General features: G+C 37.0%; 2 protein-coding genes, 3 long non-coding RNA genes, 2 other non-coding genes and 2 pseudogenes across 19 annotated transcripts, besides 22 other annotated features; 4 read left to right on the top strand and 5 right to left on the bottom strand.

Annotated features, from left to right (window-relative positions):
• Positions 28,278–30,442: a promoter, noted in NCBI's record as "-1984 to +191 promoter". NCBI's record gives the evidence for it as "EXISTENCE:reporter gene assay evidence [ECO:0000049][PMID:1464612]".
• Positions 29,684–29,693: a transcriptional cis regulatory region, noted in NCBI's record as "SRE". NCBI's record gives its function as "contributes to induction by serum" and the evidence as "EXISTENCE:site-directed mutagenesis evidence [ECO:0005528][PMID:19331172]".
• Positions 29,697–30,442: a promoter, noted in NCBI's record as "-550 to +191 promoter". NCBI's record gives the evidence for it as "EXISTENCE:reporter gene assay evidence [ECO:0000049][PMID:1464612]".
• Positions 29,852–29,910: a protein binding site, noted in NCBI's record as "PAX3/FKHR probe". NCBI's record gives the evidence for it as "EXISTENCE:protein binding evidence [ECO:0000024][PMID:24348888]".
• Positions 30,137–30,156: a protein binding site, noted in NCBI's record as "HBS". NCBI's record gives its function as "positive regulation of promoter activity" and the evidence as "EXISTENCE:protein binding evidence [ECO:0000024][PMID:15757903]".
• On the top strand, positions 30,236–146,628 carry PTN (pleiotrophin). Of its 3 annotated transcripts, none has more exons than NM_001321387.3 (5): positions 30,236–30,530; positions 118,995–119,110; positions 120,332–120,505; positions 122,578–122,739; positions 145,897–146,628. In NM_001321387.3, the coding sequence occupies exons 2-5, from the start codon at positions 118,996–118,998 to the stop codon at positions 145,947–145,949; spliced, it is 504 nt and encodes a 167-aa protein (NP_001308316.1). In that variant the 5' UTR covers positions 30,236–30,530; position 118,995; the 3' UTR covers positions 145,950–146,628. The 3 variants fall into 3 exon arrangements, with proteins under 3 accessions (NP_001308316.1, NP_002816.1, NP_001308315.1); NM_002825.7 differs by having other exon boundaries at positions 145,894–146,628; NM_001321386.2 differs by lacking the exon at positions 30,236–30,530 and adding an exon at positions 105,114–105,645 and having other exon boundaries at positions 145,894–146,628.
• Positions 47,942–49,231, bottom strand: LOC105375527 (uncharacterized). The gene is made up of 2 exons (NR_187965.1): positions 49,172–49,231; positions 47,942–48,584 (listed from the first exon to the last, which is right to left on the bottom strand). It is a non-coding gene; the product is annotated as an uncharacterized LOC105375527 (long non-coding RNA).
• On the bottom strand, positions 86,207–86,282 carry LOC124900235 (small nucleolar RNA SNORD81). The gene has a single exon (XR_007060650.1). It is a non-coding gene; the product is annotated as a small nucleolar RNA SNORD81 (small nucleolar RNA).
• Positions 103,844–105,744: a promoter, noted in NCBI's record as "1.9 kb HindIII/BamHI fragment". NCBI's record gives the evidence for it as "EXISTENCE:reporter gene assay evidence [ECO:0000049][PMID:8962128]".
• Positions 104,039–104,318: a mobile genetic element.
• Positions 105,123–105,617: a mobile genetic element.
• Positions 105,556–105,578: a protein binding site, noted in NCBI's record as "Sp1 site; +443/+465". NCBI's record gives its function as "positive regulation of promoter activity" and the evidence as "EXISTENCE:protein binding evidence [ECO:0000024][PMID:10962555]".
• Positions 105,556–105,599: a promoter, noted in NCBI's record as "+443/+486". NCBI's record gives its function as "bi-directional promoter" and the evidence as "EXISTENCE:reporter gene assay evidence [ECO:0000049][PMID:10962555]".
• Positions 105,618–105,744: a mobile genetic element.
• Positions 131,867–132,368: an enhancer, noted in NCBI's record as "NANOG hESC enhancer chr7:136926348-136926849 (GRCh37/hg19 assembly coordinates)". NCBI's record gives its function as "activates a minimal SCP1, AML or CMV promoter by ChIP-STARR-seq in primed H9 embryonic stem cells {active_cell/tissue: H9 hESC(primed)}" and the evidence as "EXISTENCE:reporter gene assay evidence [ECO:0000049][PMID:30033119]".
• Positions 146,629–168,569: 21,941 nt separating the features above from the next.
• Positions 168,570–177,295, top strand: LOC105375525 (uncharacterized). Its single transcript, XR_928034.2, has 3 exons — positions 168,570–169,336; positions 169,757–169,996; positions 177,082–177,295. It is a non-coding gene; the product is annotated as an uncharacterized LOC105375525 (long non-coding RNA).
• Positions 179,380–179,580: a silencer, noted in NCBI's record as "peak6776 fragment used in MPRA reporter construct". NCBI's record gives its function as "represses an SCP1 promoter by STARR-seq MPRAs in K562 erythroleukemia cells {active_cell/tissue: K562}" and the evidence as "EXISTENCE:reporter gene assay evidence [ECO:0000049][PMID:32103011]".
• Positions 183,490–183,690: a silencer, noted in NCBI's record as "peak6775 fragment used in MPRA reporter construct". NCBI's record gives its function as "represses an SCP1 promoter by STARR-seq MPRAs in K562 erythroleukemia cells {active_cell/tissue: K562}" and the evidence as "EXISTENCE:reporter gene assay evidence [ECO:0000049][PMID:32103011]".
• RPL18P5 (ribosomal protein L18 pseudogene 5) lies at positions 209,321–209,938 on the bottom strand (annotated as a pseudogene).
• LOC349160 (uncharacterized) lies at positions 209,628–475,196 on the top strand. Its single transcript, NR_046103.1, has 4 exons — positions 209,628–209,848; positions 341,056–341,175; positions 471,968–472,119; positions 474,152–475,196. It is a non-coding gene; the product is annotated as an uncharacterized LOC349160 (long non-coding RNA).
• Positions 260,280–260,480: a silencer, noted in NCBI's record as "peak6772 fragment used in MPRA reporter construct". NCBI's record gives its function as "represses an SCP1 promoter by STARR-seq MPRAs in K562 erythroleukemia cells {active_cell/tissue: K562}" and the evidence as "EXISTENCE:reporter gene assay evidence [ECO:0000049][PMID:32103011]".
• Positions 262,260–262,460: a silencer, noted in NCBI's record as "peak6771 fragment used in MPRA reporter construct". NCBI's record gives its function as "represses an SCP1 promoter by STARR-seq MPRAs in K562 erythroleukemia cells {active_cell/tissue: K562}" and the evidence as "EXISTENCE:reporter gene assay evidence [ECO:0000049][PMID:32103011]".
• Positions 280,118–280,618: an enhancer, noted in NCBI's record as "H3K4me1 hESC enhancer chr7:136778098-136778598 (GRCh37/hg19 assembly coordinates)". NCBI's record gives its function as "activates a minimal SCP1, AML or CMV promoter by ChIP-STARR-seq in naive H9 embryonic stem cells {active_cell/tissue: H9 hESC(naive)}" and the evidence as "EXISTENCE:reporter gene assay evidence [ECO:0000049][PMID:30033119]".
• Positions 292,803–292,995: a silencer, noted in NCBI's record as "fragment chr7:136765721-136765913 (GRCh37/hg19 assembly coordinates)". NCBI's record gives its function as "represses an EF-1alpha promoter that drives an FKBP-Casp9 reporter gene in an ReSE screen in K562 erythroleukemia cells {active_cell/tissue: K562}" and the evidence as "EXISTENCE:reporter gene assay evidence [ECO:0000049][PMID:32094911]".
• Positions 347,620–347,820: a silencer, noted in NCBI's record as "peak6770 fragment used in MPRA reporter construct". NCBI's record gives its function as "represses an SCP1 promoter by STARR-seq MPRAs in K562 erythroleukemia cells {active_cell/tissue: K562}" and the evidence as "EXISTENCE:reporter gene assay evidence [ECO:0000049][PMID:32103011]".
• CHRM2 (cholinergic receptor muscarinic 2) lies at positions 353,756–505,317 on the bottom strand. 11 transcript variants are annotated; one of them, NM_001378972.1, is made up of 5 exons: positions 504,977–505,317; positions 504,551–504,708; positions 386,867–386,978; positions 381,705–381,782; positions 353,756–359,149 (listed from the first exon to the last, which is right to left on the bottom strand). In NM_001378972.1, exon 5 carries the CDS (start codon positions 359,101–359,103, stop codon positions 357,703–357,705), a length of 1,401 nt encoding a protein of 466 aa, NP_001365901.1. In that variant the 5' UTR covers positions 359,104–359,149; positions 381,705–381,782; positions 386,867–386,978; positions 504,551–504,708; positions 504,977–505,317; the 3' UTR covers positions 353,756–357,702. The 11 variants fall into 11 exon arrangements, with proteins under 11 accessions (NP_001365901.1, NP_001006627.1, NP_001006631.1 ...); NM_001006626.3 differs by lacking the exons at positions 386,867–386,978; positions 504,977–505,317 and adding exons at positions 422,889–422,966; positions 504,796–504,884; NM_001006630.2 differs by lacking the exon at positions 386,867–386,978.
• Positions 435,258–435,701, top strand: KRT8P51 (keratin 8 pseudogene 51; annotated as a pseudogene).
• Positions 437,764–437,933: an enhancer, noted in NCBI's record as "experimental_97763 CRE fragment used in MPRA reporter constructs". NCBI's record gives its function as "activates a minimal promoter by MPRAs in K562 erythroleukemia cells, with activity observed for the non-introgressed 7:136620868 variant allele {active_cell/tissue: K562}" and the evidence as "EXISTENCE:reporter gene assay evidence [ECO:0000049][PMID:34662402]".
• Positions 444,384–444,553: an enhancer, noted in NCBI's record as "experimental_97737 CRE fragment used in MPRA reporter constructs". NCBI's record gives its function as "activates a minimal promoter by MPRAs in K562 erythroleukemia cells, with activity observed for both the introgressed and non-introgressed 7:136614248 variant alleles {active_cell/tissue: K562}" and the evidence as "EXISTENCE:reporter gene assay evidence [ECO:0000049][PMID:34662402]".
• MIR490 (microRNA 490) lies at positions 470,675–470,802 on the bottom strand. Its single transcript, NR_030165.1, has one exon. It is a non-coding gene; the product is annotated as a microRNA 490 (primary transcript).
• Positions 503,876–504,638: an enhancer, noted in NCBI's record as "H3K4me1 hESC enhancer chr7:136554078-136554840 (GRCh37/hg19 assembly coordinates)". NCBI's record gives its function as "activates a minimal SCP1, AML or CMV promoter by ChIP-STARR-seq in primed H9 embryonic stem cells {active_cell/tissue: H9 hESC(primed)}" and the evidence as "EXISTENCE:reporter gene assay evidence [ECO:0000049][PMID:30033119]".

Genomic DNA, 520,745 nt, shown 5'->3' with positions numbered 1-520,745 from the left:
ATTAAAATCGAAGAGCCACATGTTACGAAGCAAAATGATTATAAAAATCAGTTGAACAACTTCACTTTACAGAGGAGAAGACTGTGATTTAAAAAGATTAAAACATTTCCCAAGACTACTCAGCCAGCTAGTGATCGGGGGACTTTACCAAAGCCCAGGGACTCCTCATCTGCAACTTGTATCATAATGCCATTTTCAAATGCTTTGCAAAGCCCAGGGACTCCTCATCTGCAACTTGTATCATAATGCCATGTTCAAATGCTTTGGATTCCACCCAAAGGCACTATTAAGATAAATGAAAGAGATATTTCTGGTAAAAGAGAATACACTGAGCCAGAGGAGACCTGAATTCCAATCCCAGCTCTGCTTCTGAGAAGCTGGACGTGTTTCTTCCTTTGCTTGGACCCAAATTGCCTTATGTGCACAATAAGAATGTAAGATTAATTGTCTCAGGAACCCTCCCTTCTCTCAAGTGGTGGAATTCTTTGAAGGGGATCTTTTAATAGACAACTCACTATAAAGAAGGGAAAAGCTTCAAAATTATCTATATTCAAGGACCTCACATTGGAAATCTCCACTAATACCACCCCTCAAAGTGTATTGTTTGGATGATATTTTTCATAGCATTCATAATTGGTTGGTATTACAAAATGCAAAATTAAAAAATAATATATCCACAGTCTGCAAGGGTTAAAGCCCACAGCCCTTGTAGACTGCAATCTCCTTGAGAATTGTTTTGTGTGTGCTCATTTTCAGAGATCACCAGAGTCAGCCCCATGTTGCTAGTTCGTTGATTCTATAGGCGATCACTTCAAAGGCTTAAAAATAATGAGCTCAGTTACATACAGATGGAAAGGACCAGAATTTACACGGAACACAGATGCTTAATAACTGTTACATGTTACAACTACATTGAGGATATGATAATGATAGGAGGAAAGGAGTTTCCCCTTCTCTGATCAGTCTAATTAGATAGCGGGGTTTCTTTTCTGCTTGGCATTTTCTGAATCAGTTTGGACAGACCTACACTGCTATTACAAACTGGGTGACCTTGGTCTTGAAACATTCTTTTTCTTTCTGAGCTTTGGTTTCCTCATCTGGAATATAGAAAACAATAACACCAACCAAATGAAGTTGTTGTGGACATGAAATGAAATATTAGCTGGAAAAATACTGAGAACAATGCTGAGCTCATAGTAAATGTCTGATAAATTGTAGCTGTGGAAATATGCTGGAGATGACTACATTGTTGAAAGCCTTATGATATTTCTAGAGCACTGTTCTTTATGCTGTGGAAGCGGACGGGTGAAAGAAGAGGAGCCTGAATGCTTTTGTCTTGGATGTCTTAGTCAGTTTACCTATTCTTTTTATTCTGACTATGAAATCCTAACCTACAGTTTGCCTCAGTCCTTTCTTTCCCCTCTATCTTGTAAAAATGCCTTCAAAATGAAAGATGTATAGATTTTGACAGTAATAAATAAGGTACAATCCTGAAAACTTACATTGAGAGAAAATGTGGAATAAATATAACCAAAAGTTTGAAATGAAAATAGAAGAAAAAAACGTCAGCTTGTCCTAAACCTAGTTTCATATTATGTCAGTCTGTGGACTTCATTGCTTTAAAAAGAAACCACTGTGCTGTCTCTTTCAAAATGCAGGGACACACATCCCATATTGACTATTTAGTTTTCAAGTCTCTGAATAGCTTTCTTATTCTAAATTTGCCTGTTTTAAAACTATCTTCATTCTTCTGAGAATCATCAGATTTCTAAACTCAGATGGCCTAGAGCCAAACTTTTGAAGATTGTTTTATAACATTAAAGCCTCTGACAATATTCAAGTTGTAGTGATATTCTGTAGGTACTCCAGATATCCCATAGGGCTCAGTTTCAGTTCCTGTCTTGTCACAGTACTGGAAACCTATCTTTACATTTCCTCTATCCATAACTTTTCATCTCAGCTCTGGAATTGCATTTGGCCCATCTCATCTGAATTTAGTTTCCTTGTACTTCCACAGAAAGAAAAATGCCTCCTTAGCGCCAAGCTGAAGTTTTAAATGAGGACTATAATATATTTACATGGACTAAGGCCTTTCCATTGTCACTGATGATGGGTATGAAATACAGGCTCTTATGGCAGTTTTCAATTACCTGTACAGAAAAATCAATGGCAGCAGCTTGTGCTGGCTCAGTGAGCTGTTGGCTGACTGTAGGGAGAGGTTTCAGCTGTTCTGTCTGCCAATGACAACATCATTCCTCCAACAGAGGCCATTAAGAGTGAGATTCTCAACTCCTTTGGCAGTTGCCCCTGTTAAAAATACACACTTAATCGCCAAATGTGAAATGATTATTTAGGATGTCAAGAGAATGCTTATACTGAAAGAATGAAATCTTCTAACCATAAACCAAACTCAACTCATATCTTTCATTCTATTTATCTTGTATAAAAAGAAGTAGGGAGTTAAGGTTGAATGGACAATACTAAATTTCATCAGAGTGTTCCACAGTAGTGCTAGTCATTTGATTTAAGAAGTCCACTCAAGAAAAATTGATTTCTCAGAGATTTATTAGCTCTGTTGTAATTTTTATTTTCAAAGGACTAAACAGGCTGTAGTTGCCTGGGTCATAAGCTGGTTTAGTGTACTCAGTGATATAAATTGTTTGAACTAGAAACCCCAAACAGGTGTCTCTGGTTGACTCTTATTTTATGCCTCCAGTGAATTCTGCCCCTTGATATTAATGTCCTGTATAGTCCCCTCACACTGACTTTGGTTTGTCCCTTTTGCTTGTCACTGGGGCCTGTCCTTTGGGTATGTGCCTTCTTATAACCCAGCACCATGATGAGAAAGCCCAAGCTAGCCACAAGGGGAGTCATGCAGGAAAAGATGCCCAGCCAGCCTGCATCTGTTTCAGCCATTCTAGTGATGGCATCTTCAGATAGGTGGTTGAAGAAGCCATCTTGAATATCCCAGTCCTAGCATGTAGCAGAGTAGAACTGCCCTGACAAGCCCTGTCCGAACTGCAGAATCATGAACAAATAAATACCGAATTATAAAGCCACCAAGTTTTCGGTGATTTATAATAGCAATAGATAATTGAATGAGATTCTCAATGTCTGAAAAGAGACAGCCCAATAGACTTGACTACTTGTGATCCCTTCGTTTATGTTAGTCAGACAATTTATTCTGCATTGCGAAAGTTCCCATTTTGAAAATTAAAAGACCAAAAACAAACAAAAGAGAAAAACTAGAGTCCAGAAAAGTTAAGCTAGAAATAGAATTTAAGTCTAATCATTCCTGCCAGTATCTGCTTTATTTTGACTCTAGCGGTCTCTAACACTTTCATGGAAGTAGATCATGATGAACAACATCTGGAACATAGTAAATGCTAAGTTAGTATGAATTAATTTATTATCATTATTGTACTTTTTCTTCTAATGTTCATCTAAAGCCATCAGATCCATGATTATATCCACATCAGAGCATATAGTATATGCTGATAATAAGGTCTTTGAGAGGAAAAGGGTGAGGGGAAGGACTGAAAATATATCAGTAGGATAATGGCTCCATCTACTTTCTCTCCTCATCGAAGCAACAACTGTATCAGTAGCTTCTCCCTAAAACAGAGTATTTCATCTGAATATTCTCTGATTCAAGGGTTCTGCTTCAAGTCTTGATGATGACTTAGGGAGCTGCAGTCTCATTTTTTTCAGAGCACTTAGATTCCAGCTTATGTTTTTTCTTCTCCCTTTATCTTTCTCTCTCCTCTACCCTCCTTTCTTCCCTGTTTATCTTCCTTCCTTCCTCACTCCTTCATTCTGTTTTGATAGAAAATCAATCACTTAATGACTTGAAGGAGTTTCAGGCTCCTAATGGAGAGCTACTTTAGACTCTTGGGAAGGAGGGACCACAGGGGTTATTTGTGAGTTTCTAAATCCCAGGTATGTCAGCCTGAAAAACCTCTAACTGTGGGGGGTCAAAAAAATCACAAATTTGAGGTTAAAGTACTAAAAGTTATTTTATATTCTATGTCCTTTCTTGTGATATAGCTTTAAGGTTAAAAAAACAGTTTATGACATATTTTATCAAATTTACTATTAACGTAGCTAACCAGTAATATTCTAGTTACTGAAGTCATCATTATCCAAATCCCTGTAGTTGAAAAGATGCATAAAATCAAGAATCAAAAGTTGCCATGACCTAGCACCATTCACTTTTGAGCATATGGCTAATAAAATTAGTTTCCTTTCAAAGAGCCTTCTATTCCTGGCACAAATACCCATCCTCAACCAATCAAGATCTTATTGATCAGTCTCTAGCTAATTTTTTGAATGCTCTAATGCCCTAACAACCCAATATAATACAAGAAAAGTCAGCTATAGAGACAAATCATGGACTTTTAAAAAGATAGAGGACAATGATGGGTAGTCTCTGGATATGAGAATAATCTGAATAGCAAAGAATTGAGGAAATTTTGAAAAATTAATGAGTTATATATAATTAGAAATATAACCATGCTGCAGAATTAAAATGTGAAATGGGGCATAATGTCTCATATAATTTTGTTGGATAAACAGAAATGCAAATGTAAAAAATAATGCTTGATTTATTCTTTGTGTTAATAATCAATGTTTATTTGTAGTTAAAATCTAAATTTGATAAATAATATAAAATATTTTAGTTTTGTTCCTCAATATAGAAATGCTCAACTTACAATGAAATTTTGGCCCCTTATATATGCAGATATTTTATAGGTTCCAATTATTCTCAGATAATGACACCGTCCTGTTTATACTAATGGTATGACATTTAAAATTCAACTTGCGATACAAAGAACAGAAAAAGATGACCACTTATTGAGTGTCTTTTATATTTTGTGATGTGCACTAACTATATATTACACGTATTTTCTCATTATTAATCTTCACAGTGACCTTCCATGGTAAGAAGCTATCAAAAACTCCACTCTATAGATGAAGACACCAAGACTTAAAATTTAAGTAGCTTGTATAAAGTCAAATAGTTATGGTGTGAAAGAGAAGGAATTATGTTTGTAAGTTGTTTATTAATGGTGTTCAAGAAGGACCAAGTAAATAACCCACCACCTTACTGCTCAATTTCTCTGCCAGTTGAGAAATTAAAAATGAATGAATGAATAAATGAATAAAAATAAAACAAGACAAAGCAAATAAGAACCCAAAATATTACCTTTATTACTGATAAATCTTATGTTGGAAATTGTGGTGTCTATTGTGGAGACTTCTAGAATGATGCAGTCCACAGGTTGACATTACATGTGGTTCACTAAATCTCCTCAATTGATATGATTTGGCTGTGTCTCCATCCTAATCTCACCTTGGATTGTAGTTCTCATAATCCCCACATGTCGTGGGAGGGACCTGGTGTGAGGTAAGAGAATCATGGGGGCAGTTACCCCAATGCTTTTCTTGTGATAGTGAGTGAGTTCTCATGAGATCTGATGGTTTTAAAAGGGGCTTTTCCCCTTTTGCTCAGCAGGTCTCCTTCCTGCCACCTAGTGAAGAAGTTGCCTTTCTTCCCTTTGCCTTCCAGCATGATTGTAAAGCTTCCTGAGGCCTCCCCAGCCATGCTGAACTGTGAGTCAATTAAACCTCATTATAAATTATCCAGTCTCAAGTATGTCTTTATTAACAGCATGAGAAATGACTAATACACCAACCTTGAAGTCCAAAAGAAATGTGAATTAGTACAATTGGGGTTTTAAAAATTCATCAACAAGAGCTATAGCATTGGCTGTTCAGGAAAAATGAAGCTTTTAAAACATACATCCCATCTTTAATAACATTTCATCACACACAGCTCACGTGCCATTATCAGAGATAAAACATGTGGCTGAATGAGACATTGATATGACTTATTGGGAATACATCTTGTGCTCTTAGTAAGTTCCTCTTCTAAACATTATGATGAAAAAGTGCTTGAAATAGTATATTTCTCACCTACTAATTTTACCTTATTGAGCCAAAGAAATAAAAACGTTGTTATCTAAAACAGTGATCCCTAACTGCTTGGGCACCAGAGACTGGTGCCGTGGAGAACAATTTTTCCATGGACTGGCAAGCTGCAGGGGATGGTTTTGGGATAAAACTGCTCCACCTCAGATCATCAGGCATTAGATTCTCATAAGGAGTGCACAACCTAGATCCCTTGCATGTGCAGCTCAAAAAAGGGTTTGCATTCCTATGAGAATGGAATGCCACCACTGATCTTACAGGAGGCAGAGCTCAGGCAGTAATCTCGCTAGCTGCTCACCTCCTGCTCTGCGGCCTGATTCCTAACAGGCCATGGACCAGTACCCGGGCCATCTATGGCCCAGGGCTTGGGGATCCCTGATCAGAATACATAGTCAAGTTCAGTGTACATGAATTAGTGATCAATAGATCTTGAGAAGAAATTCTGAATTTATATGGGAACATCAACCCAAAAACTCTAAAGGAAGAGACTGCAATAGAAAATAAAATGGAAAGAATAGGACTGTTTTAAGAATGTCAGCACAGGCAGAAGCAATGAAGTGATCTGATGAAAATGAATAGTAAAATAACAACTTTTCCATCACGGCAGCTTTTTATTAAAAAATGAAATTGCTGAAACTCAATACAGAGGAAGTACTGAAATTCAGCGTTAAGTAAAAAAACCAAAAAAGGAAAGTTGGTACCAAAGACTGTTTGGTTTTTTGGGAAGAGATCATCATGTAATTACAATTTGTTCGTCCTATTAAAGGCAGGAAAATCTGTATGTGCCATGCAATCACTGTAGCAGATGTGTTCGTTGGCTGCCCCAAAGCCTTGGCTTCTCCAGCCCCATTTCATTTGCCTGGCTTTCATTACAGAGACTGAAAAAATTTCTCTCTTTAGTTTATTCAACTTTCCTTCCGGGTCAGGTCACATATGGAAAGAGGGTCTCCTAGGAGCTTTTGGGAGGATTTCTCCTTTTTTCCATTAGAAAGAGGTACCCAAGAAGGAGCACTCTTAATACTGTCTCCTGAGATGCAGCCATCATGAAACCATAAGGAACAGAACAGCAAGGAACCGACACCAAATAGGCTGGGAAATCTTTGAGACACTGAACCAATGCCGCGACCACTTATTTCCAAAGTCTTGCTATATGAGGCACCATTGTTAACTAGGTTTTTCTTTGATTTGAAGCTGAAAGCATTTCTAACTATTTCTAAAAGTGGAGGTCACATTTTAAAATGAAACTTATCATCTGAATTCCTTCATGACTTTTTTCTGTTTCAAAAGGCAAATAAACACGATGATTTATTTCCCACAGATCAAAATGTTATATGATGTGGCCAACATGTAATAAAAAAATTGGGAAGATAACTAAAAAGAACTGGAGTACATTCTGGGTCTATTGGGCTCAAACTCCAGCTTGACTGCTTCTGGCTGTTTGACCTCAACTGAAAGTTAGTAATAATCAGAGTCATTTACATCATAGGATTATTGTGAGAATTACATGTGATATTTTTAAATTGCTAACCCCCATGCCTGGGAGATTACGATGATTGTACCCTGTTGTTATTATATACCTTGAATTAATTGCAAAATAAATGTTCAATTTTTATAGTCATTTTCTTTATATCAAATAGTATTTTTTTCCAGTTTTCTAGGAAGCCTTTATTTGCTTCTTAAATGTACTAATTTTCTCTTTCTTGACAAAACTCCCATTAGTGCCACATTTTTTTCTGAGTAGTTTTCAAATGCTTTAGAAGCAATCATTGCAGTCTTTTTACCTCTCTCTCACTCACCTACTTAGGATGAGACCAAATTAGTATAAGGGAAGTGGAGAGAAGGGTCCATGATGGGGGTATAAATTAGCTGGAGGCAGGTATCCAGCCCTACGTATGTGAAAACAATTCCAGAGAAATTTCAGGTAGCTAGGTAGGGGAGATTTCAGTGGGGGTGTGAAAATGGAACAGAAGTTAGGGCACCATTGATCTTCTCACACATATAAACACAGGGCCAAAACAAAACAAAACAAAAAACAGCACTGAAAAGAAACTGACAGAAGTATGTAAAACAAATAACAGTAACTTCCCCTCTCCACAAAAAAAAAACAAAAAAACAAAAAAACAGATTTTTGAGAAACTGAGATTGCTGGCCTTCGGCAATAGAAAAAATCTGCTTGCATGCTAACTAAATATTCATTAGGAAGATTATTAAAATGGTTTAGAGAAGGGCATGTACAGTGTGAGTGGTAAGAGTGGAGAGTGACTGGGGTGGGAACAAGGATTAGTTAAGCTATCAACTTCATCACTTAAGTAAAGAAGATTTTTTGGTTAACAAAGACATGGCTTCCCTTTTCTCTAGTACACTTTGATGTAAGAGACCACCAAAATTTGGTTACTTCTCAGAGTGGGGGAGAAATTAAAGAATTAGCCATTAGCAAAGTTTCTCTTTTTCACTTTGGATATAGAATAGACACATCAAAAGACACCCCATTTAATATGGCAAACTCTAGTTTGGAAAGATTTTTATTATGGAGTTTGGAGCTTCTAGTATAAATTAATTTAGAGAGGCATTATAAATGGGCTGATTAAATAAATTGGTTCATAGTTTTGGATTATTCATTGAAAACACACATAAAAGTTGAATATAAAATTGTCAATATGTGTCATGGTATATACTTCTAAATTTTTCTTAAATACTACATTCTCAACTTGGATCTCACGCAAACATCTGAACTCAACATTTCTAAAAGTAGACTCATTTCTAATATTTCAATTCTGTTTCCTGGCTCAAAGGTTGGCACCATCAATCACAAAGCTGGAGTCATAGGGGGTTATTCTTGATAATTTTGCTCTTTCAGCACTCATAGACAATCATTCACTGTTTCTTATCAGTTGTTTTCTCTCTCCTCTGTTGTCCCTCTGTCAACATTTCTGGTTTACTTATTTAGATCCCCATCATTTCCCACCTGGATTATTTCAACTGGCACCCATGAGATAGGAGGCTGGTGGGACTTGTTTCCTGGTCATGACCCCACTGATGGAAGCAAGATCTGGTCAAAACAGATACAGTAAAGAAGTTGAGGCCGGGTGCAGTGGCTCACACCTGTAATCCCAGCACTTTGGGAGGCTGAGGTGGGTGGATCACTTGAGGTCAGGCGTTTGAGACCAGCCTGGCCAATATGGTGAAATCCCATCTCTACTAAAAGTGCAAAAATTAGTCAGGTGTGGTGGCATGCACCTGTATTCCCAGCTACTCAGGAGGATGAGGCAGGAGAATTGCTTGAACCTGGGAGGAAGCAGTTGCAGTGAGCCAAGATCGCGACATTGCACTCCAGCCTGGGCAACAGAATGAGACTCTGTTTAAAAAAAAACAGAAGTCAGCCCACACCAGCAGATGGCAGTGACCTGTAGTTGCCCTCGCTGCTCATTAGGATAAAGACATTCCCATTGGTACCATGACAGTTTGCTAATGCCATGGCAATGGGCCATGGCAATGGCCTGGAAGTTACCTTATATGGTTCTGGAAACGCCCTGTCCCTTTTCCAGAAAGTTGTGAATAACCTGCCTCTTAATTAACGTATGATTAAAAGTGGGTATAAATATAGCGGCCAACAACCCATACACTGACAATGCAGGCCACACTCCCTATGGGTTAGCTTTGCTCCACAAGAAGCAGTACCAGTACAATAAGAGTTGCTTTCTCTCACCACTGGCTAGCCCTTGAATTCTTTCCTCAGTGAAGCCAAGAACCCTTCCAGGCTAAGCCCCATTGCCTGCCCTGCATCATCATGGTGACAATGAAGGGATGAGACAAGATGGCAAGGTGGCAAGACAGCTATTGGTGATTGGTGAGATGGTGAGACAGCGATCAGCAGCTGGCAATAAGGAAGGAGACAAGACGGTAAGACCAGTGATCTGTGAGGCAATGAGTAGCGAGCAACAGACGATGAGATAGCGAGTGGCTGGCAAAAGATGGCAAGGCAGATGATCGAAGCTGCAGAGCTCTAACACAGAAGCTGTAGATGCAGAGCTGTAATGTTAACCAAAGGCTTCTCTCAGAGCCATTGTCTTCCCTGGCAGGTGGTGGCAGCAGAGCAGAGTGAACAGGCAAGTGGTCACAGTGCTGCCTCATATCATACTCAACACTCTGGCCAGCTGATCACAGGACCATGCCCCGATCCCCTCACAGCAGCCAAGCCTGTCCAAGCCAAGGAAACCTGAGGAGGAGACTTTCACCTGAGCTCCACACTGGAGACTGCTTAGAGCCATTTTGGCTCATGTGGATTAGTGAGTGACCCCTCTGCCCCTCCTTCAATATTGGGTGAGCAGGAAATAAGGCCTTTGACTAGGTAATCAATTTGAAGTCACCTGCCATTTGGGGGCCCTGGACAGAAGGACAACTAATCAGCTATGACAATTGGTCATTTCTCCTCTAATGCCATTTTACTTTTTTATCAGCTATTTTATTTTCCACCCTGAAATATATGTTTTGTTTCCAGTTTTTGGTGTGGCTCCCTGCTCCTGTGTTTGGACAGTTGTTTAAGACAGGATACTTGATTGTGAGAATGTTCACTCTAGGATTGTGGGTTAGAGGCCCACTTCAGGATTGTGGGTTAAAGGCCTACCTTCACTGTTGGCCACCTTGTACATGCTCTGGAGTTTTTGGCATTTTGAGTTGGAGACCTACTTGAGGGAGGCATTGTGGGTTTGAGGATACCCACTCTAGGATAATTTTTATTCTTGCTTTTTTCTGTTTACTGCCCTAAAATCCAAAATGCTTAATCCTGCCACTGCATTTTCCCTTTTCCTTCTATGTTTTGGTTAATGAAAATACTTCTTTTGCCATATTTCATGGAGAACACAGTAGTATCCTACTTCCCAATCATATTTCATAATCCACTTTCTTAATGCTTTGTTATCTATATTTACACCTTCTCTGCAGGAAGTGGGAATCTGAAATGAAAAATGATGAGAGCTCATTTATTTTTCCTCTTATTAGACTTAAAAAACTTCTGTGTCTAGTAGAGATGCTTGTCAGACCAAGAAACAACAGTGAACATCCTGAAGGACCCACCACTAGGGTGCCTTATAGACAACTGGAGCAAATTTAAATTAGAAGGTGATATGGTTTGCTCTTTGTCCCCACCAAAATTTCACCTTGAATTATAATAATCCCCATGTGTCAAGGGCGAGACCAGGTGGAGATAATTGAATCATGGGGGTGGTTTCCCACATACTGTTCTCAAGATAGTGAGTGAGTTCTCATAAGATCTGATGGTTTTATAAGGGGTTTCCCCTTTTGCTTAGCTTTCATTCCTCTCTTGCCTGCCACCATGTAAGATGTGCCTTCACTCCTCCTTTACCTTCCACCATGATTGTGAGGCCTCCCCAGCCATGTGGAACTGTGAGTCCTTTAAACCTCCTTTTCTTTATAAATTACTCAGTCTTAGATATGTCTTCATTAGCAGCCTGAAAACAGACTAATGCACCACTCATATCTCATCTTGAATTGTAGTTCCCATAATCCCCACATGTCGTGGAAGGGACCTGGTGGGAAGTAATTGAATCATGGGGGTGGTTACCTCCATGCTGTTCTCATGATAGTGAGAGAGTTCTCACGAGATCCGATGATTTTATAAGGGGCTTTTCCCCTTCTGTTCAACACTTCTCCTTCCTGCCATCATGTGAAGAAGGACGTGTTTCCTTCTTTTTTTGCCGTGATTGTAAGTTTCCTGAGGCCTCCTTAGCCATGCGGAATTGTGAGTCAGTTAAAGCTCTTTCCTTTATAAATTACCCAGTCTCAGACATTTCTTTATAGCAACATGAGAATGGACCAATACAGAAGGATTAAAAGAAAACAAACTCATTTTCTACTGTGACACCATTTGGGTTCAATGAACATTGGGAAACCAAGAAATTAGATCCAAAAATGGCTCTTTATGTCATAACACTATTTTACAATTGGACTTATTATATAAAAAGGAAGGAAAATGGGGAGGGATCCCTTATGTAATGGCTTCTATGGCCCTTTACCAGACAACTGTAGGATGTGTTTGGCTCATGTTACTTTCAGACAGCAAGAAGCTGCACCTAGGTGACCCCTCCTAGTTATTCCCCCTAGATGTCCCATGCTCCCCTGGAGCCTCCTCAGTCTCCCAATTCTAAGGGGAGGCCCACCAGTTCTCTAGTGCAGGATTCCACCACAAGGTCATCAGGCACCTCTCCCCCTTATCCAACTAGCCCCAGCCTATACCTCTCACTGCCCAAGGAAGTAAGCCCTACCAGTACCACCAGGAGGGTACCCCTATATCAGCCCCTAAAATCAAACCTGTGTCCATTGTGGGAGGTAGCTGATAGAGATGGGAGGGACAGTCAATCACAGTACATGTGTCTTTTTCTATGTGTGATTTGGCTTTATGCAAGGAGAAATTTGGCCAGTTTTTGGAGGATCCAGGGAAGTTCATTGAGGAGTTTGTTGAGTTGACTATGTCTTCTGACTTAATTTCACATGATTTGCAAAAATTATTGTGCACCTGCTATACCACAGATAAGAAACAGATGGATCTGAGTACTGTCCAAAAATATGCAGATGGAGTGGCCACACATAACCTAGACCATGCTAGTTATCATGTGGAAGGAGATACAGTTCCAGATATGGACCCTCAGTGGAATTACCAGAGGGCTTCCCAAGATCTCAAATGCAAAAATCACATGGTAACTTGCTTAATAAAAGATATGAAAAAGCATGTAGTTAAGCCAGTTAATCATGACAAGATTAAAGAAGTAACTCAGAGAAAGGCTAAAATTCCTGCTATATTTCAAGGCCATTTGGTTGAGGCATTCAGGAAATATACAGAAACAGACTCCCAAGAATGGCAAACTCTCCTGTGTATGCATTTTATACTCAATCTGCCTCTGACATTAGGAAGAAGACATAAAAGGCAGAAATGGGACCTCAAATTCCTATGAGCCAACTCTTAAACATGGGCATTAGAATTTACAATAAGAACAGAGCAGAGGAAGAGGAGAAAATCAAAAGAAATAGCCAAAAGCACAATTGTTAGTGACTGTTTTAGGCCCCCAGACAGCTCAGGATTACTCAGTCCAAGTAAGTGTCCCAAGATAGATGTCTAGAATGTTCAGATAAGAACCCCTAATCCATAAGCCCTTGAGCCAGAATCAATATATCTTCTGTAAACACGAGGGCCATTGGAAAAGGGACTGCCCCAGTTTCCAAAGGGAGCCTTGGTTACCCAAACCCATCATTTGCAGAGGATTTAAACAGCCCAATATCCCCCATGACTCCCATTAGACACCTTACCATCTCTACAGAGGAACCCTGGGCAACCCTTAGTGTGGCAGGTAAAAATACTAAGTTACAATGTGCTCTTTTTGTGAAAGACTGTTTTTGCCCAACTTAAAAGTACTTAAAGGTTAATTAAAATTATGGACATGAGAAGGTGACTTATGAAATAAGGTAGAAATTAACTAGTAAGTAGGCGAGAGAGATATATGAAGAAAGATAAGGATATGAAGGTGTATTTTTGGTAAAGGATGATATAAATGTAAAAGAATGTTGTATGAGAAAGGATCTTGTAAGATAAATTATTGTCCTACAGTAAAGTGACTGGTTATTTATAAAAGAGGTGGTATAGGACTAGTCAGAAAGTTCAAGCATGTTGTAGATGGTCTGTGTAAGTCATGATGAGGTTCATGATGGGGGATTTATGAAGGAATTTTGTGTATGATTAAGTTGGCTGTCATTCAAAGGCAATTGTTTAAAATAATCTTTCTAGAAGATGGTCTGCTATGTTAAAATAAGGTTTTCTTAAGGTATAGATTTGCTGTTAATAAAATTTCAAGAAATTTTGCTTTTCAATACTACAACCTATTCTTTTTTTACATTTCTCAGATTCATATCTCAGAAATTCAACTGTCGTGTCTCACTATTTTTAGCATTTTTTTCCTTTTGTGAAGGCCTAAAACAACTGTCTTCAGCTTTTTCATCAGTCTTTCTAATTTATTCTTCTCCAGTTCTAATGGTTGTTATGTCCTGATGCTAAAATATTTTGTCTTGGAGGTCTATAAAAGCAAAGTTTTCCTCCAGTATAACTTGATTCTATACTCTTGTTTTTTCATAATGTGTAACTTTAGTTTTGGCTGTTGGTTTTTTACTTATATTGCTTAAAGCCGTTTTAAGGGTAAATTAGTGCCTGCCTGCCTCCATTCCTGTCTGGCCTAAAACATTTAATTGGCTATAAGAAACCTGAAAAATTAATTCAGGCTATGGCAAGAAACAGGGTTGGACATTCCTAACTATGCCTTCCATTGGAATTTAGGCCAAGTTCAAAAGGCCTTCCAAGAGTATGGAAATTGAGTTGCCCTTTACCACAAAGGAAAAGATTAGCTCCCCTGCTCAACCAGGAGATCTAGTCCCAATAAAAACCTGGAAAGAAGGATTTCCTGAGGATCAATTACAACTAAAATGGAATAGCCTATGTTAGGTATTGTTAAACATCCCTAATGCTGTTAAACTTCAGAGAATCACTAGCTAGGTACACCTGTTCAGGATTAATCCTGTTTCTTATGAGTCCCCCAAGTTCAAGAGAAGGACCATGACCTATATTAATAACTCTGAACAAATGGAGATTACCATTCAAAAAATGATGAACAAGCTACCTGGATACATAGATATAACCAGGGCACTGATCCCAACTATATCTGGTCAGCTATCAAAATGGCCTTTCCAAGTCTTACCTGGTTTTGACCTTTCCTAGGACCTTTGTTATCTGTTGTGTTGCTACTAATTTTTGGCCCTTGCTTGTTTAACCTCTTTGTAAAGTTGGTGTCTTCCAGCTTACAACAATTCCATGTAAAGACAAAGCTGGCAAAATGTTTCGAACCCATCCCATCTTCTGACCTGGAAAATGAAAACATTATGCTTTTGGACCCCTTAGATCAGGTATCCAGGAATTGTTGCTCCTCCAACCTAGGAGGGCCTTTGCCCATGAAATCAGCAAGAAGCATTTACAGAAGATGGACCTCTGTTCTTCTGAAACCTCCTAAAGATTAAGGAAGAGTGTGTAATTTCTAAGGGGAGGGATGAGATAGAAGGCTAGCAGGACTTGTTTTCTAGCCAATACCCTGCTGATTGAAGAAAATTCTGGTCAAAACAGATGCAGTGAAGAACCCAGCCAAAACCAGCAAATGGCAATGAAAGCAACCTCTAGTTGCCCCACTTGTCGATAGCATAAAGATACTCTTACAGGCACCATGACAGTTTACAAATGCCATGGCTGTGGACCATGGCAGTGGCCTGGAAGTTATCTTATATGGTTCTGGAAACTCTCTGTCCCTTTTCCAGAAAGTTCTGAATAACCTGCACCTTAATTGACATTTGTTTAAAAGTGGGGATACTATAGCCAATATCATACTGAATGGGCAAAAGCTGGAAGCATTCCCCTTTGAAACCGGCACAAGACAAGCATGCCCTCTCTCACCACTCCTGTTCAACATAGTATTGGAACTTCTGGCAGAGGCAATCAGACAAGAGAAAGAAAGAAAGGTATTCAAACAAGAAGAGAGCAAATCAAACTGTCTCTGCTTACAGATGACATGATCCTGTATCTAGAAAACTGCATTGTCTCAGCCCAAAAGCTCCTTAAGCTGATAAGTAACTTCAGCAAAGTAATCAATGTGCAAAAATCACATGCATTCCTATACACCAACAATTGATGAGCAGAGAGCCAAATCATGAATAAACTCCTAATCACAATTGCTACAAAAAGAAGAAAATACCTAGGAATACAGCTAACAAGGGATGTGAAGGACCTCTTCAAGAACTACAAACCACTGCTCAAAGAAGTAAGAGAGGACAAAAACAAATGGAAAAACATAACATGCCCATGGATAGGAAGAATTAATATCATGGAAATGGCCATATTGCCAAAGTAATTTATGGAATCAATACTATTCCCATTAAACTACCATTGTTATTCTTCACAGAATTAGAAAAATACTACTTTAAAATTAATATGGAACCAAAAAAGAGCCTGTATAGCCAAGACAATCCTAAGCAAAAAGAACAAAGCTGGGGGCATCACGCTACCTGACTTCAAACTATACTACAAGGCTTCAGTAACCAAAACAACATGGTACTGATACCAAAACAGACACATTGACCAATGGAACAGAATAGAGATCTCAGAAATAAGACCACACATCTACACCATCTGATCTTTGACAAACCTGACCAAAGCAAGCAATGGAGAAATGATTCCCTATTTAATAAATGATGCTGTGAAAACTGGCTAGCCATATGCAGAAAACTGAATTCCTTACACCTTATACAAAAATTAACTCAAGATGGATTAAAGACTTAAATGTAAAACCCCAAACGATAAAAACCCTAGAAGAAAATCTAGGCAATACCATTCAGTACATAGGCATGGGCAAAGATTTCATGACAAAAACATCAAAAACAATTGCAATGAAAGCAAATATTGAGAAATGGGATCTAAGTAAACTAAAGGGCTTCTGCACAGCAAAAGAAACTATCATCAGAGTCAACAAACAACCTATGGAATGGGAGAAAATTTTTGCAATCTATACATCTGACAAAGGTCTAATATCCAGAATCCACAAGAAACTTAAACAAATTTACAAGAAAAAACCCAAACAACCAAAGTGAGCAAAGGACATGAACAGATACTTCTCAAAAGAAGACGTTTATGTGGCCAACAAACATGAAAAAATCCTCAACATCACTGATCATTAGAGAAATGCAAATCAAAACCACAATGAGAAACCATCTCACACCAGTCATAATGGTGACATTAAAATGTCAAGAAATAAAACATGCTGGTGAGGCTGTGGAGAAATAGGAACACTTTTACACTGTTAGTGGGAATGAAAATTAGCTCAACCATTGCAGGAGACAGTGCGGTGTTTCCTCAAAGATCTAGAACCAGAAATACCATTCAACCCAGCAATCTTATTACTGGGTATATGCCCAAAGAAATATAAATCATTCAATTATAAAGATATGGAATCAACACAAATGGCCATCAATGATAGACTGAATAAAGAAAATATGGTACATATATACCATGTAATACTAGGCAGCCATAAAAAGGAATGAGATTATGTCCTTTGGAGAGACATAGATGGAGCTGAAAGCCATTATCCTCAGAAAACTAACACAGGAACAGAAAACCAAGCACCACATATTCTCACTTATAAGTGGGAACTGAACAATGAGAACACCTGGATGCAGGGAGGGAAACAACACACACTGGGGGCCTGTCCAGGTGGTGGGAGGAGGGGGAGCATCAAGATAAATAGCTAATGCATGTGGGGCTTAATACCTAGGTGATGGGTTGATAGGTGTGACAAACCACCATGGCACACACTTACCTATGTAACAAACCTGCATGTCCTGCACATGTATCCTGAAACAAATAAAATAAAATAAAATGAAATAATATAAAATAATAAAATAAAATAAAGTACAATAAAATAAAGTGGGTATAAATAGAGCCACCAATGGCCCACATGCTGTAGACTCTGGGCACACTGCCTATGTCCCTGCTCCACAAGGAGCAGCACTGGTTCAATAAGAGTGGCTTTCTCTCACCACTGGCTAGCCCCTGAGTTTTTTTCCTGGGTGAAGCCAAGAACCCTCTCAGGCTAAGCCCCAATTTTGGGGCTCACTTGCTCTGCTTCATCCAGGCTTCATCTTTTCCTTCTACTCTATCTACGCAATACAGCCAGAATGTGACATTTTACAAATGCAAATCTGATATATAGTATTCTCTGGCTTAAAGATATCAAAGCATTCCTATAAACATAAAATTAAGTCAACTTTCTTAATAATACTGGCAAGGTTGTCCATGCTTATCTTTTCAGATTCATCCCCTACAATCTCTTGCTATGCATGTTATATAATGAAAAAAATGGCATATCTATGAGGAGTTAGTTGTCTTGTTTCAGTTTTGATTACTTTTTCACACATATTCTAAGATAGTGCGTGTACATATATGCATATATATATATATATAGACTTCTTTCAGGTCATCCTTTCATTTTCTTATCTAGATTTCCACTGTAATCTCCATCTGTGTCAGTTGAAGATGTCAATCCATTCAATATAAACCAATTAGTCAGTAAGGTAATGTGAGCGCTAAGAATGTAGCTTCTTATAACAATTATTATTCATTTGCAGTTTGAAAAAAATGCAAAAATCTGAAAATTATATGCTAGAATATATTATGACAAGATTTAGACATGAGAACAGGTTGTAATTAAATGAGGTATTTACAATACTTTTAATTTTCAATATACTAAGCCTCACATTGCATACTGGATATGTACTATATTCACCTCAATTCTTGGAAAGCTTTTTTCAAACTATTCAGAATTAAAATAAACAAGTTGCAAATTGTGCATGCTCTGTTTTCAGGAGAAGAAAGCCTCAATACAAACTGAATGTGAATGGACACTGAAAGGTAACCACTCAGAAAGCAACTGATTGGGGCACTCAATTACCACTAAATAATTCAGCATCTCTAATGGAAATCAGATCCAATGTTTCCCCAGTGAAGGAACAGCCTTTCTTGGTTACCCAATACTCAGCTAGCTACTCAAGGGCTTTAGAGAAAAACAATAAAGTAAAAGGTAAGAAATATTTTAATGGTGTTCACATTCTCTTGGGTGCTTTCCTGGTAAGAAATTCCCAACTTCCTAGCAGCTGCTGCCATTATGGGGAGACATGGAGAGTGAGAGAAAGAAATCAATATTTAAATCTGAAACAGCCAGAAAGTTCAAGGAGGGGTGCCAGTATTAACTGGTTTGTGTATGTGTTTGGCCTTTCAAAAAAACCCAGTCTTAAGAGGAGAGAAGACATTTTAAGTAAACAACTCATTAGGAATCACACAGCAAGGTTTGGTTAGCTCATTACAAACACATTTAATTTAAGGAAGAATATTCATGTGAGACTTTTGTCTAGAAACTTCAATAATAGAATGAACTGTTGCATAAAGTAATGTGTTTTTTTCTCTCTCTCTCTCAAAACAGGAAGAGAATATTGATTTCCCTGTCTTGGCCACCAGCCCCACCTTGTCTCACTATAAGTACTGAGATGAATGAATTTATGTCTCTAAAAGCACTAAGCAATCTTCAAGAGAGTACTGTTTATAAATAAAAAAGCTTTATTATTATGGGGTAGAAATGTTAGTGAGAAAGTTGGAACTCTTATCAAAGGGTGTTGGTGCCCCGACATTTGCTGTCAGCTCTGAAAAGGTGGCTGCGAAACTCATTGTATCCAATTCTGGTTGGCTTGGGGCCCAGCATACAGTGGGATTTCTGGCCAATGGCCTCATACAGTGGGATGGCTGGCGCCTGGCCCAGGGATTAGAGTGCTTTCATTTCTTTGTCTCATTGATATTAGTCACAGAATCTCCCTTTTCATTTACAACCCAACACCCACCCCCACCCCGCGCCACCCCATGCAGGCTGGGGACAAGGGGGTGCAGAAGCAGAAGTTGCTGCAAACTCTGAGCTCTTGTACCCCAAGAGAAAGAAGAAAATGTCCATTTCCAACTCAGCTATCCAACATCTGTATGTATTTTGTTGTGCACATTTACCAGGAAGTTGATAGTATGTTATGTCCTTGAAAGGAGAAGTGCCCTAAAGATATAAGATACTGTAAGTTAACCTTGGATAAACAAGGTATTCGGTATCTTACGGCTTCTTTTTATTTCTCCCTCTCTCTTCCTTTCTCCTCTTTCACCCTCCCTAATGAACTAGTGACTATTTTGAAATTTCATCTCAAAGAACAATTTGGTGAACATAATTTGTGGGCACATTTTCTTCAATTCCTAGATATGTGTGTGTGTGTCTTTATGTGTGTGGGTGTGTGTGTGTACTCTTTGGAAAAAGCCATATATATCATTTGTTGATAACTTTCCTTCATGTCTTTCCTTTACATGTGCGTGTGTAATTGTGTATTTGTGTGCATGTATGTGGCGTATGCTTTGCAAAACCCATCAGTGATAATATGCCCTAGAGCCACATTCTGCTTGAGTCTTAGAAAATGCTCTGCTGAGTTCCATAGGATAAACTTTGGTCTTGAATAATAATAATCATGTCTGAGATATTTATGCTCAGAAACTGAAAGTAATTTCCAAAATAAAACGAAGAACATGAATTCCTAAATAGCAACTGATCTAAAAATAAACCACAGAGCTCCAATACATCACAACACAGTGACCAAGCTTTCATCTCTTTGCCTAATTCCCTTAAAAATCAATTTATATAAAAATAGAAATATTAATGCTTTAAATAAGGTCTAAATTGAATATAGGTAGATAACCTTGCTCCTTTTCATTATATTACAGAATTGCCATTAGTGAGAAATCAGCTAATTCCAGGTACAAAATACTCCCATTTTCTGGAACCAGCTGAGAGGTAGCGGGAAAGAGGGAGAGAAGAACCCTTAGATCCTGCGTAAATGCCCTGATGAAAAGTTGTCACCCTCTTCATTAGAGGATTAAACTTCAGCTTCTTCAGCTATGTAGTAGGAATACTGATATCTAACCTTACAGGGCTCATGATGTGCATTAAATGATAAAATATATGTGAAAGACTGCAAAATTTACGTTATTCAGAGAAGGCAGTGTTGTTGTAGTACTTGAAGATGTCAATATTTAACGGGGTGTGTTCCTGCGACTGTATCTTTAAGGGCTTCTAAGTTCCTAAAATTGTAATAAAGTGTCTAGTTTCATACTCAGAACAGCAGGAATTTTAAATATTGCCAGTCTTGTCATATTTTAGAGATAAGAAAATGAAGGTCAAGAGCCATTAGTGATTTATCCAAAGTCAGAAAACAACTCAACAGCAGATCAAGGGAATCCTACTTCAGCTGATTTTTAACTCCAGATTCTTGTATCTGTATGCCTTTCAAAGGACAACTCACTGTTTGTTTTTTTAAATAAAGAGTGAGCTCTGAGAGAGGTAGTGCCATACTGGGCAGCTCAATGTGGCCAAGTAACCCTAGAAAGGCTTTATAGTTTAGGGAGAACTTGACTAAAGGGTAGCGTTTACGTACATGTAGCAGATCAGGAAAGCCCTTATAGGTATGGAAAATAGCAAGAACCTATGAGGCCTGAAAAAGCATGTTGTGTACCGAGGCCACTGGGGAGAGTTACCTGGCTATGAGAAATAATGCACTGGAGATTGTACAAAAAACATGTGCATTAGTAAAGGCCAAATTTTAGATAATGCCTTTCAAGTAAATTCTGCCTAACGATATAAATGTTTATATTTTTGAAAGAAAGACGGACAGGTTCTTAATAGATTTCTTTTCTTTTAGGCTGACTCCATGCTTTGTACATCTGCCAAATTAATCTTCCTAAATAGAACCTGCATTGTGTCAGTCTGTATTGGAACACTCCCAAGTCACTGCAATGTCCATAATAAAACAAAATTCAAGATCTGCCGCAAGGTAAACTTCACCCCATCTCATGTTTGCTTCTTGATCTGATCCGTTTGCTTCAGCCAAAATGTTCTATGAACCATTTCCAGAATTCCTCCTGGACTTCTGGGGCTTCCTAGTCTAGAATAATAGACATCTCTGACTCCACTCATCACGTTTTTTCTAAACTCATTTTTCAAAACCCAGTATAAACTCTTCCATTTCTATTGAGTCTTCTTTCATTTTCCCTAATCTTTACTTTGAAGCTTTTTCTTTTGGACCAAGAAAACAACCTGTCACTGTAAACTCATATGCATTTGTCACTAGAGCCATGTATGTACTCTCTTTGAGGACAGAGCACATGCTGTCCTGGATGAGCTAGTCCTGAAGCAGAATCTCAGAGGGCTGACTGGCCAGGCACTTAAACACTGCAGACATCCTTCCTGGTTGATACCAATTGAATATCTGTTAACAATAGGAGTTCAGAATCCACTTTGAGAAATGAACAAATAAAATCGATTTCTTAAAATGAAGAAACTACTTTTGAAAGTCTCTGGATTCAAATTTTCCCTAACAGAATGTATGTTTAAAGGATTTGTTACTTCACAACATACTTTTTTTTTTTTTTTTCTCACATGAATGAAGTTCCAACTTAATGCAGTATCTGGCCCAGAATTTAATGTGGTATTTTTAAAAATTCTTCTTAATTTGATAAGTGACAATACAGTATTTATTAATTACCAAGCAGCATTATAAACATGTTAAATGTTTAATTTTTAGCAAACTTATGGGACAAGGAATGTTATTATCCTTATTTTACAAATGTTAACCCAAGGCACAGAGGGGTTAAGTAACATACCAAAAGTCACACAGATAGTGTAAGTGAAAGGCCTAGGCTTTGAAATCAGCCAATCTGACTACACAGTCAATTTTATTTTATTTTATTTTTTAGTTTTTTAGAGACAGGGTCTTGCTATGTTGCCCAGGCTGGCCTTAAACACGCGGACTCAAGCAATCCTACCTCGGCATCCCCAGTGGCTGGGACTACAGTCTTGGGCCATAGTGTCCAGCTTATTTTATTTCTTAAATAAATTTTATTGAGATACAGTCAGGAATTTTAGTTATACATAATAAAATACACCCATTCTAAGTGTACAGTTTGATGACTTTTGACAAGTGTATATTCCATGTAGTCACCACATTAGTAGAATATTTGGTAGTTCTATCAATTTCTCTCCCCCTCCCCAGCTTACTGTCCCAGGCAACCACTGATCTATGTTTTGCCAGTGCAAACCATTAGGTTTGCTTTCTCTAGAAATTCATATAATGAAATCAACATATACAGTATATGCTCATAAGTCTCTGGCTTGTTTTTCTCTGTGCAGTGTTTTTGAAGTTAATCCGTATTTTTTCATTTATCAGTAGGTTACCCTTTTATTGATGAATAATATCTCATTGAATGGCTCTACTAAATTTTAATAATATATTCATCAATTGATGGATTTCTAATTTGGAACTATTATGAATAAAGATGCTATGGGCATCTATGTACAAACCTCTGTTTGGGACACATATTTCTCTAGAGCAAATACCTAAGAGTGAATAGTCTAATATCTCTAGGAAAATCTAATCATATGGTAGGTGCATGTTTAGTTTATAAGAAGCTGTCAAAGGGTTTTCCAAAGTGGCTGTACTATTTTACATTCCTACCAACACTTGGGATTTCCAGTCCTTTTAATTTTAGCTCTTTGAGTAGGTGTGTAGGTGGCAGCTCATTGAGGTTTTAGTTTGCTTTTCTTTGACAGGGCAAATGAAGGAATGCATTTCTCATATGCTTATTGGCATTTACATATTTTCTTTTGCAAAGTGTCTATTGAGATCTTTTGCCTATTTTTTGTTGGATTGATTGGTTTCTGATTATTGGGTTATCTTTGTCAGACATGTATTATGAGAATATTTGCATTCTCTGGATTGCCTTATTATGATTATTAATGAATTAATGTATTTTTTTTTGACACGAGGTTTTGCTTTGTCCCTCAGATTGGAGTGCAGTGGTGTGATCATAGCTCAGTACAGCTTCGAACTCCTTGGCTCAACTGACCCTTCCACCTCACCCTTCCTAGCAGCTTGGACTACAGGCATGTACCACAACACCCAGCTAATTTTTTCAGAAAATTATTTTTTTGTAGAGATGAGGTCTCACTGTGTTGCCCAGGCTGGTCTCCAATTCTCAGCCTCAAGCGATCTTCCCACCTTGGACTCCCAGAGTGCTGGGATTACAGGCATGAACCACTGTGCCTGGCCTATTATGTTTAATGATGGCTTTCAAAGAGCAAAATTTTAATTTATCAGTATTTTACTAACAGTTTGTACTTTTTACATGCTAGCTAAGAAATCTTTGCCTACCCCAAAATAACAAAGATTTTCTCTTATTATATTGTAGAAATGTTATAGCATTTGCTTTTATGTTTAGGCCTTTAATTCATTTTGAGTTAATTTTTTTCTATGATCTCAGAGTTTATGTCTTTCCATATTGATATCCAGTTCTTTCAGCATTATTTGCTGGACAACCTGTCCTTTCCCCATTGAAAAATGTTTGATTCTATTTGTGAACTGACCATTGTTTCCCGTTGTTCTATAAGTCTATCTTTATGCCAGTACTGTACAATAATCTTGATCATTGTAGGTTTATAGTGAGACCAAGTAGAGTCCTCTGGCTTTTTTATTTCAAAAATGGTTTGCCTAGTCTATGTCCTTTGCACTTCCATATAAATTTTGGTTTCAGGTTGTCAATTTCTATAAAGGCACTTATTGGAATTTGGCTTTAATGATATTTAATCTATAGATAAATATACAAAGAATGTATGTCATAACAATCTTAAATTTTCAAATTGCTGAACATGATGAATCTCTCTATTTAGGTGTTCTATAAGTTATCTCAGAAATGTTCTGTGGTTTTCAATGAATAAGGCTTGAAAATATTTTGCTAAAGTTATCCCTAAGTATTTCTTTCTGTCTTTCTTTTTTTTTTTTTTTTTGAGACACAGCCTCACTCTGTCACCAGGCTAGAGTGCAGTGGCACAATCTCGGCTCACTGAAACCTCCGCCTCCCAGGTTCAACCGATTCTCCTGCCTCAGCTTCCCGAATAGCTGGGACTATAAGCAGGTGCCACCACGCCCAGCTAATTTTTGTATTTTTAGTACAGACGGGGTTTCACCATGTTGGCCAGGATGGTCTCGATCTCTTGATCTCGTGATCCGCCCACCTTGGCCTCCCAAAGTGCTGGGATTACAGGCATAAGCCACCAAATATTTCATACTTTTGATAATTGTTCATCGTTAGAAATAGAAATAAAATTGATCTTTATAATATTAACTTGTATCCATGTAGAGTCATAAATTAGTTCTAGAAGATTTTCTGTGCATTTTTGATCAATGTCTATGTATATACTCAAGTTATCTGAAAATAAAGCCAACTGTGCCCCTCCTTCTCATTTTTTTTCTTTTTCTGGACTTATTTTATTGGCTAAGATTTCTCATGCAATATCGAATAAAAGTGGTAAGAGTGGCCATTCTTGGCTTTTTCTTGATTTTAGGTGGAAAGTATCCTTTAGCTTTCTGTGGATATCTCTTATCAGAACAAGAGTAGTCATTCATATTCTTAAGTTGATGAATTTTAAATTATGAATGGATGTTGAATTCTGTCAGATGCTTTTCGTATATATATTAATGTATTCTCTTTTCCCCCTGCTTAATCTGTAAATATGAATTTTATTTTTTACATGTAAAACCTAACTTGCTTTCCTGAAATAAATATCTAATATGATGCACAGTATTATACTTTTTATACATTAATTGCATTGATGCGATATTTGTTAAAGACTTTTGCATCTATGTTCATTTTATATTTTGCTCTGTATATTTTGTTTTCTTGTAATGTGTGATCAAACTTCTTTTGATATTTCAGATCTAATTTTCTGTGTAAGTCTGAGTGAGGTCATTGTCCAAGACCTGCTCTTTCAGAACCTTGATTTTAGAAGTTCTCTTTACAAGATTGAGGGTCTTAAGTCAAGCTGCTTAGATGCATAAGACACTGATAAAGTCAAAATTTATAACTTTTTAGGGAGAAATTGTAGCAGGCATTGTTTGCTTCCCAAATTCTGTTTGCCTCTTCCTCGTGCTGAAATAGTCTGTATGGCTATGTGACTAGAGAAGCTGACCTATTCTGCACTAGAATTTGGGTCTATTTTAAATCTTTAAAGCCAAATATGATTGGAGCTCCTTGAAACCATATTGAAGAGCATTGGGCTGCAAATTTGAAAATGCAGAGTCAAAAGATAGAAAGACTTCAGTTCTTGAAGACTTGGAAGCATTGACTTTATCAATTTGTGTTGTTTGTGAGATAAATTTCTAAAATTTCTAAGCCATTTTTATTTGCTTTATGTTTTTTAATAAAATATCATAATTATTATAAAATATATCTAAGATAGAAGTAAAATTTGTAATCTTGTCACAGCAGTAAAAAACAAAGTAAAAGATTTGTTTTTATCACCTTTCAAATATTTCAGAGAGGGGGAGAGAGATGTATTAATGGGGCTTCTAGAACGCTGTGAAAGTTTGATGAATTGTCCTTTTACATTCTAGGGATATTAAAGAACCTAGAGTGGTAATCAAGACTCTAAACATCCTGTCAAGTAGGCAATCCAAGAGACAAGCTGACAAATTTTTCATCAGGTTCCTTCACCTTTTTAAACTTCATGCTGATCACACTTCTCCTTGCATTTGCCACTGCAAAATCAGCAGCCTCATTTTCAAAATACCCTTAGGAGATGTTATAATTTCTGTGATTTCAAATCACCTTGCATAGTTATATTTTGGCCTGGTAACACTCATGCAAGGGGCATGTTCATTACACCTGGAGAGGCTGAGAACTGACATTAGCAAGCCAAAGTCACTGCTGACAGGAGCTTGTGTGGGCAGAGAAAGTGCTAAAGGGCAAGTTTGGAGTTAATTATTTTGCACAAGAAACAGGAAGAAGGGGAAGACTTTTGGGGAGTGGGTTAGTGCAGTAGCCTCCTACTGGGCTCTCTGCTTCCACCCTCATCCTCCTGTGCTCTATTCAGCATAGCAGAGAGGACGTTTTAAACCAGAGTCAGGTTTAGTCACTCTTCATGGCTTCCCACTTCATTCAGAGCAAAAATGAAATTCCTTACAGTGGACAAAGGTCTTAGGTGATCTGGCCCATTGCTTCCCTTAATGCCTCTCACTGAGTTCCTGCCATGGTGACCTCCTTTTCTTCCCCAAAAAACTTGGGGCAAGGTCAGACCTCAGAGTCTTTGCCTTTGTTGATGCCTTTGCCTACAGGCTCTTCCCCCAAATATTTACTTGGCCAGCATCCTCAATTCTTTTAAGTCTTCTGTCAAATATCATCCCAAGGAGACTTTTCTCCCCCACATTGACACTTTATCTTCCATCATTGCCTTATTTTTTTCATGTTACTTATCACATCTATTAAAGAATTTTAATTGACTAATTAAGAACAACAACATAGGGCCGGACGCGGTGGCTCACGCCTGTAATCCCAGCAGTTTGCGAGGCTGAGGTGGGTGGATCACCTGAGGTCGGGAGTTCGAGACCAGCCAAACCAACATGGAGAAACCCCATCTCTACTAAAAATACAAAATTAGCCAGGTGTGGTGGTGCATGCCTGTAATCCCAGCTACTCAGGAGGCTGTAGCAGGAAAATTGCTTGAACCTGGGTGAGCCGAGATCACGCCATTGCACTCCAGCCTGGGCAACAAGAGTGAAACTCCATCTCAGAAGAAAGAAAGAACAACAACATAGGCTATCTGAGAGTAGGGACTGTCAACAGTTTTTCTTCATAGCTCTATCAAGCTAAAGACTTAAGTGCTTAAAGAATATTAGCCTAATGAATGAAATAACTTGGACTCTGGAATCAACAGACCCCTGACTATGCCGTAGGATGAAGTTCGGATTTGAAACTGAGTATTTCACTGTGTATTAAAAAACATTCTACTTCAACTTTGATGAAAATGCTGGATTGAATTAAATTATGACTAATCTCAATCTCATAAATTTCTATTTATTAAAAAAAAAACTCTCTTTAATCCGTCTTTGCATTTTTAAAATACCATGGTGAATAACATTAGGTTTTCTTAACCTCAGCCCTGTTAACATTTTGGGCCAAATAATTCTTTGTTGTGGAGGTGTCAGAGGTGGTTAAACCAGAGCGACTCCATCTTGAATAGGTGCTGGGTAAAATAAGGCTGAGACCTACTGGGCTTCATTCCCAGGAAGTTAGGCATTCTAAGTCACAGGATGAGATAGGAGATTGCCACAAGATACAGGTCATAAGGAACTTGCTGATAAAACAGCTTGTTGTAAAGAAGGCGTCCAAAACCCACCAAAACAAAGATGGCCACGAGAGTGATCTCTGGTCGTCCTCACTGCTCATTACATGCTAATTATAACACATTAGCATGCCAAAAGTCACTCCTACCAGCACAGGACAGTTTACAAATGCCATGGCAGTGTCAGGAAGTTACCATATATGGTCTAAAAAGGGGAAGAACCCTCAGTTCCGGGAGCTGCCAACCCCTTTCCAGGAAAATTCATGAATAACCTACCCCTTGTTTAGCATACAATCAGGAAATGACCAAACAGATGGACAGCCAGAAGCCACTGGGGCTGCTTTGCCTATGGAGTAGCTAGCTATTCTTTATTCCTTTACCTCTCTAATTAACTTGCTTTCACTTTACTCTATGAACTTGCCCTGAATTCTTTCTTGCAACTGAGATCCAAGAACCCTCTCTTGGGGTCTGGACCGGGACCGCTTTCTGGTAACAAAGGCTGTCCTATGCATTGTATGATGTTTTACAGCATCCCCGGCTTCTACCCACTAGATCCAGAGCAACCCCTTCCACCAAGTTGCGACAACCAAGACTACCTCCAGACATTATTCCCTTTTCCTGGAGGGCAAAACTGCTCCCAATTGATAATCACTGATGTATACAATTTTAGTATATACCCATCTGAATAAAGGGTGATATTTTTGGTGTAACATATGTAATTGAGTAGAAATCATGGGAATCTCATGCTTACTTTATCAGCCCTATAGAGAACACCTCAATCAAGCCAGCATTGTTCACCTAACTGGTAGCTAGCTGTATGTTACATTTGTATATGTTAACATAAAGCTGAAGAACAGAAAGAAAATGGATAGCTCTTTGTTCAATGCCTTAGAAACTTTGCCCCTATGGAGTGTTAATAGAATGCTGAGATATCTTTTTTGGTAAAGGGACTGGGAAAAATGCCAAAAAAAAATGCTAATGTGCGTTTCTCCACACTTTATACAGGTGAAATCTGATTAAAACAAGCACTGCTTGCTTCACACAGAAGTGGAATCACAAAAGGAAAACAGGTAACCTGAAGCCTGTGTGTAGGAGAAAGGAACACAGCTTCCTTATTTAGTTATTTCATTTGAGAATTGTATGTGGTATGTATATGAAGAGTTTGGGAAGGGGGATAAATTGTAGGTGTGTAAGTGCATCTCTGATGCCTTTCCTTTTGAAAAGCTTGATTGACTGCTTGATTGAGTTTGTAGAGCCACGTCTGGCTCCAGTCAACTTCTCCAAGGGACATTTCTACAGGTAGCTGTCAATAGAAGAGCCCCAAGTCCCTAAAAACTACTTGCCACAAGACAATGCTTCTAATTTGGGGATTTAAGGATAGTTCTAAGTAAACAAATTGCTTAATAAATATTTGTCAAATTGAAATGAAGGGATGTAACCTCAGAATTATGAAAAATGTGGTCTATTTTACAACCAATTTGGGAAGGACGCCATCAAATGATAAGCTGACCAGTAAAGGTAAAAGTAGGTAAAAGGAGCTAGCCACGGAGCAGGAAAAGCTGATAAGTGGCAGAAAATCTCGAAATTTACATTTCGAAAATGTTTGGGTGAATTTGTATAATACATCTTAATCCTTTTACACAATACTTTTATCTCATCTTTATCATAAATATTTACCTATGCATTGCCTTAGCGTCTTTCCTGTATTGAATGAAATGACAATTCCAGAGACGCAAAGCCCAGCCTCCAAGTTTTACAAACCTCAGAGTTTGAGCTACTTTGACGAATCCTCTAAATTCTTGGGTGTCAAAGGCATGTTACTAAATAGGTTGCTAAAGGCACCAAGGAAACCAAAAAAGGAAAGAGCTCTCCCTAAAGGTAAGTAGCACTTAATTGGGAACTTTGAGACGTCTGTCACTCTTTGTGACAATTGAGAAAAAGTACTTTGTACATTTTGTGCTTTGCAGGTGAGATGTGACTGACACCTTACTGTCTCTGTGTTTAGAGAGGGCTTTCGTGGGTGGAAGAAGAGGCTGGTTTGAAGAGAGTGCTTTTCCATTCTGAATATCATTAAAGGATTGTGGGGGGCCAAAAATGTAACCTAAAATGCCATCAATTGTCCATTTAAAATATCCTATTTGGCAAAGTGGCTTTGCACTCATCTGAAGAATAGATCATGGGTGGAGTTTGGAAAAGAAATGTTGTGTTTCGTCTCTGCTAAAAACAAAACAAGGTACCATCTCATGGCCTCTTGGTTCAAATCCGTTTTCTTGCTCCGCAGGGAGAGACTGCCCCTGGAGTATTCTGCTTTTAATAAGCTTCCCAATCAGCTCTCGAGTGCAAAGCGCTCTCCCTCCCTCGCCCAGCCTTCGTCCTCCTGGCCCGCTCCTCTCATCCCTCCCATTCTCCATTTCCCTTCCGTTCCCTCCCTGTCAGGGCGTAATTGAGTCAAAGGCAGGATCAGGTTCCCCGCCTTCCAGTCCAAAAATCCCGCCAAGAGAGCCCCAGAGCAGAGGAAAATCCAAAGTGGAGAGAGGGGAAGAAAGAGACCAGTGAGTCATCCGTCCAGAAGGCGGGGAGAGCAGCAGCGGCCCAAGCAGGAGCTGCAGCGAGCCGGGTACCTGGACTCAGCGGTAGCAACCTCGCCCCTTGCAACAAAGGCAGACTGAGCGCCAGAGAGGACGTTTCCAACTCAAAGTAAGTGAGAGGAACGTACGATTTCTCGGAGGGCTCTTCGATCGAGTTTGCCTTCACCCTGTGCCACTTTTCTGGGTGCCAGCAGATGATGGTGGTAGGGGTGAGAGAGGCTGCCTGGTGTCTTTGCTGATAGGACTGCTTTCAAAACTGACTTGCTCCAGAGGCCAAGGGAGGCATATTTTTGGGGTTTCAGGTTAGGTTAGTTCGGGTGTGCTTAGGTAAGTGAAAGGAAAGAAGTTTTTGTGATGTTAAGCATGTATTTGGACCGTGTTCCAGCTACCAGCTGGAGAGCAAGACAGGGTGGGCTGGAGAGTGCATCTTTGCTTTTTGTAAAACCTGGAGCTTTAGTAGGTGTGTCTCTGGCTGGGTAGGTGCAAAGAAAGTAAGGCAGCCTGAACAAGCAGCTCTCATTTTCCCAGCCTCTCTCTGATTCTCTGATTGCCCCAGAGCCTGTCAGCCCATGACTCTTAGCTGGCATTTCTAGGTAAGCTGTGGGGGCTTGTTCCTCCCAGTGCTAGCTGACATGAAACGTCTCTCACGGAACTACTGGCACCCGTCTTCCCACCTGACAGCCCAGGAATGGTTCCAGAAATGGTTAGGTCCAAAGTTTAGAAGACACACCTGGAGTCCCATCTCTCATTTGAATGCAAATTTAAAGAACTGCCCAGTACATAGACCCTTAAACTTTTAATTTGACCCACATAAATTTAGGATATATTTGTTACTAATTTACTAGATATTTAGAGTTTCTGAGTTGTTGTTTCTAATAAGTTAAGAAAACATTTTTTGAGAGGAATGTATTCAACTCCTTTCTTAATAGATGGAAAGTGAAACCTCCTCTCTCCTCTCCATACACACACACCCCTTTCTCCATGACATAATGTGACACAACACACACACACACACACACAGGAACACACACATGCAGTTTATATACACTCTAGTGTTAACTCACCCTTGTGTCTGTTAAGAGCTGCTTTGTAAGTTTGGGGACACATTCAGAAAATAGGAGGGGTAGGGGTGCTAAGAGGAGAAAATATTAAAGCTGCGGTCCTTGAGCATCTCTCATTTTAAGAGTTATCAGGCATTTTGCTTTAGCAGCTTGAGAAAGGGGTGATGTGTGTGTGTGCGTGTGCATGTGCGTGTGTGTGTGCTAGAGAGAGGGGTCTGGGAGGAGATTTAGAAATCACCAAAAAGAGCTCTGGACTAATAACATAATGAAACATTTTATGATCCTAGGCAAATGTGGAATTGATGAAACAGCAGGGCCCATTTTAGCCCCTTAATTATCCGGGAATGCATTGATATGTAGAAATATTGAAAGTTAATGACAATGAAACAAAAGAGAAGTCTCCCAACACAGAAAATAAAGCTGTATTTTCCATCTTCATTATGTTTCCTTTTAAGTAAATTATGCACTTTAAAGGCCAAGTCGTTTAAAAAATATAGTCCAGTTAAATTCAGAGGAAATTAGAATGAATATTTTTTTCTTCCTTTGGGACATGAGTTATTTCAGACTGGCAATATTTGTACTTTTTCATTTAAATTAGAAGATGAGATTTTAAAAAATTATATTATTTAAAAAAAACTCTAATGCCATCCTTTTGTGCTTTAAGAAACTTGGGCCTTAAGTTCTCTAATTGTACTTTAAATAAATAGAAGGTGATCTTTTTTCTGCCACTGCTCACTGGTTCCCTTTAGGACATCTTTTTCTGCATTTAGTGAAAAGCCACTATAAGGAACTCCCACCTGAAGCCACATATAACAGCATTAGGTGCTGTGTTCCAGCTGTTTGCTTCTGGATGCAAATGCATTATGTTCTCAAAGCTAGAGCTTGAGATAAATAAAAGTACTATTAGATACATGACTTTTTAATTATCTGACTTTAAATGAGATATTATAGATAATTAGAGTAATAAGGTATACCTAACTATATTTATAGTCTAATGTATTATATGTATTATATATAATTCTCTGTTTTTTTAGACCCCTTTCCATGAGATCATGAGATTTGGTTTAATAAACGTATTAATTTATTGATATTTTCCATATGCCTTATTTGGGCTTCACATATAGCAACACATAACAAGATCTACATTTCTTTTTAATGAGCATTTTCATTTTTTAAAAAAATTTCAGTCAAGCCAATGGCCTGGTTTAAAATTTCATAAAAGCCTAGTTGTTGAAAACAACAGAGAGAAATAAGATCCCCAGATAGTTGAATCACTTTTTTTAGTAAAATCAATCTTAGATATCAAATATTTTAACTTTAAATATTTTATTTTTCCTTTGAAGATATTTTTGCTTTCTCACTTACATGGCATTCTCACATGAATTCTGACCATATTCCTATTTGTCATGTGGTGTTTTTAATTACTATTCAAAAATTTCCCACAAAATCGAGTTTACCCGGCTCGTTGAAAATGGTGTGATAAATTAACAATAGATTGAGGGCCTGAAGTCAGAATTCAGAATACAAATTCCAGTTCTCTAAAGAATTATGCTTTTTAATATGGCGGCATAATGATATGGGGAGTTGTTCTTGACTTCTCTCAGGAAGGAGGTGTCCAGACTGAGACCACCCAATGTGATGAGTGCAAACATCCTCCACACCTGAGTGCACCTCAGCCCAGTTTGAGATGTGCTTTTCTCTGGAGCATGAGGCTGAGTGGGAGCTCTCCAATGGCCTTTGTTCCATAGCTTTGCTAGTGATGTTGAGTTGGGCTTCTCCATAAGGGTGAGGAATGTTTTTAGCTCTGGCTTCTGTTCTAAATGAATAGTCGAAGAGTTTTTGCCTCCTTCTGGCACAAGGTCATGTCACTGCTGTGGGAGGCGAAGTAAGATGATACTCAGATATGAACCTTCTTTTTATGAGCTGGGCTTGCTTTTTTCCATCCAGAGTCAATTGGCTTAAGTGGAATTTGGGCCATGGCCTCGTGGAAAGTTGTTTTTCCTTCTGATGTTTATGGACAATTCAAGTTTCCACCCACTGGGCTATTTTTCCATCCACTTCAAGCCAGTCTAGTGTGCGGCATAGTTTTCATGGTGTCATTACAATATTTCTAGATTGTAAAATATAACAAACCTCTTTTTCTTTCTATTTTGGCATTTAGTAAATAAGAAATTAAAACAGTATCTTAAAAGGGTAGCTATGATGGAACACTATCAGAGGGTATTATAAATATGGGAATATTGTGGACTTAATTATGTAGATCACATTCACCACAAATCTCTATTTCTTCAGGGTGGACAAGGAATACAATGACTCCTTCATGTTTGAGATATTTTTAGGGATAAAATTTAATTCATTTTTCTAGGCTTTATTTATTGAACCATTTTTTCAGAGTGGGTTGAGATAAAGTGATATCTCAAACAGAAAAAAATCATATCCAGTTTTCTAAAAATAGAAGTCTTAGATTTTTTTCAACTTCACACATAGTGTAACAAAAAATCAAGCGCTGTATATTAATCTTGAAAAAAGTGACTCATAGTAACTGATAATTGGGCTCTTAATTCTAAGAATTGCTCTTAGCAAAAGCTAAAACATAATTTTAAAACACAAATAGCATTCTGTCTCTAACCCTTTGCTCCCTTTTCTTCCTGCTTTTACATTTACCTATTTCTCCTTCTTTTCTCTCATTTCTCCATTAATTTGGTTGCCACTATTTCCCACCCAACAGGTCCCAGAACGTCTTGCCCAATTCCCTCTTGCTATGATGGCATACATTTCTCTATGTACGGATGTACCAGGAATGCCTGCCCATATGTTGGCATTCTTGGAAGCTTGGACCTTCCTAGCTGATGTTTTCAACACCAGTGCCCTCTCTACTGATTCAATGGCATTTTTCCCCCATTTTTTTTTTTTTTTTTGATTCAAGACCCTGCCTAAGGGTCAGGCAACATTTTCATCACTGCAATGTTGACCTCATTCTCTTCTCAGTTTCCCAACATCAATGTAGAGGCGCAGCTGGAGTTACTCATGTCCATCACATCGTCTCGGGGTCCTACTCCAACAATACAATTTTTCTTGCTCCTGTGGCCAGCCAATTTAACAATATTTATTGTACGTATGTTGGATGCCTAATACTACATTGTGCTGGACAATGTAGCATGTTTAAGAAATAGAACATGGTGTCTATCTCTATGGTTTCACAATATCTAATACTTTGTGTTTGGTACGTGGTGTGAACTTGTGAAATTCTTTATTAGAAATGTATTTAAAGGAGATCTCAATTAAAATCCATTATACCCTCACCCATCTCTGGAAAAGATGCTTTAAAAGTCACAGATTGCTAATCCCAACATTTTATGATTATCTCATACTGTAACCTCCTTGATATGTTATTGTCTTAATGTTTTCCTAATTTCTTTGGGCACTCCTTTTTTCATGTTTTGTTTTGCTTTTTTTTTTCTTGTCTTCCAAATGTGTACATTTATTTCCAAATATTTCAGTTTCCCGCCTTCCTCTCTCCTCTCCAAATGCTTTAGTATTGTCACAACTCTTCTTTGAGCTTTAACTCCTTCACAAGGAAAATTCTCAGATCTGAAGAGAATTGAAGGAAGATTCTCTCTAATGAGCTCTGGACTCACATTTTTAATATTTTTTCAATGAATACTGAAGGAAATCATTCAGGCACAATTCTATTTGGAGGAGGAGATTGAAGTAAAGGACTTCCTGTTATTTTATTTTTATCCCTACCAGACTTTTACGCATAGTGACTGACATACTATATGGTAGGTAGTGTGATGAGGGAAACAGGACAAATAAATATGTCTTCAAGCAGCTAATGATCTACTCAATATATATGTAAGAACATTAAAACACTAATTACTACAACACAGGTTAGAGGAAGATATGTACAATTGTTGCCCTAAGCAGTTCCAATGACAAAGGGATCACATTTTTATGAGAAAAAGGAAAGTGGAGCTCACAAAAGGCTAAATGGTACGCAACGTCTATTTCAAAAGCATTATGTCTGTTTGTTCCTTTAATGCTGTTTATTCTGGAAGGGAAATTGAACTCCTGATTCCTTCGTGTTTTCATTTCACATTTGCCACATAACGTAGCAGAAACAAATTATTGGAAGTGACAACTTAAGAATTCAGACTGAGTTTATTTAGAATCAATATAATTTTTAAGACATGGCACTCCCTGTAGATGTCCTTTTCAGGAAAATTTATACCAGAAGAGAAGAGTGTCCTTTAATGAAAACATATACATGAAGGGAAAGAAGGCAAATCCTTGTACTTCAGCTGTGGAATTTGGGTGAAATCTTGAGTCGGAAATTGAAGGCACCAAAGGTTTTCCAAGGCAAATGCCCCCTCTAGGTGGAGCTATATTTCTTCCCTTGTCTTCGAAGTCTCCCCATCACCCCTTATAGTGACTTCAGCTCCTCCTTTCTCACCATTTGACACCAGCCCCACCCCATCCAACCTGTGCACCCTATTAAGGCAAGGGCTGTCTCTCATTCTCTCAAGAACCCTAGCATATTTAGCATAGAACCATTGAAGATGGCAAATGAGTGAGAAAATAGGCAGCTCTAAATGCCATTCATTCTCTTTGCCCATGTTGTTCCACCCACCTTGACCATCTGTGTTCTATGCCTAATCCCCTTGCCTTACCAAACAACCTGGTGCCAATTTCCTGTTTAAGCCCAAGCATTCCCATTCTCAACTTTGAACCTCCAGAAACTTCTCCCACTCTCTTTCCTTCACTCCCTTCATTACAAATGTCATATAGGCTTGCTGGTTCTCTACAGTGTCTTCCTAATCATATTTCACCTTGATAATTTTAAACTTTTCATAGTTGCCGATTCAAGACTACCTCCAGAATGGAGAAAACCTTACTTACCTCTTCTTTAACAAACCATATTATTCAAAGTGACAAAGCTAGTAATTTGAAGCATTATTTTCATTATAACTTCTATGTAGCTATAAGGCCTGTTTTTAAAAATGTTTCACATTTATTTTTTCATCATATTTTTGTAACTCTACTCAGGTAGATTGAGTGGGATTTTTAAAAAATTGATACAGAAATGCAGGCTTAGAGAAGTTAAGGGGGCCATATTCAATGACATACAGATATGAAAACAAAAGTCTTAAAATTCCTAGTTTGAGTTTATTCCTCTGTAATATAATGCCATCTCTTTCTTAGGCTAATAAATAGATTTTATCTCCCATTTGTCTCTCATGTCAAACCCCAAATCCAATGTATGTACAGTTAGAGGTCAAATAACCTACAGCAGCAGTTCCCTGTCTTCAATGTTTATCAGATTAACTAGCGTCATGTGTAGGTTCCAGCTGCCTGGAGCCCATCTTCAGCAGTTCTGATTTAAGAGGTGGAATCAAGGACCCTGGACATACGACAGGGCATGTGGATACGGATGAAACATTAGAAACAGTAGCCTTAATCGCTCAATATTTGAGCTCCAAGGTCCAAAATACTGAGGTATAAACCACTGCACTTCTTAGTAGCTCTGTGACCGTGAGCAAATATTGTGGTCTTTCTTACTTCAGTGTTTTCATCTCTAACATGGGAGCACATACCTACCTTCCAGGATTGACGTCTGAGTAGTAATTGAGAAAATCAATGTGAAGTACTGAACATAGAGTCTGATTGCTGGGAGTGTTTGAGCAGGATGGTGAAAATGATGATCATGGTGAAGCAGCACCAGATGCAAGTCCTCACTTCTTCCCCCTCCTGAATTGCTTTTCTTTCTCATGCCCACTTGGCATCTGCAACAAACATACAAGCAAAATCCTAGGTGGAATTCCATGCTTCTTGAAAGGCCTCGCCCCTCCACATGCTCATACCATTTTCTTCCTTCTCTCTAAATGCAGATTGAAAATCCTTTCTTCTGGAAGAAAACATACGGAGCATGTGATCATGCTCAAGGCCTGGGGGTTGGGCAGGCAAAGTCTCCGATGCAGACTCTTTGACCTTATCCCTTCCCATAAGGTATAGGAGAGCATTTTGCATACAGAAGACTCCCAATCCAAGAGACAGGCACTTTATTGCTGACCTTAGTGATGCTCATAACCACATTCTCTCTGACCCCTGCTGATAGAGGCTTCAGTCCAGGGAAGGAGTTAAGGTTTGGAGTCAGGAACCAGCATCTCACCACAGTCCGCCTGTTGTTTGGTATGGGCTGCTGGATGTGCCACTGAATCTTCTGAAATCTTAGGTTTTTTAGCTCTAAGTGGGAAATGATGATGATGTTACTTGTTTTGCCAACCTCATAGGTTGGTGGTAAATGTCAATGGTCACGACGCAACATCTGTAAGCTCTAAACTGTTATACTGAACATGAACTGAACTTAATAAAGTCAGTGGGGCAAGTTCTGCCTTTCTGGTTTCCCAATCCTGCTATTGTCATTGTCATTTTCTCAGGACACACAGAGATTGCCTAAGTTGCTTGAAGGTAAGTTTGACTCACAAAGTGAGGAGGAGGTAAGATGTGCGACAGGAATGAAGAAAAAGAAATGAGTCATACTAAAAAAAAAAAAAAAAAGCGAGAAGACATCTTAAATGAGGCTGAACTGAAACAGGCATGCTTTCTTTTACCTCAGATTATGTTATATTTCCTTCTGAAGTGTCTTAAAAGCTACATGTCACATTTTTTAATTGGTTATTCTCACTAAATATAAGCCTTAGTAATTGGCTAACAGCAGTTCATTTACATGATAGCTGGATAACTGTGCTTCTCAAACTTTCATGTTCATACCAGTCACCCAGGGTCTTTGCCAAAATTCAGTAGGTCTCCAATGAAATCTCAGAGTCTGCTTTTCTGCCAAGCTCCCAGGTGACTGCAGTACTGCTAGCTTGGCGACCTCTCTTTGAGTAGCAAGCCACAACAGTTTAATTCAACAAACTTGAGGGAACAGGAGACAAATCAGAATGCTCCAGTCATGATGTCCATAGCTTAATAAAAATGATGAGGATCATTGTCAATATGTTATATGCAAAAGCTTCTAAAACTTACATCTTTGTGACCAAATAATATTTACAATGTATGATTATTTATGAAAGAAAATTGCAGACACCACCTGATTTGCTATTGACTTCACTGAAGTTCCCTTAAGTGTAAAAAGCCCCTGGCCAGATGTTGCACTTGGGCCTCCTTACCAGTGCTTCTGCTGGGGTCTTTCTCGGAGAGGGTGTAAGTGATCCAAATGTTGCCTTCTTCATTTGCTTTAAAAGCTAATGAAAAGTGTTTAGAAAACTTCATTCTTTTTTTTTTATTATTATTATACTTTAAGTTTTAGGGTACATGTGCACAATGTGCAGGTTAGTTGCATATGTATACATGTGCCATGCTGGTGTGCTGCACCCATCAACTCGTCATTTAGCATTAGGTATATCTCCTAATGCCATCCCTCCCCCCTCCCCCCACCCCACAACAGTCCCCAGAGTGTGATGTTCCCCTTCCTGTGTCCATGTGTTCCCATTGTTCAATTCTCACCTATGAGTGAGAACATGTAGTGTTTGGTTTTTTGTCCTTGCGATAGTTTACTGAGAATGATGATTTCCAATTTCATCCATGTCCCTACAAAGGACATGAACTCATCATTTTTTATGGCTGCATAGTATTCCATGGTATATATTTGCCACATTTTCTTAATCCAGTCTATCATTGTTGGACATTTGGATTGGTTCCAAGTCTTTGCTATTGTGAATAGTGCCGCGATAAACATACATGTGCATGTGTCTTTATAGCAGCATGATTTATAGTCCTTTGGGTATATACCCAGTAATGGGATGGCTGGGTCAAATGGTATTTCTAGTTCTAGATCCCTGAGGAATCGCCACACTGACTTCCACAATGGTTGAACTAGTTTACAGTCCCATCAACAGTGTAAAAGTGTTCCTATTTCTCCACATCCTCTCCAGCACCTGTTGTTTCCTGACTTTTTAATGATTGCCATTCTAACTGGTGTGAGATGGTATCTCATTGTGGTTTTGATTTGCATTTCTCTGATGGCCAGTGATGGTGAGCATTTTTTCATGTGTTTTTTGGCTGCATAAATGTCTTCTTTTGAGAAGTGTCTGTTCATGTCCTTCGCCCACTTTTTGATGGGGTTGTTTGTTATTTTCTTGTAAATTTGTTTGAGTTCATTGTAGATTCTGGATATTAGCCCTTTGTCAGATGAGTAGGTTGTGAAAATTTTCTCCCATTTTGTGGGTTGCCTGTTCACTCTGATGGTAGTTTCTTTTGCTGTGCAGAAGCTCTTTAGTTTAATTAGATCCCATTTGTCAATTTTGTCTTTTGTTGCCATTGCTTTTGGTGTTTTAGACATGAAGTCCTTGCCCATGCCTATGTCCTGAATGGTATTGCCTAAGTTTTCTTCTAGGGTTTTTATGGTTTTAGGTCTAGCGTTTAAGTCTTTAATCCGTCTTGAATTAATTTTTGTATGAGGTGTAAGGAAGGGATCCAGTTTCAGCTTTCTACATATGGCTAGCCAGTTTTCCCAGCACCATTTATTAAATAGGGAATCCTTTCCCCATTGCTTGTTTTTCTCAGGTTTGTCAAAGATCAGATAGTTATAGATATGTGGTGTTATTTCTGAGGGCTCTGTTCTGTTCCGTTGATCTATATCTCTGTTTTGGTACCAGTACCATGCTGTTTTGGTTACTGTAGGCTTGTAGTATAGTTTGAAGTCAGGTAGCGTGATGCCTCCAGCTTTGTTCTTTTGGCTTAGAATTGACTTGGCGATGCAGGCTCTTTTTTGGTTCCATATGAACTTTAAAGTAGTTTTTTCCAATTCTGTGAAGAAAGTCATTCTTAATATGAAAAAGATATATGTAATATATTTACTTAGTGTTAAGAGTCTTCCCTTCTTTCACATTTTAACGTCTATAACTGCATTAGACTCTTTCCTTCCATACCATAATGGAACTAGACCAGGAATCATCCATCTTTGTGACTTCCTTGAAGACGGTGGGGCTGCCCAGAGAAACAGCCAGGGCTTTTTGCTTCAGAGTCCAGATTTAATTAATAAGGAACATATTGTGGTAACAGTCTTAGGTAACACAGAAAATCTTCACTCAGGCTAGAACAAATAGAAGCTATCTTAGTCTGTTTTGTGTTGCTATAAAGGAATACCTGAGGCTGGGTTCTGTGTAAAGAAAAAAGTTTATTTGGCTCATGATTCTGCTGGCTGAAAGTTTCCAGATTGGGCATCTAGTGAAGGCCTCAGATGGCATCCACTCATGGTGGAAGGTGAAAGGGAGCAGGCATCACACAGAAAGAGAGGAAGCAAGAAAGACAGGAAGGTACCAGACTCTTTTTAACAATCAGCTCCTGGGGGAACTAAGAGTGGGAACTCACTTACCCACCCTCCCAAAACCCACCAGGGAGGGCATTAATCTACTCATGAGGGAATCTACTCCCATGACCCAAACTCTTCCCATCTGGCACCACCTCCAACACTGGGAAATCAAATTTCAACATAAGGTTTGGTGGGGACAAACATCCAAACTATAGCAGAAACCATGTAAAACTTTAGAACAGTGTTTTCATAATGGCTTTCTTATTTGATGTGAATATGGCTTTTTTCAAGACCTAGCCGTGGGGTCATTGTGCCCAGTAGCAGAATTATCTCTGAGGTTTTAACATATGGTGGCCTTAATTTGTGAGCTTATGAACATCAGATTGTTGGCTTAAAAAACATACTTTGGTCTTGAAAGAACTGGATTTCAAGGGTCAAGTCAGCTCCTCAAAAAATATTTATTACAAAAAAAATTGCCCTCTCTGTGCAATGTATTTCTTTAGATATGTTCCAGGGAATTCAAATGAGCCAGCCAGAAGCTGCTAGAGGAGAGAAAACAGGTAGGTTATTAGATTATTTTTAACCGGTGTCTATGCTTAAATCTTGAAACAATAAAATAAAGCCTTTCTTCCCATTATTTTTTCTTATTTACAATATACATTTCATTATTGAATAATGTTTCTGGGAATATGCAGAATCTCAAATATAGCTCAACGCAGGTCAAATGTGTGAAAAGTTTGATTAATTTTAACCATGTGAAAAATAATGAAATATTTTTTTTTCCATTATGATGTTTCTTATTAGGAAAACACAAATATACCTGAAGAAACACATTATTTTTCCCATTCTAGAAAAATACATGTTCGTGGTACAAGATATTCAAATTTTATAGAAAAGAAAACTTACTTACAATTCTTGAAATAGGCACCACTGTTAGCACCCTGATATACCTTTACGGTTTTTCTGATGTAACTTTTAAAAATAGTTAGATGCGTAATTGGGTGTCCTGCTTTTTAACAGTGTTACTGATGCATGCAATATGTTTTAACAGCTATGCACATATTAACATATGCACTTGATTCTACCAAATGAGCCAATTAAGATGGAAATTCAATTTATTTAGCTCGGTATGGGTAAATTAGAATCATAAAAAATGCTAAGTAAATTAATGTTATGAATGCTCATAAAAGAGCCAGCACTGGGAAAATGCAAGCAAACAAACATCTCATAAAGCAAACAAACAAATAAAAGTCTTTGTCCTTGCAGATGTGCTGTTTAGATGGGAACAAATAATCCTGGAGAACTCAGTGTGTGCCAGTTAAAGGTCAAGCTGAGTACACAAGGTCTTTCTTTCTTGCCCTAAAGGACCCTTCCATATATCTAAGGGTAAAAGTCTCCCCAGGGAAGACACAGCTGCCTGGTCCCACCCAGGTTGGATCTAACCCCTTAGCTCCTCTCAAGAGCCTGAGAAGCTTTGGAGTTGCTGTGAGGCCCAAGGGAGTGGGCCTGATGCACTGCAGGTGGGTAAACTGCAAGATCAGCAAACCTCTTTGATGCGTGTCGCTCCAGGGCTTGGCATCCTTCAGGGAGTTATTTGCTCTGTTATTATTTGGAATGACGAGTGAACAACTGGCTCGAGTTTAAAGTGAGTCAGATCAAATTTGGGTTTGACCACCACATTCCCGATCGCAGAGGAGGAGTGAAAGTCAAATGCGTTTAGTATCTGTGCCAGTATTGGGATTCCCACCAACTTTGGCCTGAAGTGATTTTTAGCCTTTTTAAATTGCGGCTTTAGTCTGATGGTTAGGGAATTACAGTTTGCCTTCTGATACGTGATATCTGGGGATTTGAAGATGTACTTCAAGGCTGTAATAAATGAATTTGATTTGGAGAAGCAGATTAGAAGCAGTTCAGCAGGAATAAGGGGGTAGATGTGGATTTCTACCAATTTCTCTCTAAACAGACAGATCCACATTTCCTAAAAGCAGGCTCTGTGGGTTTCTAATGTCTCATCCAGTGACATTCTTTCACAAGATGTTAAATGGAAGCCCTTTATGTCAAAGGCAGCAAGACCAATAAGACAAAAGAAACAGCATTGGACTTGAACTGAGGCTTTAGAGAAAACATCCAAGAATCCCATAGATAGAAGCCCCATTCCTGGACAGAGGAACTTCAGACCTCACATAAAATTCTATTAGATAGCATTGAGGCTTCTGCCACTAAAAAGGAAGTATTGAGCATGCCATAGGGTCCTTATGGCCCATCTGGCTGTCATGGTGTATCCTAAGGAGATTCCTCTAGGGTGGATTTGCCTTCTTTGTTTTCCACATCTCCTCGGCTCCAGGTGCCTCTTGCCATAAAAGTCCCATGAAATCACTCCAGCTCTGTGGAGCAAACCTGGTCCTCTTCTTGTTTTTCTCAGAGGGAGTGTTTCAAGACAAAGCAATATCTGCTGTTCTAGTGAAGAGTTCCTTCCCAAAACAGGGCCTGAGGAATCTTGGGTGCAGAACCTGGAGTTGGACAATCTGGTCCCTGAAGCCAACTCTTCCATAAACCTTTCTACCGTCTAACGCATTGTTTTCATTCATGTCCTCCCCACCTTTAGTGGTGGATCATAAAAGCAGGAGACTAAAGTGTGCTTTTTGTGGGCTGGAGCACACCAGGGTTCCTTCAGCCAGGGCTTTGCTGCACATGTGCCTTCTAGATTTGGGGGCTGGCTTTCTGCCTTGATTGCTATTTGCTGTAATGTGTGATGTTCAACATTCTGTTTCAGTTCAGAAAAAAGTTTAGGTTGGGTATGTCTCTTCTTCTTCTTCTCCTTCTCCTTCTCCTCCTCCTCCTCTTCCTCCTTCTCTTTCTCCTTCTCCATCTTCTTCATTTTTTTTGAGACAGGGTCTTGCTGTGTTGCCCAGGCTGGAGTGCAGTGGCACGATTTCAGCTCACTGCAACCTCCACCTCCTGAGTTCAACATTTCTCTTGCCTCAGTCTCCCAAGCAGCTGGGATTACAGGCCCATGTTACCACACCTAGCTAATTTTTGTATTTTTAGTAAAGACGGGGTTTCACCATGTTGGCCAGGCTGATCTTGAACTCCTGACCTCAGGTGATCCACCCACCTCAGCCTCCCAAAGTGCTGGGATTACAGGTGTGAGCCACTGCACCCGACCAACTGGCATTATTTTCATGTGGAGGTTTCCATAAGAAGCTACTTGAATTGCTAATCTTGCATTACTGTCTTTTATACTTAAAGGAAGTCACTATATTAATTTTGAGTTTCACTGGCTATGTTTCTTGTTGCTGAACCTCATTGTTCCTACGATTGTGTCTAGGTCTTTCACTTTACCACTTCCTGAATATGCATTGAGTATGGATATTCCTGAAAATGATGGAGTACCCACTATATGCCAGTTGCAGATAGTACTCAATCCATGCTTATTGTTGCATAGAATTGGAGTAACATTTTACTACTTTCTATTCCTCTCTTGTCCCATGTCTGGACCTTCAGAAACTCTGGCAAGAATTAATATTAACTGGCTGCCCTAGTGCAAAATTGTGACATGAGTAATCATTTTCTTTGGCATCTCCTGCTTTTTTCTTCTGCTCTGTCCTTTGTACTTAGATGATGGTTCCCTCATCAGTGCTCAGGTACCTGGAGCCAAGCTCCTGCTGTTGTCTGAAGCCATACCTTGTCCTCTACCTTCACCCTGGACAGTGGCGTCCCTAACTTCCCTTGCTGTGTTTTGAGGACCCATGGCAATAAGTCAAAATCAAGACCTGCCAGCACCTCTAAAACGTTGCTCCTAGGAACTACCAAGAGCAAGGAGACTTGCTCCCTTATCACCAACTAGTTCTAGAAGCTGAAGGCCTTGCTTTCTGTTCTTATTATTTCTCATCATTTAAAATTTCTGAGCACAATTCACCAGCATTAATAATACTGTCATAATAGCTGATACTTATTGAGTGCTTTCTATACAGTGGACAGTTCAATACTAGAACTTTACATTCAGTGCTGGGTTAAATGCTCCCAACAGCCCTATGGGGTAAAGACTATTTTTCTTCCTAAATGAGGGAAATGTATCTCAGAAGTAACTTGTCCAAGATCAAAAGCTAGTAAAAAATAGAACTGAGGGTGTAGTCCAAATATTTCTAACCACAAAATTCTTAAACGTCATACTCTTCTACCTCCATTCCCCTATTCAATGTCAAGGGTCCAGTGAGTATTTGAAGATATTCTGGTTCATGATTCCTTTCTTCCCTCTAGCCAGTATCCAGGAATATTTCTTCATATTATGTCACTTATTTCTACCTCCTTATGATCAAGAGATTACCGTGTCTTGGATAAGGAATGTTGCTGTTAGATTACCCTCCTTGATTGCATATGATTGCCCATTGTTTAATTCCCATTGTTTTCTCAAACACCAGTTGGCCTGGCATGGTGTTTCAACATGCCTGCGCTGAGGAAAGGGACCGCTGGGAGTACAAGCAGGAGGGTGTCTAGGAGCTGCTCAATCTGTTTCTCCAGCCTGCCATCACCTGACTAAATTGTTTGTTGGATTGCTGTGTTCTATCCCTTGGGGAGGCCACAGTGCCGGGTTTGTTTGTGTTGAGAGTCTCTGGCTTTGATTAGCAGCTAGCTCCAGTGCAGCTGAACATACAATAGGGACCAAAGGATGGGAAAAAAATCCTGCTACAGTTTCCCATTGGAAAGCATTCACTGTCAAGCTTGGACATCCAACAGTGGGACACAGATGAACAGAGGCTGGGAAAGGTTAGGTGATGGATTCTCCATGCCCTGCAGCCTGTTGTGAGTGATAGGTCATTCCTTTACATGAGCCTTGAGCCTCTATTTCTCTAAAATGTCTTTTATGATTCAGGTTTGAGACTGGTATTGATGTAGTTTGACAAGAGGCAAAACCTAGAAAGCTGCAAAGCATGAAGGAACCCCAGGATTACAAGAGCTAGGGTAAAAGCAGTGATCTATCTTAAAGGGCTAGTCACACAGTAAAAATTTTTAAAAGGGTCTTTAATCTGGCAGCATGGAAGAAGTTAAAATAACTGTAACTGTAATTCTACAGCTGAAACAGGGAAGTAAGACATTTTTATTTTATAATATAGTTAGTGATTTCCTTACCAAACTGATAATATAATTTTTATTTCTTCTCACTGAATTAAATATTAAATCTACTGCAAGTACCCACACCCATCATCCAGTAGCTGAATAACAAGGTGTCCGCCTGAAGTCAAGAACCTCTCATATATCCTTAGAGGGCTGCTTCAGTTGTCAAGGATTTTTAATCAATAGAATATCTGAGACACTGGGCATGTTCCAACAAGACACTGTCCATGATCCTGGCCTGTAGGCATCTTAGTTTCATCCTCATAAAAGGGGACAAAGCAGACTTAGAGCTGGAAAATCAAATGTAAAATGAAATGATAAAAGAGTGGTTTAGTGGTTTTTTTTCAGAGAAGGAAGACATTCTGGTCTGGAGTGGAAAAGGGTGGCTGCATATAAAGGATAGGATTTTCTTTTCTTTTTCTTTTAGAGATGGGGTCTTGCTATATTGCCCAGGCGGGTCTTGAACTCCTGGCTTCAAGTGATCCTCCTCCCGTCACATCCCAAAGTTCTGGGAAAGGGTAGGATTTTCAAAGGCAGGGTGGCATTGTGTATGGCAGAAAGATATGGGGAAAGCATCCCAGGTAACACATGAAGAAAGAGGAAAGCCAAAGAGATGATCCCAGGCAAGACCTCAGAGACAGAAAACAGAGGGGCCTGATTTGTGCAGAGAGTGAGTGGCCAAGAGTGGAAGCAACGGTTAGAAAAAAAATGTTAGGAGTGATAGCAAGACGCTTCAAGTGAAAGCTAAGCTGCCTGAATTATATCAAGTTAGATTGTAAGGAATCACTGAAGGTTCTCCACAACAGAGAAGAAAAGAATTGGTAAAAGTAAGGCATAAAAATATCATTTTTAAAGAAGTAACAGATCAGAGGTGGAGAGAATCAGTTAGGTTTGAAAACGTAATGCTTTGTGTACCAACCCTTACCCTACCCCTTGATCCTTTTACATTCTGGAAATCCTGTGCATACTTCAATGGTTTGCTTAAATACCGTCACGTCCGTGAAAATTTTACCTTTATTCCCCTAGTTAAAATGATTACTTACCCCTTTCTCTGTTTCACAACTTTCTATGGTTTCCTTTTATAGTCATTCATTCATTCATTCATTCATTCATGTGTTCATTTAAAAATATGCAATGCACACAATGAGCTGGGCTCTATGTTAAGTATCAGGAATACAGAGATGAATATGACACAGTCCCTGTTTTTGAATAGGACAGTCTAATTGGGGGGAGCAGGCAGGCACATGAATAGCTAATCAGTGAAATTTCAGTGCAATGAACTAGATATGCACTTGTAAAAGCCCATTGGAGAGACATTTTAGTCAGCTGAGGGTGGATTCAGGGGAGGCTTCCAGGAGGTAGTGTCTCCTAACTTGTGTTTAAAGATGGAAAAATATAAGGAAGAAAGTGTGAGTTCTGGTGGAAGCAACGGTGTGAATGCTTACTCATTCTTATATGACAGTTACTTTAAATGACTATCTCTCCCCACTTCACTATAGATCTCTTAGCCAATACTTCATACAATAACAGATGAATGAATAAATAAATGAATTGCTGATGCCTTGGTGTAAGTAGGTAGTTAAGACAGATTCTTTCTGGACATGCCGTGAGGTAAAATAAAGGCTATCTGTAATCTAGACATTATAATGGGAGGTGAGTACATGAAGGGTGAGTAAACAATGAGATGTTGACATTGATCAATTTGGGAGAATTCTAGTGCCATTGATAGAAAGGGGAAATGTAGGGGAAGAGCTGATTTGGGGTAAGAGAGTGTTGCAAGCCTGAAGGAATTGTGGAGAGACAGGATTATCCTAAGAACTGAGCATGAACTACGTGCAGGCTTCTGAGGTCTCACTGAACTGTGGACACCCTCAATGCCTGGGAGGCCCTTTCAATGAGAAGTAGCCTCAGGCTTGTAGCACTTGGTAATTGGTGACTGGGCTCCCATCCAAGCTGCAGATTTCTAGTCCCATTACTGTACCTTCTTCTTCCTGAGCATTCACAACATGCTTTCATTAGAAAATGTGGTAAGACCATATTAACAATTTTTATTTTCTGAGAAACGTTTTTCATTACTTTGCTTCTTACTTTAAATGTTCCTTGGATGCATCAGCTCTCAAGAAAACTCTATAATCACGTCTAGACATTTCACATGCACATGGAATGGTGTGAGGCCATATCTTCCAAAGGAGGCCAATTGGCCGAGGAGAGGCTTCTATAATTTCAGTAACTGCATTTTAGATGTGCACTGATTCACTCATGCAGAGATGCCAGCTCTTTTCTTGAAACTGCTTGTTTTCCTATGCTCAAATGAATGACCTTCTGCCAATCATACATGGAGTCATTATTTCTGCAGCCAGTGGAAAAGGTAGTTACTCATGAAACTCAACCCTAGGGTGACAGTGAAAGCCAGATTGTTATGGCTTGGTAAATATTGATTAAAATATGTGGAGAAAAACAAAATGCTGGGCTTCCATCAGAGGCAGAAACAGTCTCTTATGCTCCTTGTTGAAAGGGCCCCTGCCCTGGGTGGGTGTTTTGTGATGGTGATGTTGCTTCTTGCTGTCCATAGTCAGCACCTCCTCCTCCTCCTCCATGTGCCCTGCTGGGATGTGAAGACACTCCCTTCCTTTTCTATATTTTCTTTATCCCACTCCAGGCATCCTTCTTCCTAGGGAGGGCAGAATCAGTGGTAAATGGATCATTTTCAGTTTTCTTCCTTTAAAATTATTTTTTCAGCTTTGCTAAAAGAAAAGAATGCTCAGGAAGTAAATATTGTCTGGTTTCCAATCCCCAATTTAATTAATTTAATTATCAGCCAGAAGAGACAGGAAATGTCCTGGGGACAGAGATCAGACAAGATCTTTTCTAAGAAAGCCATTTAACACAGGGCATATTATATTTAATGTTGTTCCAGATTCAGATTTAGTCAGCAATTCCTGGTCCAGATAATTTGGGGCCTGGGAGGGTAAAATCTTGCAATTTCACTGAAGCTCTGCCTTATCTGTTTCCTTTGACAAATCAGGAAGCTACTGCAGGATGAGCCTATTACAGTACAATTAAAACTCTTTTATCTGCAGATAACCCAATTGATATTTCATACTCTGTTTCATACTCTGAAACAATTCATACTCTGTTTTGGCTTTCCATTAACAGCTAACATCCATGTAATATTTTACTATTCACAAATTGCCTTCCTATATCTCATCCCATTTTATACTCTAAACAATTCTGTGAGATCCATTTTAGTATTATTACCCTTTCCATGGATGAGAAGGAGGAGGTTCCCAGAATGGAGACTTCTCCAAGATTTCTTCAAAAAGGGAGTGTGACAGTTGCCTCACTGACCTTACTGGATCTTTGGAGGGAATTATCATAGCCTGTGAAAGTATTTTGCAAAAAAATTTTTTTTAAAGTTGGCGTTTTGTTATTTTCTGTGTGTAGATTATTTGGCTTAAAACATCAGCTTACACAATCGTAGAACATTGTCTCTTAAAGAACAATTTACCTGTTCTTTAGAATCTCATGGGGCTGTGGTCTTAAAGTGCCCCATACTTTATCTATGAATCAGAATTTTTAGATGAGGGCTTAGGAAGGTTAATTTATATATATATATATATATTTTTTTTTTTTTTTTTAGAGACAGGGTCTCGCTGTGCTGCCCAGGCTGGAGTGCAGTTGCTATTCACAGGCATAATCATTGCACACTACAGCTTGAGCCCAGGAATTCACTCCTGGGCTTAGGCGGTCCTTCTTTCTCCACGTTCCGAGTAGCTGAGACTATAGGCATACACCACAGTGCCCAGCTTAAGAATGTTAATTTTTAGCAAGGCCACAGAACTACTTTCAGACACACTAAAGTTTGAGAGCCATTTTGTGTGTGTGTAATGTATTTGGCATGTATCTATTGAAAATACGACCTACTATGGCACTAGCAGTCTTCTAGAATTTGTTGGAATATAATAGATTCTATGTTCTAGACCAGCCTCTACAACTGGCTGATTTTGTATTAAATCACCTGAATTTTTCAGGCTTCTATTTCTTCATTTGTAAAACGAGGGACCTACACTAAAAGATCTCTAAGATCCCACTAATTTCTTTGATTCAGTGTCTATGATTTTCCTAGATTACGATCTGTGGATTCTCTTCTCTCTCCCCATGGAATACTCTTCTGATTGTGTTTAAGTTGGTGGCTCTGCAGCATCAGCTTCACCTAAGAACTCGTTAGACATGCAAATTCTCAGCTAGTACCCCAGACTCTGAGGGTAGGGCCAGCAATCTGGCCCTTTAATGAGCCCTCATGGTGATTCTAATACATGATCGAGTTTGAGACCATTGAGATAATCCTGATTAGTAAATTCAAGCATATAACTACACAATTATAACATTTTGTTTTCTTAAACTTAGGCTATGGCTATGACTAAATATCTACTGCTGTCTGTCTCACAGGGAATGACATTAAGAAAGCAAAATCCCTCTTTGTTTTTCATATGTGACTTCCAAGGGTAAAAACTCAACTTTCCATGTTTTGAAAGTAGCTTCTTTCACACGTTAAGGTATTCAGACATCATTTGAAAGTTTGGCAAACAAATGAAGTTTTAAATTACTGACAGTCTTCACTTTACCATAGTAAAATTAATTCACACCAGTCCCCCAACAACATAATTTATTAATATATTAACTAAAAGTATATAAAATACTTAAACTGCATAAATACAAATTTCACTGCTAGCTGCTCAATCTACAAATCACGACATACATAACAAATTTGCTTTCTAGTTGGTGACCCATCACATCCCTTCTTTCATAGTCTGTCTGTAATTGGTCACTGTGAATCTGTTATTCACTTTAGGCACAGGCAACAAACCATGTACTTTTGTTGTCTCCCTGTCTCACAATGATAAATTCACAAGATGTTTTTCAAAAATTGGTAATCCAAAGAAGAAATTGGACAACAAAGATGAAAGTGCAGGCAAGAAATGAGAAATAATTTAACACTGGAAGTGAAACTCAAGTCAAACATAAGTGGAGTTACAGAAGTAACTGAAGGTAAAAACATTGATGCTGCTGCCACTTGAGAGACTCTCCATGTGTGGCCAAAGGCACTTAGTAAAGGCAAATTAATAGCTATAAATAAGGAAATTGGATATGACTAAGAGGATGAAGGTGTCCTGAGGGAATTGATGCTGGCAGTAACTCACTTTAATGGATTCTTGGATTTATTTTATGACACTGAAAGAGTGAAGAATAAGTGAAGTTTTGGAAGCTAATCCAAATCTAGAAAGGTGTATGATGATTTGCCAAGGCACGGAAAAATGCTTATTCTGTATTGTAATGTGTACCATGAAAAAAGAAAAGCAAGCTGTTCTAATGACTCTTGATAAATACTTTGCAAAACCAAACACTTTACATCTCAATATTTCTAATGTTTTATGTGGCTGTATACTAAATAAATATCAATTTTACAATATTTTAATTTTTCTATACATTTATGAATAACAGAGTTTTTAATGATAGGTCATAAAAAAAACCATAATTTTCCTATTGATAATTAAGGTTGATCTTAAAACAAGGTCAGTTTTATGGTCCTAAACTACTATGCATAGCAAGAACTGCCTATGTATCTCAAGTTTCAAATATAAACACTTTGAAAGCAAGTGTATTACTCCAGAACTCATATGTCACTCCTAAAAAATAACTATATGAACTGATATGTTTTATATTTTTAAAATGGGCTATAGATGTCACCAGTTGAAAACATCCATCCATTGCTTCCCTCAATCAAATATTTATTGAATGCCCACATGTTATTCTTCTAAGCCCTGATAGCACAGGAGTAAACACCTATTAGGTACCTGCTTTCATTGAGCTTTCATTCTCAATTAAGGAAAAGCAAATAAGTAGGCAAAATTTCAGCAAGTAGTAAGGAAGAAAATAAAAGAGGATAATGAGTTAGAAAATGAGTCTACGTACGAGGGAAGGAGGGGTGGTGGTTTAGGAAGGAGAGTGCCAGGGAAGGCCTCTAAGCTTCAGCTAAACATGTTTCTGTTCCTGGGCTGAGATAAAATAACAGTTTCAGTGGTTAAGTCCGAAGTTCTTACTTTGTAACTTATTGTACACTGTATTTTTGAAAATTAAATATCAATATTAAACTTTTTTTTACTTATCCTAGTCACATACGGGCTATTTTAAGTAAAACAAATTTTCAAAGCCAATAATTAATTTATAAATAGAACATTAATTCTAGGCTATGGTAACTTTCCATAATTTAAGCATTAAACAATATTTCATTTTTGCTGATTACATATGTTTAAATCTGGAGCCACATATTTGAATTCCAAAGGCTGTGGCCATAGCGCTACTGAGAAATGATTATTAAATAGTGCTGTGACAAGAAGAAGAAATTATTTCTGGTAGTGATTAAACAGAAGAAAAGCCACCCAATCTTCATATCAAACAAAAATCACATTGTCATGGAAAAATTATAAACCTATATATAAAATATCTTTGAGCATCTACCATCTAAGAACGTGGCATCAATGATAAACACTATTAGTGCCAGAAGAAATATTGCCACTAATTTTGCAATTAACACATGAGCATGAATAAAGACATTGGATTACCTTTTTTAGGTGATGAAATATGAACTGTGAGAGGGAGAAGTCAATATAAAAGATGTGGTTAAAAACGGTATTAAAGCCAAAGAAAGATGCAAACCATATTTGGTGTAAAGGATTTTATTCTTTCAAAACAAACATCTCTTTGATTCTTAGCCAAGCTGTGAGCAGGTATAGTGCCTTCCCGTAAGCCAGTTTGACAACTGGTATTAACCTCAGAGTTCAGAGGAGAGAGAATGTGGTGAACATGCAGGGTCTTTGCTTGTTTAGCTGCACATGTGTTATATAATTCAGTACCACCTGCAGCATGAAAACAAGCTTGGCAATAGCAAGGGAGCCCTAATAGCTGTTGGGTCGTTTCCTTAACTGTCCATTAGCCTGGATGCTCTGAACGGGACACCTGTGGACACAAAGTACATTGTTGAATATTCATTGTAGAGCCACAGCACAGTTGACCTCAAAGCTTACTTTGAGTCTGTGAAAAATAAAGCCAGAAGTTATAACACAGAGGGTTCTTCCAATCCCAGCTTGCTTGGCAAGATGAATAACCACCATATCAAGATGTGTGAAGAAGAATGACAAGGTATCCTGTAGGGCAGGTTGACAATGAACTGCAGGACTAGAGAAGGCAGAGCAGGTTTCCATAAGGCAACTGCTGTTAGGAATAAAATTCAATTGACAAGCCAGTGTCAGAAAATCATGAGAAAGCATATAATGCAAACTTGGAAAAAAATCCCCAAACCTATTATGTTATAAAAGTTCATTTTTCTCTATTCCGTATTTGGAATCCTTTTTTAAAAAAAAATCAAAATTTTGCTTTAATCCTCTTTCTCCTATCTAAACACCTTCCCAGGGAATTTTTCCCGTTTTTATTTCTGTCAACAATAGCTTTAAGTTTGCCATGGAGCAAAAGTGCTCCAAATCTCTATAATAAATGCAAGTCACTGCATACTTGATTGTGCAAGGAAGAGTATCAAATTCTAAGAGGAAAGCACAGTACTAAATTTCCTAGAAGTGTGAAATGATCCAGTTATAGTTGCACTACAGTAGATGAGTGAGTTAGAAAATGGAGTCTTCATTTTAAAGTTGACACTAAAATGTTCTGCTTTAGAGAAAGATTTTACAGTCCTATGTGTGGGTCTTACTCTTTCCGTCAGGAAGGTAAGAAGTAAGTATGAGCATTGGGAAGAGACAGTGCCTGTGAATGTGTGGGCGAATTATGGTGAAAGATGAGTAGAAACAGACAAAAGTAGAAGACTGTTTTATTCTCCCATGGTATAAAGGTATAAGATAATAATCACACAATTGAGGATGCTCAATGATTGTCATTTAAATATGAATGCGTATATTTATGTCTTCCAAACTAGCAGATACATATCGTGCAAGGGAATTTTGGAGCTAGAAAGAGAGAGAGATTTGTTTTCTGCCTTTTTGAATATCCTGGGAACATGGACATACAGACATGTGGCCTCTTAATTAGCAGAATACACGTGGAGGGGATTACTTAGGAGTATTGAGTATGGACTGAAAAACTGACCTAGACCACATAAGACTCCCTTTGGCCCTTGGATGTTACACTATAAGCTACTTGAATGCTATCCTAAACGTACAAGACCATAACGTCAAGGAGTCCCAGCAAAGCTGTATGAAGCTGGAGTGCAGGTACCCGCCCAGCCCATTCCGGCAAAAGTATTCAGGTGTTGCCCCCAGCTTCTGGGTCTCCAAGCCTTGGCAGTTTGTCCGGCTTCTCATCTGTACAGGTTTGAATACCCTTTGTGGACACACAGAGACATTTTGAGATCCTGATAAAATGGAAAACAAAACCCCACAGGGGAGACATCCTGGGTTTTCCATTTCAATGACTATAGAGGAAGCTGAATGGCCAAAAAACGATCTGCCAGCTAAACAAGGAGGACTGTGGTCTTGGTGAAGTGACAAAGAGATGTTCGCTTTCAGCCCCTTGGAGTGCCTTGATTCAATGTCAGGTTTTAAGGAACGACTCCCCAAAGAACTCTCGGGTTGTGGGTATTAAAGTCATGCCCGCTTTGGAGACTTAAGCTTTCTGAGAACAAATGGAAGAAAGTAAAAGGTTACCCTTTGTAATATCTCACATTTACCAAGCCGGAGACTGATAAATGCTCTATCTTTATGACTCAATTAATTCTCACAAGAATTCTGTTAAGTGTGGAAACTAATTAATCCCATTTTACAGATGAGGAATTCGAGGCTGAGGGATATTAAGTAAACTGCAGAAGGTCTTTGGGTTTCAAATACAAACACTTTGAGAGCAATGATTTCCTATTACTCCAGAACTCAAGTAGTCAGCGACGATGTGGTGTCTGTTGAACTAGAGAGCTTAGGTCTTTTTAGGCGGACAAAAAGTAGAGAGTGGTGGACAAAAGTAGAGAGAAAGATAGATGGATCAGAAAAAAGTATCCCTACAGTAATTTAAAAAGGAAGAGACACGACAGCAGTCACTAAAATGCCAGAAAGCAGACAAAGAATCTTGGTGTTGGTGACGGTAGTGGGGAGGGAGAGTTTATTCTACTTATTGAGGGCAATGCTTACCGCTTTTACATACCTTATCTCACTTGAGGCACTACTATTCCATTTACAAATAAGGAAACTGAGGTCTCAGGCAGGTTAAGTAGATTTCTCAATGATTTCAGCCAGTAATTAGCAAAGGCTAGATTTGAACTTAGGTTGTCTGACTCCAAAATCAATGTTGTGTTTACAACTTCATGGTGAATGAAGGCCGACACCCAGAAAGATGGGGAAGGAAGATCATATCATTCGGATAATGCCTGTAGTCATTTGTTCATTCACGTATTAATTCGCAGCATACACATTTACTTGTCTCATCTTTCAAAGTCCTGGAAATAGAAAGTTAAATGAAACTTAGAGCCTACCATTTATTTTCTTAAAATTATATACGATGAGCACAAATATATAAAAAAGTTAATACTTAATGTGGAGCCACAGATGATAAAATGCTGTATGAAAGAATCTGTAGGATTCTACCTGGTTTTTCTGCTCTGAAGTCTCTGGAATCGCTGGAGTTACAATTAGGGCCAGCAAGAGAGAGATGAAGTGTTGAAATACCTGGTTCATTCACAGCCTTTTCTTCAATGTGCTCTCAGCCACTAGATTACTCTTTTATTTATCTATTATTAAGACGAGTCTCACACTGTTGCCCGGTCTGGAGTGCAGTGGCATGATCTCAGCACACTGCAACCTCTGCCACCTAGGTTCAAGCAATTCTCCTGCCTCAGCCTCCCAAGTAGCTGGGATTACAGGCATGTGCCGCCATGCCTGGCTGATTTTTTTTATTTTCAGTAGAGATGAGGTTTCACTATATTGGTCAGGCTGGTCTCAAACTCCTGGCTTCAAGTGATCCACCCACCTTGGCCTCCCAAAGTGCTGAGATTGTAGGCGTCAACCACAGTGCCTGGCCATGATTACTCTTGTAAAGAAAGGGTCAAGTCTATCTTGTCTAGAAAATTTTCTTTCAGCCCTGTTGCCTACCTGGCCACCCACTCCTTGAACTCCCAGGGTACTTACTCATCCTGAACCTCGCTCACCTGTCTTTGGTCACTCATGCCTCAGTTGACGCATCTTCCTGCAAAGACTATAAACTATAATATTTGAGAGAGGGACGACGCCTTCCCCCACCCCCTGAAAAAGAAAACCAGAGTTCTCTACAATGCAGTATTGTTTAAGTATTGAATGCCCCACATATAATTATCATTTAAGTACAGGATTCTTTCCAGAAGGCCCTATACAATTCAGAGACAGAAAGAAAATAAACACACGATCAAAATAAATACAACAAATGCTGTAGGATGAGAACATTTTACAGTTTCTGGGATGAAAAGGAACTCAGTAAAGTTCCAAAGTCTATAGAATTTCCCAAAGATGGCACTCGCATGTGTGTGGTCAGGAGATGTGAAGTATAGGGGTTGCCACATGGGGGATCTCTAGGATTCCTCCCACACTCTTTACCCACATACACCCACTTCTCAGTTAGTTAGAAAATTTAAAGAAGTCATTATGATTTTGGAGGTGGTTGGGCATTTATAAAATTCTTGATATTCAAATTTAACTTTCACTAACCACATAGGAAAAAAACCTAAAAATCATATTCTGATTTCTGCACCGAGGGTACCCAAAGGTGGAATGAAGAAAGCTCTCCATGGCTGGAGGCAACTCCCAGGAGCAGAGGAAGCAGAGCCTCCATCTGAATGGCCAGCCCCTGCTCTCCCTGACTCACCCAGGCCGATTTTCATCAAGCCTGACATATGGAGTGACAGATTCACAAACACAGCCTCAGAAACACTCTAGGTGACTGATGTAATTTCTGATTAAGATTGCATGCATTTGTGGAAATGAGAGAGTAGGGGAGAGAAAGAGAGAGACCACCAACCTGAGAGAACCCCACCTCCAATGGAGAGGCCGGGCTTGGGGACAGACAAAGCAGTTAATTGTGAGCAGTTCCACTAAGGGGCCTGGGAAACTCCAGCACCGAGGGGTGGCTGTGACCCATTTGGCACAGGCGCCACTGCCTTGCGTATTTCCACATCCTAGACGGTCAAACACCTGGGTTACCTCATGAGTGCAGCCCTGTTCTTAGAGATTTATGATGCTCACCAAACCCGGCAGCCGGCTAATTTGCTGGAAAGGTAATGCTCTGGCAGCCCAGTCTGCAACCCAATGCTCCCCAGGAGGGCTTTCCTCTCCTGCTTATGCTCTTGCTGAATTGCCTGGCCATTTTCTGCAGAAAGGAAAGTAATCTCCACTCTCTTTTGGGACGGCTCGATCCTCTGCTATCTGGCATGGGTCATTTTCAAAATCTGCCCCCTCCTGTTTGAAAGGCATGAGGCCCCTGTTATTAATGAAAGGTGACCTTGGCCTGCCTTTATAAAGTTCTCTTCCATTACACCACTTGACAGATGCAATCATGAAAAATGCTTCAGTCTGAATTTCTCAGGAACATTTGTTAGGCCTCCAAAGAGACTTTCTTGTAAGACTTATGTTCCCTGAATATGGACGATGCCCTCAAGATCAAAATTCTCGGGGTAGAAAATGAGGTGTAGGATTTGCACCTTGCTCCAAGTTTGCACAGAAATGAATGGAGAGACTGAGAATGGAGCTGAGGCAGTTTGAGTTCAGGGTCCTCAGAATTTTGATTTCTAACAAGTTCCCAGGTGACGGTGATACGGATCGTCTGGGAAAAGTATTTCAGACCTGAAGAGAGAATCTTGGAATGAGCTGCCTTGAGAGCAACAACGGCCTTAAGAGATGATTCTGTTCAGAGGTTTACTGACTATATTCAGTGGAGCCTGAGGATTCTGACGAGGTGCCTCAGGGTAGATGCAGCAGGCAAGAGGAGATCACCCAGTTAGCACAAGAAATGATCAGAGCAGATATTTTTATCAGTTGTGTATTTTGGAGTTTTAGACATGGTTTTATTTGACAGGAGGTTTTTGCTACTTAAAATAAAAGTGAAGCTACCAATCTAGTAGGGTGCATTTTTTTCAATATGCAAACCCAGTGGCAGAGGCAGAGACTTAGGATCACAGAACTGCATACCTAGGCCATCCCAGCATGTAATGCCACCTCCCATCAGCTATACCATGGGATACTTTTACTACATTCTAGTGTCCCAGCTCCAAAGCCGCCCTTCTATGCTCTACCCTGGAGTGCTGGCCATGTGACCCTGCCAGAGCACATTTCTGTTTCTCAGTTGGCTCCACAGCAGGCTGTCAGTAAGGGGTGTGAGACGGAAGCCCAGAGTCACTAGGTGGTTTAAGATCCTGGGTGTTCGAATCCGGCTAGATCTCCCCTTTCCACATTGCAGGAACTCCCTTTCCAAACAATGTCCCAACTTGCCCACGAGAGAACTGATGAAACTGTGACTTCAACTTAATTTGTAATTCTGCAACACACACACTTAAGAGCTGTGCTTGCTGTTCAATAATATCAGCCCAGAGGTTACAACAGATGAGATTCCTTTAAGGCTACCAGGTAAGTCCTCATCTGTGGTTTGTGATAAGAATTTGGACTTGAGCTTGCACTTTTTTTTTTTTTCGTGTAAGTGTTCTGGGACATTCAGGAGAATCCATCCCACACCACAGTCCTCATAGTCATCATTACTTTCGTAATGGTCAAGGACAGCAGCCATCTGGGCTCTTAAGGCATTTTCTTCAGTAAGTAATTTATTACAATCAAGTACAGGTGTTCATTTGATTAATGGTGATACCATTGCATGGCATAATTATTAGCATCCTATTTTGCATTGGCAACGAGCCCATCACCGTCAAGCCCGAGAACACAGCCAAACCAATCCCTCTATCCTATCTATGAGCGTCTGACTCCTGACCTTGTGCTGGCTACCAATTTCTGTGTGTCAGGATCAGCCAAGAAATACACCACATCAATTACTTTAACAGAGAGAATGAACATGAATAATAGTTAACAATGTCTAAAGTATTAATTATGTAACTGAAATAAAACATGGAGGAGTCACTAGTATCACAAAGCAACATGGGCCGGGTGCGGTGGCTCACACCTGTAATCCCAGCACTTTGGGAGGCCGAGGCGGGCGGATCATGAGGTCAGGAGTCTGAGACCAGCCTGGCCAACATGTTGAAAGCCCGTCTATACTAAAAATACAAAAATTAGCTGAGTGCGGTGGTGGGCACCTGTAATCCCAGCTACTTGGGAAGCTGAGGCAGGAAAATTGTTTGAACCTGGGAGTCGGAGGTTGCCGTGAGTCGAGATCACACCATGCTGGATTTCAGCATGGGCGAGAGGGCGAGACTCTCTAAAAAAAAAAAAAAAAGCATCATGTAAAAGACTGGGTTTGGACCTGAGAGATAATACCATAAAAATAGGCATAATGTATACGGCACATCTGTATATACAATTTCCCTTGACTTCTAAGCCCATCTAATCTCCTGAGAGTCTAATATTGTGGCACTTTTCACTTGCTTCTGCCATGTAAACTTTGCATTGTGCTACACATATTTTTATATATGTCTACCTTCCATCAATTGCTGGTACCTCATTGGTGATCTTATTCGTCTTTGCCATATGCTGTAGTACATGGAACAAAGTAAGTTAATACATGCAGAAAAGAGCAATGATCCATGATACTGCTAAGGCCACTTTAATGCATGGAGTACTCAATGTATGCCCTATTCTGGAAAGCCTGTCTTGGGGCTGTGTCTTTTAGGGTACTATAGAGCCTTCCGGAAATTTTAGCAATGCTTTATAGTTGAACACTGAGCCACAATGACTCTAAAAATAGATATTTTCTTCTGCCTTTCTACTGAGATTTTCTAGTCCCGCTCATCACTCAGCAGCTGAATAATAGAATTATAGATGAAAATATAATAAATAATACATAAAATAAAATAAAATAGGTGAGATTATCTTCTGCTTTCCAAATGTGATTTCTCAGACCCTTCTCAGAAACCAGCACCTGATGAAAAAGGTTGAATAATAAACCTATGTCTGGCCCAGTCTAGTTGGTCTGTGCATGGTGAACATCCAATTCTGAGGAGATATTAAATTCCAAGAAGGTATACGTTCTTTTGAATTTCTAAGTGGATTAAATGAAGCTTATCGGTACAACAGATAGGATATCTGTAGTACATTAGCTCTTATAACCTTGTAGAAGATAAGAGAGGACCTTGCCTCATGATTTTCAGATTAGTTACTCATGTGAGTTGAAATTTTAAAATCTTAGTGTGAATTTATTTAATCCTTTGATAGTTATGAAAGTGTTGGCTGGGAGCAGAATTTGATAATAAGGGAAAGAGTGAGTATAGGTCAATTTTTTAAAGTTGCAAACAATAACATTTCCTCCAGCTATTATAGTTTAAACAGTGAGGGATCGATTAAGGGGGAGAGCTAGCTCCCACAATTACTGGGATAGCTGAATGGATTAATTCAAAGCTGGACTTCTGGGAATAGCTCCTAAAAACACACTGCAGAGCCGCAGTCCTCACTTGCAAGCCAGATGCCACACACCGTGCCTGTGTCCCCTCATGACTCAGTTCCCTTATGAATGCATCTGAACAGCAATTCCCTAAGTCATCTGCAAAACAGTTGTGAGTGAGGCTGGGAAATGTAGTTGTTATTTCTTTTTAAAAGTTTGTTTAATTTTGTTTTCTGCTTTTTGCTTTTCCCTTTCTGCTTGCTGGAAGAGAGTTGGAGTGGATATTGAGCAAGCCGAGACACGATATATATTTGGAGGTGGGGAAATCAGAAGGCCCTCAGTGAAATGTCTCTCTGGAGACACGTGGGGAGTGAGGGCTGCCAGGAGGGCTCAGTTTCAGCAAGATGAATGAGAGGGGGGAACGAGAAGGAAGATAAAGGAATCTACTTTATCTAGGTACTTGTAGGAAGTACCTAGAAGTATTTTGTAACAAAACCACATATAAATAACACCTGGCAGAGTACATAAAATATTAAATATCACCATATAAAATTATTTTACAGTTTTCATTATATTTAGTCTTTTTTCTTTTTCATTTGATTATCACAAGAATACTGTGTGGCAGGTAAAGAGTAGTAAATTAGTTTGAATTAGTTTTAATATCACCTAATTCATTCACTACCCAATATATATGTTTTATACATTTGTCGTATGGGTAGTTGTTTTAAACTGGAGTGTAACTTTATTGAAAATTTAAGAGTTTTCAATTTTTTTATTTTAAAAATTGGCATTTTCTAGCCTTTTTCTTACTTTTTTGTCTATTTTTGGACCAGGTGTTGAAAATCTCTCCAGTGGTTAATAGCTTCACATTTTTCAATAAATATGAGAGAGGGGTGGAGGAATGGTAAAGAAAAAAAATTAAATGGCAACAATTTTCCAAAAGATAACTGTTTAAGCTGAATTGGAAAGCTGAGAAAGCGTAGCTTAGAACCTGTGGAGATTGCAAGTATGCATCAGGTGAACGGGCAGAATAAACCACCCAGGCAAATTGTCAACAGGCATAGTGTGTCTTTGAGCATCTTCTGTTTCTCATTTTAGTAGGCTCCCACTGCTTAGTTCCTTGTCTCATTTACCTGCTCTCTGTCATTGGTAGAAAAGCAAGTAAAGCACCATTAAGCCAAGCTGTTCTAAGAAATGTGCATCGCGGATGGATTCATTTGAATGCCTCATTGCTGCACAGTCTAATTTATATTCATTTTCACTGGAAAATGATTACAACTGTATAATTAAAAAATTGGCTTTGCTATTGGCACTCAAAATTGACAACAATTAATATCTTGTCCTTTAAATGTGGAGACATCACAGTTCTCTCATTGGCAGTGTCAGGTAGGTTTTATGGATTCATTAGGGATTAGGAGTTGCCACCTGTGTCTTAAAACCAAGTCCATCAACTTTGTATGACATGGTCCATTGATGATATATGGGCATACCTCATTCTGTTGGGCTTTGCTTAATTGTGCTTCTCAGAGATTGCATATTTTACAGATGGAAGATCTGTGGTAACCCTGCATTGAGCAAGTCTATCAGCACCATTTTCCAACAGCATGTGGTCGCTTTGTGTCTCTGTGTCATATTTTAGTAATTTATACCATATTTCAAAATTTTTATTACCATTATGTCCTTATGGTGATCTGTGATCAGTGATCTTGATGTTACTGTTGTAATTGTTTTGGGGTATCATGAACTACACCTGTATAAGATGGCGAACTTAAAATAGATAAATGTTGTGTGTGTTCTGACTATTCCATTGATAGGTCATTTCCCTGTCTCTCTTCCTCTTATTGAGCCTCCTTATTTGTTGAGACAAAATATTGAAATTAGGCCAACTAGTAACCCAATGATGGGACAATGGCCTCTAAGTGTTCAAATAAAAGGAAGAGTTGAACATCTCTCATTTTAAATTAAAATCTAGAAATGACTACTCTTAGTGGGGAAGGGCATATCAGAAGTCAAGATAGGCCAAAAGCAAAGCCTTTCATGCCAAACAGCCAAATTGTGAATGCAAAGGAAAGGTGCTTGAAGAAGATTAAAAATATTACTCCAGTAAATACACGAATAAAAGCAAAATAACCTCATTGTTGATATGGAGAAAGTTTGAGTGGTCTGGATACAAGTTCAAACCAATCACAACATTTTTTTTCAATCCAAAGCCTAATTCAGAGAAAGGCCTTAACTCTCTTCAATTCTTTTTTTTTTTTTTTTTTTGAAATGGAGTCTCCCTCTGTCACCCAGGCTGGTGTGCGGTGGCATGATCTCAGCTCACTGCAACCTCTGCCTCCTGGGGTCAAGCAGTTCTCATGCCTCAGCCTCTCAAGTAGTTGGGGTTACAGGTGTGTACCACCATGCCCAGCTAATTCTTGTATTTTTAGTAGAGAGGAGGTTTTGCCATGTTGACCAGTTTGGTTTCGAACTTCTGACCTCAAGTGATCTGCTCACGTTGGCCTCCCAAGGTGCTGGGATTACAGGCTTGAGATACCATGCCCAGCCTCTTCAGTTCTATGAAGGCAGAGAGAAGAGAGGAAGCTGCAGAAGAAAAGTTTTAAGCCAGCAGAGATTGGTTCATGAGGTTTAAGGAAAGTAACCATCTCCATAATATAAAAGTGCAAGTGAAGCAGCAAATGCTGATGTAGAACCTGCAGCAAGTTATCCAGAAGATCCAGCTAAGATCATTGATAAAGGCGACTACACTAAATAACACATTTTCAATGTAAATGAAACAGACTTCTGTTAGATGGCCTGCGGTGGTGGCTCATGACTATAATCCCAGCACTTTGGGAGGCTGAGACAGGCGGATCATGAGGTCAGGAGATTGAGACCAACCTGGCCAACATGGTGAAACCCCGTCTCTACTAAAAATACAAAAAAAGAAAAATTAGCTGGGCATGGTGGCGCATGCCTGTAATCCCAGCTACTCAGGAGGCTGAGGCAGGAGAATCACTTAAGCCAGGGAGTCGGAGGTTGCAGTGAGCCAAGATCACACCACTGCACTCCAGCCTGGTGACAGAATGAGACTATCTCAAAAAAAAAAAAAACAAAAAAAAAAAAACATGGTAACTTGAATTTGAAGACACTGCTCACTGACCATTCTGAAAATACTAGGGCCCTTAAGAATTATGCTGAACCTACTCTGCCTGTGCTCTATCAAAGGAACAACAGAGCCTGGATGATGGCACATCTGTTTACAGCGTGGTTTACCGAATATTTTAAACTCACTGTTGAGACCCACTACTGAGAAAAACTATCCCTATCAAAATATTATTGCTCATTGACAATGCACCTGGTCACCCAAGAGCTCTGATGGAAATGTATCAGGATTTTATTAATGTTTCCATGCCTGCTAATATGACATTCATTCTGAAGCCTATGGATCAAAGGGTCATTTCAACTTTCAAGTTATATGTAAGAAATACATTTTGCAGGCTATAGCTGCCATAGATGGTGATTCCTCTGATGGATCTGAGCAAAGCAAATTTAAAACCTTCTGGAAAGGATTCATCATTCTAGATGCCATTAAAAACATTCCTGATTCATGGGAGGAGGTCAAAATAACATTAGCAAAAGTTTGGAAGAAGTGGATTCCAACCTTCAAGAATAAATTTAAGGGGCTCATGACTTCAGTGCAGGAAGCAATTGCAGATGTGGAAATAACAAGAGAACTAGAATTAGAAGTGGAGCCTGAAAATATTGCTGAGTTGCTGCAATCTCATGATCAAACTTGAACAGATGAGGAGTTGCTTCTTATGGGTGAGCAAAGAATGTGGTTTCTTGAGATGGAAGCTTCTCTTGGTGGAGATGTGAGCATTGTTGAAATGACAACAAAGTATTTAGAATATTAATAAACCTAGGTGATAAAGCAGTGGGAAGGTGTGAGAGGAGTCGCTTAGATTTTGAAGGAAGTTCTCCTGTGGGTAAAATGTTATCAAACACCATCACATGAGACAGAGAAATCATTCATGAAAGAGTGAATTGATGTGACAAACTTCATTGTTGTCTTATTTTAAGAAATTGCCACAGCCACCCCAGACTTCAGCAACCAACTGCCCTGATCACTCAGCAGCCATCAACATCTAGGCAAGACCCTCTGCTAGCAAAATGATCATGTCTCATTGAAGGCTCAGATGCTCATTAGCATATATTAGCAATACAATATTTTAAAATTGAGATAAATACTTTTTTAAGACATACTGCTATTGCACACTTAATAGGCTACAGTGTAGTGTAAACATAAATTTTGTATGCACTGGGGAACCAAAAAAATTGTATGACTTGCTTTATTGTGGTGTTCACTTTAATTGCAGTGGTCTGGAACCCAATGTGCAGTATCTCCAAGGTATGGCCGTACATCAGTTTCCTCGGCCATTCCAATCCTCCAGGTCACAGAGAAATTGTATCTAACCCTCACTCTTTACTGTGCTCTAGGATCTATTTCAGTATGTACTTTGCATCCTGTCTTTCTTATTTTTTCTTTCAGTCCCAACATCAAATGGTCATTTGAACTGGTAGAATAAGTGAACCTGTTAGGTTTAGAGGTAACTTAATTTTCATCTGGGCCCGTCAGGGGTCAAAATGTCAGTGTCAGACAATTTAGGGAAACCAAGTAAGTTTAGGGTTATCTGATTGATTCAAATCTTCCTGTCCCTGCTTAATATTTACAATCCCTAGAATAGTGTTTATGCCCCAGGGAACTTACTGAGAGCCAGTGTGCTGTGGGGAGATGGAGACGTGAAGACTGGATCAGGAGCATCTCGTCCTTGGTCATCATCTGCCTGCCATAAAGGCTTAATCCTCACCACCTCTCAGGATATAGACTGTGATTATTACCAGATCACCCTACCCTGATATTAATATCTGTCACAAAAATTCACCTTACCAAGCTCTGAACCCCAACACCCAATAGCAGCCTGGCAGAATCTACCACGAAAAAGAAAGAAAGTAGATGGATAATCCCTTGAGCAGTTTCAAAAGGTTTTAGTCATCCAAATTGAGAAACTAGTCACCACTGTAGTTTGTATATATGTATGTACGTACATTTGTATTTCTGTGACATAGTGATGTTAAATAGTAGGATTCATTCTGTACTGATTTTTCTTTTCCTATTGGTAAGTCCAGTTTTCCTATAACCTTTCTTCCTTTGGATGGCTAGACAAAACCATAATTTAGTTCTCAAGAGAGGGCAGAGCACAGGAAAAGAGAATAAAATTCATGACTTTTGAGTAACAATTCATGACTTTTCAGGGCATAAAATTTAAAAAGATAATAAACAATGAGTTGGCTCAGTGAGAAGTAGTTCTTCCTCTCTCTGGGCTAGACAAAGATTCACGCCGTAAGAAAATCAAGTCAGAAAGAGTAAGATTGCAAGGAAATAGGTGTGCCTCTCAGTAGGGCTCCTGTACCCTTCCCTTTGAATAAAAGAGGACAGAAAATAGAATCCTAGGTGCTTTAGAGATTTCATGAACAGATGAAGCTGTTTCTCCCTTCCAAAGAACAAAGAAAATCTTGTAATATCCTTTCCCTCTCACTCATGGCATTTAGCATGGAACAAGCGCAGGAGTAGAAGCAGCTGTGGAGGGGGTTGGAAACAGAGTACAAGGGTACATTCTGCCTCTGGCTCTGCCCTTCATCAGTGACTTTGGGCAAATTACTTCGTCTGCCTTTCTATTGGGCAGGGTTGTTGGTATTGGTTTGTGTTTGTTAAAGCACACTATCAACTTGAATCTCAGAATCATAAGCCATATTACATACGGAAAACAACAAAATGGATTACTCACATTAAATATATATATGTGTATACATACTGTGGAGGTAATGTATATTTATTAAATACATATATATATATAGTCATAGACATATTTAGTTTGAGTTCTTAATTATGGACTGAATTTTAATGAGCTGTTTGTGGTCAGAAATAAAAATTTAAAAAATGAATTGTTGGAATAGAAATCAGCGTGACTAAGCCAGCTCTTCATCCAACTAGAGGCATTCTTAAATCAAGTTTAGGTGGCCTTTTCATTAAAAAATTTGTGTAGTGATTTTTTCTATTATAGCAAACATATATTGAATTATTCCCAGGTACCAGGATTGGAAACTCAGTGGTAACTTTACTAGTACAATATGAATAGGTACCTTTCTGAGTTGCCCTAAAAAGAAACTTAGATTGTCAGGAACCGAACAGCTGTCAGATGCTGTGCTTCAGTGGGCCCAGCATGATGAAGAGTCAATGAGGAGGGACAAGAATAAGAATAAACTTTCATGGAGGCTGAAACTATCCATAGGGAAGATAAAATGTCAACATGAACCAAAGCCCAAACTTTAAATTCGTTATTCAAAGTAGCTGCCACATATGCCACCGATACCTAATTGAATTTCAGTTTCTCTACTGAGCATTGACTGCTTCTGGCATGTATGGAAAATTGGCACTTTTCAAAGGGTTGCTAGTAGACCTCAAACCCATTATTTTCATATGAGGAATGCGAGGCACTGGCAGGTGAAGTAACCACCCGAGATTGTGTGCCAGGGAATAGTAAAGCCAGCACTAAAGGTGGATATCCCTGTTTCTGGTGCAGTGATTTTCCCACCACATTTAGTCCTGGCTACCTAATAATAGGTTGCTCTCATGACATACTAACATGAATGTGATCTTTCCAAAACAGTAAGTCAGATTTTATTTTGAAGATATATTTAGCTCAAGGGCTGTCATATTTAGTGATGTAAAGATAAATTCTAGCAAGGAGGTAAATAAATTGTGAATACATTTCCAAATCTGCTGGAAGATGAAAACTCAGCTATTTTTGTTATCCTTGGTTCAGATTTTTCTGTTTCTACAAAAAAAAATTGGTGAGTTGAGCTGTATTGGCTTTGGCATTTTTTCAAAGGGTTTCTTTCATTTTGCAGAAGATCTCATTTATTCCTAGCTCTCCCTGCTCCCAGGGGGTGGGAAACTCAGCCAGGGCATTTGATTTATATAATTAGCCTTTCGTGAGTATGGATGGCCTCTCACTCCAGCATGAAGTGAGGTGAATTTGAGGAAAAACACTCCTCCTTTATCCTTCTTTCTACCCTCCCTCCCAACTCTCATTCTCATTTGTAACCCGATTTACCAGGGAAAGCAATGATTCTGCAATCCGATGTGATGTCACCCTGTCAAAGCTTTCAACCGGAGAGACTTAGAGCCCATCAATTTCATAATAATGGGTGAATAATGACAGTCCCCTTGGTATTGCTCTCACCCAAATCCCCATTTAAAGAGGGCAACTGGAAGGACAAAGGCTAGTGTTTCAGGAAGGGCAGATTTAGGATAGATCAGCCATGGAAATCAGCATTGGCTCACATGTCCAGGACCTAATGAGAATCTGGCAGTGGCCCAAAATGAGTTGAATCCACTTTGCCTCTGCATTCTAGTCCCTTTTTGGGTTCTTTTCATGAGAATCTGTAGAATTATAAGGGGAGGAGGTAAGGAAGCAGCGCAGGGAGCGGGCACTCACAAGAGTATTTGCTACAGATTCATCTCCAGTTTCCTTCTTATTATAGTGACAATGGATAGAATCTCTGATTATTCTATGAGGAATTCTTCCACACTTATTTCTATGTCCTATTTTGTAATTTTTGAAGATGCTCAAGTTCCCTGCTCCAGGTCGTGGTAACTCTGTATACTTGAAGTCCATAAGGTTGCCACTTGATTTGAGCTCATTTCAATTTGCTAATTTGACTGTCAGCCTCTTTATCTTTTTCCAATGGTAATACATCATTTTCTTCATGCATTTTCTTATATTCTTGAAATCTGACAGTCCTAGAAAATATAGTCAGAGAGTGTCAGTAGAGATGAAATAAGAGGAAGAATGCAAATAGTTATTTAGGACTAATGCCACATATCCTGATGAGATAATTTAAAAATCTATTTGAAAGTAGCTGGAATATGTCAGTGAGGAAGTAGGGGAACTTTATTTTCTGCAAGAACAATCTTTATGCAGCCCTAATGGTGTAGATGATGTCCTTTTGGTAAAAGGATAATAGTCTGAAAGGTGATAGAAACAGCTTCTTGCCCTGCCATATTTGATCTGAAGCATATGGTGGTTGCTCTGATTCATACAGAATGAAAATGCTTTGGTGTACTAATCTCAGAGCCAGCATTCATATGATAAAGACAAAACAGGTTTTCAGATATGATTAATAGGTTAAAGAATGTTTACATCTTGTGGAGGAGGAACATGGTGAATGCTATAGAATTATTGAGCTCTACTTAGTTTTGAGGTTGATCTGAATTTAGTGCCGATTTTTATATTTTAATCGCTAACATTCTCAAACTGAGAGGATGTACTCTGTGTGTGTCAGCTTCTGTGTTGTTACCAAGTCGGTTGAACGTGAGGACATTGGCTAGTCTGATTTGCGTCACTTTCTTATGTTGTGGTTTGGTTCTGAGCACCTCGAATTGCTCAGCCATGCTTGGTAAAATACAGACTAGCTGCATGAGTAGTCTAAATAATACGGCCGCTATAACTTTCTCTCTGCTATGTAAAATAATTTCCTTTAGATGAGTGTTGGACTTTATGGGAGTCCTTAGTTCCCAACTCTTAGCAAATGCCTTTTTTCTGTCAGCTCCCAAACAGCGCCACCAGGATGCTTAAAGAAGACAAGCTCAGAGGTTCTGTGGCTTTTCCTTTTGCTTCTCCTCTAGGTGCATGCCTTTGTTTTAAGAAGATGTAAAACAGGTAGTAGGCATTCATTTTTGAAACTATTAACCCCTTATATATAATTCAGTTTGGAGAGATGTGCTATGCTGCTTTTCATCTTCTGAGTTTTTATTTTTGAGAACTTGCAGCTTGCATTCCACGTGAACTTCCTTACTTCTCTCCATTTCTTTCCTTGGCATTCCTTCTTTTTTGCCCTCCCTGTTTTTTAGTTCTCTTTTCAGGCAATAAAGCTTTCTTCTTCATCTCCTGCTTATTGATGAATGAGTTTCATTCATCTTTTTCTCTCTCTTTTTTTGATGGGGAGGGGGAGCGGGGTGGTCTATGAATAGCTATAGACTTTGCCTGCTCCCATTTTTCCACTTAGCTATTCAGTTCCATGGAGACAGAAAGTGGAAGAGAGCAGCAGGGTGGGAGGCACCAGGGTCAGAGGTCAAGAGTGGCCACCTTTTGAATTAAAGCTTCTGATTTCCACTGTGGATAACATATTGTAACCCAAAGTAACTGTGCAAGTACTTGGCTGTCAGGAGGCTCAAAGCAAAGAGAAGGAGGAGAAAAAAGAAGGGAAAGATCAGAGGAAAGGAGAATAATGCAAATCTTGGGGTCAGTTAACAATATTTGCAGTGTTTTTTAAGATAGTGTTTGGTAACTCCGTATGGGAGTCATTATTCTTTGAACCACGCTGCATATCTTCCCAAGGGTTGGACTTGAAGTACATTGTGCAGTCTAGGTACAGAAGACTGCAGCTTTCCCACCTTATACACAACTTTACTTAAAACAATTTAATTATGTGGCAAACTATTGTGCCACATCAAATTTTTTTGTGTGTTGTGGGGAATGCAACATATGCAATTTATTGTCACTTCTTACAGACTTTGCAAGACCAGCACTGAAGAGGCTATTAGTATCCTTTTGGGCATTATATATGAACTTAAGCTTAGCTGGTTTAGTTTCTTAGCGGTTGTCTCATAGTTAAACTGAAAGAAATTCTATAGAAATAGTCAACGAATTAAATTTGTTTGCTTTTTCAAACTCATTTGTGCTGTTTAACACCCTAAATATAATTTTGATGAGAATTGGATTAACATAAGAATCAAATTATGATTTTCCTACTGACTTTATAAGGGGTTACTTTTCCATTTTATTTGTCTTTATGCCAATAACACAGACATCTACAGTGTTTAATAACTGTGTGTAGAAATGGTAAATGATGAACAGAAAAAAATTTATGAATTTTTTTATATCTTAAGCATTTTTATATGCTAGGATAGTACTTGGTTTATATCAAATAATCTTAATGCAAATTGAGAGTCATACTAAGATAAGTCTCATGTGATTAGCCTTCTAGTTTTGTCTGTGGGAAAGGACTCCATTATAATAATAATTATAATCTGACTGAATCCCAAAATACAATGGTTCAACCTGAGTCTACAATAAAATAAAAGGATATTACATAGAAGAGTTCTTTCCAAATTGTATAGCTCATCAGAATTACCTGGGAAATAAAATTTTTTCTTGCTGGGTCTCATAACTGGTGATTCAGATGTGGAGCTTATTTGTAAGCTACAGTCACAGGGAATAAATCTTGCAAGTAAACTCTTCAAGTCTGAAACACATAGTGGAATTCAGAGCCATATAAAATAAAATTCCATTACGACAGCAACAATGAAAAATACAGTGAGAATGTTGTAAAACAAAACATTTTCATGTCTCATGCAGCTGGCCAATAGAAACAGTGCCTTATTGATATGATTACAATAAATACTATACAATGAATAAACACGAACATCAAGTACTTTCTTTTTGAGACCATACAAGCAATAGTTATTGTTTGATGAAGGAACTAAATTGCATACAGTTTACATTGAGAATAGGGAAAGCAGAGCTGAACTGATAGACTTTTGAGTTATTTTGAGCTATTTATGCAACTGTGTCCTACCATTAAATGGCACATCCTATATGTTCCAGTTACCTCCCTACAGAAGAAAATGAGACAATTCAAATGTAAATGCCTTAAAATTATAAAAGCAGCAGGTAAGTATAAGATGGAGTCCACTATTACATTGTTCTTAACAAAATTTCACTACAATAACAGCACTAACAATATTGGACAACTTCTGACATTCCTTGTCAAAAATATTAACCTGGAAAACATACCCAGAGAGTGGAGAGTAGACGAGGGCACTGATAGTTCCATAAAAGTCCTTGTGATATTTGGTATAAGTTGGTAATAAACCCAGTTCTTTTGCATCCATTTCTGAATTCCTTTCTTCATTGCTTTGTCTAATCTATCCTTCTGATTTTTTCTCATTGAATTTTGGCTGATTGCTGGAACTGCTTATTTTTATTTTAAAAGCAACCACATTCTTCCTTTTACCAGTAGTTAAATATTATGTTACTATACTGACAAGGTTCATGCAACTTGGAAACTAGAACTTAGAGGACATGGTACGTTGCCTCTGTTTTGTTTCTTACTAGCTGTGTCAAATTCTTGATGGCATTTAGCTTCTCTGAGGATTAGGTTTCACGTCTGGAAGATGGGGATAACACAAGCTGTCCTGTGTGCTTCACAAAATGGTTGGGATCAAATATGATAATATGCACAACATCTTTTTAAGCCATAAATTACTATATAAATAAGGTGACTTATTAGGGTTTACTTTCTTTCTTAACTGATTTCTTTTAAATTTCCAGATAATTTTTACTTTATACAGAAATAACTGTTAATGCTATTGATTTCTTGAAAAGAATGCTTTTAAGATTTAATGTTGAAAAAACAATAACAAAAATAGTCAGTTACTAGAAGTCTTAAGGAACATATACTAACGTTTTAATTACTATCCTGAATTTTTGACACACAAGAGTAAAGAGGTTCGCGGTTACCTCTACCTAGCTAGATCTTAGTCTTCAAATGCCAAGATACTTTTAAAAATTTTTACATTAATCAAAAAGCAAACAAAACAGGATAAAACATGCTTTTTCTACTGAGTTCAAAGAACAAGCAAACTGTTAGCATGTTTGATTTTTTGTTTGTTTGTTTTAATCTGAGTTCCTAGAGTCCTGCTCATTCTGTGTCTATAAAGGAGCTCATTGGTACTTTCCATGGGAATCCAACATTTAAGCTTCTGTTCTGCATGGTTTTCTGCACTGGGTAGGCTTGCTATACATTTTTTTTTTTACTTAATATACACAATTTCTCGCTTGTCTTGGCATCCTAGGGCAAAGCTATGGACGCTTTGAGTTGTTACTACACTATCTGAATTGACCAATATAGCTCATTAATCCTCTCTCTTAAAACATCTAGTCCAATCTTTACATGAGCTGGTTCACCTGTCATAGTTGTCCATGATGACAACTCTCACAGCTGTCTCCTTCCTGATGGATTTGTGAACATTTACGGTACAGGTGCTATGAGGAGCCTACGCTGTCTACCATTTCCTGTGGTCTTTACACTGCCCTTGGGTTGCACCTGGTCACTTAGGGCCCTCTCTTTCCTGCATTTTCCTCATATCAGTCTTTCCCTATAGTCCTGCTTTAGTTTCTTATGCAACTCTATTCCCCACATTGCCTATTTTATTTTTCATTCTGACACATATTGCAAATTGTTTAGGAGACTCTAGTCATGTAAGGATGTTGTTAGCAGAAGCTACATTTTACTAAATACTGTACTATACTCTTTATACATTTTATCTCTAGAACCTAGGCCTGACTTCTTTGTAATTACCCAAACTATCCTTTAAGAGGCTGTTTGGAGAGCATTAAGAATGGGGAATGAATGGGAATTCAGCTTAAGGTAGAGGTGGAAGGATGAAAACATAAAAGAGCTGATCCCCAATAAGGTGGCAAGAGTAGGTCAAATGAACTTTGTACCATATTCAGAATGAGATTTTGAAAATGGAAACTTCAGCTGGGCAAGGTAATACTCAGAAATTGGAGTTAATGATTTTTTCGGGCTGAAGCAGGGTGGAGTCAGGGGAAAATCAAAGCTCTGTGAAGAGAATTTGAGACACACGAAGATATGCCTTTGTGTTGTTACTGGGGGAGTGTGTTCTGCAAACCCCTATATTGTTTGGGAGATCCGCTGTGCTGAGTAGTCTGCCAGTTCCAAGCACCTCTTTGTCTCTGCTATCAAATTAGCTAATATCTGCTCATGTCTTCCAGGTTTGGCAGGCTTTACTGTGTCTGAAAAACTCCCTAACTCACCCCTGCCTCCCAAGGAAGAGTTAGGTTCTTGCTCCTGTCTCTTTCCACAATGCCCCAATATCCTCTCTGTTACTGTCAGCTTGTTTGTCAGTTTCTTCCACCAGGCTGTGATCTTTGAGGGCAGGTACTGCACTGTGTTTTGCTCTGTCTCTGGTCCCTAGCACCTGGGCTGACACCTACAAAGCACTTGATAAATATCCATAAGAATGAATGCATGAAGAACTAAGAGAAAATTAAGTTCATTTGAAATAGCTGATGAATTTTTATGCTTCTCAAATTACGCTGCTAGAATCAACCACCTGTACCTTAGGCCCTAAGGCCACTCTGATGGTCACAAAATTCTGAGTCAAATGGGGTAAAAGATATAAAAATGTTTAAATTGTGAATTTTAATGTAATATCAATGTTCTATCCATCTACCTGTTCATGTATTTATCATCTATCTACCCACCGAGAAAGAAAGATTAGTGTTGTAAAGAGAGAAGTGACATTGCTCCCATGGCGGGCAGCCACTTCATCTTGGGCTTTTCTTCCTCATGTGCTTAGCCCAAAGACTTGGGATGAAAGGCCATAGGCTTTCCGTGAAAGAATTTTAAACCTAGACCCAATGAAGGGGACTTTTGAGTATTTGGCATGTATGAGGATTTGGGTCTTCCCTGGCCTTTTGAATGAGTAATGCCTCTTACCTGGGGGCTACCATGATTCTAGGGTCAGGACAGGGTCTCTGGCAAAAGAGTCAGATCTTAATTCTTTAGGGCTGATTCTCAAGCACAGAAACAAAAACCGGGAGTGTACAATCAGAAGAGACAAAGATGTTTGTCTCTTTCACAAGGGCAGGCATAGGGGTGAGGAGTCAGGAAACGGTCTCTCTTGAAAGTTAAAGCTTACACATTTGATGGAAGTGTGTCTTTCATACCAGAGCATGGTTTTTAGCACTTTCTGCCTCCTCTTTGGAAATAACTGCCCCTCATATTTGGTGGTGTCATGAGGAAAGCTTCTTTTTATTCTGCACTGTGCCATTAAATGGTCTCAGAGGGGCGTACCATGGGGACCTTATGGGGAGTAGTGCAGCACTGCCTACTTTAAGCCCTAGCTCTGTTCCTTATGAACCTGGCCTAATGACTGGATCTTTCTAAAACTCAGTTTCCCCATTTGTAAAATGGGGACTAACGGTCATCCCCTAATGGACTTATAGTAAAATTAACTGAGATACAAGCATATAAAACATTTAGTATTATGCCTAGAGCCCAAAGGAATAACCACCACCATTGACAACAACAAAATCCAGTTAATGTTAGCTGTGATAGTTGAGAGTTTTGTTGTAGTTAGACAACATTCATTTTAGGCACTGGATGACTAAAGGACGTGACCTCGGGAACTACCAAAGGCTGGAGGTAGGGCTAGGCATATTAGTGTTGAACAGTATTCTGGCTGTGAATGCAATGTGCCCATGGAAACGTAGCATGGGTCCATAGAGGAAGTGTGTAGGAATGCTCAGTGCAATTTTTCATTAAACCCCAGGGGTAACGAATATTTTCTTTGCTATCGGTACTTAATAAAACACTCTTTAGAGTGTTCAATTGCTCCCAATTACTCCAAAGCTCACCAAGTCTTACCTGGAACTGATTCTCACAATGAGTCTAGCCCCGGCTTGGTGCTATTAACCAGGCCTAAAGACATGTAATTTCTCTGAATCCCTGGCTATATTATAGATCTTGCTCCATTTCTTTGCTCGCAAGTTGAATTTTGGATAAGAAACCAAAACAGTTACTGTTTTTGAAATTCCTGGCAGGAAACCCTAACCCCTGTTGAGAGGTGATGCCAAGAGCAAAGGGAGTTGACAGAGTTGGATGCTTCCTTCTATTTTGGGCAGGAAGGCAGGAAATAGTCCTGCTTTACAATAATTATAGGCAACAGAGCTAGGAATAAAGTAGAGCCTCTATGGAAACAGTCTGTTCTCAATACGGTGTGCTGAGCCACCAAGAGTGTGCACAGAATTTTGACCAGATCTCACTGTGTCTCAGTGACTAGCCACCCAGTGCCCATGCATTTTTTGACATGAATTATAAGAGGTTTATAATGCTTTAGTTATTTTTATGTTAAAACCTGTGGAAGGATCATAAAATTTGAAAAAAAATAAATTTCCACATTAGAGAAACTACTACACTAAATAGCTTGGAGTCATTTTTCTGTTTAATATTTAATCAGAAACTCAGTAAACTTTTGGACAGTTTCAGGTCAATATTTGGCTAAGTTAAAAGAAAAAGAAAATCTAAAGCATATTTACCGAACTAATGAATACAGATTTGAGGATTAGTTCAATCAAAATTTAATCAAAATTTGGATTAACACAAACCTCAGGACTGTCAAAAATTCAAGATTAGAAACAATAATGTTTTTATACTTAAGAATCCTTACAGGCTCTTAAAGTTGCGTGTGGATCTATATTTTATCAATTCTTGCTCCTTAATCCTTGACCCAGGTACTTTATGTTGGAACTCAGTAGGACAGCTTCTGGTCTCTGTTCTTGCAGAGTGAGCTATTTCTGACACGTGAACAATAAGAGTTAGATGTGGAACAAGCTTGTGACAGGGTTAGTGAGTGCAGACGGTAAACGACACCTGGAAACATTCCCCATTCCTGCCCACTTTGGAAAGCTTCTAGCCCCTTGGATATCTTCTTGATCTAACTTATCAGCTCTTCTGGATATCTTCTATTTGCACCTCCAGCTCTACTCTCCTACCTCCTTTATTCTGCTCTATCAGGAGGCTGACCTTCATGGAAAAATCAATAGATTCGTTTGCCGTCTGCCTTCTGCTTTGCTTTGGCCAATGGAGGAACTGTCGGGAATTCAAAGTGTTGGATAAGAATGCGCCTGGGCTATTTATTTCTCTCCCTCATTGCCTGTTTTGTTGTTGTTGTTGTGTGTATTTAGAGGTTGTTCCTCAGGCTGCTCTCTCCTTCTCTCTGTAGATTCTGACAATGACCCCTTCTAGTTTCCACCTCAGATCCAAAGGTGGTAAATCTTTTTTTGTTGCTCATCTCAGTATGTTCCAACATCTCTCCTTGGTATTCCTTAACTCAGCTCATGCAATTTTAAATAATGCATTCATGAAATTATCCTCAATGCATCCACTTGAGTATGCCATCTACCTCTTGCTGGGACTCATCTTCCAGTGCTGCTGTGTAAAACTTCCATTCTGTTTAGACAGGTTTACTCACAGTGTCTTAGATATCCACAGTGGCTTCGCCACCTCCACGTATGCAATGGCCTATGCCCCTTTATCCCACAGACTATATCCAAACCAAATTTAACTATGCTTATGTGAGTGAAATGATGGTACAGATTTTTTGGAAAAAAAATGATCATGTACTATTTTATAACATGTCTTATTTTTAAAAGTATTTTAGTCAACATTATTTTATCTGTCCATATCTTATGCAAGCTTCTTTGGGCAAAGTCTGTTTCTTTCCATTTTATGAATTTCCCTGTGGCATCAGCCTCTTTGCCATGCACATTGGAAAATGTATTTGCTGATTTAAATTAGCTCTGATTTGGAATACTTTTTGAATCTTTTGTGCATTCAAGTAAGCATAAAATAGCTCCACTTTCCACACTCTAACAAACTTCCCAGACAACTACAAGCATAACCTACATCTACATAGGACTTCTTAGGCCATCCAATCTGCTTCGATTTGGGGGGTTTGGTGGAGAGCCAGGAATGTTAGGATCAGCTCCGATCCTCAGAAAAATAATGGAACCTCTGTGTTTCACTAGTGTGCAATTATGGGCTAAGTGGTGTGGTGCCTGGTATTGCTAAGCCAGAAATTGTACAGAGTCCCCTCTGTTTCAACAAGCTTCAACTTATGCAGTGTGAAATCAGAGTTCTACTCTCCACCCCCTGCCACCACAGAAATCCCCAAACAATTGGCCACAATATAAATAGGGTGAGGGTTTCATTTTTAATCAGTAGTTTTTTAATAGAGCCTAGGAGGGAATACTCATTGGAAAGGCAGATAATATTAAAGTGATCTCCTGGCATCTGGCAATTGGTAGAGATGTGAGCTCCAAAACCAAATTGTCTCTACTCTTTCTCCTGCCTTCTCTCTAGTTCCCCATTCCCTTAGCTCTCTTCTTCCTTTGTCAACCTTTCTATTTATACATTAGTGTTTTAATATGTCTACTTGAATTTTTCTTGGTTTTGGAATTTCTCCAGGAATATGGTATTTTAATCTTTTACCTCTCACAATTTTTCTTGATTGCTTACAGAAATATTTATTATCATGATTATTATAAATGATGATAATGGCAATATGGTTTACAACTTATCAGATAATTTCACATATGTTTATCTCACTTGCTATAATTCTATCTGAAATAGGGAGGACAGATTCTTTTAGTACTTATACTTAAAGAGATGGAGATTCAGCAAGATCTGATGATTTGCTTTGGATTTTTCATTAAGTAAGTGAGAAAGAACTCTGAGACCAAAGGAATGAGATTTTCCAATTAAACTCTACTGTCTCTCCGTGGCATCATGCTACCCAGGCTTTTGAATCTTGTTCACTAATCACTCAAGGTACTAGTGACCCTTCAAGTGACCCTTCTTTTCTGCTTCTTTTCAAGCAGAAAAAGAGGTGGGAGCAGGGGCTGAGGCAGCTGACAGTTCCCTAGCTAGGTTCAAGTTTCTTTATCTGTTTGCTCCAGAGCTTTCTGGAGGGCAAAGTTCCATTTAACATACTTATTGGCACTGGTGAAGTAGAAAAAATTAGTATATGAAGTACCGGCCAATACAAATATAATGTGAGCCACATACGTAATCTTAACTTTTTTAAAACCACGTGAAAAAAAGGAAAAATAAACAGATGAAATTAATTCTAATAATATATTTTATTTAATCCAATATATACAAAATATTTTTACCATCTAAATCAATATAAACTTGTGAATGATATACTTTATATTCATTTTTTTCATACTGCTTTTGAAATTCAGTGTGTATTTTACACTTACACCATGTCTCCATTCGGACTAGCCACATTTTAAGTATTCACCAGTCACATGGGACTAGTGCCTATTTGATTTAAAAATGAGGCTCTAGAACAGATGAGAAATTTCATCCTGGCCAGGCAGCAATTGGTAACGTACTCCTAGCTCACATCCCAGTCCTCGATATTTCGGCAGAGCTACAATGGTATCTGCTTTGAGAATATCAGATATATAATCAAAATATTCATATGAAAGTCCAAGCAATAAAAAAGAACATTTTGAATAATATCTACTATACTTCAAGCTCCACAGAGGCCAGGACTGAGCCTGTGCTATTCATTGTTCTATGTGTAATGACTGATTGAATGAATAAGTATATTTGAGATATTTTTACATTCTTTTTCTGTTCATAGAGTCTCTAAAATCTGATGTGTATTTCACACTTATAGTACATTTCCGGTCTGACTACTTACATTTCATGGGCTTAATAGCCACAAGTGGCTAGTGACTACTGTGTTAGACAGGAGAGATCTAGATTGTTGGGATACAAGATTGACTCTGTCATCAACATAAGTCACCAGATGGGTGACCCAGGGCAAGTTATTTTATTTCTTTTTTATTGTTTGCCAAACTCTCTGAAAGCATGAGTTCTAACTTAAAATTCTGTGAGCCACTTTATATAAAAAAAGAAAAGCAAAACAGCAGTGATATCTGACACCCATATCTAATCCCACACCCACTTAAGACAGCCATCTTTATTACTATTTCAAATAATTTGGCTAATGGAAATGGCGTACATCTTTATTTGCCTTCCACGTATTTCTCCAAATGTACAAATACACATGCCACAAGGATACGTAGCTAGAAGCACTGAGGGGAGTTCAAGACACAATATATACTGGGCTTTTCAGTAACTGCAACTTGGCCTGTTTTCTGGTGGCTGAGGTGGATGGCAGAGAAACTTGCTAACAGGCCAGACTCTCTTGGTGGGGCATGGGATGGCCTGGTAGGGAGTAGGTGATTCTAATTTGGCTTCAGACTAGATACTTGACTGCCAAGCAAAGCAGACAGAGTCTAAATTTTAAAAGGAAACTTACATGTCAGGACCAAGGCTATTGTCCATCATGATGCAAATTGTGCTCTGCACAAGGCTGCCCAAGCCAGAGAGAGAGTCGGGAGAACTTCTCTGTATGATGCCCAGTGTACTCCTGTGTGGGCTTGTGTTCACCTGGAGGAAGAGGTGCCTTCTGAAATTTTGTTCAAGGGCACTTCATGGGCCATCACCAGCCCTACTAAGGACCTAAGCAGACTGTATTCAACACCCGAGCTATGGCTAGAATGAAGAACTCCCCATCCAGCTAAGCTGCAAAAAAATAACAACAACAATAATAAAAAGAAATCAGCTCGCAACTAAGGTCTAAAATATGGAAGGCTTTATGTATCTAAATTTTTGCCTAAATGAGTATTATTCCTTTCTAGGAAGTAAAATAAAAGGGGACAAAGAGAAACTCTGTAAATACATGTGTAAGAACAGACTCAAGATATACTTGTAATACTCCATCAACATTTTTTGCTTGCATGATATATCAAAACATTTTTTCCTTCAATTTTAAATAATTCCATTTAAAAAGGGAGGTCATAGCACAGACAGTCTTTAGGGCAGTGGAACATCTCTGTATGAGGCTATAATGGTGGATACATTCTACATTTGTCCAAATCCATAGAATGTACGACACCAAGAATGAACCCTAATGTAAATATGGACTTTGAGTGATGACATGTCAACGAAAGTTCATTAATTATAACATATGTACCACTCTGGTGGGAGATGCTGATCACGGGGGAGGTTATGCATGTGCGGCGGCAGGGAGTATACAGGAAATCTCTATTTCCCACTCTGTTTTGCAGTGAACCTAAAACTGTGCTAGAAATACAGTCTATTTTTAAAAAAAGTAAAGTCAGGACATGAGTTTGCCATCTTTATGATGCTGAGTATGGTAGAATCATCCACAGCTTCACATTCCAAGATAAAATATTTCTGTCTTCCTCAGCACCCTGCACAAGTAACTCCACTCTAATTACTAGCATTTCAAGTATGCTAGCCCAGAAACTTTATCAATCACATGAGGAATAACTTCTAAAGGTATTTAGGGGTGTTTGCTTTTTAAATTCTTCCTCAGTATAGTTATACTGCTTGGGAGGTGGAAGGATGGCTACCCCTTATGCGCGCACACTAGCTTCAATCACCTGTGTCTCATCCCGTCAGTCAGGAAGTAGGAGGTAGTTTCACTCCATCTATTTATGGATTCTACCTTTTCTCTTTCATCTCTCAACTTCACTGTTGAGCAGTTTTAGGCCTAAGCCAATTCAGGTGTTCAGCTCCATCACAAGACCCAACTTATGTTAACCAATTTAGAAGACCAGGAGTGGTTTGAGGAAAGGAAAGCCTTGTGGCTTATTACATTTTGATAAGAATGCAAAATGGTAAGTGTCATGAGATGGCAACTATGTAAAAATGAATGAATATGCATGTGGGTAAAGGATAGAAGGTAATTAGAAATTAAAAATTCTGATAGAGTGTTAGGACTAAAGATTCAGTTATTTTCTTTTTCAAGTTTCTAAAATACTGTGTTATTTCACATTTTGATTACTTTTTTTTCCTTTTGGAAAACGACCTCACCAACATGCCAAAACTCACCCACCCACTTGACCCTAAATGGAATACAGTCAGCCCTCCTTTTCTGTGCGTCCCACATGTGTGGATTCAGCCAAACCTGAATTGAAAATATTCAGGAGAGAAAAACAGATGGTTGCATCTGTACTGAACATGTACAGACTTTTGTTCTTGTCATTATTCCCTAAACAATACAGTATAGCAGCCATTTACATGGCATTCACATTGTATGAGGCATTTGTATTAGTCTGTTCTCATGCTGCTAATAAAGACTTACCTGAGACTGGGTAATTTATAAAGGAAAGAGGTTTAATGGACTCACAGTTCCACATGGCTGGAGAGGCCTCACAATTATGGCAGAAGACGAAGGAAGAGCAAAGGGACGTCTTACATGGTGGCAGGCAAGAGGGTGTATTCAGGGGAACTCTCCTTTATAAAACTATCAGATCTCATGAGACTTATTCACTACCATGAGAACAGTACAGGAAAAACCCTTCCCCATGATTCACTTACCTCCCACCAGGTCCCTCCCGTGACATGGGAATTACTACAATTCAAGGTGAGATTTGTGTGGGGACACAGAGCCAAATCCTATCAGTATTATAAATAATCTAGAAATGATTAAAGTATGCAGATGATGTGTGTGGGTTATATGCAAATACTACACTGGTTTATATCAGGGACTTGAACATTCATGGATTTTGGTTTCCACAGGGCTCCTGGAACCAATCCCCCACCAATGACAAGGTATGACCATATTTTACATCAGTGGCAATGAACATAAAGTGGCAAAATTCATGTGCATTTTTATTGGTTCAGGGCAGGCAAAGACTGACGGTTTCTCATACTTTATCAGAATCCTAGTTTTATTCTGCAGACACAAGGGAACACAGAGACTGAATGCCATTGGGTTATTAGAGGAGGATGCCAAAGGATCTAATTCCAATAAAGGTGAGTGGTTGAAACCCTAGCCAAGTTACATCTACTTCTCAAGTATGTCAAAAGAACCCGCAGTCATTCAAATTTCACTGCCTCTGGCTAGAAATTTATGTTTCAGCAATTCAGATGGGACACTCAATTCAGAGTATGGCATTTTCATAGTATATGAAGGAGAAAGTAAAGTAAGACAATTTCCCTTAACTTACTTCAGTAGGAGCTTTGAAAAAATGGAGTCAGCGCTTACGTCAGAGGACATAAGTGTTGCCTCAGGCTCACTTGGGTACTCTGAGTGTCTGACCACATCTGGGATGCCGTTGGGGATGTCAACTGGCACTTGATACTCAAGTCAAAACTGGTGGTCAAGGACAATGAGAGACCCGTAGGCAGCGGTCAGTAAAGCTGTAGATGCCCAACCTGTGAGGTACAGGTGCCCAGCTGCCTTCATGTGAACAAAGAGTGATTTGATGAAGATGTGAGCCTTGCTCTACATTTAATTCTCAACTTTCATAAAGACTCTTGGATGTTTAATAATAATAATGTTGCTTTGATACAACTAGACTGAGGCACAGTTTCAATCAAATTATTTTGTGAAATGAAAATGGCTTTAGTGCCATTTTTCTGATAATAAACATGTAGTATAAAATATAGCATTTATAAAATGTAGAAAATTTTGAAAAGTAATTTTTAAATGCCCCACATTCCACAGGTAACTTCTTTCAAAAAATGGGCATATTGCATATGTGTGCATGTGTGTGAATGTGTATGTACACTTATGTACTTTTTTTAAACAAATGGCTTTGTAGTATACAGACAGAATAAACAACTTCTCATGGGAATAAATATATATCACAATTTTTGTGCATAGCTATAACTCAGATTTTATAGATTTATTTAATGATCCCATATTGGTTATTGACAATTTTTCATCATTCAGCTTCAATCATTTTGAAACCATAGTTCAAACTTTTACAAACCCAGTTTGAATATTGCTTAAAAAATACCTTTCAAATGTTCCACGTTGTGTGATGAAGAGAAATGGTTGATGTGGGTGAAAAAACACTTATTTCAAGTAAAAATATATGTTGTTTTTATTTTTTTTTAATTGGAAGAGAATAGGAAAGGGGAACATAACCCCATGTTTTGCTGAAACATTTTAAGTCAGCCCTGAAAATAAAATGTGGTTTTAAGGGAAGTCAAAAGCCCTTGAATGTCATCTACTGGCCACCCCAGCTCACCTCCAAATTCTTGAAGTTGGTTTTGAGTCAGTCACTTGTCCTATGTATTTATTTCTTGCACTATAAGAAGAGATAATAATAATAATTTGTCTACTCAACTTGGTTATAATAAGGTCCAGGTGATATAATGAATGTGGTAATACATTGGACACTCTAAAGCATTACTTACATATTATTAATATAACCATTATTTATTTATAATTCCATATGATCAGATGACCAGAGGAATTTGATGAACCTACTACTATTGATATTTTCTTGCAAATGTGTTTGTAGGAAATTGATTATATTTTTTACAGATAAAGCAAGCTCGTTTTCAAGTTAACCAGAAATACCCATTAAAGTCTTAATCACAGGTTAACCCTTGTTTCCTAAAAGTATTTAGAACACCATTTGTTTTTATTGCAATATGATACAGTTTGGCTGTGTCCCCACCAAAATCTCATCTTGAATTCCCACATGTTGCGGGAGGGACCTGGTGGGAGGTAATTCAATCATGGGGGCAGGTCTTTCCCATGCTGTTCTCATGATAGTGAATAAGCCTGAGATCTGACAGTTTTAAAAGGGGGAGTTTCCCTGTAGGAGCTCTCTCTTTTTGGCTGCTGCCATCCATGTAAGACGTGACTTGCTCCTCCTTGCCTTCCACCATGATGATGAGGCTTCCCCAGCCATGTGGAACTGTAAGTCCAATTAAACCTCTTTGTTTTGTAAATTGCCTGGTCTCCAGTATGTCTTTATCAGCAGCATGAAAATGGACTAATACACCATATAACAAATTACTATAAATGTAATGACTTAAAACGATTCTTATGATTAACGCACAGTTATGTAAATCAGAAGTTCAGGTATGATGTGATTGAGTTCTCTGCTCAGGGTCTTGAAACTGAAATCAAGATGGTGGTTGAACTGTGCTTCTTTCTGGAAATTTTGGGGAACAGCAAACTTACAAGCTGATTCAGATCATCAGCCATATTTAGTTTGTTGCAGTTGCAGGAATGAGGTACCTCTTTCCTTGCTGTCAGCTGTGGGCCACTTAGCTCATAGAGACCATCCTTGCCACGTGATCCCTCCATCTCAAAGCCAGTAGAATTTCCTTGGGCCAGCTCCCTCTCACACTTGAAATTTCTGACTTTCTCCGTCTCTGACCACAAGACTCAGATTTAATGGCCTCATGTAATTAGGTCAGGGCCACCTAGATAATATCCCTATTTTAAGGTTGACTGATTTGGAACCTTAATGTCATCTGTGAAATCCCTTTACAGCAACACTTGGATTCGTGGTTGCTCGATCGATAAGAGAAGTCGTGTGTTCTTGGGAGTATCTTTTAATTCTGCCTAACACACACCTGAAAGCCAAAGTTCTCTTCCAATGATTCACAGGACTGCTCTTTCCCTTTGATAAAAAAGAAACCCTCCAGTGTAAAGTCATTTGAAAGATAAAGTGCTAGGGTGCTGAGAGATCACATTTCAATACCAAGGCTCTAATTTCATGACAATAGCTATGTTCCCTTCTTTTATCAATCTTGAGAATATGTTTAGAGTCAAATATACCAAGTTTGATTCTTGCTTTTACCACTTCTCCTGAGTTGAGTGACATGCTGAACCTCTTTGATTCTCTTTTCGATCTGTAAATGGTAATAATACTACCTACTTCGCAAGGTGATTGCGATGATTAAATAAGACTATGTGTGCATATAAACACATCTTACCATAGCACCTGCATATAAGTGCAAAATAAATAGTAATCTTAACATTATTTCAGTAGGGAGGTTTATATTATTATTCAGTGTGGAGGCTTTTGTTATTATCTGATTTGAAGTATTCTCTTGGCGTTTTAAAATTAAATCCACCATCCAGCAGAAGGTATGATTTTGCCCCTGTTGTACTTTTACTGAAAGTCTTTTCCCCTAATAATATCATTATTAATGAATACGTTATGTATAACTTTAGTTTTCTTGAGGAATAATAGGTCTAAAGTTTTCAAACTTCAGATAAAAGGTTTCTTCCCCCCAAATAAATGTTTATTTCCATCTCTACACTTGATCTTAGCCAAAAGGCTGAGAAGCAATTTTTTTCTTTCCATCTCTATGCAAATATTTATTCTTTGATTTTAAGGTCCCAATGCTAAATTTAAAAAATACATTTAGCTTTAGATAAAATTCAGTAAATACATCTGATGATAAAAATCTGTGCTGTTTTCATTGGAGGCCCCTGGAATGTAGTCAGATATCCTTTAAAGCATAAATAATAATTACAAATCACATTTAACATATTAGAAAACTGGGTGGGCAAGGTGTGTTTCACGTCTCCTGAGAACTGAGGGACAAAATTGAGATGAAAACGAGGCAGAGCTCCTGAGTTCCTCTCATTATTTTAGCAAATGTTTGGCCAGGAAAATGAGGCAGTATAACCAATTCATAACTTTGTTGTATCATAAAATTTCTGAACGCCAATATGTCCAAATAATTAACTCATCTGAGCAAATTATTTGGGGCAACAGCTTGTTTATTAAACAATTCATTTATTAAGACTCACTTTGAGACCTTCATCTCACTAAACTATTATAATATGAACTTTGCTGAATCCTAATCAATTCTCTGCTTTGAAAGATTCAACTTATACCACTTGAGACCTGACCCCAAAACCCTGGAAATATCCTCTTTTACGTATTCCTTCTGAGACACTAAGATGTAGTCAAGGTTATCCTCTTTGCTGCTGCGGTAGGTTTAATAAAATTAGCTTTGCTTAGTCAATAGATTTTTCTGGTTGGTTTTCTAGGGGAACTCAAGTGTTGAAAGTGATTATCATATATATCTTTTATAATCTGGAAAAAACATTACTAAAGAAAATAAGTCATCTAATAGCGCCCCCCCTGGCTTCAGAATGAACTGTACTATAGACATTTTGGAGCACATACAATGTAAGCCCTTTTTTTCTTTATTCTTTCTTGACACAATATCAGATCTTTTATTGTCATCAAGTGATCAGTGAGAGAGTTCAAACTGAGGTGAGATCATCATGTATTTGTAAGACTTTTAATTATATGGAACATTTTGTCATATTGAATATAGGCACTGTCACACGTTCATGAAAACCTTCAAGTTTTAGTTTAGGCTCTTTATGGATGAGGGTCATATAGTATATTTTATATGTCCACAGAATCTTGTATATAACAGAATTAAACAAATTCTGGTTGTTGGATTAGGAGTTTAAGGACCAATTTAAGGTCACTCCCTTTTTACAATTCTCTGAAAAAAAAAATGCATATTTTGTCTTACTTATTTCACATCCTGGGTGACCCTAAGCAGAAAGGAACTCCATGTCATACCAACAATAGCCGACAAGCTTTAAATACACATAGTGATCAGGTTTGGGCCACTTAAATTACTTTTTACAAGTCCTCTGGAAATAGAAGTTATTTGAAAGAAGCACTATAAGTAGAGGTGACAGCAAATTGTTCATAAATTGTGCATGTGAAATGCCAAAGGAGGCAGCAGAAACATTTTTACTAACCAAACAGCACATATCACATCATCTGGGGGAACAAGCCTCGTTTATTCAATGTGCTGCTTTGTAAACATAGCACAGAGATTTCAGTCTATGAAATGGGATAGCTGATGATTACGTTCATGAAACACGAATGAGGGTTTTTACATAATAAATAGAATAATTAGGACTCAAATCAAGTTAAGTTCTTATCTGGCTTTGGTATTAACTATCTGTGTGGTTGGGAGTAAGTTATGCAATCTATTAAATCTTCAATTTTATAGTCTATTAACTGCAAATTAACAATGCCTGCCATGTTTATCTCACAGTGATTTTGTAGAATTGAGCACGATAGAATCATAGCAGTTGGGGGCTGAAAATTAGTTAAGGCTTATTTAGTCCAACTAAGTATGGAAACATGCTTTGAAGAAGAAAGTTTAGTACCATATATATGGTAACTTCTGCTTTTTAACTCATTCTGAAACTATTCTTCCAAATATTTATGTATTCTCCCAATTGAGGTGCTTATCTCTATATGTGCTTCACTCAGCCTGGTACCTGGGATTTATTATGCATTCACACTATAAATTTGTTCAGTCTAAATGAATAATTAAGTAAAAAAGAAATTATTTATCTTCGATGGACAGACTGGCTCACTTTTCTCCTGTTTTACTTTTATATGTGTTAATTTGGTTTACATATTCGTAAGTTGGATATGATGTTCTTATTCTACCCCTCTGGATATTATGATAATTGAGGTGAAAATAGGAATTGATCATAAGAAAGATCCCTTGCTGGAAGCTGGTAACATGAGTTGCTATTGAGATTTTCAGTGTAATGAAACAGTAGGCCAGAGGGAGCAAGTAACCATAAGTAGTGGGGTTTGTTTAGAGAGCTAAGGGTTCATGCCTTTAGGTACTAATTTTTCCAACTATCAAACCTTGTAGGTATAGTCTTATAAAAGGTACTGCAATACTTTCCCATATTGCTGATTACATAATGCCTTATAAATATACCTCAATGACTTTATCTATCTTAATTAATATCAGTATTGTGAAGTCTGTGGGTGCTTCTATTAGGGTAAACTGAGTTATTGGGGGTTATTTGACTCCACCCTAAATGACTCTAAACTAGGTGCATATGAGTTTTAAAAAATAATTTCCCCATGTTTTCTTTTATTTTGATTGGATACCAATATACTTGGCTGTAGCATTTATTTTCCTTCCTTCTATTTCCTACGTATGTGAAAACCAGATAACCAAGACTGTAGAATATACATAAAATTCAAAAGATAGTGATTGATATTCTAAGAGTATCAGCCACATGCTATTGTTTCATTGGGTTTGGCTGGTCAGTCTTTTAAAATTTACTCACTTATTCACCATTTGCCATGTGCCTAGGCACTTTACTGGAGACGGGTAGAAAGATGATATAGGACACATATTTCTAGATACATGAAGTTGCTGGATTTACACTCCAATTAAACAAAGATGTTATTATATGGTCTAAAGGAAATACTGTGATGTAGGTTAGCAACTACTTTATTTTTTTTATTTTTGAGGTGGAGTCTCACTCTGTTGCCTAGGCTGGAGTGCAATGGTGCTGTCTCGGTTCACTGCAACCTCCACCTCCCAGGTTCAAGTGATTCTCCTGCCTCAGCCTCTTGAGTAGCTGGGACTGACTACAGGCACACGCCACCATGTCTGGCTAATTTTTGTATTTTTAGTAGAGACGGGGTTTTACCGTGTTGGCCAGGCTGGTCTCGAACTCCTGATCTCAGGTGATCCGCCCACCTTGGCCTCTCAAAGTGCTGGGATTACAGGCGTGGTCTACCGCCCCTGGCCTAGGTTAGCAACTACTTTAAATTCAGTTAAAATTTGCAACTGCAAGGTAATAGTCTCTAATCTATTTGAGTGTTAGTTCCGGCTTCATAGTCACATCAGGTACATTATATTATAATCAGGGTTAATTCTGTATCCTATTATCTATGCATGAGTTGCTAGGAATTCAACCTCATTTCTCACTGAGAAAAATTAAATGAAATTTAGTGTATAGAATCCAGCTCAATATAAGGAAGAACTTTCTACCAATTTGAGCTTCTCCAAAATGGAATGTACTGATTTGCTCATTAGCTTTGCTTTTTTATGTATACTTACCATTTATATATATATATTAAACTTGTAGTCAGGTAATACCTTCAGTGTATCCTATGAACCAATGTGAAACAAATTACCTTCTAATATTTATTTAAGTTGTTGACTTAAATGTATTCAAATGCAGGATTTGAAAGTTATTCTCAGATGTTAATTTATTTCAAGTCAGTATTTACTTCATTGAGAATATAGTTAATATTGATTCGCTCACCAATGTAATTCCACATTTATTCCAATTTTGTGTTCCTGCTTGAACTAGAATCCTTTTGATGTTTTTATTCTAATTATTAAGTCTTTACGGAACAGGTGAAGGAGGGAATCTTCTGTCAACTTCTTGTAGCCACCTCTCCAAGTTGACTTCTCCAGAATGTAGTCATCTAACAGTGTATGTACCTCATAATATTATTGTCTAAGGAAAACACCATTATCTTAGTGGTATATTTTCAGGGTATTTGTCAAATAATTTCCTGAAACCAAGATACTCTATGGCAATAAAATCACTATTATTAACCACTTTCTCAGAGAACTAAATGAGGTTTATTTGGCATGACCAAGCCATTTTGATCTTTTAGTTACTCTTTGATAAATTTCCATGGTAGTTTTAGCCTTTAGGCTAATTATTTCTGAGAGAGAGAGAGGTCAGTGAGTGGGAGCATTTGATGCTTCCAAGGAAAGAAAGTTAGAAAAAAAGAAAGAAAAATAAAAGACCTCTTCCTTTTTGACATGGTAACTGTGCAGAACTTCAGAAGACCGGGAAGGGTCTTCCTGAAGGGTCAGGAAGCAATCAATTCGTACATACCATTATAAAATATGATGCTCGGCCCGGCGCGGTGGCTCACGCTTGTAATCCCAGCACTTTGGGAGGCCGAGGCGGGCGGATCACGAGGTCGGGAGATCGAGACCACGGTGAAACCCTGTCTCTACTAAAAAATACAAAAAATTAGCCGGGAGTGGTGGCGGGCTTCTGTAGTCCCAGCTACTCGGAGAGGCTGAGGCAGGAGAATGGCGTCAACCCGGGAGGCGGAGCTTGCAGTGAGCCGAGATCTCGCCACTGCACTCCAGCCTGGGCGACAGAGACTCTATCTCAAAAAAAAAAAAAAAAAAAAAAAAAAAAAAAAAAAATCTGATGCTCATTTTCACATTCATTTTATCAACACTGCATGCATTAAATCATTAGGTAGAAGGAGATTGAGTAGGACTATGTGTATGAGGGAGGAGGATGGTGAAAATGAGGTCCAAATGACCTTGTTAGAAGGAAAGAAAAGTGGGCTTTTAGAGGATACAGTGAGTGATCAGAATCACCGTCCCTGATTTTAGCATTTCTAATTTCTAATAAGTCACATTTCTTTCCTTCTTTTGGCATATTTTTTAGTAGCAAATATTTCACCATTGCGAAAAGTATGGTGAAGAATGCAAATAATGTAGCAGAGTGGATGGGGGTGGGTATCCTTATCAAACTATAAGGCCACTTGAAGTTTTAAACTAACCTCATGTAATGTTCTAGTTTTGGAAGATGTCACTAGGTCTCTAATGAAGTAAGTTTGCCAGGCTTCTAACAAGATTTTTCTCTTTCCCAAAGCAACACTCTGAATAATCAATGAAGCCTTTCCTTGATTTCTTTTCTCGTTTTTTCCTTTTTTTCAGTTCTTCTTTATTTTTTTAGTCAATGAGCTCAGCCCTAAATGAAAGCTGGAGTTGTATGAACTGAATCGGCTGGAAATAGTAGCTGAAAGGCGTGCAAATCAAAGCTGGCAAGTTCAGCTCTTCCGTTCTTGAAGGAGTAGCTAACTTCAATCCAAATGGCTTCCTGGGCAATTGTTCGATTATTCTAGGGTTTTGTTCCTCGTATGGAACCAGGCATTAATAACCTATTTTTTTGCCAGCTAAACCAAGAAAATACACATCTCATCTTTACCTTGCTGTGCCTTAGTACCCATGTGGACACTTCCTAGCAGTGTGGGAACCTTGTGGGATGGGATTTTACATCATTTGTGGAGTGGAGGTGGGAGTGGAGGGGGTAGCCTTCAGGCTCTTTGATATTTCCTGCTCCACTCTAGCCTAGCACACGACCTAAATTACAGACAGCGGAGAAACTAGGAGCTCTGGAAATCAAGTAGCCTCATCCTCATTCACTTTGGTACCTATGCTAAGGGCCAGGACTTCTAATATTTTTTGTGGGAGATACATATGTCTCCATACACACACATACAAACCTAGATTTTCTGGGGTAGAAATTATTTGCGATTTTGCTTTTGGAAATTATTTGCCTCCAACTAATTTATTTTTAGATCATCACTAAGTATATTGAAAAATCCTTGCAAAGAGAGAAAATCTAATCTAAAGATGACTTTTAAATACAGCAAACTTTCTGATTGTTAAATGTCATACTTTATTAATGTAATGCTTTGTTGTGTACCCATTTTTAATCACATTATTAATTCAACTGTTGGTATTTTCTTGTTTTAGTTACATCATTTTTTTTCTTTATATCTCAAATATTTTTAATGGCCTCCAAAAAGCCTAAGGTGCTGGCTGCTCTGACTATCATGGCTGTTGGACATGATGAGGGAGCAAGTTCCTGACTCTCTGTTCTGCTTCTCTGCTACTGCTTGTACACCTACCTCCTCATTTTCTAGTTCAGAATAATAAAGTATCAGTCATCTATTTAAAAATAATAAAGTCATCTATTTGTATAAGATTATGCTACAATATTAAAAACTCTCTGGATATATTGTATACACACATTAGCTAAGAAACAGGACCTTACTGTCATGGTATGCAGTTCATTCTGTTGAGGTCTTACATAGCTCATACTTTTGTAAGAATACATAGCTTCTCTAAAAACAAAAGTGATAGCTCTCTTCTACCACACAGTTAATGTTATGACAGGCAGAAAATTAAATACAGACTTTCTGAATGTTGTAATCACTGATATTTTCTATTCACATGAGCTTCTAGAACATTTAAAGCCAAATGCAGAGTAAGTCATTATAAATAGATTTGAGTACACACAGGTTTTATATTTTGACCTTACTGTTTAATTTTGTGATTGAGAGCACAGGTGTAGTTTGGTGTTAAGCAGGCCTGAGTTCAAACCCTGTTTCTAACACTTTGTAATCTTAGGCAGGTTACTTAAATTCTCTAACTCACATTTTCCTCACCTGTAAAACTGAAATAATATTGATTACTTTCTAAAGTTATTGTGAAAATAAAAGATATAAAGCTCTTAGCACAGGCAAAGTCTTTCATACATATTGGTTATTAAATGTTCCTATTCTTATTTCCCTTGGTCTTTATTTTTTTACTTTTAAATTGTTCTGGAGTGCATATATATCTTTAAAAGTGTCTTAAGCACTTATTTGAAGAAGTTGGGCTATAAATACATTAGCAAATAATTACCAAATGTTGAAATTTTTTATTGTTAAAGAAATTGTGGTTTAGAAGAGTTTCTCAAACTTTCATGTGCAGAAATAAGAGTTCAGCTGGGGATCTTAATCTCGTCAAAATGGAAATTCTCATTCAAAAGTGCTGGAGTAAGGCTTGAGAGTCTGCATTTCTAACAAGCACCTGGGTGAGGTCCACGCTACTGGCCCTGAGAGTAGCCTTGCACAGCAAGGGGTTCTGAGGAGAGGTGTAGGTATCATTCTTAGAGCTTTATAAAAGCACACAGTAGCTGGTTTTGTTCCTTGAACTCCTTGAATCATGAATGGAAGCAGTGAGATGGTCTCTTATTTCTTACTCTTTTATGAGTGAAAGCTTTATCACTTTAACCAAAATCTGAAAGAATCACATAGGATTCTATTTCTACGTTTTTTTTTTTTGAGTGATACCAGCCCCCTTATAGTTGGCACTTGGTCCCTTGACATTGGACAGTCTTTTCCTTTATATTCTATGAGCTCTTGAAGACTTTCATTAGGTCACGTGGCATATTTATTAGGCTGTTCTAACATAACTTGGCTGAATCACACAGGCTATCCAGTAGTCAAGAAATAGTCTCCAAACCAATGTTATCTTAAATGAATGATTATTTCTGAGACAGCTATGTGATATTTTAACTTCACAATTTCATTAAGACTCCTCTCATTAAGGTTATTAGTGGCTTTTTATTGCTAATTGCTAATCCCTATGGAGCACCTCTCTGAAGAATTTGGCCTTGGTCTTCATTCTTATTTTTTTGAAAATTTCCTTTTTTTTTTTTTTTTTGAGACAAAGTCTTGCTCTGTTGCCCAGGCTGGAGTGCAGTGGCACAATCTCGGCTCACTGCAGCCTCTGCCTCCCAGGTTTAACCAATTCTTGGGCCTCAGCCTCCCAAGTAGCTGGGATTACAGGCACGTGCCACCACACTCAGCTTTTTTTTTTTTTTTTTTTTTTTTTTGTATTTTTAGTAGAGACGGGGTTTTGCCATGTTGGCCAGACTGGTCTTGAGCTCCTGGCCTCAAGTGATCCACCTGCCTCGGCCTCCCAAATTGCTGGGATTACAGGCATGAGCCACCACGCACAGCCCCAGTTTGCATGGTTTCTGTTTGCTCTCTTTGCTTGTGTCTTATTACTCCTCTGGCTGCTACCCTTAAGTCCCCTAATTCACTTATATAACTAGAATTCTCGCCTCTTGCTTACTTCTTCAGTCCTTACTCTATGTCTTCTTATTCTATAGTCTCCTTGGGCAATACTAAATCCTCCTACTTACTCAAATATATTTTGACAATGCTTTAATTTCTATCTCCAGACTAGAGCTCTCTTCCAGAGCCATACCTACCAACTATTTCAACCCAGATGTCCTACTGGCATCTTAAATTAAATGTATCCAAACAGAACTTTACTACCTTTCCTTAACTTTACTTACTTACATAAGCCATAATTATTAATATTAAAAGTAGAGAGAGTAAAAGAATGTAAGTAATTAGATTTTCTAAGAATTAAATCACATTTAACATATGTCAGATGCTTAGACTATTTTCCTTAGTATAGCTCATAGCATGCATTACTTAGGGAGCCGTTTATGAACCCATATTCTGTATGTTGACAATTTATCTCTGGATTGAGGATCAGAAATCTGGGAGATATCCTAGATTTCTCCTTTCATCAAATATTCAATTAATTTGATAAGTCCAATAAGTTTATCTCCTAAAAAATTTAACTTATTTTCTTCTCAGCAACTTTTTTCAAAGTCACAGTTTAAGTCTGTAATGTTTGACCTGTACTATGTCAAGTGGCCCTCTGTCAGCCTTTCTGGCTTCAGCCTCATCAACCTCCACTCACTCTGCTTATTGCCTGCTGAGTGTTCTTTCAGAAATTCACATCTAATAATGGCCTTTCTTTGTTCAAAATTCTTCATGGATCCATATTTCTTAAAATATAGCGTCACTAAATTTTTTACGTAACCCTTGTATATGACAAGCAAGAAACATAAGCTTAGTCTTTTCTATCTCTATAGTTTATTTATTTCCAATTTTTCTCATGGATGCTCCAGCAATATTTAACTAATTGTTGACTTCTGAAATAGATCACACTTACTCAAATCTACATCTTTTCCTGAAGGTCCTTCCTCTTCTAACTTAATCTGCTATATTAGACTAAACTCAAAATTATGCTCCTCTGGAAGCTTTTCTGAAATTCTATGAACATACCTGGGTAATTATTAAATTCCAATTTAAAAGAAAATTTTAATACAGCAGTTTTCTAATTTTGGTGCATCTTAATTTCATCAGGAAATAATATTGAGTGTGATCAAATATTTTCCTCTAACTGATTAGATGACCATGCGATTTTTCTCCTTTATTTCAGTATTGTATTAAAGTGGCAAAATACATGGACATTCAATTGTTAAATCAACCTTGCATCCTAGAGTAAACATCACTAGCTATGATTTATTAGCTTTAGTTTTCTATTTGTTGGACTTGGTTTAATAATATTTTAAAAAGATTTTAATGTTTTTGTTTATTAGGATATTGGTATATAATTTCTTGTAATATGTTTTCAGGTTTTGGTATCAGGTCAGGTTCATTCATACTGACTTTTTTCTACTCATGTGAATTTCTCAGTTTGTTTTTAAATTTCAGATTATGATTCTGGATTGGTCCGTTTCTTTATTTTATTATTATTATTATTATTATTATTATTATTATTATTGTTCTGAGATGGAGTCTCACTTTGTCACCCAGGCTGGAGTGCAATGGTGTGATCTTGGCTCACTGCAACCTCTGCCTCCCGGGTTCACGCAATTCTCCTGCTTCTGCCTCCTGAGTAGCTGGGATTACAGGTGTGCGCCACCATGCCCGGCTAAGTTTTTGTAATTTTAGTAGAGATGGGGTGTCACCATGTTGGCTAGGTTGGTTTCAAGCTCCGACCTCAAGTGATCCACCTGCTTTGGCCTCCCAAAGTGCTGGGATTACAGGTGTGAGCCACCCTGCCCGGCCAAGTTAATCCTTGTATTTTGAAAGTTTGTTGTTTGCAAATCCATTTGGTATTGTTATGTTTTTCAGATCAATATAAGCCTCTCTAATTATAAAATAACCCTCTTTATTTTGTAAATTCTATTTTGAAGTCTAAATTGACTAATACTGTTAGAGCCACACGATCTTTCTCATGACTATTTCTGTGAAATAACTTCTCCCATCCTTTCAGTTTCAACCTTTTAGAAAATATATATATTTAAAATAGATCTCTTCTAGATAGCATACAATTGGGTCTTGCTTGTTTATCTAATTTGACAATCTGGCTTTTTGATTAGTAGTCATTTTTTTTTTTTTTTTTTTTTTTTTTTTTTTTGAGACGGAGTCTCGCTCTGTCGCCCAGGCTGGAGTGCAGTGGCGCGATCTCGGCTCACTGCAAGCTCCGCCTCCCGGGTTCACGCCATTCTCCTGCCTCAGCCTCCCGAGTAGCTGGGACTACAGGCGCCCGCTACCACGCCCGGCTAATTTTTTGTATTTTTAGTAGAGACGGGGTTTCACCGTGTTAGCCAGGATGGTCTCGATCTCCTGACCTCGTGATCCACCCGCCTCGGCCTCCCAAAGTGCTGGGATTACAGGCGTGAGCCACCGCGCCCGGCCCAGTAGTCATTTTTTAAAAAATGAATTTATGCTTAACATTTTAGTTTAGATCATGCAACATGCTGTTGCATCTATCTATCTATCTATCTATCTATCTATCTATCTATCTATCTATCTATCATCTCATCTATCTATCTATCTACATATATATTTTTTGGCTGGGCATGGTGGCTCATGCTTATAATCCAAGCACTTTGGGAGGCTTAGCCAGAAGGATCACTTGAACCCAGGAGTTTGAGACCAGCTTCAGCAGCATAGTGGTACCTTATCTATATGAAAAATAGAAAAATTAGCCAAGTGTGGTGACATGTGCCTGTAGTCCCAGCTACTTGAGAGGCTGAGGTAGGAGGATTGTTTGAACATGGGAGGTTAAGGCTGCAGTGAGCCATGATCACGCCACTGCACTCCATCCTGGGTGGCAGAGTGAGACCTTGTCTCAAAAAATTTTTTTTTCTTGCTTGGGATAACATTGTTTGACTATACTACAATTTATTCATCAATGTACCTGTTGATAGACATTTTGGTTATTACCATTTTTGGCTATTACAAATAAAGCAAGCTGCTATAAACATTTGTGTATGCCTTAGTGCAGACCTAAGTTTTCATTTTTCTTGGGAAAAGTGGCTGGGTTGTATGATAAGTGTATTTTAATATTCTTAAGGAAAGTCTAAAATGTGTTCAATAGTGGTTGCAATGATTTTATAGTCCTACCAGTAAAGTGTGAGAGTTAAAGTTCCACATTTTTGCCAACACTTGGTTTGGTCAGTCTGTGAATTTTGGTTAGTTGAGTGGGCTACATAGTGATATCATATTGAAGAGTTTTCCTAATAGCACTGGGCGTCTTTTCACATGCTCATTTGCCATCTGTGTGTCTTCTTTGATAAAGTGTCCAGTTTTTTTGCCCATGATTTTTATTAAGTGTTCTTATTACCATTGACTTGTAAATATTCTTTATGTGTTGTAGATAAAATTCATTTGACAGATACATATTTTGTAAACATATAGTTGTATAATTTATATATGTGTACTCACCTTGAATCCTGTAACCCATTACTAAACTCACTTATCAATTCTGGTAGTTTTTTTGAGTGATTCCATTGGATTGTAAATAGAATACTATTTCATTAAGGCTCTGATATTTCTAAGTATCAAACTGAGAAAACTGCTACAGCTTTTCAGACACAATCAAACTTTACTGAGTAAATATTTTTTGTGATTTTTTTTTTTCTGTTAAAAGCAATAATTGTGAAGCAAGTTCTCTGTGCACTGGTATACATCCTAGGAGAGGACTCTAAAGACTTCACCAATACCATGCACCAGTATTAGTTAACTTGCATGAGTCTGGTGAAACAAAACACTCACACAAGTGAAGCAAAGCAACTATATTACTCACAGACAGGCAGCAAGGGACAATAGAAGCCTGGAATCAATGGCAAGCCAGGTCCCCAACTTCATGAAAACTGCCCAAGGCAGGTGAAGTCTTGCGTACATGTGCCCCATATCACACTGCAGCTGAGGGGCCCTCAAAACCCATTTCACCCTGGTTTTATATCCAGGGGTAACCGGAATTTCCAAGCTAAAGCATTGCAGGACGTCCTCTTCTAAGAGGGATGAGAACAGAGCCTGGACTGTTCTAATAGTTTCTCTTTATCTCAGGATGCTGCATTCCCAGCACGTTCTGCAGTTGCCCTTGAACTACATTAGAGAAAGGAGGAAGAGCTGGGTCTCTAGGGTCATTCAGGGACTTGCCTTGCAATAATCAATTCCTTTTCTGGCACAAATTTAATAGTCTGTAACAGATCAATTAACAAATTTAGATCCGTCTTCAAAATTCTCACTTCCCAGATGGACTTTCATTAGGTGTTTGACCTTTGTATGACAGGTTTTTCTTTGAGTTGGGGCTTGATGCTGACCTGCGACATTTCTGCCTCACAAACATAACCAAGATCAGCCAAACAATAGTTATTTGTTACTTCCTCCCAAATACATAATAATGTGGGATGCCATTTGCTTAGTTGTATGGCAGTGAATTTGAAAACCTGCATGCTGTTTTGTTAATTATGTTTTTAATTGAGTCACTTCATCTGAACAAATAAAGCCACCAGTTATTAGAAATGCCATCTGAAGTCAGTAGCTAATAAAGCTATACTGAGTTGTTTCAGAAGTGTATCAAAATGTGGTAGAATCATGACAGAAATACCTTTTCATTTGAAGCTGAGATCTATACATTTTTAAATGTGGTTTCTTACTGAGTTAGGTTGAATGATTATGGATTTGTGTTTTTAGTCAACATGGGGCATTTATTTGCAACTTGCCAATACTAGAGAGTCTTGCCTTCAGAACCTAATTCAGTTTGCCAATACAATTTTTTTTTTTAAAAAAAGATTTACTGCCAAAAGTTGAGAAGTGTCCTTTTAATTTCCCACAAGAGATTTTGGCAAGAATATTATCATAAACACTTTGCTTTTAGTTACAGCATTTTTATGTCTCGCACAAAGATGTGGTATATAATCTTATTGGCTGAATCCTCTTAATGAGCCTGTAATCTTGTAGGGTTTCTAATATCACATGTAATTCCCATCTGTATCTCCCTCATAACTTGGGATATTATCTTTCATATAGTAGGTGGTCTACGAAATAGTTGCTGATACTAATGATAATTCTGGGGCTTCAGCTCATCTATACCATACTTTCTTCTTTTATTACTAAACTGACCTATATACTTCACACTGGTCTCTTGATTTCTCACCTGAAACTTTAGATTATTCTATTTCTTCCATTGGAAATGCTTTCCATTCTAGGTTTACTTATCAAAGTCTAAACCGTCTTAAAAGGCTGCATTATCACCCTCTGTGCAAAGCTGCCTCTGATGTTTTTTGGGGGAGATATACACTTCTTCACCTCCCCTCTCTTCCTCAAAGAACCACAAGGGCTACCATTGATGGAGAACTGAATACATGTCTCACAGGATGCCAGGCATTTTATATGTTATCTCACTGTACTCTTCAAACAAATTATAAGTGTGCATATGAAAACTCTGTGTTTCCATTGATGAGGATACTGACAGTAAAAGAAATCGACTACTTTGCCTACATATAAGAAGTGATGAAGCCAGTGTGAAAAAATCTGACTTCAAAACCTTTTCTCTTTCCACCATATTAAAATAGGCCTCTTATGCCTTACGATTTTCTGTCATAAATTCTTCATGATTATAATCATACTTGTTAGGCTATGTGTTTGATCTTTGATGACAAGATGAAATCATTTCAGACTTTATAAAGTACAGAATAGTTAACTATAAAATTTCTATTTTTAAATATAATTTCACAAATATTTTTTGAGTACCTAATGTGAGCAAGGCATCTTTCATACTAATAATAGATTTCATATTTACATCACCATCTGTGAGGCATTTTTCCTATTCTATCTTTTAAAAAAATACTGTTCTGATGAGAACACATGGACACAGGGAGGGGAACATCACACACCAGGGCCTGTCGGGGGGTGGGGGCCTAGGGGAGGGACAACATTAGGAGAAATACCTAATGTAGGTGACGGGTTGATGGGTGCAGCAAAGCAGCATGGCACATGTGTACCTATGTAACAAAACCGCATGTTCTGCACATGTACCCCAGAACTTAAAGTATATATAAAAAAAAATACTGTTCTGTGTCACTATTGTATCTCCTAACTAGATAGACCTTGGTATTGGGTAGACCAGTGGCCTTTAAATGTATTTTCTTTTTTTGACAAATGGACTTTTACAAGGAAGTCAGTGAGTAGTGAAGGAGGAGCTGCTCTAGGCACAGCTGGGGTAAGGAGGGGGCACTATTGGGTGTGGCAGGGAGGTCAGGGCACCTTCTCAGGCCTCTCTTAATGCCTTGCTGCAACCCTTGGTGCTTCCTTGTGGAAACACCAGTGCTCTGTTGATAAAAATAATAAAATGAAAATAAGAAAATAAGAGGCTATTTGTGTGTGTGTGTGTGTGTGTGCGCTTCTGAAATTTTGAGGTGTTAGTGCTTATTCTGGACTCCTAATTATAGTACTTTTGTAATAAACAAATAAGCAAAAGTGAGCTGAAGTACCTAAAACACCCACAAAACTGATAAAAATAAAGACAAACCAGGACAATAACCACAGAACTATGCAAAGGATATCTTGATGAACTCTTGAATATGGCAGCTGACCCCTTGGTGGTAACTTAGGGTTTTAGTCATGTTCATGCAACTCACAGCCTTTTCCCCTCTCCGTGGTCTTTCCTTGTCTCTTCTCCAGACTACTTAATGACTCTGTCTCTATTCCTTTCCCCCTCACAGCTCCCAGGATTAACTCATTTCCACTGTCTTCTTTTGAGGTCCATCCACTGTTTCTTGTTACTGTGTGCTCTAGACTCTACACATTTGTCACTGAATATTTTATAAATGCCACCTCCATTCATTTGCTTACATGGTCCTTCTACTTGAGTTTTCATAAGTATCCAGTGGTTTCATAAGTATTTGGTAGTTCCTCCTGTGTTCATTCTCCTTCCTGCTGCCTTGTCCCTTCGACTTCAGCCATGTTGGTAAATTTCCTGCAGCTTCCCCAGCCATGCTGAACTGTGAGTGAGTTAAACCTTTTTCCTTTATAAATTACCCAGTCTCAGGCAGGTCTTTATAGCAGTGTGAAAACATGCTAATACAACATCCAACATGAATTCATGCTAAGGAAAAAGTAAAGCCCAGTAAGGGAACAGAGATGTGTAAGTGGGTGTTATTTTAGATACCATAGTCAGTCAGTTACTATATTGGCTACCAAGGCCATTTTTATTCTTTATTTTATTCATTTATTTAACAAACATATAAATGAAATCTGTGGGTCAACACTGTTCTAAACCTTACAAATGAATAACAGAGAGATAATGTTCTCTCCCTTAAAGGATGTATTGATTACTGAAGGAAGATGAATACAAGTGTTTGTGTCTACACACACACAGTATTATATATACACAAACACAATCACAATCACACATGCATGCACAGAAAATTACATTATTATCCAAAGGCTTTCGATAGAACTTCATCAGTAGACAGTATTCTAAATGTCAGTTATTCTAATAGGACCTCAAGCGTCCATGACTTGAGTTACTGGTAGTTTTTCTCAGATGAGAATTTACTTATTGGCTAGTGTATGTGAATCAATCAAACAGCTAGTAAGGAACTATAGTGGACTTTCAGTATCTACCTTTCAGGACAGCTTTGTTATTCTCTACTTCCTTTATGTATTACAATTATAATGTGGGACATTATTTTATTTCTAGTTTCGTTTTTTTAGAGAGAAATAGCTCCTTAAAAGAAAGTCAATTGCTAGCATTGGTAATCAAAGAAGAGAAATTGAAGAGATTTAAAGACATGATAGTTACTAAATATAATGGTCTAGATGGCTCATGTCATTTCCTTTTCAGTTTTATATGCCACATTTTATGGAATCAATAATATGCCACGTGCACATTCAGGGTTGTGAATGAGGAGGGTCCGTGGAATGGATGTGGCACAATGTGCTCCAGAGATAGCGATACTGTCATCTTGGCAAAGGCTTTGTTGAGGGCGAAAGCCTTGAGCTAAACCTTGGACAGTGATAAGGATTTGCCAGGAAAGGGGATTGGGAAAGAATTTCTAATCACACAGGATAGCATGAGCAAAAGATCAGTTGATTAAAATGTTTCTGGGTTTAAATAATTATAAGTACTTCTTTCTGGCTAAAGATAGATAGATCGGGTGCAGGAGTGGAAAAGACAGACTGAAAGGTGCCTCCAAGAAGGAAAGCTTTTAGACAGTCTAGACATCTTGGTCTCAGCAGATTGTGGTTTAGAAGGAAATAAGAAAGACAACAGGAAGATGAATTAGGAAGATAGTACAATAATCTGGTAAAAAGAAGAATTGGATTGCTATTTTTACCCAAGGAACAGTCAGTGTTTGGCATGCTGGTATAGGGAAATTATATCCACTGTGTCCATTTATTGACTTTGTATAATTAAAGATGAAGGGGCAAGAGGGCTGCAATTGAAGTTAGAAAAGCTTATTGAGAAAAGATATTATGGGTCTGCTGTGTGCCAGGAACTGTGTTGCTTAATTTTCATACGTAATCTCTAATCCCAAAACTTTGTGGGGAAGATATTATACCCACGTCGATTGCTAAGAAAAATAAGTTTCAGAGAAAGTAAATGTATTGCTTCACATTCCCTAGCCAGAGTTGTGATTCTCACTCAGCTCTGACTTGGTCTAAAACTCTTATTTGCTCCCCTATACCACGTTGCAGCAGATAGACTTGAAAAGGATTAGGAGGAAACTAAACAATTCTGTGATTCTCAAAGTCAGTCTCCAGCTCTTTTCAATTATAATAAATTAAAGCGATAAAGGAATAATACAAACAGCCGAGTCTTCTTTGAACTCATTTGGCTCCCCAGAATAATTGAACAAACATACCTTTACTATCACAGTTATATTATAAAGAGAAAACCCAGTGTATTTCCTTCGAATACTTGTTTTGGTTGATTTATTTGTTTCTTTCTTACGCCTGTGTGCTTCTGTGTAATTAGAGATGAATTTGAAGTAGAAGACAGTTTTCATGAAACCTACTCATCCTTGTAAAGATTAATAGGGAACAGAGGTGATAAGACTCCATGCTTTTAGTCACAACGGATTTTCTACTATATTACCAAGTCAGAACACATGGGAAAAGAACACTTTGTGATATCATGTTTAAATTTAAAAAGGGACATTATTTTTCTTGGGAAATGTAAACATTTCTTGATTTGTTTGTTTTTAATTCTGAAATTATATGACATTGGATATTAATACAGATTATGAATTGGTACGATTTCAGGTTTGATCAGATTGCCTGCTAGTGAGCCAATAAGAGTGAGAAATTGTTTGATGTTGGTCAAAGCTAGGAAGATTATGTGGATGCAGAGCCTGCAGTAGAATGGGGAGAACAATATCAATCAGGAGAAATGGATGGCTAACTACTGAATTCCAGAAGAATGTTAAAAGCTTGGAGGCCTTCTTGTCTTAGAAGAGAATAACGAGGAAGGAAAAGTGAGAATTTGGAGTCCATGATGCAAACTATTTTCAGTAGAGATACCATACCTCACTTGCTCTTTCTTAGCCATAGGATGAAGCCACCCATAACCCCCTACCTAAATAGTCCTCCTTGGGTCACTCTTTATGATATCATTTTTAATTTTCTTGTCACAAATTTTCCACAATCAGAAATTACCTTGTGTATGAATCTCTTTAGTCGTCTATTTTTTTCCATGTTATTTTCCAGCTTGCCCACTAAATATAAGCATTGTGTGGTCAGGAATCTTGTCTGTGTTGTTCAACTCCTTATTTTTATTGCCTAGAATAATGTATGCCACAAAGGCTGCAACTCTTACAAAGTTTTTGAATAATTTAGTAAATGGATACACTATTTGTAATGAACCAAATATCATTTAATATTACCATGAGTCAATATTTGTAAAGTGCTTAAAACAGATCATTGAATATGGTCAGTACTATAAATAAATTTGTTAACTAAATGAATACTGTACTTTCTTAAACTAAAATAAAATTATTTCTGGTGAATAAGAAAAGACAAGCATTTGACTGTATGACAAAAATAATCAGGACATTTATTAATAGCTAATACCTTATAAAAGAACTTCTAGCTATAAGTGGTTTTGTTCACTTTATAGGGAACTTCAGGGAAGTTAAATCTTTGGCCTTAACTGAATCCCTGTCTTAAAATTAATTGACAATCGAAAAAGGGAAATGCAAAATAATTGCCCTTCCCTTGTACTTCATGACATTCTGTACTTCCTATGAGAGGACAGTGAATTATAATTGGCTATTTATCTGTCACTGATGCTTTATCGGAGTGCAAGCTTCATGAGAACAAGCCAAAACATCTGTCTTATCACTTGTCACTGTCGTGTCTTGAGAATACCACCCAGTGGCTGGCATAGGGTAGGTGACTCCAAAACATTTAATGAAATAATGTGTTAATTTGGGGTGGAAAGAGGTGTCAAGATAGTTTTGGAAACTTCCTGAATCTTCACATAAAAATAGATGGAGCAGGCTGGGCGCGGTGGCTCACGCCTGTAATCCCAGCACTTTGGGAGGGAGAGGTGGGAGGCTCACGAGGTCAGGAGATTGAGACCACCCTGGCCAACATGGTGAAATCCCATCTCTACTAAGAGTACAAAAATTAGCCGGGCAGGGTAGCGCACATTTGTAATCCCAACTACTTGGGAGGCCAAGACAGGAGAATCGCTTGAACCCAGGAGGTGGAGGTTGCAGTGAGCAGAGGTCATGCCACTGGACTCCAGCCTGGTGACAGAGCAAGATTCCGTCTCAAAAAAAAAAAAAAAAAAAAAAAAAAATAGATGAAGCAGCTTGACAGATAGCAAGACCAAAACCCATGGTCAAGATTTAAAGCAAAAATCAGGATAAATTTTTCTCTCACAAACCTGAAAGCAAAAGTGAACGGGAGCAAACCACTAGTAACCACAAGACTTGCATGCTATTGGTATTTGAACAAAACAAGATAGAGAGAAGCAACATGAGACAGATCTGACAGGGGGAGAACCCAAAACAGCCCACACAAGTGCACTGTAGATCATGGTGAGCCAATGTGAGAATAAAAGCTGACCCTCCAGGACTCCCTTCTGGGGCAGGAACTCACTGTAAGGATAAACTGCGTGAACAAAATCAAAATTGATCAAGAGAGCAACAATAGAAACAAAAGAGAAAGAGAAAGACTAGATAAAAGTAAGAAGAGAACAGAACGTGAAAATCTCAGAAAGTTAGATACCATGTTTCCACCATTATATGAAAGAACAGAAGAACAGATTTTGTGAAATTAGAAAAGCTATGTGAACATAAATATGAACAAGAGAAATGTATTGAGGTCAAATCTCATACAAAGTAACTTAAAAGGAGAGAATGAACAGAAAAAGGGGAAGACCATTATTTATATGGCCAATTCAAGAATTTCTGAATATGCTCAAGAAACAGAACAACAAAAATCTTTGTAACCTACAGTTTCAAAACGAGTTACAAAACACTAAGAAAACAATATAAAATGTAAAAGAGCATCACAAATTATAATTAGAAAACTCAGCAATGAGGTGACAGAACTAGGAAAGAATTAAGGGGAAATAAGGGACAAGAGAGACCCTCTCATATTGTTTTATATTATTTCATACTCAGAAAAGGAAAGAGAAGCCAAACAAAAGGCAGGTAACCCAGCGCCTAGGAACCAGACCCGAAACCAAGGAACCAGATCTGAAACCAGGCCTGGGCCTGCCTGACCTAAGCCTGGTAGTAAAAATTCCACCCCTGACCTGACCTGGCAACTGTTGTTATCTACAGATTCCAGACATTGTATGGAAGGACACTGTGAAACCTCCCGTTCTGTTCTGTTTCACTCTGACCATCGGTGCTCACAGCCCCTATCACGTACCCCCTGGCTTGCTCAGTCGATCACGACCCTCTCACGTGGACCCCCTTAGAGTTGTTAGCCCTTAAAAGGGACAGAAGTTGAGCACCTGAGGAGCTCAGATTTTAAGACGCTAGGCTGCTGATGCTCCCAGCTGATTAAAGCCACTCCCTTCACTATCTCGGTGTCTCCTGTCCGCGGCTCGTCCTGCTACATTTCTTGGTTCCCTGACCGGCAAGCGAGGTGAGTAATGGACGGTCCAGGCAGCTTCTTAAGCGGCTTTAGCCTGCCCTGTGGAACATCCCTGCGGGGGACTCCAACCAGCCGGAGCGACGCGGATCCTGAGAGCGCTCCCGGGTAGGCATTTGCCCCGGTGGGATGCCTCGCCAGAGCCGTGTGTGGCAGGCCCCCGTGGAGGATCAACGCAGTGGCTGAACACCGGGAAGGAACTGGCACTTGGCACTTGGAGTCCGGACGTCTCAAACTCGGTAAGACTAGTCTTTGGAACTTGCCCACTCATTTGAGTGGAAGCGTGGCCTGATCACCCACTTTGTGCCTTTATGGGCTCTTTGGTTTTTGTTTTTGTTTTGACTTGGTTTGAATTGCTTGACAGGATTGATCTTGGGAACTTGCCTACTCCATTCAAGTGGAAGCATGGCCTGATCACCCATGGTATGCCTGTATCGGCACTTTGTTTTTTGTTTTTGACTTGACTTAGATTGCTTGATACTTTGGTTTTGGTTTTGACCTGGCTTGGATTTCCTGATACTCCGATTTTGGTTTTGATTCTGGTTTGGTGTAAACTGTAAAAGTGTGTGTGTGCCCTTTTTACCCGTTCTTTGTTTTGTAGTGTGCGTGTGGTGTGAGCGTGGTGTTTTGTCTCGAGGAGACACGGGTCAGGTACAAACTAAGCCCACCCCACTAGGAACTATGTTGAAAAATTTCAAGAAAGAATTTAAGGGAGATTACGGTGTTACTATGATACCAGGAAAACTTAGAACTTTGTGTGAAATAGACTGGCCAGCATTTGAGGTGGGTTGGCCATCAGAAGGAAGCCTAGACAGGTCCCTTGTTTCAGAGGTATGGCACAAGGTAACCTGTAAGCCAAGGCACGCAGACCAGTTTCCGTACATAGACAGTTACAGCTGGTTTTAGACCCCCTTCCCCCCAACAGTAGTTAAGAGAACAGCAGCATAAGCGGCTGGCAGAGGCAAGGAAAGACCAGCAGAGAGAAAGAGAGGAAAGAGAGAAAAAGAGGCAAAGAGAGAGGAAAAGACACAGAGGAAGAGACAGAGAGACAAAGAAGGAGTCAAGAAAAGAGAGAGAGACAGAGAAAGATAGAGGCAGAAAGAGAGGAAGAGACAAAGGCAAAAGGAAAGTCAGAGAGAGAGACAGAAAGTCAAAGAGAGAAAGAACAAGAGAGAGAAATATACAAGTAGTTAAGAAAAATACAATATACCTGATTCCTTTAAAAGCCAAGGCATATTTAAAACCTATAATTGATAATTAAAGGTATTCTCAGTAACCCTGTAACACTGTAATACCACTTTGTTGTCAGTGTAAACAAGGGCGTATCCGGAAAGCACTGAGGCCTTCCTATCAGAAACCCTTAACCCAGTAACCTGCGGATGGCCCAGATGTGTTCAATCTGTAGCGGCAGCTGCTTTGCTAACAGGAAAAAAAAAAAAAAAAAAAAAAGGCCATCTATACAAATTCTAAGTTAATTTAGACTAAACAGGCTCTTATTAATAGCAAAGAATAATTGAAATCCCAAACTTACAAGGTTTTCAACAAAAGTAAAATTTGCTAAAAGTTAACAGTGTAACATGTATTATAGTAACTTCTAATCTTGTGGCCTTCATCTAGTCCACAGACATAAAGAAAGTTCGCTTTAAAAAAAAAAAAACAGAATGGTTATCTTCAAAAAAAAAGGAAAAAAAAGGGGAGGCAGAATTTATGTAAAAAGAGTGTTATATGGTAAATTCTTGTCCTGAAATAAATTAACTGGTTGTTTTTTTAAAAAAAAATGTTTGTAATAAGTCAGAAAGTTGAGCATGTGGAAGAATTGTCTGCGAAAGTCGTGGAAGAAAAAAGTTATAAAAAAATTTATGCAAAAAATGTTGTATAATTTAAAAGTAATAAGGCCTCCTGAGTACTATTGAAGAAACAGTTTATGTGCAAGGTGTATAAGGAAAGTTAAATATACCTTTGGTAAAAGGACTATAAGGAGGCATAAGAATGTGGATTTTTACCTACATTAAAAAGTTAAAAAAAATCATTGTTTTGAAAGTTTAAGCAAGTTTTAAAACGTTAATTGTAAAGAAAATTCTGTGTGTAAACATATTAGCTAAACTTAAAAAAGTATCATCCAGTTTTTCTGTGAAATGGACATTAAAGTAAAAATGCAACAGGTTTTTCTTAAAGCACCAATCTCCTCTTTAACAAAAATTATAAAAGGTTAAAAAGAGTCTATAAAATCTTACTTATGATCAAACATTAAAAATTAGATAAATATGTCTACAAGGTTTTATTAAAATTAAGTTTAACATTAATAACACACTAATATAAAAGTAAAATTTAGCTTATCTAGTGTAAAAATCATACAAAAAGCATTGTTAAATGTAAAATGGTATTTGGCTTTCTTTGGTCTAAAAACTAATAAAAATAGGTGCTAAAGGAAACATTCATTTTACAAGAAGATCATAAAAGTTAAAAACTTAAAACAAACTTTGGCAATTAAGATAGCATACCAAGATGCAAATGCCTGGTTGGAATGGATCAAATATTCCATCTGCACGTTAAACAAAAGCAATTGTTATGCTTGTGCACATGGCAGGCCAGAGGCCCTGATTGTCTCCCTTCCACTAAGATGGTCCTCCAGTCGGCCAGGCGTGGGCTGCATGGTAGCTGTTTTCCAGGATTCTACAGCCTGGATTAATAAGTCATGCCAGGCTCTCTCTGCTATATCCCAAAGTCTGGTACCCTGCGGGTCAGCCCCTGAGGGCCATCCAGCCTCCGTCTCCCAACACTAAGTTCACTTCGTTGTCTCTCACGACAGGGAGGAAACTTAGCATTCCTTGGAGACCTGAAGGGATGCGATGAGCTTAAGAATTTTCAAGAGCTTATCAATCAGTCAGCCATTGTTCATCCGCAAGCAGATGTGTGGTGGTATTGTGGTGGACCTTTACTGGGCACTCTGCCGAATAACTGGAGTGGCACTTATACTTTAGTCCAATTGGCTATCCCTTTCACCCTGGCATTTCATCAACCAGAAGGAAAAAAAATAAGACATTGTAAAGTGAGAGAAGCCCCTTATAGGTCTTTCGACTCTCCTGTCCATTTAGACGCAGTTGGAGTCCCACGAGGAATACAGATCAATTTAAAGCTTGAAATCAAATAGCTACAGGATTTAATTCAATATTTTAGTAGGTGACAGTTAATAAAAATATAAATTAGATAAACTACATCTATTACAACCAACAGCAGCAAGCTTTTCATGAGTTAAAAGAAAAACTCAGGTCGGCCCCAGCCCTGGGGCCACCTGACCTGACAAAACTTTTTACACTCTATGTGTCAAAAAAAAAAAAAAAAAAATGGCAGTTGGAGTTTTAACCCAGACTGTAAGGTCCTGGCCAAGGCCAGTGGCCTATCTCTCAAAACACTAGAAGGGGTTTCCAAAGGCTGGCCCCCATGTCTAAGGTCCCTGGCAGCAATGACCCTGTTAGCACAAGAAGCAGATAAGCTAACTCTTAGGCAAAACCTAAAGTCCCCCCATGCTGTGGTAACTTTAATAAATACCAAAGGACATCATTAGCTAATGAATGCTAGACTGACTAGATACCAAAGCTTGCTCTGTGAAAATCCCTGCATAACCGTCGAAGTTTGCAACACCCTAAACCCAGCCACCTTACTCCTGGTATCAGAGAGCCCAGTTGAACATAACTGTGTAGAGTTATTGGACTCAGTTTATTCTAGTGGGTCCAACCTCCAAGACCATCCTTAAACATCAGTAGACTGGGAGCTGTACGTGGATGGGAGCAGCTTCGCCAACCCCTGCAAAGTGATTCTGAAGAAGACGACAAGCGCTGCTCCAGTCACACCCGGAAGCTGACTGGTCCACTCATGGCCGAAGCATGAGGAAACTCATCGCGGGACTCATTTTCCTTAAAATTTGGACTTGCACAGTAAGGACTTCAACTGACCTTCCTCAGACTGAGGACTGTTCCCAGTATATACATCAAGTCACTGAGGTAGGATAAAAGATTGCTACAGTCCTATTACTTTATGGTTATTATAAGTGTACCGGGACTCTAAAAGAAACTTGTTTGCATAATGCTATTCTATCCAAGGTATGTAGCGCAGTCTCTAAATGTTATGTTTGTGGAGGAACTGTAACAGGAGATCAATGGCCATAAGAAGCCTGAGAATTAGAGCCTACAGACCCAGTTCCTGATGAATTCCCAGCCCTAAAGAATCACCCTGATCATTTCTAGGTTCTAAAAGTTTCAAATATTGGACAATATTGCAAAGCTAGAAAAAGGAAAGAATTCACTCATTCTGTAGGATGACTTAGTTGCTTAGGACAAAAACTGTGTAATAGTACCACAAAAACAGTTACGTGGTGGAGTTCAAAACACACAGATAAAAATCCATTCAGTAGATTTCCAAAGTTGCAGACCATTTAAGCCCACCCAGAATCCCACCGGGACTGGACGGCCCCCACTAGGCTATACTGGGTATGTGGACATAGAACCTACGCTAAGCTGCCTGACCAGTGGTCAGGTAGTTGTATTATTGGCACTATTAAACCATCTTTCTTCCTACTACCCATAAAAAGAGGCAAACTCCTGGGCTTCCCTGTCTATGCTTCCTGCAAAAAGAAAAGCATAGCTATAAAAAAATTCAAAAATAATGAATAGCCCCCTAAGCAAATCATACAATATTATAGGCCTGGTACTTAGGCACAAGACAGCTCATGGGGATACCAGACCCCCATTTACATGCTCAACTGAATCATATGGTTGCAGGCTGTTCTAGAAATCATCACTAATAAAACCTGTCAAGCCTTGACTATTCTGGCCCGGCAAGAAACTCAGATAAGAAATGCTATCTATCAAAATAGATTGGCTCTCGACTACTTGCTAGCAGCTGAAAGAGAGGTCTATAAGAAATTTAACCTTACTAGTTACTGTCTACACATAGATAATCAAAGGCAAGTAGTTAAAGACATAGTTAAAAATATGACAAAACTGGCACATGTGCCTGTACAAGTGTAACATGGATTCGACCCTGAAGCCATGTTTAGAAGGTGGTTCCCAGCACTAAGAAAATTTAAAACTCTTATAATAAGAGTTATAATAGTAATAGGAACCTGCTTACTGCTCCCTTGTTTGCTACCTGTACTTCTTCAAATGATAAAAAGCTTCATCACTACCTTGATTCACCAAAATGCTTCAGCACAAGTGTACTATATGAATCACTATCAATCTATTGCACAAGAAGATGTAAGTAGCAAAAATAAGAGTGAGAACTCCAACTAATAAAAAGTGAGAGTCTCGAAGGGGGGAAATGAGGGACGAGAGAGACCCTCTCATGTTGTTTTATACTCAGAAAAGGAAAGAGAAGAGAAACAAAAGGCAGGTAGCCCAGCACCTAGGAACCAGACCTGAAACCAAGGAACCAGATCTGAAACCAGGCCTGGGCCTGCCTGACCTAAGCCTGGTAGTAAAAATTCCACCCCTGACCTAGCAACTGTTGTTATCTATAGATTCCAGACATTGTATGGAAGGACCTTGTGAAACCTCCCGTTCTATTCTGTTTCACTCTGTCCATCGGTGCTCACAGCCCCGTCACATACCCCCTGGCTTGCTCAATCAATCACGACCCTCTCATGTGGACCCCCTTAGGGTTGTTAGCCCTTAAAAGGGACAGAAGTTGAGCACCTGAGGAGCTCGGATTTTAAGACGCTAGGCTGCTGATGCTCCCAGCTGATTAAAGCCACTCCCTTCACTATCTCGGTGTCTGAGGGGTTTTGTCTGTGGCTCATCCTGCTACACAGTAACCTACTGTTTCAAAATGAGTTAGAAAACACTAAGAAAACAATATAAAATGTAAAAGAGCATCACAAATTATAATTAGAAAACTCAGCAATGAGGTGACAAAACTGGGAAAGAATTAGAATGATAAGAAATCTATTTTAGAAATGAAGACTAAACTAGAAGGGACACAAGATTGAATAAACACAAGTAATACCTTAAGATAAATTGAAGATAAAAAAGCAATTGCTTTTAAATAAAAAATATAAAAAGGATTTGAGATAAAATGACAAATATTGAAAATAAGCAAAGCAAAGATCTCATTACTGTCTGAAAATATTTAACCAAAATGAAAAACACCTAGTTATTTTTTAGGAAAATTGTTGTACTTTAAAGAAAAAAATCCCTTGGGCATCTCAGGTAAAATAATACTATATTTATAAGGGAAAGTAAAATAGATTCTGAATAGTCATAGAAACTCTTCCACAAGGCATGTCATAGAAACCAGAACTCTTTTTCCCCAAAACTAGCCATAGAACCTAAAGATATTATTCTAACTTCCCTACACCTTTCTGTGTAAAAACTGGCCATAAAGAAATTATCTGATGTACTTTGTTTGAGTATAAATCATAAGATCTCCATTCCAGAGAGGGCCCTGCCCCACATGCAGAGAAAGCAAAGGTACACAGAGAGAGACCAAGAAGACTCTAAACAGGCCGGCCTTGCTTGGTTTCCTCATTCAGCCTGTTGTTAGCACTAGATTATACCTTTTGCCTAATCATACTTCTACACAGCTGTCCATATTTTGTTGAGCCTAGGCATAAAAATAGATAGTTTTTCTCCTGAATCTTTGGGTCTTCGTTCTGAATGCTCCCATGTCACGTAAAAATGTGATCAAATAAATTTATATGCCATTTCTCCTATTTATTTACCTTTTCTCAGCGATTTTTAGGTAACCTTCACAGGGCAAAGGGGAAATTTTCCCTTGGCCCCTGTAAGTATGTAATGACTAAAATGTCTGATTACATAGATGTCAAGCAACTATAAAAATGAGAGCCAAAAGGAGATCATCTATGTAAAATCATTTTAACTGCTTTTAAAATTCATAATTGGTGGGTTTAATATTTATATTATTACCATGAGACTAATGTTTATGTAATGTAAGATAATCAAATCATTAATTTTATATTTAGTTCTATCATTTCCTTTGTCCTTTCCTCACTCTGCTCACAGAAAATGGGCTGGAAATAAAGACAAACTCATTGAAGCTGAGCATCCCTAGTGCCCAGATTTTGGTCTTAAAATATCATTTGTTATTATCAAAACGAACAAACAAAGATTCTTCAAAGATGGGACAATTAGAGCTTCAATAAAGATAAAAAGAATGTGATGGCTTAAAACCTATCAAATATGAATAAATGCATGAATTTATAATAACATTAAAAAAAGAAAAAGTGATTGGCTGTATTTTAATGATAGTAGAGAGCAAATTCATAATCTTGAAAACTAGATAAATAAAAGGAAAGAATCAAGCATTTATCCTATATATCTTTATGAACTTTAAACAGCTGAACAAAATATTAGATGAAGGAAAACATTTCTTTATGGAATTATGTTAAGTATTGTATGAAAATGAAAGACTAGAATGAGAATATCACCATTTTGCAACCCCCATCCATACTCATTAAGTACCAATGGCTGCTAACATCACAAAAGAGCAAAACCCAAATATTTTGTAGCTCCTGGTGAAAGAATGCAATGTTATTTACATTCTTACCAAAGGGATAGCACCTGAGTCTGATTAAGCCTCTGCATCCAACTGCCAATTTGCAGCTGAAGAGAATATTGAATTGCACCATGAATTTGCAATCATCAAAATCTGGAATATGGGATACTAATGATTAAATGGCCTGGGCTTTGTAAAAGTAAAAAGCAAGAAAAAGAAAGTGATGGAGGGTAATCCTGTATAGTAAAAGCAAATTGAAAGATGTATCAGTTTAAAAATAAAATAAAATAAATTAAAATTAGACAAGTCAAGGGAAGCACCCTTGAATAAAACCTTCAAATAATACAAATAAATAATTACTATATGAGTTACTTTTGGAGGGATGAGACTGTCATTGGGATGGGAAACATGTAAAGCCTTCTCACATGACTGGAAAAATCTTACAATAATTTGCTAAGCTCTTTAGTGGGTTTGTGTGGTTTTTCTATAACTTGTGTTTTGTTTTACAATAAAGAGGTCAGAAAATTACTATTTCACGAGAGTTTATGCAACTGAATCACACAATATCTAGAACAATCTGGCAATGTGAAACAAATAATGCAGAAGCATCACAAATCATTTACTCTCATATGAGGCTACTCTCAAAACTGATTGTTTCCAGCACTTCTTTGGTAAATTACACATCCCCAGGTATTGACAAAGGGCAGAGACAATCTTTTATTATGACTATTCATTCCTCTGTTTAATGCCATGTTTTGCTGATGTTTTCCACTAGCAAAAAGTGTAATGAGTAGTAGCTATTTTAAAATCTTAGGTACTTTAAATAAAAAGTGGGAGACATAATAGTTTTATCACATGAAGGGTATAATATGTAGTTGCAAAGTGAGATGTTTTTTCTTATTTCATACAAGTTAAATTACATTTACATATTTCCTAATTATCAACATTGCAACATTGGACCTCTTGACTTCAGCGAACTCAAAAGAAATACTGGGGATGAAGGTCCTTGAGTTCTTATTAAGCTTCGAAGAAGTAAAGGCAGATTTAATTTGTGTCCTGATAAGGCTGAACACAACTTTAGTTGGTCTCAATTAAATCATGTCTCTCTCTCTCTGTCCCTTTTTGTTTGTTTTGTTTTGCTTTTGGATAATACTAGATAAAACAAAGTATAATGCTTATTTTTTTAATAAAAAAAGCACTTCTTTGTAGTAAGTAATAAGAGTAAAGGGGTACACTAATTTTATTCAGCAACTAATACTGTATTAATATTCTGGTTATTTCTATATCTGTATCTTGTAATCTTCATGACAAGTCTCTCAAGTAATTGTTACAATCACCCCCATTTTGCAGATGTCAAAACAGTTCAATCTGTTGTGATTTGGTAATTTGTTCAAGGACACTCAAAAAGTAGGTGGTATAGCTGAAGTTTGAGCCAAAGGTTTTGCCTCCAGATCCTGTATTAATCCCCCAAATAGGTCGCTAAAGTACAGTTTCCAGCATCCTTTCCCTGTATTTACTTTAGATATTACCATCTTGAAAATTCTAGATCTCCTTAAAATACTAAGGAAAAGGGGAGCTCTCTTTTCCTAATTAGCTATTTATCCAGAAAAGAGATTGAGATTTAATAGATAAACACATTCTCCTAAAGTTGGTTTCTTTAATGTCTTTTAATCATTGAGTTTCAGATTTCATTGAGATAACTTAACAATTATTTCCAGACACCAGCACCCAAATATGGTAGTCTTCAACTTAATTGTTAATATGCAATTAAGTCTATTAGGGCAAGTACAAGAATGATTGCAGTAGGAAAAGGGGGTGAGAAACAAGTAAATTATTCAAAAGAATGGAGTCAATTTAGTAAGGCTTTATTCTCGCACTATTTTATTTTCCCCAGATTAAAAAAAATATGCCACGATCCTGATCACTTCCTTAGAATCCATATTTTTGCCTCTGCTCTCATTTGGCACTCAGTCTGTTGGAGAACAGGTAGGGTTAAACTTCATACAGGAAGAGCTTTTGCCCTCACTTGGTGCTAAGGACAAATAAACAATCAACTATGCAAATATCACAAGCAAGGGCAACTGTTATCTACCCCTATGTATACTAGTTACTCAAGTATTTACTACAACAGCAAGGCACCAGCAGGCTAGTTGGGTATTGTTTTGGGCATACTTGAATTTTTGGATAAATTTAATCATTGCATTTTTAAAACTCTTTACTCTCTTCTTTTAAATAACCTTTATTCATTTTCTCTACCCAGAAACATCTAAGCTCTCAAAATATAGGCTTAAGTAGAATGATGAACAAAATAGAAGGAAGGGGAGAAGAGGCTGAGAAGAACAGTGTTCTTCAATTCAAAGCTGTTGTTGAACACGTATTGTACACAGGTGACCCACTGTACACATGGACTTGTGTGCATTTATTTCATAGAAGATTTAAGTGCTGAAATCCACCATTTACTCAATTCTTAATGTTCTTAATTATTCTAAATTAACATTAGAGGCAGATAGAGTGTATTTCCATTCTACTTTCTCTCCAACTCCCATCTAGTACTTACCTTTCCTTCTTTCCAGTCAGCTCATATTTCAGTTATAATGACTTGTTTAGTAGACTATTCTATACTAAAAATTTTATTTGATTTGGAAATTATGGCCTGTGTGTTTTTTTCCTTGAAATCAGTGAATAGAACTGGATTAAGGAAATCTTTTTGAAAATAACGATGAAAACAAGAGTTTAACAATATAAAACTAGAAATGCTGAGGTTAAAACTTGCCAGTGATAGCACCTTGCCATGAATAACTCTGTGTGTGCATGTGTGTGTATATGTGTGTTATTGTATTATTTACAGAAGGTAGAGTCTTTCTATTTCTGCCAAGTTATCATATTTCTCCAGTGGGCTCTGAGGTGCTTCTGGCCTCTCTTCTTGCTGTAGGTATCATAGGACTATGGATGAGCATCCCATGGCTTGGGCAGAAAGTTCTCTCAAGAGTTCTGCGTTCTCCATGAGAATTTCCAAATTCTCACAGTAATCTAATTCTCAACAACCTAAATACTTCTGATATTTGTAAGTAACTGTTGAAAATGCAGGTAAATTTTAACTTGGAAAGAAATATATTGTAATTTAAAAGTTCTGAATCAAAAAAATAATTTGCCCTTTTAAACAATTGAAATGAAAAGTTTCTGCCAAAGTGACAGAAAGAAGGCTTTCAGCCAGCCTCTGGGGAAAGCTCAAAGACTTCCACTTTGGTTTACTTTACACCTAATAATTTTAAATGACATTTGAGTACATTATGAAAGATATAGTAGCACTGATGTACCAGTGCCCAACTCAAAGAACTCTGAAAAGACTTGCAAACCTATGAGTCTAGACTGGCTTCTTTTACCATTCACACCCAATTAAAAGCGCAGGAAAAGCCTCAGAATCAGTAGAAACTTTTCTGCGTGACCATTCATGAGGTATTAGGTTGGTGCAAAAGTAACTGCGATTTTTACTTTAAGGGCAAAAGCCATGATCACTTTTGCACCAATCTGATATAATAAGAATTTAGCCTCAGGAGGAAGAACAAAGCACCTTATCTTATATTGTAGAAAGTGCTGGAGATGGTGAGTAGCTAATCTAGGCTTGTGATTCAGGGAAAAAATTAAGGTTCAAAATATTAATTTTAATTGATAAGTGAAATATGCTTCATCCATATGTTGGAATCCAAAGTCATCAATTTTTAAAAACAACACTTATTTACATTCCCACCAACAGTGTAAAAGCATTCTTATTTCTCCACAGTCTTGCCAGCATCTATTGTTTCTTGACTTTTTAATAATTGCCATTCTGACTGGCTTGAGATGGTATCTCACTGTGGTTTTGATTTGCATTTCTCTAATGATCAGTGATGTTGAGCTTTTTTTCATATTTGTTGGCTGCAGAAATGTCTTTTGAAAAGTGTCTGTCATATCCTTTGCCCAGTTTTTGATGGGGTTTTTGTTTTGTTTTGTTTTGTTTTGTTTTTTATAAATTTGTTTAAGTTCCTTGTAAATTCTGGAAATTAGTTCAACCATTGTGGAAAACGGTGTGGTGATTCCTTGAGGATCTAGAACCAGAAATACCATTTGATCCAGCCATCCCATTACTGAGTATATACCCAAAGGAATATGAATTATTTTAATATAAAGACACAGGCACACATAGGTTTATTGCAGCACTATTACATAGCAAAGCCATTGAACCAACCCAAAAGCTTATCAATGATAGACTGGATAAAGAAAATTTGGTACATATATACAATGGAATACTAGGCAACCATAACAAGGAATGAGATCATGTCCTTTGCAGGGACATGAGTGAAGCTGGAGGCCATCATCCACAGCAAACTAACACAGGAACAGGAAACCAAACACCGCATGTTCTCACTCATAACTGGGAGTTGAACATTGAGAAGACATGGACACAGGGAGGGGAACATCACACACCAGGACCTGTTGAGGGGTGTGGGGTAAGGGGAGGGAACTTAGAGGACCAGTCAATAAGTGCAGCAAACCATCATGGCACATGTATACCTGTGTAACAAACCTGCACATTCTGCACATGTATCTTGGAACTTAAAGTAAAATTAAAAATAAATAAATTTAAAAAAACACTAATAAGAGACAGCATATACAATGCCACAGAAAAGGAGAAAAATTCACGGGCAAGGATATCATCTCAGATATTTTTCAATGAGGAAAATAAATTAGAGAAAAGAATAATCTCAACCCCTTATATACATGAAACGTTTTATTGTTCACACTAAAGAGAATGTTGAAACACCTAAACTAATCTAGTACTACCTCTGGAAAAAAAATTATCAGCCTATGATCATAGGACATTACAACCATTTTTATGTGAAGTATAACACACCACTAACACAGCAGATGGAGCTCAATAACTGCCAGGCAAGTTGCTGCAGCCATGATATGGTGTAGCCATTGGGAAGTGGGTCGTCCTGGAGCTTGGACTGAAACTTTCTCAAGGGTGTTTTGGCCAAGTGACCATATTGACACTAGGCTGTCACAGGTGGCTTCAAGTTCTAGGAGAGTCTTTCTAATGATATCTTGGGATTTTTGATTCACATCAAATGTGAGCATTTCCTATTATGAGTGAGTGTAAAGACTTCACCATATCCTAAGATTAGAGGATTTTTAGCACATGCGAATTTATCATTGTGTTTGATATGTATCACAGGTGTGCTAGCTCTACTTCTGGGATTCACTCTTTGTTAGATCAATAAATAATGGAATAATAAGATGATAGTGATGATTATGACAATGATTTTAAAAAGATCAGAGATGTTGGTTGTTGTGTATGCGTCTAAATAGAAACAGTAAACATATACTTGTATAGGTAATTCATTCATCATGTCTACTCAAATTGGTCTTGTGTACAGCAGTATCATTGCTGTGGTTGTTTCTAATATTGTCAGGAATTTTGAAGATGGCTGTAGTTGTCGATATTACCAAGTGATGCTATCAGCAAGACAGTAGGACTGTGTTCAAATGCATGCCTTCAAAGTTCTTTTGCTTCCATAATTTCTGAGTCATACTTAGCAAATGGTTGTGAAGTCTTAAGTGAAGAACTGTTGCGTTTTGTCAGTGAATACGTGATTGATTGCAGAAGAGCACTTATTTCAATGGCTGTTGGTAAGAATAGATAAAATTCTACCCAAGATAATTGATATGAATCTTCCTGAAATCTAACATTCCAGAAATGGAAAGTGGAGCCTTTTCATCAAGGGTTCAATGAATCTTCCTTTCTGACTTAGGTTAATGCCACCTTCTTCTCTTTCTCTGTTTATTCCTAGAATGCAGGCTCAACAGTACCAGCAGCAGCGTCGAAAATTTGCAGCTGCCTTCTTGGCATTCATTTTCATACTGGCAGCTGTGGATACTGCTGAAGCAGGGAAGAAAGAGAAACCAGGTAAGCAGTAGGGTTCTGAAGGCAAGATGCTTCATTGATTAATGTCCATCTAGTCTAATTACCTGCTTTTCCTTCCTCTCTTCTACTCTGCCTCTCTCCCTTCCTATTCCTCTATTCCTTCAATCTTCCCTTTTCAAAAATAATTACTTAGAGGAACCTAAGAAATATCCTGTCTTATTTTTCTCCCATTGTAAGTCTTGGATTGCATGACGATGATGATCATTAATATAATGATCAAATTAGCAGCTACTATGTATAGAACATTGACCGGTAATCAGGTGCTTTATTATTTACCTCTCTACCTCAAAAAAAAAAAAATGCACTGCAACTTGTTTTTCTCCTTAATTTCAGATTTACAGAGGAGGAAACAAGCACAGAGAAGATAAAGCACCTTCTCTATGCCACTCCCAAAGTCATAAGTAGGCTGTGGAACTGACAGTCTGTTTAAATCTGTGATGCACCATATTTGTATGATGTCATTCCTTCTACAAGGCAGAGAAAGGAACAACAACTTACACTGAAATGGCTCATTTGACAACTGTTATTTCTTTTTTTTTTTTTTTGAGTTGGAGTCTCGCTCTGTCACCAGGTTGGAGTGCAGTGGTGCGATCTCAACTCACTGTATCCTCTGTCTCCCGGTTCAAGTGATTCTCCTGCCTCAGCTTCCCGAGTAGCTGGGGCTGCAGGCATGCACCACCACGCCCAGCTAATTTTTGTATTTTTAGTAGAGTTGGGGTTTCACCATGTTAGCCAGGATGGTCTCGATCTTTTGACCTTGTGATCTGCCTGCTTCGACCTCCCAAAGTGCTGGGATTACAGGCATGAGCCACTTTGCCCAGCTGACAACTGTTATTTCTAATAGAATATTTTCTTCATTTTTAGGAGAACTATATTTTTGACCATCTCTTCTTTTATAGAAATGTTTGCTTCTAAAAGGAGATGCCACTAAATCACTTAGCACAGTCTCTGGCACATAGTAAGAGGGAGTTCAATTAATATTAGTTTTAGCTCTTTTCTCAGTTTTCTTTCTCTCTTCTCTTGATCATTCATTGGTTCAATAATTTGGTTAATATTCATCATGTTTCTACTATTCATTAGACAATAAGGATACAGATTAAAAAACACAGATCCTGCAATTAAGGTGCTCAGGAATGAACTTGGTTATATCTGGAAGTTAAGGAGTTTTCTGTATGTTGATTAGGTTTTCCTCCTTTCATTCAGAAAAAAAAGTGAAGAAGTCTGACTGTGGAGAATGGCAGTGGAGTGTGTGTGTGCCCACCAGTGGAGACTGTGGGCTGGGCACACGGGAGGGCACTCGGACTGGAGCTGAGTGCAAGCAAACCATGAAGACCCAGAGATGTAAGATCCCCTGCAACTGGAAGAAGCAATTTGGCGGTAAGCCTCATGCTACTGAGTTAATCTCCTACTCTGAGATAATTCTCAAATTTTTCCACCAAATGTCTTTTTAAGGATAAGTACTTTTTATTTTAAATAACTTTATCTTACCAGACACAAAGTGACCAGACTGGTCCCATTTCAGGCCAGGCAATTATTTGTTGTGGAGGCTGTCTTGTGCATTTTAGGGTATTTAGGAGCATCGCTGGCTTCTACTCGCTAGTTTCCGGTAGCATTCCTCACCCGCTCCAGATGTGAAAACTAAAAATGTCTCCAAATATCTATGGCCAAATGTACCCTGTTGGTCAAAATCATCCCTGGTTGGGAACCACTGCCTTTCCAAAGGGACATAAAATATATCCTTGATTCCTCTGAATAATGTTAATTGATCTGTCTTCTCTCTCCTTTCTTCTATTTCTAAGTTCCTTTGATTTTTCCTTTCCCCTTTTCTTATTTATTCTCCTGCTTCTCCATGTTTCTCCCTGTCACTTTCAGACCTTCTCTCCCATTTGATCCCTCCCCAACCTCCACACAGTTTCACAGATTCACTTACTGAGTTCAGCAGGGCTGCTCACAGCCACGTTTCATAAATCTTTCTCCCACTGACTGGAGTCAGTCTTATGCTGGCCTGATCTATCTATCTGAGACAGGATCTCTCAACACTTTCAACTTTATATCCAGTATTGAACCCTCAAATAACCTCTTCCACAATCCAGACTTTTTGTCTTTCTTAGCCATAGTGGGACATGATGCCTGAAATGTCCTATCTGTGTTCTATGGAAATGCATTGTGGCCCATAGACAAGTGAGGAAGGATAATGGATGTATACATGTATGTCTTTTTCTCCCTCTGTAATCTTTGGGGTATTTTTTATTTGAATGGATATAGACAAGTTCTATAAAAGTGTGATGGAGAACAGGTACATTTGGTCTTAAATTGTATATGGGCACCTTAAAAACCCACTTACAAAAAGTTTAAAAGGTATATCTTAAAGACTTACATTGAGAATATTAAATAACTCTCAAACTCAACAGTAAACAACAAAACAACAACAACAAAAAACAAAACAAACAAAACCTAACAGTTCAATAAGAAAGTGGGGAAAAAACATTAACAGACATTTTACCAAAGAGGATATATAGGCAACAAATGAACTCCTGAAAATATATTCAGCATCTTTTCCTTATTAGGGAACTAGAAATTGAAACCATAATGAGATATCACTCTACATCTATCAAAGTGGCTAGAATAAAAAATAGTGACAAGACGAAATGCTAGTGAGGGTGCCAAGAAACCAGATCCCTCATATGTTGCCAGTGGAAATTGTAAGGTGGTACAGCCACAGTGGAAAAAGAGTATTGCAGTTTTTTACGAAATGAAACATGCATTTACCATGTAACACAGCAGTTTCTTGGTAATTTATCTCAGAGAAATGAAAACTGATGTTTCCACAAAAACCTATACATGAATTTATATAGCAGTTCTATTTGTAGTAACCCAAGGCTGGTAACAACTCGGATGTCCTTCAGCTGATGAATGGTTAAACAAACTGGGGTACATTGGGACCATGGAATACTACTCAGCAATAGGAAGAAACAGACTATTGATGCACATGACTTGGATGGATCTTCAGGAAATTATGCTAAATAAAAAAGCCAATCTCAGAAGTTTACATATTGTAGAATTCCATTTATGCAACATTTTTAAGCTAGAAAAATGATAGAGCTAGAGAACAGATAAGGAGTTGCCGGGGATTAAGGAGGTGGGGAAGGAGGAAGGTGGCTAGGCCATGACTATAAAGAATGACCCACTGTTGTATTGGGACTGTATATTAATAGTGTATATTAGTGTGTATTAATGGTGTATATTGATGGTGATCGTATGCATCTACACATGTGATAGAATTGAACAGAAATCAATACACACGCATACACTCTGTATTATTTCTTATAGCTGCATATGGATCTATAATTATTTCAATAAAAAAGTTACAAACAAAAGTGTGCCTTTATTATCCTGGAAGTACGATAGGATCTTTCAAGGATTTCTGTTTGGTTCTACCCTGCCTTTAGCGGAGTGCAAATACCAGTTCCAGGCCTGGGGAGAATGTGACCTGAACACAGCCCTGAAGACCAGAACTGGAAGTCTGAAGCGAGCCCTGCACAATGCCGAATGCCAGAAGACTGTCACCATCTCCAAGCCCTGTGGCAAACTGACCAAGCCCAAACCTCAAGGTAAGTCCTTGCCATTATACCACAATTTTAATGGATTGATGGACTCAGGTAAGATCTGGAAAACCCACATTTTCCAGAAGGAAATATTAGGTGAATTACCTTAAGAAAGTGACTGAAAAACTCCCCTACACTGAGAGTCACAAAAATACTTTAAAAATACTTTGAAGCAGGCAGCCTGTGAGTGCAAATTGAAGTCCTCTGCATAGATGAGGGGATTGGTACAGTCTCCTAACCCAAATAAATAACATAGCAAAAGAAACCAGCAAAGACAGTTGTATGATGACCATATATTCCACACTCTTAATTGGAACTGTATCCTGACAAGAAAAACAAACTCAGAATGTTTATGACGGAGACAATTTTAAATCAAACTTCTCCCAGATTATCTGAAATATAGTTTTCACAAAATCAGGAAAATTATTTTACATTTTCCCTTTATTCACTGCATAACTTAATGGGTTCTGCATTTGTTTTCAGAGCCTTTATATTTTTTGAGTTCAATTTGGTTACCAACTACATTCATCACAGAATTTTTAAATGACAGAGATCTGTATCTCCCAGAAAGTCAGGCTCTGCTCTCTTGCTGGAGAAGGTAAAAACAATCATTATGGCCATGAATTCATACATACAAGGATCCCAACTGAGGGAAATAAACTCTTTCATCATGGATGTTATTGTCTGAATTGTGTTTTCCCAAATTCATATGCTGAAGTTTTAACCCCCTCACAATGTCACTGTATTGGAGACAGGGTCTTTAAAGAGGTAATTGAGATAAAATGCAGTCACAAGGGTAGGCCCTAATCCAGTGCAGCTGGTGTGTTTATAAGAAGGGAGATTAGGACACAGAAATACATAGAGAGAAGACTGTGTGAAGACAGAGGGAGAAGAATGCCATCTACAAGCCATAGGGAGAACCTTCAGAAGAAATCAGCCCTACAGATGCCTTGATCTTAGGCTTGTAGCTTCCAGAACTGCAAGACAATAAATAAATAAATTTCTGTTGTTTAAGCCACCAACTCTGTGGTACTTTGTTATAGGAGCTATAGCCAACTAATACAATGGGACTCAATGAACTCTAAATTCAAATACCTTCTTGGCCTCTACTCATATATTTTAACTCTAAGGTGGTCCTGAAAATTCATACTGCCAGAGAAATTGTAAGGAGAGATTCAGAAAAATGACCATGTAAGAAATGCTCATAATAAATAAAAGTAGAAAAAAAAAATCTGCAGAAGGTGATGGAGATTGGCTGGTTTCCTGCTGGTGGCCAGAAAGGACTTTATTTTTCACAGGCCTGGCTTTTTGGCCACTGCTGGAGTTGTCCATAGAAATAGTTATCTCCAACTTCAGGATGGCCAGGTACAGGCTGGACCTGCAGGTGGTGAGTCTAGGGTTCAGGCTGCCCTTTCCAGATCATGGAAATCTCTGCCTGTTGTCATATGGTTTTTGGAAGGCATGAAGCAGGGCTGGAGTGACTGCAGTGAGTACTTATGCAGACTTCCCAAATGTCATTTGTCCAGAGACAACCACATAAATCTAAGCAAAATCAGTGCCCTATCTACCAAGTGAAACATTTCCAAAAATGGCAAAACTCAGAGTTACTGTAGTCAAAATAATTTATTTTTAGTCCAGCTGTAGAACCAAAATATTCAGCATAAATACAGAATTGAAAGGAAAAGAAATTAAAGAAGCTTCCACATTCTAGCACAGTGATGCTCAACCTGGGCTTCACATTAGAATATTCTGTGGGAACTTGCAAAACTCCCAGTGCCCAAGTATAGCACAGACTAACCCAATCAGCATCAGTAGTTTAAAAATTGTGAATGCATCTCAGAAGGTTTCATGATGCAGCCAAAATTGAGAACTACTGCTCTAGTATGGAATCCATTGACAAGAGACCACACACACATGCATACACATGTAACACACACACACACACACACACACACACACACACGTGCACTGTCCTGTTCTTTCCTATGGGAAAGAGAAAATTCAACTTTATAATAAGGGAGAAAAAGTGGGGACATGATTAGGTGGAAGATGGTGGGGCTGGGTGAACACATAAAATGTTGAAAAGTTTGGAATAAATGGGACACAGCAGGGAACATGATTAAGATAGAACCCTAAACGATATTTAGGAAATAAGTGAAGTCTTCCTTTTACCTGAACTGGTGTATATTTCACCTTTATACAGTATCTCATCTAATAACATGTAATGAAGGTTAAGTTTGTTTCAGGCTTTCAGCTTGAAAAAATGACACTAAAAATATTTCAAGTGGATAGACATTCTGTAATATTCATACGTAAATAAATTATGGTATATAATTAATTGATATAATTAATTGAAAATATGATTACTATGAGTGATTCTATGTTTCAAACTACCAGTTATGCAATTTACAGGTCATTAAAATTCATCCTTCCCTTTGTGTATAATATACCTTTGTTATAACTAACCAATCTTTTCCATCTCAGCAGTGGAGAGTCTTATAAATGCTGTTTGGCACTGAGACACTCTGCAAAAAGAATGATTTCTTTTTTCTTTTTGATACAGAGTCTCACTCTGTCACCCGTGCTGGAGGGCAGTGAGGCGATCTCGGCCCACTGCAAACTCCGCCTCCTGGGTTCAAGTGATTCTCCTGCCTCAGCCTCCTGAGTAGCTGGGATTATGGGCATGCGCCCAGCTAATTTTTCTGTCTTTTTAGTAGAGACAGCATTTCATCATGTTGGTCAGGCTGGTCTTGAACTCCAGACCTCAAATGATACACCCGCCTTGGCCTCCCAAAGTGCTGGGATTAAAGGCATGAGCCACTGTGCCTGGAAAAAAGAATATTCTTATTTTAGGAGTTGAACCAGGGAGATGTGTCAGATATAAAATCTTTGTAGGGGACACAGACACACTCACACACACACACACATTCCATGGCATATTTTTCCTAGTTTAAACCAAAATGTAACGAGTGGCATATGTAAGTTGTATTTATTTTTGTACTATTTTTCTCAAATAAACTTGGATAGATATTATAGCTTTTCCTTTGCACGTCTCTAATTTTAAGATAGCTTACATTCTACTAATCAATGGGAAAGCAAATAGTAATGAATGGAATCTATACTATCATTATCATTATTCAGTTTCTACTCTATACATTGCTCTAGGTGTTTTCCATATGGTAACTTATAAAGTCCCATATATCCTTGCGGGTGGGTATTATTATAAAGGAAACTGAGGAACACTGGTTAATTTACTTGACCAGGAGTATATCTCTAATAAATGACAGTGCCAAGATTTGTCTAACTCTAAATTCATGTCATCTTTTGTATTCTGCTGATTTCTCACCTAAATCACAAAGGGGTATGAACTAACCTCCATGGGTTTTAATTTCCTTTGAAATAGGAGAAGGTGAATGTTGTCTTTTTTCTTTTTAATTTTTGTGGATATGTGGTAGGTGTATATATTTATGTGGTACATGAGATGTTTTGATACAGGCCTGCAATATGAAATAAGCATATTATGGAGAATGCAGTGTCCATCCCCTCAAGCATTTATCCTTGGAGTAACAAACAACCTAATCACACTCTTTGCGTTATTTTAAAATATACACTTATTATTGACTATATAGTCACCCTGTTGTGCTATCAAATAGTAGGTCTTATTCATTCTTTCTATTTTTTTGTACCCATTAACCATCCCAACCACCCATCACTACCCTTCCCAACCTCTGTTAACCATCCTTCTACTCTCTATGTCCTTGAGTTTGTTTCGATTTTAGATCCCACAAATAAGTGAGTACACGCAATGTTTCTCTTTCTGTGCCTGTCTTATTTTACTTAACCTAATGATCTCCATTTCTATCCATGTTGTTGCAAATGACTGAATCTCATTCATTTTAATGGCTGAATTGTACTCCGTTATGTATATGTACCACATTTTCTTTATCTGTTCATCCGTTGATGGCCACTTACGTTGCTTCCAAATCTTAGCTATCATAGACAGTGCTGCAACAAACATAGGGGTACAGATATCTTTTCAATATACTGATTCCCTTTATTTTGGGTGGAAGCTGCAGTAGTCATTTAACTAAACTTTTCTCAAAATGATGCATTTATAAATTATTTTCTTCCTTCAGGAAAGAGTACATCATCAACATTTTTTCTTATGTTAATTCAATATGTGAAGGAGATAGAAGTAGGGAACTCACTAATTTTGAATTGGACACTGGGGTAGGAGCTCCTAGTCATTTAATTTAAGCCTTAAAGCAACTTTAAGCATACATTTTATTTATCCTACTTTATATATGAAAAAGCATAGGCTCAGAAATGTTAGGCAACTCATTTGAGGTTTCACAGCTTGCAAGCAGTGCAACCAGATTCAAATTTAAAGTCAGACTGATACAAAAGACCCACTGCCTTTTCAACTGCACGATGCTCCTTCTTGGTATTATAAACCCATGCAACGCTGGTCACATTTATTAGATGAATCTTTATGTCTAGAAGCTTTAAAGGGTTGAGCTTCTGGGGACCTTGCCTAATGTCTGATCTAATATCCACATAACAAATGAGGACAGAGAAAATCAATGACTTATGCATGTCCATTCCGTTTTCTGGTAGTGGAGTCAGTTCCAGGTTTTGTTCTCTTTTGATGTCATTTTTCTGCCTTATTTCAAACATGAGAATTATAGGAAAGGGAATTTTTATAGTGATCAGTAAAGGGCATTGCAGTCATGAGGAAAATCAGTGGTTTTCAAAATATGAGTTTAATTACAGTCATGTGTCACTTAACAACAGGGATATGTTCTAAGAAATGTATCCTTAGGTGATTTCATTCTCGTGTGAACATCATAGGGTGCACTTATACAAGTGTAGATGTGTAGCCTACTGTGCCCCTAGGCTGTAAGGTATAGCCGATTGCTCCTAGGCTGCAAATCTATACAGCATGTTACTGTACTGAATACTGTAGGTTATTGTAACACAATGATAGGTATTTGTGTATCTGAACATGTCTAATTATTGAAAAGATATAGTAAAAATATGGTATAAAAGAAAAAAATGGTACATCTCTGTAGGGCACTTACCGTGAATGGAGCTTGCAGGACTGGAAGTTGCTCTGGGTGAGTCACTGAATGAACAGTGAGTGAATGTGAAGGCATAGGACATTAGTGTACAATACCATAGACTCTATAAACACAGTACACTTAAGCTACACTAAATTTATGAGAAGATATTTTTCTTTCTCCAACAGTAAATGAACCTTAGCTTACGGTAACTATTTTAGTTTATAAACTTTTAAATTTATTTTAACTTTTGACTCTTTTAAAATAAGACTTAAAGTTCAAAAACATTGCATAGCTATAACAAACGTATTCTTTCCTTATATCTTTATTCCATAAGCATTTTTAATTTTTTAAAACTTTTTGTTAAAACTAAGACACACACAGATTAGCCTAGGTCTACACAGGGTCAGGTTCATCAACATCACTGTCTTCCACCTCCACATCTTGTCCCACTGGAAGGTCTTCAGGGACAGTAACACATCATCTCCTATGATAACAATGCCTCCTCCTGGAATACCTCCAGAAGGACTTGTCTGAAGCTGTTTTACAGTTAACTTTTTTTTTTTACTAAGAAGAAGGAATACACTCTAAAATAATGATTAAAAGTATTGTATAGTAAATACATAAACCAGTAACATAGCCATTTATTATCACTCTCAAGTATTATGACTATACATAATTGTCTGTGTTACACTTTTATAAGACTAGCAGTGCAGTAAGTTTATTTACATCCGCATCACCACAGACATGTGAGTAATGTGCTGCCTTCCAATGTTAATCAGTGATAGGAATTCCTCAGCTCTACTGTACCCTAATGGGAACACAGTTCTATATGTGGTCCATCATTGGTTGAAACATTGCTATGTGGTGCGTAACTGTATTACGTATAATCTAGTCACTCAGCTCTTCGTCAGAAAGTGCCTTCTTTTCCTGTCTTTATCATTCTAATCAAACATATGATCAGGATCTGTTTTGTTTGTTTGATATTTGCTTGTTTTCATTTTAGAGAACTTCTTTGCTTACTTCCTGACCACTTTTGTTTTGGGAAATGGCCGTGGATTAATATGCAAACCACTTGGTTTCAGTGTGAAAATCATACTCTTTACATTTTAGAATGAAACATAAAGATGTTGGCAAGTCTGTGAATACCCAACATTAAATTGAGGAAAGGCTGGAGAATGTCTTTGCTATTTGATTGGTAATAATAAGGCTAAAAGATTAAGTGACTTGGTTAGGAGGCTTAATATCGAGAGTTGCTATCCAAACACCAGGGAATTACTAAATATCCCGCAGAGTTTGGTTAAAAATTGCCTTAAAATTCATCATAGTCCATTCTAACAGCATTACTTCTTGAGGTATAGAAGCAATCCTTCCTATTGCTATGTCAATGTTGAACAGATTCCACACTCTAGCCTCAGTCTGCAATTTTGATGATACTAGATGTGAAGTTGGAAACCCTTGTTTGAAGATTCTCTTGGGTTGGAATCCCACTTAATCTGAAGAGATCATTCTCAGCAAACTATTGCAAGGACAAAAAAAACCAAACATCGCATGTTCTCACTCATAAGTGGGAATTGAACAATGAGAACACTTGGACACAGGAAGGGGGACATCACACACCGGGGCTTGTTGTGGGGTGGGAGGAGGGGGGAGGGATAGCATTAGGAGATATGCCTAATGTAAATGACAAGTTAATGGGTGCAGCACACCAACATGGCACACGTATACATACGTAACAAACCTGCACGTTGTGCACATGTACCCTAGAACTTAAAGTAAAAAAAAAAAAAAAAAAAAAAAATTCTGAGGAGACCTTTTAGCTATCCACTTTGATATTTTATACTAAGAAGAAGAGGGAATATTCATGCTCTTATGCAGAAATAAGAATTGAAATGTGCACATCTGGAATTTAGCTTTCCTGGAGATGGAGGCAGTATTACTCTGGGAAAGGTTCATTGCTTGACTGAAAGATTGTAGCTGGAATTTGCTTAATGATTACCAGAGTCTGGCAGGGATAAATTGGTGAACAATTGTGTTGGACACTTGAGATTTTAATTTCTTAAGAAAAGAGATTGAGTTTAATTAATATAGATTAATTAAATTAGTTAAAACATTGTATCTGTCAAAAGCTTTTAGATACAGCGAGATCTACTCTAGCTCGTTAAGCAAAAGAGGTCTATTCAAGGGTATTATATAGTTCAAAGAATCTCCGGGAGGGCCAAAGATCTCGCTTGGATGCCGCAAGACCAGGAATAATGCAGCCAAAGTCAACAGATCCGGGAGAAATATCTACTCACACCACATGTCACTGATCTAGCAGAAACCTTTCTGCTGCAATTACTGTCTGTTCAGCACATATAATGCTTAGAACTGAACACTGGAAGGTCCGCCACAGGTGACCCTCCGAAACCAGTCACTTCTGCCCCCTTTCTTGAGGGACTATCCAATCTCCCCACATTTGGCCCCTGCTTCTAGTTGGTCACGTCTACCTCCACATCTCATTTAAGCGTGTCTGCTTAATAGAAATTTGGTCACATGGAAAATCCTGCTATGAAGGAGCCTGGAAAATGAATATTTAACTTTCTAGATTCTACCTCTAAACACAAGAAGGGAAGCTTCAAGGGTCTTGCATGGCATGTAGTGAGCAAATCTACCACAGTGTGCAAGAATGTCAGAATGTGGTGGGGTATATCATTAGACTTACCCCTCTCTCCTGTGGGGCTAGATGATGCATTGATGCTACTCCATGGGGAAAAAATTGCCAAGGGTAATCTTGCATTAGAACTGTTGAGTACACCATTGTACAGAGAGTTGGGTCTCTCCTCACTGGAATTACCAGTCACTTTTTATTTTCTGCGGGAATAATTGATCTGCAAACAAGGAAGAAAGTTGGAAAACAGAGTCTGTCTCTGCTAACGGCTTTGTATAAACTGTCAGAGCAGGCCGGGCACAGTGGCTCACACCTGTAATCCCAGCACTTTGGGAGGCTGAGGTGGGCGGATCACGAGGTCAAGAGATCGAGACCATCCTGGCCAACATGGTGAAACCCCATCTCTAATAAAAATACAAAAATTAGATGGGCGTGGTGGTGCATACCTGTAGTCCCAGCTACTTGGGAGGCTGAGGCAGGAGAATCGCTTGAACCCAGGAGGCAGACGTTGCAGTGAGTCAAGATCGTGCCACTGCACTCTAGCCTGGCGACAGAGAACTCTTCAGAGGTCAAATAACTCTTCTCCAAGCCACACGTGTTTTTCAGTGGTCCCCTTAGATGATGGCTCACTATGGAATTAGAAGATGGCAAGAACAAGCATCCCTGCCGGATGGACCCGTCCGTGGGGGTGCTGTGGCTCTATAGGCAGTCCTGTCTGTGTGGGTCAGGGGACGGTGCAGCCCATGGAGCAGGCTTCTGGTATTTGTCACTGGAGTGCAGAGCCAAGCTAAAGCAGGGGCTGGGGCTTGTGTGGGAGGCTCCAGTGAGAGCTGAGAGGTTCCTTCAGGCCACAGGTGATATTGCCTAATGATCATCTTGGAACATTCTAGTATCTTGGGTTATTGTTCACCTGGCAATTATTAGTTGTTACTTTTTAAATCAGATGCATAAATGAAGGGTGTTGTGAAGCCCTTTTTAGTACAGATAAGCCAGCTACCAAGTTTATCTGGAAAAGGGGAATTCTCAGATTGTTTTTGGGACTGGCAGAGATGGGCACACAGGGAGAGATGTCTATGCTACAGGTGAGTCAGGGAATGAATGTCAGTCCCTCCTGCTGTCCATACCAAGCCACACGCTGCTGTTACCAGATCCTTGTTCAATTTTCCTGCTCTCGATAACCTCAATTCTTTTTCTTCCTTTCCAGCTATTTCTGAAAGTTTTGCCATCTTGCTGCTCTTTTTTGGAAAGCCGCCTAGCCCTCTCTTGTGTTTGACAATTCATCTTTAAAGATCAAAAGAACAGAAACTGTTTAAGTGCAAGACTCAACTGTGTGCAGGACACAGCTTTTGGCAGCTGATTATTAAATGGGAAAAAAGGGGTCAGGAAAGTGATATTCCCAGCATTCTCAATTCTCTCCCCAGCTAAATAGATTCTTTTGTTAGTTCTTTTAAAGATAAAAGAAGTTCCCCCCAACATTTCTGTCTATGTTCTGGGCTCTGACATCCCTCAGGAGTGAGCATGGCAACACTGTATGGATGGGCTTTGCTAGGCTGGGAGACTTTTAACTGTGTTGAGAGAGGTGAGGGGGCAGAATCCCACCACAGGCTGGCCTGGGACTGGCTCCCTCCCCTCGAAGGCCCCCTGAAGAGGTTGATGATTACTGCCCTTGTACTTGGCCAGAAGAGGCAGCATGGGGTACCCTGTGGGAATTCTGTTCCTCTTGATCAGAGGAAAACACTTGTACTCCGTTGGGTCTCAAGTTTTTATTTCTTTTTTATTCTGCTTGTGAAAACATCTTTCAACACCTATGTTTTATTTTCCATCCATGATACCGTACTAGAAGTGGGGAGATCTAACTCTATCCTTTTCTTAGTAGAATGATACCTATTTTGTCTTCTCTAAATTAGAGTTGACAGTGAATATACCATAGGATCGTTATAAAGACAAAATGAAGCACTGTAAGTAAGAATGCTTGGTAAATATGCAGTATTTTAAAGACTATTTCCTTTCTTCCAAATGAATTTCTTGAAGTAGGTGTTTTACCCTCAGCACCTTTTCAGGCAAAAGGAGAATTATGGTGATTACAACAAAAGTGATTATAGTTTATATTTACGGAGAGCTTAGTGTGTTTTGAGTAAAGTTTAGTGCATTGCTCACACAGGGTGTCATTTAATATTCACAAAACTCTGTGAAATAGTTACTGTTATATTTATTTTTACATACAAGGAAACTGAGGCTATAGAGAATTTAGATAATGATATGGCTCTGTTTCCCGACACAAATCTCATCTCCAATTTTAACTCCTAGGTGTTGAAGGAGGGACCTGGTGGGAGGTGATTGTATCATGGGGGTGGTTTCCCTCTTGCCGTTCTCCTGATAGTGAGTGAGTTCTCACGAGAGTTGATGGTTTTAAAGTGTGGCACTTCCTTGCTCTCGCTGTCTCTCCTGCTGCCATGTAAAATGTACCTTGTTTTCCCTTCGCCTTCAGCCATGATTGTAAGTTTCCTGAGACCTCTCCAGCCATGCAGAACTGTGAGTCAATTAAACCTCTTTTGTTTATGTATTACCCAGTCTCAGGTAATGTCTTTATAGCAGTGTGAAAATGAACTAATACATATACCTAGCACAAGGTTATACCACTAATATGCAGAGGACTTAAATGCAAGGCAGTCGACTCTAGAGCTCCTGCAGCATGCACAGCTCCTTCTTCTGTGTCATTCCATACAGGTATCTAAGTTTCTTACCTAAGAAAGTGAATGAATTTTAGACCCACCCTGACTCCTTAGCAGGCTGTCTTGCTCGTGTATCTTCCTGGCTGGGCACTTGCCTGATCTTTCTCTAGACATTGCTTACAAACTTTGCCCCAGCCATACCAAACTCCCAAACTCCAGGAGACAGCAGACTGGGCCATGATTTCTTATGTGTCCATTTCTTTGCATCTGTAGTTCTTGAAACCTGGAACTGTTTTCCTTCTTCTTTTCTTTCATACATTTCTACTGTTCTTTCAGCAAATATTTTAGCGAGCAAGTGCTATGTGCTCTAGTTAGCACCAGGGATAAATTAATGACCTTACTGGTCTTACAGTGTAGTAGGAGAAGCAGAGGGATAAATTCCAGTGTACCACATAGAGTGGCAAATGCTATGAGACAGAGAAGTGGAGAGTCCTTTAGCATTGTTTCTAATGTATTCATGTTTTTATAAAATCTATTAAGAGCCTGCAATGGAGCACACAGTATGTTAAGTGCTAGTGATATTAGACAAACACGGTTCCTTCCCTCTGACTGCTGTGTTCTACTGGTGGTGGTGGTGGGTGGACAATGAAGGAAAAAGAGAAATAAATAATAATTAAATCAGTAAATACCTCTTGGCATAAGTGACCTTAAAAACTAAACAGAACCAAGTGATAGAGTGATGGGAAAGGAGTACGTGAGATAGAGTAATCGGGGAAAGCCTCTCGGACAAGGTAACTTTTGAACTTGGTTTGGAAGAGAGAGAAGGGGCTAGCCATACTGGTGTTCTAAACGAAACAAGCAGAAGTTCAAAGTCCTTCAGGCCAAAGAGAGCTTGTTTTGCTCAATGACTAGAAAAGGGATCAGTGTTAAAACTTGCCAGACTTCCCTTCCCAAATATTAAGTCACGGTCTCCTCTGAGAGGACATGTCACTCCTGTGATAAGGCATCCATTATGCTGTACCGAGGGCATGTTTCCCTCTCCTAACAGGCAAACTCTTCGTATACTACAACTTATTCACTTTTGAAAATTATATCATATACTATGCAGCCATAAAAAATGATGAGTTCATGTCCTTTGTAGGGACATGGATGAAATTGGAAATCATCATTCTCAGTAAACTATCGCAAGAACAAAAAACCAAACACCGCATATTCTCACTCATAGGTGGGAATTGAACAATGAGATCACATGGACACAGGAAGGGAAACATCACACTCTGGGGACTGTTGTGGGGTGGGAGGAGGGGGGAGGGATAGCACTGGGAGATATACCTAATGCTAGATGACGAGTTAGTGGGTGCAGCGCACCAGCACGTCACATGTATACATGTGTAACTAACCTGCACATTGTGCACATGTACCCTAAAACTTAAAGTATAATAATAAATAAATAAATAAATAAATAAATAAATAAATAAAAAAGAAAATTACATCTTATAGTCCCTAGCCCATGAGAAAACTCAAGGAAGAATACTGACTTGAATGAATGAATGATGTATCCAACTAAATTGTCCTGGTCTAGCTCACTAGGCTACATCATTCACACTGGCTTCAAAAATGTGTAGAGAAATCACTGTGAAGGCACAATGAGCTCACTTGGGATCAGAGTCATTTGTGTGTTTTACTCCCCCTCCTTATTGAAGAATTTTTGGTCCTAATTGCTGGGGCAGCTGTGAGAACTAGCAGCTATAAATATTTGTAGGTTTACTTCAAACTGTGTGTCTGCTTTCATCTCCCTGGGCACATTCCATGCTCAGAGGGTCATTAGCTGTGTACTCACAAAACAGCTATAGAGTAATTAGTACTAAGGAAAGCTGCATATTAGTTATTGGGTTTCGGGACCTCCTTTTTGCTTCCTGAAGCTTTTGCATTTCTGTCTTCTAACTTCCAAATTGAGGCTTTCTGCTTGTGTTTTAAGTTGTACCTGTTGTTATTTATTGAGTATTGTAAAAGTGTATCCTATTTATTGAGTATTTATGATATGACAGGCATTATACTAAGCCGTTAGCCTGCATTGTCTCACTCAAGCTGCATGGCAGCTAAAGTAGTTTTATTTGTATTTTACAAAATAACACACTAAGGTTGCAACTTGCACAAAGTTACCCAGACAGTGAATGATCAGTCTTGAACTTGAAGTCAGGACAGTCTGTTTCCAGAGTTCTTTTCCATTGTACCAGTGCTTCCCAAACCAAGTGATCACTGCCGGATCTCTTTAGGTATTCTAAAAGAAATTAATAATTTGTTTTTTGTTTCCATGATAATCCTAAACATTCGTATAAGCATATTCAGAGTTATTTATGACTGATTGAGCCCTGTTGGATAATTTCTGGCCTGAGCTTGTCTTTGTATAAAAATTACTCTGAAAACAAATGATCACTCTTAGTGCTGCATTTTCAATCTAGGGTTCTTTAAAGCAGCTATGTTCCTTGAGAGTAAGGGCGAACAGCAAGGTGACTTGTTAACCCAGAGCTCTCCCAGGCTGGGCCCTGGCCTGGATTCATGATTGTCTTCCCTCCGCTATGACATTCCTAGCAATTCTGGTGCTTCACCACAATTTGAGGGATGGCTGTCCTGGTAACTGGAACTGCTGGTGGGGACACTTGGCACACTCCCAGTCTGCTCTGCTTCTCACTGATGCAAACCTACAGGGAAATCAGAGCAAGCTTGTTGTTGTTCAGTGCACAGAGGCCATGAAAATAAAATAATAAAGACTTTTTCTAGAGGAGTAAACAATATTTGTAGAAGAACTCATCAGGAATCCAAAGAGCAAGAAGGAAGTAAAATTGTTCTAGCGTCCTAGTGTTCATGCATGCAGGCGGCAAGGCCCACAGATATTGATGGCAGGTTAACACATTCATGATCCTTTCTCTTGCTAGGCTTTCAAAAATTATTTTTACTCTTACAGAAAATAGAAAAAAACATTTTCAGATCTTCACCTAGATGTACAAGAGTAATAAATTAAGCTGCTCTGAAGGCTGCTGTCTAAAAACATGTAAAGTATAGAGAAAGATCTTCAGATCTACCTTTTGCTGCTGCTGCTATAGACAGATTGCTGGGTCTTTTGGGGCAGAAGAAATCACGTGGTGGGGAATAGCTCACCTGCTTACAGCTGGGAGGACATGTTTGAAGGGGGGTGAAAGAATTAATGCAGTAAGATTTGTGAAATCACTGGTGAGCATAAAACCTTATATTGCTTAGCACCTAAGTTACATATTTAAATGACTTAAAATTTAAAAATTATTTAATTCTGGAGGACAAATTTAAAAATAACAATAAACTAACATCCTATTTTTCACCTCTACAGCTAGTGAATATGCTCTGAAGGATACACAAAAATGAAATATAGTCTGAAATCGAATTCGCGGATGCATTAGTCTGCTAGGGCTGTCGTGACAAAGTACCATAGACTCAGTAGATTAAATATAACTTTATTTTCTCATAGTTCTGGAGTCTGAAAGTCTGAGATCAAGGTATTGTCAGGGTTGGTGCCCTATGAGGCCCCTCTTCCTGGTTTATAGACAGCTGTCTTTTCCTTGTGTCCTCACTATATGTGTCTGTGTTCAAATTTCCTCTTCTTGTAAATGCACCAGTCATATTGGATTAGGGTCTATCCGAATGCCCTCATTTTAATTTAATTGCCTCTGTAAAGACTATCTCTAAAATATGTTCTCACTCTGAGATACAAGGGTTAGGAGTTCAGTATGAATTTTCAGGAGGGATGCAAGTCAGGCCATAATAACTGATTCTATTTAACTATATCTATATCTATAATTTTTTGAACCAAAAGAAAGATTTATTTGGTAATGAATAGGAAAAACATTTATGGGACTGTACCTACTAAAATTTTAAATATACTGGAGTTCAAACTTTGCCCTTTTTTCACAGATTAAAATTTGATTTCCTAGTAGTACTGGCTATATTATATTAAACATTAGATATGATCATAGAAAATAATGATTAGCTAAGTGTGAACTACTTATTACTGTTTATAATACTACATTTCATTTCTAATTTACAATAGTTTATAATAAGGCAAATTTTCTACCTCTGCCCTCATTATTGCAGAAATAAGCTCCTCATTATTGCAGAAATAAGCTCTTAAATATTTAAATGTCATATTAGAGATAAATCGTTCTTTTGTGTTTAGGTATAGAGGTCGATGAATCTGTGGTGTGGGATGGTCACTGTCAAGAAGTATAAAATCTTGAGAGTGGTCTACAGATAGAGGAAGGGCAGAGGCTTTTGCTAAACAAAAGAAACTCGGCATTAAATCCACATCTGTGGTTTTCTCTCTCTCTGTCTGTGTATGTGTATGTGTGTCTGTAAATAACAAATAAGGATGGTATACATGTTTTGAGCTAAAACTAGGAGTTTAAATGACAATTTTCTACTTGGTATACATGTATGTATGGGTCAGATCAGGGACTGATCCCAACACGCTCATGTGTGGCTGATTCCCCCACCCCTGACTCTACTGTGTAAAGAAAGTGCATCCTGAATGGGCCCTTTATGATTTGGAGAAGCTATAGATATCTCAATTCCTTCTTATAGAGAAGGGAAAATGGAGACACAGGAGTGGGGAGAGTTTGAGAAGATGGTAGAGAGGAGTGTTTGGGTGAAGGGAGATGGATTCGTCTACTGATGCAACTGGTGAGTTGATTTGAAAAATAACTGACATATTGGGGACTTTTATTAATTTTGTTCTGCATGGTTGATGAAGTAATTTCATCTTCACTAAACCTTCTATTAAATCTACTTTATTCACTAGTGCTTTCATAGCTAAACTTTCTGTTTTTAGGAGATGCAGTTAAATGCTGAGCCGCCTCCCAAAGTGAGTGGGGGGGACAAAACAGGTTCCTGAAATTGTCTAGATGTGTTTAGTCTGCATCTAGACACAAATATATGTACTATCTTTTATTCACGTATACTTGATATCAGAAAGCAAATGAGTGCAGAAGAGCAGATAGTTGAGCAGGAGTAGAAGGAGTAGAAGGTATTGCTATGAAATAGAGTTGATGAATGAAGAGGAAGGTGGACAGTGAGGGAAAGAAGAGGTGTGGATGAAGCAAAGTATCAGCATGTGGGTAGCACTGAGGGGCAGTATGCATGTACACATGTTTTCCACACATATCGTAGAAGTAAATGCATTGAGTCCATAAAAGAGGAAATGAAACAATTGATGCTACAAAATAGGAAATCAAAGAAGAAACAACAAAATTATTGCATAGGCATTGGACTGAACTACATCTGTGAATAACACATTAAGCAAATGTTTAAAAGATGATACTTTTGATTTTTAACAGAAATATGTTTCTGTATTTTGCCACTTAATTTATGCTACTCATTTAAACTGAAATATTTGGAAATTGAATGAACAGTGCCACGTTAGGCAGCCTAGCCAACCAGTACCTGGATTTTAGTTCCTGAATCACTGAGCTGTATGTTCACAATTCGACAAGCCTTGTTATCAGTTCTGAGGCATAGCTGACGTGGGGCGAGGGATTAGGTAGTTCTAGATGACTAGGCAGTTAATTCTTAAGCACAGGTGAGTTACTTTAAATCGGTTCACAAAGCATTAAAAGGATCTTGGTGATATGCAGGCTTTTGAACATATTTACGTTGCGATGGTACTGTTTGACAGGGATATGATCCTTTTTCTGTGATAAGTCCTTGTGATTTATTGAACAAGTCTCCAAAAGTGAACTTTCAGTGGTCTTGATGGTATGCCTCCAACTGTTCCTTTTCAGCTGTCTCTCTTGACCTCTGCAATGTGCATTTCTGAATGATTTTAGCTTCTTTTAGCTAAAATGAATTCTATCTCTTAGAAGGTGCACATTTTGTATTTCTATTCTAATCAATACTTCCTCCCACTGCTTTAATAACCCAAAGACACTTTATTTAAGTCAGCAGCGAACAGGGCCTGAGTCACTTTAGTTAAAATCTGGGCTCCCCTCAATCTGAAATCATTTCATCTCCTAATTTCCTTTTTAGTTTTTCTGTATACACAGCAGGCCATCTGAAAATAAGTAATCAAAGCAAGACCTTTTACTGAGAAAATGAGATAAGCTTATTTCAGAATTCTCAACTTTCTCACTTCTTGAAAAACATGTCCCCTTAAGGTCTTTGAACAATCTTTAAACAGATGTCTTTCTCTTAAGGCCCACTTCCAATCTGATTTCTCCCAGATTTTCTTAATATTGAAAGTGGGGAGTTGATGTTTACTTATACCAACTACATGGCAATTCTATTTCCAAAAGGCTTGTGAAAAGATAGAAAACAGATGATGCTTGTTGTCTGATTATTTGCCTTTCAAGAGTAACTTTGCTGTGATAGACTCATATAAATTGCTGATAAGAATTTAAATTACTACTTCCTTTCAAAAAATAAATTTCCCGACACATATCTGGAGTTTTTAAAATGTCCTGCCCTTGGATCCAGTACATCCTTTTCTAATAATCTATACTAAGGCAAAATTTAAGCATTCGATGATTTGTGAACAAAATCAGCATTGCATCATTATTTATAATAACAAGAGGTCAGAACTATCCAACTGATGTACAAAAGATGAAAGGTTACAAAATATATGGAGTAGGATAATATAAAGGAATATTACTTGGTCACATTTCAAAGTATATGCAATGACATGGAAAATAGATACAATTGAATTTTTAGCATAAAATACTATATCAACTGTCAATATATTCCTAAGTAAAGTCATAGAAAGAAAACATAAATAGAACTCGTTAAAAGTGTTGTTTCTACATTGTGAAGTTATGAGTAATCTCTCTCTCTCTATGTATGTGTGTGTGTATATATATACATATATATGTATATGTATACGTGTACATATACATATATATGTATACATATATACATATATGTATGTGTGTGTGTGTGTGTGTGTTTCTTTGGTTTTTATATGAGTCTGTAATACTTTTTAAATGAGACAAGTAATTAATATTTTTTAAGAAGAATGAAATAACCCCAAGAGGAGAAACCCTCCTTTTCCTTCAGGGTAAATCTACTGTAGGTATACTCTTTCTTTCTAGTAATTCATTCTCCTTGTGGCTGCTCTATTTTTCACAACACATGTCTCTGGATTGTAGTAGTAAATTAGCAACAAGAAAACCAGGTCTCAAAACCATAAAAATAGCTGCCACATACCCATGATCTTTAATATAAATATGTACTTTAAAGCACTTTACAATTTTGAAAGACTCTCCCATAAAGCCACCTTGAAAGTGTTGTTTGTAATGTCAGCTGTGTGAAGGCAGAGTTTTGTCTTGTTCACCTTTATACCCTAGCGTCTAAAACAGTGGAGATGGAGTGCATATTTGCTGAATCAATAAATTAATGTGTTTTGAACATTAGTGGTAAGATGAGATTGCAGAGGACATAATCTCACATGATACTAACACTGGCCCTCTGAGGAGGATATAGGTTTTATTATCCCCAGTTTATAGGAAACAGAGGCAGAATGATTGATCTGCACAAGATCACAGAGCTGGTAAGTGGCAAACATCTATTTGAACCAATTCTCTAGATTAGGGCTTAGTTCTTAGTATGATTCTAACAAAACTTCATGATTTTTTCATTGTCTCACCGTACCTAAAGGCCATGGTGTCACTTAATACGTTAGCATTTATCAAGATTTTGTTTTCTATTCAGCATAGAAAAAAACACATGGGCTCAGAATTGTAACACGGCTCATATTAATTTCTACTCATTCTTCTCACTGCATTTACTGTATTAGCCCATTCTCGTGCTGCTATGAAGAAATACCCAGAACTGGGTAATCTATAAAGAAAAGAGGTTTAATTCCCTCACAGTTCCACATAGCTGGGGAGACCTCAGGAAACATACAATCATGGCGGAAGGCACCTCTTCACAGGGTGGCAGGAAAGAGAATGAATGCAAGCAGGGGAGATGCCAGACACTTATAAAACCATCAACTCTCATAAGACTCACTCACTATCACAGAATAGCATGGGGGAAACTGCCGCCATGATCCAATTACCTCCATCTGGTCCTGCCCTTGACACATGGGGATTATGGGGATTACAATTCAAGGTGAGATTTGGGTGGGGACACAGAGTCAAACCATATCACTGCCTGTCTTCTTTCTTATCAGGAGTTGTTATGCATTCAAAGAATTTCCTTGGATAAATTCTGAGTTTTCTAGATTGAATATGGTGAACATGGCCCTTTGGATCCTATGATTCATAGCAATGTAAGAAGCCTGAATCCTTTCTAGAGTACTTTTTCTTAGTAAAGCCTTAGGACTTTCTGAACACTTTCAAACGTATCTTAAAACAATGTATTTGTATTTAAAAACCCCCCACAAAGTTACAAAAATACACACCTACTATTTTTTCTCATCTCTGTATCCCAATTATTATGAGTACTAGCCTCTATCAACTCAAAAACTGGCCAAAGAAAGGATGAAAGTTTGAAAACCCAGGAAGTTAAAATCTACCCAGGGCACTGCTGTGAGATTCCAGTGCAGTGATGTCCTGGTAGGAACAGAACAAGTCACCTTTCAGGCAGGTGCCCTTTACTTTCACATGTTGACAATGGCTCATTCTCTGTTTATATCCATTTCTGCTTTGCAGCCTCAATCCAGGCAGGGACAAGGGACATGTGGCCCGGGGTGTTATTTGATGTGTGGTGTATGTGTACTTCCTTCTCTTGATTTGGCTCTGTTCAATGTGAACTAAAGTGCCCTACTGTTCACATCAGGGTAGGAATCCTATTGGCTCTCAGAACCTTCTAGAGTAGCCGCTATATGACTTCAATAAAAAAGCACTTGGCTTTAACTAATTATAGCCCTGCTCCAGGCTAATTTGTGACCCACATCTCATAGTAAACATTTCTCTCTAACCTTGAAAGGCGACTAAACTGGGACAGTTTTACCCACAGAGTTTAATCAGGTCTCTATTCTAAAGACAAAGTTTTAAGAAACCTGGATAAATTTCATATACGTATGTTTGTAAGTTTTCTTCTTCATAAAATATTTGTCTTTAAAGATAGACTGAAATTTGACAAGATTCTAATTGGATTTACACTCCTTACTTTCCTTGAGAAATACTCTTTTCTATATAGTAATGGGTTGAACTATTTCCCATTCAAGTATTCATTTATCCACTCCGCATGCAACAAGTATTTCATGAATGCTTGTTATATCTCAGGCACAGAATATACAGTTGCAACATACAGATAGGGTCTCTATTGTCATAGGAAAGGAAAAACACATACCAAATAATTAGAGACAAAATTAATAGTTCAATTCTAGTTTTGGAAAAATCAATGGGAGGCACAATGAGAGTGTCTGTGCACGGAATCTGCTTATCTGAGAGCTCTTGGAGGGCTTCCCTGAGAAAATGCAGTTGAGGCTAAGATTTTAAGGATGACTAGGTGCTGACTGTGCAAATTGGGGTAGTAGGAGAAGGAACACTCAGGCCAAGAGGAAATAATATGAAAAGGATAAGATGGAAAGAAGCAAAGAAAAGTCAAAGAACCGTCATAAGGAAGATGGGTGAGACATATTATCACCATGTTATGGATCCATTTATTTTCACTAAAGCTTTACTAATCAGCTTTTACACACAAGGCCCTGTGCCATGGGTTGGAGGTACAACAGAGAGTAGAAACTGCACCCTCTCGCAGCTTGTATTTTGGTGGCAGTTACAATGCTAGAGATAGGTGCTCTAACAAGAGCAGGAAAGAGAAACAACTTCTAACTCACACTGCGAGGTCAGCAAACTAGAAGTGATGTCAATGCTGGTACCTGAAGGATGGGAGGCATTAATGAGACATGTCGTAGTGGAAGTGTGGGGTTGATGAAATGAAGAGTGAATTTGAAGGCCAGAGACTAGAGAGAAAAACAGACAAAGAGAAAAGATGTATTTGGGGAACTAAAATAAGCATAAGTATGAAGATGGAAGTAAAGAGGGGCAATGTGAATGTTTCAGTTTCTTCATCTATTACGTAAGGGCGTTGGACCACGTTCTTTCTAGGTCATAGATTTTGTGATACTATTTTAAACCCATCATGTATACTAGGTAAAGATTGAGAGGTTGTTAATAAGTTTTTGAGGCCACAGAGATAAGCAGTGACAAAGCTCATTTAGTCTTTCAGTTGAATGTACATAAAAGTCACAAAAAACTGCTTTCGATTGGAAGCAATATTACTGACCTGATTTTTTTTCACAAAAATTTGAACACTTTGTTATGTAAAAAACTAAACTGACCTTATTGCAAATATGAATTCTTCCCTCCTTCCACTACTTTTTACTGAAGACTCTTTATTTTTCTCTTTAGATTGAGCCCAGAGTAGACTCAAGTTCTGCAGGGTGTCCGGACAGTACCATGATTACTTGCCACTTGTGTCAGAAGAATAAGTTGATTGACATTGTACAGATTTAATAAGCAAATTGTTGATTTCCTGGTATTTAGCAAGTTGTCAATTAAGGAATAAGACACCAATGTCAGGTTCAGGGTTACCTAAGAATGTGCTCTTGCCTTTACCAAGAAGAATTTGGTGACAGATTCCTATTCCCAAAGTGTTCTTTGAAATGGACAACCTTACATTAACAGATCAAATAGTGTCCAATGTTCAGAATAATTTTAAGTTTTATGAAACTTTTATACAAAAACCTGGTTAGTATGTCATCTGCTCAGACTTATGTATGAAATAGGAACATGTTAGCCAAAATATGAAAATTGCTACTTAGATATCCACTCTACTGGAGACCTAGAAGATAACAAGTTCCTGAGGGTTTTCCAGGAAGGGACATGAGGAAACTGAGAGAGGGAAAACCAGAGTTAGGTCTCAGTTGAAATCCTACATTGTTCTCTGAAGATACCATCCTAATATACAGCTGTTGCCTAAAATGTTGACCAAAAATTGGGAATTATTACATTTTCAGACACTGAATAATTTTTCGGAAATTACACATAATGTCTCCTTTGATCTAAAATGTATCTTTCACTTGGAAATTCTGGTCATTACACCTCTCATAGGGTGAAAGAAAGATATTTGAGAAAACAAACAAAAATAGAGAGCGTGAAAAGTTAAATTTCTTTAGTATAGAAATGGGGCAAACTTGGGAAGTCATGAATGGAATGAATACAATTATGGACAACAATTTAGCCTGGGTTTAGAAACTGCTGACCCACTTGCATATAGTGTACCCTTGAAGTTTGAGTAAAGGAAGATTAGGACAATTACATTGAACAGAAATACTACTAGTGTGTAATGGACTTTGGAACCTACTTGAAGAGGTCATGAAGATAGTATATAGAAATGGAAAAGTTTCCAGCTCTACTTAAGTATGAGCTGAGAAATATACAATATTTCTAGTTGGCATCATATCATATCTTCTGTCTTCATAAGTCTTATGGTCCTCTTGGACACAGGCTGTATGCTCCAGTGAACAATGACCTCATCCCTGTTGGTCATTGTTTTTGTCCCAGTGACCCTATGTTGCTTAGCACATTCATTGACCTGCTCAATCAATATGCCTTGATAATGATTAAGGATTTTAATTATACAGGGTAATGATCTCTTGTTCTTGCTCTATTATCACCCTAATGATAAATGCTAACCTTAATTGAGCACATGCTATTGTATCATGTTCTGTTCTCAGTAGATTTTATAGAACAGGTTTAATTTGGATATAAACCGTATGCTTACTATCATATGCTATGGTACTTTTCATATGCCTATTTAAAGATGAGTAATCTAAGAAACAAATACATTAAGTAACTTTCTCAGTGTCTCACAGTAACTTAATGATGTGGCCAGGATTTAAACTTCAGCAGTCTGACTCCAGAGCCTGTACTTAACCAGTATATTTCTGCCACTACTATGGACCAAATTGGAGAAGTGGCTCAGAAATATTTAGCAATATCCCCTCACTTGCTAACCCAGTGATTCTGACCATTTTTGTCTTTGGAGCCAAATTAGATGTGTTCTATTCTACATTGCATTCTCCTGTTAGGAAAAGAGAAGTGGAAAGATGGTTGAATGGAAAAGAATGGAGTCTTTTGATTGAAATCCTCAATGTTTTACTTTCCTACAGCCTATGTTGACACATTCCATTTGTTTTACCCCAAACTAGGAGTTCCTGTAGGCAAAGCTCCAGAGAGAGTACATATGGTTTATAGCCGGTTCTTTTTACATAGATAGCTGGCCAAATATATAAGCAGAGGGCCGACCTGGAGTGGAACCACTTTGCAATTGTTTGCTCAGAAAATATACTATCAAAGAGTCCTACGGAAAGGGAATGGGGGAAATGAGGGGCTAAGCAGAGCTCTTGTAGTTTTCCATTGAGCAGTGACCTGGGTAATTTACTAAGAGATGTCTGCTGTATTTCTATTTTCTAAGCAGGACCCCAAGTCAATATCTTGCCTATCAAACAAAGGCAACCAGTAAGATAACAGGCATTTGTAGAATTAACACAGAAGCAGGCTATGTTCCTCCTGCCCACTCTCACAGGCACTCTTTTGTCAAAAGCAGACAGACAGACAGACAGACACACACACACACATGCACATACACATAGTGTTTTCTCAGTTTACCAAGAGAACTACCAAGAGCAAACAACTTGTGTATCAGTCTGGTCAATTATAAGAAATGTGGCTATTTCTTCCCTGCAATTTAGTAACTTGACATTTTTCTCTTTCTCTCTTTCTGTCTCTCTTTTTTGTAATCACAGCAGAATCTAAGAAGAAGAAAAAGGAAGGCAAGAAACAGGAGAAGATGCTGGATTAAAAGATGTCACCTGTGGAACATAAAAAGGACATCAGCAAACAGGATCAGTTAACTATTGCATTTATATGTACCGTAGGCTTTGTATTCAAAAATTATCTATAGCTAAGTACACAATAAGCAAAAACAAAAAGAAAAGAAAATTTTTGTAGTAGCGTTTTTTAAATGTATACTATAGTACCAGTAGGGGCTTATAATAAAGGACTGTAATCTTATTTAGGAAGTTGACTTATAGTACATGATAAATGATAGACAATTGAGGTAAGTTTTTTGAAATTATGTGACATTTTACATTAAATTTTTTTTACATTTTTTGGGCAGCAATTTAAATGTTATGACTATGTAAACTACTTCTCTTGTTAGGTAATTTTTTTCACCTAGATTTTTTTCCCAATTGAGAAAAATATATACTAAACAAAATAGCAATAAAACATAATCACTCTATTTGAAGAAAATATCTTGTTTTCTGCCAATAGATTTTTTAAAATGTAGTCAGCAAAATGGGGGTGGGGAAGCAGAGCATGTCCTAGTTCAATGTTGACTTTTTTTTTTTTTAAAGAAAAGCATTAAGACATAAAATTCTTTCACTTTGGCAGAAGCATTTGTTTTCTTGATGAAATTATTTTTCCATCTGAGGAAAAAAATACTAGGAAAATAAATCAAGGTGATGCTGAAAAAAAAAGTTGTTTTTGTGTTCAATAATGTGATTTTGTAACCCTACTCCTTTAGTCATTTATACTTCCCCAGTCAACTTATTAGCACAGAGAAATCGTCATACAAACTAGCTAAGTCACTCTTGGGCACAAAGGTCCCATAGTTTTTTTTTTTTTTTTTGTATTTTCTATCAGTAATTAATAGGTTAAATTGGTACTAATGAATTCAACAAAAATTTCACAATAGTCTAGGGTTTAGTGGAGCAGGAAAATGCTCTTATAGTGGATATATGTGGGCTAGCAACAGTCCAAATCAGGATCACTGTAATGATGTGCAAAATGGTAGTTTGGGCTTAGTTTCCATAAACCAAAAATTTTCACTTTGTTACATGCCATGAGTGCCAAAGGCTATCTGTACAACTTCGTTATCTGTTGGCCTCTAAGCACAACTTTTAAGTAAACAAATCTGTTCTCCTATTATTCAGGGAATAATAGAAAATTCTCTGGGATTATCTTTAAAGTATTTCTCTTGACATGCTCTTTAATTCTAAAGTGATAAGACTCAATAAACAAACACCTATCTACCAAGATAATTGCTAAGTCCGTTTTAGGAAATGATGATTTCAGTCTACCCTGGGCTACCTATAAAATATATAATTACATGCTGGTCTAATGATGCAGCCAAAGGGTCTTAGCAGCTAAACTACTTTTGCCATCTAGCCTAAGACTCTACTTGAGCTAGAAATGTTGAGCAGATCCATTTCTCCCCTCTACATCAAAGCCAACTGTCAGTGGGGAATAGAAAAAAAGGATGAACTTCCAGGCATTTTATGGACTGGTGCTTAATAAAAAGAGTGCCTAGTAAAGTGCAAATGATAGAAACATGAATAATAAATGTAGTCCTTTTACAAGCTGACCTTAATTGGAAAAAGTACTCATGGGGACGGATGGAAGAGAAAAAAGAAAGGCAGTGTCTTGAGTGGATTTTTTGACAGCAGAGTTCCAAAGGGATGGGATGATGGAAGAGCCTGTTGCAAATTTTGATAGCCTCTCAGCTAACATTGCTCCTCTAACACATTTAGCCAAAAACAGCAGCCCGTGAATCAGTAATGAGTTAAGGTGAGCTAGAACTAAATCTCCCAAGGGAAAAACAGTCCTATAAGTAACTGGCATACTCCTTTATTCACAGGGCATGGCAGGAAGCCAAAAGTGAAAGATTTCTCTGCTGTGTCAACTATTATACTTAGCAAACCCTAGAATAGCTCCCTGATTCTCCCCTAAAGCAAAGATTGGTATGCTAAGCTCCCTTATATAGAGTGTGAAATTCAACATCCCTTAAGTCTCAAGAATTATTCTACCCCAGTCTCAGCTTTAAACATCTTGTTAAGTCACACTTAAGTGTTGAAACATAAATGCGAAAGGACGAGCTCTCCAAATCTCTGATTCTCACAAATAGGAAAAAATAGATCGTCATCGGGCACTTCACAGTGTTTTTGAGCAAGCTCTCTGTTCTGGGCTTTATAAACTTCACCCTAAAGTTCATTAAGCCTTGAAGAAGGGAAGGAAAATGTAAAGAAGTCATCTGTGTTCCTTTAAATGGCCTCAGGGGGAAGACAGACTTTCCGTCCAATAATTGAGAGGGTAAAAAGCAACTTTACCAAGACGCAGGCAAAAACAAATCTTCCCTGATGAGAACGTGTCCTTATTCAGCTCAGAGTTGGTATCCCTCACACTTGTTCTCTGATAGACTTTCTAATTTATTCAGGATATATGAATGCTGTCATATTCTCCTATATATAGGTTGTGAAGAAGAGGATCTTGGATAGACATTTTGACTTCATACATTCCTGGAATGACATATTAACATCTTGTTAACTTAGTAGAAGTGGCACTCAACCAGAGTTTAAAGCTCTAAATATTTTTAAAGAGAATTTCTCCTAAATTGGGTGGATGGGAAGATGTGGATATGAAAAAGATTGAATAATTATACTTGACCGTGAGAAAACATTGAGAAAGAAAAGGCTATAGTTCTTTTCCATTGAGGAGGCAGATACTTCTTTAAGAATAAGAGATACAGATTCTGTAACATCTATTGGCTCCATAATTCTGAAGTCTTATATTAATTATTCTACAATTTCCTTAAGTGAAGAACAGAGGTAAATAGGCTATAGGAAGCACTGAAAAAGGAAACAGAAAATACTGTCTTTTGCAAATTGAATTATTTAAAAATAGTTTCCAAATATAAAAATTAGAACTTTATCTACATTGAATCATGGGGTTTTCTAATAGGGTGAAGCAAAGAGAGTTTCTTTTCATTAACCTCTCCAAAAACAATAAGGCAGATCAATATCCTTGGATATGGAATATCAAAGCATTCAAACTACTTTTTAAACAGTGATAAGAGCCTTGGAATACATTAATATAAGAAGACAAGGGCATAATGTTATTCTAAGCATCCAGCGAGGAATGCCTGCTTCAAAATTTGCAGACTCTAATTCTACCAGAAATAAAAGATATGGAGCATTTTTAATCAGAGGAAAACATGTCTTACCCTTAGAAACTCACCTGTCCTTTACTGTTTCTGTTCTTCCCAATCCTTTGTTCTTCTAAGCAAAGAAACAAAAGGAAAGTAAAAAAGCTTCATCCTGTTGGGGTCACAAGTAAAATAATGTAATTCATAAGCATTTCAGTACGAATGAGAAAAGCAGAGCTACTTTAAAAACTATTATTATTTAAAAAGAAAAATAAAGAATTAGCTCCCAACAGTTAATTTTTGTAAAGCGATTTTTTAAAAAAAGAACAAAACCATAACAGGCAGAACACTGATGTATTTCTTACCCCTGTATCTATTACAATGATTGTATTAAGTTACTCATGGGGTTGGCTAAAGAGGTTTATATGTAGATTATCACTTCATATTTTCTTTTGTTCTTTGAAAATGTGCATGGAAGCCATGTTATACGTTATTAGAGAATGAAAACATGAAAAATCTTGACCATCCTATCCCTCAATTCCTGGGATGACTTAGAGAACATATAGAGATTGTATCCACACATTCGACTTGCTCTTAGTGGAGATACAGATGTTACATAAGATAATTAATCACAGAGAATAATTTTTTCCCTTTTTTGATTTTTTGATTGTCAGATCCATCAAACATAGGGCAAAGCTTCAAGTATCTTTGTTTATGAGATTCTTGGATAATTACATGAACGCATCCCTTACTGTGAATAATCAACAGATTGAAATATTTGCAATGAATGACATGAATTTTAGACTTCTAAATCCTAAAAGTTGCATGCTTTTAAGGTAGTCATTTTTGCCTGATAATCTTTCTGTTAAAAAAAAAAAGGTACCACACTATTTTTTAAAGAACATGATAAATGTAAATGAAGCTGCTCTTGAAGACTTATTCCTGTCACCATGAATATCAGGTTATTATTTTTTGTTATCGCGGCAGTTGTGGTTGTAAATATTTTCCCATGTGTTCCTCATGGATCATAGGATTGAATGAATACTGCACCAGTATATAACCCTGAACTCAGTTTGAGGGAGAACAAAACTAGCAACAAGACCCTTCAGCAACATACAAAAAAAGAATGTATCTTCTTTTAAATTTTGTCTCTTAATGAAGATGGAATAAAGTATATACTACTCTCTGAGCTATTGGAGAGTATCACATGGTGACTTTTATAAAGAAATATACAATTAAATTTCAGGATTAAGCAAACATTTTTTCCCGGCCTTTTAGAAAAAATAATCTTTACTGTCCATATCCTTGGACTTGTCAGATATACTCAAGCATTAGCTATTATTTCTACATCAGCAACCACTGGTATTATGAGCAATCTCTGCCTTTTTCAACCTACATGTTATCTCACATGTGAAAACATGTTGAATCGATATGAAGGAGCACTACTAAGCATTGATCATTTTGGGAACAAATAGAAATTATTATTAGTTATCATAATAAAATTTATCTAATAGAAAAATGTACCATCATTGTTTGTAAATTAGCATTTTTGTTTTAAAGCCATACCATTGAAAAATGAACATTTTTTAAATATCATAGAGATAGAAGGTCCATATGTAACCTACAAAATGGAGAAACTTCCCTATGAAAATTATCTTGTAATAATACACCCTATTTTGAAAAATACCTTTCTATAAGGCTAGATACATTATAATATTATAGCATTAAAAAGTAAGATAAAGTTAAAAATACTAAAAGGGCCTGACCAGTCCTTCTGTTTATTAATTATTTCAGTGGTACAATCAACATATTCAGTTAATTACAATTATCTTCATAATGTGATGTTAGGCACTCTGGGAAGAAAACAAATGAAATTTAGAATTCCTAGCTCCCAAACTCATTTATTTGTAGATCCTGAATATACAAAGATTTTTTTTAAATAAAAAGAAAGCGTTTGTAATGTAAAATAATAGAAATATAAGGTTAGTAATTATTAAGATTGGACAAGACCCAAGAATTTCAAAGAAATCACTGGGCTGGAGTAGTTAGAGAATTCATAAAGAATTCAGGGTTGATATTTCCCTTGAAGGATGGACTGGATTTGGTGGAGGATAAAAGGGGCATTTTAAGAGTAAAGATATGAAAAAGATGCAGTTATATATGTTAGCAGCATACAACATTTATTTAGTATAGCTAAGCTGGTTTACTTAAAGTTTAAGGTAGTTTCTTTACAACATTTTCTACCATCATGTAAAATTGAATTTGGCATTGACAGGCAGCATCCCTACAACATACACATGCAGACATACAGACACACACACACACACACACACACACATAAATAATGAAATACAAGTTTTGGAAAATAATATTTTTAATACTACGTACTATGTACCCTGACATTTTTCCTCTCTTGTATTTCATTTTCTTAAAGTTGGTTACAATCCATTAAATTTAATTTATGATCTACTTATGGATCAAAATCTATGCTTGAGTTGTTTTTTTCTTACAGACAGTTGACATTTAGTCAGACTTTATCTCCTATGCAAGAATTGGTGTAGATACTGATTTCAGGACACCTTTCCTTTAGGGAAAGAAATATGCTGGTACAACCTCTGCCCAGTGGAAGGACTTTTCTTTTCCACTGCTTTACAGAATCATCCTTAGTGAGACCAAGTTATGTGGGCAAGAACCTAGAGTTTTTCTTTCCTTGTCCATTGGGCAGAAGGAATCCCCAAAGGGGCCATAGAAGTGGGAGAGAGGAGAACAGCAGTCCAGCAGAAATTGATCATTCCCCTTATTAAACCTTCTAAGTCTGCTTGTGACCAGATATAAACATGTTATTTATTTCTTCTAGTGGATGGGTGTTGCTAGACATACCCTAAGTATGGCCAGAGAGCTCATATATGCCAAAATCATGCTGGCCAAGTCGGATCACATGGTTATCTGATGTCCTGTGGATAGTAATTCAGTTTCTAGACTTAAAAGCAATCTGGAGTTATTCATCAAAAAGAGAATAGTTACTAGAGAGGTGGTGTTAAATGCCTTCCATCTGCCCATACAGGTCCACTCTGCACCATCTACATTCTGCTTCCATGTTCCCTGACCCAGGTGAATTTCATCAAGGGCCCCCCTTGCTCTCTACTGCCAGTTGGCTCTAGCCAATGAAGAGTATCACAAGGGAACAGAAGAACGGAGGGAAGAGAACTTTGGTTCCATAACTGTATCTCTTAAGTTCTTGGTACCTATCGGGAAGAGTCTCTCTTCTCTTCTTCTCTTCTCTCCTCTCCCCTCTCCTCCCCTCCCCTCCCCTCCCCTCCCCTCCCCTCGCCTCCCTTCCCTTCCCTTCCCTTCCCTTCCCCTCCCCTCCCCTTCTCTTCTCTCTCTCTCTCTCTCTCTCTCTCTGTCTCTCTCTCTCCCTCTCACCCTGATTGTATTTCTAGTATCTTCTCCCTCCTTACACTTCTTTGTGCACAGAAGAAGTAAATAGCACTCCTGGTTACCGCAGTTTCTGGGCATCACATTTATAAATAGCCCTTTGATTAAACTCTTTATTTGAACATGCCATCTATTACCTGCTAGGACTGTGACTGACATAGGAGTGTGATTTACTTTGAAACTCTAAAATATTCTGCTAATTATCTTTTTTGGGGGCTTTTGGTAAAAGTGAAGTACCATGCCTACCAAGGAAAAGAAATCCTTCCTCATGTGGTGTGCTTTTAAGATTAGCAAGCCCACAACAACTCAGAGTTAATTGCCCCCTCCTGGCCTGATTAGCAGAGTTTCTCCACTTCCTGCTAGGATAAAAGAGCTGATTTTGATGGAAACTTCAGTTGAACTTCTAGCATTCTAGAGTCCAAGCTTTCCAGAATCATTGGATCTTCCAGGTCACACAAGACAAGAGGAAAATCTACTTTTAACAACTGGAGTGCCTGCTTCTGATTTGGGACTCATTCAAATGTGTAGCTTTTCAGATACAGGTAAGTAGGGCAATTAAGACCCCAAATACTGCATATGTTCCCTCCAAAATCCAAGGGGGCCTATGAGATAATGTACTTTCTTTCCATTGTTAGGGTTTGTAAAGTCCATAATTTGTTCTTCATTTTGAAGGGGATATCTTCACAAGTCCCCACTCATTGTACCCAGGAAAATTTACTATGGTGACTGGTATTGTGAGTGATAGCACAAACTTTGAATATACAAATGAAACTTTTCCATTTAAAGGAACTGAATTGCAGGAAGATACTTCTTTAACACCCAATCCTACAAACTTTATATTACCTCTGAGTATAATACCAGATATACTCCTAGATTTACCTTGTGGTCAGCAGGGGGATGAAGATCCTCATGACAGTTAAGGAAGATTAGATGAGGAAGATGCATAATCATAAATTAGCATACTTCAAAAATGCTCTTTGAAAAGGGTAGCCATAAGTATATGAGAAAAGACCTACTAGCAAAATATTTAGAATTTATAAAGAGGTTTCAGTATTCATCTAGGGGAAGAAAGCATCAAAGATCTATAACCGAATCATAATGTTTGTCCTGGAGAGCAAATTACTATGACTCTTCACTTTGGGCATGTTACTTTTGCCATTACTTAAAAAAGAAATACCAAAACCCGCAATTGCTTTTGCACCAACCAAATAAATATGAAGTTCTGTTGACTATTGTGAAACAGTCTTCATTTGTAACACGCTCCTTTATTTTTGCAAGATTTAACTCCTGCCATTTGCACATTATCTTACCAATCCATCTAGAATATTTATTCTTTCCAACTTAAGTCATAGCAGCATGCTGCTGTAAATGCTGTAAAACTTTATAATATCTGGAGGTATGTTGAGGGAGCTGATGAATTAGATTGTGACATGGAGTCAAAACATTGGTGTTTTCTGTGTCTAGGGTAAAAGTGAAGTACCATGCCCACAAAGAAAAAGAAATCCTTCCTCATGTGGTGTGCTTTTAAGATTAGCAAGCCCGCATCAACTCAGAATTAATTGCCCCCTCCTGGCCTGATTAGCAGAGTTTCTCCACTTCCAGCTAGGATAAAAGAGCTTATTTTGATGGAAACTTCAGTTGAATTTCTAGCATTCTAGATTTCAAGCTTTCCAGACCAAAAGAGAATAACCAATAATGGAAATTCTGATTTATTTAGAGAATCATCACTCTATTGTCTCATAGCAGAGATGAAGGGAGAGATTCTGAGGTGTACTCAAGAGAAGAATAGGCAAGATGTGAATAATTGCTCTTACCTAGCATGCCTGAAATCTTTGACTGCCTTCCCTTTATATTAAGTTTAAATCTCTCTGGCCATCTAAGGTACTTTTTTTAGCAATATTTGGGTTCGGTTTTCATTAATCAAATGAGGAAACTTGACTAGAGGTGGAAAATTGAATTCAGACTTTCTGGTGAATTCATCCTTATCGAGAAACTATAATATATCCCAAATAAGATTCCATCCTCTTAGAAATTTCATTGTCCAAAATCTACTTGAACAAACACAATTCTATGTTAATTATATAGATTATGGTGATTAATTCCTGAAAATCTCTTTGGGTATATTTCCTTTTCCAAATTCTGATTATGCATTTCACCCCATAGACTACTATTACTAGTTTAAATTCATTAACTAATCCATGCTTTCCTTTAGTCAACATGTTTATTAAATGCTCAGCACTTTATAGATTCTGGGAATGCAGGAAAGAACAAAATTGACAAAAATCCGTGTTCATGGAATTTACATTTCTGTGGGGGACACAGAAGACAGTAATGCTTTGTTTATCTACTGCTGCATAACAAACCACCTAATGGTTTAAAACAGTAATCATCTTATTACTCCCTGATTCTCCCAGTGGTTTGACCAGACTTCTTGTGGTGGTTCTTTTGCTTTATGAAATGTCAGCTTGAGGGGCTGGGAGGTCTCCATCACATGTCTAACTTTGTGGAAATAGTTGAAAATTGGACTCGGATGGGATACTGAATGGCCAGGTCTCTTTCTTTCTCCATGTAGTCTCTTCCCACATGGCATCATCTCTCTCTCCATGGTCTATCTGCCAGGGTAACCAACCATTTTATGTGGCAGCATAGAACTCTCCAAAGCACACAATTGGAAGCCACCAAGCCTTCTTCAGGTTTAGGCCAGGAACTGACCCCACTCTATTTCTGCCACATTTTAATAATTAAATCAAGTCCCAGGTCCAGCCTAGATTTTAGGAGAGGTGACTACACAAGAAAGTGAATCTTGGGAGGTATAGTTAATCAGAGGACAAGGTTTGGAACAAAGTATACAAAAAAGTAAAATGTATGTTGGATGGTGGTAAATACAATAGAAAGAAAGCAGTGAAAAGTAATGCATAGTTTTGGGCAAGGGTTGGAATTTTAAATGCAGTAACCAGGCAAGGCCTCCTGAAGCAGGCAAATGCCGGTGATCAAAAGCCTGGGGGAGGCAAGGGAGCAACTCATGCGGTTAGCTGGGGAAAAGAACATTTCAAGCAGAGAGAGCCATGAGGGCAGTGAGTGCAAGAGCTGTGAGATGGAAGTTTCTAGCAAATTCCAGGAATAACAAGGAGCCGGTGAATGAAGTAAAGAAAGCAAAGGAGAAAAGGAGGAAGAGATCATCAGAGCAATGAGAAATGAGGCCCCATTGAGGTTTGGGTGCTAGAGGAATCATTTTATTTTTCTTGTGAGAGACACTCCTTCCTCATGCAAGGGACGCAAAGTAGGAATGTTGATGAGAGGTTTGGTGGTTCAGGTTTTCTGGTTCCTAAAATCCTTACTAATAAAACTCCTAAACAGCTTATATCCCATTATTATCCTCAAGATTCATGTAAGATATGTGTCAATTCACCTTAACAAATTTAGCAAGCGACATGATTCATTTCTGAGTTTGGTTTTCATCAACCTCCATCCTATGACAGCTGTCAAAAGAAAGGCATAGGGCATGGTGACAGGAAGGCTCTAGATTTTAGCCCATGCCTCAAGTTGAAAATTTTAACATTGAGCACATCATTTTCTCAGTTTAATTTATCCATTTATTGCAACAACTACTAGTTCAGAAGACTTTCATCCTTAGTATCCCAGGCAGTCCAGTCAATAACGTTATTTACCGGCTCTCCATTATATATCAGTAGCCTCTTAATTTCTCAGCTTAAAATATTAATATCAGTCCTATGGCTTTTTCATGACATATTAACTCAATAATTAATTCCATTCTCCACCCTTTTGCTTTTGCATTCAGCATTTTTTGACTGCAAGCAATAGAAACTATTCTCAAACTGAAGTTTGTGTGTGTGTGTGTGTGTGTGTGTGTGTGTGTGTGTGTGTAAAGAATTTTCCTAAAAGGATATTAGGTGGCTCACAGAATTGAGTAGAGGGCCGAAGGAGGGATAGAAGATCAGGAACACTGAGAAAGATAAAAGACACATGTACTTTGAGCATCTCAGCATCTCAAGAATTTCTCACATGACTCAGTTCCAATCAATTTTGGTCCCCGTGTGTCTTTGCATTCTTGGGATATTCCTCCTGAGAAAGCAACTCTGGTTGGCCTAACTTGGACTGTGTGGCACCCCTGTTGTCAAAACTTGATGGTCTTCAGATTGCCGGCTGTATTGGTCTGTTTCTCACGCTGCTAATAAAGACATACCTGAGACTGGGTAATTCATAAAGGAAAGGCGTTTAATGGACTCGCACCACATGGCTAGGGAGGCCTCACAATCATGGCAGAAGGCAAAGGAGAAGCAAAGGCACATCTTACATGGCAGAAGGCAAGAGGGCATGAGCAGGGGAACTCCCTTTTATGAAACCATCAGCTCTCGTGAGACTTATTCACTATCATGAGAACAGCATGGGAAAACCCACCCCCATGATTCAATTACCTCCCACCAGGTCCCTCCCACAATACGTGGGGATTATTACAATAAAGGTGATATTTGGGTGGGGACACAGAGCCAAACCAATCAGCAGCCCATCGGAATCCGACAGAAATGGATTAAGTAGGGCAGTTATTCAAAGAAAGGCACACTTGTAGAAATAAAAATGAAATATTAAAAATGAAGTATTAACATATTAAAAATTAAATTATTTTACATATTCAATATTAAAATATTGAACAATAAGAAATAGTGGGAAGTACACACTGACATGTGTCAATGTCTGTCCTGTACAGAAATGTGAATGCAAAGAAAAGGAGCTTATTAGGCAATGAAGAGTTATTAGTATTTCTACTAAGACTGAAGTGAGTGACAGTGTTTACACTTGAAGAATTTTAGTCTGTCACCTGGAAGTGGCTTATAATATAAATTTGAATAGTGAAGCACTTAAGATGGGAAGGCAATTTAGGAAGTTATTGGAATTTTCCAACTGAGAAATAATGAAGGCCATTTGGATCTGTCATAGATTTTGCCTCTGGCCACCCAATTATTTTCTCACTCGATTATTGCTTTTTCTCTGCTTCCATCACTGTTGCCATACTATTTTCTTTGTGATCCGAGGAGATCTGACTTAATAACACATTTTGCTTCATGCATTGGGGGCCTAATGTCATACAAAGTGGATACTGCTCAGAGAGTAAAGCCGATTTCGAGAGCTGACAAGTTGTCATAAACTTCCTGGTGTCCTGCTTCCATATACCTCCATTCCCATTAACATAAATCAGGTCACCCAGACTAGAAGACTCAGTCACAGTGTAAGCTTTGTGAACCATCCTTTCCTCAGTTATTTAAAATGATCTGATTTAATGGAAAATTCAGCATCAAGCCAGTCTTACTTCTGTCATGCTCACATTGCGCCCCAGGTATAAGAATTAGGGTCATGTGTTGTACCTGAGAGAGTTTCCAGCTTATTACCCTTTTCTACTCTGTCTTTAATTAACTTTCTTATATTCAGCCCAGTATTCTTTTTTTTTTGAGACGGAGTTTTGCTGTGTGCTGTGTCGCCAGGCTAGAGTGCAGAGGCACGATCTCGGCTCACTGCAACCTCCTACTCCCTGGTTCAAACTCAGCCCAGTATTCTAATCCTTATAAGACTGGACTCTGTTTTTTCTTTTAATTCCCCTCCCCTCAGGTACCATCATCAACTCAGGGGCAGGTTTGTTCTGAATCCCTTACCAGCTCTGGACAGACTTGTGTGATGCAAATTTTATCTCCAGGTTTTAAGGTATATCTCTGCTGTATTTTTGCCTGATCTTAGAATACCTGCTGCCATGTCCTCTGGGTTACATTTTACTTCTTGTTGGACTTCCTTGATATCAGCTTCTGGGCAACCTCTGGCTACTCCTCCTCTATCTTCTAGGTTCTGGGTTCTGTCTGCTCTGCTCGTCTTTCCTCCTACAGTACTGTCTGAAACTCCGTCTCCTCCCTCCTAACCTACCTTTCTTTTCCTTCCTTTTGGCAACTTTCATCCCTTTGTGGAGCTCCCTACTTCCAGATATAAGCTGTTCTGAATCTTCCCTAACTACTTGAATTTGTCTCCTTCATCTTCAGTTGTGTGCTGAGATAGGGAATTTATTTTAATGGAATGAAAATGGACAAAAGAGAGAGTAAAGAAAAACAGAAAAAGGGGATGTAAAAATTATTAATCTTGTCCACATACAACAATAGGAACCATTTACCTAAGAATCCTAGAGATACATAATACGAATTAATAGCTGGAGCTCAATGGAGACTGTCGGAGAACTAATTTGATAGAGAGAGGGGTGGGAGTTGCTAAAACCAAACTGCTAATTGTAACGTATGAGTTCTGAGAAGTTTTTGCTCCATGACCCGCTTTGGCAGTCTGGAGAACCCTACATACCCCTTCACAGAATAGTGTTTTTAAATGCTAGAGATAAATTATATTGGATTATAAATTATTTCAATGACATTGAAATAGAGTTGTCACCATATTAAGAAAACAAATTTTTGATAAGGAAGTATTTTGCTTTATTATTAACACATGAAATGACAGGGTCTAGAATTACTGAAAGTAGTGATACATACAGATGATACTTTTATATATATTTGTGAAAACTCTAACAAGATAATCTGCAACTTCTAGGTATGAAAAAAATAAAAAGTAACGTCGTGGTTTATTATCCACATTTGCAATGGAAGAAAATGTTGAAACTCAGTTTAGTTAGAGATGAGTGAAAATAAGCATGTTTTTCCTCCCTGCTTAAGTCATGTGCCCCAAATTCACTTCGGGTACCCATTAATTAAGAGCCCTGTTCTAATGAAGGCCACAAGCATAGGCAAGACTAGAGAGGTGTAATGCATCTATGTCAATTGCACACTGTAGTGGTCCTATTCACTACGTTTTCAGACAGGGGCCTGCCTTTTTTTCCCAAACACTAGCCTGTCTTCCATGCCAGGCCCCAAATATACCACTTTCTTTTCTCCGTAGTGCCGTTGGTTCCTCTGTCCTCTTTGCACTAGATTAACCATAGTGTTTTGTTCCAATTCTTTTTTTTTTTTTTTTTGAGATGGAGTTTCCCTCTGTCACTCAGGTTGGAGTACAATGGCACAATCTCAGCTCACTGCAACCTCCGCCTCCAGAGTTCAAGCGATTATCCTGCCTCAGCCTCCTGAGTAGCTGGGATTACAGGTGTGTGCCACCATACCTGGCTAAGTTTTGTACTTTTGTAGAGATGGAGTTTTGCCATGTTGGCCAGGCTGGTCTTGAACTCCTGACCTCAAGTCATCCACCTGCCTCGGCCTCCGAAAGTGCTGGGATTACAGACTCTTCCAATTCTTTAGCCAGCTTCCTTTATACTCATTATTCTGTGTTATATATTGATTTAGTTGTCAACAATTTTGTGCTCTAAAAAGGTATGTTAAAATCTCTGTTCAGGATAGATTTCATAACCCAATCCCCATCTGCCAATTCTTACACTTTACCATCTAATTGCTTAATTCTCAATTCTTAATTCTCAGTTGAACGTTTCTCATGTTCAACCTTTTTAATACATAGAAAGTTATGTACAATTATATATTATGCACATTTGCTGATGTGACAAATTCTGGTGGGTGGACATTAATAATAGTAAATAATAATATTTAAAAATACTTTTCCTTTCCTATAAATCAAATTCTATAATAAATTTCAAAAATGTAGAACGCTTTGAAAACAATATTAATAATAACTTTATTGAGTGCCTACTAGGTTCAAAATTCTGTTATAAGTACTTATTTTGGATTATCTCTTTAATTCTAACAACAATTCTGAGATATGAGGGCTAATAAGAGCTTCATTTTATAGTTAAGAAAACTAACATGCAGAGAGGTTATGTAACATGTCCGAAGACACTCACAACAGAAGAACATAGGAATTGTATCAATAATAACATGTTAGTTGCTTTTCCACCCACCGTTATGTGAAATAAAAATTATATAAACTCAAAGCTATATAAATATATACTATAGTAATTAGCCATATTTAAATCAAGACCACTGGACTCCATTCTGCTAGTCACGTATAAATTATTAGGTTGAATAACAGCTATAAAACACAGAATAAGAAAATGAATCTTCCAATGCCCTTAAGTAGGTAATATGTACAAATATCAACCTTGAATTGTATCTGTGCAGTAACTTCCACATTAATATGCCTTAATGCATACATTAATAGCAGCTATGAATTTTGCCATATTATATTTTCTGTTGTACTTTTTGTTTGTACTTTGTTATAAACATGTTTATGTTCTAGTTTACTTTGTTATAAACATGTTTATGTTCTAGTTTTTAAATATAAAGGAATTGTCTTCACTTCAATGATAAGGCAAAAATCATGAATTATTTTACAATAAAATAACAAAGATTATTTGTTTTATTAGGTTAATTCAAGGATTGTAGACTAGGGAAACAAGATAAAGAAAAACCATCTACAAATTATAAATGAGAATTAGATTCTTAGTGGAAGTTCTGCCCTTGTTTCTTTCTCTTTTTTTATTCATTTCTTTTTAATGGATCTATCAAAAAGAAAGTATATTAGGAAAAAGCTAATAACGCCTCAATATTTTCTTGAGGTAATGTTAACATTTTTATGCATATTCTTCCAAAATATTCCCCGTGTACACATATATTCAGTGGCCCTGAAGTATGCAGCCAACTCGGATTGGAGTGGGACATTCTGCGAGATCCAGCCAAGTCATCCCTGTTCACACTGATTCACGTCTTAAATATGAATTTATCTTCTCTGCTACCCTCATTATTCAAGGGCTCATAGAATTCCTGGTTTATTGACAATGCTTATAATATTGCCTCAAAAAACGGACACAATTCTCAGCAAAAAACAACAGGCACTACAATGCGTGAATCACCACAGGATTCAATGGTCCTAAAATATATACCATTGTCTGAAGCTGTTCATCCAATAGAAGCTTGTAATCACTTTTTAGAAGCTTAGTTAAGGTGTACACTTAGGGAATATACCTGTGGAGTTTTAGCACAGAATTCTAGGACATGTAAGGTGCCAGGTTTAGCAAATAAAATACAAGATGCCCAGTTGAATTTCAGTGTCAGATAAATAACGAATGGCTGTTTTAGTATAAGTATGTCCTCATTGTTACATGGAACATATTTATACTAAAAAATTATTCATTGAGTTTTCCCAGCACCATTTATTAAATAGGGAATCCTTTCCCCATTGCTTGTTTTTCTCAGGTTTGTCAAAGATCAGATGGTTGTAGATATGCGACATTATTTCTGAGGGCTCTGTTCTGTTCCATTGATCTATAGCTCTGTTTTGGTACCAGTACCATGCTGTTTTGGTTACTGTAGCCTTGTAGTATAGTTTGGAGTCAGGTAGCGTGATGCCTCCAGCTTTGTTCTTTTGGCTTAGGATTGACTTGGCGATGCAAGCTCTTTTTTGGTTCCATATGAACTTTAAAGTAGTTTTTTCCAATTCTGTGAAGAAAGTTATTGGTAGCTTGATGGGGATGGTATTGAATCTATAAATTACCTTGGGCAGTATGGCCATTTTCACGATATTGATTCTTCCTACCCATGAGCATGGAATGTTCTTCCATTTGTTTGTATCCTCTTTTATTTCATTGAGCAGTGGTTTGTAGTTCTCCTTGAAGAGGTCCTTCACATCCCTTGTAAGTTGGATTCCTAGGTATTTTATTCTCTTTGAAGCAATTGTGAATGGGAGTTCACTCATGATTTGGCTCTCTGTTTGTCTGTTATTGGTGTATAAGAATGCTTGTGATTTTTGCACATTGATTTTGTATCCTGAGACTTTGTTGAAGTTGCTTATCAGCTTAAGGAGATTTTGGGCTGAGACAGTGGGGTTTTCTAGATATACAATCATGTCATCTACAAACAGGGACAATTTGACTTCCTCTTTTCCTAATTGAATACTCTTTATTTCCTTCTCCTGCCTAATTGCCCTGGCCAGAACTTCCAGCACTATGTTGAATAGGAGTAGTGAGAGAGGGCATCCCTGTCTTGTGCCAGTTTTCAAAGGGAATGCTTCCAGTTTTTGCCCATTCAGTATGATACTGGCTGTGGGTTTGTCATAGATAGCTCTTATTATTTTGAGATACATCCCATCAATACCTAATTTATTGAGAGTTTTAACATGAAGGATTGTTGAATTTTGTCAAAGGCCTTTTCTGCATCTATTGAGATGATCGTGTGGTTTTTGTCTTTGGTTCTGTTTATATGCTGGATTACATGTATTGATTTGCGTATGTTAAACCAGCCTTGCATCCCAGGGATGAAGCCCACTTGATCATGGTGGATAAGCTTTTTGATGTGCTGCTGGATTCGTTTTGCCAGTATTTTACTGAGGATTTTTGCATCAATGTTCATCAAGGATATTGATCTAAAATTCTCTTTTTTGGTTGTGTCTCTGCCCGGCTTTGGTATCAGGATGATGCTGGCTAGTCATATGTAGAAAGCTGAAACTGGATCCCTTCCTTACACCTTATACAAAAATCAATTCAAGATGGATTAAAGACTTACATGTTAGACCTAAAACCATAAAAACCCTAGAAGAAAACTTAGGCAATACCATTCAGGACATAGGCATGGGCAAGGACTTCATCTCTAAAACACCAAAAGCAATGGCAACAACAGCCAAAATTGACAAACAGGATCTAATTAAACTAAAGAGCTTCTGCACAGCAAAAGAAACTACCATCAGAGTGAACAGGAAATCTACAAAATGGGAGAAAATTTTCGCAACCTACTCATCTGACAAAGGGCTAATATCCAGAATCTACAATGAACTCAAACAAATTTACAAGAAAAAAACAAACAACCCCATCAAAAAGTGGGCAAAGGATATGAACAGACACTTCTCAAAAGAAGACAAAAAACACATGAAAAAATGCTCATCATCACTGGCCATCAGAGAAATGCACATCAAAACTGCAATGAGATACCATCTCACACCAGTTAGAATGGCGATCATTAAAAAGTCAGGAAACAACAGGTGCTGGAGAGGATGTGGAGAAATAGGAACACTTTTACACTGTTGGTGGGACTGTAAACTAGTTCAACCATTGTGGAAGTCAGTGTGGCGATTCCTCAGGGATCTAGAACTAGAAATACCATTTGACCCAGCCATCCCATTACTGGGTATATACCCAAAGGACTATAAATCATGCTGCTATAAAGACACATGCACACGTATGTTTATTGTGGCACTATTCACAATAGCACAGACTTGGAACCAACCCAAATGTCCAACAACGATAGACTGGATTAAGAAAATGTGGCACATATACACCATGGAATACTATGCCGCCATAAAAAATGATGAGTTCATGTCCTTTGTAGGGACATGGATGAAACTGGAAATCATCATTCTCAGCAAACTATCACAAGGACAAAAAACCAAACACTGCATGTTTTCACTCATAGGTGGGAATTGAACAATGAGAACACATGGACAGAGGAAGGGGAACATTACACTCCAGGGACTGTTGTGGGGTCGGGGGAGCGGGGGAGGGATAGCATTAGGAGATATACCTAATGCTAAATGACGAGTTCATGGGTGCAGCACACCAACATGGCACATGTATACATATGTAACAAACCTGCACATTGTGCACGTGTACCCTAAAACTTAAAGTATAATAATAATAAAATAAAAAAAATTATTCATTCGTTACCTAAAGTGTAAACTTAACTGTGCATCCTGCATTTTGCCTGGCAACCATGGGATATAGTGTATAAATTGAAATGACGGTCTTTATATGGTGCTGTGCCTCTGTGGTGGCTGAGAAAATGTACTGCTCAGATACTCTGCTAAGGGGAACATGATGTAATACTGGATAAGCAAGATTTCAATGACTTGCGGAAACTTTCTTGGGACAAAGGATTTAACATCCTGGCAAGAATCCCAGGAACCAAACTCACTGTTAGAGTGGCTCTTAGAATCCTGTAGAAAGCAAGGATTCAGTTCATAATGAGTGAAGCAAAAATGTCAGAGTTTTCAAGCCAGATAATAAAGAAAACTATTGAGAAGCTTAGAGAAGTACGAAGCTGAAATCAATATGATATGTGAGACCAGACAAGCCACAGAGGATCATGTTACGCTTTGGGCCCATGGGACATGCCATTCACCAAGGCCATCATGAATGCACTGGTAAGAGGAACCAGCTTCACTGCAAAATTCAGTGACTGCTCATGCTTAAAAGCCAACAGCCAGGAGGATGCAATTACCTAATGATGAGGAAAGCCCAAGGGGAAACCAACTGGACTCTACCTTTAGAGAATTTAGGAAATGGTTAATGGAACCTGGTGTGCTTAGCAGCAAAATTGTAAGGTAAGCCAGGTGATATCAGAGACATTGAATGTCTACAACCAGGAAAAGTTATGAATAGAAGAGCTGGGGGCACTTGTCCCTCAAAATAGTTATGATTCCTGGTTCAGTTCCTAAATCTGAGCTAATTTTTATATTTGGGACCCAATGACTGAAAACATGTTCAGGCCACTCGACTCACTTGAAGGAAATACTTTGCAACACTGTGGAAAGAAAAGACCAGGATGATCCCTTTAGTTTTTCCTCCATTGGATCTATGGGCACTTAAAAGGGTGACCATCATCATGGACCCTTGCTTGAGTTGGGGCTTATAGGAACAAGTAAAAACTGGTGCCCTGGATAAAGTCTGGGTCACAGATTGCATCTGCAGACCCACCCAGAGGTCATTTTCTGAGTCCCACAGTAGAGAGTTAAAATGGATATCCTTAGCAGTTGGAGTAATCCCTACATTGAATTCTTGGGCTCAAGTAAACACTATCATAGGAAACCTCTGAAATTGCCCTCCAACCACCATCAATACAGCTGATCAAAACCAGAGTTATATTCTCAAAGAGAATCATAAAGAGTATTGCCACCATTGTAATCCTGAAGGACGTGGTGGTGGTTCCTGCCTCTCTTTATTTTGACAGTCTGCCCCACTCCCTGCTGCAAAATAAAAGGACTTTGAACAATTTTTGTAGAAGACTGCAAGAAGTCCAAATTGAAGCTGCAGTGCCATACCTAGGGTCATTGTAGAGCAGATGAATGAGGCCACATGTACACTGCAGGCAGCCATTGATTTGACAAAAGTGTTCTTTTTGATTCCAATTAGGAAACAAATTAGAAAGAGTTTAGTTTTGTGGAACACATACTATTCATTTATAGTTTTGCCGCAGGACTATATAAATTCTCCCATTCTGTGTCATAGTCTGAAGGAGATTTGGACTCCCTGGACATCCCATAGAATATCAAGCCAATCTTTTATATCAGTAATATTGAGGAAACTAGGCAGGATGAACAGGAGGTGGCTAGCATGTGGGAAACCTGCTAAGACACTTATATTCCAGAAAGTTGGAGATATACCCTATGAAAATTCAAGGAACTGCAATTTCAGTGAAGTTTTTAAAGATCGAATAGTAAGGGGTCTGCCAGGATATCCATCATTCTAAAGCGAAACAAATTATTTCATCTTGCATCTGCTGTCACAAAAAAAAAAAAAAAAAAAAAAAGAGAGAAAGACATGGTAGGCCTCTTGGGTTATGGAAAATATGCATATTCCACCTAGCAGTTACTGCTCAGGTCCATATATCTAAGCCCTATTTATTAGAAAAGGGCTTAGTAACAGGTCCAGGGTGTAAGCACATGGCCCTGAAGCTTGGGCATTATAATCTTGCGGATGCTATGGCAGTGCAAATGTATGTGTAGAGTGAGAAAAGATGCAGTAAGCACCTGTGGAAAACTCTAAGGAAAGAATTACAAGACAGGCCCTTGAGATTCTGAAGCAAGGAAATTCTTGCAAATTTGTCATATAAAATTTACATCCTCATTGATGAAGTATGGAAGTTTCCATTACTCCTTTATTTTGTCAATGCTTAGTGTTGTCAAACTTTTAAATTTTCTTAAGTTATGAATATAAACTTGACTTTAAAAAATATGATTTTATACTATTCACATAGAAAATTAGAAAATTAACTTATTATCCAAACATCTTTGTCTCTTGTAGATGGCAGTCTTTTATTAGATTGAGGAAAAGTAGCTAAGGTCCAAGATTCCTTCCACTAAAATAATAGATGTTTTAATGAGGGAAATAACATTTTTAAAATATAGAAGGAAAGAAGCTTCAGAAGTTCTTATAACCTTTACAGTAATTGATACTTTATAATTGTTTCTTTTCCTATAGTGTACGATTATTCCTACCCCAGATTCCTTGAAAAATACAATATCCCAATTCTTGAGATTAGTTGCTAGGTAGTAAAATGGAAAAAAAAAAAAGCAAAGAAAAGAAGAAAAAGAAAAGAAAGAGAGAGAGGAAGGAAGGAGAGAGGAAAGAAAGAAAAAGAAAAAGAAAGAAGAAAGAAAAAGAGACAAAAAAGGAAGGAAGGAAGGAAGGAAGGAAGGAGGAAAGAAAGAAAAAGAAAAAGAAAGAAAGAAGAAAGAAAGAAAAGAAAGACAGAAAAAAGAAGGGAAGGAAGGAGAGAGGAAAGAAAGAAAAAGAAAAAGAAAGAAGAAAGAAAAAAGGAAGGAAGGAAAAGAAAAGAGAAAGAGAGAGAAAAAGAAAGAAAAAAGGAAGGAAGGAAAAGAAAGAAAGAAAGAGAGAGAAAAAGAAAAAGGAAGAAAAAGAAAGAGAAAGAAAAGGAAAGAAAGGAAGGGAGAGAAAGAGAAAAGAAAAAGAAGGAAGGAAGGAAAGCAAGCAAGCAAGCAAGAAACTTAGGTAACTGAGTTGTTTGGCATTCAAGACATTCAGGCCTATTGAGGATTACTTGCCCCTTGCCCCAAGTATTTGGTTATGTCTATGAGATATGTAAGTCTAGAAGATGCTAGAACATCTGAAAAAAGTAAAAATTATATTCACATATTAAATGAGATAATAGATAAATGACCATATTCTTTACCTTTCCTTTTAATGCCTGTTTTTATATTGAACAACCATTATTTGTGGCTGAGATTCTTCCACTTTGCAGGAATTTCTCTTCTCTAAAGCAGAAGTCATATATTGCGGGATCTGGCTAGCAGCCCGCAATGCAACGGGGCTCTCTCTTTGTTTCCAGGTGGATCGGCAGGTTGAGAAATAATAGACACACACAAGATAGTGAAAACTGGGTCCAGGTGGGTCACCGCCTTCTGGTCCCATGGTGCCAACAATGCACTGGATATACCAGCATTTATTATTAAGTTTAGTGAGGGCAGGGGTAGGTTAGTGAGGGATTTAGTGTCATTTGATTATGAGGTGAGATGGTCACATGGGGATGAAGTAATTCTTTAACATAACATTTGTATGCAGAAGTACAGTACATTTGTATGTAGAAGTACAGTACACAGAGATAAGAATTTACAATATAGTGTGTGCATCAGTAATTTCTAACAGAGCCTTAAAACAGAAACACAATCTTTCCATAACCTATGATTAGCAAGATATTAATCAGCAGTAACAATTTCAACAAAAGCTGGTTACAAACAATCCATGGAAACAGGACATGAAGCTAGACAACCGGTTAGACCAGAAATTCTCAGAAGGGAGTATGCCTTAACCCTAAAGAGGCCTAGAAGAGCCACGGCAAGATGAGGGCATTCATAGCGCTCTTATCCATATGGACAGGCACCCCCCCATGCATCCGTTTATAGGCTCTCCACAAGGGTAGCATTCCATTCCCAGAGCCATGAACATCTGCTTTTCTGGGATAGGAATCTTGGTGATGTGAAACCTCCCTGACTGCACGTCCATTCATAGGCTCTCTGCAGGGGGAAGCACATCACGCGCTGTTGGCTCATTCTGGCAGTCCAACCTGGCATTGTCTTTACACAATCCTGCATGCAATTTTGTATTTACAATAATCAGGAGCATTTCATCTTTTATACCATAGCAATAGTTTTAGGGGGTCTCCCTACAATCATAGACATTCCCCCAGGCTCTCATGGACCATGTTACCAATGACACTTTAATTAAGGAGCACACAGATTCTGTCTATGTGTGGGATAAGGTTAGTTTAGTCTGAGGAAGTAGATATTAATCTTTACATAAGACAGAAAATTAATTTCACATCAAAGTGAGTATTCTTGCTTGCAATATCATTATTTTTTCATTACAAAATAACACTAGTTTGGGAAAATTGTTTGTAACATGTATTTATCACTTTTTGTACTCTACTGTCTACTGTTTAGTGTTGGTAATATGTCTATGGTTCTCAAAAGGAAATCATGTCATTCACAAGAGTCATAAAAATGTTTTCTTTGAAATCCACCTTAAACTCAGCTCCTTTATTGGCTGTCATGAACTCTGCTTTATAATTCATAATTGTTTCTCTTTTTGGGCTTATTTTAAGTTACCACATTTCAATTTCTATTTCAATATCTGTTCAGTTAGGTACATTTGTTTATTACCTATTGTCAGTAGTTGGATTCTGAAGAGACAGTTTCCAAGAATTGGAAAGTATATTTTAAAAAGAAATAGATTACTTTCTGAAAGTTAATCTACAAAGTCAGTGCTCAGTAAGTCACATGCAAATGCAACTGACAAGGAAGAATGGCTGTTAGATCAAGGAATTGAGTGGCATAAGATTGATGTCACAATGTTGTCCAACAGGGATGTTCCAATTAGAACTAGGAGCAAGGAGGGTGTGAGAGGGAGGTGAGAAAGATGTCTAGGACAGAGAAAGGGAGGTTGCAGTATTCCACATTCCAGTGCAAGCACGAGGAGGCGCAGGAGAGGGAGACACTTAAGTCAAACACCTACCACATTCATATCTACTGACACGCCAGCACTGATTTCAAGGAGAATATATCCATACCGCATACAGGAAGAAAATCAACACCATGTCAAAGTTAGTATTACAGCCCAAGACGCAGTTATTTTCATAATTAATACATAGAGATCATTATTTTCTTAAGTCAGCTCTACAACATGGTTAATGTGAGCTCACACTGCCATATGTGGTCAATAGGAATATGCTGATAATTCAATCTTTGAGCTAGCCGGGGTCAGTTCTTGAGCCAAGGAATACGAGCCAATGTAATGCTACCCCAGAGGTTGATTTCTCACGTGCAGACTGCTTTTTCCAAGTAATAATGATATGTCATGTAACTGTTTTTGAAATTTCTACAGTTGATATAGGTCATTAAAATTATCAGACTAGAAAGTGCTTTATATTAAATCATTTAAGATATCATCAACTTTATGGTAATACAGTACATATTCATAGAAATATTTCCATCTTTTTTCTGATATCTGTTGAGATGAATAGAATTACACGCAAGTGAGGAAACACACCAAATCTAAATCACAAGGAAATCTCATTCCCAGTAAGTGGCCTATGAAACAAACTTCAATAATCTGCTGAAAGAAGCCTCTTCTCATATTTTATGGGAATAGAGAGAAAAGAGAGACTTCAAGATAATGAGGGAGAGAAGAGTTCTTACATATCAAGAAAAATCTTCAAGACTGAAATGGCACTTCTCACAGCATTCATATGAACTGCATAAAGGTTCGTAGAAAACGTGTGAATGGATTGTGTCATTATCATCACAGTATTAGGCTATGTTCCAGCTACTTAAGAGGTCAGTTTGAGAAAGCAAATTCAACGGGAGAGATAGAGAACGTGTAGCAAAGGAAGACTTATTTTCCTTCTGCCATCCTGTTGCATAATGGGTTCATTTTTAGTGATCCCCAATACAGACTAAGCACAGTAAGTATTATTAAGGAATAAAATATCTGGGTAACGTGGAAAAATATGACACATGTTATTTCTATCAACATCTTGACTAGTTGGATAAAATCCACAGCAATGTGTATTAGCCCTCTGGGCTTTCCAGAAAAATCTCTCACATATTTTTCTTATCCAAGAACACAAATCAAACTGTCCCATTTTATTTATGTAAATTATTTATTTATTTAAATAATATTTCAACATATTGCCAAATGAGTGTCTATACAGACACACATACACACACACACACACACAGACACATTTGGCTGCCTCAAAGAACAAAGCATGACCTATATTGCTGTCTTAGTCAGCTCAGGCTATTATAACAAATTACCATAGACTGAATGGCTTAAACAACAAATATTTATTTCTGATTGTTCTGGAGGCAGGAAAGTGCAAGATAAAGATTCTGGTGGGGTTTTGCTATATCACTAATATCTCTCTTCTGCAACTGCTTTTTAATGTTAATTGCAGGTTGTTTTGAACCCCATAATATCATTACTGCAAGAGGTACCCCCTTACCTGAAGTAGTTGAGAATGGTGTCTGTGCAACCGTGGTTCAGTTAAACTCTCAGCTTCATTTGGTAATTGTAGTGATTGTAGTCAGTGTCTTTTCACCAAACCTGGTTTCTATTTATACAAATTAAGTAAAACTTTAGTAGGATGTCCATGTATATCAGTTCTAGGGATATCAGGATCAACTAGCCAGTACCAAAATTTTCTGCCAAGAAAACTCTTCCTATTACTGATGCTGCCTCTGCTTCTCATCCTAGGATCCATATATTTCTTGTTTTGGGTAAATTAGTGCCTCCATATGGCTCGTGACACCCAGGAACCACATTGTCCTCATTGAAATCAGACTACCCAGTCTGATAGCAACATGTCTTACCACCAAACTTGGCCTATAGAGAATAGTCACAACAATATGCCAAGACTCCTCTCACTAATGTATTTTATACACCCCTAAGGTGGCTTATGATTTGACCAAATCCAAACATGTATTAATTGTGAGGTCCAATTCTAAAAAGAATCAAGTTTTCAAGGATCAATTTGATTAATTAATTTGCCCATTTGTTATTTTCGTATGTTTACACCTACCACATACTAGGCACTTTTCTAGGTCCTGAGGATAAAGCACTGAACAAAACAGATAAAATGCCCAGGTAAAATTTATTCTAGGGGATTCTAATACATAGTGGATCTTAGGGTGTAATGTGGTTTCTGGGGTAGAAAGAAGAGACTGTGGCAGTCAGGTAACACCAGGATTCTTTTAAATGGTCATAATTAGTGTTAAGTTATTGAAGTAGAAATCTAGATCCCAGTAATTCATTCAGAAGACCAATCATTTATATAGAAGATACTTGCAGAGTCTAGAATGATAAAATCTGCATTTTCCCAACAGAAATCTTCACACCTCAAAATCAGAATCATGCTTAATTGAAATTTAGAACTTTCTCTTCATTTTCTTTTTTAGGCTATTTAAAAGAAAAAAAATAATGCATAACATGATTTTTGTTACAAGACAGAAGGTACTTCACACAACAAAATGTATTCATGTTCTCTTCTCCCTGCTGATCTTGGCATATAGAAATCCCATTTATAATCAGTCTTAGTCACAATATTTTTTTTCTCCAGAGTTAAGAGTGTTTATATTTGTGTCTTTTCAGCTCCTACTAAAAATTCACTTTTTTCCCCAATCCATTTGTCCTAATATTAATTTCTCTTATTCTCCTCTCATTGCATCATTGCCAAAACATGAAATTGGGGAAACTAGAGTGTTAAAAATACTTTTCTACTTTTCCATCTTTTGATGTGCTTCAGCCCCAAATAACTAAACAAATAATTTAGTTCCATGAAGTATAGAACAGAATAGCTAGGGGAAAAGAGTAATTATTAAGTGGTCCTGGGAAACTCAATTTACTATTCTGAAAAAAAAGGGACTGTTAAAATTATATCCCCATCTCATATCTTAAATTATAATAAATATTAGATTAATTAAAATCTTAAACCAGAATGATGTAGAGGGGATGGGGATAAATAAAAGTGCATTTACTAGAAAGGTGATATCTGAAGATTTCCTCACTATTGCTTATTCTGCTAGTGTAAATCTCTCCTGCTTCCACTTTATAAGCCCAGTATTCAGCAAATTATACTGCCATTATGAATGCTTTGACTGGGTAGATACATATATGCATAGATTTGTAGGGGTATAGGTATGTACTATGAATATAGATGACAAAATGTGGCTGAGTTTACATTCTAAATTCTAACAGTATGGAACAGCAAAGTATATACAGAGGCAGGAGCTGGAGACAGAAGGAACCGCACAACTATGTGCTTCAGAAATAATTCTTGATAAAGGTTTTCTCGTTTGTATTAGATTCCCATAATGGCTGCAGCAAATTCCCACAAAACTGGTGGCTTAAAACAACATATTTATTCACTTGGAGTTCCGGAGGTCCCAAATCAGTCTTACTGATTTTAAATCACAGTGTCACCAGTGCTGTGTCCTTTCTGGAGTATATTAGTTGGCTTGTAAAGAATAGAAATTTGGGCCGGGTGCGGTGGCTCATACCTGTAATCCCAGCACTTTGGGAGGCCAAGGCAGGGGGATCACCTGAGGTCAGGAGTTTGAGACCAGCCTGGCCCACATGGTGAAACCCCATCTCTACTAAAAATACAAAAATTAGCCGGGCATGGTGGCAGGTGCCTGTAATCCCAGCTACTTGGGAGGCTGAGTCAGGAGAATTGCTTGAACCCAGGAGACAGAGGTTGCAGTGAGCCAAGATCATGCCACTGCACTCCAGCCTGGGTGACAGAGTGAGACCTTGTCTCAAAACAAACAAACAAACCAAAAAAAAAAAAAAAGAACAAATAGAAATCTATTTTCTCACAATTCTGGAGGCTGAGACATCCAAAAACAAGGCACCGGCAGATTCAGTGTCTGGCGAGGGCTGGTCTCTGCTTCCATGATGATGCCTCTTGCTGTGTTCTCACGCGGTGAAAGGGAGAAGGACAAAAAGGACTCAAGGGAACTAGCTAGTCATGGAGCCCTCATGAGTTAATCACCTCCTAAGGGACCTAACTCTTAAAACTATGACATTGGGTCTTAGGTTCCAACATACGAATTTTGAGGGGACACATGCATTCAACCATACAGTGGAGGCTCTGTAGGACTATCTGTTCCTTGCCTTTTCTGGCTTCGAGGTGATGCCTGCAGCCCTTGTCTTATGGCTTCTTTCCTGCAATTGTTTCACCAGCTTCTGCTTTCATTGTCACATCTCCTCTCCTGACTCTGATGCTGCTGCCTCCCTCTTTCACTTATAAGAACCTTTGTCATTAACCTGAGTCCACCCAGTTAATCTAGAATAACCTCACAGTCTCAAGATCCTTGACTTAATCAAGTTTGCAAAGTTCCTTTTGCCATGTAAGGGAGCATGTATACAGGTTCTGAGGATTAGGATGCAAACCTCTCTGAGGAGGCAATTATTTTGCCAAAGGCACAAATTAAATACAGAAAGAAACATAGTAAATATAACACAATGCACCCATCGATCATAACGTAAGGTAATATGACAAAATTTAGATCAAATTTACCAGAAATTTCAATAAAAATAAATGTTTTTTATAACCCAACCCTAGAATTGGCATGCAAATCAAAACTCAACTCTGTTCTATATAAGAGATACACTTAAATTACAGTATTTCCAAAATGTTAGTACTAAAGGAGTGAACAAAGAATTGATAGAAACAGGGAAATAATAAGAAGTGTTTTCAATCTTGATAACAAAGTAGAATTTACATTAAAAAGTATTAAAAAGGCAAAGTCTGACACATTTTAAATGCTAAAAAGCGCACTCCACAATATATATTTAATGCTAAAAGTCACTTTTCAAAACACCACAGACATAACGGTTATGAATACTTACATGCCAAATAATAGAACAACTGCAATATCAAACTGAAACAACATGAGATAAAAAGGATTTCTAAAAACCCATTAATAATATGGGATTTAATACACCATTGTCAATATAAAAGAAGCCAAGTAGACAAAAATTAATGTGGATATAAAAATGATCTAAATAACACAGTCAGTAAAGTAGAATTTTTCAGACATTTAACAAACATAATATTCTGACGATAGAGAATATATCTTCTCGAACACACCTGAAACATTTCTAAAAATTGACCGTGTATCAAGAATCATCATTAGTTTTCACAAAGTGGAAATATTTTGTGTGATTGCAATGCAACACAAATAGAAGTCAAATATAAAATCAATAATCAAAAAAATCTGTCTACTTGGAAATTCAACTGTTTTTCATAATAGAAATGTTTAATACTAGGAACTGAATAATTGTTATAACACTAACACTTATAACTTACTTATGTTACAACGATAACATTTATATTGTTGTAACACTCACACTTATAACAAACGTGAGAAGTAGCTATAGGATTCTTTTAAAATTTTATTTTAATGGACTTAGGGGATAGAAGTGCAGTTTTATTACATGGATAATTTGCATAATGGTGAACTCTGGGCTTTTAGTGTAAACATCACTCAAATAATGTATGTTGTACCCACTAGGTAAGAAATTCAACTTTTTATTAAATAACTCTTGAGTGAAAGAATACAGATGTCATAAATTTAGTTTATTTACAAAAATAATGATGATGAGAATCCTACATATCAGAAGCTATGGGAAACTTGTAAAGCAGTAACCAAAAGAAAATGTGTAACATTGTAGAATTATAGCAATAAAAGTAAAAATAAATGAAGCATCAATATTTAATAAAGAAAAGGAAATCAAAGGAAAGCACAAGGAAGAAAAATGAAAGAATAAAAGAGTAGAGAACAGAAAAACTTTAAATCAAATTAATATTCTATTAAAAATAATCAAAATAGACAAATCACTAGCTAACAACCTAACTTTAAAAAAAGGAGAAAACAAATTTGCAAAATAAGAAATGGCATGGGGGAGGAAATCCACTTCTGTCATGGCTGAACAAGCCTATACAGGACTAACCCTACATAAGATAACAACTACAAGCCATGAACAGATGACAAAACACAATTATTTGAAGGCATTTGAGAGTCAACACAGAGGTTTGGGAGGAAAGTCAACGCTTCAATATTTGAAAGAAAAACAAGGCACAGGTTAGTTCTTCATTTCTTATACTTTTCAGCTTTTGGGTATATCAGTCTTCACCATGCAGAAGGACATAATCTCTGTTGGAAAAGCTGCAGTTGTTTAAAAGTAGGAAATTCAGGGAAACCACAGCCAATGGACAATAATGGTAGAATGCTAGAAAGGAGAGAACCAAAGAGAGTGATTCCCAAGATTTATACAAACCTCTCCCCAGATGTCTGACGGACACTTGCCTCTCACATGTATTGGTAGACTCAAAACAGCCCATCAAAAATATCAAATAACTACTAAGATGTCAAATGGCATGCAAGACTTGGCAGTTTGGGTCTGATCAAGATAATTGGCTTCTAAAGTTTATGAACAAAAAGCTAATCTTTGGGAGAATATTACAGAATATAGTCATAACCCTTATAGTGCCCAGAAAAAGATTGTTTAAATTATTTAATATTCAAAGAAGGGAAAAAATTACTCATTTGCAAAAGATCATCAACAGACAAGAATATTCAAATATTGGAATTATCACTACACAGATTTGAAAGCAATTATAACTAAACTCATGATTATAAAGGAAAACATGGTTAACAATGAAATAGACTTTAGAAAATGTAATTTTAAAATGCTATTATTAAAATAAAAATTTTACTCTATGGGATTAACAAAAAAATGAAGATAGAGCAAAGAGTATATGAGATCAATAGCAATTAACTAAGCTGAAAATGTTAAGAAAAAAGTGGTTGAAAACAACCTCAAAACCTGTAGGATAACAACAAAAGTCTAACATATATGTAATTGAAGTTCTAGAAAGAGAAGAGAGAGAAAAGACTGAAGGGAAAATATTTCAATTGCTGTAAAATTTTGCTGTTTAGTGTAAAATATATTTTTTGTGTGATTTATTGCTCTAATTTTAGAAGGTTAGTAAACCCAAACAAGATACAGATGAATGAAATCACTAAGTACATGACAGTAAAACTAGTGAAACCCAATAAAAAAAGAATACCTTGATACCAGCCAAAGGAAAATAACATGTTACATCCCGGGAATAACTATTCAAATAGCCACTGGCTTCTCGTCTGACTTTATGGAGGCCAAAAGATAGTGGAAAACATTTTCAATATGCTGAGAGAAAAAAAGACCCAGAATATTATTATGAGTAAAAACATTCTTCAAGAATTAAAATTAAACATTTCCAAGTGGTGGGTAGAGAGAAAGAAACAGAGAAAGACATACACATACGCGTGCACACACACACACGCACACACACACACACAGACATAGAAACACAGAATGAATTTGTCTCCCACAGAATTTCATCATAAGATATGCTAAAGAAAAGACTTTGGGATGAAGTAGAATGATATCAGATCAAAATCTGGACCTTCAGGAAGAAATGAAAAGCACTGGAAATGATAAATATTGGAGGGAATATAAAAGACTACTATTCTTCATATTTTAAAAGCATGTTCTTTTAAAACAACAAAAATATTGTCTATTTAGTCTGTAATATATGTATATGTAATGCATATGAAAACTACAGCATGAAGTAGGATTGATACTTGCTTTCTATAAAGGAAAAAATGGTAAACATTTTGGCATTTCAGAGCATATGGTCTCTGTCACTCTTGGTGAACTCTGCCATTGTACCATGAAAAGTCATAGGAGATACATAAATGAATGAGCAGTGTTCTAACAAAGCCTTATATGTTACAGCCAATTCAGGGAATACGGATTAGGTATACTTTTCCCTAATCCTCCTGCTAAGTAAACTGAACAAATCTGAACATGATACACAGAACAAATGTAAAAATACCCTGAAAAGTGGAGAGAAGCCAAATTTCAGGACTTGAAGAACAACACAGTGGTGAGTTCTGTGGGTTTTCTATTTTTCTTTTTTTCATATATCCCAGACTTGAAGCTGAAGAAGCCAACAACCAGGATGGGTACAGACAAAAAACGGAAAAAAGGAAAGGAAAGGAAAGGAAAGGACAGGACAGGACAGGACTGGACAGGACAGGAAAGGAAGAGAGCAAAAGCATGCTTTATATAGCCGAAGGACCAGGAGCAGGACGGCCTAATGAAACAGAAAACATTTAGACAATAGCTGGTTTACTCCAGCCAAACACCACTGAAAACACTCTGATCCCACCCCTGATCCACACCAGCAAATGTGGACTGAGAAGCCCAGACTTGTGTGCTTGCAAGGCTGTAACAAAGCATCCCAACCTGTCCCATAAGTGTTCTAGAACCAATAAGTGGGTCCAGGAATGTCCCAGGATATAAGATAAATATACACAAATTTGTTATATCTATATAGTAGCAGCAAACATATATAATGTATATACACACATACACCATACATACGTACACAAATTAAAAATATGATAGTTTGCAATGACTCAGCAAATCTTTATTTGATTGATGTCTTTATTATGCAAATAATAAAGCAAATCTTTATTAGATTGATTCAGCAAATCTTTATTAGATTCATTTCATTCTTAGGTGTAAATCTAATAAAGAATATACAAGACATATGCTGCAAACTATAAAATACTAATGAAAAAATAAAAGATCTAAATAAATAGAAAAACATACGGTGTTCATGGAATAGAGAACTGAATAAAGTAAAAATATTAATTCTTTTTGAATTGATATACAGGTTTAATGAAATTTCTATCAAACTCCCTGCAAGAGTTTTTGTAGATATATGCAAGATTATCTTCATACTTATATGGAAAGGCAAATAAACTAGAATAGCTATTTTTTTTTTCCTGGAAAAGATAATAAAATGAGAAGAATCACTCTGCCCAATTTCAAGATGTATTATTTATCTACAATAATCAGAACTGTACAGTATTGGTAGATAGACATATAGATCAATGGAACAGAAAACTCAGAAATAAACTCACAAATACATGCCCAATTTGTTTTATATATATAAGACCTTCATTAAAATATAAGTAAAATTGTACAGTTTACTCATTTGAAGTGTATAATTCAATATCGTGGGTTTCTTTAAAAAAAATATTCAGAAGGTTGTGAAATTGCTAATACAACACATTTTAGAACATTTTCACCTGCCAGGAGCGGTGGCTGATGCTTGTAATCCTAGCACTTTGGGAGGCCAAGGCAGGTAGATCACCTGAGGTCAGGAGTTCGAGAGCAGCCTGGCCAACATAGCGAAAGCACGTTTCTACTAAAAATACAAATATTAGCCAGGCCTGGTGGTGGGCGCTTATAATCCCAGCTACTCAGGAGGTTTAGGCAGGAGAATCGCTTGAACCCGGGGGCAGAGGTTGCAGTGAGACAAGATCATGCCACTTCACTCCAGCCTAGGTGACAGAGTGAGACTCTGTCTCAAAAAAACCAACAAACAAATAACAAAAAGAAACCCCATTTTCATCACCCCAAAATAATGAAACCACATACCTATTAGCAGTCATTCCTCAATTACCCCAAATATCCCTCCCCTCCCCACCACGAATAATCACTAATCTAATTTGTTATCTGTAGATTTGCCTAGTCAAGATATTTTATATAAATGGAATCCTATAATGTAGAAATTAACATATAGAAAATGTGATTTTTAAAAGATATAGGTGTGGATATTTTAAATTTCCCTCCAAGCCCTGCTTTTGCTCTATCCCATAAGTTTTGATATGACATGTTTTCATTTTCATTCTTTCAAGAGTATTTTCTAATTTTCCTTGTGATTTATTTGACTCATTGGTTATTCAGGAGTGTTATTTAAGTTTCACATATTTGTAAATTCCCTGAATTTCTTTTTGATATTGATTTCTTATTTAATTCCATTGAGTGAAGAGAACATATTTTGTATGATTTCAGTGCTGTTAAATTTACTGAGGCTTGCTTTATGGCCTAGTAGAAGGTCTATCTTGGAGAAGGTCTATCTTATGTGCACATAAGTTGATGTTCTACTGTTGTCGAATGAAATCTTCTATAGATCTTGTTTAGGGTTAGTTGGTACATAGTGTTATTCAGTCTTCTATTTCCTTATTCATTTTCTGTCTAGTTTTTCTATCTATTATTGAAAGTAGGGTACTGAAGTTTCTGATTATTACTGTTGAATTGTTTATTTTTCCCTCCAGTCCTGTCAGTTTTGCTTCATATATTTGGAAGCCCTGTTGGGCAGCATGTATGTGTTCATAATTGTTTTATCTTCCTGAAGGATGATCCTTTTATTGCTATACACAGTATCTCTTTTCTCTAATAACATTTTGCTTTTTGAAAATCTATTTTTTTCTGATATTGGTATAGTCTCTTCAGGGTTGCTATGATTGGTCTTTGTATGGTTATACTATATGCATTTTCATCCTTTTGCTTTCAAATCTTTGTATTTTTGGATAGAAAGTGTGTTTCCTGTAGGCAATGTATAGTTGGGTTTTGTTTGTTGTTGTTGTTTCTGAGACGGAGTCTCGCTCTGTCGCCCGGGCTGCAGTGCAGTGGCGTGATCTCCGCTCACTTCAAGCTCCGCCTCCCGGGTTCACGCCATTCTCCTGCCTCAGCCTTCCGAGTAGCTGGGACTACAGGCACCAGCAACCACGCCTGGCTAATTTTTTTTTTTTTTTTTTTTTTTGTAATTTTAGTAGAGATGGGGTTTCACTGTGTTAGCCAGGATGGTCTCGATCTCCTGACCTCGTGTTCCGCCCGCCTCGGCCTCCTAAAGTGCTGGGATTACAGGCGTGAGCCACCGCGCCTGGCCGGGTTTTGTGTTTTTAATCAGACATATGCATTATCATTGGATTGTTTAATCTATTCACATTTAATGTTATTGATAAAGTTGTATTTATGGCTCTCATTTTACTTTTTGTTTTCTATGTGTCTTACTTTTTGTTCCTCTATCCCTCCTTCCCTGCTTTCTTTCGCACTAAGGGAATATTTATTGCATAATTTTAAAATTTATTTAATGATCTTTAAGCTATATTTTAAAAGTTATTTTCTTTATTGTTACTTTAGGACTTATCACATACATCTTAGCTTCTCAGAATTTACTCTCAGATTTATAGTATCTTAATTCCAATTAGATATATAAACATTACTCCTATATAGCTCTATTCCCTTTTCACAATTTTTGTGATATTATTGTTGTGTATAGCATACCTTTATAGTTTACAAACCCCAAAGTATATTGCTTTAACTATTACTTTGTACGATTTTATATCATTTAAGAAAGGTAAAAGAAGGAAGAAGAGCAAGTATATATGTATAAACTTTTTACTACCAGCCTGCTTATTTACTATTTGTTGTTTTATTTATTTGGTCTTGTGGATTCAAATTACCATTTGGTTTTATTACTTTCTTCCATAGAGCTTTGTTCTTGCATACTAATTCTGTGCTATTGTCAAATACATTACATTTCTATTTGTAATATTCTCCACAATATAAATATACATATGTACTTCTATGCAATTGCTTTTTAAATCAGTAAAGAGAAATAAAAAGAGACCTCTGCATTTATGCTGCCTTTTAAGTTACATAATCATCTTTACCAGTGCTGTTTTTTTCTGTGTATTTGAATTACTGTCTGGTGTCATGGGCTTTCAGCTTGAAGAATTTCCATTAATATTTATTAAAAGATACGTCTGCTAGAAACCAATTCTCTCAGTTGTTTATCCAGGATTATCTTTATTTTGCTTTCATTTGTGATAGTTTGCTAGCTATAAGACTGTTGGTTGACGATTTTTTATTTTAATATTTTATATCTGTTTTCCTACTGCCTTTTGCTCTCCATTGTTTCCGATGTTAATTTTATTAGGGTTCCTTGTATGTAATAAGTCATTTTTCTTTTGTTGCTTTCAAGATTTTTTCTTTGACTTTCGACAATTTTGTTATAATATGTCTGGGTCTGAATTTCTTTGTGTTTATCCTATTTCTAATATCTAGAATATATAAAGAACTTTCAAAAGTAAACACTCAAAAAGCAAACTATCTGATTAGCAACGGGCAAAAGAAATGAATGGGCCGGGCTTGGTGGCTCACGCCTGTAATCCCAGCACTTTGGGAGGCCGAGGCGGGCGGATCATGAGGTCAGGAGATCGAGACCATCCTGACTAACACGGTGAAACCCCGTCTCTACTAAAAATAAAAAAAAAATTAGCCAGGCGTGGTTGCGGGCGTCTGTAGTCCCAGCTACTAGGGGGGCTGAGGCAGGAGAATGGCGTCAACCCGGGAGGCGGAGCTTGCAGTGAGCCGAGATCGCACCACTGCACTCCAGCCTGGGCAACAGAGCGAGACTCCGTCCCCTCCCACGCCCCCCCACCCCAAAAAAAGAAATGAATGAATGGACATTTCACTTAAAAGGATGGGACATAAGCACATAAAAATATTCAACATCACTAGCCGTTAGAGAAATTTGAATTAAAAACACAATGATATATCACTCTGCACATATCAGAATGGATAAAATAAAAATAGTTGTAATCCTAAATGCTAGTAAGAATGCAGAGAAACGGGGTCACTCATATGTTGTTGATGAAAATTTAAAATATTACAGCTACTCTGGAAAACAATTAGGCAGCTGGTTAAAAAACTAGACATGCAGCTACCATTCAATCCAGCAATTGTATTTCTAGGTATTTATTATACAGAAATGAAGATTTAGGTTCACACAAAAACCTGTATGTAAATGCTCATAGGTGCTTCATTTGTAACTGGAAACAATTCAGATGTCCTTCAACAGGTGAATGGTTAAACAAATCATTGTACCCACAGCACAAAATACTGTTCAGCAATAAGGAATAATGAACTATTTTCACCTGCAACAACCTGCATGAATCTCCAGAGAGTTATGCTGGGGAAAAATGTCCAGTGGCGAAAGTTTACGTACTATATAAGTGTATTTATATATCATTCTAGAAAAGACAAAAATTATAGAAAAAGAAAGCAGATTATAGCATGAATGGATATGGAAATGATAGCAGCATATGGGAACTGGGCAAGATTATAGAAGGGCAACATGAGGGATCTTTGTTGTGATAGAAATATTCTCCATTTTGACTGTTAATGTCAATATGTTGTTTGTTCTATTCTACTATGGATTTGCAACATGTTACCATTGGGTAAACCAAGGTAAATGGTGCATGGGACTTCCTTGGATAATCTCGTAAAACTTCATGTGAATCTAAAATTATATAAAAATGGAAGTTCTATTTAATATAAAGCATTTCTTTTTTATTTTTTTTCAAAAATAGAAGGTGGGCCAGTTATATGGAGCAAAATGAAGAAGTAAATACAGAAATTTAACAATAGCTAAATCTGGGTTAAGTGTTATATCAGCGCTCTTAGTACTCTTGCAATTTTTCTAAGGTTTTACAATTATTTCTCAATATAAAAATTAAAAATAGCCAAAAAAAAAGCCAAAACAAAACAGAAGAGCAAAGAGGTGTTGATAAAGCAAAAAAACTAGCTCCATATACATGCTCATTGTCAGGAACACAGAATCATGCAGAGAAGAGATGGAAAATAGCATTAGAAAGTATTTTGATAGATTGTGCAGTGTTTTGACTTGTAGACTGAGGAGCTTGGATATCATGCACTAAACAGTAGAATATTAGTAAATAATTTTAAGCATGTGAATGACATGATCAAAGTGGAACTTTGAGAAACATTGATCTAGCAGTGGTGTGCAAAGGAAGAGATATCAGGTCAGAGAATAATGCAGGCGGGAATGCAAACTGCCTAGCAGTGTAGTCAGAGGCAAGAAATTATGTGAGTGAACACTAAACAAATAGAAAAGCTTTTATGGTGTGTAAAAATCAATTTCATGTGTACAAAATAGGAGAGAAACTAGCTTGAACAGCTACTGATATAAAAATAAATAATTAAAACCCTAGGGATTTTAAATTAAAATAAGTTCAATATGAACCAGGAATATCAAAAGACTCCTAAAAAATCCAATACTAGAGTCTTCGTTGATTCTAGTAGAAATGCATTGTCTGTATAAGAATGATAAAATTCCACCACATTTTACCTTTATCAGACAAAAACCTAAATAAAGTGCAAAGTTCTTGCAGCACATTTTAAATAAGCATTTTGTTGCTTTTACTTTGTCTGTAGTTTTGAGTTTATAAAAGAAATATAGGGTATTGGGAAATGATGACCTGGCTTTTAACAAGCATTGTAAACAAGACTTTCACATTCTGAGATCAAAGAGTGGGGAGACAGAAAGAGAAGACTGATTGGTACTAACAAGAGACTGAATTTACTTCGGATTGCAGTATGTGTTAAGGAAGCTCTGAGATAATGTTGACAGATGAGGAAGACGTCTTATGTATTTTCATGATGAAATTATTCCTGCAGGTACCTCCACAGGGAAGTTTTTTGCTTGAAAAATTTTATCTACTTTGGGAAGCCACTTGCTTAGACAGTCATCCCAGCTCTTTGTTTCTCAATCTATTTTGGGAGACACAACTCCCATGTGCGCGTGATGGGCTGTCCTACTCATCTTTTTTTGTTTTCTGTCTTCCTCAACTGATTTGACAAATAGTCCTATTTATCAGTTTATATAACTTTCTTCTGGCAATAGCTTTGCCAGCCACTGATATTTTAACCTCAGAATATTCCTGGTTAATGTCTTCTCTGCTACCATCTTAAGTTCTGTATAATATGTACATACTGAATGGTATGATTAATTTGTAGTTACAATATTTACATGAAATTCTCTGTTTTCATAGAAATCATAAACCAAAGTGTGTCATTATACAATTTAGCGCCTATAAGGAGAGAACCATTAATGGTGGTTTTTCTCAAAACAACATACCTTTCTGTGATCATTGTACCAATATACCCCAGGGATTCAGGCTTAAATTTCAGTGTCAGGTATCATTCATCCTTTTCCCTCATCATTGTTATCCGTTTTTCATGAACTTTTTGGTAATAATGTAATTTCTATAAGATTTAAAATATACAATGTCTCTCATAATCAAAAATGTGATTTTGGGGAGCTTTCTTACTTACTTAAGGTAAACTTACCTGCTTATAATAATGTAAAATTTTTTAAATTTGTGGTTTACAACTTTAAAAAACTGGCATAAAAGTGATGAACAATAGAGTCTGGGTTCTTCAGTGGTTGGATGGTTGACATGACTGGAAAAGTCAACAAAAGAAATTAGTTGGAAACAAAGATGAATAGGAAAATTTCAATTCTAGTCAGATGGTTATCAAAAACCGTGATGAAGGCCTCACGTGGTGGCTCACACCTGTAATCCCAGCACTTTGGGAGGCCAAGGCTGGTGGATCACCTGAGGTCAGGAGTTTGATACCAGCCTGGCGAACATGGCGAAACATGGTCTCTAACCAAAAATACAAAAATTAGTCAGGTGTAGTGGTGTGTGCCTGTAATCCCAGCTACTCGGGAGGCTGAGGCAGGAGAATCACTTGAACCCTGGAGGTGGAGGTTGCAATGAGCCAAAATCGTGCCACTGTACTCCAGCCTGGGCAACAGAGTGAGACTCTATTTCAAAAAACAAAAACAAAAACCAAAACAAAAGAAAACCCATGATGAAATGTCTTAGTGAGGTCACTTGAGTCAGCATTTCAAGACATAATTAAAGAATAGCTTCTCACTTCAACCTCAAACCTCCATTATCCTCAATGTTCATGGTTGACTCAAGAATAGGGATCTCATAGAATATTTGGGCATTCTAACTCTAATGAAATTGCATTAGTATGCTTCTCTTAAAATTCCTATTTGCTCCTCTAGTAAAATTTTCCCATGTTACTTTGTAGCATCACTATCATAGGACTTATATATTAACCCACATATATTGGTTCGTGTGTTTATCTTTCTCCTAATTCAGGCATCTCAAGTGGAGCATGTTTTTATTACTCAAGTGTTTGTAACATATTTTGTAATTTGGGTCAATAAAATACTGAAAGAGAAAATTTTTCTAAATAGATAGCAAAAACAATTTCATATAAGTTATTTAATTACATAAACATCGTATCTCACAACTATTCATTTGTTTACATATTCTCTAAAAGAAATACACATATTGTGGGAATTAGTGTTTCCCTATGATTTTTTTTTGTTTCTTTTTATTTTGGCTTATAGAAATTGATAAGAACAATATGAGAAACTCCCATATATCTTTTATACAGATTCACCCATGATTTAAATGCTGTCTTGTTTGTTTCATCATTATCTGTCTATCTATCTATCTATCTATCTATCTATCTATCTATCTATCTATCTACCTATTATCTATCTATCTCTCATCTATTGATATCTGTTCTTAAGGTCTTTTTCTCCATCTCAGGGATATTTTTAAAAACAAAACAAAACAATTTTTGAATCTTTTCCTCCTGAGATTGTCTCAGCGTTCTTCTCTGGGAATTCCCAATGGTTAAATTTTGGAACTTTTGAGTGGTATAGTTCATATATTTTCACTTTTCTCTCATATTTCCATCTTTTAGTTCTAATTTCATCTATATATTCTAGAAAGTGTCAAGGACTATGTATTACATTGTATGATATTAATGGATTTCTTAATGTTGTGCCAAACTTGCATTCCTGGAACAAATCAGGTTTGGTTTTCTTAATGTAGTGCTGAATCTGTAAATATTTTATTTTATATGTTTGCATTGAAATTCATAAATTAATCTATATTTTCTTTACTTTTATTCTCTTTACTAGATTGACTTCATAACTTCATTAAAAAGTTGAGAAAATATCTTCATTTTCAGTAGTCTGGAAAAATTTATATAGAGTATTGAAAGCTTTAGTAGAATTTCTATGTGAATTCATCTGAACAAGGTGCTAAAATGCCTACAAAGTTGAGTAGTTTTCCAAGAATTTTATTGATTTCTTCTATCTACTTTGGTCTGTTTAATCTTCCTCTATCTGATGGAGTCAATTTTTGTGCTCACTTCGTTCACATGTACTCTAATGGAGTCAATTTTGTAAACATATATTTACTTAGGAAATTATCCGTTTCATCTGAGATTCAAAATATTTGCATAGAATAGGCCGTTGTGGTAATTTTTTTTTTATTATACTTTAAGTTTTAGGGTACATGTGCACATTGTGCAGGTTAGTTACATATGTATGCATGTGCCATGCTGGTGCGCTGCACCCACTAACTTGTCATCTAGCATTAGGTATATCTCCCAATGCTATCCCTCCCCCCTCCCCCCACCCCACAACAGTCCCCAGAGTGTGATGTTCTCCTTCCTGTGTCTATGTGATCTCATTGTTCAATTCCCACCTATGAGTGAGAATATGCGGTGTTTGGTTTTTGTTCTTGCAATAGTTTACTGAGAATGATGTTTTCCAATTTCATCCATGTCCCTACAAAGGACATGAACTCATCATTTTTTATGGCTGCATAGTATTCCATGGCGTATATGTGCCACATTTTCTTAATCCAAGTCTTTGCTACTGTGAATAATGCCGCAATAAACATACGTGTGCATGTGTCTTTATAGCAGCATGATCTATAGTCCTTTGGGTATATACCCAGTAATGGGATGGCTGGGTCAAATGGTATTTTCCAGTTCTAGATCCCTGAGGAATCGCCACACTGACTTCCACAATGGTTGAACTAGTTTACAGTCCCACCAAAGTGTAAAAGTGTTCCTATTTCTCCACATCCTCTCCAGCACCTGTTGTTTCCTGACTTTTTAATGATTGCCATTCTAACTGGTGTGAGATGGTATCTCATTGTGGTTTTGATTTGCATTTCTCTGATGGCCAGTGATGATGAGCATTTTTTCATGTGTTTTTTGGCTGCATAAATATCTTCTTTTGAGAAGTGTCTGTTCATGTCCTTTGCCCACTTTTTGATGGGGTTGTTTTTTTCTTGTAAGTTTGTTGGAGTTCATTGTAGATTCTGGATATTAGCCCTTTGTCAGATGAGTAGGTTGTGAAAATTTTCTCCCATTTTGTAGGTTGCCTGTTCACTCTGATGGTAGTTTTTTTTTGCTGTGCAGAAGCTCTTTAGTTTAATTAGATCCCATTTGTCAATTTTGTCTTTTGTTGCCATTGCTTTTGGTGTTTTAGACATGAAGTCCTTGCCCATGCCTATGTCCTGAATGGTAATGCCTAGGTTTTCTTCTAGGGTTTTTATGGTTTTAGGTCTAACGTTTAAGTCTTTAATCCATCTTGAATTGATTTTTGTATAAGGTGTAAGGAAGGGATCCAGTTTCAGCTTTCTACATATGGCTAGCCAGTTTTCCTAGCACCATTTATTAAATAGGGAATCCTTTCCCCATTGCTTGTTTTTCTCAGGTTTGTCAAAGATCGGATAGTTGTAGATATGCGGCATTATTTCTGAGGGCTCTGTTCTGTTCCATTGATCTATATCTCTGTTTTGGTACCAGTACCATGCTGTTTTGGTTACTGTAGCCTTGTAGTATAGTTTGAAGTCAGGTAGTGTGATGCCTCCAGCTTTGCTCTTTTGGCTTAGGATTGACTTGGCGATGCGGGCTCTTTTTTGGTTCCATATGAACTTTAAAGTAGTTTTTTCCAATTCTGTGAAGAAAGTCATTGGTAGCTTGATGGGGATGGCATTGAATCTGTAAATTACCGTGGGCAGTATGGCCATTTTCACGATATTGATTCTTCCTGCCCATGAGCATGGAATGTTCTTCCATTTCTTTGTATCCTCTTTTATTTCACTGAGCAGTGGTTTGTAGTTCTCCTTGAAGAGGTCCTTCACATCCCTTGTAAGGTGGATTCCTAGGTATTTTATTCTCTTTGAAGCAATTGTGAATGGGAGTTCACTCATGATTTGGCTCTCTGTTTGTCTGTTGCTGGTGTATAAGAATGCTTGTGATTTTTGTACATTGATTTTGTATCCTGAGACTTTGCTGAAGTTGCTTATCAGCTTAAGGAGATTTTGGGCTGAGACAGTGGGGTTTTCTAGATATACAATCATGTCGTCTGCAAACAGGGACAATCTGACTTCCTCTTTTCCTAATTGAATACCCTTTATTTCCTTCTCCTGCCTAATTGCCCTGGCCAGAACTTCCAACAGTATGTTGAATAGGAGTGGTGAGAGAGGGCATCCCTGTCTTGTGCCAGTTTTCAAAGGGAATGCTTCCAGTTTTTGCCCATTCAGTATGATATTGGCTGTGGGTTTGTCATAGATAGCTCTTATTATTTTGAAATACGTCCCATCAATACCTAATTTATTGAGAGTTTTTAGCATGAAGGGTTGTTGAATTTTGTCAAAGGCTTTTTCTGCATCTATTGAGATAATCATGTGGTTTTTGTCTTTGGTTCTGTTTATATGCTGGATTACATTTATTGATATGTGTATATTGAACCAGCCTTGCATCCCAGTGATGAAGCCCACTTGATCACGGTGGATAAGCTTTTTGATGTGCTGCTGGATTCGTTTTGCCAGTATTTTATTGAGGATTTTTGCATCAATGTTCATCAAGGATATTGGTCTAAAATTCTCTTTTTTGGTTGTGTCTCTGCCTGGCTTTGGTATCAGAATGATGCTGGCCTCATAAAATGAGTTAGGGAGGATTCCCTCTTTTTCTATTGATTGGAATAGTTTCAGAAGGAATGGTACCAGTTCCTCCTTGTACCTCTGGTAGAATTCAGCTGTGAATCCATCTGTTCCTGGACTCTTTTTGGTTGGTAAGCTATTGATTATTGCCACAATTTCAGATCCCGTTATTGGTCTATTCAGAGATTCAACTTCTTCCTGGTTTAGTCTTGGGAGAGTGTATGTGTCGAGGAATTTATCCATTTCTTCTACATTTTCTAGTTTATTTGCGTAGAGGTGTTTGTAGTATTCTCTGATGGTAGTTTGTATTTCTGTGGGATCGGTGGTCATATCCCCTTTATCATTTTCTATTGCATCTATTAGATTCTTCTCTCTTTTTTTCTTTATTAGTCTTGCTAGCAATCTATCAATTTTGTTGATCCTTTCAAAAAACCAGCTCCTGGATTCATTACTTTTTTGAAGCGTTTTTTGTGTCTCTATTTCCTTCAGTTCTGCTCTGATTTTAGTTATTTCTTGCCTTCTGCTAGCTTTAGAATGTGTTTGCTCTTGCTTTTCTAGTTCTTTTAATTGTGATGTTAGGGTGTCAATTCTGGATCTTTCCTGCTTTCTCTTGTGGGCATTTAGTGCTATAAATTTCCCTCTACACACTGCTTTGAATGTGTCCCAGAGATTCTGGTATGTTGTGTCTTTGTTCTCGTTGGTTTCAAAGAACATCTTTATTTCTGCCTTCATTTCGTTTTGTACCCAGTAGTCATTCAGGAGCAGGTTGTTCAGTTTCCATGTAGTTGAGCGGTTTTGAGTGAGATTCTTAGTCCTGAGTTCTAGTTTGATTGCACTGTGGTCTGAGAGATAGTTTGTTATAATTTCTGTTCTTTTACATTTGCTGAGGAGAGCTTTACTTCCAAGTATGTGGGTCAATTTTGGAATAGGTGTGGTGTGGTGCTGAAAAAAATGTATATTCTGTTGATTTGGGGTGGAGAGTTCTGTAGATGTCTATTAGGTCCGCTTGGTGCAGAGCTGAGTTCAATTCCTGGGTATCCTTGTTGACTTTCTGTCTCGTTGATCTGTCTAATGTTGACAGTGGAGTGTTAAAGTCTCCCATTATTAATGTGTGGGAGTCTAAGTCTCTTTGTAGGTCACTCAGGACTTGCTTTATGAATCTTGGTGCTCCTGTATTGGGTGCATATATATTTAGGATAGTTAGCTCTTCTTGCTGAATTGATCCCTTTACCATTATGTAATGGCCTTCTTTGTCTCTTTTGATCTTTGTTGGTTTAAAGTCTGTTTTATCAGAGACTCGTTTTGCAACTCCTGCCTTTTTTTGTTTTCCATTTGCTTGGTAGATCTTCCTCCATCCTTTTATTTTGAGCCTATATGTGTCTCTGCACATGAGATGGGTTTCCTGAATACAGCACACCGATGGGTCTTGACTCTTTATCCAATTTGCCAGTCTGTGTCTTTTAATTGGAGCATTTAGTCCATTTACATTTAAAGTTAATATTGTTGTGTGTGAATTTGATCCTGTCATTATGATGTTAACTGGTTATTTTGCTTGTTAGTTGATGCGGTTTCTTCCTAGTCTCGATGGTCTTTACATTTTGGCATGATTTTGCAGTGGCTGGTACTGGTTGTTCCTTTCCATGTTTAGTGCTTCCTTTAGGAGCTCTTTTAGGGCAGGCCTGGTGGTGACAAAATCTCTCAGCATTTGCTTGTCTGTAAAGTATTTTATTTCTCCTTCGCTTATGAAGCTTAGTTTGGCTGGATGTGAAATTCTGGTTTGAAAATTCTTGTCTTTAAGAATGTTGAATATTGGCCCCCACTCTCTTCTGGCTTGTAGGGTTTCTGCCAAGAGATCCGCTGTTATTCTGATGGGCTTCCCTTTGAGGGTAACCCGACCTTTCTCTCTGGCTGCCCTTAACATTTTTTCCTTCATTTCAACTTTGGTGAATCTGACAGTTATGTGTCTTGGAGTTGCTCTTCTCGAGGAGTATCTTTGTGGCGTTCTCTGTATTTCCTGAATCTGAACGTTGGCCTGCCTTGCTAGATTGGGGAAGTTCTCCTGGATAATATCCTGCTGAGTGCTTTCCATCTTGGTTCTATTCTCCCCATCACTTTCAGGTACACCAGTCAGATGTAGATTTGGTCTTTTCACATAGTCCCATATTTCTTGGAGGCTTTGCTCATTTCTTTTTATTCTTTTTTCTCTAAACTTCCCTTCTCGCTTCATTTCATTCATTTCATCTTCCATCGCTGATACCCTTTCTTCCAGTTGATCGCATCGGCTCCTGAGGCTTCTGCATTCTTCACGTAGTTCTCGAGCCTTGGTTTTCAGCTCCATCAGCTCCTTTAAGCACTTCTCTGTATTGGTTATTCTAGTTATACATTCTTCTAATTTTTTTTCAAGTTTTCAACTTCTTTGCCTTTGGTTTGAATGTCCTCCCGTAGCTCAGAGTAATTTGATCGTCTGAAGCCTTCTTCTCTCAGCTCGTCAAAGTCATTCTCCATCCAGCTTTGTTCCGTTGCTGGTGAGGAACTGCGTTCCTTTGGAGGAGGAGAGGCGCTCTGCTGTTTAGAGTTTCCAGTTTTTCTGTTCTGCTTTTTCCCCATCTTTGTGGTTTCATCTACTTTTGGTCTTTGATGATGGTAATGTACAGATGGGTTTTTGGTGTGGATGTCCTTTCTGTTTGTTAGTTTTCCTTCTAACAGACAGGACCCTCAGCTGCAGGTCTGTTGGAATACCCTGCCTTGTGAGGTGTCACTGTGCCCCTGCTGGGGGGTGCCTCCCAGTTAGGCTGCTCAGGGGTCAGGGGTCAGGGACCCACTTGAGGAGGCAGTCTGCCCGTTCTCAGATCTCCAGCTGTGTGCTGGGAGAACCACTGCTCTCTTCAAAGCTGTCAGACAGGGACATTTAAGTCTGCAGAGGTTACTGCTGTCTTTTTGTTTGTCTGTGCCCTGCCCCCAGAGGTGGAGCCTACACAGGCAGGCAGGCCTCCTTGAGCTGTGGTGGGCTCCGCCCAGTTGGAGCTTCCAGGTTGCTTTGTTTACCTAATCAAGCCTGGGCAATGGCGGGCGCCCCTCCCCCAGCCTCGCTGCCGCCTTGCAGTTTGATCTCAGACTGCTGTGCTAGCAATCAGCGAGACTCTGTGGGTGTAGGACCCTCCGAGCCAGGTGCGGCATATAATCTCGTGGTGCGCCGTTTTTTAAGCCTGTCGGAAAAGCGCAGTATTCGGGTGGGAGCGACCGGATTTTCCAGGTGCCGTCCATCACCCCTTTCTTTGACTCGGAAAGGGAACTCCCTGACCCCTTGCGCTTCCCAAATGAGGCAATGTCTCACCCTGCTTCGGCTCGTGCACGGTGCGCGCACCCACTGACCTGCGCCCACTGTCTGGCACTCCCTAGTGAGATGAACCCGGTACCTCAGATGGAAATGCAGAAATCACCCGTCTTCTGCGTTGCTCACGCTGGGAGCTGTGGACCAGAGCTGTTCCTATTCGGCCATCTTGGCTCCTCCCCCGGTAATTTTTAAAATTAGTATTATTTTTAATTGACAAATCATATGTATATACATTCGTGAGGTACAATGTGATGCTTAGATATATGTGCACACTGTGGGATGATTAAATCAAATTAATTAACATGGTCAATAATAATGTATTATATATTTTAAAAGAACTAAGGCACTTAATTTTAAATGTCTGACCATAAAAATGATAGGTAAACAAGGTGATAAGCATGTTAATTGCCTTGTGGTAATTTTTAAATTACCTCAAGTTAATGCTGAAATTAAAATAGACTTTTGTGGTAATTTTTAATTTCTTGTTTCACTGGATATTTCCTCCTTACAATTTCTTAATTTGTTCATTTGTGCTCTTTCCTTATTTCTTCTTGATCAAGTTAGGTAATAAATTGCCTATATTTGTATTTACTTTTTAAAAAATAACTTCTATGACTTGGCTTACTGTTCTACTACCACAATAATTTTTGCTTTTAACTTTTTTTAACCTTGTTTCTTATGTTTTCTTCTGATTTAATTTGTTGTTAGTTTACTAGATTATTGAGCTGCTATTTAACTTTACTAGATTATTATTATTATTATTAATATATATTTTTATTATACATTAAGTTCTGGTGTACATGTGCACAATGTGCAGGTTTGTTACATATGTATACATGTGCCATGTTGGTGTGCTGCTTTACTAGATTATTGAGCTGCTATTTATTTATACATATTCTTTCATTTTTACTAATAAAAGTGTTTTATGTATTTAATTTTCTTCTGATCATTGCTTAAAATATATTCAATAAATTCTGATAGGTAGTGTTTCTCTTGTCATTTATTTTTAAAGAAATTCTGTACTTTTTTGTTTTCCCTTGTCACCAAAGAGTTGTTTAATAGGAGATTAAAATTTTTTGTTAATAATTTTTGATCTTATTGAATTGTGATAGGAGAGTACTATATCTCTACTTTACAAAATTTTCTGACTTTTTATTGTGAACTTTGATTTTGAACTTTATGTTTGATCATTTTTGTGAATTTGTGTATTCTAGGGTGTACATTTTGATACATATCCATATGTAGATTGTTTATGTTCTTTAGTTTTTCTGTCTTCTTTTTATTTATTGACCAATTGCTCTGCTTTGTACTGAGAATGGTACATTAGCCTCTCATTATTTTATTTCTAATTATGTCATATTGAATATCCTATAGTTTTTGCTTCACGAAAGTGGTTGATATGTTGTTTAGTGCCTAGAGATTTGTAGGCATTATACCTTCATTGTGACTTGTGGTGTTTAGCATTAAAAAGTACTCTCTCTGTCACAACTGATGTACATTGGCTAAAATTCTACACTTTCTGATTTCAGCATTGCACCCCTCATTTTCTCATTGCTACTGCTATTATATCATTCATCTTTGGTCTTTCTAAATCATTTAGTTTAACATATACAGCATTCAGTTATTTCTTGTTTTGTGTAATAAATTGAAAAATTTTTTACTAGGTAAGTTAAGCTATTCACATTTATTAGTATGATTAATATGATTTGACTCAGTCTGCCATACATTTTATAATTGTTTGTATTATACTTGCTATCTTCCTTTTACTACAAGATATATATTCTTTCCTCTTTGATTCGTAAGAAAAATAAGGCATCTAGGAAGATTTGCATTTTTTTTCTAGTGGTCACTTTTGTACTTATTTTTGTTTCTTAAATTTTTTATTTTTAATTTTTGTGGGTACATAGTGGGTGTATGTATTTATGGGGTACATGAAATGTTTTGATTCACCCATGCAATGTGAAATAAGCACATCATGGAGAATGGGGTATCATCCATCCCTTCAAGCATTTATCCTTTGTGTTACAAACAATCCAATTACACTCTTTTGTTATTTAAAAATGTACAATTAAGTTATTAATGTATTAATGTAACAATTAAATTATTATTGACTATAGTCACCCTGTAGTGGTATCAGATAGTGGGTCATATTCATTCCTTTGAACTATTTTTGTTTTTTACCCATTAGCTATCCTTACTTCCCCCTCAAACCCTCACTACCTTTCCCAGTTTCTGGTATCCATCCTTCTACTCTCTACATCCATGAGTTCAATTGTTTTGATTCCTAGATCCCAGAAATAGGTGAGTACATGCGATGTTTGTCTTTCTGTGCCTGGCCTATTCCACTTAATATAATGACCTCCAGTTCCCATCCATGTTGTTGCAAATGACAGGATCTCATTCATTTTTATGGCTGATTAATACTCCATTGTGTATATGAATCATATTTTCCTTATCCATTCATCTGTTAATGGACACTTAGGTTGCTTCCAAATTGTAGCTATTGTGGATAGTGCTACAAAAAACATGGGAGGGCAGGTATTTTTGATATACTGATTTCCTTTCTTTTGGGTATGTACCCAGCAGTGGGATTGCTGGATCATATGGTACCTCTATTTTTAGTTTTTTGAGGAACCTCCAAACTCTTCTCCATAGTTGTACTAATCTATATTCTCACCAACAGTGTACAAGGGTTCTCTTTTCTCCACACCCTTGCCAATATTTGTTATTGCTTGTCTTTTGGATATAAACCATTTTAACTGGGGTGAGATGATATCGCATTGTAGTTTTGATGTGCATTTCCGCAAATCAGTGATTAATAATTGTGATGGTTAATAATTATTGGTGTGATGATCAATAATTTTGAATATCTTTCCATATGCCTGTTTGCCATTTGTATATTTTCTTTTGAGAAATGTCTACTCAAATCTTTTGCCCGTTTTCTAAAACGGGATTATTAGATTTTTTTTTTTTTTTTTTTTTTTGCTATAACGTTATCTAAGCACCTTATATATTCTGGTTATTAGATTAGCCCTTGTCAGATGAGTAGTTTGCAAATATTTTCTCCTATTCCATGTGTTGTCTCTTCACTTTGTTGATTGTATACTTTGGTGTACAATCTTTTTAACTTGATATGATCACATTTGTTCATTTGTGCTTTGATTGCCTGTGCTTGTGGGATATTACTCAAGAATTTTTTGCCCAGACCAATGTCTTAGAGTGTTTCCCCAATGTTTTCTTTCTTTTTCTTTCTTTTTTCTCTTTCTTTCTTTCTTTCTTTCTTTCTTTCTTTCTTTCTTTCTTTCTTTCTTTCTTTCTTTCTTTCTCTTTCTTTCTCTTTCTTTCTCTCTTCCTTCCTTTCATCCTTTCTTTCTTTTTTAATTAATTAATTAATTAATTAATTTATTTATTTATTTAGACAGAGTCTCGCTCTGTCACCCAGGCTGGAGGGCTGGAGTGCAGTGGCATGACCTCGGTTCACTGCAACCTCTGCCTCCCGAGTTCAGAAATTCTCCTGCCTCAGCCTCCTGAATAGCTGGGATTACAGGTGCCCACCACCATGCCTGGCTAATTTTTGTATTTTCAGTAGAGACAGGGTTTCACCATGTTGGCCAGGCTGGTCTCGAACTCCTGACCTCAGGTGATCCACCTGCCTTGGCCTCCCAAAGTGCTGGGATTACAGGCATGAGCCACCGCACCCAGCCAGCTCCCCAATATTTTCTTGTAGTAGTTTCATAGTTTGAGATCTTAGATATAAGTCTTTAACCGATTTTCAAATATGGTGAATGATAGGCTTATAGTTTCATTCTTCTGCATATAGATATCCAGTTTTCCCGGCATCATTTTTAATATATTTTTTATATGGTAACTCTATTTTTTTCTTTATTCCTTCTTAAAAGGAAAAAAAACTGGGATATGTATGCAGAATGTGCAGGTTTGTTACAGAGGATACGTGTGCCATGGTGGTTTGCTGAACCTATTGACCTGTCCTCTAAGTTCCCTCCCCTCACTCCCTATGCCTCAACAGGCCCTGGTGTGTGTTGTTCCCCTCACTGTGTCCATGTCTTCTCAATGTTCAACTCCCACTTATGAGTGAGAACATGAGTTGTTTGGTTTTCTGTTTCTGTGTTAGTTTGCTGAGGATGATGTCTTCCAGCTTCATCCGTGTCCCTGCAAAGAACATATTCTCATTCCTTTTTATGTCTGCATAGTATTCCATGGTGTATATGTACCATGTTTTCTTTATCCAGTCTATCAGTGATGGGCATTTGGGTTGGTTCCATGTCTTTGCTATTGCAAATAGTGCTGCAATAAACATACGCCTAGCAGCATTAATTGAAGAGACTGTCTTTTCCTCAGTGTATGTTCTTGACCCCTTTGTCAAAAGTGAGTTCACTGTAAGCGTGGATTTATTTTGGGGTTCTTTATTCTATTCCAATGGTCTATATGTTCATTTATATGCCAGTATCATGGTGTCTGGGTTACTATAGCTCCATAGTATAATTTCAAGTCAGGAAATGTGATTCCTTCAGTTTTGCTTTTGTGCTTAGCATAGCTGTGGCTATTCTGAGTCCTTTTTCATTCCATAAAGTTTTGGAATTTTTTTTCTATTTCTGTGAAGAATGTCATATTTTGATAGGGACTGCACTGAATCTGTAGATTGCTTTGGGTGGTATGGACATTTTAGCAATGTTTATTCTTCCAATCCATGAACATGAAATATCTTTCCATTTCTTGTGTCCTCTTCAATTTATTTCATTAGTGTTTTATAGTTTTTATTGTAGAGATCTTTTACTTCTTTGGTCACGTTACTTGTTAGATATTTAATCTCATGTGGCTATTGTAAATAAGATTACTTTTTAATTCTTTTTCATATTGTTTACTGTTGGCATATAGAAATGCTACTGATCTTTCTATGTTAATTTTATATTTTTCAACATTGCTAAATTTATCAGTTCAAATAGTTTTTTTTTGGAGTCTTTAGGTTTTTTCAAATATAAGATTTCATAGTCTGCAAACAAGGATAATTTGACTTCTTCCATTTCAATTTGGATACTCTTTCATTCTTTCTTTCTCTTGCCTTATTGCTTTAGCTGGGACTTCCAGTACTATGTTGAATAACAGCAGTGACAGTGGTTATCCTTGTCGTGTTGCAGATCTTAAAGGAAAGACTTTCAATTTTTTTCCCTACTCAGTATGATACTATCTGTGGCTCTGACATGTATGGCTTTTATTATGTTGAGGTACATTCCTTCTATATCTATTTTTTAGGGTTTTTATGATGAAAGAAAGATGTATTTTATCAAATGCTTTTTCACCATTAATTGAAATAATCGTATGGTTTTTATCCTTCATTCTGTTGATATGATGTGTCGTATTGCTTGATTTGTGTATGTTGAACCATCCATGCATCCCAGGGACAAATTCCACTTGGTCATGATGAATGATCTTTCTAACGTGTTGTTGAATTTGGTTTGCTCATATTTTGTTGAGGATTTTTGCATCAATATTCTTCAGATATCTTGGCCTGGATTTTTTCTTTTTTTGATGTATATTTGTCTGGTTTTGGTATCAAGGTAATACTGACCTTGCAGAATGAGTTTGGAAGTATTACCTTTTCTATTTTTCAGATTAGTTTGGGTAGGAATGGTTTTAGTTCTTCTTTAAATATTTGGTAGAATTCAGCAGCAAAGCCATCAGGTCCTGGGCTTTTCTTTACTGGGAGACTTTTTATTGTGGCTTCAATTCACTTACTTGTTGTTGATCTGTTCAGGTTTTGGATTTCTTCCTGGTTCAATCTTGGTAGGCTGTATATGTTTAGTAATTTGTCTATTTCTTCTAGATTTTCCAATTTATTGGCAAATTGTTTCTCATAGTAGCTACTAATGATCCTTTGAATTTCTCCAGTGTTAGTTGTAATGTCTCCTTTTGCATTTATGATCTTATTTATTTGGATTTTCTCTCTTTTTTTGTCTTAGCCAGTCTGGTTAAATTTTTGTCAATTGTGTTTAACTTTTCAAAAAACAGCTTTTTGTTTCCTTAATCTTTTGTATTGTTTTCTTTACTTTAATGTCATTTATTTCTGCTGTCATCTTTATTATTTATTTTCTTCTACTAATTTTGGATTTGGTTTGTTCTTGCTTTCCTAGTTCTTTAAGATGCATTGTTAGATTTTTATTGGAAGTTTCTCCTCTTTTTTAATGTAGGCACTTATAGCTATAAACTTCATTCTTAGTACTGCTTTTGTTGTAGCCCACTAGTTTTGGTGTGTTATGTTTTCATTATAATTTATTTCAAGAAATTTTTCAGTTTCCTTCTTAATATCTTCATTGGCCCACTAGTCATTCAGAAGTATATTGTCTAATTTCCATTCAGGGTAGTGGGCTCCCTTCTGGCCCAAGGCAAGTCCAGAAATGCCACCCAAGAGTCAAGTCCTAGAATCGGTTACCTCAAAGACCTGCTTGGTGCTCTACCCACTGTGATGGACCTAGTACTTGAAGCCAGCAAGTCTTAGAGGGGCACCCAAGACCCCTGGTGTAGAACCTGGATACTGCTGCTTTTAATTCAAGGCCCAAGGGCTCTTCAGTTAGCAGGTGATGGATATTGCCAAGACTGTGTCCTTCCCTTCAAGGTGGTAGGTTTTCTTCTGGCCCAGGATGTATCTAGAAATGTCATCTTGGAGCTAGGGCTTAGAACAGGAGCCTCACAGCTCTGGCTGGTGTCCTATTCTGCTGTGGCTAATCTGGTACCCAAAATACTAGAAAAAGTCCTCCCCACTCTTCCTTCTCCTCTTCTAAAGCAGAAGAATGGGGTCTCTTTGGAGCCACAAGTTGTGCAGCTAGGGTTAGGGGAGGGGTGACATCAGAATGCCCTTACTTGCCCTAGCTAGTGTCTCAGTAGGTCCTGTGCCCCCACCCCCCACCCCCAGTCCACTGTCTCTGGGCCCAGTTTAGACCTAGGACTCACCTAAAAGTTGCAGTCTTTGTGACCTGTACTGCCTTTTAAGTTTACTTAGAGACCCAGAGCCCTTTCACCCTTGGTGGCAAGGTTTGTGGTAACTCAAGTTTGGACCCCTGGGATCAGCAATTCCCCTCTAGCTAAGGTTGATTTAAATGTGCCCTCCAGGGGAGGGCGTCAGCTGAATTTGATCCAGTTTTTCTTTCTGCTCCAATATTAATAGGATAGCACTGAGTTCAATGCCTCACATTTCTGTGCTCTCCCTCCCCCAGCACCCAGAGACACTCCGGGCACCACCCTCAATTGCCAGGGGTTGTGGTAGAGTGGTGTCAGCGATTCAAGGGTGTTTTTTCTACCTCTTTAGTGCCTTTTTCAGTGATAAAAAGTTAAAAGCAGATATTGCTTTCAATTTGATGTTTGATTCTTATGAAGGTGTTTTGCTTATTTGGATAACTGTTAAATTGGTGTCCTTTTAGGTGGGACAATGGGTGGAGCCTTCTGTTCCACTATCTTTACTCCATCTCTCCACGTTTGAGCATAGTCTTGATCAAATTATGCTGAGGAATGCTGTTGTGCAGTTTTCTTTTTTCTTTTAAAATATTATTTATCGATTAAATATTAGGAAACTGAAGTAGCCTCCAATATAATCTTAGATGTGTTTTTAAAAATATAATTATCTGTTATATTTAAAAAAACTTGGATTTCTATAGAGAGATGCATGCAGTCAATTCTTATTATTTGTGGTCTTTATGTGCTGTAAAGGTGCCATGGACACTGAATTAGTGGATACTAAGCCATTACTCCCAGAAGAATTATAGAGACACGTTACTGTGAGCCTCTGTTCACAATATTTTCATCAATCAATCTATAAATAACCTTGTTTTATGTTTGTTTCTGTTTAAAGACACCTTCTTCAATATGGATTGTGATTCATTAACATTGAACTCAGATTCAATGATTACTACATCTCACGCTTGAACAAAGAATATCTAACACACATATTTTCTCCAGAAGGCACATCAAAACTTCTTGTGCTTAAGAACACTAGACAGCAGTTCAGCACTATACTAGGGGACCATTTAAACAGTGAATTCACCAAGAAAAAACTCAATCAGGTGAAAAATGTAGCTCTAAATATGCTGTGAAAAAGGACATGTTTTTATTAGAAGAGATAAAACAGGAAAGCAAAGCGTCACCTTTTTCTACCACAGTTGGGAACTTGAAGTTGGGCCACCCAAACTTTTCACCGCGTTGAGCATGCACATCTATGAATGACTGTGAAAGTGCTGCAATTATTTATTTTCAAGTTACAAATAAATTTTAGGGAGTAGACAAATTCGCACATACAGAGTTTATGAATGAGGATCGACCATATATGTGGTCAGTTTGCCCTGTAAACTGTAGATCCTCAAGCAATAGAAAATTAGTTTTATCCCAAGGCAGGCAGATCATGAGATCAGGAGACTGAGACCATCCTGGCTAACATGGTGAAACCCCATCTCCACTAAAAATACAAAAAATTAGCCGGGCGTGGTTGCAGGCATCTGTAGTCCCAGCTACTTGGGAGGCTGAGGCAGGAGAATAGCATACCCTGGGAGGCATAGCTTGCAGTGAGCCGAGATCGCGCCACTGCACTCCAGCCTGGGTGACAGAGTGAGACTCCGTCTCAAAAACAAAAACAAAAAAAAGAAAGAAAAAAGAAAATTAGTTTTTACCTAAATAACTTTAAAATATATTTTTCTTTATAGCAGCATGATTTATAGTCCTTTGGGTATATACCCAGTAATGGGATGGCTGGGTCAAATGGTATTTCCAGTTCTAGATCCCTGAGGAATCGCCACACTGACTTCCACAATGGTTGAACTAGTTTACAGTCCCACCAACAGTGTAAAAGTGTTCCTATTTCTCCACATCCTCTCCAGCACCTGTTGTTTCCTGACTTTTTAATGATTGCCATTCTAACTGGTGTGAGATGGTATCTCATTGTGGTTTTGATTTGCATTTCTCTGATGGCCAGTGATGATGAGCATTTTTTCATGTGTTTTTTGGCTGCATAAATGTCTTCTTTTGAGAAGTGTCTGTTGTGGGGTGGGGGGAGGGGGGAGGGATAGCATTGGGAGATATACCTAATGCTAGATGACGAGTTAGTGGGTGCAGCGCACCAGCATGGCACATGTATACATATGTAACTAACCTGCACAATGTGCACATGTACCCTAAAACTTAACAGTATAATAAGAAAAAAAAATATATATATATTTTTCTTTATTATCTTAACCTGAGGTCTTTAAACAGAATAGAACATTGTGATTACCTAGAGAACAAAAACAAGCAAACATTTCAAACAAAAAAATAATGATGTCAGGACATATCTTTGAACAATTGAACTAGAACAATGTGGCTTTGGGCCAGGAATTATTAGCTGTAAATGCAATTTTGTTACTTACAATATTGGTTTAGAACAAATATTGTCATTCAGGGATGTTGGGCGGGTGTACTCATTGAGCAAACATCTAACTATGCAAGTACACATTGCAATTAGTAAAGTAGATATAAGCCCAGCACTGTAGTCAAAGAATATCACCCTGTCCATATCTATTGTATACTGAAAATAAAAAGTATAATTCCCTTGGGGAACATTTGTCTTCCATGCACTTGCTTTGTTCTATCCCAGTTTATGAAGCAGAGTTTGAAGAATATGCATGATGCAATGAATTATGCCTGGAATAACCAATGTCCTCCCAATCGAGTGCACTCTTACAGTCTTAGACATTATAGTCACTTTAGCTTGGAGATTGTTATGATTAGACTTGTTCTAGAATGTTCTACTCTTGTCTATTTACCAGGATTCAGTACTGAATACGTTTGCCTTTCTTGCCAAGGTTCCTGGACCAGCCTGCATTGTATGATTTTCCCTTCTTGAAACAGAAAATAATACTGACATCAGAATAGAGGTGCAGAAAGGGAAGAGTGGAATAATAAAAACTTTGCTGTTGACTTCACATTTTTGTCTTTAAAGTTGTGGGACACATATATATTGTAAAGTTGTATTTGGTTCTGTGACCTATAATTTGGAAGTAACTCAACTCCTGAAAAATACATGCAAAAAATGACAATAATTTCTTCTTTTTTTTATTCTTTGTAATGTCAATCCCATTACCTCACAAGGTAAGGAAACTTTTGCTCTGATCCTTGGTGAGGCTCCATGTTGGATGATTAATATGTTTTCTTTTTATAAAGCCAAGCAAATGTATTTTCTTTGTACAGTCTTCAATGGATTTGGGAATAGTCCCACGAGAAAACTTGCATTAACATCCAAGCTGTTGTAATTCTTGTGTGACTTTGAACTTAACCTCAATGAACCTAAGTTTTTCTATCAGCAAAAATAGTGACAATAATACTACCTCTCCTAAGCAATTCCTGAGAAATAATCTATGAAAAGCAGTTAGCACTACTTGTGATAGCTAGTAGGTGTTTAAAAAGTATTAGTTAGCATAGTTATTATTAGCTTTTTATATTATATTGTTTTCTGGATTAAAAATTATGTATTTCAACAGTGAAGACAGTATTCTAAATGTCCTTCATCTGGTAATCTTCTGGCTAAAGAGCATTTTTTGTGTGAGAGACCTTGCTCATCTATGGAGGCAGAGACCGTTTTAATTTTTTTCTTTTGCTTTATCCTTAATATCTGACACATCTGTAGGCACCCATATTGTGAATGGCCAGGTAAGGTAATGACTGGATCAATATATAAATCGATATAAATCAATTGAATTGAATATAAATCAATTTATAGAGGTTTAATAGAAAAGTATAAATATTTAGCAGAATTTCAATTTAGTTCTGCTAAATATTTATACTTTCCTGTTAAACTCCGTTTTTTCTAATGAATTCCAGCACCTCTTCTTCAGGTGATACTTAGAAGTGCCCCATCTACCCCATCAAGTCTGTTGGCTACTTCAAATTCATGCATTTTACTTCTTCAGGGGCCTCTTTCCTAAGAAAACATGTTAAATGAAGATTCATCAGCTTCAAAATATAGACAAGATGTATTTAAGTAATGGAGGGAAAGGCTTGATGGCTCTCCAATCTAAAGTGTGTCCAATATATGTATTTTTAAATTATGGGATAATAAAATATTAAGAAGAAATTCCATGTAATTTTCATAGTTATATATCAGCCTCTCACACCATAGGGTGAATTGATTCATTTTTCATTTACGTTCATGTTCTGATTAAATAATTGAACATGCCCTACTCTGAAACACCAGAACAACTCTGGAATACAGCTGAAGGTGCCAACCTTCATTCGACTCTTGTTCAACCCATATCTCTTGGTAGTCCCCTGATAATCATGTTCCTTTCACATCAGTTTCTTCAGGCAACAGAGTATTTCCCTACATGGGTATCACTCCTACTTTATTGGTAAAGCTATAGGAGAGGAAGGAAAAGAGAAAGAAAAACACAGAGCAAAATATCAACAACCCACATTTATTGAATCAACATTTCTGTAGAGGGAATCATAAATAAATTATAATGCTTTCTCCACATAATTCTGATGATCAGTTATAATCATGAAGCTTTCTTTGGGAGCCTTCTAAAATGTATCCATTCAAGGCCTCCAACACTTCCTGAAAATTCAGATTCTGGGGTACATCTGATAACTACACTGAGGAATTGAGAGATTTCATGAGAAAAATACTGCAAAGGAGTACAAGAACTCTCAGTGTTTAGTAAACATCATCAAGGCTTCTAGACCAGCTCAGTTCAACAGAAATATAATGTGAGCCACCAAAGCGAGTAACCTATAATTTAAAAATTTCTAGTAGCCACTTTAAAAAAAAGTAACAAGTAACAGGTGAAATAAATTTTAGTAATATATTTAACCCAATATATCCAGAGTATTATGTTTTCATATTAAAGTATAATTTTTACATAATCTTTTTCATATTTAATCTTTGAAATTTCATGTGTATTTTACACTTACTGCTGATCTCAATTCAGACTAGATCTTAAGTATTCAGGAGCAACATGTGGCTTGTTTGCTGTATCGGAAAGCACGGCTCTAGAGACAGGTAAATGATTAGAAGTAAAGCCTAATAAGCACAGTATAGAACACAGCATTATTTAAATTTTCACTATGCACCTCAATCCTCTATCCTCAACATTTGAATTGTTTTAGGAAAATATTCTACAGAAAAGTAAAACTCAAAACCAAACATGCTTGAGTAAATTAGAATTTGAGAATGTTCAGACAGTCCCATTGCTCTTCGTCAAGCGTCCTCTCTCTCACAATCCCTGTATCGTAGCCACAGGTGTTGGATGTAGCCCAAGTTGAGAATCCCAGCTGTTTCACAGGGGCTCTGGCAAGTTGACAGCTGCTTTATTACCAGAGCTTGAAATTGAGGCCAATAAACTTAGCACACAGGGACCTGAAGTCCGGTTTGCGGAGACAAGGCCACCATCATGTGGAACGTGACGGAACTGCAGTAAGATTCACGTTCCCATTGCATGGAGAAGACTCAAATGACCTAAGTCATCAGTGCATCCCCACTGGGACAACACTTCAAGAATGCCTAATTAACATACCTAAGAAACGTGCAAAACCTTGGAGATCCAGAGAAGGTTCAGAGAAGGCCAATTCCTATTTCAAAAGAAACAAAAGACAGACTGAAATAGCTAAATCATGCAAGGTCAAAATCAATAAAAATCATAAAATGTAAAATGAGGACTTACACACATCCACCTGCTGAAACCAAGGCTCACTGAATAAGAGTTCAAATATAATATTGGGTTAAATCTACGATTTTGATTGGAAAACTTTTAAAAAATCCTTATTGTAAGAGGAGATAGATTTTAAAATAAAGTACTATAGGATGATGAGTTTATCTTTTTGAAGAATAGGCCAGTATAGTAAATTATTAGGAAGGTTTGAAATGACAAGATGTATTTTGAATGGCATATTGCTTTGGCAATATTAAGGAATTTAGACTGTTTCTATGCCAGTTCTATATAGTCTGTCTTCTGGTTTCATAACACCCTTACATTGTACATGTGTAAGACAATGAGAAAGTTTCAAAATATTCAAACATATAAAAGATAGGCACATATTATTGTGAAGTTGATAAAATGGTCAGGGTTTGTCTGTTGATGAAAATGAAAGACCATCATGTAATACTAAAAAACATGGTACCTGCCAGGTGCGGTGGCTCATGCCTGTAATCCCAGCACTTTGGGAGGCCGAGGCGGGCGAATCACGAGGTCAGGAGATTGAGACCATCCTGGCTAACACAGTGAAACTCTGTCTCTACTAAAAATACAAAAAAATTAGCCGGGCGTGGTGGCAGGCACCTGTAGTCCCAGCAACTCGGGAGGCTGAGGCAGGAGAATGGTGTGAACCTGGGAGGTGGAGCTTGCAGTGAGCCAAGATCGTGCCTCTGCACTCCAGCCTGGGCGACAGAGCGAGACTCCGTCTCAAAACAACAACAACAACAACAACAAAAACAAACAAACAAAAAAAGTGGAACCACAGAGAATATTAGCGTGTTTTCACTGTATCTTCCACTGAAAGACCTGTGTTTTCCTTTCCCAGAAACAAGATCCCCAAACACACGATATTTGCTCCCTGAAAACTTCAGAGTGTATTACTAACCCTATGTTTTCTGAGCCTGTAGAAAAGATGATGTGAGCAGGAGCCAATATGGGTTTATTAATTAAGAATATGTAAGAACAAATTATTCTGTTTTGAAAAGGTTGACATGTAGGGTATGATAATTTCTACACAGCATTTAACTAAAGGTTACTCTTGTTTCTTGGTTAATAATATGGCGAAGTATTGTCTGGATCACCGTCCTACAAATTTGAGCAATTTTTCCAGACAAGTTTAGTTCTTTTTGTACTCAGGGCCATTTCTAATAGAATATTTGTAACCTCTCTGATTTATCTTGTCCTTTTAATATTATAGCAATGACATGACTTAATGCTTAGAAAACATGGTTATCAAATTTGCAGATGACATAAAATTCAGAGACTAGCTAATATGATAGATGTCACAATCAAATTTTAAAATGATTGTGCAGGCTTAATACAAAATGATGACATTTAACAAAGATAAATGATCTTGCATTTTAGTTAAAACAATAAATTTTATAACTAGATTGGGAAGATCTTTCTTTGAAGAAATTTATATAAAAATGATCTGAAACTTTTGTTTATCACAAAATACAAGTTTGGTAACACCCACACAATTTTAGTTTACTAAGATAGACTTCTGGGGTCCAAACCAAATTTGGTGATAATCCCCCTGAACTCCGTCTTTAACTGACAACATTTTGTTAATTTCAGGGCCACATTTTGAGAAAGAAACTGACAAATTAAATGGTATATGGAGAAAGAATTTTGAGATTTATAGTGCTGTAGAAGCCACTTATAAAAAGATGCTTTTAAAGAAAATGTAGTTATTTTCAGGACAGCATAGTGTTTATGTTCATAAATTATGAAATAAAAGAGATCTGAGTTTAAGTCCCAGAATAGCCATTAACCTTGGCAATCTGACCTTGGGTAAGGTGTTTAATGTTTTTCAGCCTCAGTTTCTGCATCTGTAAATTGTTTATAATAATGATGACAAAGAGGATATATGCTAGCAGAAGTTAGATTTTTTTTTTTTTTTTTTTGAGACGGAGTCTCGCTCTGTCGCCCAGGCTGGAGTGCAGTGGCGGGATCTCGGCTCACTGCAAGCTCCGCCTCCCGGGTTCACGCCATTCTCCTGCCTCAGCCTCCCAAGTAGCTGGGACTACAGGCGCCCGCCACTACGCCCGGCTAATTTTTTTGTATTTTTAGTAGAGACGGGGTTTCACCGTTTTAGCCGGGATGGTCTCGATCTCTTGACCTCGTGATCCGCCCGCCTCGGCCTCCCAAAGTGCTGGGATTACAGGCGTGAGCCACCGCGCCCGGCCAGAAGTTAGATTTTAAAGAGACACTGCAAAGTAGATATATTCCGTTTAGCTTTGTGTGATAAAACCACTGGAGGAAAGGGAATTTTGTTTAGTATATTGTAATAATTTGAATTACCCAATTGAGTAGTTGAGTTAATCTATTAAATCACCCAAATTATCTGTATAGGTAATGAGCTCTTGGCCACTTGAATAGCCACTGAAGCTATTCAAAGGTGTCTCAGTTAAGAGCTTGCAGGGGATTTCTGCTGTTAGTTGGAGGTTTGAGGATATATATGACAATATTTATGACCAGTAATTTCAATGAGGAAGTTGCACAACCAAGAGACAAGCAGGTGACCCGCCTCTGAGTCTCTGAGTCTAATGAAAATAGACACACACCTTCAAACAATTACATTACCATGTGTTAAGGAATAAGCATGGAGCACTAAAACAGAACAAAGGAAGAGCACCTGCGATATCCACAGTTTACCTGTCTGATAGGATTTCTTTAGCTCCATTGCTCATTTTTGTTCTTATTTGGAATGTCACCCTTTAGAATGAAAACAACAGAAAACCTTCAAAGTATTTATTGTCCTGCAACACATTCTCTTCTCCCAAATCTTATTCTGGCATTCCGTACATTTCTTTCTCCCACAAACCCTTCCTGGGCTCTTCCTCTTTAAGTCTCCCCACCTCATATTCATAAAGAAGTAGAAGGAAAAACAAAAATGCAAAAACTAACCTACATCCTGTTTTCTCTCAAGGCCTTCATTTTTTCTTAATAGACCAAATGTCATTGTTTGCTTAGGAGTAGGAAACAGCCATTTTGGGCCTATAATGGAGATCTAAAATCTCTTTTGCCAACAGCTTTTTCTAGTTATGTGACGTTAATATAGTTTTATTTTCCCCGCTGATTTCTGAGCTTACATTTTGACTGGACTTGAATGTTCTACAGCTGCTTTGCTTCTTTGGAAAAAACACAACCAGTTTTCTAGCTTTATTCCCAGGTTGTATGGGTATCCAGTCCTATCCTGTCTCTCGGACTGCTACTCCTCTAGGTGTTCAGTCATAGGGGCCACACCATAACATTCCATTTTGGAAGGGACAGAGGGAAATTATCTGTTTCTCTTAACGTAACCATTTAATTTATTGTTTTGGGGGGATATTTGTGAAGAGGGTGACTTGGCTGCTGATATCTCTCTCTGTAAAAAACATATTTCTAGCATTTGAGAGCACTCTGCATTTGCATGCAAAACAAGAGAAGCTCACCTCTTTGTACAGCCAAGTGGGATTGCTACAGACTTAGGATGCTGCTGCTTAAAACGGATTTTTACCTAAGCCGTATCATATCTTGTTTTTCCACTTCTTCCTTTGACTGCTGAATCCATTCCACATTCAGTGTACAGATTGACTTGGTAATAAAGATAGATAATCAATCACTAAGCTGGCAGAAAGACAAGGAAGGCATCCCGGCAGAGCCATCTGATCCCTGAGGAGAGAAGGATGTATGGAAGTTGGTGGCTGGCCAGAAGGAAACATTCCCTTGAGCATGAAACAGGGACATTTTTCTCTTTGTACAGTTCATATTATCAGTTTACATTTGAATCCTTGAAGTATTACAAGAGTTCCTGAGCAGTAATTTACCTTCCAGATGTTTTGGTTATTTTTTTTTCAATCTTGGTTTAATTTCTAGGTTTATTTTCTAAGTTATCAAAGCTTATTGCATGATAATGTCTGCATTTTGCAATTTATCAAAGCTTTTTTTATTTTTTGAGCAAAAGAGGTGTGATTTTTTTTGTATGATCAGTCTTTGCCAACATACCAAGGACTCGTAAATAAATGTTCCTTAATTTTCATTACTTAATATGACTAAAGGAGATGGGTAGTGTGAAGAGGAACTGGATAATTTTAAGCCGTGGCTAACACAAAAACCATAGCCAAATTGAATGATTCTGTAGGTGCACTAACCAGTTTACAGAATAATGTAACTAAAACAGCATAAACCTGGGGAAGACATCCTACAGCCCTTTTAGTTTCTCAATTCTCTTTGTTTCTCTAGTAAATTTTCTGTTAATTCATCTCGGGTTTGCGAATACACAGTTTTACTGCATTCAAATGGTATTGAGTTTGCTTTGTTGTTTCCTGACACTATAGCAGTAGTGCAAGTAAAATCAGATTTTGTTGTTTTGAACATAGCTAGATTTTATATTTTTAACATTTTCTTTTTCTTTTCTTTTCTTTCTTTTTCCATCATCCAAAGTCTTTAATAAGAGGATAGGATCTATAGTTTTTGTAGCCTCGGCTGGCCAGTCGGCCTCTGGTGCGCTCGAACTTCCGGCCCTTGGAGCGGATGTATGGTTTGGTGTGGCTGTACGGGGTTCCCGGTGCCTTGCCAAAATGCCGGTACACCTCTCAGCCCTTGCGAGGACCAGAGAGCAGGACGGTGCCACAGCCTTTCGGGGCATCAGGGGCCAGCTGGTCAAAAGTGAGGATCTTGCCCCCGGCCCCGAGGATGCCGCTGCGGGCCTGGCTGGTCATGCGCAGTGCACACACCTTCAGTTTGGGCACCTCCTGAACCCGTACGTCATCCGTTATGGTCCCCACAGCCACAGCCTTTCTGTTTTCCCGGTCAGGAAGCTTTATGTTCTGGATCATCCAGGAGAGGGACAGAGGTGGTCGGTTGGTGCGACTCATAAACAACCTCTTCAGCACAACCTGGTTGAATGTGGAGTTGTTCCGTCTGACCAGAAACCTGTACAGTTTGACCAACAGCCTCAGGTAGACCAATATCCTGGCTTTTGGGCTCCTTGCGCTGAACCTATCAGTCCTTGTTGTGGTGGATGTCAACTCCCATGATGGCGCCTTCTGTTTTGTGTGTTATTATTTTTTCCCTTGAGCACGGATAGGAGTTTCTCTTTTGCCCTGTAACTAAAAGAAAAAAGTTACATAGATTAAAGTGTGGCTTTCTTTTCACTGAGTTAATCTGGCATGTGATGATCCCACCTCATTTTTACATTTTTTTAATGTTTTATTTTTAATTATTATGTGTACATAGTAGGTATATATATTTACGTGGTACATGTGATGTTTTGATATAGGCATACAGTGTGTAAAAATCACTTCAGGGCAATTGGGGCAACCATCGCCTCAAGTATTTATCATTTCTTTGTGATAGGAACATTAGAGTTCTACTCTTTTAGGTATTTATAAATATGTAGTAAATTACTGTTGACTGTAGTCACTCAATTGTGCTACCAAATACTATCTAACTATATTTTTGCACCCAGTAATCATCCCCACTCCCCGAGTCCTTTCCCTCTACTACCCTTCCCAGCCTTTGGTAACTATCATTCTACTCTCTATCTCCAGGAGTTCAATTGTTTTAATTTTTAGCTCCCACAAATAAGTGAGAACATGTGAAGTCTGTGTTTCTGTGCCTGGCTTTTTTTTCACTTCACACAATATCCTCTAGCCTCATCCATGTTGTTGCAAATAACAGGATTTTATTCTTTTTATTGCTGAACAATAGTCCATTGTGGATAAATACTACATTTTGTTTATCCATTCATCTGTGGATGGACACTTAAGTTGATTCCAAATCTTGGCTATAGTGAAGAGTGCTGCAATGAACATGAGAGTGCAGTTATCTCTTCAATATATTGATTTTATTTTTGGGGGATATATACCTAGAAGTGAGAATCCTGGATCACATGATAGTTCTATTTTTAGTTGTTTTGAGGAACCTCTATAGTGTTCTCCACACAGAACATTTATGTTTTTCTTTTCTTTTCTTTTTTTTTTGAAACGGAGTTTCACTCTTTCACCCAGGCTGGAGTGCAGTGGTGTGATCTTGGCGCACTGCAACCTCTGCCCCCTGGGGTTCAAGCGATTCTCCTGCCTCAGCCTCCAGAGTAGCTGCCCGCTGCCACACCCTGCTAATTTTTGTATTTTTAGTAGAGATGGGGTTTCACCATGTTGGCCAGGCTGGTCTCAAACTCCTGACCTCAGGTGATCTACCCACCTCTGCCTCCCAAAGTGCTAGGATTACAGGCGTGAGCCACCACACCCAGCCACATTTATATTTTTCTAATTGTTTGTTTGATTTTTAGCTAAGGAAATAGCAATTGTGTTTTTTTGTTATTGTTTTAGATTCCATTCTTTTTTGCATATTGAGGAACAACTGTTATCCTTAGTTTGCATCTTTCTTATTTCTTCTCATTATCTATTGTGTTCTTCATTGTTTTCTCTTTCCCTCTGGCTTATGGGAAACTTGTCAAGTTTGACCAGTATGTCACCAACTCAATATTCTACAACGCCAATTCTGCTTCTTATTGCTGCCAAAGAAGATTGATATTTGTCTTTTCAGCTGTGTTTTCAATTTCTGTGAAATTATTTCTTATCCCACCCGTCTCTCATCCATTGTACCTTGTTATATCCTTGAACTAGCCTTTGCTCTCTTTTTGGTTTTCTTACTTGTTTCATAAAAGTATTTTTATTTAATTTCATAGAAGTAGACTGCTTTGTAGTTGTGTGTGCGTGTGTTTCAGGATGCACCTAAATTTGTAGAGGTTACTCTTTCTATAAAATTCTTTAAGTTGAAATCAATTTTTAAAAACCTCAATATTTTTATAGACTCCATGCAATAGTAGATATTTAAATTTTCCATTCCTTCATCTAGAAATAAGAGTTATTAGGCCGGGCGTGGTGGCTCACGCCCATAATCCCAGTACTTTGGGAGGCCGAGACGGGGGGATCACGAGGTCAGGAGATCGAGACCATCCTGGCTAACACCGTGAAACCCCGTCTCTACTAAAAATACAAAAAATTAGCCGGGTGTGTTGGCGGGCACCTGTAGTCCCAGCTACTTGGGAGGCTGAGGCAGGAGAATGGCGTGAACCCGGGAGGCGGAGCTTGCAGTGAGCACAGATCGCGCCACTGCACTCAAGCCTGGGTGACAGGGTGACAGAGCGAGACTCCGTCTCAAAAAAAAAAAAAAAAAAAAATAAGAGTTATTTTCCAGACACATTTTTTTCCAGGTACAAAATGCCTTCTCTATCCTATCTCCAAAAGGGATTTTTTTTTTTTTTTTTTTTTTTTTTTGCTTCATAGTTGGAAGCCTGAAGTTTCAAACTCTGTTCCAAGTGCCTAGCGGAATTTTATAATAATAATAGCTAACATATACATAGCGTTCACCATATTCTAGGCATTGTTCCAAGACTTTACATATTTTCATTCATTTGATCCTCCCAAAAGCCCTATTAGGTAGATGCTAATATTTTCCCTATTTTACAGATAAGAAAATTTAGGAATAAGGAGTCCAAGTAACCTTTGGATACCACATGGCTGATAAGTGGGAGAGCCAGGATCATAACCCAGGATGTTTTAGCCTTAGACTCTACCTCCTTATCTTACTGCCTCCTTAGACTCTACCTCCTTATCTTAGACTTTACCTCCTTATCTTACTACCTTAGACTCTACCTCCTTATCTTAGACTCTACCTCCTTATCTTACTACCTCCTTACTATCTTACTATAACTTCTCTACTGTAGCTTATGTTCGTGTGTGTGTGTGTGTGTGTGTGTGTGTTTGTTTTCCATATTGAAGGTTCATAACCTTTTTGGATCTCAGTTATCTCAATGAAAAAACAAACGAAGTACTCACTAATGTGCATTCAAAATTTTGCATACAGTCTTATATGATCTTGTATACTATAGATCTCTGGTTCCCCTGGGTTTTGATTCTCTGCTCTAATGGATCAAGTGCACTCTGAACACCCCAATGCCAGGGCTGTTCCTGATGCTCTTGAAGATTCCTCAAAATATGTCATCCATATTCCCCTTACATCCAGATTAATTGTTTTCTGGAAATTGTATCCCACTAGCTGAAAGAGAGATCTTGGCCAGATAAGAAGAGGAATGACAGTCAAATAACCTGGAAACAAAGTACTCATGAGATAAGGAAATTTTTGACTCACTTTCTGGGGATTATTGATTCAAGGGGGTAAACAAGGTGACAGCGTATTAACGTTCTCTCAGATTACTCAGAAAATCTTGTATTCTTTCTAGTAATTTTGTGGCAGTTTGTAACAAGTCATATGTTTCATTAATTACAAGAACAGTGGGAAAAATCTGTGGTTTCAGTTTTACTGTGTTGTGAATGTGTACACTGTTTCTCATGATCTCATAAACATATTAGTAGAAATGAAGGCAATCACTGCTCACAAGGAAGAATCCAGGTTTCAAGGGGCCTAGAGCTTTTGCAATCTTAAGGATCATTTTAGGTTCGAATACTAAATTATGAGTATCAATTAGGTATAAAAGTGAATATTTATTTAGAAAGAGAAAGGAATCACAGCAATTAAGCATTAAAAAGCTGACAACGGTTGATTAAATAATCATGATTTTTCATTATGGAGGTTGAGGTCAGCCTTCTGCTTGTCAGTTTTTGACGTTTCTGGTTAAGCGAGTCATGCAACATCTATGTTTACTGCTCATTCATCTTGCAAGTAGAAACATTGTGTATAGACATTTGTATATGTACCATATATCAGCTAGGCACTCACAGGGTATAAATGTTATAATGCAAGTTATATTTTTTCTTTTTACACTGAGCAAAGAACCATATGTAGCAATAAAGCCATTTGTTCAATAGAACTATATGATCATAAAATTTTAGAGCAAAGATGGATATAGTAGAGTGGATATGACTATATCAGTGACGTTTTTGATTTCAGTATGAGTGAAAGAATGTTAAACACTGTCATCAAAAGTGGATTGTTTAGTATTACAACTAGACTAAGTTAGATATCAAGTAATCCAGATACAAGTTTATTGCTATAAGATGAACTTTTTAGTTTTTTTATGTTTAGTTTTGAAAGTAATTTTAACATTTGCATTATGATGAGAATTTTTGCTTATTCAAAGCTATGACCTTACTTGATTTATATTTTAAAATATACTATTTACCATCAAAATATTTGAAGATGTTATTTCTTTTAATTATAAATAATAGAACTAAATATGAAAATTTCAAGATAAAACTTTAAAAGACAGATGTTTTACGGAGCACAAACGTATTTCTGATTTGTAGAACTAGTGACTTTTACAGCTGTCCTTCAGCCTTTTTCCATTTAAAAGTTGTCAGGCAAACAAGTTTAAATTGTAAAAAAAATGTAATAAAAGACAGGCAAACCTCAAGCCTTTATTTTGGCTTTGTTTCTGTATATTCTTCCATATTAATACTTTCTTACGTCTATTCTCTATAAAATAAATGAAAAATCTGGTGTATGGACAAAACAGAAGTCAAGCATCCAATATTACAAGAAAATTCAGCTCCATCCTTCTTCTATCAGTTAAATTTCTTCTTGTCCCCATTTTCAAAGCACTGACAGTAAGTACAGGACAAAGAGCTATGGTAGTTCAGACATTTTAGAAAAAGTTCTTGTTATTTCACTATCTTTTCCCATTAAAGCTACTGTAATTCTCAGCTATTCTACAGCTAAACAACAGAAGGCAGTGGTGGTTTAAAGCAGTTTTAGAAGATTTAGTAGCAATTGGTGTTTAGCAATTGGTCTCACACTGGTCTTTGAAATGCCAAAAGTAAAGCTCCAAGAAAATAAATAATTCCTTCTGTTTTTTAACTGAATAAATATTTATTATGAATCTTAGTGATGTTGTGGGAGATTCAAAAGAAATATTACAGGTGTTTAGAGGCTCGTTAGAAAAAAAGACACATAGGAAACCAAAGTTAACAATTCAAGATTTCAGTCGGGTGCAGTAGCTTACTCCTTTAATTCCAGTACTTTGGGAGGCCAAGGCAAGTGGATCGCTTGAGTTCAGGAGTTCAAGACCAGCCTGGTCAACATAGTGAAATCCTGTCTCTACTAAAAATACAAAAAGTAGTCAGGCATGGTGGTGCATGCCTGTAGTATCAGCTACTGGGGAGGCTGAGGCAGGAGAATCACTTGAGCCCAGGAGGTGGAGGTTGTAATAAGCCGAGATTGCACCACTGCAATCCAGCCTGGGCAACAGAGGGAGACTCCGTCTAAAAAAAAAAAAAAAATCCAAGATTTCATTCATCAAATGTGTATTTCATGAAGGACACTGTACTAGGTTGGGAATGCAATGATGGAAAAAGACAAATTGCCAGCCCTTGAGTCTCATGGTCTGATGGAGATTAATAAAGACCTTGACCTCAAGGTGGGGCTGATTGTGAGAAGGGATGGGTCAAGAGCTCTATTCACATTTGGTTACTAGGGAGTGAAAATGGGTGTGCACCAGGAGTGATAAGAATGAGGTCTTCAAAGCAGGAATTTCTGCTGAGACTTTGAAAGGTCTAAGTGACATGTTTGGTATAGCTTGATGATGGAAATTTCAATGCCAGAATAGAGTCTGGATTTGAGCTGAAAATAAGGACCTTTTCCAGTTTTGAGTAGAGGAAAATAACATTAAGATATTGAGGACATACATTTTGATACTCCAAAATCCATTAAAACACATTAGGTGAATATGGAAAGTCATGTCATCAATAACATTCTTTTTCAAAGTTTCTTTTGATAGGAGAATTACACTTACCAAAGGGAAAAGGCTTAAAAGCTTACAAAATAGAATTCACGACTTTAAGGTCAATAATTCTACATTCGGCAGTCAACTAAAATTTGAGACAGTACTGTCATATGCCAGGCACTTGCCAGTACACAACAGTAAACAAAATAAAGGAGGGGTCTTCTCTCATAGAGTTCAGGAGTCTAGTAAAGTTAGCCACTATTTGTGTGCTATGCTAAGCAACTGATAATGCATTTTAATTACCATTGAGGGTAAAGCACCATTATTTCTGTTTTACACAAGAGGTTAAGAAGCTTGCCTATGGTCTTACAGCTAGAGACAAAGGTAGAGATTTTCAATATTTTAGTATGCTGTCTACAGCAGAGCTGTGGCTTCAGAAATTTACTAGTACACATTTAATTCCCTTTAACTGGGTTATTTTTAAAGGCTATTTAAAAGCAGAAAATTGTTAACCATGGCTTCTCTTCCAGCAGTGGCATGGGAAGGGGCAGCAGGGTTTATGGAGGAGTGTTTGAATATATTACATATACATATATACACACGCATATATATGTACATATATGAATAAATTTCAAAACTCTGTGTCTTTTGAGAATTTGATTATGTCTAGGTGAACATATCTTTAATATATTTGGGGTTCTCTGGGCCTCATGGAATCAGATATTAATTACTCCAGATTTGGAAAGTTTTCTTTAGATACACTTTCGGCCTCTTTCTATGTTCTTTCTGAAATACCCAACACATGTATATAGGTTCTCTTGACAGTGTCTTATAGTTTCTTCATTATTTTTTATTTTTAGTTTTTGTTCCTCTTACTGGGTAATTTCAAATGACCTATCTCAAGTTCATTGATTCTTTCTTTTTGAGAGTCTACTGTTGAAGCTCTTAATGGAATTTCCTGGTTTACCTATTGTGTTCTCTAGCTCCAGAATTTAATGATTTCTATCTCTTTGTTTTACTTCTCATTTTGTTTATGTATTGTTTTTCTGATGTCATGTAGTTCTCTATATGTATTCTCTTGCAGCTCATTTGAGCTTTTTCAGTAGGATTATTTTGAATTATTTGTCAGGCAGTCCATACATCTCCATTTTTAGAGTTGATTACTGATGCTTTGTTATGTTTCTTTGACAGTGTTACATTTTGTTGATCATTCATGATTCTTATGGTCATGCATTACTGTCTGTACATCTGAAAAAGTGGGTACTTATTCCAGTCTTTACAGATTGCCTTCAGTAGAGAAAACCCTTCATCAGTCAGCTTATTCAGAGATTCTGTTCACACAATATGGTGTGATCAATGGCCAGGCTAGCCTGTTACCTGGTTTGTAGCAGTGGACTTAGAGCCTATATGTTAAGAGCCAGCCTGAAGTGAAGATTTACAGGTGCTTGAGCCTGACCTGGATGGATTCTAAGTCTTCAGATACCAGCCTGGAGTATGAGGCTGTGGGGACCTGCCTATTACTGAGTTTTACTGAGGTGGGGCTTGTGTTGGGGTAAGAGGAAAATCTGCTTCTCATTTCATTCTCCTTTCCCATGCAATAGGTATCTGAGCCATACTGCCTGGGATGAGTGAAAGAATAATGTGGGTAATGAGAAACTGTTTTTATTCCCTTCAATCAGTCTTTTCTTATTTATTTGTTACACCCAGATGCTGTAATCTTTCACTTGGTTTTCTTAGCTCTTGTGAAGGTATTATTTTGTGTTGATAGTTGTTCAAATTGATATTTTTGTAAAGTGCTGAGCACTAGACTATCCTATTCTACCACCTTGCTGACATCATTACTTATCTTGGTGTCACACAGCTCTATCAGACATCTGAGGTCCTGTTAGAGGCAGGTTTCTCATTCAGGTGAAGGTATCTGAAAAACCCTTATGCAGACTGTTGCGTGCCACTATTTTCCCTCTTCAGATGGGTTAAGGATGCCCTACTTTCAAGTCATCCTGGAGTAGCATCTGCCACAGCTGGCCCTGTCACAAATGTTCGGTGCTCCACAGGGTACACCAGCCTAGGCAGAGGCCACAGGGGAAAAGCCAAACTGCTCCTGGAAGAAGTACTTGGTAGCTTTAATTCTGGAACTATATCTATTTATCTATCTAAATACTTGGTAGCTTAATTCTGGAACTGTCCTCTACCTATTTATCTATCTATCCATCCATCATATATCTCTTTACTAAATATTAGTAATAAGATTAACTTTTATTGAATTTAATAAGCCTCTGTGCCTTTTCATAAAAATAATATTTTATATTGAAACTAAATGTATTTTAACTTGAAGAGTTTACTTTAATATCTAATAGGCACAAAGAAATTTGTTTAACTTACTTTTTAAAAATATTATCTGATTTACCAGATATCTGCATGTTCATGACCTGCTTTTCTTCTCAAATGAAAACAGCTTCATTGTATTTATTGTGACATATGTTTATTGTAAAGTTCAAACTATAAAAATATGAATAATAAAAAACTGCCTGAAGCCCACCAGTTATTAATTTATGATAGTAATAAATATCTAATAGATAGATGAGTGTGCATACACATTTATACATATTTAAAACTATAGTAGTTATATTTTGTAACCTGTTTTATACACTGTCTTTTTAATTCAAAACTGTTACATAAGACATTTAATGTCAGATGATAGAGATTTACATTGTCATTTTCAATGACCATAGAGAAATGTATTGTTTAAAATATTTAAATAAGCTGATCTTATACTTTTTCAAAATGAAACAACTTGAGAGTGAAAGGGAACCCTATTTACAGTCATCATGAAACAAGAGCCATGAACTGGAATTGTCCTAGGAAAACCAGGATACATGACTGGACTCTATTTAACCAATTCCATAATGCTGGACATTCAAATTGTTTCTAGTTCTTGAAACATTTTGAATGTGATGAATTATCTGCATGTTATCTGCAAATTTGCATGCTTATCTGATCAGCAATTTAGGAAATGTACCTGTATGTGACTTCTGAGTCAAAGGATATATAAACTAAAACATTGGTAAATGTTTCCAAAATACTTTTCAAAAGTTTATGCATATTTATACTCCCATTAAAAGTACCAGGGAGGATATTTCCCTCACTTTATCTTCAAAGTAGATAAATCAGTTTTCTTAATCTTTGCCAAATTGATAGGTAAAAAGTAATGTCTTGTTTCTAATTTTTATGTTTTGTTTTTGATTAGTAAATATTTTCTTTTTTTTTTTTTACTACTTAGTGCCAATTTTTATGTATATGGCAATGTATGAGTAATAAGGGGTTAAAAGAGAAAGAGAAAGTGTCATCTGTTCTTATACTTCACCCATTTTTCTTTCTAACATACTTTTTTTTGGTTTTCATTGATTGTAGGAATTTTTGTGTAAATGGATATTTATCCTTTTATGATGTAGTATTATAATTTTTAAGTACATAGGCTTTGGAATCAATCCAAGCTTAGTGCAAACTGTAGTGCAAGAATTACTAGCTCTAGGACTTTGAACAAGCTTACTGAGATTTATGTATCTTTCATTTGTAAAATAGGAATACAGAGTTATTGAAATGATTAAATTAAATGATGCCTATAAATGATAAAAAAACATAAAATAATAATGATAATAAAGGTAACTACTAAATTCACTGTTATCAAAATTATATTGCAGGTGTATATTTCCATTTTGTCAGTAGCACCTTAAATTTTTTAAGCTACTTACGTAATTCAAAATTTCTTGCTCTTCTTTTAAAAGTCAGTAGGATGTTCAACATTTTTCTTTACATTTTCTTACCTTAGATGTCATGTCTTATAGAGGACACCACTAATAAGAAAATCATTATCTATATTTTCTTCTGAAGACTTTATGTTATGATTTGTGCATTTTGAGTCAACTGAAATTGAATTTGCTATTGTAAGTAAGATAGAGCTACAGTTTTTTCTTTTTTTTTTGCCCTAGATGACTACCCAGTTGCCCCAGCCACTATTGAAAAGTCAGTTGCCTTTCTCATATTGAACTAACAGTTTTGTCATACACTAAGTTATATTTGAGTCTATTTCTGAACTCTCTGCCCATCAGTTTATTTACTTCTGTTCAATTGCCATACGTTCTCCGTCTCATTCTACTGCTTGTATTGCAATCTCCCTCCACACTTCCGTATGCTTTCCAACTGTACCAGACTCTAATTTCCCAAATATGTCTTCCTATATTTCACACTTTCATACCTAATACTGTCATTCAGTTTGCCTTAAGAGTGTTCTACTCCCTTCCAACACATACTTATCATGTAGCTTTTTGGCGTCTTCGAAGCTTCAGTACAAGCATCACTTCTACTAAGCAGTCTTTCCTTAGAATCTAGTCATGTTTTGTTATCCTTTTTCTGTACTCTCATGGAACCATATCAATATTTCTACCAGGATAGTTTTCACATGGTAATCCTTGATTTACACATATTGATTGTATGTCTTCTCCCCTAGAAAGTGTCCAGAGACTGTGCCTTATTCAACTTGTACCCCCAGTGCCTGAAGCATAGGAGATGTCCAATAAATATATTTCTATGAATGAGTTATTTTGGTTTATTAAATGTTGTAAAATGTTCAGTTAAAGGAAAACATGTTGTTCCCTTTAATAACTCAAAGCAGTTTCAACTAAAGGCCTGAACCACATAGTAAATTATAGAAACAAGAGAAGTGAGCAAAAGTTCCACTTGTGTTAATTTTGCTACAGTTGGAAGAAGAAGTGGGTGATTTCATGGCCAAAAGTAACATCTTTCTACTAAGGAACAAGCAAACACACACACACACACACACACACACACACACACTCGCACACATATACATACATACATATATATGTATGTGTATATATATTCATATATATGTATATATATATTCATGTATATGTGTATATATATTCATGTATATGAGTATATATATTCATATATGAGTATATATATTCATATATGTATATATATACATGTATATGAATATATACATATATGAATATATATACATGTATATGAATATATATACATATATGTATATACTCATATATATGTATATATACACATATATGTATATATACTCATGTATGTATATATACTCATATGTGTATATATACTCATATATATGTATATATACTCATATATATGTATATATACTCATATATACGTATATATACTCATATATGTGCATATATATACATATATACACATATATGAATATATATTCATATATGTGTATATATATTCATATACATATATTCATATATATGTATATATATTCATATATGTGAATATATATACACATATATGTATATATACATATATATGAATATATATACATATATGTGTATATATATTCATATATGTGTGTATATATTCATATATGTGTGTGTATATATATTCATATATGTGTGTATATATATTCATATATGTGTGTGTATATATATTCATATATGTGTGTGTATATATATTCATATATGTGTATATATATGAATGATATATGCTCAGGGGAATATATATATTCATATATACATGAATGAGATATGCTCAGGGGAAAGGAGCAGGAACAAGGTGCATCTGTCCACTATATTTTACTTTTTTGATTTTGTTAATGGCCCTGAAAACAAAATTCAGATATTGGAGCAAAGAATATGAATTTGATGAAAAATTTTATATTATTTTAACGGGGAACAAATGGAAAAATTTGTTCCCCATTAGGGAACATGGAGGGACATTTGACTTCAGAGGCATATGGCACTGTGGAGTAGTAAAAGCTCTTCTATGTCCCTGGTGATGGAATGAAGTAGACAAGACGTGAAGGGTTTTTGCGCCATAATCATTTCTCGGAATAGTGAAGCTTAGCCAAACAGAACAGAACAAAAATTAAAAAATTGTGTCTAAGTCAAAGAAGTTATAACCCAAAATTATTTCTGATTCTGAGTACATAATTCTTTTTGTTCAACAAATATTTACATTCATATTACATGCCCCAAACTGAAAATACAGCAAAGAGCACAGCAAGGTCCCTACCCTCATTGAGAATACAGAGTTACCTGTGTTTAGTCTGGTGAGGAGAAACATGTCAATGGTGGTCTAAACTAAAAGTGAGAGTAGGTAGAGGATAAATTATGTATATATTTATATTTTCCCTTGGTCTTTCTATACTATAATGAACAAGTTATTAAATGACTTGTGCTTTCATGATTACTTATTTTCCAAAAACATTTATTACTGTTTTCTTCCCATTTTATATCCCCACCCTGTACTGTACATGTCCTTTCCCTAGTAATGGCTACTGATATTATAGATCTGGCTGCTCAGAGAGACCAGGAGCCTTCTCTAAAGTGGTTCTCAAACCCTGGTGTAGATAAGAATATATTATGGGGTTTTGAAAATGGACTTCTCCTCTGAGTATTCTGATGCAGTAAGTCTGAAATGGAATTCTGTCTTCTACGGGTACCCCAAGTTGAGAACTACCACTCTGTGGAATTGAACAAGTATACTTAGTGATTGTAGATGACATCATTACTTAGAAAATGAGGTGGTGGTGTTTGAAGAAAAGAACATTTTTATTACCTCTACATTTTATATACAACATATATAATTTTGACCATCAACAGCTAGTAATAGCTATCTTCCCCAGGTAGTCAGACCTAGAAATGACTGGCGTCTAGTTCAATAGCTATATTTTAAGGTCTGATCCATCAGGGTATAAGTGGTATGCTGAGTTTTATATATGTTCCACTCTCCATCCTATTTAAAGAGCCATTAAATCATTAACAACCAAATGAATCATACCAATGATGTCATGCCTTTTCCCGCATGTGTGTATACCTTTACTGTTGCCTGACTGGCAAATCTTTCTTTCTCTCTCTCTCTCTCACACACACAACCCCCCCCCGCCAATGTGCTCACGCATACTCACTCAGGCACAAAATTATCTATCTTTAGATTTTTGTTGGACTCTTCTCTTTTGTAAAACAATCAGCATAACAACTGAAAAAAGAATTTGAAAGAAAGGAATATTTTTCTTCCTCTTCTCCTCTCTGGCTACCTCCCAGCAAACTAAGCTATGCAGTTCTGGATTCTGTCTGACACATCTTAACTACTGACATTTAGCAGATGCTTCTCGAAGAAATGGGGGAGGGTGAAGGTGAAGCAGGGGTGTGATATAAGTAATTAGACTAACGATGTCTCAATTATCAAGATGTTCCCACAGTGTCCCCTTCTGTTAGCAAATCTGGAGCAGGAAGCCTGTCTTTAGGAAAGGAAAGGTTGAGTAAAAAGATACATTAATTTGAAAGTTAGAATTTCTAAGTTTAGTATTTATACCCCCCAAAAGGGCAGATAATTGTAAACTTTGATCTATACAAGATCACTAAACTGGTAAAAATAAAGTTAGTTTATAATAGCCCCCTCATCTCCAGCCCTTTGCCATGGCTGAGAGGATAATATGATTGTCTCCACTGATGTTAATGTTAACTGATTCACCTCCTTCTTTCTCTGTGGGCCTCACTAAGTAGTTATTCTTTGGTAGAGCACAAAGAAGTCCAGATTATGCTGCTCAGGTCAAAAATTTAGTGTATTCTGTTCATTTAAGAGTAACTATACCCTCAGGGTTGGGTTGCATCACTGTAATGTAAAAATTAGTAATGTTGGCTGGGCTTTTCAACATATCACATATAAACTTGAGAGTAATTAGTTCCTTACCATTATCCACTATTTGGATTTGTAAAGAGAGAAAATAAGTACTCAGCAAGAGAGAGCAAGCATGTAAAAAGCCAAAGTGGAGGCAAAATATATTTTAAGTTCAATAATGCATGCCACTCCAGGCCTGTTCCTAGAGTCTTGCTGAATCCTTTACTTGTTGTCTAGGAAATCTTTCTATATACAAGGGCAAGATTTTGAAATGGGCAAAAGAGATTGCTGGATATCATTTCAGTGAAATGCTGAAACCTCCAAGGATTGTCTGATCCTGTAGAGGTGTCTGCCTTCATTTTATTCTGTTTTTAACTAGGCTGTTTCACAATGCTGACAAGAAGTTAACCTGTAGAAATCCAATAGCAATGCAAATGATTCCTGTCCATAGAAATCCAAATTATGTCTGGTGGAATGCAATTGATTATCAATCTGTGGATATTAAATATGAATCAGTTTTATTAGTTTTTGCATCCATTGTAAATGTTTCAGCATTTCTAATAAGACTGAGTGTGTGATACTTTGAGTGCTTTTTGAAATAGTTACAGCATCTATGATTTCTCTTATTAATTAATGAGTTAAATAAAATCTTCCAAATCTTCCATGTGTTTACATCTGTATGTCATGTTTATATGTCTTTTTAAGAATTGTCCTTTGTCGGCCGGGCGCGGTGGCTCACGCTTGTAATCCCAGCACTCTGGGAGGCCGAGGCGGGTGGATCACAAGGTCGGGAGATCGAGACCACGGTGAAACCCCGTCTCTACTAAAAATACAAAAAATTAGCCGGGCGTGGTGGTGGGCGCCTGTAGTCCCGGCTACTCGGGAGGCTGAGGCAGGAGAATGGCGTGAACCCGGGAGGCGGAGCTTGCAGTGAGCCGAGATTGCGCCACTGCACTCCAGCCTGGGGGACAGAGCAAGACTCCGTCTCAAAAAAAAAAAAAAAAAAGAATTGTCCTTTGTCATCCTTTTTGTGAATGCCACTTTAATTTAGTTAGAAGAAATTTGTTCGTTGCAGCACCAAAGGGTTCTAACTATTGCATAGAGTACCTTTCTTGCTTGCTTTTTTTGTCTGTTTTTTTTTTTTTTAACTAAGACAATCTACTTGACAAAACAAACCATCATGAGAAGGAGGTTTTGACACTTTAAGCTTAGAATAAATTGAAGTGTGTCTATAAAAACATGAAATATTCTTTTTGAAAGTACCATATAAATGCTAGTGCCTATTGCTAATGAACAGAATTGAATGGTATTAAGAGAAAAGTTATTAAGCTTCAGTGATACTCCTTCATATTGTGTGTAACCACCACAGGTATTGCTTTCTTTTTTTAAGTCAATGATTTTGAGTTTCATTGTCTTTAAATAGTACTGGAGACTGCAAAATTCTAATTTTTGATGACTTCTTCTCCAGCATTTTTTATTCATGTTCAAACCTCCTGTTATAACATTACCTAGTGACAGAACTATTATGATTTCTAAGATTGTAGTTTATTTCATTTTATCTTGGTTTTGGTGCCTTAGTTTCCAAAGTAAATTATCTAAAAGACTTCACTCCAAGAAGTGTTACAGATGCTGTCATGCATTGTACTATGTGTCCATTTTGTTAGTTTCAAAGTCTGACTTCTCCTGACCTCATCCTAAGATTATGTGCTCTATTCCATTTACAGTCCCATAGTCCCATAACTGCTGGATGTAATGAGTATAATTCCAGCAATCTGGCAGTGCCACAGTAGAAAGCATTGATGGGTCTGAATTTGATTCATGAAGGCTCTAGAGACTGTTGTTTTGGCATTTTAAGATCAAAACACCTCTTAAGACAGATGATTCTTCCTTCTCTGAAATTGAGGGCAGAGTCTGGAATGGAATCAGTGAAGTTCAACATAAATGAAATGTAACACATTTTAATTAATAGTATTACCAGGCAAACTTTTTAAAGAGAGTAGCAAGACAAGTTCATAGAGCAATGCATTTTCCTTGTGTCTTTTTATCAAGTGTCGACCTCTGTGGTAGTGAGAATTCTAAAATGCACCCTAAATTCTCATCTGAACATACATGCCAGGTATAATCTTCTCGGTTTCACTGTTGTTGGGACCAATGAACATAACAGGATACCAGGTCATTGATTAGGCTATTAATCAGTTGGCTTTGAGCTAATCAAAAGGGAGATTGTCCTGGGTGGGCCTAACCTGATCAGGTAACCCTTTTAAAAGAAGGTCACACACTGGAATCTCTCTCCCACTCCTTTGGAAGAAAACAAATGTGGTGAACTGCCTCTGGTGAGCTCCATTTGGCTAAGACCTGAGGCAGCTTCTAGGACCTGAGGGCACTCCTTGGCTGACAGCAAGAAAACAGGGCTTCCGTCCTACAGCCACAAGAAATTGAATTCTGCCAGCAACATACCTGAGTTGGAAGAGCACCTTGAACTCCAGATGAAAATGCAGTCCTACCAACATGTCGATTTCAACCTTGTGAGGCCTTGAGCAGGGGACTCAGTTATGTGTGCCCTGCCTTCTGACCTACCAAAACTGTAAGATAATAGATGGGTGTTGTTATAAGCCAGTGAGTTTGGGCTAACTTTTTACACAGCAAGAGAAAACTAATGCAACCACTCTTCAGAAGTGGTCATTACAGACAAGGATATGTTGGTGTAAACTCAGGTTTCCTCAGGAAACAATATGTAGGGGCCCTTCAGAGAGAATCCACGGGAAGCCAATTCAGTGGAGTGGAACACAGCTTGTTAAGGATGCCCTGAGGAATTTGAACACAGATGCATTCTCTAGTTTGGCAAGGTGAGTCTCCCCTGAAGTGGAGCTTCTCATGCACGCAAAACTGGGAGAGGAACCATTTTCTTCCCACAATTTCTTGTGGGCTGCTCCTTTTGTAAAATACAATAAACATAAATGAATACAAAATATAAAACTTTTTTAAAAGGACATTCAAAATATAAACTCCAATTTTTTGTCATTCAACAGATACAGATTTACTCTGTGAAGTTGCCATGCCACATTCCAAATGCTTACTCTCCATGTTGGCACTTATCTCCTTTGAGACCAGTTACGAACAGCAGACCAACCCAATATGTGAATCGCATTCTAAGGAGCACTGCTTGGAGAGGCACCAAATTCCACCAATGCCCTCTCTGCTTCTATGCGTGGAATGTACATCTAGCATTCAGCAAAGATAACTTGCTATGTTCAGAGAGGACCATGCCTAATTATAGGTATTTTCTATTTTGGAGCTAGCTGGTCATTTTTTAGTTCAGTGTAGATACTCCCCACACTTGCAATCAAAAATATAAATGGTAGCTCCAACTCCACTTTTTAATAGCCATGTGATCCTATAAAGTTATTTATGCTTCCCAAACCTCCTTTTTTTCTTCTTTGTAAAATGGCAATAATATCAGTAACATATCTCTTATGGTTGTGAAGATTAATGAGGTAGCAGGTATGCATGTGTTTTGTAAGCTGTTAAGCACTTTATACATGCATGAATTAATAGTATTTCTATTCTTAGAGTTTCCCTCAATAACTCATTCCAGCATGCTCTGCACAGAGGTTGGGAAATGAGAAAAATCTGGCCATGCGCTCTAAACAACTTGATTTTACTAACAATTTCTGGGAATCACTGAGAACCGTGTGTGTGTAAATGGCAGATACTGAAAAGATCTCTTTGTTACATTAATAACAGGCTCCTCCGAAACTCTTGTTTATGTGTAGAATGTTTCTAATTAATAACATAAGCAGGAGTAATGGTCATTGAATTCCATCCTCTAATCATGGCCTCCATTCTGCAGCTATTCTCACGGGTATGTGAGGCAGGCAGTATTTGTATTCAAAGAACATCTGCAATACTCTGTCTAGTACCATCAGCAGGCATTGTGGCATCTTAACATTACAACTTCTAGAAATGGAACAGGGAGAGGAAGACAGCCACATCAGGCTTACAACAGGAATCCCAGCTCTGCCCGTCAGTAACAGGAATTTGCGTGGTCAGATTGCTCCGACAATGCATTCGTTTTAGACATAAATACAAAAACCATTTTAGATTATTACTCATAAGGTTAAAATTCTTCTCTGTGGTTACCTTCAACTTTTTACCTTTAAAAGAATCACTTTAAAGTAGATTTATTACATGATAGTCTGGTTTCACTTAGAGAATTAAAAGGCAGAGACAATATTATAACGTCTTAGCTGGTTTTTTTTTTTTTTTGCCACTGGATAGAAATTGAATTATGTCTTCAAATATATTTTCCAGTTTACTATCCCATTGCCTATTTCTTTTAATCTTTATGAGTGAACCTACAAAAACAAAATCCCTCAGAGAGGAGGCAAATCCCTGTGGCTAACACTCCATGAGTCACTTTGAATATTTGTTATGACCTCAGTATCATACTATATCCATGCCTTCTGTATTATCTAAACCTTGTCTTACAGAGTCATTAAGAAAATTGAGTATGTTTTGAGTGTGGGGGAGGCCTAGAAATAATATAATTTGTTTAATGAGAGAGAACATTCCTTAGACACAGTGGCTGCAATTTGTGAGACCTACAATTCATTAAACAGTCCAAGTGGGCACATTCTTGTGCAAAGACCAACGGAATGTTTCTTATTGGTCAGGACAGCTGAATTTCTGCTGCTGATAGTGACATCTTCCAGAATATATCTGCAAGGAAATGTCCTTCTAAATTACAACCTAGTAGCCAGTAAGTTCTGTAGTAAGACTAAATATAAACAGAATTCAGGAAAATGGTGAAATAGGAAAAAAATATTAATGATAAGAAAAAAGTGAGAGATGAAATTTTAAGGGTAAATTTCTGTGTATATTGTGTAGTGAGTGGGAAGAACGAAGAACCCAGAGATTCTCTAGATTCTCTCAGCTTCTCTGAACTCTATGTAGCTTTCTCAAATCAGAACTTCTCTTCCTGACCTAACTCAAATTATTTTATTTTGCTTAGAATTTCATTTCATTCAAGTGATAACTCTATTAAGAACAAATGGGACAATGATGACTAGAGATACAGTTCAACAAGCCCAGTTGGACAAGAGCTCTTAACTCTGTTGCCTAAAATACATTCATTGGAATCCTGGAATACTCTTTAAACACTATTGCTGTATTAATAATGATATTATAATCCAAGACATACTTCTAGCAAGCACTTTCTGTAAGTCTTAGAAAAGTCTTCTAAACAATACGTCTTGTCAATATGTGATTGCTGCTACTGTGAAATAAAGACTGGGCAGAGTGAGAAGCCAAGGATATGCAAAATTATAGCCACATTCTTATGTAGGCTACAACTCTAGTCTGCTATCCATGGAGCTGAATCACGGGATGAGAAAGGAGAAACCAGTAACAGGGCTTTTCAAGGTGATACCAAGAACACATCAAAATGGTAAGAAAAGCCAAAGCATAGATAGAAACAAGAATTTCAAGTAAGAAAGCTCTCTGGGGCTGGGCGTGATGGCTCACGGCTCTAATCCCAGCACTTTGGGAGGCCAAGGAGAGTGGATCACTTGAGGTCAGAAGTTCAAGACCATCTTGGCCAACATGGTGAAACCCTGTCTCTACTAAAAAAAAAAAAAAAAAAAAAAAAAATTAGCTGGCCATGGCGGCACATGCCTATAATCCCAGCTACTCAGGAGGCTACAAGAATCACTTGAACTGGGAAGGCAGAGGCTGCAGTGAGCTGAAATCGTGCCACTGTCCTCCAGCGTGGGTGACAGAGTGAGACTCTGTCTAAAAAAAAAAAAGGAAAGAAAGAAAAAAAAGAGAAAGAGAGAAAGATATCTGGTTTAGACGTAAATACCTTGAGAATTCAGCTAAAAATGTTATTTTAATTAAACTGTTCATTCTGATTCTCCTCCCTTCATTGCATCAATCTGTTTTCTGGTCCAAAGTATTGCAGGGCCAGAAGAGCAAGGCCTATGTGAGCACGGGCATATCAGAGGATCATTTGATTAAAGTTAGTGATTGTAGACAGAAACTTGGGGGTAATTATCTGCAAATAGATGCTTTGATCCAGACATACTTTTTCAAGTTTAAACCTTGTGAATGCTTCCTATTTCATTTTTGTTTTGATTCTGAAGATCCCAGTAATTCGCTGATGTATTAGTCCCAAATTCCTCTACCTTTGTTGACATTGCTCTCAAGTCTCTGACTCTTGGTTTGCAGTTATCTGCAACCCTTAATTGTCAGTTTTGTTCTGACCCTGGTTTTCTATCACCTGCTCTAATTTTCTTGTTTTTATTTTTTTGGTAGGCTGGGACTACATTCTTGACTCTTTTCATCTATGTTGCATTAAGAAGCCCAAATAGCTTCAGCTCTTTATGCTAACCTCTCTCTATTGTCTTACCTGGAACTGTATAAAAATATCAATAGCTTCTGCCAGCTTTTAGTTTCAGCAAGACTTCAGGTTCTGCCTGGGGACACTATAATGTAATAATAATAAGATATTCTTGTTAATAATTTTGGTGAGGCAGTGTAAATAAAGTGTATAAAACTCTCCAGGGGAAAAGCAAATTGTAATAACCCGGGGCATTTGTTTATTAAGTGGAAGAAATAAAATAATTAGGAGGAAAGATTTGACACATAAGTAGAAATGGGTTGTTATAATATTTTTGATACATAAAATTTATATCATTGTTAAAGGTCTGAAAACAAAATATGATGAATTGTTGGCAGGAAGATATCACTGAAGAAAATAGATTACAACACTTGGGAATAAGTTACATAGACACCATTTTTCTTGATGAAAGGAATAATTTGTCATGATTTGTGTTTTAAAATGGAGTAGTTTGTGTGTGGAGGAGGGGGTGAGAAGCCCCTTTCAATAAAAATTTATAGGTGATGTTCTGATAATGATTAGTAGCGTGCAAGGTAAAATAACATTCTACATGAGAGATTTTATAATGTAACTTTTCACCAGATTCACTGAAATATCATTTATATAAAACAAAATTTACTGATTTTAAGCACGCAGTTAGATGGATTTTGTAATGGAATACAGGCCTGTAATCAGATCCAAAGTCATTACGTAGAACTATTACTTGTAAGTTTTTCACACATGCCCTTTATTAAGTTACAGAAGTTCTCTTCTAATTCTAGTTTGCTGAAAGTTTAAAATTTTATTTTTAATTTTTTTCTGGGTACTCAGTAGCTTTATATATTTATGGAGTACATGAGATATTTTGGTAGAGGCATGCAATGTATAATAATCACATCATGGAAAACTGGCTATCCATCCCCTCAAGCATTTATCCTTTGTGTTACAAACAATCCAATTATACTCTTAGTTATTTTTAATGTACAATTAAATTATTACTTAATTTAATATGTTGTGTTATCAAATACTTAAGAAATGGATGTTGATTTGGTAGGCAGAGGCAGGAGGATAGTGTGAGCCCCAGAAGTTGAGACTTCAGTGAGCCGTGTTCATACTACTGCACTCCAGCCTGGGTGACAGAGTGAGACACTCTCTCAAAATAAACAACAACAACAACAACAACAACAAAAAAGAAATGGAAGTTGAATTTGGTCAAAAGTATTTCTGCATGGAAATTATTATATGTAACTTGGTTTTTTGTTTGTTTTTTTTGGCTTATTAATATGGTGATTTGCATTGACAGATCCTCTGATAAACCAGTATTGCATTCCCAGGATAAATTCCACTTGATCATGATGTATTGTCTTTTTAAAAATATGTCATTGAGCTCAATTTTCTCTAAGTTTCTTTAGATTTTTAGTATTTACACTCATGAGGGATATTGGTCTGTGCTTTTCCTGTAATATCTTAAACTAGTTTTAGAATCAGGGTAATGTTATTTTTATAGAATGAGTTGGAAAGTGATATGAATTGAACTTTTGTGTTCTCACAAAATTTATTTGTTTAAGTCCTAACTCCCAGTGTGATGGTGTTTAGAGATGGGGCTGTAGGGAGGTAATTAAGGTCAGAGTGAGGTCAGAAGGATTAGAACCCTCATGATAGGATTAGTGCCCTTATAAGAAAACACATGGGGGAATTTGCTTTCTTTCTTTCCCTTCCTCTCTGTGTGTCCAGAGGTCTTGTGGGCACACAGAGATGGCAACTACTTATGACTCAAGAGTACTCAGAATGAATCTTATATTACTCACATCTTAACCTTAGGCTATCTAGCCTTCAGAACTCTGAGAAATAAATTTCTGTTGTTTAAGCCATGCAGTCTTGGTATTTTATATGGCAATCAAAGCAGACTAAGGCAGGAAGCATTTCTTTCATTTAAATTTTCTTCAAGAGTTGGTGTATAATGGGTATTATTTATTTGAAATGTTTGGTTTTCTTCTCCAGTGAAGCTATCTGTATCTGGAGTTTTTCTTGTGAGAAGTTTTTTTTTTTTCCTACAAATCTAACTTAATAAATTGATATCAATATATTAACATTATTTATGTATTCAGTTATCAGTGAGCACTTATACTTTGTGACTTTCAAGAAATTTATTTGTTCATTTTATCTAGGTAACTGAATGTATGGTGTTAAGACTATAAAAATATATTTTCTTATCATTCTTTTAATGTCTGTAGACTCTTCAATGATGTCACTTCTAATTCATGATATTTCTAACTTATGTTTTCTCCCATTTTTTCCCTAGTAAGTATGACTGAATGTTTATCACATTTATTACTCATTCTAAGAACGAATTTTTGGCTTCATTTATTTTTTCTTTTGTCTTTTCTATTTTATTGATTGTCACTCCAGTACTTACTCTTTCCTTTCTACCACAAATTCGAGCTCTTCTTTTTCTAGTTTCTTAAAATAAAGGTGAAGTCATTAATTTGGTACCTTTATAGTATTTAATGCCCTAAATTCTCCTCTTATTAATAAGTACTGCTTTAGTGGCATCTTATAAATTTTGGTACATTGTATTTTAATTTTTATTTTGGTAAATATTTTTGACCCACTCTCAATTTCTTCTTTTATCTATGAATTATTTAGTTTCCAAAATTTGAGGATTTTTTAAATATTTGACTGTTATTGATTTCTAATTTAATTTTCTTGTTATCAGATGTCATTGTATACATTAACCCTTTAAACTTTATGGATAGAATATAGTCCATCTTTGTAAATGTTCTCTGTGCTTTCAGAAAGAATGTGTATTCTTCCGTTTCTGGTTCTGTGTGTTTTATAACTCAATTAGGTTAAGTCAGTTGGTAGCACTGTTCAAGTTCTGTAGATGCTTAATAATTTTCTGTGTGCATTTAATGTCAATTATAGGGGGATACTGAAATATCTGACAGTACTTCTAGATTTGTCTATTTCTTCCTGTTTGATCAGTTTTTTTGTTATATACTTTAAAGCTGCATTATCAGGTACACGAATATTTGAGATTGTGAGGTCCAATTCATAAAATTATACCTTTAACATTATGTAAAACCTTCTTTTTCTCTTCTTCCCTGGTAATATTCTTTGATCTGAAATATACTTTCTATATTTATATAACCAGTGTAACTTTCATTTTATTAGAGTTAGCATGGCATAGTCTTTACATTCATTTACTTATTTTATTTTTGTCTTATATTTGAAGTGCATTGTTTTTTTGCAGAAAGAATATAATTGGGTCTTGCTTTTTGTTCCATTCGAAAGTTACTGCCTTTGAATTGGCAGTTACACCATTTATATTTAATGTAATTATTTATAAGATTAGATTTTTAAAGAGTATGATCTCACTATTTGTTTTCTGTTTATTCCATCTGATCTTTGTTTACTTTTCGTTTTTTTCTTGACTTTGAGTGGATTATATGAATGTTTGTATTATTCCATTTTATCTCTTTAATTTGTTTATTAGCTATAATTTATTTTGCATGTTTAGTGTCCATAGTTTGTATCTATGATTTAACACAATCTATTTTCAAATAATATTCATGTGTTGTGTAAGAATATTACAGTAATACATTGCAATTTCTCCCTTCCTGATGTTTGTGCTCTTCTAGTCATATACTAAACCAAACACTGCATTGTCATTCTTTTTTTCCCCATTTTTTGACTGTTATTTTAGGCTTAGGAGATATATGTTCAGATTTGTTACATGGGTAAATTGCTTGATGCTGTTACAAATTATCCCATCACCAAGTTAGTGAGCACAGTACTTGATAGGTAGTTTTTCAACCCATGCCCCTCTCATACCCCCTCCTCAAGTCATTTCCAGTGTCTCTCGTACCCATCTTTATGTCCATTTGCACTCAATGTTTAGCTCCTGCTGGTAAGTGAAAACGTGGTATTTGGTTTTCGTTCTGGCATTAGTTTACTGTGGACAATAGCTTCCAGCTGCAGCCATGTTGCTGCAAGGGAGGTGTTTTTTTTTTATTTAATGGCTGTGTAGTATCCCATGGTGTATGTACCACATTTTATTTATCCAGTTCACTCTTGATGGGCATCTAGGTGGATTCCATGTCTTTGCTATTGTGAACAGTGTTGCAAGGAACATATGAGTGCATATGTCTTTTTGGTAGAAAAATTTATTTTCCTTTGAGTATATACTCAGTGGTGGTATTGCGGGGTCAAATGGTAGTTCTGTTTTAAGTTCTTTGAGAAATCTCCATACTGCTTTCCACAGTGGCTGAACTAATTTACATCCTAATCCGCAGTATATAAGTATTCCCTTTTCTCCACAACCCCACCAGCGTCTGCTATTTTTTTACTTTTTTATAGTAGCCATTCTGACTTATGTGTGAGATGGTATTTCACTGTGGTTTTGATTTGCATTTCTCCAATGATTAGTGATGTTGAGCATTTTTTTCATACTTGTTGGCTGCATGTATGCCTTCTTTCGAGACATGTCTGTTCATGTACTTTGCCCATTTTTATTTTTTATTTTTTATTTTTTTATTTATTTTATTTTTTATTTTTATTTTTATTTTTATTATTATACTTTAAGTTTTAGGGTACATGTGCACAACGTGCAGGTTACTTACATATGTATACATGTGACATGCTGGTGTGCTGCACCCACTAACTCGTCATCTAGCATTAGGTATATCTCACAATGCTATCCCTCCCCCCTCCCCCTCTCCTCCCACCCCACAACAGTCCCCAGAGTGTGATGTTCCCCTTCTTGTGTCCATGTGTTCTCATTGTTCAATTCCCACCTATGAGTGAGAATATGCGGTGTTTGGTTTTTTGTTCTTGCGATTGTTTACTGAGAATGATGATTTCCAATTTCATCCATGTCCCTACAAAGGACAATGAACTCATCATTTTTTATGGCTGCATAGTATTCCATGGTGTATATGTGCCATATTTTCTTAATCCAGTCTATCATTATTGGACATTTGGGTTGGTTCCAAGTCTTTGCTATTGTGAATAGTACCACAATAAACATATGTGTGCATGTGTCTTTATAGCAGCATGATTTATAGTCCTTTGGGTATATACCCGGTAATGGGATGGCTGGGTCAAATGGTATTTCTAGTTCTAGATCCCTGAGGAATCGCCACACTGACTTCCACAATGGTTGAACTAGTTTACAGTCCCACCAACAGTGTAAAAGTGTTCCTATTTCTCCACATCCTCTCCAGCACCTGTTGTTTCCTGACTTTTTAATGATTGCCATTCTAACTGGTGTGAGATGATATCTCATTGTGGTTTTGATTTGCATTTCTCTGATGGCCAGTGATGGTGAGCATTTTTTCATGTGTTTTTTGGCTGCATAAATGTCTTCTTTTGAGAAGTGTCTGTTCATGACCTTCGCCCACTTTTTGATGAGGTTGTTTGTTTTTTTCTTGTAAATTTGTTTGAGTTCATTGTAGATTCTGGATATTAGCCCTTTGTCAGATGAGTAGGTTGTGAAAATTTTCTCCCATTTTGTGGGTTGCCTGTTCACTCTGATGGTAGTTTCTTTTGCTGTGCAGAAGCTCTTTACTTTAATTAGATCCCATTTGTCAATTTTGGCTTTTGTTGCCATTGCTTTTGGTGTTTTAGACATGAAGTCCTTGCCCGTGCCTATGTCCTGAATGGTAATGCCTAGGTTTTCTTCTAGGGTTTTTATGGTTTTAGGTCTAACGTTTAAATCTTTAATCCATCTTGAATTGATTTTTGTATAAAGTGTAAGGAAGGGATCCAGTTTCAGCTTTCTACATATGGCTAGCCAGTTTTCCCAACACCATTTATTAAATAGAGAATGCTTTCCCCATTGCTTGTTTTTCTCAGGTTTGTCAAAGATCAGATAGTTGTAGATATGTGGTGTTATTTCTGAGGGCTCTGTTCTGTTCCATTGATCTATATCTCTGTTTTGGTTCCAGTACTATGCTGTTTTGGTTACTGTAGCCTTGTAGTGTAGTTTGAAGTCAGGTAGTGTGATGCCTCCAGCTTTGTTCTTTTGGCTTAGGATTGACTTGGCAATGCGGGCTCTTTTTTGGTTCCATATGAACTTTAAAGTAGTTTTTTCCAATTCTGTGAAGAAAGTCATTGGTAGCTTGATGGGGATGGCATTGAATCTATAAATTACCTTGGGCAGTATGACCATTTTCACGATATTGATTCTTCCTACCCATGAGCATGGAATGTTCTTCCATTTGTTTGTATCCTCTTTTATTTCATTGAGCAGTGGTTTGTAGTTCTCCTTGAAGAGGTCCTTCACGTCCCTTGTAAGGTGGATTCCTAGGTATTTTATTGTCTTTGAAGCAATTGTGAATGGGAGTTCACTCATGATTTGGCTCTCTGTCTGTTGTTGGTGTATAAGAATGCTTGTGATTTTTGTACATTGCTTTTGTATCCTGAGACTTCGCTGAAGTTGCTTATCAGCTTAAGGAGATTTTGGGCTGAGACAATGGGGTTTTCTAGATATACAATCATGTCCTCTGCATACAGGGACAATTTGACTTCCTCTTTTCCTAATTGAATACCCTTTATTTCCTTCTCCTGCCTAATTGCCCTGGCCAGAACTTCCAACACTATGTTGAATAGGAGTGGTGAGAGAGCGCATCCCTGTCTTGTGCCAGTTTTCAAAGGGAATGCTTCCAGTTTTTGCCCATTCAGTATGATATTGGCTGTGGGTTTTTCATAGATAGCTCTTATTATTTTGAAATACGTCCCATTGATACCTAATTTATTGAGAGTTTTTAGCATGAAGGGTTGTTGAATTTTGTCAAAGGCCTTTTCTGCATCTATTGAGATAATCATGTGGTTTTTGTCTTTGGTTCTGTTTATATGCTGGATTACATTTATTGATTTGCATATATTGAACCAGCCTTGCATCCCAGGGATGAAGCCCACTTGATCATGGTGGATAAGCTTTTTGATGTGCTGCTGGATTCGTTTTGCCAGTATTTTATTGAGGATTTTTGCATCAATGTTCATCAAGGATATTGGTCTAAAATTCTCTTTTTTGGTTGTGTCTCTGCCCGGCTTTGGTATCAGGATGATGCTGGCCTCATAAAATGAGTTAGGGAGGATTCCCTCTTTTTCTATTGATTGGAATAGTTTCAGAAGGAATGGTACCAGTTCCTCCTTGTACCTCTGGTAGAATTCAGCTGTGAATCCATCTGGTCCTGGACTCTTTTTGGTTGGTAAGCTATTGATTATTGCCACAATTTCAGCTCCTGTTATTGGTCTATTCAGAGATTCAACTTCCTGGTTTAGTCTTGGGAGAGTGTATGTGTCGAGGAATTTATCCATTTTGTCTAGATTTTCTAGTTTATTTGCGTAGAGGTGTTTGTAGTATTCTCTGATGGTAGTTTGTATTTCTGTGGGATCGGTGGTGATATTCCCTTTATCATTTTTTATTGAGCCTATTTGATTCTTCTGTCTTTTTTTCTTTATTAGTCTTGCTAGCGGTCTATCAATTTTGTTGATCCTTTCAAGAAACCAGCTCCTGGATTCATTAATTTTTTGAAGGGTTTTTTATGTCTCTATTTCCTTCAGTTCTGCTCTGATTTTAGTTATTTCTTGCCTTCTGGTAGCTTTTGAATGTGTTTGCTCTTGCTTTTCTAGTTCTTTTAATTGTGATGTTAGGGTGTCAGTTTTGGATCTTTCCTGCTTTCTCTTGTGGGCATTTAGTGCTATAAATTTCCCTCTACACACTGCTTTGAATGTATCCCAGAGATTCTGGTATGTTATGTCTTTGTTCTCGTTGGTTTCAAAGAACATCTTTATTTCTGCCTTCATTTCGTTATGTACCCAGTAGTCATTCAGGAGCAGGTTGTTCAGTTTCCATGTAGTTGAGCGGTTTTGAGTGAGTTTCTTAATCCTGAGTTCTAGTTTGATTGCACTGTGGTCTGAGAGATAGTTTGTTATAATTTCTGTTCTTTTACATATGCTGAGGAGAGCTTTACTTCCAACTATGTGGTCAATTTTTTCTTGTTTATTTAAGTTCCTTATAGTTTCTAGATATTAAACCTTTGTCAAATGCATAGTTTGTGAATATTTTCTCTCATTCTGTAGGTTGTTTACTCGTGATAGTTTCTTTTGCTGTGGAAAAAGCTCTTTAGACTGCATTTGCCAATTTTTTGTTTTTGTTACCATTGCTTTTGAGGGCTTAGTCATAAATTGTTTCCCAAGGCTGTTGTTCAGAATGGTATTTCCTAGACTTTTTTATGGGGTTTTTGTAGTTTTAGGTTTTACATCTAAGTCTTTAATCCATCTTGAGTTAATTTTTGTATATGGTGAAAGGAAGGGGTCTAGTTTCAATCTTCTGTATATGGTTTGTCAGTTATCCTAGAAACATTTATTGAATAAAGTCCTTTCCCCATTGCTTGTTTTTGTAAGCTTCGTTGAAGATCAGATGGTTGTATGTATGTGGCCTTATTTTTGGTCTCTCTATTCTGTTACACTCGTCTGTTTTTGTACCAGTACCATACTGTAGCCTCATAGCATAGTTTGAAATTGGGTAACATGATGACTCCAGATTTGTTCTTTTTGCTTAGTATTGCTTTGATTATTCAGGCTCTTTTTTTTTTTTTTGTTCCACATGAATTTTAAAATATTTTTTCTAGTTCTGTGAAGAATATCATTGGTAGTTTGAGAGGAATGGCACTGAATCTGTAAATTGCTTTGGTCAGTATAGCCATTTTAATGATATTGATTCTTCTGATCCATAAGAATGGAATGCTTTTCCATTTGTTTGTGTCATCTCTGATTATTTTGAGCAGTGCTTTGGAATTCTCATTGTAGAGATATTTTACTTCCCTGATTAACCATATTTCTAGAAATTTTATTCTTTTTGTGGCAATTCTGAATAGGATTGTGTTCCTGATTAGGCTCTTGGTTTGGCTGTTGGTGGTGTATAAGGATGCTACTGATTTGAGAATGTTGATTTTGTATCCTGAAACTTTGCTGCAGTTGTTTATCAGCTGAAGGAGATTTTGGGTGAACACTATGAGATTTTCTAAATATAGAATCATGTCATCTGCAAACAGGGATAGTTTGAGTTTCTCTCTTTCTATTTGGATGTCCTTTATTTTTTTCTCTTGCCTGATTGTTCTGGCCAGGACTTACTATATGGAATAGAAGTAGTGAGAAAGGGCATCCTTCTTTTGTGCCAGTTTTCAAGGGGAATATTTCCAGCTTTTGCCCATTCAGCATGATGTTGGCTATGGATTTGTCACAGATGGCTCTTATTATTTTGAGGTATGTTCATTCAATACCTAGATTATCGAGAGTTTTTAAAATGAAGGGATGTTGAATTTTATCAAAAGCCTTTTTTGCATCTCTTGAGATAATCATGTGGTCTTTGTCTTTAGTTGTGTTTATGTGATAGATCACATTTATTGATTTTCATATGTTGAACCAACCTTCTGTCACAGGGATAAAGCCTGCTTGATTGTGGTGGATTAGCTTTTTGATATGCTACTGGATTCAGTTTGCCAGCATTTTGTTGAGTCTTTTTGCATCAATGTTCCTAAAAATGTTGGCCTGAAAATTTCTTTTTGTTGTGTCTCTGCCAGGTTTTAGTTTCAGGGTGAGGCTGGCCTCATAGAATGAGTTGGAGAGGAGTCCTTTCTCCTCAATTTTTGGAGTAGTTTCAGTAGGAATGGTACCAGTTCCTCTTTGTGTATCTGGTAGAATACAGCTGTGAATACATCTTTTACTGGGCTTTTTTTTCATTGTTAGGTATTTATTATTGATTTAATTTCAGAGCTCATTATTGGTATGTTCAGGGAGTCAATTTCTTCTTGGTTCAGTCTTGGGAGGGTTTATGTGTCTAGGAACTTAACCATCTCTTCTAGGTTTTCTAGTTTGTGTGTATAGATGTGTTCATAGCATTATCTGATGGTTGTGTGTATCTCTGTGGTATCAGTGGTAACATCGCCTTTGTCATTTATTTGGATGGTATCTCTTTTCTTATTTATTAGTCTAGCTAGCACCCTATCTGATTAATATTTTTAAAAAACAACTCCTGGATTCATTTGAATGGTTTTTCATATCTTGAGCTCCTTCAGTTCAGCTTGGATTTTGGTTATTTCTTGTCTTCCGCTAGCTTTGGAGTTGATTTGCTCTAGCTGTGATGTTAGGTTGTTAATTTGAGATCTTTCTAACTTTTTGATGTGAGCATTTAGTGCTATAATTTTTTCTCTTAACACTGCCTTATCTGTGTCCCAGAGATTCTGGTATGTTATATCTTTGTTCTCATTAGTTTCTAAGAACTTGTTGATTTTGGGCTCAATTTTATTATTTACACAAAAGTCATTCAGGAGCACGTTTTTTAATTTCCATGTAGTTGCATGGTTTTGAGCAATTTTAAAGTCTTGATTTCTATTTTTATTGTGTTGTGGTCCAAGAGTGTGTTTGGTATGATTTCAGTTATTTTGCATTGGCTCAGGATTGTTTTATATCTGATTGTGTGGTTGATTTCAGAGTATGTGCCATGTGAGGATGAAAAGAAAGCATAATCTTTTTTTTTTTTTGGTGGAGGGTTCTGCAGTAGTCTATCAGATCCATTTGGTCCAAGGTTGAGTTCAGGTACTGAATATCTTTGTTAATTTTCCGCCTCTGATCTGTTTAATACTGGCAATGGAGTGTTGAAGTCTCCCACTATTACTGCGTGGGCATCTAATTATCTTTGTAGGTCTCTAAGAGCTTGCTCTATGAATCTGGTTGCTCCTTTGTTGGGTGCATGTATATTTAGGATAGTTAGATCTTCTCATTGAATTGAATCCTTTACCGTTATGTAATGTTCTTTTTTGTCTTTTTTTTAAATCTTTGCTGGTTTAAAGTCTGTTTTGTCTGAAATTAGGATTGTGACTCCTGCTTTTGCTGATTTCCATTTGCATGGTAGATTTTCCTCCATCCCTTTATTTTGAGCCTATGAGTGTCATTGAATGTGAGATGGATCTCTTGAAGACAGAATACCACTGGGTCTTGTTTTTTTTTTTTTTTTTTTTCATCTAGCTTGCCACTCTGTGCCTTTTAAATGGGCCATTTAGCATGTTTACTTTTTTTTTTTTGATATTTATAAGAATAGCAGATGTTTATTGAAGGAATTATCACTATTTCCTGCGAAACAATTTCATGACTCCAGTTTTATAACATCAGAGGCTATTAAAGACAGTCTGGTGACTAAAAACAACCTGACAATATGGGCATCTTTTAAATTTTATATTAAATGGAAAAAACAATCAAGAAAGGAAGTCTTGCTGAGGGTACAGAGCTGCAATGAAATTTAGTCTTAAGGGATTTAGAGTCAACAACTACTAATTAATCCTAATTATTCAGCTACTTAAAGCTGTTTTTTACTTCAATTTTCTTCCAAGTAAGACCTAACACAGGACACACCATCTATGAAAAAAGATTTCTAAGTCCAGGGTGACACTTTCCTCTCTAACAGAATTCTTTGTCTTACATATTGCCCTCTAATCAAGGCTAGATAAAATGAGATTTTCATATTTTCCTCTCAACTAAAAAGAGCGTATGTATTTTTATTCTACACAGGAGCAATTCTATATAACCAGGATGTCTGTGGCTAAAATTATTGCCTCTTTATATTCCTCAGGAATATTCAGGGTATTAAAACTGTAAGTGAATAAATGTGATTAGACAAGAAACCAAATAACAAGAATGAGCAATACACAGTAGTTTAGTGATGTATATTTCAAAAGCACTGGGTTGGGTTCTTATGGGTTTTTTTGTTTTGTTTTGTTTTGTTCTGTTTTGTTTTTGAGACAGAATCTTGCTCCGTGGCCTAGGCTGCAGTGCAGAGTTGTGATCTTAGCTCACTCTAACAGTGAACTCCTGGGCTCAAGTGATCCTCCCACCTCAGCCTCCTGAGTACCTAGGACTACATGTGTATGCAACTATGACTGATTAGAGCTGAGTTTCTGATGGAGAAGAGAGAAGAAATGGCAGTACAGAGAGGTACATGAGTTGAGAGACACATAAGCTAGCAATTGAGGAATGCAGAGTAAGCACTGCCCTTGGGGAACAGCCAGGTTTCCATTGGAACAAGAATGTGAAGAAAACACATTCATTCAAGACCAGCCTGACCAACATGGCGAAACCCCGTCTCTACTAAAAATACAAAAAATTAGCTGGGTGTGGTGGCAGGTACCTGTAATCCCAGCTACTTGGGAGGCCGAGGCAGGAGAATCGCTTGAACCCAGGAGGCAGAGGTTGCAGTGAGCCGATATTGCACCATTACACTCCAGCCTGGGCAACAAGAGCAAAACTCCACCTCATAAATAAATAAATACATACATACATACAGGTGGCTCACGCCTGTAATCCCAGCACTTTGGGAGGCTGAGGCAGACAGATCTCCTGAAGTCAGGAGTTCGAGATCAGCCTGGCTAACTTTCAAGGTTAGTATTGATATATATCAATTTGATCCTGTCATTGTGTTGTTTGTGTGGTTGCTTTATAGTGTCAATGGTCTGTGTACTTAAGTGTGTTTTTGTATTGGTTAATAACTATCTTTCCTTTCCATTTTGCTGCCCAGTGAGAGGGTACTGGATGGGTATCCCACATAACAGTCTGGTCACTTTCTTAGGGGTGCTACAGTATGCTGGGGGTCCATTCCACTTTGTAGTCACCTTGGATTTTCCAACACCTGAAGGTATCAACAGTGAAGGCTGCAAAAGAGCAAAGATGGTGTCCCGCCCCTCCCTCTGGAGCTTCATCCCAGGGAAGTCTGAAACTGCTGCCAGCTGGAAAATACCGGTGTGGGTGGCTAGATACCCTAGATGGGAGTTCCCACTGAGTGTGGAGGAATAGATAGGGGACCTGTGTAACAAGGCAGTCTGGCCACTTTTTCCATAGGGTGGCTGCACCAGAGGCAACAATGGTTATGGATAGGAGCTCCATCTCAGGGAAGTGTAATGCTGCCACACCAGTAGCTGGCTGGAGTTGCACGTCAGTGGGTCTTATCCTGTGAAATGTTGTGGAAGCAGGACCTGTAGATCCTCACTCCTCAACCCCCTGGATTCAACCCTTTGCCTAAGGGTAAGCACAGGGGTCTAACCCTGCTTTGCTGGAGTTGCATCTGCTTTTGTTGGGAAGCCTGAATATATACAGCTTCTGGGGCGCTGCATGTGCCTGATTAGCTGCTCAGCCAAAACTCCACGTAGCTCTGTGTGTCAGATTGCAGGTCCGGTGGAGTGGGTTCATGAGGGGATCTCCTGACCCAAGGGTTGCAAAAATCCATGGGAGAAGTTTGTGTGCCTGGGATTGCTCACTCAACTCACCACTTCCCTAGGCAGGGAGGCTCTCCTGGCTCCACGTTACTCCTGGGTAGGTGGTCATTTTGCCTTGCTTTTCTTTGTTCTCTGTGGGTAGAGTTGTTTGCTTGATGCATTCCAATCCATGTACCTGGATGTTTCAGTTGAAAGTACTATATTTACTCACCCTTTCTACTTCTCTCTATGAGAATGGTGCATACCAGCTGCTTGTAGTCAGCCATTTTGGCCCATCTCCATGTCTAATCTTTTACTCTTACCCAGTGTGTTTTTCACTCATACATTGTAGTTTTCATCTTTAAGAGTTTGATTTGGGGTTTTTGCTATCTACTATGTCTGAAATTTTGTGAACACATTGTAGTTTTTACCTCTAATAAGTAGTTTAATAATAATGCTAGTAGTAGTGATAATAACTCTTTTAATGTACTGGTCTGTTAATTCTAATGTCTGCTTGAGCTTTGTTTTTGTTTCAATTAATTGATTTATATCCTTGCTCTATGTCATATTTCCTATTTTTTTTTTGCATGCCTGATATTTTTTGGTTGGAGGAAAACGTTGAGAATTTTACCTTATTGGGTGCTAGGTATTTTGGTGTTTTCATAAATATTATTAATATTTAACTTTGTTCTGGAATGCAGTTAAGTTGCTTGGAGATAGTTTGATCCTTTTGGTTATAACCTTTACGATTTTTTTTTTTTTTTTGACAGAGACTCGCTCTGTCGCCCAGGCTGGAGTGCAGTGGCGTGATCTCGGCTCACTGCAACCTCTGCCTCCCGAGTTCAAGCGATTCTCCTGCCTTAGCCTCTCGAGTAGCTGGGACTACAGGCACGTGCCACCATGCCCAGCTAATTTCTGTATTTTTAGTAGAGACGGGTTTCCCCATGTTGGCCGGGATGGTCTTGATCTCTTGACCTCATGATCCACCTGCCTCAACATCCCAAAGTGCTGAGATTACAGGCGTGAGCCACCGTGCCTACTCAACCTTTACAATTTTTTTAAATGAGACCACAGCACTGCTCAAACTACTTTTCCTTAAAAAGAAAAGTACCTTCATGTGTGCTACACAATGGCTTATAAATACTAATTTTTCAGCCTGTCTGGAAGGAACAAGCACTATTCTCTGCCCTGTATGAACACTGAACACTCTCACCTCTTATGCTTTTAAGTGCTTTACAGTGGTTCTTTCCTTGGTCTCAGTTATTTTATCACATGCATGTGTTGATCAGTATTCAGTTGAATAGTCCAGGGGGACCCTTTGTAGATTTCCAGTGTTATCTCTGTACCACTCTCTTTTCTCTGTTACTCTATCCTGAAAAATCTTCCTAGATTCTGAGTTCTGCTTTCTCAACTCAGCAAGTCTGTTAGGATTTTTCTGTGTTCCTCCTCTCTGTGCCAAAGCCTGGGAATTCTTTCAAGGTAGTAATATATGCAATCACTGGGTTCACAATATTTGTTCCATTTCTCTGGAAACTGTCCTTTGCTGTCTGATGTCTAGTTTTTTTCAAAACATCATTTTGTGTTTTTTATCCATTTTTTTTGCTTGCTGCCAGTGGGAGATTGGAATCCAATATTTTTACTACATTTTGACCTGGTACGCATATGCTAAACTTCCTGTAATCTCTGACTGGATAGTCCTTCTGGCTCAGATTGGTAAGATTTCCTAGATGAGCCAGAATATGAAGTTGGAGAGAGGAAAAGGACAGGAGAGGGTCAAGAATTCCACGCATTTAAAGTAGAAAAACAGAAGAACATAAGAGATAGAGATACGTGGTATACTACCACAAATCAACAGACCTCGACGTGTTTTGCTGATGTGTACATAATTTAATTTAGCACTTGACAGCATTGTTTTCCAGACAGAAAGAATCACAAATGTGATTTGTAATTTGAATCTGGAAAATAATTTCTTGGATAAGTGATGAGAAAAAGCACCAAGGTATTTCCAAGGTGGAGATAGTACAAAATAAGAAACTGATATACTTGATTTCTGAGATACCAATCTTTTGAAAAGCCCTTCATAGAGTAGGGCACTTAGTTTATCCAGCTCTAAATTTAAGGCAGAGTGGGTGGAAGGGATGAACTTCATGATTGATTATCAAATAGCCTGTATATCTCAGTTTTCTATAACTCTAAGATAAGTTACACTTTATATGCAGTGAGATAGGAAATAACTATTTTTTAATTATGCCAATAATGTAGAGATTTTAAAATATTTTCACTGTTTGATTATGAGTTGGAATGGCTAAAATAGTTTTTTTGGAGCCCTAATTGACATAATCAGCAGAGTTGGAACTAAGCCACCTGTGAGCTTGTGTAAGCAATGCAATGGGCCTTTTACTCTTATCATATTTTAGTTTCGAGTCAGTGTAAATATGTAAAGGAGAAGCCATACCTGGAAAATCCTTCTGATTATAGAAATGCCCTACTATGGCAATTCGCTGCTATTACACATCCCAGGGTCCACATTAACCATGCTCACTCTGTCTTTAATCAGAATTATTGTTGACGCATGTCTAAAGATCATGGCTATTAGGAGCCCAATTTCAATTTTTACAATACACAAACTTGCATTTAAATGCCCAGTTAAAGTATGATACATTTTAAATAATAAGTTGTACGTTAAAATTTTATTATTATCTTCTGTTTTCTTAGGTAATTGAAGATTATTTGGATTAAATTCTTAAGCATGTATATTCACAGTATTACATAACATAACAAAAAAAGAAAATTAAATATTTTTGAGCTTATCAGCACTTGATTTGACTATTGCATGTAGTGTCAAGTCCATTTGTACATTTTTCTGTAAGTAAAATTCTTGAGAATGTAGCGTGTTTAAGCTTTTTAAAATGTACCATTATAATTGATCATTATATTTTAAGGTTATATGTTGTTTTGTTTCCCATACTGTTGTATACTGTTGCAGCTCTTTGCGATATAATTTTTGATGAATAATATATCAACTAGTTGAAATACTACTCTCAGTTACATGATCATCTGCCTATATTTAGCACTGACTTATTTTTCAACTTTTCACTGTTGCATAAAACATTATGAGTAACATTATGTGAGTATCTTTATGTCATTTGATTATTTCCTTGAGATTAGTTTGGTGCACTTCCTGTCCTTTGTCCAGTAACGTAGTATAGCCTCAACAACAATATTACTTTTCCTTATGCATGTGACCTTTACAAAATGTCCCTAGTTGACCTTACCAGCCTTGTCTTACAGATTTCTCTCCCTTGACCTTATTTTTCCATCACATCAAACTCTTCCCCGCTCCAAGATTATAGCTCTGCACCTGGTGAAAGCACACTATGTGATACCATGTGGTAGTATAAAACAAGATCGGTCTATCATCTATCTATCCATCTAATGCAAAAGAAAGATAATGTCGAAAGGAAAAAATAAATGATTTCAAACATTTATATTCTAATACCATTTATATAAATTAAACACCACTTAGAGATTGCTTTTTAATCATTAGGAAGGACTATTAAGAAAAATTATTGTAAACTTAGAAATAAGGAAAAAGGATGACAGCATGACCTTCATTATCATGCTATGCTAATAAACTTGCTTAAAAATCTACTTGCTTTAAGGGCATATGCTTTTGCTGGACTTACCACTGATTAGCAGCAAACAAATTACAACTCTTTAGAGTTAGATGTTAATTTGTAGGAAGCTAATTACATGGCAATGATTTTTTCCATAAAAGAAGATAAATCTAAAGGTTTTACATTTTCTGTCTGTAAGATGAACTAGTTTTGGATTTAGTTGCGTAATCTTATTTCAGCATTATTTATTTTTGCTTTCCCTGAATGTATATGATATATATTCTGTTTATTATGTTTCTTTGAGTCAGGTTTGTCATCCTCCTAATTTCCTCATTAAATTTTAGCATATGTTCATTTTAACATACAAAAATGTACATAAACTATACACAAAAATAGCATCACCAATAAATGTATTAAATATGCATTTGACTTTAGAATATGCATATTTATAAAGTATATAAAATATTAGAGTATGGTTCTCTTAGGGGATGGAAATAGAAAACATTTTTAAAAATATTATTCTACAGGCTATTAATTCCACAGAAAGATTTCCATAGAATAATAATCCCAAAAGGTAAAATACCAAGTTACCAAGGTCAGAAATGATTGCTATTTTATAGCACTTGTTTGAGTTTATAAAACAATTTTTATGTAAAAGGAATAACTGTAAGGAAAATAATTGTATTAAAACAGCTGTTTAATTTTGTGTCATAGGACACTTTTTAAACAATTTAGTTCAAGACTTTTTTGTTTGTTTTAATTTAACATTCCTTTACATATCTTATTTTAGGGATCATATGTTGAGAACCGATGCAGTGATAAATGATTCAATCATTTTAGCTTGATAGTAACATGGTATTTATTTTTTAAATGTAAATTTTTAATATGTATTAGATATTCTATTTCCAATAATGAGGAACTAGCTTAAATCATACTAATATACCTGCAGGAAACAAGTATAAATTCTTGACAAAATATTTTATCTAACTATTAAAAGGCAAGCATAGCATAAAAGCAGGCAGGAACAAGAGAGGCGTCAACTGTGAAAAAAAATATACTGTATCGAGTGATATTCACAGGTAAATGGCTTTTTGTCTGAGGGCAATTCCAGCTGCCTTAGAAGGAGGTAACAAGAACTCAGAGTAAACCATAGCCTTACTAGCTTGAAGATATGGGAGGCATAGTTTGTGACTTCCAGAGCCACTGGAAAATTAGTTGGAAAGTCTGGAAAAGGAGAGTATCACATTAAATCTGTGTAAATACTCCACCTTTCTTTCTTTTTTTTTTTTTTTTTTTTTTTTTTTTTTAGTGCATGCATTAGGGAGACACCAACAGTAAACAGCAACAGCTAGAAGTCTGAAGAACTGAATAGAGATTTCAGCTGCCACTTACCATGGAGGAAACACACCAAGGGGTCTGAGTTTAGCTAAGTTAACTGGCTGCTAAACTGAAACAAAAGTCAACACTTTTCAAAGAAAACAAACTCAAATCCAGAGTTTCTACAATGTATTATCCATAATGCACAGTAGCCAGTAAAAAATTACTAAATATTTAAAGAAACAGAAGAAAAAATATAACCTATGTTACAAAGAAAACATAGTTGGTAGTAATCAAAGATGAGACAACACAGGTAATAGAATAGCAGGCAAGGATTTTAATGCAACTGTTATTAAGGTTATGAGGACTTAAAATTTAAAAAGATCTTAACAAAAATATATTGTATATTTCAAAATAACTAGCAGCAGAATTGGAATGTTCCTAACACAAAGAAATGATACATGCTTGAGGTGATGCATACCCCAATTACCGTGACTTGATCATTACGCACTGTGTGCTTTTATCAAACTATCACATGTACTCCATAAATAATACAGGTAGTATGTATCCATAGTAACGCAAATAAAAAACTTTAAAAAGGAGGCTGGGCGTGGTGGCTCACGCCTGTAATCCCAGCACTTTGGGATGCTGAGGCGGGTGGATCACAAGGTCAGGAGTTCAAGACCAGCCTGGCTACAATGGTGAAACCCTGTCTTTACAAAAAAAAAAAAAAAAAAAAAAAAAATTGCAGAAATTAGCCGGGTGTGGTTGTGGGTGCCTGTAATCCCAGCTACTCGGGAGGCTGAGGCAGAGAATTGCTTGAACCCAGGAGACTGAGGTTGCAGTGAGCTGAGATGGTGCCAGTGCACTCCAGCCTGGGCAACAGAGCGAGACTCAGTCTCAAAAAAAAAAAAAAAAAACAACTTAAAAATAAAAATGATCTTAATGAATAAAAAATGGGAAACTCAGCAGTGAAATTAAAACCATATGAAACAAACAGATGGAAATTACAGATCTTAAAATTATAATAATATCTAAAATAAATCTTTATTATATATGGCTTAAAGCAGATTAGAGATTTCAGATGTCTGTCTTGCTAATTGGTAACTGGTAAGAAATTATATGTGGTATCTTAAGAGGAAGAAAAGAAGAGGAGAAATAGGTTTTGGAGCACATATTATAATTTGTTTCTGCATATTCAGGATAAATTGCTAATAGAAAATCTGAATTATGAGGTCAGAAGCTCAGGAAGAAGCCCAGCATTTGAATTACAGGTTGACTAGCTCATCATTTAGTATGCAGATTGTATTTGAATTCATACAACTGAATACAATCACCTAAAGAATGTTTGTCATCTAAATATAAAGAAGATAGGAGATAAGCAGTTGATTAACACCAAATGTGTGTATTATATATATATGTATATATGTATGTATATATACTTCTTAAAGCATATATATACTTCTTAAAATGTTATACATATGCGTACTAAAAATAATTTGTTGTAAATCCATTGACTTATATTCAAAGTGACGAGATTTCTTTTTGCCATATATTTCTGTATTATCATAATTTATAATATTTGTTTTTTGTTCTTGTAACAAATTTCTCTGCAATTTTAGCTTAGATTTTACATTTAAATGTGTTTGGTGTTCACCAACAATTACTTCTTACCATAGTTTCTATATTCATCTTTTGATTATCTGGAATTTATTCTTAAATCATTCTAGAGGGTATTTTTGTTTCTTTCTTTTCTATTGATGTATGTTGCATTCTATGGCTTGAATTGTCCTGCAAATTTCTTGTGTTGCTACTTAGTCTGCAATGTGGCAGTATTTAAAGATGGTGCTTTAAGAGGCGATTGAATCATGAAGACTGCTCTCATGGATAGATTAATACACTCATGGATTAGTGAATTAATGGGTTGATGGATTAATGGTTTATGGGAATGGAACTGGGGAAGAGGATAGGAGACCTGAGCTAGGACACTCAGCCCCCTTTCCATGTGATGCTCTGCACCACCTCAAGAGTCTGCAGTCTCCACCAGTAAGAAGGCTTTCACTAGATGAGATCCCTCAATCTTGGACTTCTCAGCCTCCATCACTGTAAGAAATAAATTCTTTTTCTTTACGCATTACCCAGTTTGAGCTACTCTGTTATTAACAACAGAAAACAAACTGAGATATTGAATTTCTTTAGTCGCTGTATTTTTTAGACAGTCTGCTTAATGCTTTTCTACTTTAATGATAGCTTGGATGGAGATCAAACACTTGGATCCAGTGTTTTGATGTTGAGAGGCACGTGTTGCCCTGAATTTTCTGTCTTTACAAATTACTGGAAATTTTGCCAGAAAACCTATTAATATCTTTCCATCTTTTAGGAACTAAATATTATTTCCAGTCTGTCTTCTTAAGGATCTTTCTGTATTAAAGTTTTCCTGGCACTTCTTGGGATCATTCGTTGGTAGAGCAAGCTTTATTTCAAGAAATTAATCGTTAATTATACTTTTTTTTCCTTTTTTTCTGTTATCTTCATGGACACTGGATATATTTTATGTTGTCCCTTCTTCTTGTACTTCCCTTATGTTCCTGCTTTTTAATTGATCTCCTTTCCTTTTTATTTTCCCGTTATTTTCTTCATGCTGTTTTCTATATGTTCTTGATTGTGGTTTCAGTAATGTCTTTTTTTTTTCCCTCCTAATGTGATTCCATTTCTATAACAAGTACAGTTTATCTCTTTTATTTCCCAAGCCCCCTGAGCTTTGGAAACTAAATGTTTATCTCCTTTTTGCGTTTCTTATTTAAGAGCCTGCATGAGTGACTTGAGTCCTTTTTGTCCTTAGGCAATGGATTCGTTCGTTTCTTAATTTTTAATTTTTTAAAAAAATGTCATTATTTTAAATAATTTTTTTTTCAATTTACAAAAAACCAGTGGTACTTTTCTGACAACTAGAAATGTACTTCATTTGGGGGATATATTTCTTTTTTTCTTTTTACCGGGAGTGTGACCGGCCCATAATCATCTATTTTTGGTTTTTACTCATCTCTCAATGGAGACTGTTCTTGATGGAGAATAGATATAGTAATTCAATGGTGGAGAACAGAAAGACATAGGCATCTTTGATCTTCCTTGATTGCCTTTGAACATACTTTCATTCATGTTGTTGCAGATGCGAGTCCTGCCCCAGGCTAGAAAGAAGTCACTGCAGTGAAGCCTTTCATATAATAGGTATTTTTCGTGGTTATATAGCATTGATTTGTCGTTGACTGACCAAGATTGGAAACCTCAGAACTTCCTGACTCTCACGTATTGTCCTACATTTTGTCACAGTTATTAGCCTACTTTTTACAAAGATATTGTGTCTGCAGGTTTAGTGTTTGTTTCTCTGCTTCTTCTGCCAGTGTGGAATGAAGAACTGGTCTGCTCTTTTAATAAAAGAATAAATGACTTAGCATTTATTCCCATAGCATTCATTCAATAAATATTTATTAATCATAGAATGTCACTTTTATGGTACAAAAATGGCACAGCGACTTGCTGGCACAGTCAGAACTTTCTCACTCTGGACCCCCAAATCCCCATCTCCTGCTCAGCTTTGTAATTATGCTGAAGGATTTGGTGAGAATGCACTCCATGCAGATGTCATAATCAATTGAAAATCTATGAGACTGAGCTTGTTGTGTATAAAAATCAGCAAAAAGTCCAACAAAACAGGGATAATTGAGTGTGTTCTACACTAGTTGAAATCGTCTGAGGCCTGCTCTGTGTCCTGTCTTGGTTTCTTCCAACAACCAGGTCTGATTTTCACTGTCCTCAGCAACTCTGCACTGTGGTTTATACTAGCATTTGTTTTCTGACTTCCTTTTCTGTTAAAAGCTGTAGGCTCTGATCTGGTGCCCAGCTTTTTCCCCGCAAGCAGGTGCTGCTACCTGATTCTGATCCAAACACAATATGAAGCTTCTTTCTTCCACAATTCCTTTTTCACTCTACATCTTTTGAAGAAAAGAAGAAATACAAGATTTCATTGTTGTTGTTTGTTTGTTTTTGTTTTTTCAAAAAAACTGTTTCATGTGGTTCCGAGGAAAGCGTAAAACGTCAAGTTGATCCCCTGCCTCTCGATTTTCTAGCAGGAATTTACCTTGGAATTTATCACATTTCTGAGTTTGATCGTGTCAGTGTAGCAGAGCTGGTCAGGTTTGGTGATGCTGACTCATGCTCACATTTTCACACAAAATACAAAAGTTGAATGCTGATTTACTAAATTTCACTGGAAATTATGGCAATAAAGAGACAGAATGTTTATATCTCCCTAGTTGGTGCATTTTTTTTCTTGTGAACAGGCTACATATAAAGACAACTGATCAGAAGATAACTTGGTGAGCATGAATCAGAATAAAATTATTTAGTATGATGTCAAGAATGTTTAGTGGTGTCAGACCTAATGCCTTGGTGCTTCCATCTCTAGCATAGGACATCATCTACCAGGAAGACAGAATGCCTGTGATATCCTGAGTCTTCCAACACTGTCAGAGCTGAAACAATCTTAGCCAACAATTGCATCCAATTCTTTTTCCCCATGCTTCTTCAATAGGAAAAAGAACAAAAACTGTTTTAATTTGGTTCATGCATCATTATAATTTCTCATATTCTTTGTTTTCCTTCCTCCAGGCATGTGGCATGATTGCACATCCTCATCTTGTCGAAGTTAAGTATTATCATGTGATTTGCTTTGGCCAGTTAGTTGAGAGTGGAAGCCATTAAGAGCCAGCATGTGGTTTGCAACATTCTCTTTATCTTGCCAAAGTGATTAGTGAAGATTCCATTAACCTGTTTCTCTAAGTGAGGATGAGCAGGAGAAGAGCCACCATCAACCCAAAATTATAAGCAAAATATAAAACTTTGTATTTTTAAATCACTAACATTTGGGGACTGTTTGCTACCATGGCAAGATCTGGTTCATGCTGACTGATAGAGCTCCTAGTACACTGATATAGGGAGTGCTATGAAACAATTTCAATATGTGGTATTGACTTAATGGGTTAAATGGTAGATAGCAAGGACAATTTATTACAGACTAAAAGGGTAAGAGTCCTTGTTATGGAATGGCTAAATACTTGGTAAAAGGGGCAACTACAGAAACTTAGCAGGCAGTATGAGACATTCATATATGCTCTAGGCCCATAGTTAAGTTGAGAAAGACAGAGAGGCAAGGGGAAGAGAAAGCAAAAAATATTCAAAGTGAGAATTGTGACTCAAAAGAAACGGGTGTGGTCATTGCTCATAGAGCCAACTGCAATAAAATAGAGAAGCCAAAAATATGTTTGAGAGAATTGTGCTGTCAAAAGAGTCAACATTCGAAACTAAAATAGACCATGACTGAGACTTAAAAAGATCCTGGGGCTCCCAACTATCTACAGGCAAGAAGTGAGCTGAGGGAATTGCTCAGGTTCCAAGAAGAACATCTTGCTGATGTCCGATTCAGATATAGCCAAGGAGGCTTATGTAAAAAGAGAAGAATCACATAGCATGTGGATCCAGGGAGAAAATTCAACAAGTTAATGATTCCCAAAGAGGAGAATCAAGGACTATTCAAAAATCATATCCTACCAACTTATGGGGGAATCCTCAAAATGTCTTTTCAGAAGCTTTTCAGGATTTCTATAGATAAGTCTCTGTTATGTGGGACCAGTGTATGCTATGTGGCTCCCATTCTTCTTCTAGAATATTTACTGCAATTGTCTGTCATGGTTTCCTTATTATATTTAGGATTTTGGAAGAGTCCATGGGTCTTAAAATCAAGAAGATTCACATCCAGAACTAATATCAAGATATTATACAAGTCTATCCTCATTCTTTTATCCTAGGTTGTAAAATTGATGCCATGACTGGAAAGACTTTTGGATTGCTTCCCTTGGTGGAGGTGGAGGACATATTTTGTATATGGGAAAAATAGAGAGCCAAATGTTTTCTTACCAGAAGTCTAGACTGTGGAAGTCATTAGAACTGTTGGCGGATCTTTTAGTTCTCCCCCTTCTGCAAACCTGAGAGGATTGGAATCCTTCTATCTTTGATGATAGCCATGGCCATTAGGCTTGGCTTTGGTTAATGAATTATGAGTAGACATAATTTGTGTGACTTCCAGAAAAAAAAGTATTTAATAGCAATTACGTGTTTTGTTATGTTCCTCTCTCCCTGGTGACTGGCAAAGTCCCAGATGGTGGAAGCTCCGCCATCTTGAGTTCCTGTGTGACTGAGGTGAGATGAGCATGTTGCATGAGCAATAAGTAAAACAAGCAATGTTTTAGCCACTTGAATTTTGGAAGTGTTTTTACTGTGGCACAACATAATACAGCCTGAATGTTCTAACTTCAAACTAGATAGCAACAAATAAAAGAAATATGTCGAGGAATTAATCCATTTCTTCTAGATTTTCTAGTTTATTTGCGTAGAGGTGTTATAAATGGTGCTGGGAAAACTGGCTAGCCATATGTAGAAAGCTGAAACTGGATCCCTTCCTTACACTTTATACAAAAATCAATTCAAGATGGATTAAAGATTTAAACGTTAGACCTAAAACCATAAAAACCCTAGAAGAAAACCTAGGCATTACCATTCAGGACATAGGCATGGGCAAGGACTTCATGTCTAAAACACCAAAAGCAATGGCAACAAAAGACAAAATTGACAAATGGGATCTAATTAAACTAAAGAGCTTCTGCACAGCAAAAGAAACTACCATCAGAGTGAACAGGCAACCTACAAAATGGGAGAAAATTTTCACAACCTACTCATCTGACAAAGGGCTAATATCCAGAATCTACAACGAACTCAAACAAATTTACAAGAAAAAAACAAACAACCTCATCAAAAAGTGGGCGAAGGTCATGAACAGACACTTCTCAAAAGAAGACATTTATGCAGCCAGAAAACACATGAAAAAATGCTCACCATCACTGGCCATCAGAGAAATGCAAATCAAAACCACAATGAGATATCATCTCACACCAGTTAGAATGGCGATCATTAAAAAGTCAGGAAACAACAGGTGCTGGAGAGGATGTGGAGAAATAGGAACACTTTTACACTGTTGGTGGGACTGTAAACTAGTTCAACCATTGTGGAAGTCAGTGTGGCGATTCCTCAGGGATCTAGAACTAGAAATACCATTTGACCCAGCCATCCCATTACTGGGTATATACCCAAAGGACTAGAAATCATGCTGCTATAAAGACACATGCACACGTATGTTTATTGTGGCATTATTCACAATAGCAAAGACTTGGAACCAACCCAAATGTCCAACAATGATAGACTGGATTAAGAAAATGTGGCACATATACACCATGGAACACTATGCAGCCAGAAAAAACGATGAGTTCATGTCCTTTGTAGGGACATGGATGAAATTGGAAATCATCATTCTCAGTAAACTATCACAAGAACAAAAAACCAAACACTGCATATTCTCACTCATAGGTGGGAACTGAACAATGAGATCACATGGACACAGGAAGGGAATATCACACTCTGGGGACTGTGATGGGGTGGGGGGAAGGGGGAGGGATAGCATTGGGAGATATACCTAATGCTAGATGACGAGTTAGTGGGTGCAGTGCACCAGCATGGTACATGTATACATATGTAACTAACCTGCACAATGTGCACATGTACCCTAAAACTTAAAGTATAATTTAAAAAAAAGAAAAAAAAAAAGAAATATTGTAGCACATTTTCCTCAAGATTTCTGGAATCCCAAACAAAATATTAGCAAAGGAAACTCAATATTTACCAAAAACGCACTATAAAAAAGTTAGATGCATCTCAGGAATGCAATGATGTTTTAATATAAGAAAATGTGTAAATTTAATTCACTGAATTAATAGATAACTGGAAATAGCCATCTCCTCATCTCAATAGACACAGAATAAATAAGTGACAAAATTCAAGAGCCATTCACAGTAAAACTCTCAATAAACTAGAAATGGAAGGAAACTAATTTAATCTGATACAAGAAAACAACAAAAAATTCTTCAACAGGCACAATTATAAATGGGAAACAAATTATTTTCTTTAGATTTAGAAATAAGACAGGCATTCCCACTTTTCTACTTCTATTTAATCCTATATTAAAAGTCCTAGAATTTGGAGCGAGATATTTATCCAAAATATTTATCTAAGCTATCTAGCCTAAAATAAGGGCATAAGAAGAAAGGAAGAAATAAAAGTGTTATTTGCATATAAACCTGTTTTCATAGAAAATTTAAAATACCTAGAGATGAGTCAATAGAATTTAAGCAAGATTGCTAAATTTAAGCAGATTGATATTTGTGTGTGAGATTTGTGTGTGTTTATCTCACACACAAATATCAATACATATCCAGTCACCAGCAACAAATAATTAGAAAGCATAACAACAAATAAAAAAGATACCACCATTTATAACAACAATAAAAACTACAAGAATAAATCCACCAAATGATGTTCAAAATGTGCACATTAAAATTATATAACTTGATGGAAGAGCATTAAAATTACTTAAATGGAAGGAGTGATATTATATGTTAATAAATAACAAAATCTAGTATTGTAGTGATGGTAGCTCCCTCAAAGTGATCTATAGATTAAATACATCTTCAATGAAAATCCCAACAAAGACATTTTATGAAAATTGACCATTTGATTATAAAATGTTTATGGTGCACAGGGGACCTCAGTAGTTAAGATAATCTTAAAAAGTGTCAAGAGAGGAAAACTTGCTCTAACAGATATAAAGACATAAAATAATAGGGAACGAGAGATTGAAGTATTAGGACATGGATAGGAATGTTGATGAATATAAGTGAAAAAGCAATAACCGACCCAACCACAATTGGAAATGAGGTATATCTCAGAGATACATTGCCAGCCAAAGGAGAAATATAGGCTTAGTTAATGGGTGTGGTGTCTGTACACATGGAAAAAAGTGAAAATAGATACTGCAGTATGGCATACTGAAACATCAGTCCCAAAGGGACAAAACCATTTAATATCAAAACCATAACACATCTAAAAGAAAATGCATGAAGTAAGAATAGACAAGTGTATTAAATAAAATATAAGAAGTATTAGCTTTAAGTGAAACAAAATTGATAATTTAGACTGTATTAAAATTAAGGGATTATCTTTATGAAAAGGCATCTTAAAGAAAGGTGGAAATGTAAGCTGTAAGTTAAGAAAAGCTATTGCTATATATAAAGTTGAAACAAAATTAGTATTGTTATCATTACTGATAATAACAATAAGAGATATTCAGAATAAAGAGAAGAAAATGAGTAACACTAGAAATACTGACAATGGCTATGAGTAAATATAATACAAAGAAAAACTTGTATAATCAATAAATTGAGAAGTTTATCATCTCTGGAAATCCAGTAATCTAGAAATGCAAATCACAATCTCAATACAATAGTATTTTACAACTATTTCCTTGTCAAAAATGAAGATATCTGAAAATCCCACATATTCCAAAGGGTATGAATGAATGAAATCTTCTTAGACATTAGGGTGAGAGTGTCAATTGTTAGGACCCAGTTTGATGGACTAGTTTGCATTACCTTTGGAAGTTGAACATTCGCATATTCTGTGATGCAGAACTTCTACTCCTCTGTGTTGCCAAGAGAATTTTAGGATATATGGTCCAGGATGTGTGCATAAGAATTCATAATTTCCATGTTCATAATAACAAAACTCTGGTAAAAGAAGTGTTCATTGAGATAAATGAGTATAAATTCATATAGTCACTAAACAATGTTATACAGTATTTGAAATGAATGAGCTCCAATTACATATAATAACAGAGAAATTTTAGTTCTATAATGCTAAGTGAATAAAAGCAAGCATTAAGAACATATAACATGTTGTTTATGTAAAGTTCCAAGACTAGCAATAAAACAAGATATGTATGTAAATTATGATGTTTAAAAAAGGCCAAAATTTAATAAACTTAAAATTTAGGATGAGGGCGATATGAGATGTGTTATTGGAGGAATACACAGGTAGATAGATATGATATTGATAACACTTTAGTTTTTAGTTTGGGCAATGTATTTATAGGTATTCACTATTAATAAGTGAAAATTTTAAAAATCCAAATAAAATCAAGAGATCTATGAATGGACCATTAACAATAAACATGGAACAAGGATTATATTTACTATACTTGACCTAATTCTGTGCATCTGTTTGTGTATTTATGTTTAAAAAATAATTACAAATATATTATACACACACATGCACACACACACACATAATATTCACTTCCTACAAAGGTTAAAACAGTAAGGTCTTGGCCAACTCTCCTGACTATTTCAGCCGCCCAGATCCCCAAAAGCAGTACACAGTTTTCTTTTCTGAAAAGTCTTTTCCTCATTATTCATCTTCTTTCCTGCTTTCAAAATTGTGTTGCAGTCTCCTCTATTGTTTACCTTGTCTTCCATTCCCTTTATCCTGTGGGTTAACACTGAAACAAAAAAGCCCTTCTACTATTCTTTTACTGGGATTTTCAGAAGATGACATACTTTCTATTTCTATTCAGTGATTTTTAACCATGTAAGTCTAAAACATGTTCAGGTGACTCCAAGCCAGTCCCTGCTTTAGGGGAGGTTGGAATATATTCTTCATAGACAGTTCTTTTCCTCCGTACGTGTGTGTGTGTGTAGGTAGGTAGAATCATAAAATAGATAAATACAATAAAATATAAATGATGGCATAAATGAGCAAGTAATGTTTATTTTATAAGGTGAAAAAGAAAACTGATGGATTATCTAATATACTTTGGACACATTGAGATTCACGCTTCTGTCTGACTTTGAGGTTGCATTAAAAATATGTACACAAATGTGAAATAAATGGGGAATATAAATCTATACAATAAAAAAGTGAAAAATAATAAACCACCTGACTTAACTATGAAAAACATTGGCATGCTTATAATGTTATTAATGTGGAATGACTACAAATGAGTATTTTGATAAAAACATATTTTTTGAAATAGAGTCACTGTGAGTGCAGGTTTAGTAGTTGATATAAAAGAAATAAGTTCTCATTTTCTATGGTAGGAGATAAATGGAAAATCAGACATAATAATGTGGCTTATTTGAAAATAAGGCTCTAAATACTAGAAGGTCCTATAAGCTCCCTCAAGAAGCAGAATATTTGAGCATGTGGGGAAAGCAGGAGATAACTGGAATTCATTTTAATGTCTCATATATTTTTAGGTTTATTTTATTAAAATCTTTGCTTATGTCTTGCAATGGCTTGAGAGCCAGAGTCCCTTGTAGAGGTATTTTCAGTTCTCAGGATGTTCCTCTTTCCCATGGTTTTGAAAAACTTTGTCACCCAGCATAAGGCCTATAGTGCTCATACCTTTACTTCTTGAATACATACAAACAATTTCAAAAGTTATTTATTAATCAGTTAGGAAGAGGCAGTGGCGCAAGCTATACATTTTGAAATATGGATATAAAATGTATATGAGATATGGAATTATGGCTATAAGTACACTCCAAATAAATCCAGACATAATCAACTGGCCATGGATTCACAGGAAAAAAAATGCATGACAAAGTATGATGTAAACAGCTAAATGTTATAAATGTTATAAAACATAAAGTCTCTTTTCATGTGCAACTGTATATTACTTATACAGGGGTACAAAGAATGTAAAGAGAAGCTTTAAAAACCACAAAGAACTTAAATACACATGTGTATATATATAATATATATATATATTTACACATACATGCACACATATACAGGGTAAGAAAGAACCATTCCTAGTCACAAACATTCACATCCATATGTGTGTGTATATACATATATATGCATGTTTTATGTGCATTGATAGTCAAATACAATGAAGAAAAGAGAATTATTTCATAGTACATACAAATGTATTGTTATTGTTAGACTTGTAGACAGATGAGCAGAAACTCATTTTAAATCCCACATACGGTTTGACTATATTTATAAATATCACAGGCTAACACCCCCCCCCCACACACACACACACACATAGGTACAGAAATAAAAAAAGTGGTCTGCCCTTAAAAGTATTAAAATATTAATACTTATGGATATGTGATGATAACTAGGCATGAGTGACGTGATCGATAGATAGAATGAGGAGATATCTACACATCAAAGCAGTAGGGTAGGAGAGAATGAAATTAGAAAGATTTACAAAAAATAACAGTGACATTAAAATGTTTAAGGTACCATCAGAAATTAGAAGTGTTCTGTGTACAAACTAATCTTACATCTCTAGATATATGGAAGTGTTTTTTTAATGTCTGTTTACTTTTCTTAGCTTATAAAAATGTGTGAGCCCCAATCTGGGAAGTTGTGAAATAACAATCAAGAATAATAATTGGTGTCAGAATGGTGTTGTCCAGCACTGGGATTTCCTTTAAAGAATTAACCTAACAGTGGAGAACTTAGCAAAACCGAAGTGTGAATTTTCAGTATTAGAAGACTGAAGATTTAAGGCATGTCTGGGATTGAAGATTTAAGGCAGAAATAATCAGAAATCGCAAGGGAACACTTTTTGTTGTTGCTATTTTCAGTGCATTTTCACTGATTCTTATCAACATATTGCTCCTTTTTCCTTTCTGCTCTTTTGACAGAGAATATCTGCAATTGCTTGTAATATAGGTATTTTCCAGTATACACGATGTAACGTAAAAACATGTGCACACTGAGGAATAATAGTTTTGTATCCATTGTCCTGTTGTGTAGTCTCGAAATAACAATTTTGCTTTGTTTCTTAATCTATAATACTGAGGACCTTAAAAAGTACCTTTTAAACTCAGGTGTTAAAAATTTCACAAGGTATTTGTTACCTGAAATATGTAGATTACTTTCTTTCTGAAATTCCTTAAGAGGGAAGGTAGATAGATGGGAGCTTAATATCCATGCTATGAATCATGATGCATTCTCACCAGGAACAATATTGCAGCTGTAGTTGAAAGTTGTTTACATGAAGCTCACATGTGGACTTCAGATAAATCAGCAGTTTTCAATGGGGATAACATCAATTCTTAAAAGATACTTTGTTGGAGTAATCATGGTTGTCACAATATTTTAGGTGCTACTGGCATTTGGAAGGGCTTAGGAGTATTAGACTGTTAGACATTTAAATGGTTAAAAAAAGAAAGAAAAGTTGCCGATAGTAGAAGCCAACTCATGTAAATAGAAAAAATTTACAAGATTGTTCACTATTTTAGAATATTACTGACAGAAATATCACTTATAATATTTGGTTCACTAATACACACCCCTGTATCACTCAACAATTTTAACCACATAATTCAGTGACTTGACATAGAACTTCAAATCTCTGACTACTTGATTATGTTTTTCTGTGTAGTTCATCCTAATTTTACATCATGAAATACAAATTGTTTTATTATAAATTACTTTCCTTTGGCTAGACTCCAATTATCCAAGTATTTTAAAACATAATTTAAATTTATTAAAACTCACCAAATATGTTTAAATCCAAAATCAAAAGCCCTGAACTTCCAAAAGCATTGTTAAGAATTTGAAAAGGCAAACCACAGACTGAAAGAAAATATCCATAATATATATATCTGATTTGTATCCAGAATAAATAAAGAATTTTTAGTTCTCAATAAGGAGAATACATACACCAATGAAAGTTTTAAAATCCAACAAAGATATGCACAGATATTTCACTAAGGAGGATACAAATAGCCAACAGGCAAAATACGTTTAATATCTTTAGTCATTAGATAAATACAAGTTAAAATCACGACAAAGTAAGATGACACAGTAAAATGGCTATCATTGAAAAGACTGACAAGGTCAAGTGTTAGTGATGAACTAGTGCTCCTGAAGCTTTTACCAATTGGTGGGAATGCAAAATGGCACAGCCATTATGGAAAACTGTTTGGCAATTTCTTATAAAGTTAAACCTATTCTTTTCACACGAACTTGAAATCTTACACCTAAACATTTTTTCCAAGTGAAATACATCATGTGTCCCCACAACAACTTGTACAAAAACATTCGTAGCCGCTTTAATAATAGTAACTCCAAAGTGGGGAAACAAAAACAAACCCAAATTCCCATAACAGGTAAATTATACATAAATTGAAGGATATCCATGCAATTTAATATTATTCAACAATGGATGGTATTTGAATCAAGAAAATGGAACACATTACTGAAACAATCACTTGGATGAATTTCAAAACATGCTCTGTTAAGGAAGCTAGACACAAAACAGTTCAAATTATTTCTGTGTATATGAAATAATTGAAAATACAAAACTCATTTACAGTGATAGAAAGAGGGTTAGTGGTTGCCTCAGGCTGTTTATGGCAATGGTGATGAGCTTAAGGGAGCAAGAAGGAATGTTTTGAGCATCAATATATTTGATTCTAAAATAGTTTAACTTTAAAACTATTAAAGCAGGATATAGTTCAGCTTTTTTTTCTAGATGTCACAAATAAGATGTGACCAGACAGTACCAATAGCTTGCTCTTGCTCACTTGCATGTTTGTCCTTATATATACCATGTGCTTATTATCATCAAAGTTACCTCGAAGTTTATGGCTTTATTTTTTGTTGCACACATTATTTCCATATATTGACATGGTCTCTGCCTTCACAATTACCAACACATGGCCAACCATAGAGCTCTGAAATCTGACTTGAAACTCATCTCTTTCAAAAGATTTCTTCAATTAACCTCTCCTTTCTGGAGCCTTTATTCAACATGACCCAGGATTTAAGAAATAATCCTTAATTTATGCTGCAGGATTTTAACATACCTACCGATTTTTTTTATGTTACATCTAGGACTTGTGTGGCCTTTTGTCACTATTATCTATACTATTAGGACTCAATAAACAATTATCTGCTCAATCATTGAAAAATAATATATCTCTATCTATCAGAAATATATATGTATATATATGCACACACACCATTTCTGTAATATATATGTACATATGTATATAGTATTTCTGATATGTACACATACAATTTCTGTAATATTTATGTGTAATATATATACTACTTCTGTTGCATGTATATTTGTGTGTGTGTATATATATATATATAGTTTGAAACTATATATATCTTTCTTGGAAAGAGTTAGTGTACTTTTTTTATCTTGTATGTCCTTGAAAATATGTGCTATTAAACTGTATGTTTTGCCAAACTCAGATAGATTTCTTCTGGAATATTGTCTAATTTTCTTTTCTCTCTTTGTCATCTCTTGGGTCAGTGATAGATGGCTGAGTTTTGCTTCTTTAAATCCCAAATCCCAACTGAAGGTATTGCTTCATTACACTGTCAAATGCCTCAATGTCTCAATGCCATTATACATATTTCATAACTTCCTAGGTTTACACATACTTCTATTCCTTGTCATATTTAGTAATCTCTGAAGTATCTGCATGATTCTCTTTGGGGCAGTTTCTCTCCCATTTTCAATTTTCTTTCTACTGCCTACCTATGTACTATGAGAACTCCCCCACCCATCCCCTGCCCAGAAAATTGCTTCTGTGTAGAAGATCCTGCTATCTTGGGTAAAATGGTCAGAAAGTACAAACTGCAATCTGGTCCTTTCTAAACGGAGATCTGATTACCCAGCTGGCTCCAGAGAATACAAACATTTTCACTCTGGACAGTACTTATCTGTTTTTTGCAAGTACATCACTTTGGAAAGCTACTTGCTCAGCTAATCTGTAACTGTCATGGAAATGTAATTTTTCCCTCCTCCAAACCAATAACAGGCACCTGGTAAGACTGCCTTATGCACCCATGCATTCAAGTCTAACTGTTTCCATGGAAACCTTTAAAATCCCATGCAAGGTTCCCAGCATTTTGCCATATTTCCCTTTTCTTTATGCTACTCTCTCTATCCATTTCTTTAGTGTCCTTGCATGCGATTACAGCACTCTGCCACTACTCTGTAATAGATTTCTCTTCCATTCTTGCCCTTGTCAGTGATTCATTTTTGCCGCGTTAGGAGGGCAGAGACTAGAGCTTATTCACATGTGTAGCCTCTTCAGTACTTAGTCCGGCATCTTAGACTTAATGGGCATGCAAAGCATATTTGTTGAGCTGCATTAGATTAAGAGCTTATTGTCTTAATCAGTTTTACTGATTAAAACATGCTCATTAAGAACTTCTTCAGCAGAATGATTGGAAAGATAAAATGAGCCTGCTGACTGAATATAGTGTTTAAACCACCAATTTAGATATTTCCAAACTAAATTTAAATTTTCAGTCAGTTCTCCCTCAAATCTTAAAGTCTGTACAATTTAGAAATGAAGGAAAGCAAATTAATATTGATTGAGAAGCTATTAAATAATATTTTAATTTCCATTTCTCTGTGAATTAAGTATTGTTATCCACGATTTACAGATAATAAACTTAAGGTCACAGTACTGAATAACTTTTCAGAGAGACCACACAACCAGTAAATGATGGAGTGCTTTTTCATCCAACATATTGAGTGTCCCCCTTGTTTCCTTTTAGGCTTACTTTTATGAATTTAAACATAGGGATCTTCAATCTGAAAATAATGAAGGTCAATTATAATAACATAGCACCTCCCTGTGAGCCATACGGTGAGAACTCACAATTATGCAAAACATTGTCCAAGAAGCATAATTTAAAGGCAAAGCAAACAACTAAAAAAAAAAACTAAAACCATTAGTCACAACAAAAAAGGCAGTTCTGATGTTGGTAAGGATATGGAGAAAAGGGAACGTTTATACATTATTTGTGGGTAGGTAAATGAGTACAACCTGTGTGGAAAACAGTATGGACATTTCTCAAAGCATTGAAAACAGAACTACCATTTGACCCAGCAATCCCAGCACTAGGTGTTCACCTAAAGGAAAATAAATTACTATATTTTAAAAAAGCACCTATACTCATATGTTTATTGCAACACTTATTCACAATGGTAAAGTCATGGAATCAGCCTAAATGTCCCTCAACAGATTATTGGATAAAGAAAATGTGGTGTACATATATTATACCGTGGAATACTACTCAGCCACAAAAAAGGATGAAATCATGTCTTTTACAGTGACATGGATGAACTGGAGGCCATTATCCTAGGTGAAATAACTCAAAAACAGAAAGCAGAAAGTCAAATACTGTATGATCTCACTTACAATTGGAAACTAAGCAATGTACACAAGGACATACAGAGGGAATAATAGACATTAGAGCCCCCAAAATGGGAAGGTGGGAGGGGGTGAAGGATGAGAAATTACCTATAGAGTACAATGTAACAATGTACACTACTTGTACATTGTGCCTGTAGTGTACCCATCAAACTAAAAGCCTAGACTTCAACACTATGCAATATATATATGTAACAAAACTGTACTTTTACCCCCTAAATCCATAAAAAATAAAAATAAACAAGTCCTGGAAAAAAGCAGTTGTTGAAAATTCTAAACTTTACCTGTGTTGAGGTGGGTGTGAATGCTTGGGATCATTGGTTTAGACATTTGATCCAATAAGGAAACCAGTGGCACACAGAGGATGCTGAGAATGAGGAGATATGCAGGCAGCTAAAAGTAGAGAAGTCAGGAGGTATAATAAAAGCTGACTGAAGAATTAGGTATGTATACTATCCTAGACACGTTAGACAGGGAAGAAGAGCTTTAAATGGTTCAAAAGTCTTGAAAACCATGATCTCACTACAATATATGTAATATTTATAATAATTATTCTGAATTATTTCAAAAATGGACATCCTAAATGGCAAAAAATAATAAAACAAGGAAGTATTGAGGGAAAATAAAGTTTTTTAAAATTATACTTTAAGTTCTGGGATACATGTACAGAACATGCAGGTTTGTTACATAGGTATACACATGCCATAGTGGTTTGCTGCACCCATCAACCCGTCACCTACGTTAGGTATTTCTCCTAATGCTATTTCTCCCCTAGCCCCCTACCTCCTGACAGGCCCCAGTGTGTGATGTTCCCTTCTCTGTGTCCATGTGTTCTCATTGTTCAACTCCCACTTATGAGTGAGAACATGTGGTGTTTGGTTTTCTGTTTCCGTGTTAGTTTGCTGAGAATGATGGTTTCCAGCTTATCCATATACCTGCAAAGGACATGAACTCATCCTTTTTTATGGCTGCATAGTATTCCATGGTGTATATGTGCCACATTTTCTTTGTTCAGTCTATCATTGATGGGCATTTGGGTTGGTTCCGAGTCTTTGGTATTGTGAATAGTGCTGCAATAAACATATGTGTGCATGTGTCTTTATAGTAGAATGATTTATAATCCTTTGGGCATATACCCAGTAATGGGATTGCTGGGTCAAATGGTATTTCTGGTTCTAGATCCTTGAGGAATTGCCATACTGTCTTCCACAATGGTTGAACTAATTTACACTCCCAGCAATAGTGTAAAAGTGTTCCTATTTCTCCACATCCTCTCCAGCATCTGTCGTTTCCTGACTTTTTAATGATTGCCATTTTAACTGGAGTGAGATGGTATCTTATTGTGGTTTTGATTTGCATTTCTCTAATGACCAGTGATGATGAGCTTTTTTTCATAGTTTCTTGGCCACATAAATGACTTTTTTGAGAAGTTTCTGTTCATGTCCTTCACCAACTTCTTGATGGGGTGGTTTGTTTTTTCTTGTAAATTTATTTAAGTTCCTTGTAGATTCTGGATATTTGCCCTTTGTCAGATCAGTAGATGGCAAAAATTTCCTCCCATTCTGTAGGTTGCCTGTTCACTCTGATAATAGTTTCTTTTGCTATGCAGAATCTCTTTAGTTTAATTAGATCCCATTTGTCAATTTTGGCTTTTGTTGCCCTTGCTTTTGGTATTTTAGTCATGAAGTCCTTGCCCATGCCTGTGTCCTGAATGGTATTGCCTAGGTTTTCTTCTAGGGTTTTTATGGTTTTAGGTCTAACATTTAAGTCTTTAATACATCTTGAGTTAATTTTTGTATAAGTTGTAAGGAAGGGTTCCAGTTTCAGTTTTCTGCATATGGCTAGCCAGTTTTCCCAACACCATTTATTAAATAGGTAACCTTTCCCCATTGCTTGTATTTGTCAGGTTTGTCAAAGATCAGATGGTTGCAGATGTGTGGCGTTATTTCTGGGGCCTCTGTTCTGTTCCGTTGGTCTATATGTCTGTTTTGGTGCAAGTAGCATGCTGTTTTGGTTACTGTAGCCTTGTAGTATAGTTTAAGGTCAGGTAATGTGATGCCTCCAGCTTTGTTCTTTTTGCTTAGGATTGTCTTGGCTATATGGGCTCTTTTTTGGTTCCATATGAAATTTAAAGTAGTTTTTTTCAAATTCTATGAAGAAAGTCAATGGTAGCTTGACGGGAATAGCATTGAATCTATAAATTACTTTGGGCAGTATGGCCATTTTCATGATATTGATTCTTCCTATCCACGAGCATGGAATGTTTTACCATTTGTTTGTGTCCTCTCTTATTTCCTTGAGAAGTAGTTTGTAGTTCTCCTTGAAGAGGTCCTTCACATCCCTTGTAAGTTGTATTCCTAGGTATTTGAATCTCTTTGTAGCAATTGTGAATGGGAGTTCACTCATGATTTGGCTCTCTGTTTGTCTATCATTGGTGTATAGGAATGCTTGTGATTTTTGCATGTTGATTTTGTGTCCTTAGACTTTGCTGAAGTTGCTTATCAACTTCAGGAGATTTTGGGCTGAGGCAATGGGGTTTTCTAAATTTACAATCATGCCATCTGCAAACAGAGACAATTTGACGTCTTCTCTTTATATTTGAATACCCTTTATTTCTTCCTCTTGCCTGATTGCCCTGGCCAGAACATCCAATACTATGTTGAATAGGAGTGGTGAGGGAGGGCATCCTTGTCTTGTGCTGGTTTTCAAAGGGAATGCTTCCAGATTTTGCCCATTCAGTATGATATTGGCTGAGGGTTTGTCATAAATAGCTCTTAATATTTTGAGATACATTCCATCAATACCTAGTTTATTGAGAGTTGTTAGCATGAAGGGGTGTTGAATTTTATTGAAGGCCTTTTCTGCATCTATTGAGATAATTGTCATTGGTTCTGTTTATGTGATGGATTACGTTTATTGATTTGTGTATGTTGAACCAGCCTTGCATCCCAGAGATGAAGCCAACTTGGTTGTGGTGGATAAGCTTTTTGATGTGCTGCTGGATTTGGTTTGCCAGTATTTTACTGAGGATTTTTGCGTCGATGTTCATCAGGGATATTGGCCTGAAATTTTGTTTTTTTGATGTGTCTCTTCCAGGTTTTGGTTTCAGGATGATGCTGGCTTTATAAAATGAGTTAGAGAGGAGTACCTCTTTTCCTGTTGTTTGCAATAGTTTCAGGAGGAATGGTACCAGCTCCTCTTTGTACCTCTGGTAGAATTCGGCTGTGAAGCCATCTCTTCCTGGGCTTTTTTTTGTTGTTGTTGTTGTTTGGTTGGTAGGCTATTAATTACTGCCTCAATTTCAGACCTTGTTATTGGTCTATTCAGGGATTCGACTTCTTCCTGATTTAGTCTTGGGAGGGTGTATATGTCCAGGAATTTATCCATTTCTTCTAGATGCTCTGGTTTATTTGCGTTAAGGTGTTTATAGTATTCTCAGATGTTAGTTTTTATTTCTGTGGGATCAGTGGTGATCTCCCCTTTATCATTTTTATTGTGTCTATTTGTTTCTTCTCTCTTTTCTTCTTTAGTAGTCTGGCTAGCAGTCTATCTATTTTGTTAATCGTTTCAACAATCCAGCTCCTGGATTCATTGATTTTTTGAAGGGTTTTTCATGTCTTCTCTCCTTCAGTTCTGCTCTGAATTTAGTTATTTCTTGTCTTCTTCTAACTTTTAAATATGTTTGCTCTTGCTTCTCTAGTTTTTCTAATTGTGATGTTAGGGTGAAGCTTAGTTTGGCTGGATATGAAATTTTGGGTTGAAAATTCTTTAAAAATGTTGAATATTGGCCCCCACTCCCTTCTGGCTTGTAAGGTTTCTGCAGAGAGATCCATTGTTAGTCTGATGGGCTTCCCTTTGTGGGTAACCCGACCTTTCTCTCTGGCTGTCCTTAACATTTTTTCTTTCATTTCAACCTTGGTGAATCCAACGATTATGTGTCTTGGGGTTGCTCTTCTCGAGGATTATCTTTGTGGTGTTCTCTGTATGTCTTGAATTTGAATGTTGGCCTGTCTTCCTAGGTCGGGGAAGTTCTGGATGATATCTTGAAGAGTGTTTTCAACTTGGTTCCATTCTCCTCATCACTTTCTGGTACACCAATCAAATGTAGGTTTGGTCTTTTCACATAGTTCCATATTTCTTGGAGGCTTTGTTTGTTCCTTTTCATTCTTTTTTTCTCTGATTTTGTCACACTTTATTTCATTAAGTTGGTCTTCAGTCTCTGATATCATTTCTTCCACTTGATCTATTCAGCTTGTGTATGCTTCACCAAGTTCTCATGCTGTGTTTTTCAGCTCCATCAGATCATTTATGTTCTTCTCTAAATTGGTTATTCTAGTGAGCAATTCCTCTAACCTTTTATCAAGGTTCTTATCGTCCTTGCATTGGGTTAGAACATGCTCCTTTAGCTTGGAGGACTTTGTTATTACCTGCCTTCTGAAGCCTACTTCTGCCAGTTCGTCAAACTCATTCTCTATCCAGTTTTGTTCCCTTGCTGGTGAGGAGTTGTGATCCTTTGGAGAAGAGGTGTTCTGGTTTTTGGAATATTCAGCCGTTTTTCACTGATTTTTCCTCATCTTCGTGGATTTATCTGCCTTTGGTCTTTGATGTTGATGACCTTCAGATGGGGTTTTTGTGTTGACGTCTTTTTCGTTGATGTTAATTCTATTCCTTTCTGTTGTTAGTTTTCCTTCTAATAGTCAAGTCCCTCTACTGCAGGTCTGCTGGAGTTCGCTGGAGGTCCACTCCAGACCCTGTTTGCCTGGGTATCACCAGCGGAGGCTGCAGAACTGCAAAGATTGCTGCCTTTTCCTTCCTCTGGAAGCTTCTTCCCAGAGGGGCATTTGCCAGTTGCCAGCCAGAGCTGTCCTGTATGAGGAGCCTGTTGACCCCTGCTGGGAGGTGTCTCCAAATCAGGAGGCATGGGTGTCAGGGGCTAACTTGAGGAGGCAGTCTGTCTCTTAGCAGAGCTCGAGAACTGTGCTGGGAGATCCACTGCTGTCTTTAGAGCCGGCAGGTAGGAACATTTAACTCTGCTGAAGCTGCGCACACAGCTGCCCCTTCCCCCAGGTACTCTGTCCTAGGGAGATGGGAGTTTTATCTATAAGCCCCTGACTGGGGTGGCTGCCTTTCTTTCAGAGATGCCCTACCCAGAGAGGAGGAATCTAAAGAGGCAGCCTGGCTACAGCGGCTTTGTTTACACTGTGAGGGGAAAACTGCCTAGTTAAGCCTCAGTAATGGTGACTAACCGCCCCCCACCAAGCTTGAGCATCCCAGGTCGACTTCAAACTGCTATGCTGGCAGCGAGAATTTCAAGCCAGTGTATCTTAGCTTGCTGGGCTCTGTGGAGGTGGGGTCCGCTAAGCTAGACCACTTGGCTCCCTGGCTTCAGCCCTCTTTCCAGGGGAGTGAACGGTTCTGTCTCGCTGGTGTTCCAGGTGCCACTGGGGTATGAAAAAAAAGCTCCTGCAGCTAGCTTGGTGTCAGCCCAAATGGCTGTCCAGTTTCGTGCTTGAAAACCTGGGTCCTGGTGGTGTAGGCACCCAAGGGAATCTCCTGGTCTGCAAGTTATGAAGACCATGGGAAAAGCTTAGTATCTGGGCCGGAATGCACCATTTCTCACAGTGCTTCCCTTGGCTAGGGGAGTGAGTTCCTTGACCCCTTGCCCTTCCCGGGTAAGGCAGCGCCCCACCTTGCTTCTGCTTGCTCTCCGTGGGCTGCACACACTGTCTACCCAGCCCCAATGAGATGAGTCAGGTACCTCAGAAATGCGGAAATCACCCGTGTTCTGCGTTTATTTGGCTGGGGGCTGCTCCTATCCAGCTGTCTTGCCCAGGTCCCCTGGAAAATAAAGTTTTCAATAGCATGTTCCTTCCTTCATTTTGTGTCAACTAATCATTATGTCCACACTGAAGGTCAGCACTTGGGGCAGGCACTGGGAACATAACAGTGAATGCATAGAGGTTAGTCTTCTAATGGAGAAAATAGATATTGTAGAATTCATCACTAAAATAAATAAGAAATCACAGTAGCTTCCATGAAGGGAAAATGGAGGATATTATAATAGACAATACATTAGTTTGGGAGCTTGGAAAATTTAACTGAGACTTTAAGGACATGTAGGATTTAATGAAGCACACACCATGAGGAAAGACTTCTAGGCAGAAGGAACAGCTTGTGTAAAGTCTCTGAGTTTGGAAAGAGGAATGAAAAGATAGATATATGAAGACAAAGTGATGTGAAATAATTTACTTTCCCCTTCTTTTTGGAAAAAAAAATGAGATGATACTGTGAGTTGACTCTATTTTTCTATTGCCTAAACTTAAATCCATTTTAATTAAGTCAAATACCTAATTTAGGATTAGTGGTGTAAATCTAAATCTAGAAAAATAAACAAAATTGAAGGGGAGATTGTCTCTGGAGTACAAACTGGTCTTCCCCTCCCTTGAGTTAGGAAGTACAATGTAAATGCATGTATTTCAAGGATTGAATATCAGCAATATTATCTTCAAGTGAAAGATGACATATGTTTATCCAGCAACGCTTATGGTTTCTTTCATTTCCATTCTACCTAAAATCTTTTCAAAGTTTGTCCTAGAAAATCATTAATTAATCTCTCTCTCTTTTTCTCCTACACACACGCGGACTCTCCATTGGCAATGATTTGCCAGACAGTGTAGGAAGGTTTCCTTCTTCCACCTTCACAGGCAGCTTTTCTATATATTTGTTTTGTCTTCTACCAAACACGATACGGGCATTAAAACCTTAGTGGGTGCAGCACAGGTAATCATGTAATTTGGGTTATAATTTGCTTAACCTTAGAACCTCCTTAAATATTTCATCCTGTCATAGATTTTGTAATAGCGCATTTATGAATGGTTGGAGTTAAGAAATATAGAAGAAAATAGTAATTATAAAATTTAGAGCTTTATTGTATAAAGGGATGAAACAAGCTGAAAAGATATTCCTAAAAAAATTTCAAAAATTTATGGATTACAGAAGCTATAAAGAATAAACTGGAACATTTAGAAGAGATTACTTTGAATTTGAGGTATTCCATCATATAAGAATAACAATTATGGCCGGGTGCGGTGGCTCACGCCTGTTATCCCAGCACTTTGGGAGGCCGAGGCGGGTGGATCACGAGGTCAGGAGATCGAGACCATCCTGGCTAACACAGTGAAACCCCGTTTCTACTAAAAATACAAAAAATTAGCCGGGCGAGGTAGCGGGCGCCTGTAGTCCCAGCTACTCGGGAGGCTGAGGCAGGAGAATGGCGTGAACCCCGGGGGGCGGAGCCTGCAGTGAGCCGAGATAGCGCCACTGCACTCCAGCCTGGGTGACAGGGAGACTCCGTCTCAAAAAAAAAAAAAAAAAAAAAAAGAATAACAATTACTACTAGAGAGTATGAAACAATACCACACAAGAATACACATAATATTGGTAGGATGATCTGGATTAAAGCATTCTAAATGACAGTATTTATGAGAGAAGACAGAAAGTAACCATATTGATTTTGAAAAGGGATCATAATTTGAGAAATTACAAATATACAAAAAGTAAAATGCAAACTTATGAACATATTTCTGCCAATAAACTAAAAGTCTTTGAAAAGATGGACCAGTCATGAGATCTATTTTTCATTATATCAATTCAATAATTTAAATAATTGATCAATACTCTTTTTTTTTAGATGGAGTCTCTCTCTGTCGCCCAGGCTGGAGTGCAGTGGCGTGATCTCGGCTCACTGCAAGCTCCACCTCCCGGGTTCACGCCATTCTCCTGCCGCAGCCTCCCGAGTAGCTGGCACTACAGGTGCCCGCCACCATGCCCAGCTAATTTTGTTGTATTTTTAGTAAAGATGGCATTTCACTGTGTTCGCCAGGATGGTCTCGATCTCCTGTCCTTGTGATCCGCCCGCGTTGTCCTCCCAAAGTTCTGGGATTACAGGCGTGAGCCACTGCGTCTGGCCAATCAATACTCTTAATACTTGCTACCAAGAGACTTCAGAAACTGCAGTGAAAATGAATGCAAAAATTCTTGTCAGGTAGTGGAGTAGAAAATATTTTATCCCTGAAAACTCATAACCATGCAGATTTTCAGCTAGAATTCCCACTATCTGTGGTGTTTGAAAAATTGTGGTTCTTGAAGTCAAGAGTTTAGTTTAGATAAAAATTTTCTCTGAATGAAGTTACCTGAACTTCAAAGTATTCCTCAAAATAAATTCTGAAAAATGTGTTCATATAGCCAAAAAAAAAAAAAAAATCACAAAACACTTAAGGAAAACATAGCATAAGCAAAACCCAGCAGAAACAATAGACTGAGAAGTCAGGCTTGCAAATTGGAATATTCAGACATAAAATATCACATACATATGCTTAAAGTACTTAAATGTAAAGGGTTTCAAAAGAATTGCTTGCATTCAGGAGGCGGAGGTCGGAGTGAGCCGAGATCACACCATTGCACTCCAGCCTGGGCGACAGAGCGAGACTCTGACTCAAAAAAAAAAAAATACAGGTTAGGAACAAAATTCCTAGAACTAAAAATAAAGCATAATCATTAAAAGTGAAACAAGCAAAAAAACAAAACATAAGTTGTAATAACATAATAGATACAACTAAAGAAAGAAGTAGTAGAATGGGAGATAGGTATAAAGACATGATCTATAATGTAGCCCAGAGAGAAAACAAAGATGGAAAATAAGAATTGAAAATAATAAGGTGACATTAGAGATAGAGTGAGGTCTAATATGTTTTTTAATCAGAGTTCAGGAAAAGAAGACAAATAATGTGCTGAGGCAACATTTGAAGATCAAACATTTTATGGAACTTATGAAAGACACTAAACTACACATTTAGGATACAATGTAAATCTCAAGTCACATAAATTAAAAAATAATTCTTAACCTATAAAGTATGGTAAAATGAAAATCATTGATAACCAATCTCAAAAACAGTCATAAGTAGATAACTTTTTAAGGAACAGCAATCAGTTTAATAGCTAACTTTAAGAGCAGTGGAAGTCAGAAGAAAGTACGATAAAGTAATATCTATGAAATTACTACCTATGAATATTTCTAGTGAGAAAAATAACTTTATTCCTGGTATCATGTACTAACTGAAGACAAGAAAATTTTAGTCAAGCAAATTGTGAATGTGCTACTAGAAGAGCAATACTGAAGGCAAGAAAGAAACAGAAAGAGAAAACAAAACAAAAAATCAAAAACACACACACAGAAAGTGAGGTGATAGAAAGAAATCCTAATATACCAGTTATTTACAATAAATACAGGTGGACTAAATTCCTTTTCTTCATTTCACTTTACACATTACATTTCTGTAAAGAGTGGGGATTATGGGAGCTACAACTCAAGATGAGATTTATTTGGGGACACAGCCAAACCATATCAATATTGAAAAAGAAAAAGTAAAAAATACCTCTATTCCCAGCTGACATGATTTTTTTTTCTTTCAAATTTTTATTTTAGGTTTAGGGTACATGTACAGCTTTGTTACAGGAATAAATTGCAAGTCACAGGGGTTTGGTGTACAGATTATTTCATTACCCAGGTGATTAACATAATACCTGATAGGTAGTTTTTCAATCCTTACTGTTCTCCCATCATCTACCCTCAAGTAGGTCCTGGTGGTTTTTGTTCCCTTTTTTGTGTCTGTGTACTCAATATTTAGCTCTCATTGATAAGTGACAATGTGTAGTATTTGATTTTGTGTTCCTGTGTTAATTCACTTAGGATAATAGACTCCAGCTCCGCCCATGCTTCTGCAAAGGACGTGATTTTATTCTTTTTTATTGCTGTGTAGTATTGCATGTTGTGTATGTACCACAGTGTCCTTATCCTCTCCACTGTTATTGAATATTTAGGTTGATTCCATGTCTTTGCTGTTGCGAATAGTGCTGTGATAAACATAGGAGTGCATGTGACTTTATGATAAAATGACTTGTATTCCTTTGGGCATATACCCAGTATACCATATTGCTGGGTCAAATGATAGTTTTATTTTAATTCTTTGAGATATCCCTACACTAAAACTTTCCACAATGGCTGAGCTAATTTACATTCTGACTGGTAGTGTATAAGTATTCCCTTTTCCCTGCAACACCACCAGCGTCTGTTATTTTTTGACATTTTAATAACAGCCATTGTGAATGGTGTGAGATGATATCTTATTTTGGTTTTGATTTGCATTTCTCTAGTGATTAGTGTTGTTGAGCATTTTTCATATGCTTGTTGGTTTTGCGTATATCTTCTTTTGAAAAGTGTCTATTCATGTTCTTTGCCCATATTTTAATGGAGTTATTATTTTTTGCTTGTTAATTTGTTTAAGATCTTTATATCTAGATATTAGACCTTGGTCAGATGCTTAGTTTGCAAATATTTTTTCCAATTCTATAGGTTCTGTTTACTGTTAATAGTTTCTTTTGCTGTGCAGAAGCCCATGGGTTTAATTATTTTCCATTTGTGAATTTTTGATTTTGTTGCAATTGCTTTTGGACTCTTTATCACAAAATCTTTGCCATAGCCTATGTCCAGAATGATAACTCATAAGTTTTCTTCTAAGGTTTGTATAGTTTTAGGTTTTTTATCTGATTCTTTTTTTTTTTTTTTTTTGAGACAGAATCTCACTCTGTCGCCCAGGCTGGAGTGCAGTGGCATGATCTCGGCTCACTGCAAGCTCTGCCTCCCAGGTTCACGCCATTCTCCTGCCTCAGCCTCCCGTTATATCTGATTATTTAATCCATCTTGAGTTAATTGTGTATATGGTGCAAGGGAGCAGTCCAGTTTTGCTCTTCTACATATGGCTAGCCAGTTATATCAGCACCATTTATTGTGTAGAGAGTCCTTTCCCCATTACATTTTTTCTCGATTTTGTTGAAGATCAGAAGATCATTAAGTGTGTTTGTAGCCTTATTTCTGGGTTCTCTAACCTGTTTTTGTACCAGTTCAATGCTGTTTTTTTTTTTTTTACTGGAGCCTTGTAGTATAGTTTGAAGTCAGGTAATGTGATGCTTCCAGCTTTGTTCTTTTTCACTTAGGATTGCTTTGACTATTCGGGCTACTTTTTGGTTTCATATAAATTTTAGAATTTTTTTCTAATTCTGTGAAGAATGCCATTGGTAGTTAGATAGAACTAGCATTGTAGTTTTAAATTGCTTTGAACATTGTGGCCATTTTAACAACATTGGTTCTTCTTATCATGGATTTGTTTTTACATTTGTTTGTTTTGTTTCTCTCTCATTATAGAGATCTTTCACAAGCCTGGTTAACTGTATTCCTAGGTACTTTATTTTCGTGTGTGTGGCTATTGTGAATATAATTGCATTCTTGATTTGGCTCTCAGTTTGGATGCTGTTGGTGTACAGAAATGCTGCTGATTTTATACATTCATTTTATATCCTGAAACATTGCTGAAGTTGTTTATCAGATGTAGGAGCCTTTGGGAAGAGACTTTGGGATTTTCTAAATATAAAATCATATCATCAGTAAAGAGAGATAGTTTTATTTCCTCTTTTTAAAATTTGGATGCATTTCCTTTCTTTCTCCTGACTGATTGCTCTGGCTACAACTTCCAGTACAATGTTGAGTAAGAGTGGTGAGAGTGGGCATTCTTGTCTTGTTCTGGTTATCAAAGGGAATGCTTCCAGATTTAGCTCACTCAGTATAATATTGGCTGTGGTTTTGTCATAGATGGCTCCTACGATTTTGAGGCATGTTCCTTCATGGCCTAGTTTGTTGAGGGTTTTTAACCTGATAGAAAGTTAAATTTTATCAAAAACCTTTTCAGCATTTATTTAGATAATCATGAAGTTTTTGTTTTTAGTTCTGTTTATGTGATAAATTGAATTTATTGATTTGCATATGGTGAACCAACCTTGCATCCCAGGAATGAAGCCTACTTGATCATGGTGGATCAGCTTTTTGATGTGCTGCTAGATTTGGTTTGCTAGTATTTTGTCAAGGATTTCTGCATCTGTGTTCATCAAGGATGTTGGCCTGAATATTTTTTGTTGTCATTGCTGTGTCTTTGCCAGGTTTTAATATCAGGATGATGCTGGCCTCATAGAGTGAGTTAGGGAGGAATCCTTCCTCCTCATTTTTTTGGAATAGTTTGAGTAGGAGTGGTACCAGCACTTGTTTATACAGCTGTGAATCCATCTGGTGCAGGAGTTTTTCTAGCTAATGGCCTTTTTATTACTGATTCAATTTTGGAACTTGCCATTGGTCTGTTTAGGGTTTCCATTTCCTCCTAGTTCAATTTTGGGAGGTGGTGTGTTTCCAGGAATTTATTCCTTTTTCTAGGTTTTCTAGTTTTTGTGCGTAGAGGTTTTCGTAATAATCTCTGAGGTTTATTTTATTTCTGTGAGGTCAGTGATAATGTTCCCTTTGTCATTTATGATTGCATTTATTTGGATCTTCTCTCTTTCTTTATTAGTCTACGTAGCAGTCTATCAATTGTATTTATTCTTCAAATGAATCAATTTTTTGTCTCATTGATCTTTTGTACTGCTTTTTGCATCTCTATTTCTTTCAGTTAAACTCCGATTTTGGTTATTCCTTTCTTCTGCTAGCTCTGTGGTTGGTTTGCTCTTGTTTTTCCAGTTTTCATAGATGTAATATTAGGTTGTGAATTTGAGATCGTTGTAACTTTTTGATGTGTGTGTTTGGTGCTATAAAATCTCCTCTCAACACTGCTGTAGCTGTCTCAGAGATTCTGGTATGTTGTATCTTTGTTTTCATTAGTTTCCATAAATTTCTTGATTTCTGCCTTAATTTCATTGTTTACCCTAAATTCATTCAGAGGCATCTTATTTAATTTCCACATAATTGTATGATTTTGAGAGATCTTCTTAGTATTGATTTCTATTTTCCTTGCACTATAGTCCTAGAGTGTGGTTGGTCTGATTTGGATTTTTTTTTTAATTTGTTAAGAATTGTTTTACAGCCAAGCATATGGTCAATTTTAGAGTACCTTCTATGTGCAGATGAGAAGAATGTATATTATGTCTTTGTTGGGTAGAGTGTTCTGTAGATATGTGTTAGGTTCATTTGGTCAAGTTTCAAGTTTAGCTCTCTAATATCGTTGTTAGCTTTCTGCCTTAATGACCCGCCTAATACAGTTAAGGGGTGATGAAGTTCATTATTATTGTGTGGTTATCTAAGTCTCTTTTTAGGTCTTTAAAAACTTGTTTTATGAAACTGGGTGCTCCATTGTTGAGTGTATATATATTTATGATAGTTATGTCTTCTTGTTGAATTGAACTCTTTATCATGCCCTCCTTTTGCTTTTTTGATTGTTGTCAGTTTAAAGTCTGTTTTGACTGAAATTAGACTAGCAAACCCTACTCTTTTTTGTTTTCCATTTTCTTGGTAGATATTTCTCCCTTCCTTTACTTTGAACCTATGAGTGTCATTGCATGTGAGATGGGTCTCTTCAAGACAGCAGAGAGTTGGCTCTTGCTTCTTTACCAAGTTGCCACTCTGTGCCTTTTAAGTGGAGGCACTTAGCTCATTTATGTTCAAGGTTAATATTGATATGTGTAGATTTTATCTTGTTATTGTGTTGTTAGCTGGTTGTTATGAAGACTTGATTGTGTAATTGCTTTATAGTGTCAATGGCCTATGTGTTTAAGTGTATTTTTGTGGTGGCTGCTAATGGTCTTTCATTTCCATGTTTAACACTCCCTTAAGAACCTCTGCAAGGCAGGTCTTGTGGTAACAAATTCCTTTAGCATCTGCTTGTCTGAAAAGAATTTTATTTCTCCTTTACTTATGAAGCATAGTTTGGCTGGATATGAAATTCTTGGTTGGGATTTTTTTTTCTTTAAGAATGCTGAATATACACTGCCAATATCTTCTGACTTATAGGGTTTCTGCTGAAAGGTCTGCTGTTAGCCTGATGGAGTCCCTTTGTAGGTGACCTGCCCCCTCTCTTTAGCCACTTTGAATATTTTTTTTCTTTCACATTGACCTTGGAGAATCTGATAAATATGTTGTCTTGGGGATGGTCATCTTGTATAGTATTTCATAGGGGTTCTCTGAATTTCCTGAATTTGAATGTTGACCTCTCTATTGATGTTGGGATAATTTTCATGGACAGTATCTTCAAATCTGTTTTCTGTGTCACTTGTTCTCTCTCCTTCTCTTTCACAGACACCAAGGAGTCATAGGTTTGATCTCTTTACATAATCCCATATTTCTTGGAGGTTTTGGTCATTTTTTTTTCTTTATTTTTGTCTGAGTTGATTCAAAGAACTAGTCTTTGAGCTCTGAGGTTCCTACCTCAGTTCGGTCTATTCTGCTGTTAGTACTTCCAGTTGTATTATGAAATTCTTGTTTAGTGATTTTTTCAGCTCTATTAGATAGGTTGGTTTTTTTTTTTTTCTTTAAGTGGCTATTTTGCCTTTCAGCTCTTGTATTGTTTAATTGGATTCCTTAGCTTCCTTGGATTGGGTTTCAACTTTCCGCCAAATCTCAATGATCTTCATTGCTATTCAGATTCTGAATTCTTTGTCTGTCATTTCAGTCATTTAAATCTGGTTAACAACCATTGCAGGTGAGATTGTGTGGTCATTTGGAGGTAAGGAGACACTCTGGTTTTTTGAATTGCCAGAGTTCTTGCACTGCTTCTTTCTCATCTTTGTGGGCTAATGTTCCTCTAGTGTTTGACATTGCTGTCCTTTGGATGGGGCCTTTTGCTTTTATATTATCTGATCCTCTTGAGGCTTTGACTGTGGTGTAATTTGGGTTCTGTCACCTGGCTTTATTAATGAATAATTTCATGGGGCCAAGACTCAGCTTAGCACTCCTGAGCTGCAGGTTGTAACACTGGACGGCTGGAACAATACCCATGGCTTTGTTCTCTGGCACTTTAAGATTAAGCACCTGCTGTGCTAGAGAGGTAGAGGTGTTCCGGGTCTCCTGGCAATAATACTCCAGTGGTGAGTGCCAGCAAAAGCACTTTGGTCAGGGCAGTGGCAATGGGGCCTGCCTTTACGTGCGTGCTTGGTGGCAGGATGGCAACATGGTGGGTCTGCAGTCATGCTGGTGGTGGCAGGGCAGTGGGGTGCACACACACCAATGAGGGTGAGGTGGTGACATCCACACGTGTGCATGTGCTGGTGGCAGTGGGGTGGTGGCATGGCAGTGTCATACTTGTGTACTGGTGATCGCAGGGCAGTGAGGTCTATGCACACAAGCAAAGCGGTATGGGGAGGCTGTTGGCAAGTGGGCACCAGCAAAGTGGTGGTGGGAGGCTGTGGGTGGGTGTGCATCAGTGGGGGCCCATCTTTTGAAGCTCTCCAACAGTTAGGTGGGGTATACTGGCAAAAGAGCTATGGCGGTGGCTGCAAGGAAATGCTCCAGTTGGGCATCAGAAGCTGTGCTGCAAGCAAGTGTGGCCACACAGGGACTCCGGGAGAGGCTAGCAGATGAGGGAGCTCAAATCAGACTGGCCCTAGAATACAGGCAAGACAGCTTGGCTTTGTCCGGGTCTGACAGTCAACAAAAGCTAAAACCACTTGGAGAAACGTGGCAAGCCTTGTGGGATGGGTGTCCCTGGCTGTGCTCCACTGCAGCTGTTCCTGCACCAAAGTCTCTGTGCTCCACACAGGCTGGAGTCCTGTTCCTTCCACCTCTCTAGGCAGCTCTTCTTGTCAGCTCATACATCCATTGGGGTTACTGGGTCTCCTGCAGCTAGGATTCTGGAGGTCCATAGTGAGACTTGATCACTCCTTGCCTATTTAACTCATCACTTCTTCAGGAGCTGCTGGATTCCAGGAATGAGTCCTGGTGCAGGGTTCTCAGCTTCCTCCCCCTTTATCCCTCCCTCTGTCTACTCTTCCTTCTGAAGATCTGCTTGGAATGCCAGTCTTCTTGATGCTCTGGTCTCTCAGTGGGAGATGCTCTTCTTGGCTATGCCTAGTTGGCCATTGTGGCTCTTTTTACATGATTGTTTACAGAGAAGTCTCATGGAATATACAAAAGAAATCTACTACAACTAATAAGTTTAGCAAGGATACAGGATATAAATTTAATACAATAAAATCAATAGCATTTATACATAATGTCAAAAAAATTAGAAATTGAATATAAAATAACTTTCAAAATAACAGCAAATATATGACAAAAGAGCTAATCAAACAAAAGATATGAAAGACCTGTATACAGAACACTACAACACACTGCTGAGAGATATTAGGGAAGATCTTACAAAATGGAGAGATATACTGTGTTCATGAGTCAGAGGATTCAATTATTATTTACATATAAATTATCTCCACATTGATCTATAGACTCAGTACAATACCAACCAACAAATTAGCAGGCTTTTTTTTCTTTGGTAGACATTAACAAACATTCTAAAATTACATGGAAATGTAAAAGACCTAGAATATTTTTAAAAACTGAAAAATTAGAACCAATTGGAGGACTAACATTATGTGATTTAAAGACTTAAGCTTTAGTCAACAAGACCATGTGTTATTGGTGCAAATAGAAAAATGGAACAAAATAGAGAGCGAAGAAATATATGGAAGCACAAAGATGTCAAGATAACTCAGTAAAAAAGAATATTCTTTTCAACAAATGTTGCCAGAATAATTGGATACTCGTAAAAAATTAACTCTTATTTATACCACTTACTATATACAAAAATCAACTCAAATTGGATCATGGACCTACATGTAAAATCTAAAACAATAAAACGTATAAACAAAGAACAGGAAAAAAAACTTTATTTGAATTAGAAAACACTTTGTTAGACATAACTTCCAAAGCCCACCATGTAAAAGAGCAAATTTAGTGAACTTCATACAATATAAACACTGCTACCCTTCAAAGGACACTGTTAAGAGAATAAGAAGTACATTCACAAACTGGAAGAAAATATTTGCAATCATACAATTGATAATGGACTTTTATTCAAGATATAGAAAAAGTCCTCAAGACTCAAAAATAGACTTCCACTTTCAGGAAGATGGAGTAGGCATAATTTTCCCTATTCCTTGCATTATGTATAGCTAAAACCATAGACACACTTGTATAAAACAAGCATAATGATTCTGAAAGTTGGAGATAAATAGGCAACCCAGATAAAGACGTTGGAACCTGTGGAATTTCTTAGGTTTTCTTTTTACCTCCAGTAACCCTGACTGGTAGTAAAAAATGCCATTTCTCTGCCTCTCCGCTGTGTTTGTAAAGATCATGTGGTGAGGAGCCTGAACTTTCCACCTGCACCCAGCAGTAAAAGGCACTTCATTCTCCTTATCAGTGGGTGTCAGAGGAGACCTAGTGGATAGTGAATACTTATGCCCCACTCAGCAGTAACAAGCCACATTCCCCAAGAGGGGTCAGCAGAGACCATACGAGGAGGCTGGACTCTCACCCTATCTGGGAGTAATGAGGAGTTTTTCCCCTTCCCTGTAGGAGGGTTATCAGAGGAGGCCTAGTAGAGCATCAAGACTTTCAGTACTTCTCAGCAGTAATAAGGACATCACCATAGTTTAGGAGGAGGCCAGGTGGGAATAGTAATAAGGTATACCTTCCTAGGCAGATTGGTGTCAGTGGAAGTCTAGAGTGGAGCCTGAACTCCTACACCCACCCAGCAGTAACAAGGAGCCTCTCCCTCTTATATGCCAGCCTCCATTGGCACCTAAAGAGGAGGGGCTTCTTGTTACTGAGGAGAGAACTGGACTTCCATTCCTACCTGGAAGTAATGAGGTTGTGACCCCTTCCTTCAACTGTGGAAGCAATGTTACAGGAGCCATCCTGAAACAGAACATTTAATAAAACCAGAGTCTTACAACATCCTACCCAAAATGATGGTATTAATTGAAATTGTTTATTATTCCAAGAATCGGGACAATCTCTAATGAGAAAAGATAATCAACAGGTACCGACACTGAAATGACAGATGTTAGATTTGTCTAATGGGGATTTTAAAGCGCTGTCACAATAATATTTCAACAAGCAGTTATGAACATATTTGAGACAGATGAAGAAAAAAGAGAAAGTCTCAGCAAGAAACTAGAAGGTACATTTTTAAAAACTAAGTGGATATCTTATAACTAAAAATGTCTGAAATTAAAAACTGACCATACGCAGTGTTGGCAAGGAAGTAGTGAACTTGGAACTCCCACAGACTGCTTGTGGGAATATAAAATGATACAACCATTTTGCAAAATGATTTGTCAGTTTCTAAAAAAGTTAAACATACACCTACCATATGATCCAACGTTTCCCTTCCTATGTATTTACCAAGAGAAAAAGATTTGCACATGAATGTTCCTAGTGGCTTTACTTGTATCAGCCAATACTAGAAATAATGCAAATGCCCATCAACATGTGAATGGATAAACAGACAGTCCTAGTCCGTACGGTGCAATAGTACTCAGAAATAAAAATGAACTATTGCTATACATTATAACATAATAAAAACGTAAGGTGATTATGTAAAGTGCAAGAAGCTATACAAAGATCAATACATACTGTAGGTTTTTATTTATATAAAGTTTAGAAAATGCCACTTAATGTACAATGGCAGAAAGCAGATCAAGGGTTATCTGCTTTGGAGGGATGGTGTAATTACCAAGTGGTACAAGGAAACTTGTGCAGATGATGGATAGATTCAGTATCTTAATTGTGGTGATGATTTCACGGATGTATACCTATACCAAAACATCAAATTATACACCTTAAATACGTGTAGCTTATTATATGTCTATTATACCTCAATAAAGCTGTTGATTTTCAAAAAATTATGTCTATTAAAATCCCTAATTTTAAAAAATTTTAATTTGATGATATAAATTTCTGTTTTCTTCATACAGCTTTAATAAAATGTCTCAAGAAACTTTAATATAGAATTATTCTGTTTTTTAGACTTCTGTGTTCCAATCAAGGACAGGTAATTTCTTTTCATTCTGGGAATTATTTTTCATTTCTACTCTAAGGCTCCACTTAGATGTAACACTTTTGATTTATAACCATAAAAAAAGTTCCTTAAAAAAAGTCATTGAAAAAGAATATCATCTTTGATCTTGAAATTTTATTTTTGTACATATTAAAAACTATTATGGCCATAATGAAAAAACTTTTTTTTAAAAAAATCTTAGTTTGAGAAGGGAAAAAAGGGGTCTCTGATCTTTAAAATTAGAGGAATCCACATTGGTGCAAACACAGCAAAAACAAACACAGAGTCTGTTTATGAATGGAAGGACAAAATACTAATGACTTCTCACTCCCAAATTTCAAAAGTATCAGAAACATCAAGCTAACACAGAGACTACATTTTTACAAACTCAAATTCCTAATATCTGTCACCTGACAGAGACCAAACCCCTGTTGTCTGCAGAAATCTCTAGATAATCAAACTAAAAAATCAAAGGACAGATTACTTCACTTTTGCAATATGTAAGAACAAAAATCAGCTATGCACAAATCATCATTATAACCAGAAACAAACATTAACTGAAAGTATCTATTTAGCATGTTGGAGTTGAAGTATTGAATTCCTACTACAAATGAGACTTACCAGAGGAACTAAGATAAATTGATTCTCTCAAAGTGTACAATTTAGACTTTAGAGTACACAATTTTATTGGCTACAATTGTAGAACTCAGTCCAATAATGATTCAGTGACAACTCTAGAAATGAATTATCAAAAGGCAATTCAGAAATATTGAGTTAGTTGTACCATGGTAATAATTTATCTACATTTATGAAGAAGATTTAGCTGCTGTCAATAAACAAAGACAAAAACAGACTACTAAGAGAAAGTGGAAAGAGGGGAGAGAAAGTTTGGAACAGTGAATTTTGTTGTTATAAATTTGTAGCTAGGAAAAAAGCCAGCTGTGGTAGGGTATCTTGAAGGTCGAAAGGAAGCAATTTTGTTTCTTCATGAATTCTTCAGAAAAGCTTGAGGGTTTATCTGGCATACACAGAAGATGGGCAAAGATACATTTGTATCTCTATCTTGAGTGGTTGGAAGATGAGAACCATTTTTTTTCTACTAAATTTTAATTACTTAATGAAAAGTAGGACAGAATTGTCAGCTGAAAGTTGGGTTATCAGGTGAATGCTATGAGTGCAGCATGGTAAGATATTTGAAGAAATTTGGTTAGAAAAAGGAAGGCATGTAATGATCATCTTACAAAGCTGAAAAGCAGGCTAACTTCAGAAATATGGTAGGATTCAAGAAAATTTCCAAATGAAGAAAAGTATTTTTTTAAAAATCCAATCCAAGTAACATTTTTTAACCCCTAATTTGACTATGAAATCTGTATTTCCCCCAAGTTAGGTTAAATTCAGAAGTCATTTTTTTTAAATCCCAAATATGTATATTATGCAATTTTCACTATTCAGGATGTTTTATTTCACATGGTACCAATTTCCTCTTAGGCTTTATCCCTTCATCTCATAAAGCCTTTTTTGTGTGGTCCTTATTCTGTTGTCCTCCTACTTTTAGTGTCTGTGGTCATCCTGGGTATTTCTCCCTCACCCTCCTTTATATTGATCTTTTTATTTATCTTTATTTTATTTATTACTATTATTATTATTTTGAGACAAATTCTCACTCTGTTGCCCAGGCTGGAGTGCAGTGGTGTGATCTTGGCTCACTGCAATCTCCCACTCCAGAGTTCAAGCAATGCCTCAGCCTCCTGAGTAGCTGGGATTACAGGCATGTGCCACCATGGCTGGCTAATTTTTGTATTTTTAGTAGAGATGTGGTTTCGCCATGTTTCCCAGGCTGGTTTCAAACTCCTGATTTCAAGTGATCTGCCGGCCTTGACCTCCCAAATTGCTGGAATTACAGGTGTAATCCACTGTACTCAGCCATATTGACCCTTTTAAATAAATATTATATAATAGTGTCATGACAGCAGATAAGTAGCAACATATATGATCTACAGTTGCACTTGATGCTGTACACTGACCCACTCTGGCCTAGAACAATAGAGGGATGCAAATTCCAGGTAACATAATTCCAACTTAGGTTAGTTGACGGTACAAAACTACCATAGACATTCAAAGAGACACAATAAAAACAAAAATCATTAGATTCATGAAACAAAAACACAATGAAAAGAAAAGAATATTGAAATAAATCTTTATATTAAGTCTTCAAAATTGTTGTGTACTGTACTTATACTTAACAGTATACCTGAATTTGGCCTAATCACATTTCAATGCTCAGTAGCCACGTATGGCTAGTGGGAACCATAATAGCCCACAAAAGTATTTTTTTAAAGATTTTAGACAAAAATCTTATGGCAGATTTTTATAATTCAATGGAATATTTATATATTTTAGATGTAAAACTCTTCAACAGAATGCAACAAAAAGACAAAGTAAAGAAAAATAAGGGCAAAAATAAGACATTTATAGAATCTAGGTAAGATATCCAAACAATAGAACTTCAAGGGAAAAAAGAAAGAAAATTGACAGAGGACATTCTTTGGTCTTCAGAGAAAAGAGCCACTGAATACATACTGACTACATTGATGTTCAAAGCTTTAATTCCTGTGCAGACACAGGGAGATTTGAGTATAAGAAATTTGAGAAATTATAGAAATGCAGCATATATTCTCATTGAGTGTAACCTCATAAAAGTTATGAGTCCTAACTTTTGTCAGCTTCTTCCTTGACCTGGAAGATATACTCATCTAGTATGAATACTTCCCTTCAAGAATGCAGGCTGCATAATAGTTAATTACAATGTTGGAGTCATGATATGTGTGGTAGCAGCGATTAAACTCAGAAATAGAGAAAACCACAGACATGCGGAGTCATTTGCGTAAATCCATTAGGCCCCTTTGCTCTGGACCACTTATGAACCACTGCCCTGCACTAGTCTCAGCAACTGTTAGGATTCCTCCCACCTGCTACATTCCATGCATTTCACAGCAAGCACCTAGTTTTGGTTCCAGTGTTCTTAAAGTATACTCATTGTAGGTGGTATTTTTCCAGGTTAACTTCACAATCTGTATCCTCCTGCAGGCTCCTTACAGCCCTACCACTATGCCAGTGAAGCAAGCCTCTCTCAGTTCTCAGAGCATGTGAGGACAGGTTCACTTCAGGAACTGACCCCTTGACTCATTATTAGGATTTTATGTGACCTCTTGGTACTGAGAGTTACCTGTCAGAATTTAGGATATGTAACTCATCAATTCCATGTCAGAATTCTTATAGTTTGTCATATATGTTAATGACTACTAAATACTGGTCTGTTGGTCAGTGAAGAAGATATCAAGGCTTTCAAGGGAAATTGAAACAATAAGGATATTTAATTCATTTTTTATAAAACTAAGTTTATAATTTTAAACTTATAAATTTAAGTTTAATACTTTAAAAATTCTGAAATAATACTGATATGGTTTGGATGTGTCCCCACCCAAATCTCATCTTGAATTTTAGTTCCCATAATTCCCACATGTGGTGAAAGGGACCCAGTGGGAAGTAACTGAATCATGGGGGTGGCTTCCCCAATTAGTCTCTTGAGAGTAAGTTTTCACAAGAGCTGATGGTTTATAAGGGGCTTCCCCTTTTGCTCTGCTCTCATTCTTCACCTTCCTGCCACCATATGAAGAAGGACATGTTTGCTTTCCCCCTCTGCCATGATTGTAAGTTTCCTGAGGCCTCCCCAGCCCTGCAGAACTGTGAGTCAATTAAACCTCTTTCCTTTATAATTTACCCAGTCTCAGGCAGTTCTTTATAGCAGCATGAGAATTGACTAATACAAATACCATTCCCAATCTTGTTGTAAAATTATCCTTCATTTTATGAAATGATAGAAGTGGTAATTGGCTGTTTTATTTTAAATTACCTTATTTGGCCATATAAAAGTTTGACTGCCAAGGAAAAAAAATTAGCCACTGTATATTGTTCTTCAAATATTGAATTGAAAATCCTAGTGATGTTTGATCTAACTCACCATGACAGGAATAGCCATCTCTCTTATACCATGCAAAGATGACTATTTATTTTCAAAATTACATTCATTCTAAATGTAAATCAAAATCTGAAATGTAATTGATTGGAAAAGTATATGTAAAACAACCAGGATTTTGATAGAACTTCTCACTTTTAGCTTAAAAAAATCTTTAAACATTTTTATCTTAATTAACAGGTTATATTTTGTCTCAAGGGTTACATGCCTGAAAGGTAAGGATAGCCACACAGGAATTCAGCTGTTAAGATCTAGCTCTGCTCTTCATTGGCCTTATTTCATGACAATCTTTCCAATACTAAAGCAGAAACAATGACATGGGATTCTTTTCAGTGTTCTTGAATATACCAATATCTGTCCCACTCTAGGGTCTTCACAATTTTCAAAATTGTACTCACCCTTTTAAGGAGTTTGCCTGCTTCATGGTAGTCACAAATATTTCTTAAATGAATAAATTAATTTGTGGTATATGTCAATATAAAAGGGTGGCAACTGATAAGAGGAAAAGTAAGAATTGCATTTCAACAGTGTAAAATAGCACGAGATAAAACATAGAATTCTTTTTCTGTGTAAATAAGCATACAAGGTATTATTCATTCTTGACTAATATAGCTATTACTATATTTAGGTAATTGGGAGATATCCCAGCAGATGGACTATTTCCTCCATATTTACATATTCTGCCCAGAACCCTTTTAGCTTGTTAGAATTTCTTTTAAGAATTCCAGTTTTCCAGCAGTGATTTTCCAAGCCCACAGTTTCTACTCACACACGTTATAAATACTTTTAATGCCAAGTTCCAACTCCAGAGCTGGATGACAATTTTACATCTCTAATTCTGAGTCAGATGGAGGCATTTCACACGCCTGTGTGGCAGCAGTGGGTGTCCAAGCTGTTTAGCTTGCTGATCCTTCAGCATTTATTTTCTTATGGAAATTTTGAAAAGCATAAAAAATGCTGAAAAAGCTAACCTTTAGGTCTAGCATGGTGATTTATAATCCCATATCTGACAATCATTCATAGGAAAGATTATGGTATGAATTGCTAGAGGCTTTAAAGAGACCCAAAACTTGATGAGTCCGTCAAGCTTTTTCCTGGTTTCATGATGAGAAAGACAAGAGGGCGTGTTTCCAGGAGAAATTTCACAGCACCCCTAAAGAGCCGATGCTTTAATTAGAACAATATTTCAAGTGTCAGTGGATAAGACTACTAAATAAAACTGGGGGATAAGCTGATGGAGGTGAGAAAGTCCTTGAAGGCCCTTTAAGCTCTCTGGAGAATAGAGCAATGTGTAATATACATCCTAGAAGAGAACAATAATTAAATATGATTTATGCCTCCAGATCTCAGTATAATCAAATGTCCTCTTATTTTTCTCACTAGTGGACTTATGTTTTGTTTTCAATGATTATGTTTATGATGCATTAAATTTCTTTACAGACAATGAAATGTTTAGCTTCTCTTTTTCACATTACCACTGTCTGTACTGTATTTTATGCTGAATTTAGATCTAGTCTATAGGCATGGTAGAAATATGCTGTTTGCTCTATCTGGGATACCCTTTCCTTCTTCCTCACTGCTGTTTCAGAAGAGTAAGTCTTGTATCTTCTTTGGGACTTGGCTGAAATTTCCTTCACGAAATCCTTTTATAATCCAAGAATACTGGAATTGCTGTCCTGCCTCAAAATACTTTTACCCCTCTGTTTCTTCATGTCCTACCACTTATGCATTGTGCCTCTCTATTTGTTCCTGGGTTTATGCCAGGAAGCAATAAACCTCTATATTGTTGTAGTTCAAAACTTGGACTCCCGAATCACAATATACCTGCACTGCTAACTTTGCAGCTAACTAGCTTTGTAGCCTTGGGAAAGTTATTTAGTGTCTCTGGGAATTAATTTTTTATATGTGAAATGGAAATGATCCCAGGTAGTTTCATAGGGCTGCCATGATGATAGTATGAGGTAATGCATATAAAGAACTTAGCATGGTGCCTGGCTGAGTAAACTGTCCAAAATTGTTTTCATTATTTTTAATATTATTGTTTTCTGTGATGACAAGAAATTGTGGTTCATAGTAGAGACTGAAGAATATTTAATCAATAATTAAGAAACATTTCTTGTTTCTCTGTCTATTCAGGAATCAAGAAAGTTATTTTATTTATTTTTTAAGGCGGTTACTTTAAATTTAAAACTAAACTATTAATAAACTAAAAGTGTCAAAACAAAACTCTTCTGTTCTGCCCCTCATAAATGGGAGAGCAAAATAGATAGTATCTTTAGAGAGGGAAGATACTGGAGCCAGATAGATGTATTTTGGGTTAAACTCAATGTAACAAAGACCATTTTCAGTAGGAAGTTGTAACAAAAGACTTTGATAGCAGAGGTCAGTTTTTATGTCATTACGCAGTATCTGTCTTTGGTTTGAATTACTGGTGCTTTCTAAAATATTACATATACCCACATTCAAATATGCAAATAACATTTTAAATTATTTGATATTTTAGATTTTTCATGTTGTGTTTTTGTTGCATGAGTAAATCATCTCTCCCTACTATGAGAATCTGCCTGTCTACGATAGGCAGGAAATCCAGTAAGTTCAGAGAGTCATTACCTTAGAGGATGTTTGTATTTGGTTGGTGCAAAAATAATCGTGGTTTTGCCATTAAAAGTAATGGCAAAATCCGGCCAGGAGTGGTGGCTCATGCCTGTAATCCCAGCACTTTGGGAGGCCGAGGCAGGTGGATCACCTTAGGTCAGGAGTTCAAGACCAGCCTGACAACATGGAATTAACCCTATCTCTACTAAAAATAAAAAATTAGCCAGGCGTGGTGGCTCATGCCTGTAATCCCAGCTACTCGGGAGGCTGAGGCAGGAGAATTGCTTGAACCTGGGAGGTGGAGTTTGTGGTGAGCCGAGATCACGCCATTGCACTCCAGTCTGGGCAATAAGAGAAAAACTCTGTCTCAGAAAAAAAAAAAAAAAAAAGGATGGCAAAATCCACAATTACTTTTCCACAAATTGAACAATCACTGATTGATCTCCCAGTTTAGATACTAATGTGCAACTGTCATACCTATTTGAAAGGAAAAGCGTTAACCAGCAAAACAGAAACAAAAGGAAGATAAGATTTCTTATAGTCGTCTTCTTTGTTGTTAGTATTTTAGGTTTCCTGTTGGGGATTACTTAAGTGTCAAGTTCACCACCTGGCTTTCAAAGTCAAGAGGATAATGAAAATTATTATGCCTTGCATTTACATACTGTTCTGCAATTTATAAAATGCTTTCACAGCAACCAGTTCATTATTCCTTGTACTTGCCATTCTGGATGAAGACAAATCAGCAGAGAGCTGTGAACCTTGTGTGGATTATTGAATCTTCCAGGATGGCTTTGAATGTATCACAATATGGCATAGTTGGGCTCTGAAAATGTTACTAAGTTGTTGAGAAGGATATGTTGTTCACTGTAATAGACAGTGTTCTATTTTGGAAGACTCACAAAATAAACTTCCTACTACCATAATCTAGGGAATACCTGTCCATCTCTTGAGCAATTTAATCATATGGACATTGGCACTATGGAACTGATTTGAAATCTTCATATATTGACTGATAAAATGATCAAATCTGATTTTGCCAAAAAGCAAGAACAAGGACGCAAGACTTACATTAGCCTCATTCTTGGCTACCTTAAATGGCTCTGTGCTTTTTTCTTCTTTATCTATTTCAAATTTATGGTACCTTGCCATATTTATGTGTCACTGTAAACTACTTCAAGTCCTTTTTTTAAATGAAGAAAGGCATACATTATTAAAGTGTTTTGCATGTAATATTCTATTTGAATCTCACATGAGCCCTCTATAAAAGGCATATTACTAACCCAATTTTAACTATCCACCCATATTTCTCACTCTTTTCCCCAAAAACAGTTAGACATTTTCTGCAAAGTTTGAGGCTGGCAAAGATCTATGATTGGGATTCTGTGCTCTGTAATCCTGGATCCTGCTTTGTGTAATAGATCCCAAGTGCAGGCTTATGCAAGCAGACAGCCTGGAATCCATGCCAGCACTGTGTCTCTCCAGCACTGATTAATTTCTGTGCCTAAAAGCCATGTGTTCATCGTGGATGATAAGCTTGTTGCACAAACATAAGCTAACCACATTGAGTAAGTTTGGCATTAGTTCTGCATGAACCCCAGGGAGAAGGGTATTAACCAAAAGGAATAAAAAAATTCCTGCCAATTTAGGCATGAATGAAATGTTTTAAGGCATCTGTAGACTTTTACATACTAATAAGAAAAAAAACATATGTTTTATAAAGCTGATTTGCAATTCATTTAACCAAACAGGTTGCACTGAGGAATTCCAGGTTCTAGACTTTGAAAGTGGTCTAGACATGTCCTTAGCAATGGAGGCACATGAATACAAATAAATATAAAATCACTAATAATCAAAACATGCCATCTATCGTACTAACTTTGATGGAAATACTTATATACAAAGAAAGTCATGACACTATTTTGTGGTGTACCAAAATATGATTTCTATGCATGTAATCATAGAAGCTTGCAATTTCCAGATCAGTCTTCTTTTCCTCCTCCTCCTCCTCCATAAAAAAAAAGGCAAGCAAAGAATAAAGAAAAGGAAAGAAAAAGGGGAAAATAAAATCTGTGAAGGAGCACAACCGCATGAATAATGCCATCATAGATTGGATCACCTTGAGAATCATGCTCTGTTTTCGTTTTCCCTTTTGTGTTAACATAGAAACAAAGTTCCACCTTTACATTGTTCTAAAAGAATTTTTTCATATTTATGGGAGAGAAAGGTGAAGGGAGGCCATGTGTATGTGGTCCAATTAGAAACATAGGCTTTTAGAGCTGGCAGGAAACCTGGGGATCATGTACTGGATTCTCCCACCTGGTGCAGGAAGTCTTTCTGCTGCATCTCTGACAGATGGTCAGCGAGCCTTTGCTGGGAAACCCCAGCCGTGAGAAACTTAGCACACGCCCACTGCCACCACCACTGTGGGGAAGAAGGCTTGTTCAACCCTACAGCCATCCTTGCTAACTTCTTTTTTTTGTGTTCTTGTTTTTTGGAGCATTAAAAGACAGCACTTCCTTTCTACTATATGACAACCCTTCAAATCAATGAAAGAGCTGTTATGATTGTCCTACTATGATCCTAAGTTAAACCCATGAGTTTTCCTCATCTGCTCAACATGTGGTATTGCCTTCAGAATCTTCACTAGTCTGGTCACTCTACTGTTGATAGAATCAACCTGTTCGTGATTGTCCTAAAATGTGATTACCCAGGGAGGGATCACTTAGTTTGGGCTGCAGTGGGACTATGAATCCTGTGTTGAAATTACAAACTACTTTTATTGGCCTGGCCTAAGATTGCATTGCTTTTTAACGGCTGCATCAACATTATTTGCTTTTTGTAAGGATTAGAGTTACATAAACTCTCTAAATATCTAAATTTTTCCATTTAACATGATTTTAGCCCATAATAGTTTTTTTAACCACATACTTAATGGTAAGATCATAGGCTAAGTTTAACCACATACTTAATGGTACGATTATATGCTAAATCTAATAAAATTAATCAGAATTTATAAATGTATATCAGAATTTGTGAATTTATCAGAATTCACAAATTCTGATGAATTTATCAGTTTAACAAATTTGGATATGTGGCTCATGCCTATAGTCCCAGTACTTTGGGAGGTCTAGGTGGGGGGATCACTTAATCCCAGAAGTTTGAGTCCAGCCTGGTCAACATAGTGAGACCCCCATCTCTACAAAAAATGTAAAAAAGAAAAACTTGGTCAGGTGTGGTGGCTTATGCCTGTAATCTCAGCTACTCAGGAGACTGAGGCAGGAGAATCACTTGAGCCTAGGAAGCAGAGGTTGCGGTGTGCCGCGATGGTGCCATTGCACTCCAGTCTGGGCCACAGAGTGAGACCCTGTCTCGAAACAAAACAAAAAACAAAACAAAGAAAAGAAAAGCATATTTTGTCGTGGTGGCACACACCTGTAATCCCAGTTGCTCTGGAGGCTAAAGTGAGATGATTTCTAGAGCCTGGGAAGTTGAGGCTGCAGTGAGCCATAATCTTGCCACTGCACTCTAGCCTGGGCAGCAGAAAGACCCTGTTTCAAAACAAAAATTCAGAATTGCATGTAAACCAACTCCCTCCAAAATTCTTGATTTTTGTGCTACAGATACATTATCCAAACTTTCTTGTAGGTAAGTCTTATTTTGAATCATCTTTGTATGTAACCTAAATATTTTTTTCTTTTTCTTAAGACAGGGTGTTGCTCTGTCACCTATGCTGGAGTGCAGTGGCAAGATCACAGCTCACTGTAGCCTCAACCTCCTGGGTTCAAGTGATCCTCCAGCCTCAGCCTCCTGAGTATCTGGGGCTACAGACCTAAATATTTCTATGTAACTGGAGAATCTGGAACTGGTACCTTACTCACATGTGGTAGGAATAGTCATGTCTGACTATATTATGTGTGTAACCAGGATATTGAGCAAGGATACTAATATGAAAAAGTATTCTTTATATTTTTCCTCTTTTTTTTTAAACTTATTTTAACGAATACTTTTTTTCTATCCTTAACAACCCACTGGCAGCTTCTGTGGCTTTTCCTGCCAGTTTCAATTAATGTAAATTCAGTTTAAAACACCTTTCACACTCCCACTTAAATGTCATCTTCCTTTCTCCCACTAGTACCAGGTAGGCCTTGGCTTGAGATACTTGGAGTGGGCAGGATGCTCTTTCACTCTCCTTCAATCCCTGGGAGGGGAAAGGGCAGGAAGGCAGGGCTCAAGGAGGTTTGCTCTGTCTTGGAACCCAGATTATCTTCCTATATCAATGTATAACTCCTCTAGTGTTGAGGGTTGTGATTGGCAAGAGTGGAGAAGTGATGCCACTTGCATGATTTCTCATAGTTCCCATCCCTCTGCCTGACACTGAGTGCCACTTCATGGTCTTAGGAAGCAAGTGTCAACATGCTGAAACTTGCATGGAACGCTGCACAGTTCTCTCACATCCTGTGGGAGATCTCTATCTGGCTGAACCTATAGCACCATTTCTTCCTCATAGATCTCAACACTGGCAGAATGTCCCAGGCCCTCTTAGCAACTGGCAATTGAGTCGTGTAGTCTTGCACTTGTAGTCTTGACAAGTGATATTTTTGAAATCTCTTTTCTTTGGTTTGGGGAAGGGAAAAGACCCCTCCATTTCCTTATTTGAAAGGAAGAGAATTAATGTCTTAGCACAAGCACTGGACATGTCCTAAGGACTGTGATCTCATGGTTCTCTCTTTTGCTTCTCACATGTTGTCTACATGTAGAGTGAAGGCAATTGATGGGGGTAATGGAGGTTCTTCTAATTCTTAGTGGGGTATGTATGTGTGTGTGTGTGCGCATGCACACATGTAGAGTGGTCTTCTTTAATAATAAGAGTTTCTGTTGAGGTTGTAGGGAATGCCTCTTGATCTTCATCTGTTCAGGGGAATAGAAACAGGAAAACAAGAGTCAACCAAATCTGCCTGGTTTCCTTTTTCAGTTTGGATGGATCATAAGACTCTCTTATTGTACTTTGTTAAGAAACATATATTTCCAGTGATTCTGATTTCATGGTTTTGGGTGGGTCCTAGGAATATATACAGACTCTTGATTGCACTCTCAACATCATATTGGTTGTGGGGTAATCTGAGGAACTGTCTTAAGACCAACGATTTCCACTCTACATCTTAGGGCTCTTGTTAGATGCAGGGCTGCTCTACTGCCTTCAATCTCCTTTGCTACATTCTGAGAATCCAGACAAATACATTTTTTGCTGTAGAAGCCCCTCAATCTTTCTTGGAGTACTGTTAGCGTCCCACTCGTATCTCTCTTCTTGGACTCCTGGAGGAACAGGGCTAGTTTCACAGGTTGAGATACCTTGAGGGCAGTTAATGTTGAAAGCCTGTTCAGCTGCTTGCTCTTTTGGTGAGACCAAATTGAAAGATTAAAGTCAGGTGAGCAGTAATAACAACAATGGCAATAAGAAATTAATAAAAGTATTAATAATGAAAATGTATTACGAATGAAAATTTGTAAATAATGAAAACTTCAGTGCTGTCCAACCTCTTTCACCATGACGGCCCCTCACTCTCTCCATATATATGTACATCTCAAATATATGTAGGATTAAATAGATGCTTATTGTGAGCATTCATATAGAAGAGAGTTTTCCTGTTCTAATTCAATTAATGAAGGCATCTAGAATATTGATATTAATATTAATATTCATGGATCCATACCCCAAATCTTATTATTCCTGCTTTTACTAGCAGCTTTTTCTTCTCTTTGAAGTCTTTTTACAGGAAGACACATGCTTTGATAAGAGTGGCAATGAGTAATTTTATTAATCGTAAATTATCAAGTAGACTTATCAAGCATAAAACCAGGAGTGGGATGGGGTGTTAGGGTAAAAACAGGTTTGACAGTATAAACTTACGAACTTATTGTCATCTACTTTGTATAAATACTTCACTTTTAAAGCTTATTCTTTGGGAAGTAAAAAGATGTCACAGCATACCAAATACTTGGCTGAGAGAAGAGTAAGTCAAAGAGAAACATACATAAGTCAGGGAAGAAAATTGTATTTTGAACCAGGAATGCACAGTCTTATAGAGTGTAACTATATTTAGCAACACCTTGAAGGGCACTTCTTGGTTTCATCTGATCTGTTTTGTGTAGGGTTAGGCTCTCAACAAGTCAGACATTTGGGTAGAACTGTTTTTTTCCTAACTCTTCAATTATATAGTTGGTATATCATGAACTTCTTTTTGATCCTTTATGTTTGTTTAAAACACTACTAGATCTGAACCTTTGTGTAGGGTTTGGCTTTTTGCAAATGGATCTTTTCACAAGTGGATCTTCAGGTATTGTGCCGGAAGTTTCAGGTAATAGAAATAACAAGGCATAATTGGACAGATGAAAGCCAGTCTTATGATATGATTATCTAAAGGATTCAGATGTGGGTGCAATTCATTTAAGTGAGACTGTTCATGGAGATTATAAATAAAGGTGCAAGAAAGAGGCTTAAAACTCTTGCTTTTAGATTCAGGATGTAAAGAAATGTTTGTTGGCAAAGATAGCAGAATTGCCTGATGCCCACTGGTAGACATGAGAGAAACAGACTTGGCTGTACCATCAGATGGGGGAAATAATTTCCTTTTATATTAGGTGTTCTGTGCTAGTTTCTTTGTCTATTTGATTCTCTTCCACTGGAACAGAACCTGTTCTTTGACCAGCACTCTCTCACCAGCAGAACCAGGGAGCAGTACACTCCCCTTCAGGAAGAGAAGTCTCCTCTGGTAACTGCAATGTACACATGAGGTGCCCTACATTGACTTCTAAGTGTCTTCTTTGCTCTTATCCTTTCCATTTATTTATTTATTTATTTATTTATTTATTTAGTAGTCCTACCTTGTCTTGGCTTGAGTCCAAGGTCCTTGATTTGAATCTAGGCATTGATTTTTGATATTCCGATCATTCCAGGAAGCTATCACCTTCCTTCTAGCTGAATAAGATGCCTTTTCTCTCTCTCTCTCTCTCTAAGAAGAATTCCGAACTCTCAGGAAGGTAGTAAATTTCCATTAGAGTGAATGATCATTTCCTCCAGAACCTCACAACTTTGAAACAGATTTACTCTTTGAGGAAAACTAGCTTGAAGAAACTCAGAAATTGCTGAGACATTTAGGTAGAATGTTTTTTAACTCTTCAGTTACATAGTTCTTATGAGCTTCTTTTTGATCTTTTAGTTTCTTTTAAAATACTACTAGATCCAAAGCTTTGGCTCTAACAGTATCATATAATTAAGTTTATGTTTGTTGCCTTATAAGAAAATAAGTGTAAAAAGTAATAACTTTTAATTTGAGCCCCAAACTACCTTTGTTTTAAGGTAAGTCCAAGACCCTGTTGAAATACAACTAAAATGTATTCTGAATGTAATATTCAGACTGCTTAACGTATGTAAACAGAACACCATAAAATCACAACATTGGCATTGGAGCTAGAGCTTCCTAATTTTTAAAAAGTATTGATCATGAATATAAGGGAATTTAAACTTAACAAATATTTAAAATAAATAATCAGTTTATTTTATTGCTTAGAAGAAGGTGTTATTTAGTGAAGGACAGTTAGAGAGTTGATTGTTACTTTAGCTTGGGGCTCGAGTTCACACAGACAAATACTAAATAATGTCGGGTATCAGCTCATTCATACAAAAAATTCATTTCATTGTCTAATTGAAGCAAATTTTATCCAAGAAAGGTCAACATTCCATATGTGATGGGGATTATTATTGTTTTTAATTTCATTGAATATATGGTGTCTCTTCAAAGTAACTTCATTTTTCCCCATCCATGCTTGGTGAGTGAAGGGGAAGGCAGTTCACTTATATTCTTTTCTGAATCTATAATCATTTAAAAAAGGCAAAAGTGATGTTTTTAATTAATTGTATAATAAATGCAATTCCTGTATTTGCCAGCATGGCCTAGGGTGCTACGGATAATTGACTGAACAATAATTCTCTACTCCTGCCCTCTTTCTCAGAAATATGCCATTAGAAATGCCCTTTCACTAATTCAACTGTCACCATCAGTTGTTGTGAGGACCCTACCCTATCATCTCTTTGCATTTAGTCATTTTAGGAGGAGAAGAAGCTTATTCTTACCGGTGAGAGTCCAGACTCCTGGGCCTTGCACATCTCATCTATTCCTGAGTACTTAGCAGGCCTGTTAGGGTGTGAATACCTTGTATTCCAGTCTTGATTTCTTGAGAGGAACTTATAAGATCGGCCACACTCTCCAATATTCTTCAGTTCACCTGTTCTGGGAAATATGGACGATGATTGGAAGGGTCAATATGCCCTATTGCCTTGAGTTTAGAACCAGTGGTAAGCAGCTTGAACTCTGACTCCAGGATCTTTGCCTTGATCTTTCTTAGCCCTCCAGAACCAAAGATTCTAGAAAAATAAAGAAAAACCTCCCAGTCTCATTTCCCTAAGGGGCTCCAAAGATGTTTATAGAAATGTACAAGGCACAAATGTCACATACTTTCTATAATCCTTAGCTTCATACTTCCAATTAAGATCCTGCCCCAGGCTTGTGACATTGTAATCCCTGGCAAGAACGAAAAGAATGAAAGCTAGTCTTGGTACCATTGCCACTCTCTCTTCCTCTTTTGACTCTTTCCATCCTTCTTTGCTGGGGTTTAGATGGCATAAAGGTGGCCCCAGGGTATGTACACAGTACTTATCATCTGATGTCTAATAAAGAGAAATTGAGGAGTCATTTGCGACCATTTGCTGAATTTCTACTGGATAATCTTATCTAGTATGAAGTAAATACTGAATTTAAAAAAATGAGTAAAGTAAACTTTGTTTTAATGACTCAGACATCAAAATCTGTAACATTTATAAGCTATGAGCCACCAGCAACACTTTATCTCTCAAGAATTCTTTCTTTATTAGGAACATATAAACTACACAGTGGAATGATGTTGCTCTTAACCTTGAAAGTAAATAGAAGACTTCTAATTTTTTTTAAATTTCAGATCTACCACAAATAGCATATTTGCAAAAAATCACAATGATGATTTATAATTTCTTAATTTTCATCAAGAAAACAAACAGGAGAAGAAAACAAACAAACAAACAAAATGCTTTACAATCTTTCGTATTCTCTTCTCACTTGTTTGCATATGATTGCCCCTTGTCATAGACAGCTAAAGTTGTATGATGGCAGCCCAATACTCACTACCTGAAAAACTATTTTTGACCCAAAAAACTTGCGAAAGTCAAAAGTAGTTGTAACCTCATGCTTTAGTTGATTTGTAAACAGATAAAAACTGAAGTTTTCTGTAGAAATACCAATCAATGACTCATAGGCCATTTTGCATGTGTGTAGTTTAGCTCTCTAATTAGTGTTTTTGAGAACAAATATTACCATTTAATAAACATTCAGAAATGATTAGGTATGGCCATTGTGTTAAGTGGAAAGGCCTTTGAAGAAAATACATTTTCCGCCCCTTCACATTCATGTGCTTCTTTTACCCAATGCTTCCTGTGTCAGATGGGAGTAAGCATAACACTCCATGGATTTGTCCTCCTCTCCTTTTATGTTGGTAAAATGAGGCCCACATGTATTGTCTGGCATTTCCTGAGGGACCCAGATTGAACTGAGGAGTTCACTGAAACCCACAGGTCTTGGGACAGAATGAGGCATTACCTCATTGAACCTTAGCTGCCTGCATGAGTCCTCTGTCCTCAAGTCTTTCTCAGATCATTTCTCAAGCTGGCTCCCAGCTTAGGGCAAAGAGAATCTCCATGATGTGCTGACTTCTAGCTTGCCACAGACACAATTCTACTCCAAAGTCAGCCTGGCATAGTAACATTGATGTCAGGGGAGACATATCAGTTTGAGGCCATACAAAAGAAGAAAAATACCAGACACCATTTCAGCATCACTACAGTAGAAAGTAAGCAATCTGGCAGGGGGCTCAGTAATGGCAACAGTGCCAGAATGTAAGAGATTCATGGGAAATGCTTCCTGAATCTGTCCTTTTGTCCATTTTATTTCAGCTGAAATCCAACACTTTCCTCAGTGAAGTATAGGAAGTGGGAGAGTATAGGAAGTGGGAGGAGTGGGAGAAAGACATTGTATTAGTCACCTTAAGTCAATATAACAAAATACCACAGAGTGGGTGGCTTGAGCAACAGAAATTTATTTTCTCACACTTCTGGGGGCTGGAGGTCTGAGATGAGGATGCCAGCATAGCCAGACTCTGGTGAGGGCTCTCTTTCTGGTTTGCAGATAGCTGCCTTCTTGCTATGTCTCACATGGCCTTTCCCCAGTGGTGTGTGTGTGTGTGTGTGTGTGTGTGTGTGTGTGTGTGTGGTAGGGGGCTCGGTGGGGGGATGCGGGGGGCAGGAGTGAGGAGACAGACAGAGACAGCAAGACAGAGAGATCTTCCTCTCCTTATAAGCCACCAATCCTATCAATTAGGGACCCTCCCTTATGACTTCATTTAACCTTAATTATCCCCTAAAGACCCTATCTCCAAATACAGTCACAGTGTACAATTATGGTCCTGAAGACCCTGTTATCCAAATACAGGGTTAGAGCGTCACATATAAATTTGGGGGGGGGAATAAAATTTGGTCCATAGCAGATACAAAGATTGTGTTATATGACAGTGGTGGAAGAAAATCTTATCTATCCAGTGGAGAATAAGAATAAGGAAATAAAATCAATTGAATGAAGTAAGAAATAAGACCTACTCTAACAATCTGAAGTCGCAATATTGATCTCTGACAAAATAAAGATTTAATTCAGCAAATATCTTATGTGACAAAAGAGATGTTGTATGTTAGTTCACAGAGCAATCAGAAAATAATTGTATTCATTAAAAATGAATATTAACATATCCATCTAATAGTATAGCTTCAAAATATATAAAGCAATGATCAACCCACCTGAGAATTTCATTTTTATGAAAAATTTTATTTTATGCTGTCTATAAAATTCCTTAACTTCTACTGATATATTAATTTTTTACACATGTATTTTTTTTGAATTTTTGAAATTCACTATCATTTTTCAAGTTGGTACTCTTTGTGGTTTGTGTCTTATTATAATTTTGATTTGTGCTGAATTCTTTCTGCTAATATCATAAGTAGATTGTATGCATATGTATTTGTAAATAAGATTTTTCTGAAAAACACTTTATACCATCTTTATCAAGTTTTAATTAAAAATGTGATGCCCTCATAAAATAAATTAATAAAGATTGTCATCTTTTCCTATTGTCTATTTTATTAGAATTATCTGATTACCAATAGCTTAGTTGTGGAGCCCTTTATTTGTGATGCTTCCTTGTTAGATATCTATGTCTCATAAACCTTCTATGGTATTAATATCTTTTTGTTTTCTTGCTTCATCTTTTTTTTTTTTTTTTTTAGACATAGTCTTGCTCTGTCGCCCAGGCTGGAGTGCAGTGGTGCAATCTCTCAGCTCACTACAACCTCTGCTTCCTGGGTTGAAGTGATTATCCTGCCTCAGCCTCCCCATAGCTGGGATTACAGGCCACACAACCACCCCTGGCTAATTTTTGTATTTTTAGTAGAGACAGTGTTTCACCATGTTGGCTAGGCTGGTCTTGAACTCCTGACCTCAGGTGATTCACCAGCCTTGGCCTCTCAAAATGCTGAGATTACAGGTGTGAGCCACCATGCCCAGCCTCTTGCTTCATTTTGAGTCAGATTTAGAAATATATGTGTATGTGTACATATATATATATATATATGTGACGTATATATATATATATGTGACATATATATATAGCTAAGAAATTATTCATTTCCTTTAGTTTACAGCCTATTTGCCAAGAAGCTTGCATGTAGTATTTTTTACACTTTTAAAATTTCTTCTGTATTTCATGTGGCTCTCCATTCTTCTACCCAGTCTTTAATAATTTTGCACTCTCTCTCTTTTTCTTCTCCCTCTCCTCTTTCCTCCTTATTTAGATGTGCTGCATTGTCGGGATAGTGACACTGGTTTAGAAAGTTTCCTGCCTGGCCTGAAGGTGCCTTGGGATTAGCTTTTCTTCCTCCTAGTACTTGTCTATCAGGGAATCACAGTGATGGGGCACAGGAGCATCTGGGGCTGCGCGGGGTTCAGCATTTCAGATTTCAATGCTTATGGCCTTTAGACACATGCTTAAAGTTATAGACCTATTTAGTCTTTCTAGTTCAACCTTATTCATATTGGCCTTTCTATACAGTGGATTCCTCGTTGCATCATTATTTGTTTTCATTCAGTATTTGGCAGGTTTCATTCCTGCTTCTGACTGCCTCATTTCCCACATACAGGAATATGGGAGGAGGACATGTCTGTGAACATCTTTTTGGGCTGTGCCATATGAATAACAATTCGGCAGTGTAGAGAATTCTTATACCCCCTAAAAAGCGTGTAGACTGACTCATTTTTCTCTAACACCTAGTGATCTGATCCTCCGAGATGTCTAGTATTTCTCCTCTGGCAAGGGAGCCCTTCATTGTTTAGATTCTAACAAGTCTAACCAAAAATAGAAGGCATCAAAATATTGGCTCTTAGTAATAAGAAAAGATACATAGCCTTATATACGGAAGTTGTATGTCTAATTGCTAATAAGATACTATATGCAACTCTGTTGCAACAGTTATGAAAACTGAAAGGAAATAACACTTTCCTAAGAAAATATCGTTTACCAAATTGATCCAGGTAGAAATAGGAAGCTTAAATAGATCTATTTCAGACAAGAGATTAGAAAGAAGATTATGATTTAGATATTCACACAAAATAGATTTCCTGCCAGGACTATCTTCCAGAAAGTGGAAATTATTTATACAGAATCTCGATGCAATAAAACTCAAGGCTTTTATACACTGAGGATCTTTGTACTGGAACATCTACAACTTCAGAATCCTAGTGGTCTTCCGTGTACATTAGCCACAGAGACATTTAAACAAAGAGAGAAATTGATAAAACCAATATTTAGGGGCTTTTAGTTCCCAGATTTAAGTAAAAAAAGCAAGAAAATAAGCTCAATATTCCCTTTTTTGAAATTTTCAAGGAAAAAGAAAATTAGGAGTATTTACAGTTTGGGACTAGTGAGAAATTGTTACTTGGTATTATTTACCTCTAAGAGCTTTTTCAATTTTTTTTGTTTTTTAATAAAGCCTACTGACATTAAATTTAATCATTTTAATAAATATTAAAGAATAAAGTTCAATGATTTTGCATATTCCCCTAAGTAGTAATTTCCTTTGGACACACTATACCACTTTGCTTCAAAGGTTGCACAGAAGGATAAAAAACAGAGTATGTGAGTTTGTAGAGCTATAATTTTCCACACTAAGCTAAGTGTGTGAAGCAGGTTCTCTGTGCACTAGTTACCAATTTGTCTGAATCTGGTGAGACCGAACACCCATGCCTACAACAAGTTACATGAAGCGGGTTTGTTACTTACAGATACGCAGCAAGGAACAACTGAAGCCTAGGATTAACTGCTAGCTAATCCCCTAAGGCTCAGAAAAACTCCCCAGGATGGATGGAGTCACAATTACCCATGCCTTCCTTGCACCTACTGAGGGACCCACAAAAGCAGCCCATTCTGGGTTTTATATCTTGGGATCACGTGACATGTTGGACTGAAGCCTCGAAGGACATCTTGTTTCCAGAAGGAACTGGAACAGGGCCTAGGCTGTTTCAGCCAACCCCCTCTCCCAATCCCATTTCAGGTTGTTGCATTCCCAGCACATTCTACAGTTATTCTTGAGAACTATAAGCAGGCAAAGGTGAGAGACCTAGGTCGGTGCCAGGCCACCTAGAGAATAGTCTGCAAAAATGAAAGTTACTTGGTAGAAAAGCTCAGAGCACCTTTCAATTGTCCTTTAATGGGAAGCTCGTGTTATCTCGGTGGCTACTTTTGCAATCTGAACTCTAAGCCAATTGTGAAATGTTTGACATTATCACAACCAGGCTACTAAATCATCTGTGCCTGAAAACTCCTCCAGAAGCACAGCAGGATGGAGCCACTTTGGACCTCAAAACTAATCTAGACCAGATCTGCACTATACCTGGGCAGGTCAACTTTAACGCTAGTTTGCTCAAGGAGCAACAAAACAGCAGGGTTATTTGCAGCTATACCCTTGTGGATCTTCTCTGTTTTTATCACAAATCTGTGTGTGAGGTAAGGTACCGATACAGAAAATGTAATGGAAAACATACCACTTGTCATAGCAAAAAAAATTTATAAAATGCCTATAAATTAACTTGGCAGAAATTTGAGAATTCATTTATGCATCAATACTCAAAATAGTACAAAATACAAAAGATGACTTGTTTGCATGTAATAAAATAAATATCTCTGAATGAGAAAACTCAATATTCTAAAGATAAAATTTAGACTCGGATTTATATATACATACATGCAATCCTAATCAAAATATACATAGGCTTTGGGGTAGGGTACCTATTGCAAAATGATACTAAATATTATGATTAGTTGTAAATAAATAAAAAGAACCAAGAAAAATCTGAATAAGAAGAATGAAGTGGTACGTGCCATGCTAAGCATTAACATATGCTATGTTGGCAGAATAAATAAAATCACATGATGTAAGAGAGGGCAGGTTAATGGAGCAAATATAGAGGAAAATCAATGTGTATTATTCTAGGTCCTTTTCATCTAGAAATACATTTTTCAACCCAGGGGAATTTTCTTGAATTATTTTGTTAATAATTTTATCTCCTCCATTTTTTTTTCTACTGAGTTTGGAAGCCCTTTTAGTAATGTGTTAGATCTTATGGACTCTTTATTTAACTTTCTTATATTTTCTCTCTTGTTTTCCTACACAGTTGTTTTCTCCTTCTGCTATCTGGGTGATCACCTTAACTTTGTTTTTCACACTTTCTACTGCTATGATGCATTTACATTCAAGAGTTATTATCTACTATTATGCCTTTCATTCAAGAGTAATTATCTAATCTTTTTCAAGAATCCTCAATGTTTATAAAAATATTCTCACTTTATTTCACAGTTACAAAGTCTTCTCTTAACTCTTTGATGTTGCTAATAATAGCTTCTTTTCTTAATGTTTCCCCTCTTAGATCTCATGCCTAAAACCTTAACCAAGTGACCAAATTGAGCATCATTAATTATTCTTAAGGGTGGGCCAATCGAAACGTATGTGTCCTTTTAATGTGATATAATAAGAATAAAAATAGCATCATCTATTGAGTAGATCTATGTTGAGAAATATGGAAATAAGTTAAATGACATCACTATAAAACAGTCGGTCAAATCCAGAATGTAGGATGTTATATCTACAAGACAACTTGACTGGGCTCCTTAAAATGTAAATGTCATGAAAACAAAAGGCAGAAGGACTGCTTTATGTTAAAGGGTCTAAAGAGACAGAGAAACAAAATGCAATTCATAAAATCTAATTGTATTATATAATAAAAATGAAGCATTAATAAAAATCACTTGTGGGAAAATTAAATATATATGGGAAATGATATTATAGAATTATTAATTTTATTAGATGTGAAAATGACAATATATAGAAAAATCCCTTATTAGGAGATAAATGCTGAATTATATAGGAGTGATGTTTCATGATTCGGCACTTCAGAAAGAGAGAGAACACACAAATGTGGTAGTAAAATGTTCTCTGCACTGTTCATTCATCTTTTCTTTAGGACTGACACTTTTCAAAATAAAAGTTGAGGAAAGAGGTTCTCTTCCTTAAGAATCTGTTTCTTTTAAGTTACCTCTTTTTTATGTCTGTTTTTTTTACGTTTATGTTTACAGGATATCCTCGGATGGCAAGGTAATCTTGGTTGTTATCTGGAGGGTTTAAGGCTGAGTGCTTGGGTGCTAGTAGGAAAAGGAAGTCGGGAATTTGGAATTTCAACATTCATTTTATAAACCTACACTTAGTTCTCCATTTTCACTTTAGCTCGCTCCCCAACTGCATCTATTCCTCCAGCCCCCTAGTGTAGAGACCCTCTAATTTATCCTATTCTAAGCATCAACTTCAAGTAAGAAAGAGACAGTTAAGTAGTTAGGTAATGGAGGACAAAGATCAAGAGGGTATAACAGACTTTGATGTGAACCTCTGCGTTTCGTTCCACCCTCACCTTTATTCAGAGGTACCTAGCACTGTCAATCCCTGTGGCTATTTGGGATTCCCCACAGCCACCTAGGATTCAGCTTTCTTGTATTTGCTAAATCAGTTACAACTCATCCACTTGCTTTCATCTTCCAAAAGTCTGCTATATTTCTCTTTATCAGCTATTTTAGTTCTTATAGATTTCTGACTGCTGCTTTTAAAAAAATCCCTTCACTCTTAACTTAGTAGAATTTCAGAGATAAGCAAGGATATATATATGTCTATAGCTCATCATATGTAACCAACTTTCCCAGGACAATAGATGGATAAAGAAAACATTGAAGATATGTTGCTAAAAAGCACAATGTATCATTTTCTTTTTAAAAGCTAATATTCAATAATTCTAGTTTTATAATTTTATTAGTCCATTATCTTGCTGCTAATAAAAACATACCAGAAACTGGGTAATTTACAAAGGAAAGAAGTTTAATGGACTCACAGGTCCACATGGCTGGAGAGGCCTCACAATCACGGTGGAAGGTGAAGGAAGAGCAATGGCACGTCTTACATGGCAGCAGGCAAGAGGGCTTGTGCAGGGGAGCTTCCATTTATAAAACCATCAGATCTCATGAGACTTACCCACTACCACCACAAGAACAGTATGGGGGAATCTACCCTTATGATTCTCCACCTGGCCTCGCCCTTGACACATGGGGATTATTAAAATTCAAGGTGAGATTTTGGTGGGGACACAGCCAAACCATATCATATAATGTTAACTTATATATGCACAGAAAGGGTATTGAGATGTCATACCTCCAAATTGTATTTATAAAAATTGCTAGGATAAAACTTCAGGTGAATTTTTATTTTCTTGTTTATCTCTATTGCTAAATTTTTATAGTAACAAATGTTAATTCTGTAAAATGAAAAACATGTAAAAGCTGCCCCCCACAAAAAGCACATAACCTGTACATTTTGTCTGTTTCTTTATCATGAAAAAATGCTCACCATCACTGGCCATCAGAGAAATGCAAATCAAAACCACAATGAGATACCATCTCATACCAGTTAGAATGGCAATCATTAAAAAGTCAGGAAACAACAGGTGCTGGAGAGGATGTGAAGAAATAGGAACACTTTTACACTGTTGGTGGGACTGTAAACTAGTTCAACCATTGTGGAAGTCAGTGTGGCGATTCCTCAGGGATCTAGAACTAGAAATACCATTTGACCCAGCCATCCCATTACTGGGTATATACCCAAAGGACTAGAAATCATGCTGCTCTAAAGACACATGCACACGTATGTTTATTGTGGCAATATTCACAATAGCAAAGACTTGGAACCAACCCAAATGTCCAACAGTGATAGACTGGATTAAGAAAATGTGGCACATATACACCATGGAACACTATGCAGCCATAAAAAATGATGAGTTCATGTCCTTTGTAGGGACATGGATGAAATTGGAAATCATCATTCTCAGTAAACTATCACAAGAACAAAAAACCAAACACTGCATATTCTCACTCATAGGTGGGAACTGAACAATGAGAACACATGGACACAGGAAGGAGAACATCACACTCTGGGGACTGTTGTGGGGTGGGGGGAGGGGGGAGGGATAGCATTAGGAGATATACCTAATGCTAAATGATGAGTTAATGAGTGCAGCGCACCAGCATGGCACATGTATACATATGTAACTAACCTGCACAATGTGCACATGTACCCAAAAACTTAAAGTATAATAATGATAAAAAAAGAAGAGAATAGCAGAATTTAAAAGAATACTAGGAATATGAAGTGGAATTCATATGATTTCAAATAATGTTCCCAGTCTTAACTATTAGCATGCTTTTCTTCAATGGCAGGTCTCTTTCTGCTAAACACTATATGGTATGACTGCAATAGAGAATCAAACATTTTTCATAATTGTTCAAAGAATGGATTTTGCTGTCTCCCTTCATGATCATATTTTAAAGGCCTAGTCTTAATAGAAAGGTAGACTTACTCTTTTTTCTTAGCTAGCAATAAGGGTTTTTTTTCTCCTATGCAAACCAGAGCTTCCAAACTATGGCTTCTAGGTAGATGAGATGAAAGCAGTGTCAGTTTAAGTCCATCAGGCATAGCTAAATCTGATTTTGAATAAGTATCCATCCATAATGAATTCAGTAACACACTTGGAAGAAGGAAAGCAATCATGAGATCTTTATATAAAAGCTTTCAGAGGAAATGATGGCACCCAGTTCTGCTCTCTGATTGTCTTTCACAAAGAAGCCAGTCCCAGGATGCCATGGAGTCATGTTCGTTTGCCTTCTTGCCTCTTCTTTTTCCAGTAAGCTGAGAAGAAGTAGACAGATAGGGCACACACTTTCAAGAATTCATTTTCACATTTTATTATTTCAAGTCTAAATCAAAATTGGAGAATGATACATTACTTGATGAATTGCAAATTTCTAAGAGGAAAGGGTGCTAGTAAATTGATCTTTCAGATAGCCAGGAAACATAGATCAATAGACCAGTGTCATGAATTTCCTTGCTTTCTATTCTGCTGCCCTTAACATTTAAGTCCATATATCTCTCTGTATCTCTAACTTTAGACAATCTGCTCTTGGAACCAGGAGGAGAGCTCTAATTCACAGACTTTGTAGCTTAGCATCAACTTCCATTTTTTCCTATTGATGCCCTGCATTTACCACTGAAGTCTCTTAACTAGCAGCTGACTTGTTCTTGCACCAGATTTCTTTTTCTAGGTTGCTTTTAGTTTCCATTCTCCTACTGTGAGTCCCATTCCAGGCTACCAAATTCTTGTACTCTGGAACTCTGGCAGACTTAAATCTATTGCTTCTACCTGCTACTCTCCCTTAGCTGCTTTCTGCAATTATGACCCCAAAGTGGCTTTGCTTACAGAATCACTGCTAAAAGTGCACTCCCTGTCAACCACTTTCTTTTTTCACTTCTTTTTATTTTAAAAAAATTATTGACAAATAAAAATTGTATATATTTATGGTGTGCAATGTAATAGTTGAATATATGTATACATTGTAGAACGGCTGAAAAAAGCCAATTGACATATGTGTTACCACACATACTTACGTTTTAGTAGTAAGAACATTTAAAATTTACTTAGCAATTTTCAAGTATATAATATACATATATTTTTATTAATTATAGTCACAATTATGGACAGTTGATCTATGGATCTTATTCTTCCTGTCTAACTTAATTTTGTATGCTTTGACCAGCATCTCCCCAGTCCCTCCACCCTCTGGCCACTGATAACCACTATTCTACTCTCTGTTTCTGTGAGTTTGACTTTTTTAGAATCTATATGTACATGAGATCATGTGGTATTTGTTTCTCTGTTCCTGGCTTATTTTATGTAACAACCATGTTGTCACAAATGACAGGATTTCCATCTTTTTTAAGGTTGAAGAGTATTTCCTTGTATATATGCCACATTTTCTTTATCCATTCAACTACTGATAAATACTTAGGTTCTTACAATATCTTGGCTGTTGCGAATGAGCTACAATGAATGTTGCAGTGCAGTTGTCTCTTGGACACACTGATTTCATTTTTTTTAACTTTATTTTAAGTTCAGGAGTACATGTGCATGTTTTATGTGCATGCAGATTGTGTCATGGTGGTTTGTTGTTCAGATTATTTCATTACCCAGGTATTAAGCTTAGTGCTTATTTATTATTTTTCCTGATCCTCTTTCTCCTCCTACCCTCCACCCTGTTAAAAAACTCTGTGTGTGTTGTTCCCCTCTATGTCTATGTGTTTTCATGATTTAGCTCCCACTTATAAGTGAGAACATGTCGTATTTTTTGTTTGTTTCTGCATTAGTTTGCTAAGAATAATGGCCTCCAACTCCAGCTCCATTCATGTCCTTGCAAGGGACATGACCTCATTCTTTTTTATGGCTGCATTGTATTCCATGGTGTATATGTACCACATTTTCTTTATCCAGTCTATCATTGATGAGCATTTAGGTTGATTCCATGTCTTTGTTATTGTGATTCGTGCTGCAATGAACATACACATGCATGTGTCTTCACAATAGAATGATTTCATTTCTTTAGGATACATACCCACAAGTGAGATTGCTGGATCATATAGTAGTTCTATTTTAACTTTTTGAGAACCCTCCATACGGTTTTCCTTATGGTTGCATAAATTTACATTCTCACAACAATGTATAAGGGTTCCCTCACCTCCAGTATTTGATAGTAGCAATCCTAACACGTGTGATGTAATATCTCATTGTGGCTTTCATTTGTATTTCCTTCATAACTAATAATATTGAACACCTTTTCATATACCTGTTGGCTACTTATATGTCTTCTTTTGAGAAATGTCTATTCAAGTCTTTCACCCATTTTTTGACCGGATTATTTGTTTCCTTTGCCACTGGGTTAAGTTCCTTATATATTTTGGATACTAACTCCTTGTCAGTTATATGGTTTGCAGATATATTCTCTTATTCTCTAGGTTGTCTCTTCACTCTAGCGATTGTTTCCTTTGCTGTGCAGAAGCTTTTTAGTTGGATTCAATCCTATTTTTATATTTATGTGTTTGTTATCCATGCTTTCAGAGTCATATAAAAAATCTTTGCCCAAACCAATGTCATAGAACTTTTCCCCTATGTGCTCTTCTAGTAGTTATATATAGTAGTTTCAGGTCTTATATTTGAGTCTTTAATTTTTGTGTGTGTGTTGATTTTTGGGTACAGTACGAAATGAGGGTCTCATTTCATTCTTCTACATGTGGATTTTTAGTTTCTGAAAAATAATTTATTGAAGAAACTGTCTTTTTCCCACTGTGTGATCTTGGCATCTGTGTTGAATAATAATTGACCATAAATGCATAGGTTTATTTCTGGGTTCTCTATTCAGTCCCATTACTCTGTGTGTGTGTTTCTTTGATTACTATAGCTTTGTAGTAGGTTTTGAAATCAGGTATTGTGATGCCTCCAGCTTTGTTCTTTTTGCCCAAGATTTCTTTTACTGTTCAGGGTTTTTCATGGTTTCAAATAAGTTTTAAGATTTTTTTTCTCTTTCTGTAAAAAATGTCATTGGAATTTGGGTAGGAAATTATTGAATTTGTAGTTCTCTGCCAACTACTTTCTAATCAAGTCTAGAGTCCTAGTTCTCTTAGTATGTTCCATGTAAGATTTTATATGTATAAACTCAGAAGGTATAAAGCTGGTATTTCTTTCCTTAGTGAAAATAATCTGGAGCATTTCTTCTTCTTGTATGTGGATTTCACTCGATTATAGGAATCAAGAGTTTTGAATCACTCTGCTCCTAGCTGGTGGTCTTTATAGACTGCATCTAATCTCTTTCGAATTTGGAGCAGGATGAAAACCACTAGCTGTACCTGCTGGAGAAGTATTCTCTGCAGATATTTGGGACTCCAACTCTATCAAATTTTCAGATGAGCTTTTCCCTGCAGCTTGTCCTATGCAGGCTGTAGCTCAGGGGTCCATGGTCTTAGTTTATCTGGAACAAACCTAGTTTATATGGATATTCCCAATATTCTATTTGGTTAACCATATACCTTACTCACCTCTCTTGCCTTGACCAGCTACTTTTATTCTCAAAAGTATCGTGGTTTGAATGGTAAATTATCTGACCACTCTTGTTATACAATCTTATTTTAATTCCTCCATGTAAATATCTAAAGACAATGATCTTTGATCATTAAATGGCAACTCTGTTGTATTAGTATCCTTGCTATGTTCAAGAATAGAGAAATGTTCATTATTAAAATAAGTCAGGAGGTAAAATTAGTCTTTATAAACTGGTCTGGAGGATTTTGGTTAATCAACAATTCTAATTGAGAGATAATTATTAATGTATTACTCACAGATTAATGTTTCTTTCAACATATATTTGAAGTTCTTCTAATTTTCAAAGTAGATTTTCTACGTGTTGAAGCATGCTATAAATATAACCTGGACACATTAGTAAAGGGCTTATACTCAGAGTATTACTACATATTTATCATACTAAATCTTATCTATTTTGGAACTGTGTATATGAGTTCACCCATGGTTCTCTCTCATTTAATTCTTTACAGATATATCTATACACATACAGTTTTGTTGTTGTTGTTGTTATGTGAAGGCTTATTTAACCAAAATGGACGTCACATACTATTTTATGTATCTTGCTTTTCACACTTAAAAAATCTTATATAAATCACTCCAAAGCAAGTTATGTTAGAATAATTCACTTTTAATTGCAATATAATATTTTATACATATTATACCAAAATATATCCAACTATTCTTCTGTTGACGGACATTTACATTGTATCTAGTAGTATGAACAATACTATTATAATCATCCTTAAATAGATGCATTTAAAATTATTACTTCTATTTTTACGAACTAGATTCACGGAAACGAAATAATTTCCAAGCCCATATACCTGTGTGTTGTTAATTTTCATTGAAGTTTTCAGTTGGTCTACTGTATTAGGCCATTCTTACACTGTTATAAAGATACTACCTGAGACTGGGTAGTTTATAAGCAAAGGAGGCTTAGTTGACTCACAGTTCTGCCGGCCTGGGTGGGGGTCTCAGGAAAGTTAACTATCATGGGGAAAGTGGAGGCAAGGACCTTCTTCACATGGTGGCATGAGAGAGAAGTGCAAGCAGGGAAAATGCCAGATGCTTATAACTCACTCACTGTCATGAGGACAGCAGGGGGAAACCGCCCCCATGCTCCAATCACCTCCCACCAGGTCTCTCAATTAACACCTGGGGATTACAATTCAAGGTAAGATTTGGGTGGGGACACAAAGCCTAAGCATATCAGTCTTCTACATGGGCAGAGTATTTCTTCTTGGTATTTCTTTCACTAATGAATAAATATCAATCATCATGGCAATAAGTATTAAAGCATTTCATGTATATGTTTTGTTGGAATGGTTAAATGGTAAGTAATGGCATTGCTTCTTATATTTCTTTTTATATTTTAGAGTTTTGTTTATATATAAGTTAAACGACAAAACCACTCATTTTAAGAGTACAGTTTGATGAGTTTGCTAAGTTAAAACAGCCATGAAATCACCACAAAAAATGAAGTCTGGATTGACTACCTAATATACAGAGCATAGTGCAAAATGAATGTGGGTCTCTTTGTTCAAATATTGTTAAGAATTTCAATACTGAGTACCCTGATTTGATTGTTATACAATGTCTACATGTATGGAAACATCAAATTGTACCACATAAATAGGTACAATTATAATGTGTCAATATAAAAAAGAAATGAAAAATAGTGACAGCAGAGCATTAAATAAAATGCAGAGTTCTGAGGACTTGTGTGACCGCACGTGTCAAACACCCATGGAGCTGGCCCTGCTTCCATCAGCTCCCAAAAGTTCTCATTCCTTTTCAGTTAGTCTTTTGCATTGGGTAGCCATTGCTCTAAATGTTGTCCGTCAAGTTTTGCCTTTTCTAGAATTTCTTAAAAATTGAGTCACATACTACATTGTCTTTTATGTGCAGCTTTAAGTTTCATTGTTTTTCACTACTATTTATTCATTTTCTCTTGCATAAATTTCCTTTATGATGTTTATTTCTCTTCTACTTACTCTACTAAACTATTTTCAGGTTTAATTTTTTATAGCTTCTTAAGGTTGACACTTAGATCTTTGTTTTTTTCTTTCTTGCCTTGTAGTATAGGTATTTATTATTCTAAATGTCCTTACAAACACTACTTTAGTTGCATTTCATAAATTATGATATGCCATATTTTCATTTTCACTGATTTCAAAATATTTTCTGATTTCCATTTTGATTTCTTCTTTGACCTCTGGGCTATTTAGAAAATATGCATGTTAAAAAAACAAAACAAACCAACCAACCAACCAAAAAAAAAAAAAAAAAAAACTACACATTTGTAGATTTTCCAGACCTCTTTTGTTATTGATTTTTTTTGTTGTTTGTTTGTTTGTTTGAGACGGAGTCTCATTCTGTCACCCAGGCTAGAGTTTAGTGGCACCATCTTGGGTTGCTGCAACTTTCACCTCCCAGGTTTAAGCAATTCTCCTGCCTCAGCTTCCTGAGTAGCTAGGACTACAAGTACACGCCACCACCCCTAGCTAATTTTTGTATTTTTAGTAGAGGCAGGATTTCACCATGTTGGCCAGGCTGGTCTCAAACTCCTGACCTCAAGTAATTTCCCCCCCTCAGCCTCCCTAGTGCTGGGATTATAGGCATAAGTCACCATGCCTGGCTTTGTTATTGATTTCTAATTTAATTCTGTTGATGTTCAGAGCATACTTCATATAAATTAAATCTGTTTTAATTTATTGGGACTCTTTTTCTGGTATAGCATGTTGTCTATACTGAATATTCTGTGTGCACTTGAAAATACATTTATTTCCTTGTTATTGAGTGTTTGGTAGATATCAATTAAAACAATTTGATTGATTGTGCTGTTCAAGCCATCTATGACTTTACTGCTTTTCTGTCTACTGGATATGTTTGCTAGAGAGAAATATTGCAATCTCCAGTGATATTTGTCCGTTTACAGTTTTATTTTTTCAATTATGTTAGTTTTTTTCAAGTATTTGTTAAATATTCATAGATTTGTAATTGTTATATGATCCTGCTGTAGTGACTCTTGTATCATTATGGAATAATATTTTTCTTTGTCCCTAGTAATATGAATTTTGTTAAAGTCTATTTTTCTCTATATTAATATAGTCACTCCAGGTCTCTTATGTTTACTGTTACTGTGGAATATTTTTCCATTATTTTGTTTTCAACCTATATTGTCTTTGATTTTTAAGTACATCTCTTATAAACAACATATAGTTGACTTTGCCTTTTTTATTCAAATGAATAATCTCTCTTTTCATTAGAATGCTTAGACCCTTTACATTAATATTAGTTGAAATATGATGGCTCTATTGTTATTTTGGCCTGCCATTTTACTATTTGTGTTTGATTTACCATATTTCTTGTTGCTCCTTCCTTGCCTTGCTTTGTGTTAAACAAATATATATATTTAAATGCTTTATTGATGTTTTAGCTACGTATCTTTGTGTGATTTTAAGGGTTGCTTTTGTGATTATAGTTCTTTAACTCTTTAAAATTTACTTCATTTTATTCTCATTTACTTCTGTTAAAGTATAGAAAATTTATACCAACAGAGATCCATTTTCCTGCTTTGTCATATATTAATATCTAAAGGCATTATTAACCTAACGATACATGGTTAATGGTTTTGCTTTAAAAAGGCATGTCTTTTAAATACATTGTTTAAGTTTTTGCAAGGCACATCTTTAAAATAAATTAATAAAATAAGATAAAATGTATATAATCTTTTTTATACTTACCAACAGTCACCAGCTCCTATGCTCTTCATTTCTTCTTTTGGATCTGATTTACCATTTGATGTCATTTCCCCTCAGTCTTCCTTTAACGTTTTTTACAGCACACAAGTCATAGAACACAGGTTTGCTAGCAGTTGCATCTCATAGTCTTTGCTTGTGTAGAAATGTCTTTAATTTGCCTTTATTTTTGAAGGGTACTTTTACTAGATATATAATTCTAAGTTAACAAGTATTTTTTTCTCTCAGGTCTTTGTATTATTTCAGTGCTTTCTGGTCTCCATTAAATCTATTAAACATATCATTCTTTCATTGGAGGTGATTGGTTACTGCTCCGTCTTGTTGCTTCCAAAATTTTCTCTTTATTCTTTGCGAAGCATTTTTCATGTTGTATTTGCAGAATGTTTTTCTTTGTGGTTATCTCACTTGTGGTTTGGTGTGCATTTTTATTCTGTAAATTAGTGTTTATGAGCCAAATTCTCTGTTTCTTTGGATGTCTAGTAAACTTTGGTTGAAAACAAGTTAATATATATAATATATTGTACTGGCTCTAGGTATAGTTTTGTTCTCTGAGGGTTACTTTTTGTGTTGTGATAATGAACAATTAACTAACAACTCAATCTGTGAAATTTGTCTACTGCTCAGTGTGCAGCTGAAATCTGTCTTTTTTTTTTCCCTTGTTCCCTGTGACTTTGTAACTCAGACAACTAAAGCCAGTAAAATTTCCATCTTCTCCTGTCTGAATAAGGAATAGATTCAAATACATGAAAAGTTTGTAAGATTCCCTAGACTCTCAGTTTCTTTTTCGGGCTCCATGGTATCTACTGCGTGTACCTGTAGTTTATCAGTCGGCCAGAAACGTGTAGTGTGTGCTATCCCAGCTTCCAAATCTCTCCCTTGAATTATTAGCTTCAGTGACATCTGCCATAAACTGTCTGACAACTTCAGCTCAAGGAAGAGTGAAGGGAGTATCCCTATGCAAAGAAGTCACAAAATCAGATTTTTACCAGATACACAGAAGTTCATTAATTTTTAAAAATGAGTAAACACTTCTCCTAGAGTTGTTTATAGTTAATGATTTCCAGTATCTTTTAATAGTTGTTTTTAATGATTTTGTTTGGTTTATGCTTTTTATTTGCAGAAAGGAATTATACAACTTTGTCAAGCTACCAAAAGTCTTCACTTACATTTATATTTTCCTCACTACTATGGATTTAAATGGCTCTACATAATTACAGTCATTTCCTCTGGCTCTTCCATAAATCATCTTTTCATAATCTTGTAATTTTTTCTATTGAGCTACTTGCTTTTTTCTTGAAAATATTTAAAAACTTTTAAGACACTTTAGAAATTAACAATTTGCCATCTCCATTACAAATTTGTGTTTAGATTTATCATTTGTCTATGAACTTTGCTTCTGCATTGTTTTGCTAAAGGGAAAATTATAAAAATCATTAATTTTTACCTATGTCAATATGCTGTCTTTCTTTTATGGTCTGGCTTTCTAGTCTTGCTTATGTTTAAAAAATTCTCCCAACGCATTGATAGTACTGTTAGTTTTTGATATTTTCCCTAAAATATTAATTTTTAATTTTTAAATTAAATTTGTTAATGTGTTTATTTCTTTAACTAGGCATAAGTTAGTGGTCCATTTAATGTTTTTAAATGGTTAGCTATTATATTAGCTCAATTTATATAACATCAGTGCTTTCCCTACTGAACTACATTTAACATATATTAACTTTTCATATACATCAAGATGTAATTATAGATCTGCTATTCTGTTCCATTAATATTTTGTTTATTTATTTTTCTAGTAAGAAGTGAAGCAAATCTCCTTACTGCTTTTTATTGTTTCATTGGATATTCTCAGCCCTTTTGGATAAATAAAAACCATAGGTACATACTAACTGATTAGTATTCTAATTGATATTACATTAAATACATTTAAATAAAATTAACATTTTAAGATTTTAATATTTCTAATAACAAATTATGCACTGGCATCAATTCAAATTTTAGTTTATGTTTTGTATTCATGTTTGGCTTATTCTTTTCTTAATTTGGTTCTTCATCATGCATATTCACTTTATTCTTACATGATGTACAGATTTTTTTGTGAAAATAAAGTTGGTGTTTTTCTGTCCATTTTAAGTGCTTACTGTTTTGTAATACAAAGATGTTAATTTTCTACATTTGTGTTGCTACCGGACTCCTTAACAGATCATTTAATTCTAACAGATGTTGTATCAGAGCTTTTGAATTGGCTGGAATTTCAGTCTCATCAATCAGAAGGAATTTTATCACTCAAAAGTATTTTTGACATTTATTCTTACTTATAAGTTTTCTTATTTTAATGCATTTTATTTGCAAAAGCAGCCAAAATAATATGAAGTGATAATGACAGTAAGGATCCCTGTGTAGTCACTAACCGTATTTGAAATGTGCTTCAAATGAGTATTTTTAAAAGTATTAAAATATTATTTACTTTAGGTGTCAGATAAATAAACTTTATAATATTTAAATAATTTTCTTTCATTGATTCTTTAGAGTGTTTATTCAGAACTAATATTGAAATTTATTAAATGCTTTTAAAGCGTTGATTAATGTAATCATATTTATTTTTCTACTTAAGTGTATTGATATAAAAGATTATGGTGAATGCTTCCTGATGATGAATTATTTTTACAATGCTTGAATAAACCTTACCAGATCATACTGCATTACTCTTCTGACACCCAATTAAATTCTGTATGCTAAGGCTTTATTTAAGCCTCTTGAATTATTATACATAAATAAAGAAGATCTGAAAAAATGGAAGCATTTCATCCACATAGATTAAAACACTCAATACTTTATACATGACAATCTTTGCAAAATGGGCCTCTATATTCAATGCACTCCCTATCTAAATTTTAGCAGATTTTTATTGTTGTTGTTGCAGAAACTGACAAAGAAGTCCTAAAATGTATGTGAGAAGGCAACACACAAAGCAGCTAGAAAAAAATGTGAAAAGGAATAACAAAGTTTCAAGACTTTCACTTCTTTATTTCAAAATTTATTTAAAGCTACAGTGATTAAGACAGAATGCTACTGGCATAAGGATACTCATATGAATCAACATAACAATATTGAAAGTCCAGAAATAAATCCTTATATTTGTAGCAAATTGACTTTTGACAAATGTCCCAAGGCAATTCAATAGATATTTTGTTAAGTAAATTGTTCTGGAACCACAGTATATCCACAAGCCAATATATGCACTTCAACTTGTACCATACACAGACATGAACTCAAAATGGATCATAGACTTAAATGTAAGAAAGAAAACAGTAAAACTTTTAGAAGAAAACAAGAAAAATCTTTGAGACCTAGAATTAGGCAAAGATTTCTTATATATGACATCAAAGCATGGTCCATGAAAGAGAAAATTGTTACATTTTATCTCATCAACATTCAAAACTTTTGCAGTTTAAAAGAAACCATTAAGAGAATGAAAAGACAAACCACAGACTGGGATAAAGTATTTATAAAACATATAAATGTAATAAGACATTATTTTATACAAAATGGAATACTTAAAATTAATGTAAGAGAACAATAAATGTTGGTGAGGATGTAGACAAAATAGAAACCCTCATACATTAATGATGGTAATGTAAAATGGTGCAATACTTTGGAAGACAGTCGGTGTTTCTTAAAAAATTAAACATAAAACTACCATAAGTCCTGACAATTCAATTCTAGGTACTTACCTAAGATAAATAAACCCCTATGTCTACCCAAAGCTTTGCATATAACGCTACACATTGTGAATATTACATGCATATAGTAATAATATTTATAATAGTTAGAATTTAGAAAAAAAGATTCATCAACTTGTGAATGGATAGACAACATGGGGTATTCCATACAGTAAAATATTATCCAGCAATTAAAGAGAAAATAACTATTGATACCTTCTACATCACAGATGAACCATGAAAAAATTTTGCGAAGTAAAAGAAGTCAGACACAAGAGACTGGATATTATATTACTACATTTACAGGGAATGTCCAGAAAAGTTAAATTTATAAAGAGAGAAAGTAGGCCAGGCATGGTGGCTCATGCCTATAATCCCAGCGCTTTGGGAGGCCAAGGTGGGCAGATCACTTGAGGTCAGGAGTTTGAGATCAGCCTGGCTAACATGGTGAAACCCCATTTCTACTAAAAATACAAAAAAAAAAAAAAATTAGCTGGGTGTCATGGTACATGCCTGTAATTCCAGCTACTCAGGAGGCTGAGGCAGGAGAATCACTGGAACCCAGGAAGTGAAGGTTGTGGTAAGCTGAGATCCTGCCACTGCACTCCAGCCTGGGTAACATAGAGAGACTCCATCCCCAAAAAACAAAAAACCAAAAAACAAAAGACAGAAAGTAAATTCATGGCTTACTGTGCACTGGGAATGGGAAAAAGAATTCACTGTAAATGATAATGAACTATCTTTTTTTCTCTCTCTCTGTTTGGTGGAATGGGGAATGAAAATGTTCTAAAACTGATTTGTGGTGGTGGTTACATCTTTCAGTAAAGTAACTAAAATCATGGAGTTGTACACTTAAAATGGGTAAATATTATGACATATAAAATATGACACAACAAAGTTGTTCAAAATCTATTGGTCTGACATTGGTGCCAATATCTGGATTCTCTATTCTTTCCCATAAATCCAAATGTCTATCTTACTCCAGTTTTGTTTTAGTTGTTTAACATTGCTTTGCTATTCCAGGTCATTTGCCTGTATATATTAAATTTAGAATCAGTTTGACAATTTCTAAAAAAGAACGCCTACTGGGACTTTGATTTGGCTTGCAATAAATCTATAATATTAATTAGGAAGGAAGTGACAATTCAACAATATTGAGTACAGGTTGAGTATCCCTAATCCAAAAATGTGAAATCCAAAAGGCTGCAAAATTCAAAACTTTTGAGCATCAACACGACACAAGTGAAAACACATATGACAGATCACAGTCAAAACTTTGTTTTATGGACAACATTATTTAAATAACTTTAATACTTAAAATAATAATTTAATTATTTAAAATACTGTATAAAATTACCTTTGGTCTATGTGTATGAGGTATTCATAAAACAATCATAAATTTTGTGGTTAAGCTTGGGTCCCGTCTTTGAGATATATCACTATGTATTTGAAAATAGTCCAAAATCTGAGCAAATCTGAAAACTGAAATACTTCTGGTCCCAAGCATTTGAATAAGAGATAGTCAATCTGTGTTCCCAAATAATTCTATGAGGCACTTACTCTGATATCCTAACTGCATTAGTCTGTTCTCATACTGCTAATAAAGACATACCCAAGACTGGATAATTTATAAAGGAAAGACGTTTAATTGACTCACAGTTCCACATGGCTGGGGAGGCCTTGCAGTCATGGCTGAAGGCAAATGAGGAGCAAAGTCACGTCTTACATGGTGGCAGGCAAGAGAGTCTGTGCAAGGGAACTGCACTTTTATAAAACCATCAGCTCTTGTGAGACTTATTCACTATCACAAGAACAACATGGAAAAAAACCCACCCCCATGATTCAATTACCTCTCATCAGGTCCTTCCACAACACATGGGGATTATGGGAGCTATAATTCAAGATGAGATTTGGGTGGGGACATAGCCAAACCATATCACAAACCAAAGATACCACAAAATAAACTATAGAGGAATACCCTTTATGACCATAATAGATGCAACAATTTTGTTTAAATTCAGTAAATGCAGTTAATTAACATGAAAAAAAATATAGCACATCATGTTCAACAAGAGTATATTCAAGGAATACTAGGTTAGCTTAATATTTCAATATCAATCTATGTAATTTATCATATTAACAGGTTAAAAATATCTCATTAAATATCTCTACATATGATATTTATTTTTAAAAAATGCCCATTTTCAGTTTGCTGTAGTATATAGAAATACAATTAATTTTTTAAATATTGATTTTGTGTCTTGTGACTATTATATAACTGATTTAGGATTTTCTACATAAACACCATGTTGTCTGTGAAGAAAGACAGTTTTACTTCTTCCTTTTCAATGTCCGCCTTTTCTTTCTCCCTTTCTTTAATGCACTGACTGGCACCCCCAACACAGTGTTGATCGAGGAGATGACAGGAGACTTACTTGCCTTGAACATCTTAGGGGGAAAAGCACTTACTCTTTCATCTTAACTATGATGTTTACCAAGAGATTTTCTACCTATCCTTCATCACTTTGAGGAAGTTTCCTTCTAGTCCAAGTTTGATGAGAGCTATTACTGTGACAAGTGTTGAGTTTTGTCAACTATTTTTCTGAATGTTTTGAGTCATTTGAGTCATTCTCACCCAACCAGGTCTAGGAAAGTCCTTGGTAACATTGGCTGGCCCAATAGCCCTAATTCTTGTACTCTAGACCTCCCAGAAATTCTGTGAGCCATCTTGTGTCTCTATAATAAATTGACTGCTTCAAGCAAAGTTTGTTTCTCTTATGAGAATTACAAAACCTCACAGACACAATCATCTATATTTTATGTAAAATCTCAGCCATTTTGTTGTAATTCCTAAAACATTTTCTGATTTTTAGCTTCCAGTTATTTATCTACTTATTTATTCGTTGGAAGAGTGTAATTATATTTTGGGTTTTCAGACTTCTTCCCTCTCCTCCACATACAATTGTTCTTTTTTCCTTCTTAATAGCATTTGTTTTCTCTTATGGGCTTAGGAATTTCTTCTAGGGAAAATATTAAGCAGCAATGTTCTTCTTACCTGGGTTCTGAGCAAACAGAAATTAAAACGACAAAACAGAAGTAAATGATGGTCCACATATCATGTATATTAAAGATAGAGTGAAGCTGGGGACATGGTGTATGTGTGAGGAAGTGCACTTTCTAACACAGGACACCAGAGGCTGGCTTACCCACCAAACTGAGACCATAATGCACCAGAATAAAATGCCAAATGGAATATACAATGCATTATTATTAACTGTGGTCACCATGCAGTACCATAGATTACTAAAACTTACTCCTCCCATCTAACTGAGACTTCACACCTTTTCATTAACATCTTCTCTTTCCCCATCTCTTCCTTCCTCCCTAGCCCCTAATAGTCACCCTTCTACTCTCTGTTTCTATGATATTGACTTTTTTAGATTCCATGTATCTAAGATCATATAGTGTTTGTCTCTTTGTGCCTGCTTATTTCACTTAACATAATGTCTTCCAGTTCTATCCATGTTGTTACTAATGATGGAATCTCCTTATTTTTAATTCCGTACAGTATTTTACTGCATATATGCTATATACCACAATTCCTTTATCTGTTCATCTGCTGATGGACACTTAGGTTGCTTCCATATTTTGGTTATTGTGAATAATGCTGAAATAAACATGGGAGTGCCAACATCTCTTTGACATACTGATTCCTTTGGCTGTACACACATAAGTGGGATTGCTGGATCATATGGTATTATATTTTTCAAAATTGCTAAAAGAATTAATTTTTAACATTCTCACCTTAAAAAAGGATAGGTTGGTGAGGTGATGTATATTTTAATTCGGTTCAATTTTTTACAGTGTAGACATAGGTCAAAACATTGCATTGTACCTTCTGAATATACACAATTAGTATTTGTCAATTAAGAATAATTAATACTTATTTTTTTAAAAACAGTAAAAGAAAAACCTTTCAAATGGAGAAACAGCAGATAACACTTGCAGGTAGATAGCTCTTGCAGAGAAGGGTTAAGGTGAGCTGAGCAAGGCCCTACTCCCTTCACTCACAGAATGAGACGGGGCCAGGGCCAAGCATGTCATTTGCACCATTTGGAAGGAAAAATCAGATTCAAAGACACACTGTTTCTCCTAACATAGGAAGCAATATCTTTTTTAATTACTTGGGGGAAAGTAATTAATTGTGCATTTTTTAGTTCTCCTTTGTTCCCTAATTATCTCTGATTCTTCTAAGTAATTTTGTGTGGTTTTTTGTGTGCTTTGCTCAATCTTGCTATTCCATGTTTCTGGCTTTACTCCAGCATCGGACTTGCTGTGATCATCAATTCATGTTAAAAAATGAGTCAATGAAACACTGAGCATGGGCTCTTGAATGAAGATGTTCTTCTTTCCATGGTACCCCTCTAATCTTTATTTATTTATTGACACATAAGTCAATAAGAGTCTTCCTGGGCTTTAGGCTGAGGATTCTAACAGTCAGGCTATACTCAAATGGTGAGCAGAGCTGGGAATTATTTTTCTTAGACTCAGATAACAGAGAGATTGCAGTGTTAAAGACCGTGGACTCTGAAGCCTAAAATAGATCATCAGAGACAATTTTGTAATCATCCTAAAACTTCCAGGCAGATTCATAGTTTTACAGTTTTAGGAAGATAAAAATCTTTTGTCTTTTGAAAGCTACTCAATTGAAGAATTGCTGGGGATAAATAAGTATTACCTATAAAAGAATTTACTTTTTAAGTGGCCAAACTAAAACAATATGAGGTATTTAGACAATTTAGAGCTTATCAATATTGAAAAATAATTCTATTTTTCAGTAAATAAATGAATAAAATTTTCTGAATGTATCCCATCAACATTTCCTGTGGGGCATTCATGTGCATTTAATATAGTAACACTTTTAAAATGGAGTAAATATCTAGGCAAGTGATTCTCTAAAGTCTTTGTAGAATAGTAATCCCAGAAGATAACCCTTAAAATCCCTAAGCAATTTACTTAGTTTTCCTTTTGGGACTCACACTGCATGCTAACACATTCTAAGAAGCCATCAGTAAACAAACTTGTATCACTTTTTCCCAAATAGTTTGCCCTAATCATCATTTTCACATTAAAACTCATGAATATATCTTAGGACTTCAAGGCTAAACAGAGCATACTTTAGAAAATGCGGTTCTAAGTTCATACTCTGTTCTAGTAAGCTGAAATGTATGGAAAGATAATAAAAAGCACAGTTATTATAGTACATTTTTGCCAAACAGAAATGTGCAATGTTTGTGCTGTTTTAGTCAAACCATGTGGGAAATAACTATCAAATGCTTCAGCCAAAGATTTTTGCACTCAGGCACTTAATGACTGAGGTCCCTACATGCATCATTGTTGATGATAGGAACTTTTTAAGGAATATTTGAGAATCTTCAAAAGAAAACAATTTCTTGGAGAAAAATATGAGCAGGTGAACCTTCATTTAGGAGATAAATGTTTTGCTATCAAAATATTTGTCTAAAATTCTGCTGTCTTTTAGGTTTTAGACACTTTTTGTTAAAACACGTATCTAGGTAAACATGACTAAAAATGATAAAAGCATAAAATGCTAAATGTGCTGGTAAAGTCAATGACATTCAAAAGACAGTTTGAAGAACTTATCAAAATGGATTCTAGCAATTCTAGTTTTAGAATATGAAGATAGCATCTAGAATGGAATGGAATTAAAATCATCATGTCCACTGATGGTCACACTTATTTTTAAGCAGCAACACCATTATTTTAAAAAGAAATCTTACTCCGAATTATAATATTAAAAACTGATCAAAGTTGTGTTGAACTGATTAGAATCAAGTGGCCACCAGGTTCCCTCATCGCCTGACATCATCTGCTTTACCCTAAGTAATGATTCAACAGCATCATCTAAAGGACCTTTTGACAAAGAGATTCCTATACCTCTACCTCCTGGGAGACAGCTCTGTGGGTCTCAGGGAAAACACTGATTTGGTGTAACATGATCACATTTCAGAAGTCCCCTTCTGTTCAAACGTTTCAGTATTTGGAAACCTACCTCCTTAAATAGTACGATTCTAAGGTGTGGCTTCTAGTGCCTTCTTCTAACTTGCATAGTTGTGGATTTCACTGTAATTTTCCTTGCAGTATCTTCTGGGAGGTTCTGTGACTTCATGGTGTCATTATGGATTTCATTTGCAATTCACTAAAAAAAAAAGTGGATAATGACTGTACTCAGCACTACTGGATTATAGCCATCACCTTAAAGAAGTCTTTTGTGAGTCTCTCTGCCAGAATAAAGTTTAATCTTTCCTCTTTATTTTTCCTGTTACAACTTATGAACTCCATTTTTTTTATTATTATACTTTAAGTTTTAGGGTACATGTGCACAATGTGCAGGTTAGTTACATATGTATACATGTGCCATGCTGGTGTGCTGCACCCATTAACTCGTCATTTAGCATTAGGTATATCTCCTAATGCTATCCCTCCGCCCCCCCCACCCCACAACAGTCCCCAGAGTATGATGTTCCCCTTCCTGTGTCCGTATGTTCTCATTGTTCAATTCCCATCTATGAGTGAGAACATGCGGTGTTTGGTTTTTTGTCCTTGCGATGGTTTACTGAGAATGATGATTTCCAATTTCATCCATGTCCCTACAAAGGACATGAACTCATCATTTTTTATGGCTGCATAGAGCTCCATTTTTTTAATGCTAATGTGTATGAAAGACTTGGTATTCCCTTTGGTCTGGGGTAATCTTGAATATGGAACATGACTCTCCATTTCTTCTACGTCTTTCATAGCACAGAATAGAAAAATAACAGCAATGCTGATTAACTCATGGAGTCACTGTAATTAATTCACTATCGTAAGTGGTTCCAAGAAAGAGGCTCACGTAATGGGAACCAAAGGACTAAAATGGCTTAAGATCCAAGGCAATCATATTTTAAATTGAAATGATCTTGAAAAGGTTACTGTTGATTAATTTTGAACATCAAATTCTATTTGAAGAGCACCGGGAAATTCAACACAACAAAGGAAGCTCCTAGAGAATCCTTGGGAAAAGTAACAAGCTCCTTTGTTTTATCTTGATTGTTTTGTGTTTTTACTTATCAGGTTTTTGTAAGACAAAGCTCTTCTCATCATGGCAATGTGGAGATAAACAGAAAAAGAAAGCACTAGGAAGCGTTCTTTCTGATAATAGCATAATGAAGTTACAGGTGTCTTCTTCCACTTCTCTTTCTCTTGCTTTTTCTTCCCCTTCTTCTCTTCCTCCTTCCCCCTCCTCCTTCTTCTGTGTTTAATGAGGTCATTCTTATGTAGGCTAAAAGATTGTTCATGTTACTCATTATCAATTCAGCATGAGAAGATGAATCACTTTCATAACGGGGGTGTGTGTGTGTGTGTGTGTGTGTGTGTGTGTGTGTAAACTGTTCCTGGTTGTCATGCCATAGTAAAGGCTTTAAACCATAGACAAAGCCCTGTAAGCAATTCCATTAAAGAATTAGAAAGTGCTCACGTTTACCATTCATGGAACAGGTATATCCAGGGGACCTGCCAGACCCAAGTTGAATTGAAATTGGAAACGAAAACAGAAACAAAAACAAAACAAAAAACACCTTTTTTGTTTGTTTGTTTGTTTGTTTGTTTTTGGAGACAGAGTCTTGCTGTGGTGTGATCTCAGGTCACTGCAACTTCTGCCTCCAAGTTCAAGTGATTCTCCTGCCTCAGCCTCCCAAGTAGATGGGATTACAGGCACGCACCACCAGCCCTGATAATTTTTGTATTTTTGGTAGAGACAGGGTTTTACCATGTTGGCCAGGCTGGTCTCGAACTCCTGGCCTCAAGTAATCTGACTGCCTTAGCCTCCCAAAGGAAAAAAAAAACAAACAACAAAAAACAAAATGAATTAAATAAAACCTGAAAAGAAAACAAAATGTTTTATCACTTTCAGAATTTATACCCAAGAATAAAGTTATTTCCCTTTGGGAAATAAGTAATCACTTACGTTCTCTCCAATTTGTTTTGTTTTCTTTGAATTGTTCATTCACTCTGTAAAATTCAGGTTTGTTGCTTACAGTCTTTTGTGAGTTTTCCAGGCAGACTTACACATCCCCACCTCCCAGCTTTGAAGATCTGTGTAAATGATTTTAATAGATCATTTCACATCATATTGTAGTAATTTGGTTTTCTCTGAATAACTGAAATGACCAAAAACAAAGATCCCTGATTAACTTATAAGCTGTTGATGGCAGATGCTCTTTATCACACAAGGAAAATGCTATTTTATTTTTGAATATCTTGCCCTCCTAAGAGATTTTACTTCACATTCCTACTTAACCCGTTTTCCAAATGATATCATCTGGAGAGGGAAAGTGGGCACAGGGGATCCAGAGCAAAGGCTATTCGCCCCCGCTTTGTGTGATTCTTATCTTTGAATTGCTACAGAAATTTAATGAAATTCTCTTACAGCACAATTGCACTGGACCATGATGCTTCATTCACAAGGCTTTAGTTTTCTTTTTCCACAAAGTACATACTATTACTATGTTATAATGTAATGGTCAGGATTGAATTCTTGTATTGAATCCTACTCACTGTGTATGTGACGACTCCAAATGCTACTATAATTAAATCAGCCCATATTCAAACCCATCAAAGCTCTTCTGAAAGCCTTAAGTAGAAACAACTACCATTTGTTGAACAGCTTTAGGCTTTTGAAACCAGAAGAGAAATAAATGATTTAAAAAACAAAAAACAAATCACCAAAATGTGGTGCTTTTGAGAGTAAATGTCAGCATTGGGATAACTCAGCTGAACTGTGAGCTCTTAGCTGCTCCAGATATTTGACTATGTCCTTCAACTTTAACAACTACTAAAAAGCTAAAAAAAGGCACTCATATATAGACTATTTTTCTGGGAATATATGGTTGACTATCACTTTCAAGCAAAGATTGTAAATGCATTATATGTCTGGCAAGAATCTTGGATTTAAGAAAACCACAGAGGTCACAATATCTTCATTAAACCATAGTAAAAATACCTGGAAAAAGAAAGCCAGGATCTTAAAAATGCCTGAGGACCTAATACCCGTTCAAGAAACAAAATTTATGTCACTCAATTATAGTGGATCTTATTTTTACCTTAATATTTAGATTCTGATGATTTCTATAGTTCTTTAAGAAGCATGATTTGGATAAGAATGCTGAGTATAAAAGAAAACGATTTTTGAAACCTTACCGCTGTGACACCCTAGTAGTAATGAACACACTCAATGTCCAGAACTTGGCTTCTCTTTACCATTCTCCAATAAATGAACTCAGGGATCCCTGGAGAAATGACTGATTCTAGGGCTGGGATGGTGTAAGTACAAGTTGAACCTGGAACTACCTGTGGTCTCAAAAGTTAAAAACATATTCAAACAAAACAAAACAAACAACAAAACAAAGGGTGGGACAAGTCAAATTGACACAGGAACCAACTTCAAAGAGCTTCCAATTATCAAAGCTAAAACAATTTTTACAGTAAAATAATGATAGTATTGGATTATATCACAATGAATAAACAAATATCCATGAGTGCTGACTGACGTGAATAAATAATTGAGTAAATAAATAAAAGGTGGAGAAAGAGCAAATCGTTGTTAGAATTCCGAATAATTGTCAATTTTCCTCCCCTTAAGTATGGACTGGACTTAGTGATTCACTTATAAGGAACAGAATATGAAAAGGGGGAAAATAGTAACTCTGTAGCAGAGAAACCTGCTAGATACAACCTTAACCAAGTGGTCAAGGTTAACATCATCAGTGATCAGTCATGTTGATATCATATAACCTCTGATTTGATGCAGTGAAAGGACACTTCACCTCTGTGGTATAATTCTCTAAAACTCAGAACCCTAGTTACTATGATCTGAATGTGTGTGTCCCCCTCAAATCCATATGTTCAAACCTTAACCCCTAAGGTGATGGTTTTAGGAGGTGGTCTTTGGGAGTACAGCCTTCATGGATGGGATTAGCTCTTTTATAAAAGAGCCCCCTGGAGATCTGCTTAAGCCCTTCCACCATCCAAGGACTCTGCAAAAGATGCCATCTGTAAACCAGTTAAGGGGCCCTCATCAGACAACAGATCTGATGGTGCCTGGATCTTGGACTTCTCAGCCTCTAGCACTGCAAGAAATAAACTTATAGGGCTTGTAAACACTCAGCCTATGATATTTTGCCATGTCAGCCCAAGACACTTGTCTAATCACAAGAAAACATCAAGCAAACCCAAATTGAGGACTATTCTACAAAAAACCTTCTTTATGAGTAATATTCAAAAGTGTCAAAGTCATGAAAAACAAGACAGAATTTGTCACAGACTAAAAGAGACGAAGGAGACATGATGACTAAATGTGGCATGTAATCTTGGATTTGATCCTGGAACAGAAAAAGAATACTAGTAGAAAAACTGGAGAAGTCTAAATTAAGTCTGTAGTTTAGTTAATAGTATTGTTAACAAAGTTAAGATTTTAGTTTTGACAAATGTATTAGAGTTAAATAAAATGCTAACATTAGGGAAAGCTGATTGAAGGGCATATAGGAGCTCTGCATTATCTTTAAAACTTTCTTTTAACCTAAAATTATTTCAAAGTAAAAAGTTAAGATAGGAGCTTTACACAAAATTGATACTTTTAGAATAAGTGCTTTCCATATATAATGGGAAAACATTTACTTCATCCAGGAACTTTTATTCCTATTCTCCCCATGTGCTAGAAAACACATATTTCAAGGACAAGACTGATATTTATGATCCTTAAAAAGATCACTAAAATACATGGGTCTACAAGGACTGAACCTGTAACCAGAGCCAGTGGTTCTCAGTTCTCACTGTGCATCAAGCATGTAGGGTGCTTAATAAAATACAGAGGCTAGGGCCATATCCCGAGGCTCAGGTTTCATTGATCTTAGGTAAAGCCAAGACATGAGTATTACTTTAAGATTGTTCCAGTTGATTCTATTATGTAGCTAGGCCTGAGACCTACTGTATTAAATCTATTGAGACATGTAGGAACTGAGATTCCAAAAAAAGGATGAAAAAATAAAAAGAGACAGGAACTAAATGTTATCATAAATCCCCAATGGAGCCATTAGTTAATTTTCAAGGGGGAAAAAGCCAAATATGATTGTTCTAGTAACAGACTAATTATTCATATATCACAATTATAGGACAGATGTGGGAAGTGTCAGGAATACCAGAATTGAATATAAAATTGTCTTCATAAATAAATGTTGATTTTTCTACATTGAATGGAATGTAAAGAAAGGGAGAGTCAAAGCAGCATGGGAGAAATGCATGAAAATGAGGATCTGTCACTTATTTTGCCCAAGGCTGTCTTATTAGCCTTACCCAATCAGAGTGGCAGTCTTTTCTTTATGGCTGGTATCCCTTCAGATTAGTATTCATAGACTGCATTGTTATTGGTAAGTGACTTTCATAACATATTAGCTACTATGCATACTAATTCAGAATGATGGAAGAGTACTAATATGAGAATAAATTTGTACTTGATTTCCAACTGACTTCATGGTGCCTCTGAATGTCAAGAACTGAAAAGAGAGAGAGAAAGAGAGAGGGAAAACAAGTTAGAGCAATTGGGAATGAGAGAGAGAAGAGGGAAGAGGGAAGAGAGAAATGGGGGTTGGAGGTGGGGGCAGAGCTGAATTCTTATCTTCAACAACCCCTAATCCTACACACATCTAAATCAGCCTCAATGGGCTTTTTGAATAACAAGGACGGCTTTGCTGTCCCTGTATTTTACAGTTCAGAATTTACTCATTTTTTTTTCAACAGGGATTAGGAATCCTCACAGCTCAAAAAGTGCCCTGAAAAAAGAATGAAATCATGTTTTTTGCAGCAACATGATTGGAAGTGGAAGCCATTACTTAAGTGAAACAACTCAGAAAAAGAAAGTCAAATACCACATGTTCTCCTTTATAGGAGGGAGCTTAAAAATGCTTACACATGGACATATGGAGTGGAATAATAGACATTGGAGACTCCAAAAGACGGGAGGTGGGAACAGGGTGAGGGATGAGAAATTACCTATTGGGTATAATTTACATATTCGAGTGAAGGTTACACTGGAAGTCCAGACTTCATTTTGCAATATATGCATGTAACAAAACTGTACATGTATCCCACAAATCTATATGTTTTTGTAAAAATAAAAGTAACTTGGATTATACTACTGATTTTGATGACTTGACTTTAGAGCTTGATGTTAGGGTATTTTTTAAAAATATACTTTGGTTTAATTTTTTCACGTGTATTTTACCACTATTTGCTATAGATTGGCTGTTTGGGCCCTGCAAAATTCCTATGTTTAAATTCCAATCCCCAGTGTGATGGCATTATGTGGAGAGCCTTTGGTAGGTGTTTAGATCATGAGGAGGGACTCCTCATAAGTGGAATTAGTGACCTTATAAGAAAAGACCCCAGAGAACTCCCTCTCCACCCCTTCTACCACATGAAGAAGCAGCAAGAAAATGGCAGTCTATGAAGCAGGAAGTGGACCCTCAACAGACACAGAATCTGCTGGTCCTTTGGTCTGGGATTTCCCAGACTCCAGAACTGTGAGAAATAAACTTCTGTTGTATATAAGCCCTCCAGTCTGTGGTAGTTTGTTTTATCAGCCCAAACAGGCTAAGGCACTATTAAAACACACATTTATTGAACATTTGCTATGTGGCAAGTTTTATTCTGAGTTTAAGTAGTCCTACTATGTGCTGCATAGACAAATTGTTATTGTCACAAGAAAGGGGTCCCAATCGAGACCCCAAGAGAGGGTTCTTGGATCTTGTGCAAGAAAGAATTCAGGGCGAGTCCACAGTGCAAAGTGAAAGCAAGTTTATTAAGAAAGTAAAGGAGTAAACACAATGGCTACTCCATAGACAGAGCAGCCCCGAGGACTGCTGGTTGCCCATTTTTATTTCTTGATGATATGCTAAACAAGGGGTAGATTATTTGTGCCTCCCCTTTTTAGACCATATATGGTAACTTCCTGATGTTGCCGTGGCATTTGTAAGCTGTCATGGCACTGGTGGGAGTGTAGCAGTGAGGATGACCAGAGGTCACTCTCGTTGTCATTTTGGTTTTGGTGGATTTCGGCTGGCTCATTTACTGCAACACGTTTTATCAGCAAGGTCTTTATGACGTGTATTTTGTGCTGATATCTTATCTCATACTGTGACTTAGAATGCCTTAACCATCTGGGAGGGCAGCCCAGTAGGTTTCAGCTTCATTTTACCCAGCTCCTATTTAAGATGGAGTTGCTCTGGTTTACACGCCTCTGACATTATCACTGATTCTGATAACCGCTAGCTATTTACATTTATAACCCAAATCAAGTAACACTGAGACATTCTACTCATATAATGGTTATCAGTAATTTCAAAGTACTGCCTAATTTTTTTCTTGAAGATGACGGTTTCAATCATCACTTTCAATGAACAATTTCTAGTCATCAACTAACTCATTCACTTATTCATTCATTCCTTCATGTATAACGTGTGTTCATATTTATGGAGCATCTACCAGAGGAATGAGAGTTTTGTGAGAGTGTACGGTATGCTATATTTTTCTTTCCATCCCAGTGCCTGGCACAATCCCCTGTATATTACCAGATGCTAAATAAATAGAAAGAGTTTGAACATTTGCTATATACAGCATTAATAAGTATTAAGGCAGGATCTTAGTCTTCTCTATCAGCAGTTGGGGCTTCTTGTCTTAGCTAATATTTTTTGTTTTTTTTTGAGCCATATCCCCTATGGGTATCTTTATTACCCCCTGCCAATTCCAAATATGTATATATATATATATATATATATATATATATGTGTGTTTCTGCAGAAGTATCTCCAAGTTCTCCTCCAGGGAATTGTTTCAAGTCCTGTGAATGACAAACATCATTGTCATTGCCTTAGGGGAAATTTTAAGAACAAATTATTTATAGTCTTATATCATGAGTCTAATAAACTTTAATTTTAATTTTGATTTATTTAACATTGTGGTTATTTTTTCTCTGAGATTTTATTTTAAAAATTCTGTCATCTGCATTGAAATGAACAATTCTCATATATACTTTCAGGAAGAAAATATGAGAAGTCCTGTGCTATAAGAAACTACCATTTCAATGACTGTCTTTTTCCAGAATTTAAAAATACGAAACAGTGTCATGGCCCTTGATGATGAGGTAAAGGGAAGCAGACATTTAACCAAATTTTAAATTATAATGTTATTGTCTGGTTTTGTTTCTTAAAGAGTAAAGCCACTTATAAATTTCATAATTAACTTTTAGCTGTAACTGAGAAGTTTCATCAGACTCTAAATAAAATGCTAAAAATGCAGAGTTTTCCTATTATTTCTGGCGGCATTTATTTGAAACCGTGAGCGAGTTTTCATCCAGAGAACACTGAAATCTACAGAAAAAGGAGCATTCTTTCATAGATTGTACAAACCCAGGTCTACATTTTGTCTATGTTTTTAGAGTGTGGAGGACATGGAAAATTTGATATTTTTTAGATTCTTCCTACATCTCATAGTAAAATTCTGAAAGGGGCATCTCATTGTACTTTTCACTTTTCTATTTGAAGTAAACTTCTTCTGATTAAAGTCACAGTGTCTTTGAGGAACAAATCTGCTCAATAAAGTTGTTGAGGAATATTTATAGTTAAACCCAAATATAACTGAAATTTTCATGTTAAATTATTTGATTCTTTTTCCAGAGGATTATGCTTATGAATTATTGGTAAAGACTGAGCGTTTGTGATTATTTGAATAAAATTATATTCTGTATTCCTTACCAAAGTGGTAGAGAGGATTTTGACATGAATGATGCATCTCAAACTCTGCAGTATCACTGAAAATGGTGGGTTCTAACTAGCTGAAGTTATAAAATTAACTTATGGGACAACATGCCTTGAGAGTTATGAAGTAGTGAAATACAGGGAAAGATAGCACTTGAAAATGCCATTGAGCGTCTCTCCAGGTAGACATTGCATCCCCTTTGTGTTTCCTAAATGTCTTTGATCTGGTACATTTGACCAATCCCCATTTAATAGTCATAAAAGGAAGAAGTCCAAGAATAAGGCAACTAGGTACATCCCTCGATTCAGAGCTTAAATTCTAGGGCGCCATTTCTGTGGAGTAGTTTATGTAGTGAATAACTTTGAGGGAGACTATAGTTCATGAGAAATAGATACAAGCCCTGAGGCTATCTCATAAAACCCCTTGCTCCCTCCCAGGAATGCAATTAATACAGAACAGTGATCATGTTTTCTGAAGGAAGCAAGGAAAATGACAACATCATATTTTTATTCCAGGATCTTAGGGTCTTGAAATAACTTAGGAATTTTTTTTTTTTAAATTTTGTAAAGAGAAATAACCAATAATTAACTGTGATATTTAACCTGTGTTCCTTCCATCTTTGCTTCTATCCTTTATTTTTTCTTTCTCTAGTTCATTTTTTGCATAAATGACTATATGAATAATATATAAATTATTAATAAAGGAATAATTGACAAAACATTTACCAATCTTTCCTTTCTCCTATTTCTTTCTGTGTTATTTCTTTTTTCTCTCATTTTTATGTGAATGAAATAAAGAGAGACAGAAATGCAATGGCTGCTTTGATTGCTCCTAAGCTTCATGATGCTCTTCTCTGCCTCCCACAAGGCTTGCATTGGCTTCTTGACTATGTCTATAACATTTGAGTTCTTATAATAAATTCTCTATCACTTAAGCTAGCTTGAGGGGGTGTCTGTTGCTTGAAAATAAGTAATACCCTATAACTAAGATAATGTTCTGTTCTGTAACCTGTAATACTCTATAACTAAGATAAATAACACTTTATAACTGATAATGTGTGACCATCTTTCCATGTCAAAGAAAACCATACAGACTTTGATGGGTAGTATCCTCTTTTATGCAGCACCATGATTTATTTTCATTAAAAAATTTTGTATGATTTAAAGTTTTAAATATGAAAATGTGTGTATGAATCCATTTCCACAGTCCTATAAAGAACTGCTTGAGACTGGGTAATTTATAAAGAAAAGAGTTTTAACGTACTCACAGTTCTGCATGGCTGGGGAGGCCTCAGGAAACTTACAATTTTGGTCAAAGGTGAAGGAAGAGCAAGTACCTTCTTCTCAAAGCAGCAGGAAAGAGAGAGAGAGAGAGATCAGGGGAAACTGTCGCTTTTGAACTGTCAGATCTCATGAGAACTCCCTCACTATCACAAGAACAGCATGGGGGAAACCACTCCCATGATCCAGTCACCTCCCACCAGGTCCCTCCCTCGACACATGGGGTTTAAAATGCAAGATGAAATTTGGGTAGGACACAAAGCCAAACCATATCAATGTGTTTCTGAGAAACCCAAGAGAAATACCATTTGGAGCAAATAAAATAAAATGCAGCTACAATTCAAACACCTAGTGTCCATTATTAATATGTTAATGCATTTCCACTCCAGTTGTTATTGTTGTTAATGTTTGCTTCATTTGTTTAAATCCCCACAGGTAATATTTTTTTCTTTGCCTAAAAATTAAAACATTACTAAAAATATTAGCCTCCTGTGACAACCACTCCCACTTGTAATTTTCCAATCATTGGAAAAAGACTGTTTTTAATTTGTTCTATAACTTTCTAAAATGTTTCCCATGCATTTACATATACATAAATGAAACTGTAAAATATCATTTGTCTGTGTGACTGCAAACTTATATTTATAAATATGCTTTATTATGTGCATATTATTCTACAACTTGCTTTTCCCTCCTGTATTTATTAAGTTCATTTCTTTAAAATACTTTCACAGTATTATTTACTTACATAGTGAATTAGGCCTTTCCTCTTATTAGATATGTAGGTTTTTTAACAGTTTTTACAGTTACAAACAACACAGTAATGACATTTATTGTATGTTCCTCTCCATGTGCATATACAAATGTTTGTCCTGATATGCAAAGTAAACACGATTTTACTTTTAATAACCACTCTGATTATGTAATAAACCTTGATATTAGCTAGAGCGGGTGTGAAAGGGAATGGCCAGCTACTCAACAATCTGAATCCTGTTCCTTGAAACACTGAAAGCTAAATTTTCAAGTTCCTCTTGGAGTGAGATCAAGGCCATGTAACTACTTTGGGTGAATGGAATGTAGGGATTTTCCCTTAGAGTAGAATCTAGGAACTTTCCTCTCTCCAGAATAGGAGGACTTTATGCTGCCCAAGAGGACTGCAGCATTGCTCTGGACCAGTGACTGTGAGCATTTCATTCTCCTCCATTTTTCCTCAGAAGGTTTATTATGGTTATCCTGTCCCTGTTCCTGCATTGCACATGTGGTGCATGTGGCAGACAGGGCAAGTAAATTAATGTAGATGCAGGTAATTTACTTTTTATTTCAAAGGTTGCCAGACAAAGAAGGAAGGACTATCTGTCACATTGAGATCTTTGTCAATGAACTGGTTCCATTGAAGGGATGGTTGTCCTGGAAGCTGGCAGATTTTAAGGAAGAAAAGGAAAGTAAAATGGATATTTGGTAATAAAATGGTCAGAATGATGGACTGTGGAGGAAACATCTGGATACCTACTACTGACTTCCCTCTTACTGAGAGAAAACTGGAGTTTTATCTGCTTACATTTGTGGAATTATAGATATATTTGTATGTATGTGTGTATCTCTGTGTGTATAATATCATATATATTAAATTTACCTTTTAATTTTGAAATGATTTTAGATTATTATTGTTTTAGGAGATAATACAGACAGACTCCATGTATCTTTTACCTAGTTTCCTTCAATGATGATATCTTATAAAACTATAGCACAATATAACAACCACACTATTGACATTGATACAGTGACGGTGAAACATTTAAAGGTTCACAAGGATCCCTCATGTTGTCCCCATTTAGCTGCAGTCATTTCTTTCCCTCTTTCATCTCCTTAATCCCTGACAGCACTAATCTTGTCTCCATTTCTTTTTTGTTTGTTTGTTTTTGTTTTTGAGAAAAGAGGTTTAATTGGTTCATGATTCCACAGGCTGTACAGGCTTCTGCTTCTGGGGAGGCCTCAGGAAACTTACAATCATGGTGGAAGGGGAAAGTGAAGCGGGCACGTCTTATGTGGCCAGAGCAGGAGGAAGAGAGGGCAAAGTGGGCGGTGCTACACAGTTTTAAGCAACCAAATCTCCTGAGAACTCACTTTCTTGAGAACAGCAAAGGGGAAGTCTGTCCCCATGATCCAATTACCTCCCACCAGAACCCTCCTCCAACATTGGGGATTACAATTCGACATGAGATTTGGGTTGGGACACATTTCTATAGTTTTAGCAATGTTATGCATATAACCTTTTGGGATTGAATTTTTTTCATTCACTATAATTCCCCGGGGAATCATCCAAGCTGTTGTATATTTCAGTAGTTTATTATTTGTACTGCTAAATAGTACACCATGATATGACATACCAGAGTTTGTTCAACCATTCACTTGTTCATCTGAGTTGTTTCCAATTTGGGGCTATTACAAACAAAAGTGGTATAAACATTCATGGATGAGATTTTTGTGTGAACATAAGTCTTAATTTCCCTGGGATAAACTCAGGAGTACAAATTGCTGGGTTGGATAGTAAATACGTGGTTGGTTTTTAAGACACTGCCAATCTGTTTTCCAGAGTGACTGTACTATTTTGCATTCCCATTAATAATGTCTGAGTGATCTAATTTCCCTACATCCTGGCCAGCATTTGGTGCTGTTTATGTATGTATTAGCCATTGTCATTAGTGTGTTGTGATATTTCACTGTGGTTCTCATTTTTATTTCCCTGATGGCTAATACTTATTTGATGTCAGTGTATCTTCTCTTGTGAAATGTCTGTTCATGTCTTATGCTCATTTTCTAATTCGATTGCTTGCTTTTTTTATTGTGGAGGTTTGAAAGCGCTTCAAATATTCTGTATACTATTTTTGCAAATATTTTCTCACTGTTCATATCTTCTCTTTTCATCTTGTCCACAGTCTTGCGGAGAGCAACGGTTTTTAATTTTTATGAAATCTCATTTATCAGTTTTTCCTTTTATGGCTCATGCTTTCGATGTCAAATCTAAGGACACTCTTTCTAGCCTTAGAAATCAAGTATTTTTTGTTTTTTTTTCCCTAAAAGTTTTGTAAATTTATACTTACTTTTAACTTTATAATGCATTTGAATTATATTTTGTATAAGGTATGAGGCTTAGGTTGAAGTTCACATTTTTGTTGTAGATGTCTAATTGCTCTAGCATCATTTGGTGAAAAGGCTATTTTCCTTCTTTTTTAAATGTTTGGTAGAATTTTCCAGTGAAACCATCTCGCCTGGTGACTTTTTGGGGGGCTATTAGTTTTAAATTATTAATTCAATTTTCTTAATTGTTATGGAGCTATTCAAATTATTTACTTCACATTGGATGAGTTGTGATTATTTGTATTTTCAAGGAGGTGACCTGTTTTATCAAAGTTGTCCATTTTATACATGCATAATTTTTTGTAGCATTCTGTAATCATCCTTTGGGTTATTTGCAGGATGTATAGTGATATATGCTGTTTAACTTCTGAGATCAGGAATTAGTATATTCGCTCTTTATATTCCTTTGTTCATCTTTCTAAAGGTTTGCCAATTTTATTAGTGTTTTCATACAAGCAGCTCTTTCATTTTTTTTTAAAGTAATTTTCGCTTTTACCATTTTATTGCAAATTTTCAAATTTCTCATGAAAACAGAAATACAAACAAGTTCATCAGCAGTCTGGAAATAACTCGTACATGTAGTGAAATTACAAATTGTCCTTTTAAAGAAATGCAATAATTATCCATATAAAATGGAATATCTTTATTGCCTTAAATTACGTTTTATTAATAATAAGAATATAAACTTTTCTATATCAAATAGTCTTTAATTTATATTTCTGTTTTTGGAGGGCCACCATTTCATATATTCTGCCAATTGTTTATGAAGTTTATCTCTTTGCTGTTGATCTGCAAAAGCTGTTTATATATTAAGGACATTAATATTTTTCATTGCGTACATTGCAATTAATTTCTAGTCTGGCTTTATTGTTGTTAAAGGAAGTTTTGTAACAAATTTTTTAAAAAGTTTTCAAAAACAAACATAAAAATCTTTTTTTTTCTTTATGATTTCTGCTTGGATATCAAGGCCTCTTTTTTTTTTTTTTTTTTTTTTTGACTGAGTCTTGCTCCGTCACCCAGGCTGGATGCAGTGGCACGATCTTGGCTCTCTGCAGCCTCCACCTCCCAGGTTCAAGTGATTTTCCTGCCTCAGCTTTCCAAGTAGCTGGGACTACAGGTGTGCACCACCACGCCTGGCTAATTTTTGTATTTTTAGTAGAGACAGGGTTTCACCATGTTGGCCAGGATGATCTTGATCTCTTGACCTCGTGATCTTCCTGCCTCTGCCTCCCACAGTGCTGGGATTACAGGCATGAGCCACGGTGTCTGGCCATTTTTTTTTTTTTTAAAATAATCTCATCTCTTTAAAAAGCAATTCCCCTTTTTATGTGATCTATCATTTGTGTCTGACCCTTTCCCAAAGAGTAACTTTCTTTTTTGTTTTTAACTTTTATTTTAGGTTCAGGGGTACATGTGCAGGTTTGCTGTATAGGTAAATTGTGTGTCATGGGGGTTTGGTGAACAGATATTTCATCACCCAGGTAATAAGCATAGTACCTGATAGGTAGTTTCATGATCCTCACCCTCCTCCCACCCTCCACCCTCAAGTAGGCCCTAGTGTCTATTTTTCCCTTCTTTGTGTCCATGTTTCCTTAATGTTTGTCTCCCACTTATAAGTGAGAACATTCAGTATTTGATTTTCTCTTCCTGCATTAGTTTGCCTAGGATAATGACCTCCAGCTGCATTCATGTTGCTGCAAAGGATATGATTTCATTCTTTTTTATGACCACATAGTGTTGCATGGTGTATACGTTGTACCTCAGTTTCTTTATCCAATCCACCATTGATGGGCATCTAAGTTGATTCCATATCTGTGCTATTGTGAATAGTGCTGCAATGAACATACAAGTACACATGTCTTTTTGGTAGAACAATTTACTTTCCTCTGTGTGCTTACCCAGTAATGGGATTGCTGAGTTCAATGGTAGTTCTATTTTAAGTTCTTTTTTTTTTTTTTTTTTTTTTTTTGACAGGGTGTTGGTGTCCCTCTGTTGCCCAGGCTGGAGTGCAGTGGCAAGACTGGCTCACTGCAACCTCCACCTCCTGGGATCAAGCGATCCTCCCATCTCATCCTCCAGGAGCTGGGACTAAAGGTACATGCCACCATGCCCCGCTACTTCTGTGAGAAATCTCCATACTGCTTTCCACAGTAGCTGAACTAATTTACATTCACACGAGCAGTGTATAAACATTCTTTATTCTCTGCAACCCCACAAGCATCTGTATTTTTTTGACTTTTTAATAGCCATTCTGACTGGTGTGAGATGGTATTTCATTGTGGTTTTGATTTGGATGTCTCCAGTGATTAGTGATGTTGAGCATTTTCATATGCTTGCTGGCTGCGCATATGTCTTCTTTAAAAACTATCTATTTGTGTCATTTGCCCACCTTTTAATGAGGTTGTTTTTTTGCTTGTTAATGTGTTTAAGTTCCTTATAGAATCTGGCTATTAGACCTTTGTCAAATGCATGGTTTGCAAATATTTTCTCCCATTCTGGTGGTTGTCTGTTTACTCTGTTGATAGTTTATTTTGCAGTTCAGAAACTCTTTAGTTTAATTAGGTCCCATATGCGAATTTTTGTTGCAATGTTGTTTGGGGTCTTCATGAAATCTCTGCCATGGCCTATGCCCAGAATGGTATTTCCAAGATTATCTTCCAGAGTCTCTATACATTTACATTTTACATTTAAAAAGCTTAAGTTTCTAAAGTGTTTTTCTCAAATGTATGATATTAAAAAGGGAGGCAGATAATAATAGTCACTCAATTCATGAGATATTCTGTAATTGGTAGTGTCTGTAAAGATCTTTATCTCTTCTTGATTTAAGTGGACATTTTAATGTGTTTTTAAGCCTCTAAACTTTGAGCATTTCTGACCAAATGAAATAACATACAAAATGAAACACATTATTATATTTGATTCAGAAAGAAACTTATAATTCACACTTTTGTTGATGAGGAGACCAGGACAGAAGAAGCAAGAGGTAGGGATAATCAAAATATCAGAATACTTAAGTTTGTCTCACAGATAACTGGCATCTAAATAATGTAAGAGTCTTCACCAAACTTAGGAAATATTTCCAAATGTTCCAAAAGAGTAAGATGATCTTACTTGCCTTCAGATAAAGAGAATAAATATGCCCCTGCCTAGTACAAGAACTAGTTCTGTTGCTTATATAATGCAATAACTTCAAATTCTCAAAATCTGAATTTCTTAGTGATTCTAATGATTTTCATAGTTATGTTTATCTTTCCAATCAAAAGAGCTCAATTTTAGAACAGTGGTAAATATTTTAGAGATTTGGAGTGTTGATTCATGTTTTCTTTCATTTTGTTCATTGCTACTTATCATTTATGTAGAGCAAATGTGTTCTTTGTCTTCGTTTTGGGAAGATATGTTAATCTTGAGTTCAGATTATAATAATGAGTAAATATTTCAAAACCGTCTTCTAAATAACCACTGTGACACTTTGTTTAAAATCATCTTTATGTATATCCACTTGGCTTCAGCTACACAGTCTATGTGATGGAAAAAACTTTTGGATCTTCCCTGTGCAGTACTGGATCTCAAAACCCCAGAATAGAGCCAGATAAATCACTTTCACTCCATAAATATTTTCTGAATAAATGATTTTATGAACAAATGAAAGAATTTGTAGTAATTGGCTCCTGGTTGGTTTGGTCAAACCATCAAATTAAGTCGTAACTCTAAAATAGATGTCTAATTTTCTATTGTCCTCTGAATTCTCAATCCTTGTGCTCGTCCTGATATTCTGGCTTTTGAATCCATCGCTTCAGAATTGGAGTCCTAAATTACCTTTTAAACATTTCATGGAAATTAAAGAATCTTATGCTTTCTACTTTCATAAACAATACTTGTTTATTACCTAAGGACATAGTAGGTAACAATCCATTCAGAATCGATGCATTGAGGAAAGTTTAATAAAGGCGCTATGTACAGAGGTGAGGATGGTGTTTAGGAAATCCATACAAAAGAGAACAGTGCAAGATGCTGGGGCTAGTAACAGAGAAGTGCCATTACCACCCTTCAGCCTGAAAGGCCAAGGGAGGGAGAAGTTACTGGACCTAGATTGCAGGCCACTTGGTTGGCCTCTTGTAGGAGGACACAGCCAAGTTGTGGTGGGTGACCTCAACTAAAAACTAGAAGATAAGTTTTAGTTATGGCTAAGAAGCATATTAATGCGATGCATACAGGTCAGCTTCCCAAAATCCACAGAGCAGGATGGAGAATGTAGTGGACCAGAAGGGGCTGGAGAAAGATACTCAGCATGGCTTGATACATAATGTTGGAATCCAGATGTAAGGACTCTGCCTAATGACCGATGATAAAGTATTTTATTGTGCTTCCTACGCTAAGCCAGCCGCTTACCTGAACAGATCTCTCTCTATTGCTCCCTTCAATTGTCTGTTCTAGCTCTATGTCATTCACTAATGGGAACTCCGTAATTTGCTACAGTCCTTAGCTCTAGCCTATCTCTTCAATCTGACTTTTTCTTGCAGGTCTGATTTTCCTTTGAATCAAAAAATTGTTACTGACTCTTGAGACAGTTCATGTGAGAAATATGATTAGAGCTCTTGGAAGTGAATAAATAAAATTGAAAACACTGCTTTTCTATAGGAAACATCAGCTTTCATATTCAGTAATTTAATTTGAAAACCTCAAGCAGCTTCATCAGAATTTATCCTAAAATATTTCTAAAGATGACTTTGATTTGCTCACCCTCCTCCCTCCACCACATACACAAAATAGAAGGAAAGAATTTAATTTTAGCAAGTTGGATTCTATCTAACATATCAGATCTTGATTATTCATAAATTATTTTGAAAAGTGAATATAGTAGCCATTTGAATGGGCATGCTATTTTGAAGTAAATAAAAAAAAAAACTAAAACCACTGGATCTCATGGCTGGCCCCAACCAACCCCATGGAAAAAATGTAGCCAACTAGTCTGGACTGACATGACCCCAAGTAGCATTTGTTTACCTTGGAACAATATTCTGAAGTTATCTGAGAGTAACCCTGGAAAGACTTGACTTATAAACTCCACCTCATTAGGGTTGGAAGATACAATAACCTCTACTATAAGCACATATCAACTCTATTTTTGGTCCCTTAATCTTCTACTGCCTGAGTGTGCGCTTTTAAATTGAGAGAACAAGCCAGGCATAGTGGCACGTGCCTATAGTCTCAGCTACTTGGGAGGCTGAGGCAGGAGGATCACATGAGCCCAAGAGTTTGAGACCAGTCTGGGCAACATAGTGAGACAATGTCTCTAAAATTAAAATTAAATAAATGCGAGAGAACAATTTGTTTCCTTATGTGCAGGAAATCAAAGTGATATAGGCCAAGTCATTTAACTTCTAAATCAAATATCCCTTATCTGAAAAAAGTGATAATAGTGTCCACCTTATAGGGTAGGTATAAGGATTAGCTTGGGTGAAATGTGTGATGTTCACTGTATAAATTGGTAGGCACTTTGTGAAGGGGCATTTTGTTCCACTAACAATGGTTTCTATGGTTTTGCTTGAGATTAATAAGAATAGTTCTGTTTAAAGACTAATGTCAAAGTATCTGACCATCTAATAGAAATTTCAAGAAGCTCTATAACTGTAAGAGGCTCAGGAGGGTTTAAAGAGGGGGGAAACTCAGGCCTAGACTTAAGTTGCCTCTGTGGGCCCAAGAAGCAGAGCTCCCTGGTCAAGTCTCCAAAGTGGAAGTTTCCTTTAATGTAGGATTGAGAGCTGGGCAAACACTTCTCACTGGGGACTGCAGGTCTTGGGGATAAAGGACAGGGCATTGGTGGAAAAGAAGGGCTGGGAGAAGAGACCCTTTTTGCTGTGTCCCCAAGCCGGCCTTGCCCTCAAATTCTGCAGGCCCCGAGCTCTCTCAGACACCTGTTATATTTATGGACCAGACAATGGGGGAGCATCAAGCACAGCCTGTCTGGGTGTAGCTTCTTCAGCTATCTGGCTGCACCATAGAAACTGGGCATTTCAGGAGGCATCACTTGGGTCACCCTGAAAATCCCCTGGGGGGTTGCAATCCTGGAAAATATTTCAACTAGCTGCTTGAGCTGGATGTACAAAGAAATTAGCAATAAAATAATGCTGTAATGTTGTATGATACTTCAACTGTACAATAATATTGTCACTTATCATAAATGTACCATGGTTTTATTAACAATAAAACCATAAATAGAAATAACAATGAAAAGAAATCTATTAATGAGGTATTAATATAGGAATATATACTGTACATATATATTGCATTATATAAGTATATTATATATTATATATGTAAATATACATTACATATACATATATATTATACATATATAGATATATACATATTCCCCAGAGGTTTAGACCGAGGAAACCAGGTCAAGCTGCTTCTCAGGTGCTTGCTGTATAATTAACCACTTTTAGATTTGAGTCTTGGCTATTCCACATGCATCTGTGACCTTGGGCAATTACTTGATCTCAGAGAGCTTCCAGTTCCTCATCTATAAAATAAGTACAAAAATTTCTCATATGATTAACACCAGATCTAAAAAAATACCTGGAATGTAAAATGAGCTAGAACAGTGTAAGATATGAATAACCTTATTACTGTAATTTACGTGACTATTTAAGCAAAACGCTAAAATGATTTGAGCAATGTCTCAAAAGAAAAGAATAATTATATTCTATCTGGAGTGTTTCATAGTTAATTCCCTTTATTGAGGAAATGGTCTGGAGTTTCCAGAAGTCTCACTTATTTCAGAAAAGCACCGGCTGGGTTTACAGGACACTTAGGACTCTGCAAAGTGAAGGCTAAAAGCTCTGAAATCTTTGGTCTCTATTTCAGTTTTCCATGACAGTAAGTGTTACACATATACAACTTTGAGTACTCCTCTTTGTCAGGCACTCTGCTAGGAGCTTTTCAAACTCTAATTACTTCTAATCCTCAAATTAGTGCTTGTATAAATATATATATAATTTATAGCAATACTATGTATATATAGATATTGACTGTCTTTACATATGAAGAAATTAAATAACTTTCTCAAATTTAGATATCTAGAAAGTAAGGAAAAAATGTTAGTGAGAGAAGAGTGATCATGTATAAAGCACTGTCTTAGGTGAACAAATGTAGATGTGGTCTTTGAATTTTCAAAGCGTATATTCTATAGGTGGAGACAAAAATTTAGTCAAATGATCTCTCATGCATAAATAAAATTTCAGCTATGAAAATTGCTATGGGGGCTATAGTAGGGGATTTGATGTAGTTAGAACACTCAGGGAGGTATACCAGAAAGTCTCATCCTGGATCTGAGATGCAAAGGGTACTTAGGAGCTATCCAGGTAATGATGGGTGAGGAGAGCTTTCCAGGCAAAGTATGATTAAGTGCATGTGCAAAGGTCCTTTAGCAGGGGGTGCATGATGAGGACAGGTGTGGCTTGTGCCAATGTGGCAAGCGCTATGCAATCACATGGGAGTGTGGTGAGAGGTGAGGATGGAGAGGAAGGAGGGGCTATGCCTTGAAGTGCTCCTAGGCCAGATAAAGGATTCTGGACTTTGGCAAAGGAGGGAATCACCCACAGATCTGAAGCAGATTTGCCTTCTGAAAAGACTGCTCTGGTTTCAGTATAGAAGACATATGGGATGGGGTCAGAGCTGATGTGGTAAAATCAGTTAGGCTACCTGTGCTGTGTAGAGGTATTAGTGGAAATGGGAGAAGTTCATAGATTTAACAGATTTGATATTTATGAGGTAAAATTGGGAGGACTGGAGGTATAATTAGAGGTGAAAGTCAAAGGTAGTGCTTTGGTTTCCATTTTGTGCAACTGAGTAGAAGATGGGTTAGGAAATAGCAGAATGGGGCCACTTTTGAGGGTGAAATCAGGAAGGTAGCCTTGAACATGTTGAGGTTGAGAAAGGTGTGAGAAATCCATGAGGGGTGCTCAGGTGGGTAGACAATAGTCTATACAGTGCTGGTGTTCAATGGAGAAGCCTGGAATGGAGGTAAGATTTATGTTCTGTCACATTTAAGATGATAATAAAAGCTGAGGTTATAGATAAGATCAGATCAGAATAGAATAATGAAATGAGACAGAGGCCAGCGTGAAGTGTCAAGGAAATTGAACTGCTGATTTCCAGGGAGGCTGAAGCAAAGTCTTTATGACCATTACAGTTTATAGAGAGCATCTGCTCTTGAAAGTGGGGATAAATGATAAATAAGGTTGTAACCAACCTCAAGACTCAAAGAATCTAAGTTTATATCATAAACTTGAGTGCACGAATACTTCTGAATGAATTCTTCCTGGGGTTGGAATTGCTACCACCTCATTGACAAGAACATAGTCAGCTCCAAGCCAAGTCACCATGGTGACCTGTGTACACTTGAGAACATTTGATATGAGTTTTTGTGGGTGTTGACTTTCTTCTTGTTTGGAGAGAGGAAAACCATATTGGATAGATGTCTTAAAATCAATTCTTTGTGGAAATTATACAAAAACAGGAATGCTTCCTGACACATCTAGTCCACTAAGTACCGATCTAGAAACCAGGCAAACCTGGAGTCCATCTAGCCAACACTTTAGGAATGCCAGAAATGTAGAACAGTTGGTAGAAAGAGTACTCCTGAGCAATTTTCATCTGGTAGATAGTGAAAGCAAAATGAAAAGTCTTTAAGGGTAGAGCCAGAGCTCCCCGTAATTTGCACTGAAATTAGTACTTAATCAAGTGAGGAACTTGCACTAATTGACATTCTCTTAAAGAGTAGTCAGGAGTATAGAGTCTGGTTTCCAAGATACTCACAGAGATATTCTAAACAGGATGAATCATTTGATAAGGGGAGTTACAGTGGTTTTTTGTTTGTTTGTCTTTTTTTTACTTTTTGTGGAGAACAGGGTCTCACCATGTTGCCCAGGCAGGTCTCCATCTCCTGGGTTCAAGCTATCTTCTCGCCTCTGCCTCCCTAAGTGGTGGGATTACAGGCGTGAGCCACAATGTCTGGTCATGATGAATCATTGTCTTTTTTAAAAAAGCAAAATATTTTATTGTTGTATTTGTTGTATTTTCTGACTGGCGTAAGGATTCATTTAGGGATATAGTTTGGCAAAAACACATCCAAGGACACAGCATGTAAATATTATTCTTCAACTCTTTCTGAGACTTGGCATCACTGCTTCCTCAGCACTGAATTTGGAAGTTGAAATGTCTTTGTATATATGCATCATCAACACTTGAGCCAATACTCCTTTGGTATGCTGAATATTTTCCATTGGTACATACCTCATTCCCTGCATTTGCAAGTCATTTTCCATTAAATTCCTAGTACTGTTTCTTTAAACATGTTCTTTCTCTTTTATAAATAAAGCATATAATATGTATATAATTATACACACTTGTATAAATACATGAACTTGATAGTAAAACTAACTATATGTATATAGTTATATTTAATCTCCAATCCAATTTATATATAAATTTGGATTATCTTTAAAGATCCTGTCAAAAATTATCCGTATGCCGTTTGTAGAATATAAAACATACCTTTTTTAAAGAATACTAACATTCTTCAATTTTTCTAGTATGTAAATTTTCAATCTTAAATAACCTACGTGATTTGGAATTCACATACATTTAATAGTTGTCTTTTATTACAGAATTTTTTAAGACTAGGATTCTATACTACGTGTGTATTTCTCTCAAGTGAATGCTATATATCTTACTCAAAAAAGTAAAGCAGTGGAAACAAATAAGAAAGATAACAGGTTCCTTTGTCATTCAAATTTTTAGAAATCATTATAGCTAAGGTAACAGTATAATCCTAAGTTGTCATTTACATAAAGTATTTCACCTGTACATGGCCAAGAAATACTGTTCATTAAAATTTGCTTCCAAATAGGTATGCATACATGAAACAAACTTTAGATCCCATTTTCATCATATCTGAAATTTTAATAATTTTATTTTCATTCATTTCTCCCAAGTTTGTGGTAGTTTAGAGTTCCTCATACACTCTGTACCCAACAGGGGCTTTGATAGACTTTAATTTCTTGATTTAGGACTAATAACTAATGATGACTCATTCCCAGCTGCTGATTGTGCATGCCAAGATCTGCATTAAAACAGCACAGTCTAGATTACTTCACAGGGTGGCCATGGGACAGTGTCCACCACTTTGTGAACAAACTTTTAGAGCCCATGAGACCACAGCGGCAATTGCTGCATATTGTTCAGAAATAATTACAAATGGCAGTCATTAAGTCCATAGAATTGCTTTTTTATTGTATGTTATATTTTTGCACTTTGCCCATATTTTTGTTTCTTGTTTTCTGTTTGTTTGTTTTTTGCTATTTAGTGTATGTGTCATTATTAGCAGTTTTCTTATACAGCCATGTACCACTTAATGTTTGGTCAAGGACAAACTGCATCTAAGATGGTGTCCACATATGAGTGGTCCATTCCATAAGATTATAATACTGTAATTTTACTGTACTTTTTGTATGTTTTTATGTATTTAGATACACAAATACCACTGTTTTGCAACTACCTATAGTATTCAGTACAGTTACTTGCTGTACAGGTTTGTAGTCCAGGCTACAATATACAATAGGCTATACCATATAGCTTAGGTGTGTAGTAGGCTGTGATGGTTAATACTGCATGTCAACTTGACTGGATTGAAGAATTCAAAGTATTAATTCTGGGCATGTCTGTGAGGGTGTTGCCATAAGAGATTAACATTTGAGTCAGTGGTCTGGGAAAGGCAGATCCACCCTTAATCTGGTGAGTACAATCTAATCAGCTGCCAGTGAATATAAAGCAGGCAGAAGAATGTGAAAAAGTGAGATGGCCCTAGCTTCCCAGTCTACATCTTTCTGCCCTGCCAGATGCTTCCTGCCCTCAAACATGGGACTCCAAGTTCTTCAGTTTGGGACTTGGACTGGCTCTCCTTGCTCCTCAGCTTGCAGACAGCTTACTGTGAGACCTTATAATCATGTAAGTTAAGACTTAATAAACTCCCATTTATACATATATATATAAATACCCATATATATCTTTATGTATATGTATGTATGTATCTGTCTATCATCTATCTATCTATCTATCTATCTATCTATCTATCTATCTATCTATCTATCATCTATCTATCTAGTTCTGTCCCTGTAAGAGAACACTGACTAATACGTAGGCTATACCATATAGATTTGTGTATGTATACCCTAGGATGCTCACACAACAACAAAATTGCCTAAAGAAACATTTCTCAGTACGCATCCCTGTTGTTAAAATATGCATGACTGTATTTCTTTAAAAATTGGTTTTGCTTTCTGAAGTAGCAGTGTCAACTACAACACAAATTAAAAGCAATCCTCAGAAAAATAGCAATTTTTGTGTTTGCCTCTCAAAACACTTATAAAAATTACCTTTAAAACATTTTAAAAGATAAAAAAACTAAAAAGAGATGAAGTAAGTAGACATAAGAAAAAAACATAATAAATGGACATAAGAAAACATTACAAAAATTTATTTTTCCAAAATAATAAATAATAATCATGGTTTAATAAAAGAAATTCTGTTAAACTTTTATTATTCATTTGAGGGAGTTGAGGGATAATTTATTTTCTTTTCTCACTGGGACTTCATATTTTATCATTCCTGTTTCATTCTAAATTTTATTCCTTATGGATTTTTTTTCTGCTTAAATACAAACTTGTTCAGGTTATATTTTCCATGCAGGTTAAGTTATTCAGTAGGACTGAGAAAAAAGGAAATTATATTGTTCAACCACTTAATATTTGATGTTTAAATTACTTTGATTTACTTCTTTATTAATAATTTTTAAAAGTGATATAACAAGAAAATAAAAATAATCAGATCATTAATCTTACTTTTCCTGCAAGATGGAAGATGCATATATGGCTTTCCTGTTTATTAACTCAGGACACAAGACATTTTGACCATTTGATCATCTGTTGCATATTAACAGTAAGCTTCATTTCTAAATTTCTATACATTCTGTAAGTACAAAGAGCTATATGGCTAAAGGAAAGTCTGAGAGGGATTTTTGGAAGAAATGTGCAGAGAAGGTATCACTGTTTCCTCTCCTCAGCACTCTAGATAGTTATGCTGACATTTAAAGCACCATCTTATATAGTAGCGTAGTGCTTGAGGACACCCATTGTGAAGATATGAATTTGTAGATATGTTTTGTATGTGTTATGACATATTTTTCTGATATAAACATGTTTTCTCACCATGACCCCATGTAATCACTGGTATGTGATGAAGAGATGGCCTGCAGACAACTGGAAGGCTGTTGGTGGCAGACAGAGAGCTAAAACTCACTCATATGATTCTAACAGATTTAGAAAATTGTGCAGGGAACTGACCATCGAGCAAAGAGGAGCAAATAGAATTTTTTCTTCAACATCACTCAGCTGAACTCTAGAGTTCAATGGCCTCTAGTAATATTCCAAATGCTTTTGGAAGTAGTAGAAAAGTTATGCCTCTGGGCACTGTCGAGAGGATGAGACCTGTGTGTGTTTGTATGCATGTATGTGTGTGTATTTGTATGGGCATATGTGTGTTTCTGTACCTGAGTATGTATGGTTGTGTATGTTTCTTTGTGTGTGTATGTGTGTGTTAAGGAGGGAGAGGTTGATGGATTACTTCTTAAATGCAAATATTTTTTACTTGCTGGTAATTCTAAACAACATTATAGCAGAATGATTCTTTCTTAATACTCATATGAAAGGAAAAAGAATGTGTTTAAATGCAGTCTCTGGAAAAATACATGATGTAGGTGATGATAGAAAAATATATGCTTAAAATATATATTTTAGTGGAGATATCGCAGACAGAAGTCAAGCATCTATTGTATTTGTCTTTAAACTTTGATATGTGCTATGGCTTGAGTATGGTTTGTCTCCACCAAAACTCATATTGAGACTTGGTCCCAAGTGTAACAGTGTTGAGAGGTGGTGGGACCTTTAAGAGATATTTGTGTCATCAGGGGTGCCCCTTTCTGAGGGAATTAATGCCCTTTTGCTAGAGAGAGTGCATTCTTGCAGGTCTAGGTTAGTTAACACAAAAGTAGGTCATTATAAAGTGAGATTGTCCCTTGTATTTTGCCTCTTTTGCACAGGCTTCCACCATGTAATTGCATCCACCATGTTAGAGTGCAGCATGAGGCCCTAACCAGGTGCGGCAGCCCTATTTTGAACTTTCCAGCCTCCAGAACTATGAGCCAAATAAACCTCTTTTCCTTATAATTTGCCCAGTCTCAAGTATTCTGTTATATCAACAGAAAACAAATTAAGACATTATTCTAATGGTACTTCAAGTAAATTTATCATTATGGTTAGTTTTAATCCCTGGTATAAGAGCGTGGCACTAAAAGCTTCCCAAGAGAGAAAATATTGGAAACATGTTATGAGGTGGAAAGTTCTTCCTTAATGATGGCAAGATGTTTTTGCTGTTTCATTATTTGCAATCATCTAGTCAGGAATAGCATTTGGCATTTCATCGATATACAATTCAATTCAGTTCTCAAAAATGAAATGAGAACACTTCACTGGAACAATATAAAACTAATAGGAATTGATAGAAAACTCAAATATTTTTCTTTTTCTAGAAATGACTTTGGTATAGACGAAGACATCAATTCACAGTGTGAATTGTCATAGGTAAAATTTAGAAAGTAAATAGACATAGAATTATGCCTTAAAATTTGGAGAGAACTCAAATTAATTAAAAAATGACTACAACTGCATGACTTGGTCTCTAAAAGCTGTAATAGTAATCCTTTAAATGTTCAGTATTTACACTTTTTATATTAAAATGTAAACATCTCCTGGAATTGCACGTCCAGTGGCAACTAATATTATAAGTGTATTAGCTAACTACAGATTTGTGTTAATGGATCAATGCAAATGTTCTCGGAAATGTGCGTAGTCGAGAGGCAAACAAGGAAAGGAAGAGGACTGCTATTGAGAAAATATAGGCCACTTAGAAAAAAAAACTACCCACTTAAAATTTCATGGGGAAACTTCTAATATTATGCTATACCTCATTAAACATTTCTGGAAGTTAATGTATGGGATGTTGTATTGGACCGAAATTGAAAAGAGTAGTTTATTAAAATATGGTGCTTATACAAAGTTTACCTTGGTTGTCAGAATGAAAAGCACTCTGAAGGTCATCCTTTTCTCCCAGTATGATTATTTTTTATTCCACTAAAATCAGTTAATTTGGAAGAGAGTGAAACTGTATGAGAAAGGGTTGGTTGCAACCTCATCAAGTAATCAGACACTAGATCAACACAGCTGTTGGAACAGTACCAGCTGGGAAGATTCTAGTCAGAAGAGGCATGTCAGGGGCACAGGCGAATAAAGCATTGTTGTCACATGGAGTGATACCAGAAAAAATTATTAATTTATTCCTGTGAGAGATATTTGAAATCTGCCCTGTTCTTAAAGATCATAAAACAGTTTAATCTTAATATGGGATTTTGGCTGTTCTTAAATCTCTTCCTTCTAATGCAAATGCTATTTTCTTTGAAAATTGGGCATATAAAATCAACTTTGTTATTCAGAAGCAACATATACCATATTGCGTATTAAGAGTTTGTGTATAATATATTTATTTGCATACAGAAATATGTATTTCTATTGTACATTTTATTATTTTATTTATAGAATATATATATATTTAGCACATAGCATATTCCAGGAAGATACATTAAATATGCACACATTTCATGCTACAGCGTGCACCCTTTAAGAGAAGCATTTTTAAGAGGCATGGTATTGAATATACATGCTGAGAATACACTTTGCACAATTTCATCCAGCTTTGGGTGCTTTCCTAAACTATTTGCAACACCGGTACTATGGTTGTTGAAAGGGATATTATCAAACTGGGGCGAGGAGGAAACTGTCAATGAACTAAGTAGGAGAAAATAAAAACAGACTGCATTGCTGAGTAATTGTTGCCATCATTTTGAATTCCCATCTCTCCCAATGTCAGATCTTCAGGATCAAAAAAGCAAATGAACAAAGAGCAGGAGTATGTTGGACATCCAGCTTGTACATTTCAAATCAGAAAGCTTACCCGTTGTGGCTTCTCATATTGATTACTCTGCCCTAATACTTGGGAGCTGGCGTTAAATTAATGATGAACTGGTAAAAGGAAAATCATTTCTTGTTTCGAAGAAATGAACAGACTTTTTCCATATTCTTAATCTCCTCTTCTTATAATATCACTCTGGGATAGCTACATTATTGCTATGAGGAGAGAAAAAACAAAGACCTTACAGATACACCTTTCCAGTAAATGCAAAGAAGATAAATGATATTGTTTCTGAAAGAGGCTCTTAATATTTTTTGAAAGGAAAAATTGCAGCTCCAGTAGAAACTGATCATATCAACTGCAAATATTTTGATGGCCAACTACTGCAACCTCAATTGACTAGATCTGTGGCAATCATAATTGAACATTAAGATGCTGGAAAAAAGATGTGCGATATGCATAGTCTGGTGATTTTTGATATGTAGATGTGGCCTGAGTTCCCAATCTGTGACTGACACATACACCAGACTCAGGAGAAAAGTTTTTCTGATACATGGTTGGTGAGTATTACCTTTTTCTAACAGGTGAGGAATTTGCATTGATATTCTAAAAATAATGCAGGGTTATTTTCCCACTAATAAGAGGCAAGCTTTAGAAATCCCTTAAAGTAGACAAGAATTTCTCAATCTTGGAACTATTGACATTTTGAGCCAAATAATATTTGTTTAAAGGGGTTGGGGGAAAATGTCCTGAGCATTATAGGCTATTTAGCAGCATTCCCAGCCTCTATGCACTAGATACCAATAGCATTCCTCCCAGTGTGGCAACCAAAAATGTCTTTACACATTGCTAAGTGTCCCCTTTCGGGGAGAGGGGAATTGTCTCTGTTTGAGAGCCACTGAAATAGACAAATCCAGCAGTGGTTAATAAAAATCCTTGAATATAATCTCCATATCTCTCCAATCATCTATCATTTTCAGTATTCCTTCCATTTTTCTTATCTGTTTGACGTAGTTTCCATGGTGTCAGCCTATCTTCAATTTCTTTCTTTAAAGTGACAGTTTCTCTTTCAATGAGGTTGCAGTGGCTGTGGCAAGGATCAATAACAGAGGGAGGAAAAGGAAGGATACAATGGCAGCAGAGACTAAAAGCTTGATTCATGGTGCGTTGGATTATTAGAGCAAACAAAAAAAGACCCTGAATCCTGAATCCTGGATGCCAAAGGGTTCTTCCCAACTGAAGCCAAATCTACATAATAATAATACAATACATTAAAAAGGGAAATACTTGGCTAGTCAATTCTCTGGTTTTCAGAAACTCGAGGAGCCCACTGGCTTGACGTTATTTCCGTTCAACTGATTCCTTCATTTGAAGAAACAATATGAAAATAAATATGAATTTAAAATGTAAAAGTGCATGTTGAAGTAACTGTAGGTAAGGGAATCTCTATAAATGAATGCTTTAAATATGGAAGATTACTTTGGGGGGGTAATGACTGAAGTTATTTAAACAGGAAATTGTTTTTACGAAGGATAAGTCAAATATAAATACTGCTGGCAATTTGCTTCTTACTAACTTATAAGTTTTTTGGTTTTTTTTTTCCCTCATGCTTTTTTTCCTCCTTAACTCTCCAAAATGTTGAGGTGGCATCTATGAGGCTAATCATACAAAATAATTCTTTTAAGTGCTGGGGTCTAATATTGATAAATTTACCATGTAACTAACATTATTATTACTGAACAAGATATCATAAATCTAAAATCCAAAATATGAAATTTGCAAATGCGTTTATAATTTGATTTCCATTGATTGAGCCATTTTTAGAAAATCTCATTGGAAAACTACAGCAAATACTGTAAGAAAAATATAAAGGATAAAAATAACTAGTTGTATGTGAATCCGTATAATCCTAATCCTATATTTATTTAGACGACCAAATAAAAAATCTCTACGTGGCAAGATTCTATATAATGCCACCACTTAGATAATAGTTCCTGACATGATTATTATGGTCTAGAATTAGATGGTGAGATGTGGCATGGCAACAGCCACCTACCTCCTTCTGTCAGATTCTGTAAGCTCGTTTGGCCTCTATTTAGTTAGCCACTACATTTCTGTCACAAAGATTACTATAATTCTATTGATAAGAGAATTTTGAAGTTAAATAATGTTAGGGAGAATTGACAATTTGAGGAATATGGAATATGTAATTGTTTCAGTAATAGTTTTTAAAATATCGTTTTTTCCCCTTTCATGGGGTCATAGGATAATTGCAGACATCCTCACTTGGTTATAATTTGAATATCATCCTTTAGCAGGCATTGGATAGAAGGTTCTATTCTCTAGGGACTGGCCCAGAAATCACTGGTGCTATGTGAGTATGTTAATCCTGTTTAGGATTCCAAATAAATAAAACAGCATTCCTTTCTGCTGAGAAAGTCAGGAGTTCATTTTCTATAAGTTAACATTTCATACATGGGTCAGGCAAATTCAGGTTGAAATAGAAAGTCCTAAACTTCTATTTTTTAATCTTAAAATTCACCTGACTTTAATAAACTTGGTCCAACTAGATAGTCCATTATTTAATTTGATGAAACCTCAACTTTACAGTGACGATGGTTTCTTAAACAGGTTTATGTTTTAGGTAGGATATTCTGTTGATATAAAAGGCTATTTAGGAGAAAATCAGATTGGTTTAAACATTTCGCATATAGGATTATAAGTGCACTAAATCCTTATAGACCTTGATATCCCCAACGAATGCAAAGGACACAGTGAGGAGGGGTGAAACGTCCATTTTCATGGCTGTCTCTGGCTAGCTTTAGTGAAAGTCCTGTAGGTTTTCCCTATAAACAATATAGAACAGGGATGTACAAAATAGTGGCATAACAAGAAGAAAAATGGTGTGACCTAGTTGGGGTTTCTGTTTGTTTGCTTTCTCTTCATGGTGGGAAAAAGAAAGGCAAAAAATAAGCATTTATTACATTCCAATCCTCTAAATAGGACCGTAACAAAAGAATAAAATATGCTTAACACTCCGGAGACAATTTCTGCATCCTTCTTTGATTTTCTTTTTTTATGTCCCCATTGTATAGTGCCTATTTCTTTATGTTTAAGTCTCCATGTTTACCTTGTAACTGTGGCATTTCCTTCTCTTAAGGACACATGAGAACAACAACAACAAAAGTAACAAAAAAGGAACAAGGTTATTCCTCTTGTGCAGAGACTGATAAAATTGTAGAATCAGAAGCCCTTCTTCAAGAGATTATGAGAAACAGTGTATAGTTTCTTAAATCCACGATCCCAACATGTTTCTTTCATTGTCTCATTGCTCCTAATACTGACAGTTTATAAGGTGCAATTTTTGCAAACTGGAGCCTAGGCGTGATAAGTGTGTCACTGCTGGGCTCCTGAATTGCACGTTTTGTAATCAGACTATAAAGTGCAATGGCAGAGATTTTAAAACTAGGAGCTCGTTTATCCCTTTTATTCTTCTCAAGCTCCCCTTGCCCACCTTCTATCTTTTTCAAAGATATTTTACCTTGTAGCGCCTATGTTCTTATAATGACACATGAGAAGGTGTTTAAAGGTCTTCTTGAAGGTGGCATTGCAAAGTGCATAGCAGGCAGGGTTGATAGTGCTGTTGATGTAACAAAGCCAGTAACCAATTGTCCACACAGTGTTGGGGATGCAAGGTGCACAAAAGGTGTTAATGAGCACCATGACATTGTATGGGGCCCAAGTGATGATGAAAGCCAACAGAATAGCCAAGATTGTCCTGGTGACTTTCTTTTCCCGGGAAGGAGGAGGCTTCTTTTTTGCAGGCTGCTTAGTCATCTTCACAATCTTGCGGGCTACAATATTCTGCTTTTCATCTCCATTCTGACCTGAAGACCCCACTACCTCCACGGTGGTATTAGTTGGGGTACATGAGTCACTTTTTGGGGTCTTGGTGCCAATTCTGATGCATGTTTGCTTAGAGTTCTCATCTTTGGAATGGCCCAGGGAAGTGGAAACTGTGTTTTCATCCTGGGTTATTTCATCATCTCTCATATTAGAGGCAACAGCACTGACTGAGGTGGAGTCATTGGAGCTCTCCTTCTCCTCTCCCTGAACACAGTTTTCAGTCACAGGATCCCTGGGGGCTTTGCCATTCTGGATTTTGTTGTGCTCCAGGCCATCGTCACTGCTGGGCATGTTGTTATTGTTTGGCTTCACTATCCTTCCTTGTACCAGACTTGGAGAAACGGGGTCTTGGTTGGCAACAGGCTCCTTCTTGTCCTTCTTTATCCTGCTCTTGCTGGCTCGGGATATGTGCCAATATAGCACAGTCATGATGATCACTGGCAAATAGAAGGCTGCAATAGCCGTACCAAAGGTGACAGCAGCATTGGAAAAAAACTGAATGTAGCACTCCCCATCCTCCACAGTTCTCACCCCTACAATGAACTGCCAGAAGAGAATGGCTGGAGCCCAGAGGATGAAAGAGAGGACCCAGGCAGCTGCAATCATCATACCTGCCATTTTTGTGGTCCGCTTGACTGGGTAGGTCAGAGGTTTTGTGACACAGAAGTACCTGTCAAAGCTGATGATGAGCAGATTCATAACTGAGGCATTGCTGACCACATAGTCCAGGGCTAGCCAAAGGTCACACACCACAGGTCCCAAAGGCCAGTAACCAATCACAGTGTAGAGGGTGTACAAGTTCATGGAGAAAACACCTATGATAAGGTCAGCACAGGCCAAGCTGAATAAAAAGTAATTGTTGACGGTCTGGAGGTGGCGGTTGACTTTAATGGAAACCATGACTAGGATGTTCCCGATAATGGTCACCAAACTGAGGGATCCAGCCACCAGGACAATAAACACCACTTCAAATGTCTTATAAGGACTTGTAAGAGCCAGGCTATTGTTAGAGGAGTTTGTTGAGTTATTCATTTTGCGTTCTCTAATCAGTAGCCAAGTAGCAAATAAACATTTAAACCTGCAAGGAAATAGAATAAAATTAACAAACATAATATAAACATTGGTTTAAAATACATAATGTTGTTTCTCCTTTTAAACCACATTATTTTCTCCCAAATCTCCCTTCCCCTGCATGATTACTGTGTCTACCTGCCTCAATTCCCCATGTAAAAAGCAAGACCTTCAAATGGAGGATTCAAAAGGACCTTTCAGGCTGGCAATGAACTTGAAGTCCAGTAATGTTTTAAATATGTCCTTATCCAGATATGAGTATCTATCTACCTACCTATCTACCTATATATCTCATCAATCCATGAAACTTAGCATAATACTGATAAATTGAATTAAATAAACCAAAATTACAAACAACACTTTCTAAAACATCAAGGGATTCCTGGAATAGACATAAAAATTAGTAAATTAGTGAGAGGACACAATTATAGAAGAAAGCATAGAATGTATAATATTGAATGTGTGACTTTTATAGTTAACAGTGCCTTTCCTCATGGAAGCTCTAAGCCTTTTTCACAATAACACTGAGGATGGTGAAAATAAAGATAATATAATAATACTTAATAGCCAGTATACTCTCCCTAGATGAGAATTATTTTCCTCTTGCCTCTATTTTATTTCATACTTGTAATCAGTATTACATAATCAGCATTTCCAATATTCCATATCTTACACAAGAATATTTGCTTATTAAATGCATATTGAACTGAAAAAGCCAAAATTATGCATAAGACTTTCCAAAGCATAAAGAGATTTCTGGAATAGACATACAAATTAATACATCAATAAGAAGACAAAATTATGGGAGAAAATACCACTTTTCTGAATGTTTTGTTTTTCAAACCACTATCAAATCTATTATCTTACTATTCTTTCTGCCAAACTTTTTGTTTTGTAGAAGGAACTAAGGCTCAGAAAGATGAAATCCCAGTTTGTTCAGTCATTCATTCTTTCACTTTGTGCTCACATATCTATTGAGCAGCTTCTCTTAATTAGGTGTTCTGGACGTTCAATGATGATTAAAACAAGGTCTCTGCCTGGTGGCAGACATGGGTTGATGAAGAAGCAATTATTAAACCTGAATGCACTTCTTGTTTCCCTATCCTGTTGTGTGTAAGTAAACACATAATCATCATTTTTGAGATAATATCATTGAAGTCTGATGACAATTGAGTGATCTTTCATAATGGAAAATGTATATTGGGGATTTAGAAAAGAAAGTTAAGAATTCATCAAAGAGATATGACACATTTCTGGAGAAACAGCATCTGAAGCAGAAACTAGCCCAAGTTCCACCTCTTTTTGAAAAAATTGCTGTGAGCTGTCAGAAAATAAGCATTGCTGAGAAATTAAAATTTGGGAATATTGATTAGTTTGGATGCTATTAATTACAAAGAAATGGGCAGTGGTTTGCCCTTGAAATCCATGTAGAAAATAATTTGGTAAGCAACTTCATAACACAAATAACATTTAAAAAAATAATTTTTTCTGCTTTGGAAAGTCAATTGTTTTCCAGTATTTTATTTGACAAAACCCAAATAATGGGATTTGGCCTTAATATAATAAGACCCAAAATTCAGAAGCCAGAAAGGAAAATATATGTAACTGTTGCATATTCCTTTAAAATTTTTGCATAGAGCAAAAAAGTCAAAATAACAATTGAGAAACAATATTTGTAAATTGCACGATAGAAAATTATCCAATGTCTTTAATATAATAGAGTTTTGGCAAAAAAGGAAAGATGAAAGATGAATAATCTAAAACATTGATGTAGTAGTTCAATCAAAGAAAAATTAGACATTAATGACTTTTAAACATATGAAATGATACTCAACCCCACAGTTTAAAGATGCAAATCCAGACAGTGAAAAACAATTTTCCATCCGTAGTATTAATGGTAGTGTTGAATACTTTTGGTGGGACTAGCGGGATAATCACCACGAAGGATAATGTATCTATATCTATAGAACTTTAAATCTGTATCTATAAAAATGTATTAAGAAACACTTGTCTCAGGAATGCCACATTTAGGAATGTGTCTTTCAGATAGAGTCATAAAAATGTACAAAGAGGTCTACTCAAGTATGTTCACTCAGAAATGTTGTTATAGCAAAAAAATCCCGAGATATATTAAAACTATTCATTGACAAGGGATTGGTTAAATATATTATGGAATACTCTTACAATGGAATATTATGCGGCTAGTAAAACAGGTAGATATTTGTGTCCTGGCATTGCTGTGGAAAGTTATATAGTTAGAAGATGACATAATCATAGTGAGACATAGATTATTACAGAATATAATTTTATTTAAGCAAAAAGGTGATTATATGTAATATTACATATGTATGCCTGCAGCTCATTGGGAAATATTGAAGAGTTTAATCAGGGAAATGATGTTAATGGAATGCAACTTAGATCAGTTGAATTATTTTAATCGGATTTCCCTTTGACAATCCTTTTTTGCAATTAATCATACAATTGTATATTCATGGTAATTTATTTGAACAAAAACATTTTATTATCCCAGTTCTTATTCCAACAATTTCTTAATAGCTCAGCTAACTGTAAGATCAGAATTGTGACTTGCTTATAAGCAGCATTTTCTCTGTTTATTAGATAAATTCATGGACAGTTTGGAGTTGAGCTATATGTGTATCTGTTTCATGAAATGTTAATATTAATTCACTTAGTTTGAAAAATACAAAAAATGAATGTATTGACTCTGCATTTTAATTATTCATAATTTTGATAAAGCATAGGACTTATATTCTAGTTTTTAAAAGATTTTTGATAATTTCCTCTGGAGAATAATGAATAACACTGATGTTGAAAAGTAGGGATTCAAAATCAACTAGTTTGATGAGGATCTAAATTGCTAAGGTCCAAAATCCCCAAAATTACAATCCTGAAAGATTAAAATTCTGAATGTTGAAATCCTGAAAGCTGAATTCTGGAAAAGGGGTTGGCATTTCACTTGCATGCAGGATGGTCTCATCACATTGGCCTGCATCATGTTAGGTGGAACCATCACCTTGTTACTGCTTTTATTTGGAAATAACATATAGTTTGAGGAGATGTATATGAACACTAGGCTGACAAGTGGTGGACTTGTGAACTTAATTTTAGGTGTCAACTTGGCAGAATTAAGGAATACCTAGAAACCTGATAAAATATTAATTCGGATGTGTCTGTGAGGGTGTTTCCAGAGGCAATTCGTGTTTGAGTGTGAATGGACTAGATGGGGAATTTTGCCCTCAGTGTTGGAGTGCATCATCCAATTGGCCAGAGCCCAGTGAGAACAATTTCAGAAGGTGACTTGATCTGTCTTGGAAACTGTGATAGACTTTTCTTCTGCGGTCTTGGACATCAGAATTCCAGGCAGACCGGGCTTTGAACTCCAGGACTTACACCAGGAGCCCTAGGGTGCTGAAGCTTTCGGCCTCATTCTAAGAGTTACACCATCCACTTCCCTAGTTCTGAGGCCTTTGGACTTAGCCTGAGCCATGCATCCTGGGGTCTCAGGCTTGCAGATGGGACTTCTCAGCCACCATAAACCATAAACACTTGAGCCAATTTTCCTAATAAATCCATATATATATATATATATACACACACACACACACACACACGTACACATATATCCTATTGGTTCTGTCTCTCTGGAGATTCCTAATACAGATTTGGTATTAGAGAAGCTGAATATCATGCCTCAAATATGTATTATCTCACTTAACATTAACAACTACATAAAATTTATGGAACAATTTCTATCATTCCCTTAACGTGATAAAACTGAGGTTGCACAAGTGGTTAAAGCAACTTATTCTTGATCACAATCACAAAGCTAATGAGTAAATAATCTACAACTAAAACCAACATCCTTACCTTGCAGTTATACACACTCGCTCTGTTTCCCTTGCCCTTTGAAGAATTATACTCTATCCAGTAACGTGTGGAATTGTTAGGCAGCAGGACAGTGATGAACTACACTCAGAGGTTGCTAGTTTAAGACATTTGGTTTCCGGTAAACTGGAATTCTTACTCAGGTAGAACACAATAAATTTATGTAATGTTAACAAACTTAGTTGCTATTACAGTCTCTGAATTTTTAGAGTTATAATATTTGCCTGATTATACTAATATTGTATGTAAAAGTGGAAAACATTTTTCTTAGAAGCAATCGCAAGCAGTGGAAGGCTGTCATTTCTTTCTCTCAGCATGATGCACAGGCCATGTGGAATCGTTCCTCTTCCGCTGAAGAAAGCAGTTTCCTCCTGCAAACTGCATGCCAATTCTACTCTTTAAATTTCTGTAAAAGTTTTTAGATGTGTTGCGGCATCATAGGGTGGTGTTAAAGCAATAAAAGTTGATGAAATAACATAATCTCATGAGACTACACAATGAAGATGACCTTCAAGAACTCAGCATCTTAAGATGGCAAGTGTATAGCAATAGCCCATTTGGTATTTTACTGCCTAGTTTATGACTAAGGCCTGGAAGTACTATGGAAACTTATAAGACAATGTTTCTGCCCTCAGTTTCTTCACTACTTGCTTTCCCATACATGGCAGGGAAGACAGAACCACAGTTTAACATCTTCCTTGAAAAGGTGTGGGTGCTAATCTTTGCTCTTAATTATTAGCTGTGAGACTCTGAGCATGTCATTTAAATTTCGTGAACCTCAATTTTCTTTTTTCTCAAACAGGAATAATAATAACCCTCTTTTTCTTTCAGAGTTGTAGTAAGGATGAAAGTGAGATAATGTCTCTGAACTATGATCTATTAGTATTAAGTATTAAACAAATGCTGTTAATGTTAAAATTTGACAAGTGAGTATAGAATTATCACCTTTCTTAAGAGTGAACAGAAAATTATGTGTATGTGTATGTGTGTGTATCAGCTATCTTAAGAGTGGGAAGGTATGGGGCGCAGGGTTAGAGGTAACACTAAATTGTCATTATCAATGATATTAAATTATCGATAATATTAAATTATCAATACTACTACTGGTAATGATAATTAACATGTCTTGAGCATAATTACTCTCCAAAACAACCCTGGAAGTGTTAGGATGTTTATTATACTCCTTTTATAAATGTTGAACTAAATATCAAATAATTAAGCTACTTGAGATTCAAACCAAGGGCACCCAACTCCAGACTCTACTATGAATACTCAGTTTTTGGCAGAGGAACAGTGTCATGTAGCTGCTACTGCTCACTCACACATTTCTCCTTCTGACCTGATATGACTAAGTCCAACACCCCAACATTGAGTTGGGACCTTGGTTTAGACCACAGAGTGAAAATCATTGTGTCCAGGACAATACTGGGGCTTTGGGCAGGAGACATTCACAATAAGCTAGGGAGTCAGTAAGTAGGGTTCTGCACATGAAAATATGTGACATTTAAGATTCAAAAAATTGTCTTAAAATTAATCTTCATAAAACATATCACCATGTGAATTAATGAATAGATTCCCATGTAAGTATTCACATCAGTGGACAAAAAAAGTTCTAAATATTGACAATGACAGATTTTTCTGAATTGTTACAGAGAAAATTAATATAATTAAAAAATAAACTGATATACATTTAGATAAAAGCGGAGAATTATATAAAAAACAAATGGAATTTTCTTCACACACTGCTGAGGTCAGGCAGGATGCCTGATGTATGATGAATGCTTTTGTAGGTGAATTTCTAATGTAATAAGCTAATAATGAATTATCAATACATAAGTAATCTAAGTTTTGGGATTTTTGCGTGTTATTTTATTTAATTCTCACAATAGCCCTGAAAAGAATGACTATTATCTTTTCCAGTTGTACAGATGATAATGATAACAGACCCAGCAAGTGCTGTGATTCAAATTTAGGTCTCTCTGACTCCTGGACCATGTCATTTCCACAATATTACACAATGGCATAAAACCTGCCCCATTAAAAATGTTTTCTAGAAGAAATAGAAAAGTCAAGAAAAAACGAATCCATGGTTGATAACAGCTGAAATCCAGTGACAGAGAAGACATGTAATTGTATAAAAAAATTTGAGAACAAGAAGAAAGTTTGGAAATGAAGAGGAATTCACCTAATGTTTAATTTATACTTGTTTCTATTTCTTTAATTTTTGTTTTAAAAATGTAATCTTAGTATACATGCTTCCTACAGATTTTTTAATTCTGCTGCTATTTGAACACATTATCAAAAAATGGCAGAGTTCTTTGGCGTTTCTTGCCCACCTTTCAACCATTAAGATCTCAAAAGTAGCATATTCACTTAGCAAGTAACAGTGATAAGATAATGAGCCTTATCAATGTTGGCTCAAATGACCAAAACTGATAGAATAGTGATAAGGCCCATGTTAGCCTTCAAATTTTGTATATGAGGGCTAAACACCATAGAATGTCTTTAGAGAATTACAAGTTTACTACAACAATATTATGTTTAGATACATAGCTTTCAGTACAAATTATTACTAAAGAAAACATAAAAAATATAATGATCATGCAAATATGGCAGCAATTCTGGGAAATATCAGAGTATCATTGGAAGCAAGGGTTCACCTACTGAAGAGCCAGCGGTTGGTAGTAAAGGATACTTAAGTATTATCTCTTCCCCACCTTAAGAATGAGATGTGGTTATCATTGATGAGAAAGCAAATGAAGCTTATTCATTTTTAATTTCATATATTTGCAAATAAATATGTTGTATAATAATCCAATGAATGACATTCCAGCTATATTTTTTTTCTGACATAGGAGAGATGACCATTCAGGTATATAATCCATATGCTATTGTAGGTCTTTTAATATTCAGTTAATCCCACTAATTTATAAACTGCATTAGTGAATGTGTTAAATAGGCTTTGAGATTATGTTATCAATAATCACTCCTTCCATTAATGATGCCAGAGAGAAAGACATGAAAAAGAAAAAGAGAGAATTGTGGAGAGACTTATTTAAGGATGTCTTGGGGAGCAAAGTCCCCTTTCTCTAAAGAAAGGTTCAATTGTACACAGTTTTGATATTGATGCAGATGGTGATAGCATAATTTGCTTACATTATAATGACCCTTACCAATCTTGAATGTCCTTAAATTTTGCTTACAGATGGAAGCGAGTCCTGGCCTGGGGCTCAGGAGACAGTCCAGCCCTGCTAGCTAGCAATATTGACATTCCACAGTCTGAGTGCTTTGACAACATCACACAAAATGAAGTAAATTTCCACTTTTTGTTTTTTCTTTTAATCTGGTTTTCCTTTGAGCCATGCAACACATTATGAGTCATTGTACATATTTAGAGCTTTTTTATGAGCTCCTGAATCTCACTACAACAGCAGTTGTGGTGGGGGTGGTGGCCGCAAGGAGTAGTGGGGGCCCTGCTAAGAAATCATGGCTCTCTAGCTTTCTTTATTTCAAAATATCTTACTGAATTACTCTTCTGAGGAGATCCACACATGCCCTCAAGGGCTGTGGGGGATAGAAGTGAAGTAGGAATGGGTGACCAACAAAACAGAACACATTCTTGTCAACAAGGAATTTGCAGTCTAGGGGAGATACAAATTGCTGGTGAAATTTCCAATTTTCTAAAACAACAATGGCCCAATATCATGCTAAGCAACAAGGCTGAGAAACCATGGAGCAAGGCTGGTCAGATGTGGTGAAATAAATACAGAAAGCTCCCTGGAAACCTTTCCTACATCTGTATCTCTCTTTCCCTTTCTCTTTTTCTCCTTTCGCATACCACTGGCTTGTATCTGACATTTTTGGTTTTTCTTTGATTGATTTTTTACTATTCTCAAGATTCTGCGTTATATCTTCTTCTAAAGAAAGTACAAAATACTGCTGGTGGGTTTCTGCTTCAGTACATTGAGCCTGACAACCTGTAGGTTCAAAAGCACACAGAAAAAGACAGCCATGTCCTCACCTACACTGAGTTTTTATATTTCATCTGAAAAGATGTGTTGAAAGTATTCTAGAGGGATGTATAAGTTGTCCATCTTTAGGAAATTACAGCATACGGCGGCAGATTTTACCAGATATGCATTATGTACAACGTTTTGGGGGAAAAAAAAGGCCACACCAAACACATACTGCATTTTATCAAGCTGTACCCTTAAGGTTTGTGTGCAGTGCTAGATGTGAGTTGCACTTTTGTGAAAAAGAAAAAAAAATGTAAAAGAAAATTATAGAACAGAATGAAAGTAGCTGATAAAGCAAACTGATCCTCACATCAGTACAAATAGAAGAGAATTCATGACTTTTTCCAATGTAAAAAAGATCAGGATTATGCAAGGACTTATTACAGTGTAAACATGCTTGCCATTTTGGCTGCCTGTCAAACGTAATACTATTCTTAGTGATGCTGGGACAAACTTCCACTCCATGTCAGCCAAGCTATCTTTTCTCCTCTTCAAAACACATCCTAAACACCACTTACCCAAAAACAGTGTCATAAGGGGGAAATGGGTGTAAAAGCAACTTAACTGGGACCTTTGTCCTTGTCACTACATCCATGGCACCTTTTCATTAATTCGTTCACACAATATACAACTCCTGCCAAAAAGGAAGAGGCCTGGACAATTCTGAATAGAATGAAACCTGAAAATACCCAACCCTTAGACTTTTAAAAATGAAATTCCATCTGAGAGAGGACTTCTGCATCCACCTTTTTCTGTACCAAGGATTTGACAGAACTCAAATATTGATGATGAATGTAATCTAGTAAATGGTGCTGACTAAACAATGTGCTCTAAAGCAAACAGCAGCAAAAGTGGAGAAAGCCCTCTGTCTAAAGGTTGTTTTGTTCCCGCAAGGAAGAAGAGTGAAAGGAAAATGGAAGCAATTCTTGGAGAGCTACAGACTGTCTATGATTAGGCAGCTGTATTTGAATCAATCTGTCTCTCTTACCGTCTTGAGAAACTGGAAATTTGTATAGTCGGCTTTTAGAATTTTGTTTTGTTTTTTCCTAAAGTCGGCAGGCTGCTGGTTTAATAACTCTAAATTAGTTAATTCATTGCTTTGAATTAAAAATGTGAATCAAATTTGCAGAGAATTGAGGCTTTTTAGGACTATGATAGAAAATTCTAGAATAAAAGCAGTTGTTCTAGAGAAGCTGAGCAGCTCCAAACAAAATATCCTTTTAGGGATCCTTTTCAATGGTCTATGTGCCCATTGGAAGCTGAGACAGAGCACATGGCAATGTGGAGCTTTGGATAGTAGGTCAAGGACAACTTTAAAGGGAGGAACAAAAGTCAGTTTGGGAGAAGAGAGAAGATAAAGAGGAAGTTAGTACTTTTCCTCTGAAGAATAGACCAGGATGGTTGGGATAAGAATAAGTGAGATTAGAGGCTGTGAAAATATTAGGAGGTGCACATAGAAGTGAAATTTTTTTCAGAGTATATAGAAAACAAATATTCAGATAGCATATCTTATAATAGTTAAGTAGAGACAAGGACACTTAGTTATACTTAGGAATATATATTTATTTTAAGCATGTCTCTACTTAAGGCTGCATTGCTTATGGAGAGAAAGAGAAAGTTGCTCTTTTCATTAAAATGCCTATTTATATGAAAAGTAAAGCAAGTGGATTGTGTTTTGTAGACATGCTATTATTAGTCATCGCCTCTTAAAACACATGCACTGATAAGTATGAGCTTAATGGACACCATCACTCTTCTAGTAGCCATCCTAGAATGTAGGTATAGGGTACAGAGAAACCAGTTCACCCCCATATAGCTAAATCTTGGTTCTTCTAGCTTTTCAATGACAGAAATGACACAGGCCTCATATAATTAAGATTCATACCAGATTCAACGAAGCTGTAAAAATAAAATAGTAATGAAGTGTGGAGAGTAATGGGAAGCAACTATTTTTATTGTTTCCAGTCGAAAGACAAAATGATTGTTTCCCCAGAGTTTGATTGCAGACTATTTCTAGAACTGAGCCAAATGACCGCAGTGTTATCCCATGAAAACTTGAAAAAATGAGAGCAGGGAGAAGATTAAAGTCTTTACTAAATGATCTAATGGCAATTGAGATGAAGAAACATAAAAAGCTGCATCAACTCAGCAAAGATTTTTGTATCTAAAGCACTAATTTAGAATTAAAATAAAGCCAGTTGGTCAGAGAGAATGAAGAGGTTTATGTGGTAAATCAGGGCAGTCAACTCTCCAGACTGCTTGAAATGAAATGACTTTTTGGTTTATGACCTCAGGGGAATCACAACATAATTGAATATATGTAAGATAAGTCATCACATGCTGTGCCCACCCTCTCTTCCGAAGACCTCAGCCCCTTCCCTCTTCCAACACCCTTAGTGTGAGACTACATCAATATTTAAATACCCTGACTCCTCTTTACCTCCAGACTCTCCAAATACCTGTCTCCCATTTAGACTGAGATATAATTACCAAACCATAATCTTTACCTCTATCAGGGAGTATGTTCCATGTGGACTATGCCCAGTGTGAAAGCTAGGATAAAAAAGTGGCATTTCCCTTCTTGAAATAAACCATCTTGACTTGGAAATGTCCTCAGTACATTTTTTCTGCCCCCATCTCTACTGTGTCATCTGACAAAAAGTAGCTAAATTGTGAGTAGTTCACATACAGAAGTATTTAAATACAATTTCCATTCCTATATAATGCCTGAGAATGGAAGATCTTCCAGTAGACAGCAAATGGATTGGGACTTGTTCATAAATCTTCTAGGCAGTGTGGTTTTTCCTTGAAGCACAATTGTATTAGTCCATTCTCAGAGTGCTATGAAGAAATACCCAAGACCGTGTAACTTATAAAGGAATGAGGTTTAATTGACCCACAGTTTCACAGGACTGGAAGGACCTTAGGAAACTTACAAGCATGGCAGAAGGGGAAGCAAAGGCGGCAGGGGAGAGAAGTGCCGAGCAAAAGGGGAAAAGCCCCTTATCAAATCATCAGATCTCATGAGAACTCACTGGCTATCACAAGAACAGCACTAGGGTAACCACCCCATGATTGTTACCTCCCACTGGGTTCCTCCCACAACATGTGGGGATTATGGGAACTACAATTCAAAATGAGGTTTGGGTGGGAACACAGCCAAACCATATCAACAATTATACTACTATCAGCAAAGTTGGTTTAGCATGCATTGTCTGCTGGGTTAGGAGTATACACACCTGGACTTCTAAGATAACATGTTAGAGTAGGATTCTGTGAGTAGTTACTAACCCCAGAATACCCCAAGATGGAAGGAAATAGGAAGCTGAGAGGTTTGGGCCTGGGCCTGTATTTATTCACCTAACTAGTGTGTGTGTGTGTGTGTGTGTGTGTGTGTGTGTGTGTGTGTGTGTGTGTGTGTGTGTGTGTGTATGCATGCATGCATATGCATACATCAAGTATGTTAGTTGAGGAGGAAAGGGTAATAACATATAAGAAGAAAAGAAAGAAAGAATGTCTCTGTTCTTCTAAAGGTTAAGGAAAATTTCTCATAAAGCATCAGTGGAATGTGACAACATGCTGTACAAGGAGAACTTGCAATTCACAAAACAAGACTCCTGTAAGCAATTATGGAAGCTTGAAGAATGGCATTTGATTCTCAGATTCCTCCTTTTGAGGGAGACAGCAGCAAGCCCTACCAGGCTGCATATCTTTCTAAGAGATTTGCTGGCAGAAATGCTGGCTTCATGCTGTATAGGGGATGCAACTGTTCCTTCCATAACTTCGTACCCAGTTAACTGTGATGCATCTGTGAACGCAGTAGACAAGACTTTGGAGTTAAACCTGAAACGGAAGCCTATCTCTGTTATTTTCTCATTGTGTGAGCTTAAATTTGTTGACCCCCTTTCCACATCTAGAAGATCTAGAAGATGTGGAAAATAAAATCTACCATTGACAATATTTTTAAAAAGGCACATAATATAACAGCCTCTTAGCATAATACACCATGATAATAGTGACTGTTAAGCAGTCACTATTACTGAGTCCATTATAATTTAACAGTTGATTCTAATCAACAAGTAGAGCATTTAAAAAGGGACAAAAACAGAAACAAAGCATGTACTCTCTATTTCTCTCAAGAAAATAAGTAACCTGAAATAATTTTTATATTATAGGAGTCTATTCTATGTCACTTTTATTATTTACTTTTACTTATTTTAAGGATTCCAGAAATCTCACTGTCATTCTGTGGTATCCTGATTCTTATGCTGAAATGATATCTTCAATCTATACTTCAAGAAATGTCAATTTAAAACTTAGTGACTAATCCTCTTCCTAACCCAATGGTCAAAGTGTCACAGACAAGTGAACCTCTATTTAAAATTCTTGCTGTAGATCTATGAAAGATTACTTAGTAAATCTAAACTTACTTTTGCTGAAAGCAGTTTATTTTGGAGAAAAAGATGATCTTTCTGAGGGACTAAAGAAAAATTTCTGGTCCTCCACAAATTTAGAACAAATCATGAAACTAAGAGAGAGATGTATTGTTGAAAAATATAAAAATAACAAAATTTCATATGTCAAATTTGAGTGCTTAGAGCATGATCTATAAATATGCATAAAGTTAATTTGTAACTTGCATTTACCATATCACTCTAAATGCTATTTTCAAATAAACAACTTTTTAAAAAATTTCACTTAAACTCTTTTGCTAATTGAAATAAAACAACTTGTGATAAAAAACAAACAAAACAAAACAAACAAAACAAAACAAAAAACCAGAAAGCATTCTTTCTTCTAAATGCCAGTCTTCTTGACCGGCTTTTCTCATATTTTTTCTTTCTTACTCTTAATTATTTATCTTGACAACTTCATTCCTTTTAGCAAGATTCTTCTCTTCTACATATGTATTCATTCTTTCCTTCAACCATTCTATGTTCAGCGAGTGTAGGATGTAGGAGATGGCTTAGGTTGTCTGAAGAACCCCACAGAAGGACAGTTTCCCAATCTCTCATGTCATGTTACTCTTCTGCTGAGACTGGCTAGGATAAAAGAATTAACTTTGTTTATGATACGGTGACTACTATAAAACATTTATCTGGAAATATTATTCCACAGATGAGACACAGCCTTGTCATCCTAGAATTCAGGGGTCGTAACCAGGTTAGAGCAGGCCTCCCATAGCAAGACAAGGGATACAGACCTATTGTATTGCTAGTCCTTTGGTGATGAGATAGCCCCCCACAACCTGCTGAGAAGGCCCTCTCCAGTGTGCCACGGCCAAATCTCATCCTAGCCCTAAATGAAAGGTCTGTGCATCCCCCAACCAGACTTCTCTCTGGTTCATATTTGGCTGTTGGGAAGGAAATACTTAGCTCAAATGTTCCAAGGACAGAATCATTCTCATTCATAGGCCACCTCTTAGTCCCTGTTCTTCATGAAAAAGCATCCTCAGCTCTGTGTCTGCATTTAGGAATGTAACTTATGAACAGCTTGCCTCTGGCTCTTCCTTGTTTGGTTGCTTTCAAAGCCCACTGTAAAGCTCAAAGGTGACAGCTTGACCCGTTTTGCTCAGTATATATATTTTCTTTTTTGTATTGTTATTAAAATAACAAATGACTGTGCATAAAGCCGGCCTCTTTAAACAAGTGCTAAACTAGTAAATCACAGTGGGAACAACCCTGTCTGAGGGGGGAGGAGGAAGTAGCTAGACTACAGAAAGACCAAAAACAAGCATTGAAGGGGGCAGGGATGAAGATGTGGGGTGGGGAGTTTTCATTATGTTTGGCACAATGCCCAGTACATCCTCAGATTTCCAAGCTGTGCTTTAAAATGTAGATTGGAAGCCTCTTGAATAAAGTTTAATTTCTGTCTATATGTGATCTCAAGTTTTATAACCAAGTTTTTAACACTCACCCTATAGCTGGCTTCTTTATTCTAAGTATGAACCACACATTCCTTCTCAAACAAAACAAACCCTTAAATGGTTAAAGGCTCAATGGAGTTATAAAACTCAAACAATATTTTCATATGCTGGGGTTAAGCGAATTGGAAAATTATGAATCACTCAATAAAGTACACAAGGATATAAAAGCCAAAGGATAAAAAATCGTGACAGGTGTTTTTGGTTACATGCATTGTAGTGCTTGTGTTGGGATGGATTAAAAAAAAAAAGGTGAACAGACAGACCCCTATTTTATAATGTGATGGTAAAGCAAAATAGAAAGAAGAAGTGATTTAAAGGAAAGGTAGGTTAAGGAAAGGTAGGTTAAGGAAAGCCTTTAAAAATATTTGGTTTACTTGCTTTTTTTCCCTTCCTTCCTTCCTTCCTTCCTTCCTTCCTTCCTTCCTTCCTTCTTTCTTTCTTTTCTTTCTTTCTTTTTTTTTAATAATAATATATTATGAGACTAGGCGCGGTGGCTCACACCTGTAATCCCAGCACTTTGGGAGGCCGAGGTGGGCAGATCACCTGAGGTCAGGAGTATGAGACCAGCCTGGCCAACATGGCAAAACCTCGTCTCTACTAAAAAAACAAAAAAATAGCTGGGCATAGTGGCGGGCATTTATAATCCCGGCTACTCTGGTGGGTGAGGCAGGAGAATCACTTGAACCTGGGAGGTGGAGGTTGCAGTGAGCCGAGATTGCGCCACTGCACTCCAGCCTGGGTGACAGAGCGAGACTCTGTCCGAAAAAAAAAAAAAAAAAAAAAAGAAAGAAAAAGAATTATGAAAGACAAGCTGAACAAAAGAAAATACTGATGAGTGAGGGTCTAAAGGTTTAAAAGCAATAGTTGACTCTGGCTAGGTTGGGAGTAGTAGAAAAATAATTACCTTTACAGTTTGTAAAATTGTCATCTGTGCAATAGGTCTGTTTGAGATGTTGTTTTAGTACTTTCTGTTATTTAGAAAACATATTCATGGATTTCTTAAGCTCAGGTGAATTGTATAGCTTTGCTCTACTTATTCCATATAATAACAATTTTCATGAAGTCACATCCTCTTACATTCATCACCATTTATTACTGGACTCTATAAGTTTGTAATACATAAATTTGCTAACAGTTGTTTCCCGTTCACCAACATTTCCAGAAATTGAACCTTGGTTGCAGACTGTGGCAGCATTTATGTAGTATCGGGAAGCAGTTGGGAACAGAAGTATCTGTACTATTTACTTATCCTGTATGTAGAACAAACAGCAGCAGATTTTGGATATCCAGAGCAAGAATGTGTCATGTGTGACTTCTGTTTAACTATTAGTAGCTTTAAAAATACACTCATAGGTGGGAATTGAACAATGAGAACACATGGACACAGGAAGGGGAACATCATACACCGGGGCCTGTTGTGGGGTGGGAGGAGGGGGGAGGGATAGCATTAGGAGATATACCTAATGTTAAATGACGAGTTAATGGGTGCAGCACACCAACATGGCACGTGTATATATATATGTAACAAACCTGCACATTGTGCACATGTACCCTAAAACTTAAAGTATAATTAAAAAAAGAAGTAAAATATATTTTATTTTATTTAAAGTTCCAGGATACATGTGGAGGATGTGCAAGTTTGTTACATAAATAAACGTGTGCCATGGTGGTTTGCTGCACCTGTCAACCCATCACCTAGTTATTAAGCCCCATGTGCATTAGCTGTTTATCCTGATGCTCTCTTTCCCCTCCCCGATGGTACATTTTTGAAAGATAATGAACAGTAATAAACATCGTTCATGATGACTCAACTGATTTCCATTTTTAGGCTATATAGTGAACAGCAAATAAACAGGGTAGGGAAAGAAGTACATGAATTAGCAACAGTGTTCATGGGCGAATTTCATGACTAAATTAAATAAACCTACTATGTGAAATAAGCCCCAATCCCAAATTATCAATGTATCTAAGTGAGGGTTTTTTCTACAATTTTAAAATTTGATACTGCCTTTATTTTCTTGCAAACTACCTATTTGGCGTGATTAACTAACTGGTAGCTACTTCTATTGTTTGCTCCTCCTGAGTCACTATGTGCACATGTTTTCTTTTTTAATTTAATACTTTGGGGTGTAATCTGAGAGGGGTTCTTATTTAGAATATGTTTCATCTCAAAAATAAAAAAATTTGCAAGATGATGCCTTTTTCAGGAACTCAAGCAAATTGACAGTAGACACATTGTCCACCCAAACCACCTCTCCGTTTCTCACGTTGATCTGTTTGTTTTTAAACAGAAATGTTGATCTAAACTCATGGAAAAGGCATGTGCATGTGATATTAAAATATGTGCATTGTCATTCCAGAGATGCTATTTCATTTCTCTGAGTTTGATTTTTGTCCCTGTGGCAATGAGGACATTTGACTCTAACATCTCTTTCATCTCTAAAAGAGTCTTAGGATTCTAATTTTACTTGAATTCTCTTAGGATCCATATGATGCTGACTGAGAGGTCAGAGATGATGTCACTCACGTCTCCCTTAGATCTGCATTTTCCTAAATACTGTACCCTGTGTATCTACAAAAAGAAAACAACTCAATCTCTCTTGAATTTATGCTACTTCGGCCTTGTTGGCCTTATGGAAGAGGACTCACTTTGTGTCAGCTGTGGTTTTCTTTGTCACTATCTTCAATCCTCCCACCTTCAATATCCTGGTACATCTCAGCTTCCTTCTGTGACCCTTCATCCATGCAGGCTTGAAAATTAGATTCAAATTGCTATCTGTATCTTCATTTCACTCTCAATATTGAAACGTATGAGCTTGAACTAATTCTCTCAATCTAGCTCCATATGTACCTACTAACTCATTAAAAGCCAGCTGTAGCATTGGAGCAAGAGATCATATATTAGAGAAGGAAAGCAATTTACTTGGCAAGTTCATTTGTATATTCTCTTCAATGTCATAGCAAAGGTTTGTCCTTGGGATAAGGGTGTTTTCTCACCCAGTCTGTCTCTCCAGCTGTCTGATTCCTCAATTAACTGACACCTCTGTGGCAGTGATTTCATCCTGTGCTTATTTAGTGGACAAACTAAATAGTGATCTGATGACTTACATGCTTATTTCACAGCATTACTGTAATTTCTGCCTATGTAGCCCTGCAAGAAGGGAGGGAAATTAAGGAAAGTCTTCTGGAGAGGGCATGTTTCAGACATGCTACAACTATTTGCCAAGGGTAAGGAAGAGTATTCTGACAATTTCCACTGGAAGCCTGAAATCTAAACAAAATTCCAAAGATCAGACAAGAATAAATTCTTTCTTGTACAGTATTATGTTTTGTGTTGCAGAGCAGAATTCATTGCCAATGACAGGTGCATTGAGTCTCAAAGATGCTGTATCTTTCTTTTTAATTTAAAAAACACATGAGATTGATCTTCCATATGTATTTGCTCTGCTTTGAAACCTTCATCTGCGTTTGGACATTAAAAAGTAAAAATTATTTCTTTTTCTGATTTTCAAATTAGAACATTTAGAGAAGTAAACCGAAGAAAAAATATTCTCGATCATTTATATTTGACTCACAAGGGCCATCCACTTTACCTGATTATTCAAGAGATAAGTTTCTTCTAGCCAACTTCAGGGGATAAAACAGTGAAGAGTATCAATATATTTTCCATTGTCAAAGACTGTGTAGCATGGTTGGAAGCAACTGTGAACTTTTACTGCTTTTGAAATCTTGTTTATCTTCCTACACACATACATGAGCATGCAATACACTCATACACATATACATGTACTATTTTAAAGTTTTAGATTACATTGTATATATCAATGCATTATTTCACTGGGGCCAGGCAAGGGATTGAAGAGCAAAGGAAGGAAGCTGGCATAAGTTAACATATGCACACTGTACAGCTGGTAGTCCTTGGAGGGGGAGAATCAGAAAAGCTGTCAACTACTCCACTGTTGAGATACAGCTGGGTGAGAATGTGGACACAGAGTTGTCACATATTTAGAATTATAAAGAAACACTGAAAATCTGGATTTTTATACTTAACTCTTCAAATTTTTAAATCTTGGCTCAAAGTCATAAAATACTGAGAAGCCAGCAAAACATGTTTGTGGACAGCTTTGGCCTGTAGGCTCACACTCTATGACCTTTGCTGTTAGTACTGGGTAATAACGTTTTCAAATAAAGATAATCACAGACATTTTCCTATGACATTCGAAAACATCTAATGCATCATTTTTATGGGTACATGATATTTAGTTTTGTGGCATACTATAATTTCATTAAATAATTCTCTATTGGTGACACTTAATTTATTTCTAATTTTTTACTCTAGCATATAATAGTGTAGCAAACTTCCTTGTACATGATTTTTTAATAGATCTATGATTGCTTTCTTAGGATAAATTCCTATAAATGAGATCATTGGCCAAAGTTATATACATTTGCTATTTTGGGTAGCAAAATCCCAATCATAATTCATGAGAATGATATTTTCCTATAGCTAGTAACAAAAATAAGAATAATTACTAAAAAGCTTTGTGAATCAGATAAATAAAATATTCTGTTTGAAGTTTTAGCTATAATTTTATTGATTTGTGAAGTTTTATACTGTTCATGTGTTTGACAATTGACATTTAAATGTACCCTTTGTCTTTTTATAGATGTTTTTACATGTGTTATATCTATTGATACTTATTTTTGTGATATCATTTAAAAAGACTTTCTCCATCCCAAGAAGTTAATATTTAATGATAATTTCCTTTAGCTAATTTATATATTTTATACTTTAAACTGTAATTTATATAAACTATATTTAGAATAAGGTATAAAAAGATCTAATATCAATTTTAAAAAATAATTTAAAAATCACTCCAGAAACATTTATCAGGCAGTTTACACTTTCTCCACAAATTTGAAATGTGGTTCTACCATTTATTACATAATTCCATACACTGAGTTCTGTTTCTGGGCTTTCCATTCTATTCCATTGCTTTATCTGTCTATTCTTACACCCGTAGCAATATTTTTTATTGTAAATTTTATATTATATTAAAAAGCTCTAATTTTAAGTACAACTTATTAGTGTTTTATTTTTAATTATCTTTATTATATTTTCATGCTAATTTATATGACTTTAGAATAATCTGTGAATCCCTTTATCCTTATGAAATTATTATTTTTTAAAATTTTATTTATTTATTTATTTAGAGACAGGTTCTTGCTCTGTTGCAAAGGCTGGAGTGTGCAGTGGTGCAGTCTTGGCTTATTGCAACCTCTGCCTTCCAGGACCATGCAATCCTCCCACCTCAGCCTCCAGAGTAACTTGGACCACAGGTGTGCACCACCACACCTGGGTAATGTTTTTTAATTTTTGTAGAGACAGGGTCTCCCTATATTGTCCAGGCTGGTCCTGAATTCCTGGGCTCAAGTGATTCTCTCACTTTGGCCTCCGAAAGTACTGGAATTATGGGCATGAGCCACCACACCCAGCCCCTTGTGGAATTGTTATTGGTCTGTTATAAATAATTAACATTTTTATAATGTTGAGTATTCATATCAAGAAATATTTTTTACTTATTCAAGTTTTTTCTCTTGTCCCTTTCTGATGTGTTGTAATTTTTCGGTATACAAATATTGAACATAAAATTTTTATAGACCTGTGTTTGTGTATGTATATTTGTGTATATCTTGCTAAGGTCGACCTTCCTTATTTTTAGTTGCACAGTGAATGGGATCTTTTTGCCACTATATTTCTAATTGTGATGTATGTATATGTAGACAATTCACATAGACTATAGGGAATATGTTAATAAGATAAAATTATTAGTTTTGTACTTGACTACTTCTATACAATGTGTATAGGATATATTAATATATAAAAGCTATTATTTTACATTTGGCCACTTTCTCCGTATAAATAATTGATATGTTAATAAGAAATTATGCTTATACAAAATTATGCTTCTGTATTTATTAAAGTTAATTGTATTCCACAGCCTTCTCACCTCTGAATAAGGATCGTTGTAATAACCTGGTGGCTATTGCAACGAAGTTATGGATAAGAACAGAGTTTTCCAAAACAATGAATACAGTATATAAATCTGCTTATCCCCTCTTCCCTATTAAACTAAGCTGAGATCATATGGGATCTAGTCCCACTCATAAGTTAGTATTTATCAAATAATTTAAGCTACTTTTAAATTAAAAAATAAATATCTAAAAAATTTAATATATTTGATTTTATTGTGTATAACTTGAAAAATAACCTCATCGTTATGACAATTATTTGAATAAAGACAATAGTGCTAAACGTCTTTCTTTGTTGAAAAAGGGAGAATCGCTTGGACCCACGAGGAGGAGGTTGCGGTGAGCCGAGATCGTGCCATTGCACTTCAGCCTAGGCAACAAAAGCGAAACTCCGTCTCAAAAAAAAAAAAAAAAAAAAAAAAAAGAAAAGAAAAAAAGAGCAGAAAGCACTATAGAAAATGAATATTATATAACCAAATAAGTACCTCTCTATCAAATAAGAAATTGATGTGGCTTATGTAGTGTGGCCCAGCAAATAAAATGCGAGTTTATTTTTTAAGGCAAAGTCATAATATTAATGATTATTTTACAATGCAGGAGCAACTCAGAAATAACTTTCATATGGAATGACCACTAATGATGACATCTGCAGTAAGCATGGATACAAAATACATTACTGACTCTTCTGAAACACCATTGATGTTTGAGCTCTGACACTTTTGACTATAAAAATGACAGATTTATTTTTGCTTTAAAATATCCCTTCATTTTCCCCAAGGTCTGTCAGTTTGTGATGTGGAGGTCAGGAAAGGGGTTGGAGCATGAGAGCAGGTACAATCAGAGAGCTAGAGAGAGCATTTGGAGCGGCAAGGTCTTGATTTCACCTTTCACAGTTAGTATTCTGCATTTATGTGGCATTGCAACCATCACCTGCAAGCAAGCAACCTTTAAACAAAACAGTGGAAACATAGTCACATCGGTTTATTTATTTTCTTATTTATTTATCATTGAATGTACGAGGCAATTGGCTGGATTTTTTTAAGACTTTTAAGTTGATGGCTATGATTTCTATGCATGCTGAATTTGTGAGTGCTTTTTTTCTTTTGAAACAAAAATTATCAGGTATGGAAAGCATTTAGGATCTGTATTTTTCCTCATTTTACTTTTTCACTTTGGGGTTGGATTTCTTTGATCATAGAACTTTGGAATGGGTTCTGAGGCTAATGTATGTAAAAGCTTTTCTTTACTAAAGAGATAAGGTCAGAACTATGCACCTAACCCCATTATCATGTTCTTCCTAGCTCGAGCTTATTTTAGTGACAGGCAGAAAGCCACTGGGCTAGAGTTGTTTGCTTTCCCATCTATGGCCATCTCTGGCACTTCTCCGTATGCCTGTCAAGGGGTTGTGGCTTCATTTTCAAGGGAACGTGTGAACATGCACTGCATTATATCTCTCTCCCCTGACCTCAGGGAGCTAATACTGAGAAAAACTAACAATTTTTGTTTATCTAAAAACAATTGGCCCACTGTCAAAGGTGGTACTATTTTTATAGACAAGAAAACTAAGGCACATTAAATGAGTAAGTTATGTGCCAGCTAGTAAGAGATGGTGCTCAGACTTGAAATCAAGGGAGTCTCATAGCTAAGCTTTTGCTCCTGATCATACAAATATCTCACTTGCTGAAGCAAGAGCATGTTATATCTGTGCTCTCTTCCTCTCTTTCTCTCTCCCTCTCTCTCACTGTATGTGTCTGTGTGAAGATACAGCCATAACTCACTTCTATGAATAAAAATACCTCTCAATGAACCAGACTTACTATAAGCTCATCAGTATCTATCATGACTGTATGACTTTGATAGTTAATTTTATGTGTCAATTTGATTGTGACATAGTTCCTAGTTATTTAATCAAACACAAATCTAGGTGTTGCTGTGAAGGTATTTTGTATATATAATTAACGTGTACAATCAGTTGAATTTAAGTAAATGAGATTTTTCTTAATAATGCAGGGCCTCATCCATCAGTTGAAACCTTGAGAGTAAAAACTAAGGTTTCTTGGAGAATAAATTCTACCTCAAGATTGCAACACCAACTCCTGTGTGAGTTTGTAGCCTGCTGGCCTGCCTTAATGATTTCAGAATTGCCAGTTCTCATAGTTTCATGATTCAATTCCTTAAAAGAAATCTCTTTAGATAGAGAGAAAGACAGAGGGAGAGAGAGAGTCAGTCAATCCTTGTTACTGATGGTAGTTACGTTCTATAAAATCAACGTGAACGCTGAATTTGCAAATACTAAAATATTGCTTCTAGAGGAAATTCATCATTAAGGGCAGAAGATTTTGAAAATTTAAAAAACTCAGGAAATTTTGATGTATTAAGTCACGTGCTTACGGTAGGGTGTAGAACATTTTTCCTGACAAGTTGAATCAACTTGATTTGGAATAACAAATAGTTCTTAGTGAATAGTTTGTCCCTGGTCTGTGGGTTGTTCTGTTTAAGTGGAAGTTAATAGAAATATCCTAACACGACAACCCAGATTAATATTATTTCATAAGAGTAACTGATGTTTAATTTTACTTGACATATTTACCTTTCCAAAGGATTATTGTGACTTCACAACAACTTAATGTTTTGTCTATAAATGTATTAATTTATTCATTAAAAATTTATTGAGCACTTACTATATGCCAGGCATTGGGTGCTGAGAATACACTCTTGAATGGGTAAGATCCAGACCCTGTACTCATGTCGCTAACAACCTGGTAGAAAAGAGAAACAAAACATGTGTGGGAAACAGTAAAAATAATTACAACAAACAGAAAAATGGAGTATATTAGTCTTTACAAGGACAGATCCTAAACTGGAATTCTTGAGAGAAAAGTCTGTTGTGACTCAAGTTAGACACCAACATCTGAAGTACATGCACCTGTCAGGACAAAGGTTTACTCCTCCAGGAACATGGAAGACTGGCATCTCACTTAGGCCTGAGAATAGAATCACATGTACTCAAAGAGAAGTGACTCTGAGAAACATGGTCTGAGTAAAGGCCTTCAGCTTAAAATAAGTGTGATAATAGTAAGTATTGTAACCCTAGCTCTCATTAAAAAATGGTAATCAGCTACTGTAGTTTGCCTCCATGACAAAGAGTATATTTGCTAAGTTTCATCATACAGAATCATTGAAAATTGATTATGCATATAATTTTATCAGACAGACGTGGCAGAGGAAGGATTTTCATCAAAGAAAAATAAAATCAAGAGAAGATTGTCAATCTATATAAATATCTATGAAAAAGTGCACCTCCCTCCTCACCTCCAGATGGTAGCTAAGTTAATCCAAGCTTGGCAGTGTTCTCCAATGGAACAATATGGTACCTATCTCAACAATGTATTGTAAAAATATGTGTAAAGCTGTAGTAATCAAAACAGTTTGGTATTGGCAAAATAATAGACAAATATATCAAGGGAACATAATAGAGAGCTCAGAAATAGACCCACATGAATATAGTCAACTCATTTTTGACAAAGGAGCATAGGCAATACAATGGAGCAAAGATAGTCTTTTCAACAAATTATGCTGAAATACCTGGACATCTGCATGCAAAAAACCAATGAATCTAAGCACAGACCTTACTCCCTTCACAAAAATTAGCTCAAAGTGGATCAAAGACCTAATTGTAAAATGCAAAGCTATAAAAATCCTAGAAGGTAACATATGGGAAAAAACTACATGACTTTGGGTATGGTGATGACTTTTAAAATACAACACCAAAGGCAATCCATGAAATAAATAATTGATAAACTGAACTTCATTAATATTGTAAACTTCTCTGTGAATGACAATGTGAAGACAATGAGCAAAGAAGCCACAGACTGAGAGAAATGAAAAGACAAACCCACAGTTATCTTAATGGATAACTCACCAGAAAACATATACAGATGGTAAATTAGCATATGGAAAGATACTTTATATCATATGCCATCAAGGAAATGCAAATCAAGACAATGAGATAACTACTACACATTTATTAGAATGGCCATAATCTGGATCACTGACAACACCAAATCCTGGAGAGGTTGTGGGGCGAGAGAAACATTCATCTACTGCTGGTGGAATTGAAAAATGGCACAGCCACTTTGGAAGATAATTCAGTGGTTTCTTACAAAACTCAACATACTCTTACCATAAGATCCAGCAAATAATTATATGCTTCTTGATGTTTACCCAAATAAGTTAAAAACATGTCCACACAAAAACCTGCACATAGACATTTGTAGCAGCTTTATTTATAATTGCCATAATGTGGAAGCAACAAAGATATCCTTCAGTAGGTGAATGAATAAACTGTGGTACATCCAGACAATGGAGTATTACATAATGCTAAAAACAAGTAAGTTATCAAGCCATGAAAAGACATAAGGGAACATTAAATGCATATTGTTACGTGAGAGACAGCAATATGAAAAGACCGCATACTGTATGAATCCAACTATATGACATCCTGGAAAAGGCAAAAACTGTGAAGACAGTAAAAAGATCAATGGTGGGCAGAAATTGCCAGGGATGGAGTTCTGAATAGGTGGAGCATTGAGGACTTTTATGGCAGTGAAAAAAACACCATATAATATAATGATGGGTACATGTCATTATATATTTGTCTAAGCTCATAGAAAGTACAACACCAAGAGTGAACCCCAATATAAACTATGGACTTTGGGTGATAATGATGTGTTCAATGTATATTCATTGCAACAAATGTACCACTCTGATAGAGGATGTTGAAAATGGTAGAGGCTGTGCATGTGTGAGGGTAGGAGGTATATAAGAAATCTCTGTAATTTTGCTATGGACCTAAAACTGCTTTAAAAAATAAAGTCTTAAAAAATAAATATGATCATGATGATGCAGCAGAGAATAATCTGAGTAAATGTAACAAGGCCAGAAACTGCAGTGCATGTAAGTTCAATGGTGCTGGAAATGCAAAATTGAGTCTGGGAGAGGTGAAGGGAGGTGGCTGAGAGTCAGAAAGAAGTTGAACTGTTGAAAACGTATGCGCTCTGCTTAAGAAACTCAGACTTCATGCTATAGTGGATGGGGATCTGATGAAGGTTCTAAAAAAGGAAGTACTATGAATAAATTTGTATTTTAAGTAAATTTCTGAAATAGTTGTGAAGGGGATGGATTTTAAGGGACAAAACCAGGAGCAGAAAGATTAGTACCTAAGTCACGCAATGATCCATGGCAAACAAAGGACCTAGGGCAGAAATAAATGAAAGGGATGGAGAAGACATGCTAGGTTTTAAAATGTATAATTGAATTTGGAGAATGAGGGAGGGGAAAAGTCAATAATGACATACATATTCCTATGACTAGTGGGAACTCCAAAAAGCAGAGGGACTTGAACTTCCTACAAAAGGCTAATGAGTCTACAGTGGGTATCATGGATGCACATCTTTAGCAATTAGTTTGCAAGACAAGATAGGTTTTATTCTCTTTATATAAACTACTTCTCAATTAAGCATCTGAATTTCCGTAAGTATGCATCATACTAAGATAAATTTGAGTCCTTCTCCAGTCATTAATCACTGTGTGACTTTGAGTTAGTTACTTAACTGTTTTAACTTTCATCCCTTTAAATATCAAATAAAAATAAGGAAGATCTATTAAATGAAAGGAGATATATGAAAGAAAGATGCAAAAAGTTAAAACTATAAAAACAAAAATCTTTAACCTTAGCATGGATTTTTCCCAAACATATAGAAATACATATATTAAATATGGATCAATATATCATTGTGGTCAAGAGAATTAGTACTAAAATCAGACTAATAAGGAACAGACCCTGGTTCTGTCACTTTTGATGTGACTTTTAGCAAGTTATAAAACCTCTAAAGCTTTAATTTCCTCTTTTATAAAATGAGGAAAATAATGGCACCAACCTCATAGGTTTGGTGGGAAGACTGTAAAATTCTAAAAGTATTTAAAATATTTTCTTAAATTCGAATATACTAAATAAGCATTGATTATCATGAATTCATAAATTTATTTGTATAAATATATAAAATATATGTATATGTATAGGCATATTTATTAGACTCAATTTTATAAAATTGCCAATATTCAACCATTTTGACTCACAAAAATGGCAACAGCCTATAATCAGGACAAGAACACAAGATAATCAAGTCACCATCTAGATGCACTTGGTGCTTTATTATCTCATTTTTGCTGATTTTCTTAGGCAAGCATTGGCTGCAGGACACAGTTGAACTTATTATCCAGTAAATTATTATTTGTCTACTCTATTTGTTGACAGTCATGAGAGAAGAAATAAAGAGTACAGGTTGAAGCTGACGGTACCATTGGATCCCAGTGCAGAGCTGTGTAACCTTGGACAAGTTACTTAACCTTTCTAAGCCTCAGTCACCTTCTCTCTACAATGAAAAAAATCTATAAAATTGTTACAAGTATTAAATGAGATAATATATGTAGAGCACATAACATATAGGCCAGCAGATAATGAGCACTCAATTATATTACCTATTAGTACACAAATTAGTAATTACTGACTCAAATTTGATTTTCTACAGATTACATGGTATTTTCTGTCCTGCAGCTTTTTCCCTTCCCTCTCCTTCCCTCACCTCCTCTTCCCACTCCTTTTTTCCTCTTCTCTTCCCTGACCTCCTTTCTCTTTCCTTTTGTCTTCCCTTTCTTTTCTTTTCCTTTTTAATGAAGAACCACTGGGACTAATTATGATCTGTATCTGAACTATTCTGGATATATGTATCTATTAAAGAACCTTCCCTGGAAAATGATACATTGTTTTATATATATCTAAATATACATATATTTACATACATAAATTTTTATATATTCATATATGTAAATAAATATATTATACATAAAATTCTACTGTTTTTAGGGATGAAATATTTGTGAATTTATTTTTGTAAGTATGATTTACATGCACAATGTTCCTTCTCATTTTAGAAAGGGAAAATACTAATATTAAACTAATCTGCACCCTATTTGCTTATAAAAATATGTAATAAAATAAGAAAATTTGGAACTGTTGGGATCAATAAGGAGTGTTATACACAATCCCTGAAGAGAGATGGACTTAATTGAAGTCCGAATGTGTTTAAGAGAATATGTAAGTGGCCCCAGAGAGGGTAATATGATTGAATAAGGAGGGATGCACATTTAAAAGGCTAACCTTTTGGAAATAGTCCCTGGTAGCTCCGACTGACGCATCCTTGCCTCCGTATAGTTCACCCATTTGTCATTTGCCCTACCCTGATCCATTGGCACAGCTGTGGCCAGTGTGAAGCACAGTGGCAGATGAACTCACTTGAGCGTCTTTGAGGGTTTGTATCTGCAACTGTGAGGACCATGTTAAGTAAACACTGGGTGTACAATACGTGATGTTAAGTTAATCAAATGACTAGTAGGGAGACTGGGCATAGCTTTGACAGAAATTTTCTCTAGATCTGTCTTTTGACCTCTGATTTTAATGGTGAGAGGATGTTCATGGTTTCAGAGTGTGCAAATGTAGAAAACAGTGGATAAGCCCCAAGGGCAGTCCCCACATGTGGAGAAGGAAGCCCAGTGACATAGAGCTGGGATATGTCTGAAGCAACAGAGGGTGCCCCTAAATGATTGTCTTGCAGCAAAAGAAGGAACTTTTGACTGTGGGCTGCTGCTGTTTCAACACAGTCCCTGTGCTATGTGCTGGAGCAGGGTCACAGAGGAAAGGGACCTGTGAACCTGAACTTTAAGGAAAGGAAAAATAGAGAAAGGAGGAAGAGAAAAAGAAAGAGAAATAAAAAAGAAAGGATACCTGGAGGCAGTAAGAAACTGTTGAGGACATTAGAGTTGCATTTTCTCAAGCGGAAGAGAAAATCAGTTTTTGTTTGGTTCGTTCAGGTTTTGCCTGTTCGTTTCTGTTTTGCCTGGTACAAAAAGGTGAGATGTTTTGCATCAGATGCAGGTAGAAAAATAAGTTAATAAGTGAATGAATGAATGCATATACTAATAAATAAATTGGGTCCATTATAAGAAGGGTGTATTTCATATACAATAAGAATGAGTTTGAGCAAACCTAAAACTTCTGTTCAATCTGGAACAAAAACGGTCCCTATAGACAAGGAAGCCTGGGTAACTTATATGTTTTGCAGGTGCTCCTGATTGAATCTGCTTAGGAATACGGCTTGCCCCAGGGTAGAACAAATCATTATTTGACATTTCTTAGCTCATTGTAAGAGACATTTAGACCAAATTTTTAACAAGATAAATATTGTCAAAATTATGATCAGGCAAATTACGGAAGAACAAAAGTGGTTGATGCTAATTGCCCAAATATATCTTAATTGATGAACCCAACATGTGAGAAATAAGGAGGCCAGTGTTTGGAAAGCTATTGAGTGGTCTACAGTAAATTTAACTAACTGTGATCAGGACCTTGCAGATTCAGTTTATACACCCTGCTTTCCTTTGCTCTTATATTGAAATGAGAGCTTATAGCTTAGAATATATTGTTAATGAGATTGGGCCTATAAGCATATTACTTGGATTTTTTAAATAATTAGGGTATAGAAAAGTACTAATATAGATAATTTAATCTTTGAGGGGAAAATTGTGTATCTAAAGAAGGAAAGGGAGTAAGATGATGAATACTTATTTAAAAAAAATAAACTGCCAAAATAAGGAAATGCTTTGGTGCTTCCTCAGTCATGGGTTCAACTTTAAAGATAGTTCTGAGGTGGGTTCGGGGCCTGCTGAAAAGAACGATCCTCTCCATTTCCATCACTGTCCAAATGAGTCATAAATCAGCTGATTGGGTTCTCATCTATTTCTAGGATGAGAGAGGGATGATGATAGGACGGGTCACTTGGTGTAGTTATTGAGAATCCATTCATTTATATAAAAAAGAACAAGGAAGAGCTGTCATTATGCTTAAGATCCCCCTCTCCTCTGTTTTTAACCTTTTAAGTAATGGAAAGCTATTAGAAGATTTTGTTTGCCTCATCCACTGGTTGAAAAATCACCTCAGTGTGGAAGCTGATCTTTGCCAAATGAATATGGAAAATACCAATGTTATTATAAATTCTGTTTACTCAGAGGTCTTGCCAGTGAGTGAACTCCATACAACCCAGAAAATATACCTTAATATTGGTCGTCTGTAGTGGAATACTACCTAGGGAACTTAAGGAAATGCTCAAGTAACATTATGTTCTAAATAAAAGACAGGTAGATTTAGGCTATGCTGGAATTGATTGTAAGATGCTAATCTAGGTCCTTTCTTATAAATAATCTTGGACGATTGAAATGTAATCCTGTCTTAGATTGATACAAACTCCATTGCTTTCTTCAATGCCATGACTCAGGATATTTCAGATATTAGAGGTGTTTTTGTTTTTTTTTTTTTTTTTTTTTTTTGGAGTCTAACTCTGTTACCCAGGCTGGAATGCAGTGGCATGATCTCAGCTCACTGCAACCTTCGCCTGCCGGGTTCAAGCGATTCTCCTACCGCAGCCTCCTGAGTAGCTGGGATTACAGGCATGTGCCACCACACCCAGCTAATTTTTGTATTTTTAGTAGAGACGGGGTTTCATCATGTTGGTCAGGCTGGTCTCAAACTCCTGGCCTCATGATCTACACACCTTGGCCTCACAAAGTGCTGGGATTACAGGCGTGAGCCAAGGTGGTTTTTAAAATTAACTCGAGTAATCTTTAAAATCCTAGTAGCTGGTCAAAAATAATATGGCTGGAATGCATATGTGCTCACATGTGCAGCTTTTACCTCAGTGCTGTGTGTTGCAGCATTGGCATTAGGGTTTCCAGCACCTTACCATGATACTAGAACAGCAATGACAAAGTTTATTCTATAGAATACTAACTAGTTCCACAAATTGTTAAACAAACTTTCTGTAGAATAAACCATTCTACTGTCAAATAAGTCTGGGAGAACTCTTACGCTCAATTCTTCATTTGTTGTGCCATAATGCACACTGATGTATTAAAGATGCTCTAGGATTCCTGAGCAAGATAGCTGAATAGGAACAGCTCTGGTCTGCAGCTCCCAGCGAGACCAACGCAGAAGGCAGGTGATTTCTGCCTTTCCAACTGAGGTACCAGATTCATTTCATTGAGATTGTTAGACAGTGGATGCAGCCCATGGAGGGCAAGCAGAAGCAGGGTGGGGCATTGCCTCACCCAGGAAGTGCAAGGGGTCAGGGAACTCCTTCCTCTAGCCAAGGGAAGCCGTGAAGGACTGTGCCGTGAGGAATGGTGCTCTCTAACCCATATACTACATTTTTCTATGGTCTTCACAACCTACAGACCAGGGAGGAGATTCCCTTGGGTGCCTACACCACAAGGGCTCTGGGTTTCAAGCACAAAACTGGGCAGCCCTTTGGGCAGACACTGGGCTAGTTGCAGAAGTTTTTTTTTTTCTTACCCCGGTGGTGCCTGGAACGCCAGCGAGACAGAACTGTTCACTTCCCTGGAATGGGGGCTGAAGCCAGGGAGCCAAGTGGTCTTGCTCAGTAAATCCCACACCCACGGAGCCCAGCAAGCTAAGATCCACTGGCTTGAAATTCTCGCTGCCAGCACAGCAGTCTGAAGTCCACCTGGGATGCTCCAGCTTGGTGGGGGGAGGGGCATCCACCATTACTGAGGCTTGAGTAGGCGGCTTTCCCCTCACAGTGCAAACAAAGCCTCTGGGAAGTGTGGACTGGGTGGAGCCCACCACATCACTACCAAACCACTATAGCCAGACTGCCTCTCTAGATTCCTCCTCTCTGGACACAGCATCTCTGAAAGAAAGGCAGCAGCCCCAGTCAGGGGGTTATAGATAAAATTCCCATATCCCTGGGACAGAGAACCTTGGGGGAGGGGCAGCTGTGGGTGCAGCTTCAGCAAACTTAAACATTTCTGCCTGCCAGCTCTGAAGAGAGCAGCGGATCTCCCTGCACAGTGCCCAAGCTCTGCCAAGGGACAGACTACCTCCTCAAGGGTCAAGTCCCTGACCCCTGGGCCTCCTGATGGGGAGACATCTCCCAGCAGGGATTGACAAACACCTCATACAGGAGAGCTCTGACTGGCATCTGGCAGGAGCTCCTCTGGGATGAAGCTTCCAGAGGAAGGAGCAGGCAGCAATCTTTGCTGTTCTGCAGCCTCTGCTGGTGACACCCAGGCAAACAGGGTCTGAAGTGGACCCCCAGCAAACTCCAGCGGACATGCAGAAGAGGGACTTGACTGTTAGAAGGAAAACTCACGAAGAGAAAGCAGTAGCATCAACATAAACAAAAAGTACGTCCACGTAAAACCTCCATCTGAAGGTCACCAACAGCAAAAACCAAAGGTAGATAAATCCATGAAGATGAGGAAAAACCAGTGCAAAAAGGCTGAACATTCCAAAAACCAGCACACTTCTTCTCCTCCACAGGATCACAACTCCTCACCAGCAAGGGAACAAAACTGGACAGAGAATGAGTTTGATGAATAGACAGAAGTAGACCTCAGAAGGTGGGTAATAACAAAGTCCTCCAAGCTAAAGGAGCATGTTCTAACCCCATGCAAGGAAGCTAAGAAACTTGATAAAATTGCTAACTGGAATAACCAGTTTAAAGAAGAACATAAATGATCTGATGGAGATGAAAAACACAGCACGAGAACTTTGTGAAGCATACACAAGTATGAATAGCTGAATTGATCAAGTGGAAGAAAGAATAACAGAGATTGAAGATCAACTTAATAAAAAAAAGCATGAAGACAAGATTAGAGTAAAAAGAATGAAAAGGAATGAATAAAGCCTCCAAGAAATATGAGACTATGTGAAAAGACCAAACCTACGTTTGATTGGTGTACCTAAAAGTGATGGGGAGAACGGAACCAAGTTGGAAAACACTCTTCAGGATATTATCCAAGAGAATTTCCCCAAACTGGTAAGACAGGCCAACATTCAAATTCAGAAAATACAGAGAATACCACAAAGATACTCCTCAAGAAGAGCAATCCCAAGACACATAATCGTCAGATTCACCAAGGTTGAAATGAAGGAAAAAATGTTAAGGGCAGCAGAGAGAAAGGTCACATTACTCACAAAAGGAAGCCCATCAGACTAACAACAGATCTCTCTGCAGAAACCCTACAAGCCAGAAGAGAGTGGGGGCCAATATTCAATATCCTTAAAGAAAAGAATTTTCAACCCAGAATTTCATATCCAGCCAAAATAAGCTTCATAAGTGAAGGAGAAATAAAATCCTTTACATACAAGCAAATGCAAAGGGATTTTGTCACCCCCAGGCCTGCCTTACAAGAGCTCCTGAAGGAAGCATTAAATATGGAAAGGAAAAACCGGTACCAGCCACTGCAAAAACAAACCAAAATGTAAAGACCATTGACTATGAAGAAACAGCACCAACTAATGGGCAAAATAATCAGCTAGCATCATAATGACAGGATCGAATTTACACATAACAATATTAACCTTAAATGTAAATGGGATAAATGCCCCAATTATAATGCACAGACTGGCAAATTGGATAAAGAGTCAACATCCGTTGATGTGCTGTATTCAGGAGACCCATCTCATGGGCAAAGACACACGTAGGCTCAAAATAAAAGGATGGAGGAAGATTTACCAAGCAAATGAAAAGCAAAATAAGTAGGGGTTGCAATCCTAGTCTCTGATAAAACAGACTTTAACGCAACAAAGATCAAAAAAGACGAAGAAGTATATTACATAATGATAAAGGGATCAATGCAAGAAGAAGAGCTAACTATCCTAAATATATATACACCCAATACAGGAGCACCAGGATTCAAAAAGTAAGTTCTTAGAGACATACAAAGAGACTTAGACTCCTAAACAATAGTAGTGGGAGACTTTAACACCCCACTGTCAATATTAGATCAATGAGACAGAAAATTAACAAGGATATTGAAGACTTGAACTCAGCTCTGGACCAAGTCGACCTAATAGACATCTACAGAACTCTCCACCCCAAATCAACAGAATATACTTTCTTCTCCGCACCACATCACACCTATTCTGAAATTGACCACATAACTGGAAGTAAAACACTCCTCAGCAAATGCAAAAGAATGGAAATCTTAACAAACACTCTCTCAGACCACAGTGCAATCAAATTAGAACTCAGGATTAAGAAACTCACTCAAAACCACACGACTACATGGAAACTGAACAACCTACTCCTGAAAAACTACTGGGTAAATAGCGAAATTAAGGTAGAAATAAATAAGTTCTTTGAAACCAATGAGAACAAAGACACAACATACCAGATCTCTGGGACACACCAAAGCAGTGTTTAGAGGGAAATTTATAGCACTAAATGCCCACAGGAGAAAGCAGGAAAGATCTAAAATTGATACCCTAACATCACAATTAAAACAAGTAGAGAAACAAGAGCAAGCAAATTCAAAAGCTAGCAGAAGACAAGAAATAACTAAGATCAGAGCAGATTTCCTTCAGTGAAGGAGATAGAGACATGAAAAGCCCTTCAAAAATTCATTGAATCCAGGAGCTGGTTTTTGAAAAGATTAACAAAATAGATAAACTGCTAGCCAGACTAATAAACAAGAAAAGAAAGAAGAGTCAAATAGACACAATGAAAAATGATAAATGTGATATTACCACTGATCCCACTGCAATACAAACTACCATCAGAGAATCCTATAAACACCTCTGTGCAAATAAATTAAAAAATCTAGAAGAAATGGATAAATTCCTGGACAGATACAACCTCCCAAGACTAAACCAGGAAGAAGTTGAATCCCTGAATAGACCAGTAACAAGTTCTGAAATTGAGGCAGTAATTAATACCCTACCAACCAAAGAAAGCCTAGGAACAGACGGATTCACAGCTGAATTCTACCAGAGTTGCAAACAGCAGCTGATACCATTCCTCCTGAAACTATTCCAAACTATATTAAAAGAGGGAGTCCTCCGTAACTCATTTTATGAGGCCAGCATCATCCTGATACCAAAAGCTGGCAGAGACACACAAAAGAAAGAAAATTTCAAGCCAACATCCCTGATGAACATCGATGCGAAAATCCTCAGTAAAATACTGGCAAATTGAATCCAGCAGCACGTTAAAAAGCTTATCCACTATGATCAAGTCAGCTTCATCCCTGGGATGCAAGGCTGGTTCAACACACACAAATCAATAAACGTAATCCATCTCATAAACAGAACCAATGACAAAACCACATTATTATCTCAATAGATGCAGAAAAGGCATTCCATAAAATTCAACACCCCTTCTTGCTAAAAATACTCATAAACTAGGTATTGATGGAACGCATCTCAAAATAATAAGAGCTATTTATGACAAAACCACAGCTAATATCATACTGAATGGGAAAATGCTGGAAGCATTTCCTTTGAAAACTGGCAGAAGACAAGGATGCCCTCTCTCACCACTCCTATTTAACAAAGTATTGGAAGTTCTGACCAGGGCAATCAGGCAAGAGAAATAAATAAAGGATATTCAAATAGGAAGAGAGGAAGTCAAATTATATTTGTTTGCAGATGACATGATTGGATATTTAGAAAACCCCATTGTCTCACCCCAAATCTCCTTAAGCTCATAAGCAACTTCAGCAAAGTCTCAGGATACAAAATCAATGTGCAAAAATCACAAGATTCCTATACACAAATAATAGACAAACAGAGAGCCAAATCATGAGTGAACTCCCATTCACAACTGCTACAAAGAGAATAAAATACCTAGGAATTCAACTTACAAAGGATGTGAAGAACCTCTTTAAGGAGAACTACAAACCACTGCTCAAGGAGGTAAGAGAGGACACAAACAAATGGAAAAACATTTCATGCTCATGGATAGGAAGAATCAATATCATGAAAATGGCCATACTGACCAAAGAAATTTATAGATTCAATGCTATTCCCATCAAGCTACCATTGACTTTCTTCACAGAATTAGAAAAAACTACTTTAAATTTTATATGGAACCAAAAAAGAGCCCATATAGCCAAGACAATCCTAAACAGAAAGAACTAATCTGGAGGCATCATGCTACTTGACTTCAAACTATACTACAAGGCCACAGTAGCCAAACAGCATGGTACTGGTACCAAAACAGATATATAGACCAATGGAACAGAACAGAGGCCTCAGAAATAACACCACACATCTGCAGTCGTCTGATCTTTGACAAACCTGACAAAAACAAGCAATGGGGAAAGGATTCCCTATTTAATAAATGGTGTTGGGAAAACTGGCTAGCCATATGCAGAAAACTTAAACTGGACCCCTTCTTTACACCTTACACAAAAATTAACTCAAGATGGATTAAAGATTTAAATGTAAGACATAAAACCATAAAAACTCTAGAAGAAAACCTAGGCAATACCATTACGGATATAGGCCTGGGGAAAGGCTTCATGACTGAAATACCAAAAGCAATGGCAACAAAAGCCAAAATTGACAAATGGGATCTAATTAAACTAAAGAGCTTCTACACAGCAAAAGAAACTATCATCAGAGTGAACAGGCAACCTACAGAATAGGAGAAAAATTTTGCAATCTATCCATCTGACAAAGCACTAATATCCAGAATCTCTAAGGAACTTAAACAAATTTACAAGAAATAAACAATTCCATCAGAAAGTGGGCAAAGGATATCAACAGACACTTTTCAAAAGAAGACACTTATGCAGCCAACAAACATGAAAAACAGCTCATCATCACATGTCATTAGAGAAATGCAAATCAAAACCACAATGAGATACCCTGTCATGCCAGCTAGAATGGTGATCATTAAAAAGTCGGGAAACAACAGATGCTGGAGAGGATGTGGAGAAATAGGAATGCTTTTATGCTGTTTGTGGGAGTATAAATTAGTTCAACCATTGTGGAGGGCAGTGTGGCAATTCCTCAAGCATCTAGAACTGGAAATACCATTTGACCCAGCAGTCCCATTATTGGGTATATACCCAAAAGATTATAAATCATTCTACTATACAGACACATGCACACGTATGTTTATTGTAGCACTATTCACAATAGTAAAGACTTGAAACCAACCCAAATGCCCATCAATGCTACACTGGATAAATAAAATGTGGCACATATACACCACGGAATACTATGCAGCCATAAAAAATAATAAGTTCATGTCTTTTGCAGGGATATTGATGAAGCTGGTAACCATCATTCTCAGCAAACTAACACAGAAACAGAAAACCAAACACTGCATGTTCTCACTCATAAGTGGGAGTTGAACAATGAGAACACATGGACACAGGGAGGGGACCATCCATACCGGGGCCTGTCGGGGGGTGTGGGTCAAGGGAAGGGATAGCATTAGGAGAAATACTTCATGTAGAACATGGGTTGATGGGTGCAGCAAACCACCATGGCACATGTATACCTATGTAACAAACCTGCACGTTCTGCCCATGTATCCCAAAACTTAAAGTACAATAAAAAAAAGATGCGCTAATAAATCTCCTGTTTAAAATTCAGCCTTTTCAGTGTTTCTCAAAATTATTTGAGCAGAGAACATTTCCTCTCAAAGCATATGTATTAACATCTTGTAGAAAAAATACACTATAGAACACAGTTTGTGTATGCCATGCTAAATGAATCAAGTAATTGATTAGGCACGTGAATGGAAATAAAGTTTCTTAAACATTCCAATAATTCTTTTTAAAAATAATTGTAAGTTTGATTTTAGATTCAGTGGTTACAAAGGGAGATTTATTGCGTGGGTATGTTGTATGGCTCTATGGTTTGGGATACAGATGATCCCGTCACCCAAGTAGTGACCCTATAGTACCCAATGGGTAGTTTTCCAGCCCGTGTTCCCCCTCCTCCACCCCCTCTCTAGTAGTTCCCAGTGTCTATTTCTTATATTAAGTTTCAACAAAAATAAGTAATGGGTAAAGGGCTCTCTATGCAGTAAATGGTACGGGAATACCATAACTGATTAGCCATATGCAGAAGAATGAAACCGGACCCCTACCTTTCACAGTATATGAAAATTAACTTGAGATGGATTAAAGATTTAAATGTAAGACCTCAAGCTATACAAATTCTGGAAGAAAACCTAGGAAATACCATTCTGGACATTGGCCTTGGTAAAGAATTTATGGGTAGGTCCCCAAAAGCAATTGCAACAAGAAAAATGATTGACAAGTGGAACAAATTAAACCAATGATTCTTTTACCTCCTTGCATTTGTGCATGCCATTTATTCTCCCTGAAATGATAGCCTACCGTTAGCAAACCACCCTTGGCCTTGCCTCATCCTTATGTTGGATAAGACCATTCAAGTCGTAGCTTAAAAGTAATTTCTGTGAGAAACCTTTTCTGATACCTCAAGACTGCGTTGAGTGTCCCTCCTCTGATCTTTTCTAAAACTGTGTACTAGCTTTCTATCAGCACTTGCAACTTATTCATTTCTTTTTACTTGAAGAAATTACAATTTCCATTGTAAACCCACTGTCTATCGTAAGACCTTGTAAATGGATGAGTGGGAAAAGAAAAAAGAAAAAAAAAAGATTCAGGGAAGCATATCCTAAGGTAAGTTCTGCTGATCAGCAAAGGACATAAAATCCTAAGAAGAGAAGTTAGGGGAAATCAGAGAAACCCACAGCTTCCTGTACCATTAGAAATCTGTCCCACAGAGAATAGATATCATGAAACCATTAAAATGACAGAATCAGTTGTAGGGGACATTAAAATCTTAATCATGTGGGTAAGGAAGCTCTTGGGATAATTTATCCACAAGTTGCTTACTAATCTGCTTTAGAGGGAAGCCATGTGGAGAGCTTCTCTTGGATTCCAAAGCAAACAGATGTTCTATCTTTCACAGTGGTGCCAAGTCACTTATATTTTCTTTCTTCTAAAAGCCAATAGTAGTACACACAGTACAATAGGAATGTTATGTGTTTTCATGGAAAAGCAACTACAATGTTTACATAGTCAATAGACTGCAACATTTCCAGAAACAAAACTCAGTGAGTAGAATTAAGAAAATGACTGTCCCTCAGGGAAAGCAAATATCACCAGTGAATTAGTTAGAGCACCGGGGACATTGTTCCATGGACCAAGTTGACTAAGGACTAGTGGTGAGATTAATCCCTGCAGCAGGGAGTAAGAGTTTCTCTCTTCAAATGTTTAAATTTGACCCAAATAGACATCTTGCTCTGAGTAAAATAAAACCAAAGGGTCACCTGCAGACCTTTCCTGTTGTTGCTAATGTCTAGTCCCTCAAAAGCTCAGACCTGATGCACGAGAATAGGCTCCTATGTGGTTTCTCAGCAGGTTTTCCCTTTATTTTGTCCTACAAATAACAAACTCAATGCAGAACTTAAGAACCTAGGCTGTGCCCAGTTCAGAAGCCTGCTCTTTCATGTTCTATTTCTGTTACTTGCACAAGTATCTTAGCCACTTTATTTCTTGGTTTGCAAATCTGGAAAATTGTTATAATAATAATAATATTACATACATCATAGAGTATTGTCAGGACTGAATTAGTTATTAAGTATCTAGCACAATAGGTACCAACTTTCAGCTAATATTAATTTCATTAGTATTAATAATGTTAATATTTTATCACCACAAATCAGTAATGCCACTAACTCCATCTCCTACTCAAAATTTCCTAAGATCATTTCATGTCTAAATTTCTGATTTGGAAGTCTTCTATGTCATGCAATACTTCATAGGCCACAATTCTTTAATATTTAGTTTAAAATCCAGCCTGCAGTTCCCCTAAATATACTCCATGCTTAGCCCGTAGCCCAACCTTGAGGCTTTGTATACATGGCTCATTTTTTATAATATACCATTTCTTCTTTCTAACTAGCCAATTTCTATCCATTCTTCAAGATCTAGTTATAATTTAACTTCTTTGGAAGTATCCCTCTCCTGTCTCTGTAATCATAATACCTTATCTGAACATAGCACTGTGTCACCCACTGACATGGATGTATATTTCACATAGACATATCTGAATACATTCTCCTTGAAAATATGAACGAGAACACCATCATCCTTGAGAGTATTGGAATTATCCTGGTGTAGCCACAGTATGGGTGGAGAAGGTGATAATTTGCCCTACTCTATTTTCTTGTTTGGTTTACATCAGTTGGCTGTTTTATAATGGGCACAATCTTATTGGCTTTGTTCCAAATACTGCACCAACTTGCAAAAGTGAAGGCAATAGGAAGAGATAAAATAAATGGAAATCTTATAGCACTCTTTAATAAAGTGGCAAATATCTGTCCTTTGATATTATAAACCTTGTTTGAAAGCAGTAAAACATGATGTTTGAATATTTAAGAATGGCAATATGATGATTTTATCATTGGGTTTTGTTATGTTTTATTGGGGAAATTGCAGATTAGTATTTCCAACCTAAAAAGTAAAATCTTATTCTATGAATTCTTCCCCATTTTCTGTGAAAATAATTACCAATTAATTCATTTTCTTTCTTCTTTTTCCCTTCCCCTGTCCTTCTCTACTGGGGCCTGTGATAGAAAATTTATGTATTTCTCCAATTAGAAATATAACTTTATTTGGGAAAGGCTATGGACCATGTTTAAATCCATTTACTCCACTTTTTTAGAGTTCATAAGGGGAGGAAAATGTCTTCCCTGTGTGTCAGTTGACTCCAGAACACAAACAGGAAACAAGAAAGTGAATTCTAAGACACTTGGGAAAATTGCTGTTTCTTATAGGCTGATGTATACCTTTTCTCTGATACCCCAGCTTACATCCTGACACTTTCTGCAAAGAGTCATCTTCAATTATTGTCCACTCCTATGAGCTTTAAATTGCTTATTATTGAAATTGCAGTACTTAGCAACTAATTATATACTGTCTTGCACTGTTCCATGCCATGTGGTAAGCCAGTAGCCTGGAAACCCTTGTTAACTCTTCCTATAATTTTTAAACCTTTTTATCCCATAACATACTATTTCTTTTATATTCTATATATTAGTTGCCACCATTGCATTACTACCATCACTATATTAGTTATCAGTTCTCATCAGTTCTCACCTTCAAAGGCCACCCAACAGGTCTCCCTGGCTTTAGTCACATTCGCTCACATTTATCTTGTACTCTGACCTCTCAGTGATGTTTGTAACTTACGGATTTAAATATATAATTCTTCTCTTGAAAATTATTTAACAGAGAATAAAATCCCAATGTAGAATGGCCTACAAGAACTTTCATGCAATGACATCTTCCCAGCTGCCAAGCCTAGTCTCAAATCAGTACTGTATTCTCCCACACTACATTATTCCTTAAATAATATAATACAGCCCCACTGAACTAGCTGCAGCTATTGTAATGAGGTATATGCATTCGAGCCTCTGTGTTTTTGTGTATTCTGTTTCTTCTACTTGGAAAGCCTCACTACTTAAATTTTCCCTCCAAGTCTTTGCTAAAATGCCCTCTTCCCAAGTAAAGCGTCCCCTGACCACCCTGAAACTTAGATGCTATTTCCTCCAATTTTCATACATTTTATGTATTTCCATTGTAACAGATTTCTTCTGTGCAATTGAGTTTGCAGTTCTATGTTGTCAGTTGGCACTTGGGATAAGCACTGTGTCTCCTCTGCTTAGCACAGCATCCAGCACATAGAAGGCATTCAGTAAATATTTATAGGATAAATGAATATCAGATGTTCTCACTTAAACTGTACCAACCTGGAAACAATGATCATGATATCCCTCTCTGTGCCCAAATCAGTAATGAGTGCTTGGTAGAAGCATCGTAAGTACTTTCTGATAAAATTAATTAATTCAGGTGACATAAATCATAAGACACTCTAATTTTATTTATTTTATTTATGATTGCTTCTCACATACAAGAAATACACAAAAAATATGAGACCGCAGCCAAGGCAAAAAGTGTAAGTGACAATATTACAAAATGTTCTATTCTCAAGAAAGGCAATTTCACTATTATCCATTCTTAAGAATCAAATAGTATAATTCTGTCTGTAAATTACTTGCTGTTATTTTAGACTGTTAAATAATCATTACATTTTTCTTTATTATTCTGCAGTGGGATAAAATCATCCCAAGAACCATTTGGCTCTTTAAAAGAAAATGCATTCTGACCAACAAATAGACACCCCTACCATCCCCACCACCATCAACTCCATTACCATCTTCACCACCATCACCATCATTACCGACAACAATTCCTACCATCATCCCTGCCATCATCATCATTACCTACAACCATCCCTAACACCATCACCATCATCACCTACCACCATCCCTAACACCGTCACCGTCATCACCTACCACCATCCCTAACACCATCACCGTCATCACCTACCACCATCCCTAACACCGTCACCGTCATCACCTACCACCATCCCTAACACCGTCACCGTCATCACCTACCACCATCCCTAACACCGTCACCGTCATCACCTACCACCATCCCTAACACCGTCACCGTCATCACCTGCCACCATCCCTAACACCGTCACCGTCATCACCTGCCACCATCCCTAACACCGTCACCGTCATCACCTGCCACCATCCCTAACACCGTCACCGTCATCACCTGCCACCATCCCTAACACCGTCACCATCACCTGCCACCATCCCTAACACCGTCACCATCATCACCTGCCACCATCCCTAACACCGTCACCATCATCACCTGCCACCATCCCTAACACCGTCACCATCATCACCTGCCACCATCCCTAACACCGTCGCCACCATCCCTAACACCGTCACCATCATCACCTGCCACCATCCCTAACACCGTCACCATCATCACCTGCCACCATCCCTAACACCGTCACCATCATCACCTGCCACCATCCCTAACACCGTCACCATCGTCACCTGCCACCATCCCTAACACCGTCACCATCGTCACCTGCCACCATCCCTAACACCGTCACCATCGTCACCTGCCACCATCCCTAACACCGTCACCATCGTCACCTGCCACCATCCCTAACACCGTCACCATCGTCACCTGCCACCATCCCTAACACCGTCACCATCGTCACCTGCCACCATCCCTAACACCGTCACCATCGTCACCTGCCACCATCCCTAACACCGTCACCATCGTCACCTGCCACCATCCCTAACACCGTCACCATCGTCACCTGCCACCATCCCTAACACCGTCACCATCGTCACCTGCCACCATCCCTAACACCGTCACCATCATTACCTGCCAGCATCCCTAACACCATCACCATCATTACTTACCACTGCCATGACCACCACTACCACCTTCATCAACAATGCAGACATTGGTCACAAGCATATTCCAAAATCCAACCTAATTCATTCAAACCTGAGTTCTCATTTGACAGAACTATCAACCATATTTTTTTTTTCTTTCATAAGAAATTAAATCTGAGAAAACGCTAGAGGGAATGGAATCACTGGCCTGGAAAGTAGAGTTCTTGGCAAGCAGCAGACTATATTGTGTCACTGACAGAAGGAGAGAATAAATAATGGAAGTATGACAGGCTATTGATTCTGGAAACAAGATATATAAAGTAATATATGCTGCTATCCTCTAGGTTGGACAAAACAAGACAGAGATTCAAGGAAGGACAGATGAAACAGCCTTAAAATGAACAGAGATACCAGAAATTTCCCTCAAGGTAGAAGGGTCAAAGAGACTTTTAAGAAATAAATAAGGATTTTACTCTCATATAAAGAAAATAAATCCTTTAGTTTTTGTCTGTTGGTAGATTTATGTTATTCTGAAAGATGGCCTTTACTGAACTTTAGGAGAAAATCCACGAAAAAAAAAAAGGCATACTGACATTGCCCAAAACAGCTGCTTTTCTATTCCTCCAAGGCTCAGTATACGTAATGTCCAAATATCAGATCAATCAGTAACAAGACAGTCAGACAGTGAAACCATTTTGCCCTTTATGGAATCAAGTAAACAAAGCAGTAGTTTTCAAATAGTTATTTCAGTTCAACCACAGAGAGCTCAGAGAATTTACTGCTGCCTACTCCCTTTAGAGATTAGCACCAAAAATACAGATGAGAGTAGTGAAGGTGAAAGAATAAGTATCAAAAGATTCTGTAACCTGGAAGGAACACAAGATGCTTTTAAATTTGTCTTTTAGTTCTCATGCAGATTTTTACCAAACTCTTGAAAGAAAGATCAGAATCACCATGTGCTTTTATTATTTTTTAAGTAAATCTATCATCTTTTCCTTAATATATTTTTCTCCCTGCCTGTTTTTATAACTATATTTTTCTGTTACATTTTCACTAAACTCCTCCAGCAAGTCTTTTTTTTTTTTTTTTTTTGTGAAACAGAGTCTTACTCTGTCACCCAGGCTGGAGTGCAGTGGCGTGATCTCAGCTCACTGAAACCTCCGCCTCCTGGGTTCAAGCCATTCTCCCACCTCAGTCTCCCAAGTAGCTTCGATTACAGGCACCCGCCACCACACCTGGCTAATTTTTTGTATTTTTATTAGAGACAGGGTTTCACCGTGTTGGTCAGGCTGGTCTCAAACTCCTGACCTCAGGTGATCCCCCTGCCTCAGCCTCCCAAAGTGCTGGGATTGCAGGCCAGCAAGTCTTTAAACTTACTGAACTAGTGTGGTCTAAATTGTAGGATGGAGTTAAAAGACTGCAGAAATGGGGTACAGTGAAGCTGAGTTCTAGTCCAGGCTGACTGCTTTCTGTGTTACTTGAGGACAACTATTTTAGCTTCTATATGCTTTCATTCCATCATCTAGAAAATGAACAAATTGATCTAGATGATCTCTGAGATCTGAATTCTGGTTCTAATTCTAATGTTTCCAAGTTTCTGTGCTGCCAGATTTCAGCAATTGGCTTGAGAATATTTCATTCAATGTTCAAACTATTTATTCAGTGTTTATTATTGCCAGATAATGGACTAAGAGGATGGAGAAGAGGAGTAATTAATTTATTTTGTTCAATTGTGTCAAGTATTTTCTTCAGATGTTTTGAAATTTGGAAAAGTTAAAAAGGACATTGATTCACCCCATCTCATGGTTTCTCAATGGAACTGAAGGAAAAATGGTGATCTTAGATTTGGGACCCAAGCAAAATCTCTGAGTCACTAGTGAGCCAGGTGAGTGAGACAGAGTTTAACTGTGCAAAGTTACAAAAAGAGAGGTGAAAAGAGAAATGGCCTTTTTTCTCTAAGGTATTGACATGTAAGTTTTAGGAAGAGTAAATAATTTTGAAAAACTTTTTTTTCAGAAGTATTATATTTAACCTGCTAGCACAAAGTAATTGCTCATTAAATGTTGTTGCATGAATGAACTGAAGGTGATTCAAGCAAGCAATTATCTTTTATAGACCTACGTGCTCAGTATAAAGAAGTCCAAGACATGGTCCCTACATTCAGAAAAATTACAATGTGGTTGTAAAAGAATTAACACAGCCACCACCACTTCATGCACTCCTGTGAAAACTCAAGTAAAATATGGGATTACAACAGTTTCAAAGAATAATAGAAGAAATGTAATAAGCTAAAGATGGGTAGTATTTGAATAAATTGGACGGGTATATCTTGGAAGGAAGTCATGAAGGCAAAAAGACTATCATAAATAAAGTGTGAATAAACAGATTTTGTTGAAGAAGAAGGATTAGGTAAGGGAGATAAAAGATAAAGAGATAGAGACAAAAAGAGATAAAGAGATAAGGACCAAGATATAAAGCTAGAAATACAGGTGGAACTAGACCATCATACAGGCACATTTTCTTATGGACTGAATGTTTACATCCACCTCCCAAATTTTTATGTTGAAGCCCTAACACCTAAGAGATGATATCTGAGATGGGGCATTTGGAATGTAATTAGGGTTAGATGAGATCATGAGAGGGAAGCTTCATGATGGGATTAGTGCCCTTATAAGGAGAGACACTAAAGAACTCTTCCATGCAAGTATACAGTGAGAAGCCAGCCTTCTACAAGCCAGGACGAGCCCTCACCAGGAACTGAATTGGCCTAAACCATGATCTTGGACTTCCCAGCTACCGGACTGTGAGAAAGTAAATATATGTTATTGAAACCACCCAGTCTATAGTATTTTGTTATGGCAGTCCCAGCTGACTAATCTGCACTTCATCCCATAGCCAGTGGGAAATATTGGTTTTGAAACAATAATGTTAAAATGATAAGCAATAATGAAAGCAGCATTTTTGGCAGACTAATATGCCGAGAAGGTATATGTTAACCTATGAAAAATGAGGAGGCCTAAAACAGAAGGACGTTGGAAAGGTGGCAGAACCCAGTTAGAAGGCCCTTAGAATAAGGGAGTGTGATAATGAAACACTTGTTGGAACCAAGCATTGATCAGAAGACAAGAATGTGTGCAAGGCCCAGCCAAAACAACACAGAACTTGGAAGGAGATTTGGAGGTGAAGTTTGGGAATTATGTGGAAAATCCTGGGATGCTTTCAGGATCTAGAGGTAAGCAAGATACAGGTGAAATTTGAATAAGCAGTCAAGAATTTGGAGACATAAAAATCAGAGATCAAGGCAAAGTAGTGGGTCAAATCAGGAAGATAACCGGGAATCAGGTGAATCCAAATTTTAAAAAGAGCAAACTTTAATCTAATGCCAGATAGAATATATGGAACCCAAAGAAACAGAAAACTTGGGGTTGGAAATTTATTGGTACCATTATCATTCTAACTTTGTGTAAGTCTAATTATTAACAAGTTATTTTTTTTCCAATATGAATTTCACCATGTTGTCTTTTTAAAAACATTAATCCTAGGTGTGTGTCCTGCAGCTATTTAAGATATGTTTAACTTCTACATAATGCCCCTCAAGTAATTGAAGATGACTATCCTTGCTTCTTTCCAAGCAAAATTTCTCTACTTCCTTAAAGGATTCTTCATGTGATTTAGTTTCTATATTATTATGCATAGAACTGAATACAGTATTCACACAGGCTCTGATGAGTGAAACTATTACTGCTCTTTCCCTGAGCATACTCTTTCTTTTAATGCTCATATGATCACATCACAGATTAGGTGTTAACTGATTTATGTTCATGGATATTGGGACAAGATAGTGCAGTGTTTGTGTTTTTGTGCCTGGCTTATTTCACTCCGCATAATGTCCTCCAGTTTCATCCATATTGCAGCACATGACAAAATGTATTTGTTTTTTAAGGCTAGATAGTGATTTATTGTCTGTATATATATATATATATATATATTTATGATAATACAATATATATAATAAAATATATACATATGGTATATACAATATATATCACATTTTATTTATCCATTCATCTGCCAATAGACCTTTGGGTTGTTACCATGTCTTGGCTGTTGTGAATAATACTAAAATGAACATTGGAGTGCAGATATCTCTTCAACATACTGATATTAGTTCCTTTGGATATACACCCAGAAGTGGGGTTGCTGGATCATATGGTAATTGCATTTTTAGTTTTTTGAGGAACCTCCGTACTGTTTTCTTGAGTGACTGTACTTATTTACACTCCCACCAACAGCATACAAGGGTTCCCTTTGTTCTACACCCTCAGCAGTAGTTGTTATCTTTTTTATTTTATAACAGGCATTCTAGCAAGTATCAGATGATATCTTATTGGGGTTTTAATTTGCATTTCCCTGCTGATTAAGAATGTCGAGCATTTTTTCATATACTTATCAGTCATTTGAGAGGCTGTGGCAGTGGGATGGGGAACAGAGAGATGGTCAAGGGTACAAATTTCCAGTTAGGAGGAATAGTTTTGTAGATCTGTTGCAGAAAAAATAAGTATGTGAGGTGGTGAATACGCTAAGCATTTCACCATATATACGTATATCAGAACAACACATTGTATATGACATAAATACATACAATCATTGTTTTTCAATTAAAATTTAAGTGTTAAAAGATAAAGCAGTGAACACAATGTCCACTTTCTTATTCTCAAATTCCCATCATTTGACCTAATTGTGTGGTTTTGTGTATGAAGTGTGAATGAGTAAAAAAAAAAATCAACACCAGAACTAGAAACCTAACAGTACTTCCAGAATTTTACAGAAATTCTAAAAAGACAGAAATATATGGAATCATATTAGAAGATAAAGAATGTCACAGATTACTCAGACCCTAATTGTAGTTTCAGTGGAGCTGACAACTCATACCATGGACACAGGAATGAAAAGGTGCAAAGTCACAGAAAGGTAGAGGGCTAGAGCAAAAAGTCTAATAGTAATTACAGAAAGAGAGAACAGAAATAATATAAGGAAGGAAATAATAAAAGAAAAAAATGAAAACATTTCTAGATCCAAATAAAATTACAGTCCTCAAGTTGGAAGGGCCTAATGTGTGTTAAGAAGAGTGTATTTGCAATCAACTTAACAAAATACTCAACTTTTCTTTATGAGAATTATTAAGTCAGATCTACTTTCCTCTACTTGGTTAGTCAATATTTTGGACTTCTTTAAGGTTAAATTTTGTTTTAATTTGTTTATTTTTCCATAATGTTAAGATCTTTTTGAATTTTGACTCAAATACAGTAACATTCATTTTCTCTCCCCTATGTAGATTATTCACACATTTGAAAATCACGCCCACTTTATCATCAATGTATTGATAAAATGCTAATTGATAAGCCCTTGCAGCACTCTAATTGGATAGGGCAGCTTTTGAAGTTCCTCTGAGAAGTAACTAATTAATCTTCTCTGGATAAAATTGCTCAATCAGGTTTGAGCTGCCCTTTATCCTCCCTGCCTTCCACAGTGCTATCCATGCAGGAATCCTGAAACACATTATCAGATGGCTAGTTGCAATCAAAATGTACAAGATCCATGACATTCTTCTATTATATTAGTTTGGAGAGCTTGATGAGGTTTGCATTGAATTTTTTTCTTGTGAATCATTATTGTTCCTAGATCATCACATCCTATTTTTCAATATGTCCCTAAACGATCAGTGTAAACAGTTTGCTTGGAATTATACCAAGCTCACCAGTATTTAAGTTTTAAAGCATTCTTTTCCTGCCTTGTAAATATAGTGTCAACATTTTCACCTTTCCTGTATTATGACACCATTTTTATCCTAAAGAATTTCTCAAGAATTTTTGACACTGATTCCATAGACACATCAATACATTATTTTAATATCTAGATTTAATTTCAACTAAAAAGAAAGTTAAAATAATGGTCCCCATGTCCTGGGATATATATAGTACTATGTAAAAAAAAAAAGGCAAGTTATACTTATAGACTCACTGTGTATTACGGTTTGTATTAAAAACACAGATATTTTTAAGTAAATTTCAGAATTTGTATAGAATATTGTACAAAATGATTTACAATGGTTGCCTTTCTGAAGAGAAACGGAGAGGACAAGAGGCTAGGAGACAAGGGCAGGCAAAATACTGTGTGACTTTATGTACCTTTTCTATTTAGTATCATGTTCACCTACTCCTTATTCAAAGGAATCTTAAAAATTGAAAAAGAAAACCTTAGTGACCCTCAGGATTTGGATTTTATGAATCAATAAAACTTAAAAATAGGAACTAACATAACATCATTGACTTTTAAGTTCACCATATAAAGATATTACAATTAATTTACATCTGCCATCACGACAATTTTATTAAAAATGAAGCAAATAAGACAAAGAATATGTGAAACCTATACAAACAAATGAATAAAACAATATCAGAATAAAACGCATTCTTTTAAATTGAAAATGGTTTTGTAAAGTAAACTCACTAATTAAAAAAAAAAATTTGCAGAAGACAAACATTTAGGAGCCAGTGATTGAAATCACCAAGACTCTTCTATGCTAACTTCCCCTTTTTGGGCATCAATTATTACTCTGCCTTTTCTAGTTTACAGTATTCTTCATAGAAAAATGTAGAAGAAAAACAATATTATCAGAGTTCTGTCTCCCTCTGGTACTTGGTTAATATTATAGCATATTCTAAAGGGAAGAGCTCTAGGTTTTCCTTGTGCTCTTTCTTCAAATAAAGGCTTAAGGTTATTTCTGCCACACTCTTGGCTTTCTTTTTTTTTGTCAACACATCATGGCTCATTTAGGTGTATTCCCTTCCAAATACTATTCTAATTATTCCAACATTCCATTCTTTTGTATTATTTTTGTCTGTGTTCTTCCCATCTTGATTTTTATGTGTATCTCTTTAATACATGAATGCATCATAATAATGGCTTTTGCAGCCAACCACTGGGAGGCTGATTTTAGAGGACTGCACTGTGATATCAACTCAGATGAAGCTGTTTTCAAATTAATTTTTGTGTCTGTAGGAGCTTCTTTTTCTTCTTCGTCAAGATTGTTTTTAATTACAGTGTCATTTATTTCTAGACCATTCCATTTATTTTGAGTTATTTTCTCTTTTAGAGTATCTGGACCTGAAATTTTATGTGTGCCTTTTCTGTTTCAAAATTCCTTTGGCAAAATGTAATAATTAATATGCAAAATAAAACAGGCTGCTCATTCTCTCTGACAATTTCTTTTGGCTTTAATTTCACCAATTAATTTGCTCTTGTCCATGAGAAATAAATCCATAATAGCAATTCCATTCATTACTTCCTCAACTACTGAAGTATGGAAGTCACAGTAAAGCAAGACATTTCTTTCAGATTTTAGATTGTCTCTATTTAGGAAAAAAAAATGGACTCCTAACCAATATGCAGATGTTTTAATCCCCTCACCATTAATATATGTTGTTTCTGCATCAGCTTGTATACCTGAATTAAGAGAGCATTTTGACAAGAAGGCTGTAAAAGTTACCATAAACACCATAATCTCTATTATTTTATCATAATTTTAAAGCTCACCACAATATACATGTCTGCATTAATTCATAGATATCTAGACTTTTATATAATTCTTGACATAGAAATTTCACTATTTATACCTGTTTTATTTAAATGAAGTATAATGTCCATGCCTTTATGTCAGTGATGAGTTCTCAACAAAATTTCCAATATTTGTAAGACTTTATAATACCTAGAAGGTCCTTTGTTCAAATTATACTAAAAAGGTTCAGAAAGGAAGGGAAGGAAGCTTAATAACTTTTAAGGCAACCAGAGAGTTGTTAGTTTTGGACACTTTAAATAAACTGCTAGCAATTATTTTATTAGATGTAGTTGTTGGACTGGTCACAAAGAATAGGTAAGAAAACTGAACAGATGTCACAGAGAGAAGAGAGAGTGGGTACTTTGCTTCCTCTGTTACAGACTTTCATGGACTGAATACTCTGATGAACAGACTACATAGGCAGACTACATAGGCAGGGAAATTCTGTCTTAAACTTTGCAGCTTCAGTTTTCCTGTGTGCAAAGGAAAAAGGAGGAAGGAATCCAATATTTCCTTTGGGAGACTAGACAAAGAAAGAAGAAAGAATTTGGCAATGCTGACTGGTCTCGTAATATTTTCTGATATTTTGCAGGCAGGCAATTGAGAAATGTTTTTCTCCCAGCCCTTATACTGCCAAGGCCAACTGAGGACCAAAGACAAAAGTTCCAGGCAGCACTCAAAAGGCTTCCAGAGGTCATAGAAGTTTAAAATTTCAGCTGTATTTTTTATTGACTACAAAATCTGCAGGAGGGTAAAAGTTATCTGCATGAGAACAAGCTGAAATAGTGATCCCCTAAATAGCAATAATATATGGATGTGTTGTATATAAAAGTTATTAATTTTCATTTAAAAACATATATATATATATTTAACCATTTCTTAGGGCAAATAACTAATAATAATTTTTTTTGAAAATTATATTCTAATGAAAATTTTCTACTGTCAGAATTTACTTTTCTTTCACTAGATACACCTGGGAAAGAATTATTTGGCTGAAACCTTTTTGGTGAATTTGTATGGACCGGCAGCAAATAGACAAACTTTCAAAACAGGAATGTTCTGCAAATAAATACAGTTGATTTCATCAGTGACTAAATACCACAAGAACCCAGCCGAACAGTGCAGTACGCAAATGAGAAGTATAAAGAGAGGACATCAGTGCCACCAAAAGACAAGGGTGTCTCTGTTATAACATCTGTAACCAACCTGGAAACCTTTGAGAAACCTTTGCTACAGCAGTATTCAGTGGATCTCAACACTGGAAGCACATTAGAATTGTCTAGAGAAATTTTTTTTTTTAATTAATGCAATTGCCCAGGTTTCACATAAGTGATTTTGATTTAAATGCTCCACAGTGGGACCTGGGCGTCATTTTTTTAAAAGTGATTCTAATGTGAACCCAGGACTGAGACCCCTGGTTGGCTAACCCATATCTCTAGAGGGGAGCAGATGAACTGAAATGTACTGGACTAAATTGTGGGGACGTGCGCCTTGAATAGAGAATAATTAATTTCCAACATTAATTTCAGCATATTCTTCCTTCAGTTTTCATCCTTGAAAACAAACCATCTGAAACCCTAGAGCCCTTAAGTCTTGTCAGTAAATTACGTTCTTCCTGAAATCCTATGAACATCTTTTCTGGCAAAGCATCCTTGACCCATTGCAGTGCAATCAGTGCTTTACTGCTTTGATTTTCTTGAATTGTAAGTTCCTCAAGAGCAGAGATCATGTCTTCTTTAACTCTGTTTCTCCACTGCTCAGCACCATGTCTCGTGCTTACGAGATAAACGCTTTTAAAACAAATGTATTAATTAACGGAAAACAGAAAAGGAATGGACAAGCATTCAGGCACCCTGGTCTTATCTTTTATTTCTTTTTCTTTTCTAGTGTCTGCTTCCTGCTGTCTTACCTTCTGTTTCCTTTTTGTTTTGTTTCTCTTGAACTCTGGGACAATGTTTTGTTTCAAAAGTAATTTTCTCTCTCTTTTTTTCTTCTCTCAGTTCTCCTCTCACTCTTCCATGTAACATCACACATCCAGTTCATTAAATTTGATTTGTATTCTTTTTTCGTAAAAACTAATGTAAGTACTTAACCCTAACTGTATCAAACCTTTATTGCAATTTCAATTATTAATTTTCCTACAAGTGGGTAAGTTCTTTGAAAGCAAGACTGTATCCACCATAATTCCTACTACAGTGTAGAACATATTTTAAGCTGTTAATAAATACTTGTTGACTTTCAGGGCCTTAATTATTTTTCTGTGAGTGAACTCTGAGTCACAATGAGGCGGTTTTTCAGTAGTACAGAGGGTACTTTGCATATTAGACCTTTTCTGGCTCTTTTAACAAGGACGCTGTTGCTTATTCCTAATACAATGTCGTTCTCTGGCAGGTGAAACTTATCTTGCAAGTTTGTACTGGGTTTTTGTTTTTTAAACTGATGCCAAGTAAATGAAACTTACTCCTTCAAAAAATTACATTTCCCCACTAACTTTCAATTAAGTGGACAGTTTCATATTTCAATATGGAAAGCTTAACAAATGCCCTCAGAGAACAGGGCATGACTACCTGTTCTTACTTAGAGTCTACTTAATTCTCCCCTGCCACCACTACCACTCACCCTCTACTATCCTTTCTGGCCTCAGAAGCCACCAGTTGTGGCCGGGCGCAGTGGCTTACACCTGTAATCCCAGCACATTGGGAGGCTGAGACAGGCTGATCACTTGAGGCCAGGAGTTCGAGACTAGCCTGGCCAACACGGCGAAACCCTGTCTCTACTAAAAATACAAAAAATTAGCCCAGCATGGTGGCGCATGCCTGTAAATCCCAGCTACTTGGGAGGCTGAGGCATGAGAATCACTTGAACCTCAGAGACAGAGGTTGCAGTGAGCCAAGATTGCACCACTGCACTCGTTTAGACAAAAGAGCAAGACTCTGTCTAAAAAAAAAAAACAGAATTACCAGTTACCTATTCAGTTGACAGTCATTACTGCAGAGTTATGAAAATGTGGTCATATACCCCACAGTATAGTCTGTCTGAGGCCCTCCAGTCGTTCCTTTTCCCTTTACAGATTCTAGAAAAGGTTGCTGAGAAGCTATTTTTATGTTTGTGCCCTCAAAACACTGAACTCCTTCTGGAACCTGCACTGATTGTCATGTGAACCAAGCAATCCAAGCCATCCTGTCTTCCCTAGGATCCACGCCCCTGTCCTCCCCACGTCTCCTTCTCCTCTACTTTCTTCTCCACATATCCATGACCAGCTCTTCTCCTCTGAGTTCTTGTTTTCTTCCTTCTCTTTCCTTTCCTTCTCCCTTTCTCTCACCTTCCTTTTTTGGACCCCTTTTCCTACCTCTTTTCTCTAATAAAGTTTATCTAGATACATCTTCCAGTTTAAAAAATGTTTGAGAATTTACCTACCAGTAAACCTATATAACTCATATATAAATAAATATCTACACCAACAATTGTCCTAATTTTTAGATTGAAATGTACCCCAAAGTCTACAGTTTAAAGAATGAAAAAAAATTAGAAATTTTGTATTTATTAATTGAACAGAAACTTTTTGCTTTCACTAAAAATAATTAAACATATTTTTAGTGGGAGAAAATTGGTTGAGTATGCCTCATTTAAAAAGTATCTCAGTATAACATTTTACAATATAGTACAGAGGCTCCTCAACTTATGATTATGTTACTTCCTGATAAACCTATTGTAAGTCAAAAATGCATTTAGTCAACATACCAAACATCATAGCTTAGCCTAGCCTACCTTAAACTTGCCCAGAACACTTACATTATTAGCTTCCAGTGGCAAAATCACCTAAAACAGAAATATTTGATAAGAAAGTGCTGAATACCTCATGTAGTTTACTGAATACTGTACTGATAGTAGAAAACAGAATGGTTTTATGGGTCCTTGAAGTATGGTTTCTACTGAATGCATATGGTTTTTTTAATTAATTTTTTTTTTTAATGAAGTCTAGCTCTGTCGTCCAGGCCGGAGTGCAGTGGCGCCATCTTGGCTCGCTGCAATCTCCACCTTCTGGGTTCATGCAGTTCTCCTGCCTCAGCCTCCAAGTAGCTGGTTACAGGCACCTGCCACCACGCCTGGCTAATTTTTTTGTATTTTTAGTAGAGACGGGGTTTCACCCTGTTGGCCAGGCTGGTTTCAAACTCCTGACCTCAAGTGGTCTGCCCACCTCAGTCTCCCAAAGTGCTAGGATTACAGGTGTGAGCTACTGTGCCCTGCCAAATGCATATGGCTTTCATATCCATCACAAAATAATAATAAAAATCACTAAGTTGAACCATTGCAAGTGAAAGAGTTTATGTCTGTACTTATGAGATTGGTTTATTGAGTCTCAACACAATGAGCTATAGAATAGAAAAAAAAGTGTGAATATTTTATTAACCATTGCCTTCAAGCATGTTTTGTCAAATCTCATGTTAGCAGTTACTCTACAACTTATAGTTAAGTTGTTCACTTTAGCAGTTACTCTACAACTTATAGTTAAGCAGTTACTCTACAACTTATAGTTAACTTAGTCTACTCCAGTTTACCTCTGGTTTCTGAGTTGGGAGGTATCGTGATCTATTTGACTCCTTCCTTGTCTGTTGACTGGAGAACCTGGGAATGAGTGAATAGGATGTTCTGGCTTAGCCACGTTTGTTTCTCTCCTTCCCCAGTGTCTAGCTCCTCTGGTGTTAGAAATGGGGAGAAGAAAGAGAGAAGCCAAACATCCCCTTGCAGTTTTTCACATCTATACTATGTGAAGGTAGTACTAGGTCCAAGCCCATTCCATTGGCTGCTAGCAGCCTCTGTTAATATGGAGGTCTTTGTATAGATGATGTGGATGGTTTTCTAGGGCAGCATGCAGCTTCATTCCAGAATTTCCTATCTCCTAAGACCCAGGTACAGAGAAATACATTTGCCTGCCATTGACCACTGGTAAAGAGTTAATTCTTTTAGCCCCCTCTTAGGTTGGGGCGCAGCTTGCTTGGTGCCCAGTTCTAGGACAGCCACACAGCTACTCCCTCCCTCGCTCTCCGTTCTCCCTCACCCAGAGCCCCAGGAACCACAGGGATAGTACTTGCACTGTATGAGGCTGTACTATTTAGAATCAGGGATAGAGTAGCCCCCTACCCTTCACTTTTCCTTCTTTTTGTTTTTGTTTTTGTTTTTTGGACGGAGTTTTGCTCTTGCTGCCCAGGCTGGAGTGCAATGGTGCGATCTCAGCTCACTGCAAACTCTGCCTCCCAGGTTCAAGCGATTCTCCTGCCTTAGCCTCCCGAGTAGCTGGGATTACAGGCATGCACCACCAGGCCCAGCTAATTTTGTATTTTTAGTAGAGATCGTGCTTCTCCATGTTGGTCAGGCTGGTCTCGAACTCCCGACCTCAGGTGATCTGCTGCCTCGGCCTCCCAAAGTATTGGGATTACAGGTGTGAGCCACCGTGGCCTCCCCCTTCACTTCCTTCTTAACATATGCTTTGGTCTTCTGTCACCCACTTCAGAAATCACCATAATGGAAAAATGTAGAGTTTGGTTTCTGTCTTCACATTCAAGCACATCCTCCACATTCTGTGGCTACTTTTAAACTCTACTGATAATTCTTTTACCAACCTCTACATTTACACTCTTATGGAGCCTAGCATGGGCCTAATGGATCTACAATACCGGAACCAGATGTTGGTATCCACATGTCTCAGGCACTCCTATCTCAATAAACGCATTTCTTGTTAGTCCTCCACTCAAATCACTTTGCTTATCTTGGTCAGAAGGGCATAACCTCCTTTAAAATTCATACTCTGAGTTACATTTTAATGTAAAAATTACTATAGCAGAAGATATACATTCATTTGTAAGTATATAGATTTATTGGTGGGTAAATTCTCAAACTATTTTTAATTGAAGGATGTATCTAGAGAGCACTATTAGAGGATAGAAGCTAAGGAGAGGAAGGAGATAAGAGAAAGGTGAAGATGACTTGGGTCACCATTGTTCACATGATATTGGTGCCTATCCCAGAAGAGGTTCAGAGTCTCCAGGGCAGAAACATAAAAATAGCCTCTCAGCCATCTTTTCAGACATCTCTAAAAGCTAAGGAAGAGACAAACTGGTGGGCCTCAGAGAGACCATACCGAGGGGCATATGCTCAAATTTTTCAAACTTGGAATAGTAATATTACTGTCAACTGAAGAGGTAATCACTTGTATTGTGGACAGAGCTGGTGATCCATTTACTTCCTACTGCCATTTAAAAACTAATTTGTGTAATTTGAAGTCTCATTTAATCTCCAGCACTTCCTTACCCATTCTTACTCTCAACAGATGATGCTGGCTAGACATGGTGGCTCACACCTGTAATCCCAGCACTGTGGGAGGCTGAGGCAGGTGGATGGCTTTAGCTCAGGAATTTGAGACTAGCCTGGGCAACATGGTGAAACTCCATCTCTATAGAAAATACAAAAATTACCTGGGCATGGTAGCACACTCCTGTATTCCCAGTTTCTCAGGGGTCTGAGGTGAGAGGATGGCTTTAGCCCCGGGAGGTAGAGGTGGCAGTGAGCTGTAATCGCCCCACTGCACTCCAGCCTGGGCAACAGAATAAAACGCTGTCTCAGAAAAAAAAAAAAAAAAAAAAAAAGATGACACTGCTTCTTCATTTTACAATAGATGTAAGAATTACAATAGATGTAAGAAGTACAATAGAAAATAGAAGTGAATAAAATAAAGTGCCCACAGGCTCCCATCATGGTATTCAAAGAGCTGCAAGTACCAGAGCCCAACCACTCTGCCCTCGCTGCTGCTATCATGGATGAAGTCATTGTGTCTAAGCTAAAGACAATGTCTCTTCTTGTTCACTGGATTCCTTCTTCTCTTACCAACTCTAAGATGTTGCCTTCTTATCTATTCCACCAGCTGTTCTCTTCCCTCTCAACTGGCTCATTTCCGTTAGCATAAAAATGTGCTGGTAATAATTTGCCAAATTCTCATTAGAAAATTAAAAATTTGAAAAATGGCACCAGTGTAATCAGTTTCAAACTATGTTTCCAAATGGAATAGATTACATAATATCAAGCAGCCACTATGAGTCATTGTTATTTTTCAAAATCAGATGATCAAATGGTAAATATTTAGTTTTTAAACTTCTAGCTTAATTTATAAAGTGTCAAATTTCAGTTTGATATTCTTAGTGAATTGATTTAAAAACTTTTGAATTGATAAAACGTTTTGACTAATTATAGATGTGGCTTCAATAAAAAGTTTTATGTTTTATTCTAGATATGAAGATTTTCTATGCAATAGTTACTGAGATGTCATAATATTTAAAATTTGTTTAGAGAACTCTACAGAACATTTAACATGTTCAGGAAAAATAGCAACTTGTAAACTGAGGGGTGAATACACAATAGATATGTTTATACAATATAGAGACACACAGTGCTGGTATGTACCTTGTGGCTTTTTCAGATACATGTCATCCCATAAATACTCTGTTTGTCAGAGATCCCAACTCGTCTCTCGAGTGTCACTGAGTAATAGTCAAAAAGAATAAGCTGGTATTTTTATAATCTTATGGATGTCATTGCACAGCAAATAAATAGACTGTCATTATCTTTTGTGGGTTTATGTGTTTGTCAGCTTGTTTAACATTTCCAGTTTATTTGCACAAGCTTCAAACCAATAAGTCAACAACTTGAAAATCAGAATGCACTGAATATTTTGCCAATAGTTAACAGTTCCTTAGTTGGTTCCTAGTTTCTTCATTAATGGAGCTATTCTAGAAAATACACACATACATGTGTGCATGTGCACACACACACACACACACACACATATACACTATGACACCTGTTATGTTGATAGGAGTGGGCTGCCCCCAAAAGATGTACTGAACAAAGCACAGAAATTGCCATCCAAATCCTTGGCCTCCTGCCGCAGGTTAGTTCCTGACTTACTGTGCTGCCTTTCCAGCACAAAGTGAAGTGGGGTTTTGCCACTTGGTCTGTAGAGTCAGTCATCCAAGAGGATTGTCAATCCAGGCCAAAACACACCTCCATTAGGCATCTCTGAGGGGCCTTGGAGTAGGGGGAGTCCCGCCAGCTTTCTTGAACAGTGAGTCCCAGGGCTAACCTCACATTATGTCACATGTAGCCTTCAAGCGTGTTTGCTAAGGAGTCAGCGGGAAGAGAGGTCCTCACCCTATTGCATTACACTTCCTCTGGTAAATGGGTGTAATAATAAGAGAGAGAGGAAAAAAAAAACCTTCATATGATCCCATTCCCCCTCCCTGTTCCCTGTCTGCATTGATTTGTTGCTTTAGTTGACACTAAAATATCTTCTTGGCAACTGACTATACAGCTACAGACAAAGGGATTTGAGTTGAGGCTAATATGTCAGCAGTCACCATTTATTTATTTAATAATGAAGGATAACATTTGAATGCTCTAACAATAAAAAAGTATACCAGTAATTTTCAAATCCTCTGGGTAGAGGAAGTGTGGAAATGTGGGTAGAGGCTTCCTGTCTTCTTTTGCAACTGATGCCCCATTTGTATCTGTTTTACATATTGATGTTCAGTAATGGAGGATTCAAAAACCAGGTCTATTTTCAATCCAGGCTTCCTGTTGCTATCTATACCCACTAATCTTAGGTCAGAGTGAAGCATTTTTTCTAGATGACTAAGAGTTGACATTTCCCCTTAAACAGTACATTTATATTAAGGCTCATCTAGAAAACAGTTCAAACAGAAAATAAATAGTACATTAAAAAGAATGTATAAAAACCAAGGAGGAATCAAAACAAAAAGACCGCTGACTAACAATTCTTTCTTGCTCTCTCATAAAGTCCATATTTTATATTCCATGCCATTCCAAAGTCCTGAAATAACTCCATCCTTCTGTGAGATCACCTTGTTTGTCTTGTTCAAAATTATTTTTAAATTTTATTCTCTATGTTGTAATATGATACAATTATAGTATCTCTCTTTTCCCCTATTAAAAATATACATCAGAGTGAACTGGAATCTAATATTTTTCCTTCTGAGTTACTTCTAACTCTGGGAGTAGTATAAGGATGAGGGAAGTTACTCAGTAAATATCAGTTGAAACATTACTACCATTTATTCAAGTAGAATAAAATATATTAAAAATAAACAAAAAACCCTCATTATATGTGCAGACAACAAGTAGTTAATGAGCATATGGTGATTTATAACACTTTGCATAAATAATGTATGCTTAAGATGCCAAGTTGAAATTCAGGCATCAAGAGAACAGACCTTTATTACTTTTTATCAACTTCATTTTATGATAATATTTTTCAAAAATTAGTACTAAAGGGCATAGAGAATGCTCCAGACTTAAATGTGTGAAGATAGTTATTCCAAAATTCTGCAAAACCAACTGCCTAGACCAATGACCATACGTCCTAGTATACTCCAACTGCTTGGAAGGGCAAAGGGTGCCTCCTTAAGCACAGAGAGACAAAGGCCAGGACATTCCTTTTGAAATGAATGGCCAAGCTGGACTATGTTCTGTCATGGCCATGGATACAGAGCTCATCCAACTCATGGCTGGAATTTGACGAATAATAGGTGACAGTGCATAAGGTTGAATGTATCCCATCTTATTCTACTATTAGAATTGGCACTTTACCATTGGGAAATAATTAGGAGCCAGGTAGAATGTGAAAACCCGAGGACAAGAGTATTCCAAGGAAGTAAACAAATGCTAAGTTGAAGCCCCAGAGTAATAGTACTAAAGGTGCCATTTTCACTCATAACATTATTATTCAGATCAGCAGCATGCTTCATAAGAATTGAGTTATTTAATGCACTAATATGAATGGATTATAAAATACTTTGGCTAGTAAAGGAAGCAGTCAGGATGCATTTCAAAATCATGAGAAAGAAGGAGGAGAGGTGAATATTTTACTCAAAAGGAGTTGCCCAATGTGAAAGAAAACACGAACTTTTAAAACTCTTTTACGGCTCATTTATCCTACCATCTACAACACAACTATGCGAGAATGTCCTTAAGAAACCAAGAAAGGAAAGTGCAGCACTTAGGGTATAGTACTAGTAGGGGTATTAATACCATTAGGCCCAAAGTGGGAAGAGGAGGGGATTCCTGGAACCAGGAATATAGGTCTGTGTTGAGGAATGTCTGCCAAGAGCTGTGGTCTTTAGCAGAGGGAGGCAACAATCTATAGTGATCTCCCAGAAGGGGTAGTGAGGTTATGAATATCTTAATCCAACTGTCCTCTTGTCTCTTGATCATCTTCTGATGCTTCCCATTGGTTGAACCCAACTGGCAGCTACGAGGATGGAAGAATCCATGGATGTAGTCAAGATCATTCAGCTTCCTGGGCTCCAATCACAGTTAAAGAGTGGAGAATAAAATACATCCAGTGCCCCTACCTTTTCAAAAGTCTTTCATATTTTTTCTGTATTTTGATCTTTCTACATTGTTTATAGTTCCATGAACTCACTGTTCATGAGGGAGAAATAAACAGAAAGGGAGTTCAGGTAGAGAATCCATTGAATATGAAGAGGAGACATGCAAGGTTTGTCAACAGAAATAAAATAAACTATGTTATTAAGTTTAGAAGATAATCTACAATTTAGTAAGATCTTAGAGAAAGACAGGTAATATGGAGGAAGAAATCGACAGAATCATGAAATAACTTACTTTCTTTTGATCCTAAAAATGAGATGAGGATAACATGTGGAGAGAATGGTGAAAGTTTGAGATTTCACACAAAGCTAAACACATGTGTGTACCTACTTTATTTGCTCAGACAACAGACCACCAACTTTTTAAAATAATGGCATTGTGGAGGGGAAAAATACACACATATATAAATGTATAGGTATAGGTATATGCATATGTATATAATGCATATGTATGTGTATAAAGAATGAGGAGAGAAGAATCTAGATGGCCTTGGATCATTTCCTCTTCCCTTTTGGTAGCTTATCAAGGTGTCAGCTCACTCTTACCTCAAAGGAAGAACACAAAGTTCTGGACTGATATAAGCATCTGAGCCCTGGAGGCTCTTCTCATAATAAACAGGCCATTCCTCTACCTAGATTCATAGTCCACCAGTCCAGCTCTGGCCCAAGATCTCCTCTCACCATGGTAAGAGGATGGATAGGAAAATGTCCTAATGCATGTGCCAGTCAGAGGCAGTGCTGTGCTGCTTGGATTAGTCTTCTTGCCTCCATGGTTAGTGTTGCTGGACCTTCTCTGAGGACAAGTGGGGTACAACTAGGAGCCAACAGATACTGCCTTTCTGATGCTGCATTGCCTTCTCCTGTTGTGCTTTGTCCGTCTGAAATATATTTGTTTTTTTTTTTCATTAAATTTTAAGGCATAGGATGCCTGCTCTGCATAAGAAATTTTTGGTTTGCATGTCTGTTTCAGCCACTGTCTATGAGCTCTCGGAGGAAAAAGTCACATCCATCTTTTTCATCTTCACTGCCTGTCAGTAGAATGCACGTAACAGGCATTCAGTGAATGTTTGTTGAATGAGTAATTTGGCATGTGGCATAACTTAATGTCCCATGGCTGTGAAATTTTACTAACTATGGGTTTCTAAGGATAGACAAAATAAATTAAAGTACTCATATGACTTAAGATATTTGTGATTTTGGAAAATCATAGAAAACATAGACCAGAAAAATCTATCTATACACTTAATAGCGTTTTGGTAATTTATAGAGGATCAGGACTCTACTGAGGTCTCTGAAGGGTCCATTTGTCACTACCAGAAATTTACAGTTATTAATATTCACAAGTAACATAGGGGTAGTGGGGCACTTAGATGCTCAGTCTCTAAACAGTCAGACTGTATATTAATTTTACTGATGTGAAACAATACAAAGTGGAACAAAAAACAGAGCCAGTCTACAAGTCTATCAAAAGATGTCTGACAGTGTGGCGATTCCTCAAAGACCTAAAGACAGAAATACGATTCAACCCAAGAATACCATTACTGGGTATATACCCAAAGGAATACAAATAGTTCTATCATAAAGACACATGCACATTTATGCTCATTACAGCATTATTCACCATAGTAAAGACATGGAATCAACCTAAATGCCCATAATGATAGACTGAATAAAGAAAATGCAGTATATATAAACCATGGAATACTATGCAGCCATAAAAAAGAACGAGATCATGTCCTTTGCATGGACATGAATCCAACATGAAACTAGAGGCCATTATCCTTAGCAAACTAACACAGAAACAGAAAACCAAATACCTTATGTTCTTACTCATAAGTGGGAGCTAAGTGATAGGAACACATGAACACATAGAGGGAGCAACATATACGGGGGCCTATTGGAGGGTTCTGGGTCAGAGGAAGAAGAGGATCAGGAAAAACAACTAATGGGTATTAGGCTTAATACCTGGGTGATGAAATAATCTACAGTGAACCCCCGTGACACAAGTTTATCTATGCAAAAAACCTGCACATGTACCCCTGAACTTAAAAAAAAAAGTTTTAAAAAAGATGTCTGAGAGGCAGTTTCCTAAAGTAGAAACTCAGTCATCATGGGTAGAGAACAGCAGTGTAGAAGTCAGACGACCAGAACTTCATGACTGAAGTACATAAACAATTTGAACAATGCCACTGGTTCTCAATTTCTCATTTGTGAATTGACAGAGCTGGATAATAAGATCTTCGATACGCTTTAAATAAGTCTATAAATCAATAAAGCAATTAGAAGAATAATAGAAGAAGAAAGGAGAAAAATGAGGAAATAAGAGGGAAATTAAAATACTGCTTTTAACAGAATGTTTTGCACTCTGTAGTGAGAGAACATGGCATAGTTATAAATATATTTTATGTCATCATATTAGAAACGCATAATTATTTGTCCTGTTCCAAATGTTGGAAAGGTATTGTGGATATCTTCAAAGCTCTTTTCTCTCTCCACGTATGCACAAGCCCTCGAATCTACTTCTGCCCTTGTCGAAGTGGGACCAATAAGTTGTGTTCTGCTCCCACCCTAAAGATCTGGAATTTCAGTTTAGCATTTGAGGGTCTAGGGCGACAAATCCTGTACATATAACAGGGAAGTAATCTAAACCTGCTTGTGGATAAGAGATGCCCCAAAGATACTATTTTCTCCTCAATCTGAAAACAACTGAAGAAAGAAGAGAGAGAAAAGAGCAGGAAGAAAATATGGGTGCCAGGACCTGGAAAACCTATAGCAGGAGGAAAGGCAAAGAATGCATGTAGATTAAAGGTTGCCATTTCAGTAGAAAAACAGGTCTCTTCTCACTAGTCAATTCACCATACCATACAAGGAAAGTGATCCAGTGCTTACAGTGACGAATGTGGAGGGTGGGAAGGAGCCAATGAAAGAATGAATAAATTCACTGAAATATTGTATTTGTGTAAGTTTCTTCTATCCCAGATCCCAAGTTATTCTTTCCGGATATCATTAGGAAAGGACAGCGAATCATCCCTTTTCATCCTCTTCCCATATGCCAACCCCTCACTCCCTCTTTTCTTATTTGCAATCAGAGAGGGAAGAATGCAGATCTGCCAAGTGCGTTATAAATACTGTGAAACAAAAGGGACGTAAGCTGCAGTTATAGAACCTACAGCTGGTCAGCAAAGCCAGGCTCTCTAGCAAGTCATATTTTATTATTTTCTTCGCCAAGTGTCATTTCTCTAGTGCCTATTATATATCTTACACAAGGTTTCACATCAAATCTACATTCACCCCCACCTTTCTCCAGACTGGGAGGTGCTGTGCTGGTGGTTGCTTTACAACAAATTCTATGTATCTTCAAAATTGACAGGGTTTCTTTGTCATCCATGTGCCTGGCACCTTTTGCCTCATTTCTATTAAAAGAATGAAGCTGAAGTAACAAGAACCATTCGAGCTGGATATTCCACATGGTCTTATGCAAGTAGCTTCACCCAGGGGGCCTCCTCTGTTTGAGAATGAGTCTCAGGGAATGGAGGCCATGTCGGGCTGGCTCACCTATGTATTCCCAGTGCTTTTGGAGACTGAGGCAGGAGGATCACTTGAGGCCAGGAGTATAAGATCAGCCTGGACAACCTAGGCAATATGCAAAAAAATAAAAAAAATTAGCCGGACATGGTGGCATGTGCCTGTAGTTCTAGATACTCCAGAGGCTGAGGCAGGAGGATCACTTGAGCCCAGGCTGCAGTGAGCCATGTTTTTGCCACAGTATTGTAACCTGAGATACAGAGCAAGATTCTCTCTCTCGAAACAACAACAACAACAACAACAACAACAACAACAACAACAACAACAGGTTGGGGGTTCATGCTATTCTGTAAAAGCACTGGACTTGTTCAGTCCTGGTTCAGAATCTTCTACCAATTTGCTACGCTACTTTTTGCAACTTCTTCATCTGTTTTTATTTTCTTTTTCTTTTTTTGTTGTTTTTAGCTTGAGGACTGAAATCCAACTTTATTTATTCATTTACATCGTTCACTGGAATTTTTATTGCAATTTCAATTCCTACAGTGGATGGTTTTGAGATTGGGGACTTTCCACAGAATGCTAAATTCCTTCACAGATGTGGGAAAGCCTCAGGCACCATCCATTTCCTGGCAAATAACCCCCACTCCTCTGAACTGAAGACAGGTATCATGGGAGGTTCCATGGAAGCCTGTCATTGCCTCAACTACCCTGATCCCCACTCCCACCCCCATCCCGCAGGGACAGGAGCATCCTGGAGGGGGATCCATCCCCATTATGATTTGTATCTCTATTGTCCTACAGGGACCTTTTGCCTCCCAGAACCCACACTTGTCCTGATGAGGAACGAGGGCACTTCGTCTTCTTGATGCAAACTCTACATTTAATGAGATGATCTTAATAAAAAGAACAATCACCCCAATAGAAAAATGAGCAAAAATCCCCACAAACAGGAGAGAAAATATTTATGACCAATAAAAAAGAGATGTTTAGTTTAATTAGTAATCAGATTATTAGTCAGAAAAATGCAAGTGAAGACCACCATGAGGTATCATTTTACTCCCACTAGAGAGGCAATAACAACAAAATATTATAATACCAGATGATGGAAAGAATGTGAATAAATGTGATCCTGTCTACATTGCTGGAGAAATTTTCCCCTGTGGAAAACAGTTTGGTCTTATCTCATGAAGGTGAATAGTTATAATTTTGTACCTACTAATTCCTTAGAGCGCAGGCTTATGCTATAGAAAAACCATTATGTTTGAATCTAATAAATAAGTAAGGTGGAGCTTGCAGTGAGCCGAGATCGCGCCACTGCACTCCAGCCTGGGCAACACAGCAAGACTCTGTCTCCAAAAAAAAAAAAAATCAAATACTGTTTTAAAAAGTTGATGTTATTGCTACTTTTTCAAGATAAAGAAATATAAATTATTTGACTCATATAGAGCAAGTATACCTCCAGAGCCAGATGGGAATTCTTTTCAATACAGGATCTTGTTCTATCACCCAGGCTGGAATGCAGTGGCACAATCATAACTTATTTCATCCTTGAACTCCTAGGCTCCAGCAATCCTCCCACCTCAGCCTCCAAAGTAGCTAGGACTGCAAGTGCACACCACCATGCCTGGCTGATTTTTTTTTTTTTTTTTTTAGTTTTGCAGAGACAGGGTCTTGTTATGTTGCCCAATCTGGTCTTGAACTCCTGGCCTCAAGTGATCCTCCCACCTCAGCTTCCCAAAGTACTGGGATTACAGGTGTGAATCATAGTGCCCAGCTGGAGTTTTATATTAAGCACTTGCTGACATTAATAATTATGGAAGAAATATTTCGCCTCTCTGAGTTTCTGTGTCTTCATCTTTTAAAAAATGAAGCTACTTATCTCTAAATTTTGGAGTTTGTAATGAAGATTAAATAATTTATCTGTAGTGTATTAAATATTAGTTTCTGATTCCTTTTCCTTCTATATTACAGGCCTCTTTGCAATGAGCCACTAAGAAAACAAAGGCCATCTATCCAAGGACACCGCCTAGTGTCTTTGTGTGACTAGCACAGATACATATTTGGTTTGCTGTTCTAGATAGGTAATAACATCTTGCTGTTTGTTCTTGATGTCCTTCTATCACGCCCCCTTCATTCCACCTTGATTGCCTTCCATAGCTGCACTACCTTCCCTTCTTGTTCTGAAATGTCTGTGGATCCACTCTGAACTGACTTGATGCTATTTCCCATTCCCAAGGATGCTTCCCTCTCAGATGATCAACAGGAGACTGCTTACTGCCTCACTCTCTGTTCACCAGAGGAGCTGTGGTGGAAGAGAAGACTCATTTCTTTTTTATCAACAGGAGACTGCTTACTGCCTCACTCTCTGTTCACCAGAGGAGCTGTGGTGGAAGAAAGGACTCATTTCTTTTTTATTGTTCAAGCTATTTCCTAACCAAATAGAAACAAACCTGACATTCATGCCTATTTAATCCTACCTCCTCTGCCACATAGCCAAATCCGTGGTCACCCAGTCACTTTCACAACATTTTGGCTCTGGACTCATGATACTCTTCCACACTTCTGATTCCGCTAAGTGCTTGGTTGACTTAAATGTCCTCACAGTTAACCCATGAAATGTCCTAAACTAAGATTTTTGTGACCTCTTCAACTTTGCCCTCACTTCCGCTCATTTCCAGTGATCCACTCCCATTGGCACAAGTTTGGCCTACTTACTATAAATCAGAATTATTCTATCCTTGAAATCTTAAACTTTAATATTCTACTTTATGACTTCAATTTAGTTTTCCAGCTCACCACCTTTCTTTCTTCCAACATCTCAACCACCGTAGAAAGACCCCATAATAGGCCCTCTATCTTCCAGTTAATAATGTTTCTCTTAACTGCATTTTCTCATTTTCATTTCTATCTAGATGATAGTTACTCCATAGTCCATTACTTTATGCATTGGTGGATGTGGGCCACTGGCTCTTTGCTGTTGTATAGAATCTGTCCTGTGAACAGAAGCATTGTAGATACTCCAGCAGCACAGTTAACTGTTGCCTACTGCTGCATACAATCCCCCAGCCATGAGGACTGGAACCACAATGAAGAGAAGATCCCAGCCCCACCAGAAGTCATCTCTCCCTCCAAATTCCCTCAATAGCCATTTCAAACCTTCACTGCCATTCTCAAATTTCCCCAATTCTTGCAGTTGTCTCTTGTCACCTATATTATTAGGAATTGAGGCTATTAAGACAGAAAGGCCTAGTTACCCATCCTTGCCAACTATTGACTTATCTCCAGTTGTACCCAAGATTTTCTCCTGACTCTGTGGAAGCCAGCCTCTCTTACCTGCACTGAATATCACTACCAGGTCCCATCAACACTAGCCTTCTCAAGGTCTTTAATCTCTATTTTTTGATCTGTAAATTATAAACATTAATAATAATAAAATTAGGAGTAATCATTTTCTCTAAAGAAGCAGGTTTCTTAGCAGAAATCCAAGACAGGAAGAATTCCTAGCAGGTTATTAGGTCTACAACATAAAGAGGCCTCCTGGGCAGATGGCCAAACCAGCAATGTTGAAAGAGCTCTAATAAGCTTTCCAAGGAAAGATTGTGCTGATAGTTAGATTGATAAAAATCCATAATAATTACTTTACTACATGTCTACATTAACCTTTGTCATCAAAGTAGAAAAACCTAAATACCTCAATTATCAATTACTGTATTGTTTTCCTTCAATTTAACATTTTATTTGTAACATTATTTCTAATATTCCCCATCCCTAGATATTAAGAAAATGAGAAAACTTAAGGAAAAAAAGCATACATATTTTTTTCTAGATCAAATATCTGTCTTTTAATGTTTTTCCTTTCTCTGCTACTTTCCCATGTAAAATAAAATGAAAAAAAGAAAAACAAACAAAAAAACCACGACAGCTTTCACAGTGTTCCAAACTATTTGCTGGCCTTGGACATAGGACCTTCCAAATCTTTCCTTAATCTGCTGAGATGGTGAAGCTTTGGTTGATGTTATCACTGAAGATGAGAAGTGAAAACTATTTGGCTAACATAAAATGGAGGATTTTATCTGGACGAATATTTCAATAGAATGAATCCACTAACTAAACCTTTTGCTCCCCTGGGCATACCATCTACCTGGGAAAGTAACAGCAATAATTCTTCTGATTGCCATTCCCCAGGTCTGTAACTGAAGACCTAGATGCTGACAGTGACCCAGAAGGGCCCCACAGAGTCAGAAAGTGGCCTTTGAGATCCTTTTCTTCCTTCTTGGAGAAAAATTCTTCCATCATAAGTATTTCCATACCTCCCTGCCTTTAATTTGGAGACAGATGGTTATGTGAATATTTTTAAATTATGATGCCTCTGTAGATTCAAGTGATTTACAAATGTATTTACAAATGAGTAGCATTATTCTACTTGTAGGAAGTTTAAATAGAAAGAAGCGCAGAAAATACAGGTATTAAGCTAAAGTATACATTCTGTATTGGGAGTGTATTAAAAATAGAACAAATAAACCCCCACAAAAACAAAAATATGAGTTTTTCCCACTGGACTTTCAGTCACAAGAAATCTATGAAAAGGAGTACGGTTTATTGAGATACAAATGAACATATGCTGGAAATAAAATTACACTTTTCTGAAATATAGCAATAGCACCAGTGAAGTCTTTTTAGATTGTAAAAATGTTGAGGGAAAAGCCCTGTCATGTTTTATGTATCATTGTATCTCCTACTACTCGGCAGAGTGCCTAATTGGCAGGCATTAAATAAATGCTTTGCAAATTAATACACAAATAATTTAATATAATTTTATCAGCTTATATAACCTATTTTGATACTGTTTCCAACATCAAACACCTTGAAGTTAGAATTTCTGATAATATATTCAAATACATTAGGGTAATACAATACTTTTAATTTTCAGAACATTTTTACATACATTATATAACTTAATTTATAGGATAATCCTGAGATATATTGTTATTCCCTTTTGACAGCTGCAGCAATTGAATCTAAGAATTGAATGATTTTCATGATGTGAATTTAGCTAGGAGCAAAGCCGGGACAAGAATCTCTGCCTGGCAGTCCCTAGTCTGGTTCTCTTTCCATTTCAACATACTGCTATTTTTCAATCTACATAACATAAAAATATTATATAGAATTTGCTTCTCCACTAACAAAGAATAAAAGTGTCTGCCTTATCGAGTGGTGCAGATTAACTGAGATTAAATAAGATAGGAATTGCTTAGTGTTTATCCAGCACACAGTCAGTGCCCAGTAAATGATTGCTGAAATGTAATATGTTAATATTAGTACAAATGAAGAAACATATCTTAAAAATTGAGGTGAGAATGCCTCCAGGAAGATTTTTCATGCTATATGTGACTGAACCAAAGAAGAGCCCGCATAGCCAAAGCAAGAGTTAGCAAAAAGAACAAATCTGTACACATTACATTACCCAACTTCAAATTATACTACAAGGCTATAGTCACCAAAACAGCAAGGAACTAGTATAAAAACAGGCCAATGGAACAGAATAGAGAACCCAGAAATAAAGCCAAATACTTACAGTCAACTGATCTTCAAGAAAGCAAACACAAACAAAGTGGGGAAAGGACGCCCTATTCAATAAATGGTGCTGGGATAACTGGCAAGCCACATGTGGAAAAATGAAACTGGATCCTCATCTCTCACCGTACACTAAAAGCAACTCACGATGGATCAAAGACTTAAATCTAAGATCTGAAATCATAAAAATTATAGAAGATAACATTGGAAAAGCCCTTCTAGACATTGGCTTAGGCAAAGACTTCATGACCAAGAACCCAAAAGCAAATGCAACAAAAACAAAGATATATAGATTGGACTTAATTAAACTAAAAAGCTTCTGCACAACAAAAGAAATAATCAGCTGAGTAAACAGACAACCCACAGAGGGGGAGAACATCTTTGCAATCTATGCATCTGAAAAAGGACTAATATCCAGAATCTATAAAGAACTCAAATCAAGAAGAAAAAAAAACAAAAAACAATCCCATCAAAAAGTGGGCTAAGGACAAGATACACAAATGGCCAACGAACATATGGGAAAATGCTCAACTTCACTAATTATCAGGGAAGTGCAAATCGAAATGATAATGCAATACCACCTTACTCCTGCAAGAATGGCCATAATCAAAAAAGGTAAAAAAAAGATGTTGGTATGGATGTGGTGAAAAGAAAACTTTTACACTGCTGGTGGGAATGTAAACTATTAGGCTGATGCAAAAGCAATTGTGGTTTTTGCCATTAAAAGTGATGGCAAAAACTTCAATTGCTTTTGCACCAACCTAATAGTACAACCACTACGGAAAACAATGTGGCGATTCCTTAAAGAACTAAAAGTAGAACTACCATTTGATCCAGTAATCCCACACCTGGGTGTCAACCAGAGGGAAAAAGTCATTTTATGAAAAAGATGCTTGCACATGAAATGTTTATAGCAGCACAATTTTCAATTGCAAAAATATGGAACCAGTCCAGATGCTCATCAATCAACCAGTGGATAAAGAAACTGTGATATATATGTATATATGTACACACACACGTATATATGTACACATATATGTATACATGTACACACACACACACATACATACATACATATATGGAATATGACTCAGCCATCAAAAGGAACAAAATAACAAAATAATGGCATTTGCAGCAACCTGGTTAGAATTGGAGACCATTATTCTAAGTGAAATAACTCGAGAGTGAAAAAACAAACATTGTATGTTCTCACTTATAAGTGGAAGCTAAGCTATGAGGATGCAAAGGCAGAAGAATAATACAATAGACTTTGGGGACTTGGGGGAAAGGATGGGAGGGGGTGAGGAATAAAAGACGACACATTGGGTACAGTGTACACTGCTTGGGTATTGGGTGCACCAAAATCTTAGAAATCACCACTAAAGAAATTATTCATGTAACCAAACATGTTCCCCAAATGACCTGTTCCCCCAAAACCCACTGAAATAAAGAAATGAAAGCCAACTCGAAAGGTCATTTTGGTCCTATTAGTGCAGCTGTGGTCAATAAGTACACATTCACATATCAGAGAGTCCTATCTGCCACAGAGTTGTGAACAATCTTTCAATTTGTTTCTGCATTAGTGCCTTAATGGGTACAGATATGCCCTGTTGTATACATGGGCAGGAGTTATCTATATGTATTAAACTCTCTGAAAGAAGTCTATTAGCCAGTGTTTTGCTTGTATTTATAAATATGCACGTTCCCTTCTTTTGAGGTATTGATTTTGAGATACTTTGTGTCCTCCATAAGTGAGCTATGGACCATCTCAATCTCTGTTCTATTCTCCTGTTGAATTTCTGAGATAATCATTGATACTGCCTTGAAAAACTTGTGAGTTCCTGTTCCCATTTTCTGGTCTTTGGAAGAAGTTCTTTTACTCTTTTCCTAAACCGTTCCCAGAATATAATACCAAATTAAAGAATCACTGATTCTGAAACAGACTTTTGATCAACAAAATATTAGCTTGGCGACCGTTACAAGCATAATAGGAACACCATGTATCATAGATGCATAAATTAACATAATTATATAACTCATATTATAATGCAAAGGGTCTTAGGCTGCATTAGTAAAAGAAACAAAAATGCTATTCCAGTGACAGAAAGTTATGTTCCTATTATTCTGTTTGTTTCCAACATTTTGGAGGAAAACAACAGTTGTAAGCTAAGTTGTTTCCACCAGAGCTTAAAGGCAAAGCAGGAAGCCATACAATATCAGAAATAGTTAAAGGCACAGAATAAAAAGAGCACAGGAGAAGAGCTAACATGTCTAGGAGGTGATAGATTTATTCAGTACGGCTCCAGAGACATTACTAAGACAACCTCTCTAATGATTGGATGTCACCAGGAGGCAGATGACAGCTAAAAATGAGCAAGAATTCTGATGATGGTTGTGCTCCCATAATGAGATGGGCTGCACTGCAAAACAGGGAGCTTCCTGACACTGGAGGTATCCAAAGAAAGGCTAAATGGCTGACTGTTATTTGAGCTGAAGACAGAGCCCCAGTGTGAGCTGGGCTTGTTGACCTCTAATTTCCCTTCCAACCCTTGGAAGCTATGATTAAAATGGAAATGTGAGTCCATACGCAATTCCTAGCACAGAATGAAGACTCTGACAGTAAGGGGTTAGAAAATAATACGAAGGACAAAGAAAAATTTTGAAGAGAAAAGAAAAGAGAGAAGAAAAGAACTAAATTAAAAAAAAATTCTCTTGTGCATTGTCTGTGGCCACCCCAGTGAGTGTCTAGAAACCAGCAAAGCAAGGGAAAAATCAAAGAGGATAAAGAGATATGGGAAAACTAAATTATTTCTCTGCTTTCCTCTTCACCACAGAAGATGATGAGAAGCAGCCTGCCCTGGGGTTATTCTTCCCTGACAGTGAAGGTGAGCCTCTGTCAAGGAGTGATGTGTTAAATGAAAGGGTAAAGGGACAAGAGGAGAACTAAAAATGCCAGACATCACAGAGAAAGAATGCAAGCTCTGAAAGAATGAGAGAACAGCACTCTGGGCCTCCTAACAAAAATGTGTTTTATCTTTCAAAATAGGCACTCTAAAAATTGAGTCCTACAGGGGTGCCCTGCTTGTGATTGGGTTTTAGTAATAGAATGAACACTGGTCCTTGGGAACAGGTGGCCAGAAGCACTTCCTAAGGGAAGGAGGAGGGTGAGCTTCTGGAAGCTGCCAGGACACAAAATCTTGCTTTCTCCAGTATATAAAGAAGTTAAGAAAACATTTGCTGTGGTTTGCTTGACTGGGGGCGTTTTCTTGGAGCTTCACATCTGCTGCAAATGTTGGGGACCTTCAGAGAAATGACAGTGGTTCCCAACGAAAGAAAAACAACAGACCTCAAATATTGCATTTTTCATGTCTTTATCCTACTCTGTTAATGTGCAAAGGCCTATACTGGGTGTTTGACAGTAAGACTGCTACAAAGAATAGCTGGACTCCTTGTACCCCACTTCCTCTTGAGGTGTGGCTGTAACTCTACAGGCTGAACAGGTGTTTCCAGTTCATTATTTTCATAAAACCTCACAAGCATCTAAAAGATAGAAAGTTCCTGTTGAGGCCTAGGAAACAGAGACTCAGAGAGGTGTACTTACTAGCCCCAGGTCATATAGCTAGAACTGGACAGAGCCAAGGTGTTGAAACTGAACTGTCTAACTCCAGACCCTACAATTGTCCCTCTAAACTATCAACCATGAAGATATCCTGGCAATTAAACAGAAGCATCCACTACCACAAGGATACCTCTTCTCCCTTACAACAGTCTCAAAGTTAACAATGACAAATAATAAAACAAAAGCAAAAAGCAAAACAAGCTCAGTGACACTGATATTCTCAGTGGCATTTCACTAGACTTTGCCTGTAGTTACATATATGTGTTTCAGAAGATCAGTCCAGACATATTTATAGGTTCAAAGAAAAATACAGCAACACACTAATAACAGGATAGGAAAAGATAAGCCTCTCTCTCGGCTGCGTGAAAGAAACCCATGTGGGGAGAACACTGAGCTGTGCAGGACAACGCACTTTGCTTCACTTCAATTATTGTTGATTTGAATGTCTTGTTTATAATAATGGTGTAGAGATCTAGCTATTCACCCATGTTCTTCTCTTAACTAGCTGTAGGTTCTTGATAAATCATGTGACATTTTGGAAATTTATTTTCTCATTTGATATTGATGGGATGGGACAGCATTATGTCTGAGGCACCTTTTGGTTCTAAAAGTAATGACTCTGGATTTGGGTTGCAACCAGATCATGAAAGATTTTGCATGCCAAGTTAAGGTATCTGGACTTTGTCCTGCATACCATGGAAGAAGCACTGAAGAGTTTTAAGCTAGAGGCTGATATAACAGCGGTAGTATTTTTGGAAAATTAATCTCATAACAGGATGCAGGATGAATTGTACTAAGAAAAGCTTAGTGGTATGAAGTTCAGATAAGAGGTTAATGCAGTAAACCCAGGCCTCAGCAGATAAGGGGATGAACTAGGACCCTGTTCTAGAATCTTTATGTAGGACTGCATTATTAGCTGGGCAAGGTCAGGCCCCTGTTGTACTTGACAGTCCTTCAAATGTTAGGAGACAGTATGCTTTTACTTGGTCACTGCTCTTCCAAGATAAATGTCCCCAGTTGTGACAGCTGATCCTCAAATAAGCATTACTTAATAGGTAAAGGTATTTCAAAGCCAAGAAAACACCTATACTTAATTGGTTGTGTTATATAACCTATCTAATTCACAGTTTCTTCATATGCAAAAGGAAAATAATAGTACCTAACACCCAGAATTTTTGAAAGGATTAAATACAAATGCTTTTGTTCGTGGTTTGGAGCTTAATCAATGTTCAATAAACAGCAATATATATTATTTTTATGCATCCTACTTACCTTGTCTGTTACTATTTCAGGTTGGAAGTGCTTTTTCTTAGTTTGTGATTCAGAATTAATATTGACAGTTCTACTGGCCACTGACTTTGGGCCATGTCTCATTTTGAGCATTTGGCTATGCTCTTAAATCTCAATAACTCAGTAAGTTATGTACTACTATTGACTCCATTCTACAGTCAAAGACATAAGGTACAAGATGATTGAGTAACTTTCCAAAGTCACACAACTAGAAGACAATCACAAAGGCAGTATTTAACAGGCAAGCAAATTCCAGAGTCTATGTCTTTAATCACTACAGAAGGCTTCCTCTCTGATCTGTTCAACGCGAGTATACTGTACTGCTTCAAATACGGGCAGCTGTCGAAGATTGTATCCATGGCTTTACAGCATCTGAATCACACCACTGATATATCAATTTTACTGTGGCATGAAGTGCTTCTTTCACACAAACTGCTATATTCTTTTCTTGTTTAGTTTGTTGTTTGAAACTTAGCAGGTAATGTACTTGTTAACTTAAATACCACTTAGTTTTGGCTCATTATTTAAACCTACTGATGTTGCTTACATTTATGATTCTAAATTTTAAAACTATCCTGTTCAGCTCTTCTTATCCACAAATATATTGCTTTTTATTAGGATTTCATCAGAATCATTAGGAAATGTATTACAAAGCTGAAGAACCCAGTACAGAATAAAATCGTACCTAGTAAGCTGTTCCTAGACTAAAATTGTTATACAATCAATATTCACTGGATATAATTGTTTAACTGGCAATGAATTTATATAGATAAATCCTCTTGCATTTCACAATATTTAATTTTCATTACAAGCATACTTGCTCCTGTGAAGCTTCATCAAATGTCCATTTTTATGTACTGAAATGTGTGCTTTATTCTATCCACTCTATTAGCTTTGTGACTTTTCCTTAATTTATTTAATTTTCATAAAGCTCTGTCTCTTCACTTGAAAAACAGAGTAAGTCCCACTATACTTATTTTAATTATTTTTTGTTAGAGCCAAATTAAAGAACATCTAAAATTATTAACTTGACATCCCAACCCAGAATCTTATTGTAAAGAGGAAAGTAATAACATATACATAGAATGCTAACATATAAAAAGTCCTTTTGTGTATTTTTTTTAATTCTTTACTCTTTGCAACCACCCATTAGTTGGGCAGAGTAAATAATATTATCCTTACTTTGCAGAAAAAGAAACACTGACGCTTAAGAGGTTAATTTCCCAAATCCCAAAAGGGGCATTAGAACTGGAACTTGAGCTCAAGTCTGTTAATCTCAAGTGCATATTACTGCTGTTAAAACCAGTAAAGCCCTGAATGAAATTTCAAGTTAAATAGCTCCACACCTGTGTAAGCCTAGGAAAGGAGACATAAAATAGTAATTATTTCCAAATCAAAACAAAACTACTTCTCTTAGAGGGAAAAGAGGTGATTGATATTACCTTGGAAGGAGCATCTGTGGCAGTTTCCCTTCTGCTACTGCTTCCTCATGGGGACAAGTAGGTTGATGTCTGCATGGCCCAGTGGAACAGAAATTAGCACATAACTTCTGAATGAAGTTATGAAAGGAGACTAGCAAAGGTTTCCTACACTAAAGTAATCTCTAGTTATCCTGCCTCTTAGAATTGGAATTATATTAATGTTTGATGGCTACACAAGCACTCTTTTTTTTTTTTTTTTTTTTTTTTTTTTTTTTTTTTTTTTTTTTTTTTGGCAGAGCTAGCTGAAGTTTTATTTTGGACCAAAAAAAAAGCAACTTTGTAGCTGGAGGCATCGGCAAGGGGGGTCCCCAGGTAGTAAACTCCCCTGCGGGTGGGCTGAGGGCTAGGGCTGAGCTTCAGGTGGGTCTCCTGTTCCCAGTGCTACACTGCATGGCGGCCTCCCTCCCAGGCTCTGGGGCAGCGCAGGAGGGGTACAGTCCTACAAGGTGTCCACCTCTGGCCCCTGGGCCTTCAGCAGCCGCTCCTGCACGAGTGGGCCCTGTGCCCGCATGAGCTCCTCGAGCTTCTCCCGAGTGGACAGCAGCAGCTTTCGGGGTGGCCTGGGCAGCGGCTATGGTGGGGCCAGCGGCATGGGAGGGATCACTGCAGTCACGGTCAATCAACCAGAGCCTGCTGAGCCCCCTTATCCTAGAGGTGAACCCCAACATCCAGGCCGTGCGCATCCAGGGGAAGGAGCAGATCAAGACCCTCAACAAGAAGTTTGCCTCCTTCATAGACAAGGTACGGTTCCTGGAGCAGCAGAACAAGATGCTGGAGACCAAGTGGAGCCTCCTGCAGCAGCAGACGACGACTCGGAGCAACATGGACAACATGTTCGAGAGCTACATCAACAACCTTAGGCGGCAGCTGAAGCACTCTTCTTTTAAAAGTTTCTGAAGCCATTAGCTAAAGATTCAGTAACAAAGGTACCCTGAGTGAGAAGTAACCTGCTGTGCGATGGACTCTTCCAGAAGAGTGGGCAGAGATAGTATTCAGATCCTGACAAGAAGAGGAGACAAGTGCCAGGTCACATAACTTCATCTCCCCTAGCTGACCAATTCCCAACTCCAGAAATGCCTGCCCTCTCTCATACACCATTACGTTCAGTGATTCAGTTACTTTCAGAGTCCTGTCTGTGCCAGTGTGGTTGCGCTTGCTATCAGCAAAGCCATCAGGCTTCATTGCTCTTTTTTTCTGATACAAACCCTCAATTAGGACCAACCACAGGAGACCCTCTTCCACTAACTCATGCAAAAAATGTCATCATGGACTGTGTGTTTGGTGGTGAAAGAAAATTTGAGTTCTGTTTCCCCTTTCTAAGTGATATGTAATGGTCACGTTCGGTGTCAAAAGCGTGGAAATCTCAAGATGTGATTCTCTATTTTTTTCAAATCTATCTCATATATTTATGTCAATCACAAGAAAATTCTTTATATTTCTCCAGTTGGATAAGTGCACAAGGCTTATTTTCTCATCAACTTACTTGAAAACCTAATTATACTGAACCAGATGTTGTGTTTAACACCAGTAGATGTGACAAGCAGTCGGTTTTTTACAGTGACACAAATATCAATTCAAACTGCTCTGACTCTACTGTGGGAGCTGGATTCTAATGTGATTACAGTCATTGCCTCATATCTTATTTTTAGTTAAATAAAAAAGGGCGATCAAGTGTTGAATGTGCTATAATATACTGAATCTACATGCAATATAGATCTGAGAAAAATAATTAATATTCAAAAAAAACTGAGGAAAAAATAATTTGCATATTAGAATCATTAAATTCTGAAATTAATTCTTACATTCAGTTTGACTTCTTGTTTAAATATAATAATTAGAGTGAGGAAAAAGGAATTTTTGTCAGAGCCCAAATTCTAACTTTGGCTGTTATTCTAACTGTCCTGAACCTGTGTGTTTAAGTCACCAGGAAGGATAACTTAATTTATGCGGCTATTGAAAGCGATGTCATTCTTCCTGTAGATCCCTGAGTAAATCAGAAAAATTATTGAAAACTACCTATTTTTATTCCAGTCAAATTCTCTGTCTTTGGGGCTAGAGACACTCAGATATATTAGTATTCAGCATGTAATGAAGTACAATGTACTCCTAGTTTAAATCACTTTGCTTATAAGAAACTCTATTCATGTTGACTAGTTTGATACAAATGGTTTGATCTTAAGATTTGAAGGCATGGATGACCTTGGTCTGTCTAAAATTCAGCAGATTATTGGAGAACAATAACACAAAGTCTCCAGCTATATCGAGACATCTTAATTTAGAGTCTTTTCAACTAGTGAAGAAAGCAAGTAGAAACATAGAAGGGTAATATAGAAGAAAATTCTAAATGTATTAGAACCTATTAAAATGTTGAAAATATTTGAAAATTATAATTGATTTTGTTTCTGATTACAAAGTAGCACAAGGTAATTAAAGAAAATTTAGAAAATTGGGAGAAGCAAAAACAAAGAAAATGATACTTGTACTTAAGGTCTGTATTACTTTAGTTCTTTATTTCTAAGCATATACAAAACTCAGACAGAGACATGTACATGCACACAGACTCAAACATGGAGTTGGATCTTAAACAATTTATCTGTGACTGATCTGTGATCTGCTGTGATGGATTTATAGTTTCAATCATGTCATTCATTTTAAGACAATTTTTACATTAGTCATTTAACAGACCATTTAGGTGTCTATTAGTCATCTATTCTACCTAGCTACAGTACAATGTGTTGTGACGTTTGTAGTTTTTACCCTTTGTTCCTGAATTTGGGAAATTCAGAGATCAAGGGGAATTTAAAATATTCCTTTTGCTCCATGTGTCTTGATTTGAGTATTTATATATTTTAATCTAAAGTATATCAGAGGCAAAGGCTTTATCCAGACCAGTAACATTAGCGGTGAACCACTTGCTTGATGTTAGGAGAGAACATGGCATTGGAAAACTACATTATTTCATGTATGTTGGTACTTTAGACAATTATTTTGTATCTTGTGCTAGAGTGATGATGAAAAATATCTCCGCTACCCAAACATAGATTGGGTAGATTCAAGTTTTTGAATCTTAAAAATAAATTTTAACAAGAGTTCCAAATGAGATAATCAGTGTGAAGCTGCAATATACATTTAAATTAAACACCACTTTCCCAAAGGTAGAGGAAGGGTTATATCATTGGTAAGGCAGTGACAATGGGAGGAACTGTAGTGTATTTTTAATGTAAGTATCACTGACAGTTAATGGTAGAGGTTCTGACTTTGGTGTAAGTTTTTTCTGTTTTCTCAGGAAAGAAAAGATTTCCAGAGGACTAAGGTTTAGGTGAAAAGGAAATGAGTTGTTCCCTGTTCTAACCTAGACAAGTCTCTCATATTCTCAGAGGATGGGAACACTTCCATGAATACCTGTAACAATCCTAATGGAGTAATGATCCTTTTAAATAAAAATAACAATAGATGTTATGAGTTTAAAGAAGTCTCCGTGCCTCCAGTGTAATTTAACTCAATAAAAATAAGAGAGAATTGCAGAGTGGGGCCACTTAATCAAACAGTATGTTCCAAAACAGCTCCCAATGGAAACAGCTGCTCCCAGCGAGGACAATTTCGAGTTCAAGACAATTTGTAAATATCAGTTCCTGCTGTTGAACGTTTCCTCTTTATTCTTGTTTAAACTTCATCATTAGATTTTTAGTTGTCTAGTCGTACCTACCATTTTAATGAAATCCAGCTTGATTTCAAACGATCGTCTAATCTACTGTTTTGCCTGGGGTACTGTGTACTCACCCAAATTCTGGTACCTTATCTGACCCCTGCCTTACCTGACTTCTTTCATAATTGATGCCGCATGCTTTATATAAGAAAATAATTTTCCATATATGTACAGGTATGTTTCTGAGGCCTCTATTTTATTCTTTTCACCAATGTGTTTACCCCCCTGAACAGGAGTACAGTGCATTAATTAGTGTAACTTCATGGTGAGTCTTAATATATGGTAGAGCAAAAATCTGCAATTTCCCTGGCTCTTCTTATATTTAAATTTTAGACTTTGTTTATTTTAATCAGAATTGCACTGAATCTAAAGTACAACTAAAGAACAATTGATATCTTTAAAATACCATTTCCTTAACCTTGAATGCATCCTCATTTTCATTTATTTAGGTCTTCATTAATGCATCTTACAGTTTTATAATTTTTCCTATTTATGTCTTGCATATTTACTATTTATAGTTTATTGATAATCTTTGATAAGATAACAAATAATGTCCTCTTTGCAATTACATTTTTTTTTTTGGTTATTTTCAGGGCATAGAATGGCAGTTTTCTTTTTGCATATTAATCTTTTGTTTAGCAAGCTTACAGAACTCTTCTATTATTTTTAATATTTTTTCTGGAGATTGTATTTGGTTTTCCATGTTACAAAATTACATTATTTATAAATAATGACAGTTTAATTTATTCCTTTCCAAACCCTATCCTTCCAATATCTTTTTTGGGGGCTTTGGGAAAATGGTAGAATTAGATTTTTTGAGTAGGAAATATTTGGACCTATTTGGCCAGAAAGGAATATTGTTTAAAATAGCTAGCAAAATGTCCAAGAGGGAGTTCTAAAAGGCAAATAAGTGAATTTGGACTTTATTCCAATAAGGAAGTACTAAACAGTTTTGAAAGATGATTAGATGATGGAAGAGTTATTTGGAGTATAGGGCTAATTAAAGAGAGATGGACTACAGAGGCTGGCTAGAAAATAATTTTAGTCATCAAGGCAATAAGTGATAATGGCATGACATGAAGTATCTCTGTGGACATAAGAATAAAAAATAGAAAATAGATGTTAGGTACTATCCAGGAAGAGACTGACTTACCACAGTGTTCAAGAGAAGGAAGAACAAGAGAGGGAAGAATCTAAAAGGACTCAAATTTAAGCTTTGGTGACTAGAAAAATAATGGTATTGACAGAGAAATATAAAATTCCATAGGAGAAATTGCTTGGGGCTTTGGTTTCCTGACTTATTTGCAATTTTTAAAAATTAAGACCATCCTATTCACAAACCATCAAAAACCATCCTATTCACTTGCTTAAATATCTACAACTCATTGATTTCTTAGTACAGTCACAGAGCTATACAATTGTCTCCATAATCAATGTCAGAACATTTTTTACCATCTTCTGAAAAAACAAAACCAAACAAAAACAGAACAAAAATCTCATACTCATTAGCCGTTACTTGCAATTTTCCCAAACTCACAAACCCTACTCAACCACCATTCTACTTTCCATCTCTGTAGATTTGCCTATTCTGGAATTCAGTATAAATAGAACTATATGGTGTGTTGTCCTTTGTGATGGACTTCTTTCACCTAGACTACTGTTGTCAAGAATTACCTCATATATAAGTGCTGTATTCTTTTTTATTGGTGAATAATATTCCATTTTATGGAAATATCACATTTTGTTTATCTATTCATCAGTTAATAAAAATCTGAGTTATTTCCACTTTTTGATTATTATAAAGAGTACTGCTGTGAACATTCATGTACAAACATTTTATAGATGTATATTTTCATTTTACTAGAAGGAGAATTGTTGAGTCATGTTGGTGACTCTATATTTAAATTTTTGAAGAAATACCAAAATATTTTCCAAAGTGGCTGCAACTTTATTCATTCTTATCAACAACGTAAATGGTTCAATTTTCTCCACATCCTTGACAACACTTGATATTATCTTTTTGATTATAGCTCTCCTGGTGTGTATGAAATAATATCTCAGTGTGATTTTCATTAATATTTCCCTAATGGCAAATGATGCTGATCATCATTGTTGCTTATAATTATTCAAATATGCTTAATAACCATTTGTTTATCTCCTTTGGAGAAATGTCTGTTCCGATCATTTGCCCATCTTTTAATTGGATTACTTTTCTTTAGTAAGCTGTAAGAGTTTCTTTAGAAGTTGTGAGATACAGCTTCCTTGAAAGATATATGATTTGCAAATATTTTTGTCCATTGAGCGACTGTTCAATTTGTTTTGAAGTAAAAAATGTTTTTAACTTTGTAGGAGACCAATTTATCTATTTAAAAAAATTATTTATTTATTTATGTATTTATTTATTTATTTTTGAAACAGAGTCTTGCTCTGTCACCCAGACTGAAGTGCAGTGGCACAATCTGGGCCCACTGCAACCTCTGCCTCCCAGGTTTAAGTGATTCTCCTGCCTCAGCCTCCTGAGTAGCTGGGACTACAGGTGCACGCCACCATGCCCAGCTAATTTTGGTATTTTTAGTATAGACCAGGTTTCGCCATGTTGGCCAGGTTGGTCTTGAACTCCTGACCTCAAGTGATCCACCTGCCTCGGCCTCCCAAAGTGCTGCGATTATCGGTATGAGTCACCATACCCAGCCTAAAAATCTATTTAAATGTCATATCCAATAAATCAGACTAACTCAAGGTCAAGAAAATGCATTATCCTGTTTTCCTCTTTATTAATATAATTTTAACTCCCATATTTATATCTATGATCCATTTTAGTTTGTTTTAATGTATAATGTAAGGTAGTTGTATGAATTTATTATTTTGCATGTGGATATCCAGCTGTTGTGGCACAATTGTTGAGAAGATTAATCTTTCCCCAGTGAATTATGATGACATCTTTGTCAAAATCACTTAACCATAAATGTAAGGTTTTATTCTGTCTGACTAGAAAAGATTGGGTAGGGTACGCTCCACTTCTGTTTTGTCAAAGATTTGATATAGGATTGATACAAAGTCTTCTTTTAAGCATTTAGAAGAATTCACCAGTGAAGCCATTTTTGTCCTCATTTGAGCTTTATGAGGGAAGTTTTCAAATTACTAATTCACTCTCTTTACTATGTCTATTTCCATTTTGTTTCCTCCTTAGTCAGTTTCATTAGTTTGTGTGTTTCTAAGATTTTGTCCGTTTTATTTATGTAACCTACCTGGTTGACAAACAGTTGTGCGCTGTATTCCCTTATAGTCCTTTTTATTTCTGTAATATCCATAATGTAAATTTTGAATCAGATTATTATTTTTGTTTTTGTTATTATCATTATCCCACCAAATACAACCTACACAGATCACTAGTAAATAAAATAGGTACAGAGAGAGTTTTCCAAAAATCTCAGAAGTTTGGCCCCCTTGTCCTTTGTGCTGGTTTCTAAGGCAACCTTAATTAAAACCCACGACTACACAGAATATAACTGAAAGTTCCTTGTGTTGCACAAAACATTATACATTTGTTTATCTCTGATCAATCTACTGAATTTTAGGTGTATTCTAGATATTCTTGTTTGGGAAACTGGATATCTGGATTCAAAGTGTATTTTTCAGTCACCTCTCTGGAAGTAAAAATTGAAGCAATACGTGAAGGAGTTAAGAAGAGAAATGCAGTCTTCAAAGGGACAGATCAGGGAGGCAAGTCTGGACAGTGTATGGCAGGTCAGCAAAGCCAAAGGAGAGTACTATACAGGAGTGTCCAGGAGTGGACAACATCACAGAGATAACAGTTCACAATTTTGAAAGGATCTTTGGATTTCATGATGGGGGAGGTGCTGGTAACTGTTTCAGTACATTATGGTGCTTTGTGTGATCTGCAGTCAACTGTCACCAATTGTAAGTATCTGTCCTTTGGAATGTGCATTACGTGGCTTCCTCAGTACCCAAAGGTATCTTCATAGCTCCAGGAGGTTCTTCTCATTTCTATGTGCTGTCTTAAGCTGCTTCTGCCACTTTGAGGCTTGGGGCTCGCCACTTTAGGAATCAAAATCTTTATCACTTAACTGCTATACTTAGGGCATTATCTCTCCCTGGGTTTCAGCTGTTCCTGCTGTGCATTTGCTGGAACACAAATCTCTATCTGTCTTTGTGCCCAAAGTAGTTTCACCAAATAGAACATTAGAGAAATGTTATTTCCCCAACATACCTAAATTATCTTATCAAAAAAGGCATAGTTTTGAACATGTTTCTATCTGTTATTTACACTCACTTCCAAAAAGATTCTGAAGATGTTTATAAACAATAACTGTGCACATATCTAAGCCATTGAAAACTAGAACGAATCAAAATAATCCTAGTAGTAAGGAGATAATCGTACCAGAAAACTTAGGATAGAATAATTCCTGTTCCTGTGACTGACATCCTTTTAAACCCTAAAACTATTACAGATAGAGCAAAGAGGTAATATGTGGTAAGGATCTTTCTATCCTTTTTTTTTTTTTTTTTTTTTTTTTTTTTGAGAGAATGAGTCTGGCTCTGTAGCCCAGGCTGGAGTGCAGTGGCGCAGTCTCGGCTCACTGCAAACTCCGCCTCCCAGGTTCACGCCATTCTCCTGCCTCAGCCTCCTGAGTAGCTGGGACTACAGGTGCCCGCCACCACAACTGGCTGATTTTTTGTATTTTTAGTAGAGACGGGGTTTCACCGTGTTAACCACGATGGTCTCGATTTCCTGACCTCGTGATCCACCCTCCTTGGCCTCCCAAAGTGCTGGGATTACAGGCATGAGCCACCGCGCCTGGCATTTTCTATCCATTTTTTTTTTTCCTATCGTATAAGCACTGATGATTTTAGCTGCAGAATTAATATATCAGCAAAAAATCTCCTAGAGAAAGGTTTCTCAAATTTTAATTTTAAACTTAAATTTTAATTTAATGATTGTGCAAACAAATAAGCTGAGGATTTTATTACACTGAAGATTGTGATTTAGAAGGTCTGGGACCCGAGCATCTGCATTTCCTCCTAGATCCCAGATGAAGTTAAGACATGTAAGATGCTTTTTGAAACCTTTATTGTTGGCCTCAGCCTCCCAAGTAGCTGGGATTACAGGTGTGTGCCACGATGCCTGGCTAATTTGTTTTGTAGTTTTAGTAGAGTTGAGGTTTTGCCATGTAGGCCAGGCTGGTCTCAAACTCCTGACCTCAGGTGATCTGCCCACGTCGGCTTCCCAAAGTGCTGGGATTACTGGTGTGAGCCACCATGCCCGGCCTCTTTCTTTGTTTTAAGTGCTTCTCATACATGCATTTATTGAGCTTCTTCTTTGTTCTTCTTTCTTCTTTCTTCTTTATGTTTCATTAATTGGCAGAGGTTGCATTAAGTGCAATCTGGCAATCTCTGCCAATTAATGAAACATTCAATCCATTCATACTTAATGTGATGACTAACAGACTTGATATTAATCATTTCATTTCATTTGGTTATTATTTATTTTTCTATGTGGTTTCTTTAACTGTTTCCTATTTTTACTGATTGAATTATTTAATTTCATATTTTTCTCTTTGTTAACTTGGAGTTGCATTACCTCTCTCAAACTAGTAACCTTTATTCCTCTTGGATAAATAGGCACATTTTTCTTTACTGTTTGAAAGCAAAATGCAAATACTCCACTCCTCCTCTATTTTCCTGTGTTGCTCAGTTCCACAATTGTTCACGTTCTTTTTATTTTCTTTTCTGTATGATTCAGGGTTTTCTTATTTAACCACGAGGTTATTGTCACCCATCCACTAAGTCCTTCTACTTTATGGTGACATCTGATTGACAGCTCTTATGTGGGAAAGATAAGTCTCAGAGTGGCAAGAAGGAGGGAGAAAATAAAGGGACTAGCAAAAGAAGGAGAGGTGAAAAGGAGGACTCTCTTTTCTTCCTGGGCCCTGAACCTCCCTAAGGAGGTATCCCTGGAACCTAGTAGAGGTAGGAGGCAGCAACTGTGTATATTTTTATATCCTTCAGCTCCCCTGAATTGGCAGTGAAAATTTGGGTGGGCCAAGAGTCAGAACATATAAACTTCTCAGATAAATAGCTGGGTCCACAAAAATTAAGGGGGCAAGAGACACACACTTTCTTTGCTCTGTTCATTAAAAAAAAAAAGAAAGAAAAGAAAAAAATGTGCTTTTAGAGGCAAGGAGAAGGTTCCAAAAGTTTGAATTTGATCCAAAGTTAAGATGTTTGGCTAATTCAATTAGTAAATTTGAAACTGCTTCCAGAAGATAAGTCAATAGGATAAAAAAAAATAAAATGACCAAAAGTTCTAGAGATCTGTCTATTGATCCTGGAAAATCCTTCACGTGATCGCATATCGTCTGCACACAATAGAACCTAAGAGGAGGGGAATGGAAGCCCTTTATTCTGTGATCCTGGATCAACAGCAATAACCAACATCATTTACAGCGCTTTACACCCTCATCAAATGCATCATATAGAGCCTCTTATTTCATCCTCACAGCAACCCTGTGAGATAGCTGCTATTTTTGTTTCCATTTGCATCTCAAGTTACATAATCTTATTCTCAGAGATTAAATAGTGGCCAAAACCTCAATTAGTTTTGCACCAACCTAACACTTTACCCCTGAAAAGAAAGTCAGTAAATGGTTCCATTGGTATTCAAATGAGGTATCTGATTCTAAATCATGGGCTCTTTCCAGTATGCAGCACTGCCAGGAATGGTATAGCTGCAGCTCCTTTGCGCTACGGTCTTGAAATCATAAGTGAATTCTTCTCTGAAGAATATTTACTAAATAATCTCATTTAGAAAGACATAGCAGCTGGAATAGTCACACTGCTAACTCAATCAGTTTCATTATTTACAATGAATACAAGTAAAGTGGATGAGTATTAAAAACATTGTTTCCTCTGATGTTTTGAAGGATCATGAAGCATGTGACCATGTTCCAGGATCAACATAGTATACAATGTGCAAACCTCCACTCTTAACATTCAGAAAATAATCACTACAAATTATTAAACATCTACTACTTTCCAGTCTCTATGCTAGATATTTTACATATTGCATTTACTTTAAAACCAGTAAAGAAATTATTATTATCTCAACCCACTTAGGGGAATCATGAGGCCCAGAGAAGTTAAGTAAATTGTGCAAGATCACACAGGCAGAATTTTTGGATTTGATACCAGGTTTAACCGTTAGAGCAATTTATGGCAACTTTTTTCTTTCTTCTTGTTCTTACTCTTGTGATTCTCCACCAATGCTCCTCCCTCCTTCCTCTGCTTCTTTTTCTTGCTCGTATTTTAATGTTCTTATACATTTAATGTCCCTTTCCCAATCCACTCTGCGCAAAATTCTCTCCAGTAATGCCACAGAGCAAGAAACAGTTCTGTTTCTGGGAAAAGAGCTGATATATGAAAAGTAAAGACAAATCTTGATTCAGATTAATAGAATTTATTTATTACACACACTATAGCATATAAAAAATACTCCAAATTTCATAATTCTGTTTTCAGGGTCCATATCATGAGTCTGCTTCCTAGGAGTAACTAACTTAAATATCCTTATGACATGGTGAAATTTTCTGCACAGAATCTTAAAATTCCCTTCAATACCTATATTTAAATATTTTTTCCTGGTGATGAAAATAATGAAGGTATACCTGATTTTTCTAATAAATAGAATTCTATTGATTCCATTTCCACACCGATCTCAAACAACTTGTCATTTGAATAAAACCATTATTTTGGAAATGTTGCTCATAGGTAGCATGTTACAAGGTAATTCATTTTATAATTTGTCTATCCTGGCATAAATATGCCCCATGGGGCTTAATGCTTCCTTGAGAGATCTGTAAGAGTACAATTTACTTAATAATATTTCTCTTCTTTTTTTTTCAGTTGCATTATCTAGGGTCTAGTCAACTAGTAGTGATGATGATTACTTTTGGTGCCAAAACAAATGTTAGCATTTAAAACCTTGTCACACACACACATACACACACACACCCACACCACCACCACCATTTTACTTACACACAAGGAGTGAGGTTCAGAGAAGCTCAACAATTTATCTAAGGTCACATAGTCACTTGGTTCGCTCCTAGCACACCAGAGACTATAATCCAGAAGATTAGGTTTCTGGGCCCAAGAGCCTTCTGGTGGACCACCCATTCCTCTGTCTGAACTGCAGATAAACTAATAATAATGAGCATAAAAGTAACAACTAATACATATTGAGTGCTTACTGTGTATGTAGGTGCTGTTTTAAGAGCTTTGCATATTATAGCTTATGAAGTAGTTGATAAATTTACTCAAGATCATATTCCTGAAAAGAGTAAAAATGTAAACCCAGGCCATCTGACATCAGGAGCTGACGTCCTGTTACACTATTAGCATATTCTAAGGTATGAAGCAATTGGTGACTTTAAGGCAAATAGAAAATGTGTATTGTAGATGTTGTCACTTGGATGGTAGAGACTGCAACAAGGGGATCCACTGAATATGCTAGTTTAGGCAGCATGGCTTGGTTTTCTAAGTTTATCTTTGGGTATAAATAGAATTTCATCAATTATGTCTCCATACATCTGACAGCTGCAGCAGGAGCACCATCAGGAGGCATTGCAAGCACAATGACTGCCTGTTTCCTGGACGCTCACAGCAGAGTATATAGTACGCAGAGGAGTTGAGACAGATATAATAAACTCCTGGGTCTCAATTCTCTTCCAAAAGTAGCTAATTTCTTCCATATAATTCATTCCTATCACCTCCTTTGCAATGTTTCATGCTACCATTTTCATGAGAAATTTGAACTCCACTGCCTCAGTTATAAGACATGGAATAATAGGACTCCTTTTTTAACTTATTTACCTGAGTACCTAGTTAGAAATAGTCAAATGTTGCAAAGTCCAAGATCTGAGAGTTATAAACATAGATTTATGTGATGGAATAGAATGCATGGATTTCCACACTGGGACAGAGATTGATCAGTTCTTCAACCCAGACAGTGATGCCAAAATGTTTATGATTCTACCTTTCTATGGGCAGCAGTCTATTCCTGCCTGACACGTCATAGGTGCTCAAAAATATGTCAACTAAATTAATTTGAGTTAGATTTATCTTATGTTTTAATTTTAAATTTTTATTTATTTTTATTTTTAATTTTTATCTATTTATTTTATTTTTGAGACAGGGTCTTACTCTGTCTTACTGTCAGTCTGGAGTGCATGATCAGGACTCACTGTAGCCTCGACCTCCCAGGTTTAAGCAATCTCCTGCCTCAGCCCCCAGATAGCTGGGACTGTAGGCATGCACCACCATCCCTGGCTAATTTTTTGTATTTTTAGTAGACGTGGTGTTTCACCATGTTGGCCAGGCTGGTCCCAAACTCCTGGACTCAAGCAATCTGCCCACCTCGGCCTCCCAAAATTCTGGGATTATGGTGTGAGCCACCATGCCTGGCTAGCTAGACTATAAGTAGGGGTTAGGGACACCATATTAAAGCCTGAAACCAGAATCTAATAATTGTAGGCACTTTGCTCCCAGGAGGCAAATAGAAGGTGTATTTACATCTGGCAAGCATTCAGTAAAAGCTTGAAGTCAATGCCAGGAAATATTGAGTGTCAGGCATGAAATCAGCAGAGGAAAAGGAGATGCAGTGAGACAAAGATAAGGAGACTTGAAAGTGAGTCAAGAGCTGTTTTAGCTAAAAAGCCCTGAATATTTCTGCAGAGACAGGAGGTGCCAGGGATTAGTTTCCCACTACCCAGTCAATGGGGTGGGATCCTCTCTTACTTACATGATATTGGAGGGTCATGAATGGCTATCTCAAAACACCCCTTATTTTCTATTGTAGACTTCCCATTTAGAAAAAAAAAAGCTGTTTATAGTTTTACATTGTTCTTTGTTTTTGGACAAAATGAAAGAATAATCAATTAACATACCCTTTGAAAAGTTAGATCTCCTTTTACTTACCACTTAATTGTTCTGTAGTATTAAGTATATGTTATACAACTTTATTGAGCCCCAAATTTCTCTAAGAAATATGGGGTTGATAACACCCAAAGGTCTAGACATGAATTTGACCAGTACCTAGATTAACTAGATAAGATAAAAAAAGATAGAAGTTTCTACTTGGCCAGCAACCGGATATCTGGCATCCGGTTGGATAGCTATGATAAGGCCAACATAAACATAGCCTTCATTAGTAGAAATGGGGAGTTTGGTTTATGAGAAGTAGCGGTCATTTTACAGTCAGCACTGCTCAGAGCACATCTGGAGGGTTATTTCCATTTATTATGTTGCATTTTAAGTGGGACATTAACAGACTACTGCATATTAGCTACTTAAAGGGAAGGATCATAGCTTATATTATTTTATCTTCTATAGCACCACACAATACCTTGTATTCAGTAAAAATTTGATAAGTGCTTTCTGAATGGAGGAGTCAACAAATGATTATAAAACTATGGCAGAGTAGATGTGAGTGTAAGAGCTGAGTTCAAAGAAGAATAAATGAAATATTAATACTCCTTATGAAATACTCTGTGTTACGCCCAGAAGATAGCACCATGAAAAACGGATGAAAGTTATGAAAAGCAAAATGTGGCTCACCATAAGAAGGAGCTTCATGACAATTGGGGCTGCCTGGAGCAGAGTGTTGGCAAGGATGAAACAGTGCTGGAGGTGTTAAGCAGTGTGTCAGTGACCACTGGCAGCAGAGGGGACCACCATGTTGTATGGGGAGTCTGCCTGTGTAGCTGTTTGAATCACTTCCACTGACAAATCTGTGATTTTACATTTACTGATCCCAACATGTGAAAGTGACTATAAACCTACAACCTTTGGGCAAAGTATCAGCGGGGTGGTATTTAATAGGAATATTAGAAATAATGTGTGTATGGATGAAGCTGGAAACCATCATTCTCAGCAAACTATCACAAAGACAAAAAACCAAACAACGCATGTTCTCACTCATAGGTGGGAATTGAACAATGAGAACACTTGGACACAGGAAGGGGAACATCACACATCAGGGCCTGTTGTGGGGTGGGGGAGGGGGGAGGGATAGCATTTGGAGATATACCTAATGTTAAATGACGAGTTACTGGGTGCAGCACACCAACATGGCACATGTATACATATGTAACTAACCTGCACGTTGTGCACATGTACCCTAAAACTTAAAGTATAATAATAAAAAAAATACATACAACTGAAAAAAAAAGAAATAATGTGTGTACATACCACATTTGCACACACATGTTGTTTCTTAGGAAACATATGTATTTGGGTGAACAGACAGGAAGTTATTTTTAACATGCTTATTTGCAGAAGATGAGAATTTAAAAGTGCAGTTTATCTCATTTAAGAATAATTTTATTTTATTTACTTATTGTTATTTTTAGAGGAAGAGTCTCACTCTGTCACCCAGGCTAGAGAACAGTGGCATGATCATAGGTCATTGCAGCCTCAAACTCCTGAACTCAAATGATCCTGCCACCTAAGTCTCCTTGAGTAGATAGGACTATAGGCACACACCGCCACACCTAGCTAATTAAAATAAAAATTTTGTAGAGACAGGGCTCTTGCCTGGTTGCCCAGGCTGGATTTGAACTCTTGACTTCAAACAATCCTCCCACCTAGACCTCCCAATTTGCTGGGATTAAAAGCATGAGACACCATTTTTGTCTTTTAAATTATGAAAGTCTTTTTAAAATAAAAACATAAAAAAGGCACTTGCAACACTAATGAAAATATCATTAGGATACATGGTATATGCACATGCAAGTTGAGATTTTAGTGTGTGGATTCTATTCTGTAGCTTTGGGGGTTCCTTAATGCAGTGTAAGTCTCTTTGTGTCAAGTGACCAATTCTTTCTAAGAAGCTACTCAACTCTCTGTGCTTAACATTGGCTGAATTAGGGTAAAAAAAAAATTGATTGGATTGAAACAGCTCATCAGTTGCTTGGCTAACAAGGAAATTTCATACCTGAATCCTCTGATCCGTTTGTGTAGACAGAGCAGGGAGCACATTCCAGGGAGGGTGTGAGGAATGTACACAGTTCATGACATGACTATTGTGGTCACCAGAACACAAAATCTGGCTTGGGAATTTCACATCTTTACTGACCACAGTAGGAAAAAAAAAAAAAAAAGCTAATAAGTATCAGTTGTATTTTTTTTTAAATCATTTATGACCTCGGCTTTTATAAGATGTAGTAGTACTCTCCTTGTGGCTGCCAGATGTGTGGCTAAATGACTTAAAGAAAATATCTTCCATAAAATCTGGCGTGAGACTTATGACAATGATCTGATAATGCTCTGCCCTATTAAATCTACCAAATGGCATTGTAATTAAGGTTTATTTAAGGGTTGAATTTGCTAAGCATTTAACATGTGATAGTTTATTTAATCATAACAGCACCCCTTTTACACCATTCCTATTATAATCCCCATTTAATAGATAAGTACATTGATACTCAGAGGATTCAGCAAGTATATGAATCACCTTCTACGATCCCTTTGTAAAGTGTATTTTCCTTAGAAAAAACCCAAAATGATCTCTCTCAGGCTAGGTCAGCATAAAAATGCAAAGAAAGAAGAAAAAACAATGCAACATACAGAGCCTTTGGTAATAAGATCAGAGTGTCAGTAAAACTTTCTAATTGCTCCTAGTTGCTCAGGAAAGAGTCCAGGAATGCTTCCCAGAATAATAACCTCCAATTCATCAATTAAAAGATAAGTTGCCATTATCTAGGCCAATTTGAGAGAGTCACAGGCGCCAAGATGCAGAGGAAAGCCAGAATATGATGTGTGGTAGAGCTCAGACAGGGCAGGAAGATGAGGGAACTGTAGATAAATGTGTGTAGACATAGAGTATGGAAAGATATAAATGAATAGTAAGCTATGGCAGAAGATCCCAGAGGATGTTGAATGTTATATAAAGGAGCTTTGGCTTTTTTACTAAGAAGTACAAGAAGCTTTAAGCCAGTGAACAGATTTGCATTTCCAAGCAATAACACTAGTTACTTATGTAGAGAAGAGCAGGGCCAGAGAGGTAGCCTACTTAAAAAAATGTTATTACATGAATCTAGGGGAAATATGATGTTGGACCAAACTAAGGTAGTGCCAGAGCAAATGCAAAGGGATTTGGGAAATGCTTGTACAGTAAAATTGACAGATGAGATGTGTTGCAGGACAGAAAGCAGAGTCAAGGATGACACCAAAGTTGCTGCTTGAGCAAATGAGCTTTGGAAGAGAATAGATATCAATGCTGACTCCTGAGCATCTCCCAGGGGTCAGTTGAGGCTGGAGAGCATGACTTTGCAGTTGTTCTAATTTGCATGAATGGGGTGGGCACAGTGGCTTATGCCTGTAATCCCAGCACTTTGGGAGAATGAGGCAGGCAGATCACTTGAGGTCAGGAGTTTGAGATGAGTCTGGCCAGCATGGCAAAACCCTGTCTGTACTAGAAATACAAAAATTAGCCAGGCATGCGCACCTGTAATCCCAGCTACTCGGGAGGCTGAGGCACTTGAACCTGGGAGGGGAAGGTTGCAGTGAGCAGATATGCCACTGCACTTCAGCCCGGGTGTGAGAGTGAGAATCTGTCTCAAAAAAAAGAAAGAAAGAAAGAAAGAAAGAAAGAAAATTGCATGAATGGTATATTTCTACAGCATCAATTTGGGGGCAAAAAGTAGCATCAGAGAAGGCTGACTTTTTATCCAGAAAAGGTGATTTTCTGAGTAGGGGTGACAAGAAGGCAGTGGGGAAAGTAATGTGAAGTAATAGCAAGAGTATTGCAGTGATGTATCTTAGAATCTAAACCAGTGAGAGGGAGAATTGCAGAAAGAAGGGAACTAGCAATACGGGTAAATTAAAGAGGCCACATGCTGAAAGTCCTCATGCACGAGGGACACATGCAATTGGAATAAGAGAGCTGTAAGAATGGGGAGCTGTCAACTTGAACTTCAGAGAATGGAATGATTTTTTGGGGGATTTTAAGAGATCATGTAAGCTGTTCCAGATGTTGATGGTCTTCCGGGTTTGGATGATTGAAATGGAGTAAAGGCAGACCTCACTGGAGACAATGAAGAGAAGGGATTGAGAGACTAAATTACTATAGGTGTGGACACTTCAGGCACCCAGGATGATGGGAAGACTCAAAGCAGAGTTAAGGAGATTGTGCCAGGTGTAGGAGACAGAACGACCTGGAGGTTAGTAAATGACAGGGGTGAGAAGAAGGAGACAGAACGACCTGGAGGTTAGTAAATGACAGGGGTGAGAAGAGCAAGGTTTGAGCGACAGGAGAGCAGGGTGTTTTCCACCACTGTGTAGAAGAGTCTGGAAGCATTTTCTAGGAAGCTTGGAGGACTCCAATATCCACATCTCATTCCTGAGGTTCTAGGGCATCTTCCATTTGAGATGGCTGCAGAGAAAGTGGTGCCCCTAAGGGAAAGTAACATCAGAAGTTAGAAGGGATATTTAGGAAAACAGCTAAATATCCTCCCTCTCACACGTCTCCTTGGGAAGGAGAATTTTTCGTGATAGTAACAAGAAATGTGAAGGTGATGGTGGAAAGCTTTGGCAGAAGTGAGCTGATGAAGAATTTGAAGAGGAAACACTGAGTGTCATGAGTTTGAGACCACAGAGGAAACTGAGTCACTAGAGGCTTTTTGAGCTTATGCTTTGAGAAACAATGATAGGAATCTAAGGTGTGATGAGCTTAAGGTGGCTATAATTGCTTTTCCCAAAATAATTAACATGCAAATATGGTTTACACATGCTTAGGGTGTAGAGAACAAAAGAAGTGTGGCCCAGCCTGTAAGGGCAAAAGGCAGTAGGGCAACAGACCCCGGGGTCAGTGCCTTCATGATTCCCCCAGAGATGTTCTAAGCTGCAGTTTCAATATGCCATCTAGAGCCTCAAAAATGTGGTCAGTATAAATTCACAATGCAGAGCTGATGAGCTCCACTCATCACTGATGATGAACACAGTATGTTCTCAGACTATGTAAATGAATGTGAGACCTCATTTGAGTTCAGAATCTCAGTCACTTGCAAACATGGGTGGTCAACTACTTAATCACTTCATTATGCACCCTCGATTTGTTTTACTAATAACTATAAAATAAAGGAGCTGAGGTGCAAAATGTTTCACTATCATAACTAAGGGGACACACAGAGTTCATATGTTGACAGCAACAGCTGACAAGAGCCTGAAAAAACAGGAAAAGATGAAAAAACCTGAAAATCAGTCACAAAAATGCACAGCTATCAGAATAGCAGGGGTTATTTCATTAAGGTTGAAATGTCACCATATAAGGTTGAAATGTCACCATATAAGATTGAAATGTCACCATATTTCTGCATCCCCTGGGAGCTTCACTACATTGCATTTTCTAATCCTATAAGCATTTTTGAAGTAGTATGAAATCCTAGTTATTGAGAAACATTGAGGAATACAGGGAAAAAAAAGACCACGTCACCATGAGATAAATATCTAGAGAAATAAACAATCCGAAGGTCAATGACCACTTTGACTGAAGTATACATAAGAACCCAATAGAGCTGAAAGGGCCAAAATAATAAAAGTTAAGGTGGGTAACAAGTCAGAAGAAGCTTAGTGCAGGATGTGAAACAAATAGAATCATGAAAGTTGAGTGGGTGATTGCCCCTAGAAATGGAGAGAAAGGGCTTTCTGGAAAAGTAGAACACCAGAGACATAGACCTGTACAACACCACGGTACATTGGGGGAACTATACATGGGTTTATAGGGTCACAGAATTAAGCATGGTAGGGAGAGAGAGAATAAACTGGAGTGGTAAGTAGAAACATGATTTTGAAGGACTTATTAGAATATGGACTTATCCTATAGGTAACAGAGGTTATTGAAGAATTCTAAACAGGAGAACAACTTGACTAGGTTTGCAAGTTAGTAAGAGCATATTCGCTTCCTTATAACTATGAATGTGAGATTTCAAGTAATTTGAATACTAATTAATATTCTAATATTTATTTTAATTATCAAATTAAGGTAAACCATATTCACTAGAGCTTTAGAATGTATGATAATATCTAACATGTAAAGAAGTACTTCTATCTGATTGAAAAGTTTAGTAAAAGCATCTTGACCTTAGTATGGTCGTATTTAAGAAATTTTAAATTTAAAAGTGCATACCACCACTTTTTGGAAATTCACTTCTATACTGTGAATGTCATTTCTTCCCCAGTAATGCCAGACAAATGATTGTCTTCGTACAGTGTCTTGAACCAAGAACAAGAAAGATAAAATATTATAACATGTCTTAGGGGTCTCCAAAAGTTGTCTATTCAGGATAATATAGAGAAAAATGGCCGATTCTTTTCTGCCACGTTGCACTTTAGAAATAGCTAGCTACACAAAAGTTCCAAATATTAATTGCCTGGACAAAGTATTTATACCATTAATGATAGCTATTTATCCAGTACACTCAGATTTCCACTTTGTTAAGAAACCTTTCAGCAAGATTTTCTCATCTTTATACTTCCTTATGCAATGGCATAGAGGACCTCAGTTTGCAGTTCTCTCCAAGGAGAGAACAGATGAAACCCAGTCTCTATTAAAATATATCAGTGGCTGCTGGAAGTTTCTCTATAACACCAGCCTGGAGAATCAACAGTCTTACTGACAATATCAAATCTGTCACTTCAAGCCTGGCATGGTGGCATGCACCTGTACTCCCATGACTCAGGAAGCTAACAGGGGAGGATCACTTGAGCCCAGGAGTTTGAGACCAACCTGAGCAACGTAGGGACACTGTCTCTAATAAAATAAATAAGTAAATAAATAAATATTTTTTTAAAAAACTGTTACTTCAGGGAAATATTTTCAGCAAATGGTTATGAGCCACTTTACGAGCATGAAATTCTGAGGGTAGCAACAGTGAGATGGGTGAACACAGGAGTATGAATTATAAAAGACTTTATATCTTAGAATTTAAGTATAGTTTTAAGGTAAAATTCAGTCACCTAACTTTTTACTGCTCTTTATTATGAAAAGATGAAACAAAATACTAGTTGTTAGTAACTAGTAATTTTAAGTCACAATTTCATCAAATATCCATATGTTAAATAGAGGACCTTAGGTATGAGCTGAAGTAGAGAATTTCAACTTTCTGTCTCTTTTAAATAATGAGATATAAGGACTCATTATGTAATTCATTAGCTTGAGAAACCCTTCCAAGGCACCTAAAACTTTAAAGTGAACAGCACCGAGTTTCAGTGCTTTATGATCTGGTTGGGAAGACAAGGCGTTATATTCCACATGGACATGGTGGTCCTTTCTGTTTTCTGTTCCTTCATTCATTTTCCCCATTCCTTAAAACCTTTCTCTCTTTCTCAGTAGAAATCAGTTATTTGCTAAAACAAAGGTCTTATGTGTCATGTGTCTACTTTTATTGAGTTTTCAAGTTGATCATGTCTGCTCCATGATGGATTGTTCATTAGGTACATTATGCACATGAGTAAGACCTCAGGAAAACAAAACAAAATATTCATATCCTATCTGACTGTACTTACCTTTTTAGGCTAGATTCCAACTACTCCTTTACCCTAATAAGCCTACCCAATAAGCCTATTGGCCAATCAGTTATGAAGAGAGAAATGTTCTCAATGGGAGGATGTGATGGAAATTTTTAAAAAATCCTGTATCATAGCTTTTCCCAGTCTGGTCTTGTATTTTCTGGGGAGATGGTGATATTGATTCGCAGTTGGGTTTAAATGCTTAAGATTGTACATTAGCGCTGGTGAAAGCTGGCAGCAATCCGGCATCCATCCTTGTTTACCTCATTCTGTCCTTGCAAAAAGTAGTAAATGTGTGCAATATAGTTCTAATGGTTTAGTAATGCAGAGTGGAACCCTGGGAGACATAGCCCGTTGATCTCTCAGGATCCCTTTATGATTCTGGCCCTGTGGACAAGCCAGCAACCATCCTCTCCTTTCAGTGGATCAAGCAGTAATATGTTCTCACACTGTTATGAACCAACAGGAGGCAAAGAGATGCATGTAGCTTATTATCCACACATCACTTCCCCACATCAGACGATAGGAAAGGATAAGAAAATTGAGACTATGGTAATTAATGCTGAACAGAGAAAATATTTGAACATCTAAGGAAGGAAGAGAGGAGAAAGGGGAGGCAAGGAAAGAGGACGGCGAGCAGGTATTAATAGTAAGCGGACAAGCCTACAAATAAAAGAAAGCAAAAAAAAAAAAAGTGAGAAAGCTGAAAATAGTGAATGTCACTGAGTTGTATGTAAAAAATATCATGTTTTCATTTTAAATTCATAACACGCTTATTTGCAAAAAGGAGTTGGTGAAGCTTTAAAATAAAGGCATATATTAGAATCATTAATACAATGGTCAGGAGAGCGGGAGTCAATGAAAAATAGGGAAGAAGTAATAAATAAAAATATATACACAGAATTTTTGTGAAACTGAATTAAAACACTGAGATCTGAGACTAAGTTTCTCGATAACTAAAGAAAGTATACACATATTCATTCACACACACATAGTGACAGAGAGAGAGAGAGAGAGAGAAAGAGAGGGAGAATGATAGAATAAATTGTCAATGTTCCCAATACTAAATTTTAATAAGAATTTAGCTTTTGTATTTTTATATGAAGAACCTAATATAACATAGTACATAGCATTTTTCAGTGGCTGTTTATAAAAACAGGTATATTAATTATATTAATATTAATATATGTAATATTAAAAATGAGGAAACGTTAATAAACAAATTCAAGGATAAAAGAGATAAGCAAATAAAAGGGAACATGTGAGGAGGACAATATAAACTTTGAAGCGGAATGTGGATATAGAGGAAAAATTAGAATACAGAAAAAATCTTGCGAGAACAGAAACAGAGTAGGCATAAAATAATTTTCAATTAAATTAAGTAATATGGTCCTCAGAATTCATATTATGAGGGCATCTTATAGATAAAATGATATTCTTTAAATATGAAAGAAAAATAAAATAGCCTCTTCAATGAAGTCCAAGGCAGACCTGTTATTCTATAATAAATGTTTTTCTGTAGAGGATAGTATATTATTTAAAATGAGGATTAAATGTATTCATCCTTATGTTGAGTTTTTCTTATTTCTAAGACAAGATTTGATTTTAGTTATGCTGCTGCTTTCTGCTGCATTTAATCAGACTGCGTTTAATTGATACACTTATATCACTCCCAATAATAAGAGTTCTCATATGAAAACCAAAATATAGGAAAGTTAGAACAATATTCTCCCTACAAACAGTGCATAGTCCAGCTGAAATGTGGGGAATTATATAGTAATGGTTCCTGTGAATGGGGCCTGCACCATGGGGTTAGATTATTCTTTTCCCTATGAATTCAACAACAATATATAAGTACCCACAATGGGACAGGCTTGGAAATTGACAGAATTTATACAAAGATGAATAGGATAATATAAGCTCCTAATTTATGTAAGAAAATAAGATTCTCCAATACGCACTTTCACTATTTCAAAGAACCAAAAAAAAAAAAAAATGTTTCTTTTCAAAATGCTTCCTGATTTGGAAAACATAACTTGTGCTTGCCATATTTTTTATTGTTTGGAGTCATTATATACTGAATTCACTGAGGTTGGCGCATTGGCAGTGTGGACAAGAGTTCTGTCACAAAGAATAATAGTAGACATTTTTCTGTTAGCCTTCCTTTCTCAGTATTGCTACCAACATAACCCTCTCTCTCAATTTAGTAATTGTGAGTAGGCATTGGAACTAGTTGATATATGTAAGTCTAGAGAAGAAATTCTAGTTGAGAGGTTATAAGATTCTTCAATCTCCCTATAAACTAGAACATGTTCCAATACTTCAAAATTCTTGATTTCTTAATAATATATATAAAACATAAAATGGGATTAATATACCCACATTACTGATCACTTCAATTAAAACCTATCAGTCAATTCAAGGAAGGTAAATTAGTCACATCAATGATTCATTATAGTCTCAGGAATTGGAAATTAAATAGACTTTTCTCAGTGAGTAAATTATGCAGTAACAATCTGATGGTGTGCATGCACAGCCTTAATTAATTAGTTCAGTTGAACCCAAGATTGATAATGTAAGACTGTACTTTATAACTTTAAGAAAATTATTTAACTTTACTAAATCATTTCCCCTAATAGTTGCCTTTCCCTTAAGTATCAAAATGAGACTTGCCGTAGCTACACATTTCTCTTCCTAAATATATCCCTTTAATCCTGAAGTACATTTCTTAACCAGAATGATGTCAGCATTACAGTAGAAGCCTGTAATTCATTAATGATGCTAACTCCTAAAAGTCATAATCTAAAACTCCTACATGTCATACTCTTCATATAGGGCTGACACTTTGTTGAGTGCATTATCCCCTCTCTCTAGTTCACTAGCACTGTAGGATCACAATTCTTTTTGTTAGAAATCAGCAATAATCTAAAAGAACCAATGCCCTTCTTATGAAACTAAAAGTATTTAAGAGTTAATTTGCCATTCACTCAGCAGAGTCTACTTCATTATAATAACAAACATTTGTATGTAATTTACAATTTACCAAAACCTGTCATTTGCATTATCTCAGCTATTCCCCTTGAATGGTTCAATATGGGAGATAAGGTAGGTTTGATTAACATCCCTATTTTATAAATGAGAAAGCTGAGGCTCAAAAAAATTGTATTGCTTTTTAGAACTATCCAACATATCATCAAGGTGGCACTTGAATCAGAAAACGTAACATTTTTTCTCTGATATAATACTGCCTTAGTTTCTCTGATATAATACTGCCTTATTTTCTCCTATATAATACTGCCTTATTTTAAAGGGACATATTCTGACTCCATCATGGGCTGCTCCAGGTGCAGGTTATGATGCTCCTGCATGATTCTATTCAGAAGTGAGAAAAGTGAAGCCATTCCCAGGTGGATACCCAATGTGAATGCCTTATAGTACTTTCCAAAGAGCTCTGCTCTGCTTCTCTGAAATAGGCAGGCTGACAGTGCTTATTATTTTACTAACCACTATCATATGCAATAAAGAATGAAAATTGTAATTGTTTTTCTTTCAAAGATAACCTTTCTTTAGATGCTGTTTTATGAACCATTTGCAATCACCTGGAGACTAGATGAGTTTGAGGTTGCCACTTCAGTGATTGCGTAATCAATTGAGAAAAATTGCACAGACTGGGAAAGGAGACTAACAATTGAAACAATAATAAAATGAAATAAAAGGAAGCGGAGGTAAGCAATCACATGTGTATTTTTGGAATCCTGATGCGAGATAGGAGATTGAGTTAGGCAGGAGAGAAAAGAAGTTAAAGTTGGGTTTCAAGGTAGTGTTTATGAATCTTTTGAAATAAGATCAAGATTTTTCATCCGATACATTAAACTGACACTTAATAAATAACCAAATGGGTAAGGCACTGTTCTTGGCACAATGTACTGTCAATCCGAATAGATATAGTGCTGCATTTGAAAATGAGTTTTGAGAAATAAGCCAGAAGTGGGGGTAGTAAACTCTAATGGAAAAAGAAGGATGGTTATAGTCAGAATCCCAGATATGTCCATCTACACCTTTGATCATTTCTCTGGGCTTCAGCTTTATAATTTTTTAAAATAATACCCACTTCACAGCATTGTTTCAAAAAGCAAATGTCATTGAAGTGATAAGCAGTTAGTAGGCACTCAGAAATGGTAGTTCATAAGTTATTAGGGCAACAGAGTGAGACTTCGTCTCAAAAAAAATTACTAGGTTTTGGTTATTTTGGTGATTAGGTTTTGGTTATTTTGGTGATTAGGTATTGGTTATTAGGTCAAAGGTATTGGCAAAGTTACCTTATTACACATCTACAATCTTTGAGAGAAACAGTTCAGATATATTTGCTGTGGATGTAAGCTGAGAAGAAATATCTCCTCAAAACTAGAGGAATGTGTTATAGAGATCTCCTCTAGAAACTGACAGATTACTTCTGTTAGGTTCCCAAGGAATTTTTGTTTCTGAAAATGGATTCTTTTAAATAACTCCTTCCTGTGGAAATAGAAAGCTGGTATTTTGCCACCTTGAATAATAGATAGGCTAATCCATTATTTATTTTATTTTTATTTCAAATCTTTCAATCAGAATAATGCCAGCCACAAAGAAGATGCTCAAAGGCATTTATTATGTAAATTAATGGAATAATCTGTTTTATATTATGAAAGCATTTGGATAGGTATTTAATACTCAATTGTTATACAGTTTGTCAGGAGCTTAATGTATTATAAATGCAGTAGTTATAAATTTATTTACTATGAAATAACATATAAAAATCAGTTTTCCACTTGTATTCTAGGTTTTCTTTCTGTCTTTTCTACATAATAGTGATGGGCTAAATTAAAACAGTAATTATACTAACATAATAACACTTACTGAGGGTTATGTGCCAAGCATCACAGTCAACTCTTCACCAGATTATCTCACTTAGTTGGTATAACAACCCTATGAGATGTGTATCATTACCGCGTTTCATAGAGGATGAAACTAAGGCTTAGATACATTAATGCTGTGTATGTTGTTATTTGTTTATTTAAAATCAAATAGCAGCTTTGTGTTAGGAATGGTAAACATTTATCTGTTTTAATTATCTTTTTGTAATTAATATCTATAGGATGTCTTAGGCTCCAGTCTTATTGTTCATCAAAAATAATAGCACTTTAGGTGGTAAGGTTTTTACCACCTAAGAAGCAATATCAAGAGCTGGAAGTTCTGGGTTCAAACGGTGGCTCTGCTACCCATTGATAAGATAAGAAAGAGGAGGCCTTTTACATGTCCTGACGACTTGTTCCCACCAAATAGAGTGACGGTACTGTTAAGTGTGATGAAGAGACTGCAGTGAAAGGACAGGAAGAGGGCACAGGGTCTGAGTTTTCTCAGGACAGGAAGTGGGATTTATCTTTCTCTCTCTCAAAGAAATATTTTTGTTCTTGCTATGATATACATGGATCAGCAAGAGGACATTCTTTTGGGCATTCTGTTGGAACCACAGCAGATAATTTAAGATAACTCATGATAGGTACTCAATAAATATTTGTTAAATTGACTATTTGTAGAAGGCTGAAAAAAGTCAAATTCCAGTGATTATTTTTTCTTTGACAGCACCCAATATTTAGAAGTAAATATTTAAGCATATCTTGCTCAAAGAGAGCCACAATGCTATTGAAAGAGAAGGGGTTAGAAACTTTCAATTATCTTTATGATATTAAAAAAAATCCTATAAAAAGACAACCATATGAAGATATAAAAATTAAGACCTGTCTTTTAATCACCTTTTTATTGCAAAGACAAAATTGTAATAAAAATTGTTATAAAGAAAATGAGAAATCACCATTAGCCCATTATTCTTAATTTATTTTTTGAAAGTATTATCCATAGAAATAACTTTTTAAATATGGTTATAATATGTAAAAAATGGAAGAATTTTATGGATGATAGTGTGAGAATTCAATGGAATCGATGGAAAAAGCAGATCCTCCTTTACACACAATATCTAATAAGCTGCCTTAAGCCTTGTCGTAATCCACATTTATAAAAATATCATTGTATGAAGGAGAAAAGAAATAAGAAAAACTCAGATTTACCTGAATTACAAATCCTACATAAAAGAGACAAGAAAATTCGACATGTAAACAGGTTTGAAAACGGAAAAATGGATTAAACGGAGACATTTAAAGGACATTTTAATGACCTAGATTGTGACTAGTTGCTGAGTTCTCTCGTCACCAAGTGCAGTCATTGCCACTTGGTGGCTCCTTCTTCCAACCCAGTATGTACGTGAAGATACAGCCCAAGGTTCCAAATACATTAGTCAGCCGAGCATGCTGGTGAGAAGCATGGCTTTGAGTCCCAGCCCTGCCAGAAACTAGTTGTATGACACTGGGCAGGTTACTAAATATGTATTCTGATCCTTAGTTTCCTCAAATGTAAATTGAGAAACATAATGGCATTTAATTTATAGAGTGGTTAGATTTGTCAAATACTTATCCAAGTACTTAATACACAGAAAACACTATATAAATGTTATCTTTGCATTTTTCTTGTTCTTTTTGGTGCTATGATTAAGATGTTATCAATCTAAGATAATATTTTACTGGATACATTACTAGATATTATTAATACATGTTCAGTTATGGTATTATTTGTATGAAGTGATAAAACATTATTTTTTATCCATATCATTGCTGAAACCCAACTCTTAGTTTGCTGAATAAAAAAAATTACTCACTAAATGAATAACTTAGGATCATTATACAGTAAGGCTGTTGGTTCTGTTTCTTCTCTTAAACTAAGCCTATTTGAGTGGAAGAGATCAGAAATAGCTAGTTTTCTCTGTAAGTGACAAAAAACATGAAATGTCAGCTCCACTTCTTAGCAATAGAATTTGTATATGGGGACATATAAAATATGAAGCAACAACGAAATTTAAAATACACCATTTGGAATGACAACTGAGTGACTATAATTTGAATGATTTCATTTGGCACCAAGTTTCTCTCTCTCTCTCACACACACACACACACACACACACACACACTTAATTTTAAATAACCACACCAAACCCCAAGAATGATACAGTCAGGAGTTAGAAACTACTCATCACTAACAAAACAGAAAAGTAGCAACAACGATTTTAAAAAGCCAGATTTCAGTTTTCAAAGACAACATGCTGGTGAAAGGTGGGAGAGGAAAGAATGATGGCAGGTTTAGCTGTGCACAAGTGTGTACACACCTTCAATCATGTTCCTTTTTATGTCCTCCCTTAATAAATATGGAAAACTTTATTCTGTGAATCTCAGTGATGAAAAGAGATCTGCAGTCTTCACATCTTACAAAGGTGACAGGTGTAGTAGCTGAGCCAATAAAGCATTTGGTGCTTTCATATAAGGGCCTTAAAGTTCTGAAAGATTATTCAAAATCCTGTCAGAGAACCCATCTTATTGCTACAATAATGACTTGGCTTCAATTCAAACTCCCTGAAAATAAGGAAACACTAGGGTCATGTAGACATAGAATGTTACTAAAAGAATTAATATGTGTACTGTATGTTTACTATGCTAATCAAATAGTAGGTAATTAATATCAGCCGAGAGTTTATCAAGTAATAACACTTTATATATCAGGAACCTGGCAATGCATTAAATATTAAATATAAGGTGATTAAACAGGCATCTTTTTGTCTGCTTGAATTGCCTAAATTATCCAAATACAATGTTGTCTTTACTCTCTTCCCTAATTACCTGCCTCCCTGGCCCTAGCTCCAGCCCAACCCCTCACCTTGGCTAAAAATCACATTTGCCACTACTCACTCAGTTACTAAACAGCGTTTGGTGTGTGTGTGTGTTGGGGGGGGTGTATGTGTATGTACAGTTTTATCATGGAGGAAAAATGTATCCAACCAATAACACTTTTTCACCCATTGTTTGTTATACTCTGCAAATGAACTAGTACGAGATGATTTTAGTATCTTAAAATCAATCCTTCTCTGACAAAAAGTGGTCTGCTACAAATGTATTTTTATGCATATTTATATAAATTTGTGTTAGTTATATAAGAAATAAGTATACATGTACATGTAAATTGAAGAAGGAAGTGCATCTAAAGGTGTATGGTTAGGTAGGTTTGCATATAAGACTCTATATAAACATGCTTGAAGTGCATGACAGTATGCATATATGTGTGTATGTGTATGCATGTACATATATACATACAGCACGTCTTCTTGGGACATAGTTTGGCATAATAATAAACCTGACATCTGCAGCTGAATTTTTGCATTAAAATCCTAGGACCAATATTCATATGCTGTGACAACCTGAGATAGTTATCTGAACTCTTTTTGCCTTAGTGTCCTCATCTACAAAGTGAACATAAAATTATTACCTAACTCATGAAGTTGTAATGAAGGTTAAATAAAGTAACCCTTTAACAGCCTTAGACCTGGCATATGGTAATCAGTAAATACTATCGTCTGTTACCATCTCTCCAAAAATGCAAGAGCACATGCTTTGATAAATATAACTCTATGTGCCATGTATGTGTCAGAGAACAAGATTGTCTGTGAGTACAAGATTGTGAGTACATGTATTATCTTCTCCTTTTTGTTTATCACAAATATTTCTCACAAATATCCATCATGAGAACAAAATAATAATAAGAGTTGGAAGCAATTATTGAGCCCAGAATAATTCCCATGTCAATGAGATGAAATTCCAGTGGGATTCATGTATGTCCCTGACTGATCAGCATATGAAACATATTATCACATAACTAGCACACAAAAACAGAAAGCATAAAATCACAGCAAAGACTCGTCAACTCATTGAGAAAACAAAACAAAAAACTCATAATTCAAAGGAATGTAAAAATCTCCCTGTCACTCAATGCCAATATTAGTGATTGACTAGGCATTTCAAATTCTGTGCGTAGTAAGGCAATATCACCCATATTTTAGAGATGTCGATTTAGCTTTGGGTCTACAAGTCTATTCTCTAATACTTATTTCATCTCTTTCCTTCACTGACATGGGGGAAACTTGTAGATCGTGAAAATAGATTTTTTTGCTTTTGCAGGATACTCATCAACAAAATAACTAAAATTTATAGATAAATTAATTCCGTCAGAAATTTGGCTTTGAAAATCAGAATGGACTTGCTCATTTTGAATGAGGAGTAATACCTGATCATTCAAAACTTAGTCATTGGCTGTCAGAGGGAAGAGAAGAGATAAAATTATTCAGTGAGTATGAGAATGCTCGATTCTACCTAATGTATAAAGAAAAGTGGCCTCACCTGTGTCAGCCAACGGCTTCAGTTTTCTACTTTATAGGCTGATCAAATCTTCACCACAGTCTATATTTAAAAATCCAATTAACAGAGAGGTATTGCAATAATGTAATCTAACTATAAATTTGTTTATGAGTAAACACAATTACTTATGCCCTGTCTTACTGAGTCTTCAGTCCAAACATGCTAATGCTAAAGTATTGAGGTGGTATTGCACAGTAGTTAAGAATAAGAGCCTCGTAACTATTCATTTCTTAGATGTTTAACCTTGAGCAAATTACTAAAGACTCATTTTACTTAAGAAGGATGACGTAAAACTGTTCTGCTGGACGTACAAGATAGAAGGATGATCTAAAACTGTAATCTCATACAGCTCTTTTGAGGTTTAAATAAGTTAGCAACTAGAAAGGGCTTAGAATTTCAGGCATACTAAGTCCTTAAACATGTAATGGGTATGATTTTTATTATTCTCTATGCTTAGAAGGCTCTTTTTTCCACTTCCCATCAATAAATTGATAGTCATACTTGAAGTATAAATTCAACTTATTTCTTTGCAAATCTTTCATGACATCTCCAAAGAAGTCAAGCCATTATTCCTTAGGGAGGAATGGAGAAGCATCACTTTGGAAAGGCAGAATGATACTGGTCATAGAAACAAAACGAGGTAGGAGACGGAATATCCCCTGCTCTGGATCAGAGAGCGTGGTGAGTTCTACTCTCCCTTTCTTGAATCTCCGTTGGCACCTTCGTAGTCTGGGGAGAGAGAACTTAATGGGTTGCAAAGAAAGTTTTGCAAAACTTGAGAAAATACAGGAATAAGATTTTTTTTGTTGAAACTTCTTTTTATTCTTTGACCTGGTAATGCCTATTTTGTAAGTATGTTTGGCTGAGACAGTGTACAAAACAGAAGCATATTACATAAGCTGCCCCTAGGCTCAAGAGAGAGGCACAATGGGGCACTTTCAATTTCATGATTCCTAGATATGAAAAATTTGGAGATTCAAGAAGAAATTTGGAAATAAAAAATATCACTTGAACTAACTAGAACATTCCTGATTTGGTGCTTCTTGATAATCTGAGTGAGAAAGTGAAGAGCTTAGACTATTTCTCACAAACATCCATTCAGTTGAGTGATGAGTTCTCAGCTTCCATCAAGACGAACCATCCCAGTTCATGGCCAGAGAGAAGGTCAAGCAACTGTTGTTCGTGCCTTCACTTTTATGAACTGGCTAATACACACTTACAGTCTTGAAGTACAGAAAGTTTTGAATTCAAGATTTTTGTAGTCATCTAAAGCAGGGGTCTTCAACCCCAGGCCACAGACCAATACTGGTTTATGGCCTGTTAGGAAACAGGCCACAGAGCAGTAGGTGAGTGACAGCAAGCGAAGCTTCATCTGTATTTACAGCCACTGCCCATCACTTGCATTACTGCCTGAGCTTCACCTCCTGTTAGATCAGCAGCGGCATTAGATTATCATAGAAGCACAAACCCTATTGCGAGCTGCATATGTGAGAGATCTAGGTTGTGTGCTCCTTATGAAAATCTAATGCCTGATGACCTGTCACTGTCTCCCATCACCCCCAGATGGGGCCATCTAGTTGCGGGAAAAGAAGCTCAGGGCTCCCACTGATTCTGCATTATGGTGAGTTTTATAGTTATTTCATTATATATTACAATGTAATATTAAAAAAAAGGGCACAATAAATGTAATGCCGTTGAATCTTCCCAAAACCATCCATCCCCAACCCCGGTTTCTAGAAAAATTATCTTCCGGGAAACTGGTCTCTGGTGGCCAAAAAGGTTGGGGACCACTGACCTTAAAGTGACCACTGACCTTCATATGTGAAGGCAATGGAAATATATACCTAGATATGCATTCGCTCAAAATATTAAGTTTATTAAAACAAAACTAGTATTAAATAATTGTTCAAGAAACTGAATTAGAAAAAAAATTACAAATATATCCTGCTATATAAGGACTCATATAAATCACTGAAACAAAAGTTAGCAAAGTAATAATTCTACAGTATAAGGCAAATGATTTAAAATATTGGAATAAAAACCAAATGTGTGGTTTAAAAAAACCAAATGTGTGGAATAAAAACCAAATGTATACATATACACATACACACACAAACACATATTACATATGTATAATACATACATATATAAATATAATACATACATATATGTATAACATATGCATATATATACAAACCATGTATATGTGTGCGCACACATACATACACACACATTTGTTTTTATTCCAATATTTTTAATTATTTAATCACACATATATATGTATAATATGTACATACATACAAACCATATATATGTGTGCGTATATATATATACGTATATACATACAAACCATATGTGAGTATATATGTATATATGTATACATATATACACACAAAACGTGTGTATATATACACACACATATATACATACATATTGTAAATTTTGTTACATATATAAAAAAATTATACGTAACAAAATTTTTTAAATAGTAGTAATTTGACACTAAGACTCTACATAATATTACCAAAGATCTGAAAATGAGTGTGAAATAAACAAATGCTAATTTGAAAAAAAAATAACATTTTGGTCTTGGCTTTGATAATTTCCAGAAAAACATGGAATGATAAAATACAGTTTTTCAAAGTAAAACTAAGAAGCAATTAAATTTAAAAATATGTATTGATAGATACTCTCGCAATCAATATTTTGAGAAAGTTGAAAAATATGTGGGAGAAAATATTGAAACATAAGGGAAGTAAAAATAATAAAACCACAAAAAAAGAGAAGAGAAAATATGAGAGAATTAAACTACCAATTTAAAAGCAGAGACTGGAAGATCAAAATAAATAAATAAATAAATTCTAATTATAAAATACTTAAAGGGGATTGATCTGAATAAAATGGCACAGATAGTTTAAAATGATGACAAATTCTTTTAGGCAAACTAAAACAGAAGAAATAGGAAGCAGCCATATTAGTTTCAGATAAACTAGAATTACAAGCAAAGTGTACTGAACAGAACAGAGAAAAATAGTTTAGTTATGTATAAAATTCAAAATATGTTTAAAAACCAACAGAATTTGATTCAAACATGATAGGTGCAAAAAATGCAAATACAGCTACAAATCAGGTAGATTTATTTTAAAAAATAAGAACAAAAATAAATGAATAATATAATGAATATGGGAAATAAATACAAATAAAAAACGAGTGCATTTTGTGTGCATGTGTGTGTATATCTTGGCCCTTTTCAACAAAGAAAATGATCTTCAGTTATCCAAACAACTCAAAAACTGAAAAGCTTAGAAAATTCCCAAAATATAGACATTCTAAGACCATATTATTGGGGCAAAATGCAATAAAATTAGAAATTTGTAAGACAATTTGAAATAACAACAAAAGCAACAAACATCTAGCACTTCAGATTTTAAAAATTAAAATTATTATACAAAAAAGAACAACCCAAACTATAATTTTCAACCAATATTAATATTTGTGTTGAACATTTGATTTTGCTATCATCACAGTACTGTACACTTATAAACATATCTCATTTAATCTTACAAAGCACTATAATGTAAATATACTCACTCTAAATTACAAATACAGAAGTGTAGTGAGTTAAAGTCCCTCTCACAACATGTGTGAAACTGTCAGAATTCAAACCTAAGCTCCTTGATTCTAAACCCGTGCTCTTTTTCACCTGGTCTTAGCCAAAAGACTGAAAAGCAGCAAGCCTGTGCTCCCTTAATGTTAACCAGGCTATATTTTAAACATTTAGATGAGACTAAAGCAGTTGTCAGAAACAAATTCATAGCTATAAATGTTCCCAATATTAAAGAAGAAGTATCAAAATTTTATAATGCAGAAGAAACTAAGCTTTAAACTCAAGAAATTATTTTAAAAAGGGAAACAAAAACCTCTACAGAATTAAAAAGAAGTAACTACAAAAGTAAGATAAGTAATAAATTATAAAAATCAAAAGCCACAAAACTCTGGCAAAAAAGCATGAGAAAAACATTTAATATTGGGAAAAAGAAAGGAAAGATAAATTTGGAGAATAATTATTTTAACAGAATCATATGCACAATTATTTGATAAATACTACAAGCATTTTTCTTAAATAGATAATGGTAGCCATCTATAATTTAACAAAATTAATGAGTAGAGATATAGAAAATGTGAATAGGCAAGTGACTTAGAAAAATGTTATAATAATTTTTAAAACTGTTGTAAAAAATGATTTGAGCTTTTTACCAGAAGTTTTCCAGGAAGGGCCATTCAAACATTTAGAGAATTGATCATCGTTCTATGTAAAATTTTCAACAGTATAAGGATGAAGGGGAAGCTACCAATTGGTTTTATATAATCAAGTGATTATGAAATAAATTTCAGCCAAAGATAACTCAAAAATTAAAAAAACAAACTTTTAACTCAGTTTCACTTGCAAATGTAGATGCAAAATGCTTTAGTAAAATGGTAGCAAATGGAATTCAATAGTACATTAAAAGAGTAACATATCATGACAATTAAAGCCATTGGATTTAGAAATGTATTAGTATCAGGAAAACAAATAACATGTCACTTCACATAGTCTGAATAAGAAAATATATATATATGATAATTCCAATACAAGAAAAATAAAACATTTGATAAAGGTCATCTCCTTAATATCATGTACAACACCTACTTTAAACCAAACCCCAAGGCCATATTACTGTTAAAACACTAGTAGAGTTATTAAAACATCACAAGAATGACTGTTTCAGCATTATTAATTAACATTATAAAACATTTAGCCAATTAAAGATATAAATAAAAATGAGAAATATTGTAAAACAGAAGGCGTATTATTTAAGAATAATATGCTGATACACCAACTTTAGAAATCCAATAAATTTAAATTTTAGAAAATTGCAGTCTTAAATGCTAGATTTGCCTGTTACTAAAATTCATTCTGTACATAATTAAAATTCACAAACAAATATTTTACTTATACTTCTATCATTTCTAATCAGCTTTTTAAAAGAGAAATCTTTTAATACTTATTTTCATCCTAGTAGTTTACATTGTGACACCAGCTCTAACAATATCCACAAAAATAACAAATACTTGGATGCTGAGGTGTGAATTTTGTTCCCATTTTTGAAAGCAGGAAGAGTAAGACTTCCTTTTGAAGGAGATTTGCACATACACTATAGAAGACACCCATTTAGTTCTTGGGAAGATGGAGTTGGAAGTGTCCGCTGCTTGTGAACAGCTCAACAGCATGGAGTCCTCCAGGTTGGTGCATCTCTAAACTTGACCCACCTGGAGATCCATGGTGTCGAACAATGAACTTTCCAAACCAGCAAGGCCTCCATAAAGTGAAGGGAGATCCTCTTCACCACCGTTGGTTGAAGAATAAAAAACCTACACCTACACTAGCCCAAATGAGTTTCTGTTGTTTGTCTTCTGTGTCAGAATTTCATTCATTCATTTCCCATCTCTGGCCTATTGTTTAAAGTTGCTGGCCATAATGTATACTTTCCAGACTCCAGGTTAATCCCAGGCTGAGAAGCTTTGTTTGTTTGATAATGAAAAACTGAACAAGGAAACAAGCAAAAACTTGCAAATAATGTGTACCTTATCATAAACATCCAAAGAGTACAAAATTCTGTGCTCTGCAGTTGCTGTATAACAAACATATTAAATTGTACTTGATTGAGCAAATATTTACATCTTACTGTGGAATTTCAAAGTTTAATGTCTACACGTCTTATTAAGGTTGTTATCTATTATTGTATGGTGGAGAAAGGATATCTAGCTGATAGTCATGTTTAAAAACTGACCTGGGTTTGGGACTGCAACCAAATTCTAAGGGCCTAGCTGTTTATGATTTGCCCATTCCATTCAGGGTCGTCCTAATCCCTTCTCAATCTAAGATGCTTCATTCTCACTATAGTTTGCTCGAGAAAGAAAGTGGCTGCTTATGGTATGAGTTCATAAGAGTCATCTAGGATTGTGTTTAATACCCTATCCCACCAGCTTCTAATTTTTACGTGCATTTAATTGGGGCTATATTTGTTAGTTTTCAATTAGAAAGAGACAGATAAAAAGTAAACTGCACACATTATCAGAGGATGCTATAGCTTACCTTCTCACTTATTATGAATTTGCCACCTAAATTCAAACTCTTCTGAAATTTATACCAATTATTAATTCTGAAAGCAATTCTGATTATCTTAATAACTAGCAACTGACTGCAAACATAGAAGGATAGCTAGGTGGATAGATGGATGGATGGATGGATGGATGGATGGATGGATGGATGGATAGATAGATCGATAGATAGATAGATGAGTTTAAAAGGAAGATCACAGAATCAATGTTAGTAGTTAACAATTATTTTTATATTTTGTTTTGAGAGTAGGCTTTGATGGAGCCTAATGAAAGCCATAGAAGAAGCTAAGGGGAGGCTGGACTGTTATAAACAACCCTTCACTTATCTAATACAATTTAACTAAGCTTATCATTTTTTTTTATAGAAAGAGAAATTGATCAGAATCTACTGACAGTTCTTCCTGTCTGGCTGTGTAATGGATTAGCATAGAGACGAGCAGCACACCTCTGTCAGAAAACCTAAATTTAAGTCACATCTCGGGGCTCTAACAATTTACCACCAACAGCGTCTTTGGAGGTCAGCCCCTGAGTCCATGATTCCCCTGTATTATTGGGAAAGAATTAAGAGGTTTTGTGAGTTATGCATGAGATGTGTGTGCAAGTTCTTTGTAAGCTGTAAATCTTACACATTTATGAAATTATCAATGTTGTTATTTTGTAAATGCAACTGATCAAGAGGCTAGGTTCTTACAACAAATGGATCAAAAAGCGTCTGTATGTTCTCAAAAAATAACAATGGAAATGGGGGAAAAAAATGACATCAGGGAATGGCCAAACTGGGTTGCTTAGGGTCCAAAGATCATTGCTATTCAAATCACTGCACTACAAGATCGGGTGAGATCTGCTAATCTGTTTGGGTCACTATAGGTCAGGGCACAGCACATTATAGATGCTAAATAAATGTGTTTTGTATGAATAAATACACATTTTTCTTTTCCTGTAGTCAATATTTAGTGTGTCTATTTTCAAATTTGCCTACGTGGTAAAGCCACAGTGACATTGAAAACTTGCCCTGCAAGTGCCTGTGAATCTGAACTGTCTCAATCTGTTTCTAGCTGGAATGCAGCTAGAACTGCATGCAACCCACTATACCTTTCTATTTTTCCAAGAACCAAAAACCGCAAGTCCACATATTTAATTTCACGTAATTCTCACATGCCTGGATCTTGGAAATGGAATTTTTCCTTTCCCAGGGCACTCGTTTCCACTTTGGGGGTGCCCACACTCCCCGGGCTGTACAGGACAATCTACTGGCTTGCAGGAAGAAAGTATTAGAAACTCCGTTCTCAATTACTGTTATATCATTCTCTAAAAGAGGTTTTTTGTGTATGTACTATGATATACATAATCATGGAAAAATTATTTCTATGTAATTTATAAATAAGAATATATCCATGCCTTGATTGGAGCTCAAAATTCTGTTATGAATAGAGGTGTGTAGCTCACATTCTTGGTACCCTACCCATATCATTCAGATCTTTCAGTGTTCCCCTGCTGACGTCTATATGCCACTGTCTGCTTCTCTGTGTCTGGGGGCTTTTTCAGAAACCTAGGAAGGCCACTCTGCTCACCCTGCACATACGGAAAACCAAAAATGCCTCGGGTGTTTACAGCCTCTAGGAGCAGGCTTTAAATAACAATTCTTTTTTTAAAAAAAAGATTGTTTAGCAGTTGGCAAGATAATTATGAGACGAGCAATTCTGTGCCATTTCTTAGAATGCCTCATGTGTGTAAGCTCCAGTCTCCTCTGAGATGCCCAGCTTAATAGAAACCTTTTTACTGGCAGCCTCTTCTTCCCTTTTCACATCCCCTCCTTCCTAGATGGCTCCTCGCACTTCACAAGTAGAAGTGAGCCTTGTTTCTGGGAGAACCAAACTGAAGTAAGCCTGTGATCAAATCCATCAGATGCTGCTGCTCCAAGCTAAGGCTCCATTCTGTTAGTTTTCAACGCAGCCTCCTGCTCAAAATTACTAACAGGGCAAAATCAGTCTGGTTTTACTTCTCCCTATGGCTAAGTCTAGTAATGTAGTATAATATTAAAAAAAATAGTTAACTTGGCTGCAAAACATTTAGGTTAGTCCTAGGAACTGTTTAAGGGTCTTTGTTTCCTTTCACTAGTATCTTCAGTGTCCACATTGGGCTGCTCTCTGACTCAGAGCCAAGGGTTGGGGAATGTATCACCTGCTGTTGGTGGTGATGATAGTATCAGAAATAAGCCTGTCTTTTGTTCTGACGGAATTTCATTTCTCCTTTTAATTCATGCAAACAAAACCATGGCTCACTAGGTATGTGAGTTTGTTTTTACTTATTTATACAGTCTTCAATGCCTCCCAGTAAATTAAAAAGAAAAATAATAGCAATGAGAAAAACTAAGAACTCTTGTTTAGAGAAGATGATTATTCTAGATAATTTTCAATATTGATTTTTCCCCAGGGATTTGCTAGAGGTATTTGCATGAAACAAGCTTTTTAAACTATGAAGTGTATTCATATCTATGGTTTATCACCTAGCCCATAACTCCTGTTTATATCTTTCCTCCCAAATATTAGCTCTGAAGAAGATCCTGATTTTCTCAAAAACAAGTCATTGAGTTCTACACTGTAAAGCAAGACATGGATTACTACATCCTATATTTTATAATACACATGAACACATTAGGAAGGAGTATGCAGGATTTAATATTCTCTGTATATTTCTGCTACATTGTTTCTAAAGAGAGTAGTGGAATAGTCCTCCTGTATCTTCTATTAATGCCTCCTTACTTCCTTAATTTTGATTGAATTACATATTTTCTGACTCTATGTGACATGAATTACACTTAAACATCATACTTCTTAGCCAACAGATGTGCAAAGTTGTGACATACCTTAGAAAATTTTTCATATTGTTTATCTCATTTGGCTAATAGATGGAAATCATGCAAACTAGTAAGAATTATCTGATAGCTCCTGTATGAAAACTCAAATTTTTCTTAGGAGAAAAACCAATTATTCACATTTTTACTTGGATGAGCATTCACTTGTGGTCAGTGCTATAACAGGAAGATCTCTCAGGGTACCCAATGTGGGATCATTTTTAGTTTGCCAAATGATGAAATTTCCAGACAGAAAGAGCCCTTTTTGAATAATAAATTACTGCAACATATCTACAAGAACACTTCCAAAATAAAAGTGTTCATTTTATTTTAGAGCAAGGGACTTTCCCACTAGCTTAGTATTAAAATTACATGATTGTAATGTATGGGAGATTACTGGGAACATAATCAATATTTTGAAATTTAAAAGTATGTAATATTCCTTTGGGGTAAGTTTCCGAAGAATAACTGTAACACTTTGAATTTGTCTACCACTACAAAGTCATCATAAACCATACATCAACCAACTCAATTTACAGCACCTAAAATTTGCTTCCTATATAAATTAACAGATTAAGTCTTTAGTATAGTCTATTCTTTGGTCAGTGTTGTAAGTATGATCTTATGTTAGAAACCAGATTTAAAACTCCTTGAAATCTCTCACTATTTCATCCATCTTGATAGTGCTTGTTTTCTTCAACAAATAAAAAATAGTGTTTATTTTACTCTTTTGATATACTACTTTGTGTGGCCATTATAGCATCATTTGTTTACTTTCGTGATCAACTTCACTCAGTGTACATTGAGTAAATCTTTTACCCTACTTTCTATTTACTATATACCAGAATATGGCTTGTCCTTTCTGGTCAGCAACTTCTTTCTCTAACCTTGTAAGTGAATTCATCACTAGAACTATTAGTGTCATTCTCTCTCACAGAGCCAAATCAGGTCTCTGCATAATCTGTTAAACACACACAGACACACACACACACACACACACATGCAAACACACATACACACAGGCATGCAATTGAATAGTCAATTCACAGTCTTAGAGACTTAACAATGTGCAGTAATCACCTGTATGAATGATAAATTCCATGTACCAAAAAATGGGTTATTGCTCCAGCCTAAACAATTTCTTCTGCTAGTTGTATTTAGTGCTTGTCATTGGGCATAGCCTATGATCAGATTAAGAGTAGTTTCTAGATTTAACCCTACAATAAGATTGTTTAACAACTGATAAGTTTTTGTTTTTCATTCCCAAAGTACATAAGGCTAACATGAGCTTATCAGATAAGCATTTCAAAAACCATGTATATGGACTATGAGAAATACATAAAACTATTTTATAATTTGCAATGCTAATTGTAAACGAACCCTCTGTTTTTCTGTTAAATTCATTTTCAACTCTTCAGCTAAAGTTTCTAATAACCAGAAGTGAGATTACTTGGGAGGTACATATTGCCATCACTGTGTGGCCATTACTGATATCAGGAGCAATCTCAAAGTGTTTAACAGAGCAATGTGTATCTCAGTGTAAGCTGATCTTTGTGATTACACTACAGAAATGGGCATAGAGATTAGATGTTGATTTGGATAGAGATGACATTTAGAATTTTATTTTCTTTCAGTCAGCATTTTTGTTTTTTTAAGAAACGGCTAAAAATCACATTGAGAGTTGTAAATTATGAACAAAAAATGAAAAGAAATAATGATTAGACTTACACAAAAGCGAAAATGAAGATATGCAGACATGCAAATATGAGCTCTCCCTATGAAATACCACAAAATCCATGTCTGTCTTTTTTTTTTCCCATGACTGTTGTTAATGCTTGCTAAAAATGGCTCGAATAATGGTGCAATCCACCACCCTTTAACTATACTCTGAGTTACACCTATGGTATTCAAAAAGCAAAGGCAGAAAACAAGAAGCAGGGAAATTAATAAAAGATAAACTATTTTCAATTAAGAAAAATGATTAATGCTGCTTTCAGGAGCTCATATATTGCAAATCTGCATCTGTTTGTCACTAGGGACTTTTACCTTCCAAAAGGATACAGCATGAGAACTATTGTGATGGGAACAAGTGTGAGTTGAAAATAAACCGTTTATTTTTAAATGTATATATGCAATAGCAAGTTGTGATTAATATACTGATAACTTCTAAATGAATATTTTTAGTGCAGATCTCTCTAATAAGACTTGCATCTCCAATAGCTTACCCTGATTCTCCTCTTAGATATGCATTGGCTTCCTCAAACACAAATGTTCACAATAAAACTAATCATCCCTCTCATGACACCTGTACCATTTCCATCTGCCTAAGTGCCTACCCTGGAAACCTAACTTCTCTCTATGTCTTCTTTTTTTTTTTTTTTTGGCCAACCTACTACCACCACCACCACACATATTCAACCAACCAGACCAATACATTCTGCTCTTTAATATTTATCTACTCCATCCCCTCCTTGCCTACCACACTGACATTAACTTTGGAAGCCATCACCTTGTACCTCAGTTACTCACCGTGACTCCTTCTTTTCAGTCTTCCCTCTTTCCAGATAATTTTAAATACTTCAAGCAGTGTCATTTTAGAGAAAAACAAATCAATCATATCTCTGTTTTGATGAGCTCTTTAATGACGTTTCACTTTCCTAACCTCAACTTTGTTAAAGTAGTGTCCAAGGCTTTCAAGAATATGTCATTGCCAATGCCTGCAGCCACATCTCCACCACCCTTCCCCTATCTTTCTCTAGTTGAGTCATGATCAACTACTTTAATTTGGCAAACACATCATATTCTCGCTTCTTGTGATTCTTTAGCCTCAGCTGAGATTGCGTGATCCTAAAGGTGTTATTTAGGGTCATGAAAGATGTTTCATTTTTAGTTAGACTCACTCTGAATACACAAATATGAGTGCACATATGAAAACACACACACACACACAATGCAAGGTAGAATTACTATATCCAAAAGCACTGGAGGCTTATTTCTCTCTGGGTTGAATGGGCTTACAATTTAGTCAATGATCATCCAGCTGGAGATTACTACATTCCACCTAGAAAAAATCCTTCAGAGCGAGGAAAACAATGTCGCCCCAGATACACTGGAAGATTTCGTTTAATGCTGTTCTAGACCCCTGGGAATTCAGGAAAACAGTATTTACTCTAACCTTTCACAGTCCATTGAGAAATCAGAAATTTGTGGGACAGGGCTTTTCTTTGTAACAGAAAACTGATACTGACTTTCCAAATGCCTCTGATGAACTTCATCTCAAAGATTTTTCAAAGGTTATCTACTCCTACCCCCTCATTTTCAGATGAGGAGACTGGAGCGCAGATGAATGGGATGCTCTCTCTGAACAAGTCTACTATTGTTATTATTTTCTTTTAGAAAAAAAAGTAAAGGCAATTGTTCACATTGTTCAAATGCTTTCATTTCCTTTTTGCATTATATGCAAATAAAATTTAAAAACAAGTCTGTATAACACTACCGAAGCCCTTGACTACTAGAAGCTTAAAATATTTAACGTAAATAGTATATTCAAAAACACGAACACAGAAATGTGTTTAGAAGGTCTCCCCAATCCAGCACACACCAAATATATCCCAAGCTCCCAGGCAGAGGAGATGATCAATGTATCAAATTCATTGATCTTGCTGATGGTCTGAAGCATCAAATTTTACATACCTAGAAGCCGAGCTTTGTATTTCTAAACTTTCTGAAATCAAATCCTTATTTTCTATGATGGTAACTATACTGACAACAAAGCGATTGGCCAAAAGAATCATTTTAGAAGCGAGGAGTAGGGTGAGGAGGGTTTAGTAGCAAGAAAGTTTAAATGCTGTAAATCTTGCCATTGCAACCAAAAAAGAGAGAGGAGATGGATAAGCTAAGACTGAAATCCCAATTGGTTGCTACTAATGAATTAATACATTTAGTTTTGGATAAACCATGCTAAGAAATATAAACTGAGTCATAGAAACAGCATGGCCAAAAGAGCAGAAACACCAAAAAAGGTTCATAGAACTTGCCTATCAGTCCTACCTGTTAAATATAACTTCTGGGCTAATGGAGAGATGGGAATGAAATTTAGGAAAACCGCTATAGCCCCAAACATATTTTGAGAAGAAAAATTGGGTAACTGAATTGCTAAAACCTGAGGATTTCAAATTACATTTTATTTTAAGAGGGTTCTACAAAGTTGTTAGGACATAGATTCTCCTTATACATACTCAAATTATACATTATAGGACACACATAAATGTTATCAAATTGGAAATGAGACTTATCTGAAGCACACAGTTTTGTATTTCTACACAGATTAAAGAAAGACTAATATTATGAAAATACTTTGTATAACTATAAAGCATTAAAAATATTTTATTATTTTAAAGACTATTTGAATTCATACAGATAAAATATTCTGCCACATTTTCTTTGTTAACCCTAGAAAAATTTTCTAACTCCAGCATGCAAAGAGATGCATAGGTACTCCAAAATACTGTAGAGTTGTAGAATGCTGACTCGGGGGAAAGAAACAAGAAACAAACAAAAAAACCTCTTAAGCAAGCTGAAGTGCAAACATAAGGCCTATTCAATGATAGCCTCGGTTTGTTAATTTTATGTCCCTACCTGACAACAATGGCAATCAGGACCTGCTGAAGAAATACTATTTTTTGTGAATTCCTGGGGATGGATGGATGGCCATAGCTAAGTGTTGGACACTTACAAAATTTAATAGTATACATATTATTTATATTTTTAAAAACCATTAAGAACATTTTTTTCTGATTGAAAAATAAATGTATGTAGACTTTAAAAATGTTTAAAATAGAGGCTGGGCATGGTGGCTCACACCTGTAATCCCAGCACTTTGGGAGGCCGAGGCGGGTGGATCACCTGAGGTCAGGAGTTCGAGACCAGCCTGGCCAACATGGCGAAACCCCGTCTCCACTAAAAATACAAAAATTAGTCAGGCGTGGTGGCATGTGTCTGTAATCTCACCTACTCGGGAGGCTGAGGCAGGAGAATTGCTTGAACCTGGGAGGCAGAAGTTGCAGTGAGCCGAGATCGCACCACTGCAGTCCAGCCTGGGTAACAAAGCGAGACTCCTGTCTCAAAAAAAATCTAAAAATAGATCTAGCATTCTAGAAATTATAAAGTGACAATTTGCCATATTTTCTTCAAAATGATAACTAAGATTATATTTTCTATGTAGAATTTGGGATCGGTTTTGTTCATATGTTACCCTTTATATATCCATTATGATAGTGATGATTTCTCATTTGTGCATAGAGTGGTCTGAGAGGACATTTTGAGATCAGACGCTTCTGTTTTTATCATTCTAAAGTACTTTACAATCTCCTATGATTTTATATGATGATTAATATGCAGTGATGTCACCTCCAAGCTGAGGATAGTCTGATGATGATAGGATTAAGAAGAGTCAAAAAGGATTTTGGTGAATAATACTAGGACTCTAGGGTGAGAAAACATGCATAATGTTTTGACCAAAAGCCAAGAGAAGAGGAAGCATAAAGCTAGAAAAAGAAATTGAAGACGTAGAACAAAGGGCAAAATAAAATATGAGGATTATTTGTGGAGATGAATGTTTTAGGCCCAGTGTTCATTTATAATCATTTTATGTATTCCTTTGCTCCCCATCTATCATCTTTTTTTCAGAGAGGATAGAGCTTCCATGTCTTCACAGCCCCTCAACACATCTCCTGTTTTGCTCATGTAAAAAGGTGGTATATCAGCATAATAACACTTAGAAATTAAGCTGAGCTGGTTACATAATCAGGTAAAAGGCTTCCTTGAAATGTCAACACCTTCTTCTATGGAAGACTGAAGGACGGCAGAGGTCCACCAACCTGGCTTCAAGGTTGAAGCCAGGAACCATGATCTTCAGTGGCCTTGGAGATTTGGGCTATGAGGTACAACGTCTTAATGAAGTCAAAATCCTATCAGAGGGCAATCTAGTGAGGAGGAAGTTATCTTAGATAACCATCAGAGGCTGATTCAGTGGCCTCAGTGGTGTGCCAATGGTAAAAGGAAAGAAAGAATTTGTACCATTTATCTCGACTATGTCATTATTATCAACCACTGCTAAGATTATTTTAATTTAGGCCATTGACTGTTCTAGCGAGTCTTTCCAGATTTGCTAGGGCATAATGGAAGGGTGACACTTCCTGCCCTCTCAGATAAATCTTGCTGTTCCCCTCCCCAAACTAAAAGGAAGCAGGCCCACAAAGACCACCGGATTAGGGAAAATTTGGGTACCACGGCCAGTAGAGTAGGGAAGGATGGAGCTAAGACAGGAAGCGGGTAGTGTGGAAAGGAGCAGTCTATTCCCAGAAGTCTGCTGGCAACTTCAAATCAGTTAGTGGAATGGCAGCCTTAAGAAGCGAGAAGAACAAGAGAGAGAGACATGTCTCTTTAGGAAGAGAGAACAAGAGAGAGAAGAACAAGAGAGAGAGAACAAGAGAAGAGAGGATACAGAAAAGAAGAGACATGCACTCTTAATCTAACCTCACTGTAAAGAACTTTAGTAGGGCTGGATGTGGTGGCTCATGCCTGTAATCCCAGCACTTTGGGAGACCTGAGGTCAGGAGTTCGAGACCAGCTTGGCCAACATGGTGAAATCCCGTCTCTCCTAAAAATACAAAAATTAGCCAGGCGTGGTGGCATGTGCCTGTAATCCCAGCTGCCCAGGAGGCTGAGGCAGGAGAATCGATGGAACCCAGGGGGCAGAGGTTGCAGTGAGCTGTGATTGTGCCACTGCACTCCAGCTTGGGCAACAGAGCAAGACCCTGTATCAAAAAAAAAAAAAAAAGAACTTTTAATAAGAGCACTTTATCATTTTTTCTTCCTTGGTATCATTTTTAGATATCTTTCAATATGTGTAACCTTTCTTTGTCTTTGTACTTAGGCCTTTATCAAACTTGGGCCCAAATGAACTCATTAACACCTGTTTGTTTGCTTTGGTTGTTTTTAGACTTAGACTCAACATCATTCTGCTCGTCCCATGAATCATTTTTTTTTTCTTGTCCTTGAGCTTTGTATACTGGTTTGCACTATCTATCTAGATGTTCAGAGACCGCCAAGTATGATAACCCAGAGAAGGTAACTTGGGACCAATGCAATCTCATTGAAGAATTATAGAATGGCTTTCCTTTGTGTGTCACAGAAAATAAATTTTGTTCTTTCTGTCTTCTTAAAGTTTATTCTCAATTCATGTATCAAGCAAAACAAGAAAAATAACTGATGTTAAATAAATTAAAGGAAGCACAATTCACCAACTGTCAAGAATTTTGGCAAAAAGGATTTCCCTAAATAGAAATTATCATCATAAGTATCCAGTGCAAGCACCTCTTTCCTTGTCTTTCAAATTCGAGCTTGCTTTGTATCTGAGACACTGTGATTGGTCCATCCACTCAACCAGTGTTAATACCTGCTGTGTAACAGATACTATTCTAGGCCCCAGGGGTAAATTAGACAGCTGTTGTTTCTGCCTTCTCCTGAGTTATCAAAAACATGAAGTAAAAGTTAGATAAATTACTGCATTAAATTCTAGGAGGGAAACAGACAAGGTGCTGAGATGGCTCCTAAATCAAAGCCACTATTTCAGACTGGATTCACAGGGAAAGGACTTCTGAGGAGCGGCAGATAATCAGACTGAACAATAATAATATGCTGGCTATGCTTAGCATGGGGAAGTGGCTGGATTAAATGCTAATATAAAAGGAAAAATATAGGGCATATACTCTAAGCAGAAGCCTTAAGGCAGAAAAGGGCATGTTATGTCCAAGAAACATAAAGGCAAACAAGTGTAGCTAAACGCTGATTGAAGCACACAGCAGTTCAAGATGAGACTGGGGAGGTGAGAAGTTGCAGATTATGCATTGAAGGCCATGAAAAGGGTGTGATAAAGAGAGGGACAAATCAAATGTGAGTCACAGCAAATGCTATCTTGGCCAGGTGATCAAGCTTAACATCATCAGTAATAAGTCATGTTGATAGCATGTACTTTTGATCTTCTGTGGTCCTCATCCCCCAAACCCCATCACCCCATTCTAACCAGAGAAAAACATCAGACAAACCAACAGTTAAGAATATTCTTCAAAACCTCTGGCCAGAACTCTTCAAAGCTGTCAAAGTCACTGAAAACAAGGAAAGTCTGAGAAATTGTCACAGTATCCAGGAGCCTCAGGAAAGAGACATGGCGACTAAATTCACTGTGGCATCTGGATGGGACACCAATCAGAAAGAGGACATTGGGTAGAAACTAAGGAAATCTGATTAAAGTTTGAACTTTAGTTAATGTTTCAGTATTGGTTTGTTGTGTCAAATATATCATATGAATGCAAGATCTTAGTAACAGAGAAAACTAGGTGATGGGTATATGGGAATTCTCTGAAATATCTTTGCAATATTTCTGTAACTCTAAAACTATGTTAAGATTAAAAGTGTATTTTGAAAGACATAAATGCAAAGTTTCTGAACTTAGCAATTAGTGGATCGTTTATAAGGTGAGAAAGAAAGGAGACACAGTAGGGATGAATGTAACAGAAGGAAGCAACAAATTTAAGAATTCCCTCCCTGCCACACACATATACACACACATACACATATATACAAACATACACATACACATATCCACACATACACACACATATATAAACACATACACCCATATACACAAATTCACACATACACATACACAAACACTTGGACTTTAATATGTATTTAATAAAGTCAGTTTTAATCACTAACAACAGTCTTTGGATAGAACCATCAATCATATAGCCTCCCTCACTTGGGCAAACCACACTGCATCCTCTTCAGGCTAGAAGCCTCCACGATAGGGTTTTAGTACTCACTGGAGCTCAGCGGGTGGTTTCTGGCTGTCAGGATAAAGGCAGTCTTTTGGGTTTTCTCCCTAGAACACTCCTGATAGACTGTGTCTGCTCATATTTCTGCCTCTGAGTCACAAGGTTCACTACTGCAGAACATGGCAATTTTCTTTTGAGTGCTAAATATTCTTTTGAAATTCGGCAAAGGAAAACTACTTAATTTGAAAGGTAGCCAGTGGTCACAGAACCCTCTCTATTCAGATAGCTTTTCCCTCAGAATATACGATCAACACATCAGTTTTTCTTAGCAGTACACACACAGCGGTGCAATGCTTTGGGTTAGTGACATGAAAAAGTGTTAATGGTGACGTTATAGTTCGGAGTCCATGTGCCCACGCCTTTCCTTAGATTACATTTTAGTTACCTTCAGGATACAAGTCACAACTGTCAGAAATCATATTTAAGTGCAAACTACTAGACATTTCTTAACTCTTCCCAAGATTAGAAATGTATTGTCTCAGTTTTGAAGCAGCTGTCTTGATAATTTGGCAATAACCTTGACATAGGATCCCAGGTTAGAAAAAAATATATGTAGGATAATTAATTGTAAAGTTCATGCTGGAGATGGATAGAAAATAATAACAGCTGAATGTGGTAAGGTGTGCTATAGCAGGGAGAAGTCTATTCCTCCCTGGAAAATCCTAGTCAACAGAGGAGGCAGCTGAGGTCGCCTGTCTGTGCTTTATATTTGTGAAATATCTCTGAGTCCAACAGGAATAACTAAGTCTAACGAATTTAAACATAATTTTAAAATATACTCAACATAGAGAAAAAAACAACATTCCCGCAACAGTCCGCAATAGCTAAACAAACCAAATGAATAGAGTTGGAGGTTCTATCTGAATCTAAATCATTGCAAATAGTGATTATCATTTTAGTACACCGCATATGTATAGCATTTATGTGTTTACAAAATGTTTCCAAATTTATTTCTTTTTATTCTTGAGTAATTTTTCAAAGTAATTGCAGGCATTGGTATTACACATTTTAGAAATGAAGAAACCTCAGGATTGGGTTATGTCCTGAGAATCACCCTTTGTGGAAAGGTGTGGTGCATCTGAGTTGGAAAAGTTGATTTGTGTCCTGGTTCTGTCTTATACTTTCAGTTAAGATTGGGAAACCCTTAAATACTTTTGTTCCTCATTTGGATATCAGTAATAATGCCCACCTCACCCAGATTGTAGAGGGATCAATAGATGAAAAAAATGTGAAAGCAGTAAATGTTAACCAGTATAAAGGGATTGTTCTCTTCCTTAGCTCAAGAGGAGCTCAAAGTCAAATGACCCTTACATAAGAAGTGGTTCCCCCAGTGCTCTTAGAGCCACTCACCAAGCACCAGCCATCCAGTGAAGGCTGAGCAAGCAACCTCACAATGCCAGCCCTTCTCTCAGAAATCACCTATCCACCAATACTGAATTTTGCACCAACACTCAAGAACAATAATTCTGGAAGAAATGGAGACAGTACAAATTGAGCTACATGATTGATAGAAAAGTTCTTTTTTGAAATGGTAATTACTTTTTTTTTTTTTTTTTTTTTTTTTTGAGATGTAGTCTCGCTCTGTCGCCCAGGCTGGAGTGCAGTGGCGCGATCTCGGCTCACTGCAAGCTCCGCCTCCCGGGTTCATGCCATTCTCCTGCCTCAGCCTCCCAAGAAGCTGGGACTACAGGTGCCCGCCACCACGCCCGGCTAATTTTTTTGTATTTTTTAGTAGAGAAGGGGTTTCACCGTGTTAGCCAGGATGGTCTCGATCTCCTGACTTCGTGATCCGCCTGCCTTGGCCTCCCAAAGTGCTGGGATTACAGGCGTGATTGAATTGGTAATTACTTTTAATTGGAACAAGCACGCCAATATTCTTTTTGCAGTTCCTGACTCGTTTTATTAACAAGAATAACTCTTCTTAGGGTTTCCCACTGAAAGACATAAAATAGATCATCCTCCATGTTAAATTAAGGGGAATCATGAGGCACAGGGCTCATCAACACACAGCCTGAGCTGAAAATGCCAATCCCTCATTTCTTAAACTCACTCCCCACCACAGAGACCTTTTGCCCAACAGGGTGAATGCTGATGATTGGTGTGACTTGAAAAATGTTATTCCTATTCACATATGTAATTCCTTTCTGAAAACCTGCTAAAATATTTCTCGCTGAATTCTCACAGCTTCCAACAACAACAGGTCAACTGCTTCCCATAGGCTGAAGCAAGGATTAAATCAGAAAGGTGCTTAGAAGTATGGTATCTCTCCTTTCCCCAGCGCAGCAATGGGCAGGGACATGTACGTTTAGCAGACATCACAGGGAAGAGGGGAATTTGGCTCCTATCTATTTTAAGACAATAAGGCCTTTCTTAGGTTTCATGATAGGGGTCCATGGACTAAGCTACGACTCGATGGGCATGGCAGCTCCCAGGTAAAATTCTCCTGCTTAAATATTGCAGGGCAAAGTAACACATCTGGCAGAGCCAGGGGAAAGAAGCAAAAAGAATGGGAATTGTTAATTCAGCCCTGAGGAAAGTGGAGTCTGTCAGGAAATCCCAGAGAGCTCCCCTCAGGGCTCACAGGAGAAAGCTGATGTTCAACCCTCAGGATTTGAAAATCCTAGAGAGAGTTTTCCTCCAGTTCTGCCTTCCCAAAGATTCCCGAGCTGAGGTTTTCTCGGTAATCAAAGGTAGCCATCAAAGTGCCTCCCAGGAGAGAGAACTTTTTCTCTTCACATCTGTTTCTTCAAATGTAAAATGGGGACACATTTGATCACAAGACATTTTCAAGTAAAATTTAAAAAATATATAAAACCCTAAGTTTCCCAAAAGGGGGAACTGCTTCACAGAGATCCAGCAGCAGAAATTTCTTTATCTCCTTTTCTGAGAGAACGCTTGGTTTCCTTAGGAGGGAGATGGAATAATTCTTCTGAGGCATGGTCAGTGAGGTTTTGAGTTTCACAATGAATTATCTGTTCTTTGAGGGTGAGTTGATTCAAGAGACAAGTTTAGACTCATCACTCTTAACTCACTTCTCTGGAGAATTAATTGTGGGTGAGGTGCCAGTTAACTTTTGTCAGACACTCAGGGTATTTCAGGCAATGGCACAGTGAGATTTCATCCTTATCACTGTAAGGAAGGATGAAAAACCCAAGAGTATAAGAGTTGGGCCATCTGGATTCTCATTCAAGCTGTGTCACCTTGGACAAGTCACCAGAGATTGACAATTCTAAATTTCCTCAATGTGTTGTTACTATCCTGTGGGATTTTTTTTTTGTGAAAAGCGAATAAGGTGATGGATACATTAATCCTTTGCAAATTGTAAAGGTTTTTTAAGCAAAGCATTTTTAAAATACATTTTATTGTGTATATTTAAGATATACAACATGATGTTATAAGATATATACATATAATAAAATGGTTAGTATAGTAGAATAAATTAACATAGCCATCATCTCACAGAGTTATGCAGTCTCACTGCCCCTATGGCAAGAGCAGCTATAATCTACTCATAAAAAGCCTGAATACAATACACTGTTAATAACCATAGTCCTCATGCTGTACATTAGATCTTTTGACTTGTTCAACTACATATTTGCTACATTGTATCCTTTGGCCTACATCTTACAGAAAGATGAAGTGGTGGACATACATTCTGAAACCCCAACTGAGACACCTAATCCACTAGGTATGTTTGAGGCATGATGGGCTATAGAATTATTATTTTCTTTTTTCTTTTTGAGACAGGGTCTCACTCTGTTGCTCAGGGTAGTGTGCAGTGGTGCAATCACAGCTCACTGCAGCCTCGACCTGCTGGGGGCTCAAATGATCCTCCCCCTCAGCCTCCCAGGTAGCTAGGACTACAAGTGTGCACCACCACACCTGGCTAGATTTTTTTTTTGTATTTTTTGTAGAGAAGAGTTTTCCTATGTTGCCCAGACTGGTCTTGAACTCCTGGGCTTAAATACTCCACCTGCCTTGGCCTCCCAAAGTGCTGGGATTACAGACATGAGCCACTGTGCCTGGCTCAGAATTTTTCAATTAGAACCGCTACATAAAATCAAGTTTCCTAAATCCATACCAGATGATGTCCAGGCACTGTGTTTCACACACCTTGCCTTAGATCGACAAGAAATTACACTTTGAAGTACACTAGTGGCAAGAATCTGAGTCTTCTTCTCAAAGAGGAGTCAGAAAGCAATGGTGTAAATTTTTGGCTTCTTTCAGTGCTTTGGGTACTTGCTTTACTGTACACATATGAATGAGCCTACTGTTTACCCAAAGCCCAGACCATTTGAAGTTATGAATGGGGAGAAGTCACATAAAACTAGAGAACTATCACTCGGTGTTTTCATGGACCCACTTCCTTACCACAAGGTACTATGATTTTGGCAGACATCATAAGCTAGATGTTGCCATTTGACCAATCTAACAATCTACCTGTGATTCTACCCAGATTTTTTACTACCTTTTTAGGTAAATGTCAAATGAAATAGGATGGTGTAGGGCATATGATTTAAACATAAAATGTTTCCCTTCGATGACAGATTTTGCTCATGCTAGCCAACAGGATAGGTATAGACCTTTGGATGCCATACTGACTCTTTCATAGTCTGGCCTAATCTATGTTTCAGCCTTCCTTTCCATTTCCCCAAAACCACCCTAGGCTGTAGCTACTGAGAATAACGTACGGGACTCTGAATGTTCCATTCCTATGTGTTGGTACATGCTCTACCCTCTTCTGCTAAGTTCTTCCTCTTCCCCCCTCAATCCAGTAAGACCCCATTGACTCTCTAGTGCTTTATTAAACCAAGATCCAGCTGGGTTAGTCTAATTTTTCCCTGTGATTCAAGGAGTTTTAATGTCTCTGATTTATCACCTGTGTATTGTATATCATTGTTTTTTCCTCATCTAATCTCTCAGGACAGACTGTAAAGGCTAGAATTATGATGAATCACCTTTGTATCCTAGATGTCTAGTATAGTACCTGTATGTAACTAAGTCTGCAGAAATAAATGTTGAAGAATAAATAAATAACCATTTCTAGTGCATTAATATCTGTCACTTATAAAGCACTTACACGATCTTGGTATACAACTGACTGAATACTGCAGGGGGACAGAAATGTAAGTTTAAAAAGCAGAATAATAAGATGAAAATGTTACTGATATGAATGATGGATATTTCTCAGTTTTAAATATGGACAATGTCCTCTTTATGTGGCTATACAGATGATACCCCTGAAATTTAAATTACTTTTTAGGAGATGGAGTTGAAGGGAGTATGTGAGACCTGCTCACTTTTGCAAGCAAGCTATTCTCCAACTCTCTTTGGAATCTTTGGGGTTGTCACAGACCAGGAAACGAGGAAATTTTTGACTTCCTATTTGTTTCTCTCTTTGGTCCATTGCTAAGGAGGGATGATAAACTGTCACAGAATTGCCATCCCTGTCCAAATTATTTTTCCTTTGGGTCTCTATGAAGATGAATAAAACATTTTCTAAAAAGATTGAAGCAAGTTAGCTTTCAGCTTTATCAAATACAGTTTCTCTTACAAAGTTTCATCTGTCTTCTGATGGATTACTGGTACCAACTAGTAGCATCAGCTCATCTGTAAGCTTGGGGAGCTCACACCAGGAAAGACACAAAACCAACAACCAAACAAACAGAAAAACTGATTTTCTGTGATTCATTAAAATGTTTTCATTGTAAGTTTTGATCTTCACTGAGTGTGGAATTCTCTTAGGAAGTAAAGATGAGCTGCTTTATTGTCTGGCAAAATATCTGTTTGATTTTGCCACTGAGTAGCCCCTAAAGAGAATACAGTATTTACAAACAAGGCTTCTGGCATGTTCTCCTATACTTCCCTGTCCTCTCACAGTTCCAAACGCCTCTTAAAATAGCTTTGCAAGTGCCTTCCCAACATTCCCCAGGAGGACATCACATTCCCAGTGTAAGTGACAGTGGTCTGGGAGCACATTCTATCACCTAATTGTGAATTTCTCTGGACTATGAAATGCTCAGTGTCTCAGAAAACACCAGTTCCTCAACTCACCACCAATTGCTTCTCCTCTCCACTTTCCCCTGATAAAAAAACAAAGCAAAAAAGACAACCAAAAAAAAAAAAAGGCATTTCATTTTGAAAACATTTGTGGCAAAGCTGATTACATTTATGGTTATCAAGCCTTTAGGATGAAGTAATCTGCTATTTGGAAGAAAAACACTTTGACAGAATTAGGAGAGATGACATCAAAATACAGCTTTCTAATTTGTCTTTTTTTCTTACTCTAAAGACATTGCACAGACAATTTTTGCAAATTTGGCACTCAACGTGACAACAGTTTCCTAATGACCTTATGAATTGGGGAAGCAAAAGAAAGAAGCAGATTTTGATGTCGTTTTATAAAAGAGTTCATCCATCATACTTTCTTCAGCTTTTGAAGTTGTCATACATCTCCAGGGAACAAACTCATTGTGTAATTAATTTTTAACTATTCTCAATCATGTAAAGTTGCAAGATTAAGTTGATATATTTTTATGAGCATCACCATTATTTTTTAAAAATACATTACTCCAAGTAGATACTGCAATGATTAATGAAAACCCTAATCATTTACAGGCAATTCAGTAGGAAAAATGACTAGATTATATTTCCAGAATATCTGGAAAGCAAGAAAGTAGATGCTTTCAAGATTAGAGTAACTCATTGAACCAGGACTGATTCTCAGCAGGGACCCAAAGAACAATACAATGGCCAACACATGTTCTGATAGGTTGGCGTCATTTCATACCTGTCATTAAAGTTTTGACAGTCGCTCATGTTTGAATCCAGCCTTTCCAACAAAATCTTACCACTAAATTGTAAGATCCCTTTGTAAAACATCAGGGAAACAGAAGAGGAGAGGTGAAAAACAGAATCAAAAGTCCCACACAAACCAGAAAGAATAACAAAGAAAGAGTTTTTATAGCCTCATATCTTTCTTAGAAGGAATACAAGTCTAAGATTGAAAATAATCATGTGGAACCTTCCATAGAAGTATTCATTGTAGGTTGATGAAACTGATAATGGGTTGTCAAGGTGTTCAGACTCAAAGTCTTGTTTCTGTCACCTCTGATCACTGTCACCCACATAATAAGCTACGACTGTTTTTACCCTTAGTAAGTCTCCTCACTATAAAATAAAGGCATCAGACTAGATGATGTTGGACACCCCACTAAATCTTTAAATTCATGAAGGTGAAGATATTAAGGGTAAACTAACAATGACACAACTGTCTCCAAACTGAATATACTTATCCACTACTTTGTACTGCCTGAAACTGTAGTACCCTTTGGGAGACACCGGAGGCTGAAGACAGGGAAAGATGCCAAAACCTTCTCTTTCTAAGCTCCCTAGAAGGTGGTAAAAACAAGTGGAAGATCCCCACTGCTAGGGAGCTTAGGTCCACTGTAACTGTTAAGGCAGAAGTAGTGCTATTAGGAGGGAACGCTAAGCCCTACGTAAGAGAGCAGATGAAAGTGGGCACCTAAGTGTAGTACTTCTCCTTCCTCTTTTGAGTAAGGCTAAGGCTATTGCATGGCAAATTATCCAGAATGTTACTTAGTTTCATGAGGTATATTATTCTTCATCTTTGTTCATTTATCTTTTACATTGGGTCAAGTAAAAAGAGGAAACTGTACTAAATCCATCCCTAATATGGAAAAAATATACTGTTTAAATCATATGCAATGTTTAGCTGGCTAAAATTTCTTTTAACATATATAATATGCATAAACAAAAAAGTCTGGTCTCTTTAAAAGTTCATGTGTTTCAGATTAATTAGATTCAGCTTAAACAAAATAATATTACTATATACCTATAAGCATGGCCTAGAGGAAATTTTGCTCAGGCTTAGATAAAATATTGGTTTCGAAAGTGGAAACATTTATCAGAAAGGAAGTTTTATTTTCAAAGAAAAATTTTACCTAGAAAGAGTTTCTTTGAGCTATTTCAGAAAGGAATAACTCAGTATTATGAAACCAACAGAAGAAGCAGATTGGGGTAGTAGGAAACTTGGAACTCTTAGCAGACTACTAGCATAAAGTATCATTAAATAAACATTTATTGAGCTCTGCTATGTGCCAAGAATAGAGGCAGGCATCAAATTAAATGCTGAGAAGAAGGAGGGGGAAGGAGGAGGAGAAAGGAAGAGGAGAAGGAAGGTGAAGAGGGGGAGGAGGAGAAAGGGGAGAAGAAAGGGGAGGAGGAGGAAAGGAGGGAATACAAGTCCCATCCTTATGGAGCAGGTTTCTTTTAATGAAACCGGAGAATATCAAAAGAATTTTGTTGTATAAAGGAGTTGAATATAACGTATGAGTGTAAGAAAAACAGTAGGTCCATGTGAAGAGGTTAAATTGTCAAGTTAAATAAGTGGGTTCCATTAGCTTCCGTGTGTAAAGCCGGTGTCTAAATAGCTGGAGGGACTAGACCAATATTCAAACAGTATCAGTTTCCTAAAGGCAGAGGATAGAGAAAACACCTCAGAGGAGTACTAAATAACCTCTTAGGACTTCCCTTACTTCTCAAATAGGAACAAGAATACTCTGTCTGCTATTGGTAAAACAAAAAAGATTTATGGTGTTTCATTTAAAGGTTATTTAGGGGTCAGTATGGTCTTGTATAAAATGGTCTTTCAACTAGGTTTTCAGTTTTTTAACTTAGCTTCGTCATGGCCATGGCTGCTGAAGATTGGAAGATGATGTGAGAAAGAGAAGTGGAAAGTAAACAGCCCTGTGATATTTTTTCCTCTCCTCTTCTTGAATTTACACACTCAGAGAAATGGAAGACTTGTCCAAACTTGGTAAACAAACCACTTAAATCTTTCAACAGAGAGAAGTGAAAGATTTTTGTTGTCTGAATTTAAAAAATCATGTAAAAGATATAATCACAGGAAAGTAAAGACAGTTAAAAACTACAAGATGCTAAGAAACAATGCTCTTTTCTAAGTACTGAAATGAGGATATGGTGGGTTAAAGGAAGATGAAAAAGAGAATTAAAATATTCAGAGCAAGAGTTCTGTGACCAGTTTTAGAAAGTTCTAGAGCTTAAGAATATGGAAATGTAAGATTAGAGAAAATACAGAACAAGAATAAAATAATACAATAGCAAAAAGAAAAAATATTTCTCTAATGCCTGGCTAAAATTTATCTTCAAGAAGCATGGCAAAACATTTACTGATTTAATGAAAATCCCAAAGAAAAATGAATGCAATGGACTGTCATTCAGTGCTAAAAAGAAGGGAACTATCAAGCCATGAAAAGACATGGAGGAACCTGAAATGATTTGAATTTACACACCAGGTGAAAAAAGTTGTTACTAAGTGAAAGAAGTCATTCTAAAAAACTACATACTGTATGATTTCCATTACATGACAGTCCGTAAAGGCAAACTATAGTGACAGTAAAAAAATCAGTGGTTGTCAGGAGTTAAGGTAAAGAGGATACTAGATGGAAGGGGCACAGAGGCTTTTTAGGGCAGTGGAAATACTTCGTATGACGCTACATGCATACAGTGGCATCTACATACCATTATACACTTGTCCAAAGTGTATAATTTCATTATACACTTTACTTGACCTTATGTAAAAGTTAAATGAACAAAGATGAAGAATAATATACCTCATGAAACTAAGTAACATTCTGGATAATTTGCCATGCAATAGCCTTAGCCTTACTCAAAAGGGGAAGGAGAAGTACTACACTTAGGATATCCCTTAGGACATCAGGGAATGCAAAACACCAAGCAGGAACCCTAATGTAAACTATGGGCTCTGGTGATACTGATGTGTCAATGTAGTTCATCAATTGAAACAAATGTATCACTCTGGTGGGGGAGGTTGATAGTGGAAGGGAGTAGGTGTGTGTGGGGCCAAAAGGTTTGTGGAAACAGTTCTTCTCAATTTTGCTGTGAAATTAAAACTGGCCTAATAAATAAAGTCTATTAAAAAAACTATTGCAGCAAGAAAAAAATTCTTTCAATAATTATATATAGTAACAGAAAAAAAGCTAATTGAATTTCAGATAACTGACCTCGGTATCAAATTTCATTTTCACATGTATTAGAAAAGTAAAGTAAGAACACTCAGGAATTTGGGAGAAATAATAATTTTAAAATGTAGTCAAATGTTTACTGCAAGTGAAATGAGTAAGTCACACTAATATAATTAAAATATGCAAACCAAACAGGAATGACCTTTAGCAAATCTGACCAATATTTGGTGCAGGGATTTCAATGATCTGGATTCCCAAGTCTTAGGGGATAAACTGAATGAATTTAGAGTCACCACCAATTATTTCTGAAAGTGCATCTCAGACACCAAGAGATGCCAAAATATAGGAACGGGGCAATAGCTATTAAAGGAGAAGAGAGCAAGGCTGCCAATAATTGCCAATACTCTAGAATCCCATGTCTACTCAAATAACGGAATTAAACCGGACCAGAGAATGTAACAAACCTTACGCACTAAGATAAACCACAGAGAGGCAAGAGCAATTGCAGCTGAGGAATGGAAGTGGAAAAAAAAAAAAAGATCCAAGAGGAATGGACCACGGGAACTTGCACTGTGATGAAGAAGCTAGAATAAGCTGGTGAATAGCAAAGGGGAGTCATTTGACAATCTTGTTTTTTTTCCATGAAAACGACCCCTGCGGTTCAAACTGAACATTTCAATGATAGGAAAATCTCATTTTATTTGGTTTGAATATGAAAACTTGCTAAAAAATAAAGATGGCCGCCTTTCTTTCCTAATGCTAGATGATAAATTTATTTGAGTTTTCAGTAAATTCTTACAGAGATAGAAGCCAAGGTATCTCCTTATAAATGAGAGAAATTTAAAGAGGAATTCTAAGGATGTGAATTTCCTGGAGAATGTGTTATGTAACTAACAAACTGCGAGGGAGAGGAGTAATTATCACTTTAATTAATTAGGGCCCTGTTACAGCTCCCCTGTGAAAGATAATCCTTGATTAAAAGTGTCAGTATGTAAAAATATTGATGGATATTGAAATGTAAGAGTGTAAAATTTCAATTAATTGTGAAAAAGAAATTAGCTGGTATTATCATTTCCCAATAGACAGTCATGATTTCCAGAAGATATGGGGGCATGCAAATAAATGGTTAGTTAACAATGGACATGTAAACAGGAACAGAATTATTCCAAGCAGGTTTATCCCTTAGGACATCTAGCCTCTTTGGCCTTTTGTTTGTGCATCTGCAATGCAGAAGTTAAGGTTAAGTAATGGCAATTGTTTTGCAGAGGAAGGAAATAGATATAACAGTATGAAATAGAAGGAGATCAAATAATGACATTTTACTGATACTTAATGTTCTCCTAATCAACAGAAATGTTGCAACATATATGTTATATAAACATCAATAAATATTGTATGCCTTGGAAATTTCATACCTGAAAGCCTTGCTGAGACTTTTTCCACCTCTGTGCCTAGAAAGAGCTCCCAGGGAACTACGAAGGCTCAAGCACTTTTAAATTCAAATTATGCTAAGCCAGGAGGTTAGTTGCCAGGAGACAGATTCTAAACTTCACCTAAGACTGATTCCTTTACCATGAAGTCTGTTTTCATGACTTCATTTTCTGAACACTGACTAGAAGTGAGACTTGCTTCTATTTCTTTTTCTTCTCTCTCTCTTTTTCCTTAGCCTTATCAGAATTAGATGCCAAATAATATAGTGAGACATCCTCTGAAAGAACTGCTTGTGGTATAGTAAACCAAAACAAAAAACATTAAAAACTGATCCTTGACCTTAGATGTGGAAATAATGCTGAGCCACATACTCACTCTTAGACCTGGAATAAGTTGTTTAGTGTCAACAAGCCAAGGTTTCAAGATTTAGAAAGAAAAAGGAATAAATTTACCACATCGGGTGGGCATGAGGTATAGAAACAATACATGTAAAGAAATGGCATAGGTTCTAAAATTTGGTAAACACTCAAAAAACAGCAGCTGTCATTTCGTGGTTTTTGTTGCCATTATTATTGTCACAGAAGAGTATCTCACCCCAAATTCTGAAATTTCCCCTGATAAGGATATAACTAGCCATGGAAAATATCCAGTCAGGCTTATTTTAAAATAAAGCAAAACTGAGATTGCTTGTTTACTGTTGAATGATACCCAGTTGCCAGAGAGAATAGAAATTAAACCTATATCATCTACCCTTCCTCCTGCCTTCAGTACCTCCATCCAGCATAGCACAAAGAAAAATAAAGTCTTTATTATTTAGGCTTACATGCGAAGACATAACTGCCTACTCCACTGATAAAATCTCATAGAAAAGTAATTTTGAGGATAAAGCAAGAAAACAGTGGGCATATCTGGGAAACATGCTTTGGCCCTGGGGCTGCTCTTTATCTTCTCCCTAAAATGAAACCAAATGCCCTGATGCTCTCCAAAGAACACAATTAAGTAGAATTTTCTTATCACTTTCTATTTTCATGCTGGTTATGGTAGAAGCTCTTCCCTTTGTAACAGTGCCAAGGAAGGCAGAGTATTAGAAAATCTTCATCGTGTTCAACAATGTAAAACAGGTTGTGAAATGTATTTTTTTCCTCTACCAATCAAATTATTCTGTGCTTATCTTTTATAGAAAGGAAGAAAAATTAGGCTTCAGGTAATTATTTAGCTCACGATCACATTCCTCCTAAAGAGTTCCTTGGTAGTTAATTAAATAAGAAATAAGAAGCTTGTTTTCCAACATGATTCTGTCTTGTTTATTGGCTTGGCATGAATGAGGAGGTGAAGAACAGCTTATTTGCTTTATTCAAACAGAAGAATCATCAGCATGACTAAGGGTGAACAATAACATCAAGAAAAGTCATTATAACTTTCTTATTCCTAGAGGAGGTATCATACCCGCCTGTTACTTGGGATCATCAGAATGCAACAACATTTTGCAACAATGACAGTGAAATGTATCAGCATTAACATTTAAGACAATTCTCTCACTTTCTCTAACTCCTCCACTAGAGTTGGGAGAGAAGAAGAGGAAGAAGTCCAGGTGCTTGATCCAGCTACATTAGTAATAAGAATCTACACAGAACACCAGATAGAAGAATGCAGAGAGGAGCTCTGGAATCATGAAGATATATATGATCTGTGAAGATATTAAACGAATGAAAGGAATTTAAGAAGGAAAAAAATAAGAAATAGAAAAGAAATCAAGTACTTATTTCTTAAGTAGCCGAGACTGATTTAACTCCAAGGACATATTGTATGCAAATGGGACTGTGTCCCATCTAAACACACAGGTATCTAGGTTTCCTCTACATTGAAAGATGTGCTTCTTAATCTATAGCTGTCTTCCTGAACCGTTATTCATTGTTCACACTAGAATTTGCCTAACAAATCAAAAAGTCTCCGGCTACAGCAAAGCTCTCTGTCCGGGCCCTAATGGAAAATACATATAGTACTATTGGCAGCAACATTTTGAGTTGTACATCCTATCTTCTTTCCTCCTTGATGCCTTCTATGTTCCAGTTCATCAATCTGTTATTTAAAATGTAGTCCTGTGATTTCCCACCTCAGTATCATGGAAGGGGCTGGTTAAAAATCTAGATTCCTGTCCCTAATTCCCAGCCTGACTCAATGTCTTTACAAGAGGAATAAAGTGTCTCAGATACTCAACCTGTGAATTAATCTCTTTTAAATGACTTCTTAGAAGATAGTAGTTATTTAAGTAATTCAGAATCTTATCATTTAAAGCACTATACCTGGTGACATGAATATTGACTTTTGAAAAAGTGGGCCCAGTTCTGCCAAGAGGTCAATATTCAAGGATATTTAGGATTCTCAGCCTCAGAAAAGAGAGGTCCTGTTTTTCTGAGCCCAATAAATACAGATAGCTTCAAAAGACTGCCTCGTTACTACAGTTTTTGTTATGTATTTTGCACTAATCTTAAAAATGTAGATCCTCAGTTTTATTGTTGCTGTTACTCATTGTCCATGTGCTGGAAATTTGAACTTAAAATAGCCCTCAGCCTATGAAGTTGCCTACAGTTTCTTTGATACGATAAAATGGAGGGGTACTGTGGGTATCTATGCGGTTGCACACTATGCAATAAAATAATAGTAAAATTATTTTGAAAATAGAAAGTGGTTTTAAAAATTCCACTTAATTGTGTTATTTGGAAACATCAGGGCATTTGGTTTCGTTTTAAAGAGAAGACAGAAATACAAATGTAAGTGTATATTGCCATCATTTATAAAATATGGCCTCTATTCTCACGTCATCTGTATCCCTAACAAGTTCTAGCTGTTACTCTACTACCAGCACCAGATAAAACCATCCAAGTTGCCTAGCATTTTTATAAGTTAACTCCTTTGTAAATAATTTGTTTTTTAAAATAAAAACACCCATGGCTTCGCCTTCCAAAACATGTTGCTATGAATAATAAGGGCTAAAAATGTCATTATTATTATATTGATTAGGTATATAAAAATAACAGGAATATACTGAGCACCTAGTGGGCACCAGGTGGTGCACATGGCTGTGAGAGATTAAATGAGATAGAGGATGCCAAATATTCATTAACTTCATCATATTATATCATACCTTTTCATGAGTATTATTATTAGTTTGAGGAATGGCTAGAGTATAAGTGTGAAGCTTATCATTGCCTGTTAGTATTATAATAATAATAAATTCCACGAAGAGGAGGAAGAGGAGGAGGAGAATAAAGGGGAAATAAATATATTGGCTAGTATTTATTTAGCATGTACACTGTACCAGTCATTACACTAAGCTATGTGCATGGATTCTTTCCTTGTGCAGTTGGAGGATGAAGAAATGCCTGTGAGAAAGATGGCTGGCAAAACAGCTCTATGAGCTATGGAAGCTCTCACATGGGTTTGATCTCAGGGTTTATCCTAGACTGTTGAGAAACACTGAAGAATTTTAAACAGGAGAACGACATGTTCAGATTTGCATTTTAGAAAGGTCACTCTGGCAATGTGAGGAGTAGCTTGTACTAGAGAAAGACTGGAGAGTGGGAGACCGGTTAGAAGCATATGGCTCTGGTGATAGTTCATGTGAGAGGTGCGAAAGGTCTGAAAAGATGCCCGGATGGAAAGAGGGGGATGGATTCCAGGGAAGCCTCTGAGGGAACAGATTTAACCTGGGGTCTGATCAGAGGGCAGCAGTGGAATTTGGAATGAGAAAGAAAGAAGATATGTTTATAGCATATCAACCTCACTTCTAGTTTGCCATGTATTTAGGGATTAATAAAAATGTGCAGCTTGATATTATTATTCACACAATCATGTAAGTAAGAGTAAAACGTCTACGTTTCTCACCTAACAAATACCTCCACTCTTTCTTTCTCACGCGTGTGTGTATGTGTGTATGTATATGTATATATGTATATATATTTTTTTCTTGCTGGAGATATATATATATATATAAAATTCATGTGTGTGTATGTGTGTGTATATATATGTATATATGTGTGTATATATGTATATATGTGTATATATGTATATATGTGTATATATATACACACATACACACACATGCATTTTTTACATATATATATATATATTCAGCAAGAAAAATGTTTCCATTCTAAAGATAGAAGACTTCCATTTAGAAGTCTTAAAGACTTAAATGTGCAGAATATTCTATCAGACTATCCTCCCAGGGATATCTCGGTGGCATCTCTTTTTCTTCCATAAGAACATTTTCATAACAATGTTAAACCTGTAAGGGTATAAATATCCTTCCCACCCCTTTGCCATAACTGTATACATAGTAAACAACATTTGACATGCCCAGACAACAAATGTATTCTACTAATCTCTTTGCTTAAAAACATATTAATTCAAAGTCCTTCTTGCTTAGGTCCAGTTGAATTTTTGTTTGAAATTGAAATTCTCCCTAAGCTTTAAAACGGATGTCCTTGTCCTATCCAATCCAATGTGCTTCCAGTTATTGAACACCAGAGGGCATCATTCAGTGAAAGCTTGGATTTGGGAGGGAAGAGGGGAGAGAGGGGGGGCAGAGAGAGAGGGAGGGCATGGGGGAAGACAGAGAAAAAAAAGAGAGACAGAAGGAATTCCATTACTAATGAAAGAAAATGAGAAAACTGAGTTTTTAGTGTGTACCCTTATCTACCATGAAACATTACCATGGTAACAGCACCAGTTAAGATGATTGTATATTTAGGTCATAGTATAAAAGAAGGAGCTAGAACATGTGAAGAAAAAAAAAGAGAAATAAATAAAGTAAGACAAAGATATATAAAGAGTGGAAAGAGGCAAACCAACTGGAACCTACCTCATTCTTTGCTAATAGCAGTTTACAAAGTAACATTATACTTTTCAAAGCACATGTGGATAATAAATACTAATTAAAAGTAAATGGGGCCATTGAAATTCAGAATCTTAAGTGCCAACAATCTTATAGAAAAAGAGAACTCATTTAGCATGAAAAAATGGAGAGACAACTAGACTGGGATTGGGATGTGTGTGTTCTTATGCAGTTCTTGGTTAGCTGTGTCACCTTGAAAAAGTCTCTTGATCTGCTTCCTATCATGAACTCAGCTGAATGATATCAAAATTATCTTTTATTACTATGCATCAGACAAAAGAACTTCTGTTTAATAATGTCTTAGTATTGCTGAGAGGTGAAAATGGCATCTGCCAAAATTTTGGTGCCCTCGTTTACCTCTGCCAGAGGCAATCACTGACTAAACAAGACAAGCACGTGCCAACTAAGAGCCTACTCAGCACTGCCTCTTCTTTGCTTAAGGTTTGGAGGATCTAACAAAAACATGCAAAGTTGTATTAACAGATGGGGAGAACATCATTGAACTTCTGAATGCCATGGTTTTGTTTTCCCCAAACACAGGGAAAACAAGTGCCACAACTATTTATAGCGAACCGATTGACACACTATAAGAACTAAGACAGTGGAGTCCAACAAGCTTGTGTTTGAATCCAGGGGCTGCAACTTACTAGCTGTATGATCTCGGGTCATTACCAGACCCCTCTGAATGCTGATTTCTTCCTGTAGAAAATAACATCTACTACATAGGATTGTTGCAAAGATAAAATGAGAAAATTGATTGCTGTATTAACTCATTCAAAAGAGATTTAATATGTTTCTTAGGTATGCCTGGCTGTATTTTAAGCAGTGAGGCTAAAGCAACTGACAAAACAGAAAATATCATATGGGAAGATGCTTAGAATAATGCCAAGGACTTAGAATACACACAGCAAAAATACCTGCCTAAGGAAAGGTGACTTGCATCTCTTTCCCCACATACCACCTCCACCACATAGGCCAGGTGAGCTGTGGGATATGCAATCAGTATACTTATGCCATTTATCTTAAATGAGAGAAGTCCTGATGCCTGCTCAATGAACCAAAGGTGGACAGAGTGGGTACAGGAAGCAAAAGCCAGTTGTTAGTAGTCACAAGGTGGACATTGGTGGCTTTCGATACATAGGAGTCTCTTGGGAACTATGCCACGGAGAGTCCATGTCATAAAATCTCAAGCAAGTCAAATATAAGTTTAAATAAAGAAAACCAATTCTTCAAGAGAACTGTGTGGCAAAATGTTTCTGTCAGTCTCTGTCCTATTGAGTAAAGTGGGAAAAGTTTAAGACAGGATTGAGAATGGTGTCTGGGTGATCTTGTGAAGATAATAGAAAGGGTTCGCTCACATGCATATTCTAAACAAAGGCTGACATCAGTGATGGAGGTTGAATCCAGCACGATTATTGATATACCTACAGATTCTTGTCCTCATTTTTCTCTCTCCCATTCCGTCTTCATTTCCCTTTTGTTCTAATTTCTTCTCTTCTCCCTCTTTTGTACTTGTTTTAACTTTACTCATTGTTGTGGGTCAGAGAGACATAGGACTCCTAATTAGCCAGCCTAACTTCCATTGAAGACAGTGTCATTCATGCTTTTTGTGCCTTCCCTACCTGCCAGCAGTCTGGGACTGTTTTCTTTGGATCTCTGAAACCACCCATTCCTATTGGCCCTGGGGAATGGCTGCTCTGGAATTGGAATTGGAAAATTGTCCAGTAAAGACACATCTGGATGCTTGACTATCTGGACTTTCTGGGCAATGAAGGCGATAGGGTCAAATTTAGAGCAATATGTGTTTTTGTTTGTTTGTTTTTTAACATGAAGACAACAGTCTCAGCCTCCCAAAATTGAAGGACCATGGGAACTCACTCCAAAGGGACTTTTACCAGTATTTCACCTGCTAGTTCTTTCCACATCTGACTCTGAAGTTAGTTGAGAGCTGAAAACATGCTCTTTGGGTTCCCTTTTACTGGAACTATGACAGTATTCAAATCCACCTATTTGCTCACTCCAATTTGCCTCCAGGCACCCTCAAGCACCCTTCTACAAACAAACATGCCTCTTTATTTTATAGGAAAATGAAGCATCTTTCAGACAGTCTAGCCCTGGGAATTTGGAGTCCCAAAACTTTCCCCCATTCCCACCCCACCTCATTCACAGAGCTTTATTTTAAAATGGTAAACAGATTTGGCTGGAGTTCTCACCTCTTTTTAGGGTCAGGTTAAATTTTTTAAGTTTTAATTGGCATTATTGTCTAGCCCAGGAAAGCAAATAGAGTCAATAGGAAGTTGCTTATCCATTGTATTGCTGCAACTGGAACACATTTTGATAATAGTAGTAACAATAATAATTCACCTGGCATTAATTTGTTACTTCTGAGTCCTCAGCTGCCAAGCCTGCAAAGCTGGGACATTGTTGGCACAAAATTCTTCCATTCGTTTGACAAGTCTCAAAAGTCCACTTTCTGAACTGCAGCCGAATACAGTTCCCAGCTTAAAATTGTCTCTTGGCCAAGTCAATTGTTCTTACTCCTGTGATCATCAGTGCCTTTATTATTAGCTCCCCAACAATGGCACAGGTATGCCTGTTTGTGGCTTCTGTTTAAAAATACCATCATCTCTTTTTTTCTTATCAATGAAAATGCATATATTTCCTATCATATGGTTGCGCATATTTACCGATTGCTCACAAAGTGCAATGCGCGGCCTTTGCCGCACAATCCCGAGTTCCTTACTCTGGAGTTTATTAAAAGCTTCATTTTGAGAGCCCTCTCATTGGGAGACGCCAGGATTGCCAGAAGCGAACAGAAGCGCTGGCGCATCCCAGCACCAGGCATCGAACTTCCCTGGGCAGCATGGAGAAAAGCTGCCGCCCGCGGGTGGGCTCCTGGCGGGGACGCCCAGCGGCGGGGCGGGGCGAGACGCGGGCGGCCTGCAGCGCTGCAGCCGCAGGAGCCCTCAGGGCTCCGCACAGCCCGGCCCGTTTTCCCCAGAGACTCCCTCCCCTCATGCCTAACCCCAATTCCAGTTTTCCTCAGGCCTTTCGGGTTGCCCCAGGGTTTCTCTCTGGAGTCTAGGCTGACTTCCCCTCTCCACCCGCAGAGCCCTGCGTGGGCCATGGCCATGACCCTGGCGGTGGCTGCAGGCGTCCCGGGCTGTGGAGCAGGGGCTGCGCGCCGGACCGCTGGAGGGTGTGTGGCACAGCGTGGGGACTGGTCGCTGTGTGCTTGTGTCGCTGGCTGCGTGTACTAGGGGATGGGCAAATCACACGGCTGCCGCATACCCACTGCCACCCAGCGCTAAGAAAAGAGCAGGAAAAGCAAAACAAACAAAAAAGAAAAGAAGACAGGGAAATAGAAAGTCGATGTGGGGGATTCCGGAGCTTGAGGAGTGGGAGGCGCCGCGCTCTTCTTGGCTCGCGGCGCCTGGGCTGGCAGACTTGGAGCCCTGGGTGGCCGCAGTCACAGACGTGCTGTGGCGGTGAACTGACTTAAAGACGCGGGAGGGCGGCCTGGGTGAAATGTCCACCGACAGTTCTGCTGGCTTTACGCGTTTACCTCCAATTCTCTGTTCTCCTCCAGCCTCTCTGCCCCTGGCGAACCTCCCTGCTGGTATTTCCGTACATGCAAGAGCCTTGGCATCATCGCCAGGGACTGGCGGGTCGGTGGACTCAGCCTGGGACAATTCTGTATCTCAGGGCAGCCTCGAGGACGGCAATGGGCAGGAAGATAGAGAAAGGGATGCGGATGCTGGAGGCGGACGGAGGCAAAGGGTGTGCCGCCGTGTGTGTCAATAATTCTGGGGAATTTTCACCTCTCCCAGATGAGTCTCTACTTACCCCGTGAGGGGCCCCAGGGGCGCCGGGCAGCGCGCACAGGTGGAATTTCTGCGCGTCTACCGGCACCAGGCATGGACCGCACCTGTCCGTGTCCGAGAGCTACAAGTTAGCGGCGATTGCCTGGGACCTCAGGTGCGGACTCCAAGGGACATTGCGGGCGGGGAGGGGTGCAGCGGTCCCCAGTCTACGACCCCGGGGACTGCCCGGGCGGTTCAGGACCCATTGTGAGTTAGGTGGCGAAGCCCAGGCACTGTCTGGTACCTCATGAGCTTCGGGCTGAGACCTTGTCCCCCAGCCACGGCGGACAGTCCAGCTCCTGCGCGGGGCTCAAATAGGATGGGATTGCAGAATGCTTCCCTCTCCTTTGTCTTGGGACCCTTTCCCCCATTCTAATTGCTTCTCCTCCTTGGCCATGACCTGGAGACCGCAATGGGAAACCTCTCCAGCGCCCAAGGGCTGCTCCGAAAGCGGAGCCGGGGGACAGCTCGGAGCCCGAGCGAGCCGGGCCTCCATCCCACACGCACAGAAGACGCGGTCAGACCCCAGCAGGAAGGAACCCGAGGGGCGGGAGGGACGAAGCTCTCCTTGTCTTGTCCATGGCTGCATCTGGAGTGGGTGGCGGGAGGGGGGTCAGCAACAGTAGAGGGAATGGGGGGCTGGAATAGGGAGCGACGCCGGGACAGCGCAGCTCCCAGGCTGCTTTCGCCACATTCGGCTGGACTCAGTGACCGTCGGAATCGTAGGGGTACCTCGCCTCGCGCTGTGCCTCGTTTGCCCCTTCCTTTCAGACCCGCCATCACTGCTCGCAACCCTCCAAGCCCCAGGATCCAAAGTTTCCGTTTGAGAATCTGCACGTGGGGAGGACCTCCCTCCAATTCCCCCAAGCCCCGACCCCTGAGCCTCCGGCTTGGGGGGATATGAAGGGAGAGACCCCCTGGTGCCAGGGCCCTTGGAGTGGGTAAGCGGAGAGCTGCACAGCGCGGGGCCCTTACCTGTCGCTGGTTTCGCTCCAGTTGCCTCCCCGGCTGCGAGGTGGTGGAGGCTTGAAGGAGCGAGGAGTCCTTTGTGGGTTCAGGGCCGATCCGCTCGGGCTGGAGCTGCGCACCGCTTAGAGTCCGAGGCCAGCTGCCGGTTCTCTTTCTCCCTTGATCTTGCAAAAGAAAAGGAAAAGATTAGTTGATGCCGAGACACTGTAGGGGTGGGGCGGGAGAGGCGGGAGAGGCGGGAGAGAACCGACCCCAAGGCTCTGGCGAGAGCTGCGGGGCTGGCGCGCGCGCAGGCAGAGTCACGCACCCCACACTCGTCTCAGCCACTTGGCTAGTCTGTGACCTGTTCGTGGTTTAGACTGGAGTTAAATTGACGCTGCCCCCGCCCTCCACGCCAAACCACTAAAGGAGAAGCAAACAAGACTTTCAAACCTGGCTTTCACGAAGAGCCTGGAGACCAAAATAGAATGGAGACCTGGATGCCTCGGCGAGCTGGGCTGGATTCATTTCTTCACCAAAGTGCTTGGGGAAGTAGGAATTAGTTTTGGGAGGCAACACCTATTCGGGTACCTCGGCGATTTCCTGGTGAAATCTGCGATTTCCAGGCTCTGGCCAACCCGCAGCCTGGAGTGTGTGAGTGTGTGTGTGTCTGTGTGTGTGTGTGTGTGTGTGTGTGTGCCCGCGCGCGCTCCCTAGGTCTTTGCGCCCTGGCGCCTTTAGTACAGCAGGAGAGCGTGTCTGTATTCGTGCGTGTGTGTTCGATTAGCTGCAATGGGCGGACAATTTCTGGAGAGAACATTTACAATTTTCTTTCAGTATGACAGGATTAGTTGCTGTTGAAGGCGCTCCTCCAATGAAATCTTCTGTGCTCTCTGATTTGGCGGTTCTTCTGAGCAAATATGACAGCCGTTTCTCCAGGCTCTTTTTCGCTTCTCTCCATTTCCATCCCCAGAGCCCAGCTCTCCATCTGCAATTTCTACATCAGAACCACCCCCAACCCCGAGTCCCTTCCCTGCAAGTGTGTGAGTGCTACAAAGGTGACATGGCATATTGGGAAGAACGCAGTATTGCTTTTTGTTTGTCGGAGATACTTAAGCCCAGTTTTTCCAGGTGGGAAAATGTTAGACTAAATCCACTATGCTTTGTAAATATATAATTGTGCTGAACTATTCACAGATTGTTTATTTCTTTGGAGCTTTGACAAATGTATCCGAAGGAGAAGTAATTTTTTTCTCTTACTTTAAATATGAGCCAGTGACCATGTTTTCTTCAGCTAATGGGCAGTAGACTACAGAATATATCTATATCTATATCTGTATCTATATCTATATTCAGAATATGTGTATATCCAGAATATATATATCTAGAATATATATATATATGTCCAGGATATATATATCCAGAATATATAGATATATATATCCAGAATATATATATATATATCCAGAATATATATATATATATCCAGAATATATATATATATCCAGAATATATATATATCCAGAATATATATATATATATATGTCCAGGATATATATATCCAGAATATATATATATATATATATATATATATATATATGTCCAGGATATATATATCCAGAATATATATATATATATCCAGAATATATATATATATATATGTCCAGGATATATATATCCAGAATATATATATATATGTCCAGGATATATATATCCAGAATATATATATGTCCAGAATATATATATATCCAGAAAATATATATATATCCAGAAAATATATATATATATCTCAAAAATATATATATATATATCTCTCTCAAAAAAAAAAATATATATATATATATATATCTCCAGAATATATATATGTTTGATGCTTCAGGGAATTTGTGATCTCCATGAAAAAAGATTTAGGATGCAAACTTTCTGTGTTCAGACCTGCCTTTGATGTTTATTTCTTTATTTTAATGAGAAATTTCTGCCAATAATTGTATCTATTATTTTTAGATACTAACCTCATTTGATAAAAGTACAATGATAGGATTCTAAAGTGTAGCTTAGGCCAAAACTTGCTTTTGTAAAAGCATATGTGTATGTGAATATAACATCAATATATTATATATTACATAGGCTTTATTTTCTCTCATCCAACTTCAATCAAATAAAGAGCAAGAAGTGGAAACCTTAAATTGAATAGCCCAGAATTGGACACATCACTTTTTGGGTCACAGGGATAGACAAAGAGCAAGTTAAAGATACATTGATATAATATAATATAGTCAATTAAATTCAGTTCAGTTCTTGACGTCCAGGGTTTTGCTAGGTATTAAAGGCCATCCACAAGAGCAAAAACCACTGTCCCTGTGTTTTTATAAGCTTCTATTCCTATTGACAAGAAAAGACACTTCATTTGAAACATCTATGTAACAGTTGACAATCCAATGATTAATTTTATAGCAATGTAAATTTATTGATAAATGGAAATGCTGTAGCTGAAAGTTTCTGCCCTTTTTGTTAACTCATAGCTATCACCAAGCAGGACTTGACACAAAGTTGATTTTGCTTGATTGAAGTCATCCTAAAATGCAGCATTACAATACTGTGTCTCTGCCTTCAACCTCCATACTTACATCCCACCATCACTGGGTGATTATAAGATACCTGTGAGAAAATCAAAACAGCCCTGCTAAGTCTTGTTCTCAGCCTCTCCCAGCATTTGTTCCACTACATTAAATATCTGATTTTGTCATCTCTCCTCTCTTAGACACTCTTTTCAGAATGAATTCACATTTTCCTTTTTTACTCCATTATTTCTGTCTACTGAGCCTCCATAAACCCATGAAGCTGCTTGAGTCTTTTGGAACACACACACAGACACACACCCATCAAAGCAAAAAAGTGAGGAGAAATAGATCCCTGGCCAGCAATAGACAGGAAAACCCAGTGATTTGTTACTTTTTTGTTCCTTTACATCATTAAGAACACTAAGCCCCCTTTTACTAATAAAGCTGCACATTCCAAAATGAGCAACCAAATAAATAACCAATGAAGGCAAACGAATATTTTTCTTAAACCTCAATAAAACAGAGTCTATGTGTGACTGAAGTGCTATGTTTAATAGAAGTCAGTATACTTAAGGCCTTTTGGAGAGGAGTTGCACAGGGAAGCATCATTTTTAGCCAACGGTCATCAATTATGTCCATTTTCTTTTTCTAGGTCATCACTTAGAACACATCTTTATATAGACTTGTAACTCTGCCATTCACTGTGATTTTAGGGAAGTTGTTTAACTTTTCTTTGCCTCAGCTTCTTAAACCATAAAATGGGTATAGCATACATGTCGGGGTTGGTAGGAGGGATAATGGAAGTAATTCATGTGAAATTCTTAAAAGAGCATGTGACACATAGCAAATTGCTATAAATATAACATTGTCGGTCAAGACTGAAAAATACAGTTTCTTGGGTCACACCTGTGACCTCTGAAACAGAGTATTAAGGAGTGATTCTTGACAATGCAAACCATAATGCTCATCACCATCATATAATTAACAAGATAAACATAATCCATCAGCATTCTGACCCCAGGGAACTTAATTCTTTTCTTCTTCTAGTTGCTGTTTCCATACAAGAAATGATCATGTGTATTCTGAGTGTTTTATTTTAATCTCTTAAGCCAGTTCGTTTTCTGAGGAAAAAAAAAAGAATACTCCCCACCCAAGGAATATAGCATTTATATGATTAGTAACTCTTGGTGTGGAACATTTTCGTTTGTCTGTTTTTCGTGAGATGGAGTCTCACTCCGTCGCCCAGGCTGGAGTGCAGTAGCATGATCTTGGGCTCACTGCAACCTCTGACTCCCAGGTTCAAGCAGTTCTACTGCCTCAGCCTCCCAAGTAGCTGGGATTACAGGCACCTGCCACTGCGCCCAGCTATTTTTGTATTTTTTGTAGATACGGCGTTTCACCGTGTTGGCCAGGCTGGTCTCGAATTCCTGACCTCAAGTGATCAGACTGCCTCGGCCTCCGAAAGTGCTGGGATTACAGGCGTGAGCCACCGTGCCGGCTGGTGTGGAACATTTTCAAAACTGCTTTTTAAATACTTTGTAAAATGCATCTATGAGATTTTTTTTTTAATCTACATTCCTCTTTTCCACCTCAAGGAACTCTAATAAATTAGTAATTTCTACTTATTAAGCCAAACTTCATTACATATAACCTTCAGACACACACTGAAGAGCTCTCAATGCCTGTGAAGGGTGACTTTGAATCTTTGACAAAGCTTTCGTTTGAATAAGATTATAAATAAGGTCACCACTAACATGAGAAGAAGGGGAAGCACAGGTCTCATTCCTGGGAGTGTGGCGCATATTTAACATGCCACATTGATTTCACTGCAGCAATAATTAGGCTTCAATAATTAGATGCACAAATCAGCACTCTATCATCATAAGTGGATTAAGAGGGTGACAAGTTCAACTCCAGTGATTTCCCACCAGGTATGGCAGTCATAACATTTTTAAAATTTTTTTTCTATTTTCAAGGAACCAAGAAAATGAAGTTGAGGGCTTTGCCTATATTGGGAAAATGAGCCAAGAGCAGATCTTGCCTTGTCCTTCATCTTCTACTCACACAGACTGTTTAAGAGTTAAATCAGGGAAGCACCGTATTTATCAGCAGGAGCTTTGGAAAAGGTGGGCTGATTTATCTGATGGATGCCAAAGAAACCTTTCTTTTCCTTGACCTCAGTTTGAAATATAACAATCCTGGGTTAAAAGTAGATCTCCGCTAAATGACAATCACTACTTACAATGGGTTCTTCAATTGTCTCTTACTGTTTTGAAATCTTAATAATGGTTTCATAATACACACATTATTCTTCCTAGAATTATTTATTTTTTCCTACAGACCTTCCCAGAGAGTAATTTAAAAGCTTCTATTCTTTAGCTTAAAAAGATGATCTGTTTTTATTCTAGAAAATCCTGAGCTTTTCTTTTTCAGACCCTGCAATTGAAGTTTTCATATACAAATAGGACTGATTCTGAGGGATAATGTTTAGTGACAGTGTGACAAACAATGCTTTGTTATTTTTTTTCTTTTCCACGAAGTTTGGCATCACAGATGTTTTCAACTCTTTTCTCTCATAGCAGCGATAGTGTTACCCAATGCCTGAAAACATTTACTGCTGCTGAGTATAAAATATTTAAAATACAGGGCTCTTTTGCAGACAGGGACTATGAAGAAGGGAGAAAAAGCAGAGATGGGAGGGGAAGTGCACCACCCTGCAAAATGCTAAACAGCTGCAATGGTGATAAATCAGTGTTAAGAATACAGAAGGAAAAGGTCACATGGGATGCTTGTCTCCTTAGAGAAGCATTTAGTGTATGTGTGTTCCTCCTACCAGGAGGTAAGCTGAGCGCTGCTTCAGAAGCGAACCTCTAAGACAGGGTGAACTTGAAAGTTTCAACAACTACCTCAGTGTATATTTTCACAAACAGCCTACATTTCCCCTTTTTACAGGCAAAGTTAAATGCTGGAATCTCAGATGAAGATAAGATTCTAGCAAATTCAAAGTGAAAGTCTTATGATACTCTTCTATATGCATGAGGTCTCAGATTATTTGAATCAGTAATCTTTGTGCAGGAAAGAGTCATCTAGGAATACTTAAAATCTTTTGAGTCTGTAGAGAAACCTGTGCTTACTCATGGGAATTCACATAATTGCTCAGATCATACAACATACCAATTTCTTAAGCCAACTAAAGGGAAAAGCTAGAAATGCTAACACATTCTAAAGAAATAAATCCTGGGTGCCATCACAACATTGGACCACTTCCTGATTAAATTTGACCTACCTCTATTTCTTGAGAGTGACTGGAATAATTGTGATGCAAAAGCTGCACGTTGCTAAGTAAGACTTAACTGAGTGTGTCTGATACTGTAATATCACTTCATATAGATCTTTTCACTTTAAAAACACACTCCCCTAGCAGTGTGTCCAAGGCAGCATACTCTAAACCATTCCGTGATTTACTGTGCCTAAGACAAATCCTGTCTTTTCATTATTTAACCAGCAAAGTGATGGCGTGTTAGGCTTAAGGACCTCATTTACAAAATCTCATGGGCAATATTTCATAAATCCCTGCAGAAAGGAATGAGGCAAGGCCCTAGGCATAGTTATTGTGTGTGTTCCATTCCTACAAGGCTTTTATTGGCAAGTGTTTTTCTAGAAATTGAATTGGTTTTGAAAGCATGCCCAATAAGCATGTATTATTTGCAATCATTGAATGTCTTCAATAACAAGCACTCTAAATCTACCTTGAGAGGTCCAGAGGTGGCACAAGGTACTCCCCTTTTATTATGCCAGAATATGGAGTAGACAGTTTCTCTCACTTGATAGCAAATCCTGGACAAATTTCTTTCTTAAGCAAGTCTCACATAAACAAAATGCCTGTGCTTTGCTTTCCTTCTACTATATTGTAAGTTTCAGTGGGTCCTCGTGAGAATGCCAGATTGCATCTCTGAGAATTATGTTTCTCAGCAGCCCACCACAGACCAGACTTGAAGCATCAGGATTTGTCCAGCAAATATTTATATATCATTCAATATTCTCTTAGATATTAGGATTAAGTCTGCAAAAACAAGGAAGCTTTCCTGCCCTCTGGAAGCTAAGTTGGAGAGAACAAACAAAAATATATATATATTATTATTATTAGGCACCTCCAATAAAATCTGTGCTGTCATAACCCATGGGGGATTCAGTAAAGAGCCTTGACTCTTCATTAGGGAACTAATTCCAGAGGTAGATTATAGCTGAGTTACACTCTACCTAGAATTTGGAAGCTATGCTAAGTTAAATCTGTGGGTAAAATACTCTGGATGATGAAGCAATACATACAATATTTAAGGCAATCACCAGGAAATTACTGCTAAAACTGAAGACATCTATTAATGACCAACTAGCAAAACCTTGGGCCCATGCTTTATAATATCCAGAGTGGGAAAAAGTATCCAAAAATTATTGAATATTATGTCTCATTTCTGAAGTTAATTAATGGAGAAGCCTAAGAAGGGCAATAACACTCCCACACACTCTTTGTCCAGAGTGCTATGTTCTAGGATGTACTTCCAATCGCCTAGTTTCTCTGTAGCTATTTATTTATTTATTTTTTCTTTTTACTTTTGTGTTTTGGAAGCAATTAAGCTGACTGCAAACTTACTTAGCAATGTGTGTCTCTGGCACATGGTCACTTCTGTAATTTCTTGAGAAGAAAACTCTTGGCTGTGGCTGTTACAGCTTATTCTAATTACATAATGGCATTGGGATAGGGATAATGTAACTAAGAACTGGAATGCAGTTGCTGTTCACAGCATTGACTGAAAGGAATAAAAACCCGTTTTGAGCTGTAGTATATACCTTCAGCTTGCAGAATAACAGTAGGCTTATCTCTGGGAATGTTCTCTCGGGTTTCTTTGCAGCATGCCCCAGAGCTGGTCCATAGTGATAAGTGAGAGAATGGGAAATGGGCAGGGATGCAAACTTTCAAGGTGAAAGTGGAAAAATAAGCCACCCAGTTTCTAAGAAGAGCTGTGCTGCATAGAAAGCCTCTGTGCTATTATCTCTAAATTAGGGTCACCTGTGCAATACTAGGAGCGGTGAAGAAGATGGACAAATGGTAAGGTATAAATGATAGAATTGCTTTTAGGGCCAAAACTTTGGATAGATGGGATCATCTATCAAATAAAGAAAAGGAAACACCAGTGATTCCTTCATCTGTGGGGTAAGGATATACCTATATTATTTTCTGGTGTCATTTGAGGGAACAAGATTAACTCTTGCCTAAAACTTTCCTTATCTCCAGATACATATTGCCTTATATTGTTCTAAGTAGATTCTCTCATCAGCTCCTGGTATGAAATATCATATCAAGGTACCCCTTGTCTTTATACAACTTTCAATGAAGAAAGATGAAAATTCTACTCTAAAGCAAAGATTCCTGTTCTGCCTGAAGTCAAGTGCAGAGCTCCAGCAGTTGCTTAATTCCGGCTTCCAAAGCCAAGAGCAGTGGTATCTGTAACTATAAAAACTAGCTTCTCAAGCTCAAGACCATGACTGTGTTCCGATAACGAGATGAGATAGACTGACTCCCTATAATTCTGTGCATTTATAGAAGAAACTCTGATTTTTCTTCTTGACCACCTAATTCAGAACCATTTTCTCATTCTAAGCCTTTTTGTCTTTAAATATTCTTTTTGGCTCAATTGCTACTATGTTCTTATGCATCCCAACTACCAGCTGGAGATTTACCAAATAATCTTGACCTCAACTCTATGTACTAGTGTTTCTGTGTAAGTTTAGACCTAGACTCCTCCTTCTTAAATTAAAAAAATAATAATTCTGATCTGCACTGTGATCCCATTGTTTTTAAACCTGATAATACTTCTTATAAATTGGGGTGTGGCCAATGCAGCAGGCGTGCAAGCATAGTGGACCTTTCCCCCGATGGCTGAGTCAGTTTTAAGTATATTCAATTTCAACTCTAGTTTGATGTGGTTACTTGCTTACAACTTGTTATAACAGTTATAGGGAACATTTCTTAGTATATCACTAGATGAATATGATGATGATTCTCATGGAAGATTTTTTCAAACTTAAATTATGAGTTGTCTTTGTCATTGGGCTTATTATTTTTGGCCAGAATACTAATATACATATTAACGTAAATACAATGTTTATACATAATTAAAAATAACCCCATAACATTAAAAGCATTTTGTACTATGACTGCTTAGTGATGATAACTTTCCTGGAAAGTGAGAGTTAGTTGGTAAAATTTTTTTTTTTTTTTTTTTTTTTGAGACAGACTCTTGCTTTTTCGCCCAGGCTGGAGTGCAATGCCGTGATCTCGGCTCACTGCAACCTCTGCCTCTTGGGTTCAAATGACTCTCCTGCCTCAGCCTCCCGAGTAGCTGGAATTACAGGTGCCTGCCACCACACCTGGCTAATTTTTGTATTTTTAGTAGAGACGGAGTTTCACCACTTTGGCCAGGCTGGTCTTGAACTCCTGACCTCAGGTGACCACCCACCATGGCCTCCCAAGGTAAATTTTCTTATTGTATTCTCTCTTCTGTACAGAATTTCCGATTGCTATTTTTGTTTCTAATCTTGATCTATCTTTCCTGCAAGTAATTTAGGAACTAAGCATAAAGCATTGGATTAAAAGACTAATAAAGATGGTAAAATAAAAGTAAATTTTAAAAATGATTGCATCACTTAGTGAAATTAGAAGTCCTAATGGAGTCAACACTCATGATCTAAAAAAAAAAAAAAAAAAAAAAAAAAGACTAAGAATGAGATTCCTATGCTCACCCCAAAGTACATCGATGGAAGCATGGGAAACCAAGATAAGAGCTGTCAGGAAAAGGAAATGAGACACTGCTGTTTTGTAACTCCTTCACTAAACTACCAGAAACTACAGCATGGCTCTCATACTAAGCTGAAAGTTCTCAGCTCCTCATATGCAGCTTATAAACCTGTTCTATTTAGCTTTTAAGGAAACTAAGTATTGAAAACAAAAATAGTTCTGACAAGGCTTCTATTTCTTTCTTTTTGCTTGCTTTCTCCCTTGTGTGGTGACAGTTCTCTCTGTGAGCCTCTTTAGAAACCTGATGGCACACACAAAAAGAATTTACTCGAAATAGTCTGGGGGTGTTGTGATGGAGTGGAGGGAATCGAAATGTATAGCAGTCTAGTTGCTAAGGATAAAGGTCAGAGTCTAATACCCAAAACCGGCGTGTCACAGTGCCTCTCAAAATGAATCTGTGGCAAACCATAAAAATTAATCTAAATGCTTTATTACAAATATAAATAGCACTGTCTGTGCCTGTTTTACAAAGCACAGAAGTGCAAGGGGGACAGCATTTTTAAAGCATTTCTATGTGACTGTGTATAAACATGCAGAGTGTTTGTTTAGCTTTCAGTTATCCCTGAAGAATAAAAGCTACTCTCTAGTACAAATAAAACTTCAAAATACAATTTGAAACCACATAAATTTGAAGGTGAATGGTTACTTAGGGGCAAATCTTAAGTCTGTGTTCACCTTTTCCTAAGTCTATACCATCATCACAAATGTTTATATTTTTCCTCCGTATTGACCATCTTGACTCATTTAAAAATAACTCCCGAAATATTTGTTCATTTAAGTGCGCAATTCTGCGTAATGAGATCAGCAAATGGTGAACTTCAGCTTCTTACAAAAAGAATGTACTTTGTACACATTACACAGTATTGCCCTATTACAATGGAATGAACTGGGTGAATATGCACCTGGTCACATCTGAAAACAATTTCTTAAATTAGGTCACCTGGAGCATCAAAATACCCCTTGCATCACATACTTACAGGAATGTCATTTGGCCAACATCAAGCAATAAACTTATTTAATATTTTCAGATTACCCTGGTAATGTAAATTTATCACCTCAAGCTTTATGAATTAAAAAAAAGTTAACCACGTGATAGATTTTTCTAATTGTATTACAATATGGCCTGTCTTCCCAAATGGAATGCAATAGTGAAGTCAAGTAGAAAGTGCCTGTATCCTCATGTCAATTATTCTATATTATATGACCTTGACTAAGTAATTTAACCCATCCATGCCTCACTTTATTTATCCATAAAAAGATATTGCATCCATCCTGATTCCAAGATTATTTAAAAATAGTTTAATATCCCAAGATTTATTATTATATATATCTTTATATATGTGTATATATATCTTTATATATATGTGTATATATATACATCTTTATACATATGTGTGTATATACATATATATATACACACACACACATAAGCCACTTGTTCATCAGGTTTTGATTAATTTTATGATAACTTTTGTAATCTGAAATGTTTATATTTACTGAGTTTGATAGGCAAATAATGTCCCCTTCCCCAAGATGTCCACATTTAAATCTTTAGAAACTATGAATGTGTTACTGTATATGGCAAGAAAATAATTTACATGAAAAATAGACATAAGGCTGCAAATCAGCTAACCTTAAGATAGACAGATTATCTTGTCTTAGTCAGGTAGGCCCAATGTAATCAGAAGTGACGATAAAAGTGGGTGACCAAGGCAGAAGACTCTGTATCAGAGTGAGGGGATATGAGAATAATATGACCGGCCATTGCTGGCTTTGCAGATTGAAGGAGCCATGAGCTAAATAATGCATGCAGCTTCTAAAAGCTGGAAAATATCACAAAACTGATTTTCTCCTAGAGCCTCCAGAATGAATGCAGGCCTACTGGCACAGATTTTGGCCCAGTGAGATCTGTGTGAAACTTCTGAACTATAAGATAAGATAATAATTGTGGATTTTTAAGCAAACAGCATTATGGTGGCCACAGCCATAGGAAACAAATATACGAAGTTTCTCCCATGATCATAGAAAATAATTTAGGTACTGTATGCTATTTATCCAAATTTCCACGTGGGTACCTTATGTTAGTGATAATATAATTGTGCCAAGTATTTTCCCAAATGTCTCAGTCAAGTATAGTTGTTACACTAACCATCCTAGGATGGGGCAGGAGGAATGCAAAAGTTTTGAGGAAGCAGTTTATTGATACTAAAAATTCAGCACTTGGGACAGTTCAGCCATTATTTCTAGTTTTGAGTCAGTACCTTGGAGAGTGGACAGGACACATTCTTTCATAGATTATCAGAATAGACCTAGATGGTCACTTATTCTGTGGACTAAACTTCTGCCAAGATCACCGAGATGTGGGGAGTGATTATGCTGATTGTAACCTGAGAAAAAAATATGAAGTTGCCTCCACTTTAAAGTAGTTCTTGCCGCAAAATCAAGTCCCTTCATCTGAGCTTTGCCAAACCCAGCTGGAGCCAAAATGTTAGATGATTTTTGACCCAATGCTGCACTTCACATGCAGGTTCTGTGAAATTTCCAAGTTGGAGTTGCCTTTTCTGTGTCTCCGCATGTGCTGGTCTCAGTCCCTGCCTTTGCTTATAATCTATCTTTACTGTTGAGTAAGGATCTTGACTTAGAATAAAGCAAACTGAGCTCACTACTAGAAGGGTTGGATAGATGAAGGTATGAGCCAAAATAGGCCATCACGATTTATTCACTCATTCACTTAGTAAACAATATTGATTTACTGCTTTACAGATACCATGTATGATTCTACATGCTAGAGATAAAGGCTGACTAAGACAAAGTCTTGCTTACATAGGCCTCTTGTGGGCAGAGGCAGAAGGTGAATAACATCAAAAATATATAATGTAATATGATGTAATAATGTCAAAAAATAATATTTACTATAAAATGTAAAAGTAAATAAAGAAACTATTCTAAGTTGTTACATATTATGCTTTTTTTCCAAATATTCATAGTTCTCCCTCTTTGCAGGTACAAGGTAAGATTGCAGATTGCAGTTGTGGTGAGATAGGGCCATGTGAATAGTTTTCCTTGTGAGATGTGAGTGGCACGTTGATGTGACTCCAAGTTGAGCATCTAATTACCAGCATGAGAGCTTCTCAAGCTCTCTTTTCTCTTCCGTACAGCAACAGCAATATTTAAGATGGTAGCTTGAATCCCTGAATTATTCCTGCAACCACCATGGAAACAACATAGTGGAAATGTGAATAAAACTTTGTTGTTTTCTGACACAGGTATTTGCTTTTCCTATCACAGAATAATGTATTCTATTCTGACTTATAATCAAGGGAGGTATGATACTAGGATCTGAAATTGTAGCAGAGACCTGAGTGATGGTAATAAGTGAGTGATGCTAAATTCCTGGGGGAAAATATTTCAGGCAGAAGAAAAGCGATAGTGTAAAAAATTACAGATAGGTTTAATACAGATCCCAAGAAGGTGATGCACCACCCTGAACCAAATGCAGACATGGATCCTAGCTCTAAAAAATGCCTGGTGCTTTCCTTGCCCTATTTATTGTCTAATCATATCCATTTCTTTATATGTTAATATTGCTTTTGAAAAACATGGCAGACATTGCAACCAGTATTAAAATTTTTATAAACCCAACTCTAGACTTCCAGCTAAGGATCTAACTTATTTCTTACCTATAAAATTATTCTATTCACGTTTTTGCCACTCTCTTTACACCCTAACCAAAATTATTCTTATAATTTTCATTGTAACCCTGGGGACAATGCTTAGGAGCCCAGGTAGTCTGTGAATCACTGCAATCTCAGTATTTTCATTTATTCCTTTAGCAACTATAATATCCTTGATTCTAAACAAAACACTTCGGATAAAATAGTAAACAAAGATAGAACGTACAGTATAGTGGAGGAGACAAATATTCAGCCAATAATCACACAAATTCAAAGGAAAATTACAACTACAAAAATATAATGGAAGGAAGTCACATTGTTTTGAGTATACAGTAGGGAGATTTGAGTCTCCTCTGTAAGAGAAGGCTTGCCTGGGGAAGTGAAGCCTAAATTAACATCTCAAAGATGAGAAGGAATTAATCAGGTGAAGACTGGAAAGAAATGTTTGCTACAAAAAGGGAACAGCAGGTCAAGTGTTCTGTGGCAGTAGGAGGATGGAAAGTAGAAAAAAACTATGAAGGACCCAGAAAGACGAAGGAAGAAGATTTGTGGGATATTTTTCATGAAAAGGAATGGGTCAGGCAGGTATGGAAGAGGGAGGCCATGCAAAGTTCTCTAGCCATGTTTAGAAATACTATCTTTTTATTGAAATTGGTGGGAACCTATAGGAGGGTTTACACGGGCATGGGAATGAATAACTATAATCAAATGAGTTTCAAAAAAATGTTCTGACTACAGCAGGGAAATTGGGTTGGAGGAAGGCAAGAGCAAATATAAATAGATCAACATGTAGATTCGATAAAGAAAATGTGGTACATATACAGCATGGAATACTATGCAGTTATAAAAAGGAGTGAGATCATGTTCTTTGCAGGGACATGGATGAAGCTGGAAGCCATCATCCTCAGCAAATTAACACATGAACCGAAAACCAAACACTGCATGTTCTCTCATAAGTGGGAGTCGAACAACGAAAATACATGGACACAGGGTGGGGAACAACACATACCGGGGCCTGTTGGGGGTGGGGGTGAGAAGAGGGAGAGCATTAGGACACAGAGCTAACGTATGCGGGGCTTAAAACCATGATGACTGGTTGATAGTTGCAGCAAACCACCATGGCACACATATACCTATGTAACAAACCTGCACGTTCTGCACTTGTATCCTGGAACTTAAAGTTAAAAAAAATATAGATCCACATGGCCATAGTGTAAGTTCGATTAACAGATAATGGCATAATGGTAGGAAAGTTCGATTAACTTTGCTGGCATAATGGTAGGAATAAAGGGGTGACTTCCAAAGTATTTTATGAGTTGAATTTTATGAAATCTGGTGTAGATTTGTTATGGTTGGAGGAAGAGAGATTTGAGGATAACACCCTGCAACCTGAAGTGGTCATACCATTCACTGAGAATCCTGGAAGAGAACAAAGCTCTCAGAGGAGGTCTCATGTTGGACACATTGAATTTGAAAGACTTTTGGGAACATTAAGAAGGAGTGTCAACTAGAGAGTTGCAAATACAGACCCGGAGCTCAAAATAGAGGTCTAAGCTAGATGTATGACCTTGTGATTCGTTTGCTCCTAGGTGGTAACTGAAGTTGTGGGCAAGGCTGACTGCCTAGGGGGAGATCATAGAAGGGACAGGAAGCTAGGGAGACAAAAGGAAGATCAGCAGAGCAAACAGGGAAGGGTCAGCAGGTGCATGGGTGGAACTCGAGCTGGATCAAGACAAATATCAGAAAATCAGGGTTCTGCCCACCATTGTCTTGGGATAAGGTTTTAAAGAATTTGTACCACAGCACACAAGTTCTTCATGAGAGAATGTACATCAATAAGTCTTTCAGATGATCTGATTAGAGAATAAAGGATAGCTATCTTCAAATTTGGCTACTGTTCTTTTCCTCACAATTTGTCCCAAAGTTGAGTGATTATAAGTCAGAGTTGTATTCTATGAACAAGATCATCCCAAACCTTCAGTGTACTGAGACATGCAGTCTGATGATTAGCATACTTGTGGGAACAGGACACTGGCTGATCTTATGTTTCAGTACTAAAATAAAGCAATATCCCGCTTAGTCAGAAGACAGACTTCCAGCAAATGCAACACTCAGAACACATCTATAAACCCGGAAAAGCAAACAAGCAAACAGACATCTCCTGAGCTTTAAAAATAGATATTAAAAAATACCATAAAATATGTTTTGTGAGGGAATTCCTCAGACACGTACACACATTCATTTTTTTTCTTATTTTATATAAAACTCTTACAGACTCTATTATCTGATTTCTCAACCAGTAGACAATTAACTGCATCCAATTATAAGGAGTAAGGAACTGTTGGAAGCAGACATACAGACAATAAGGAGAATGGACAAGTAGAGTCCTGAAAAGAGTTAAAAAAAAAAAAAGAATAAAAATATCAATAACAAAAAGTCATCCCAACAACTCAGGAAGCAGAGCTCTCTGGGGCCGTAGCCAGAGCACACAATCATTCTTGCCCTGGTGGCCTTTTAGTCGTTTATATATATTACAAGTTGGCAAAATACTTTGAGTCATCCTGATAATCCCAAGGCTGATTATGCTAAGTACACTCTTTAAGAGGGCAAAAAAGCTCATATACATTTAATATTAATATCCTTAGTTAAGAAAAGGACAGTACTTGAAGAGATAAACTTTAGTCATCTTTAAAATTAACCTTTTTGAGTCTCTCATTTCCATGTGAGCTAGATAGATATATAAGCCTGGATTAATCACTGCATTAGCTAATAGTCCTTCTTGCCTTTAGATAGTAGCTGGGAGCATATTTAAACAGTGTATTTGTTTGCTAGAGCTTCAGGAACAGAGAATCACAAATTGGGTGGCTTAAACAGCAGAAAAATGTGATCTCACAGCTCTGAAGGCCAGAAGCTCAAAATCAAGGTGTTGCCAGGATTAGTTCCTTCTGAGAGCTATGAGAGAAGGATCTGTTCTGGGCTTCTCTCTTTGGCTTGTAGATAGTGGTGTTGATGTTCATCTGGTGTTCTTCCTGTATGAGAGTCTGTCTCCAAATTTGCCCTTTACATAAGGACACCAGTCATATTGGTTTAGGTCCCATTCCAATGACCTCATTTTAACTTGGTAAAGATCC

Source organism: Homo sapiens, chromosome 7 (genome assembly GCF_000001405.40).
Source record: "Homo sapiens chromosome 7, GRCh38.p14 Primary Assembly".
NCBI lineage: Eukaryota > Metazoa > Chordata > Mammalia > Primates > Hominidae > Homo > Homo sapiens.
Note: the sequence above shows the minus strand (reverse complement) of the source record. Positions and strands in the feature narration are given on the sequence as shown.

Coding starts and splice junctions, on each gene's coding strand:
- PTN (NM_002825.7), top strand. CDS start 118,996: ATGCAGGCTCAACAGTACCAGCAGCAGCGTCGAAAATTTGCAGCTGCC. Junction 119,111..120,331: donor AGGGAAGAAAGAGAAACCAG/GTAAGCAGTAGG, acceptor CCTTTCATTCAG/AAAAAAAAGTGAAGAAGTCT. Junction 120,506..122,577: donor CTGGAAGAAGCAATTTGGCG/GTAAGCCTCATG, acceptor CCCTGCCTTTAG/CGGAGTGCAAATACCAGTTC.
- CHRM2 (NM_001378972.1), bottom strand. CDS start 359,103: ATGAATAACTCAACAAACTCCTCTAACAATAGCCTGGCTCTTACAAGT.